This window comes from Oncorhynchus clarkii, chromosome 18 (genome assembly GCF_045791955.1).
Source record: "Oncorhynchus clarkii lewisi isolate Uvic-CL-2024 chromosome 18, UVic_Ocla_1.0, whole genome shotgun sequence".
NCBI lineage: Eukaryota > Metazoa > Chordata > Actinopteri > Salmoniformes > Salmonidae > Oncorhynchus > Oncorhynchus clarkii.
The window spans coordinates 28085779-28662494 of NC_092164.1; the positions used below are offsets into that span (position 1 = coordinate 28085779).

The 576716-nt window shown below is 42.1% G+C and overlaps 1 protein-coding gene and 1 long non-coding RNA gene across 3 annotated transcripts; one reads left to right on the forward strand and one right to left on the reverse strand.

Moving 5' to 3' along the window:
- Positions 1–11841: 11841 nt before the first annotated feature.
- LOC139373292 (neural cell adhesion molecule 2-like) lies at positions 11842–436467 on the reverse strand. 2 transcript variants are annotated; one of them, XM_071113645.1, is made up of 17 exons: positions 436275–436461; positions 151334–151408; positions 139601–139807; positions 135355–135510; positions 131574–131711; positions 104966–105083; positions 98955–99124; positions 86368–86513; positions 82837–82987; positions 77510–77697; positions 77161–77257; positions 74222–74395; positions 69182–69423; positions 46942–47116; positions 23673–23880; positions 14530–14646; positions 11842–12051 (listed from the first exon to the last, which is right to left on the reverse strand). In XM_071113645.1, the coding sequence occupies exons 1-17, from the start codon at positions 436315–436317 to the stop codon at positions 11937–11939; spliced, it is 2520 nt and encodes an 839-aa protein (XP_070969746.1). In that variant the 5' UTR covers positions 436318–436461; the 3' UTR covers positions 11842–11936. The 2 variants fall into 2 exon arrangements, with proteins under 2 accessions (XP_070969746.1, XP_070969747.1); XM_071113646.1 differs by lacking the exon at positions 14530–14646 and having other exon boundaries at positions 436275–436467.
- LOC139372551 (uncharacterized) lies at positions 423495–425460 on the forward strand. Its single transcript, XR_011627466.1, has 3 exons — positions 423495–423802; positions 424454–424609; positions 425213–425460. It is a non-coding gene; the product is annotated as an uncharacterized lncRNA (long non-coding RNA).
- Positions 436468–576716: the final 140249 nt, after the last annotated feature.

A 576716-nucleotide genomic window follows, 5' to 3' on the forward strand; every position in this document is an offset into this window, starting at 1 on the left:
GGACCGAGAGACTGAAAAACAGCTTTGATCTCAAGGACATTAGACAGTTAAACAGCCATCACTTACACTGAGAGGCTGCTGCCTACATGCAGACTTGAAATCATTGGCCACTTCAATAAATGGATTACTAGTCACTTTAATAATAATGTTTACATATCTTGCATTACTCATCCCATATGTACAGTGCCTTGCAAAAGTATTCGGCCCCCTTGAACTTTGCGACCTTTTGCCACATTTCAGGCTTCAAACATAAAAATATAAAACTGTATTTTTTTGTGAATAATCAACAATCATGAAGTGGAACGACATTTATTGGATATTTCAAACTTTTTTAACAAATCAAAAACTGAAAAATTGGGCGTGCAAAATTATTCAGCCCCCTTAAGTTAATACTTTGTAGCGCCACCTTTTGCTGCGATTACAGCTGTAAGTCGCTTGGGGTATGTCTCTATCAGTTTTGCACATCGAGAGACTGACATTTTTTCCCATTCCTCCTTGCAAAACAGCTCGAGCTCAGTGAGGTTGGATGGAGAGCATTTGTGAACAGCAGTTTTCAGTTCTTTCCACAGATTCTCGATTGGATTCAGGTCTGGACTTTGACTTGGCCATTCTAACACCTGGATATGTTTATTTTTGAACCATTCCATTGTAGATTTTGCTTTATGTTTTGGATCATTGTCTTGTTGGAAGACAAATCTCCGTCCCAGTCTCAGGTCTTTTGCAGACTGGTTTTCTTCCAGAATGGTCCTGTATTTGGCTCCATCCATCTTCCCATCAATTTTAACCATCTTCCCTGTCCCTGCTGAAGAAAAGCAGGCCCAAACCATGATGCTGCCACCACCATGTTTGACAGTGGGGATGGTGTGTTCAGCTGTGTTGCTTTTTCTCACTGAACTTCTGGAGAGAGTTTGCTGCACTGAAAGTAAAGGGGCTGAATAATTTTGCACGCCCAATTTTTCAGTTTTTGATTTGTTAAAAAAGTATCCAATAAATGTCGTTCCACTTCATGATTGTGTCCCACTTGTTGTTGATTCTTCACAAAAAAATACAGTTTTATATCTTTATGTTTGAAGCCTGAAATGTGGCAAAAGGTCGCAAAGTTCAAGGGGGCCGAATACTTTCGCAAGGCACTGTATATACTGTATTTTATACCATCTATTACATCTGGCCCTTGCCGCTCGGTCATTGCTCATCCATACATTTCTATATATATATTATTTTATTTAACCGTTATTTAACCACTTGAACCTCTGGGGGCAGTATTTCATTTTTGGATGAAAAACGTTCCCGTTTTAAACAAGGTATTTTGTCACGAAAAGATGCTCGACTATGCATATAATTGACAGCTTTGGAAAGAAAACACTCTGACGTTTCCAAAACTGCAAAGATATTGTCTGTGAGTGCCACACAACTAATGCTACAGGCGAAACCAAGATGACATTTCATACAGGAAGTGAGCCAGATTTTTGAGGCGCTGTGTTCCAATGTCTCCTTATATGGCTGTGAATGCGCAAGGAGAGAGCCTACACTTTCTGTCGTTTCCCCAAGGTGTTTGCAGCATTGTGACGTATTTGTAGGCATATCATTGGAAAATTGACCATAAGAGACTACATTTACCAGGTGTCCGCTCGGTGTCCTCCGTCGAAACTATTGCGTAATCTCCAGGTGCGCGCATTTTTCCATTTTGAACAGAGGAGAAACCAAACTGCCACAAGTGACTTATCATCGAATAGATATGTGAAAAACAGCTTGAGGATTGATTCTAAACAACGTTTGCCATGTTTCTGTCGATATTATGGAGTTAATTTGGAAAATAGTTTGCCTTGTAATGACTGAATTTTCTGTGTTTTTTTCTCAGCCAAACGTGAACAAAACAGAGCGATTTCTCCTACACAAATAATATTTTTGGAAAAACTGAACATTTGCTATCTAACTGAGAGTCTCCTCATTGAAAACATCTGAAGTTCTTCAAAGGTAAATTATTTTATTTTAATGCTTTTCTTGTTTTTGTGAAAATGTTGCCTGCTGAATGCTAGGATTAATGCTATGCTAGCTATCAATACTCTTACACAAATGCTTGTGTAGCTATGGTTGAAAAGCATTTTTTGAAAATCTGAGATGACAGTGTTGTTAACAAAAGGCTAAGCTTGTGAGCCAATATATTTATTTCATTTCATTTGCGATTTTCATGAATAGTTAACATTGCGTTATGGTAATGAGCTTGAGGCTATAATTACGCTCCCGGATACGGGATTGCTCGTCGCAACAGGTTAACTAGGCAAGTCAGTTTAGAACACATTCTTATTTATAATGACGGCCTGTGTTAACTGCCTTGTTCATGGGCAGAATGACAGATTTTTACCATGTCAGCTTGGGGATTCGAGGCTACCTGCAATCACTTTACTTAGATTTGTGGGTATTAGGTAGTTATTGTGGAATTGTTAGATTACTTGGTAGATATTGCTGCACTATCAGAACTAGAAGCACAAGCATTTCACTACGTTCGCAATAACATCTGCTAACAATGCGTATGTGAACAATAACATTTGATTTGACCTTATGAAAAGCTGTAGACCACACTATCTACCAAGAGTGTTCTCCTCTATATTACTCGTAGCTGTCTATTTACCACCACAAAACGATGCTGGCACTAAGACAGCACTCAACCAACTCTATAAGGCCATAAACAAACAGGAAAATGCTAATCTAGAAGCGGTGCTCCTTGTGGCCGTGGACTTTAAGGCAGGCACACTTAAATCCATTTAACCTAATTTCTACCAGCATGACACATGTGCAACCAGAGGGAAAAAAAACTCTAGACCACTTTTGCTCCACACGCAGAGATGCATACAAAACTCTCCCCCACCCTCCATTTGGCAAATCTGACCATGATTCTATCCTCCTGATGCCTGCTTACAAGCAAAATCTAAAGCAGGAAGTACCAGTGACTCGCTCAATACAGAAGTGGTCCGATGACGCGGTTGCTACGCTACAGGACGCGGTTGCTACACTACAGGACTGTTTTGCTAACACAGACTGGAATGTGTTCCGGGATTCATCCAATGGCATTGAGGAGTATACCACCTCAGTAATCGGCTTCATCAATAAGTGCATCGACGACGTCGTCCCCACATTGAACGTTCATACATATTCCAACCAGAAACCATGGATTACAGGCAACATCCGCATCGAGCTAAAGGCTAGAGCTGCCACTTTCAAGGAGTGGGAAAATAATCCAGACACTTATTAGAAATCCCACTATAACCTCAGACGAACCACCAAACAAGCAAAGCATCAATACAGGATTAAGATTGAATCCTATTACACTGGCTCTGACACTCGTCGGATGTGGCAGGGCATGAAAACTATTAAGGACTACAAAGGGAAACCCAGATGCGAGCAGCCCAGTGACGCAAGCCTACCAGACGACCTTTTATGCTCGCTTCGAGGCAAGCAACACTGAAGCATGCACGAGAGAATCATCTGTTCTGGACGACTGTGTGATAACGCTCTCGGTAGCCGAAGTGAGCAACATTCACAAGGCTGCGGGGCCAGACAGGTTACCAGGACATGTACTCAAAGTATGCGCAAACCAACTGGCAAGTGTCTTCACTGACATTTTCTCTCCCTTCTCTCCCTGACCGAGTCTGTAATACCTACATGTTTCAAGCAGACCACCATGGTCCCTGTGCCCAAGGAAGTGAAGGTAACCTGCCTAAATGATTACCACCCCGTAGCACTCACACCGGTAGCCATGAAGTGCTTTGAAAGGCTGGTCATGGCTCACATCAACAGCATGCTCCCGGATACCCTATACCCACTCCAAATCGCACATCACCCCAACAGATCCACAGATGACACAAGCTCAATCGCTCTCCACACTGGCCTTTCCCACCTGGACAAAGGGAATACCTATGTGAAAATGCTGTTCATTGACTAAAGCTCATCGTTCAACACCATAGTGCCCACGAAGCTCATCACTAAGCTAAGGACCCTGGGACTAAACACCTCCCTCTGCAACTGGATCCTGGACTTCCTGAAAGGCTGCCCCTAGGTGGTAAGGGTAGGCAAATACACATCTGTCATGCTTATCCTCAACATATGCCCTCAGGGGTGTGTACTTTGTCCCCTCTGGTACTCCCTGGAGGCGGGCCGAACATGCCCCCATTAACATCGACAGGGCTGGAGTATAGCGGATCAAGAGTTTTAAATTCCTTGGTCTCCACATCACCAACGAACTATCATGGTCCAAACACATCAAGATTTGGCCAGATCTTTCCCCAGATCTTCAAAACGTTCTACAGCTGCACCATCGAGAGCATCCTGATGGGTTGCATCACCGCCTGGTATGGCAACTGCTCGGCATGTGACCGTAAGGTGCTACATAAGGTAGTGCGTACAGCCCAGTACATACTGTGGCCAACCTCACTGCCATCCAGGACCTATATACTAGGCAGTGTCAGAGGTAAGCCCAAAAAACTGTCAGAGACCCCAGCCACCCAAGTCATACACTGTTTTCTCTGCTACTGCACGGCTAAGTCTAGGACCAAAAGGCTCCTTAACAGCTTCTACCCCCAAGCCATAAGACTGCTGAACAATTAATTAAATGGCCACCGGACTACTTTACATTGACTCCCCCAAATTTGTTTTGTACACTGCTGCTACTCACTGTTTATTATCTATGCATAGTCACTTCACCCCTACCTACATGTACAAATTATCTCGACAAACCTGTACCCCCGCACATTGACTCGGTACCGGTACCCCCTATATATAGCCTGGTTATTGTTATTTTATTGTGTTACTTTTTAAAAACTTTTGTTTATTTGGTAAATATTTTATTAACTCTTTCTTGAACAGCACCGTTAGTTAAGGGCTTGTAAGTAAGCATTTCAAGATAAGGTCTACAATTGTTGTATTTGGCGCATGGGACAAATAAAGTTTGATTTGATTTACAATAGGCCAGCATAGACTAAATATTGATCAACATGAACAGTCATGAATAATAAAGGTGCAAAATAATGGTGAGACATCATTTGACATAAAAAAGAATTAGAACCATAAGCCTAATATAGCCTGTAATGTTTTTGAAAAGGGAAATGTTTGTTAAATGGTTAGTGAATTTGATTTCCTTTAATTTACTGTTCAGTTATGACCCTATCAATATGTTGATGTAGTGATCGACTCATTCTATGAATTAATATGACATACAGTATGTTGGGTCTGTCTTCACACGCTTCACAGCATATCCTCCTTCTTTGCTTTGGGAAAGCTGATTTTATATCACAGAATTCAATCTGCGGGGGCTGCCTGGGAAGCTGTGCTGTGACGACTCTCCCACTCTGTCTCTTTGCTCTTGTTTTCCTTAATAGGATGTCGGCAGGCGGAGCCGGGAGGGTCGCCAGCGAAAAACTCTCTCCATGCAGACACACTTACAGATTTTGGTTGTGGCATTTTTGTGGCCGGTTGTTTACTTTTGCACCTTTTCACAGCCCTCATTATCACATTTATGCATGCAAACACTCACTTACACTACTGATTACTGACTACACACACCATTGTTAATTGTATTTAGTTTACTTCAGTTAATAAATATATTTTGTTATTCCTTATCTCCAAGTTGTCTCCCTTTTTGTTATGTGCAGACAGAGTAGATGTTGAATTTTCTAAAATGTCTATCATACAGTTTGGTGATAGTGGAAGGACAAAAGGAGATGGCAAAATATGATTTTCAGAGGTAATTTACAAATACTATACACACCGCAACTCCTTTTGTGGACTACATTCCTTCATGCCAGCTGTGTGCTGGCAGTTCTAAGACTCAATGTAGGGGCTTAAGGATGGAAGAACAAAAACTATATAGTGACTATCAGGTACAGTGAGGGAAAAAAGTATTTGATCCCCTGCTGATTTTGTACGTTTCCCCACTGACAAAGAAATGATCAGTCTATAATTTTAATGGTAGGTTTATTTGAACAGTGAGAGACAGAATAACAACAAAAAATCCAGAAAAACGCATGTCAAGAATGTTATAAATTGATTTGCATTTTAAAGAGGGAAATAAGTATTTGACCCCTTCTCAATAAGAAAGATTTCTGGCTCCCAGGTGTCTTTTATACAGGTAACAAACTGAGATTAGGAGCACTCCCTTTAAGAGTGTGCTCCTAATCTCAGCTCGTTACCTGTAGAAAAGACACCTGTCCACTGAAGCAATCAATCAATCAGATTCCAAACTCTCCACCATGGCCAAGACCAAAGAGCTCTCCAAGGATGTCAGGGACAAGATTGTAGACCTACACAAGGCTGGAATGGGCTACAAGACCAGCGCCAAGCAGCTTGGTGAGAAGGTGACAACAGTTGGTGCGATTATTCGCAAATGGAAGAAACACAAAAGAACTGTCAATCTCCCTCGGCCTGGGGCTCCATGCAAGATCTCACCTCGTGGAGTTGCAATGATCATGAGAACGGTGAGGAATCAGCCCAGAACTACACGGGAGGATCTTGTCAATGATCTCAAGGCAGCTGGGACCATAGTCACCAAGAAAACAATTGGTAACACACTACGCCGTGAAGGACTGAAATCCTGCAGCACCCGCAAGATCCCCCTGCTCAAGAAAGCACATGCATGCCTGTCTGAAGTTTGCCAATGAACATCTGAATGATTTAGAGGACAACTGGGTGCAAGTGTTGTGGTTAGGTGAGACCAAAATGGAGCTCTTTGGCATCAACACAACTCGCCGTGTTTGGAGGAGGAGGAATGCTGCCTATGACCCCAAGAACACCATCCCCACTGTCAAACATGGAGGTGGAAAGATTATGCTTTGGGGGTGTTTTTCTGCTAAGGGGACAGGACAACTTCACCGCACCAAAGGGACGATGGAGGGGGCCATGTACCATCAAATCTTGGGTGAGAACCTCCTTCCCTCAGCCAGGGCATTGAAAATGGGTCATGGATGGGTATTCCAGCATGACAATGACCCAAAACACACGGCCAAGGCAACAAAGGAGTGGCTCAAGAAGAAGCACATTATGGCCTTGGAGTGGCCTAGCCAGTCTCCAGACCTTAATCCCATAGAAAATGTGTGGAGGGAGCTGAAGGTTCGAGTTGCCAAACGCCAGCCCCGAAACCTTAATGACTTGGAGAAGATCTGCAAAGAGGAGTGGGACAAAATCCCTCCTGAGATGTGTGCAAACCTGGTGCCCAACTACAAGAAACGTCTGACCTCTGTGATTGCCAACAAGGGTTTTACCACCAAGTACTAAGTAATGTTTTGCAGAGGGTTCAAATACTGATTTCCCTCATTAAAATGCAAATCAATTTATAACATTTTTGACATGCGTTTTTCCTGATTTTTTTGTTGTTGTTATTCTGTCAGACTCATCAAATGCTGATACTTCCATTATGGTCAGGGCTTGCAAGATCCACTGCCAATAATGGTACAGCATCAGTCTTCAGGATTAGCAACCTGGCAAGACCTATCGTATGTTCTCTCCAATTGATAAAGCAATAACATTTAAAATGTACACTGCACATGCCTGACCACATCGTCATTTTCCGTGCAGCCTTTCCACCCAAAATGCAAAGCAGCTACTGATTTCGGATGTCTTCATTCTTCGGGGAAATAGTGTAAGGTTATTTTTACACTACGGCATCCAGTCACAACACAGTGTGCTTTTTCCGACATGCTGGAAAGTAGCTTTCTAGCTAACAGTCAAACCCCAGATGAAACGTTACCAGTATCTTTGGTAGTACGTTCTGCTTGAGATTTACGGTTTAAAAACAAGGCCAAAGCAAGGTAAAGGTGCACATGTGATAACGGTACATATTTAAATGATTTAAGATGATACACTATTGGTGTATAACATTTCTGTCTTTATTGCATAAAGCCGGAAGTAAATCCATGTTAATGCCTGCCTCCTGAATCCAATTGTTTGACACGGGGTGAGGGGAGCAGTAACCGTCTGATCAAACTTGATCAATGTACCAGTTAGTCATTTTTCATATTTGGGTCACCCTACTTTGAACTGGTTTCAGCCAAATATCATCCAATTTGGTGAAAAGTCAGTTGACATTGAGCAATAACAGAGAGAAGCCCTCAAAGCCAAATCAAACCATCAGTGAACAGTGCCCTCTCATAGTGAAAACAGAGCAGCGAGCAGTGCGAGTACATGTTATCTATAAACTTCAAATGAGGTTTGAAGAGGGGGCAACTTAGTTAGAAAACACTTTTTTTTAGGGTAAAATATCGTTAATAAAGCACTTTGTCTCTTGAAATAGAATCGAGTTTAATATCCGAGGCTGACTGATATGGTTTGGAAGCAACCTTGGTGCGATTGAGATTTATTTACAAATATGCACTTACTGACTTTGCTTAAAGTGCAAAAGCATGCTGATAAATGGTGTCTTTGGAATATTCTCAGTTAAAGTACTATTTATTGTATTTCAATTACTTTCGCATACATTTCGAAGTGAGTATTTGAATATTTTCTCTTTGAAAATACAAGTAGTTGAATAATGGAATGTATCTGGAAATACACTTGTAAAATATTGGCATGTATTTGAAAATACTCCAATACAAAGAAAATAAATATTTAAAATACAAACGCTTAAATACAAATGTATTTGAACCCAGGTCTGACATTGAATCAATTCCCATTCAAGTTTTGTGTTGCACCACTACACCCGGTGCCCTGTATGAGGATACTGTGTCCCAAATGACACCCTATTCCCTATATAGTGCACTTCAGTATACCATTTGGGACACCCCCAGTTATTATTTTATTCTCCTCACATGGGTCACCAAATGTAGTAAAACCAAAACCAAGATAAAAGACAAGATGAAACCTCCTGAATGGCCGACTCCCACATGCATCATCTTTTACCAGGACATGTTTATTTACAGATGATAAAATGACAGGAGGTTTGTTACAGGGTGTTCCACAAGTTACGGCCACGTCGACAGTTTCCACTACCTGCGTAAGCACAGTCCAGAAGGGGACAAGAGGGGGGGACACAATCCACGAAGCTAGAAACACACCAGTACTCTCTATGGAGACAGAGACGGAGTCCGAGGGGGAGAGATTTGGGAAGAGGGAATGGGGAAAAAGACTCCTATTCAGATATAAAATAACATGTACAAATCTCATGGCCATCAGGCACTGTGCTCCCTATTTACAGTTGTCTTAACAGGCTACAGAGCAACTCCAAGATTGCAGGTACAGAAAACAAAGTCAGTTTTATGGGGTAAAACCAATGGAGCAAAAAGGGGTAGAGGGGATTCTCAGACACACATGCAGAGCGCTCCACCCAGAGAATTGATGACAGCGATATACATGATAATCAATTTTTTAATTCAGTGTAAGACACACACAGCACACGCACACAGCACATATGGACTTATACTTACATGTACAGGCACGCACACACACATTTCAGTGCTCAAATACTGTATGCTGCCTGTGCTAAAACCCTAGTTACCCTAGCAGAGCTAACTGTCAGAGTCCACCTAGCTCTCAAGCAGTGGCAAATACTACATTCACCAGCATTCACAGCACCACTGTATAATTAACGACAGGGTAATTACAAACTAATAGGCAGCATGTCGGTGTCCGTCACGTCCACTCTGCAAGGAACAGTCCAGTCTCCAAAGATCATGTGCGCCGCTCCCTCGGCTAATGGCAAACAAGCCTATAAAATTTTTATTTAATGGTTTACACTGTTGCCACTGCAGCAAGGGACCAGGGGGACAATGGGCCGTGGGAAAACCAAGGCATGCTATTATCTTTATTACAGCCTCCATTGAAATGATGTGAAGTGGCCTAAGGGCGTGGTGTGTGTGTGGTTTCTTGAGGGTAAAGTGATGAATAGTAAAGACCACTGTCACATCGTCACTGAACTGTCGGACAAGAACTAAAATAAGCGTTTTTTTCAGCTGGAGAGCGTTCACACAAGAAAGCCTGTTTTTTCTTTTGAAAAAAGACATATTTTCCGGGTCTATTTACACAAGCTTTGTAAAATATCTTTTTTTTCTTTACCTATTTACATGACAACATCGGATACAGGAAATGAACAGAAAAAAGTGATTGGTTTTTGATCATTAATATTGGCATGAAACTAAAATCAGCTATAATTTAAGTGTATCTAAATAGCATGACTGAAATACTTTATACCCGTGTGTTGGAGTCTAGTCTTTAGCAGTTGAGAACAGAACAATTCGACATTCATTGGTTTTCGCCTTTAGCCAATAGAATGGTGGCACAACTTTCAAATGAAACAAACAATATCGGGCATGACCGTCTTTTCCTTTTTATAGACTACTTTTTTCCCAATTAATACTTACAGAACTGTATGACAACCACATTATTTTCACATTTCAATTTCATGTCAACATCAATTGTTTTTTTTCTTGTCTTTGAGAAAAAATGGCTAAAAAAATGTTTTACTGCAAAAAATGAATTAAAATAACATTCCATGTAAAGCAGAGTAACCATGAAATAACACAAAATGGTCTCTGTTGTTTATTGTTGTGTGAGATAACAAGCGCTGTAGCCTGGTTACGGATACACCATGAAGACGGTTAACATATACACAGGAAACATTACCTATAACTCTAAGGGCTCGGTACAGATGAATTTTCTGCCGAAAAACAGCAGTACTCTGTTTTTGACATTATTGGTCATGGCATCACATCAAAACCAGTGCTAAAACACAGCCTTGCACAATCCCCTACAATGAAGCCAGCTCATTGGTCAACAGTGGCAGGTGTAACGATGTTCATATTCTGTTCAAAATATTTAACATTTCCTGGCTTACTTCCTGACCACACAGACCATGTGTACTGACCATGTAGTCCTCCCAGATGTAACCACCTAGAACCATAATGGATCTTGGGGGATTTTTTCCGACTGGCTAAGAAATAGCTGTTATCATCAGAGATTTTTTTCCTGTCATGCTGTCACCTTATGGAAATACATGGTACACTAGTAAAATAATGGAGACAGACGGTCTGCATAGTTAACGCAAACGATTTTGATCAAATATGCTGAATATATTTACACAAAAATAGCTCTCACACTTATAACAGCAGACACACGCTTCAGTGGAAGCTCTCATTCAGACACACCAAGACGAGTATCACTACAAAGGTACCTTTACAGTACCTGTTAATTTTTTCATCTTCTTTAAAAGAAAAACAAAACAAAATGGCATAACCGATGAGCAAGCTCAACAATCTCTGAGCCGGAAACTCAAAGAGGAGTGGGAATACTCAGGCATACAGGGGCGAATGCAGCGTAGTACACAAGCATTAGACAGGACAGCCCAGACATCACATCTTAGACCAGAGCCGCAATAGAGTACAGACGAGACTGCTGCAGTGAGGGTAGGGTAGCTTGCTCTGTAAATGCTACTGTTGGAGATCTTTTTACCAGGCACAGCAGACTTGAGTGGGAGTTGATAGTGGCGGTACTTATCCGTGTGACAGAGAGCTTTGGTGTGTATGTGTGTATGTGTTCGTGTTTATGCATGTGTTTAGGAGCGGGTGTTTTCGCAAATGGGGATTGAATAAGAGGGGGAAGGAAAATAAATAAAAGCAACGGATAAGCAACGGCAAAGGCGTAAAAAACAACAACAAAACCAAAGTCAGAGGAAAAAAAGAAACAATATTACAATCACTGATCAACACAAAGTGTCCTTGACTGGAGCCATCTTGGATAGAAACAACATAATTGATTAGTCACATATAAACGCTTGTTGTTGGGGTCTTCCTCTCTCTTTCTCTCTGGCTTGCTCTCTCTTATTTGAATTTACACACACTTTTCTTTTTCTCTGAGCCCATTTTTTTTTATGTGTTGTGTTTTTTTCTGTATTTTGATCTCAGGGTAAGATGCTCCGAAATGTTCTCGTTTGCAGCGAGGGGCAAAAGGGCACACACGTTTTATGCTTTACTGTCGTCCCGCTTTGTGTGGATGCTGTTGTCGCTGTGCACTTTGATCTCGATCATGTCGGGCTTGAGCGTCTCCTTCCCGTTCTCCTCCTTCAGCGGTAGCTTCCTGTGGGAGAGAGACAAAGGAGACAGACACGTCTGAGTGAGAGACCTCAGATGAAAGGGTTAATTATAACTACATATTTCACTCAACCCACGTCTCACTCATGACCATGAGTTCATTGTTAATTACGGTAACAGTTCAGAGAAGGAATGTGAAAGGACTTTATCACCCTGTGAAATGTATACATTTTGATATGACATTTAGCTAAATAATTTACATACACACATACAGAGCATGCATCCTTATTGGCAAACTATAAGAGGTGGGATGAGTGGTAGTTTCCATGGCAGCATAGAGTGAGCACGATGGAGAATGATGCATCCATAACATAAGTAGCGGTACCCTACTGCTAGTCAATGCATATAATACATTCAAAGTTATCACTGACTGTCCAATTAATACATTTACTTGATCAATATATTAATATGGTGGTTTATAATGTCAACAGTTTCAACAGCCCTCAAGTGAATTACTGAACCTACACTACCATTCAAAAGCTTTTGGTCAGTTAGAAATGCCCTTGTTTTTGAAAGAAAAGCAAATTTTTTGTCCATTAAAATAACATCAAATTGATCAGAAATACAGTGTAGATATTGTTAATGTTATAAATGACTATTGTAGCTGGAAATGGCTGATATTTAATGGGATATCTACGTAGGCGTACAAAGGCCCATTATCAGCAACTATCACTGTTGTGTTCCAAAGGCACGTTGTGTTAGGTAATCCAAGTTTATAATTTTAAAAGGCAAATTGATCATTAGAAAACCCTTTTGCAATAATGTTAGCACAGCTGAAAACTGTTGTTTCTGTGTTCTTTTGCCCATCTTTAATCTTCTATTTGTATTGGCCAGTCTGAGATATGGCTTTTTCTTTGCAACTCTGCCTAGAAGGCCAGCATCCGTAGTCGCCTCTTCACTGTTGCTGATGAGACTGGTGTTTTGCGGGGCGTTTGTTTCTCAAACTGGACACTCTAACGTACTTGTCCTCTTGAACAGTTGTGCACCGGGGCCTCCCACTCCTCTTTCTATTCTGGTTAGTCAGCTTGCACTGTTCTGTGAAGGGAGTAATACACAGAATTGTACGAGATCTTCAGTTTCTTGGCAATTTCTCAATGGAAATTCTCAGAACAAGAGTAGACTGACGAGTTTCAGAAGAAAGTTATTTGATTCTTGCCATTTTGAGTCTGTAATCGAGCCCACAAATGCTGATGCTCCAGATACTCAACTAGTCTGATGAAGGCCAGTTGTATTGCTTCTTTAATTAGAACAACAGTTTTCAGCTGTGCTAACATAATTTAAAAATTGGTTTCTAATGATAAATTAAAATGATAAACTTGGATTAGCTAACACAATGTGCCATTGGAAGACAGTGATGGTTGCTGATAATGGGCCTCTGTACCACTATGTAGATATTCCTTAAACATCTGCCGTTTCTAGCTACAGTAGTCATTTACAACATTAACAAAGACTACACTATATTTCTAATCAATTTGATGTTATTTTAATGGACAAAAAAATTGCTATTGTTTCAAAAACAAGGACATTTCTAAGTGACCCCAAACTTTTGAATGGTAGTGTACACAAGAAATACACAAACAAAAAAATTATGTAACTAAAACAATCCTTAATCTATAACGTCGGAAATACAACCAAGAACAATCTACACCTGATTAATTTACAGTACTCATACAAGCTCAGTCGATTAAAGACAACACTACAACTATCAAATCCAGTAGCGTTCAACGATCCCATCGGCCAGGTACACCCTTGTGTTGAAGAGGCCTGTTATAAGATGGAATACACCTTGACTTTGGCCCCTGGCTGTTGAACCATATACTATAGAAGGCTCTTCACTGACAGGACACGGTTGTGGCCTGAATTGACCATACTCTTTCATACTAAAGCACATTTCCACCACTATATGTCTAGTCCACTACTACAACCTATAACCATGTCCATAAATTATATCAGTTAAGTGAGTGCAAGGGCAACACCATTAGCCAAGACCTAGAAAACACACTAAAACACCAACTTGCATCTTGTCAACTTCAACTAAAGTGCCCTTTTCTACTAATATGGCTGCATATTTGGGTTAGGGTGGGGTTACATTATGCTGCATTTAGACGAGGGACGCAAAAAACATCATTACCAGTAAGCATAGCTGGACATGAACTCAAGAAAGAGGGGGATGGCAAAAGCAAGCCAGCACGCTCGTATGCGTTGCTATGGTGATTTCAGTAAACAATCACTGTAAATCAACATCCGGTAGAAAACAACGCTAAGGTAAAAGTTTAAATATTTGAACTGGGGGCAAGTCCCTTCTACAGTCGCAACTGACGGCATTCACCGCCTGCCTCAATGGCATTTACCGTCGTGCTGTCATTGAAAACAACGACATCCGGATTGTTGTCTACCTCGTACCATCTAAATACAGCATTAGGGTGGACAGGGCCTTAGATTCCTAGTGGTTCTGGTTCCTTACTCTGGCTCTGTGAGAGGTGTAGTCTCGTTGGGTTCGTGCACTGGGCTCCCATCGTGGTTAGTTATTCTCTCCTCTTCCGTTCTCATCTCAACGATAGGATCCTTGGACCCATCGCCCCTACGCACAAACACACACAGGCATGAGCATGCACATGCGTGCACACACAGTTACACACAAACTTCAACAAATCCATTTGTTACACAAAGCAGACAGAAGCAGCGCTTTCCTGTTCTCATCTCTCCTCTTCTATGATATCTCCAGCAGCCATGTCTCCATGCAACCTTGTATACTTAACCCTCACACAGAATGCTGAGGCAATATCTCAGTGTGCCTGCCTATAATCTAACAGAGCCTCCAAGTGACACCAAAGCACAGTGGGGAAGCCTCTCTCGTTCCCTCACTTGCTCTTTCCTATGACAATGTTAATCACACCAATAAGGCTATCCATACCAGTGCTTTGGGGCTTGCTGACAATCCAAAGGGATTGCATTGGGCTGAGTCGGGGGAACCTGGCTGGCCCTGGGTTCAACCACTTCCTATCTCAGAGGTTTTGGGTGTTAAGCTCCACAGTATGTCAGTAGTGACTCTGAGGGGGCCGATGCCCTATAATAAGCCCGAAAAATCCATAATGCCAGGCATACACTTCTCAATATTCTGCCACAAATTCGCCACGTTTTTGCTGTCCCAGACAAATTCCCATGATTGGGGTGAAATCCTATGAATTAGGGCTAGGATTAGTACGTTGGGACTCACGAAGTTTGAGCGTGTCAAGGACACACCGATGATGGCTGTTCCCTTCTCCAGACCCCTGTCGGTTGTCTGAGAATTTTCTGACATGTTGGTCATACATCTTGTAGTATGTGCAGTACTATGATGCAATTGGGCAAGGACTGCTGACAATAGCCAATGAGTACTCAGCATGTGAGACCAACAATGGTGGCGAAGAAGAAAGCAACAGCAACACACACACATGGAAGATAGATTGGTGGAGCTGTAGAGAGAACGCAATGCCTTTCAATGGCAAGTTCATTTTACATGGCCTGGTGACCCGGATGAGCGGAGTTTGAACATTTTAGACCATTCCATTGGTCCTTAAGTGAAATCTCCACCCACCAGGGGCACCAATATTACATCTGCATCCTACCGTCTTAGAAACCAAAAAGATAATTTCATATTATCATTTTTATTTCATATTAAGTCTGCTCCTCTGTCTCTTTTTTAAAAATGTTTCTGCACATAATAATGTGCACACTAATAAACCAGCTCACTGTTTACGTGTCAGAATTTTTTTCCTATGACAACCGAGAAACTCAGGGCAAGATCAACTAGGGAATCATTGTGTAATGTGAGCAACCTGGGGTTGAGGAGGGACAGAATGAAATATTTGGGACAAGGAAATTGGCACACGTCCAAGTTGTTAAGATTTTAGAAGTGTGTAGTGTATGCCTAGCATAAGCTTCATTCCTCAAGCAGTCTGAGAAGGCAGAATATAAACATCTAAAGACAATTGACAAGTACCATCCACATTAAAGCAGCTTGCTTTTGACCCCACTGTGCATTTGGCCTACAGGCTTGTAGTTTGAGACCCCTGCTTTAAATACAAGGGGAAAATGAGTCCAAGTCCTCTAAACAGCATGTAGGAAGCACATATAAACCATGCTTTTTACGAAGCAAAAGTGCAGTGCTCAAGTCCCACCAGACCTTACATATCCAATTATAACCTAAAAACATAAGACAACACTCCTAAACCAAAGATGACTCAATTACTATTTCCTCCAAGATGCAGAACTAGTCTTACAAACCTAAAAAAAAAACCTGGTCAGTTACTTTGCCACTATATTTCCCACTTAGTAAAAAGTGTACAGTGCTTTAAATGCTAAACAATAATTAAGTATAGGAGATTACTTTTATCTCTGTAGAAGACATAAATGGGTTAATCAATCATGTTGGGTGTTCATAGTTATTCATAGTAGTATTAGGTCCCTAAATGCATTTATCTCTATTTTAACATGTGTTCATTTGTTTTTATAACGCTGTGCTTGTTTATTTAGTTTTTTAAGCACTTTGAGATTATTTCTTTGTACTGAAAAGCACTATACAGTATAAGCTAAAGAAATTATTCTAATTATGATTTATCTCTGTTTGTATAGAAACACAATGTGAATCTATTAAAAAGGACAAACTGTTTATTACCACCTTTTCCACATAAGCACGTCCTTGCTCAATACAATATGAATTATGGCAGGCAAAAACACATCAAATATGCAACTAAATAATTATACATTGCTAATTTACATTTGTATGCATAGTCACCTAAAAATGCTGAAAGCATGCATTCCTGAAATCAATGAATAGTTAATTAGCCAGTGAATTAAAGTTATTTTAATTTAATCAAATTGTTTAGTGATAATGTGATTCTTTGGGAAAAATAAAGTGGGCCGCTATTGTGCGGGAAGGAGAGGGTAATGATAACAGATACTGGGGCTGGTTGTTGTCCCTTTCCCTCTGCCCTTGTTCAACCACCCTGCAGATCTGAGACAATTGAGTTGGTGTAAGCAGTAGCTCTAGCTATTTTCTTCTATTTTGCTTATACTGATTTTAATCAGATCTAGAGAGGCTGCAAAAAGGGAACAACTTTTTGGAATGAGATGCTGCCCAAAGCAAACTGGTAAAACACGCTGTATGCTTCCCGTCATAGACTTGACCAGCACAACCATACACGAATTACGAATCACAACCCTACCCAAGTCAACTCCATCAGAATCTAATGTTACTATACATACGGTATCATCTCTTTCCATTCACCACATACTGTCATGAGTAGGTGGACCATTTACATGTAAGTGTCTTACATAACTTATACAATCCTACAAAACATTCAACACATCTCTAAGACTTAGAATCCCATCTTAGCACCACTTAAGCACCGTGGTGGATCTGAATTAGCATCTTAAACTTAAAGCATCTCCTACTTTCCATTAATCCAAATCCCTCAGATGTGTTTAAAGGCCTAAGTCAGAGGCAGTCTGCTGTCTCAGCAGGAAGATATAGTGGCTTGCAAAAGTATCCCCCCCCCCCCCCCCTTGGCATTTGTCCTATTTTGTTGCCTTACAACCTGGAATGAAAATGGATTTTTGGGGGATTTGTATCATTTGAGTTACACAACATGCCTAACACTTTGAAGATGCAAAATATTGTTTATTGTGAAACAAAGCATGCATAACTATTCACCCCCTCAAAGTCAATACTTTGTAGAGTCACCTTCTGCAGCAATTACAGCTGCAAGTTTCTTGGGGTATGTATCTATAAGCTTGGCACATCTAGCCACTGGGATTTTCATCCATTCTTCAAGGCAAAACTGCTCTGCTGGTGTCCAGCAATCTCTAAATCATACCACAGATTCTAAATTGTATTGATGAATGGACTTTGACTAGGCCATTCCAAGACATTTAAATGTTTCCCCTTAAACCACTCAAGTGTTGCTTTAGCAGTATGCTTAGGGTCGTTGAAACAAGTTTCCCTTAAGAATTTCTCTATTTTAGCGCCATCCATCATTCCTTCAATTCTGACCAGTTTCCCAGTCCCTGCCGATGAAAAACATCCCCACCGCATGATGCTGCCACTACAATGCTTCCCTGTGGGGATGGTGTCTTGGGGTGATGAGAGGTATTTTTCCTTGATGGCCAAAAAGCTCAATTTTAGCCTCATCAGTGCAGAGTACCTTCTTCCAAATGTTTGGGGAGTCTCCCACATGCCTTTTGGCAAACACCAAACGTGTATGCTTATTTTTGTCTTGAAGCAATGGTTTCTTTCTGGCCACTCTTCTGTAACGTCCAGCTCTGTGGAGTGTACGGCTTAAAGTGGTCCTATGGACAGATACTTCAATTTCCGCTGTGGAGCTTTGCACCTCCTTCAGGGTTATCTTTGGTTTCTTTGTTGCCTCTTTGATTAATGCCCACCTTGGCTCTTGCAGGTTTGCTGTGGTGCCATATTCTTTCCATTTAAAAAAATAATAATTACCCCCCTTTTTCGTGGTATACCAATTGTTAGTAGTTACTATCTTGTCTCATCGCTACAACTCCCGTACGGGCTCGGGAGAGACGAAGATTGAAAGCCATGCGTCCTCCGAAACAGAACCCAACCAAGCCAAGCACACTGCTTCTTAACACACCGCACATCCAACCAGGAATCCAACCGCACCAATGTGTCGGAGGAATCACAGTGCAGCTGGCGACCTGGTTAGCATGCACTGCCACAGGAGTCGCTAGTGTGCGATGAGACAAGGATATCCCTACCGGCCAAACCCTCCCTAACCCAGACGACGCTAGGCCAACTGTGCGTCGCCCCATGCTGCGACAGAGCCTGGGCTCGAACCCAGAGTCTCTGGTGGCACAGCTAGCACTGTGATGCAGTGTCTTAGACCACTGCACCACCCGGGAGACACCATTCTTTCCATTTTTTAATAATGTATTTAATGGTGCTCTGTGGGATGTTCAAATTTTTGGATATTTTTTTATAACCCAACCCTAATCTGTACTTCTCCACAACTTTGTCCCTGACATGTTTGGAGAGTTCCTTGGTCTTCATGGTGCCACTTGTTTGGTGGTGCCCCTTGCTTAGTGGTGTTGCAGACTCTGGGGCTTCTCTATCCAATTGAGAATTTGTGGTATGACTTAAAGATTGCTGTACACCAGCGGAACCCAACCAACTTGAAGGAGTTGGAGCAGTTTTGCCTTGAAGAATGGGCAAAGATCCCATTAGCTAGATGTGCCAAGCTTATAGAAACATACCCCAAGAACTTGCAGCTGTAATTGCTGCAAAAGGTGGCTCTACAAAGTATGGACTTTGGGGGGTAAATAGTTATGCACGCTCAAGTTTTCAGCTTTTTTGTCTTATTTCTTGTTTGTTTCATATGAAAAAGTACTTTGCTTCTTCAAAGTGGTAGGCCTTTTGTGTAAATCAAATGATACAAACCCCCCCAAAATATATTTTAATTCCAGGTTGTAAGGCAGCAAAATAGGAAAAATGCCAAGGGGGAGAATACTTTCGCAAGTCACTGTATATACTGAGATCATGTGACACTTAGATTGCACACAGGTGGACTTTATTTAACTAATTATGTGAATTCTGAAGGTAGTTGGTTGATCCAGATCTTATTTAGAGGCTTCATAGCAAAGGGGGTGAATACAAATGCACCCACCAGTTATACGTTTTACATTTTTATTTATTTTTTAAACAAGTTGTTTTTTTCATTTCACTTCACCAATTTGGACTATTTTGTGTATGTCCATTACATGAAATCACAAAAAAAATATATTTAAATTACAGGTTGTAATACAACAAAATAGGAAAAAGCCAAGGTGGATGAATCCTTTTATTTTATTTTTTTTGTTCTCCCCAATTTTGTGGTATCCAATTGTTAGTAGCTACTATCTTGTTTCATCGCTACAACTCCCGTACGGGCTCGGGAGAGACGAAGGTCGAAAGTCATGCGTCCTCCGATAAACAGCCCAACCAAGCCGCACTGCTTCTTAACACAGCGCACATCCAACCCGGAAGCCAGGAGTCGCTGGTGCGCGATGAGACAAGGATATCCCTACTGGCCAAGCCCTCCCTAACCCGGACGACGCTAGGCCAATTGTGCGTCGCCCCACGGACCTCCCGGTTGCGACAGAGCCTGGGCTCGAACCCAGAGTCTCTGGTGGCACAGCTGACACTGCAGCTGGATGCGCGAGGATGAATACTTTGAAAAGTTCTGTATCACCTACCCACCCACACACAAGCACACACACACACACACAAACACACTGTAGACTCCATTACACCTCCTTGTAAATCAGCACAATGTTAGTTTAGCTACACGCTGTCTTGTTAGCCTCTTCGCTTCCTTTGCCTTGGCTGAGAGACAGCACGTAGGCACACTGACAACTCTCCCACTCCATGTTCCTTTCTCCTCTTTCACTCTCTTTATCTCTCGCTCTCCCTAACCTCTCTCTCTTTTTCCATCTTTCCCAAGCTCTATCACTCTTTCCATCCATTATGCTGTGCTAGAGTCAGTCCTATCTTGCATTTATTAATTATTCATGCTGTTTCAATTTAAACTCCAGTTCCATGGAATGAGAGTGGAGGTAAATAGTAATAGCTGTGGTTTTGTAATGGCATGCTCAGTGAATCCTGAACACAGATAAGCATACACTGTAACCTAGATTTAGACACCCCGAACAAACACATAGCATTGTATTTCCCCTCTTTCACATATACAGATTTTTTCACGTACACATGTATGTGCACACACGCCACAAACACTGCTTTACAAGCAAGCTTACAAGCAAAAATTACAGCAGGAAGCACCAGTGACTAGATCAATAACAAAGTGGTCAGATGAAGCAGATGCTAAGCTACAGGACTATTTTGCTAGCACAGACTGGAATATGTTCCAGGATTCCTCCGATGGCATTGAGGAGTAACCCACATCAGTCATTGGCTTCCTCATTAAGTGCATCAGTGACGTCATCCCCACAGTAACTGTACGTACATACCCCAACCAGAAGGATTGGAATACAGGCAGCATCCGCACTGAGCTAAAGGCTAGAGCTGCCGCTTTCAAGGACCGGGACTCTAACCCGGAAGCTTATAAGAAATCCCGCTATGCCATCCGACGAACAATGAAACAGGCCAAGAGCCAATACAGGAGTAAGATTGAATTGTACTACACCGGCTCTGACGCTCGTCGGATGTGGCAGGGCTTGCAAACCATTACAGACTAGGAAAGAAGTACAGCCGAGAGCTGCCCAGTGACACAAACCTACCAGACAAGCTAAACTACTTCTATGCTCGCCATGAGGCAAATAACACTGAAACATGCATGAGAGCACCAGCTATTCCAGTAAACAGTGTGATCACGCTCTCCGCAGCCAATGTGAGTAAGACCTTTAAGCAGGTCAACATTCACAAGGCCGCAGGGCCAGACAGATTACCAGGACGTGTACTGCGAGCATGCACTGACCAACTGGCAAGTGTCTTCATTGTCAACCTCTCCTTGTCCGAGTCTGTAATATCAACATGTTTTAAGCAGACCACCATAGTGCCTGTGCCCCAAAACACTAAGGTAACCTTCCTAAATGACTACCGACCTGTAGCACTCATGTCTGTAGCCATGAAGTGCTTTGAAAGGCCGGTCATGGCTCGCATCAACACCATTATCCCAGAAACCTTAGACCCACTCCAATTTGCATACCGCAACAGATCCACAGATGATGCAATCTCTATTGCTCTCCACACTGCCCTTTCTCACCTGGACAAAAGGATCACTTAGTATGTGAGAATACTAGTCATTGACTACAGCTCAGAGATCAACACCATAGCGCCCTCAAATCTCATCAATAAGCTAAGGACCCTGGGACTAAACACCTCCCTCTGCAACTGGATCCTGGACTTCCTGACGGGCCGCCCCCAGGTGGTAAGGGTAGGTAATAACTCATCTGTTACGCTGATCCTCAACATAGGGGCCCCTTAGGGGTGTTCGCTCAGTCCCCTCTTGTGTCCTCCCTGTTCACTCATGACTGCACGACCAGGCATGACTTCAACACCATCATTCAATTTGACGATAACACAACAGTGGTAGGCCTGATCACCAACATGGACGAGACAGCTTATAGGGAGGAGGTCAGAGACCTGGCCGTGTGGTGCCAGGACAACAACCTCTCCCTCAATGTGATCAAGACAAAGGAGATGATTGTGGACTACAGAAAAAAGAGGACCGAGCACGCCCCCAATCTCATCGACGGGGCTGCAGTGGAGCAGGTTGAGAGCTTCTTATTCCTTGGTGTCCACATCACCAACAAACTAACATGATCCAAGCATACCAGGACAGCCGTGAAGAGGGCACGACAAAACGCAATCCCCCTCAGGAGACTGAAAAGATTTGGCATGGGTAATCAGATCCTCAAAAGGTTCTACAGATGCACAATTGAGAGCATCCTGAATTGTTGCATCACTGCCTGGTATGGAGACTGCTTGGCCTCCGACCGCAAGGCACTACAGATGGTAGTGTGAACGGTCCAGTACATCACTGGGGCCAAGTTTCCTGCCATCCAGGACCTCTATACCAGGTGGTGTCAGAGGACAGCCCTTAAAATTGTCAAAGACTCCAGCCACCCTAGTCATAGACTGTTCTCTCTGCTACTGCACGGCAAGCGGTACCGGGGCGCCAAGTCTAGGTCCAAGAGAATCCTTAACAGCTTCTACTCCCAAGCCATAAGACGCATGAACATCTAGTCAAATGGCTACCCAGACTATTTACATTGCTCCCCCCCCTTCTTTACACACCTGCTACTCTCTGTTGTCATCTATGCATAGTCACTTTAATAATTATCTACATGTACATACTACCTCAACTAACCGGTTTCTCCGCACGTTGACTCTGTATCGGTACCCCCTGTATATAGTCTCACTGTTGTTATTTTACTGCTGCTCTTTAATTACTTGTTACTTTTATGTCTTATTATTATCCGTATATTTTTTTAACTGCATTGTTGGTTAGGTAAGTGAGCATTTCACTGTAAGGTCAACCAACACCTGTTGTATTCGGCGCATGTGACTAATACAATGATTTGATTTGACACATGCACGAACGTGAAAACACCAACACTAGCGTGCATACACACCAAACATACCACATACAAGTTCATATGAAAAAACAAACTGTGCCAAGTATATTTCGGCATAATGAAGAGTGAGCATTAAATGATTGAATGAGTGATTTACATATTTTGACAGTGGGGAGTGTCCGGGTGAGATATAAACTGCCTTTGTGTGCGTCTAAATAGTCTAAATTGGCGTACTTTCCATCATCTGCAATTATATGTAAAGTTTGGACAGGTGAAAATAAATATGTCAGAAACAAAATGGAGGATTAACTTTCACCTATCCAATTCTTCCAGATCAGAAGGGAAATGAGGGAAAAGGGAGTAGAAAGAATTGAGATACACTCTGAGTGAGTGAGGGAGCGAGGGAGTGAGTGAGTAAGCAAGTGAGTGAGCAGGTGAACAATCACTTGCGAATAACTGCCTGACTGACTGACAATGTCACATCACACATTCTATGACACAAGGTCCGTCTTCACAATTCAAAGGTCCACTCACAGGTAGGCGGCCTTGCCCTCCTCCATCTCCTTGTTCTTGCCGCTGGTGGTCGTCTTCTTGCTGCAGAGCTTGCGCGTGATACACATGAGCAGGCCACACTGGCGCAGGAAGTAGCAGCTGACGTCCACCACTACGAGGACCAGGAGGAAGCCGACCAGGCCCAGGCCCACCACAGGCCCCAACCCTAGGCCGCTGAACAGGGAGTCTGCTGGATGGAGGCCGGACAGAGAGAGAGAGAACTGTCACTCAATGAGTTACAGAGAAAGAGTAAGTGACACACATCTTATTAACATAACCCTGGCCACCCACAGGCCTGAGTCCAAGGCCCCTGAACAGGGAGTCTGCTGGATGGAGGCCAGACAGGGAGAGTATTGTCACTCAACAAGTTATATTCCGAGTCACCACTGCCCCCAGGCCCAAGCTGCGGAACAGGGAGTCTGCTTAGATGGGAGAAACAGAGAGAGAGCCCTGTGGGAAGCTGCTATAGACCACCAAGTGCTAACAGTCAGTATGTGCTTGATTATGTATGTGATATCAGCAGAGTGGTATATTTTCTGGATTATTTAAATATTGACTGGCTTTCATCAAGCTGCCAACTCAAGAAAAAGCTTCAAACTGTAACCAATGCCTGCAACCTGGTTATCAGTCAACCTACCAGGGTAGTTACAAACAGCACAGTAATTATATAATCAACATGTATTGATCACACCTTTACAGATGCTGCAGAATTGTGCTTTAAAGCAGTATACAAATCCATCAGATGTGGTGATCACAATACAGTAGACATATCTAGGAAAACCAAAGGTTCCAAAGGTTGGGCCTAATAGAGTGTGTGATAGGAATTAATACAAAACGTATTGTATTACCTATGTTGTTGATGTAAAAAATATTTGTTGGTCTGTGGTGTGTAATTAGGAGCAACCAGACACCTCACGTGACACCTTTATGAAATTGCTTATTCCAGTTACAAATACTCATGCAGCCATTAAAAAAATCACTGTAAAAAAATGTTAACCTTTTCATATGTGAGTTCCAAATATCTCTAACGGTCGCGCCAGCGTGAGTTGTTTTATGCACTTGACGTCAGAATGCACTCACTGTTCCAAATGTATTTACAGTTTTGTTCAGGTTTTAAAGTACTGGTGACAAATAATGCATTCTGGTTATTGCATAGATTGTAATGGACACCTATTATGTATGTAAAATACTTTTAAGAAGGTTGTACTGATTATGATGGGCTAAGCTAATTTCAGCTATGTGTGGAGCCATGTTTGTTGACATAAAATGCATTTTGAGTTTCACATAATCGTCTGTCGGACCAAAAATGTTATAACAAACCGAGGTGAGTAAGGGTTACTTATTTTTCGAGAACTTCAGGAAGTGAATGGTGGGATGTGAACGATGGTAGATGACACTCCCCCTTCAACATGGATACTATAAACAGACCAAACTCATCTTGTCTCGTTACAACCTTATTCTAAAATTGATGAAATTGTTTTTTCCCCCCTTATCTTTGGTTTATGCAACAAACAAAAAAAAATGGCGGGGCGCACAAACTACCTATCATCGGATTACTTTTGATTTCTAGAAAGTGTTTTACTCAATTATTTAGATAAATGGTGAGCTCACCTGTGATGTAATTAATTATACATAGCAATTGCTATTAGCTAATTCATATTGTAGTTTATGTCAGCCAAGAGTTAGAAAAAATGACCGCTTGTGTTATGTCAATCTTTCCTCAGTTAGTGCTAGGACAAATTTAGCCTACATTTTTCCGGTTTGGATGATTGTGTTATGCTGTAGCTACTTCTGTGAATGTCTGAACATTGCATCCAAAAATAAACTTCTCACATTCTGGACATAACTTTGTAAGGACTGTGTTTGTGTAAACAGTTTCTGAAAAAAGTGTGGCCAGCTCAAATGCTGATTGTTGCGTCATTTGAAACTGGCCTGTTCTAAATAAGCATTCTAATCAAGAGATTATTTAGATTAACAAAGAGGTGCAGCTGGTTTCGGAATGGGTGGAAAGGAATAAGTTATTCCTAAACATTTCAAAAACTAAAAGCATTGTATTTGGGACAAATCCTTCACTAAACCATGAACCTCAACTAAATTTGGTGGTGACTAAACTGCTTGGAGTAACCCTGGATTGTAAACTGACATGGTCAAAACTTGTTGACATAAAGCGCTGCTCTGCCTTCTTAACAACATTATCAACAAGGCAGTCTACAGGCCCTTGTTTTGTCGCACCTGGACTACCGTTCAGGTGTGGTCAGGTGCCACGAAGAAGGACTTTACAATTGGCTCAGAACAGGGCAGCATGGCTGGCCCTTTAATGTACATGGGGAGCTAACATTAATAGTATGCATGTCAATCTCTCATGGCTCAAAGTGAAGAGCTTGACTTCATCACTACTTGTTTTTAAAGAAGTGTTGACAAGATGAATGCACCGAGCTGTCTGTTTAAACTACTAGCACACAGCTCGGACACCCCTGCATACCCCACAAGACATGCCACCAGAGGTCTATTCACAATTCCCAAGTCCAAAACAGACTATAGCAGGAACACAGTACTACATAGAGCCATGACTACATCAGGTAACTGATGCAAGCAGTAGAATCAGATAAATCAATTAGATAAAAAGACACCTTATGGTGTGGACTGTGAAGAGACACACACAGGTACACACACACACATATACACACACAAACGCTAGCACTCTACACACACATCATTTGAAATAACGTTGGATGATGGTATTATACATTTTTTTGTATTGTAGATAGAGTGCATTCTGAAAGTATTCAGACCCCTTGACCTTTTCCCCCAAAAATGTACGTTACAACCTTATTCTAAAATTGATTAAATAGTTTTTTTCCCCCCTCATTAATCAACACACAATACCCCATAACGACAAAGCAAAAACTGATTCTTAGAAATGTTTGCAAATGTATAAAAAAAATATCCCCGGAAATAACATATTTACCTAAGTATTCAGACGCTTTACTCAGTACTTTGTTGAAGCACCTTTGGCACCGATTACAGCCATGAGTCTTCTTGGGTATGACACTAGCTCGACACCTGTATTCAGGGAGTTTCTCCCATACTTCTCTGCAGATCCTCTCAAGCTCTGTCAGGTTGGATGGGGAGCGTCGCTACTTTCAGGTCTCTCCAGAGATGTTTGATCGGCTTCAATTCCGGGCTCTGGCTGGGCTACTCAAGGATATTCAGAAACTTGTCCTGAAGCCACTCCTGTGTTGTCTTGGCTGTGTGCTTAGGGTTGTTGTCCTGTTGGAAGGTGAACCTTCCAGTCTGAGGTCCTGAGCACTCTGGAGCAGGTTTTCATCAAGGATCTCTCTGTACTTTGCTCTGTTAATCTTTTCCTCGATCCTAACTAGTCTCCCAGTCCCTGCCACTGAAAAACATCCCCACAGCATGATGCTGCCACCACCATGCTTTATAATAGGGATGGTGCCAGGTTTCCTCCAGACGTGACGCTTGGCATTCAGGCCCAAGTGTTTAATCTTGGTTTCATCAGACCAGAAAATCTTGTTTCTCATGATCTGAGAATCATTTAGGTGCCGTTTGGCAAACTCCAAGCAGGCTGTCATGTGCCTTTTACTGAGGCTTCCGTCTGGCCACTCGACAATAAAGGCCTGATTGGTGGAGTGCTGGTGGAGTGCTGGTTGTCCTCCTGGAAGGTTCTCCCATCTCCACAGAGGAACCCTGGACCTCCCTGACCAAGGCCCTTCTCCCGATTGCTCAATTTGGCCAGGCGGCCAGCTCAAGGAAGAGTCTTGGTGGTTTCAAACTTCTTCCATTTAAGAATGATGGAGACCATTGTGTTCTTGGGGATCTTCAATGCTGCAGTTAACCCACTGTTACGAGGCCGTCATTGTAACTAAGAATTTGTTCTTAACTGACTTAACTAGTTAAATAAAGGTTAAATAAAAATAAAATATAAAAATAAAAATGAAATGTTCCGGGTAGCCTCAGAGAATAATATCAATTTATACGCTGATTCGGTGAGTGAGTTTATAAGGAACTGCATAGGAGATGATGATGTGAATATCATTAATGTGTTGACTGTTATTTTATCAAATCAATGAACTATGTTTAATTATTACGTGATTAAATTAATCATGTAACAATTAACTCATTAGCAATCTTGGGGCACTACAGGAAAAGTTATTTAACAAGTTACTATCCCCCAACTTAAACTCTAAAGATACAAATCTCTTACATCAATCACAGTCAATTATTAATCATTACCTCATCAGTCTCATTCTGAACATCGCACAATTCTTGTATATATGCACGAACCCTAACCTAACGTATGAATCAGCAATACACAAAATGGCTTAATTATTTATTTACATACTCACTAAATAATCACACAGAAATACATAAGCACACAGTATAGGCTGAATTGATTATTAACATAATGAAATGAAAAGTCCCTAGTGGACTAACCCGATATGGCGGATAGTTACACAATGGAGAGGGGGTGGGGACAGATAAAGGTTGGGAAAGACAGAAGGGGACCCATAATACATACAGTTGAAAAACTATGATCATGGGAATGTGAATACTTCGCACAAGAATGACCACTCATTCGAAAAGAAATGCAATGTACACTACCGTTCAAAAGTTTAGGGTCACTTAGAAATGTCCTTGTTTTTGAAAGAAAAGCTATTTTTTGTCCTTTAACCTCTTACTTCTACCCCCTCCTTTTTTGAAAATTCTGTTAAAAATCGCGCAACTTTTCAGCGTCCTGCTACTCATGCCAGGAATATAGTATATGCATATGATTAGTATGTGTGGATAGAAAACACTCTGAAGTTTATAAAACTGGTTAAATCACGGCTGTGACTATAACAGATCGTGTGTTTCATTGAAAAACGCAAGAAAAACTGCTCTCTGAAAGCAAAAAATAATTTCCATAAGTCACTTCCACCAGTTGTTAAAAGAGAACAGAATTTAATGGGAATCTGCCTGCAATTCATACAAATCCATTGTCCTAATTTTCAATTGAATTAATTGTTGGAAAATCCATCTATCTGACCTCCATTTTCCCAGTCTTCACCCGGATGCAGTTGAGGGAGATATCAGATGGCATTGTTTTTGAAGTGAAGACCTATTGAAGAGACATCGCCCTGTAATCATTTTGATAGATTATAAACGTTTACTAATACCTAAAGTTGGATTACAAAAGGATTTCGAAGTGTTTTGTGAAAGTTTATCGTCGACTTTTTTAATTTTAAAAAATTACGCAGCGTTTAAAAACGATGATTTTTTCTGAATGACACAACTTCCATACAAAGCTATTTTGGGTATATATGGACCGATTTAAACGAAAAAAAGACCCAATAGTGATGTTTATGGGGCATATAGGAGTGCCAAGAAAGAAGCTCGTCTAAGGTAATGAATGTTTTATATTTTATTTCTGCGTTTTGGGTAGCGCCGGCTATCGCAAAATCTGTTGTTTACGTGTCGAGCTGGCATTTTGGGGGGTGCATGCTATCAGATAATAGCTTCTGATGCTTTCGCCGAAAAGCATTTTAAAAATCTGACTTGCTGGCTAGGTTCACAACGAGTGTAGCTTTAATTCAATACCCTGCTTGTGAATTTTGATCAAAGATTGAGTTGTAACGAGTACATTTAGCATTTAGCGTAGCGCATTTGCATTTCCAGGGGCATACTTGGGACGTCTGCGTGTCAAGTATTCTCAAGAAGTTAAATAACATAAAATGATCAGAAATACAGTGTAGACATTGTTAATATTGTAAATGACTACTGTAACTGGAAATGCCAGATATTTTATGGAATATCTACATATGCGTACAGAGGCCCAATATAAAAAAAAACTATCGGCCTATATCGAATCTCCCATTCCTCTCAAAGATTTTTAGAAAAAGCTGTCACTGTCTTCCTGAAGACAAACAATGTATACGAAACACTTCAGTCTGGTTTTAGACCCCCTCATAGCACTGAGACTGCACTTGTGTAGGTGGTAAATGACCTTTTAATGGCATCTGTCCTCGTGCTCCTACACCTTAGTGCTGCTTTTGATACCATCGATCCCTATATTCTTTTGGAGAGATTGAAAACCCAAATTGGTCTACACGGACAAGTTCTGGCCTGGTTTAGATCTTATCTGTCGGAAATATATAATTTTGTCTCTGTGGATGGTTTGTCAAATCAACTGTAAATTTCGGTGTTCCTCAAGGTTCTGTTTTGGGACCACTATTGTTTTCACTATATATTTTACCTCTTGGTGATGTCATTCGGAAACATAATGTTAACTTTCACTGCTATGCGGATGACACACAGCTGTACATTTCGATGAAACATGGTGAAGCCCCAAAATTGCCCTCGCTGGAAGCCTGTGTTTCAGACTTAAGGAAGCGAATGGCTGCAAACGTTCTACTTTTAAACTCGAACAAAACAGAGATGCTTGTTCTAGGTCCCAAGAAACAAAGAGATATTCTTTTAAATCTGACAATTAATCTTAAAGTTGTACCGTTGTCTCAAATGAAACTGTGAAGGACCTTGGCATTACTCTGGACCCTGATCTCTCTTTTGACTAACATATCAAGACTGTTTCAAAGACAGCTTTTTTCCATCTACGTAACATTGCAAAAATCAGAAACTTTCTGTCCAAAAATGATGCAGAAAAATGCTTTTGTCACTTCTAGGTTAGACTACTGCAATGCTCTACTTTCCGGCTACCCGGATAAATCACTACATAAACTTCAGTTCGTGCTAAACACAGCTGCTAGAATCCTGACTAGAACCAAAGAATTTGATCATATTACTCCAACGCTAGCGTCTCACCTGGCCAACAGGAAATGGAAATGCGCAACGTCAAATGCTAATAGTACTCGATAAAACTCAAACTTTCATTAAAACACACATGCAGGGTACTGAATTAAAGCTACACTCGTTGTGAATCTAGCCAACATGTCAGATTTTTAAAATGCTTTTCGGTGAAAGCATGAGGAGCTATTATCTGATAGCATGCAACCCCCCGAAATACCTGAAGGGGAAGTAAACAAAAGAATAAGCGTAGCCGGCGCTACACAAAACGCAGAAATAAAATATAAAACATTCATTACCTTTGACGAGCTTCTTTGTTGGCACTCCTATATGTCCCATAAACATCACAATTGGGTCTTTTTTTCTATTAAATCCGTCCATGTATACCCAAAATGTCCATTTATATAGCCTGTCTAATACAGGCAAAAAATGCTTTCCAAAACGCAACGTCATTTTTTTAAATTAAAAAAGTTGCCTATAAACTTTGACAAAACACTTCAAACTACTTTTGCAACCCAACTTTAGGTATTTGTAAACGTTAATAATCGATCAAATTGATCACGGGGCGATCTGTATTCAATAGCAGCTACTCTTGAAATCATGGTCCATTGTCTCTCTCCCATAAACTTCCTCCTGTGTACTGGATGACAGGAAGTGCCTATTTCTCATTGCACCAAGGATTAATTCCAACTCAATTGCCAGTACTGGCGACATCGTGTGGAAGCTGCAGGAACTGTTAACCGCTATCTATTTTCTATTGCCATAGACATTTCAGAGACTGGAGGATGAATACTTTTTCTTTTTTTTGTGACCAGGTTTTTCTTGGGATTTTTCCTGCTGTTCACGTTCTGTTATAGTCACAGACATGATTTATCCAGTTTTAGAAACTTCAGGGTGTTTTCTATCCACACATACTAATCATATGCATATACTATATTCCTGGCATGAGTAGCGGGACGTTGAAATGTTGCGCGATTTTTAACAAAATGTAGAAAAAATTCAAGAGAGCTCTAAGAGGTTTTAAGGCAAGGGCTGATTTCAAGGTTTTACTGCTAACCTACAAAGCATTACATGGGCTTGCTCCTACCTATTTTTCCGATTTGGTCCTGCAGTACATACCTACACGTACACTACGTTCACAAGATGCAGGCCTCCTTATTGTCCCTAGAATACCTAAGCAAACAGCTGGAGGCAGGGTTTTCTCCTATAGAGCTCAATTTTTATGGAATGGTCTGCCTACCCATGTGAGAGACGCAGACTCGGACTCAACCTTTAAGTCTTTATTGAAGATCTCTTCAGTAGGTCCCCTGATTGAGTGTAGTCTGACCCAGGAGTGTGAAGGTGAATGGAAAGGCACTGGAACAATGAATCGCCCTTGCTGTCTCTGATAGGATACCTGTCTCTGATAAGATAGGTAGGAGCAAGCCCATGTAATGCTTTGTAGGTTAGCAGTAAACCCTCTCTCCACTGGGATTCTCTGCCTCTAACCCTATTATGGGGGCTGAGTCACTGGCTTACTGGTGCTCTTCCATGCCATCCCTAGGAGGGGTGCATCACTTGAGTGGGTTGAGTCACAACCCCTTTGGGTTGTGCGGTGGCGGAGATCTTTGTGGGCTATACTCGGCCTTGTCTCAGGATGGTAAGTTGGTGGTTGAAGATATCCCTCTAGTGGTGTGGGGGCTGTACTTTGGCAAAGTGGGTGGGGTTATATCCTGCCTGTTTGGCCCTGTCCGAGGGCATCGTCGGATGGGGCCACAGTGTCTCCTAACCCCTCCTATCTCAGCCTCCAGTAGTTTATGTGTCGGCGGGCTAGGGTCAGTCTGTTATATCTGGAGTATTTCTCTCTCTATCTCTAAGGACCTGAGACCTAGGACCATGCCTCAGGACTACATGGCCTGATGACTCCTTGCTGTCCCCAGTCCACCTGGCCGTGCTGCTGCTCCAGTTTCAACTGTTCTGCCTGTGGCTATGGAACCTTGACCCGTTCACCGGACGTGCTACCTGTCCCAGACCTGCTGTTTTCAACTCTCTAGAGACTGCAGTAGAGATACTCTGAATGTGATCGACTACTAAAAGCCAACTGACATTTTCTCCTGAGGTGCTGACCTGTTGCACCCTCGACAACCACTGTGATTATTATTATTTGACCCTGTTGGTTATCTATGAACCTTTGAACATCTCGGCCATGTTCTGTTATAATCTCCACCCGGCACAGCCAGAAGAGGACTGGCCACCCATCATAGCCTGGTTCCTCACTATGTTTCTTCCTTGGTTCTGGCCTTTCTAGGGAGTTTTTCTTAGCCACTGTGCTTCTAAACCTGCATTGCTTGCTGTTTGGGGTTTTAGGCTGGGTTTATATACAGCACTTTGAGATATCAGCTTATGTAAGAAGGGCTTTACAAGTAGATTTGATTGAATGTTAGCTAATCCAAGTTAATCATTTTAAAGGCTAATTGATCATTACAAAACCATTTAGCAAAGCTGAAAACCGTTGTCCTAATTAAAGAAGAAATAAAACTGGAGTATCTGGAGCATCAGCATTTGTGGGTTCGTTTACAGGCTCTAAGTGGCCAGAAACAAAGACTTTCTTCTGAAGCTCATCAGTCTATTCTGTTTCTGAGAAATTAAGGCTATTTCATGTGATAAATTGCCAAGAAACTGAAGATCTTGTACAACGATGTGTACTACTCCCTTCACAGAACAGCGCAAACTGTCTCTAACCAGAATAGAAATAGGAGTGGGAGGCCCCGGTGCACAACTGAGCAAGAGGACAAGTACATTAGAGTGTCTAGTTTGAGAAACAGATGCCCCACAAGTTCTCAACTGGAAGGTTCATTAAATAGTACCCGCAAAACACCAGTCTCAATGGCGAAGAGGCGACTCCGAGATGCTGGCCTTCTAGGCAGAGTTAAAAAGAATAAGCCACATCCCAGACTGGCCAATAAAAATGTAAGATTAAGATGGGTAAAAGAACACAGACACAAGACAGAGGAAGATTGGAAAAAAATGTTATGGACATATAAATGTAGGTGCTCACAAAGAAGAACATTTGTGATACGCAGAAAAAATAAAAAGATGCTGGAGGATTGCTTGACGCCATCTGGCAAGCATGGTGGAAGCAATGTGATGGTCTGGGGGTGAATGGTCTGGGGGTGAATGGTGATGGTCTGGGGGTGAATGGTGGTGGTAAATTGGGAGATTCGTACAGGGTAAAGGGATCTTGAAGAAGGAAGGCTATCACTTAATTTTGCAACGCCATGTCATACCCTGTGGATGGCACTTAATTGGAGCCAATTTCCTCCTACAACAGGACAATGACCCAAAGCACAGCTCTAAACTATGCAATAACTATTTAGGGAAGAAGCAGTAAGCTGGTATTCTGTCTATAATGGAGTGGCCAGCACAGTCACCAGATCTCAACCTTATTGAGCTGTTGTGGGAGCAGCTAGACCGTATGTTACGTAAGAAGTTCCCATCAAGCCAATCCAACTTGTGGGAGGTGGTTCAGGAAGCATGGGGTGAAATCTCTTCAGATTATCTCAACAAATTGACAACTAGAGTGCCAAATTTCTGCAGGGCTGTAATTGCTGCAAATGGAGGATTCTTTGACGAAAGCAAAGTTTGAAGGACAATTATTATTTAAATAAAAAATCATTATTTACGTCTTAAATTCATTTTGCAACTCATTTCATGTATCTTTTCATGGAAAACAAGGACATTTCTAAGTGACGCCAAACTTTTTAAAGATAGTGAATATATTTACGCTTGTATGTCTTTGTCGTCTCTGTCTGTTGAAACCACTTGATCCGTCAATGGTGAGTTCGATGCAAGTCTCTGGTTGTCCACCAGAAGTCACATTATCCTTACAAGTTGTAGTAAGCTTCTTTGTCTCTGAGTGTTCGTTAGACTGGTTTCTTCAGCAGTACCCACACGATTGTCCTCGGTCAAGTTTACGAGGCTACCGGTATTTAAACAGTTGCAGACTGAATGTTCCGGTATAGTCCCTATCCTCTTCGCTTGAGAGTTCCAGAGGGTCACACTATTTTCTGGTTTTGTAGTGTTAAACCATTTTTTATGTATTCAGCTCGCGCTGCACGTAGACTGGTGTCAATGGTTGATTATTCGGGTTAGAACTAAGACCACTTTACATACCAGCAGCAACCCGGCATGTTTTGGTCTGATATGTTCATTCTTCAGCGAGTCATTTTAAGCACTCACCTTGGAGGGCGGTTTCATCACGTTGCCACAATGTCGGCGCTCACGTGGGCGTGGTTACTGACTTGGCAAAAGATTATATGAAAAACAATTATCTCAGTTAGATGGCTAAAATCACATTTCATCTTCACAAAAATATTCTTAATCACATAAGTTTTACAACATTTAGATGCAACCCTGGTAAGTCGTACGTGTCTACTTTCAGAGTACATTTATCTTGTTATACTGTCCTTAACTACTTGGTGACTGGGGGGCAGTATTGAGTAGCTTGCATGAATATCCCATTTTACAATAAATCTGTAAGATAACAAAATGTGGAAAAAGTCAAGGGGTCTGAATACTTCCTGAATGCACTGTATGTAGTGGTGTAATAATGTTATATCATGTACTGTTTTATCTTGTGTTTTATGTGTAATGTAAGTGCATTAATGTGTTCGGACCCCAGGAAGAAAGGAAAGGGAAAGGGGGATATCTAGTCAGATGTTCAACTGAATGCCCTCAACTGAAATGTGTCTTCCTCTTTTAACCTAACCCCTCTGAGAAGCTGCTGCCAATAACCCGGACAGACATAGTACAAATCATACAGTAAAACACCCCAGTTCCACAACAGAGACTGTTAAGGCAGGATCAGAGGGGCAGAGAGAACACTGTCACTCACGAAGCCAGATATGCATAGTCTGAGATGCTTCACGCCCAGGATCCTGCACAGTGAGCTAATAACCAACCCAGACAGACACACACTTCATAGTCATATACCCCAGACACAGGCTGTTGGAGATAAATGCAGGCCCAGGTAGGACAAGAGGACATAGAGAGCACCATCACTAAGCTAGACAGACATACAAACAGACAGACACACACACACTGTGAGCCATAACATACGCCGGTAACCTGGACAAAGGTGGTCATAACCAAACTCATACGATACCCGTCACTGAAAGCTACCCCAGCTATTTCCACATAGATACATTTTTTACCCCAGCAAAAATATCTATTTCATACATATTATGCGAATACACACTCAAGCATTTAGCTCAGATTCCTCTCCTCTCCTCATCTGGGCTGTGTCCCACTACTGTAGTGCCATTCGGGACACACCCCTGGTGTTTTCTAATTGTGAGCACTGGTGAGCACCGGTAACCTTGTTGTTGATCAAATAGAGCCTGTGGTATAGGGTCAGATCCGAACACCTACAGACACACCTGAATGAGAACGAACGACGCTGGCAGCGAGAGCAATCAGTGGCAAGCACCGTTAGAGCTAACGAGCAGCTTAGCGCAAGGAAGAGAGGGAATAGAGACAGAAGGAGAGAGGAAGATTGAGTGAATGAGAGAAAGAGAGAGATGGAAAGCCTTGTAGCTAGGAATTTAAATTAAAGTAGTGGGTTTTTAGTGTTGCATCATGGGACGTGAGGCAGCGGCAAACTTCTTTGATTGGATCAATATTTTCCCTCCGCCACGGGGCTCTCTCTGTCGGCAAAATGTATCTGAATTAATTTGAAGGTAGATGAGCCAAAGCTTAGTAGGTGGTAACTACTTTCCTGTCTCCCATTAAGAATGTTAGCTTGCGTCCCAAATGGCACCCTATTCCCTTTATCGCGCACTACTTTTGACCAGGTAAGCGGTAGTGCAGTATATAGAGAATTGGGTGCCATTTGAGATGCCTGCTTTGCAAGTAATCCTCAAGGGTAAACAGAACAATGATAAAAAATGTTTACCTTATTGACCTTTTCTCATCAAAACTGCGCAATGTCGTATTGAACTATTTTGCTCTCAGAGTGCATTAAAACTCAGTTCAATTGTCTGTTTAAATATTTTGATGCAACACTCGTTTGTGTATAAAATCATATGTGTTCAGATTACTGATAACTGCTCTGAGTGCGAATCTTAAGGTTGGTCAGGGCAAATCTTTGTGAAAGATTCAATAGATTTAGACAATAGTAATAATAATAATAGACAGCCTAATGTGGAGCTGTTTTCCTTTGGCGGTAGAGGTGAGGCCTTGAAGACCTTGTCCATGAATGCAATCAATTCAGCATTGGTAGTAATAAAACAGTTAAACAAACATAGGATGAATTTAACTAAATCAATTAAAATCAATTGAATAAAATAATCACACAAAAGCCATTGTGTTATGAAAAGAGAAAACTATGGAATACGCATACAAAAACAAAACAGAACAATAATGGATGATTGCTAAAAAAAAAACATCCTGAACAAAGAATATGGAGAAAATAATAATTTAAGGACATAGAAGAGACACAATTTACTTTGATTTACTCCTAGTTACTTTCTAAATAGCACATTATGAGAATTTGGTCATAGCCATAGAAGGGTATTATACTTTTGTGCTGAGTCACATTCTGCACACATCCTGGTTCCTGTCCAATCCACTCCTTTGGTTTGGAGGCTGGTGCCTCTTTCCCTCTACGGCTTTAAACTTCTTGTATTCATAGTAATAAAACTTTACTATTCAATTATAGCCTCTTGAAGGACAGGGCAGATCCTTGTCGATCAAGACAATTACAGGAAGAAAAAGAGAGACAAAAGATAGTGTAATTGCATCACTTTAATGTCGTAGAGTTTGGGGGTTATAATTAAGAACACTTTTACCTGGTTGTAATCTGACATCTCTAGAACTAGAAACCAGTTTACAAAATTTGCCGACCTTGTATGATGGTTCACTGACCTCGGTTCAAATAGTGGAAAGGACATTGTCAAAGCATATATAGTAAATTAGAAATAGTTAGTGATTGAGAATGGGGCATTCCAGGGGAGAGAACCCATTAACAGTGTATTTCTTCCTTACAGTGGCACATACTCATTAAACCGTATCAATCTTTCGTGAGCCACTGGCTCAGCAGTCGTTTGCCTTGCATTCCATTGCGAGCCTGGTTTGATCTCTTTATTATTGGAGGGAATCAATGGACGTGAAGCAACACATTTCAAATAAGCGGGACCAAGGAAGGAAGGAAGCCAGGGGGAAATACATACCTCTTTTTTACTTTTCGCACCTCCGATTTCCAATTTGCTGAGCAATAAGGTGAAATGAAAAAGAATTCTCGCCAAGTGAATGTAATTCAAATCTTGACAGAGACAAATGTCTATTAGGTGCCTTGCAATGTTCAAACGATGACAGCTGGGGTGTCTCAAGGTCTCGGGGTAGCTAGATCTCTCGACTGAAGACAATGAAAATAAAGAAAAAAGGAGGGAAAACGGAAAAGGGGAACAAGGAGAAGTCTTGTTCTGCTGTCAAGTGCCTCTGGGGTTAGCTGCTCTAGCTGCCTACCTTGTGTGTGTTCGAAATTCATTCCAATCTATTCCGCCAAATATATTACCTGGGTTCGGCTTCAAAACACAACTACTACTACTATTTCCTTTCGTAGTGCTGAATTATATCTTTGAGGTCGTTGAGAATAACAGCGACCACATCAGTTTCAGAGCCCCAGTGAGAGGATAGAACTCTAAACCTTATAGCGTTTGATCTTACCCTCATAATCCAAGCAGTGACAAATCAGCTCATAGTAGCAGAAAAGACCGGAAATGACAAAGTTTGTTAAAATTCGCTAATTGTGTCTTTCTGGTCTTCTACTCTATATCCTATCAAACCGATGGTGATGTATATCAATTTCCCTGTCTGCTTATTCCATGTGATTAATCTTGAAAGCACGTCCTATTGGCTCTTGATTTATTAGCCCATTAGCGGCTCAATTTGATAGTCTGTTAATGCTAGTCATCCTGCATCTCTCTCGGAGTGGGAGCCATCCGTATACAGCTACGTCTCTGACATCAACTCATTAGGCCCGAGCACTCATTGAGTTGGACTTGATTAGATCTGAGAGGTAGTCGGTCAATTAACGATGACAAAACGGGAGCCATTGATTGGGCGGAAACTTGCGGGTGCTAATGGTTTTTAGGGATAAACATCACTGTGAGTGGGTGTGTGTGTGTGAGTGTGACGCCGTCATAGCTAGACTTGAGGGTCCAATTTGTGCTCTATGCCATGGGGAAGTATTGCTACTCCATTAGAGAAAGCCTTGGAAGAGAATCAGCACACACACACCAGATCCTCTTATTTAAGAGATAAGAGGAATGATGAGTCTCCACCATTACTAAGGCTGAATTAGAGAGCCTTAACATAGCTGAAGTACACTTCAATAATCAGGAAATGGAAAAACCATCAAAGACTATTATAATGTTGTTTAAAACTAGAGTGTTGTCCGGAGCAACATAGACTATGTTGTAAATCATTCTTCTCATGCCATTTCAAGCAAACTAATATCTACTCTATAATGTCATTTTAAACATTCTCCATGCAGTTACGAGACATAATTGCCTTGACCAAAAGTTCACACTTTATCCCAGTGCATTTACAATGTTCCGTTTATACGGTACACTACATCTCTTCCACATCCAAGACCAAAGGTCACAGAAACATTAGACACAGACGTTCAGGCACTTTCTCTCCTTAACCACTCTCCAACAATTCGTCAAGAATGATGACTCATGAAAAGGCCCCGAGATCTGGCCTGCACGCAACTCCAAAATGGCGAGCCCAAACGAAGCGTTACCGCCGAACACACTTTTAAAGAGCAAAGTACCCTCGTTGCCGCTAGGGTTGCGGAACGAAATGGGGCCGGTTAGTTGGGCTCGATGGTGTGGTGATTGCTGTAAAGCACAGACAAAAGTGTTCCTGGGAAGGGAGAGTGATAGGGCCTAGAATCAGCCACTTGTTAAATCACAAAGCTCAAATGGCTCAAAATGGCCGCCTAAATGGGACGCCTGACAACCAAACGACTGTAATCATAGTGACTTGACATGGACTGTCCTTTCGGAGAGTTTCTGTCATATTCAGAGGCTCCAGCAGGGATTATTGTCTAGAAATGTTAGAGAAAGTATGGAGCCCCTTAGGGGTCATGGCGGAGAAGAAATTAAACAGCCAGGTTAATCTGTTCCCTCTTTCTTTTTATCTCTTCCCTTTGATTTTGTATTTGTCCCCTCTTCTTTTTATGTAGGCTATCATGACGGTCCCACTTGGCCAACAACATATTGCAGCCTAAATGCTTCAAATGGTGGTGATCAATGACCATTCAATAGCTTATTTTCATTTGCCTCCAAATCATAAGGGCATATTAATAAAGGGGCATTTAAAACCACTCAAGGTGCAAATATGGTGCAATGACGCACTCTCATCCCTAGGCATGACCTTAGCTGTTCTATATCTATATTCTATATTATGTTCTTTCGCAACCTACTCTACCCTGGCAATTAGCTCATTTCCAGGTGAATGTATTGTCATTTCAATAAAGCAAATAGCTATCAGTTTTAGTTATGAACAAAGAGTCATCTATCTGTGCCTGGTTGGCTACGTCACACAAGATGTTCACCTGCCTAGCGCAGGGTTGAGAGCGCATAACTGCACATTTTACCCCCGAACCCTCTTGGAATTTGATGCACAATAAATTTGCATGCCTTTCCTTTCTGCCTCAGATGAGTCATATGCATAATTGTAAACAACATAAACACATCCAGGTGCTTGGATGCACCATGTTTTACTGGACTTATATATGGCCCTAACTTTATGCATGAGGGGCAAAGCACACAAAATTGACAACTGTTCATGTTGTCTAAGTTGCATAAATACGAGTTTGCACAAAGTGTAAACATACAGTACCAGTCAAAAGTTTGGACACAACCACTCATTCAGGGGGATTTTCTACATCGTAGAATAATAGTGAAGACATCAAAACTATGAAGAAACACAAATGGAATCATGTAGTAAACAACATTTTTTAAACAAATCAAAATATGTTTTATATTTCAGATTCTTCAAAGTAGCCACCCTTTGCCTTGATGACAGCTTTGCACACGCTTGGCATTCTCTCAACCAGCTTCACCTGGAATGATTTTCCAACAGTCTTGAAGGAGTTCCCACATATGCTGAGCACTTGTTGACTGCTTTTCCTTCACTCTGCGGTCCAACTCATCCCAAACCATCTCAATTGGGTTGAGGTCGGGTGATTGTGGAGGCCAGGTCATCTGATGCAGCACTGCATCACCCTCCTTCTTGGTCAAATAGCCCTTACACAGCCTGGAGGTGTGTTGGGTCATTGTCCTGTTGAAAAACAAATGATAGCCCCACTAAGCACAACCAGATGGGATTGCGTATCGCTGCAGAATGCTGTGGTAGCCATGCTGGTTAAGTGTGCCTTGAATTTTTTATTAATCACAGACACCAGCAAGGCACCCCCACCATCACACCTCCTCTTCCATGCTTCACAGTGGGAACCACACACGCAGAGATCATCTGTTCACCTACTCTGCTTCTCACAAAGACACAGCGGTTAGAACCAAAAATCTCAAAGTTGGAATCCACCCGACACTTTGTTCCAATGGTTGTGTTAACCTGCATCGAAAGCGCAGCAACATTTTCAAGGAAGTAGCCCTGTAGTTTTCTAATGTTTGTTACCTTTTTGAATGACCTTAAAAGGGAAAAAATGTAGCGCAATGTTCGTCAGCGCAACATAATATTAAACGGCATCTGGAAGGAGTAAATTCAGCCACAATCACAAATATAATCTGATAAATATATATTTTAAACAACTGCATTTTCACAAATGTAATATATAATCGCCAAGCCCATTTAAAATAATTAGGGGACTGACCCCGGAAGAATGATGTAGTGGCGAGTCACTTTCATGACGCTAAGGCATACATATACACACAAACACACAGACAGTGGACCAACATTGTCCTTCTCGCGAGATAAATAAATGCTTTTAATAAAGGTTTTTCATGCCAGATTGACATAATTTACGTTGTCATACTAGCCATATTAATAAGAATAAGGACAGATTTGCATGGGTCTTATGTCCATTGCTCGTATTTCTTGGCCCAAGCAAGTATCTTCTTCTTATTGGTGTCCTTTAGCAGTGGTTTCTTTGTAACAATTCGACCATGAAGGCCTGATTCACGTAGTCTCCACTGAACAATTGATGTTGAGATGTGTCTGTTACTTGAATTCTGTGAAGCATTTATTTGGGCTGTAATATCTGAGGCTGCTAACTCTAATAATGTATCCTCTGCAGCAGAGGTAACTCTGGGTCTTCCTTTCCTGTGGTGGTCCTCATGAGAGCCAGTCTCATTATAGAGCTTGATGGTTTTTGCACTTGAAGAAACGCTCAAAGTTCTTGAAATCGACTGACTTTCATGTCTTAATTAAAGTAATGATGAACTGTCTTTTCTATTTGCTTATTTGAGCTGTTCTTGTCATAATATGAACTTGGTCTGTTACCAAATAGGGCTATCTTCTGTATGCCACCCCATACCTTGTCACATCACAACTGATTGGCTCAAACACATTAAGAAGGAAAGAAATTCCACTAATTAACTTTTAAAAAGGCACACCGGTTAATTGAAATGCATTCCAGGTGACTACCTCATGAAGCTGGTTGAGAGAATGCCAAGAGTGTGCAATGCTGTCATCAGGGCTACTACATGATACCATGTGCTATTTCATAGTTTTGATGTCTTCACTATGATCCTACAATGTAGAAAATAGTAAAAATAAAGAAAAACCCTTGAACGAGAAGGTGTGTCCAAACTTTTGACTGGTACTGTCCATCATTCAGTTATGACTGAAATTACTTAGGTTAATTGAGGGGGTTTTCACACCCGTTACCTATTATTTGCCCTTATGATTTGGAGGCATATGAAAACACTGAAACTGGAAATAAGCTATTAAATGTTAAGTAATCATCACCATTTGAAACATGTAATTTACTAAATATAATGATATATATGTATATATGTATATATATGTATATATGCTATATATATATGCTGTAATATGTTTTCGGCAAGTAAGAACAACATATTAGTCGACACAAGGAGAACATGGAACAAATAAAACATCTGAGGGAATGGATAAAAAAAAACTAGGGAACGGATTTGCCTGACAGTCTTTTTTTTCCCCACCATGATCCCTAAGTGGCTCCGTAAGAAAGTAGACATTTTCACAGCATTTCTAGGCTGCTTCCCCAACATAGTTAATTTCCAAACTGAAATTACTCTTGATGAAAAAATGTATTGCAACAGTGTTGAGTGTTTGTATGTACATGCTTGTGAGTTTTTTTGGGGGGGGTAGGGCGTGTTCAAGATAATTGGCTGTACATCACCTTGTCTTGTTTTCCCCTGAAAAAAGAAACGGAATTCATGAGAGCTGCAGTTACATTAATGGGCATCATTATTATTTTGATAGTAACAGTAGCGTTGTACTACAATAGTTTAAGCATGCATATGTTGTATTCTTCCAAAATCAAGGGGAATATTTTAGAAGTTTACATTACCAGTGAAGAGTGGTTCAACTTACAACTTTAAAGATCCTTTAAAGGTGTTATAAGGAGCACATAGTTTGCGGGCGTTTCTGTTATGTTCTTTTCACAGTATTTAAACCAGCACCACTGGTGTGTGTTAGAAGTGAGTAGTATATGATATTGTACAGGAGAATGATTACCTCTTTGGTAGCTTTAAACAGAGACAAACACTCGCCATATCATTCAACATACAAAATGTTCCGTTCCATTCACATCCATCAGGCCATATGGTAAACACATAGGGGGCATAAAACCCATATGGATGCCAAAATTCCTACAGAAGGTATATCATTCAAAAAGAAACAGCCGGGAAGAGACAGGATTTAGGAGGGAAATAGGGAAGACTCTATAGTGATTCAGGAGGTCTAAAGTGAGTGGTGCTATGATTTAAGAAGGATGGAGGGAAAGGAACCAAGGGCAGAGTGGCAATCAATGACATTTTTCAAAGGGGAGTTCATGGATGGAAAAAAAGTAAGGGAGAGGGGAGGTGTAGTGGCAGTTCATTGCAAGACAATCTAGGAGAGAGAAAGAAAGGGAGGAGAGGCGGAAAAAAGAAAAGCAACCATTTCAGACCCAGGGAATGCATAAAGCATAAAGAGGGAGAATTGAATAGAGATTGTTTAGAAAAGAAACACAGAGAGAGGCATATAGTAGATCCTTGGAGGTTATACAGTATATCAGATACACTGCAAGTAGGCGTTTAATGGTGTCACTACAATATCAAAAGTCAAACAATTTGGATGTGTTCAGTGAAGGGAACTATTCAGAAGGTTGCAGTAATAAATATAATGAATAGAGCTGTCACTAATCCCTATTCAACAGACAACCATATCTATTCTACATAATACATTTATCTTATTTTTCTTTAACATTTCAACCTCCTGAATAGACCCCACGGATGGCGATTAATGACGAATACTGACAGGTGACAGGACTCCATTGTCATTGGTCAATTTTGGCCACTTCTTTCCCTCTCATTGGACCCTTCAACAGGAAATAAACTGGGATTAAACGTAAACGATTTGTTGTTGTTTTTTTGCCCCCGATCTCTCTCACCCTCTGTTTGCTATCGAGAGGGGACAGCCAATCGAAGTGACTCGGCTTAAGCACTGTGTTCGCAGCCTTGTTTTCCATTTAAGGAGCAGCACACACACACACACACACACACACACACACACACACACACACACACACACACACACACACACACACACACACACACACACACACACACACACACACACACACACACACACACAGGCAGTTTAGCCACTCCTGTAATGAGAGAGGCAAACAGTCGCTCCTCCATGAGCAGCAGCAGAAACGACCTAAGCAACAAAAAGAATCAGGCTCCACAGGGGGGCATATATATGGAAGTGGTGATTCACTGTAAACTGTTCCCTTTGTGATGGTTTGTGTATGCGTGTGTGGTCTTACATAAAACTCTGGGGACTGTTTGATAATGATAAGCATCCTACAGTCGGCCTCTTCTCTCCCAGGAACATTGAGAGGCCCAGACAGATATGCTTATCAAACAGCATGGCCTAATCAAACCAACGCTCTCTGCGTTTGATCCTGCTCCCTTTGCCCACACATAACCCCAATAGAAGGTGATTTGAGTGTGTGCTCATAACTCTACAGTGGGTTTACCTGGGTGAGTAGGTACAGTACAGTGCCTTCAGAAAGTATTGGGACCCCTTGACTTTTTCCACATTTTGTTACGTTACAGCCTATTTCTACAATTCAGTATTTTTTCCCCTCATCAATCTACACACAATACCCCATAATGACAAAGCAAAAACAGGTTTTAGAATGTTTTTCCCATTTATAAAAAATGAAAAACTGATATCACATTTACATAGGTATTCAGACCCTTTTCTCAGTACTTTGTTGAAGCACCTTTGGCAGCGATTACAGCATTGAGTCTGTCAGGTTTGATGGGGAGTGTTGAAGCGCATCTATTTTGAGGTCTATCCAGAGATGTTCGATCGAGTTCAAGTCCGGGGTCTGGCTAGAGAGGACATTTAGAGACCTTTCCTGAAGCCACTCCTGCGTTGTCTTGGCTGTGTCATTAGGATCATTATCCTGTTGGAAGGCGAACCTTCACCCCAGTCTGAGGTCCTGAGCGCTCTGGAGCAGGTTTTCATCAAGGATCTCTCTGTACTTTGCTCTGTTCATATTTGCCTCGATCCTGACTAGTCTCAGAGTCCCTGCAGCTGAAAAACATCCCCATAGCATGAGGCATTGAGCTGACCAACCAGTGCTCCCACACATTGGCTAACCGGGCTATCGGCATTGTGTCCCGCCACCCACCAACCGCCAACCCCTCTTTTACGCTACTGCTACTATCTGTTCATCATATATGCATAGTTACTTTAACCATATCTACATGTACATACTACCTCAATCAGCCTGACTAACCGGTGTCTGGATGTAGCCTTGCTACTTTTATAGCCTAGTGACTGTATATAGCCTGTCTTTTTACTGTTATTTTATTTCTTTACTTACCTATTGTTCACCTAATACCTTTTTTGCACTATTGGTTAGAGCCTGTAAGTAAGCATTTCACTGTAAGGTCTACAACTTTGATTTGCTGCCACCACCATGCTTCACCATTGGGATGGTGCCAGGTTTCCTCCAGACGTGACGCTTGGCATTCTGGCCAAAGAGTTTAATCTTAGTTTCATCAGACCAGAGAATCTTGTTTCTCATGGTCTGAGAGTCTTAGGTGCTGTTTGGCAAACTCCAAGCAGGCTGTCATGTGCCTTTTACTGAGGAGTGGCTTCTGTCTGGCCACTCTACCATAAAGGCCTGATTGGTGGAGTGCTGCAGAGATGGTTGTCCTCCTGGAAGGTTCTCCCATCTCCACAGAGGAACTCTAGATCTCTGACAGAGTGACCATCAGGTTCTTGGTCACCTCCCTGAACAAGGGCCTTCTCCGCCAATTGCTATGTACAGTGTGTGCAAATGTAGAAGAGTAGAGAAATAGGCAATAAATAAGCCATAGAGGCGATTGCTCAGTTTGGCTGGGCGGCCAGCATTAGGAAGAGTCTTGGTGGTTCCAAACATCTTCCATTTAAGAATGAACATGGGGACCTTCAATGCTTCAATTAATTTTTTTGGTACCCTTGCCCTGATCTGTGCCTCGACACAATCCTGTCTTGGAGCTCATGGCTTGGTAGTTGCTCTGACATGCAATGTCAGATGTGGGACCTTATATAGACAGGTTTGTACCTTTCCAAATCCTGATCAATGAATTGAATTTACCACAGGTGTACTCTAATCAACTTGTAGTAACATCTCAAGGATAGGATGGAAACAGGAGGCACCTTGGCTCAATTGCGGGTCTCATTGCAAAGGAACTGAATACTTATGTAAATAAGGTATTTCTGTTTTTATTTTTAATACATTTGCAAACATTTCTAAAAACCTGTTTTCGCTTTCTCATTATGGGGTATTGTGTGTAGTTTGCTTTTAGAATAAGGCTGTAATAAGGGATCTGAATACTTTCCGAAGGCACTGTATGTGTTTGCGGGGAGGACAGCTCATAATAATGGATGGAATGGTGTAAATGGAATGGTATCAAACACATGGAAACCAGCTGTGTAATGTGTTTGAGACCATTCCATTAATTCCATTCCAGACATTACTATGAGCCCATCCTGCCCATTTAAAGTGTCACCAGCCACCACTAGTATGTGTGTGTGTGCGGGCATCTGTGAGTGTCAGTGAATATAAACACAGTTCTGTGTGCAGAACTGTCTTTGTGTGTGTGTTTGTCTAAGGATTTTTGTCAGTATGTGTGCACATGACGGTCTGTGTATGCATGCTTGAACATGCAGGTCCCACAACTGTGTGTACCTATGATGTCGGGTTTCTGGGGCATGAAGAACTGGTAGAAGGTGGGCTCCGAAAGGCCCTTGACGTTGCGAGCTGTGATCTCCACCTCGTAGCGCATGTTCCACTGCAGCGGCTGCAGCAAGGCAAAGTCATGCTGCCCCGACACCAGCTTCGTCATCCACTGCTCCTCCTTGTCCTATGGATAAGGGGAGGAGGGTGGACAGAGCAGAGGGAGAGAAGCAAAGAGAGAGAAAGGGGGAGGGGAATATGGAAGGGAGAGAGACAGAGGGTTAGATGGGGAATGGGGTATTGAGGGAGGGAGGGGAAAGAAGAAAGGATGAGAGAGAGAGAGAGAGAGAGAGAGAGAGAGAGAGAGAGAGAGTGTTAAAGACAGTATGAGAACAAGTATGCTCAATAAGTTACAGCCTTTGTATACACTTCATCTTTATATGTTCAAATTCAAATCAAATATAGATCAAAGTACACTTCATGGGCAAAAGTAGGTGCACTCCCCTTAAAATGTGTGGATTCAGCTATTTCAGCTACAACCGTTGCTGACAGGTATTTTAAAATTGAGCACACAGCCATGCAATCTCCATAGACAAACACTGACAGTAGAATGGCCTTACTGTGACTTTCAACGTTGCACCGTCATAGGATGCCACCTTTCCAACAAGTCAGTTTGTCAAAGTTCTGCCCTGGTCAACTGTAAGTGCTGTTATTGTGAAGTGGAAACATCTAGGAGCAAAAACGGCTCAGCCGCGAAGTGGTAGGCCACACAAGCTCATCACTACCAAGTTCCAAACCGCCTCTGTGAGCAACGTCAGCACAATAACTGTTTGTCGGGTGCTTCATGAAATTAGTTTCCATGGCTGAGTAGCCGCACACAAGACATCGGCCGGAGTGGTGTAAAACTTGCCACCTTTGGACTCTGGAGCAGTGGAAACACGTTCCCTGGAGTGATGAATCACACTTCACCATCTAGCAGTCCAACAGACACAACTGGGTTTTGCAGATGCCAAGAGATTGCTGCATAGCGCCAAATGTAAAGTTTGGTGGAAGGGGAATAATGGTCTGGGGCTCTTTTTCATTGTTCGGGCTAATCCTCTTAGTTCCAGTGAAGGGAAATCTTAACGCTACAGCATACAATTACATTCCAAACGATTCTGTGCTTACAACTTTATGGCAACAGTTAGGGGGAAGGCCCTTTCCTGTATCTGCATGACAATGCCCCCGTGCAAAAAGTGAGGTCCATATAGAAATGGTTTGTTGAGATCAGTGTGGAAGAACTTGACTGACCTGCACAGAGCCCTGGACTGAACCCCATGAAACACCTTTTGGCTGAATTGGTACACCGACTGCGAGCCTCACTAATGCTCTTGTGGCTGAATGGAAGCAAGTCCCCTCAGCAATGTTCCAGCATCTAGTGGAAAGCCATTCCAGAAGAGTGGAGACTGGCAAAGGGGGGACCAACTCCATATTAATGCCCATGATTTTGGAATGAGATGTTCGACGAGCAGATGTCCACATACTTTTGGCCATGGCCATAATGTAATTACATTGTGAGTGTTCCTAACCTTTATGTTTGTCTGAAAAATCGGAGAAAATATTATTTTGAGCCAGAGTCAAGAACATTGTTGTAATAGATCCAAATCAAATCCAGTTTTATTTGTCACATGCTTAATAAACAACAGGTTTAAACTAACAGTGATATGCTTAGTTTCTTACTTCCGAGCAAAGCAGAGAGAAAAATGTGTGAGGAGAATGTGTGATGAGTCAAAAGAGTTAGTGCAAGAAGTGTCAATGCTAGTCCAGGTAGCAATTTGGTTAACTATTTAGCAGTCTTAAGGCTTGGGGGTAGAAGCTGTTCAGAGTCGTGTTGGTTCCAAACTTAGTGCATCCGTGCCACTTCCTATGCGGTAGCACAGTCTATGACTTCGGTGGCTGGAGTCTTTGACAATTTTTAGGGCCTTCCTCTGATACCGCATAGTATAGAGTTCCTGGATGGCAGGAAGCTCGGCCCCAGTGATGTACTGGGCCGTAATTACTAACCTCTGTAGAGCCTTGCAGTCGGATGCCAAGTAGTTTCCATACCAACTGATGATGCAGCCAGTCAAAACATTGGTGCAGTTGTAGATCTGAGGGCCCATGCCAAATCTTTTCAGCCTCCTGAGGGTGGTGAAGAGACATTGTCGTGCCTTCTTCGCAATGTGTTGGTGTGTGTGGACCATGATAGATCCTTAGTGATGTGGACACAGAGGAACATGAAGCTCTCGACCCACTCCACTACAGCCCCATCAATTTGAATGGGGGTGTGCTCATCCCTCCGTTTCCTGTAGTCCACAATCAGCTCCTTTGTCTTGCTGACATTGAGAGAGAGCTTGTTGTCATGGCACCACAATGCCAGGTCTCTGACCTCCTCCCTATAGGCTGTCTTATCGTCGCCGGGGATCAGGCCTACCACCGTCATGTCATCTACAAACTTAATGATGGTGTTGGAGTCGTGTGCAGCCACGCAGTCGTGGATGAATAGGGAGTACAAGAGCGGGTAAATGGATACAAATAGTGGAATCATGCCATATTTGGACTAAATGCTCAACAAGGTTGGAAAGTAGTTATATCATTTCAACAAAAGACAATAATTTGTCAATTGGACAAATAAAAGTAAAAATCTGCTAATTGCACTGTGGATATATTAGACTTCAGAATTGCCTGGGGGGCATACCTATATTTCACTGTACAGCCTTACCTATGGATCAATGAAATAGAGTATCAGTCTACTTAGCTACACCCACAGATCACAACTGCGAAGAGTTTACATAAATATTAGTGTCACAGCTCTTATTGAGGGAATTTGACGACCCTATTTCATTGATCCACAATCCAAAGGTAAGGCTGTACAATGCAGTACGAATGTCCAATAGGATACACATAGTAGGTTGACTGATAAGCTTACTATGGCTCATGTCACAGTGGTTTCAGAGTCCTGCAATATGAGGTACAACGCTAAAAGTTGTGTTTTGTGGGTGTCACTGAGTAGACCACACATGAGCTTGGCAAAAGGGGGCATGATTTGTTGACATGTTTTGAAAGGGATTAGTTGGCTTATAGGGCCAGTTGCTCTTGAAAATATATTTTTGTCTTTAAAGAAGATATTTTCCTTTTTTCAGCACAACATGAAGGAATGCACAGGAAATGGCTTAGTGATGCCCTACTAAGAATGCAGGTAAAAACACATTAGCAATTCTCATAGCAACCTGAGGGCCCAGGAAAAATATTTTCAGCCTCCTGAGGGGGGAAGAGCCATTGTCGTGCCTTCTTCAAGACTGTTTTGGTGTTTGTGGACCATGTTAACTCCTTAGTGATGTGGACACCAAGGAACCTGAAGCTCTCGACCCACTCCTCTACAGCCCTGTCAATGAGGATGGGGGCATGCTTGGCCCTACATGTCTTGTAGTCCACGATCAGCCCTTTCGTCTTGCTGACATTGAGGGAGAGGTTGTTGTTCTGGAACCACACTGCCAGGTCACTGACCTCTTCCCTATAGGCTGTCTCATCGTCATAAGTGATCAGGCCTACACCCGTCATGTCGTCAGCAAACTTAATGATGGTGTTGGAGTCGTGCACGGCCATGCAGTCGTGGGTGAAGAGGGATTACAGGAGGGGACTAAGCACGGACCCCTGAGGGGCCCCCGTGTATGAGGATCAGCGTGGCAATGTGTTTTTGCCTACCCTCATCGCCTGGGAGCAGCCCGTCAGGAAGTCCAGGATCCAGTTGCAGAAGGAGGTGTTCAGTCCCTGGATCATGAGCTTAGTCAACATTCCTTCATGTTGAGCTGTGTTCAACTGTGTTGAACACTGAGCTATAATCAATGAACAGCATTCGTACATAAGTGTTCCTCTTGTCCAGGTGGGAGAGGGCAGCGTGAAGTGCAATAGCAATTGCGCCATCTGTGAATCTGTTGGGGCGGTATGCAAATTAGAGTGGGTCTAGGGTTTCTGGGATGGTGGTATTGATGTGAGCCATGACCAGCCTTTCAAAGCACTTCATGGCTACAGATGGGTGTTACGGGTCGGTAGTCATTTAGGCAGGTTATATTAGTGTTCTTGGGCACAGGCACTATGGTGGTCTACTTAAAACATGTTGGTATTACAGACTCGGACAGGGAGAGACTGAAAATGTCAGTGAAAACACTTGCCAGTTGGTCAGCGCATGCTCGCAGTACACGTCCTGGTAATCTGTCTGGCCCTGCGGCTTTGTGAATGTTGACCTGGGGTAGGTCTTACTCACATCGGCTGCGGAGAGCGCAATCACACAGTCTTCTGGTGCTCTCATGCATGTTTCAGTGTTATTTGTCTCATGGCGAGCATAGAAGTAGTTTAGCTCGTCTAGTAGGCTTGTGTCACTGGGCAGCTCTTGGCTGTGCTTCCCTTTGTAGTCAGAGCCGGTGTAGTACGATTCAATCTTAGTCCTGTATTGACGCTTTGCCTGTTTGATGGTTCGTCGGTGGGCATAGCGGGATTTCTTATAAGCTTCCGGGTTAGAGTCCCGGTCCTTGAAAGCGGCAGCTCTAGCATTTCGCTCAGTGCGGATGCTGCCTGTAATCCATGGCTTCTGGTTGGGGTATGTACTTACGGTCACTGTGGGGACGACATCATAAATGCACTTATTGGTGAAGCCAATGACTGATGTGGTGTACTCCTCAATGCCATCAGAGGAATCCCATAACATATGCCAGTCTGTGCTAGAAAAACAGGCCTGTGGCTTAGCATCTGCTTCCTCTGACCACTTTTTTATTGATCTAGTCACTGGTGCTTCCTGCCTTAATTTTAGCTTGTAAACAGGAATCAGGAGGATAGAATTATGGTCAGATTTGAAAAATGGAGGGCGAGGGAGCGCTTTGCATGTGTCTCTGTTTGTGGAGTGTAGGTGGTACGGGGTTCTTTGTCCTCTGGTTGCACATTTCACATGCTGATAGAAATTTGGTAAAACGAATGTAAGTTTCCCTGCATTAAAGTCCCTGGCTACTAGGAGCGCCACCTCTGGGTGAGCGTTTTCTTGTTTGCTTATGGTGGAATACAGCACATTCAGTGCTGTCTTAGTGCCAGCCTCTGACTGTGGTGGTATGTAAACAGCTATGAACAATACAAATGAAAACTCTCTCAGTAGGTAGTGTGGTCTCCAGCTTATCATGAGATATTCTACCTCAGGCGAGCAATAGCTTGAGACTTCCTTAGATATCATGCACCAGCTGTTATTTACAAAAATACATAGTCCTCTGCCCCTTATCTTAACAGATGCCGCTGTTCTATCCTGCCGGTACATCGTATAATCAGCCAGCTGTATGTTGATATTGTCGTCGTTCAGCCACGACTCCGTGAAGCATAAGATGTTACCTGTTTTTAATGTCCTGTTAGTAGTTTAATCTTCCTCGTAACTCGTCGATTTTATTCTCCAAAGACTGCACGTTTGCTAGCAGAATGGAGGGAAGTGGGGGTTTATTGGATTGCCTACAAATTCTCAGAAGGAAGCCCACCCTTTGGCCCCTCTTTCTCCACCTTTTCTTCACGCAGATCCCCGGGATCGGGGCCTGTTCCTGAGGAAGAGGTATATCCTTCGCGTTGGGCTCGTCAGAGTTGTGAAAGAAAAAAAGGAATTCTGCTAGTCCGTGGAGAGTAATCGCAGTCCTGATGTCTCCAAGTTATTTTTGATCATAAGACACGGTAGCGGCAACAATATGTACAAAGTAAGTAAAAAAACAAGTTATAAACAATGCAAATAAACAAACAAAAAAACACAATCGGCTCGGGGCACGTAAAACGTATGTCTTCTCTGGCGCCATAAGCCCACAATCTGGTTTGACCTATCTCTGTCCCAGGAGGTGTTCCACTATTCATGTGGATCTCTCTTCTCCTGTAGCTCCAAGGCATAGTGATTGGTCTCCTCCATTATGTTTCGCACCAGCTCCTCTGTAAGAAACAGCTTGAAGCACTCCGCCTCGGAGGGAGAGGGCAAGCCGGCTTTGCACTCCAGACTGGGACACATCAAAGCCAACTGCAGGGCCAGGAGGGGTGAAATGGCTGGCAGCCTTCCAATTACCACAGAGTTCCAGCACCACTAGCATCAGAGGGGGGGGGCCTTGGACTTCGTCAGTGGGCAAGAAGTCCTCAGATTCAGGGTTCAACAACCAGAAGGTAGGGGGGCGGGCAGCTCCTCACTATCACTGTCAGAGTATGATTCCTCACTTTCATACTCAGACTCATTGTCAGAATTCACCAAAATCTCCAGAACTTCTGCATTTGTGAGTTGGCTCCTTTTGAAGGACATTGCTAATGCCACAGCTTAGCCTACTAGCTACATACATAAACAACAACACTGAATGGCTCTAAGTGCGTGTCAGTGGTGATGTGATTGGCTGTCGGTGTGGTGATACTGATGATTTGTCTTCATAGATAGTTTGTTTACAAAGCAGGTCAGGTGAATTAGCATGGCAGGTTAGGGCAGGGGTGAGCAACTCCAGTCCTCAAGGGCCTGATTGGTGTCACACTTTTTCTCCATCCCTAGCAAACACAGCTGATTAATCAAATTGCATTCTAATCTGAAGATCATGATTAGGTGAGCATTGGAGTCAGGTGTGTTAGTTGGAGCTGGGGCAAAACTGACACCAATCAGGCCCTCGAGGACTGGAATTTCCCACCCCTGGGTTAGGGGAACTAACGCATCAGGTTAGGTGAATTTAAGCAGGTGTATAAGAGAATAAGGTTAAGGAAAAAGGTTAGGCTTAGGTGTAGTTACAATGCTAACTGTTGTCCCCGATGCGACCACTAGATTGAGCTGCTGTAGGCCTAGCTACTCCATCTAGTCGCTACGGTAGAAATGCAAGCAAACCATCTGTGACGACAAATCATCAGTATCATAACACCGGCAAGCCCAACTTCGTTTGTGGAAAATTGGTTGTCTGGCAATAATTCAGTAATTTTTATTCACATATTTTCAAGTTCTGGTGACAAATCATGCATTCCGATTCTTGCATAGATTGAAATGGACACATACAGTGCATTCGGAAAGTATTCAAGCCCCTTGACATTTTCCATTTTTTATTTTACAATACAGCCTTATTCTAAAATTGTTTAAAAGTTATCAATCTACACATAATACCCCATAATGACAGAGTAAAAACAGTTTATTTTTATTTTTTGGCAAATATATCAAAATAAAAAAATGAAAAAACGTATTTACATACGTATACAGACCCTTTGCTATGAGACTTGAAATTGATCTCAGGTGCATCCTGTTTCCATTGATTATCCTTGAGATGTTTCTGCAACTTGATTGGAGTCCACCTGTAGTAAATTCAATTGATTGGACATGATTTGGAAAGGCACACACATGTCTATATAAGGTCCCACAGTTGACATTGCATGTCAGAGCAGAAACCAAGGCCTGAGGTTAAAGGAATTGTCTGTAGAGCTCGGAGACAGGATTGTGTCGAGGCACAGAACTGGGGAAGGGTACCAAAACATTTCTGCAGCATTGAAGGTCCCCAAGACCACATTGGCTTGCATCATTCTTAAATGGAATACATTTGGAACCACTAAGACTCTTCCTAGAGCTGGCTGGTTGGCCAAACTGTAAATGAGAATTTGTTCTCAACTGGCCTACCTGGTGAAAAAATCAGGGGTGAAGGGCTTTGTTCAGGATGGTGACCAAGAACCCAATGGTCACTGACAGAGTTCCAGAGTTCCTCTGTGGAGATTGGAGAACTTTCCAGAAGGACAAACATCTCTGCAGCACTCCACCAATTATTGTTTTTATTTATTTAACTAGGAAAGTCAGTTAAGAAAAAAATTATAATTTACAATGATGGTCTACCCCGGCCAACTGTGCACACCCCTATGGGACTCCCAAACACATCTGGATGTGATGCAGTCTGGATTTGAACCAGGTACTGCAGTGATGCCTCTTGCACTGGGATGAAGTATCTTAGACCACTGCGCCACTCAAGGAGCCTAATCTGGCATTTATGGTAGAGTGGCCAGACGGAAGCCACTCCTCAGTAAAAGGCACATTACAGCCTGCTTGGAGTTTTCCAAATGGCACCTAAAGGACTCTCAGACCATGAGAAACAATATTCTCTGGTTTGATGAAACTAAGATTGAGTTCTCTGGCATGAATGCAAAGTGTCACATCTGGAGGAAAGCTGGCACCATTCCTAAGGTGAAGCATAGTGGTAGCAGCATCATGCTGTGGGGATGTTTTTCAGTGGCAGGTACTGGGAGACTAGTCAGGATCGAGGGAAAGATAAACAAAGCAAAGAACAGAGAGATCTTTGATGAAAACCTGCTCCAGAGCGCTCAGGACCTCAGACTGGGGCGAAGATTCATCTTCCAACAGGACAATGACACTAAGCACACAGCCAAGACAATGCAGGAGTAGCTTCGGGACAAGTCTCTGAATGTCCCTGAGTGGCCCAGCCAGAGCCCGAATTTGAACCCGATTGAAAATCGAGAGAGATACATGAAAATAGCTGTGCAGCAAAAAAATAGTTTTTTCTTTGTCATTATAGGGTATTTTGTGTAGATTGATGAGGAGAAAATACAATTTAATCAATTGTAGAGTAAGGCTGAAACAACAAAATGTGAATACTTTCCGAATGCACTGTACGATGTGTGTAAAATACTTTTTTAGAAAGTTGTACTGATTATGATGAGCTAATGCTATGCTATTTTTTGTTGACACCATCCAATGCATTCTGGTTGTCACGTAAATGTTTGTCAGACCAAAGATGTTAGCGCAAAATGAAGTGAAGGGATGGTTCACTCGTCATTTGAGTAAACACGCGGAAGTAGTATTATGCATACTGGATGGACTGGTTACCCTATTCTATGCTCCAAACTTTCTATCCATGAGTCTGGGAGAGAACATATGCAATGCTGTTGGTTCATTGATTGTGCTTAAATAGTTAGCCTTCAATTATAGTGATTTTATATTTGATTTTGAATAGCCTAGTAGAAGGGCATTTAAAAAAAAAATCATAAATAAAAGGTTGACATGATCTTTATCTACAGAATGTCTCACCACTGTGTGTTTCCATCTCCTCTCTCTCCTTCATTCCTTTCTTGAGCTTGTAGAGAGAGGGGTGGTCGACAGTTTAATAAAATACGTTTTGTTGTGAAAACATATTACTTTCGATGTTTCCTAACAGATTTCACTTGGTTCCCAAATTAAGCACTGGATAGCTGCAGGAACAGGGTTGGAGAGCCAATGGCATTCAGAGTTTGGGTGGAATATCACCTGTCGCGCAGGAAAGGCTACATGCTCCTCAAACATTGGTTGATGAGTGGAGTGAAATAAGTGTTCTTATAAGCCCAGACATTTCTATATGCAAACCCTTGTGAAAGCAGAGTTTTGATGGTTGCCACTAAAAAGAAGAGGATCCCTGCTTTCTACTGCTACTATATTTATTTCTCAGCTGCTAATAAGCACTGTGCCACTATAAAACCAGAGTAGCCTACTCCCCATGATTGAAAAACGAACCAAGGGAAAGCGGCCTCCATTTGCTCTTTGAGTGCATACAGATGTAATCTATTTTTTCCGCTGCCCCTGTTCCTGCCCATTTGATAATGGGCCCTTCTAAATCGAAACTAATTTGAGATATTAGTAAAGATTAAACTGAGAATAGCCTGATGAGTGAAAATATGAACACTTGATGAGAGAACAACATGTGCAGCCTGAGGCAAGGAACAGCGCACAAGCTTTTTTTGCAAATTTTTCTAATAATCAATAGCCCATAGTCGCATCATGCAAACCATATACGTTCTAATTTCTAAGACATTGTAACGTTTGTATTATTCACAACTAAAGTTGCCAAATAACTATAAATCTAGCTCATAAGACCTGTTACAAATTCTAACTTTTATGTTCAACATAGCCACTTCATATGCACACTCACTCTGGAATCATTTTAATCACATAATATAAAATAATGCCACAGGATTTCTAAGCATATCTTGTCTACTAAATTAGCTAACCTATGGCATGGCACATAGCCAGATAACATACTGAAATACATTTTCTTAAAATCAGAATGTTTCTTTAGACCTGCCTAAAATAAATAAATGATTTATTGTGATGGTGTATATTAAGTGGATTTATTATACTTTTTAAAAATGTTTCCTCAGCGGTTTGTATGCGTGGAGGCCTGGATATGCTAAATGTGATTATGTTAATTAATGGTCAATTTTATTTAACCTTTATTTAACTAGGCAGTCATTTGCATGACAATTATCCAGTGGATAAATTTCATGACCGCCACAGCCATAGGTGAGCTCACCTTTCATGTCATAAATTGTAAATAGTAATTGCTGTTAGCTAATTCATATTATGGTTTCAGTCAGCCGAAAGTTAGCTAAATATGACTGCTTGTGCTAGCTCACTCTTTCATCAGTTAGCGCTAGGACGAATGTAGCCTATATTTTCCAATTTGGATGAGAATTGTGTTATGCTTTTGCTACTTCTGTGAATGTCTGAACATTGCATCTGAAAATAAACTGCTCACAATGGGGACATAAAGTTGTAAAGACTGTGTTTGTACAAAATGTTTCTGTGAAAAAACAGTGGCCAGCTCAAATGCTGACTGTTGTGTGAATCATAACTAATGTCATACTTTCCAGGTCCATACCCAAACAGTTCGAACTACTAATTTTAAAAATTACTCTCTCCAGAAATAAGTCTCTCACTGTTGCCGCCTGCTACCGACCCCCCTCAGCTCCCAGCTGTGCCTTGGACACCATTTGTGAATTGATCGCCCCCCATCTAGCTTCAGAGTTTGTTCTGTTAGGTGACCTAAACTGGGATATGCTTAACACCCCGGCAGTCCTACAATCTAAGCTAGATGCCCTCAATCTCACACAAATCATCAAGGAACCCACCAGGTACAACCCTAAATCTGTAAACAAGGGCACCCTCATAGACGTCATCCTGACCAACTGGCCCTCCAAATACACCTCCGCTGTCTTCAACCAGGATCTCAGCGATCACTGCCTCATTGCCTGTATCCGCTACGGATCCGCAGTCAAACGACCACCTCTCATCACTGTCAAAAGCTCCCTAAAACACTTCTGTGAGCAGGCCTTTCTAATCGACCTGGCCCGGGTATCCTGGAAGGATATTGACCTCATCCCGTCAGTTGAGGATGCCTGGTCATTCTTTAAAAGTAACTTCCTCGCCATTTTAGATAAGCATGCTCCGTTCAAAAAATGCAGAACTAAGAACAGACGTAGCCCTTGGTTCACTCCAGACCTGACTGCCCTCGACCAGCACAAAAACATCCTGTGGCGGACTGCAATAGCATCGAATAGTCCCCGCGATATGCAACTGTTCAGGGAAGTCAGGAACCAATACACGCAGTCAGTCAGGAAAGCAAAGGCCAGCTTCTTCAGGCAGAAATTTGCATCCTGTAGCTCTAACTCCAAAAAGTTCTGGGACACTGTGAAGTCCATGGAGAACAAGAGCACCTCCTCCCTGCTGCCTATTGCACGGAGGCTAGGTAACACGGTCACCACCGATAAATCCATGATTATCGAAAACTTCAACAAGCATTTCTCAACGGCTGGCCACGCCTTCCTCCTGGCTACTCCAACCTCAGCCAACAGCTCCACCCCCCCCCCCCCCCCCGCAGCTACTCGCCCAAGCCTCTCCAGGTTCTCCTTTACCCAAATCCAGATAGCAGATGTTCTGAAAGAGCTGCAAAACCTGGACCCATACAAATCAGCTGGGTTTGACAATCTGGACCCTCTATTTCTGAAACTATCCGCCGCCATTGTCGCAACCCCTATTACCAGCCTGTTCAACCTCTCTTTCATATCGTCTGAGATCCCCAAGGATTGGAAAGCAGCCGCAGTCATCCACCTCTTCAAAGGGGGAGACACCCTGGACCCAAACTGTTACAGACCTATATCCATCCTGCCCTGCCTATCTAAGGTCTTCGAAAGCCAAGTCAACAAACAGGTCACTGACCATCTCGAATCCCACCGTACCTTCTCCGCTGTGCAATCTGGTTTCCGAGCCGGTCACGGGTGCACCTCAGCCACGCTCAAGGTACTAAACTATATCATAACCGCCATCGATAAAAGACAGTACTGTGCAGCCGTCTTCATCGACCTTGCCAAGGCTTTCGACTATGTCAATCACCATATTCTAATCGGCAGACTCAGTAGCCTCGGTTTTTCTGATGACTGCCTTGCCTGGTTCACCAACTACTTTGCAGACAGAGTTCAGTGTGTCAAATCGGAGGGCATGCTGCCCGGTCCTCTGGCAGTCTCTATGGGGGTGCCACAGGGTTCAATTCTCGGGCTGACTCTTTTCTATATATCAATGATGTTTCTATTGCTGCGGGCGATTCCCTGATCCACCTCTACGCAGACGTCACCATTCTGTATACTTCCGGCCCGTCCTTGGACACTGTGCTATCTAACCTCCAAACGAGCTTCAATGCCATACAACACTCCTTCCGTGGCCTCAAACTGCTCTTAAACGCTAGTAAAACCAAATGCATGCTTTTCAACCGTTCGCTGCCTGCACCCGCACGCCCGACTAGCATCACCACCCTGGATGGTTCCGACCTAGAATATGTGAACATCTATAAGTATCTAGGTGTCTGGCTAGACTGTAAACTCTCCTTCCAGACTCATATCAAACATCTCCAATCTAAAATCAAATCTAGAATCGGCTTTCTATTCCGCAACAAAGCCTCCTTCACTCACGCCGCCAAACTTACCCTAGTAAAACTGACTATCCTACCGATCCTCGACTTCGGCGATGTCATCTACAAAATAGCTTCCAATACTCTACTCAGCAAACTGGATGCAGTTTATCACAGTGCCATCCGTTTTGTTACTAAAGCACCTTATACCACCCACCACTGCGACTTGTATGCTCTAGTCGGCTGGCCCTCGCTACATATTCGTCGCCAGACCCACTGGCTCCAGGTCATCTACAAGTCCATGCTAGGTAAAGCTCCGCCTTATCTCAGTTCACTGGTCACGATGGCAACACCCACCCGTAGCACGCGCTCCAGCAGGTGTATCTCACTGATCATCCCTAAAGCCAACACCTCATTTGGCGGCCTTTCGTTCCAGTTCTCTGCTGCCTGTGACTGGAACGAATTGCAAAATTCGCTGAAGTTGGAGACTTATCTCCCTCACAACTTCAAACATCTGCTATCTGAACAGCTAACCGATCGCTGCAGCTGTACATAGTCTATCGGTAAATAGCCCACCCAATTTTACCTACCTCATCCCCATACTGTTTATATTTATTTACTTTTCTGCTCTTTTGCACACCAATATCTCTACCTGTACATGACCATCTGATCATTTATCACTCCAGTGTTAATCTGCAAAATTGTAATTATCCGCCTACCTCCTCATGCCTTTTGCACACAATGTATGTAGACTGTCTTTTTTTCTACTGTGTTATTGACTTGTTAATTGTTTACTCCATGTGTAACTCTGTGTTGTCTGTTCACACTGCTATGCTTTATCTTGGCCAGGTCGCAGTTGCAAATGAGAACTTGTTCTCAACTAGCCTACCTGGTTAAATAAAGGTGAAATAAAAAATAAATAAAAACTAGACGTTATAATGAAGTGTTCCAATCACACTGGTTTGAGTGTACACTGCAGGGATCACTGTAGAATGATCCACTGTCGAATGATTACAGCCCTGTGCGCCTATGCCTCAAAGAGTTAACCTCTTCATACGTGAGTTCCGCCCCAGCGCAATTTTTTTTTATGCACGTGATGTTAGAATGCACTCAACATTTCAAAAGGTGACTGTTACATAAACAGGACATTTAATCCGCACTGCCCTCAAACCAAGGCTCGCTGCCTGTTTTTATTTATAGGCAGTTTCAACTTGTAAATATCAAACGATTTTCTAACAAGTTTATATTTTCTAAGAACAGTTTGAATTGAGGTGTGTTCTGCCTCCTCATTAATTCACATAAAAGTAGGCCTTTTCACTTTTGCGGACAACTTTTTTGGTGGGGAATTTCTGATCTGGACAAAATTCCCCAAGCACTTCCCAATTGTTTGTGCAGTTCAAGTCTGCAGACATTTGCAAATCCCTCATCAGAACTGGATCTGCACGTCTGGTGCCCGCATCGCAGTCATTGTTGTTTTCATTACTAATAATAACTTTGGAAATGTGTGCGTTTCTATCCAAGTAAGTGCCTTATTACTTTATAATAGTTTCTGCGTGTCGTGTTATGTCGTTTCTAAAGTACTGTAGCTCACTGTATGTATGGAGCATAGTATTTTTGTGTATATTCCCTAGAACCGTGGACACGCGAGGTAATGTTACTCATTTCATAATCTTTATGGTGTTATATTCAATCGTGGTTATGTAGCTAACTATTTTCTTCTATTAGCTCTGTAAAACAATGATAATTGCTTCAGAGAAGTATTAGCTAGTGTTGTATTTTTAAGCTAACTGACTCCCAAGTGGCGCAGCGTCACTACAGACACCCTGGTTCGAATCCAGGCTGTATCACAACCGGCCGTGATTGGGAGTCCCATAGCGCGGCACACAATTGGCCTAGCGTTATCTGAGTTTGGCCGGTGTAGGCCGTCATTGTAAATAATAATTTGTTCTCAAATTACTTGCCAGGTTAAATAAATAAAAAATGTATGATTTAGCATAGCTCTGCCCTGCCCCCTTGGAGCTCAAAAGTTACTGTTTCTTACTATTATAATTCAAATTTGTGATTTTGTCAATGCAATAAACTGTATTATTTTTTATAGCAGTGTTTATTATGTTACTTCTTTGTAATATTGTTTTATTGCTATATCCTAATTACTAATAATTCCTCTTTATGCTGTACTTTCAGAAACCACAAACAGTGTTTGCCAATGTCATAATTGGAACTGCAGCTGGACATCTTTCGAGCTGAAGATTGAGGCCAGTTTTTGTATGCTAGCGGACACTCCTTAACAGTTTTACTGGATGAAAACACAGCAAGAAAACACACAGGCCAATATGTAATAGATGTCTATTTTATTGCAGTATTGGTGGTGGTTGGTCGAAAAACAACAACAAAAACGTATTTTACTAGAGGGGGGGAGCGGAATATGCATAACCCATATTTCATATTCATGCATTGACTGAACAACAACTGCATTTCCACCCCCCACCTCTAAAGGCTAAGTATCATGGCAGGTCACCTGTCAAGTCACCTGCCAGGTCAATCAGTCAGTAATTGCTGTAGATGTGCTCAATGGGGCTTGAGCATATGATACTCTCCAAAGCATGGTGAAATACATAGAGGTGTATCACAAGCTAAACACATGTATTTTGTCAACTTCCTCTGCTTCCTTCTCCTGGTGCCAGACAGGCAGACTTTGCAGTGCCTCCGTGTGCGACTACCTTAAGCAGCAGTTTGAGGGACTTTGAAGGGGAAATACCGTTAGTGAAGCGTAGGGGATTGTCTGCAGCAGGACGACCCCAAGTGGATGGGCACTGAGCGGTGTGGTGCTCCTCCAGCAGCTCTCTCAGGTTTTCTCTGTACTTTTGGTCGGTAATTACTTTACCTATGAGGGAGTGGGGAGGATGATGGAAGGGAGAGGATGATGAGGCAGTGGGTAGGTGGGTGAGATATTGTCACTATAATTGCATAATTATGTGTATGTGAACTGTACATCCCAATAAAACCTTGTTCATTAATCATCTCACCTGTTAGTTGGCAGTGAACTATGTGGCCATTGGGCAGCAGTGTCGATCAGATGGAAAACTATCTTCTTATACCACTTGGTAGTTTTCCGAGTTCATTCCACAAAGCTGTTTATCATGTCTACCTTATCTACTGCCCCCATTTTGAGGTTATAGTCAAGCACACAGTCAGTCTGGTTTGGTGTTTCTCTCTCCCGTCAGGTGGTCCACCCTCCCTGTGGCCGACATGGTTACTGTATGGACGTCTCGTTTGTCATGCCACTTTACTGCCATCTGTTGACCGTTCTCCTGGAACTCCACCACCTCTCTCTGCATCTTCCTGCATCCGAATGCCGGCATCCCCTTCCTGGTCGACCTGACTGTGCCACAGGCCCCTGTGCTGTTGGAGAGCAGATGCTGGAAGAGTGTGGGACTGCTGTACCAATTGTCCACATACAAGGTGTCCCTTGTCGAGATGAGGAGCCACGGACCCGGACACCCCAAGCCTCTCATAATGTTGGATGTCAGTGGTGGACCCTGTGTAAATTATAATGTCTTACACAAATCCTGTTTTCACGTCGCACATGACAAAGAACTTGACCCCAAACCTGTGCCTTTTGGAGGGAATATATTGACGTAACGCCAGCCTACCTTTCCATAACATCAGCGACTCATCAATGCATAGGTCCTTGTATGGCAGAAAGACCCAACCAAATGCTGATGTCAGGCTGGTATGAACATTTCTTATTTTGTATAACGGGTCATTTAGTTTGGCAGTAGCATTGTTGACGAAATGCAGGCATGCAGCAGAACTAGGAAGAGGTCTTGGGGAAAAAAAGGTGGCAAAGAAGGGAATTGCAAACATAGGATCTGTGCTCCAGTATTCTCTTAGGGAGTTCTTCTTTACTATCCCCATGAGAAAGACTGTCACCAGGAAGGTATACATTTCACAAATGATGGTTGTCACCCATTTAGCGAGTTTCCCCATCACTCCTGGCTCTCTTTTCTCCTGTAGCTCCAAGGCATAGCGATTGGTCTCTGCTATGTCTCCCACCAGCTCCTCTGTCAGAAACAACTTGAAGCACTCTGCCTCAGATGGAAATGCCAAGGTGCTTTGCATCCAGACTGGGACTCAACAAAGCCAAACAGCAGGGCCAGGAGGGGTGAAATGGTTGGCGGCCTTCCAGCTACCACAGCTACTCCTGAATTTCCGCATTTGTGAGTTGTCTCCTTTTGAAAGACATTGCTAATGCTACAGCTTAGCTCACTAGCCACATACATAAATAACAACACTGAATGGCTCAGAGAGGGAGTGAGAGGTTACGTGATTGACTGCCGGCACGCGCCATTTGTATCAATAAATCACTATCAGAAAATGTTTTGTTTGGTAATTATTTATGTATTTGCTGTTTTATTCACGTTTTCAAGTACTGTGACAGAACATGCATTCCAAATCTTACATTAGATTGTAAAGAACACATTATGTGTGTAAAATATTTTTCTGAAGTTTGTACTGATTATGATGAGCAAAGCTAATTCCAGCCTTGTGTGGACACATGTTTGTTGACATACAATGTATTTTGGGGTTCACCATCGTCTGTCGGACTAAAGATATTATAACAAAACGAGGCGAGTAAGGGTTCACTCATTTTCCGAGAACTTCCGGAAGTAAATGGTGGGATGTGAACGATGGTAGACGACACACCCCCTTCAACATGCATACTATAAAGAGACCAAACTCATCTTGTCTTCTTTTATTATCTTTGGTTTCTGTGAAAAACAAACAGAAACTACCCATCGTAGGATTACTTTCACTCAATTATTTCGATAAATGTTGATCTCACCCATGATGTGATTAATTATAACTAGTCATTGCTATTAGCTAATTCATATTGTAAGTTTCTGTCAGCTGAGAGTAATAAAAATATGACCGCTTGTGTTATGTCAATCGTTCCTCAGTTGGCGCTAGGACAAATGTGGCCTACATTTTTTCGGTTTGGATGATTGTGTTATGCTATAGATACTTCTGTGAATGTCTGAACATTGCATCCAAAAATAAACTGCTCGCATTCTGGACATAACTTTGTAAGGACTGTGTTTGTGCAAAATGTTCCTGAAAGAACAGTGTGGCCAGCTCAAATGCTGATTGTTGTGTCATTTGAAAATGGACGTTCTAAATAAGCATTCTAATCAAGTGTTCTAATCACACCGGTTTGATTATATGCTACAGGGACCACTGTAGAATGATCACACAAATGTTTTGGTATGTGTGAAAAAGCTAAATAGGCTACACACCTACGCACTGTAAGGTTCTGTATTTATTTTCTTAGTCAACCTTGTGTTCTGTTTCGTTGTGTTCTTGAATGTAGCCCTGTTTCTTTGTGTTCTTGAACATAGCCCTGTCTTTCATTTTTGTTCATTGTTTTCACCTGTGTTAGTTACTCACCTGGTCTCATCAGCTCCTTATTTAGTTCAGTTCATTCTGTTTGTGCCTTTGAGGTATTGTTCGTTTTGACTCTACAAAGCCTTTTCCTAGCTCGTTTGTGAGAACAATTTATAGCCTTCAGTCCTAGTTCTGATTCACCTGCCTGTTTGCCTTCCTGTGTATGACCATTGCCTGCCTGTGACCACAATTCCTGCCTTCTGCGAAGGCAAAATAAACACCTGCTGCGCTCTGTGCGTGAATCTAAACCTTTTTCTCCCTGAGTATTCATTACACGCACATTTCCACAATGACAGAGAAGGAGAAATTCACTTTTTGTGTGTTAAAAACAACTGTTCAGATCACCACTGCCACATAGCTTATTTTTCTTTATCCTATTATTTCTCCTTTTCTTTCCTCTCCTCATTTGCTTTCTTTTCCTTTCTTAAATAAACTTTTTATCTCATCATAGGAGAACAGAGTGAAGTGTCACAGTGTGAGGCCTTTGCTTTGACAGCATGCCAAATGCATATGCAACCATTTAGCCTCCTTGGATTCTTCCACAAAATGTAAAAATAGAAGAGAGAGAGATAATAGTGTGGAATGGGCTTTAGGAAATGGGCCATGGTTTTATTTTTCAGAGTCATGGAAGGTGGAATAAAGCTAAGGCCAGCCAAGCATTGGAAAGCAGTTTGATACGGGTGACTGTGTGTGTTAATACAAATATGTGTGTGTGTTGCGTGTGTGCATACTGTATGTGTGTGTGTGTGTAAGAGTGCATATACACTACCGTTAAAAAGTTTGAGGTCACTTAGAAATGTCTTGTTTTTGAAAGAAAAACACAATTTTTGTCCATTAAATTAACATCAATTTGATCAGAAATACAGTGTAGACATTGTTAATGTTGTAAATCACTATTGTCGCTAGAAATGGACTATGTACATTTATCAGCAACCATCACTCCTGTTACAATGGCACATTGTGTTGACTAGTTCAAATGTATAATTTAAAAAGCTAATTGATCATTAGAAAACACTTTTGAAATTATGTTAGCACAGCTGAAAACTGTTGTTCTCATTAAAGAAGCAATAAAACTGGCCTTCTTTGGACTAGTTGAGTATCTGGAGCATCAGCATTTGTGGGTTCGATTATAGGCTCAAATTGGCTAGAAATAAGGCACTTTCTTCTGAAACTCATCAGTCTATTCTTGTTCTGAGAAATGAAGGCTATTCCATGTGAGAAATTGCAGAGAAACGGAATATCTCGTACACCGCTGTGTACTACTCCCTTCACAGAACAGCGCAAACTGGCGCTAACCAGAATAGAAAGAGGAGTGGGAGGCCCCGGTGCACAACTGAGCAACTGAGTGCTTTGTTTCTGGCCATTTTGAGCCTGTAATCGAACCCACAAATGCTGATGCTACAGATACTCAACTAGTCCAAAGAAGGCCAGGTTTATAGCTTCTTTAATTAGAACAATATCTACATGTAGATATTCCATAAAAAAAATCTGCCCTTTCCAGCTACAACAGTGATTTACAACATTAACCATGCCTACACTGTATTTCTGATCAATTTGATGTTATTTTAATGGACAAAACAATGTGCTTTACTTTCAAAAACAAGGACATTTCTAAGTGACCCCAAACTTTTGAATGGTAGTGTATGTGCACACATGCATCTGTGTATGCACTCCAGCCTGTGTGTGCTTGCCTGAGTCAGGGTCACAGTGTGAGACAGAGGAGGATGGATGGTGTGATTTCTGGGGTGTGGAGGATTGTCCTATTCCTCCCCTCGTTCCCTTGCCTTTGGCCTTCAAAGGGCCTGCTGGAGAGTCCCTGACCTTCTCTCCACACACACACTTTCATCTGCTATAGTATAACTACACATCGCTGTCAGCCTCCCAATGAGACAGAGACACACCTGTATGGACATGTTAGATTTGGTTACATCAAATCCTACAGATCAATGTGTGTATGTGTATGTGTGTGTGTGTGTGTGTGTGGGGGTGGGGGGGGTTGTGTGTATGTGTGTGAGAGAGAGAGAGAGTGTGTGTATGTGTCAGAGAGAGAGATTGTGTGTATGTGTGAGAGAGAGGGGGGAGAGAGACTGTGTGTGTGAGAGAGAGAGAGAGAGGAAGAGGCGGAAAAGGAGACACTAGGTTAATATGAATGTGTTTGTTTGTGGATGAGTATGTACATTTGTATGAATAGTGTATACTGTATCTGCAAGCATGTCCATTAGTATTAGGATCTGAGACATAGTGAATGGCCATGTCCGAATAGTTGTACTAGCATTCTAAATAGTAGGTATTTGGGGTATGCAAATGTTATAGTATGTGACTGGAAATTGAGTATGCTTTAAATGCCAGGATGTCATTACAATTTTGGCATCCAGTAAAATTCACACTATTGAGGAAGAGAAGTGTCTCTACCTAAATGAACAAATGGCGGGATTCAACACAACGCATTAGATGAAGCCTTCGCAATATGGATGAGCCTATTATATTGATATTTGCTTGTACTACATACATTTTTAACTAAACAGTGCAATACAAAATGTTTAAAAAAAAATGTACCCCCTTTTTCTCCCTGATTTCGTGATATCCAATTGCTATCCAACTACGATCTTGTCTCATCGATGCAACGCCCCAACGGGCTCGGGAGAGGCTAAGGTCGAGTCATGCGTCCTCCAAAATATGACCTGCCAAACCACACTTCTTAACACCCACCCGCACCAATGTGTTGGAGGAAACACCGCTCAACTGATGACCGAAGTCAGCCTGCAAGGAGGCGCTAGAGTGCAATGAGCCATATAAAGCCCCCCAGGCCAAACCATCCCCTGGGCCAATTGTGCGCCGCCCTATGGGACTCCTGGTCACGCCCGGTTGTGACGCAGCCTGGGATCAAACATGGGTCTGTAGTGACACCTTAAGCACTGCAATGTAGCGCCACTCGGGAGGCTAAATAGTGCATTCTGATTAGTGTTTAGTACGATTAGTTCACAGTGTGTAGTTTAAGTAAGTAATAGGCAAGCCAGATTTTGGACACGGCCTTAGTCCATACTAGTCTCTCCACAGAATACAGTATACAGTATTTACCCCCATAGTTTCACTGCCAAAAACACTTCAAAGCAGACATAAACAAAGGGGGTGTACTTATTATTTTTAGGCATTGAGTGTGTGTGTGTGTGCATGTCAGCATGAGGACAGAAAAATAGAGCATAAGCCTTGTGCGCACACACAGTCAAAGTAATGCGATTGACACTGCTATTTGCTATTACCTTAAGTGGAGGTATGCAACATTATCTACTACCATTAAACTAGAACAAAAACTACTTGTGGTCAGGTGATTGTGTTTCACGAGAGTGCTTTAGAGTAGAAGTGGCCATCTTGACTCGGTGGTAATTGTGTGGTTGAAAATGCTTGGACCAAATTGGCCTTGTTCAGGAGCACTGGCAGTCCGTAAATACTGTGGTTCTTAGCCGTGGCCATGGACTCTACAAGGTGTCGAAAGCGTTCCACAGGGATATTGGCCCATGTTGACTCAAATGCTTTCTACAGTGGCTGGAGGTCCTTTGGGTGGTGGACCATTCTTGATACACACGGGAAACTGATGAGCATGAAAAATCCAGCAGCGTTGCAGTTCTTGACACTTACATTTTTTGTCTTGCCCATTCGCCCTCTGAATGGCAGAACATACACAATCCATGTCTCAATTGTCTTTAACCTGTCTCATCCCCTTCATCAACACTGATTGAAATGGATTTAACAAGTGGTATTAATCCAAGCTTTCACTTGGAATCACCTGGTCAGTCTATGTCATGGAAAGAGCAGGTGTTCTTAATGTTTTGTACACTCAGTGCATGTAATGTATTGCCATAAAACATATGCAAATAAAGCTAGCTGAACAGTTCATGGAGGGTTCTAAGAACAACCCTTAAAATATAAAAAGGTTCTTGAAGGAACCCTTCATAGAAGGTTCTAGGTAGAACCTTCTGCAAAGGGTTCTACCTAGCACCAAAAAAGGTTCCCCAATTGGGACTAATTGAAAAACCTTACGGTTCTACTAAGTACCTTTTTTTCTAAGAGTGTATGGTTGTATTTAATGGAAATCCTGACATCCAGCTACTCACTGTCTTGTACTTGACAATGTACTCCACGATGGGCATGCCCCCGTCGTCTTGCTTGACAAGGCCCAGCCGGTAGGTCTTTCCCATCCCTCTCTGGCCATGCACTGCCGGAGGGCTGGGCTCACGTATGGGTAAAGTCTGGAAGGACTCCGTGTGACTGAACTCCCCCTGGCCCTTCCCATTGACTGCAGCCACTCGCACTTCGTAGGTGGTGTTGGGCTCTAGGCCTGTCAGCAGTACTATAGCTGTAGGAGGAGAACCAGGGAGAGCGTTAGTTACCACATAATCATGTTGTTAGCTTGTTCACAGACAGACAGAGAGTTAGAGCGAGAGAGATAGAGACAGACAGAGAGACAGACATACAGTCAGACAGACAGAGGTAGAGAGAAGATAAAAGACAGAATAAGAGATAGATTCAAAGAGAAAAATAGAGAAATACAAAGAAACGTAGAAAGTCAGAGGGATACAGACAGACACAGATTTTTTGACAAGTGGAGTGAAACCTCTCACGCTGTGTGTGTATGTATGTGAGAGACGCCTACCACCTCCCACTCGTCTCTGTTGAATCCCACTAATCCACCCCAGCTCCTCTTTGTTCCACCTGGTAAACAAGCTGGCTTAACACGCTAACAGCATCGGTTAACAGTGCCACAAACACCACTATCAGTCAAAGGGGGGACCGCAGCATACGGTAAAACTAATGCTAGTGCCACAAATCCCCTGTTCCCACCAGGTCCACTCTCTTGTCAATACAGGGGGTGGGACGTACCATAGTGGAGTGCCATAGGGGGATCTGTGTACCTAGCTGTGTTGGGTGAGTATTCCACTGCAGCTGAGCTAACCAGCATTCTTCCTCCCTGCCTCCTTCCATTCATGGCCAGAGAGATAGTATAGAAGGTACAGCTGTAAGGGCTCAATGCCAATATGTGGGAGTGCTGTTTGTGTGGAAACAGTATGAAAACAGTAGTACTCCATTGTTGATTCTCTGGGATCAGTAGATAGTAAAGCTTCAGCATCAATGTTCGGAGTAGGACAACATGTCATTGGAACTCTTAAACTCTACCGAAATACTATGTGACAACTTCACAGTGTGCAGTCAAATGATAAGCATCTGTCAATAACATCTTGAACATTTTCAAATTTAATGATGTCCTCAAAAAAACGGTATCGACATCGACCCTACAAAATCCATATTGGTTGTTCTCTAACAAAGTCATTAGATCATACAACCACTCCTAAAATAGCAATATATTAATTAGTAGAGCTTAATAACATTTTCCCAGCAGTCAGCTCAAAATCATAGATTTCTTTGTAAATTCTACAATAAAGTAATTTACATAAGTTCATCATGCGGAAATTACAAAAGGACATTCATGCCGAGTTAGGTATCCAAGATGGAGTAGCAGTGCAGACGTGGTTTGTCGTCCTCTCGTGTACTTTTTATTTTTCGTCTTTTTTTGTATATATTTCAATTTATTTTCAATCTCTTTTCCATTTTTTTATTAAATATACCTTCCGGTAGCCCAATGTGACACGGATCCGCTATTTTTTAGACCTTATAGCCAAGAACCTCCATCAGAAGCTTGCCAGCTAATTAGCTACTAGCTATTTAGCCATTTTTTTTAGCCTGGATAATACTTGCCAGGATCTTTTTCTCCACTACAATGCCGGATTCCTGCCGTAAACCCTGGACAATTACTCCTGATCATCACAGCTAGCTAGCTGCCACCGAGTGACCCAGCCCCGAGCCAGGCCCACCTCCCGGCCAACTCTGTGATCACCCGGCTACTCAGCCAATGCCTTCCGGACTCTACCCCAACATGGCTAGAATCCACCACTCCGCCGGATCCTTGCCGTAAGCTCTGGACCTGTGCATCGGATCATCGCTGCTACCGAGTGGCTATAGTGGCTAATGCCCCTGCCCCGAAGCTAGCACCAGTTAGCCGTGAGCCAGGCGCATCTCCTGGCTAGCAAACAAAATTACTACAACGACAATTACCTCTTTCGCCATCTGGTCTGGACCCTTTGTCGACACGGCGCCCAGCCGTACCACCACGACTGGTTTGCCGACTTAACTCCATCCGCTGTGCCCTCAATCGGCCTTCCCCGGATGTCGGAGCAGACGCATCTACGTACCCCGGCCTGCTAACTTTAAACGCCGTGTCTCCCGTGTGCTAGCGTAGTAACGACTACTCCGCGGCTTCCCTGTTCCATCTATTGCTGTTCACTGGACGTTATGATCACTTGGCTACATAGCTGATGCCTGCTGGACTGTTCATTAATCACGGTACTCCATTTAGTTTATCTGTCGGCTCCAACTCAGGCCCTGTGTGTAGTTAACCGACCCTCTCTGCCCATTCATCGCCATTTTACCTGTTGCTATTGTCTTAGCGGAATAGCTGTTGTCTTACCCGTTGTTGCCTTAACTAGCTCTCCCAATCAACACCTGTGATTCCTTTATGCCCCACTTTATGTCGCTTTATGTCTCTCTCAAATGTCAATATGCCTTGCACACTGTTGTTTAGGATAGTTATTATTGTCTTAGTTTACTGCGGAGCCCCTAGTCCCACTCAACATGCCTCAAATACCTCCTTTGTCCCACCTCCCACACACATGATGACCTCACCCAGCATGACTAGCCCGTCCAGAGATGCAACCTCTCTTATCATCACTCAGTGCCTGGGTTTACCTCCACTGTACACGCACCCCACCATACCCCTGGCTGTACATTATGCCCTGAATCTATTCTACCATTCCCAGAAATCTGCTCCTTTTATTCTCTGTCCCCAACGCACTAGACAACCAGTTTTGGCCTATTTATTGCCTTACCTCCTCACGCCATTTGCACACACTGTATATAGACTTTATTTTTTTCTATTGTGTTATTGACTAAGCTTGTTTATTCCATGTGTAACTCTGTGTTGTTTTTTGAGTCGCACTGCTTTGCTTTATCTTGGCCAGGTTGCAGTTGTAAATGAGAACTTGCTCTCAACTAGCCTACCTGGTTAAATAAAGGTGAAATGAAAAAATAAAATAGGGATTCGCTGAAAATGGGTGAAGGTTGTTGTTTTGCAACTTGCGCTGCTGTAAAAGTGCGCTAAGGATAATGGCTGCTTTGCAATTGAATAATGGGGCATCTAAATGCAAAATGAGCTAATTGCTAACATTTTGGCTCTACCAGGGGTTTGACGAGACCTTTAGTGAGCGCCAGTGGCATTCAGATGAACAAATTATGACAACTCATTATACACAGAGCTGTTTTATAGTGTAAAGTGCATCATTACTATTAAGTCCCTGAAGTGGCTCCAAATAATATTTGCAACTGGTAATTAGTTGATTTGGCTATCTCCGTTAACGTGCTCACCTCGAGACAAGGGAGGTGGTGAAACAGGTGGGGGTGGAACACAAGAACTAACACCATTTAACAATTCATACAATATACTTCACAACCTTGATTTCTTACTCACTGTACATCTCTCTCGAATATCTCCCTCTCCCAAATCTCTCTCTTTCTCTCTAAAATCTTATTTTGTTTTTTTTCTCTCCATCTTCTTCATATTTTCTCTTTCATTCTATCCTCTTTAACTCCGTCTGTCTTTCTTTCTGTTCACATTGCCTGTATATGTCACTTTGTTCTCTCTCTATCCCTCAATGCTTCCATGCTTCTCAGCATTCTCGGCGTTCCATCTCACTATTGTAATAGACTCCAAAATGAGGGATATTAGCGATAAGCCCTTCAGGTTTGTCAGACCTGCTTATCGTCTGAGAATTCGTCCTTCTGAGGTGATCTTTTTTTGAAGTCCTCCACATTACTCACACCCACTCCCCTGAGTGCCTCTAAAATCAATTTTGAGTCGTGGAGCCAGAGTGGAAAGGGAAAGACAGTTGCTTTTCAGACCTGCTGGTTAGCTGACCCCCCCCCCCTCTCCCTACCCCTCTCTCTCTCCCTCCCTTTCACAGGCTTTATGGCCAGAGCGTAGGAGGCCTCCTGATCTTGTGGAGGCTTGCCGCAGAGAGACGGTTAGCAGCGCGAATCAAGTAGCGACGGCTTCCTGTTCACGCTTGTTTGTCTGGTTCACTGGTTTGACATGTTTGTGTGAGGACGGGGACTAAAGTGCGGAAACAAAGGTTCATCAAGGATGAGGAGTCTTAGTCTGGCTTAGGTGAGCAGGACCTTGCAGTGAAAGACTTAACCTTACGGCAGCTTTTTGTAAAGCATGTACAGTGGGGCAAAAAAGTATTTAGTCAGCCACCAATTGTGCAAGTTCTCCCACTTACAAAAGATGAGAGAGGCCTGTAATGTTCATCATAGGTACACTTCAAAACTTCATGACAGACAAAATGAGAGAAAAAAAAATCCAGAAAAACCCATTGTAGGATTTTTTTGGAATTTATTTGCAAATTATGGTGGAAAATAAGTAATTGGTCAATAACAACAGTTTATCTCAATACTTTGTTATATACCCTTTGTTGGCAATGACAGAGGTCAAACGTTTTCTGTAAGTCTTCACAAAGTTTTCACACACTGTTGCTGGTATTTTGGCCCATTCCTCCGTGCAGATCTCCTCTAGAGCAGTGATGTTTTGGGGCTGTTGCTGGGCAACACGGACTTTCAACTCCCTCCAAAGAATTTCTATGGGGTTGAGATCTGGAGACTGGCTAGGCCACTCCAGGACCTTGAAATGCTTCTTACTAAGCCACTCCTTTGTTGCCCGGGTGGTGTGTTTGGGATCATTGTCATGCTGAAAGACCCAACCACGTTTCATCTTCAATGCCCTTGCTTATGGAAGGAGGTTTTCACTCAAAATCTCACATGCCCCCATTCATTCTTTCCTTTACACGGATCAGTCGTCCTGGTCCCTTTGCAGAAAAACAAATGTCCATTTTGATGTAGATGATGATGATGATGAAAATGATGTCCATTTTGATGTAGATGATGATGATGGCAATGAAAATAACAATGATGATGACATAATGACAGCGACAATGATCAGAATAGGGATAATGAAGATCAAAACAGAGGAAATAGGGGAACATGCTCACTCTGGACGCCATGTGACTTGACGTCTCTCCAGTCCTGCGAGCCCACTTCTTTGTAGTTGACCAGGTAGTGGCCAATGGGTACACCGCCATGTGAGTCGGGTTTCATGAATGTCACCGTGGCGATGCGCTGTGACACGGCCGACAAGCGCACCGAGTACGGGTTCGAGGGCACGTCTACAAAAAAGCAGAGAAATAAGTGTCACACTCATAACCGTCCCCCACTGAAACAACACACATCCAAACATCAGTTCCGCTAACCCTTCAGAAACATTACATTGATGTCTCTATTTGTTTGGAAACATAATATCGTTGGTGTGTCGTTATTGGCAAATGAAAAAACTCTCACAAGTGATACAAAGATGTCGCTATGGCAACTCAGCCTTATTGGGTTTTACAATGCAGAATGCTTTGTGTTAACCCACATACAGTGTTCAGGCGTAAAAAAAAAAAAAAAGCCAAGGCCATTATATTTATCAGCGGTTGACTCAATCCCGTTATCACACAAACACTTCCCTTTTATCTGGTGGAGCCACAGGGCTTTGAGCAAATCAAAAGAAACCGTTGCTATCCTACAGAGCCTCTCTTTTATAAGACCAGGAATACATTAAGTAGAGAGAGGCCTTTCAGCATGGTTGTGGGGCTACACACAATCGGGCACACACATGCACACACGTACAAACACCAGCATAAGCACACACACGTACACACTGATATGCAGCCTGCACGCACACTAGTGTAAATGCACGCACGCACGTACACACACACACACACACACACACACACACACACACACACACACACACACACACACACACACACAAGGCCATGTGCGCACACACACACACTCAAAGGGAAACCATCAAACATATGGATAAAAGCAAAGATTGAGCTATGAATGTGTATGTACGAAGCCTGATTCAACAATTGATTCTGAGAACCCAGCACATACCTTCTAAATAAGTCATACACGTTGCAAAAGTTGCATAGTTACAATGTGTATCTAACGACAAGTTATTATTTACACATAAACTGTATTTCTTTCAATCTCTGTTGCTATATGACACAAAGTTAGAGTGGGAAGGGAGACAAATTGAACTATCTTTGCTAACACTGTGGGTATAGGCAGTTCAAGCCATCAGAGTCAATCCTTAACAGTCTTATAATACTGCATTTTTAACTTGGCACAACCCCATGGTATCTTGAGTAATACATCAAAGACCATATTCCGATGCATATCAGAGTAGGAGTACTGATCTGATTTAACCTTTTAAGTCATAATGAATAAGAGGGTGGACCTGATCCTACAGTAGTTCAGTACTCTTACTCTGAAAGGCTTTGTGAATTCAGGCCCAAAACGTCTTAACATCAGGGATAATGCATGACTTTTCAACTATGATCTGCCATTTACTTGCATCAGTAACATTCATAATATCATTCAAGTTACATAAGGAGTTGCATAAGCGGGTTAGTGCTGCGACACGGTTTCCATAGGAATGAACTGATCATGAATCAAGTGTTAGCATTTAGAAGGGGTAGTTGGCTCACAGTCTTCTATCTAGAGTTGTTACACTAGAGTTTCCTCTCTCTTTAATGATCAGACTTTGAAGCCGAATCAAACTGATGGGCGGGAGAGTGTGTATGAAGGACCCATTGCTTCACTTCATGGATCCCCAAACCTCTGTTTTAGTCTTTTGGTTTGTTAATCACAATGTGGCGACACTCCATTCATTGCGATAAAGGGAAAGAGATCTGAATCTTAATTGAGCGAAGACTTGTTCACTTTCCTTTAGTGATTGTGTCTGTGTGTGTGACAGAGAGAGAGTTTGTAAAGGTGTCTCTGTGTGTTTGAAATGTGTATTCCGACATGTGTGTGTCCATGTATGTGAAAAATGCATACCTATATGGGTGTGTGTGTGGAAGAATATCTCTTAAAACTACATCGTAAGTCCTTTTTCTCAGAATTCTACTTCTAAGAGGCCCTGTGTTTGAAGTAATTGAATCTGCACTAAAGTGAATTGGACTGTGTTATTTTATATTAGCCTGTTCTATGCACCATAAATTAGGGGGTACTTTAGTAAATAGAGGAAACTACGTTAAATCAGCGAGCACTATTTGAGATTAGGTTAGGCTAAATAGAGGTTGGGGGGTGGTTGTGGGGGGGTTAGTGGATTTACTGCCATGGAAATGGCAAATAAGTAGGTTATCAACAACAAAACAGAGCGAGAGGGGTGCAAAACAGTTGGAAGACACTATCTGGGCAAGCATAAACGCACACACGTACATACAGTACACACAGCAATGCACGTACACACTGATATGCAGCATACACACAAACACACGAGTATAAATGCGCGCACGCACACACACACACACACACACACACACAAAGGGAAGTTTCAGCTATGAAGGTCTGTGCACAAAACCAGATTCAACAATTGATTCTCAAACCTTCCAAATAAGTTGTACAAGTTGCTAAAGTTGAATAGTTAGAATGTGTATTATCTCAACATAAACCGTACTTAGGCGGTACTTTAGTAAATAGGGGGAGCTACAGTATGTTAAATCAGTGAGAACCATATGAGATTAGGTTAGGCTAAATAGAGGTTGGGGGGTGGTTATGGGATTTACTGCCATGGTAACAGCAAACAAGGAGGTTATCAACAACAAGAGAGAGAGAGAGGGGTGCAAAACAGTTGGAAGATACTATATGAAGTGGCACTTTGTTGCTTTGGTCAGCACTAGATATTTCATTGAAAGATTGGGGCGATATTTGGTCAATCATGCCACATGGATGACACACAGTTGGAACTATTTGATTGATGAATGAACTTTGATATGTTGAGGTGCATGGTTTACCCGATTCCATATGTATGATATCAAAAAAGTCCAATGTGCTATAATGAGGGAGGATTGGTTACTTTATGGAGGCCAGCACTTACCTGCCTGGGCCAAGATGAACTCCTGGTATTTCACTCCGATGTTGTTCCGGGCCGTGCAGTTGTAGCGTCCGAAATCCCTGTCGGACACTGGGGTGACCTAGGGACAAACATTTGAGTGAGCACAGAGACCAGAGCTAAGTCAATACAATGACACTGGCATTACACTGAGTGAAGACTTTGGGTCACACTAGTTTAGCCATTATAAAGAATTGTTTCTTTCATTCAACCCTTATTTTACCAGATAAGTTGGCAATGACCTAGGGAAGAGATGCAGAGGAGAGGAAAGGATGATTTTTATTTCTGAAGTTAGATTGTTACCGGTGGGTGCCCTGTTGCTTCCTATACCCACCTCTAGCAGGGACTTGCCGTCGGTCGTGTGGATGCGTGTGGTGGCAGTGCCCTCGGCTGAGATGGTGAGGCGTTCTCTCCTCCACAGCATGGTGGCGGGCGGGTTGGACTTGACGTCACAGCTGATGTTTACCGGGTTGCCCTCCCACGAGTAAAAGATGGTTTGGTTGGTCTGGAACTTGGGCATGTCTATCCAAGACACAACATGATTGGTCAGTTAGCTTCCAAGTCATGCTTAACCAGGCAAATAAGAAACAGACAGAAAATCTGAGATGAAAAATCCAGAAGATGGGTTGTTGGATGAGTGAAAAGGGTGTCTCGTGAATGCCTCAATACACTCTCGCTAAAGTTAAAAGGAAGCTTAAACTTAATTGAGACACCTCATGCTGGGCGAGAGATCTCCATTACGATACTCTTTCCGAGTGTGTGTGTGTGTCGTTGTGTGTGTGTGTGTGTGTGTGTGTATGAATCTGGGGTGACGAGCTGGATGGGCTCTAATGAACAATCCCCTCACTGCATTGGGGGGCCGCTTGCCATCACTGCTCGATGCTGCATTCATCCAGTAGTCAGTAGAGTGGCATTATGGTCTGTTTTATGCTTGCTCGCAGTATTCCATTAGGGAGATTGATGCTTGGCGCTTTGTCACAAAGGAGGATGTGCCTCTACCTCCTCTCGTCCCGCCACAGACTAAATAAATGAGCTAATTAGCTCTGCGGTGACAGTTGGCTTGGCTCCCGCCGCTGCTACGCTCAGTAACACACCTCTTGGGCCCATTTTGTCCATCTACTTTCTGACTGTCATGTGTTGAGGGAGGGCTTGATGGGTCACTGCTCTGAGGGTGTGGCACTGCCAAGGGTGGCATGGGAAAAGTGAGTGCAGTGTCGTCATGCATGCTCACCTCAAAGGGTGCCACTTATAGCAAGTTTGTTAGAAAAGACAGACACCTGGGTCTATATAGTTGCTTATTACAATTGCATCTCTACTTGAGGTGCAGTTATTACATGTGTGTTTCATGCCATTAGCCTTTCACGCAAGTTCCAAATATCTCAAATGGTCGCTCCAACATGAGTTTTTTATGCGTGTGATGTCAGAATCCACTCACTGTTCCAAAATGTGGTTGTTATGCAACAAGACAATTAACCTACAGTGCCTTGCGAAAGTATTCGGCCCCCTTGAACTTTGCAACCTTTTGCCACATTTCAGGCTTCAAACATAAAGATATAAAACTGTATTTTTTTGTGAAGAATCAACAACAAGTGGGACACAATCATGAAGTGGAACGACATTTATTGGATATTTCAAACTTTTTTAACAAATCAAAAACTGAAAAATTGGGTGTGCAAAATTATTCAGCCCCCTTAAGTTAATACTTTGTAGCGCCACCTTTTGCTGCGATTACAGCTGTAAGTCGCTTGGGGTATGTCACTATCAGTTTTGCACATCGAGAGACTGGATTTTTTCCCATTCCTCCTTGCAAAACAGCTCGAGCTCAGTGAGGTTGGATGGAGAGCATTTGTGAACAGCAGTTTTCAGTTCTTTCCACAGATTCTCGATTGGATTCAGGTCTGGACTTTGACTTGGCCATTCTAACACCTGGATATGTTTATTTTTGAACCATTCCATTGTAGATTTTGCTTTATGTTTTGGATCATTGTCTTGTTGGAAGACAAATCTCCGTCCCAGTCTCAGGTCTTTTGCAGACTCCATCAGGTTTTCTTCCAGAATGGTCCTGTATTTGGCTCCATCCATCTTCCCATCAATTTTAACCATCTTCCCTGTCCCTGCTGAAGAAAAGCAGGCCCAAACCATGATGCTGCCACCACCATGTTTGACAGTGGGGATGGTGTGTTCACGGTGATGAGCTGTGTTGCTTTTACGCCAAACATAATGTTTTGCATTGTTGCCAAAAAGTTCCATTTTGGTTTCATTCATCTGTTTTTTTTAACAAGTTTTATTTTCTAACAACAGATTGAATGGAGGTGTACTACGCCTCATCATTACTTCACATAAGAAGTAGCCCATTTCACTGTTGGTGACAATTTATGTTTGAGACTGAGCCGGACAAACTTCTCTTCAACGAGAGCCCAAGCACTTCCCTAGTTTTTCCCCAGATCAAGTATGAAGACATTGCACATCTCTAGGCAAAACAGGTCTTGCACAAACTTTTCCCACCTGGCACAGTTTCTGGCTGGCGCGGGCATTGCCTTCATTGCTGTTTAGTCACAGATAATAACTTTGGACGTGTGCATTCCTATCAAAGTAAGTTCCTTATTTTATGTATATTGTGTTGTCGTTCCTGCTGTAGCATACAATATGTATGTAATGTAATGTATTTACTGTTTTATTCATGTTTTGAAGTACTAGTGACAAATCATGCATTACAACTCTTGCATAGATTTAATGGACACATATGATGTGTACTGATTATGATGAGCTAATGCTAAGCTATTTGCCAGCTATGTGTGCCGCCATGTTTGTTGATATCATACAATGCATTCTGGTTGTCACGTAAGCGTCTGTCAGACCAAAGATGTTGTAAAAAAAAATGAAGTGAGGGCATAGTTCACTCGACTGACTTATGGTGCTTTCAGGATAACTGGGAACTGGGAAAAATACGAGATCAAATCATGACATTAGTGATTTTCAGGTCAGAAAGTTGGAGCTTTATAAAGAGGCCCAATTTCCCAAGTTGGACGACTGTTCAAAACTAGTTTTCCCAAGTCGGAGATCGTTTTTTTCAGACTTCCCAGTTGTCTTGAACGCATTGAAATCGGAAGTCTGAGATTTCTGAGTTCACAGTTGTTTTGAATGCGGCATCAGATTGTAACTACGGTAACTCATGGTTGCCAGCTCAGACCACCCTTTCAAGGGGTTTTATTTTTATTTAGCGTATAAACTTCTCCTGTGTTTGCTCCCCATTTATTGATAAATCCCCCATTATAGTAGTATTTCCTGCATCATATCTCCACACAATACCTTCCCCCATTTCTACAGCCCATGGACTTGAAAACCCCTCTAAAATGGTTTCATCCCTGTCTAGCTTTCGCGCTACGGATAGGCTTGGCAGTAGGCTTGTATTTGGGGTGATCATCTGTGTACTTTGTGATTTGTTAAAAACGGTAAACAACTTGTCAAGTCATGTGCTTCTATTTTTTTCAGGCAATGGGCGCAGCCATCTTTGACTTTGACTATGTTTGTTTGTGTCTTATAATGAATGGCATTCTGGGATTACGGAGTTTTCGCTTGTCAAACAAACAAACATGGCTGCCATCATAAAGTATTTAGCTGCTGTTAGCTGCTGTTAGCTTAGCTGACACACAGCTAATGTAACAGTATTACATTTCTCCCTTGTGCTCACCAGAGATGTGGTACATTGTAAACAAATCTAGCTTTTAGGTCGCTAACTTATGTTTTGTTTTTTTGTTAATGTAACCTGTTATTTAGACTAGTTTATGGAATGAGTTTGGCTGTCGATGTGTTTCGTGTGATGTTTGGATGATGAAGATCGCATTTATCTTTTCCAATGAAATGTGAAATTGAGAAATAAAGTTGTGAAGACATTTATTTCCCATCAGTACAAAACATTTTTTAGATGCTTTCAGACAAAAGTGCTGTTTAGACACGTTTGTTGCATCAGATTGTTGCTACTGTTTACAATCACATATTTGCAATGGTACACTGCAGGGGCCACTCAACAATGATCACAAATATGTGATTGTGTGCATCAAAGGTTTAAAGCTCCATTGGAGTGAATTGAACTGTGTTCTGAAATGAGATGGTGAGATCTTTAGCTTTAATCTTATTATTAAAGAGTACTTGAGGAAGCAGTTGTTTCACCAGGAAGTGTGTGTGTGTGGGGGGTGGGATAAATAATGCAGCAGGATATCCTCCTACTACTTAGCCTTTCTGGGGGGCAGGCAACTCTGTTGTGATTAATCTAGCATTTGCTAAAAAGGGAAAACAGAAACACTGTTTAACAATGGAATATTACAAGTCAGCAGATTTGTGTGTGTGGTTTTGATGCTTTGCTTGTGCAAACAAGTTGTATTGGTTTTAGATGTAATAATGAAGAAGCTTTTTTAAATTCAATTCCATTGTCCTCCAATAGAGAATCTTATCTCTACTTCAGTTTGAGCCTCAATTCATGCACCTTGGTTAAAACCTCTTACTTCTACCCCTTCCTTTTTCGAAAATTCTGTTAAAAATCGCGCAACTTTTCAGCGTCCTGCTACTCATGCCAGGAATATAGTATATGCATATGATTAGTATGTGTGGATAGAAAACACTCTGAAGTTTATAAAACTGGTTAAATCACGGCTGTGACTATAACAGATCGTGTGTTTCATTGAAAAACGCAAGAAAAACTGCTCTCTGAAAGCTAAAAATAATTTCCATAAGTCACTTCCACCAGTTATTAAAAGAGAACAGAATTTAATGGCGATCTGCCTGCAATTCATACAAATTCCGCACGATGGCGCCATTGTCCTAATTTTCAATTGAATTAATTGTTGGAAAATCCTTCTGTCTGACCTGCAGTTTCCCAGTCTTCACCCGGATGCAGTTGAGGGAGATATCAGATGCCATTGTTTTTGCAAGTGAAGACCTATTGAAAAGACATCGCCCTGTAATCATTTTGATAGATTATAAACGTTTACTAATACCTAAAGTTGGATTACAAAAGGATTTCGAAGTGTTTTGTGAAAGTTTATCGTCGACTTTTTTAATTTAAAAAAATTACGCAGCGTTTAAAAACGATGATTTTTTCTGAATGACACAGATCCCATACAAAGCTATTTTGGGTATATATTTAAACCGATTTAAACGAAAAAAAGACCCAATAGTGATGTTTATGGGGCATATAGGAGTGCCAAGAAAGAAGCTCGTCAAAGGTAATGAATGTTTTATATTTTATTTCTGCGTTTTGGGTAGCGCCGGCTACCGCAAAATCTGTTGTTTACGTGTCGTGCTGGCATTTTGGGGGGTGCATGCTATCAGATAATAGCTTCTCATGCTTTCGCCGAAAAGCATTTTAAAAATCTGACTTGCTGGCTAGGTTCACAACGAGTGTAGCTTTAATTCAATACCCTGCTTGTGAATTTTGATCAAAGATTGAGTTGTAACGAGTACATTTAGCATTTAGCGTAGCGCATTTGCATTTCCAGGGGCATACTTGGGACGTCTGCGTGTCAAGTATGCTCAAGAAGTTAAAAAGCGAGGTAGCGGCTGTGCACCATTCCCTTTGTTTGTATACTGTGCAGATGTGCGAACTTGTGTGTGTATACTGTATCTGTGTAGGCATGTGTGTTTTTGTTCTCAAACTGTACTTACACTCTATATCGAGGAACATGCTCTTTTGGTGGCCCCCGATCCTGCTGAGGGCCTCACAGTCAAAACGCCCTAAGTCAGTTAGCTTCACCCCACTGATGGTCAACATGGACTTGCCATGGCGGCCCCGCACGTCCACACGCCCATCCTGGCTCTGTGCAGGCACAAATGCATGCGCACACACACACACACACACACACACACACACACACACACACACACACACACACACACACACGCACACACACAGAAACACACACACACACACACAAATGGATCGTGAATGTATTATATACTGTACATCTCATGTGAAGAATTTGCTTTATCCACTCCATCCACACACATACACTTTTTTTCTGTTGACCTTTTACTCCATAACAAAATCACACACCTTCAAAACTGTTAAACCCCCCTGACACTCAGTCAAACCAAGTATCTGATGTAAAGTCCGTTTTACGCCTCAGGCTAGGATTAATGTGATTGACTATCAATTGATTTGCAATAATTAGATAGAGAACTGTGAAGACAGATGGTCTCAATTTGATGCCAAGGGTCAATTAGATTGGTAGCAGCAATCATTCCTTGTAATCGTCAATGATAATTAACAAAGACAAACTGGCTCAGCGTGTTCAGTTAGAAAGGAGATCTTTTGGGTTCTTCAAATGCTTTGTGAGTTTGATCAAGCCTGTCTGGTGTGCCAGGTGGGCGGGGTTTGCACTTTTGGGACTAGTCCATTGGTGATTTTAATATTTGAAAGAAAACAAATACTATTTGAACTCAACTCTAATAGCTGTGCGGACTCCGTAAGCAGATAGTAACTGCAATTGATTAATCAAGTCCTAGGGTTAGAAACCAGCAGGACTGGGCCCAGTATTCGTAACTCCTGGAGTTCCCATGCCAATTTGGCCAATATATATCTCTCCACCCTCTGGGACCCATCTCTGTGTCATTTTCCTCCCTTCTCCTTTAGTTTTGAGCCTTGGTGTCTCCTGAAAGCTCGCCCCTGCAGTGTGCAGATGTGGCAGACTCACACTGACTCCGACGCCCACTCTATAGATCTCCCTAAACAATCAATGCATATCCAGCTCCAGCTGTTAATGCCGATTATAATGCCTCAGTCGTATTAGCCCTGACTGTGAAGTCTCTTGCAGTCATTTCAGCTCACACAGTCTCTCGCTACTGCCAGGTTAAAGAGGCCTCCCTTTAAGGAGTGGTAAAGGGTATAATACAGTTGGTTTGATCTCGCGTGAATCGTCACTTGTGTAGATTAAAGTTGGTTTGATCCTATTTTACCTTGAATGTAATTATTTTTAATAAAATTGTGGTTGGCTATGAAAGTGGTGCATTCAGTAGGTTGGTCACAGTGTGCTACTGCACATATACAGCAGGTGCCCTCCACAGTCCATTTGAACAATTCAGGAGTGGAACTGGACATTGCATTTGGAGTGAATACAAAAAAAGCAAATCTTCCAGAGGAAGAGAATGCTGACTTTGGGCTTTATGCATTCTCTATCTCTCTTGCTCTCTCTCCTAGATGTGGGTTATTTATTCCCAGGTTCCACTGGCTGAGGAAGGGATGCTCTCTCTAGGGAGAAGGAGGGATGTGATGGAGGGAGGAAAGGGAGGAGGGAGAGAGAGAGGGAGGGAGGGACTGAGACACTAGCCTGTTTGATATGCACTGCAGAGGAGCTGACATGGACAGGAGGCACTGCAGGAGCACACACTCAGACACAGACAGACAGAAGGAGGGAGAAAGAGAGAGAGAATGAGACATCAAGCCCACATAGCAAGAGGAAAAGGGGAGAGATCGGTAGAGAGAGAGAGGTAAAGGTAGGTGGAAGATGAAAGATGGCGAGCAGAGCAGATCAGTGGAAGCCCTCTCCATCTGATGTGAGGAAACTGGACATGCCCTGCTACACCCTGCAATGATCACACATGATCTTAAATAAGATATCTACAAAGCTGAACTCTAAGTAACCCCATGGTATTAGTGCTGGCTCTGGATCAGTTAAAACAAGATGCATCATCTTTCCTTATCCTCTTCATTCAGTTAAGATACAGTGGCTGTGGCTGTTGACCTTGGGAGTGTCATCTCGCTGTAAGACCTTATTAAGCTGTCGTGAATGGGGAGCTGCAGTGGCTCACTGCTAGTGCTAGCATAACCTCGCCAGTGGCATTGAGAAGAGAAAACAGGTAAACAGAAACCCACAATGCTGTGTTACTATGTATCATTGACTTTCAGTCAGCGTACACTGTTTCTCAGCTAGTTTGCTTGGTTTGTATTTGCTTTAATGATAAATAAATACGCTAGTTGGCTAGCGACATGGCAAAAAGGAGACAAAACAAAACCGACATAAAAGTAGTGGAGTTCCGTTTTATGGTACTGGATAAGAGAATAGAGAGCAGCACGCTGGCTGTGTCTGGATATACAGATTGAAAGAAGCGGCGACTAGCTTTTCACCTAAATGAACATGGCCATCCATCAAGGAAGCAGTATACACAAAGCCCAAGTTTGTTCTTTCCCATATATTCAGGTGTGTTGCTCGGCACTCACATTTCCATAATTTCATTTGCCTCAACGTGCAAAGAAGTATTTACTCTCATTCGGTGCCTTGATTTATCAAGTTGAGCGGATTGCGCCAACGCACACATTCATTTATCTCAGCCATTGACCTTTTTCCCAGAGAAAGCAGAAGCCATCTTTGCTAATGCAGCGCCTCTCGAAAAGCATTAGTGCTCGGCGGCTACTGAGACAATGACAGAAAAACACATGGTAGCTGTCTGTTTACTCTAAGCCATGATTAGAATATTTCTTTAACCTTTGTATGTTGAGGCACTATGTTTCACAACGTATGCTCCGAGAATCTCAGAGATTAATGGTCTTCATTGAAAACATCCTAGTCGTATACAACATGATTTTGTTTCAAATGAGTCACCAATGACATCCAACCATGATACACTGAGTATAACTAATCTTTGGATGAGGTAGCTTACCCTATGGCCTACCTTTCTCTCTTTGTTCAGTAACACAATTAACAATCTTTTACTTCACATATACCTTATTGCATGGTGGATATAACGTAGTGCCTCTAAAGAGCTCTAGGAAGGAGATGTTGGAATTACTGGGCCCACAAAACGTATACTAAAAAAAATTCTCGGTACTGAGAATTGCTCTATGATCCAGTCACATCCATCCTCAAAGGTGAGCATTCTCCTCAGACGTGCTCTTTGTTAATACCGGCCATCTGGTCTGTGCAAGAAATAAAGGGTGAGAGAGGGTTGAGGACAGTACTTTGTGTGACTGTAGGCAGAATGCAGTAAGTGGAAGGTGGACAGTAAAAGCAGGGACAACGGGGTTACCTTGTCTGTGTGTGTGTGTCTCTCTGTGTGTGTGTGTGTGTGTATGTGCATGCTTGCTTGCGTGGGACTGTATGTGTCTAGAAAGGGTGATACGGGTACCAGTAGAGTGCAACAGTAGGCAACATACAATGAAAAGGAGGGAGGAAGTAAGAGCAGGTGACAGCCCAGGGTTACCTTGTCTCCATCGGCGAAGCTCTGACCGTCACTGGCTCTCCTCCAGGAGATCTCAGGGAGCGGCTCCCCCTCAGCCACGCAGGAGATCATGGCGGCGCTGCCCTCTACCGCCGTCACGTTACGCAGCTGGGTGATGTGTGGCTGGACTGGAGGGACAGAGAGAGAGAAAGAGAGAAATTTAAAAAGAGGGAGGGAGAAGGGGGGAGCATCCAATATAGATAAAAGAGAGAGAAATAGAGAGAGCAAGAGAGAGACCAAGAGAGATAGAGGAGGGAAAGAGAGAGGGGGGATGAAAGAGAGAGAGAGAGAGAGATATAGGGAGCCAGAGTGAAATTAAGAAAGTGAGATGAGGAGAAAGAGAAATACAATCATTTTAGACAGGAGACGCCTAGTGCTAACACCATGTATTGGAGGATAGACGACTTTGGGCTTGACTATTGAGGACCTACGATCTAAAATCTTCTGTTCAGAATCATACTTTTCCACTTCTGAAAGAAGGGGTGTGCATCACAGTTTTTAGCCTCGAGAAAAAGTAGTCCTTGGTAGAGTCGAGTCCCCTGTCCACACCGTGCCCAGACTGACAACCAGACAGACAACCAGGACTTTGAGTTAAGTCTCCCTACTCCCTTACAACCTCTTTCTCACAACACCTATACTACTCATTTTCTCTTCAAAATAGTTTTTTTCCAGACAAACCATTTTTTAAATGCTGAGCGCCCCCGATAAACAGCATTAAGGAGTGGGGAATTGTGGCTGTGGTGTAGAGATCCGCTCACCGTTAAGTCACTCTCTCAGACATGGCCGTCTAAGCTAGCGCCCGAACGTCACGTGTGTCATGGGCATATAGTGTGCAATATAAAAAAGAAATGACAACCTGTACAAGTAAAGTAAAGTAGCAAGGGCTGTAAAACTGTGAAGAAATGGAAGTGAATGGAGAAATAGGCCTAAAGTGTGTCTGGTTTTTAAAGCTGTCTTGGCGAGATCAAGAAGTTGTTTGTAATTTCAAAAAGAGTGAACCTTAGGGTGGATGAGCCATCTAAGGGGATTTAGAGCTTGTCACGTAACAGGGTCATACGCACGCACGCACACATACATACAAACACAAAATCAATGACTTTCTTAATTGATATTCTTAGTAGTTAAATTAGCTCAGTGCTTGAAGAGCCAAAAATGGAAGCATAAACAATTATCTTTCGACAGAAATAAGTCATTAATATTTTGGTGGATATTTTTTTTTCCAAAGTAAGCTTTTTTATTTACACCCAGAGGCCCTAGTGGGAACCAAGCAGCGATACACAGATGAGGCCTATGATTCACTCCAGGGTAGGAAAGTTGCTGTAAAGGATGAACAATATCTTACCCCCTTCAAATGAAATATGATAGTATTTATCAATATGATATGGGAATGGGCTTAAGCTTCTGAACAACAGGTATAAGAGATGGTAAATTCTGTGCAAGTGTGTCTTCTCCTTTATAGACGAATAACTGCTCAGTGGAGCAACCTGAAGATGAAAAGATATTAAGCGACTCTTGGTAGCACAATGGAATGCATTTAGCCAATACCTTCATCAAGGTCTTCTCTTATACACATTATTGTATAAAATAAGCTTTTGGTTCAAGTTTTTTAACATGAAGATTAGATTCCCATTTCAATATAGCCTACAGTGGTTCCTCCTTTAAAAGTTGCGAGCTTACACCCCGGGACTTAGAGGTACCCAACGCTATGGCTTCATTGCTACAGACCACCACAAGGGGGAGTTAGAGCACTCATTATGCATTTGGGTCCCAAGGTTTATATTTGAAAAATCATATTGAGTGGTTCCAAAGACTAATTCGACGTGAGCCACCCCGTCGCTGGTGACTTTCTTCAGCAAAGATGGCTGACAAAACATTTACGGTGGAAGCAAATGTAAGTAATAATGTCACAACGAGTCAAGCAAAAAAAATATATAATTCAGAGGAATATGTTAGCAGAGACAAATAAATGATTGTGCATATTTTTTTGTCATAAAGTTAATTTACGAAAATTGCTATTTAGCCAGTTTTTTTCCGGTCATATCCAATACCAGGTGTATCAAACTGCTGTGCTGTGTCTGCATGTATGTATTACAATTATACACTTCAACAGTGTTTACCACTCCTGCTCCTGGGACATCAATGATTACACATTGTAAATATGTAATAGACTAGAAACATGATTTAAGTAAAGGCTGATTTGTAATTCATATATACAGAAGAAAAAAAACAGTACACTACACTTCCTATGCATATCTAACTCCCTTCATCTGCATTAATCTGAAGAGGTTCCCCCAGCCATGTGGACGATTGAAAACAGGGCAGAAAAGCGGTTAAGAGCATATTACTATTTGCCTGTGAATAACCAGACCTTCATACACACTTGCTATGCTGAATACTTGACGCATAACCGAAGGTGCTGCCATATCCTGCCAGCACGCCGACAAGCGAGCCACTCAGGCGGAGAATGATGCGTGGAATAGGGAGAGGAACGAGATGGGAGTAACAATCCAGGCTATTTGCTCTGAGACCGGCATAATAATGTAATGAAATAAGCAGGGAGCATATGTCTGACCACGATTGGAAGTGCTATAGAGCAGCGCACAATTGGCCAAGTGTCATCCAGGTTTGGCCGCGAGTGGAGCAGCGGTCTAAGACACTGCATCTCGGTGCAAGCAGCTTTACTACAGTCCCTGGTTCGAAAACAGGCTGTATCACATCCGGCCATGAAGCGCCATAGAGAAGCCCACAATTGGCCCAGTGTCATCCGGGTTTGGCTATGGTAGGCCGTCATTGTAAATAAGAATGTGTTCTTACCTGACTTGCCTAGTTAAATAAAGGTTAATCTTGAAACTCTGGGGGCAGTATTTCATTTTTGGATAAAAAACACTATTTTGTCACGACAAGATACTCGACTATGCATATAATTGACAGCTTTGGATAGAAAACACTCTGACGTTTCCAAAACTGCAAAGATATTGTCTGTGAGTGCAACAGGACTGATGTTACAGGCGAAACCCAGATAAAAATCCAATCAGGAAGTGCCCCATATTTTGAAAGCGCTGCATGCCAATGACTCCTTATATGGCTGTGAATGGGCTACGAATGAGCTTGAGCTTTCTACATCTTGATGTCCAAGATGGCATAGCAGTTCAGACGTCTTTTGTCCTTGTCTTGTCGTGTCCCGTATATATATATATATTTACAACTTTTTTCACATTCATTTTTTAATTTTTCCATAAACTCATCTTCAAAACACTCTCCTGCAACCCGCCTCACCAATTTATATTTATAAAAAAGTATTATTTACCTCAGATCTGTAATCCTCCAAGAAGCTAGCCGGAGGCTCCAAGAGGCTAGCCAGAAGCTAGCCAGGAGCTAGCCAGAAGCTAGCCAGAAGCTATTTAGAAGCTGGTTCAGAAGCTAGTTCAGAAGCTAGTTTCCTTCTTTACTGGCAAATTGTTAGTATTCAGCTAACCACGGTTTGTGGTCATCGGCTGTCCTTTGACTCGAGAATCTATCGCCAGTTTTGTACGGCGCAGCGCAGCGCGGCTCGGAACGGAACATACCGGACCAATTTCTCTCTCCATGTCCCTGGATTTCGACCGTTGGCTCTGGACATTCATACCTGGATCTCACAGCTAGCTAGCTGCTATCCGTGTGACTATCGGCTTTCGTCGATTCCGGAGCAAACATCAATTGTTCCGGAGCTAGCCAGCTGAAGAGTTCCATCAATCACTCCTGGGCTGCAGTCACCTATCCGGACCCGTTTTGCTGCCTACACGGAGCCCCACCGGGCCTTCACAGCTGGACTGCCGACGTTGTCTACCCGAGGGAGTTGTCCGGCTGGCTCCTCCGTCGCGACGTTGCCTGGGCGCCCATCTGCGGCCTGCTAGCCGTTGGCTGTCTTATCGGCAGCTATCTGAATAGACAATCGGACAATTTATACATTTTTATTATAATTTTTTTCTTCTTCTTGGGCCTCTATAACTATATCTATTGTTTTTATTTTTGTTGTTGTTGTTGTGTGATTTGGATTAATCCCCTCTACCACAAGGAACCCCACTAATCTACTGACGGAACGCAAGAGGTGGCTAATAACAGACCTCCATCCTATGCTAGCTTGCTACCGATGGCCTGGCTAGCTGTCTAAATCGCCGTGACCCCCAACCAACCTCTCCACTCACCGGACCCTTTTGATCACTCGACTAAACATGCCTCTCCTTAATGTCAATATGCCTTGTCCATTGCTGTTTTGGTTAGTGTTTATTGGCTTATTTCACTGTAGAGCCTCTAGTCCTGCTCACTATACCTTATCCAACCTATTAGTTCCACCACCCACACATGCAATGACATCTCCTGGTTTCAATGATGTTTCTAGAGACAATATCTCTCTCTTCATCACTCAATACCTAGGTTTACCTCCACTGTATTCACATCCTACCATACCTTTGTCTGTACATTATACCTTGATGCTATTTTATCGCCCCCAGAAACCTCCTTTTACTCTCTGTTCCAGACGTTCTAGACGACCAATTCTTATTGCTTTTAGTCGCACCCTTATTCTACTCCTCTGTTCCTCTGGCGATGTAGAGGTGAATCCAGGCCCTGCAGTGCCTAGCTCCACTCCTATTCCCCAGGTGCTCTCTTTTGACGACTTCTGTAACCGTAATAGCCTTGGTTTCATGCATGTTAACATTAGAAGCCTCCTCCCTAAGTTTGTTCTATTCACTGCTTTAGCACACTCTGCCAACCCGGATGTTCTAGCTGTGTCTGAATCCTGGCTTAGGAAGACCACCAAAAATTCTGAAATTTTAATTCCAAACTACAACATTTTCAGACAAGATAGAACTGCCAAAGGGGGCGGTGTTGCAATCTACTGCAAAGATAGCCTGCAGAGTTCTGTCCTACTATCCAGGTCTGTACCAAAACAATTTGAACTTCTACTTTTAAAAATCCACCTCTCTAAAAACAAGTCTCTCACCGTTGCCGCCTGCTATAGACCACCCTCTGCCCCCAGCTGTGCTCTGGACAGCATATGTGAACTGATTGCCCCCCATCTATCTTCAGAGCTCGTGCTGCTAGGCGACCTAAACTGGAACATGCTTAACACCCCAGCCATCCTAAAATCTAAACTTGATGCCCTCAATCTCACACAAATTATCAATGAACCTACCAGGTACCTCCCCAAAGACTTAAACACGAGCACCCTCATAGATATCATCCTAACCAACTTGCCCTCTAAATACACCTCTGCTGTCTTCAACCAAGATCTCAGCGATCACTGCCTCATTGCCTGCATCCGTAATGGGTCAGCGGTCAAACGACCTCCACTCACCACTGTAAAACGCTCCCTGAAACACTTCAGCGAGCAGGCCTTTCTAATCGATCTGGCCGGGGTATCCTGGAAGGATATTGATCTCATCCCGTCAGTAGAGGATGCCTGGATATTTTTTTTAAATGCCTTCCTAACCATCTTAAATAAACATGCCCCATTCAAGAAATGTAGAACCAGGAACAGATATGGTTCCTTGGTTCTCCCCAGACCTGACTGCCCTTAACCAAGACAAAAACATCCTATGCCGTTCTGCATTAGCATCGAACAGCCCCCGTGATATGCAGCTGTTCAGGGAAGCTAGAAACCATTATACACAGGCAGTTAGAAAAGCCAAGGCTAGCTTTTTCAAGCAGAAATTTGCTTCCTGCAACACTAACTCAAAAAAGTTCTGGGACACTGTAAAGTCCATGGAGAATAAGAACACCTCCTCCCAGCTGCCCACTGCACTGAAGATAGGAAACACTGTCACCACTGATAAATCCACCATAATTGAGAATTTCAATAAGCATTTTTCTACGGCTGGCCATGCTTTCCACCTGGCTACTCCTATCCTGGTCAACAGCACTGCACCCCCCACAGCAACTCGCCCAAGCCTTCCCCATTTCTCCTTCTCCCAAATCCGTTCAGCTGATGTTCTGAATGAGCTGCAAAATCTGGACCCCTACAAATCAGCCGGGCTAGACAATCTGGACCCTTTCTTTCTAAAATTATCTGCCGAAATTGTTGCCACCCCTATTACTAGCCTGTTCAACCTCTCTTTCGTGTCGTCTGAGATTCCCAAAGATTGGAAAGCAGCTGCGGTCATCCCCCTCTTCAAAGGGGGGGACACTCTTGACCCAAACTGCTACAGACCTATATCTATCCTACCATGCCTTTCTAAGGTCTTCGAAAGCCAAGTCAACAAACAGATTACCGACCATTTCGAATCTCACCATACCTTCTCTGCTATGCAATCTGGTTTCAGAGCTGGTCATGGGTGCACCTCAGCCACGCTCAAGGTCCTAAACGATATCTTAACCGCCATTGATAAGAAACATTACCGTGCAGCCGTATTCATTGATCTGGCCAAGGCTTTCGACTCTGTCAATCACCACATCCTCATCGGCAGACTCGACAGCCTTGGTTTCTCAAATGATTGCCTCGCCTGGTTCACCAACTACTTCTCTGATAGAGTTCAGTGTGTCAAATCGGAGGGTCTGCTGTCCGGACCTCTGGCAGTCTCTATGGGGGTGCCACAGGGTTCAATTCTTGGACCGACTCTCTTCTCTGTATACATCAATGAGGTCGCTCTTGCTGCTGGTGAGTCTCTGATCCACCTCTACGCAGACGACACCATTCGGTATACTTCTGGCCCTTCTTTGGACACTGTGTTAACAACCCTCCAGGCAAGCTTCAATGCCATACAACTCTCCTTCTGTGGCCTCCAATTGCTCTTAAATACAAGTAAAACTAAATGCATGCTCTTCAACCGATCGCTACCTGCACCTACCCGCCTGTCCAACATCACTACTCTGGACGGCTCTGACTTAGAATACGTGGACAACTACAAATACTTAGGTGTCTGGTTAGACTGTAAACTCTCCTTCCAGACCCATATCAAACATCTCCAATCCAAAGTTAAATCTAGAATTGGCTTCCTATTTCGCAACAAAGCATCCTTCACTCATTCTGCCAAACATACCCTTGTAAAACTGACCATCCTACCAATCCTCGACTTTGGCGATGTCATTTACAAAATAGCCTCCAATACCCTACTCAACAAATTGGATGCAGTCTATCACAGTGCAATCCGTTTTGTCACCAAAGCCCCATATACTACCCACCATTGCGACCTGTACGCTCTCGTTGGCTGGCCCTCGCTTCATACTAGTCGCCAAACCCACTGGCTCCATGTCATCTACAAGACCCTGCTAGGTAAAGTCCCCCCTTATCTCAGCTCGCTGGTCACCATAGCATCTCCCACCTGTAGCACACGCTCCAGCAGGTATATCTCTCTAGTCACCCCCAAAACCAATTCTTTCCTTCCAGTTCTCTGCTGCCAATGACTGGTACGAACTACAAAAATCTCTGAAACTGGAAACACTTATCTCCCTCACTAGCTTTAAGCACCAACTGTCAGAGCAGATACAGATTACTGCACCTGTACATAGCCCACCTATAATTTAGCCCAAACAACTACCTCTTTCTCTACTGTATTTAATTAATTGATTTATTTTGCTCCTTTGCACCCCATTATTTTTATTTCTACTTTGCACATTCTTCCATTGCAAATCTACCATTCCAGTGTTTTACTTGCTATATTGTATTTACTTTGCCACCATGGCCTTTTTTTGCCTTTACCTCCCTTATCTCACCTCATTTGCTCACATCGTATATAGACTTGTTTATACTGTACTATTGACTGTATGTTTGTTTTACTCCATGTGAAACTCTGTGTTGTTGTATGTGTCGAAGTTCTTCGCTTTATCTTGGCCAGGTCGCAATTGTAAATGAGAACTTGTTCTCAACTTGATAGAGGTGAAATAAAAATAAATAAAAAAATAAATAAACGTATTCCCCAAGGTGTCTACAGCATTGTGACGTCTTTTTACGCATTTATGTTGAAGAATAGCCGTAAGGGACCACTATGCTGTAAAGCATATTTTGAAAATCTGAGATGACAGGGTGATTAACAAAAGGCTAAGCTGCGTCTCAAAATATTTAATTTGTGATTTTCATGAATAGGAACATTTTCTAGGGATATTTATGTCCGCTGCGATATGCTAATTAATTTCAGCCGATGATTACACTCCCGGATCCGGGATGGGTAGTATCAAGAGGTTAAATTTAAAAACAACTGGCAACCGCAGCACAATCAATAGGAGGTGAACAGTGGCTGGTGCTGAAAATATAACTAACTTGTTATGTAAATGTTGCACACCAACAGATGGAAAAGACCTACAGCAGTCGAACAATTCATTTCAACCATAATCTTCATTTTAATTTGACTTTACAAACAACAAAAGGGTTTAATTGGAGTCTATTTCTTTGGCGCCTAGACCTATATAAAATAACTTTACTGGCTGAGGTAGGCTATGAAGCTTAACAGCCTTCTAGAAGTAGGATTCTCCTTATTAGGCCTACATTCAATTCCAACTGGTCAAAAATGTAGCATCCTACATAAAGCAATCATTTAAAGAAAAAAGTCTAAAACAATGTAACTAATAATGAAAAGCAAACATTTGTAAATAGCAAACTCTAAAAGTAATTGGAAAGGTAGATACAAATTATTTGTGACATTGTGGTTACAATAAAGAATGTAAACAAGATGCTGTGTTTTTATTTACAGTAGTGACGGACAACTTGAGGCATTTTGAAAACAGGTTTTCAAACACTTGTTTTTCACAAGTGTACTTTAGTACTGTAGCAGGTGTAGCCCATCATGCAAATGTTTCCTATTAGCAGGACAATATACTTTTTAAAGCCCGGCTACTATTGTGAAAATCCCTCAACTTGCAATGTATTTGATGCTTAAGTACTCTAAACAGCAGTACAGTATTTCTTCATCTTTATGCTTTCGTTAATAAAGTAACGAGAAAAAATACATTTAAATGTAGATGTTTATTTAAACTAGATTTTAGTCGCAACTCCACCCAGCTCCATGACCACAGGTGAGATGATCAGTGTATTTGTTGCATTGTTGTATGGTCAATTTCTCTATCCAAAACATCTTGATGGCCTTGACCAGTTTATCTTTGCTTGTCGGCTTGGCAGTTACAGATTAATGTTTTCAGTTGATGCCAAACAAGTTCGATCAGGTTTAAGTCAGGAGACCTACATGTAGAGAAAGAAAGAAATACAGTTGCATACAGTTGCCACTAAAGAAATATTTTATATAAATATTTTTATTTCACCTTTATTTAACTACATGAAGATCTACTTACTCTTACTCGCTGGCGTCTTGACTCAGTTTATGCCCTCATTTGTAATGCAAACCCGGGCAATGTGTTTTGGGCCATTGTCTGCATTTGGAGAAGATTTGTATTTATTTAGCCTAACAGCCAACATTAGGTACAATAATAGAAATATACATGTAAATAGGCCTAAATATAACAAAATATTGGTATAATCCTACCTTGAAAGAAACGATGTGATCCCAGAAACACCACTCTGACATAGGGTCCAGCATATCTCTTGATGATTTGTTCCTCAAAGAAATCACGAGCCACGATACCTGAAAAAGGAGGCAAGAGTGAATTATTATACATAACTGTCCGTGAGGTGTAGGCTACAATATTTTATATACCTTTTGCTTTGTAAATAGCCAAACTTACCATCAAAAAACAAATATGGGCCTGGTCCCTGGCGAGAAATTGCTACCCACACATGGAGTTTGAGCGGATACTTGGGACTTGGCTTGCTTCATCTTCTTCCTTATTTTCTGTAGCAATGTTGAGCACATTGCTCACGGGCCACGGTTGGTTCGACTGTGAAGATGACGTCATTGAATGTCTCGCCAGCTTTGATCCATGCCTGGGCCTGCAGGACGCGAGGGTCTTTGTTTGTCAGACGAATCATTGGGTCGAAACTACAGAACATTATGGCTATTAGCAGGGCTATATTTTGTCCTTTATAAATATTATTTTGGCCTTTATACAGATTACAATTGCTCACTGTCGTTTTTCTGAAAACAAAATAATCTCCAAAATATTGTTATAAATAGCCTTCCCACTTTTGACATCTATTTCAGCACCGTTTCGCGCTGCTCTGAGACAAGCATGGAGAAACGAAAATGGTAAATTAATATTCCTTGATATTCTTAAGATATATGTGTTCACTGAATATAAGCAAGTGATGTCTGCTAAATAATCAAGTTAGGTTTCTCCAGAAATAAATAATTATAAATAACAAACTGGCTTTAGTGAGAATGTCTCACCCCATGTTCAAGAAGGGCCTTTTTCTCACTCACTCCAGGTTAAATGAAAACTAAATCTTTAAAATATCGTTACTTTTTAAACAAAGTGATTGTTATTATTAATTCATTTTGAAATATATAAAATCCCCTCAGATATTCTCACAGATCCTAATGGAAAATGACCTTTAGATATTCATTTAGAATCCTCCAAATGTAATTATTGGCGGCTTTATTTACAAATGAGTGAGAATGTCTCACCCCATGTTCAAGAATTGCCTTTTTCTCGCTCACTCTAGGTTAAATGAAAATTAAATCTCCAAAGTATCGTTACTTTTTAAACAAAGCAATTATTATTATTAATAAATTAAAAATTATATAAAAGACCCTTATATAAATTGATGTTTCATGGTAGACCAGATGTCGGCCAGTGCAGCGCTCTGCGGGCTCTCTTCTCTTCATCCCCTGCTCTCTCAACTGTCAGGGGTAATAAAACTATCTTACAACTGTGTTTCACGCCGCACTTTGCGAAACAAAACTCAAGCCCTCTGCTAACTTCTTAATTTAAAATGTGCATTTTGAAGAACAACTTGGCCTTGAAAGGATCTTGATGACTACTAGAGCACAAATCTCCATATATTTTCTTAAAGAGGAAAGACCTCCATCAGTATAATCAGGGAGGAAAAATGCTGGCAGTTTTATGAAAATCTAAATGTAAACGTTTATGAACAGGGTGTCACCGACTGTACAATAAATCTGGAATTGTATTAGATTCAAGTTGTTGGATGATTGGTTGAGGTAGTGGCAACTGTATGCAACTGTATGCATAGTCATATATGCATAGCCACTTTAACCATATCTACATGTACATACTGCCTCCATCAGCCCGGCTACTTTTATAGCCTCGCTACTGTATATAGCCTCGCTACTGTTACTTTTCACTGTCTTTTTACTGTTGTTTTTATTTCTTTACTTACCTATTGTTCACCTAATACCTTTTTTGCATTATTGGTTAGAGCCTGTAAGTAAGCATTTCACTGTTGTATTCAGCGCACGTGACAAATAAACTTTGATTCGATTTGTATGGTGAATGTTTTCCTCTGAAATAATATTTTTCATTGGTGAATAGGGATTGGCTGTTTGTTGCGCTCAAGATGAAACACCTTATATTCAAATCAATATGTATTCATAATAACACAGATAGAACAATGAGCCAGATATTTCACCAGATGTATAATTGTGAAGCATCTGGTTGGCGTTTCCACTCAATGACAAATATGGTGATAAGAAGAAGCCCAGTGGCCGGCAGATGGAACAAAATGGATTTTGGCCGACATTATGCAAATGTTCTAATCGATTAAACATTTGATCGCAATTTAGTTTTCTGTTCCCAAAACTAGAATATTTTACGAACAGAGTGGACTAAATTGAGTCGATTTTACCTTTTGCAAAAGTAAAAAAAAGGGTGGATATAGTTATTACACACGTGCACTTCACAGAGTATGTGTTCCCCCTAACGGAAATATGGAAATACATTCTAGAAAAGGGCTCTCCAACGCTGTTCCTGGAAAGCCACCCTCCTGTGGGTTTTTCACTGTAACTCCAGTTGTAACTAACCCATCAACCAGCTAATAATTAGAATCAGGTGCGCTAGAATAAGGTTGGAGCGAAAACCTACAGGATGATATCTCTCCAGGAACAGGTTTGGGGAGCCCTGTTCTAGAACGCTCGTGCTTGGTTCTGCCCCCCTCCATGCTTGTTCTGCTCACTATGACTTATTTGTTCTCATTGGAAACAACAGGCTGTGGTCTATCTTGGGTTATTTATAAAAAATCTTTGTTAATACTCAGGCATACGTAGCTTATTTTGGAATATGTTGCTTATAATGCACAGGAAACATGTAAATTATTATAGTGCCTACTGCCTATGGCGGAATTTGCAGTTTGTAACTCTCAAGACGCAGCATCTTTCATTCCAATCCATTATTCACAGAGAGACGTGCAAAAGGTCCAAGGAATACACATTAAACATGTTAAAAGCATTCTATAGTGCCTAATACCTATAGAAATCTAAAGAAAAACTTTAGATTTCTATAGGCAAAAGTAAATGGGTATGCTAAAATGAAATTGATATCAACCATAGGTCCAATTCTGGTTCTGGTCGAATCAAATAACCAGATAAAATCCAGGTATAGTAGCAGGACGACATTAAGATGGCTGAGAAGGACATTATATGTTGGTTATAATTATTAAATGACGCGAAACCATTTGACATGTTTACTTCAATTTGAGAGTGTCATAACATAAGCATGGATGCCTACGAAGTACATGCTGCTACACTCACCGAACACTTTGAGGAAGAGCTCCCTCTCCTCTGCCCCGGCCTTGTTGGTGGCTCGGCAGGTATAGTCGCCCCCGTCCCCCTGGATGATGTTGCGGATGGTCAGGGTACTCCTGCCTGCCTCCATGGTGTTGAGGACATATTGCTCTGACCTCTCCAACTGCTGGCCCTTCCTGTGTGCAGAGAGACAGTACAGGTAGAGATGATTAATTCGTACAATACACATAAAAACATATAGGCTTGAGGTGCACAACCAATTCAACTACACACACATGCAAACATAGAGTTAAAACATGCATGCACACAGACACAAACACCCCCTCCCCCAAAACCACCGTCACCCTGATACGATAAGCATAAAATAGCTTTACTGCATTTCACAATAAATTGTTTGTCACATGCACACATCCCCCACACACGTTATAATGATGTTAAAACTCCGTCTCTCAAGGAAAGAGAGAGCGAGAGAGAGGGAGGATAATTGAAAGTGGACTGGGAGAAACACTGAGGTATAGTAATAAGGCTGGAGGGAGCCAGGGAGGAAATTAAGAACTGTGTGTGTGTGTACGTACAAGCTGGTCTGTGGAGCGGGCAGCGCGCTAGGCACAGGAAATTACACTGGCCGTATCAGAGTCTATGACTGACTGAAAGCAGGCACAACCAGCCAGCCAGGTGGAAACACCACACACCACAACAGGAAATGTAACTGAGGGAGGAGGGGAAGGAGGGTGTATGAGAGAAAGAAGATGAGAAAGAAATAGGTGTCCTCTAGCTCCTTAATACCATTAATACCAGAATGGTTATGAGTGCAGTCTTGCAAAGGGGGAGGGAGGGGGGTATGGTTATGGTTATGGTGGCACAGTGGTCAGATTGCAGTCGTCATCATGACGAGAACACAATGGACATAGTTGAGTTGTGGTCAGTGATGACCTGTGGTCAGCGTGTGGAGCGATGATCAAAGTGTTAGGGTGAAGCTGCAGTCAGGATGGAGTTACGGTCAGGGTTGAGTTGTGGTCAGTGTGGAGTAGTGTTCAAGGTGGAACAAAGAGGGCAGTACACTCTTAAGGGTTATTCGGCTGTTCCCATAGGAGAAACCATTTTGGTTCCTGTTAGGACCCTCCTTGGTTCCAGGTAGAACCATTTTTGGTTCCATGCACAACCCTGAGTTTTACCATTGAGCCCAAAGGAGTTTTACCTGCAACCAAAAGGGGTCCTTCAAAGGGGGATCAGCCGAAGAACTCTTGAAAGCATATTTTTTTCTAAGAGTGTACGATGATGTGGTCACATGCGGCCACAGTACAGAGTCAAGCTTGGTTGTCAGGATGGTTAAAAACCAGAGCTTTCTAAACCATTTATTTGAACTCAATACAGTGTGACAGTCTACATGGAGCAATTAGGCAAGCCAGTGGTGCAAGGCGAGGCACATCGAGATATAATTTTCACAGGATAAACCTAGACTTAACATTTCAATTGCTTTCCGTAATTACATGGCCAATTAAAACTCCATCTCTCCCATTGATAGAATAGCTATTACAAGAGTGAATTTGAAGTGGGGGAACAAAAAAATTGTCAGTCACAATCCTTCCCACAGCCAATACAAAAACTGTTACATTTGGAGCCACTCCAAAGGTTAAATGCACAGTTCAGACTTTTCTTCTGAAAGTTGAAAATGACCTTTGACATGCACACAACATTTATGAATTCCTCCCACACAACCGTATTAGCATTTGATAGAGCAGCATATACATGAATGCACATTTGGGAGACCCTCTAAAGTTTAATTTCTCTCCTCAAGTATTTCTAGCCACTCCACTTATTACATCTATTCCAGCACTAGCACACATGATTGAACTAATCAAAGGCTTGATGACTAGTTGACCAGAAGAATCCGGTGTGCTAGCACTGGAATATACAAAATAACGGGAAAGGCTGGGGGTCTTTTGCGAAAGAGAGGAAGGGAAACACAGATCTTGAAAGAGAAAAGGGGGTTGTTGACTTGCTATGAAGAGGGCAGAACAAGCCATTAACTCACGAAAGTTACCAAAAAGTTACAGGTGTAGGATCTGTTGCAGATGAGTTTTATGATTTACATAAATTCATTGAAAACCTTCACTAACACACAGTAACAGTATTGCAATTTTCACTTTTGTCCACCTAATCGCCTAGTCACCGGACATGCAACATTACGGACTAAACACTCAAATCCCGTTGCTGCAGGATTATTTTGCTACGACAATACTGGTCAAATTAAGATCCTACATCTGTAACAGGATAACAGTGTTGTGTTCATTAGGGCATACAATGAAAAGTGTTTTAAAGTGTTTTGCAATGGAGGAAACATTTGCATTTCTCATTGGACAAGCCCAAGTGGTTCCTCCTTGTTTCAGACTGTTTTCTTCCATTTGGTGCCTAATGAACACAATCCTGTTATTATAGCTTCTAACACCATGCTAATGAGTGTGTCACTCAGGTTCAGGATATATGCAACAGCTGTTGTATGAATGAATGATTGTGTTAGATGTAACACATGGTACAGAGGGCGGCACACTCAGAAGGACATGTCACAGTGTCAACGCGATGTCATCGTTTACAGTGTCTGTCGACAGCACTGGCTTGTGAAGAGTGTGTGTGTGCGTGTGTCATTTAGAACATTGGGACATTGAAGGAAGCACTAGTCTGTAACAGTGATATACAGTTGAAGTCGGGAAGTTGACATACACTTAGGTTGGAGTCATTAAAACTTGTTTTTCAACCACTTCACAAATGTCTTGTTAACAAACTACAGTTTTGGCAAGTCGGAGGTGTACCTGTGGATGTATTTCAAGGTCTACCATCAAACTCAGTGCCTCTTTGCCTGACTTCTTGGGAAAATCAAAATAAATCAGCCAAGACCTCAGAAAAACATTTGTGGACCTCCACAAGTCTGGTTCATCCTTGGGAGCAATTTTCAAATGCCTGAAGGTACCACGTTCATCTGTACAAACAATAGTACACAAGTGTAAACACCATGGGACCACGCAGCCGTCATACCGCTCAGGAAGGAGACACGTTCTGTCTCCTAGAGATGAACGTACATTGGTGTGAAAAGTGCAAATCTATCCCAGAACAACAGCAATGGACCTTGGGAAGATGCTGGAGGAAACAGGTAACAAAGTATCTACAGTGCCTTGCGAAAGTATTCGGCCCCCTTGAACTTTGCGACCTTTTGCCACATTTCAGGCTTCAAACATAAAGATATAAAACTGTATTTTTTTGTGAAGAATCAACAACAAGTGGGACACAATCATGAAGTGGAACGACATTTATTGGATATTTCAAACTTTTTTAACAAATCAAAAACTGAAAAATTGGGCGTGCAAAATTATTCAGCCCCTTTACTTTCAGTGCAGCAAACTCTCTCCAGAAGTTCAGTGAGGATCTCTGAATGATCCAATGTTGACCTAAATGACTAATGATGATAAATACAATCCACCTGTGTGTAATCAAGTCTCCGTATAAATGCACCTGCACCGTGATAGTCTCAGAGGTACGTTAAAAGTGCAGGAGCATCATGAAGAACAAGGAACACACCAGGCAGGTCCGAGATACTGTTGTGAATAAGTTTAAAGCCGGATTTGGATACAAAAATATTTCCCAAGCTTTAAACATCCCAAGGAGCACTGTGCAAGCGATAATATTGAAATGGAAGGAGTATCAGACCACTGCAAATCTACCAAGACCTGGCCGTCCCTCTAAACTTTCAGCTCATACAAGGAGAAGACTGATCAGAGATGCAGCCAAGAGGCCCATGATCACTCTGGATGAACTGCAGAGATCTACAGCTGAGGTGGGAGACTCTGTCCATAGGACAACAATCAGTCGTATATTGCACAAATCTGGCCTTTATGGAAGAGTGGCAAGAAGAATGCCATTTCTTAAAGATATCCATAAAAAGTGTCGTTTACACCTGGGCCACCTGGGAGACACACCAAACATGTGGAAGAAGGTGCTCTGGTCAGATGAAACCAAAATTGAACTTTTTGGCAACAATGCAAAACGTTATGTTTGGCGTAAAAGCAACACAGCTCATCACACTGAACACACCATCCCCACTGTCAAACATGGTGATGGCAGCATCATGGTTTGGGCCTGCTTTTCTTCAGCAGGGACAGGGAAGATGGTTAAAATTGATGGGAAGATGGATGGAGCCAAATACAGGACCATTCTGGAAGAAAACCTGATGGAGTCTGCAAAAGACCTGAGACTGGGACGGAGATTTGTCTTCCAACAAGACAATGATCCAAAACATAAAGCAAAATCTACAATGGAATGGTTCAAAAATAAACATATCCATGTGTTAGAATGGCCAAGTCAAAGTCCAGACTTGAATCCAATCGAGAATCTGTGGAAAGAACTGAAAACTGCTGTTCACAAATGCTCTCCATCCAACCTCACTGAGCTCGAGCTGTTTTGCAAGGTAGGAATGGGAAAAAATTTCAGTCTCTCAATGTGCAAAACTGATAGAGACATACCCCAAGCGACTTACAGCTGTAATCGCAGCAAAATGTGGCGCTACAAAGTATTAACTTAAGGGGGCTGAATAATTTTGCACGCCCAATTTTTCAGTTTTTGATTTGTTAAAAAAGTTTGAAATATCCAATAAATGTCGTTCCACTTCATGATTGTGTCCCACTTGTTGTTGATTCTTCACAAAAAAATACAGTTTTATATCTTTATGTTTGAAGCCTGAAATGTGGCAAAAGGTCGCAAAGTTCAAGGGGGCCGAATACTTTCGCAAGGCACTGTATATCCACAGTAAAACGAGTCCTATATCGACACAACATGAAAGACCACATAGCAAGGAAGAAGCCACTGCTCCAAAACAGCCATAAAAAAAGCCAGACTACGGTTTGCAACTGCACATGGGGACAAAGATCGTACTTTTTGCTGGATGACCATCGTTATGTTTGGAGGAAAAAGGGGGAAGCTTGCAAGCCGAAGAACACCATCCCAATCGGGAAGCACGGGAGTGGTAGCATCATGTTGTGGGGGTGCTTTGCTGCAGGAGGGACTGATGCACTTCACAAAATAGATGGCATCACGAGAGAGGAAAATTATATGGATATATTGAAGCAAAATCTCAAGACATCAGTCAGGAAGTTAAAGCCTGGCCGGAAATTGGTCTTCCAAATGTACAATCCAAAGCATACTTCCAAAGTTGTGGCAAAATGGCTTAAGGACAACAAAGTCAAGGTATTGGAGTGGCCATGACAAAGCCCTGACCTCAATCCTATAGATAATTTGTGCAGAACTGAAAAAGCGTGTGCGAGCAAGAAAGCCTACAAACCTGAATCAGTTACACCAGCTCTGTCAGGAGGAATGGGCCAAAATTCACCCAACTTATTGTTGGAAGGTTGTGGAAGGCTACCTGAAACACTTGACCCAAGTTAAACAATGTAAAGGCAATGCTACCAAATACTAATTGAGTGTCTGTAAACTTCTGACCCACTGGGAATGAGACGAAAGAAATAAAAGCTGAAATAAATCACTCTCTATAGTATTATTTGACATTTCACATTCCTAAAATAAAGTGGGGATCCTAACGGACATAAAACAGGGAATTTTTACTTACTAAATGTCAGGAATTGTGAACAACTGAGTTTAAATATATTTGGCTAAGGTGTATGTAAACCGACTTCAACTGTATAAACCAGACTACATTTGGTGACATCGCCAAAATATGAATCAACACATACCCCAAATGTGGTTGAGCTAGTGGTCTGGTTGGCTAATAGTTTTGTCAACGAATGGGTGGATTGCATTTGGTTTGCCAAGCCACAAGCGTATGAAGAAGTTTAGATGTATGAATAGGATACATTAATCATGTATATTAGGTCACAAGGTTGCAAATCGTTTTGCAATGTAAAACAAAAACAAGGGCTTCTTATTGAAGTTCAGGTAATGCATACTCTGTTCTTCCATTTTGTGCTTAATGAACACAACCCTGACGTAGTGTGTAGGGGGGCTAACTGTACCTGTGCCAGGTGACCTCGGGGTTGGGGGATCCTGATGTGATGCAGGTGAAAGTCACTGACTCCTGGTAATCTGCTGTGGCATTGAATGACTGCTGTAGTACCGACAGCACAGGAGGAACTATAGGAACAAGACAAAGATGACAGTTAGTGGTGAGAACTTCCTCAAATTACACATGCGAGAGCAAAACAATGGCAGTGAAACAATATGCACACAGGTAACTAGCATTTTCACCTTCCCCACCCCATCTTCAAATGAAGATGAATGAAGTCATTGTTGTGACTTAAGAACAAGACAGATCAACACGAATGTCGGCCGTGCACAGTGGTTGTGCAGAGAGTGGTCGTGCTATTGCTTCTGACCATAGAATATCAGCAATTTTTTTCAAATTTCCAAACGATTCTACATGTTAATTCGCCACCGTTCATCAACACCAAGTGATTTACTGTGCACGGTCAATGCTCCTTAGAGGGGCAATGGGACATTGTAATGTCACTCTGCAGTCTTCCAAGGGACAGGTAGGCAGGTAATCATGCTAGCAATGGTAGTTAGCATTTAGCCTGTCATCCCAGCTAGTTAACCAGACTAACATTAAGCTAGAATTTAGCCTGTCATCCTAGCCTAGCTGGTTAACCAGGCTAATAGTGTTAGCCAGCATGTAGCAAGTCAACCAAGCCTAGCTAGCTAACCAGGCTAACAGTGGTAGATTGCATTTACCCTGTTATCCTAGACCTAGCTGGTTAGCCTGGTTGACAGCAGTAGCTAGCACTTAGCCTGTCGTCCTACACCTAACTGGTTAGCCTATATGAAAGCAGTAGGTGTATTCTTGTTATTATTGTTAAACAAAATCTTGCTCTCTAAGCATTTGTATTATATATATAAAATAGCATAACTTCTTTGGGGTAGGGGGCAGTATTTTCACATCCGGATGAAAAGCATGCCCAGAGTAAACGGCCTGCTACAAAGCCATAAAAGCTAGAATATGAATATTATTAGTTTGGATAGAAAACACTCTGAAGTTTCTAAAACTGTTTGAATGATGTATGTGAGTATAACAGAACTCATATGGCAGGCAAAACCCTGTGAAGAAATCCAACCAGGAAGTGGGAAATCTGAGGTTGGTCGATTTTCAACTCCGCTCCTATTGAAGATACAGTGGGATATTGGTAACGTTGCACTTCCTAAGGCTTCCACTAGATGTCAAGAGTCTTTAGAACCTTGTCTGATGCTTCTACTGTGAAGTGGGGACGAAGGACAAGGGAATGAGTAAGGTCTGCCATGAGCTGAACATGCTCTGACCATGCGCATTCACATGAGAGGGAGCTCTGTTTCATCGCACTTCTAAAGACAATGGAATACTCCGGTCCTAAAGATTGATTCAAGACATCGTTTGACATGTTTCTACTGACTGTTCCAGAACTTTTTGACATTTCGTCTGCTTTTAGTGACGTGCTTCGTAACTTTGGATTTGTTTACCAAACGCGCTAACAAAAGTAACTATTTGGACATAAATGATGGACATTACCGAACAAAACAAACATTTATTGTGGAAGTGGGAGTCCTGGGAGTGCATTCCGATGAAGATCAGCAAAGGTAGATGAAGATTTATAATGCTATTTATGACTTTTGTTGACTGCATAATATGCCGGATATATTTGTGTCTTGATTGGGCTCTGAGCGCCGACTCAGATCATTGCATGGTTTGCTTTTTTCGTAAAGCTTTTTTGAAATCTGACACAGCGGTTGCATTAAGGAGAAGTGCATCTAAAATCCATGCATAACAGTTGTATCTTTTAGCAATGTCTATTATGAGTATTCCTGTCAATTGATGTGGCTCTCTGCAAAATCAAAGGATGTTTTGGAACTTCTGAACGTAAGGCGCCAATGTAAACTCAGATTTTTGGATATAATTATGAACTTTACTGAATAAAACATACATGTATTGTGTAACATAAAGTCCTATGAGTGTCATCTGATGAAGATCATCAAAGGTAAGTGATTAATTTTATCTGCTTTTTGTGAATCCTCTATTTGGCTGGAAAAATGGCTGTGTTAGTCTGTGAATAGGCACTCACCTTAAATAATCGTTTGGTTTGCTTTTGCCGTAAAGCCTTTTTGAAACACTGTGGCTGGATTTACAAGAAGTGTATCTTTAAAATGGTGTAAAAAACATGTTTGAGGAATTTTAATTATGGGATTTCTGTTGTTTTGAATTTGGCGCCCTGCAGTTTCACTGGCTGTTAAAGAGGTGGGACGCTACCGTCTCACGTACCCTAGGGAGGATAACTAAGTATTTTAATTATTTTATTAAGTTATTATTGCGCATCTTTATCAAGGCAACCCCACTGTATATGAATATCAAAACTTTCCAAGCTTCAGGCTATTGAAACGGCCAAGCAATATCAATTGCATGTGTTTTTATTCAGTACAACTGTGCCACAGGTTGAGCTGAGACAGAATTTCTCTCTCTCTCGCTCTCAGACAAGATTACCATTGATTTGCTTGCCAATCGAACACCATTCTCTCAAGTCCCTGATCCAATACAGTCCATTCCCACATCAGTGAGCCTAATTGAAAACAGCTCAGTTAATGGGAGACCCATACTAGGCACAGAGACAGCAACATGCTAAGTAGCCAAGATAATAAATGTTTAATCTCCTCTATAGTTTCAATTTCAAAGACTTGGAGAAGAAGAAAAGTTGAGAGATATATGGGGGGAAACACATGCTCCCTTGTGCACACAAACATACGGTAATAGACAAAAATGCCCAGAAACACACCAACATATGCATGCACGCAAAAAAAATGTGAGGGAAATATCTACCTAAATCAAAACTTACAGTGCCTTGCGAAAGTATTCGGCCCCCTTGAACTTTGCGACCTTTTGCCACATTTCAGGCTTCAAACATAAAGATATAAAACTGTATTTTTTTGTGAAGAATCAACAACAAGTGGGACACAATCATGAAGTGGAACGACATTTATTGGATATTTCAAACTTTTTTAACAAATCAAAAACTGAAAAATTGGGCGTGCAAAATTATTCAGCCCCCTTAAGTTAATACTTTGTAGCGCCACATTTTGCTGCGATTACAGCTGTAAGTCGCTTGGGGTATGTCTCTATCAGTTTTGCACATCGAGAGACTGACATTTTTTCCCATTCCTCCTTGCAAAACAGCTCGAGCTCAGTGAGGTTGGATGGAGAGCATTTGTGAACAGCAGTTTTCAGTTCTTTCCACAGATTCTCGATTGGATTCAGGTCTGGACTTTGTCTTGGCCATTCTAACACCTGGATATGTTTATTTTTGAACCATTCCATTGTAGATTTTGCTTTATGTTTTGGATCATTGTCTTGTTACTCCTTCCATTTCAATAGTATCGCTTGCACAGTGCTCCTTGGGATGTTTAAAGCTTGGGAAATCTTTTTGTATCCAAATCCGGCTTTACACTTCTTCACAACAGTATCTCGGTCCTGCCTGGTGTGTTCCTTGTACTTCATGATGCTCTCTGCACTTTGAACGGACCTCTGAGACTATCACAGTGCAGGTGCATTTATACGGAGACTTGATTACACACAGGTGGATTGTATTTATCATCATTAGTCATTTAGGTCAACATTGGATCATTCAGAAATCCTCACTGAACTTCTGGAGAGAGTTTGCTGCACTGAAAGTAAAGGGGCTGAATAACTTTGCACGCCCAATTTTTCAGTTTTTGATTTGTTAAAAAAGTTTGAAATATCCCATAAATGTCGTTCCACTTCATGATTGTGTCCCACTTGTTGTTGATTCTTCACAAAAAAATACAGTTTTATATCTTTATGTTTGAAGCCTGAAATGTGGCAAAAGGTCGCAAAGTTCAAGGGGGCCGAATACTTTCGCAAGGCACTGTATTTCTGAAGGTCGTCTGAACAATGATGAGTTTGAAAAGGCTACAGCCCCGGTTTGTAATTAAAAGTTGTTTCAATTGGAAAGGGTGAGGAAAAAGCAGGTGTAGCCGATGGGTATCACCCTCAAATGACTCAGCCTCTTCCCTGGCGACCTTTTCTTTTCAGCCGGCCAATCAGAAGAGGAGTAGGACACTCTGCTGAGTTGACCCCCTATCCACCAGCCAATCAGCGGGAGGCCAGCCCTTTGATGATAACGCCGGAGTCTGAGAGGGAAGGGTACGCTAGGCTAGCCACACTGTCTGCATGATAATATCAATGCAAATACTATTCAAAAACATCTGAGCCGTATCACGGTTTACTCCATTATAGACCAACTCTGTACTGACTGACACTGACTGATGTAATTATTCCCCCCTCAACTAAACTTATAAATATGTTTTTACACAACTATTTGGTTGAATCTATAGTTTCATATATAATTCTGAGGCTTGAGGAAAATTATATCCACTTTGGGACAAACACACAAATGGCTACATATATTTATGTTACTTAGGGCCTTACTTGGGGTGTTTCTTTTTTTAGTGTTTCACTTATGGTCTCCTAAGGTCTAATTCACTTAAGGCACGTGTTACTATACTTCAAATGCCATTAGGGCCACATATAGTATCTATGCTTCTTTAGAGGGCCTTACTTTGGGCAATTTAGAGGGGTTTTCTTCCCTCCTTTCTACTTAGTGTTCCGCTCCTTAGGACTCTTAGGTTAGTCTTTCCCTATCCCAGTTCCCACTGGGCACACTACATCATTTCAAAGTGGATCATTTTTTACATTGTATTTTTTATTTAACTAGACAAGTCAGTTAAATCAAATTCTTATTTACAATGATGGCCTACCAAAAGGCAAAAGGCCTCCTGCGGAGACAGGGGCCTGGGATTAAAAATTCAAAATAAATACAATATAAATATAGGACAAAACACACATCATTGAGTTCCATGAATTCCTATCGGACCTTGGAGTCATAGCAGATAATATTGTAATCTTTGGGGACTTTAATATTCACATGGAAAAGTCCACAAACCCACTCCAAAAGGCTTTCGGAGCCATCATCGACTCAGTGGGTTTTGTCCAACATGTCTCTGGACCCACTCACTGTCACAGTCATACTCTGGACCTAGTTTTGTCCCATGGAATAAATGTTGTGGATCTTAATGTTTTTCCTCATAGTCCAGGATTATCGGACCACCATTTTATTACATTTGCAATTGCAACAAATAATCTGCTCAGACCCCAACCAAGGAACATCAAAAGTTGTGCTATAAATTCACAGACAACACAAAGATTCCTTGATGTCCTTCCAGATTCCCTCTGTCTACCCAAGGACGCCAGAGGACAAAAATCAGTTAATCACCTAACTGAGGAACTCAATTTAACCTTGCGCAATACCCAAGATGCAGTTGCACCCCTAAAAACTAAAAACATTTATCATAAGAAACCAGCTCCCTGGTACACAGAAAATACCCAAGCTCTGAAGCAAGCTTCCAGAAAATTGGAACGGAAATGGCGCCACACCAAACGGGAAGTCTTCCGACTAGCTTGGAAAGACAGTACCGAAATTCCTTTTTGATACTGTCGCAAAGCTAACTAAAAAGCAGCATTCCCCAAGAGAGGATGACTTTCACTTCAGCAGTGATAAATTCATGAACTTCTTTGAGGAAAAGATCATGATTATTAGAAAGCAAATTACAGACTCCTCTTTAAATCTGCGTATTCCTTCAAAGCTCAGTTGTCCTGAGTCTGCACAACTCTGCCAGGACCTAGGATAGAGAGACGCTCAAGTGTTTTAGTACTATATCTCTTGACACAATTATGAAAATAATCATGGCCTCTAAACCTTCAAGCTGCATACTGGACTCTATTCCAACTAAACTACTGAAAGAGCTGCTTCCTGTGCATGGCCCTCCTATGTTGAACATAATAAACGGCTCTCTATCCACCGGATGTGTACCAAACTCACTAAAAGTGGCAGTAATAAAGCCTCTCTTGAAAAAGCCCAACCTTGACCCATATCGAATCTTCCATTCCTCTCAACATTTTTAGAAAAGGCTGTTGCAACTCACTGCCTTCCTGAAGACAAACAATGTATACGAAATGCTTCAGTCTGGTTTTAGACCCCATCATAGCACTGAGACTGCACTTGTGAAGGTGGTAAATGACCTTTTAATGGCATCAGGCCGAGGCTCTGCATCTGTCCTCGTGCTCCTAAACCTTAGTGCTGCTTTTGATACCATCAATCACCACATTTTTTTGGAGAGATTGGAAACCCAAATTGGTCTACACGGACAAGTTCTGGCCTGGTTTAGATCTTATCTGTTGGAAAGATATCAGTTTGTCTCTGTGAATGGTTTGTCCTCTGACAAATCAACTGTAAATTTCGGTGTTCCTCAAAGTTCCGTATTAGGACCACTATTGTTTTCACTATATATTTTACCTCTTGGGGATGTCATTCGAAAACATAATGTTAACTTTCACTGCTATGCGGATGACACACAGCTGTACATTTCAATGAAACATGGTGAAGCCCCAAAATTGCCCTCGCTAGAAGCATGTGTTTCAGACATAAGGAAGTGGATGGCTGCAAACTTTCTACTTTTAAACTCGAACAAAACAGAGATGCTTGTTCTAGGTCCCAAGAAACAAAGAGATCTTCTGTTGAATCTGACAATTAATCTTAATGGTTGTACAGTCGTCTCAAATAAAACTGAAGGACCTCGGCGTTACTCTGGACCCTCTCTTTTGAAGACCATTTCAAGGACAGCTTTTTTCCATCTACGTAACAAAAATCAGAAACTTTCTGTCCAAAAATGATGCAGAAAAATGTATCCATGCTTTTGTCACTTCTAGGTTAGACTACTGCAATGCTCTACTTTCCGGCTACCCGGATAAAGCACTAAATAAACTTCAGTTAGTGCTAAATACGGCTGCTAGAATCCTGACTAGAACCAAAAAAATGTATCATATTACTCCAGTGCTAGCCTCCCTACACTGGATTCCTGTCAAGGCAAGGGCTGATTTCAAGGTTTTAACCTACAAAGCATTACATGGGCTTGCTCCTACCAATCTCTCTGATTTGGTCCTGCCGTACATACCTACACGTACGCTACGGTCACAAGACACAGGCCTCAAAATTGTCCCAATAATTTCTAAGCAAACAGCTGGAGGCAGGGCTTTCTCCTATAGAGCTCCATTTTTATGGAATGGTCTGCCTACCCATGTCACAGACGCAAACTCGGTCTCAACCTTTAAGTCTTTACTGAAGACTCATCTCTTCAGTGGGTCATATGATTGAGTGTAGTCTGGCCCAGGAGTGGAAAGGTGAACGGAAAGGCTCTGGAGCAACGAACCGCCCTTGCGGTCTCTGCCTGGCCGGTTCCCCTCTTTCCACTGGGATTCTCTGCCTCTAACCCTATTACAGGGGCTGAGTCACTGGCTTACTGGGGCTCTTTCATACCGTCCCTAGAAGGGGTGCGTCACTTGAGTGGGTTGAGTCACTGATGTGATCTTCCTGTCTGGGTTGCCCCCCCCCCTGTGGGCTATACTCAGCCTTGTATCAGGATGGTAAGTTGATGGTTGAATATATCCCTCTAGTGGTGTGGGGGCTGTGCTTTGGCAAAGTGGGTGGGGTTATATCCTTCCTGTTTGGCCCTGTCCGGGGGTGTCCTCGGATGGGGCCACAGTGTCTCCTGACCCCTCCTGTCTCAGCCTCCAGTATTTATGCTGCAGTAGTTTATGTGTCGGGGGGCTAGGGTCAGTTTGTTATATCTGGAGTACTTCTCCTGTCCTATTCGTTGTCCTGTGTGAATGTAAGTGTGCTCTCTCTAATTCTCTCTTTCTCTCTTTCTTTCTCTCTCTCGGAGGACCTGAGCCCTAGGACCATGCCTCAGGACTACCTGACATGATGACTCCTTGCTGTCCCCAGTCCACCTCCAGTTTCAACTGTTCTGCCTTATTATTTGGCCATGCTGGTAATTTATGAACATTTGAACATCTTGGCCATGTTCTGTTATAATCTCCATCCGGCACAGCCAGAAGAGGACTAGTCACCCCACATAGCCTGGTTCCTCTCTAAGTTTCTTCCTAGGTTTTGGCCTTTCTATGGAGTTTTTCCTAGCCACCGTGCTTCTACACCTGCATTGCTTGCTGTTTGGGGTTTTAGGCTGGGTTTCTGTACAGCACTTTGAGATATCAGCTGATGTACGAAGGGCTATATAAATACATTTGATTTGATCATAACAAGAGAGACAACACTACATAAAGAGAGACCTAAGAAAACAACATAACAAGGCAGCAACACATGACAACACAGCATGGTAGCAACACAACATAACAACAACATGGAAGCAACACAAAACAGGGTACAAACATTATTGGGCACAGAAAACAGCACAAAGGGCAAGAAGGTAAAGACAACAATACATCACACAAAGCAGCCACAACTGTCAGTAACAGTGTCCATGATTGAGTCTTTTCTTTGAATTAAGAGATTGAGATAAAACTGTCCAGTTTGAGTGTTTGTTGCAGCTCGTTCCAGTCGCTAGATGCAGAGAACTAAAAAGAGGAGCGACCCAGGGATGTGTGTGCTTTGGGGACCTTTAACAGAATGTGACTGGCAGAATGGGTGTTGTATGTGGAGGATGAGGGCTGCAGTAGATATCTCAGATGGGGGGAGTGAGGCCTAAGAGGGTTTTATAAATAAGCATCAACCAGTGGGTGTTGCAACGGGTATACAGAAATGACCAGTTTATACTCCTCTGTAGAGTTCAGTGATGTGTCGAATAAGGCGCATTGGTGGCAAATCTGATGGCCGAATGGTAAAGAACATCTAGCCGCTCGATTGCACACTTACCTGCCAATCTAAAAAGTATGTCTCTAGCATGGTGGTCATCTGAATCAGGGTTAGTTTGGCTGCTGGTGTGAAAGAGAGAAGGACAGTGCACCGTCTAGCCATACTCCCAAGTACCTGTATGGTGTGACTACCTCAAGCTCTAAACCCTTAGAGGTAGTAATAACACCTGTGGGAAGAGGGGCATTCCTCAAACCAAACCACATGACTTTCATTTTTGATGTGTTTAGAACAAGGCTAAGGGTAGAGAAATCTTGTTGGACACTAAGAAAGCTTTGTTGTAGAGCATTTAACACAACATCCGGGGAGGGGCCAGCTGAATATAACTGTATCATCTGCATATAAACGGATGAGAGATTCCTCTGCCTGAGCTATGTTGTTGATGTAAATTGATAAGAGCATGGGGCCTAGGATCGAGCCTTGGGGTACGCAGTTATAGAGACAGCAGATGTTTGCGTTATACAAAGCACTCTTTGAGAGAGGTAGTTAGCAAACCAGCCCAAAGACCCCTCAGAGACACCAATACTCCTTAGCTGGCCAACAAGAATGGAATGGTCTAACGTATCAAAAGCTTTGGCCAAGTCAATAAAATAGGTTTGCCAGTTCTTTCTGTGTACCACATGAGGGAGGAGGATGTCTTCCCTGTAACGCATAGCATTGAGATTGCCTGCAATGACAACAAGCTCAGTCCGTGATGCTGTGACACACCGCCCCAGACCATGACGGACCCTCCAACTCCAAATTGATCCCGCTCCAGAGTACAGTCCTCGGTGTAACACTCATTCCTCCGACGATAAATGTGAATCCGAGCATCACCCCTGGTGAGACAAAACCGCGACTCATCAGTGAAGAGCACTTTTTGCCAGTCCTGTCTGGTCCAGCAATGGTGGGTTTGTGCCCATAGGCGACGTTGTTACCGGTGATGTCTGGTGAGGACCTGCCTTACAACAGGCCTACAAGCCCTCAGCCCAGCCTCTCACAGCCTATTGCAGACAGTCTTAGCACTGATGGAGGCACTGTGCGTTCCTGGTGTAACTCGGGCAGTTGTTGTTGCCATCCCGTACCTGTCCCACAGGTGTGATGTTCAGATGTACCGATCCTGTGCAGGTGTTGTTACGCGTGGTCTGCCACTGCAAGGATGATCAGCTGTCTGTCCTGTCTCCCTGTAGCGTTGTCTTAGGCGTCCCACAGTACGGACATTGCAAATTATTGCCCTGGCCACATCTGCAGTCCTCATGCCTCCTTGCAGCATGCCTAAGGCACGTTCACGCAGATGAGCAGGGACCCTGGGCATCTTTATTTTGTTATTTTTTCAGTCAGTAGAAAGGCCTCTTTAGTGTCCTAAGTTTTTTATAACTGTGACCTTAATTGCCTACCGTCTGTAAGCTGTTAGTGTCTTAACGACCGTTCCACAGGTGCATGTTCATTAACTGTTTATGGCTCATTGAACAAGCATGGGAAACAGAGTTTAATCCCTTTACAATGAAGATTTGTGAAGTTATTTGGATTTTTGTGAATTATCTTTGAAAGACAGGGTCCTGAAAAAGGGACATTTATTTTTTTGCTGAGTTTATAACAATTTAGAAAGTAATATTTATGCTTTGCATAAATCTAAAAAGATACCAAGAGCATATTCCTTGTTGTTAAGGGCTTTAACGATTTTATCCACAAGTTGCAAAAAGAGGCATATCTGTGGAGTACTTTTATGAAAACCATATTGGTGCTCATATGGAATATAGAATACCGTGTTGATTTAAATGTTTCAACATTCTCTTACACACCAATTTTGTAGGATTTTAGAAAAACATGGTAGTACTAATAATGGGCGAAAATGTGTAAAATATCTTGGATCCACAGATTTATAGAGGGGGATAACTTTGACAATTTTCTTATCTTTAGGAACAATACCAGTTTGCATAGATTGGGTGAAGATATATGTTACAGGCTCAGTAAATGAGGAAGACACTGATTTCACCAAAGAGACACCAATCTCATCATGACCTGATAATCTACCAATTATCTCCATCGCCTCCATTACATCAAGAAGTATCAAGCTGAACCAGAGAAAGGAAATGTCCCTTAATGTAATCCAAGGGATTTCCATCAGTTCTCTCTTTTTTGGGGGACTGAGAGGAACCCACATTCACAACAAAGTTATTTAATTGACATTAAATAACATCAGGATCACTATAGGTCGTATTTACAACATTACATTGAGATGGAATAGTTAAAGATCCTTTTATCTTATTCAACAGTTCGATTGATAATTTTCAAAGTTGATTTTATAGGAATTAAGGATTTTTTGGTCAAATATATTTTTGGGGATATCTTAAGTAGGTGAGTAAATTAGTTCTCATACTTTTTGTAATTTGCAGAATTCAGGTGAGAGGGATTTGTGAGAAACTTTGTATACAATTTTTTTTATTTTAATTTAGGATTTTTTGAGAACGGTTGTAAACCAAGGTTTCCAGAATCATTCTGCTGCTCTCTTTCGCGGTTTAACTCAGGGAAAGCAGTGGTAAAAAACAGAGTTGAAAGATGATTGATTCTAAAAAAATCCCATGAAAAATAATAAATTACCATCTTAAAGTGCTCACAATTGCTTTAGTTAAATATACTACATTTGTTAGCGACCAGTTCAAATCAGTCTTAGGTAGCAACATTTAAATTGTGTTTTTTACATTGGATAAAAGTAGAAACTCAGAGCTACAAAATGGCATATCATACACTACAGTTGAAGAACAATGGGAAAGTAATTATGTTTTGAAAGTTGAAAATGTTTTGAGAAAATTACCTTTTAATGTTTTGGTACTACTACTGGAGAGCCCTTAATTGTCTACACCCATTCAGCATCATTCACACATTCTTAAGCTTTAGCTTCACCCATCTCTTTAAGGGTTGATCCGAGTATTCTGTACTAACAACAGCAGTCAAACACCCAAGCTAACTTTCCTAGCTACTTCCAGACACAAATGAGAGAACAGCTCACTGAACATTACTCGCCCTAGCAGAGGTGGTTAGGCTGTTATGTTATTCATAGCGTTGGTGACTGCAACTGTGCTGTCAGATTGTCCGTTCGTAAACTCAGAGCGTTTCGTATCTCGAAGCATTCAGAATGCACACTGGACGCTCTGACCGATGAGTAGAGTTGATCCGAATGTTCACAACGGCAGTCAAGTTCCCAAGCTAACTGGCTAACATTGGCTAGCTTGCTAGATACTTCCAGACAAATGAGAGAACACCCCCACTCTGACCGTTTTAAATCGACCTAGCAGAGCTGTTTAGGCTGTTTTCATGTCATCCAGAGCGTTGGTAACTGTGCTGCTGGCAACAATTTAATTACGCTTTTTGCAGATGTTTACTGACACCGGCCATATTCAACGGGTGTTGAGTGTTCGTAAATTCATCAGTTCTTCTGCGCTATGGCACACTCAGACAAGAGTGCTCGGGGTTGATGGCCAGACTGAATTTACGAATGCACTCGAAATGGTTACTTGATTAGTGGAGTTATTTGTTAAGACGTTATTTGTAAACAACTAACCATAATCCCAATTCATGACGTTACTAACCTGCATAAATCTGCACGTAGCTAACCAACCTGGTTCAATGTTAGCTACCTAACATTAGGCTATAGCTAGCCAAGCAAATGGCTCTGAGATACAAATAATAAGATCATACACGTAACGTTAGCTAGAAAGCCAGCTAGCTAGCTAACAGCATGCTTTATTTTGAAATGAAACCACTTTCTGTCAAAGTTAGAAATGTGTAATATCTGAAAATGTAGCTAGCTGGACTATAGATCATTCATGGATGGACGTATGTCAGATGAAATGGCTGCCCTTACATTTTCAAACTGTTTTCTCCATCTCCTTAGCTATCATACTCTAATTCCACTGATTTCAAAACTCGGTCCTCCAGAAAGTGGAGAGCAACACTTATGCAGTTTTACAACACAATATATATATATATATATATATATATATATATATATATATATATATATAAAGCTGCATTAAACAGGATACTGACATACTGAGCAGCTCAAATTTACAGAAGCATGTTATATGGCAGACCAATCGAAACTCATCTCTCGGCATGTCCAGCCCACTCATTATCTCAGCCAGTCACGGCTAGTGGGAAGGTTGCTGCCTTTCTGTGGCTAAACCAACTAGGTTCGTAATTTAACAATTTTATTCATATTTACAGATGGCATACAAGTTTGTTATTAAGGCACATGAAAGTGCACATGTTTGAGAAGGCATTTCTGCCAAAAAACGCATTTTGATTTAAAAAAAAGTGAAGTAGTGACCCGCGACATACGCCTAGTTTCCTGAAAGGGGTCACATTTAATTAATGCTATTAATCATTCTCAACGGTTCATTTTCAGCTGCAAAAGAGAAGTGGGAAATTGGAAAGTGGCCAGAAATGTCAGTATAAATCATACCCGTATTAGCCACGTTATTCAGAGATTTTGTAATCAGATGTCAGTGAGTGGTTCTCACTTTTAAATACATTTACTGTATGTTGTAATCACCCAATAGAAAACAAATGTTATCTTCATTATTAATCAAATCCAAGGATACCAATGCCATAATCAGGTGGCCAATAGATGCATCAAATTACCACTTTCTTAACCACCTAAAAATGAACAGGAAGGAATTTCTATGAAAAGAGATCCAACATCAATGTTATTAGATGTAAGTGCGAGGTCCTCTCTTACAAAGAATTGAAAACTTTTATGAACACAAATGGTCACTTCTCCTTCCACTCTTGATGTTCTACGGTGGTGAACAGTATTATAAGGAGACATGTCATAAAGCATGGTTGTCTCTTCAGCCAACCATGTTTCTGAAAGGGCAACAATAGAAAATTCATAATGAACGAGATGGTCATGATTTTTAGGAAGACTGCAAACGTTCAACTGAAAAGGTAAAAAATAAGATTAATCTTGGAATTAGATAAACTGCTAAACAGGTTGTTAAATTGCTTAACATTATAGTAATCACAAGTGATTACTTATTTCTGGTAAATTTCAAGAAATTTGAATCTGAATCAACACAATCATGATATTTATAATTTGCTTCATAAATATCTAATGAGTTAAAGACCATGTTACATGGTTGATATCCTGCCCAACTAAGAGAGATACACAGTCAGATTCATCCACAGAGTGGAACGGAAGGATAGAATTACATGCCTCACATGTCCAATACAACCACACATTTGTGTTAGTTTTATCAATATGGGTGCACTTCCTATGGAATACACATTGGCACAGTCCACATAATACCACTGAAGACTTCAGAGGGTTATGACATTTAGAGCAATGTGTGTTTTTGGTAATGAGGTTAGATGACACACATGAACAAAGTAGATTCAATATGTTTATCTACAGTATATGTGGGTGTGTGTGTGTGTGTGTCAAATCAGTGGACGATAGTGGAGTTCCATTCAGGCACTTGTCTCTCCACCTTGTCTTTGAACCTGAGTACTTTCACCACTACAGACCTGGGCCGTCCATCGGGAAGAAAGTGCCATTCCTATGCGCTCTCTCCATCTCGATGAGTTTTGGGTCCAGTTTGACTTGATCTGCCAGGAGTTTCTTGTCCTTGACTTCTGTGTCATGCCAAGTTTCAGAGTGTCAAGACGACTAGGGGATCAGATCTCCAACGTCCTCAATTCCATCGATTAAAATGTTATTGTGCCTCGATTGGTTTTCGAGGTAGTCTCCTTTGTAAGAGTTCTTGTCAAGTGTTTTTGGGAAAATTGCAGCATTTTTCTATCTAGTATTAGCCAGGCTACAAGTTTGCTGTGAGCTATAATGAGTTCGTACTCAAATCCACACTCTGCCTCCCAAAAACAAGCCCTGCCAGTGAAATGGCAAGCACACACAAGCAACACAGACTTGACCACACATGCACCAGTATGATAAACAGAGAGAAGGCAGAGAGAGGACTTACTCACTGCATGGAGCCTGTTTTCACTTTACTAAACGAGCAGGAGATCACAAACTTGCAAGTTAGCGCTGTGGATACAAGTAGTATGCGGGGAAGTAAGCCAAAATACCGGTTGAAGATGCTTGGGAGAGATAGTGGTAGGAGCATTCGCTTACCCACGGAATGAGCAGTGTGAACGTGCTGTTGTTGGAGATCTGATCCCCTAGTCGTCTTGACTACTTTCTTACCAAAAGTTAAGAGTGTTGATAGGGGACAGAAATAATAGGTCAGACCATCAAATAATTGGTATACACATTACTCTTACAGAATTTCTGCGAGGGTGAGGATATTGGACATTTTAAATAAACCAAGACTGAAAATGTCTTACTTACGGTACAGCAGATCCCCTTATTGTATGGGACATTTTTAAAATGTGCCTTTAGAGGCCATGCAATTCAATGCTCATATTTAAAACAAGAACAATTTAGGTCAAAAGAGTTCATCCTAAAAAAGGAAATAGAGGAACTAACAGTACAGCTAGATAACAATAAAAACTAACATCGAGGCACAGAATAAGTTTGAGGAAAAACAAAAAGAAATGGAGGAACTTATTCAAGAAATATCAAGTGTAATATATATTAAAGTGAACTGGATGGAATATGGAAAAAATGTACCCAATATATTTTTAATTTTCATAGGAACATAGAAATGAATTTACAGGAACTTGTTACAAATTACAGTGTCATCCGTGATTCACCAAACACTATTTTGAAAGAAGAAGCAAAGTACTTTAACCTATATATTTTCATTTCAGTCTCCTCCATTTCAAGTTAATTGTAAGGATGTTTTTTCTATTAATAGTGTAAAATTAACATTTATACAAAAAGTCTCATGTGAAGGCCTAATTACAGAAGTGCTACTTCAAGATGCAATTAAAGCCTTTGTGTCCAGGAAAACTCCAGGGATGAATGGCAAACCAGTTGAGGTATATCACATATTTTTTATGTACTCAAAGGACCGTTATTAACATGTTTTAACAGCTCCAATAAAAATGGTGACTATCACATACTCAACAAGAAGGTGCAAGTTCTCCCACTTAAATTCATTAAAAATCCTACAATGTGATTTTCTGGATTTTTTTTCTAATTTTGTCTGTCATAGTTGAAGTGTACCTATGATGAAAATTACAGGCCTCTCTCATCTTTTTAAGTGGGAGAACTTGCACAATTGGTGGCTGACTAAATACTTTTTTGGCCCACTGTATATAAATATCCAGTCTGCCTAAACAACTGGAGACCCCTTACACTTATGTTGTGATGCCAAAATCTTAGCAAAAATGCATAGCGCATAGAATTAAAAAGTTGTTGACATATATTATTCATCCTAATCAGACAGTTTTTTACATGGACGATACATTGGTGATAATATAAGTACTGGAAACAATAGAATACTATGAAAAACCAAGCCTGGTATTTATAGCTGCCTTTGATCAAGTTTGACTGGAATTTATATATAAATGCCTGGACTATTTTAATATCAGAGAATCTCTTATACAATGTGATAAAGTTATATATAGTTAACCTAGGAGTAAAATAGTAAATAATGGCTACTTCTTAGAAAGTATTAAATTGTCAAGAGGAGAAAAACAAGATTGTCTGTCCACTATCAGCATATCTATTTATTATGGCCATCGAAATGATAGCTATTAAAATCAGATCCAACAATAATATCAAAGGGGCTTGTCTTTTAAATCTCCAATACGGATCTCTGCACAGCCTCATCTACGAGGATCTAGATAATTTTTTATAGATCATTAAAACCAAATTATAAGAAGTTATTACATATTGGATCTCTAAAAAATACAACTTTTACATTACCGTGTAGTTTACCAATAAAATGGTCCAACTGATTAATGAATTGGTCATTTCCCAGTTTACCTATATACTTATGGATCTGCCTACACTAATGACTTGTTTTTGAAATTATATGAGCAAAAAATATTCCACTTTATTTGGAATGACAAGCCAGACAAAATTTTACGGGCCTATTTATATAATGAATATGAATTCGGAGGGGGAAAATTATTAAATATTAAAGCATTGGACCTCTCACTAAAGGCTTCAATCACACAAAAACTATACTTAAATCCAAACTGGTTCTCTAGTAGATTAGTAAGAATGGCTCACCTCGTGTTCAGGAATCACCTTCGGGAATCACCTTTTTCTCCAAAATATCGCTATTTTCAAAACAAGCCATATAAAGCTGGTTGCAATTTCAATGTAATGCAACAGAAAAGACAGAACAAATATTAGAACAAATATTATGTTTAAACTCAATATACTAACACTTTTTATTTTATTTTTACAAAAAAAAGTCAATTTTTGTAAATATCATAAATAGGACTGTGGAGTTATGTCACACATGTAGTTACAAAATGGATGAAGCAAGTGGAAAGGGAAGGATGTAAGGCAAATGTCTGTCAGCCCTGCCATTAAAGACCAAAATTGGCAAAAAAATAACATTTGTGATAAATAAGAAAGTATTTAATTTCGTTATACTGTTTGCAAAATAGTTGGGAGGAGATTCCATGGCACATGGTTTATGAACTGATATACAAAATGACGGCAGATTAAAAACTTTTATAAAAATTATTATACAAAAATCTTGCAACCAATAGAATGTTATCTATATGGGGGATACAACCATCCCAGCTTTGCAGATTTTTCTGCAAAGAGACAGAATCATTCGATCATTTGTTTTGGTACTGCCCATGTGTAGCTTGTTTTTGGTCTCAGATTCAGGAACGGCTGAAAAATTGCAACATTTCCTTGGAGCTAACTCTGCAAATAGCACTGCTGGGTGATTTGAAAAGTCATAGCCAATCATTCAATATTATAATAATACTCTTAGCAAAGGTGTTTATCTTTAATATATAATCTGTAGAAACTATGAAAATAGAAAGGTTCAGAACTTCTTTGAAACATCACAGCACAGTAGAAACATATATGGCAGCTAGAAATCAAAACTGGTTTGGTCTTCAGCGATAGATGCGAGGATTTGAGGGTAGCTGAAGGCTGGGACAAAAAACAAACAAAAGATAACTAATATAAAATATACTGTCCATTTTGCTCATACTGTCCTATAGAAAGAAACTCAAACAGGATGTACCCGTGAAAAGAACTATTCAACGCTGGTCTGACCAATCGGAATCCACACCTCAAGATTGTTGTGATCATCCAGACTGGGAAATGTTCCGGGCAGCCTAAGAGAATAACATTGACTTATACACTGATTCAGTAAGTGAGTTTATAAGGAAGTGCATTGGAGATGTTGTACCCACTGTGACTATTGTTGGAATCGGCTAAACTTTGAACATTGAGATATTAAATAAATGATAGAGACAAAGCCTTGAATAGAAAGAGTTTGTAAAAAGCCAGAAGGCTTTGGCATGTGTTTGATGGATGAGAGGAGAGCGATGTGTTGATATAGGGAAGACAGATGGATATCTGTGGATTAGGTGAAGAAGGGGTTGAGGTCATTAGGTGAGGAGTAAAGTCAGTTCCCCTTAAGGGAGTAATCAGGGTTGTATCTGGTATCTGGTATCCCAGTCTGCTGTCCCCACATGCTTCAAGATGTCCACCATTGTTCCTGTACCCAAGAAGGCAAAGATAACTAACTAAATGACTATCGCCCCGAAGCACTCACTTATGTCATCATGTCATCATGAAGTGCTTTGAGAGACTAGTCAAGCATCAGATCACCTCCACCTTACCTTCCACCCTAGACCCACCTCAATTTGCATACCGCCCCAATAGGTCCACAGACGAAGCAATCGCCATCACACTGTACACTGCCCTATCCCATCTGGACAAGAGGAATACCTATGTAAGAAAGCTGTTCATTGACTACAGCTCAGCATTCAACACAATAGTACCTTCCAAGCTCATCATAAAGCTTGAGGCCCTGGGTCTCAACCCTGCCCTGTGCAATTGGGTTGTGGACTTTGACGGGCCAACGGCAGGTGGTGAAGGTAGGAAACAACATCTCCACTTCACTGAGCCTCAACACTGGGGCCCCACAAGGGTGGGTACTCAGCCCCCTCCTGTACTCCCTGTTCACCCATGACTGCATTGCCATGCACGACTCCAACTCAATCATCAAGTTTGCAGAAGACTTAACAGTAGTGGGCTTGATTACCAAAAACGAAGAGACAGCTTACAGGGAGGAGGTGAGGGCACTTGGATTGTGGTGTTAGGAAAACAACCTCTCACTCAACGTCAACAAAACAAAGGAGATGATCTTGGACTTCAGGATACAGCAGAGGGAGCACTCCCCTATCCACATCGACGGGACAGCAGTGGAGAAGGAGGAAAGTTTTAAGTTCCTTGGCGTACACATCACGGACAAACTGAAATGGTCCACCCACACAGACAGTGTGGTGAAGAAGGCGCAACAGCGCCTCTTCAACCTCAGAAGGCTGAAGAAATTTGGCTTGCCACCTAAAACCCTCACAAACCTTTACAGATGCACAATTGAAAGCATCCTGTCGGCCTGTATCACCGCCTGGTACAGCAAATGCACTACCCACAACCACAAGGCTTTCCAGAGGGTGGTGCAGTATGCACAGCGCATCACCGGGGGCATACTACCTGCCCTCCAGGACACCTACAGCACCCAATGTCACAAAAAGATCATCATGGACAACCACCCGAGCCACTGCCTGTGCACACTGCTACCATCCAGAAGGCGAGGTCAGTACAGGTGCACCAAAGCTGGGACCGAAAGACTGAAAAATTGCTTCTATCTAAAGGCCATCAGACTGTAAAAAAGCCATAACTAACACAGAGAGGCTGCTGCCGACATACAGACTCAAAATCATTGGCCACTTTAATAAATGGATCACTAGCCACTTTAATAAGGCCACTTTAAAATGTTTACATATCTTATGTTACTCATCTTATATGTATATACTGCATTGAATACCATCTATTGTATCTTGCCTATGCCCATCGGTCATCACTCTTCAATATACAGTATTTATATGTACATATTCTTATTCCATCCCTTTAGAGTTGTGTGTATTAGGTAGTTGTTGTGGAATTGTTAGATTACTTGTTAGATCTTACTGCACTGTCAGAACTAGAAACACAAGCATTTCACTACACTCACATTAACATCTGCTAACGATGTGTATGTGACCAATACCATTTGATTTGATTTGTATGTTTAAGCTGGAAGTAGAATCCTAAGTATTGTTGTCCATTAGTTTACTCCAATTCGCGTGGTACAGTTAGGGGAAAATAACAAAAAAGGAACATATATTAAATTATTTTACTCCTAATTAGGGGATGGGTGGCAGGGTTAGGGGGAAAAAATATATATAATATATACAGTACCATTCAAAAGTGAGGTAGTCACCCGGAATGCATTTCATTTAACAAGTGTGCCTTGTTAAAAGTTAATTTGTTGAATATCTTTCCTTCTTAATGTGTTTGAATCAATCAGTTGTGTTGTGACAAGGTAGGGTGGTATATAGAAGATAGCCCTTTTTGGTAAAAGACCAAGTCCATATTTTGGCAAGAACAGCTCAAATGAGCAAAGAGAAACAACAGTCCATCATTACTTTAAGACATGAAGGTCAGTCAATGTGGAACATTTCAAGAACTTTAAAAGTTTATTCAAGTGCAGTCGCAAAAACCATCAACCGCCACAGGAAAGGAAGACCCAGAGTTACCTCTGCTGCAGAGGATAAGTTCATTAGAGTTACCAGCCTCAAAAATTGCAGTCCAAACAAATGCTTCACAGAGTTCAAGCAACAGACACATCTCAACATCAACTGTTTAGAGGAAACTGCATGAATGAGGCCTTCATGGTCAAATTGCTGCAGAGAAACCACTACTAAATGACTTCAATATTAAGAAGAAATTTGCTTTGGCCAAGAAACAATGGACATTAGAGCAATGGACATTAGTCCGGTGGAAATCAGTCCTTTGGTCTGATGAGTCCAAATTTGAAATTTGGACTCACCGCCATGTCTTTGTGAGAAGCAGAGTAGGTAAACAGATGATCTCCGCATGTGTGGTTCCCACCGTGAAGCATCGAGGGGGTGGTGTGATGTGTGGGGGTGCTTTTATTTAGAATTATAGAATTTATTTAGAATTAAAGGCACACTTAACCAGCATGGCTACCACAGCATTCTGCAGCGATACGCAATCCCATCTGCTTTTGCGCTTAGTGGGACTAACATTTATTTTTTAACAGGACAATGACCCAAGACACGTCCAGGTTGTGTAAGAGCTATTTTACCAAGGAGCGGGATAGATCAAATCAAATTTTATTTGTCACATACACATGGTTAGCAGATGTTAATGCGAGTGTAGCGAAATGCTTGTGCTTCTAGTCCCGACAATGCAGTAATAACCAACAAGTAATCTAGCTAACAATTCCAAAACTACTACCTTATAGACACAAGTGTAAGGGGATAAAGAATATGTACATAAAGATATATGAATGAGTGATGGTACAGGGCGGCATAGGCAAGATACAGTAGATGGTATTGAGTGCAGTATATACATATGAGATGAGTATGTAAACAAAGTGGCATAGTTAAAGTGGCTAGTGATACATGTATTACATAAAGATGCAGTAGATGATATAGAGTACAGTATATACATATACATATGAGATGAATAATGTAGGGTATGTAAACATTATATTAGGTAGCATTGTTTAAAGTGGCTAGTGATATATTTTACATAATTTCCCATCAATTCCCATTATTAAAGTGGCTGGAGTTGAGTCAGTGTGTTGGCAGCAGCCACTCAATGTTAGTGGTGGCTGTTTAACAGTCTGATGGCCTTGAGATAGAAGCTGTTTTTCAGTCTCTCGGTCCCAGCTTTGATGCACCTGTACTGACCTCGCCTTCTGGATGATAGCGGGGTCAACAGGCAGTGGCTCGGGTGGTTGTTGTCCTTGATGATCTTTATGGCCTTCCTGTGACATCGGGTGGTGTAGGTGTCCTGGAGGGCAGGTAGTTTGCCCCCGGTGATGCGTTGTGCAGACCCTCTGGAGAGCCTTACGGTTGTGGGCGGAGCAGTTGCCGTACCAGGCGGTGATACAGCCCGACAGGATGCTCTCGATTGTGCATCTGTAGAAGTTTGTGAGTGCTTGTGGTGACAAGCCAAATTTCTTCAGCCTCCTGAGGTTGAAGAGGCGCTGCTGCGCCTTCTTCACGATGCTGTCTGTGTGGGTGGACCAATTCAGTTTGTCTATGATGTGTACGCCGAGGAACTTAAAACTTACTATCCTCTCCACTACTGTTCCATCGATGTGGATAGGGGGGTGTTCCCTCTGCTGTTTCCTGAAGTCCACAATCATCTCCTTAGTTTTGTTGACGTTGAGTGTGAGGTTATTTTCCTGACACCACACTCCGAGGGCCCTCACCTCCTCCCTGTAGGCGGTCTCGTCGTTGTTGGTAATCAAGCCTACCACTGTTGTGTCGTCCGCAAACTTGATGATTGCGTTGGAGGCGTGCGTGGCCACGCAGTCGTGGGTGAACAGGGAGTACAGGAGAGGGCTCAGAACGCACCCTTGTGGGGCCCCAGTGTTGAGGATCAGCGGGGTGGAAATGTTGTTGCCTACCCTCACCACCTGGGGGCGGCCCGTCAGGAAGTCCAGTACCCAGTTGCACAGGGCGGGGTTGAGACCCAGGGTCTCGAGCTTGATGACGAGCTTGGAGGGCACTATGGTGTAAAATGCCGAGCTGTAGTCGATGAACAGCATTCTCACATAGGTATTCCACTTGTCCAGATGGGTTAGGGCTGTGTGCAGTGTGGTTGAGATTGCATCGTCTGTGGACCTATTTGGGCGGTAAGCAAATTGGAGTGGGTCTAGGGTGTCAGGTAGGGTGAAGGTGATATGGTCCTTGACTAGTCTCTCAAAGCACTTCATGATGACGGAAGTGAGTGCTACGGGGCGGTAGTCGTTTAGCTCAGTTACCTTAGCTTTCTTGGGAACAGGAACAATGGTGGCCCTCTTGAAGCATGTGGGAACAACAGACTGGGATAGGGATTGATTGAATATGTCCGTAAACACACCAGCCAGCTGGTCTGCGCATGCTCTGAGGGCGCGGCTAGGGATGCCGTCTGGGCCTGCAGCCTTGCGAGGCTTGACACGTTTAAATGTTTTCCTCACGTTGGCTGCAGTGAAGGAGAGTCCGCATGTTTTAGTTGCGGGCCGTGTCAGTGGCACTGTATTGTCCTCAAAGCGGGCAAAAAAGTTATTTAGTCTGCCTGGGAGCAAGATATCCTGGTCCGTGACAGGGCTGGTTTTCTTTTTGTAATCTGTGATTGACTGTAGACCCTGCCACATACCTCTTGTGTCTGAGCCGTTGAATTGAGATTCTACTTTGTCTCTATACTGACGCTTAGCTTGTTTGATTGCCTTGCGGAGGGAATAGTTACACTGTTTGTATTCGGTCATGTTTCCGGTCACCTTGCCCTGATTAAAAGCAGTGGTTCGGGCTTTCAGTTTCACGCGAATGCTGCCATCAATTCACGGTTTCTGGTTTGGGAATGTTTTAATCGTTGCTATGGGAACGACATCTTCAACGCACGTTCTAATGAACTCGCTCACCGAATCAGCGTATTCGTCAATGTTGTTGTCTGACGCAATACGAAACATATCCCAGTCCACGTGATGGAAGCAGTCTTGGAGTGTGGAATCAGATTGGTCGGACCAGCGTTGAACAGACCTCAGCGAGGGAGCTTCTTGTTTTAGTTTCTGTCTGTAGGCAGGGATCAACAAAATGGAGTCGTGGTCAGCTTTTCCGAGGGCGGGGCAGTGCCTTATATGCGTCGCGGAAGTTAAAATAGCAGTGATCCAAGGTTTTTCCAGCCCTTGTTGCGCAATCGATATGCTGATAAAATTTAGGGAGTCTTGTTTTCAGATTAGCCTTGTTAAAATCCCCAGCTACAATGAATGCAGCCTCCGGATAAATGGATTCCAGTTTGCAAAGAGTCAAATAAAGTTTGTTCAGAGCCATCGATGTGTCTGCTTGGGGGGGGAATATATACGGCTGTGATTATAATCCGTGGAGAAACCAGTTGGCTGCACCAACTCCGATAGCGTCTCTCCAGTGAGCCATGTTTCCGTGAAGCAAAGAACGTTACAGTCTCTGATGTCCCTCTGGAATGCTACCCTTGCTCGGATTTCATCAACCTTGTTGTCAAGAGACTGGACATTGGCGAGAAGAATGCTAGGGAGTGGTGCACGATGTGCCCGTCTCCGGAGTCTGACCAGAAGACCGCTCCGTTTCCCCCTTTAACGAAGTCGTTTTTTTGGGTCGCCGGCTGGGATCCATTCCGTTGTCCTGGGTGAAAGGCAGAACACAGGATCCGCTTCGCGAAAGTCATATTCTTGGTCGTACTGGTGGTGAGTTGACGCTGCTCTTATGTTCAGTAGTTCTTCTCGACTGTATATAATGAAACCTAAGATGACCTGGGGTACCAATGTAAGAAATAACACGTAAAAAAAACAAAAAACTGCATAGTTTCCTAGGAACGCGAAGCGAGGCGGCCATCTCTGCATCAGATGATCTGGTCTCCACAATCACCCGACCTCAACCCAATTGAGATGGTTGGGGATGAGTTGGACGACAGAGCGAAGGAAAAGCAGCCAACAAGTGCTTAGCATATGTGGAAAACATTCCAGGTGAAGCTGGTTGAGAGAATGCCAAGATTGTGCAAAGTTGTCATCGAGGCAAAGGATGGCTACTTTGAAGAATCTCAAATATAAAATATATTTTGAGTTGTTTAACACTTTTTTGGCTACTGCAAGATTCCATGTGGTATTTCATAGTTTTGATGTCTTCAACATTATTCTACAATGCAGAAAATAGTAAAAATAAAGAAAAACCCTTGAATGAGTAGGTGTGTCCAAATGTTTGACTGGTATATGGGGGATTGGAAATTATGCAGACAATTACACTGATAGAATCCACAATGTAACTGCAATATTAAAGCTGACCTCCCCTACAAAAATAAATAAATAAAAATAAATCATTGATGACTCTTTTCAAATCCAATGTATTTTCCACGTCAGAATAAGTTGAAAAATGACATTGAAACAATGTTGATTCAACCAGTTTGTGCCCAGTGGGTTACTTCTGAGTTTTTCCTTATCTCAGTCGGACACACTCTATAGTGATGGCTGCGGTGGAATGTCTCATCTCCGTAGCCGGATGGCGGGTGCCATGTTGCCGGGTGGATAATAGGACTCGCCTCATTGAGCAAGCTTATTGGATCTTCCTCACAACTATAAGTGGTGCTCTAAATTGAACACAATCCGTGTTTTTTTTTTCACCGAGTGCGTTTATTACATTAGGTGGGAAGAGCAAGATAGCCGAGACAATATTGTGGGCGCTCATGCATAACCGGTGCTTATAGCTCGCGAGAGATCACATTTCAATCACTCCCGAAACACTCTCAGGTGGCTTGCATTCCTGGCTTCACTGGGGCCTTCCTGAGGACAAATTATAGAATTAAAATGACAACCTTTCGCTTTTTGGGCTACAAAGCCCCGAGCTGGCACTAATTGAAATCTTCAATCACAGAAACAGTGCGAATATAGAAGAAATCAAAGGAGCGGTGGCAGCTGCTCCTTTGATCATTAAGTAGCTCTATAATGAGCCTGTCTAGATCGGCGAGTCTGTTCTTTCTCTCAAACTAAGCCGATCTGAGGTGAATGCTCAGTTCATATGTTCAACACAGCACAATTTAGTGACTCTACAGTTCTAACTGCTGGAGTCACTGCCTTTGTAGCGGTGGTGGTTCAAAACTACACTTGCGTGATGAGTAACCTTCCTTGAGACCTGATGGACAGGTTCAAACCCCTGTCCATCACACTTCCACCTACACCACAGGATGCTGCTGAGGGGAAAATGGCTCATAATAATGTCCGGAACAGAGCAAAGGGAATGGCATCAAACACAAGGAAACCATGTGTTTGATGTATTTGACACCATTGCACTAATTCTGCTCAAGCCATTACCACGAGCCCATTCTCCCCAATTAAGGTTCCCTCAACCTCCTGTGACCTACACAATTAACCAGATTAATTCTGAATCAATGACTCGATTCTTACACACCAGGTATGATTATTTTCGTATCAATAACTCAAAAGAGAACCTGAATTGAATCATAGAGAAAAATAAATGTTCCACCACTATTGACAATCTCTACCACCGGAGACAGAAGTTCCTTCTTTGTATGAGACCAAGTGTCTCTGGACCGATAAGCGTTTCATTTTGCCTGTGGTCCTGGGGTGCGATTGTTTGGGACCTGGCAACCCTGTACCTGTGTCAGTGCTGTGACTGTGGAGTGTAGGAGGGGAGAATGATTCTGTCTCACTAGGTGACTCTATTCTCACCCTGAGAGGAGCAACAATTCTGTATGCCACTGATCGATACACCCCAGTGCCTGGCCTAAGAGAGCCTTTACACTGTGGCTCCATAAGGGGCTTCTCATCCTTAACATCACTGCTGTATGGCTGCTATTGTAGAAGGGACCATTGTATATGGTTGGATAGGCTTTTGATATGTATAAAACGAGAGCAGGTAGCCATACTGTATGCTACACTAGTCTTCATAAGTCTGCTCTGAGATCAGGCCCAGCTGCTACAGTGAGAGGAAAAATATGTTTGGGTAGGGTTTTAATGATTCTGATTTGTTGAGCTTTGTTCCTTCAGAGAACCAAGGTTAAATATATAACTGAACGTTTTGGTTATGATAGTCAAGGGGAGATATGATATGCTAGCTAGAGGGCTAACTTCGTTCACCACTGCATATGAATGGATAGGTATTAGCTATAGTGGACTCTATAGCTTCTCACCATTCACCACCACCTCGATGTCGACAAAGTCGATCTCGCCGCGGGCCTCCACTCGCGCCTCACAGCGGTACACGCCCTCGTCCGCCTTAGTCACCTTGTGGATCTGCAGGTTGTTGTTGGGCAGCACCTGGAACCTGCCTTTGGGAGGGGAGAGCGATACAGAGTGACAAAGGGAGTGATAGAGAGGGATAGACAGAGAAAAGGGGGCAAGAATAGAGAGGGATAGAGCATAAGAAAGAAAGAAAGAAAGGTGGAGAGAGAGGGGTAGAGAGAGAGTTAGAAAGAGACGTGTAATAAGGAAAGAAAGATACAAGGAAAATGATAAAGGAAAAATAGTGAAAGGAAGTACCATGACTCCAATCACACACTTGCTATCAAATAATATTTTCAGAAACCTTTATCACTTTTAGCTTTTTATAAAAAAGTTAGCTAAGCGAAGTGAGATAAATACTTTAGCAATTAGGTCTGCAGTTTACAAAAAGTTTCCCATCCTTCTTAATTGTTGTCACTGGCAGATAAGTGATAACCCTATCTCTCTCTGTCGAGCGCAAAGATATTTAAAACCTTGTCCCGTAACTAGCGTGGATTTTTTTTAAATCACCCCTATCTCTACCTTTAATCATTACTGCACGGCAAGGGGAGATAGTGCGTCGAAGGGAAGGGCCTTTGAATTTCAATTAAAAAACCTGACTACTTTCAAAGGATTCAAACAAATCATTTACCTAATCAGCCTAGGAAGTCTGTCTATGTGATGGGTGAATGAGAGCGAAGGTGTAGGAGGAAAAGTAATGATGGGGTGACAGAGTATTGGTAAACAAGTCTGAACCTGCAAATTAACTTCTGTCCATCATGCAAGAGCCATGAATGTGTTCCTAATAGTCGAAGATACATTTCATTCCTTCTCCTTTCTTTCTCAGCCCCAAGATGTGTTCCAATAATCTAAGATACATTACTTTCCCTCTCCTATCCTTCTAGCATTGGAATGTGTCTAAAATAACTTTCCCCTTCTCCTTTCCTTCTAAGCCATAGGATGTGTTTCAATCTAAGACACTGTTCATTCCTTATCCTTTCCTCCTTTGTCACAGGATGTGTTCCAATAGTATATGACACCTTTGTTTCCTTTCCTTTTAGGAGCAATGATCTGAAATAACTAATTTAATGAAGAAAAATAAAAGTCGATAAATATGGTGGAATTATTTCCTGTGCTGTCACTTACAGTATCAGTGTTCAAGACAGAAGGAATATCCCCTTCATATCCCCACATACTGTATGTCAACAACATAAGCACACAAAAAATAAGTGAAGAGATAATAAAAAAGAAAGAAAGAAAAGATAATTAAGGTGGAATAATATCCTGTACTGTGACTTTTCAGCGGTCACGAGAGAAGGAAGTAGAAAGATCTTCTTTCCACAGATCACAACAAAATGGGAACAAACAAAACAACTATATAAAAAGTAGAAAGACATAATGGAGGAATAATATTCTGTTCTTTCACTATTCAGTAGACATGAAGGAAGGAAGATATTCAGTGGGGCAAAAAAGTATTTAGTCAGCCACCAATTGTGCAAGTTCTCCCACTTAAAAAGATGAGAGAGGCCTGTAATTTTCATCATAGGTACACTTCAACTATGACAGACAAAATGAGAAACAAAATCCAGAAAATCACATTGTAGGATGTTTTATTAATTTATTTGCAAATTATGGTGGAAAATAAGTATTTGGTCACCTACAAACAAGCAAGATTTCTGGCTCTCACCGACCTGTAACTTCTTCTTTAAGAGGCTACTCTGTCCTCCACTCGTCACCTGTATTAATGGCACCTGTTTGAACTTGTTATCAGTATAAAAGACACCTGTTCACAACCTCAAACAGTCACACTCCAAACTCCACTATTGGCAAGATCAAAGAGCTGTCAAAGGACACCAGAAACAAAATTGTAGACCTGCACCAGGCTGGGAAGACTGAATCTGCAATAGGTAAGCAGCTTGGTTTGAAGAAATCAACTGTGGGAGCAATTATTAGGAAATGGAAGACATACAAGACCACTGATAATCTCCCTCGATCTGGGGCTCCACGCAAGATCTCACCCCGTGGGGTTAAATTATCACAAGAACGGTGAGCAAAAATCCCAGAACCACACGGGGGGACCTAGTGAATGACCTGCAGAGAGCTGGGACCAAAGTAACAAAGCCTACCATCAGTAACATACTACGCCGCCAGGGACTCAAATCCTGCAGTGCCAGACGTGTCCCCCCGCTTAAGCCAGTACATGTCCAGGCCCATCTGAAGTTTGCTAGAGAGCATTTGGATGATCCAGAAGAAGATTGGGAGAATGTCATATGGTCAGATGAAACCAAAATATAACTTTTTGGTAAAAACTCAACTCGTCATGTTTGGAGGACAAAGAATGCTGAGTTGCATCCAAAGAACACCATACCTACTGTGAAGCATGGGGGTGGAAACATCATGCTTTGGGGCTGTTTTTCTGCAAAGGGACCAGGACGACTGATCCGTGTAAAGGAAAGAATGAATGGGGGCATGTATCGTGAGATTTTGAGTGAAAACCTCCTTCCATAAGCAAGGGCATTGAAGATGAAACGTGGCTGGGTCTTTCAGCATGACATTGATCCCAAACACACCGCCCGGGCAACAAAGGAGTGGCTTAGTAAGAAGCATTTCAAGGTCCTGGAGTGGCCTAGCCAGTCTCCAGATCTCAACCCCGTAGAAATTATTTGGAGGGAGTTGAAAGTCCGTGTTGCCCAGCAACAGCCCCAAAACATCACTGCTCTAGAGGAGATCTGCATGGAGGAATGGGCCAAAATAGCAGCAACAGTGTGTGAAAACCTTGTGAAAACTTACAGAAAACGTTTGACCTCTGTCATTGCCAACAAAGGGTATATAACAAAGTATTGAGATAAACTTTTGTTATTGACCAAATACTTATTTTCCACCATAATTTGCAAATAAATTCATTAAAAATCCTACAATGTGATTTTCTTGGTGGCTGGCTAAATACTTTTTGCCCCACTGTAAGAGGAAGAAGGAAGAAAGCATGGAAGCGAGCATCGGACCACCAAAAGACATTTGCATCCTCTACTCTAAATCTTCTAGGCAGGCTTGTTAACATGCTTTATTGTCCAACAATATGTTTAATGAAATCACATGCTTTGGCTTTTATTGCTAGAACTTGCTATTTATAGCGTCAAACCCCTGACACAATCTGGGGAATACATTTTTCATAACAGTGGTTTGTTTAAATAGGTTACATCCCAAATGACACCCTTGTCACTATACAGTGCACTGCATATGAACAGGGCCCATAGGGCTACATAGGGAATAGGGTGCAATTTGGGCCACACCCATGTTCTACAGTAAGCGCATTTATTAAACTGATATGTCTCAAAATGGCGTGTGAAGCAATCTGACATGTAAACTGAATTGATTAGATGTTACATTTTTTGATGCGCTAGCAAACCTGTTAATTGTCTCCTGATATCAATGATAATGTAATTATCAGCTGCTTCATTAAAAGCAGACTGTAAAATAACATCAAGGAGTGGGCCCATAAAAAAAAATCCAATGACATTTTCACATGAAAATATCACTTGATTTCTATATGGCCTGTACTGCTCAATAGGTTACTTTTCATGAGTCAAGTTATGTTGCTATTATGGTAGCTACAGTAAGCACGTTACAAAGTTAGGCATTTTAACAAGCAAATAAGGTTTACCAACACATCAACAGAGGCAGCATGTATCAAATGACCATAAGCAGACTTACTGTAGTGCTCCTCTGTGATCTCCATGCTCCTGAAGCCCTTTTGGTAGAACCAAGTGACCGCGGGTGCCGGGGAGGCGATGACATCACACACGACCTCTGCCGCCTCGTCGTGACGGAACTCCTGGGGGGACCTCACGTTGCGGAACGTCAGCTTCTCTGTCACATAGGAAATGAGGTAACAGGAACTGAAGACACATTAGAGATGTCTTTCCAAGAGAGTTTATGTTACAATATTCACACAAGTATACCATTTAGAATGCATGGCAAATACATCACCTCATTCTAAGTAGTATGTGAGTGTGGACTTTGGAACAGAGCCCAAGTAACGTGTATTGACTGAGGGAAACCCTGCAGTGGAGTAGAGCGTAAACTCCATTCTATAGAACAAACTGTTTTACATATTGTTTATAGTTCTACAGCACTGAGAGAACTCGGATTCTCTGTGCTCTAAAAGAGTCCCATTAACTTTCCCACAACATATTGCATGAATCCTCCAACCCCGAATGTTCTGTTTGTAATCAAATGATTGATTCAACTTGTGTCGGTCTAAAGCTGTGGCACCTGTCTGACAAGCCCTGGCAGATGGTTGATAGGTTACACCTGGGGAAAGCTGACTTGGGACCTGCATTTCTCTTCTCTTAAAAAACACTCCACAAACCTCTCAGAACCCGTAGTGGTGGCTAGTGTCGTCAACTTATCACACGGCGTGTGTGTATGCTGTATGGAGAGAAAAAAAGAGTGTACATGCATGCGTGTGTATTTGGCATGTGGAGTTTGGCACAGGGTTATCCACTGTGTGTGGCAAAATTAAAGTGTGCATAAATCACATGTATGGCCTTATTTATTTCAGTCCCATCCACTAGATCACTCTGCAACCTAGCACATTAGCATTTTTCAAAGTGATTTATGTCAGGCGGCTCGCCAAAACATACTTTTTTCTCTTCGCCGCTCTTTAAAGTGCCTTGCGTCCTCCTGACTCTGAATGTGAGATTCAACCCTCCTCATCTGCCCGGTTTCATTCCACGGCACGTTTTAGAGCTGTCATTGTAAACATTTTGTTTTTCATTTTCTCAATCCGTCGTTTGGTCTCTCTCCTCTCTCTCTGTGTCTCATTCCCTCACCCCCTCTCTTGTGCTATGCCATTCCCTTTAATTCCCTTACCCCCTTTATCTCATTCTCTCCCTCTCCTTCTCTCACTAAACCTCAAATTCCTCCACCCCTCTCTCTCCATTTTTCTCTCTCTTTCGCGCTCTATTTAATTCCCTCACTCCCGCTTTCTCTCTTCCCCTCACTCCCTCTCATTCCCTCTCCCTCTCATTCCCCCAGTTCTCTCCCTGGGATTCAAAGATGTTGTTTTCCCTTGTTCTCCCGCTACTTATTTTCATTTCCTGTCTCCTTTGTCGTTACCCGGCTCGACAAGAAAATCAGTAAGAAAAACAAATCCTCTCGTGTAACAGTCTACCGCTCACTTGACACCGTCAAATTGGTAACACAGTGAGAATTTCCCTTCCGTCATTTTGCCGATATAGCTGCAAGGGCAACTGTCAAAGAGGGGTGACATGACAATTTTCTTGGAGCTCCCTCAGGTGGGGCATCGACTGCCTCCAAAGTCTCCTGTCTGAAATGGTTCTCCGTTGGCCGTTGCTCAAAGATAGACACTGGAAACTATACTTGTCAACTACTCAGCAGTGCGGAAAATTATTGTCTTTCATCCGTGAGCTATAAAACAGTTATAATATGAGTTTGAATATGGATAGCTTTTGTCAGGTTGTGAGATGTGATGCATGAACACATATGATAATGTCAAGACGTGTGCACGTGTGTGTGGGTGTGTGTTGACGTCTTCTGGAAATGTCAACACTCACAAATGGTAATGTACAGCACATTTCAAGTTGCTGTCCAATTTTCGTAACATGTGGTGTTTATGTTTATCACAAGAAATCCCGTTCGGTGATGCCTCAGGTGGGTGCTGGCTACTACTGGCCTGCTCAAGCCCTTTATAGGTGACTATCTTCCTGTTACTGCTCATACATACTGAACACACAGAGCTGAACGGTGGCTGACTGATGTTGTCATGGATACAGCTGCCAAGCTGTGGTGCCGCTGTAACAAGGTGTGTGAGAGAGGAGGTAGGGGAGAGGGAGAGAAAGGTAAGCACCTTCCAGAGGGGGGTGTGCGTACGTGTGTGTGCGTGCATGAGAGCTTGTGCATATGTACATACAGTTGAAGTCGGAAGTTTACATACACCTTAGTCAAATACATTTAAACTCAGTTTTTCACAATTCCTGACATTTAAGCCTAGTACAAATTCCCTGGCTTAGGTCAGTTAGGATCACCACTTTATATTAAGAATGTGACATTTCTGAAGAATAGTAGAGAATGATTTATTTCAGCTTTTATTTCTTTCATCACATTCCTAGTGGGTCAAAAGTTTACGTACACCCAATTAGTATTTGGTAGCACCGCCTTTAAATTGTTTAACTTGGGTCAAACGTTTTGGGGTAGCCTTCCACGAGCTTCCCACAATAAGGGGTGCATTTTGGCCCATTCCTCCTGACAGAGCTGGCGTAACTGAGTCAGGTTTGTAGGCCTCCTTGCTCACACGCCTTTGCAGTTGCAAAGGACAGCCCTATAGGTCAGCGCTTTGTGATGGCCACTCCAATACCTTGACTTTGTTGTCCTTTAGCCATTTTGCCACAACTTTAGAAGTATGCTTGGGGTCATTGTCAATTTGGAAGACCAATTTGCGACCAAGCTTTAACTTCCTGACTGATGTCTTGAGATGTTGCTTCAATATATCCACACAATTAGATTATTGAGATTATTGTATCTCATGATGCTATCAATTTTGTGAAGTGCACCAGTCCCTCCTGCAGCAAAGCACACCCACAACATGATGCTGCCAGCCCCGTGCTTCACGGTTGGGATGGGGTTCTTCGGCTTGCAGCCTCCCCCTTTTTCTTCCAAACATAACAATATTTATTATTGCCAAACAGTTCTATTTATGTTTCATCAGACCAGAGGACATTTCTCCAAAAAGTACAATCTTTGTCCTCATGTACAGTGCAAACTGTAGTCTGGCCTTTTTAAGGCAGGTTTTGGAGCGGTGCCTTCTTCCTTGCTGAGCGGCCTTTCAGGTTATGTCGATATAGGACTCGCTTTACTGTGGATATAGTTACTTTTGTACATGTTCCTCCAGCATCTTCACAAGGTCCTTTGCTGTTGTTCTGAGTTTGATTTGCCCTTTTCGAACCAAAGTTCGTTCATCTCTAGCGTCATTCCTGAGCGGTATGACGGCTGCGTAGTCCCATTGTGTTTATACTTGCATACTATTGTTTGTACAGATGAATGTGGTACCTTCAGGCGTTTGGAAATTGCTCCCAAGGATGAACCAGACTTGTGGAGGTCCACAATTGTTTTTCTGAGGTCTTGGCTGATATATTTTAATTTCCCATGATGTCAAGCAAAGAGGCACTGAGTTTGAAGGTTGGCCTTGAAATACATCCACAGGTACACCTCCAATTGACTCAAATGATGTCAATTAGCCTATCAGAAGTTTCTAAAGCCATGACATCACTTTCTGGAATTTTCCAAGCTGTTTAAAGGCACAGTGTATGTAAACTCTGACCCACTGGAATTGTGATACAGTGAATTATAAGTTAAATAATCTGTCTGTCAACAAATGTTGGAAAAATGACTTGTCATGCAGAAGGTAGATGTCCTAACCGACTTGCCAAAACTATAGTTTGTTAACAAGACATTTGTGGAGTGATGGAAAAATTATTTTTAATGACTCCAACACAAGTGTATGAAAGCTTTCGACTTCAACTGTACACACACAGTACACACACCACACCTGTAATTCAAATCAAGCGTCTGCCAGATGGCTACCAGCCGCAAAACTCCTACGTGTGTCACGTCCCATTAACGGCCACAGAAGATTCCCTCTCCCATACGATTAGAGCCTGCCTCCTTCGCCTGCACACATTCAATACTATCCATCACACACACCACCAGACCTAGCGAACATTCACTACACTCTTTAATGGGCAAGTTATTACGGAGGTGCAATGGAATGTAAATATGGTGTATCTTTATGATCTAACAGAGGAGACGGCGATGTATTCAACTCATGTCTTTGTATATCTGAAGGACCCCTACAGAGGCTGGAATGGATACAGAGGGAATGGAGAGAGTGTGGTGTGTGTGTTCTCCTCTGTTACATATGCATGTAAGTGACACTCACGGTACATCTCCAGCACCATGGTGGCCTCCTGTGTCTGTCCCTGGGCGTCGGTGGCCTGGCAGCGGTAGATGCCCGCGTCCTCCACCTCAGCATTATAGATGGTCAGCCTGGAGCTGTCCTCCCCGGTGTGCAGGGCCACACGCTGGGACGACACGATGCGCTCCCCCTGGGGGTTAAACCACTCCAGGTTGACCAGCTCTCCGATCACTGGTGGGACAGAGAAAACTTATAGGTAACATTATGAAACTCTAAAAATAACTAAGCCAAGCCTTAGACTTTAGAGCAGTATTTCCCAAACCTCCCCTTGAGTACCCCACCATTAGTTCCACTTATATATTCATAAGCACACCTGAAATAAATGGTCAATTAATCAGCCCTTGTTCAACATGGGAAAGTTATGCCTCTTTGAAATTTGATAAAGTTGTTATCACACTTTGGAGACGAGTAGGAGAAAAATGCAGTTGAATGATTTTCACACTTTCGAGAGCATTAGTGCCCAGAACGTCGATCGTAGTCGACCGGTCGATCGCAAACTTCTTTCTAGTAGACCGCAAAAAAGTTTTCAAAATGTATGCACTAAAAATATATTTTTGGCAATTCACAGCGTTACCATCAAGTCTGCTTAAAAATATCTATAGTTGCTACATTTGTTTTCCAAACTGTAGCTACCATAGCAACCGTCTGCAGTTATCACGTTTCCATTTCCACGCTTGCGAGACCTGCAACAGAATATTCTTTGATGTTCCAGACGTAATTGTTTTCTACGAAGTTGCGGTTACGTTTTTAATATGAGTGCTGGACCAAGCCGCAAGAAAACGAATATCTACCACTTTCACCGTGAGTGGGAAGATCTGCCATTCAAGCTTAGCTCTTGGTAAGAAGGGAAATGTCAAGAGGCATTTCAAAACCGTTCACAATAAATATGAAAGTGACTTTCCAGGTAAAAGTGAACTATGTAAGAGAAAAGTAAAAGAGTTGAAGTCTCATCTAGCTGCCCAACAATCAATCTTTACAAGGCCCAGCTCAAAATCAAAGGCAACCACGATTGCATCATTCCGGGTGAGTCGCATACTAGCAAAGCACAAGAAACTGTTCCAGGATGGAGAAATGGTAAAAGAGGCCTTTTTAGAGGCAACAGCATGATTGTTTGATGATTTCAAAAATAAATCCGAAATCATTTCCGCTATAAGGATGTTCAGCTGTCCAGGAATATGTTTTCGTTTCAGCCTCCTCCATCTACCTCTAACCGAAGCTAGTTTTATGGATTTGTTTTCTATTAAACATGTAAAATTAACAGCCATACAGAAAGACTCATGTGAAGGTGAAATTACAGAGGAGGAACTTCTTGATGCAGGGAAAACTCCAGGGCTGGATGGCAAACCTTTTTTGATATACTCAGAGCATTAGCATGTTTTAACCACTCCTATGTAAATGGTAGATTATCAGACACTCAACAAGAAGGTCTGATTTCTTCATTACTGAGACAGGATACAAGTGAGAAATATAAAGATCCAGGCCATTTAAAAAAATTAGAGGCCCCTTACACTTTAGTGTTGCGAGGCCAAAATTCTCGCAAAATGTATAGCGCATAGAATTTCAAAGGTATTGTCGGATATTATTAATTCTAATCAGAATGTTTTTTTTATACATGGACGATACATTGGAGATAATATAAGGCAAGTACTTGAAACAATAGAACACGATGAAAAATTTGGGAAACTAAGCCCTTCATTGCAGACTTTGAAAAGGCTTTTGATAAAGTAGGACTGGAGTTTATATATAAATGCAAGGAACATTTCAATTTTGGAGAATCTCTTATAAAATGGGTTAAAATAATGTATAGTAAACCTAGGTGTAAAATAGTAAAAAATGGCTACTTCACAAAAAGTTTTAACCTGTCCACTATCGGCATATCTATTTACCATCGAAATGTTATCTATTCAAATCAGATCCAACAATAATATCAAGGGATTGAAAATGCAAGGCTTCAAAACAAAGGTGTCATTATAAATCCACAACTTGGATCCCTCCACAGCCTCATAGAGGATCTAAAACATGTTTCTAACCTCTCTGGATTAAAACCAAATGATGATGACTATATTACGTATTGGATCATTAAAAAAATACTACTTTACCATGTAGGTTACCAATAAAATGGTCAGATGGTGATGTGGATATACTCGGTATACATATCCCGAAAAAAATAGATGATCTCACTACAATACATTTTAATAGAAAGTTAGCAAAAAATAGATAACATCTTGCTACCATGGAAAATACCTGTCTATTTGTGGAACAATCACCCTGATGAACTCTTTAGTCATATCCCAGTTTACCTATTTTTTTATGGTCTTGCCTACACCTAGCGAACAGTTTTTTTTATTATATGAGAAAAACATATGTTAAATTTTATTTGGAACAGCAAGTCAAACAAAATTAAATGGGCCTATTTATATATTGAATATACATTTGGGAGGCAGAAATGATTAAATATTAAAGCATTAGACCTCTCACTGAAGGCTTCAGTCATACAAAAGTTGCACTTAAATCTAGCAAATTAGTAAGAATGTCTCACCCTAAGATCAAGAAAGGCCTTTTTCCCTGTATGCAGATTACAACCTATCACTTTGTTATTTGAAAAGGATATCTGCCAAATATTGCTATTTCTAAAACAAGCCATAGAACGTTGCTTGCAATTTCAATTTAATGCAACAGAAAATAAAAAACAAATCATACAACAAATAGTGTGGTTAAACTCAAATATACTAATTGATTAAAAAAAACTTTATCAATTGGAACCTTTAACATGTGGAAGGGGGAAAAAGTATTTTTATTATTAACCCAGTTTTTCGCAATCGTGCAGGCTGTGAATTCTGCAAATAATGTTTCAGGACAATATATATTGGTCATCTTGGTCATGGCTCCCGAGTGGCGCAGTGATGTAAGGCACTGCATCTCAGTGCAAGAAGCATCACTACAGTCCCTGGTTCAAATCCCGACTATCACATCTGACCGTGATGGGGCGGTGCACAATTGGCCCAGCGTCGTCTGGGTTAGGGGAGGGTTTGGCCGGCCGGCATGTCCTTGTTTTAAAAATAGGCACAGTGGGCTATTGGTGTCTCTCCCTCTAAAAACATAAATAAATATTTTGGCCTTTATTCAGATTACAACCGCTGATTTGCGGGTATTTTAAAATGAAATAATCTTCAAAATATTGCTATTATTTAAACAAGGACTTGAAAATGAGATCGTGAACTCTTGCAAACAACGTTTCCAGTCTGAGAATGAGAATGATAAATTACTGTAATTAATACATTTGTTCAATAGATTTGAATACAAAATAAGCCATTATGAGCCAGAGAAGAGAGGATCACCAAAGCTAAAGGTATTCTGTTTCAGTGCATTTTATTTAAAAACAATTATATAGCCTATCAATGTGTAGGCATACTGTGTAATAAAATCGATAATTGTGTACTAAAAACTTGAATGTGTTTTTGCAGAGCATACAACCATGCCGACAACCATCCGTGGAGATCAAAGGACAAAGGGCTGGACAACAGGCCGCACTGAAAAAACACATGGTTCCACAGAAAACCAACTGGGATGGATCCAGAGGCAAATTTGGCTTCTTCATTAACATCTTTATGCTTTCGTGAATAAAACAATGATACAAATACTATCGCCAGCTTTAATCCATGCCTGGGCCTGCAGGACGAAAATGTATTTGTTTGTCAGACGAATCACTGGGTCGAAACTACAGAAAAGTACAAAACAAGAGAGCACACATGGTTAATGTTCTGAAAAAAAAAAATATATACACTACCGTTCAAAAGTTTGGGGTCACTTAAAAATGTCCTTGAAAGAACAGCAAATGTATTGTCCATTAAAATAACATAAAATGTATCAGAAATACAGTGTAGACATTGTTAATGTTATAAATGACTATTGTAGCTGGAAGCGGCTGATTTTAATGGAATATCTACATAGGCGTACAGAGGCCCATTATCAGCAACCATCAATCCTGTGTTCCAATGGCACAATGTGTTAGCTAATCCAAGTTTATAATTTTAAAAGGCTAATTGATCATTAGAAAACTCTTTTGCAATTATGTTAGCACAGCTGTGCTGATTAAAGTAGCAATACAAATGTCCTTCTTTAGACTAGTTGAGTATCTTGAGCATCAGCACTTGTGGGTTTGATTACAGGCTCAAAATGTCCAGAAACAAAGTACTTTCTTCTGAAACTCGTCAGTCTATTCTTGTTTTGAGAAATTAAGGCTATTCCATGCAAAGAAATTGCCAAGAAACTTAAGATCTCATACAACAATGTGCACTACTCCCTTCACAGAACAGCGCAAAACTGGCTCTAACCAGAATAGAAAGAGGAGTGGGAAGCCCTGGTGCACAACTGAGCAAGAGGACAAGTACATTTGAGTGTCTAGTTTGAGAAACAGACAGACAAGTCCTAAAACTAGCCTGCTTCATTAAATAGTACCCACAAAACACCAGTCTCAACGTCAACAGTGAAGAGGCAACTACGGGATGCTGGCCTTCTAGGCAGAGTTGCAAAGAAAAGGCCATATCTCCGACTGGCCAATAAAAAGATTAAGGGCAAAAGAACACAGACACTGGACAGAGGAACTCTGCCTAGAAGGCCAGCATCCCGGAGTCGCCTCTTCACTGTTGACAGTGAGACTGGTGTTTTGCGGGTACTATTTATTGAAGCTGCCAGTTGAGGACTTGTGAGGCGTTCAAGAATGGCCTTTTTCTCACTCACTTTTTGTTATTTGAAAATGAAATCTCCAAAATATCGTCATTTTTTAAACATAGCAATTATTATTATTAATTCATTTAGAATTATATGAAAGCCCCTTAGATATTCTCACAGATCAGATTTGCCGTAAAGAAAAATGCCCCTTAGATATTAATTTAGGAGACTTCCGGTTGAGGAATGTAGAAAGAAGTCGCACGAGGTATAATCTCCGACAATTTTTGTAAATAATCCTCAACTGAGCCTAAATTCATACTTCTCAATACCTAAAAAGTCATTTTAATTACCCAGTAATAGTACACCTAAATTAGAATGAGCAAACCAGTCACACGCTTTGGAAAATCGACGGAAAGAACTTCACATTCCACCAAATCAAATTCAGCTAAAATGGCTACCACCCCACCTCCATTGAAGGCTTTAATATCCACTCCGGGTGATACGGCTAACCCGATAACACTGGAGATCCTTGTCAGGGAGCTGGCAAAATCGCGTGAAAGTTTGGTAGCAGAACTCACAGAATGGCTGAATAACTCACTGGCGGCTACACTGGCTGCAATTCAGGCAACCGTGGAAACTATCCGGGGTTCTGTGGCATCTCACACTACCACACTGGTCGAAGTTGAGGCCTTGCTCTCCGGCCACAGCGACCAACTCACTATGCTGGAAACCAGTCTTTAAAATGTTTTATTTAGTTATTTATATATATATTTTTTATTATTTATTACAAAAACACAAGGAAGGGGTCAAATTAAACTATTAGAACATGAAGGACAATCAATACAGCATCAAGACACTATCAAACATGTATCAGTCTTTCCACAACAGAGCCATCCTTATGTGTGAGGGTGCGTGCGCATGATAGTGATCTAAAATATATGTCATAGTTTCCTTTTTCATGATCACAATCTTGTGAAACCCGAACCCTCCAAGATCCCCCGACAGTTCCCCAATAGCTGTCCCTCAACTATCCGAGACCCCTCCCACAGTCCCCCACCAGAAAAAATAAAATAAAAATGAATTCCATTCCCCACCCCCAAGAACCCCCCAATGCACCAACAACCAAGAGAATGAACGAAAGACAAAAAGGAAAAGACAGAAGAAAACAGAAAACAACAATGCAAAAAAATAAAACAAAATAATAAATGTAAAACAAAGGACATCAAGGACAACTGAAATAACAGCAATGCCAACTGTATTTGTTTGTGTGCATGTCTGGCACTATTACATGTACGTGTGTGTTCTTGTATGTGTTTATTTGAATGAGAGTGTGTGTATATGCATGTGTACAAACACCTGCACGGCATCAGCCTCAGACAAACCGGCATTAGTTGTAAAAACACTGCCACTTAGTGCGTTGTTTTATATATCAACTCATACACCCTGTACCATGGAATCGGTACATCAAAAATCTCTTCCCAATTATTTTGCAATCTGTATGGCACAGTTGTCAACTTCCTGGTCCTCAAGTGAAACTGGTATACTTTCCTATTGATGCTATTTTTATGCTTTTTATGCTATTTTTTTGTTTTGATCCTTTAGATTGGGAAGACAGACCAGTTCCCTACCTCCTCCTGCTGCCACCCGCCTCCTCCATTTTTTGGGGCAATGCTGTGATCAATTGGTTGTACTCTTGGATTGAGCAGACATTCCCGTACAACTCCACGAAGGACATAACTCTACCATTACAATTTACAATATCATTTAAGAACAAAATACCCTTTTCAAACATCTTTCCCATAAATACAGGTATTTTATCAACCAGCACATTTGAGTTCAGCAGTAATATTTGTTCTATCTTTTCAGGGGGATGAAATTGAAATTGTAGCCAGCTCTGCAATGCTTGTTTGAAAAAGAGAGATACTTTGAAAAAAGTATCATTTTCAATTAATCGAAAATGAGACATGGCAATCTGCACAAAGGCAAAAAGGCAATTTTTAAACAATGGGTGAGCCTTTCTTATTAATCTGCTTGAGAACCATTTAGGGTTCAAATAAATCTTTTGAATGAGTGAAGCTTTTAGAGAGAGGTTTAGTGCTTTTATATTTAATAACCTCAACCCATCCAATTCATATTCATTATATAGATAGGCTCATTTTATTTTGTCTGGTTTAGCGTCTCAGATAAAGCGAAATATTTTTTGCTCAAATGATTTGAAAAATGAATCATCAGGAGTAGGCAGCGCCATAAGTAAGTGAGTAAACTGAGATATGACTAAGGAGTTAATCAGGGCAATTTACCTCTCCATTGTTGCAGGATCTTGTCTATTTTTACAAGTTTTCTATCTAAATTCATTGTGAAGAGCTTATTTATATCTTTTGTGATATGAATACCGAGTATGTCTACTTCACCATCAGACCATTTTATAGGTAAGCTGCATGGTCATGTAAAAGTTGTATTTTTATAAGGATCCAAAACATAATATTGTACACTTATCATAATTAGGTTTTAGTCCAGAGAGAACAGAAAAGTTATCTAGATCTTTAATGAGACATTGCAGGGATCTAGCTTGCGGACTCATGTTTCATGATGTTCTATTATTTCTAGTAGTTGTCGTATATTATCTCCAATGTATCGTCCATGTAAAAAACCTGTCTGATCAGGATGAACAGTACCTGGTAAAACCCTTTTAATTCTGAGTGTTATGCATTTTGCTAGTATTTTTGCATCACAACATTGAAGTGTAAAGGGGCCTCCTTTTTTTTAGATAGACTGGGTCTTTATATTTGCCATCTGGGTCTTGTTTTATAATAGAGAAATCAGACCTTCCTGCTGAGTACCTGACAGACTACCATTTTTTATTTTTTTTTGTGTGTGAATTTTATCCCCTTTTCTCCCCAATTTTATGGTATCCAATTGTTAGTAGTTACTATCTTGTCTCATCGCTACAACTCCCGTACGGGCTCGGGAGAGACAAAGGTCGAAAGCCATGAGTCCTCCGAAACACAACCCAACAAAGCCGCACAGCTTCTTAACACAGCACAACCGCACCAATGTGTCGGAGGAAACACCGGCGACCTGGTTAGCCCGGCCCGCCACAGGAGTCGCTAGTGCACGATGAGACAAGGAAATCCCCACCGGCCACATACTATACAGTCTCACTGCTCTTTAAACTTCCATTTGATATGTTTTAGTTTCTTAATCAAAGACAATTACTGGTAAAAGCACAGCATTTACTAAGTATGTTTGCATAACTAATACTATTTGACCTGATCTGTGCAATCGGACTGACTGGTTTTGTACTGTATTTCCATCAATCTTTCTGGATATCTACCCAACTGTAATTCTGTTCATTTGAAGTGTAAACTGTCAAGCGCATAGATATCCAGGAAAAGATAACCGTTTAGTATATAATTCTAAAACCATTCCAAACGTACAATAATAAATACTACACTCAGCAAAAAAATAAATGTCCTTTTTTCAGGACCCAGTCTTTCAAATGTAATTCGTAAAAATCCAAATAACTTCAGCGGATCTTTATTGGAAAGGGTTTAATAAATCCACTTATGGCTGTGATCCCTGTACAGGGATCAACATCAGGGGAAATGTCAGAATGACAACTAAAAATACAACGTCGTAACATTAAACATTCTGTAAATGCAAGTGTCTTACATCCTTCAAAAGATTAGGATCTTGGTAATCAAACTACGTGTTCCGATTTAAAATAGCTATTACAGAGAACAAATACCATGCTTTTGTTTGAGAAGAGCAATCAACAACAGAAACATTTTCCGCCACGACAGTTTTTACACATTCACATCTGAAGGTAATATGATAGCTGATAGCTTGCTCTTATTTCTCTTCTTGAGGGTCCAAGTGATCAAATAAAGTGCCGTTTTCTTTGATAAAATCCATTTTGATAGCCTAAATCAAAACATTTTGTAAACCGTTTGTGCCGTGAATTCCATCTCTATCAATTTTTTTACGTAGCATTCGAAGTAATTACACACGGTAAACCATCGTTTATCTAGTCATGGTTGGTTTCAGTGCATTCCTCTGGATGTTTGCAACACAGCGTATTGACCGAAGTGAACTGATTTGAAGACAATGAGCAATGACTTGCGCACCAATAATTTTAGCGAAGTTTCATTGATTGACTGTATTTCTGCCCGATGACCACAGATCTTCTTGAAATCTAGCTGGGTAGATAGCCAATGAGCTGAGGTAAACGTCAGTATGTAATGGTTTTGGGTTGGACCACCATTCCTTGTTTGTAAATGCACGCGTAAGGAACTCCCTTCTCGCCTTGACTATCAGAGGAGTTGCTGTGAGGCTTGTTACGCGCAGCAGTATTTCGGAATTTCAATGATTTCATTGAAGATTTCATGAGGAATAAATCAGGAAAAGCGAAGTCAGTCTAAAGTGAAAGTGAAAAAGTAAAAGTGAGACAGATTTTGTGTTTGAGGAATCTTTGAGTGTTATGATTCAAACAGGAACTGAGGAGCTGTTTCTGCAAGGGCAAGACGTACTTCTGGATGGGTAAGTGCTAATGCCGTTTTATGAAATATAAATATATATATATATATATATATTTTTGCAATTTGCAATGAAATGTGTGGTTTGTTTGTGTGTGTGTGTGTGTGTTGGTTTGTTTGGGTGTGTGTGTGTGTGTGTGTGTGTGTGTGTGTGTATATCCATATATACAGTGGGGCAAAAAAGTATTTAGTCAGCCATCAATTGTGCAAGTTCTCCCACTTAAAAAGATGAGAGAGGCCGGTAATTTTCATCATAGGTACACTTCAACTATGACAGACAAAATGAGATTTTTTTTTCTCCAGAAAATCACATTGTAGGATTTTTAATGAATTTATTTGCAAATGATGGTGGAAAATAAGTATTTAGACAATAACAAAGGTGAATACCTTGATTACTTGTGTTTTGTGTAGATGTGTGTCCCTTTGTGTGTACATGTGTGCCTGTGTGTTTATATGCTCCCATATTTTGGTTTAATGGAATATCTATAAGTCAGTAACCATAAAGCATATCCCATACATGTTTACTGTGTATCTCTATCATTTTTCTATCCTCACATACACATAATATGTATATGATACAATTAGACCATTAGAGAACTGTTCCTGCCCTTTCACAGTCGGTGACACAGTGGAGTCTTGAAGTTTTTCCCAGAATGCCTCAGTGTCTGGGTGTCAGCGGGGCACACCAGACACACATTCAGGGACTATTTCCCATACATCACACAAGGTTGGTGGCACCTTACATGGGGAGAAAGGGCTTGTGGTAATGGCTGGAGCAGAATTAATGGAATGGTATCAAATACATCAAACAATTGGTTTCTATGTGTTTGATGCCATTTAATTCGCTCCGTTCCAGCCATTATTACGAGCCGTCCTCCCCTCCACTGACACACGCACGCAGGTACATGCACATACTCTTAGAGAATACTTCAGGACACTCTGGGAGTCATCCAAAGAGTCAACAAACATGAGACAATTACTGCTCCTTCAGTGGTTCTCTTTCTCTCTCTCTCTCTGCCTAACTAACTTCTCGCTCTCACTCTGTGTGTGTGAGTGCGTGCGTGTTTATGTATGCTTGTGGCTGTGAAAGGAGAACTGAGAGGTCACTGCACCCCCTGGCAATAAATAGATCCTCAGTCATTGAGGCCAGTGGAGGAGGGATATGCTATAGAGCTTCCATTCTCCAGCATCCTCCATATTGTCTGCAGAAGGATCTGTTGAGCTAACATGATGTGCAGTGATTGTTTGAAGGCTGGGACACCGGTAAAACTATTGTATGTCTCTGGGAGAGGTATTCAACTGAAGTAAAACATATTTTGACATGTCTTGCCAACCACCATGTGGTTAAAGTGTAACTCGAGATTGAGTGGAGCACTGAGAGGCACTACTTAGCAATGACATCTGATTTAACAGTGAAAAATGGCTAGTGGATAAACCATGCAGTTTGCCAGAGGTCCTGACAAGAATAATAAACGGAAATGTTTTGACCAACTGGGGACATTTTGTTAATCCCCACAAGGTAAAATTATATTTCTAGGGGGTTTAGGGTTAAGGTTATAATTAGTGTTAGGGTTATAATTAGGTTTAGGGATAGGTTTAGGGAAAATAGGATTTGGAATGGGACTGAATTGTGTCCCCCCACAAAGTTAGTTATAGAAGACTGTGTGTGTGTGTGTGTGTGTGTGTGTGTGTTTTAGGGTTAAGGTTAGGTTTTGAGGTTAAGGTTAGGCAAAATAGGATTTTGAATTGGACTGAAAATGTGTTCCCACATGGTTAGTTATTGTAGACTGTGTGTGTGTGTGTGTGTGCGCCTCTCTCTCTCCCATCCCTCTTCTCTCCTCTCACCCATTTCTCCCCCACTTTCACCCATTATTCTCCACCTAGCCATCTCCCACCCTTCTCCCTGCCCCTCTCCTCTTCCTTCCTCTACTCTCCGCACTCTACATCTCCCTCAACCAACCACCCTCTGTCCCTGTCCCTCTCTTCTCTGTCCATAAGCTCTCCTCACCATCTCCACCCCTCACTCCCCTCACCACCCTCAACCATTCCTTCTCCCTGCCCCTTTCCTTCCTGTTCCTCTGCTGTTAGCTCCATGTTGTGATGTGCTGGCAGAAGAAGACAGGAACACAGCAGGGGTGGAACTGTGGAACAAAGCACTGCCAGCCCACACTGCCACCCTACAGAGCTGCAGGTACTTGGCTTGGGGTCCATGGCACATAGACCCCCCAAACAGGGGCGGATAGGACAGGATCTGCAACAGGGTGGGATGGGCAAGGGGTTAGCTGAAGGCTGGGGGATAGGGGAGAGGGTTGATACCGTTGGTTTGGAAGGATGATTATGTGTGGGATGGGGGGCAACCATGTCGCCCAAAAACCCCACCACCTCCATCCAACCCATTGCCCATCTCACCACACACTCAGGATGACATATCCACATTTACATTTGATTTAACACACAGACAAGCATGTTCTCTTTGCCATAGGCATCTTACCTGTGCATTTGAAGAACTTGGACTCTCCCACACTTAGCTCCACCTTGTTCAAGGATATGGATACCTGCAGAACAGCTGCGAGGAGAGAGAGAAAGAGAAAAAAGATGAGTATATACACACACAAAAACTCACTAAGATAACATAGGAGAATAAGACATGGAGGGGTGGGGGGGGGTGACTGGATTTAAAAAGTTGGCGGTGTACAACGTGACCGGTCGGGAGTAGGATATTAAGTGACTGCGAGTGAAGAGCAAAATAATCAAAATATTGATTTATCAAGACCAGTTCCCATGTGTGTCTAAGGGCAGCGCAAAACTGCTGAAATAGTTGACCACACGTGGGTATGCTGTTGCTTAAAATCCTATTATAACAATTGGATGACTTTTGGTCTTCCAGTATGCAACAATATGTTGCCTTCACTAGTCTACTTTATTCTTAAAAGAACTCCAGCACAGAGAAGAGAAAGGAGCCTAAAATAATACAACAATAAAGCGATTCATAAACGCATTTGGCTGTTTTTAATATTGGCCATCAACCAAAAACACAATCTACCATGGTTTTCCATTTCTAGCAAGATGATTCAAGCCATCGACTCACTGATGACAGTTTAAGAAACTTGAGTGGACTTATGGAAAGGCTCTGTAAGACATTTAATATATATACACTACCGTTCAAAAGTTTGGGGTCACTTAGAAATGTCCTTGTTTTTGAAAGAAAAGTACATTTTTTGTCCATAACAATAACATAAAATTGATCAGAAATACAGTGTGGACATTGTTATCAACTGAAAACATTCATCCGTGACTATTTTATTTATTTTATTTCACCTTTATTTAACCAGGTAGGCTAGTTGAGAACAAGTTCTCATTTGCAACTGCGACCTGGCCAAGATAAGGCATAGCAGTGTGAACAGACAACACAGAGTTACACATGGAGTAAACAATTAACAAGTCAATAACACAGTAGAAAAAAGGGGAGTCTATATATACATTGTGTGCAAAAGGCATGAGAAGGTAGGCAAATAATTACAATTATGCAGATTAACACTGGAGTGATAAATGATCAGATGGTTATGTAAAGGTAGAGATATTGGTGTGCAAAAGAGCAGAAAAATAAATAAATAAAAACAGTATGGGGATGAGGTAGGTGAAAATGGGTGGGCTATTTACCAATAGACTATGTACAGCTGCAGCGATCGGTTAGCTGCTCAGATAGCAGATGTTTGAAGTTGGTGAGGGAGATAAAAGTCTCCAACTTCAGTGATTTTTGCAATTCGTTCCAATCACAGGCAGCAGAGAACTGGAACGAAAGGCGGCCAAATGAGGTGTTGGCTTTAGGGATGATCAGTGAGATACACCTGCTGGAGCGCGTGCTACGGATGGGTGTTGCCATCGTAACCAGTGAACTGAGATAAGGCGGAGCTTTACCTAGCATGGACTTGTAGATGAGCTGGAGCCAGTGGGTCTGGCGACGAATATGTAGCGAGGGCCAGCCGATTAGAGCATACAAGTCGCAGTGGTGGGTGGTATAAGGTGCTTTAGTGACAAAACGGATGGCACTGTGATAAACTGCATCCAGTTTGCTGAGTAGAGTGTTGGAAGCAATTTTGTAGATGACATCGCCGAAGTCGAGGATCGGTAGGATAGTCAGTTTTACTAGGGTAAGTTTGGCGGCGTGAGTGAAGGAGGCTTTGTTGCGGAATAGAAAGCCGACTCTTGATTTGATTTTCGATTGGAGATGTTTGATATGGGTCTGGAAGGAGAGTTTAGAGTCTAGCCAGACACCTAGGTACTTATAGATGTCCACATATTCAAGGTCGGAACCATCCAGGGTGGTGATGCTGGTCAGGCGTGCGGGTGCAGGCAGCGAACGGTTGAAAAGCATGCATTTGGTTTTACTAGCGTTTAAGAGCAGTTGGAGGCCACGGAAGGAGTGCTGTATGGCATTGAAGCTCGTTTGGAGGTTAGATAGCACAGTGTCCAAGGACGGGCCGGAAGTATATAGAATGGTGTCGTCTGCGTAGAGGTGGATCAGGGAATCGCCCGCAGCATGAGAAACATCATTGATATATACAGAGAAAAGAGTCGGCCCGAGAATTGAACCCTGTGGCACCCCCATAGAGACTGCCAGAGGACCGGACAGCATGCCCTCCGATTTGACACACTGAACTCTGTCTGCAAAGTAATTGGTGAACCAGGCAAGGCAGTCATCCGAAAAACCGAGGCTACTGAGTCTGCCAATAAGAATACGGTGATTGACAGAGTCGAAAGCCTTGGCAAGGTCTATGAAGACGGCTGCACAGTACTGTCTTTTATCGATGGCGGTTATGATATCGTTTAGTACCTTGAGCGTGGCTGAGGTACACCCGTGACCAGCTCGGAAACCAGATTGCACAGCGGAGAAGGTACGGTGGGATTCAAGATGGTCAGTGATCTGTTTGCTTGTATGCCAAGCCTACAAGCAAAGATTAACTGGTGGACGCCATCAATACGTTTTGGCTTGAGAAATTGACGATACAACGATGCAACAAATGCATTGGTTATTCAGCAAGGTTTTACCCGTGGTCGTGGAGATGGGGGGGAAGTGCAACTAAAATGTACTGAACTAATACATTGCAAATTGGTGGGATTTTCACACATATAGTAGGCGGGCTATTAAATTACCATTTTCTAAATAAATCGATGTATGAAGAGTCTAATGTCCTACTAATAGCCCATCATGGAAACATTGTTTGCATGATGGTCTACACCTGCTAGAGTACACTTGTGAAAAACAAGTGTCTGTAAACATGTTTTCAAAATGCCTCCAGCTCTTCATCACCACTTTAAATAAAAACACAGCGTCTAAAAAAAAATGCACATAACGTTTGATTACATTCTTCATCGTAACCACAATGTCACAAAAAATCAAACACACACACAACATGAGCAGATTAACTTGGGTCAAAACAGCCAAAGCATTTTTCGTTAGGGCAAATCTGGTCTGTGAGAATATCCAATGGGCTTTTATATAATTATAATGTAGGGTTAATTATAATAATAATAATAATAATAGTTGGATAACAGATCGGCTCTCAGAACTCATTAAGACGTGGCTTCTATATTCAATATGATAATTCATTCAGAAGGTTAAACCCATATGTTTTAGGCCTGCAGTAGGTTATAATGAACTGAAAATGGTGTGTCAATTCATAAAGCATGTGCCATGGAATCAGTACATCAAAAAAACTATTTTGCAATCTGTATGTCACAGCTGTCAATTTTATGGTCCTTAAATGAAACTGGTATACATTTTTAGTTATCACAATTTTGGTCTTTAATGCAGGGCCGGTAGACTTTTTTATTTTTCCTCTACGGGAACGGTCCCAACCCCCCCACCCCGTGGGACGGTTGAGCTAATGTGCACTAATGTGAAAAGCATGACATTGTAATTAAGAAAGAAAATTTGCCAGGACATAGGCATGTCTTAGATGGGCAGAAAGCTTAAATTATTGATAATCTAACTACACTGCCCAATTTACAGAAGTTAATACAGTGAACAAATACAATGCTATTGTTTGAGGAGAGTGCACAACAACTAAAAACGTTTAACAGTGTCTTTTCTGTAGGAAAGCTAATTATCCATCATTTTTGACACTCCTGGGAGTGTGTAAACTTAAATGCTAAATTACCATATCATTTTTGTATGTTCTGTATAGTTATGTACTTGCAAATATATCAATTTACCAATTCGGCACATTTTGGCAGACTTGATAACACATTTTTAACAGTAATACAATGGCTCATTGGATGAATCTAAAACTTTGCACGTACACTGCTAAATTGCGCCTAGACTCGTAAGTCATATGCATTTTCAGAAAGGCAATTATGTTTTTTTCCTTTGTATTATCTTTTACCAGATCTAATGTGTTATATACTCCTACATGAATTTCACATTTCCACAAATGTATTTCACAAAGTGAAAAAGTGAACACAAAGTGTTTCCGTTCAAATGGTATCAAGAATATGCATATACCTGCTTCAGATCCTGAGCTACAGGCAGTTAGATTTGAGTATGCAATGTTAGGCGAAAATTGAAAAAAAAAGGGTCTGATCCTTTTAACTGAAATTGCAACCAACTTTTTTGTAATCTGAATAAAGAGAAAAGGGCCATTCTTGAAAATGGGATGAGACATTCCAACTAATTTCTAAATAAAGCCAGTTTGTTATTTAGAATGATTTTTTTCTGTTTGTAGAGGCAGAGAAAAAAAAGCGGCCACCGTGTATATTTTTTCCCGAAAATTGTCAGTCCACATGTCAAGTGAAATTCCCCCATTGTATTTATCTTAATTAACTCCAGGACCACCGACAGTTGTTGTTGATGCCTGATGCAGGACTGCAGTGCTAGAGGAGAGACTCTCAGACTGAAAACGCCGCCATTAATTGCCACAGTTTAGACTACCGCTAGATCGGCGTTCTAACTCCCCTTTGTGATAGTGTGGTGCAATGACAGAATACCACCATCTACCACTAACGTTCGCTGCATAAGCTTGTAACTTTTAAAGGAGGAACCACTGTACTATTCTATGAAGCTTAAATACTTCAAATTATGCTTAATAAGAGGCTTACTTCAATGGAAGTCTTCAAAAGTACAAAGCAATGAGCCTTTCCCCTTTGCTCGGAGACTGCTACTACTATACAATAGGGTATCATGTGGCGATTCAGATAGGATGAAGGACTAGGTAATGAGTGGAGTTGCGACACTTCACTTTACCATATAAAAGCTTGAAATCACCCACACAATTCGAATGTAGATGTTCAGCTGCACGTCATTGCAAGTTGTACTTAAGTGTCTTGCTTGCTGCTTACCCCTTCCTGAGCCAAGAGTGCATCCCAAATGGAACCCTATTCTCTATATAGTGCACTTCTTTTGACCATAGGCCTGTGAGCTGGTCCTACGGGCCCTGGTCAAAAGTAGTGCACTAAATAGGGAATAGGGTGTCATTTGGAACACAGAGCAGCCAGAGAGGTATAGCATGAATCTAGTTAGGGGCGACACCAAAGGCAGTGGAGGAGAAAGCACCTTTGATCTTTTCTCTCTCTCTCTCTCTCTCTCCATCTGGCTATCCTTTGATTATCCCTTCTTTGAATCTCTTATTTTATTTTGCTACAGTTTGTGTTTATGTTCTGTAGATGCACACACACACACACACACACACACACACACACACACACACACACACACACACACACACACACACACACACACACACACACACACACACACACACACACAAAGACATTTTCTGTGTCAGAGAGCTGCCTATAGATAGCAGTAGGTGGGCACTACTGTAATGTCAATACCTTGCTTCATGCCTGGTAATACACATCTACATCACAATGATGTATTGTGATTTATCCATACTGAACAAAACTATAAACACAGTTACAGTTCATTTAAGGAAATCAGTCAATTGAAATAAATAAATTAGGCACTAATCTATGGATTTCACATGACTGGGCAGTGGCACAGCCAATCAGAATCTGTTTTTCCCCACAAAAGAGCTTCATTATAGACAGAAATACTCCTCATCACCCCCTCCCACCCCCGCTCAGACGATCCCACAGATGAAGAAGCCGGATGTGGAGGTCCTGGGCTGGAGTGGTTACACGGGGTCTGCTGTTGTGACGCAATGCCAAATTCTCTAAAATGATGTTGGAGGCAGCTTATGGTAGAGAAATGAACGTTCAATTCTCTGGCAACAGCTCTGGTGGACATTCCCGCAGTCAGCATGCCAATTGCACGCTCCCTCAAAACATGAGACATCTGTGGCATTGTGTTGTGTGACAGAACTGCACATTTTAAAGTGGCCTTTGAAACTCTTGATATATTGGATATTGGATTATATTGGAAAATGAGAAATGCTCACTAATATGGATGTAAACAAATTTGTGCACAAAGTTTGAGAGAAATAAGCTTTTTGTGTGCAGGGAATATATTATTTCAGCTCATGAAACATATGACCAAAATGTACATGTTGCGTTTATGTTTTTGTTCAGTCTGTGGGCTCCCGAGTGGCACAGTGGTCTAAGGCACTGTAAGAAACATCAATACAGTCCCTGGTTCAAATCCAGGCTGTATCACATCCGGCCATGATTGGAAGTCCCATAGGGCGGCACCCAGCATCGTCCGGGGTAGGCCATCAATGTAAATAAGAATTTGTTCTTAACTGACTTACCTACTTAAATAAAGGTTAAATTAAAAAAATATATATTTATCCTCCAACTTTCCATTCTCCCTTTTCGCACGCACACACACAACCCCCTGGCAACACCCCCGCAAACACAACACACTGCCCCATCCCCAGGGTAGCACTATATTACAGTTGCCAGTTCTGTCCTCTCAGCTCTGCCCCACTTCCTCCTCTTCCCTGTGACATGGAGCTCCAGCTGTGCCTGGTGCCCCTCCTCTCAGAGGTAACAAGTAGACCGTCTGCAATACCTTACAGTCGCTCCAACTGGCTGATTAACGAGCAGAGGACTCATGCACGTACGCAGATACACAGACACACACACAGACTCTGGCCCGATGCACACATACACACTCCACCCCTCCCTCCATCACCACTGCAGCATTAACTACCAGCCAATTCCTGCTTACAAGCAAAAACTCAAAACAGGAAGTACCAGTGACGCTCTCAATCGGAAGTGGTCCGATGAAGAGGATGCTAAGCTACAGGATTGTTTACCACATCAGTTACCGGCTTCATTTGGCACGTATGAACACATATTTCTGATCATTGTTGAGTGGTCCCTTGCAGCGTACCATCGCAAATATGTGATTGGAACAGTAGCAACAGAACAAATGATAGAACAAGCATATCTAAAACTTCATTGTTGTCTGAAAAGCATCTAAACAATGTTTTGTATTGATGGAACATATAGATCTTAACTTTGTTCCTCAATTTCACCTTTTCTTGTAAAAGAAAAATGAAAACTTCATCATCCAAGCATCACATCCAGGGCCAAAATACTTCTATAAACCAGTCTAAGGTTGCGCTGACAAAAAACAAAACATAAGTTGGCGACCTAAAAGCTAGACTTGTTTACAATGTAACATCTCGGGTGAGCACAAGGGAGAAATTGAATATTGTTAAGAAAGGAGATATGTGTCAGCTAAGCTAAATTCTTTATGACGACAGCTTGTTTATGTTTGACAAGGAAAAACTCCCTAATCCCAGAATGCCATTCACTATAAAACGCAAATAAACAAAGTCAAAGATGGCGGCGCCCATTGCCTGAATAAAATCAACTTTGGCCACAGAATATTACAAATCGTCGATGTGCTTGTTACAGTGTATACAAGAACCGGAGCACATGACTTTACAAGTTTACATTTTTTGACGAATCACAAAGCAAATAAAATGTTATCACCTCAAATTCTAGTATACTGCTTGGCCGTAGCGTGAAACCTAAAGTGTTGCCAGATTTGGTTGAAACCATTATAGGGGGATTTGTAGTTAGTGATACTTGAAGTTTATACAAATGTAACCACGTTTTAGGAGATCAATAGCTGGAGATCAATAATCCTGTCTAGATCCATAGTTTATGATAACCCATATCGACAACCTCACCTCACTCATGCCACGGTCTCTGCACACAATATACTGTAGCTGATAACACGCACACACCATTCAATCTGATCATCCACACAAACGACCTCACTTTCTTGCTTACATGACTTGGACCCACCCTGTTCTCACTCTCTCTCCCCTGTCCCGACCAGGCTAAAGCCTATCCATGCCATAATACTCACCACATTTGATGACTGCGAAATATCTCCTTCGCTTGGCGACGACGCAGGCATTTGTAGGCTACATGTCCAGTGCTGGTAAAATGTTGATATGAACAAAAAGTATTTACAAAGCCAGCGTTTACATTAGCCATGGTTGGCATGTGTCATATATGCTGATACCCCGCTCTCACTTTGTTTCTTCGCAACTATTGTGTCAAACACACCGGACTTAGCACCTCAGGTGTTCCGCCCTGTCTTACATGAGCAGACCCTTAGACAGGCTAATACCAAAGCCTCTTTCAGATAATAATACATGTAACAGAGATGAATTTAATCATTATATATATATATACAGTGCCTTGCGAAAGTATTCGGCCCCCTTGAACTTTGCGACCTTTTGCCACATTTCAGGCTTCAAACATAAAGATATAAAACTGTATTTTTTTGTGAAGAATCAACAACAAGTGGGACACAATCATGAAGTGGAACGACATTTATTGGATATTTCAAACTTTTTTAACAAATCAAAAACTGAAAAATTGGGCGTGCAAAATTATTCAGCCCCCTTAAGTTAATACTTTGTAGCGCCACCTTTTGCTGCGATTACAGCTGTAAGTCGCTTGGGGTATGTCTCTATCAGTTTTGCACATCGAGAGACTGAAATTTTTTCCCATTCCTCCTTGCAAAACAGTTCTAGCTCAGTGAGGTTGGATGGAGAGCATTTGTGAACAGCAGTTTTCAGTTCTTTCCACAGATTCTCGATTGGATTCAGGTCTGGACTTTGACTTGGCCATTCTAACACCAGGATATGTTTATTTTTGAACCATTCCATTGTAGATTTTGCTTTATGTTTTGGATCATTGTCTTGTTGGAAGACAAATCTCCGTCCCAGTCTCAGGTCTTTTGCAGACTCCATCAGGTTTTCTTCCAGAATGGTCCTGTATTTGGCTCCATCCATCTTCCCATCAATTTTAACCATCTTCCCTGTCCCTGCTGAAGAAAAGCAGGCCCAAACCATGATGCTGCCACCACCATGTTTGACAGTGGGGATGGTGTGTTCAGCTGTGTTGCTTTTACGCCAAACATAACGTTTTGCATTGTTGCCAAAAAGTTCAATTTTGGTTTCATCTGACCAGAGCACCTTCTTCCATGTTTGGTGTGTCTCCCAGGTGGCTTGTGGCAAACTTTAAACAACACTTTTTATGGATATCTTTAAGAAATGGCTTTCTTCTTGCCACTCTTCCATAAAGGCCAGATTTGTGCAATATACGACTGATTGTTGTCCTATGGACAGAGTCTCCCACCTCAGCTGTAGATCTCTGCAGTTCATCCAGAGTGATCATGGGCCTCTTGGCTGCATCTCTGATCAGTCTTCCCCTTGTATGAGCTGAAAGTTTAGAGGGACGGCCAGGTCTTGGTAGATTTGCAGTGGTCTGATACTCCTTCAATTTCAATATTATCACTTGCACAGTGCTCCTTGGGATGTTTAAAGCTTGGGAAATCTTTTTGTATCCAAATCCGGCTTTAAACTTCTTCACAACAGTATCTCGGACCTGCCTGGTGTGTTCCTTGTTCTTCATGATGCTCTTTGCGCTTTTAACGGACCTCTGAGACTATCACAGTGCAGGTGCATTTATACGGAGACTTGATTACACACAGGTGGATTGTATTTATCATCATTAGTCATTTAGGTCAACATTGGATCATTCAGAGATCCTCACTGAACTTCTGGAGAGAGTTTGCTGCACTGAAAGTAAAGGGGCTGAATAATTTTGCACGCCCAATTTTTCAGTTTTTGATTTGTTAAAAAAGTTTGAAATATCCAATAAATGTCGTTCCACTTCATGATTGTGTCCCACTTACAATTGTGTCCAAAAATACAGTTTTATATCTTCATGTTTGAAGCCTGAAATGTGGCAAAAGGTAGCAAAGTTCAAGGGGGCCGAATACTTTCGCAAGGCACTGTATATATATCAGTAATACTATAGATACTCGCTGCTACTTCTATAAATAGAAAGGATAAGAGATTGAGTGGTTAAAAAACTAATATGAAGCAGAAATGCGATCTTGATGCAGTGAGAGGTGCAGTGAATAATGGCAGCATAGAATTCTGGTACCGTGTGCAAAAATAACTCACGTTGTTAGGGTCATTGTTAATATTTAGTAACAGTACGTACATCCCAAACAGAAGCCATGGATTACAGGCAACATCTACATTGGGCTAAAGGCTAAAGCTGTCGCTTTCAATGAGCGGGACACTAATCCGGAAGCTTATAAGAAATCCAAGTTACACCTCCGACGAACCACCAAACAGGCAAAGCGTCAATACAGTACCAAGATCAAATCCTACTACACCGGCTCTGACTCTCGTTGCATGTGGCAGGGCTGGCAAACTAGCACAGATTCCAAAGGGAAACCCCGCCGCGAACTGTCCAGTGACGTAAGCCTACCAGATGAGCTAAATACCTTCTATGCACGCTTCGAGGCTAGCAACACTGAACTACGCATGAGAGCACCAGCTGTAAGGGTAAAGGGTCCGGAGACTGTGTTATCACTCTCTCCATAGCCAATGTGAGTAATACTTTTACCCTTTTACTGCTGTGGGCTAAATCAGGGTCAAACAGAGTGTTTCTTGGTAGTCTTACACAAATCTACTTTAAAACAAAAGTATATATCTCACACACATAGTTATGGGCTTTAAAAAAAGAGGACACCTGTACCATGTCAGATATAGAGTTGAAATGTATTACATTTTGAGTTTGCATATTACACTTTATATACATCACAGAAGACTGAAATATAACAAAACTGTTTGACATAGAAACACCAGATTTTCAGCGGGTTTTTTAAATAATGTTTATTCATTATAAAATTATGAAAAATATGAATAACATTCCACCCATGAGACCACTAGGTCATTTGACTGCAGGAAAGGGCTAAACAGGTTAACATTCAGAAGGTTGCAGGGCCAGACGGTTTATCAGGACACATACTCAGACCATGTGCTTACCAGCTGGAAAGTGTCTTCACTGACATATTCAACCTCTCCCTGACCACCATAGTCCCCCTGTCCAAGAATAAGGTAACCTGCATAAATTATTATTGCCCTATAGCACTCATATCTGTTGCCATGAAATGCTTTGAAAAGCTGGTCATGGCTCACATCAACACCATCATCCTAGACACCCTGGACCCACTCCAATTTGCATACCGCCGCAACAGATCCACAGATTACGCAATCTTGATTGCACTCCACACTGCCCTTTCCCACCTGGACAAAAGGAACATCTACGTGATAATGCTGTTCATTGACTACAGCTCAGCGTTCAACGCCATTGTGCCCTCCAAGCAAATCACTAAATTAAGGGCCCTGGGATTAAACACCTCCTCTGCAATTGGATCCTGGACATCCTGATGGCCACCCCCAGGTGGTGAGGATAGGCAGCAACACATCCGCAACGCTTATCCTCAGGGGTGTGTGCTTAGACCCCTTCTGTAATCCCTGTTCAACCGCGACAGTGTGGCCGTGCACGACTCCAACAACATCATTACATTTACAGACGACACACGGTGGTAGGCCTGATCACCGACAACGATGAGACAGCCTACAGGGAGGTCAGAGACCTGGCAGTGTGGTGCCATGACAATAACCTCTCCTTCAACATCAGCAAGACAAAGGAGCTGATCGTGGACTACAGAAGATGGAGGGCAGAGCATGCCCCCTTCCACAACGATGGGGCTGTTGTGGAACAGGTCGAGAGCTTCAAGTTCCTTGGTGGACACAACTAAGGAACTATCATGGTCCACACACAACACAGTCATGAAGAGGGCATGACAACACCGCTGAAAAGATTTGCCATGGGCCCTCAGATCCTCAAAAAGTTATACAGCTGCACCATCGAGAGCATATTTAATGGCTGCATCACAGCTTGGTTTGGCAACTGTTTGGCATCCGAATGCAAGGCGCTACAGAGGGTAGTGCGAACCGCCCAGTACATCACTGGAGCCGAGCTCCCTGCCATCCAGAACCTCTATACCATAACCTCTATATAGTCAGAGGAAGGCCCAAAAAATTGTCAAACACTCCAGCCACTCTCTGCTACCGCATGGCAAGTAGTACCGATGCACAAGGTCTCGAACCAACAGGATCCTGAACAGCTTCAACCCCTAAGCTTTAAGACTGATACATAGTTAATTAAATAGTTAACCAATAGCTACTCGGAATATCTGCATTGACCCTTTTTGCAATTATCTATTTTGACTCATAACATACGCTGCTGTTACTGTTTATTATCTATCCCGTTGCCTAGTCCCTTTATCCCTACCTATGTCTCTACCTCAATTACCTCATACCCCTGCACATCTACTCGGTAATGGAACCCCATGTATATAGCCAAGTTATCATTACTCATTGTGTATTTATTCCTTGTGTTATTAATTTTTTATTTATTTTCTATCTGCATTGTTGGGAAGGGCCCGTAAGCATTTTACTGTTACTCTACACCAGTTGTTCATGACAAAACACATTTATTTGATAGGAAGTGTCACATAGCAGAGGCAAACACTGCAAAGTGCCGCTATAGCAATCACAATGGATCAAATGGGGAAACAAATGAGCATTACACAATTGATGACATCAATGGTGGGTGTTGATCGAACATTCAACACATATATTTTTTCTCTACCATTGACTTTTATTTAAATTATGTCAGTCAAGCTATATTGATTTGTACCCATTTAAGATACTTCAGAATGTTATGAAAACCGACATTGTCTGGCAGTGTCACTTTTGCAATCATCTTCTACTATCATCCCAAATGATAATTGTTGCCATATCCTCCACAACAAGAGACTGTGCAATCATCACACAATGGAATGTGAACACATACTAGTACTAATTAATTAATTAGAATATTTCAAGCTGCTATGTCAATCACATACTCCCCCACTCCTCTCTCCCTCTTTCCTCAAATTATAGAATAACCCAGATCCCCCACTTCCCCCAAGTCATAACCCCTTGAGGTTTCCTTCCTCAACACACCATTGTGTTTGCATGTCACCTCACAGCCTGTGGTCACGTAGTTGAGGAAATTACCCAGAATGCATTTTACTTTCCTTTTCCTCTGTTGCTGTACAGTAGCTCTGTGTCGAGGGGGCTGCCTGCCTGCCTGTGTGTGTGTGTGTGTGTGTGTGTGTGTGTGTGTGTGTGTGTGTGTGTGTGTGTGTATTGTACACCAGCTATGTGATGTCAAGAGGGGCGCCTGGAACGCCTTCAAGTCCTCTGTGAAATCACAGGGAATTACAGATGAGCAGTTTCTTTCAGTCTCCCCTCAGGGCACATCTGCACTGTGTGCTCAATTACTGCTAATACACACGCTCTACGCAGGGGTGTTTGTTTAGAATGCCAAGCAATGGAAGTAACAGAGCCTGTTACATAATGGGACTACTGTTGGACTATAACGCACAACAAATCCTATGCAATATATTGGGCACCCTGGTCAATCAATTAATGTACTGGTAGGGAAGAAAGAGAGCATTTGATTGATGCTTGGACACATCTGTCTGTCCATCCATCTGTCTCACTCCTCGTCCTGTCACTATGGCATCCAATCCTCTGGACACGACAGTGGTGGCTCTTGTCACCAAACCATGTCCAATCGTCCTGTCATATCAGCTCATGTATGGTCCCTGGCAGAACTAGCTCTCTTCCCTCTCTCAATGTATCCCTCGATACATTGCTTACCCACTGATTTTCCAATTTCCCTCTCCTTTCTTTAAGCCTCTCATATCACAAGCTGGCCTCGTGGAGATGTGGAGAGAGACCACCCTCTATTTGCTTGGACTCTGATGGATGGAATCATGCGCACACACACACACATGTGTGCACGCATTGACCCACAGACACGCACACACACACAAACACACAGGGCTGTTTCTAGCCTTTTGGGGTCCATGAACACTTTGCCATTGAATCAGTCAACCTTGATGAACAATAGATGTGCAAAATGTCAAGTACAATGCCAAGTACATGTCATGGTTCCACCTGTCACCGGAGGTCGGCAGAGACCGTTCTAGAGACATTAATGACACTCAGGTGTATCCTGTTTACTCGTAAAGATTTCCATGTTAAAATAAATTTTTTCTGTTGTCCTTTGCAGAAGCTTGGATTGTTTACCGCGTGCATTTGTTTCCTGAGGGAGTTTGAGACTTAGTGTTTATTGTTTTTTAAATGTACTGTGATCCTGTGGCTACCGTTTCTCAGTAAAGTATGATGTTTATCCTTTAACCACTGATTCCTCGTCTGGTCTCTTCTCTGCACCTGGGTCCAACCTCACCACACCACAACAAGCTTCTGCCTAAACATGGACCCAGCAGAGATCAACCAGATCCAGAATGCTATAACCCACCAAGGAGCACTGCCGGGGTGGCAGCAAGAACAATACCAAATATCAGAGACCCTCTGGGCACTTACCGATTCCCTCCAACCACGTCCCAACCTCAACCCAGGAGGAGCCAATGCCCAAGTCTCATCGCCTAGGTGTACAGGCTTCACCGTAGTGCCTCTAGGGAACCTGCACCGGGAACCCAAGATCCCAGCCCCGGAGTGGTATGACGGACACCCGAGAGGATGGAAGGTGTTCCTCACTCAGTATTCTCTGGTGTTTGAGCTACAGTCTTCCTCATTCCACACCGATCGGGCCATGATCACCTACATCATCTCTCTACTCTCGGGCAAGGCCCTGGTGTGGGCAACGGCTGTGTGGGAACAGCAGCCACCATCCTGCAGCTCCATATCAGCCTTCACTGCCAAGCTGCGACGAGTCTTCAACCACCCTATCGGCGGATGAGAAAAGGCAAGCTGACTGTTCAACCTCCGCCAAGGGGCCAGACCAGTGTCTGACTTTGCCGTTGAGTTCCGCACCCTCACCACCGAGAGTGGGTGGAAAACCAAGGCACTGGTCACCGCTTTCCACCAAGGTCTGTCTAACTCCATCAAGGATGAACTGGTCGCTCGGGAACTGGGAGAGGACCCCGAGTCCCGGATAATGCTGGCCATCAGGAATGACAACCACATCCGAGAACGTGGGAGACAGTACCTTTTTGACACCACCCCTGTATCCCACTTTCCGGAGCACCCTAAGCCTCCCGAGCCCTGCATTGAGGAGCCTAGGCAGCTGGGACGCACACGTCAGAGCACAGGAACATGACAGGCGCATGTGTGACGGCTGCTGCCTCTACTGCGGAGGTATCGTCCATCTCTGTGCTACATGCCCAGAGTTGACGGCAAATGCCACAGCTCGCCAGGACAAGGGGAGACCCTGACGAGCTGTGCAGTTATACTCCAGCTACCGTGTCACCATCTGACACTACCCACAACCCTCAATTGGGACAACCGTCAGCACCACATTCAAGCCTTCATGGACTCCAGAGCCACGGATAATTCACCAGAGAATTACAAATTCCCTGCGTGAAATGTCCCATCCCTCTGCAGATTCAAGCCCTCGATGGATGCCCCATCGGCTCCAGACAAGTGGAATATCAGACCAAACCAATTCTACTGCAGGTTGGGGTGAACCACTCAGAGACTCTTAGTTTTCTTTTGATCACTGCTCCTGAGAACCCCCTTATCCTAGGGTACCCCTGACTAATGTTACATAACCCACTATTATCCTAGTCCACGGGACACTTACTAGAACAGGGTAAGAACTGCCAGACTAAATGCCAAAGACCCCCACCAAGAGCCTCGCCATGTTCCTCGGCATCCAATGAAGACCAAGACTCTTCCACTCTCCCTTTAACACTCCGAGTGGCCAGTATGAGTATCGAACTCACCGGCAGTCTTCCAAGCATTGGTGAAACTCACCGGCAGTCTTCCAAGCATTGGTCAATGACACACTTAAGGATATGTTGAATCGGTTCATCTTTGTTTACCTCGACAACATCCTGATCTTCTACAAGATCTTTCCGGAACACATCCTGCATGTCCGTCAAGTCCTGACATACCTCCTGCAGAGTCAGCTATACATGAAGAAAGAGAAGAGTGAGTTCCATGTATCCTAAGTTTTTTTCCTGGGTCACATTATCTCTACCGCCGACATCCAAATGGACCCTGTAAAGGTGAGGGTGGTTACCGACTGGCCCCGTCCCGCCTCACTCAAACAAGTCCTGCGGTTCCTTGGGTGTCATTGCTTCTCGCAGCCGTAACCCGCAAGTCCCAGAATCATTTTTGCTGGACCCCCGAGGCTGACAGGGCATTCGGGGAGCTCAAGGGACGTTTCACCTCCAGAACCATCCTCGTCCATCCTGATCCTACCTGTACCTTTGTGTTAAAGGTGGATGCCTCAGACACCTTTCACAGCAAAACAAGAAACTGCACCCATATGCCTTTCTCTCCAAGCGGTTCTCACCAGCAGAACGCAACTACGATGTAGGCAACCGAGAGATATTGGCAGGTAAATAGACCCTTGAGGGGTGGAGACACTGGTTGGAGGGAGCACCTCATCCTTTCGTGATCAGGCGGACCACAATAACTTGGTCTCCATTCAAGAAGCCAAGAGGTTGAACGCTCGCCAGGCTAGGTGGCATCTGTTCTTTGACAGATTCAACTTCACACTAACCTTTTGCCCAGGATCCAACATTCAGAAAGCAGACGCCCTGTCCCGCCAACACGTGTCTCTAATGAGGAGAAGGACTCTGAGTCCATCATCGCCAGCTCCCGCATTGTGGCCCCGTGATATTGAGAATTGAGACCACAGTCTGGTGAGTCCAGACCCGAGAACCTGACCCCGGCGGGGGTCCCACTAACAGACTTTATGTTCCACGATCAGCCCGTTCCCGAGTACTACAATGGGGACATTCCTCTAAATGAACTGGGCATCCAGGAGTTAATCAGACACTGGAGTTCCTGAGGCAGAAATTCTGGTGGCCCAACATGATTGAGGATGTGAGATCCTTCATTCAGGCCTGCTCCACCTGTGCCCAAAGCATGTCCTCACGACAGCAACCGGCTGGATTTCTCCAACCTCTGCACATCCCCAGCTGGCCCTGGTCCCACCTGTCCGTAGACTTTATCACAGGTTTACCCCCATCCCAAGGGCTTACCACTATCCTAGTGGTCGTCGATCAGTTTTCCAAGGCAGACCATTTCATCACCTTACCCAAGTTGCCCTCAGCGAAGGAGACCGCAGATCTCATTATTACCCATGTCTTTCGACTACACAGACTTCCCCAGGACATTGTCTAGGATCATGGGCCTCAGTTTGTTGCATGGTATTGGAAAGCCTTCTGCTCCCTGTTGGAGGAAGTGTCGGTGAGTCTCTCCTCGGCGTTCCACCCCCAAAGGGAGCAGGCCAACAAGGAGCTGGAGAAGTTCCTCCACTGTTTCGTCTCCACCCAGGCCAGCAACTGGAGCAAGTTCCACATCTGGGCTGATTAAAGCTGATTAAACACCGTGACCATTACACAGGTGCCACAGAGTTGAGGGAGCGTGCAATTGAAATGCTGACTGCAGGAATGTCCACCAGAGCTGTTGCCAGAGAATGTAATGTTAATTTCTCTACCATGAGCTGCCATCCAATGCCCACGCATGGCTGCACCCCTGCCCAGTCACGTGAAATCCATAGATTAGGCCATAATTCATTTATTTCAATTGACTGATTTCCTTACACGAACTGTAACTTAGTAAAAAACATTGAAAATGTTGCATGTTGCGTTTATATATTTTTTAAAGTCTATCATATTATTGTGTCCCAATATACCCTTCTCCGAAAGGGTGCACTCTGTAGAAATACTGATGTTACACAGGAAATGGAAATAACTTACTTGATGCACTGTAGCTGATTGACATGTTCAGTAAAGTTTTCTGAAAGTTCGAAACACACTCCCAGATTGGTGTACCAAAAATAGCAGAAACTCCAGCCCAATACACACTTATAGGGTGAAAGTATACAAAGAATTGGAGCACAGCAATTGTAACACAAAAAAAACAATGATTATAGGGGGGAAAATGCTGTCTCATCGCACAAGCTATATAAACACCATAGTCTGGTAGAGCTGTGGAAAATAAAATAATGAAATAATGAAAGCAATAGCACCTATTAGCAGGATGTCCATTTGGGTTTTTCAATTACTGCCTTGCAATCACTACTTTCAGACGGCCCCGCGTCTGTCTGGCATCAAAATGGTTTATATTCACCCAGGATGATGGGGTGATGGGGGGAACACGGGAATTGAGAGAAACATTCACGATTATGACCATTGTGACATCTACAGAGTTGTCGGTGCTCCCAACCACTCCCCATTCACAAGCCAAACTGTGGAGTCACAATGCGATAGAGCAAATTGAGAGTAATCGCATTGGTTCCAGTATTGTCCTATGTATTTATAGAAACGCATTAGCTAAAATGCGGGACATGCCCCGGTAAACATAGGTAGGAGATAACGTCCTTAAAATTGTCTCTTTTCAAAATATAAATGAGATTAGGATTGGAAAATACAGTTGGGAATCATAATAATGCACTCTGTTTTATTTCCTCTGTCTACCCCTCTTTCTTCATTTTGTTCTCTATCACCTCGCACTCATTATATTTTCCTCTGTTGTTCTCTTTCTAAGACTATCAGTAATTCTATAACCTACTGTATCTATTTTCCTCTTCCTCTCTCGTTGGTTCTCTCTTGCTGACAATTTTTCTCTCGCTCTCTCTCACTGATTTTCCCTCTCTCTCGTTAACTAGGACAGTATTTCTTGGCCTCTCTTTCACTCTTCCTCTCTCCTATTTCTCAGTCTGTCATCCTTATCTCTCTCTTTCTCCTTTCTCTCCCTCTCTCCCTTGGTTAATTAAATCAGGAGCTGCCACATGTTTCTGTGTATGACTACATCAGCCCTTCAGGCGCGCTGGGCTTAGTCAAGCAGATCACAGAGATTCTGCAACTAAAAATACAGGTAACGCTGCTCAGAGATGTCCCTCCTGTCGTTACCTCCCCCATCCCTATATCTCTGTCTTACATTCGGAATCATCTTCTCTCTTTCTCTCTCCCGTCTCCCATCCATCTCTCTCTTACACTTAGCCTCTGCCCCTCTAACTCCCCATCCTTCTCTTACACTCAGTCTCTCAATTTCTCTTTCTAACTCTCACTCTTTTAGTCTTTCTCTGTCTGTCTCTCACTCCCACTCTCTTCCCTACTTTTTCATTGTTATCTCTCTCCATATCTGTGCTTGCAGTCTCTCTCTCCATCACTATTTAGCTCCCTCTGTCTCTCTCCTCTTTAAAGGTGATTTCACAGTGATTATCACCCACTCTTTAGAGCGCTAACCCCAGAGCCCTTGAGCTGCTGAGACATTCTCTTTCTCTCTCTGAAGGAACTGAACAAAACAAAAACAAAACAGCATTTCCAGGAAGCATGCTGATGATGCTTCAGGGGAAATTATGAAATTAGATTCTTTCTAGCTCCATATCCCAGGAAAAGCCTGTGACAACACCGCTACAATCGTTTCACTCTTACTTTACTAGGATTATTTGAATGGGAAATTGCAAAAAATATCAACAATTCTGGAAACAACATTTCAGGAAACGATAGCTAGCTGATTTGCCATGTTACACAAGCATATTAGCAGTGGAGAAGTTTCTAGAGACTTTCACATGATAAGATCGTCAGAGCAAAGTGGATGAGGAGTAGTCATCAAACTTCTGTATAATTATAATCAGCTATGTAGTTCAGCTCAAGGACCCTGACTTAAATTGGAGTGAAAGCACTATGCATAAGCATAGCCTGATGCTGCCTGTTGACTACTCTTGAGCAGTTTTCTGCCAGGTCACTGAGCAGATGAGTGTGTGCGTGCGTGTGTCTGTGCATGTCCATGAAAATATAAATTAAACACACCTGCCCGACCAGATCTCAATGAATTACACTTTTTTGATCAAAATCTGTTAGATACAAATTCCTTTGGTAAACAAAAACTAATCAGAGCTCACTGAACCCATCCCAGCTATTTCTGTTCCAAGCAGGCTCTGCCACAGTGTGATAGCCTCCTGGGGAGACTAAATCCCAGTCATTTCCCTAAACGACTACACACTGGCTCATGCTACAGCAATGGCTCATGCTATAGGCTCACAGTAGCGACAGCAGTTAAACACCACTTATCCAGTGACACTGCATTCCCTACACAGCCAACACATAGGCTAGAGTGGCAATCCTCCAGCCCTGTCAAACACAGCTCTTAGCCTGGGACTCAACTTCCTCCATGCTGTGTCAATTAAAAGCACAGTTTTAGCTCTGACTTCATAACATACTAATTCAGCTGCTAATAGTGTGACTACCAATCAATCCAAACCTTATACAGACACTGCATGTATGTCAATCATGTTATTACCATTCCACACAGGGTAAAATTGCTATACCTGCAGTAGGTACGTCAAAGTAACTACTCTCTGCAAAGTATCAATGAGATTTACCTGTAATTAAAAAAATAATAATAATAGACAAGAAAAACAACTAATTAAGCATCCCTGTTTTGACCATGAATTATGTGACTCACCATAACTCTGTCTCTTCTTAGTCCAGCAGCTACATTAGGCTAATAACTGAATATTATAAGAGTGGAGGTGAGGTAAAGTATGTAATTGATAAGAAGCTAGCTTGCACTGTTAGCCGTCCGTGTCCTGTAACACTTTGAATGCGTCCCTACCCTATTCTTTACTCCATCCCAAATAACACCTTATTCCCTTTGTAGTGCTCTACTTTTGACCAGGGCTCTGGTGAAACGTAGTGCACTTTATAGGGGATAGGGTGCCATTTGGGAAGCACACCCTTCATTCTGCATTAATCAGCTACTCCATCAGTGGGGAAAAGGTCCCCTGTCACATGATTAGGGCAATCAGCGCATTATAAATGGCCGCCCACTCTCTCAGAGCTGGACGTCTAACCAACTGATTTAATGTGTCCCCTTTTCAGAATGAAGACATTTTGAAGAGAGTCGAAGGAAAACATTTCCACAGTGCCGTAGGGTTCAGAATAATAAACAGGTACATGTTTGAGAATAATCAGTTCTGAGATACAGTGGCACTGAATTCCAAATCTATCCCGTTTTAAATTGACATTTTGTTCATTTAGCATACACTTATCCAGAGTGACACTGTGAGTGCATTAAACTGAGGTAGGTAAAGACAAACACATATCATAGCCATTGCAAGTAAAACTTCCCTCAATAAAGCAACTATCAGTTTAATAAAATCAGTGCTTGTAAGAAAAGCCCCCTTGCTCCTACGCACTATGGGCTTTACTCCAGTAGACCTGTGATGATTGGATAGATATAATCATTATAGTAAGAGCTTCATATTGCCTTCTGATTGGCTGGGTGGATTTTGTAGACATTTGTGGAAATTGCATTCACATCGTCTTTTTAATTAGCCTACAGTACCTTTCATGTGCCATCTCCCATAGCATAAGCACCAATTAGAAAAAGGCAATCTGAGTTAGTAATTCAATTGGCAATAGCATCACGTGCAACACAGTTTCACACTGACTAGACCGAGACCTAGATATGTAAGAAATGCCGATTGAAATCACAGTATCATCATTTTAATAATCGCTCGCTGAAATCACACTAGTGATGGGTGGAGATCTGTGATTTTTCAGTTTATAATATCGCCCTGCGATTGAACGGCAAACAATCAGAGCAGGAGAGTAATGGAGCTCCAACAGCCGCAGCGCTCTGTACATGATCTTAATTTGTATGAATGGCGCCTTCATGCCCCATTTGCCCCCGATAACGCTCGATTAGTGCACCTGATGTGTGATGAGGCTCACTACCGAGATACAGAGAGAAGACTGTCATCCATTTCACTGAGAGACCCTATCAGATCGCTCACTCGTCAAAACGACCCATCTTTAGTCTACAGCCTGCCTCTCAGGGCCAGTATGTCAGACACCGATTTAGCCTAGTCCTGGAGTAAAAAGCTAATTCTGTGTAGATTCTTCATTGAGCATGCTGTTTAGTCCAGGATTTAAAATAGAAAAGCTGACAGTGAAGACCTGCACCAAGCACTAAACAACCGTGCAACTGTACAACAAAGAGTTCAAATCAAATCAAATCAAATTGTATTTGTCACATACACATGGTTAGCAGATGTTAATGCGAGTGTAGCGAAATGCTTGTAAAAAAAATTCTCGACTGTATGTAATGAAACCTAAGATGACCTGGGGTACTAATGTAAGAAATAACACGTAAAAAAACAAAAAACTGCATAGTTTCCTAGGAACGCGAAGCGAGGCGGCCATCTCTGTCGGCGCCGGAGATATAGTTTCCGGAGATAGAGTTTCAGAGTTATGTTATTTTCTGTGTATGCACTGTACTGGTTATGAACATGCATGTCTATTTCTTTTTTTTAGTTGCCCTTGTTAGCCAGGTCTCCCTTAGGGAGAGAGGTCCTACGATCTCAATGGGACTACCTGGTTAAATAAACAATGAAGAGAGGAAGGCTATCTAGTGCATGTCTATGGTCTAAAGGGAAGGAGTAGTGCCATTATGTTCATCATACCTTTCTCAGCGCATTATGTAGTAATGTGCGGACAGCAGATATATGGGGCAGTAACGCGGTTCAGTAGGGGATCTTAATTGTAGTATAGACCATGTTACAGTATTATATTATACAGTATATTGTTACATTATATGTATGCTGATAAGGTGGTGAGTAGCCCAGAGGTTAGAGAAGCAGACCAGTAGCCGGAAGGTTGCTGCATCGAATCCTAGGCCTGGGAAAAAAACACGTTTTGTGTAAAATCCCCTACTTGGCAAAAAGGCTGAACTTCTCTATCATACACCACATGCTCAGTTGAGACCTAACATTGCAACGAAAGGGGAGTGCCTTTATAAATGATTGTCCTAAAACATTGCCAAACTGAAAGTTAAAAAAAGCAAATAACCCCACTCTCAACAGGCTGGTATGAAACCCTTGAGTCTATCTAGAGAACTGAACCCATGCCGTGAAGAAATCATTATTTTTTAAACATTTCCCATAAAAACTGCACTCTACAAAAATCTGCAGTCTAGTGCACCGAGGACGAGACCTTCTTCGTCTCTGTACATTTGGCTTCTTCACTCTGCTCTACTCCGCTAGACTCCAGTTGCACCCACGCCGTGGCCCTCGAGGTCTCGGGTTCTTGGGTTGTGTTGAATATTCAGTGTCGACTCGAATAATGCGATGAGGGGTCGGGACCTGCTGAGTGGAACTGGAGCTCTGAGAGGCATATGTTCTTTTTAAGGCCTCTCCCTAATCCCTTCTTCGATAGATATCCGGACCTCTCTGCCACTTGTGGGGTAATTAGACCCTAGCCTAAGTGCCAGCATCCCAAATGGCACCCTATTCCCCACACAGTGCATTACTTTTGACCAGAGCCTTATCGTTCCTGGTCAAAAAGTGCACTACATAGGAAATATGGTGCCAGTTGGAACTCAGTGGAAAACTCTTAGAAGCCAGCAGGAGAGGAAGAGAGTGTTCTCTTTGGCTCATTTCTATATAGACTAGGCTTGCATATTTATTAAGCACCAAACAGCATAAAGCTGATAAGAATAAAGTCCAATATGAAACACTTGATTTTGTTTTCTGTTGCAATTTTTTTGCTATGTTTGCTACAATATACGCTAATATGACCCTGGTTGAACCATAGTATTTTTTACGCTGGCTTCTTGATGCGAATGTGAGGACCTTTGAGAACCGCCTGGCTGCAATATAATCTAGGAGAAACACTGTTGTACACTGTCATTTCTCTGAGAATGGAATTCATTATGGAACCCATTATGTCTCGATAAATCAATGAGTCTATGATGTCTGCAGACTGAACCGCACACGCACACACACACACACACACACACACAAAATTTGCCAGTCCTTCATTCTCCCCAATGCATGATAGAGTAATACCATGCAGGAGTATCTCTCTCTCTCTTGTAACCCAGTGCCCCTTCTTACAGTATACAACCGTTTTACGCGTCAGGACATGAACAACTATTAAATTCTAATTCTACTGAACCGGCTTCTTCTCATCTCACAAAATTGAATTTGTTAGTATATGGATCGGAGGCTTGGAGTGTCGTTGAATGGGATACTATTGACAAAATCCAAAAGAAGGAAGTGAAACAAGCATTTTTTTCTGTTCGGGAGCAAATGTGTCAGATTCCAATCTGACCTAATTGCTCTGTAGAAAAGATTGTTTTGCTGAGAAACAAATAACTGTTTTGAGTCCTGTTTTACTTAAAGACACAAAGCACTATCGGGCCTCTCAGCACTATCCACAGTTCCTTTGATCTTCTGCATCTCTATACAACAATGAATAATTCAGGGACAAAAGAAGCCTCTTGTAAAGCAAAAAAAAAAGCAAAGCAAGAAGATAACAGCCAGCCATCCTAGTCAGCCTGATTTGCCATAAGTGTCGGAATCTTAATGCTTCTTTTCAACAAGCTGCACCATGAATGCCTAAAGAACTGAATCACGGACGTGATTTGGTTCTGTGAAGAAATAGAGAAACGGCCATTGTCATCATTGTCGCGTTGACAGCGTTATTACGTGTTCTCACTTGTCTCTCCGCCTCGTGCCTGAGACAAGGCCATTATCCTAGATGCTAGGGAATTAATTTCACCTGTGAGAAGGGGTCACTATGCTTTAGCACTGCTAAGCAGGGTGGAGGGATCGGGGGAGGAACGGGGGACTTTAGGGGTCTATGGGAGAGGAGATGGGGGTCTCATGAGACATTAATAGACATCAAAAGGTCAATTGATTGTAATAGAGGGTTGATACAAGGTCAAGTGCCTGTGTCCTCCTCTGATTGGTGCAGGTTTGTGAAGCTGTTGTCATGGAAACTGACAATATTACAATGTAATCTGAATTAAGTGTGTAAAATGTTCTCATTCTATTCAGGTATTAAAATATAAACTGTATTTCAACAGAGTACGGATTCAATTGTAATCCAGATTACATGAAATCCGAAATGTATAATTCATGGGATTACATAGAGAGAAAGGGTAAGGGGAGGGGGCGATTTTACACATTGAATACTCATAAACGTCCCTTTTTCAGAACCCTGTCTTTCAAAGATAATTCGTAAAAATCCAAATAACTTCACAGATCTCATTGTAAAGGGATTAAACTCAGTTTCCCATGCTTGTTCAATGAACCATAAACAATTAATGAACATACACCTGTGGAACGGTCGTTAAGACACTAACAGCTTACAGACGGTAAGCAATTAAGGTCACAGTTATGAAAACTTAGGACACTATAGAGGCCTTTCTACTGACTCAGAAAAAAACACCAAAAGAACGATGCCCAGGGTCCCTGCTCATCTGCGTGAACGTGCCTTAGGCATGCTGCAAGGAGGCATGAGGACTGCAGATGTGGCCAGGGCAATACATTGCAATATCCGTACTGTGAAATGCCTAAGACAGCGCTACAGTGAGACAGGACGGACAGCTGATTGTCCTCGCAGTGGCAGATCACGTGTTATAACTCCTGCACAGGATCGGTATATTCGAACATCACACCTGCCGGACAGGTACAGGATGGCAACAACAACTGCCCGAGTTACAGCAGGTACGCACAATCCCTCCATCAGTGCTCAGATTGTCCGCAATAGGCTGAGAGTGCTCTTCACTGACGAGTCGTGGTTTTGTCTCACCAGGGGTGATGGTCGGATTCACGTTAATCGTCGAATGGAATGAGCATTACACAGAGTCCTGTACTCTGGAGCGGGATTGATTTGGAGGTGGAGAGTCTGTCATGGTCTGGGGCGTTGTGTCACAGCATCATCGAACTGAGCTTGTTGTCATTGCAGGCAATCTCAATGCTGTGCGTTACAGGGAAGACATCCTCCTCTCTCATGTGTTACCCTTCCTGCAGGCTCATCCTGACATAACCCTCCAGCATGACAATGCCACCAGCCATACTGCTTGTTGTGTGCATGTCTTCCTGCAAGACAGTAATGTCAGTGTTCTGCCATGGCCAGCAAAGAGCCCGAATCTCAATCTCATTGAGCACATCTGGGACCTGTTGGATCGGAGAGTGAGGGCTAGGGCCATTCCCCCCCAGGAACTTGCACATGCCTTGGTGAAAGAGTGGGGTAACATCCCACAGCAAGACCTGGCAAATCTGGGGCAGTCCAATAGGAGGATATGCACTGCAGTACTTAATGCAGCTGGTGGCCACACTAGATACTGACTATTACTTTTGATTTTGACACCCCCCAGCATTTGTTCAGGGACACATTATTTTATTTCTGTTAGTCACAAGTCTGTGGAACTTGTTCAGGTTATGTCTCTGTTGTTGAATCTTATGTTCATACAAATAATTACACATTATTAAGTTTGCTGAAAATAAACGTAGGTGACAGTGAGAGGATGTTTCTTTTTTTGCTGAGTTTATAAAATCACATTATTTAAGTCAATTTAGAATCCATTGTGTTATACAAAAAATATTTATTTGAATTTGCCCATGGGATAATTATGAACATACTGAAGGCTTTAAATCACATTATCACTATCAACAAGGGACCAATACAATGGTATAAAATCTGTTGAATAAATAACAAATGGCCTCTCTCTTTTCATGTCCTCACCTCCATTAACGTCTCCTCCCACATCCTTCTTCCCTTATTTTCTCCCTCTCTCCTAATGGTCTTTCCCTCGTCTCCCTGCCTCATATTTTCCCTTTTCTCACTCTATGTCAAAAGTCACCTAATAACTGATGTATTTGTCTGTTATGTCTCAGCCTCCTTATCTCTAATTTTCTCTCTTTCTCCTTCTCCCCTTCTCTCTCACTCTCTCTATCCTTTCCTCTCTTCCCCTCTCTCTCTCTCGTTGCCTCTCCATCTCTCCCCGTCTCTCTCTTGTTCCTTGTCTCTCTCTGCCAGATTCATGGTTTGACTGGTGCTGTAACTGCCAGGGGCTGCCACTCACTGTCAGGTTGTCAGCTCAAGCCTTGAGAACGAGATCCTATCATACCAGGGCAGGGTGGCACCATCGTGACATAATGCCCAGATACAGTGTATTCGGAAAATATTCAGACCCCAATACTTTTTCCACATTTTGTAATGTTACAGCCTTATTCTAAAATGTATTAAAATGCTTTTTTCCCCTCATCAATATACACACAAAACCCAATAAAAGTTTTTGGAATGTTTGCACATTTATTACAAATAAAAAATGAAACATTTAAATTTACATAGGTATTCAGACGCTTTACTCGGTCAGTACTTTGTTGAAGAACCTTTGGCAGGATTCTTAGGTACGACGCTACAAGATTAGCACACCTTTATTTGGGGACATTCTCCCATTCTTCTCTGCAGATCCTCTCAAGCTCTGACAAGATGAATGGGGAGTGTTGCTGCACAGCTATTTTCAGGTCTCTCCAGAGATATTAGATCAGATTCAAGTCCGGGCTCCCGGCTGGGTCATTCAGAGACTTGTCCCGAAGTCACTCCTGCACTCTCGTGGCTGTCTGCTTAGGGTCATTGTCCTCTTGGAATGTGAACCTTCACCCCAGTCTGAGGTCCTCTGGAGCAGGTTTTCATCAAGGATCTCTCCTTACTTTGCTCCGTTCATATTTCCCTTGATCCTAACTAGTCTCCCATCACTGCCACTGAAAAACACCCCCACAGCATGATGCTGCCACCACCATGCTTCACTGTAGGGATGGTGGCAGGTTTCCTCCAGACATGACGCTTGGCATTCAGGCCAAAGAGTTCAATCTGTGTTTCATCAGACTAGAGAATCTTGTTTCTCATGGTGAGTGTCCTTTAGGTGTCTTTTGGCAAACCCCAAGTGGGCTGTCATGTGCATGTTAGTGAGGAGTGGCTTCCATGGCCACTCTACCATAAGGACCGGATTGATGGAGTGCTGCAGAGATGGTTGTCCTTCTGGAAGGTTCTTCCAGCTCCACAGAGGAACTCTGGATGGTCACTCTGTCAGAGTGATCATCGGGTTCTTGGTCACCTCCTTGACCAAGGCCCTTCTTCCATGATTGCTCAGTTTGGCAGGGTGGCCAGCTCTAGGTAGAGTATTGGTGTTTCCAAACGTCTTCCATTTAAGCATGATGGAGGCCACTGTGTTCTTGGGGACCTTCAGTGCTGCAGAATTTATTTGTTTACCCTTCCCCAGATCTGTGCCTCGACACAATCCTGTCTCTGAGCTGTATGGACAAGTCCTTTGACTGCATGGCTTGGTTTTTGCTCTGACGTGTACTGTCAACTGTGGGACCTTATATAGACAGGTCTTTCAAAATCATGTCCAATAAATTGAATTTACCACAGGTGGACTCCAATCAAGTTGTAGAAAGAGCTCAAGGACAATCAATGGAAACAGGATGCACCTGATTGAGTTGACGTCATTTCCGGTCACAACTTGCAGACTTGTTTTCGAGTTGCTGTGCGTTTTGTTGCCAACCTGTTTTGCTACCTGACAAATTTACGGGCTTTTACTTTTTAATTACCGTTTATAATTATTTTATTTTTTTCCTCAACTTTTTCACTCAGGACGCTTTATCTGGACACGATTCGTCAGGACCTCCAACAGCCGAAGCTAAGTAGTAACATTAACATGATGCCTTCTAATTGCAGTCGCTGTACTCGCCTTACGGCGAGGATAGCTGTGCTACAAGCCCAGCTTCAGACGCAATCGCTAGGCAAGGGTAATTTCAGTGTAGGAAAGGATGAAATAGCGTCTGTGCCACCAGTAAGTACAGATAGTAGTATAAATCCCCTGGCACAGTCCCCGCAGCCGGACAACTTTCTCACGGTTTCTGGAAGGAAACGCTGTAGGAACGCTCAACCGGTGTCGCTCATTCAGCCGACAGAAACTTTCAACCGGTTTTCCCCATTAAGCAGCGGGTTGGAGTCAGAGGCCGATTCTTCTCTGGTCTCTACTCCTCCCGTTACGGGGTCTGAGACGCCGAAGCTTCCCACCATTAGCTCTGACAAATTGAAAACTCTAGTCATTGGCGACTCCATTACCCGCAGTATTAGACTTAAAACGAATCATCCAGCGATCATACACTGTTTACCGGGGGGCAGGGCTACCGACGTTAAGGCTAATCTGAAGATGGTGCTGGCTAAAGCTAAAACTGGCGAGTGTAGAGAGTATAGAGATATTGTTATCCACGTCGGCACCAACGATGTTAGGATGAAACAGTCAGAGATCACCAAGCACAACATAGCTTCTGCGTGTAAATCAGCTAGAAAGATGTGTCGGCATCGAGTAATTGTCTCTGGCCCCCTCCCAGTTAGGGGGAGTGATGAGCTCTACAGCAGAGTCTCACAACTCAATCGCTGGTTGAAAACTGTTTTCTGCCCCTCCCAAAAGATAGAATTTGTAGATAATTGGCCCTCTTTCTGGGACACCCACAAACAGGACCAAGCCTGACCTGCTGAGGAGTGACGGATTCCATCCTAGCTGGAGGGGTGCTCTCATTTTATCTACCAGCATAGACAGGGCTCTAACTCCTCAAGCTCCACAATGAAATAGGGTACAGGCCAGGCAGCAGGCTGTTAGCCAGCCTGCCAGCATAGTGGAGTCTGCCACTAGCACAGTCAGTGTAGTCAGCTCAGCTATCACCATTGAGACGGTGTCTGTGCCTCAACCTAGGTTGGGCAAAACTAAACATGGCAGTGTTCGCCTTAGCAATCTCACTAGGATAAAGACCACCTCCATTCCTGTCATTATTGAAAGAGATCATGATACCTCACATCTCAAAACTGGGCTACTTAATGTTAGATCCCTTACTTCAAAGGCAATTATAGTCAATGAACTAATCACTGATCATAATCTTGATGTGTTTGGCCTGACTGAAACATGGCTTAAGCCTGATGAATTTACTGTGTTAAATGAGGCCTCACCTCCTGGCTACACTAGTGACCATATCCCCCGTGCATCCCGCAAAGGCGGAGGTGTTGCTAACATTTATGATAGCAAATTTCAATTTACAAAAAAAAAAATGACGTTTTCGTCTTTTGAGCTTCTAGTCATGAAATCTATGCAGCCTACTCAATCACTTTTTATAGCTACTGTTTACAGGCCTCCTGTGCCATATACAGCGTTCCTCACTGAGTTCCCTGAATTCCTATCGGACCTTGTAGTCATAGCAGATACTATTCTAATCTTTGGTGACTTTAATATTCACATGGAAAAGTCCACAGACCCACTCCAAAAGGCTTTCGGAGCCATCATCGACTCAGTGGGTTTTGTCCAACATGTCTCTGGACCCACCCACTGTCACAGTCATACGCTGGACCTAGTTTTGTCCCATGGAATAAATGTTGTGGATCTTAATGTTTTTCCTCATAATCCTGGACTATCGGACCACAATTTTATTACGTTTGCAATTGCAACAAATAATCTGCTCAGACCCCAACCAAGGATCATCAAAAGTCGTGCTATAAATTCACAGACAACACAAAGATTCCTTGATGTCCTTCCAGATTCCCTCTGTCTACCCAAGGACGCCAGAGGACAAAAATCAGTTAACCACCTAACTGAGGAACTCAATTTAACCTTGCGCAATACCCTAGATGCAGTTGCACCCCTAAAAACTAAAAACATTTCTCATAAGAAACTAGCTCCCTGGTACATAGAAAATACCCGAGCTCTGAAGCAAGCTTCCAGAAAATTGGAACGGAAATGGCGCCACACCAAACTGGAAGTCTTCCGACTAGCTTGGAAAGACAGTACCGTGCAGTATCGAAGAGCCCTTACTGCTGCTCGATCATCCTATTTTTCCAACTTTATTGAGGAAAATAAGAACACTCCGAAATTCCTTTTTGATACTGTCGCAAAGCTAACTAAAAAGCAGCATTCCCCAAGAGAGGATGGCTTTCACTTCAGCAGTGATAAATTCATGAACTTCTTTGAAGAAAAGATCATGATTATTAGAAAGCAAATTACAGACTCCTCTTTAAATCTGCGTATTCCTTCAAAGCTCAGTTGTCCTGAGTCTGCACAACTCTGCCAGAGAGACGCTCAAGTGTTTTAGTACTATATCTCTTGACACAATGATGAAAATAATCATGGCCTCTAAACCTTCAAGCTGCATACTGGACTCTATTCCAACTAAACTACTGAAAGTGCTGCTTCCTGTGCTTGGCCCTCCTATGTTGAACATAATAAACGGCTCTCTATCCACCGGATGTGTACCAAACTCACTAAAAGTGGCAGTAATAAAGCCTCTCTTGAAAAAGCCAAACCTTGACCCAGAAAATATAAAAAACTATCGGCCTATATCGAATCTTCCATTCCTCTCAAAAATTTTAGAAAAGGCTGTTGCGCAACAACTCACTGCCTTCCTGAAGACAAACAATGTGTACGAAATGCTTCAGTCTGGTTTTAGACCCCATCATAGCACTGAGACGGCACTTGTGAAGGTGGTAAATTACATTTTAATGGCATCGGACCGAGGCTCTGCATCTGTCCTCGTGCTCCTAGACCTTAGTGCTGCTTTTGATACCATCGATCACCACATTCTTTTGGAGAGATTGGAAACCCAAATTGGTCTACACGGACAAGTTCTGACCTGGTTTAGATCTTATCTTATCTTATCTGTTATTTGTCCTCAAATCAACTGTACATTTCGGTGTTCCTCAAGGTTCCGTTTTAGGACCACTATTGTTTTTACTATATATTTTACCTCTTGGGGATGTTATTCGAAAACATAATGTTAACTTTCATGGCTATGCGGATGACACACAGCTGCACATTTCAATTAAACATGGTGAAGCCCCAAAATTGCCCTTGCTAGAAGCATGTGTTTGAGACATAAGGAAGTGGATGGCTGCAAACTTTCTATGTTTAAACTTGGACAAAACAGAGATGCTTGTTCTAGGTCCCAAGAAACAAAGAGATCTTCTGTTGAATCTGACAATTAATCTTAATGGTTGTACAGTCGTCTCAAATAAAACTGTGAAGGACCTCGGCGTTACTCTGGACCCTGATCTCTCTTTTGAAGAACATATCAAGACCATTTCAAGGACAGCTTTTTTCCATCTACGTAACATTGTAAAAATCAAAAACTTTCTGTCCAAAAATTATGCAGAAAAATGTATCCATGCTTTTGTCACTTCTAGGTTAGACTACTGCAATGCTCTACTTTCCGGCTACCCGGATAAAGCACTAAATAAACTTCAGTTAGTGCTAAATACGGCTGCTAGAATCCTGACTAGAACCAAATAATTTGATCATATTACTCCAGTGCTAGCCTCTCTACACTGGCTTCCTGTCAAAGCAAGGGCTGATTTCAAGGTTTTACTGCTAACCTACAAAGCATTACATGGGCTTGCTCCTACCTATCTCTCTGATTTGGTCCTGCCGTACATACCTACACGTACGCTACAGTCACAAGACGCAGGCCTCTTAATTGTCCCTAGAATTTCTAAGCAAACAGCTGGAGGCAGGGCTTTCTCCTATAGAGCTCCATTTTTATGGAACGGTCTGCCTACCCATGTCAGAGACGCAAACTCGGTCTCAACCTTTAAGTCTCTACTGAAGACTCATCTCTTCAGTGGGTCATATGATTGAGTGTAGTCTGGCCCAGGAGTGGGAAAGTGAACGGAATGGCTCTGGAGCAACGAACCGCCCTCTTGGGTTGTTCCGTGGCGGAGGTCTTTGTGGGCTATACTCAGCCTTGTCTCAGGATGGTAAGTTGGTGGTTGAAGATATCCCTCTAGTGGTGTGGGGGCTGTGCTTCGGCAAAGTGGGTGGGGTAATATCCTTCCTGTTTGGCCCTGTCCGGGGGTGTCCTCGGATGGGGCCACAGTGTCTCCTGACCCCTCCTGTCTCAGCCTCCAGTATTTATGCTGCAGTAGTTTATGTGTCGGGGGGCTAGGGTCAGTTTGTTATATCTGGAGTACTTCTCCTGTCCTATTCGGTGTCCTGTGTGAATCTAAGTGTGCGTTCTCTAATTCTCTCCTTCTCTCTTTCTTTCTCTCTCTCGGAGGACCTGAGCCCTAGGACCATGCCCCATGACTACCTGACATGATGACTCCTTGCTGTCCCCAGTCCACCTGGCCGTGCTGCTGCTCCAGTTTCAACTGTTCTGCCTTATTATTATTCGACCATGCTGGTCATTTATGAACATTTGAACATCTTGGCCATGTTCTGTTATAATCTCCACCCGGCACAGCCAGAAGAGGACTGGCCATCCCACATATGCTCTCTCTAATTCTCTCTTTCTTTCTCTCTCTCGGAGGACCTGAGCCCTAGGACCATGCCCCAGGAATACCTGACATGATGACTCCTTGCTGTCCCCAGTCCACCTGACCGTGCTGCTGCTCCAGTTTAAACTGTTCTGCCTTATTATTATTCGACCATGCTGATCATTTATGAACATTTGAACATCTTGGCCATGTTCTGTTATAATCTCCACCCGGCCCAGCCAGAAGAGGACTGGCCAGCCCACATATGCTCTCTCTAATTCTCTCTTTCTTTCTCTCTCTCGGAGGACCTGAGCCCTAGGACCATGCCCCAGGAATACCTGACATGATGACTCCTTGCTGTCCCCAGTCCACCTGACCGTGCTGCTGCTCCAGTTTCAACTGTTCTGCCTTATTATTATTCGACCATGCTGGTCATTTATGAACATTTGAACATCTTGGCCATGTTCTGTTATAATCTCCACCCGGCACAGCCAGAAGAGGACTGGCCACCCCACATAGCCTGGTTCCTCTCTAGGTTTCTTCCTAGGTTTTGGCCTTTCTAGGGAGTTTTTCCTAGCCACCGTGCTTCTTCACCTGCATTGCTTGCTGTTTGGGGTTTTAGGCTGGGTTTCTGTACAGCACTTTGAGATATCAGCTGATGTACGAAGGGCTTTATAAATAAATTTGATTTGATTTGAGCTCAATTTCGAGTCTCATAGGGTCTGAATACTTATGTAATAAGGTATCTGTTTTTTTATACACTTGCAACAAATGTGTAAACACCTGTTTTTGCTTTGTCTATATGGGGTATTGTGTGTAGATTGATGATGGGGAAAAAAAAATGTTATACATTTTAGAATAAGGCTGTAACATAACAAAATGTGGAAAAAGGGAAGTGGTCTGAATATCTGACCAGATCCCACTATCTCCCACACTGAAACATGTATCCTCTCATTCCACTCCTAATTTTCCTCCTCTCTCCTTTTCTACTTCTCTCGTTCCCTCTCCTCACCCTTGCTCTCTCCTCCCTCTAATATGTTCATCACCACTCCTCTCTCTCTTGCTCTCCCCTCCATTCTCGCTCTCTCTACCCCACCATCTATCTCTTTCTCTCTATTTCCCCAGCACTAAAGTGGAGTTGACAACAGCAGTGTAGGGGGGACAAGACAATACAAAAAGAGCTAGTTGCTGTCATCACTTCCAGACCCGTTGCTTCAATCAAATATATTATTGTATGATTGCAAATATAGGCTCAGGGCTCAACATTAACAATTGTCCGAATGGACAAGTAACAAAAAATAAATAAAAATCACACAAAAATCACAATATAAAACAATTAGGCTACCCGATCGGATCAAAGTGTCCTCCGGATGTGATGTTGGGCTCACTGTCGTCCCAATCTCTGCAGAGCGCATAATTATAATTATTGTATAAAATTATTGTAGGCCTGCATTGACGTCACAAGTGGTCTTTCAATCATGCAGACGTGAGCTGCGTTTTTGAGATCAAAGCGAGCCTAGTCACGTTTGTACATTTGTTGATAATAATTGTTAGTGAGTTATTTGCCCAGTCATTTTTGGTCAACAATTAAAATCCTGGGAAAGTCATGGCGGTTGCATCGAATGCGTAGGTGCCAGTGGGCCATTGCCAGAGAAGAGAGAGAGAAAGCAAGAGACAGAGAGAGACATTTGCGTAGCAGATAACTACAAAAATATACAAAACATTAAGAACACCTTCCTAATATTGAGTTGCACCCTTTTGCCATCAGAACAGCCTAAATTCGTTATGGCATGGTCTCTATGAGGTGTCGAAAGCATTCCACAGGGATGCTGGCCCATGTTAACTCCAATGCGTCTCACAGTTGTGTCAAGTTGGCTGGATAGACCATTCTAGATACACACAGGAAAACTGTTGAGTGTGAAAAACCCAGCAGCAAATCCATCTTTAACCTGTCTCCTCCCTTCCACCTACACTGATTTTAGTGGATTTAAAAAGTGACTTCAATGAGGGATCATAGCTTTCACATGGATTCACCTGGTCAGTATATGTCAAGGAAAGATAAATGTTTTGTACCCTCAGGGTAGAGAGCCAATTCAAAAATGTTTATTGTTTGGGTGGTTCTCACCAGTTAACTATTTAGCATGCATTAATGTCATGTCATGTCCTAAAATAACTTTCCACCAGCACTCGTGTATAACCGCACATTTCCAACACGCAGGTGATATGGATGCACAGTTGATGAAACCAATGCTGCATATTCTGGTTGTAAAACAGTCTCTCAAGCTCTCAAAATAGGCTAGGATTCTCCTCTATTCAATACTGGCCATGACATTCTGACAAAGTAAAAATACATATATTCTTAGAATAGCTTAATTGACAAGTAACTCCTATGCTGTCAAGATTTCCCTGAGATGTATTTTGTGAAGTGGTTCCTTGCATCATACAACAACATTTTCAGTCACATTTTTTTGCCAATGGTGTTATAGACCTTTTTTTTGTTGGGACAAGTGACTTGAGATTTCAGACAAGTAAAATAATAAAGTCTACTGGACAAGTGGCTAAAAAAGTTAATGTCAAGCCCTGTAGGCTGCAAGTACACACACACACACACACACACACACACACACACACACACAATGTCCGAGTCCTTGTGTAAAGGTCATTGTGTGCATGTATGATGGTGACACATCCTTTGAGAAAATATTACAATGGGGATTTCTATTCTCAGGTTGTATTTATTTTCATCTATGCTCTACCAAGAGATACAGTTATAGTTGTAGCATCAATAAGAATGATAAAAATGTTTTTCTTGGGATTTCTCACAGGGTGATTTTTACTTACAAAAAAAAAAATCATACTGTTTGTGACCACTCTGGACATATTTAGCCTGTCTCTGGTCAGGTTTAAGACCACAGGAAAGTAAAATATTGTCCATGTAACCATAGCAGATTCCTTTGTGTTCTCAGTCTTTGTGCCAGGGGCTTCCTCTAGGCTACTAAAGTCTGACAGGTGGGGAAAGGAGGAGAGGGTAGGGGAGAGGAGGGGACGGGGCAGGGAAGCGAAAGGAAAGGGTAGGGGAGAGGTGGGGACAGGGCAGGGGAGAAGAGGAGCAGAGGGGTGGGGAGTGGATGAGAAGGGACAGAAAGGGCTGGGACAGGAGGGGACAGGGCAGGGGAGAAGAGGAGGAGAGGGGTGGGGACAGGGCAGGGGAGAAGAGGAGGAGAGGGGTGGGGAGAGGAGGGGACAGGGCAGGGGAGAAGAGGAGGAGAGGGGTGGGGAGAGGTGGGGACAGGGCAGGGGAGAAGAGGAGGAGAGGGGTGGGGAGAGGAGGCGACGGGCAGGGAAGCAGAGGAAAGGGTAGGGGAGAGGTGGGGACAGGGCAGGGGAGAAGAGGAGGAGAGGGGTGGGGAGAGGAGGGGACAGGGCAGGGGAGAAGAGGAGGAGAGGGGTGGGGAGAGGAGGGGACGGGGCAGGGAAGCAGAGGAAAGGGTAGGGGAGAGGTGGGGACAGGGCAGGGGAGAAGAGGAGGAGAGAGGTGGGGAGAGGAGGGGACGGAGCAGGGGAGAAGAGGAGGAGAGGGGTGGGGAGAGGTGGGGACAGGGCAGGGGAGAAGAGGAGGAGAGGGGTGGGGAGAGGATTAGAAGGGACAGAAAGGGCTGGGACAGGAGGAAAGGAGACATTTAATTTTGCATAAGGCAAATCATAAGGACTACAAATGAAATGGTCTTTTTCAAATGGTTTTGTGAGTATGAGCGGGGAGAGAGAGAGAGAGAGAGAGAAAGAAAGAGAGAATGAGTGTGGGAGCATGCATACTTGGATATGTGCTGTATATGGATGTGTTCAGACTATACATTACATTCTATGTACACTACCGTTCAAAAGTTAGAAAGGTCCTTGTTTTCCTTGAACACATACATGAAACGAGTTCCAAAATGAATAGGACATATAGTCAAGAGAATGAGGTTGACAAAGTTATAAATAATGATTTTTTAAAATTGAAATAATAATTGTGTCCTTCAAACTTTGCTTTCGTCAAAGAATCCTCAATTTTCAGAAATTACAGCCTTGCGAACCTTTGGCATTGTACCTGTAAATTTGTTGAGGTTATCTTAAGAGATTTCACCATATGCTTCCTGAAACACCTCCCACAAGTTAGATTGGCTTGATGGGCACTTTTTACCATACGGTCTAGCTGCTCCCACAACAGCTCAATAGGTTTGAGATCCGGTGACTGTGCTGGCCACTCCATTATAGACAGAATACCAGCTGACTGCGTCTTCCCTAAATAGTTATTGTATAGTTTGGAGCTGTGCTTTGGGTCATTGTCCTGTTGTAGGAGGAAATTGGCTCCAATTAAGCGCCGTCCACAGGGTATGGCATGGCTTTGCAAAAAGGATCGACAGCCTTCCTTCTTCAAGATCCCTTTTACCCTGTACACATCTCCCACTTTACCACCACCAAAGCACCCCCAGACCATCACATTGCCTCCATCATGCTTGACAGATGGCGTCAAGCACTCCTCCAGCATATTTTCATTTTTTTTTTGCATCTCACAAATGTTCTTCTTTGTGATCCGAACAACAAACTTAGATTTATCTGTCCATATTTTTTTTTCTCCAATTTTCCAATGTCCAGTGTCTGTGTTCTTTTGCCCATCTTAATCTTTTCTGTTATTGGCCAGTCTGAGATATGACTTTTTATTTGCAACTTTGTCTAGAAAGCCATCATCCCGGAGTCGCCTCTTCACTGTTGACGTTGAGATTGGTGTTTTGTGGGTACTGTTTAATGAAGCTGCCAGTTAAGGACTTGTGAGGCGTCTGTTTCTCAAACTAGACATTCTATTGTACTTGTCCTCTTGCTCAGTTGTGCACTGGGGATTCCCACTCCCTTTTCTATTCTGGTTAGAGCCCGTTTGCGCTGTTCTGTGAAGGGAGTAGTACACAGCTTTGTACGAGATCTTTGGTTTCTTGGCAATTTCTTGCATGGAATAGCCTTCATTTCTCAGAACATGAATAGACTGACGAGTTTCAGAAGAAAGTTATTTTGTTTCTGGCCATTTAGAACCTGTAATTGAACCCACAGATGCTCCAGATCCTCAACTAGTCTAAAGAAGGCCAGTTTTATTGGTTCTTTAATCAGAACAACAGTTTTCAGCTGTGCTGACATAATTACAAAAGGCTTTTCTAATGATCAATTAGCCTTTTAAAATGATAAACTTGGATTAGCTAACACACCGTGCCATTGGAACACAGGAGTGATGTTTGCTGATAATGGGCCTCTGTACGCCTATGTAAATATTCCATAAAAAATCTGTCGTTTCCAGCTACAATAGTCATTTACAACTTTAACAATGTCTACACTGTATTTCTGATCAATGTAATGTTATTGTAATGGAATTTTTTTGGGTTTTCTTTCAAAAACAAGGACATTCCTAAGCAACGCCAAACTTTTGAATGGTAGTGTAAGTCACGTATATGTATTTCCATCGGAATGTATTCAGATCAGATGCACATCATTATTCTTCAATGTGTGTGTGTGTGCATGCATATGCCCAGTATATTGAATGCAGTGGCTCAGTGGAGTGTGTGTATGATGTGTGAGCGGCTGCTGCTGGTGCTCTGGTAGGCACATAATATAGGAGTCTGAGCGCACGGACGAGTGCCTCATCCCTCCTTCCTATCTCTCTCTCTCCCTTCTCCTCCACTCTCTCTGATGGATTGGAGGAACGGGTGCATCTGCATACATAGACTACACACAGCATGGCTTTCAATTACCATTGTCAAATAAATATATACTCCAGGATCCTATTTGAGATAAAGGTATGCAAACACATGCATATGGATGCGAGCGCACACACACATATAAATACACACACACACTCTCAACCATGGAATTATGTTCACATACATACATGTGGGCACATACAAATGCATGCATGTATGCACACACGTGCACATACATACACACACACACAGTACAATATTTCTCTTGGTACCAATGACTTAGATAATTGTCACCACCGACACTCAAAAGACAACATATCCTCCAGTTTAAGCATTAGCATATTCATGATGGTAACTGGAAAACTGTCTAATTTGCAAATTAAATGTGTATTATATTGTTTGTTTGAATTTAATTAAAGTGAATCTGGGGAATATACCAAAGAAGGAAATTAAAATACATTCATAGGAAAATAGAAGGTGAAAACGGAAGAAAGTTTCAGGCAGAAACTAGGCTAAACACTCAAATCTGCTACAATAAATAGGCCTACATACTATTACTGTTATCATTTTGCTACTCACGAACTATACCGAACAAAAATATAAACGCAACATGTAAAGTTTTGGTTCCATGTTTCATGAGCTGAATTAAAAGATCCAAGAAATGTTCCATATGCACAAAATGTTTTTCTTCCAAATGTTTATTTCTCTCAAATGCCAAGACATATCAAGAAGCTGATTAAACAGCATGACCATTACACAGGTGCACCTTGTGCTGGAGACAATAAAAGGGGGGACAATAAAAGTTGTCACACAACACAATTCCACAGCCGTCGGAAGTTTTGAGGGAGCGTGCAATTGGCATGCTGACTGCAGGAATGTCCACCAGAGCTATTGCCAGATAATTTAATGTTAATTTCTCTACCAAAAGGGGGGGAGGATATTCCCTCCCAATGGATGCGCTCCTGCCCAGTCATGGAATCCATAGATTAGGGCATCATTAATTTATTCAATTTATTTCAAATGACTGATTTAATGATATGAACTGTAACTCAGTAAAATCGCTGCGTTTATATTTTTGTTCAGAATACTTAGCAATGATTGTGTACCTACAGCCTGGCATATTGTAGAGCAGAAAAACAAAGCACATGTCAAGATATCGAACAAAAACATTTACTATGAATACCAACTGACTAGCTACTATACAATGGTGTTCTATAGTAATCAGTAGTCAGTTGTGAAACAAAGGACAATAGCACACGTTGGAATATAGACCAAATACATTTACCCATCATGCATTGCCAAGTCATCAAAAAAACAGGCGAGGGATTAGAATAAAAGCAAAGCTCAACTCCGGCACAGGTATTTCACTTTAATGAACTGCTGTAGGAGCTGACTGACTAAATCAGTCTGTCACTAAATCAGTGGGGAAGGGGTCTCATGAAAGTGTCCCCCTTCACGTACCTTACTCCTCTCCTCCTCTTGGCTCATTCAAGTTAATGACACACACTCTCCCGCCGTATATCAGTATCCTGTTTGATCCAGCTACCGGCCATTAAAATTTGATGGGCCACCTAGTCTTCCACTACCCCTGGCTGGGTGTGTCAGGAGGCGTAGGGGTAACGCACTATATTGCGTCCCTGTCGGATAAGTTGCAGGTGGAAATGTTCTGAGTCATGCTCGGGAAGATAGATAACTGGGCATATGTGAATCACTGTGCGAAGACTTTGACATATTTGACCCCAATAAAAACTCCCTGCAAAGACGTTTGCTACCAATTGAATCGATTCAGGTCTCAAGGGAAGGGAGGGGAGGATGTTTTGGTATATGAAGTGTATCATACAGAGCCTTTGATGAATAGCAGTAGAACATAATGGAGCAAACAAGAGCATTGCTTTAGAAAGTGTGTCAATATACTCAAGTCTTCATAATAGACGTACTGAGCGTAAGCAAGTTTCCAACCTATTCCCATCTGATCTACGGATGAGACTTGCCATGACAAAGTCATTTTGTTGTCATTTATTTTTCCTTTTCCCTCTCTTTATTCAGTCAGTTATCCTGTATACAAAATGGTGGTTGGATGGCTGCAGCCTAGCATTATCTGGCTGTTGTTTAACCATTGTGCTATACTCAGAAGAGGCGTTCTTCCTACAATGAGTGACTGGCAAGCTTTACCATGCTAACGTGCTAACATCTGTGAGAGAATACCTGGCCCCTACTGGCTTTGCGCGATGCTCAAATGTGTCCCCTCCCTTTACCTCCTCTGTCTTTTGTTGGCTGTTTCCAGTTTCTGCTGTTGTTTGTGGATCGTAATTTGTTTTCGGCGGAGTGGGAGATGGTGCTGGCTCCCGCCACTGCACCATGGATGCCCGAAGACAATGGGCGTCATGGGTGGCTCTGACGGCGAGCGATTATTGTGTTATGAAGAGCTGAGAGGAGGCAGAGCACTGCTCTCAGAACTGGATGGATCTCTTCATTTCTGATTACCATTTGAAATGAGCTACTCCACCAGGACACATGAAACGTTTGAGCCTCGGAAGTTGGAAAGACATTAACATGCATTGTTTGTTTGATGGAGCGTGTGTCTGTGTGCGCACATGTACACACATTCTCGTATTTGTGTGTGTTTGTTCGCATTTTTGAGTGTGCATACATTTTTTTACTCTTTGGATCATTTCACTGACACAAACACAATAGTCGCAGCGGACAATGATCACTGACCACTAATTCTAACTTATTTATTGTAGAACCCGTTAAATAGAGCCTACAACAGTTGCTAGGCAGCTGAATATTTTCTCGTCTTTAGGGAACAACATGCTGACAAAAAAGCCAAAAAAGTGAAGTTCTCCTCTCCTTTGCAGTTTGTCCCTCGTCGTTAATGAGCTCTGTTCTCTGTCGCCATTATCACTTGATGGCCTCCTCTATTATTCATGGTGGCCTTTTTCTCACGCTATTGTCGCGGGGAATCCATCTCAACTGCTGTGGGTTTCTCACTCTTCTGAGAGAGAAATGACTGTGTTTGCATGCAGCCAAGGCATCAGTGAGGGAGCCCCAGCGAATGACAGTTAGAACAAAGGATGCTTGGCTCAGGGTTCGTACAAACAGTGGCAAGTCAAATTAAAGGAGTTTAACCCTTTCCCATGTACCATCACATGGGTGTGATCGTTCTACAGTGGTCCCAGAAGCGTACGATCACACCGGTGTGATTAGAACGCTTATTTATTCACAGAAGTATCTATAGCATAACACAATCATCCAAACCAGAAAAATGTAGCCTACATTTGTCCTAGGGCTAAGTGAGGAAAGATTGACGCAACACAAGCGGTCATATTTTCTAACTCTCGGCTGACATAAACTACAACATGAATTAGCTAAGTAATCCGATGATGATGAGTTTCAGCGTGCAGCCATGCTTTTTTTACTTACAGAAACCAAAGATAATAAGAGAAGACAAGATGAGTTTGGTTTGTTTATAGTATGCATGTTGAAGGGGTGTGTCGTCTACCATCATTCACATCCCACCATTCACTTCCTGAAGTTCTCAAAAAATGAGTGAACCCTTACTCGCCTCATTTTGTTATAGCATCTTTGGTCCGACAGACAATTACGTGAAACCCAGAATGCATTGTATGTCAACAAACATTGCTCCACACATACAGTAGTTGGAATAAGCTTAGATCCTCATAATCAGTACAACCTTCAAAAAAGTATTTTACACACATACTATGTGCCCATTACAATCTATGCAAGAATTGGAATGCATGATTTATCACTGGTAAATGAAAAACATGTGAATAAAACAGTAAATATATCAATAATTACCCCACAAAACATTTTCTGATAGTGATTTATTGATACAAATGGTTGGATGCTGGCAGTCAATCACGTAACCTCTCACTCCCTCTCTGAGCCATTCAGTGTTGTTGTTTATGTATCTAGCTAGTGAGCTAAGCTGTAGCATTAGCAATGTCTTTCAAAAGGAGACAACTCACAAATGCGGACATGCTGGAAAAAATATATGAGTCTGAAAGTCAGGAATCAGATTCTGACAGTGAGGAGCTGCCATTGAGAACCCTGAATCTGAGGACCCCTTGTCCACTGACAAAGTCCCTGATCCCTTTGAAGATCCTGGTGGTGATGAAGGCAGACCGACAGTGGATGAAGTACAGGAGTTCTGTGGTAGCTGGAAGGCCGTCAGCCATTTCACCCCTCCTGGCCCTGCTGTTTGCTTTGATGAGTCCCCGTCTGGAGTGCAACACCCCTTGCCATTTCCATCTGAGGCAGAGTGCTTCAAATTGTTTCTGACAGAGGAGCTGGTGGGAGACATAGCAGAGACCAATCACTTTGCCTTGGAGCTACAGGAGAAGAGAGAGCCAGGAGTGGGGGGGACAACCACAATTAGTGAAATGTATACCTTCCTGGTGACAGTCCTTCTCATGGAGATAGTAAAGAAGAACTCCCTAAGAGAATTCTGGAGCACAGATCCTACGTTTGCAACTCCCTTCTTTGTCACCCTCTTTTCCCAAGATTGCTTCCTAGTACTGCTGCGATGACTGCATTTCATCAACAATGTTACTGCCATCCTAAATGACCCGTTATACAAAATAAAAAATGTTAACAGCTGGCAGTAAAGTGGCCTGACAAACAAAACATCCATGTCCTCTCCACTGTCCATACAGCAACCATGTTGGCCACAGGGAAGGTGGACCACCTGACGGGAGAGAGAATCAAACCAGACTGACTCTGTGCTTGAGTATAACCTAAAAATGGGGGCAGTGGTTAAGGCAGACATGATAAACAGCTTTGTGGAATGCACTCAGAAAACAACCAAGTGGTATAAGAATATATTTTTCCAGGGTAGCTTCAAAATACAACAAGCCAATAATTCTCTGACGCAATTAGCATTGTTTTACAGAGAAAATAGAATAATGTAACTAGCTACATAAGCACGATTGAATATAACACCATGAAGGTTATAAAATGAGTAACGTTACCCCGCGTGTCCGCGATAATAAGGAATATACACAAAAATATTATGCTACAGTAGAAACGACATAACACGACACGCAAAAACGATTATAAAGTAATAAGGCACTTACTTTGAAACACACACATTTCCAAAGTTATTATTGGTAACGAAAACAACTTTGACTGCGATGCAGGCAACAGATGACAAATATGAACACGTGTATGTGTCACGTTCTGACCTTATTTCCTTTGTTTTGTATTTATTTAGTATGGTCAGGGTGTGAGTTGGGTGGGCAGTCTATGTTTGTTTTTCTATGATTTGGGTATTTCTATGTTTCGGCCTAGTATGGTTCTCAATCAGAGGCAGGTGTCATTAGTTGTCTCTGACTGACAATCATACTTAGGTAGCCTGGGTTTCACTGTGCGTTTGTGGGTGATTGTTCCTGTCTCTGTGTTTGCACCAGATAGGGCTGTTTTGAGTTTTCACATTTCTTGTTTTGTTAGTTATTTCAAGTATAGTTGTCTTTATTAAAAGCATGAATAACCACCACGCTGCATTTTGGTCCGCCTCTCCTTCAGATGAAGAAAACCGTTACAGTATGCAGGACGGCAGATGAGCAAATGTCTGCAGACTTGAACTGCACAAACAATTGGGAAGTGTTTGGGGAATTTTGTCCGGGTCAGAAATGTCCAAAAAATGAATTGGTCTGCAAAAGTTAAAATGACTACTTTTATGTGAATGAATGAGGTGGAACACACCTCAATTCAAACTGGCCTTAGAAAAAATAAAAAACTTGTTAGAAAATAATTTGAAATTGACAAGTTGAAAACAGCCTATGAATAAAAACAAGCTGTGTGCTTTGGTTTGAGGGCAGTGCGGATTAAATGTACTGTTACATAACAATTACTTTCTGGAATGGAGAGAACGTTCTAACATTACGTGCATAAAAAAACTCACGCTGGGGTGACCGTTAGAGATATTTGGAACTCACACATGAAAAGGTTATAGTACTTTTTCAAGCAAGTAATATTTATTTTCAAGGACCATCAATTTGTAATAGTTCCTATTGTGCAATTGTTTGTAGTCGCCACCGGGTGTTCTGTGGTGGCGACTACTGACTATTCATCACTCCCTTACAAAATCTACTCAACAATCAAAGTTTCCAACCAATTTACTACATACATAAGTGGTAAGTCAGTACTGCTGATGTTCAGTACATATTTCCTAATATGAACTGTAACTAAAATCTTAGAAATTGTTGCATGTTGCATTTATATTTTTGTTCAGTGGACATGATAATATTAAAATTGTCTTTACATTTCACCACAGGCTGTCCCAACACAGAATGACCTGAAAGTGAATGCTGACAGTGTAAAAGGCCCTTAGCTGAAATCTACTCCCATTTGAAGAGAAACAAGTCATTCATGTGTTTGAGAAGATTTAAGATTCTCTCAGGTTACATTTCAGGGGACCCCACATGGATCCCAGACCCCAAGTTTGGGAACCACTGTATACTACTAACCTCTCTTTGCATCTCATTTGCCTCCATTGCAGCCTGATTCCCCACTGTCTGTCTCACTACTTTCTGAAAATAAATGCATTTTGTTATGACAACTTATAGTAGCCCATATTTTGATTATAGCTAGGTTAATTTCAGTCAACTGCACCCGCTGACGTCAAGCTCCATTCAACATTAGCTTCTAACTTCATCCTTCTATCCAGCTCGTTATAGCTAGCTATCTGGCTAACAGCCAAAGCCCTTGCGCTACCTAGCTAGCTAGGTTGACATCTGACTGAAAAGTCTGCAACTATTTACCAGTTGTAAACTCATTCTCCGAGAGTGAGGGGGGCTTTGTTTAGGTAATGTCTGTTGACATGGCAAGAGTCGAGGTAAGTCACAAATGAAAAGGTGCGTGAAAGGCGTTTACCCTCCACTACATTCCTGGTTGGGTCTGGCAAAACACATTCATAAACATCAATATCCTGCCAGGCAGGATTAAATCAACAACAGCCCGGCATTTTAGCTATTGATGTGGCATTTTCCGGCGACTCATCAGTCAGTTCTGTGCCTGCCTGGCTGAGTGCCAGTTTTGGCTGGAATGAGCGAGCTCGCCTGGCAACCAGAGCGCAAAATATGTTAGGAAATACAATTTGGTAGTCTGCCTGGAAATTAATTTGCAAGACCAACACATTTTTCAAATATTTTTCAAATACATATTTTATCAATTTCTCACCTTTCAAATACCAATTTGAGAAAATGTCAGATTTTCAAGGCATTCCAGTACTTTAAGCACCTTTAAGCACCAAATCCCGGGAAAGATGAACAACAAGAAGATTCAACTCATCTTTAGCTGTGACTGCATTCGCCTGTCGAATCTGATCTATTCTCATATGTGAACATATAAGTGTCATTCAACAAATATCACTAAGTATTGTCTGTTTAAGGATGAAAGGAGATTGAGCAGTGTTAGCAGATAGAGACTTTGGGGATGCAGTGTTCAGAAGGGTTGATTAAAAAATAACATGGCTATGAAGGAGTCCTAGATTCTTTGGATTTCACAGACGCCAACTTTTTTTTAATAAGAATCTTATTATATGATTTGCCCATCTCTGCTAACATTCTGATACACTGTCTCTTCCCCCCCTACCTTATCATCCTCCTACCCATCTCCTTTGAATTTAATTTGTTTCCATGGAAACCCAACATGGCCCGTGCAGCGTTCTCTAGTGGCTGTCTCGTCACTGCATGGCAGGTCGGCTCCATTTCAACAGTACATGCTCCCTTGACAGGTAGCATTCTGAGGGGCATGCATATCCTAAGCTTGAGCCGAACAACTATACATCATCCATATTGGAATCATATTAGTGGATCTATCAATCAATTTTAAATAGAGAGGCAATTTGTTTTCACACATTTTACATTTACATTTTAGTCATTTAGAAGGTGCTCTTATCCAGAGCGACTCACAGGAACAATTAGGGTTAAGTGCCTTGCTCACCTAGTCGGCTTGGCCAGTAACCTTTCGGGATACTGGCCCAACACTCTTCACCGCTATGCTACCTGCCACCCTTTTCAGCACTTATATTATTGAAGATATCAATACTATTAAATAACACATATAGTGTAGTAACCAAAAAAGTGTTAAACAAATCAAAATATATTTATATTTGAGATTCTTCAAAGTAGCCACCCTTTGCTTTGATGACAGCTTTGTACACTCTTGGCATTCTCTCAACTTGCTTCGAGAGGTAGTCTGGAATGCTTTTCAATTAACAGGTGTGCCTTGTCAAACTTTAATTTGTGTTATTTCTTTCCTTCTTAATGCTTTGAGCCAATCATTTGTGTTATGACAAGGTAGGGGTGGTATACAGAATATTTGGTAAAAGACCAAGTCCATATTATGGCAAGAACAGCTCAAACACGCAAAGAAAAATGACAGTCCATCATTACTTTAATACATAAAGGTCAGTCAATCCGTAAAATTTCAATACGTTTTTTAAGTTCTTCTTCTTTTTGCAGTCGCAAAAACCATCAAGCGATATGTTGAAACTTGCTCTCATGAGGACCACCACAAGAAAGGAAGAACCAGAGTTACCTCTGCTGCAGAAGATAAGTTCATTAGAGTTAACTGCACCTCAGATTGCATCCCAAATAAATGCTTCACAGAGTTCAAGAAACAGACACATCTCAACATCAATTGTTCAGAGGAGACTGTGTGAATCAGGTCTTCATGGTTGAATTGCTGCAAAGAAACAACTACTAAAGGACACCAATAAGAAGAAGAGACTTGCTTGGGCCAAGAAACATGAGCAATGGCCATTAGACCGAAGGAAATCTGTCCTTTGGTCTGATGAGTCCAAACACAGTCTTTGTGAGATGCAGAGTAGGTGAACAGATTATCTCCGCATGTGTGGTTCCGACTGTGAAGCATGGAGAAGGGGGTGAGATGGTGTGGGGTTACTTTGCTTGTGACACTGTCAGTGATGTATTTAGAATTCAAGGCACACTTAACCAGCATGGCTACCACAAAATTCTGCAGCAATACGCCAGCCCATCTGTTTTTTTGCTTAATAGGACTATCATTTGTTTTTCAACAGGACAATGACCCAACACACCTCCAGGCTGTGTAAGGGCTATTGACCAAGAAGGAGAGTGATGGAGTGCTGCATCAGATGACCTGGCCTCCACAATTACCTGACCTCAACCCAATTGATATGGTTTGGGATGAGTTGGACCGCAGAGTGAAGGAAAAGCAGACAACAAGTGCTCAGCATATGTGGGAACTCCTTCGACTGTTGGAAAATAATTCCAGGTGAAGCTGGTTGAGAGAATGCCAAGCGTGTGCAAAGCTTTAATCAAGGCTACTTTAACACTTTTTGGGTTACTACATTATTCCATATGTGGAATATCATCATTTTGATGTCTTCACTATTACTAGAAAATAGTAAAACAAAGAAAAACCCTTCAATGAGTAGGTGTGTCCAAACTTTTGACTGGTACTGTAAAATCTTGAGAATCACAATACATATCATATCGGCACTTAAGTATCATGATAATATTGTATTGTGAGGTCCCTGGCAATTTCCAACCCTAGTACCTCCCAGTAAATTGGAATTGCAAAGCACACTAGATTAAAATATACAACATTCAAAACAGAAGTCCTACATGTAAGCAGCTCGACAAAAGATTTGACCTATCGGACTACATAACTGTTAGATCCCTGAACACAGGATATATCTAGTAGCACAACAACGACAAGCAAAGGAAACTTCCCACGCAATGGATAGGTAACCTCATGAGAAAAAAAATACATCAAACATTATACAATTTTTGGTCGGTCCCATCCGAGCATCGCCCGAAAATATTTTGGGTATGTCAGATTGTTCTGGCACTTCTCACATACAAACTTAATTGGGGGGAAGTATTTTTGACCTGCTTTTTTACATTTGATTCACAAGACATATTTTTTGTTGTTGTTGGTGAAAGTGCCAATTTTAGGCCCGTTCAGACCCATTGACTTGTTCCAGATTGTGTTAAATACAGTGTTGTGTTAATATGGATTAAATAAAAAATAAAAAAATCCTCATCAATTTACACACAATACCCCATAATGAAAAAGCCAAAACAGATTTTTGGAAATGTTTGCTAATTTAATAAACATCAAACAGAAATACCTTATTTACACAAGTATTCTGACCCTTTGCTATGAGACTCGAAATTCAGCCTAGGTGCATCCTGTATCCATTGATCATCCTTGAGATGCTTCTATACATTGACGTAATTAAATTGATTGGACATGATTTGGAAAGGCACACACCTGTCTATGTACTGTAAGATCCCCCAAGCCATGAAGTCAAAGTAATTGTCCGTAGAGCTCAGAGACAGGATTGTGACTAGGCATAGATCTGGGGAAGGGTACCAAAACATTTCTACAGCATTGAAGGTCCCCAGGAACACAGTGGCCTCCATCATTCTTAAATGGAAGAAGTTTGGAACCACCAAGACTATTCCAAGAGCTAGTCACCAGGCCAAACTGAGCAATCAAGGGAAAAGGGCCTTGGTCAGGGAGGTGACGAAGAACCCGATGGTCACTCCAAGTGGACTGTCATTGGACTTTTACTGAGGAGTGGCTATAGAGCTCCTCTGTGGGGATGGGAAAACCTTCCAGAAGGACAAACATCTCTGCAGCACTCCACCAATTAGGCAATTAGGCCTGAATGCCAAGCGTCAAGTCTGGAGGAAACCTGGCACCATCCCTATGGTGAAGCATGGTGGCAGCATCATGCTGTGGGGATGTTGGTCAGCGGCAAGGACTGGGAGGCTAGTCAGGATCAAGGGAAAGATGAATGGAGCAAAATACAGAGATGCTTGATGAAAACCTGCTCCAGAGCGCTCAGCACCTCAGACTGGGGTAATGGTTCACCTTCCAACAGGAAAATAACCCCAAGCACACAACCAAGACAATGCTGCCAAAGGTGCTTCAACAAAGTACTGAGTAAAGGTTCTGAATACTTTAGTAAATGTGATATCAGTTTTTTTTAAATAAATTAGCAAAAATGTAAACAAAAAAAATGATTTTTCATTTGTCATTATGGGGTATTGTGTAGATTGATGAGGGGGAAAAAACAATGTAATACATTTTAGAATAAGGCTGTAACGTCCTAAATGGAAAAAGTCAAAGGGTCTGAATACTTTCCGAAGTAAGACCCTATGATCCGTGATCCTTGAACCGTACATGATATAGACAACATCTTGGTGTCATTATGCTCCTTATACTGTACTGTGCTCTAAAATATGGAGTATGTTTAGATTCTGAAATAGAATTTGACAATTTATTCAACATTCAAAATATTAATATGAATATCTCAAAAGTACACTTTTTAGATTAGCTTATTTTGTAGGGGTGGGGCAATAATATACTTCTGTAAAATTTCAGTTAAAACGATAAGAAAAATGTATGAAATGCCATGTGAAATCACAATGCAGCTGTGGTGCTGCCAGAAACAGTTTGGCTCTTACAGTGCATCCCTTTCAGATGGTAAAACATTGCACCTGTACTACCATTACCGTACCTCAATTCCACCTTGCAAAGTTTGCATTTTCTTCACATTTAACTTCTCAAAGTATTGCAATAAAGGACTTTGCTGCTGTCACTTGCCTTTCTCTGCTATTCTTCCAACTATTAACAACACTGATGTTGTGGCGGATAGTCGACTCCAAAATAATTGGCACAGCGTCGTCCGGGTTGGGCCGGTGTGTAAGCCATCATTGTAAAGAAGAATTTGTTCTTAACTGACTTGCCAAGTTAAATAAAGGTAAAATAAAAAATATATATTAAAAACCTTTTAAATGACAAAACTTTCCCCTGGCCTTTATGGCCTATAGTCTAGTTAGGCTATAAGACAGAAAATCATATGTTTTGTGATAACTGCACTGTGATTTTCATTTTGTGAAAAAAAGAAAAAAGATTTGTGGGTTAGGGATTTTTCTTAATCCCAATTTGATTTACATTTTATAATGTTTACCCCCTTAATCTAGACATACTCCATATTTTTGCGCACATTATAAGGAGTATAATGGCACCAAGATGATGTCTGTATCATGTATTGGTATAAAAAGAGCTTAAGTCATGGTATTTTTTTTAAGCTGAATACAAAAAAACAAAGAGTTTCCAGAACAATCTGATATACCAAAAACATTTTCGGACCACGCTGGGATGGAATCACCCTTTATACTTTCGGGGTTAGCATGAATATTAAGAGTCATGGCAATGACGAGTGATCCATCCTACATTGAAACATATCTAATGAACATACAGTATTGAAGAGCCCGTCAAAAAGCCTGCAGTAGCGTGTGAACTCTACAGCCCCATTTACAGTATTAAAGTACGGCACAAACTAAAGTACGGCGCAAACTGGCCCTGAATCAGCCAATCGTCTGTCTCTTCCAGTGTCCAACTTTTCTGATGTGAGAGAACGCGAGTACTAGGGATGACCCGACCATGCATAGAGTGGTGTTACTGGGTCAAGCTTTTGAAACAGCATCTACACTTGTGACAGTGGGGTTCATGTGGCCGGTCAGTCTGTGCGTGGGCACTGGACGTTCAGGCCGAGGCCTTAATATTGTGTGAAAGCTCAATGACCCAGTTCAACTGACTGGTCGGAGCCTGTGTTGAGACACAGCTGGATGGGCCGGTGTCACGTGGCGAAGGTAATGCAGCCTGAGAGACCGCTGACCCGTGGTCACTGCCGAGACGGTTTGCCGGGTGACATACACTCATTGTGGAATTGCTAACGATAGCGGGGTGCAGGTGAGGCTGATGCTGTGCGACATTGAGACAGGCTAGGGAATTTGCTCTGGAAAAAAAAGTCTGACCCCATAAATGTAGTGGAGAAGAGTGACTGTGCATTGCAGTCACAAAAGACAATATCGGAAATCATTGCCATTGTACACAAGCTAAATTAGATTGCACAGTGACTGTTTGAGATTAAAGTGGCTGGACATGGCAAAAAAAGAAAGGTTAACCGGCCAAAGACGACATGGAGAAGGACCAATGCAGATAAAATCACCTGGAGTCAAAACAAACTGCCCAGAACAGGATTCAGTAGAGATGCATTGTTGAGTCCCTTCGGTCTTCAAGAAGCTAAGAGTAATAATTTGAAGTACGTCTACGAACCTGGACATTATAAAGTTCAAAGGCATATTTCCATTTCAATTATTGTAAATGGCCCATAAAGTTGAGGATTTCATTTAGCTGATGTGCCTAATGTGGTCATGTTCCCATGCTCTATTTCCCCTTTGATTCTCATTTACTAATATTCATCCACCCACTGACCCAGTCCCTGACATGGATTTGAACTCCTCTGACGGTTTTATTCTGTTCTTCCACTCACACCCAGTGGGCTCCTAAGAGGAGGAGGGTTTAAACTATCTACTAACCCTAACCTTTATCCTAACCCTAAACTTAACCCTTACACCATCCCTTATTCTAAACCTAACCCTAACTGTAACCATAGCAAGCAGTTGTTTGTCAACAGATGGTTTGATAGTATGATCATCTGTAGAGCAGGACTATCCGGACTATCCAAATGAAGTGTAACCCTTCAAATACTTGACATAGCTTGGTGTTTTTGTTTTAGGGACTATTCAATTTTACCACTGGCTATCAAAATGTAGTGCATCTCAAGTATTTGAAAATACTGTACATATGCATTTGACCCAAGTCAGATATGGATTGAGACAGCGTAGCAATGATGGTGACAATTCTATTTTTATTCACTGAACCTTTGAAGGCATTTATACAATCATTCACTAGTCATTCATTATGTCTGCTCTTTTCCACTCGCACCACTTCAAAAGAGGCAAGACAGAGAAAGACAGGACCTTATTTGCCTCTTGTTATCCTATCCAGATATTGGCTTAAACTCATCGTGGGAATGTAGTAATTTTTTCTTCACCTCACACAGTAAGTGAATTAAGTCAGTTTAACATTTTGTATTTATTTTTTTATATCCATTTAAATTATAAATAGTTCCTAACAGTATTTGAAAAATCATTCCATCACTATCCCCCTCGACAATCAGTGTCGCTGATAAATAGGCTATGTTGCGTGTATTTGTTTCCATTTGAATGATTGTCAATAACATTTTCATACTACAGCATTGCTGTCATTCTTTATACTTTCCTTGTCATTTTATGATCGTATAGCCTACTTTCAGAAAACCTAAGGTAGGATTAGTTTTTGTTTTATATGTTTAAACTATCATGGTCCAAACACACCACGCCAGTTGTGAAGAGGGTACGACAACACCTTTTCCCACTCAGGAGAAAATATTTGGCATGGGTCCCCAGATCCTCAAAAAGTCCTACAGCTGCAACATCGAGAGCGTCCTGACCGGTTGCATCACCACTGGAGCCAAGCTTCCTGCCATCCAGGATCTATATGCTAGGCGCTGTCAGAGAAAGGCCCAAAAAATGGTCAAATACCCCAATCACCTAATACTGTTCTCTCCGCTACCACACGACAAGCAGTGCCGTAGCGCCAAGTCTAGGTTCAAAAGGCTCCTTAATTCTTGTAACTACCCATCCTGGATCCGGGAGCGTTGTCATCAACTACAGTAATTAGCATAACCAACGGACAAAAAACGCGGAGTAAAATGCTGTTTGAATGAAAGCTTACGAGCCTGCTGCTGCCTACCACCGCTCAGTCAGACTGCTCTATCAAATATCAAATCATAGACTTAATTATAACATAATAACACACCGAAATGGTCATTTAATATGGTCAAATCCAGAAACTATCATTTCGAAAACAAAACATTTCTTCTTTCAGTGAAATACGGAACCGTTCTCTATTTTATCGAACAACCCTAAGTCTAAGTATTGCTCCTTAGTCTTGGCTATTTGCGATGTGCAATCCAGTTATCATGCACTGTTTGTATGAATATTTGCCAAGGCTTTCCCAAAAAACCTTACCAATTAAATGTTGACTGCAACGTAGGCCTACATGACATAATTATATAATGCTGATGTGCATCAATGGGGAGGGCATTTGTTTTGCTCAATTGAATTAAAAGCAACTACACCCTCCAAAAAATATATTTTATAGATTTTTCCCAGACCTCAAAAATGGTCTCTTTATGCGGTTTAAACATTGTTAATTGTTGTCGTTTTTTGTTTTTGTTTCATCTATTCCACACAGGGCACCTTTCCTTCACAAAGGACCCGCTTCTCCAGGCACCACTACATCACTGCATAGGGCCCGATGGAAAGACAGCAGTTCATTCATTCGGATAAAATAAGCCAGTAGGTCCCAAACAAAAACACAACCAATAGGCTAAGCATTTCCCAATCAAAGTTTAAGTACGTTAGCAGTGATCTAAAGATTAAATGCAACAATGTTTCACACACAAGTTATTTTCAAGGAGATGGCTAACAACAAAAGCTGCATCAAAAATATTTATATACTAACAAATTAGCAACAACACCCTATTTAGATAACACAATGCTGCAGCCACTGCAAACTAGCTTACAACAAAAGCTAGCTAGCTAGACTGTGGGATAACTATTGCTCGCTATTGCACAGTTACCTGTTGGCCATTACAAGTCAATGTGATTGGTTGATTCCACTGTCACTCCAACATTTTGCCATAATACAGTTGAATGACATATGCCTTCTACCAAGCTTCTGATGGCTTAGCCAATGGCTGACCTTAGCTAGTCTCCTGATTGGAAAATGTTTTCAGAACATTGAAAATAATAATATAATTACCATTATTATTTGTATTATTTTAGAAATCCTTAGGCTTTCTCTGAAAGCGTAGAAGGCCCTCAAAGTTCCCCTTTGTGTTTGGGTTAGTAAACATTTATATAGTGGCTCTGTTATCCCTCCACATAAGTTGTTTCACCATTCTGAATGGCTAAATAATCTAAATGTAATCTAAATGTTCTTCTGAAATATGAACACAGAAACACTGAACATTTTGAACTCTTATGGAGGCGATTTGACAAAATTACAGTCTCGGTCTTGACTCAGTCTCGGACCTCTCGGACCTCTCGTCCCCCTCCCGGTGATGTTCGTGACTCGGTCTCGCCCACCCTCCACTCTAGGTTTTGACTCGGACTCAATTCGCTCTGGTCTTGGCCTTGAATCGGTCACACCAACTGTTCCCCTTTCCCTGTTTTCCCTCTTTGATGTTACAGACAAACTAGGACCAACAATAGTAGCCTGACTGACTTCAGAAACATGCCCAATGCAAAATTAATAAATTGCAGGGCAGGTCCAAAAGATGTGAGCGTGATCCAGCCTCGATAGACCGCATTCTCTCCAACAAGGGTGTAAGGAGCCAGGCTGTTTTGATTTCAGCTTAGGTGTTATGAAGAAACATAAAACATTATTTCAACAGAATTCTCTCCATGATCTTGAGTTGGTGGAGCTTTGTTGAATCTCAAATATGTTCAACCATTTTTCATCAGTTATTTCAATGTTAAGTACCTTCTCCCATTTCTGTTTCATATAGTTTGTAGGATGTTTCTTTTATCTCTCATAGTTTTCTATGAACTCTGGATAAATAGAGTAAAAGGGTAAAGAGTCTGGACAAATTGTGAGTTTGATTGCCAATTGAGAGACTGACTTAAGTCTTACAGAGTCGGGGGAATAAAAGGCCCAAAAATGATGCTATACTGTTGATCTGGCTTAACTGTTTTGAGTGCTAGTTGCCCCACAACCACTCAGACTACACTGCCTTCATTGAATCATAGAGAGACAGATGGCTGATCCAATACCACCTCCTAAACTCACACTCCCTGTTCTTTATCCCTATGCCCCCACTCCTTAACCCCATCCTCCCTTACTCCTTGTTACCTAGTCAATGTGGAGTGATCCATACACGCACACACACGTGCACGCTCAAGCACACACACACACGCGGCTGAAAGCATGGGTATTACTCGATTAGCCGCCCGGCCTGCCCTTGACTCATCCTCCATGTGTTTACCTGGCAGCCCCCAGAGCCAACACCATCTCCTAAAACAAACATTCACGCAGTACCACACCTCACCTCTTAGCTACCAGCGTTAAAAAACACACATGTAGACACACACACACACACACACACACACACACACACACACACACACACACACACCTGTCAGCATTAAACACACACACTTTATATACCCACACATCACCCCATGGACAAGGTCCCTGGACCGGGCATGGAATAACAATGTGAATACCACTCTAAGCTCTCTGGTAAAGAGACAAACCTCAATGCCCGCTGCTCATTAGTATGGTACTAATTGGTGCCATGTTGGAGTGCATTCCTACTATGCTGGCGGGAAACGCTGGGCTGCTCTCCGCATGGTTCTGTCAGTCTACGTCTTTTTACCTCTTGTGTCTGAGCCTAGCTCTAAAGGAAGGCTCTGGCCTCAGGTTAAAACAGACAATTTATGTGTGTGTGTGTGTGTGTGTGTCAGTTCCATTCACTGCTTTGCCAGCCTATTGGCAGGACGGCACCCACAATGCTCTGCATCCACAATGCAAAGAGACTCAGTGCTTTAAATATCCCTCAATTCACACCCTCACATGAAAAAAACATTTGTTTACAATAGAATACAATAGTACTTACTATATCATTCTGTAGTACATGTTTGTATACTGTAGAATAATATACTACACACTGTCTTATCCCTCGATGATGTGTAGTACTTCCTATAGAATTGTGTAGTATACTGTAAAATACTATAGTAAATGCTACAGTATTATATAAAAAAAAAAAGTAAATACTACAGTAATGTCTGAAAAACAGTGTAGTTTTTAGAACCATAGTAATAATACAGTATTTAATGTGCACATGTCCTGCCCATTCCCCTGACCCATATCTCAATTTGTGACGCCCATAGGTGTCCATGATCCCTTATTGATGTCACTTGTTAAATCCACTTAAATCAGTGTAGATGAAGGGGAGGAGACATGTTAAAGGAGGATGTTTAAACCTTGAGACAATTGAAACATGGATTGCGTATGTGTGCTATACAGAGGGTGAATGGGTAAGACAAAATATTTAAGTGCCTTTGAACAGGGTATGGTAGTAGACGCCAAGCACACCGGTTTGAATGAATCAAGAACTGCAACGCTGCTGGGGTTTTCACGCTCAACAGTTTCCCGTGTGCATCAAGAATGATCCACCACTCAGGACATCCAGCCAACTTGACATAACTGTGGGAAGCATTGGAGACAACATGGGCCAGCATCCCTTTGAAATGCTTTCAACACCTTGTAGAGTCCATGCCCCGACTAATTGAACCGGTTATGAAGGCAAAAGGGGGTACAACTCAATATTAGGAAGGTAGTGTACATACCAAGTACAGACCATATATTGTGTTCCCTACAGGTTATAAAACAGAGCAGAAGCTCTGACCTATCCATTCAGACCCCAGTCCTACCTACTTACAGGTTATGTAAAATGTGCTAATTTAGTATTTCTCCAGTAGGTTTCCTCAAAGAGAAAGCCCCCCACTTCTATATACTACAATAATGTCCACAAAAAACACGACAGTAAATACTACAGTCCGCAAAACCACTGCAGTAAATACTATGGTACTACAGTAAATTCTATATACTACCATTTTCTTTTACTACAGTATTTATACTATAGTAAACTGTAAATACTACACTACACAATAGTATACTTCAGTGAATAATACAGTGTAAAGTCCGCAAAATCAAATCATTAAATCATATAGTATTTTTTCCTGTGGGCAAAGACAATAGTGTGTCCCAAATTGCACCATATTCCTCATATAATGCACTACTTTTGACCAGAGCCATATGGGCGCTATATGAGGAATAAGAGACCATTTTGGATACAGACAAGGAGACCCTGAGAAAAAGCCAGGTTTAAATGTTTGATTGGTCTGTATAGAACTGACATGAACGTGGGCTATCTACTTTTCTCTTTTTCAAAGAGCAATTGTTGTAATTATAATGTTGTAGAATAATTTAATAGAGTGGTACATCACTAACACTCAGAGGCATGCAAGCAAACACATGCCTGCACACACACACACACACACACGCCTGCACACACACACCCTTGACAATAACCCATTGCTGCTAGCCATGCCTGTGCCGGTGGGAATATCTACTATTGATCTGTTCCATTCTGGGCTAAAGTAAATGTACTATTCACAATCTGCCTTGGACCCTAATTCATATTTGAGCGATAGTCCGATATTATTGGAGCTTTGCCTGGAGTGGGATCTGTTCCAAGTCTAGAGAGAGTGGCTCTATTGTCTCCTGTTTTATATAGCCTGTTGGGTGTGCCAGAAAAGTGGCCTGATGTTGGAGTACAGTACTGTACTTTAACGAATGAGTTATTGTTGTCTGATATTGACCTGAATATTTGTGCAGTTCTGGCTGTCCTCAGTTGACATCAGTAACGTTCTAAATGTGACATTGGGAATGATGGAGAGCGGTAATGAGTCATACGAGTCACACTACTTTTCAACAATTTCTTTCTCTGGTCCAAAATTAATATGTGTAGGTGAAAAGGATCATGAATGGGTGAATACTGAGAGCGTGTTTTTGCTTGTGTGTGAGTATGGGAGTGTATGTGTAGGTGGACTTTCTGTTTGCGAATGTGTGGGCATGGACTGGAGAGAGTGGGTGAGTATGTTTGTAGGATGAAATGTATGAATGAAGAAAGGAGGAAGGGAATGAAAGAAGGAAGGACACAATTAAAAGGAGGAAGAAGCAGGGAAGGAAGGCATGAAGGAAGGGAGGAAGGCATGAAGGAAGGAAAGAAGGAAATGATCAAAGTAGCAAGAAGCAAAGGAATAATACAAGGAAGGAAGGAACAAAGGAAGGATGGAAAGAAGGATATCAGGTTGGAGACATGGTGCCATCCCTTGTGCCAGCTCTACTCTGCTCCAACCTGTTTACTATGTCCCCTGTCTAACCATCTGCCTGTCTGGCTTTGCGAGGACCCCAGTCTGCTGATAGCTGTCTGAGCGTGTGTCCATCCTGTCTAAATGGGTCCCAGGGCTTGAGTGGCTGCTCTGGCTGTGTGTGGTTTAATGAGTTAGAGCAGGAAAACACACTGCTAATGAAATGCAAAAGACAGACAACCCCGTGCTCCCCATCCATCTGAATAGGGGCAGAGCCGAGCAGGCAACAGATGGTCAGTCAGCATTATGAGTTGACGGGTAGGCCACACACACACATGCACACAAAGCCATGCACATGCATGGACAGGCACAGAAAAGATGCATGTGGACTCCACAGGTTACACAGATTACACACTCCAATGAAAAGCAGGAGTAAACATTATGTAATGTCAAGGCCATTCTGCAGGCTCATTGTTAGAACAGCAATGTGTGTGCCAGTGCATTTAAAGTGTGTCTTTCCACAAAGCGAGAAAGAGAGAGAGATGGGCTAACCACACAGACACCATCTCAATAAGATCCCCCTCCGGAGTGCGGGAGCCAATCGTCAATAACAGCCATCGCAGCGGGAAACCAACCTGGGGGAGGAGTGGAGGGCTGGAGGAAGTCTCCCAGTACTCTCGCAGCTTTGTGGTCTGGTGGAATCTCAGTCACGCGTTCTACATTACATTAATTACACCGAGACACCAGAAAACTTTGGGATTCCACGACGCCGGGCAAGCTCATAAATCAAACGCGGCGGACTGGGTTCAGATCATTTTTAATAAGCTCTCAGACCTGGACATTGACCTTATTTCACTGAGCGAACACACACACACACACACAATATCCATTAACTCTGTCTGGCTGCAAGCTGGGTGCAATCGTATAAAATTATGAATTAATGTGATTGCTATTGTTTCTTGTCTTATTTGACGTACTGTCAGAGCAACTCGTCAATATGGCTAACTTACAGTTAAAATGATCGCCTTATGGATGAACATTTGGGTATTGAAGACTTCAGGATTGGGATTTTGTCGATTAATAGGTGTGTGTGTGTGTGCAAGTGAATGTGAGCAAATGTGTTTGTTTAAGTGTTGGAGTGTGCATGTGGGTGGGTGTCTGTCCGTGATTGCACATGAGTTTGAGTGTGTGTTTACGTGTGTGTGAGTAATGGGGGGGATGTGGTCTTTCTGTTTGTCAATGTGCGGCCATGGACTGGAGAGTGGGTGAGTATGTTTGTTTGTGCTTACACTGAGTGGGCTGAAGTGTGTGGGTGTGTGTTTGTCTAACAATACATTCATATCTGGACCCGGGGCTGCACTGCTTAACTACACACATTAGTCACCCAGACAGGCTGTGCAGAGATACAGCCACGGTGGACCCATGTACACACACACACACACACACACACACACACACACACACACACACACACACACACACACACACACACACGCGCTCGCTAGCCTCTCATCCCTATACAGAAAATCCCATTATTACTCAGTAAGAGTCCATGGCCGGTGACCCACACACACACAGCAGTACTCAGCAGCACAGGGAGATGACCAATAATATGATTTTAGTCATTTAGCAGATGCTTTTATCCAGAGCGACTTACAGTTAGTGTAGTCACGCAAATGCCACCCTGGTTCTAGGCTCACCTCAACGTCACATATCCTACTGTCCCAGTTGTGCTGGGATAGTAGAGGATATAACTAAAGTACCAAGAAAATACTGATGATAGACAGTAGTGAGAACCAGCCTGGTACCAAGAAAGAGACGTCAATTTTGGACATTTAAAAAAGGTCCTGAAGACGTCAATATATGCCTTCGTCGGCACTCACCCATAAAAATGGCACAGCACTGGGATCAAACTCGTGAGGCTCAGAGCCAGAACACACTACTTAGACCACTGTGCCACAGCAGTTCACAATTCTCTAACAAGCAGTGAGTGTACTTGATGATACTAAGCCTTCCCCAAACCACAGTGCTAACCTTAAGCACTCTAAATTAATACTTAAACGTAACCCTTTGAGTTGCTTCTGTTTTAACCATGTAACCATGTGGAATTAATAAAAAGTTAAAGAAAATCTATATTCATCCAATTTTGGCAAATTTGAAGTGAAAGTTGGAAAACACACACATCAGGTTGGAAAACACACACATACAGTACACAGTCACATATTCACACACACTAATGAGCACTCTCTCAAACACATACATGCACACACATCTCCCCTACATCACACACAAACACATTCCCCTTACATAAACAACCACCATCCACCGTGCACACACACGCCACCACCAGAGTGATGGTGACATCTGAAGAGGCAGTATGTCGGTTCACCATTTGCACCCAGTGTGTGTATACTGACCAGCTAAACACAAAAACACACACACACACACACACACACACACACACACACACACAGCAGCTGACTAGTCGTGTTCACCAGACAGACATTAACATGTGATTGTCTCATTAATGTCTCACAAATGTCTAATTAATTTCTCATCAGCATAGATCATGAGCCAACACAAAGCATTCCCGATCCAGATATCTGCCTGTCAGTCAGTGTGAGGTGGGGAAGGGGGAGACGGTTTGTGTGAGTCTGTGTATCTGTGTGTGTTTGTGTTAGTTCTGCTGTCCATCAGTGATAAGACACAGAAACATATTGGGTGTGCTGAGATTAGAAAGACAGAGGCCTCAAAGCATCCAAACTGGTCCAAGTCAACACACTCCAACTGTGAGAGAGAGAGGGCCAAAGCATTACCACGCATGCAAGTCCAAGCTGACTGGCTCAATGGCACGTGAAGTCCGAGCCGTTTGGATGAACAGTGCCATGAGGTCCAATGCAATTGGCCAGACTAACCACCATAATTGAGCGCCAGCAGAAGGCTGCGATAGCGGCACTCCACACTCACATCTCTCAGACACACACTCACACTTTCTCCATCTACACAGGGAGTGAGTCCAAAGACAGTCTTGGCAGCATTTCCATTCTGCGTGCAAGGTCACTCTGGCCTCATGTGGCACGGTTGAGCCGTTTGACCACGTGCAAACCTTGTCACTGTTCATGCTGATTGACAGTCATGTGTGACTGTTACATATGCAGGCCATCTCTGGCAGCCATGGACCTAGAGCGCTAGAACCTCTGCCATTACCATTTAGAGTGGGGAGCGATCCAACTCGCTTAATACATGGTTCATCTGCGGTGTGGAAATCAACAGAGACCCAACTCTGTCTTCCTGTGTCCCAGCTCGCCATCCTTCCCCACGTCCAAAAGCTATTAGCTTGAGCCCGATCCATCATTGTTCCTCTCTCCTCCAACCAACTGGTTCTCTCACTCTCCCTCCCTCCCTACAGACAATACACACTATACAGTTTAAGACCACTATTAACCATTTGGTTCATGACATTTCACAAGTAAGGTCTCCAGCTTAGACAATAGAACCTACAGTACAGTAAAGGTAATACACAATGCAGTGCCGACAATAAAAGTGTTCAACCCACTGTGTGTTCCTGTCAGGTCAGTAGCAGAGCAGCAGCATACATTATGGGGGGCAGACTGCCTAGCTGCCCTTATCGGTCCAACCTGCCCTGGAGCTGGGAATGAGGGCCAGTCACGGTTCTTTGGTCTGCCAGGAGATGGGTCATTATCATGTGTGTCTGCGGCCCTATCTCCTCTGGAAATCTCTTTTATATGCTCGGCAGCCTTTCGGACACATTCACCCTTTTCTAAGGGCCCAATGTGAAAGGATGTCCATAGTGAGCATTGGAGATGGAAATATGTAGCTATAGTACATTGAAAAGGTGTGTTAAGATGTGTTTCACTCCATCCATGGAGTCTGCATCCCAAATGACACCATATTCCCTTTAAGTTATACTACTTTTGACCAGAGCTCAATGGACCTTTGCCAAAAGGTGTGCACATTATCGTGAATAGGGTGTCATTTGGGACTTAGAGGGAATGTTTGGTAATTGAATGACACAGTCTGGGGAATCAGCGTTCTCTAACTGGCTCATTCATGCCCTCTCCTCTGCAACTATTTCCCAGCTAGTTGCAGTATTTGAAAGTGTGTTCTCAGACAATTTGTAAGATAAAGGTTAAATAAATAAATATTATTTGTGACATACCTTCATAGTTGTCAACAACTGAGGGGAGGTATAAATGTATTTAATTGTAGAAAGTAAATTGGTGACCATGTGTTTTCGGTCAGTACTCAATGGGGGACGACAACGAAACTCAAAAATTGGGAAATTGGAATTGTCACCAGTATAAAGATACATACAGGGAAAATAAAGACATACATGAATAATGCTTAAAGATGACATTGTTTGTTTTTGTGAAATTATTATCATTTTCATTACTGAAAATGTCAAAATGTCATTTAATCCTGTATAGATTATGTATCACTAAGAATGACTTGACACAAACATAAAAACATGATTCCTTCTTTCCTTCATTAATTCAGCCATTCAATTTTTTTTTCGTTCAGTCCTTCCAAAATGTGCCATTTATTGTTGTCAGTGTACAAATGATGTGCCCTCTCTTTTTGTGAACAAATGAAACAGTTGCCTAGAAAAGTTCCAGCCAGACCACTAAACATATTGACATTACATTTTATACACATGAATCATCTACAGACAGACTGAGTAACATTGTGAAAATGTAATGATGAAACTGGCCGACATGTTTGATCGTGGTAGGGAATCCAAAAAAACAAGATCAAAGCATATAACATATTTAGCCTTTAGGTGTATCACAGCAACAACCCAGGGTGCATTTACATGCATGTAGATCTGAACAAACAAACAAACAGGATTACCGGAGCTGGTCTGGTTCTCGATGCAGGATGCAGACATACAGTAAACACTCCTCCAGACACACACACACACACACACACACACACGGCAACAACCAGCCATAGAAGAAGAAAAAAAAACCCGTCATTATCATGATTGGCACAGGGTTTTGTTGTCCTCGTGGTCAGTCTCCGCGATTTGATAATTAACAAAACCTTATCCGTTAAGCGGCGCTATTGAATGCCAAGACGGAGGTCGTGAATACCAATTGTCAGTTAGTCATGATACTCTCGCCCGGCTCATGTCTCCACCCGCCGTCATATTATTTGTTTCTGTAATCACCCCTCTCTTTCCAAAAGTCTGGTTTATTAATGTAATGCTAATCGCTGTGCCCTGGCGTGAAATAAGCAGGGGTGGATGAGGGCCAGATTCGCGCTCCGTTTTGTGTGTGTGTGTGTGTGTATTGTTTGTTTTCTGTATCACATTTGATTTCCATAAAATGTGTTTTCCTCCCACGCGATTCAGATTCAGCATTGCCATAGATATTCTGGTGGGAGACGACGAGCGTTGTTCCCCATCACTAGGTTAAAAACCTACTTTAGACAGTGAGAGAAAGAGAGCAGCATGCAGATGAATGAGGGATTATGATCTGTGCATTAAGAGGTAAATGATGAGGTGGGTGTTAGGTGGAGAGACACAGCCGATCGCAGCCTCCGGGGCGTGCTTTGTTTTTCTCTCTGCTATTCCTATGCTGTAGAGAAAGAAGTCACAACAGCACACATTAGAGGAGACGTTCATAAAAACAAAATTGTATACGCAAATGCGTGTCTGCGGGTATATACACAGACACAAATCAGCACACACACACACATTCCTCCACCCCACCCACACACTGCATTGCTAATCTGAATTAGCGGGATCATTGTTCAGTCAAATCCAGCAGTAAAATCTGCATTAGCAATGTGCTACTGTACTTACTGAGCAGATACAAGCAGACATCCCCGCTAGCATATTTGGTTCCTTGAAAGTTGGGGGAACGTATGTTTTTGGTGTCACATTGGTTGTGGGAATGAAGGCATATGTTTCTTGATCGGTACAACTGGACTTTTTTTAAACGTTCTGAGAACGTAAGTGACATTTTTGCCTATTCTGGGAACATTTATTTTTAGGTTGCAGGGAGGTTTAGATAATGTTTTACTCCGGTTCCTTGAAAGTGTTCCTGGGAGGTTTTAGTAACGCTCTGAAAACGGAAAGTATAGGTTATTTTGATGTTTTTGAATAACCTCCTTAAAACTTTCACTGACTATTTCAATAACACTGCTAGCTTATTTTGGGTTACCTTTTTTTGTTTTACTCCAAGCACAGATAGGACATATGGAAATGCTTTTTTTAGGCATTTTATTTTTGTGAAACAGCATCAGTGAGATTCAAATCTATAACCTTGTGTTCTCTATCCAAGGTATTAGTCCACTGCGCCACCAGGATGGAGGTGGCTTGCTATATTTTCTTAAGCAAACAAAGCTGTTCATTTTAGTCTATTCAACCAGACCCCATTTCAAAGGAAATAAGCACATATTAAGAGACCCCATTTCAAAGGAAATAAGCACATATTAAGAGCAGGTGTGGCCAATTAGAGGGCACAGCACCACTCCTGAAAACATGTCTTTAAATAACATTCTTAGAAAGTTCTCTGAATGTTACTAGTTTTCTTGTGGTTTTTATGGTACATTTTCTTAACCTTCTCTGAACAATTAACATTTCCATTGTCAAACCAGTTGGAGAACGTTCCTAGAACATTACCAACATTTTTATTAAATGTTCGAACTTTAGGGAAACGTTCTGTTAAAGTAATGAAATATGAAGAAAATAGTGTTTTTTTGTCAAGTTCCTTTTTGTCAAGCACTTCTGCACAATTCCCAGAAAGTTATGGTAAGGTTGTTCGCAAAATAACAATAGGACAACCATGCTCTCACCAAGCTCTAAGAAACATATGGTTCTCAGAACATTATGTGCTAGCTGGGATAGGAATAAGAACCACCCGAGACATTATACCAGTTATCTGATACAATAGCATCATATAGGGTTCAGATAGGATGAAGGTGACAATTCTAATTATCCCTAGCAAAAAATCATCCTTTTCTGCCCTGGTAATCTCAACACATAACAGATCCACCACGGCGGTAGCGGAACGCATGCAAGTGCGTGCGAATATGTGCATCAATACTTGTGTGTATGTTTTTTTGAAGTGTGGACAAGAGAGCAAGAGCCCCCTCAGGACACAAAACATTAAGATCAAACACGGAGGGTTAGTAAACAATCAAGGCGTGATCTGCACACAAAAAGTCACTAATGAGCTAGCAAGTTAGCAGGAGAGCTAGCGAGAGAGACAAAAGTAATGGGTGGTGGGTAGTGGTGTCATCCCCCCCTAAGAGGAAAGAGAGCAGGGCAGAGGGGAAAGAGGAGGAGAAATGTTTCGCCTCTGGGTCTCTACTTGTGGCATGACGTTACGTTTCAATTAAGACAGTCGTTACACACACTCCCACCCACCCATGCCATTCTGTGAGACAAGTGGGTTCCCTATTGCTTTACTGTGGGGGAGGACTGGTGCCAATGTGCTTGGACGGATGACTTGAGCACTGTGCCCAGGCAGTTTCTGAAGTTATGATTATGACTGCTGGTCGTGAGTGAGCGAGAGTGGGTAACTTGCTTACTGTGTTGGGTGATTAACCTCTTGAGAGGGTACTATTAACTCTCTTTCTCTCCTCTGTCTCTGTGCTAACAGCGGAGGTAACGAGGGATGAGTGTCACTAGGGACGTGGTGGTCATGAAATTGTCAGCCGGTGACTGTCAAGCAAATAACTGCCGGACTCACGGTAACTGACCATTAATTAACAGAACTTTGGAACATCTAAATGTAAAAAAAGTATAATAAATCCATGTAATATAGCCTACACCATCACAATAAATCCATTATTTTTTTTAGACCGGTTTAAAGAAACATGACATGAAGAAAATATAGTTTATTTCAGAAGAACAGAATAGCATAGTCAGTTCTCATCGTGTAATTGTAACGGTTTTCTGTATGTGAAGGAGAGTCGGACCAAAATGCAGCGTGTAGATTGCGATCCATGTTTTAATGAACAAACGTAAAACACGAATCAATGCAAACACTACAAAATAAAGAACGTGATGAACGTAACGAAAACCTAAAACAGCCTATCTGGTGAAAAACACATAGACAGGAACAATCACCCACAAACACACAGTGAAACCCAGGCTACCTAAATATGGTTCCCAATCAGAGACAATGACGAACACCTGCCTCTGACTGAGAACCATATCAGGCTGAACATAGAAATAGACAAACAAGACATGAAACATAGAATACCCACTCAGATCACACCCTGACCAATCAAAACATAGAAAATACAAAGTAAACTATGGTCAGGGCGTGACAGTACCCCCCCCCCCAAGGTGCGGACTCCGGCCGCAAAACCTGAACCTATAGGGGAGGGTCTGGGTGGGCATCTGTCCGCGGTGGCGGCTCTGGCGCTGGACGTGGACCCCACTCCATGACAGTTTTAATCCCCCTCCTAAACGTCCCTAAATAGGTTACCCACCACAATGATAACATGGGACAGAGGGACAGCTCGGGACAGAGGTAACTCGGGACAGATAGGTAGCTCAGCACTGAGAGGAAGCTCAGCACTGAGAAGAAGCTCAGCACTGAGAGGAAGCCCAGGCAGGTAGTAGAAACTACCAGAACCTGGCTGGCTGGCGGTTTCAGCAGATCCTGGTCGACTAGCAGATCTGGGAGAATCTGGTCGACTGGCGGATCTGGGAGAATCTGGTCGACTGGCGGATCTGGGAGAATCTGGTCGACTGGCGGATCTGGGAGAATCTGGTCGACTGGCAGATCTGGGAGAATCTGGTCGACTGGCAGATCTGGGAGAATCTGGTCGACTGGCGGATCTGGGAGAATCTGGTCGACTGGCAGATCTGGGAGAATCTGGACGACTGGCAGATCTGAGAGAGTCTGGACGACTGGCAGATCTGAGAGAGTCTGGACGACTGGCAGATCTGGAAGAGTCTGGTCGACTGGCAGATCTGGAAGAGTCTGGTCGACTGGCAGATCTGGAAGAGTCTGGACGACTGGAAGAGTCTGGACGACTGGCAGATCTGGAAGAGTCTGGACGACTGGCAGATCTGGAAGAGTCTGGACGACTGGCAGATCTGGAAGAGTCTGGTCGACTGGCAGATCTGGAAGAGTCTGGTCGACTGGCAGATCTGGAAGAGTCTGGTCGACTGGCAGCTCTGGAAGAGTCTGGTCGACTGGCAGCTCTGGCTGCTCCATGCTGACTGGCTGCTCCATGATGACTGGTAGCTCTGGCTGCTCCATACTGACTGGCTGCTCTGGCTGCTCCATGCTGACTGGCTGCTCCATGCTGACTGGCTGCTCCATGCTGACTGGCGGCCCTGGCTGCTCCATGCTGACTGGCGGCCCTGGCTGCTCCATGCTGACTGGCGGCCCTGGCTGCTCCATGCTGACTGGCGGCCCTGGCTGCTCCATGCTAACTGGCAGCTCTGGCGGCTCCTTGCAGACTGGCAGCTCTGGCGGCTCCTTGCAGACTGGCAGCTTTGGCGGCATCCTGCAGACAGGCAGCTCTGGCGGCTCCTTGCAGACTGGCAGCTCCATGCAGACTGGCAGCTCCATGCAGACTGGCAGCTCCATGCAGACTGGCAGCTCCTTGCAGACTGGCAGCTCCTTGCAGACTGGCAGCTCCTTGCAGACTGGCAGCTCCTTGCTAACTGGCAGCTCTAAGCTAACTGGCAGCTCTATGCTAACTGGCAGCTCTATGCTAACTGGCAGCTCTATGCTAACTGGCAGTTCTGAACAGGCGGGAGACTCCGGCAGCGCTGGAGAGGAGGAAGGCTCCGACAGCGCTAAACAGGCGGGAGACTCCGACAGCGCTGGAGAGGAGGAAGGCTCTGGCAGCGCTGGACAGGCGAGGCGCACTGTAGGCCTGATGCGTGGTGCTGGCACTGGTGGTATTGGGCCAAGGACACGCACAGGAAGCCTGGTGCGGGGAGCTGCTACCGGAGGGCTGGGGTGTGGAGGTGGTACTGGAAAAACCGGACCGTGCAGGCGCACTGGAGCTCTTGAGCACCGAGCCTGCCCAACCTTACCTGGTTGAATGCTCACGGTCGCCCTGCCAGTGCGGCGAGGTGGAATAGCCCGCACTGGGCTATGCAGGCGAACCGGAGACACCGAGCGCAAGGCTGGTGCCATGTAAGCCGGCCCAAGGAGACGCACTGGGGACCAGCTGCGTAGAGCCGGCTTCATGGCATTAGGCTCGACGCTCAATCTAGCCCGGCAGACACGCGGAGCTGGAATATACCGCACCGGGCTATGCACCCGCACTGGAGACACCGTGCGCACCACTGCATAACACGGTGCCTGTCCGGTCTCTCTAGCCCCCCGGTAAGCACAGGGAGTCTGCCCAGGTCTCCTACCTGGCGTAGCCATACTCCCTGTTAGCCCCCCCCCAAGAAATTTTTGGGGCTGCCTCTCAGGCTTCCATCCGCTACGTCGTGCTGCCTCCTCATATCTGCGCCTCTCAGCTTTCGCCGCCTCCAGTTCTTCTTTGGGGCGGCGATATTCTCCTGGCTGAGCCCAGGGTCCTCTTCCTTCTAATTCGTCCTCCCATGTCCATACCTCCTCTTTGGGCTGCTCCTGTTGCCTCCTCTCCTGCTGCACCTTTGGGCGGCTACACTCCCCTGGTTTAGCCCAGGGTCCTCTCCCGTCGAGGATTTCCTCCCATGTCCAGAAATCCTTATTGCGCTTCTCCTCGCGCTGCTCCTGCCTGTTGACACGCTGCTTGGTCCGTTGGTGGTGGGTGATTCTGTAACGAGTTTCGTCTTCATACGAAGGAGAGTCGGACCAAAATGCAGCGTGTAGATTGCGATCCATGTTTTAATGAACAAACGTAAAACACGAATCAATGCAAACACTACAAAATAAAGAACGTGATGAACGTAACGAAAACCTAAAACAGCCTATCTGGTGAAAAACACATAGACAGGAACAATCACCCACAAACACACAGTGAAACCCAGGCTACCTAAATATGGTTCCCAATCAGAGACAATGACGAACACCTGCCTCTGACTGAGAACCATATCAGGCTGAACATAGAAATAGACAAACAAGACATGAAACATAGAATACCCACTCAGATCACACCCTGACCAATCAAAACATAGAAAATACAAAGTAAACTATGGTCAGGGCGTGACAGTAATGCCCTGATTTGGCTATGCCATATGGCTGTGGGCTACGCTAGTTCATCTAGCAGACAATATTTGCTTAGAATTCCATGGATATTTTCTCCAAATGTTTGAGGGAGTGCGCACATGCGTCTATTCTGTGTTGAGCAGTTAACAATGAAACAGGCACTCCTATATGCGTAATAGTTATTTATGTAACTTTAGTTGTGATACAAATGTTGGGCTATATTTTTTATTTTTTATTTTATACATTCTAAGGCTGCATGATGCGACTCTAATGATGAGTCGCTCATTCACAATTTGACAAGCACTTAATAATGTCTTGAATTCCTTGGCTGCATCCCATTTGTGTGGCTGTAATGCCCCTAAAGAAATCCATGCCTTTTGTGGCCAGTCGCTATTGTACCCTTGGGCTGAATATAAAAATTACAATTCCCTTCTCCCGACTGCGTGCCGAAGCACATCTCACTCACATGGCTCTCCGTCACGTGATTGGGTCTTTCTCACAGGCTACAAGTGAAGATAGACACATCGGGGATGAAACTGTGCACGTCCTTATCCAATTCCGAGGTGCATATTGAAGATATTGTCCACATTTACTTTTCGTCAGCAAACAAGATGAGTAGGCCTAATGAACAGAAAAAGCACTAGCCTATATCAATCTACTATCCCGTGTCATGACCTTCCCTCCTAAGTGAGGATCAAAAGTGTCGGAACAGCTAGGCCAATAGCTGACAGATAGCCAAACTCTCTTTCTCTCCTGGGTGAGGATCAATGATAACAGACCCCCCCACCAGGGAGGAAGGGGGAGGGGGTCGGGCCGGTTTTATGACTTTAAACAAACTTTTCCCATGGTGCCCCAAGGTACTAATGAGTTAATTGTTATATGATTAATTTAATCACGTAATAATTAAACACAGTTCATTGATTCGATAAAATAAATCACATTAATGGTAGTCACGTCAAGACACCCCCATAGTACATTAATTGACCTATTCTATTCTGTGGAGGAAATACATATTCCAAAAATAGTCTGGGACAGTTGTGGGATGTGATAGATCACAAATTAATAAAACCACTAGCATCAAAAAACCTGATATAAGCAATGGGCCTGATGCAACAGATGAGAACATTTAGCAAAACATTTTTGATAAACCTTCAGGCTATTTCTTCACATTATCAGCGCACCAATGTGCACACGGCAGTAGGCTATAAGCGTGAATGTTCCACGAGCATGAAAACACCATTCTCAAAAGTGACCACAAATGTGATTATGTGTGTAATGCTTTTATAATGAAAAGGTGCATTTTTATGGTGAAAATGATCTTCCCCAAACTTAAAACTCAGGCACTGCTTATTTATTCCAGTTAGGCTCTACACCCGTTATAAAGAGGATTCATGTACTTCACTTTAAGTTATTTGGCCACTTTAGTTGTGATACAAACCTTATCAAAACATATAGGCCTATGGGCTTGGCTACATGAGGTGTGCAACTGTTTAATAAAGCATGCACTGTTTTCCTGGGCATCATTCACAAGTGATAATACTGTACATCATTCACAATTGATAGGCTAATATTGTCATCCATCACACCATTCTTGATTTAATATTGTCTTTACATATACAACATAATATACAGTACCAGTCAAAAGTTTGGCCATACCTACTCATTCCAGGGATTTTCTTTATTTTTTACATTTCTCATGGGCTCTTGAAGTATTTGATTAGAATTTGGATTACATTTGCATTGATGTCAGAGCGATTCCAGGGATAATAGAGTGTTGGGTACCAGACAGTTAGCAAGTTTGGTACCAATGACCATCAGCAGCATCAGAGCTTGGAGAAGCCTAATTATCATGACTAAAAGGTCACGTGGAATTTGACTGCCATCATGACTCGTGACAGCCAGTGTGGCGGTAATACGGTCACCGTAACAGTCCGAAGTGTCACTTTCTTCCTCTGCTATTCTCTCACATCTCTGGGGCTGTGAGTTCTGCCACAAGGCCTCGAAAAGGTCCAAAACACTAAACAGGCGCTTGTTTCAACCCTCCACTGATCTGCCATACAGCACCACCACTGTTACCTTTTTTACTACCAATCCACACACAATCACACACAAGCATGTATGCATGCACGCACACACACACACACACACAAACAACGTGCAAACCAACACCCACACACAGTACAAAGACACACATACGTTTTCATTCAGCTAGGTCCTCTGGCAAACTGCCTTTGGGTATGTTGTGATTTCTTTCTCTACAATCTCAATCTGATTTATTTCCAGGCAGATGTTGAAAACAAGGTTATCCTTCAATTAACCCCCCCAAAAAATTGATTTTCTTCATGCTTTTTAAATGTTAATCTACAGATTTCTGTCAGTTTATCAATGCTCCCCATGGAAAAACAAACAACCAAACATATAGAGATTAATCAAGAAGTTGCCTAGTTATCATGAACTTTGAGTTTTGTGTATCTCATGATCTTTCTGCAAAGCGAGGACCACTTTCAAAGGCCTTGGATATAGGATACCCTTGAGGATAGTTGTGTATACAGTACATGGCAAAAGCTTTGAAGACATTCCAAAAAGCATACTGTGCAAATGTTTTGGGCAGTGTCAGCTCTGTTTGAAGTGTATAACTTCCCCAAGTGACTGATTTGACAGGCACATTGCTGAAATGATTAAATTGAAAGAAATCAATCACATGACTCATAGATATCTATCTTTTTGAATGACAAGAATGTTTCCAACAATTGATTACAGACAGAATATTTCACTTATAATTCACTGTATCACTATTCTAGTGGGTCAGAAGTTGACTGTGCCTTTAAACAGCTTGGAAAATTCCAGAAAATGATGTCAAGGCTTTAGAAGCTTCTGATAGGCTAATTTAAATAATTTGAGTCAATTGGTGGTGTACCTGTGGGCGTATTTCAAGGCCTACCTTCAAACTCAGTGCCTCTTTGCTTGACATCATGGGAAAATCAAACGAAATCAGCCAAGACCTCAGAAAAATAATTGTAGACCTCCACAAGTCTGGTTCATTCTTGGGAGCAATTTCCAAACGCCTGAAGGTACCACCTTCATCTGTACAAACAATAGTACGCAAGTATAAACACCATGGGACCACGCAGCCGTCATACCGCTCAGGAAGGAGACGCGTTCTGTCTCCTAGAGATGAACGTACCTTGGTGTGAAAGTGCAAATCAATCCCAGAACAACAACAAAGGACCTTGTGAAGCTGCTGTAGGAAACAGGTAAAAAAAGTATCTATATCCAGTCCTATATCGACATAACCTGAAAGGCCACTCAGTAAGGAAGACGCCACTGCTTCAAAACCGCCATAAAAAAGCCAGACCACGGTTTCCAACTGCACATGGGGACAAAGATCATACTTTTTGGAGAAATGTCCTCTGGTCTGATGAAACAAAAATAGAACTGTTTGGCCATAATGACCATTGTTATGTTTTGAGGAAAAAGGGGGAGGCTTGCAAGCCGAAGAACACCATCCCAACCGTGAAGAACGGGGGTGGCAGCATCATGTTGTGGGGTGCTTTGCTGCAGGAGGGACTGGTGCACTTCACAAAATAGATGGCTCCATGAAGAAGAAAAATTGTGGGGATATATTGAAGCAACATCTCAAGACATCAGTCAGGAAGTTAAAGCTTGGTCACAAATGGGTCTTCCAAATGGATAATAACCCCAGGCATACTTCCAAAGTTGTGGCAAAATGGCTTAAGGACAACAAAGTCACGGTATTGGAATGGCCATCACAAAGCCCTAACCTCAATCATATAGAAAATTTGTGGGCAGAACTGAAAAAGCATGTGCGAGCAAGGAAGCCTACAAACCTGACTCCGTTACACCAGCTCTGTCAGGAGGAATGGGCCAAAAATCACCCAACATATTGTGAGAAGCTTGTGGAAGGTTACCCAAAACATTTGACACAAGTTAAAACTTGTGATATGAAAGGAGAGAAAGGAGAGAGAGAGAGATCTATCTCATCTTGGAATATCCAAGGCCTGAGGTCATCTGCCTTTGGCCTAATGAAGCAGTAACCTGAAATCGGAAATACAGACATTGTCATCCTACAAGAAACATGGTATAGAGCAGATAGACCCACTGGTTGCCCTCTAGGTTACATAGAGCTGGTAGTCCCATTCACCAAACTACCAGGTGTGAAACAAGGAAGGGACTCAGGGAGTATGCTAATTTGGTATAGAACAGACCTAACTCACTCCATTCAATTAATCAAAACAGGAACATGTTACATTTGGCTAGAATTTCAAAAGGAAATGATCTTAACAAAGAAAAATGTCCTCCTGTGTGCTACCTATATCCCCCTACTAGAACCCCAATACTTTAATGAAGACAGCTTCTTCATCATGGAGGGGGAAATCAATAATTTCCAGGCCCAGGGACATGTATTAGTCTGTGGCAACCTAAATGCCAAAACCGTACAAGAACCTGACACCTTCAGCACACAGGGGGACAAACACCTGCCTGGAGGTAACAGCATTCCCTACCCCATATGCCCCCCTAGGCACAACTATGAAAACATAACCAACAAAAACGGGTCACAACAACTCTTGCAGCTCTGTCACACGCTGTGTATGTACATAGCCTATGGTAGGCTTAGAGGGGACTCCTACGGTAGGTACACCTATAGCTCATCTCTTGGCAGTAGTACTGTAGACTATTTTATCAAGACCTGTGGTGGCATTGTCTCTGCGTATTTTAGAGTGGCCATTAATTGTCCCCAGCCCAAGGTGCACTTGTGTAATGATCATGCTGCTTAATCAACTTCATGATATGCCACGCCTGTTAGGTGTATGGATTGATTAAGGAGAAAGGAGTCAAGGAGAAATGCTCACTAACAGGGATGTAAAACAAGTTTGTGCCAACAATTGAGAGAAATAAGCTTTTTGTGTGTTTGTAACATTTCTGGGATCTTTTTTATTTCAGCTAATGAAACACAGGACCAACACTTTACATGTTGCGTTCATGTTTTTGTTCAGTGTAAATCAGCTAGTTAGCTATGATTTGGAAGCAATCTGACTAGTCCTTACCTTTGATTTGAGTTTTTTCTGCTGCTGACATCTGCCTCTTGACCAACTAACAAATAGTCGAATTGAAGCCTTCCCTGTTCCTGATTGTACACTACCATTGCCAGGGGCGATCCTGGCCGTTTTGTTGCCCTAGGCGAGACACAATTGCAGCCCTCTGCAAAACTAGAATAGACCCAGTAAGCAAAAATACATCTAAAATATGTTGAAATTAGGTTCAATTGAGGTTCTGAATGAAAAGTCATTTATTTGGGTCATATCAAAGCTGGTCCAGACGGGACAAAATCTTAACCAAACACAGCCATCTATGATTGGTTCAGATTTGGTTTGAACCGAACCAAAAATCAATGTCCGTGGATGTTGAAATCAAGACGGGTCCGTACCACACCAAATCTGAACCAAACATAGACATCTATGATTGGTAGAGACTTGATCCGGACCAAAAACCCATTGTCCGTGGAAATCAAGGCCGATCTGGACTGCAACAAAACAAGACGTCCAGTCTGACAGGACCAAAAAAAGACGTCCAAAAGGCGTCAGCGTCGGGCCGTGCTTACTGAGGTATAGCCTACAGTGTTGCCTAAAATTAGATTTTTAGGAATGCCCATCCATGTGGTAGGCCCCAACGCTTCTAAAACATACTTTGCATTGGCTTTATTAGTCCTGATTCCCGTGACTCATCAATTTGGCTATTTAAACTTAATATCAGCTACCAAACATTATCAGGAGGAGTTATCCTGAGCCCATTTGCAATATGTTTACGCAGCGGGAAATGCAAAGTATTTTATTTTTCGCTTTGATCAACTCGTCAAAAATGTATGGATACAAACTTGAAACCACTGATCATGACAATTTAGCCCATGGGATGAAACTCCTTGACATCAGTTGTGAGTAGCTTGACTGTCCGTTCCATATTGTCCATTTTACTTTGACCTGTCCATAACATGTCAGAATATTTTTTTGTTATTAATTGGGGGGCATTTATGTTAGGCTATTTGATCAGAGAAACCTGCATGATGTAAAAGATTGCCAGTATCTCAAGCCTGTAGTCTACAGAAAAGGCAACATACTCTTCCTACCATATGCTATATCTGTTACATGATTTATGTTAGATAATTTTTTGGACGGAACGTTGGTGGAGCACCACAGCGATGCGTCTCTCCAACAGCACCCTGGAGAGGAGCGCTGGGAACGGACAAGATAAAAGTGGGCACTGATTATCACAGGGTGGCATCAGCGCTCACATAAAAAGCGCATATGCCCCTGGTTGAGAGATATTGTCATTGTTTTTGGGCAGAACTATGTGAGGATTTATGTGTTGTTGGAGGTGCGTATGGGTCAGTTTAGCTCATAAAATGCTATCTACCGACATAGGTGGATGCCTAATCCTTCCTAATGAGCGGGCCCGTCTCTGACCGCTCGGTGCCAGTAGCTTCTGCCTTCAGGATGAGTGCTGTCAGTGCGTGCTTGCATGGGGGCAGAGGAGAGGGGGAGAGGGGATTTTCAAATATATATATATATATATATTTTAATTATAAATATTAAATAAAATAAATTAAATATCCATCTGTGCACGTGCCTGGTTGAAGTTTTTCTAGTTTTATTTTGTAGTGGTTCACAACAAGCTCCAGATTCTGCATCCCGTGTTTTGCTGGTTTGGCTTTCCCAGAATGCATTTTGTTTACTCCCAGTCCAGTCCTGGGGGGCATCTTTATGTTTTACTACAACACTTGACTTGAGTAAAGTCTGCCTGACCTACACCAGATGCAGTTGGAGAGAGATAGATAAAGAGAGAGAGGGGGGGGGGGACAAAGTGAGAGAGAGAGAGAGAGACAAAAGACAAGAGGTGGTGAGGTCATGTGAAAAGATGTAGTTGAGGAGAGAGATAAAGAGTTTAAGAGAGAGTGAAAGAGAGTGAGAAAGAGAAGGAGAGGTGGGGGGGGTCACTATTTCTCACTCCTCCTTGCTGTAAAAAAGGCATTCCTACTATCTCCTGCTGTCAGCTAATGGACTCCTAGGGACTAGAACTCGGTTTTCCCCTGATCTGCAGTGAAACATTTATGAAAGGACCAATATACTGCATAAGTCCTCCCAGAAGAGAGGAAAATGTATGCAGATATAATGGTTTGCAGCATAGGTGGAGGGTAAACTCAATAAACAGAGAAAGGGGAGAGAATGTGCCCTGTGCTTGCTCACTCAAATAACAATCTCAACTTTTAATATAGTAAACAAAGGTCATTTGAGCTATTCTATTGGTTACTTTGTTGTCCAATGTACAGTACTTGGACAACCATCCTACGAAGCTATTATATGAGCTATTACACAGAAGAGGACCAAGTGGATGGTGAGGAGAGACGTGATGATTCAAAGTGTCTTTGACCACTGGAGGACCAGGTGTTGACAAGGTGAAAAAGTGACAACCTCCTACACACAAAGGGCTGCTATAACAATAGAGTAGGACACAAATGGGCAGAATTGGGAGATGGGGGGAATGACTAATGATAGATAACTAAAGACTAAAACTAACTACTTTCTTTCGTTGAGAGATTGTCCTTCCTCACAAAGCCACTCTTATTAGATCTTAATGACTGTGCTTGTCAGAGAGCTTGCTGCTGAACAGCGGCATAATGTGAATGCACTATACTGAGTTTAGAAAGTTCTGGATATTTAATAACAGTTACAGTGAGGTAACTCTGGTTTTAACTCTGGTTCTTCCTTTCCTGTGGAGGTCCTCATGAGAGCCTGTTTTATCACGGTGCCTGATGTTATTTTGTGACTGCATTTGAAGAAACTTTGAAGTTCTTAAAATTTTCCGGGATTGACTGAGCTTCATGTCTGGACTGCCGTTTATCTTCGTTTAATTGAGCTGTTGTTGCCATGATATGGACTTGGTGTTCTATGTTCTGTATACCACCATTACCTTGTCACAACACAACTGATTGGCTCAAAAGCATTAACCTCACTAGGGTAAGGGGCACTATTTTCACCTCCGGATGAAAAGCATGCCCAAAGTAAAATGCCTGCTACTCAGGACCAGAAGCTAGGATATGCATATAATTAGTAGGTTTGGATAGAAAACACCTCAAAGTTTCTAAAACTGTTAATATAATGTATGTGAGTATAACAGAACTGAAATGGCAGGCAAAAACCTAAGAAAAATCCATCCAGGAAGTGGGAATTGTTTATGTTTGCAGTTTTCCATTGACTGCCTATACAGATTCCATTGACTTAGGACTCAAATTGCACTTCCTATGGCTTCCACTAGATATCAACAGTCTTTAGAAATTGTTTCAGGCTTGTATTCTGAAAAATTGGGGAGTAAGAACACTCTGAATGAGTGGACACTGCAGTGTCCCAGAGGTTTTTCATGTGCGCGACCGAGAGCGCACCTTTCCTGTTTTCCTTTTATATTGACAAAGCTTTTGTCTGGTTGAAATATTATTGATTATTATGACTAAAAACAACCTGAGGATTGATTATAAACATCGTTTGACATGTTTCTACGAACTTTACTGATACTTTTCGGATTTTTCGTCTGCCTGTTGTGACTGCCTTTGAGCCTGTTGATTACTGAACAAAATGTGCAAACAAAACAGAGGTTTTTGGATATAAAGAGAGACTTTATCGAACAAAACTAACATTTACTGAGTAAATGGGAGTCTTGTGAGTGCAAACATATGAAGATCATCAAAGGTAAGAAATTAATTTTATCACTATTTCTGACTTGTGTAACTCCTCTACTTGGCTGGTAAGTGTATGATTTGTCTGCTGGGCGCTGTTCTCAGATCATTGCATGGTATGCTTTCGCCGTAAAGCCTTTTTGAAATCTGACACCGTTGTTGGATTCACAAGAAGTTAATCTTTAAACCAATGTGTAACACTTGTATTTTTTATGAGTATTTCTGTTTTTGAATTTGGCGCTCTGCAATTTCACTGGATGTTGGTCAGGTGGGACGCTACCGTCCCACACCCCAAAGAGAAGTTAATGAGGAAATAAATTCCACAAAATAACTCTTAACTTCTTATGGCTGGGGCAGTGCTTGGCTGAATAAGGTGACCAGAGTAAACTGCCTGCTATTCAGTCCCAGTTGCTAATATATTCATAATAGTAGTATATTTGGATATAAAACACTCTGAAGTTTCTAAAAGTGTTTGAATGATGTCTGTGAGTATAACAGAACTCATATGGCAGGCAAAAACCTGAGAAAAAATCAAACAAGGAAGTGGGAAATCTGAGGTTGGTCGTTTTTTTAAAAACTCATTCCCTATTGAAGATACAGTGGGATATCGGTCATGTTGCACTTCCTAAGGCTTCCACTAGATGTCAACAGTCTTTAGAACCTAGTTTGATGCTTCTAATGTAAAGTGGGGGTGAATGAGAGGGGAATGAGTCAGAGGTCTGGCAGAATGCTTTGAGCTTGTGACGCTCGTTCACGTGAGAGCGAGCTCTGTTCCATCGCAATTCTACAGACAAAGGAATTCATTATTATTAACATTATTGAAGATTTATGTTAAAACATCCTAAAGATTGATTCTATACATCGTTTGACATGTTTCTACGGACTGTAACGGAACCTTTTGTGACTTTGGATTTGTGACTCCTCTCTTTGGCTGGAATAATGGCTGTGTTTTTCTGTGACTTGGCTCTGACCTAACATAATCATTTGTGGTGCTTTCGCAGTAAAGCCTATTTGAAATCAGACACTGGTGGGATTAACAAGAAGTGTATCTTTAAAAAGGTGTGAAATACTTCTATGTTTGAGGAATTGTAATTCTGTTGTTTTGAATTTGGCTCCCTGCACTTTCACTGGCTGTCATATCGATCCCGTTAGTTTTTAACAAGGCACACCCGTTAATTGAAATATATTCCAGGTGACTACATCATGAAGCTGGTTGAGGGAATGCCAAGAGTGTGCAAAGCTGTCATGAAGAATTTCAAATATAAAATATATTTTGATTCGTTTTACACTTTTTTGGTTACTACATTATTCCATATTTGTTATTTCATAGCGTTCATGTCTTCACTACTATTCTACATTGAAGCAAATAGTAAAAATAAAATAAAAAACCTTGAATGAGTAGGTCTGTCCAAACTTATGACTGGTATTGTATATTTTTGCTGCTACTTAATACCTGGGCATCATAGCATGTAAATAAAAAGGATGCTTCATAACATCATATTGACTGCAATTGTCCTCCTCCCTCGGATACACTTTTGAAGTTTAACTGGGATGGGAGTCGATTGAGGTTTGGTGAAAGAGCACGTGGTCTCCTACTGCAGTGGCCCCCGAAATAGCTCTATCCTTGAGTCCCTTCCCTGCCAGCTTGTGTGCGTGCGGGTCCTGTCGGCTCAGCCCTTCTACAGTTTCATGGATCACTTCCCTCAGCATTTCCTTATTATGCCGACATCATCAACAGGGTGGAAGAAGGAAGGGAAAAGGCAGCAGTGCCACACAGGACAGATGGCTCACTTTGATGATGCGTCTTTGATGTGCCTTAGCATTGGCACCGTTTCAGACATCCCGGCTAATTTGACAGCCCACTTCGGCATCCGTTGAAGTTGCAATGCAGGCGTCGGGGGAAAAAACACCAAAAGTAGCAATCAAACATGAGGTTTACAAGCTTGACGATATGGACAAAAATGCATATCGTTAAAAATTGGATGAATTGATGCGATAACGATAAATAGAACGATAAGTTTAGAAGATTAATGTGCACCACAGTTTTTTTATTATTATTATCCTTTAAAACTACTACTACTAGTTATCATAATGAACGATATCAGCAAAATGTTTGCGATAAGTGTTCGGTATGGTTGGTGTCGATACTTTTCAGCTTATCGTCCCAACTCTAAATCACGCTGTTAATGGGTTTAAGACTAAGCGATTGGTCTCTTCGTCTCTCTGTGATCTGCCTTGATAGATCATATTGACATAGCTATAGAGGCTGGGGATATAGGTACTTGATCCGGGTTGCATCTGTGATCCATGTTAATTAAAAATACAAAGGATTTCATCTAAGATATTTATTCCCACTGTAATTCCTTCTCATTCAGGTTCTGGTGGCAATTTGTGATTGGCTTCATGGTTGACATCACACCACTGCCCTGTGGCCCGCTTGAATATGAGAGTGAGATGGCGTCCCGGAAAGTGTTGAACTGCCGTCACAAACTTGGTGTATTGAATTAGTTATGAATAAAAACCAATTGTGACAAAACCAACAAACCCATTGAACTTGTATTTTTTATTCGGTACATGGGAATTTATCCGCAAAAGTTATTTTTATGTGCACTATGTCATCACACATAGCCTTTTATCCGCAACAAGTCAATTTGATGGTAACGTCTCTGGCGGGAAAATGTGCATATTGTTTTCATGCAGATTTCAGAATATTCTGATTGGATGGAAACCTACTTTAGACTGTACAATTTCCTCATACCCCATCATCTCTCCAGAAGGCATTACATCACATTGATTGCGTTCCAGATCGTCTTGTTTGCAGTGGAGCTGCACAGCTCCAAAGATTACATTGTCATATTCATGCGGTTCCTGATATAATTAACCCAGTGTGACTGCAATAAAGTCATCCTGTAACGCGGTCCTTCTGAGAGAGAACCCAAAGTCAACATTTTAAGATAAAGGGAGAATGTGGATACAGCAGGAAGAGCAACGTCAACAGTAACAATGAATCCAAAACAGATGCTAAAGGAAGGAGAGGAAGAACTCCTTATGGGTCATTAGATGGATTATTGGCTACAGTTGAAACAATTAAATGAAGGTGGCTCAGTGAGATTAATTGAAGTCTGCTAAAGGCCCGGGCTGTGTACTCCCACGCCTCAGTGCAGTAATGGAAGCCCTGCTCTAGCCCAAAGTATTCATCACCATCATATCTAATACCCTTTCGATAATGTTGCCACACGAAGGACGTATTAGTCAGACATTCTCCCCCAAAATTACAACACTGCATTATTTGAAGGTTTTGGAGGGTTATTTTGGCAACAGGCACTAGATTTGTGACTCATATGATGAAATCGAACCTATTTAGGCATATAATGAGGGACTGGGACAGAAATATACAGGACTGTCAATGTAGTCTAGAGATATTGCGCCGGGAGGCTGATTAACAAAAGAGTTTTGATAAGGTACTCAAGTTGTCATATGAGACAAGTGTGCTTGGATGATGGCAAGCCTCCATGCTGCCTCCAAACAAAGGAACCACAGGTCACAAAATTGCAGACTGTTGAGGACTAATAAAAGGACTGAGGAAACAGTTTGACTAAGAGAAGTAACTTTTTCCATTTCACTATATATTCATAATTGTCTTAGTCATTGCATGGTTGTTGTTTGCGCATATTGTGACTTACTGATACCGGCTGTGTGAAAGAAAAGGCATTTTAAGAAAGGGCCAATTTGTGTTGAGTATATACACACAATTTTGCATCTTCATACAGCTGCCAAAAGTTGATAAAAAACCCTTTTCAACTTCAAAGTCCTTGTGTGAACCTTCTAAGAAAAGCAATTTGTTCAAGAGTGAACAGTAATTTGCCCCGGGACAACAGCTTTGAAAAATCAGCTGTTTTTGTGAACAGACCATTTTGTTGTTACTGGGAAAAAAACGCATGCTTTTGCACAAAATATTGCACCCATATGCTGTGTGATACAAGTAATGTATTCCACTGCCTTGGGATGAGCTAACCTGAGGGAATACCACCAATGTCATTTTCTCAATTAAACAGTGTTCATCTCTGAATAATTATGCATGTCATTAGTCATTAAAGCTGCAATAGCTACAGCCTGTAAGGGTATAAATAATAAGGTATGATGTTTTCATTTAATTCTCCTTGGGGGTTTCAAAACAGTGCAACTAACCTACTGAAACCAAACCTTTATAGCAACAACATTTCACTATGTACTGGTAACTAGTTCAGTTAAGTCGGACTATGCAAAGTAAGAAGAGAAAAAGAGCAAGTTGCATAGCACAGCACTTTTTAAACATCATAGTTTGTAGATCCCACTGTAGAATTCAAATCAAACTCACACTGCAGAAACCCACCCAGCAAACTGACAGCATGTTTAATTTCATACTGGGTTCTTGGCTCCGACAATCCATATTAAGAGAGGTCAATGAAGTCCCCTCAGAGGAGTTGTAACGGTATGTATTGAGATAAGGAAGAAAACATCTCACCTCATTCGTAGGGGTTAATGCCAAGGGCGGTCACATGTCAAACTGGGTCATGGAGAACAGCTGCAGCTGTCTGGATATGAAACGGTGCGTGTGTGCTTATTGCATTGTGCATTCTAGAATGGGGAATGGTGGGCACGTTCATTACTGGAACACTGAAGTACATGCAACTATATTACAAAGAGTTGATAATGAGTATTTGCCAAAAGAAAAAAAGACAAGCGTACAAAGGAGAGCAGAACAATACCACAGACAGTGCCGAATAAAAACACTACACCTTCATTCAGCAGTTAAAAAAAAAAACATGAGTCATCATCGACCAAGCTTTTGAAATCCATACTTTAACACAAATCCCAATCTTTAGAGACATTACAAAAGGAATATTTCCCTTGAAGAGAGAGAGAGACATATTGACATGTCTGCCAGACATTTTTTGCTACGTTTGAACAGTGGAGTTTGAGTGAAATGTTGATTGGCACATGTCAACTGAAGGACAGTTAAGGTGCCACATCTCAAACTGAATACTGCAATGCAGTGTTCACATTTCCTTCGTGACACCTGTGACTGAAACCAATATAAAACACTCAACAAGCCAACTGGATAACCACAATGTAGCAAAATCCACATAAAAACAGTGTGCAGTTGCTTACTATGTGACTATGTTCTCTTGGGTGAACTTTCCTTGATCAGAGATTAGTCAGAATTACCCTTCAATGGACGATCGAACATTGTCATCATCTTCATAATTTATCTGAGACCACCACTGAGCCTCTAAAAACAGTCATCACTTAGCTTTTTTTTTCCCTTTTGCTCATCTCTAACCCCATGACTGTAATTAACACCAATCAGTACATTTCATAATCTACCTTAATTGACAACGTGGGGTTGCCTGACAATGAACGATAGGGTTGATCTCCCTAGCTGAGCACAGCTCGGTCATCACTCATTAATTGTGCAGCCTACCATCCACCCACAGCAATATTCCTAAAGATGTCATTACATCTATGGAATATAATTACTAGCCTGCATTCAATCTAATCAATCCTCCCAACTCCCAATATTCTGTGATATCTATTGGCAGCTATTGGATCGGAAGCCATGAATTAGCCAGAATGCCCTCATGACCATATTGCTGCGGTAAAGATAGATTTAGGCTCCGTCTTAAATGGCACCCTATTCCCTGTATAGTGCACTGCTTTGGACCAGAACCCTATGGACACTGTTCAAAAGTAGTGCACTATATAGGGAATGTGATGACATTTGGGACATATCCTTAGTGATGCACATCTGTCAACCACTCCTTGTAGATAAACCGGAAAGATCAGTCTACCTGGGGCATAAATGGATTCTTAAGCAATTTCAAACTGCTAACAGATTGGTGGTGACTGATATCCAATTGTGTCAGAGTTACACCTTTGTGAGTTAAACGTTTGTAATTTTGGCTGCATAGTGTTGGATTTTTGTGCTCGGCAATAGCCAAATGGGGTCAATTGAGGCAACCTATTTCACTAAGCACCGGGAGTCTAAGAAACCAAGGAAAGAAAGAGAAAGAATGGAGTGGGAAAAGAGACAGAGAAAGAGACATCTAGAGGTCCAAATTAATGTCAGAATAAGAAAGAAAGAAAGAAAGAAAGAATAAGGCAAGAAAGAGTTTCAGTGAATATTGACTGCTGAGGTGGGGAAACCAAACCGTTAATACCAAGTAAAGGAGAACATAAAATGTAGACAGACAGACAGACAAAAATGCCATTAAGCTAGGGAACAGAGAGACATAAATCCAAGAGAGAGAATGTGAAAGCAATAGAGCGGGAAGGAGGGAGAGAGAGAGAGAGAGAGAGAGAGAGAGAGAGAGAGAGAGGAGGGAGAGAGGATAGGAGGGGGGCAAGCGGCCGGGCCTAATGTCAGACTGACAGGTGATAAAGATTAGGTTGTCAAAGTACAGGAGGGGCTGTCAGCGTGATGGTGTGCAAGCTTCACTTCCCTCTGACAGATACAAGAGTGGCATTGTGCATGCCAGGAAAAAAGAACACTGCAATCCCCCCCCCCCCCCCCCCCCCCCATCGCATTTCTCAGCAATTAGCAGGTGTGTGAATATGGCCAACTGCAGTTTATCCATCTCTGTTACATTTAGCAGGAGGGATTTTCAACGTTTTCTCCCTACTGCGGTCTACACTCGCGGTCAATAGGCTACAGCTATGCTATGAAGATCAATACGATTTGATTTGATGTTAAGAGACTACATTACACTTACATTACCATGAATATAAATCAATAAAGAATAGTTCTGCACATTTGTATCCTCTGTTATGCTTGTCTCTACAGTTTATTGTACATTGCAGTGCGATGTCCACTTAATTTGAGTGTTGAGAAAAGACTCAATAAGGTGTAGTACTTGCCTTCTCCAGATAGAGTAAACTGTCCTCAAGTATTACATTATCAAACCTTGTGTATGGCTAATCTATAGGATCATTGTGGATATTTGACCGACTGGGTTAAAACCTCAGTTCCTATGATAGCAAGTTGAGCTAAAGCATATTAAATCAATCTAAAGCTAAAATAAGACCAGTCTAGCGCAAACTACTAAGTATTTCTATGCAACCACACACTGTATGGACACTAATTTAATTTGATTTGACATAGTCGGATAAGATGCAACCTCCGTGTAAAGAATATTCTACTGAGGTATCCGTCACTATAGTTTGTATGTTGTGAGTTATAACAACGGTCTTTCATACTTGGTTCCAGATTGATTCTGGCTAGCCTGTGTTGGCCTGGGAGCGTAGAGGTCTGTTTATGATCATATTGATCCAGCCTGATAAACATTGGTCATCCAGTCATCCGGGGCGGCAGAGAAGCCTAGTGGTTAGAGCGTCGGACTAGTAACCGAAAGGTTGAAAGCTTGAATCCCCGAGCTGACAAGGTAGAAATCTGTCATTCTGCCCCTGAACAGGCAGTTAACCCACTGCTCCTAGGCCGTTATTGAAAATAAGAATTTGTTCTTAGCTGGCTTGCCTAGTTAAATAAAGGTAATAATGTTTTTTTAAACCCAGCCCATCAGAACAGAAAGGTCACTAACGTCCATAAGCGCACCTCAAGGCATGACTGATATACACTACATGACCAAAGGTATGTGGACACCTGCTCATCGAACATCTCATTCCAAGATCATGGGCATTAATATGGAGTTGGTTCCCCCTTTGCTACTATAACAGCATCCACTCTTCTGGGAAGGCTTTCCACTAGATGGAACACTGCTGCGGTGACTTTCTTCCATTACACCACAAGAGCATTAGTGATGTTGGGCAATGATGTTGGGCGATTAGGCCTTGCTCGCAATTGGCATTCCAATTCATCCCCCAGGTGTTCGATGGGGTTGAGGTCGAGGCTCTGTGCAGGCCAATCAAGTTCTTCCACACCGATCTCAACAAACCATTTCTGTATGTATCTTGCTTAGTGCACAGGGGCATCCTCATGCTGAAACAGGAAAGGGCCTTCACCAAACTGTTACCCCAACGGTGGAAGAACAGAATTTGTAATTGTATGCTGTAGTGTTAAGATGTCCCTTAACTGAAACTAAGGGGCCTAGATGAACCATGAAAAGCAGCCCCAGACCGTTATTCCTCCTCCACCAAACTTTGGCACTATTCATTGGGGCAGGTAGCATTGTCCTGGCATCTGCCAAACCCAGATTCGTCTGTCGACTGCTAGATCGTGAAGCGTGATTCATCACTCAAGAGAATGCGTCTCCACTACACCAGAGTCCAATGGCGACGAATTTTACACCACTCCAGCCGACACTTGGCATTGTGCATGGTGATCTTAGGCTTGCGTGCGGCTGCTCGGCTATGGAAACCCCTTTCATGAAGGACCCAACAAACAGTTATTGTGCTGACGTTGCTTCCAGAGGCAGTTTGGAACTCGATAGTGAGTGTTGCAACCGAGGACAGACTATTTTTTTCAGCATTCGGCAGTCCCATTCTTTGAACTTGTGTGGCATACCACTTCGCAGCGGAGTCGTTGTTGCTCCTAGACATTTCCACTTCACAATAACAGCACTTACAGTTGACAGGAGCAGCTCTACAAGGGCAGACATTTGATGAAGTGACACGTTGAAAGTCACTGAGCTCTTCAGTAAGGCCATTCTACTGTCATTGTTTGAATATGGAGATTGCATGGCTGTGTGCTCGATTTTATACACCTGTCAGCAACGGGTGTGGTTAAAATAGTCAAATCCACTAATTTGAAGGGGTGTACACATACTTTTGTATATATAGTTTAGCAATGTATTATTAGACATGCCTCACACATATCTCACTGTCTGTACATACAGATGGAAAACAATGTGATACATGGGCTGACACAGTCCAGTGTAGTGTTAGAGTACTCTAAATAAGTGCCCTCTTTCTACTGTGATCTGAAAACAATGATAATTGGACAAGGAGAGCGAAAGTACAGTTGACGTAGAAAACTACAAAGACCAAAACTACCACTCTTGTTCAAGAGACGAAACACTACAGCACTCACATGGCAGTAGCACCATATTCCAAAAGGCCCAGTGCTTATATATATATATATATATATATATATATATTCCTGTCTTCCTCCAAACGCTCAGGTGGAGAGCATATGATGAAGCCAAGGTCAGAGTCAAGAGCAAACCTATCCGGCACGGGAGGGGAGGTAGGGCGTTCTAAAAGACGGAGGGGGAAGTTAGAAATGTATTATTGTATGCTTAATTAACACAATCCCTTTGCCTCCAGGCTGCGACGGAGGAAATTTGAGTGCATTCTACAAAAAAAAAGTGAGGACACAATTAATAAAAATCTTCAAAAGTGGGTGTCGAAAATCAGAGTGAAAAGGAGGTCTTTTGATATAAAAGGAAATGAAAGACCTTGGGTTGGGGAGAGGAGGGGAAGGAGGGATAATTGTTTGACTTTGAGGGCAGGGAAATGGCCTAGTCTTATACTCAACTAAGTGACTTGGTTGAGGGGAAGGCCGTAACGGTTCAAATATGATCTGAAGAATCAGGGCGCAGTCATTGAGTATTAACTAAAGAAGAGGGAAGTTCAGGGTCATATATACAGTACCAGTATAAAGTTTGGACACACTCATTGAAGGGTTTTTCTTTATTTTTACAATTTTCTACATTGTAGAATAATAGCGAAGACTTTAAAACTATGAAATAACACCTATGGAATCATGTAGTATCCAAAAAAGAGTTACTACATGATCATATTTTAGATTCTTTAAAGTAGCCAACCTTTGCCTTGATGACAGCTTTGCACACTCTTTGCATTCTATCAACCAGCTTCACCTGGAATGCTTTTTCAACAGTATTGAAGGAGTTCCTACAAATGCTGAGCACTTGACTGTTTTTCCTTCATTCTGCGGTCCAACTCATCCAAAACCATCACAACTGGATTGAGGTCGGGTGATTTTGGGGGCCAGGTCATCTGATGCAGCACTTCATCTTCTCGTGCTTGGTCAAATAGCCCTTACACAGCCTGGAGGTGTGTTGGTTATTTTCATGTTGAAAAACAAATGGATAGTCCCGCTAACATAATGACTACAGTCGTGGCCAAATGTTTTGAGAAAGACACAAATATACATTTCCACAAAGTTTGCTGCTTCAGTGTCTTCAGATATTTTTGTTAGATGTTACTTTGGAAAACTGACATATAATTACAAGTATTTCATCATTGTCAAAGGCTTTTATTGACAATTACATTGATGCAAAAAGTCAATATTTTCAAGACCTCTGCAATCCGCCCTGGCATGCTGTCAATTTACTTCTGGGCCCATTCTTGCATAATCAATGCTTGGAGTTTGTCAGGATTTGTGAGTTTTTGTTTGTCCACCTGTCTCTTGAGGATTGACCACAAGTTCTCAATGGGATTAAGGTGTGGGGAGTTGGCCATGGACCCAAAGTATCGATGTTTTGTTCCCCGAGCCACTTAGTTATAACTTTTGCCTTATGGCAAGGTGCTCCATCATGCTGGAAAGGGCATTGTTCGTCACCAAACTGTTCCTGGATGGTTGGGAGAAGTTACTCTAATGAACGTATCCTCTGCAGCAGAGATAGCTCTGGGTCTTGCTTTCCTTAGGTGGTCCTCATGAAAGCCAGTTTCATAATAGCACTTCATGGTTTTTGCGACTGCACTTGAAGAAACTTCATGAAATGTTACGTATTGACTGACCTTCATGTCTTAATTATGGACTGTCATTTCTCTTTGCTTATTTGAGCTGTTCTTGCCATAATATGAACTTGGTCTTTAACCAAATAGGGCTATGTTCTGTATACCACCCGTAACAACACAACTGATTTGCTCAAACGCATTACGAAGGAAAGAAATTCCACAAATTAACTTTTAACAATGCCCAGCTGTTAATTGAAATGCATTCCAGGTGACTACCTTATGAAGCTGGTTGAGAGAATGCCAAGAGTGTGCAAAGCTGTCATCAAGGCAAAGGGTGGCTACTTTGAAAAATCTCAAATGTAGAATATATTTTGATTTGTTTAACACTTTTCTGGTTACTACGTGATTCCATATATGTTATTTCATAGTTTTAATGTCTTCACTATTATTTTACAATGTAGAAAATAGTAAAAATAAAGAAAAATCCTTGAATCAGATTGTGTGTCCAAACATTTGACTGGTACTGTAAATGCGTGGGTGTGCTTTCTACCTATGGGCCTCCTTTAAACGACACTCACTCCCATAAATTGAATATTGTTTCAATTATGCACACACAAATACAGTGATAGGTGATAAAAATGGAGTGAATTGGATTTGAAATTATCAGTATGCCTTTATAGGAGGTCTGCGGTCTATAGGCTCATACCTTCCTACCGCATACCGGGACCAGATGCACAGTCCTATCTCACATGCAATACCTCTGCTAGCATATCACCTACAGTATTATATTGTAAGAAAGCAACATTTCCATTAAAATGTTGTGATTTAGCAGACACTTTGCAGTCAGTGAATATAACTAACGTAGGTAAGACAACCACATATCACATTTCACAGTCATTGCATGTCAAACGTTTACGTTTACTAACGAGACAGAATTATTCGAAAGAAATTGGACACCACCAAAGATTTCCACTGAACAAAAATATAAACGCAACATGCAACAATGTCAAATATTTAACTGAGTTACAATTCATATAAATTTAAATAAACTCATTAGGCCTTCATCTATTGATTTCACATGACTGGGTCTATGCCCTCACAATTAGAATTATTTCCCCCACAATAGGGCTTTATTAAAGACAGAACTAACTGACTAAGCGCTGGGACAATCCCTTCTTTAGATAGGGGAGCAGCACAGCAAGAATAAGCCCTCTAATGGCTACAGTTTGTCTCAGTTAAGGCATGTACTATGTGTGTGTACGTGTGTACACAGGCTTCAGTGTGTGTGTGTGTGTGTGTGTGTGTGTTTCCCCTACATATTACTCTTCATTCTCTCAAATTACCCCTGTGTTGGTCAATCAACTCCTGCTCTCCTCTGTGATAAAATATACATATATTTAACCAGGCGAGTCAGTTAAGAACAAATTCTTATTTACAATGACGGCCTAGGAACAGTGGGTTAACTGCCTTGTTCAGGGGCAGAACGACAGAGTTTTTACCTTGTCAGCTCGGGGATTCCAGCTAGCAACCTTTTGGTTACTGGCCCAATGCTCTAACCGTTAGGCTACCCTGTCCCCCCAGGTGATCCTGGGTGATCGAAAATAAACCCATAGAAACACATTAGGCTTATTTGGACAGATTTTGGCAGGAGCGAAACCTCTCACTTTGCCTCTTCTTCTCTGCTTATGGTGAATGGCGTGAAAGAGAGGCTTGTAGAATCAGGACACTTCCAAGTTTTCAGTTCATCATTCGCTGATAGGGGGTCCTGAGTGCTCTGAGCATTGCTGACTCAAATTAACGAAATTAGTAGAAAGATTTGTTATTTTGACTGAACAACCGATCACTATCTGTCATTGCTTGGTGAAGACTGAGCTTGGACTGTGCTTTTATACTCGTCCCAGTCCCACCTACCTATTGGACAGATGCCCTGAGGAGATGCCGGTGGGCAGGGTCAAAGGTGGTGATGGGCAGTCAAATGTCCCAATCAGAAGTCACTGGGTGTGGTATGTAACTGGAGAGTTCCAGAGGTGCAAACAGACTAGCCTGTAAACGATGGGGACCCATCCCCCACATCTGGCAGGGTGAGGGAGTCAGGCAGAGCTGAGGGCAGGTAGGCTACTTGTTTCAAAGGTTAGAGACGGCTTTGATTTAGTGTTCAGGAGAGGGACTGTAAGGGTTTTCCATACACACACACACACACACACACACCGAAGTACAGCAGGATCGAAGTGCCTACAAAAGCTGTTCTTGTTACCTTTTGTAAAACTGCACAGATCAATGCTTCTCCAGTCATTTAGATTTGGATAATGCACTCAGTGTGTATCCCACATGGCACCCGATTCCCTATACAGAGCACTACTTTTGACCAGGACTCTACGAGCTGGTCGTATGGGCCATGGTCAAAAGTAGTGCACTACATAGAGAATAGGGTACAATTTGGGATTTAGCCAGACACAGACACAGCTGCTCCAGAATTGTTCAGTGTCTCTCCACTCCAGTGTCATCTGGCCATTCAAGCACCTCAGTGGAAAAAGGGTGCGGCGATCCAAGCAAAACACTCTAAGAGGTACAAAAGAGGAGAGGAGAAAGGGATGGAATGCAGAAGAGTGGCAGTCTAAGCAAGAGATAGAATAGTGAGACGAGACGTGGACAGATACGAAGGAGAATGAGTCTTTTTTTATGTTACTTACAAAGCATGATGTTAGGAATGGCATGAACAGGCTCTGTTATCTGCTTTGATAATAACCTATTGGTTTTCCTTCAAAAACGTAAAACAAAAAAATGTGAAACAAGTATCTGAAGGATATCAAAGAGCCTATGTATTTGACCCACATCTGCTAGCTACAAAGTAGTGTGTCCCTTTCCTCATTCTAGCATAAGGAGGCCTTGAGACTTGAACATTATGCTCAAATCTGTTTACTTGACCCCTAACCCCAATCAATATTGTCAATAAACCTTTTACCACTGAGGTCTGGACTGCCCAATATCGACCCCTGTGCACTTTGAAGACCACTTAATCGACAAGGGCTGATTGATCCATCCCTCTATGGGTGGGTATCTGCTAATCAAACATATTGTGTGGGTGTGTGTATCTTTGTGTGTATGTGTGTATACTCATTCACAGTGCAGTTAATTCATCGATGCAGAACAACCTTAGCGCAAAGTTACACACAGTTACAGGCATGCCACAGAAATACCTAAATAGTGGCGGTCACTGGATCCCTGTGCAGAATAAGTTACATATGATATGAAGCATTGTTAGTGGGTGGCAGATAGACCACTATTGTATACAGCAAGAAAGAGAGGTGTCCCAGTGAGACCCAGATAAAAGGAAAAAAGAGGGGAGGGAAAGAGAGGGGGATGAGAGAGAGAAAGAGATATAATAGTCTGTGGAAAATACACAAAGCAGGTAGAGGGGATTCAAGAGTGAAAGAGAGAGATCTAGAGACTGATAAAAAAAAGAGAGTGAAAGAATAATCACAGTGGGAGATAGACACAAAGGAGGTGAAGAGGATATTAGAGAAAAATCAATGTGGAAGAGAAACATTGTGAATGGGGGTGGGCATACAGAGCACAGACAAAGACTCAGCGGCAGATATGAAAACACTCTCAGAGACAACTACATGACAACAACATGATTAGTGTGGGTGGAAGAACAGCAATTTGCGCTGAAGGAATTCATGTGCTGTGTTGGTGATCATCTATCTGCTACGTGTGTGTGTGTGTGTGGTTGTGGGTGTGTGTGCATACCTGTGTGTGTGCATGCATGAGTGTACATTATGGTTCTCAATTAGGGACAACGATAAACAGCTGCCTCTGATTGAGAACCATACCAGGCCAAACACAGAAATCCCAAAACATAGAAAAGGGAACATAGACAACCTACCCAACTCACGCCATGACCATACTAAAACAAAGACATAATAAAATAACTAAGGTCAGAACGTGAGAGTACCCCCCCAAAGGTGCGGACTCTGGCCGCAAAAAAACCTATAGGGGAGGGTCTGGGTGGGTGTCTGTCCGCGGTGGCACCTCTGGCGCGGGACGTGGACCCCACTCCACCATAGTCCTTCTCCGCCTCTTTACCCACCTCCGTGGCCTCGCGACCCTCGACGCCGGCCTGGCCACGGGTCCCGAATGGACGGGAGATTCCGGCAGCACTGGACAGACGGGCGACTCTGGCTGCTCAGGACAGACGGGAGACTCTGGCTGCTCAGGACAGACGGGTGACTCTGGCAGCGCTGGGCAGGAGGAAGACACTGACAGCGCTGAGCAGGCGGGAGCACCTGTAGGAAGGAGACGGAGAGACAGCCTGGTGTGGGAAGGGCTGGTGCGTGGGGGTGGCACCGGATAGACCTGACCGTGAAGGCGCACTGGAGCTCTCGAGCACCGAGCCTGCCCAATCTTACCTGGTTGAATGCTCCCCGTAGCCAGTCCAGTGCGGTGAGGTGTAATAGCCCGCACTGGGCTGTGCTGGCGAACCGGGGACATCATGCGTAAGGCTGGTGCCATGTACCCCGGCCCGAGGAGACACACTGGAGACCAGATGCGCTGAGCCGGCTTCATGGCACCTGGCTCGATGCCCATTCTAGCCCGGCCGATACGAGGCGTTGCTATGTATCGCACCGGGCTATGCCTGCACACCGGGGACACCGTGCACCTCGCGGCATAACACGGTGCCTGCCCGGTCCTCTCTCTGCACGGTAAGCACGGGGAGTTGGCTCAGGTCTCCTACCTGACTTAGCCACACTCCCCGTGTGCACCCCCCCAATACATTTTTGGGGCTGCCTCTCGGGCTTCCAACCGTGCTGCCTCCTCATACCGCCGCCTCTCCGCTTTCGCTGCCTGGAGCTGCGATATTCTCCAGCCTGTGCCCAGGGTCCCTTGCCGTCCAGAATCTCCTCCATTGTCCAGGAGTCCTGCGATCGCTGCTGCTGCTGCCCGATACCACGCTGCTTGGTGCTTTGGTGGTGGGTGATTCTGTAACGGTCGTCGTATGAAGGAGAAGAGGAGTACCAAGGTGCAGCGTGGTATGTGTCCATATTTATTAAATTAACACGGAAATAACAAAACTAACAAAGAGAAAGACCGAAACCAGTTCTGGCTGGTGCAGACACACAAAAGAAAACAAAAAATTATCACCCACAACTCAAAAGTGAAACCAGGCTACCTAAATATGGTTCTCAATCAGGGACAACAATAAACAGCTGCCTCTGATTGAGAACCATACCAGGCCAAACACAGAAATCCCAAAACATAGACAAAGGAACATAGACAACCCACCCAACTCACGCCCTGACCATACTAAAACAAAGACATAATAAAATAACTAAGGTCAGAACGTGACAAAACCCCTTACCCTGTTCCCATATAATGCACAGTTGCTTTGATACCACTCTGACATAACCTTAACCATTATCACAAACGCTGACGTAAAATGACAATTTAACATAAACAACAAAGTGCAAATCCGACAATCCCTCCCGGTGGCTCCAGTGGTGTTCCCCAAAAGCTCATGCATACAGTAGAACACATTACTGGGTAATCCATACCGTGCCCTGACACATAGCTATCAGAAAGTGTGGGACAAGGAGGAGGGGAAGAGGAGAGATAAAAAGAGGGGAAGAGAAAGAAAGAGGACGATGCGGTTTGTAATCCTGTAAAAGGATTAAGAGATGGAGTATCTACAGACACAGGGGTTGCGTCACAAATGGCACCATTTTCCCTATATAAGTGCACTCTTTTTGACTAGGGGCCATAAGGATCTGGTTAAAGGTAGTGCACTATGTATTAAATAGGTTGCCATTTGGGACGCAGCCCCAAAGAGAGACTGCTGTGGCCTCCTTGAATGTAATATTACTCAACTCTACAATACCGTTGAAACAGCGTTAAGACAATGTTAGACATGGGACTGATGACTCTTCGATACATTTATGTTTATCTTATAACTATTACACACAGTATTGCCTATGTGATATGCAATGTTCTGTATGTGGGTCTTTATATAAACTAAGATACCAGTGAGGGTTTCCTACACTGGACAACTTGTTACAGCAGTTTCATGTCATTACATTAAAATAAGATAAGGGGGGGATCATGACTATATTCAATTTAAAAAATGGTATCCTTTATCATGGTTGGTGTCTTGAAGGATTTGTCCAAAATCATGTGAAATAAAATATTTATTTTCTGTCCTTTGGGTAGTGTAAGTTGTCGTTATATCATATATTAAGCATTAATCAGTTAAAATTAGACATTGAACGTAAACCCTGTAAGAATCCTGAATCTACCTGTCTGACAGTTTTTTGTATAGAGATCTCAGAAATGAAGTGCAATTACATAACATTTTGTGTCTTCTGTTACCGGGTGAAAACAGTTTTCATGGGCAAACCGAAAGTCACCTTACCTTGATACTTAAAACCTAAATCTATACTGTCATTAAAGGGATACTTTGGGATTTTGGCAATGAGGCCCTTTCTCTACTTCCCCAGAGTCAGATGAACTCGTGAATACCATTTTTGTGTAATGCTAGCAGATACGCATAGACTTCCAGTTATTGTGCTCAAGCTAGTTAGCATTGACTCACAAAACTACCTCTAGCTTCCTTCATACTGGACAAAGAGACATTCAAAAGTAATCCACAAGTTTATTTGACTCTGGTTAAGTAAATACCACAATTCCGAAGTTTCCCTTTGACTTGGTTCTTCAATAATTATGCATAATACTTGTTGGATGCGCATTTGGTGTCTAGTTGATTAGTTACGTCATGATATTTTCACACATCATCATCTGATCTAGTAAGGAATTTTGTCAATGACAGTCAAGTGACGAACAGCTGTTGTGATAGAGCCTGCAATACAATAACAACCCAAGTGGTGGGAAAAAAGGTGTTCGCGAGGAATGTCCAGAATAATTTGGTGTCTTATTCGCAATGCCGGTGAAGACACTTGTGCCTGGATACACATTGGATCTAAAATTCCTAGCGAATTGATGTTGATCATCTGTTGTTGTCTGCTTGATTTACAGCAGGGTCTCATTAGACTTAACAGAGAAAGCATCAAGGTAATGTGTTAATGTTTTCATGCCTCAGATTGGACACCAAGTCTACTGTGCATAATTGTGTAGGATAGACTACTGCGCAACACCCAACGCTATTCCAATGAATTATTATGGATATAATGACAACAAATCATATTGCCTATTGGGCAATATGATCTGGAAATCAAATAACATGAAAAATATGTTTTGTTTTCCATGTTACACCTGCAATTTTTAACAATACAAGGGTCTTGAACTTGAATTTGGATCTCAGAAATTCAAGTACTCTAAAATGCCTACCTTAAAATCTGGCATTCCCTCAATTTGGTTCTTGTAATTATTGTTATCTTATAATTCGTTTTTTCATTTTTTATGTTTTTTTGTGATAGATGTGGCCACATTTGTTTGTTTCCCAATTGAAGGGTGTTGCCCTCTGTTGTGGCAAAACCACATGTGGTTATTATGAGAACGACAGCATCTAACGCTGGCTTCGACTTGGCTTTCCATACAATCAATCCATTACAAAAGTAACCTACTTGGTTGTTGGTCACTTCCTCATTATAAAAACAGTCCCTGAAAGTGTTTCAATTTGTCTTGACAATGTCTGTATGAACCCTTCTTATTAAAGGATGTATATTCCCCTAGGCCTATGTTGTTGTATAGGTGGAGTTATGGGTCAATTTACATATATTTTATTTCCTCTAAGCACACATGTGGAACTGCATTAAAATCATTTTCATTTTTGTTTCAAAATATTTTAGAAATGTTTCTCAATGTCAACACAATAGGTCCATTATTTATAGCAAGACTCATGTATGCACGTATGTGCACACACCCACCCACTGGAAAAAAGCCTCCAATTACCTTTGAAAATATTATATTTGCTACAGTGTGCCATTTAGTATACCCTTTTCGTACGTACGTAGGAATGGATCAATCTGTGCTTCAGCCCTCTGTCCTATAAGTAAAGCAAGCTTAGCATCTCCTGCTGAGACCACACACACACACACACACACACTCCAAGGTTGATAAGCAATTGAAACCGACAGGGGGGAGGTCTAAATCTTTCTCAAAGATTGCTAGAGAAGGATCAAAGACAGGCACATGCACACACACACACCTTGGGGCACTTTGATTGACAGCTTTGTGTTGCTACCCCAGGGCCACTACTTTAATGCTTTGCCTTTTTTGATCCGTCTGCCATGGGCTAAATTGATTGCATGTTGTTCAGAATGCCACAAACTAAAGGCCTATACAATCTCTACTTAATCCTGGGTCTTGGTCTCTATTGAAGCATAAAGTCAATATAAAGGCTGTAAGACTCTCCCCTGCCCAATCAGAGGCTTGACAGGCTATTCAGGCCTGTAGGGTGATATACACAAAAGGATCCTAAAGGACCTAAGAGGTGAGTATTGGGCACATTTCAGGTCATCTTGACGATTGTGATATCATGTTAATGTGTGTTGTGAGATCTGGTGCAGCAAAGACCTGGAGCAGGACTACTAAATGTTATATTCACAATGGGTCCATCTTTCCAGTAAGCACAGGATTCAAACATCCAATATAAGGACTCAAAACAGATTTGAATCCAAATATGTCTCATCAAGTCACACAGAAAGCTAGACTGGCAGTTAAAAATGCCAGAGAGATAGAAAAAACACAATCTCATTCATAGCATGAAGCAAAATACCAGTCAGTCTGGTATCAGCGGTCTGTACAGCCACATTGAAAATTGCATTTCAGTCCTGTTTTTAACATATAAATCATTTCTTAGCTGGGTAGTCAGTGAGGAGGAGGGAAGGATTGCCATTGGACAGGAGAAAGGATTCCAAGTAAGACAGGATGACAGAGAGAGAAAGAAGAAAAATACATTCTCACCTTGCTCACACCTCATATGAATTCTTAAGAAATTAGGTGTTATCTAACATCCTTAACGATGTAAATTGGGTATGGCAGAGTCTGGAAGTCACTATACCCTAATTCAACACCAAGAATTTAAAATAGGCTACTATGTGCCTAAGATGTTAGGTAACTGCTGTTTGACTTCGTGAAACTAAACTGAACAAAAATATAAACAGAATATGTAAAGTGCATTCATTGTAGCTGGGGATTTTAACAAGGCTAATCTGAAAACAAGACTCCCTAAATTTTATCAGCATATCGATTGCGCAACCAGGGGTGGAAAAACCTTGGATCATTGTTACTCTAACTTCCGCGACGCGACGCTTTTCGGAAAAGCTGACCACGACTCCATTTTGTTGATCCCTGCATATAGACAGAAACTAAAACAAGAGGCTCCCACGCTGAGGTCTGTCCAACGCTGGTCCGACCAAGCTGACTCCACACTCCAAGACTGCTTCCATCACGTGAACTGGGACATGTTTCGTATTGCGTCAGATAACAATATTGACGAATACGCTGATTCGGTGTGCGAGTTCATTAGAACGTGCGTTGAAGATGTCGTTCCCATAGCAACGATTAAAACATTCCCTAACCAGAAACCGTGGATTGATGGCAGCATTCGCGTGAAACTGAAAGCGCAAACCACTGCTTTTAATCAGGGCAAGGTGACTGGTAACATGACCGAATACAAACAGTGCAGCTATTCCCTCCGCAAGGCTATCAAACAAGCTAAGCGTCAGTACAGAGACAAAGTAGAATCTCAATTCAACGGCTCAGACACAAGAGGCAGGGTCTACAGTCAATCACGGACTACAAGAAGAAATCCAGCCAGCCCAGTCACGGACCAGGATGTCCTGCTCCCAGGCAGACTAAATAACTTTTTTGCCCGCTTTGAGGACAATACAGTGCCACTGACACGGCCTGCAACGAAAACAGAGAGACTAGTCAAGGACCATATCACCTCCACCCTACCCGACACCCTAGACCCACTCCAATTTGCTTACCGCCCAAATAGGTCCACAGACGATGCAATCTCAACCACACTGCACACTGCCCTAACCCATCTGGACAAGAGGAATACCTATGTGAGAATGCTGTTCATCGACTACAGCTCGGCATTCAACACCATAGTACCCTCCAAGCTCGTCATCAAGCTCGAGACCCTGGGTCTCGACCCCGCCCTGTGCAACTGGGTACTGGACTTCCTGACGGGCCGCCCCCAGGTGGTGAGGGTAGGCAACAACATCTCCACCCCGCTGATCCTCAACACTGGGGCCCCACAAGGGTGCGTTCTGAGCCCTCTCCTGTAATCCCTGTTCACCCACGAATGCGTGGCCATGCACGCCTCCAACGCAATCATCAAGTTTGCGGACGACACAACAGTGGTAGGCTTGATTACCAACAACGACGAGACGGCCTACAGGGAGGAGGTGAGGGCCCTCAGAGTGTGGTGTCAGGAAAATAACCTCACACTCAACGTCAACAAAACTAAGGAGATGATTGTGGACTTCAGGAAACAGCAGAGGGAACACCCCCCTATCCACATCGATGGAACAGTAGTGGAGAGGGTAGCAAGTTTTAAGTTCCTCGGCATACACATCACAGACAAACTGAATTGGTCCACTCACACAGACAGCATCGTGAAGAAGGCGCAGCAGCGCCTCTTCAACCTCAGGAGGCTGAAGAAATTTGGCTTGTCACCACAAGCACTCACAAACTTCTACAGATGCACAATCGAGAGCATCCTGGCGGGCTGTATCACCGCCTGGTACGGCAACTGCTAACCGTAAGGCTCTCCAGAGGGTAGTGAGGTCTGCACAACGCATCACCGGGGGCAAACTACCTGCCCTCCAGGACACCTACACCACCCGATGTCACAGGAAGGCCATAAAGATCATCAAGGACATCAACCACCCGAGCCACTGCCTGTTGACCCCGCTATCATCCAGAAGGCGAGGTCAGTACAGGTGCATCAAAGCTGGGACCGAGAGACTGAAAAACAGCTTCTATCTCAAGGCCATCAGACTGTTAAACAGCCACCACTAACATTGAGTGGCTGCTGCCAACACACTGACACTGACACTGACTCAACTCCAGCCACTTTAATAATGGAAATGATGTAAATATATCACTAGCCACTTTAAACAATGCTACCTTATATAATGTTACTTACCCTACATTATTCATCTCATATGCATACGTATATACTGTACTCTATATCATCGACTGCATCCTTATGTAATACATGTATCACTAGCCACTTAACTATGCCACTTTGTTTACATACTCATCTCATATGTATATACTGTACTCGATACCATCTACTGTATCTTGCCTATGCTGCTCTGTACCATCACTCATTCATATATCCTTATGTACATATTCTTTATCCCCTTACACTGTGTATAAGACAGTAGTTTTGGAATTGTTAGTTAGATTACTTGTTGGTTATTACTGCATTGTCGGAATTAGAGGCACAAGCATTTCGCTACACTCGCATTAACATCTGCTAACCATGTGTATGTGACAAATAAAATTTGATTTGATTTGATTTGATTTGTTTGGTCCCATGTTTCATGAGCTGAAGAAAAATGTCCCTGAAATGTTACCTGTCGAACAAAATGCTTATTTCTCTTACATTTTGTGCACAGATTTGTTGACATACTTGACAGTAAACATTCCTCCTTTGCCAAGATAAAAATCCATCCACCTAACAGGGGTGGCACATCAAGAAGCTGATTAAACAACATTATCATTACACAGGTGCACCTTGTGCTGAGGACAATAAAAGGCCACTCTAAAATGTACAGTTTTGTCACCTATCACAATGCCACGGATGTCTCAAGCTTTGAGGGAGAGTGCAATTGGCATGCTGACTGCAAGAATGTCCACTAATGCTGTTGTCAGAGAATTTCATGTTAATTTCTCTCAAAGTTGTTTTAGAGAATTTAGCAGTATGTCCAACCGGCCTAACAAACTGCAGACCACGTGTAGCCACGCCAGCCCAGGACCTCCACATCTTGCTCCATCACCTGCGAAATCTTCTGAGACCAACTCCCCGGACAACTGATGAAACTGAGGAGAATTTCTGTCTGTACAAAAGCTCTTTTGTGGGGAAAAACTCATTCTGATTGGCTAGGCTTGGCTCCCCATTGGGTGGGCCCATGCCATCCCAGGTCCACCCATGGCTGCACTCCTGCCCAGTTATGTGAAATCCATAGATTAGGGCCTAATGAATTTATTTAAATTGACAGATTTCCTAATATGTGACCCGATTCAGAAAACTAGGCGTATGTCGCAGGTCACGACTTCACAGGAGAGCCGTTTGAACGTGAAACATATTTTATCAAAATGCCTTCTCGAACATGTGGACTTTCATGTGCCTTAAAAACAAACGTGTATACCATCTGTAAATAGGAATAAAACTGTTAAATTCCGAGCCTAGTTGGTTAAGCCACAGAAAAAGACAGAAAACTTCCCACTAGCCATGATTGGTTGAGATAATGAGTGGGCTGGACATGCTGAGAGAGGTGTTTGGATTGGTCTGCCATATAAAAGGCTCTATTTGAGCTGGTTAGACTGTTGGTAATCCTGTCAAACGCAGATTTAAAACAAATGTCTTGTGCAGTGGAGCTGCATACATGTTCCTACATTTTCAGATATTACACATTTCTAATTTTGACAGAAAGTGGTTTCATTTCAAGCTAAAGTGTACTGTTAGCTAACGTTAGCTGGCTGGCTCCATAGCTGACATTATTATTCATATCCCAGAGCCGTTTTCTTTTCTTGTTAGAGCTTAATGTTAGCTAGTTAACATTGAACCTGCTTGGTTAGCTCCCAGCATATTCATGCAAGGTAGTAATGACATGATTTGGCACTGTGTTCATTGTTGTTTAACTAGCTAATGTTAGCTGGCTGGCACGTTAGCCAACATTACGTGATGTGCGTGATCTTACACGTTGTTTACCTAGATAGGTTAATTGTTTACCTAGCTAGCTAGTTACATGTCTTAAGCTAAACCTAAAGTGTACAACACCCGTTGTACAGTAGATGTCAGCAAAAAAGTGCAATGAAACTGATGCCAGCAGAGCTGGTCAGGCTATTTTCATGTTATCCATAGGTAAACAAATCATCGGCCAGAGCCTCAAGTGTGCGTTCTGAACGCTCCTAGAGCTAAACGAGATGGATGGGGCTAAAGCTTAACTTCTTGGTGACGGGGGCAGTATTTTCACGTCCGGATGAAATGCATGCCCAAATTCAACTGCCTGCTACTCATCCCCAGAAGATAAGATATGCATATTATTAGTAAATTTGGATAGAAAATACTCTGAAGTTTCTAAAATTGTTTGAATCATGTCTGTGAGTATAACATAACTTATTTAGCAGGTGAAACCCTGAGGACAAACCATTCAGATTTTTTTTTTTGAGGTCACTCTTTTCAATGGGTTTTCATTGGGAATCCAGATTTCTAAGGGATCTTCTTGCAGTTCCTATCGCTTCCACAGGATGTCAACAGTCTTTAGAAATTGGTTGATGCTTTTCCTTTGTGTAATGAAGAAGTACGGCCATCTTGAACGAGGGTAACTTGAAGTGAACTGTTAGATAGAGGCGCGTGACCAGAAAGCTAGCTACAGTTTGTTTTCCTCCTGTATTGAACACAGATCATCCCGTCTTCAATTGTATTGATTATTTGCGTTAAAAAATACCTAAAGTTGTATTACAAAGTAGTTTGAAATGTTTTGGCAAAGTTTACAGGTAACTCTTGAGATATTTTGTAATCACATTGCGCAAGTTGGAATCTGTATTTTTCTGGTTCAAACAAGCTAAATAAATGGGCATTTTGGATATATATCGATGGAATTAATCGAACAAAAGGACCATTTGTGATGTTTATGGGACATATTGGAGTGCCAACAAAAGAAGCTCATCAAAGGTAAGGCATGAATTATATTTTTTATTTCTGCGTTTTGTGTCGCGCCTGCAGTGTTGAAATATGCTTCTCTCTCTTTGATTACTATGGTGCTATCCTCAGATAATAGCATCGTTTGCTTTCGCCAAAAAGCCTTTTTGAAATCTGACATGTTGGCTGGATTCACAACAAGTGTAGCTTTAATTTGCTATCTTGCATGTGTGATTTCATGAAAGTTAGATTTTTATAGTAAAGGTTTGTGGCCCTGGTGGCACAAAATGACTGCACAGAGATGCTTGGGTAAATATAATTGAGGTGAGGGTGTTGGAAATGCTTTTGGTAGTTGATCTGCTTCTGTTCTGTGGGTGGCACTGTGCACTGTGTACTCTTTTTAATGGATGGGTCCCAATCGTTCAAAAGGCCCTATGATCCAGGGGGACAGGGGTAGTCTGCCAGTCACTGGGACGATAACCCAACTTGGGACGAGGGTCGGTTTAAGAGGGTGGAATATTGGAGAACAATTGGAGGTTTACTACTAGAAAATCAAATATTATGGTACAGCTACAATATGTGGACACTCAATCATCATGTGACTTTTTAAAGTTTACAAACATACACTACCGGTCAAAAGTTTTACAACACCTACTCATTCAAGGGTTTTTCTTTATTTTGACCATTTTCTACACTGTAGAATAATAGTGAAGACACTAAAACTATGAAATAACACATATGGAATCATGTAGTAACCAAAAAAGTGTTACTACATGATTATATTTTAGATTCTTCAAAGTAGCCACCCTTTGCCTTGATAACAGCTTAGCACACTCTTGGCATTCTCTCAACGAGCTTCACCTGGAATGCTTTTCCAACAGTCTTGAAGGAGTTCCCACATATGCTGAGCACTTGTTGGCTGCTTTTCCTTCACTCTGCTGTCCGACTCATCCCAAACCATCTCAATTTGGTTGAGGTCGAGGGGTTGTGGAGGTCAGGTCATCTGATGCCACACTCAATCACTCTCCTTCTTGGTAAAATAGGGGGGGTTCAAAATATAGTTCTCCCATGGGCAAAGAAACTCAAAAGGGGTGATATTAATTAGAGGTTGACCGATTATTCGGAATGGCCGATTAATTAGGGACGATTTCAAGTTTTCATTTCAATCGGTAATCGGACGTTGGACGTTTTTTGGACGTTGCATGCTACTCAGGCCCAAAAACTAGAATATGCATATAATTCGTAGATTTGGATACTCTGACGTTTCTAAAACTGTTTGAATGATGTCTGAGTATAACAGAACTCATATAGCAGGCAAAAACCTGAGAAAAAATCCAACTAGGAAGTGGGAAATCTGAGGTTTGTAGTTTTTCAAGTCATTGCCTATCGAATATACAGTGTCTATGGGGTCATATTGCACTTCCTGAGGCTTCCACTAGATGTCAACAGTCTGTAGAACCTTGTTTCAGGCTTCTACTGTGAGGGGGAGTGAATGAGAGCTGTTTGAGTCAGGTGTCTGGCAGAATGCCATGAGCTAAATCATGCGCATGGCCGTGAGAGGTAGCTGCGTTCCTTTTCATTTCTGAAGACAAAGGAATTGTCCGGTTGAAAAATTATTGAAGATTTATGATAACAACATCCTAAAGATTGATTCTATACATCGTTTGACATGTTTCTACGAACTGTAATATAACTTTTTAAAATTTTAATCGGAACTAAGCGATCGCGCATTGAGCATTTGGATTACTGGGCTAAACGCGCAAACAAAAATGAGTTATTTGGACATAAATGATGGACTTTATCGAACAAAACAAACATTGATTGTGGAACTGGGATTCCTGGGAGCGCATTCCGATCAAGATCATCAAAGGTAAGTGAATATTTATAACGCTATTTCTGACACCTGTCCTTCTTTGTTAAATGGCTGTATGTTTTTCTGTGGCTAGGTGCTGACCTAACAAAATCGCAAGGTGTGCTTTCGCCGTAAAGCATTTTTTAAATCTGACATAGCGGTTGCATTAAGGAGACGTTTAGCTATAATTCCATGCATAACACTTGTATCTTTTATCAATGTCTATTATGAGATTTCTGTAATTTGATGTGGTTCTCTGCACTTTCACCGGATGTTTGTTTGAGACAATGCATGCGATGGGTAACGATGCTTCGAGAGTGGCTGTTGTCCATGTGTTCCTGGTTCGAGCCCAGGTAGACTGGTACACTGGCAATACTAAAGTTCCTTTAAGAACATTCAATAGTCAAAGGTACATGAAATACAAATGGTATAGAGAGAAATAGTCCTATAATTCCTATAACTAAACCTAAAACTTTCATATGTTCTCATGTTCTCAGCAAGGAACTTAAACGTGAGCTTTTTTACATGGCACATATTGCACTTTTACTTTCTTCTCCAATACTTTGTTTTTGCATTATTTAAACCAAATTGAACATGTTTCATTAATTAATTGATTTTATTGATGTATTATATTAAGTTAAAATAAATGTTCATTCAGTATTGTTGTAATTGTCATTATTACCAATAAAAAAATTGTCCGATTCATCGGTATCGGCTTTTTTGGTCCTCCATTAATAGGTATCGGCGTTGAAAAATCATAATCGGTCGACCTCTAATCTGGACTGTTATCCCAGAAGTAGTGAGCATAATCAACATAGGGTTAATTAATAGACTTGTGTAAGCAGAATAAAGGCTGAGGCCAGGTGAATGAACAGAGCTGGATCAACATAGAGTTAATCACTAGAAATGCAAAAAAAATTATGCCTGTGCTGTTATAGGCCTGAGGGAAGTCATTACCTGGTCCTGTGAATAGCATTGAGACATGCAATTGCATTATGTATGTATGCCTATGCTGTTGTAGGCCTGAGGGAATCATTGCCTGGTCCTGTGACTGGCTTTAGGACATGTAGTTGTATTGTATATGTATGTCTGTGCCATTACAGGCTTGGGGAGAGCCATTGTGTAGTCAAATGAGTACCATTGCACAGTGTGCGTTATGTGTGTGTCTTCTTTTTGTATCATTGCTATGGATACGCCACCAATAGAATCTGTAAGCAAGTAGGAATTGAGACAAAGATGATGGTGGCGGGAGGCCAGGGGGTGTTAATCATCTACATAAAGGGGAGTGACCATGTGTGTAATCTGAAGGTGGAAACCTGAGGTCTCTGGCAAGATAATTTAGTTGTTCCATAGAATTGCTCGGCTTTGTTACTTTTTGTAATAAAGTCTATTTGAATTCACAAGCTCCGGTATCTGAGAAATATTTGACTGAATATTTCTACGACATCCACACCTGTCAGGTGGATGGATTATCTTGACAAAGGAGAAATGCTCATTGACCTCTCTGGGATATGTGGGACGTGGCCAAAAGCTAGAGAAAATGCAGAGCGCCAAATTCAAATAAATTACTATAAAAATCTAAATTTCATGAAATCGCACATGTAAGATACCAAATTAAAGCTACACGTGTTGTGAATCGAGCCAACGTAAGATTTCAAAAAGGATTTTACGCGAAAGAAAACAATGCTATTATCTGAGGATGGCACCTCCATAAACAAAAGAGAGAAAACATATTTCAACCCTGCAGGCGTGACCAAAAAATAAAAATATAAATCATGCCTTACCTTTGACGAGCTTCTTTTGTTGTCACTCCAATATGTCCCATAAACATCACAAATCATCCTTTTGCTCGATTAATCCGTCAATATATATCCAAAATGTTCATTTATCTGGCACGTTTGATCCAGAAAAACACTGGTTCCAACTTGCGTGACTACAAAATATCTCAAAAGTTACCTGTAAACTTTGCCAAAACATTTCAAACTACTTTTGTAATACAACTTTAGGTATTTCTTAAAGTAAATAATCAATAAAATTGAAGACAGGATGATCTGTGTACAATACAGGAAGAAAACAATATCACGCTACCTTTCTGGTCACGAGCATCTAACAGTACACTTGAAGTTACCCTCGTTTTGAACAGGGCTACTTCTTCATTCCACAAAGGAAAAACCTCACCCAATTTCTAAAGACTGGTGACATCCAATGGAAGCGGTAGGAACTGCAAGAAGGTCCCTTAGAAATCTGGATTCCCAAGGAAAGCTCATTGAAAAGAGAGTGACCTCAAAAAAAAATACTGAATGTTTTTTCTTAGGGGTTTCGCCTGCTACATTTGTTCTGTTATACTCACAGACATGATTCAAACAGTTTTAGAAACTTCTGAGTGTTTTCTATCCAAATCTACTAATACTATGCATATATTATCTTCTGGGGATTCAGCAGGCAGCTGAATTTGGGCATGCATTTCATCCGGACGTGAAAATACTGCCCCGTCATCAAAAAGTTAACAGGGATGTAAAAAAAAAGTGTGCACAGAATTTGAGAGAAATACACTTTACAAATACACGTAATGAATATTTCAGGAATGTTTTATTTCAGCTCATGAAACATGTGTCCAACACTTTATATGTTGTGTTTATGTATATATTCAGTATAACAGGGGAGATTATAATTAGATACGATGCAGAGGCATAGAATACAGTAACTAGTATATTTTAATGCATGTACACTTGTATACAGAAACTAATTGGCGCTCTAAGGCATTACATGTTACAGAGAGAAGTCATTTAATAACAGCTTGAGGGGAATACACGCACCACCAGCATCCTCCATCACCGCCCGCATGCATGTCACACCTAATTTACAAGGCATGCTATCCCACTCCCAGCCTCTGTCCAGGTGTATTAGCACAAGCCATAGCCACTCAGACCATCAACATGATTTTTATCTTAGAAAACTCCTTGAGACTACTTGCGAGTAGAGGCTCTTCCTGGATGGCTGGGTTCTTTACTTTCCTACTAGATGGATGGTGAGGACATGGTTATGTTCTAATAAAATCTGTCTGTCTGGATGGACTTGACAGTGACAGAGGAGAAAGGAGAGAGACAGGGACAGAGGATAAAGAGAGAGAAAGGGACAGAGTAGAAAGAGAGACATAGGATAGAGAGCCATTAACTGTCCTGATTCTTCACCCTGCTGCCTTGCAGCCCTGCCAGAGACCTGAAGGACAGGGGGAGAGAGATGGAGGTGAGGTGTGTGGGTGGGGGGAGAGAGAGAGATAGAGACAGAGGTGTGTGTGTGTGAGGTGAGAGACAGATCAGACCACTTTTCAGACAAACCTATTTCATCAGGTCATTTTGATGTCTGAGACTAGGCAGTTAGTCTCAATGTTGAAACAATAAATGTACTGTAAAACTTCCATTGATCATAAAGTCTCCTGCAAGAGATAGACTCTTACAATAGTCAACACGATAAGTAGGGCTGTGTACTCACACAAACACAAACTAGGCTATATCAACTAGGGCTAACATGAGGCAGGCTACAACAAACAAGTGCCCTTTTACAGTGGAAGTAAATAAACAGACAGCAAATGGGATTAGTGTACTGTATTATTGGAGAAAGGGTATGGAAGGAATACATTGAAGAGAGGGGCAGTGAAGGGTTAAACTCTCAAATGAAAAGGTCAGAGAGTAACGGATATGGATGATGGTATGTCATGTTATACTCCATGGCATTGCTCCACTGTCAGTGTATGCACGCTCATGTCGGCCTGCCTGCGGGCATATGTGTGTGTATGCGTGTGTGTTTGTCTATTTATACACACACACAGAGTGTACAAAACATTAAGAATGCCTTCCTAATATTGAGTTAAAATAATTTTTAATTAATATATCTTCTTAGGGCTAGGGTCGTTTTTTCAGAATTTCCGCCTGACTGACGTGCCCAAAGTAAACTGCCTGTTACTCAGGCCCAGAAGCCAGGATTTGCACTGAAGTTTGTAGAAATGTTAAAATAATGTATGAGACTATAACACAATTAATATGGTAGCCGAAAAACCCAAGCTATTTCAATGTAAAGCTATGGGTCCTATGCAATTCCAGCTCCCAGATTGCAATTCGTATGGCTTCCACTAGATGTCACCAGTCTCTGTTCAAGGTTTAAGAAATAGTTTCTTCCAAAACGAGGAATAATTTGAGTTTTGGTACAAGGAGTCACAGTTGGAAATCAGTCAGTGGATGGGCGACGAAGAGGGAGCGCACTTTCTAATTTTACTTTTCTATTGAACTTTTTTCCATATGAAATATTATAGTTTAATTACATTTTAGGGTACCTGAGGATTGTATAGAAACGTAGTTTGACTTGTTTGAACAAAGTTTAGCGGTAGCTTTTTGGAATCCTTTGTCTGCATGTTGAACGAGTCGATTACTGAAATCGATGGCGCCAACAAATTTACTTTTTGGGATTAAAGAAGGGTTTTATCTAACAGAATTACCATGCATGTTGTAGCTGGGACCCTTGGGATTGCAAACAGAGGAAGAATTTCAAAAAGTAAGTGATTATTTAATCACTATTTGTGATTTTATGAAGCCTGTGCTGATTGAAAAATATGTTGATGTTGGGCGCCGTCCTCAAACAATCGCATGGTATGCTTTCACTGTAAAGTCTATTGTAAATCGGACAATGCTGTTAGATTAACAATAATTTAAGCTTTTAACCGATATAAGATACTTGCTCAATATTACAAATATTTATTTGAATTGCGAGCCCTCCAATTTCACCGGATGTTGTCGACAGGTGTCCCGCTGACGGGGAAGTTTCCTCCCTTCATCTACACTGATTTGAAGTTACATTAATAAGGGATCATAGCTTCCACCTGGTCAGTCTTTGTCATGGAAAGAGTTATTTAAACAAAAATGTATTATCACTTTTTCTCCCCAATTTTGTGGTATCCAATTGGTAGTTACAGGTAGTTACAGTCTTGTCTCATCGCTGCAACTGCCGTACGGACTCGGTGAAAGAAGAAGGTCGAGAGTGGTGCGTCCTCCGAAACACAACCCAACCCAACCAAGCCGTACTGCTTCTTGACACAATGCATATCCAAATACCTGGCAACCTGGTCAGCGTGCACTGCGCCCGGCCCGCCACAGGAGTTGCTAGTGCGCGATGAGACAAGGATATCCCTGCCGGCTGAGCCAAATTATCCACCGCCCCGTGGGCCTCCCGGTCGCGACAGAGACTGGGCTCGAACCCAGTATCTCTGGTGGCACAGCTAGCACTGCGATGCAGTGCCTTAGATCACAGAGCCACCCGGGAGGCTATGGAAAGAGTTCTTAATGTTTTGTACACCCCATGTATATCATATGTGTGTGTGTGAGTGCAAGTGCAAGTGTGTGTGTGTATCAGTGTGCAACTATGTCCTTACACTGACTGGTGTAAGACCTGTGATTCAGTGTAGGTTCAATTTTATTTATTTATTTATTTATTTTATTTCACCTTTATTTAACCAGGTAGGCAAGTTGAGAACAAGTTCTCATTTACAACTGCCCTGGCCAAGATAAATCATAGCAATGTGAACAGACAACAACACACATGGAGTAAACAATAAACAAGTCAATAACACAGTAGAAAAAAAGAAAAAAAAGAGTCTATATACATTGTGTGCAGAAGGCATGAGGTAGGCGAATAATTACAATTTAGCAGATTAACACTGGAGTGATAAATTATCAGATGGTCATGTGCAGGTAGAGATACTGGTGTGCAAAAGAGCAGAAGAGTAAATAAATAAAAACAGTATGGGGATGAGGTAGGTAAATTGGGTGGGCTATTTACCGATGGACTATGTATAGCTGCAGCAATCGGTTAGCTACTCAGATAGCAGATGTTTAAAGTTGGTGAGGGAGATAAAAGTCTCCAACTTCAGCGATTTTTGCAATTCGTTCCAGTCACAGGCAGCAGAGAACTGGAAGGAAAGGCGGCCAAATGAAGTTTTGGCTTTAGGGATGATCAGTGAGATACACCTGCTGGAGCACGTGCTACGGGTGGGTGTTGCCATCGTGACCAGTGAACTGAAATAAGGCGGAGCTTTACCTAGCATGCTTGTAGATGACCTGGAGCCAGTGGGTCTGGCGACGAATATGTAGCAAAGACCAGCCGACTAGAGCATACAGGTCGCAGTGGTGGGTGGTATAAGGTGCTTTAGTAACAAAACGGATGGCACTGTGATAAACTGCATCCAGTTTGCTGAGTAGAGTATTGGATATTATTTTGTAGATGACATCGCCGAAGTCGAGGATCGGTAGGATAGTCAGTTTTACTAGGGTAAGTTTGGCGGCGTGAGTGAAGGAGGCTTTGTTGCGGAATAGAAAGCCGACTCTAGATTTGATTTTAGATTGGAGATGTTTGATATGAGTCTGGAAGGAGAGTTTACAGTCTAGCCAGACACCTAGGTACTTATAGATGTCCACATATTCTAGGTCGGAACCATCCAGGGTGGTGATGCTAGTCGGGCGTGCGGGTGCAGGCAGCGAACGGTTGAAAAGCATGCATTTGGTTTCACTAGCGTTTAAGAGCAGTTGGAGACCACGGAAGGAGTGTTGTATGGCATTGAATCTCGTTTGGAGGTTAGATAGCACAGTGTCCAAGGAAGGGCCAGAAGTATGCAGAATGGTGTCCTCTGCGTAGAGGTGGATCAGGGAATTGCCCGCAGCAAGAGCAACATCATAGATATATACAGAGAAAAGAGTCGGCCCGAGATTTAACCCTGTGGCACCCCCATAGAGACTGCCAGAGGACCGGACAACATGCCCTCCGATTTGACACACTGAACTCTGTCTGCAAAGTAGTTGGTGAACCAGCCAAGGCAGTCATTAGAAAAACCGAGGATACTGAGTCTGCCGATAAGAATATGGTGATTGACAGAGTCGAAAGCCTTGGCCAGGTCAATGAAGACGGCTGCACAGTACTGTCTTTTATCGATGGCGGCTATGATATCGTTTAGTACCTTGAGCGTGGCTGAGGTGCACCCGTGACCGGCTCGGAAACCATTTTGCACAGCGGAGAAGGTACGGTGGGATTCGAGAAGGTCAGTGATCTGTTTGTTGACTAGGCTTTAGAAGACCTTACATAGGCGGGGCAGGATGGATATGGGTCTGTAACAGTTTGGGTCCAGGGTGTCACCCCCTTTGAAGAGGGGGAGGACTGCGGCAGCTTTCCAATCCTTGGGGATCTCAGACGATATGAAAGAAAGGTTGAACAGGCTGGCAATAGGGGTTGCGACAATGGCGGCGGATAGTTTCAGAAATAGAGGGTCCAGATTGTCAAGGCCAGCTGATTTGTTCGGGTCCAGGTTTTGCAGCTCTTTCAGAACATCTGCTATCTGGATTTGGGTAAAGGAGAAGCTGGGGAGGCTTGGGCGAGTAGCTGTGGGGGGAGCGGAGCTGTTGGCCGAGATTGGAGTAGCCAGGAGGAAGGCATGGCCAGCCGTTGAGAAATGCTTGTTGAAGTTTTCGATTATCATGGATTTATCAGTGGTGACCGTGTTACCTAGCCTCAGTGCAGTGGGCGGCAACAGTGAGAGACTTATTTCTGGAGAGAGTCATTTTTAAATTAGTAATACGAACTGTTTGGGTATGGACCTGGAAAGTATGACATTACTTTGCAGGCTATCTCTGCAGTAGACTGCAACTCCGCCCCCTTTGGCAGTTCTATCTTGACGGAAAATTTATAGTTGGGTATGGAAATCTCAATTTTTGGTGGCCTTCCTAAGCCAGGATTCAGACACGGCAAGGACATCAGGGTTGGCAGAGTATGCTAAAGCAGTGAGTAAAACAAACTTAGGAAAGAGGCTTCTGATGTTGACATGCATGAAACCAAGGCTTTTTCGATCACAGAAGTCAACAAATGAGGGTGCCTGGGGACATGCAGGGCCTGGGTTTACCTCCACATCACCCGCGGAACAAAGGAGGAGTAGTATGAGGGTGCGGCTAAAGGCTCTCAAAACTGGTCACCAAGAGCGTTGGGGACAAAGAATACAAGGAGCAGATTTCTGGGCATGGTAAAATATATTTAGGGCATAATGCACAGACAGGGGTATGGTCGGGTGCGGGTATCCCTGGACATGCTGGTTGTAATGGGTGAGGTCACCGCATGTGTGGGAGGTAGTACAAAGGAGGTATCAGAGGTATGAAGAGTGGAACTAGGGTCTCCATTGTAAACTAAAACAATGATAACTAACCTGAACAACAGTATACAAGGCATATTGATATTTGAGAGAGATATACAGCGAGGCATAAAGTAATCGCAGGTCTTGATTGGGAGAGCTTGCTAAAACAACAGGTGAGACAACAACAGCTAATCAGCTAACACAACAACAGCAGCAGGTAAAAATGGCGATGACTAGGCAGAGAGGGTCGGATTAACTACACACAGAGCCTGAGTTCGCTGCTGGGGCCGACAGATAAAAAATACATAAACAGAATGGAGTACCGTGATTAATGGACAGTCCAGCAGGCATCAGCTATGTAGCTAAGTGATCATAGTGTCCAGAGGGCAGCAGTAGATGGAACATGGTACGCTAGCACTCGGGCGACACAGCGTTTAAAGTTAGTAGCCCTCCGACGGAGGCCGATTGAAGGCACAGCGGATGGAGTCATTCGTCGGCAGACCAGTCGTGGTGGTGCAGCGGGGGGCCATGTCGACAGAGAATCCAAGCCAGATGGTGAAAGAGGTATTGTAGAATTTAGTTTGCTAGCCGGGAGATGCGCCTGGCTCACGGCTAACTGGTGCTAGCTTCGTGGCAGTGGCATTAGCCACTATAGCCAATCGGTAGCAGCGGTGAACCGGTGCCAAAGTCCAGAGTTTACAGCAAGGATCCAGTGGAGTATTGGGCTCTAGCAGTGTATGAGTGGAGTTCGGGTGAACAGCTGAGTAGGCCGGGAGGTGGGCCTCAGGGATGGCTTCGGTACTGGATGCCACGGTGAGTTGTGAGCTAGCTTCAGGCTGTGAGCTAGCTAGCTGCAAGCTAGCTGTGAAGATCAGAAGTAGTGGTCCAGGGATTACGGCAGGAATCCGGCATTGTTGTGGAGAGACAGTCCGATACTGGTAGACTGGCGAGTATTATCCAGGCTAAGAACAGGGCTGGTATCTGTGCAGAAGGTAAAAGCCGCTAGCAGTGGCTAACAATGATAGCTTGTAGCTGGTTAGCTTCTGGAGGTTCTTGAATGTGTTCTAAAATGTAACATTTTAAAATAATAGCGGTACCGTATCTATCACATTGGGTGAGGCAGGTTACCGGAAGGAATAATCAAATTAAAAATCAAAAAGAGATTGAAAATAAAGTTGAAATATATATATATATATATATATATATATATATATATATATATATATATATATATATATATACACAAAAAATACGAAGAATACAAAAGTACGCGAGACACGAACAAAACACGTTTTCACTGCTACGCCATCTTGGAGAAAAAAGAAAAAAAATAAAAAAAAATTACAATGGTAACAATGACAATGGTAACACTTGTGGAAAGCATTAGTGATTCATTCTCAGTCATGTTTCAGATATCCTCTGATCCAATCCCTTTATAGTTTACTACCAAAATAGTGCACTATAAAGGGAATAGGGTGCCATTTGAAAAGCAAACTTAGTCCCCCATAACGCTCTGCTAGCCTTAGAGTAGCTAAGTCTGATCCTTCCAATAGCAATTCAGGGTTATATAAGCTTACTACAAAATTATATAATACAAATGTGAGTTTGTGGTCCAATTATTGCATAGTAAATACATTTTTGCATGAGGAAATCAAATATGTAATTAGAGTATCAACCTGAATGCTTAAAATTATGATGTGGGATGTGGGTTAGAGATACTCTGTGTGATGATACGGGGAGATTAGGGATGTACATGTAACTTCCAAAATAATGGAAACCCTTGGGTAAATGAGGGATACAAAGCAGGTGTGCCTTAGTTAATTAACATCCCAACATGCCTAGGGTCATGTATAAAATGCTGGGCAGGCCATTATTTTGGCTACCATGGCTATGCCCCAATAGGATGACAATTCCCACATCCACAGGGAACGAATGGTCACTGAATGGATTGATGAGCATGAAAACTATGTAAACCATATGCCATTGCCATCCCAGTCACCAGATCTCAACTCAATTGAACACTTATGGGAGATTCTGGAATGGAGCCTGAGACAGCGTTTTCCACCACCATCAATAAAACACCAAATTATGGAAGTTCTCATGGAAGAATGGTATCACATCCTGCCAATAGAGTTACAGACACTTGTAGAATCTATGCCAAAGTGCATTGAAGCTGTTCTGGCGGTTTGTAGTGGCCCAACGCCCTATTAAGACACTTTATAGTTGTGTTTCCTTTATTTTGGCAGTTACTTGTAGGCGTGTGTGTGTGTTAGAGAAAGAGAGAAAGGGGGATAAGACACAGGTCAGTAAGCAGCACCATTTATCTTCCTGCATCATTAGCCCCGGCGATGTAGCCCAGGATCCTGAACCACCATGGAGTGCGCTCTGACTCTTTGTCTCTGTCCCTCACTTCATCTCCCTTTCTCTCCCTCTTTCCCCCTCCATCTCTCTACTCCAATATATCTCTTTCCCATCTCTCCCTCCCTCCCTCCCTCCCTCGCTCTAGCCCCATCCTTCACTCTCTAACACTGGCCATGAATATCAAGGAGGTTTGGCTTGGCATCCAGCCTGGCCAGCTCTCTGCCCACCACCAAACCCCTGCCACGCTGCAAGGTCATACCAGACCCTGCAGGTACAACCCCCAAATGTTCTCCCAGTGAAAACTTCCAGTACATAAAACTACTAAGAGAGAGCGAGCGTAAGAGAGTTGGAGAGACACCCTGTTATCTATTATATCTGATTGAGTCCATCTGGTCCAATGTGTTATGGTCGAGCTACAGGAAGATGACACCGTTTCAGAGTTCGGTAAGATGTGTGTTTGTGTAACCACACGACAGCCATTTTGTAGGGGTTTAAACGAGACCTGTCCTTCAACCGGTCCCCACCCCGTTCCCCAAATACCTTTCCCAGTACTATTCTATCACCCCCTAAATGACTACATTTTATTCATTTACATTAATCCTCACAAGGAACAACTCAGTGCGACATAATCTCCATATTTTACACACTAAATTGCACTTCATCGCAATTTGGGGGATTGGGAACTGGTGTTGTAGCACTACCTTCTATTTGATTCCATAGTAACTATATTTTCTAGTCAACGAGGTGTCACTTGGCTGCTTAACCATGTGTTAAAACACATCCAATCTTCATATTCATAAAAAGGGGGAATGAATCCACATCTGTGTGGATGTTCAAATCGCTACCTAGCGCCGGTGAAAATTGTAGAGCCGTAAATGGAGCAAAAGTGAGACACTCCGAAAGCTGGATGTTCCTTTTTAGCACAGCGAAGAATTCAGAGTTTGCTCGTTTCACGATGAGATGAGGAGCTCTTGTCATTAGACTAGGACGGTGACAGAGGACTCGGTAAGGACATTTGTAGTGTGACTGATACCCATTAGACACTAACTTTGACTGACTCACATGAAGGATGGTGGCAGTCGCATTGCAACTCGTGGACTGGGGCTTCCAGCCTAAACCTTATGACATGTTTGCAAATACTGTTTTAGGCTTGAATTTTATTGTATTTTTTTATTTTAAAAAAATAGAATTTTATTCATCACATGCATTGAATACAACGTGTAGACCTTACCGTGAAATGCTTACTTATAAGCACTTACCCAATAATGCAGAGTTGTAAAAAAATTAATAGGAAAAATAGTAACACAATTAAATACCTGACAAGGCCATATAAAAAGGGGTATGGGTTAGTCGAGGTAATTGAGGTATTTGTAAATGTAGGTAGAGGAGGGGTAAAGTGACTATACATAGAAATTAAAACAGAGTAGCAGCAGCATATGTGAAGAGTGTGAAGGAATGTGAATGTACTCTATGTGTTTGTGTGTGTGTGTCCCATGCCAACTCTTCTCAGCCTCCGGAGCGTGAATAGGTGTTGTCGTGCCCTTTTCACAACTGTCTTGGTCTGTTTGGACCATGATAGGTCCTTAGTGATGTGGACACCAAGGAACTTGAAGCTCTCGACCCTGCTCCACTACAGCCCTGTGGTGGCATGCTCGGCCCTCCTGTTCATGTAGTCCACAATCCGCTCCTTTGTCTTGATCACGTTGAGGGAGAGGTTGTTGTCCTGGCACCACATTGCAAGGTCTCTGACCTCCTCCCTATAGGCTGTCTCATCGTCGTCAGTGATCAGTCCTACCACCGTTGTGTCATCTGCAACCTTAAAGATGGTGTTGAAATCGTGCCTGGCCACACAGTTGTGGGTGAACAGGGAGTACAGGGGGGGACTAAGAACGCACCCTTGAGGGGCCCCCGTGTTGATGGTCAGCGTGGTGGATGTGTTGTTGCCTACCCTCACCACCTGAAGGTGGCCCATCAGGAAGTTCAAGATCCAGTTGCAAAGGGAGGTGTTCAGTCCCAGGGACCTTAGCTTAGTGATGAGCTTGGAGTGCACTATGGTGTTGAACGCTGAGCTGTAGTCAATGAACAGCACTCTCAGATAGGTGTTCCTTTTGTCCAGGTGGGAAAGGGCAGTGTAGAGTACAACAGTGATTGCGTCCTCTGTGGATCTGTTGGGAGGGTATGCGAATTGAAGTGAGTCCAGGGTTTCTGGAATGATGATGTTGATGTGAGCCATGACCAGCCATTCAAAGCATTTCATGGCTACAGATGTGAGTGCTACAAGGCGGCAGTCAATTAGGCTAGTTAAAAACATTTTTTAAACAATGCAAAATATATATATAATAATTAGCACAAATGGTCAGGAGCCCGTTAAACGGCACCATTTTTCCATCAGGGTTATCCTTAGGGCGTCGTCCGGGTTTGGCCGGTGTAGGCCATCATGAAAATAAGAACTTGTTCTTAACTGACTTGTCTAGTTAAATAAAATGTTAAATAAAAAATAATAAAATAAGAAAGGGACCGCCAGGACCACGCTTACCACATGCTCAGGAAAAAACTCTGGGCCCAGCTAAGGTAGAACTTACAATTATGGCCAGGAATTTTGACTGGTTAGGTCATGGGATGAGAAAAAAAAATGTGGGAGTTTTTCCAGACCATGTACCCCCAGACCAAACTCTTGGCCCACATTCTCAATATGGACATGGTTTACGGAGCCTCCCCTAGGTTCTTATCTCCCTTTAAGAAAGAAAGTCTCTCTCTCTCTTTTTGGGTGGACAGATAGATAGGGTAGTTATTCTGTCAGCACGAGATGGAGAGTGTATTTATCTTGTCGTTGAAGATAGACAGCATATTTATTTAGGAGTTTAGGATGGAGCACTGTTTATTTATAGAAGAGCAGTGCTGGCTGGTCCCATATTGCGGCGACTAGTGTTCAGGGAGTATCCCTACACGTCCGGGTGAGGGAGTGATTTTCCATTGGTGGGACGGCACATGCACATGCACACAGCAAACAACACACACACACAGAGACACAGAGAGAGAGAGACGGAACGTTCAGACTATTAATGTGGGTTGCCAGACAGGAGACAAGAAGCATATTGCCTTTCACCTGCCCTTGGGGTGCAACAGGAACAAACAAACACAAAGACGTAAACAGTGTTGTGAGCACCATAATAAACTACAGGTCCCGTAACAAACTACAAGTACCAACATGCAATTATATAGCCACATAATTTAAAAATATTAAAAATTTGATCATGTATCTCTATTAGAGCCCGACCGATTCCAATTTTAGTGTGGAAATATTCACCGATATATCTTCCAATATTTGTATTATTATAGCTGGAATCAGGGGCGCAACTTTCATTGGGGACATGTCCCCCACACATTCTGAAGTTGCATGTTTGTCCCTCCCAGTTATATCATTGGAATGTGATACAAAACAAGGCAATGTGATTTAGGACCATGAGGACACCTCCGAGTGGTCGGGTAGGCTGTATGTTGATCTGACTGGATAAAAAAATATACATAATTGCACCCCTGTCTGGAATATATATATATATATACATACAGTGGGGCAAAAAAGTATTTAGTCAGCCACCAATTGTGCAAGTTCCCCCACTTAAAAAGATGAGAGAGGCCTGTAATTTTCATCATAGGTACACTTCAACTATGACAGACAAAATGAGAAAAAAAATCCAGAAAATCACATTGTAGGATTTTTAATGAATTTATTTGCAAATTATGGTGGAAAATAAGTATTTGGTCAATAACAAAAGTTTATCTCAATACTTTGTTATATACCCTTTGTTGGCAATGACAGAGGTCAAACGTTTTCTGTAAGTCTTCACAAGGTTTTCACACACTGTTGCTGCTATTTTGGCCCATTTCCTCTAGAGCAGTGATGTTTTGGGGCTGTTGCTGGGCAACACAGATTTTCAACTCCCCCCAAAGATTTTCTATGGGGTTGAGATCTGGAGACTGGCTAGGCCACTCCAGGACCTTGAAATGCTTCTTACGAAGCCACTCATTCGTTGCCCGGGCGGTGTGTTTGGGATCATTGTCAATGCTGAAAGACCCAGCCACGTTTCATCTTCAATGCCCTTGCTGATGGAAGGATGTTTTCACTCAAAATCTCACGATACATGGCCCCATTCATTCTTTCCTTTGCGCGGATCAGTCGTCCTGGTCCCTTTGCAGAAAAACAGCCCCAAAGTATGATGTTTCCACCCCCATGCTTCACAGTAGGTATGGTGTTCTTTGGATGCAACTCAGCATTCTTTGTCCTTCAAACACGACGAGTTGAGTTTTTACCAAAATATTATATTTTGGCTTCATCTGACCATATGACATTCTCCCAATCTTCTTCTGGATCATCCAAATGCTGTCTAGCAAACTTCAGATGGGCCTGGACATGTACTGGCTTAAGCAGGGGGACACGTCTGGCACTGCAGGATTTGAGTCCCTGGCGGCATAGTGTGTTACTGATGGTAGGCTTTGTTACTTTGGTCACAGCTCTCTGCAGGTCATTCACTAGGTCCCCCAGTGTGGTTCTGGGATTTTTGCTCACCGTTCTTGTGATCATTTTGACCCCACGGGGTGAGATCTTGCATATGGAGCCCCAGATCAAGAGAGATTATCAGTGGTCTTGTATGTCTTCCATTTCCTAATAATTACTCCCACAGTTGATTTCTTCAAACCAAGCTACTTCTTACCTATTGCAGATTCAGTCTTCCCAGCCTGGTGCAGGTCTACAATTTTCTTTCTGGTGTCCTTTGACAGCTCTTTGATCTTGGCCATAGTGGAGTTTGGAGTGTGACTGTTTTAGGTTGTGGACAGGTGTATTTTATACTGATAACAAGTTCAAACAGGTGCCATTAATACAGATAACGAGTGGAGGACAGAAGAGCCTCTTAAATAAGAAGTTACAGGTTTGTGAGAGCCAGAAATCTTGCTTGATTGTAGGTGACCAAAAACGTATTTTCCACCATAATTTGCAAATAAATTCATAAAAAATCCTACAATGTGATTTTCTGGATTTTTTTTCCCTCGTTTTGTTTGTCATAGTGTAAGTGTACCTATGATGACAATTACAGGCCTCTCATCTTTTTAAGTGGGAGAACTTGCACAATTGGTGGCTGACTAAATACTTTTTTGCCCCACTGTATATATATATATATATATATATATATATATATATATATATATATATATATATATATATATATATATATTTGTTTTGTGCTTAAAACAGCCCTACAAAGATACTCAGGAAGTGTAAGAATTTAGGATCACCAGAAAGATCATATTTGTTTATGGAAAAACAGTGTTACACTCTAGTCTAGTTAAAGGAGGATAAACTGCACTGATTCCAGCCAAAAATTGCCTAGGCACTGAAGAATGAGCTGCTGGAAAACAACATATTAGTATTTAGCTATGTTTTCATCGATTGTAGGGCTGTAGTCAATGAATTCTGGTAGTTGTCACTTGAAAGGAAAAACATCCATAACAATATTTACACAGCACTGCCTCTCGCACAAAGGGTTAGGGTTTAGCGTAGGGACGTCCCGAGGATCCCAGATAGCATGAACTGTGTCAAGTACTCTCAGTGAACTGCATTAAGTACTCTCACACAGCTAGTTCGCTGGCTGGCTAGCTAGCTAGCTAGTATTTAGCACTCATCATGGATGTGGGGGTGGCGTCTGGCGAAACATAAATTTGGATCAGTCCCTATCAAGTGACAATGAACCCATACATCAAAACGTAGTGACGAAGTGCTACTTTGTAACCTGCAAAGTTATTTTTTGGCGCTACATTAGTGTCCAGACTTAGTGTAGCGCGCCAAGTCAAGAAAGGCTTATTTTTGGGCTCCCAAGTGGCACAGCGGTCTAAGGCACTGCATCTCAGTGCTAAAGGCGTCACTACAGACACGCTGGTTCGAATCCAGGCTGTATCACAACTGGCAGTGATTGGGAGTCCCACAGGGCGGCGCACAATTGGCCCGGCGTCGTCGGGTTTGGCTGGTGTAGACCGTCATTGTAAATAAGAATTTGTTCCTAACGGACTTGCCTAGTTAAACAAAGGTAAAAATAAAATAAAAAATAGAAAATATATATCCATGCAAAGAGCGCAAAAAAGTTAAATTCTATGAAGTGCTTTTTGCAGAGCGTTTTCTCAGCATCTAATATCGGTCCTTTTCAATGGATTAAACGCTGATACAAATACATTGGTAAAAGGCTAATATTGGCAGATAATATCAACTGATATCAACTGATAAATCCATCGGGCTCTAATTTCTATGGATATAGCATTGATGTAGTAGCGATATCCTCATAAGGAGCCATCTAAGAGCAATCTAAATTAACCTTCAAATTAATAACTCAACTTTATCGAGGGGAGAAGTCAGCATCACTCTATCCACTTGAGGTGTTTCACTGTATTTAGCATAGAGGCTAATGTGATGTACTGTCTAGTACTTAATGCAATACTCATTCACATATCAATGCTATACTGTAAGCCTCTGCCGCATACCCCATGTGTGTAACTTATACCGTTCAGCTTCCAGGCTGCCTAAGGAAAACAGATCTGTTGGAATGCATCAGGTAAACACATAGGGTACCACTTTCCTCCCAGTCGCCTCCCAGCTCATTATCCACAGGGCAACTGTGTTGGCAAACGGGTCAAGCCTCTATGGTAAAAGAGCCATAATGGAGGAAGCTGGAGGGGGTTCACAAGCTCCTCAGACATGGTAACAGACCACGGAGGCCAAATGTTCCATGTGTTCCACAGCGTTCCTCACCACTACACCACCTCAAACGGTGTCAAAGGAAACACCCACTCAGACAGATGACTGCTGGGTTTCAAATCATACAATCCACAGAGGATCGTCTTCCCTGGGAAGACAGTGAAACATCAGCAGGTAGCTGGGAGACTGCAGGGATAATGTCGGAGCTAGCATTTCTCGCAGTGGGAAACTGGGCAAACGATAACCTCCATTATACAGCCCGTAAGGAATCAGACGTCTAATTGTAGCTGTGAACACGTCCATAACTACAACGGAGGGAAAGAAACAACAACAAATGCAATTGATTGCAGTGCTTAAAAATTGTGATTTATATAGTGGGGTTTATAACAAGGGATATTTGCACTAGAAGTGCTTCATTACAGCAAATACATATTGAGCTACTGCGCCAATCTAATACTGAACTACTTAGTATTAAACAGTAAGTAAGATGATTAGCAATGTACATCGGAATGTATATAAATTTGTTTTGTAAGGACAATTTGACAGAAACAAAACAGTCCATACATTCCAGATGAGTAGAATTTTTTACAAATGGGGAAATTCAAGATTAATCAAACAAACAAATACTGAATGGGAGGGTGACTTTGGAGCTCAACTGTAGTTTCAAAGATAGTAAGGGGGCATAGGGGGCAGGGCAGACAGGCGGGCTATTTTTGGCCCTTGTCCAATCACCATCACTCACTTTGTGGTGTGGGTGTGACCCTTTTATTTCCCAGGCCTGCAGGGGTATTGATCGGCATTGCCTCTCCAGGTGCCTTGCCCCTCATCAATCGAGCCATTTGAGAGGTGGAGAGGGGGAGAGAGAGAGATAAATCCGTAAAGAAAAACTTAAATGGCCTTTTCTGTCTCAGCGAGAGGGCCCCTCTGACTTTGACATTTTGAGTTGATGTTACAGGAGGTTGGTGGCACCTTAATTGGGAGCAATGAAGTGGTGACACATGGTGCTGTACTAAACCTCAAATTGCCTCTAAGTCCCTTAGAATAATCACAAAAATATTAGTGGAGCAACCACTAACCACAAAGAGTTTTTGCTCATTTCGAATGGGTGTCGAAGGATCCATATGCTCATGATCATTAGGCACCAAACATATATTTTTTTTGACTGAAACAGGTAGGGACTACCTTGACTCGTCCAATGAGAAACACTCATTTTTGTTTTCCCTTACAAAAAAACATTTAGCTACAGAGTGCACTAATAAACATGACCCAGTCTTCTGTTCCCAGCTAGTCCCAAGAGTCCATGTGCTATGGGGAGCATGGGCTGGGACTGCTGATACCAAGTAGCTGAAGTGTTACACAAGTAATTACTGGACAAACTGCGAGACATCTATCTGGATGGTGATTGATAAGATGCGCTCATTGACTAGGCCTTCAATATCTATTTGCTGTCACTGACTTTACTGCCAGGGCCATTATTAACCTGACAAAGGATTTCTGGTCAGGAGATACAGTGCCTTCAGAAAGTATTCAGACCCCTTGACTTTTTCCACATTTTGTTACGTTACAGCCTTATTCAAAAAAGTATTGAATTGTTGTTTTCCCTCGTCAACCTTCACAGAGTAACCAATAATGACAAAGCAAAAACACATTTTTAGAAATGTTTGCCAATATATATATATATATATATATATATATATATATATATATATATATATATATATATATATATATATATATATATATATAAATAAAAATATCATATTTACATAAGTATCCAGATCATTTACTCAGTACTTTATTGAAGCACCTTTGGCAGTGATTAAAGCATAGAGTCTTCTTGGGTATGACACTACAAGTTTGGCACACCTTTATTTGGAGAGACTCTCCAGATATGTTCAATGGGGTTCAAGTCCAGGCTCTGGCTGGGCCACTTAAGGACATTGAGGCTTGTCCCGAAGCCACTCTTGCATTGTCTTGGCTGTGTGCTTCGGGTTGTTGTCCTGTTGGAAGGTGAACCTTTGCCCCTGCTGCTGAAAAACATCCCCACAGCATGATGCTGACACCACGCTTCTCCGTACCAATGGTGACAGGCTTCCTCAAGATTTAATGCTTGGAATTTCAGGCCAAAGAGTTCAATCTTGGTTTCATTAGACCAGAGAATTTTGTTTCTCATGGTCAGAGTCTTTGGGTAACTTTTGGCAAACTCCAAGCAGGAGTGGCATCTGTCTGGCCACTACCATAAAGGCCTGATTGGTGGAGTGCTGCAGAGATGGTTGTCCTCCTGGAAGGTTCTCCCACCTCTAGAGCTCTGTCAGAGTGACCATCAGGTTCATGGTCAGCTCCCTTAACAAGGCCCTTCTCCCCGATTGCTAAGTATGGCAGGGTGGCCAGCTCTAGGAAGAGTCTTGGTTTTTCCAAACTTCTTCCATTTAAGAATGATGGAGGCCACTGTGTTCTTGGGGACCTGCTGCAGAAATGTTTTGTTACCCTTCCCTAGATTTGTGCCTCGACACAATCCTGTCTCGGTGCTCAACGGACAATTTCCTCGACCTCATGGCTGGGTTTTTGCTCTGACATGTACTGTCAACTGTGGGACCTTATATAGATAGGTGTGTGCCTTTCCAAATCATGTCAAATCAATTGAATTTACCACAGGTGACTCCAATCAACTTTTAGAAACAGCTCAAGGATGATGAATGGAAACAGGATACACCTGAGGTCAATTTTGAGTCTCATTGCAAAGGGCCTGAATAAATAAGGTATGTTTTTAATTTTGAACACATTTGCAAATATTTTTGCCATTATGTAATTATTTTTGCAATTATGTCTTTATGGGGTATTGTGTGTAGATTGCTGAGTTTACATTTTTTTTAAAATATATTTTAGAATAAGGCTGTAACATAACAAAATGTGGAAAAAGTCAAAGGGTCGGAAATATTTCCGAATGCAGTGTATGGAGACAGCTACATCCTGATGGAGAATAGGGCTCTTAAATAGTTTTAAAATGCATCCTTCCTACCTTGATTCTCTAACATAACTATAAAATTGGGAAATGCCTCATTTCATTCATTAATGGGTACTTTTTCTTCATTTTATCTCTACACAAGATGGCCCAATACAACAAGCTATGGATTAGACACAAAATGGAATTTGGAAGTTGAAAAGCCAGGCCGACATAATGTCCTTAGAGTACAATAGCCATCTTCACACCACTGTCTGTGTTCCATCTTTCTCCACAGTAGCAATAATGGTATGTCAGGATGGCCTTTAGAACTATTAGCTGTGATTCTAAATGACATGGTGTATGTCCCAAATGGCACCTTATTATGTATCAATCTGGTTTCCGAGCCGGTCACGGGTGCACCTTAGCCACGCTCAAGGTACTAAACGATATCATAACCGCCATCGATAAAAGACAGTACTGTGCAGCCGTCTTCATCGACCTGGCCAAGGCTTTCGACTCTGTCAATCACCATATTCTTATCGGCAGACTCAGTAGCCTCGAGTTTTCTAATGACTGCCTTGCCTGGTTCACCAACTACTTTGCAGACAGAGTTCAGTGTGTCAAATCGGAGTGCATGTTGTCCGGTTGTCCGGCAGTCTCTATGGGGGTGCCACAGGGTTCAATTCTCGGGCCGACTCTTTTCTCTGTATATATCAATGATGTTGCTCTTGCTGCGATCCACCTCTACGCAGACAACACCATTCTGTATACTTCTGGCCCTTCTTGGACACTGTGCTATCTAACCTCCAAACGAGCTTCAATGCCATTCAACACTCCTTCCGTGGCCTACAACTGCTCGTAAACGCTAGTAAAACTAAATGCATGCTTTTCAACCGTTCGCTGCCTGCACCCGCACGCCCGACTAGAATCACCACCCTGGATGGTGCCGACCTAGAATATGTGGACATCTATAAGTACCTAAGTGTCTGGCTAGACTGTAAACTCTCCTTCCAGACTCATATCATACATCTCCAATCTAAAATCAAATCTAGAGTCGGCTTTCTATTCCGCAACAAAGCCTCCTTCACTCACGCCGCCAAACTTACCCTAGTAAAACTGACTATCCTACCGATCCTCGACTTCGGCGATGTCATCTACAAAATAGCTTCCAATACTCTACTCAGCAAACTGGATGCAGTTTATCACAGTGCCATCCGTTTTGTTCCTAAAGCACCTTATACCACCCACCACTGCGACCTGTATGCTCTAGTCGGCTGGTCCTCGCTACATATTCGTCGCCAGACCCACTGGCTCCAGGTCATCTACAAGTCCATGCTAGGTAAAGCTCCGCCTTATCTCAGTTCACTGGTCACGATGGCAACACCCACCCGTAGCACACGCTCCAGCAGGTGTATCTCACTGACCATCCCTAAAGCCAACACCTCATTTGGCCGCCTTTCCTTCCAGTTCTCTGCTGCCCGTGACTGGAACAAATTGCAAAAATCGCTGAAGTTGGAGACTTTTATCTCCCTCACCAACTTTAAACATTTGCTATCTGAGCAGCTAACCGATCGCTGCAGCTGTACATAGTCCATCGGTAAATAGCCCACCCAATTTAACTACATCATCCCCATACTGTTTTTATTTATTTACTTTTCTGCTCTTTTGCACACCAGTATCTCTACCTGCACATGACCATTTGATCATTTCACTCCAGTGTTAATCTGCTAAATTGTAATTATTCGCCTACCTCCTCATGCCTTTTGCACACAATGTATATAGACTCTTTTTCTTTTTCTACTGTGTTATTGACTTGTTTATTGTTTACTGCATGTGTAACTCTGTGTTGTTGTCTGTTCACACTGCTATGCGTTATCTTGGCCAGGTCGCAGTTGTAAATGAGAACTTGTTCTCAACTAGCCTACCTGGTTAAATAAAGGTGAAATAAAATAAAATAAAAATGTATATAGATGTACAACTTTTGACCTGGGCCTGTAACCACAATGCTTCTTGGAGTAGGAGTGCTGATCTAAGATCAGTTTTGCGATGCTTTGTGGATATGGGCCCAGGTCCCATAGAACCCTGGTCAAAAGTAGTGCACTATATACATAATAGGGTGCCATTTGGGATATACACCACGTCATTTTGAATCAAAGCTAATAGTTCTCAAGGCCATCCTGACATACCATTTTTGCTACTGTGGAGAAAGATAGAACACAGACAGTGGTGTGAAGATGGCTATTGTACTCTAAGGACATTATGTCTGCATGGCTTTTCAACTTAAAAAATTCAATTTTGTGTCTAGTCCATAGCTTATTGTATTGGGCCATCTTGTGCAGAGAAAAAATGAAGACAAAGTACCAATTAATGAATGAAATGAGGCAATTCTCAATTGTTCTTTGGAAGGCATTTTATAGTTATGTTAGGGAATCAAGGTAGGAAGGATGCATTTTAAAACTATTCAAGAGCCCCATTCTCCACTATGTAGGGAATAGAGTGCCATTTGGGATGCATCCACAGTGTGTCAGACAATGGAGTGTATTTCCCACTTCACAAGCCCTGACTGGTAAAAATATAGCAAATATAAGAAAGCGGGAGAACGTCTGCTGCAATCATGGAGAACACAGTCCTACGTGAGTGTGTGTGTGTGTGTGTGTGTGTACACGTGAGTGTGTGTGTGTGTGTGTGTGTGTGTACACTGACAATAACTGTTCTTTAAGTAGAACACTTCCACCCACGCCCTGCTTGTGGAATGAATAGAACATCTGCAGGCAATTGCAAGAGAGGGAGAGAGGCAAAGAGAAGAAAAGAGAATGAGAGATGGCGAGAGGGAAGAGTGGAGATATATAGATGAAGAGTCAATGAGAGAGCGAGAGAGGCTGAGCGAAAGAGAGGTAGAGAAAGGAGAGAGAGCGAGAGAGAAACTTGGCTCTCAAGAGAAGACAGGCTATGTGCACACTGCCCACAAATGTAGGTGGAAACTGAGCTGCACTTCCTAACCTCTTGCCAAATGTATGACCATATTAGAGACACATATTTCCGTCAGATTACACTGACCCACGAACAATTCAAAAACAAATCCAATTTTGATCACCTCCCATATCTATTGGGTGAAATACCAGTGTGCAGTCACATCATCAATATTTGTGACCAGTGGCCAGAAGAAAGGGGCAACTAATGAAGAACAAACACCATTGTAAATACAACCCATATTTAAATTAATTTATTTTGTACTTTGTGTATTTTAACTATTTGCACATCGTTGCAACACTGGATTTGACATGACATTTAAAATGTCTTTATTATTTTGTAACTTTTGTGAGTGTAATGTTAACTGTTAATAAATCCCCTTAAAAAAAGGTGAGAGAGAGATATTCTCCCTCAAAGCCTCTTCATGCCTCGTGCCAACACCATATAGTTATCCCTCTAGGGTGGAGGAGAGAGGGAGAGAAAACTCATACCTTTGTTCCTTCTCTCTCTCTGTGTTCCGGGAGCTCTATCGGACCTGGGTCCGATCCAGAGGTGTGCGATGCAGCATGAGAAAAAGAGGAGAGGTGATGACAGACGGCCCTGTCTCGCACCCAATACGGCCTGTCTTCAGAGAGCTTAAGCTCTGAAGAGCTCTCACCATGGCGAAAGCAGGAGCCCTCCTCTGCTCCCTCTTTCTGAGTTTCGGTCTCCCAATATATGCTTCTAGTTCTCTCTTTCTCACATTCTCTCTTTCTCTCCCTCCCTCCCTCTCGATCTCTCCTTCTGTTTCTCTTTCTCTCCTTCTCCTTGTTTTCCCTTTCTTAATCTCACCCGCTTATTGTTGCTTGCCAGCTGTAAAGCCAGTGTGGGGTTGAGAGAGAGCCCGGTGGCTGAGGTTGCTGCTGAGCCCCTCTCTCTTTGTTTAATCCGTGGCACTGGGAGAGTAGGAAGAACACAATGATAGTGTGTTTGGCTACTGATATCTCACTAATACTGCCACAATCCCCTACTAGTCCCAGTGGACACAGGCTCCATGCCTTGTCCAAATCCCTCTAAACCCTGGTCTTTTCTGTACATTTGCATTGGATGAAAAATACTCCTTCCTTTGAAATATGAATGGTGTCACTTGTAGAGGATTCATTGACCCTGGACCTTCTAGTGATATGCGTTGCTAGCACAAAATAATGAATGAGATGTTGTGTGTCTTCTTCCCCAAATGAAATTAGAGGGTTTTATGCAAATCCAAAATATTCACAGGAACTGGACAAAATTGAGATACAATATGAAGGGAAAAGAGGAATGTCTGCTTTGCTGTTTTCAAAGTTAAAGGTTTTCAATTCCATTATCTCAGATGCGTTTCAATTTCAGGACTCTTGATGTACGACTAATAGTGTACTTATACATGTATTCCAGCTGTGCCCTTGACTCATTGAGTGCTTCCCAATAATATCTCCATACTCCTGAAGTGTATACTCATTCAGTAATTTCCACAAATCTAAAAGCATTTTCTAACATTTCTTACATAAGTAATTTCCTTTCAAGTGAACAATGCACAGTTTGGGAGTGAGGACAGATCGATTGAACAAAGCCATTGGTTCTCGTAAGGGAAGAAGGAAAAGCACGATGGCTCCGACAGAGATGGTTGCCTCACTTCACGTCATTAGGAAACTATGCAGTAATTTGTTTTTTTATGTATGATTTGTTATGTTGTTAGCCCAGAAGACCTTAAGTGTTAATACATACAGCCGGGAAGAACTATTGGATATAAGAGCAACATCAACTTACCAACATTACGACCAGGAATACGACTTTCCCGAAACGGATCCTTTGTTCGGACCTCCACCCTGGACATTCGTTCTAATCCCAGAGGCCGACCCAAAACAACGTTGTTGCCACAGGAGAGACAGACCGAGCGGCCTCCTGATCAGAATTAGAAGCCGAGCACACCATCCACCGTTTCCAAGCATATTACTCGCCAATGTCCAGTCTCTAGACAACTCTTGGCACGAGTTGCCTTCCAGAGAGACGACAGAGATTGTAAGATTCTCTGTTTCACGGAAACATGGCTCACTCGGGATATGTTGCCAGAGTCGGTACAGCCACCAGGTTTCTTCATGCGTCGCACCGACAGAAACAAACATCTCTCTGGTAAGAAGGGCGAGGGCATATGCCTCATCATTAATGACTCATGGTGTAATAATAAAAACATAGAGGAACTCAATACCTTTTGTTCACCTGACCTAGAATTCCTCACAATCAAATGCCGACCAAATTATCTTCAAAAATAATTATCTTCTATTATAGTCACAGCCGTGTATATACCCACCAAGCAGATACCTTGACGGCCCTGAAGGAACTTCACTGTACTTTATATCAACTGGAAACCAAATATCCTGAGGCTGCATTTACTGTAGCTGGGGATTTCAACAAAGCTAATTTGAGAACAAGGTTACCTAAATTCTACCAGCACATTGTTGTTGTACCCCTTCAAGCAAAACATTTGACGACTGCAACTCTAACTTCCGCGATGCATACAAGGTCCTCCCCGGCCCTCCCTTCGACAAATCTGACCATGACTCCATCTTGTTGCTACCCTCCTATAGGCACTAATTAAAAAACATGTCACGCCCGTGTTTAGATCTATCCAATGCTGGTCTGACCAATCGGAATCCACGCTTCAAGATTGCTTCGATCACGTGGACTGGGACATGTTCCAGGTAGCCTCAGACAATAACATCGACGTACACGCTGACTCGGTGAGTGAGTTTATTAGGAAGTGTATTGGAGATGTTGTACCCACTGTGACTATTAAAACCTTCCCTAACCAGAAACCGTGAATTGATGGCAGCATTCGCTCAAAACTGAAAGCACAAACCACCACATTTAATCATGGCAAGGTGACAGGAAACATGACTGAATACAAACAGTGTAGCTATTCCCTCCGCAAGGCAATCATACAAGCAAAGTGTCAGCATAGAGACAAAGTAGAGCCACAATCAACGGCTCAAACATGAGACGTACGTGACAGGGTCTACAGACAATAACGGATTACAAGAAGAAAACCAGCCCCTTTGCAGACATCGATGTCTCGCTCCCAGTCAAATTAAACAACTTCTTTGTGCGCATTCAGGACAATGCAGTGCCACCAACACGGCCCGCTACCAAAGACTACGGGTTCTCCTTCAACGTGGCTGACGTGAGTAAAACATTTAAATGTGTTAACCCAAGCAAGGCTGCCGGCCCAGACGGCATACCTAGCTGTGTCCTCAGAGCATACGCAGACCAGCTGGCTGGTGTGTTTACGGACATATTCAATCACTCCCTATCCCAGTCTGCTGTCCCCACATGCTTCAAGATGGCCACCATTGTTCCTGTTCCCAAGAAAGCTAAAGTAACTGAGCTAAATGACTATCGCCCCATAGCACTCACTTCTGTCATCAAAGTGCTTTGAGAAACTAATCAAGGATCATATCACCTCCATCCTACCTGATACCCTAGACACACTCCAATTTGCTTACCGCCCCAACAGACAATGCAATCACCAACACACTGCACACTGCCCTATCCCATCTAGACATGTGGAATACCTATGTAAGAATGCTGTTCATTGATTAAAGCTCAGCATTCAACACCATAGTACCCTCCAAACTCATCATTAAGCTTGAGACCCTAGGTCACGACTTCGCCCTGTGCAACTGGGTCCTGGTCTTTGAGGGGCCGCCCCCAGATGGTGAAGGTAGGAAACAACATCTCCACCCCGCTGATCCTCAACTCTGTGGCCCCATCAGGGTGCATACTCAGTCCTCTCCTGTACTCCCTGGCCATGCACACCTCCAACTCAATCATCAACTTTGCAGATGATACAGTGGTAAGCTTGATTACCAACAACGACGAGACAGCCTCGTCGTTGTTAGGGCACTTGGATTGTGTTGTCAGGAATATAACCTTGCACCCCCCTATCCACATCGACGGGACAGCAGTGTAGAAGGTGGAAAGTTTTAAGTTCCACGGCGTACACATGGACAAACTGAAGCAGTCTGAACATCAGACAGGATGGTATTGTCTCCCTCAATCCGTGCAATGGCTACTGCTATAAGTTTCAGGAGTTTCAGGCTGCTTACCACTCTCTCATGAAATACATCATCCAGAAGGATCCTCTTGATGGGGCTGTCCATATTGGCAGACTGTGATATGGCCATTTCTTGGAGACACCTTCCTCTCCAAGAGACTGTCCAACAGGATGACAACACCACCCCAACGGGTATTGCTGGGCAGCTTCAATGTGGTGCTCTTATTCTTCTCACTTTGCTTGGTGAGGTAGATTGCTGCTATAACCTCATCACCCTTCACATACCGAACCATTTCCTTGGCTCTCCTGTAGAATGTATCCATTGTTTTCAGTGCCATGATGTCATTGAGGAGCAGATGCAATGCATGATTTAAACACACTTTTCTGTAGGCTACTATTTACTAGTTAACAGAAAAGCATGTTTGTCATAAAATATATTCATCCCACCCAGTATTGTAATCAAAACTTACCAGAAAGCATGCAGTCCTTGGCTCAGACAGTGTAGTAGTGTGGGCTCAATAGCATCTCATTAGTGTGCAAGATCTTGAGAATCAGCTGTACATGTGATGGAAGAGTGCACAGCCGGAACAGGAACCCCCAACAGAAGCTATCCAGCTGACTAGCTACTAGCTAGTAGTCAGCTAGCCACTGCTAGCGGTCATCAGCTAACCTTTAGCCTGGACAACTCCTGCCAGTCTGCACAGTGCGAATCAACCCAGAGCATACTGGAATTGTTTCCCCCACATCTCCAGATTCCTACCGCAAGCTCTGAACATTTTCACATGGATCATCGCAGCTAGCTAGCTGCTATATGAGTGGCTACTCCTGGCTAACATCTCTGTCCCAAAGCAAGCACCAATTAGCCTGGAGCTAGCCTATGCTACACCCATCTAGGGGCTAGCTGAAGAGGTCCATCAGTCACTTCTTGGGCTACAATACCGATTTTGCCAATTGGCCTGGACCCATTTTACTGCCGATACAGAGCCCCGCCGATCCTTCACGACTAGTCTACCAACGTAATCTGCTCAAGGGGGTTATCAACAGGCTACTCCGTCGTGACTTCCCTTGAATGCCTATCTGCTAGCCGCGACCCGCTAGATGTCTAGAGCATGTTAGCTGAAGAGGTCCATCAGCCAATTATCTTGGGCCACTATACCTATTTTGCCAATTGGCCTGGACCCTTTTACTACGCGGAGCCCTGCCGATCTATCACAACTAGTCTGCCGGCGTAACCGCCCGAGGGGGCTACAACTGACTCTTCCGTCGCGACGACCCCCTAAGACCCTTCTGCTAGCCTGCCAGCCCCGGCCCACTAGCTGTCTGACTCACCGTGTCTTCAGCCCACCTAGCTACTCACTAGACCCCATGATCACTCGCATGCCTCTCCCTAATGTCAATATGCCTTGTCCATTGCTGTTTTGGTTAGTGATTATTGACTTATTTCACTGTAGAGCCTCCAGCCCTGCTAAATATGCCTTAGCTAACCCTTTTGTTCCAACTCCAACACATGCGGTGACCTCACCTAGTTTAAATGGTATATCTAGAGACAATACCTCTCTCATCATCACTCAAAGCCTAGGTTTACCTCCACTGTATTCACATCCTACCATAACTGTGTCTGTACCTTATGCATTGAATCTATTCTTCCGTGCCCAGAGGCCTGCTCCTTTTACTCTCTGTTCTGAACGCACTAGACAGCCAGTTCTTATAGCATAGTACCCTTATCCTACTACTCCTCTGGTGATGTAGAGGTTAATCCAGGCCTTGCAGTGCCTAGCTCCACTCACATTCCCCAGGTGCTCTCATGTGTTGACTTCTGTAACCGTAAAAGCCTTGGTTTCATGCATGTTAACCTTTTTGGGATAAGGGGCAGCATTTTCACTTTTGGATAAATAGCGTGCCCAGAGTGAACTGCTTCCTACTCAGTCCCAGAGGTTAATATATGCATATTATTATTAGTACTAGATAGAAACCACTCTGAAGTTTCTAAAACTGTTTGAATGATGAATGTGAGTATAACAGAACTCATATGGCAGGTGAAAATCTGAGAAAAATCCAACCAGGAAGTGGGAAATCTGAGGTTTGTAGTTTTTCAACTCAGCTCCCTAGGCTTCCACTAGATGTCAACTGTATTTAGAACCTGTTTTGAGGATTCTACTCTAAATGAGGGGCTCATAAGGGCTCTTCGAGTGAGTGATCTGGCAGAGTGCCACAGCCTCAGTCTGGGGCGCTCACGTGAAAGGTAGCTACGTTCCACTTCATTTGTACAGACAAAGGAATTGTCCGGTTGGAACATTAATTAAGTTTTATGTTAAAAACATACTAAAGATTGATTCCATACTTAGGTTGACATGTTTCTACGGGCTGTATTGGAACTTTTTGAACTTTTTGTCCGACGTTCGCCGTGACTTGAACGTGCTTTTGGATTTGTTTACCAAACGCCCTAACAAAAGAAGATATTTGGACATAACTGATGGACATTATCGAACAAATCAAAACATTTATGGTGGCACTGGGATTCCTGGGAGTGCATTCTGATGAAGATCATCAAAGGTAAGTGAATATTTAAAATGCTATTTCTGAGTAATGTTGACTACCTAATATGGTGGGTATCTTTTTGGCTGCTTTGTTGTCTAAAGGCTGTACTCAGATTATTGCATGGTTTGCTTTCTCCGTAAAAAAAAAATGAAATCTGACACAGCGGTTGCATTAAGGAGAAGTTTATCTAAAGTTCCATGTATAATAGTCGTACCTAACATAATCGTTCAGACACTGTGGCTGGATTAATGAGAATTGTATCTTTAAAATGGTGTAAAATACTTGTATGCTTGAGGACTTTTAAATTTTTGTTGTTTTGAATTTGGCGCCCTGTGCTTTCACTGGCTGTTGCGGGGGGGTTCCGCAGTCCTAGACAGGTTAACATCAGAAGCCTCCTCCCGAAGTTTGTTTTATAAACTGCTTCAGCACACTCTCCCAACCCGGATGTCCTAGCCATGTCTGAATCTTGGCTTAGGAAGGCCACCAAAAACCCTAGAATGTCCATCACTAACTACAACATTTTCCGACAAGATAGAACTGCCAAATGGGGCGGAGTTGCAATCTACTGCAGAGATAGCCTGCAGAGTTCTGTCATACTATCCAGGTCTGTGCCCAAACAACTTGTATCTTTAAAAGTTGAAGCTCACCTTTCCAGAAACAAGTCTCTCACCGTTGCCGCTTGCTATAGACTACCTTCTGCCCACATCTATCGTCAGAGCTAGTACTGTTAGGTGACATAAACTGGGACATGGTTAACACCTCGGTCATCCTACAATGTAAACTAGATGCCCTCAATCTCACACAAATGATCAATGAACCTACCAGGTACAACCCCAAATCCATAAACACGGGTACCATCAAAGATATCATCCTAACTAACCTGCCCTCCAAATACACCTCTGCTGTCTTCAACCAGGATAACAGTGATCACTGCCTCACTGCCTGAGTCTGAAATGGGTCTGCGGTCAAACGACCACCACTCATCACTGTCAAACGCTCCTTAAAACGCTTCAGCGAGCAGGCCGTTCTATTCGACCTGGCCCTGGTATCCTGGAAGGAAATTGACCTCATTCCATCAGTAGAGGATGCCTGGTTATCCAACAAGGAACAGATATAGCTTATGGTTCACTCCAGACCTGACTGCCCTTGACAAGCACAAAAACATCCTGTGGAGTACTGCATTAGCATCCAATAGCCCCTGCTTTATGCAACTTTTCATGGAAGTTAAAGACTAATATACATAGGCAGTTAGGAAAGCTTTTTCAAACAGAAATGTGCAAACTGTAGCACAAACTCCAAAAGGTTTTGGGACACTGTAAAGTCCATGGAGCACCTCCTCCCAGCTGCCCACTGCACTGAGGCTAGGAAACACTGTCACCACCGATAAATCCACAATAATTGAGAATTTCAACAAGCATTTTTCTACAATTGGCCATACTTTCCACCTGGCTACCCCTACCCAGGTCAACAGCCATGCACCCCCCTCAGCAACTTGCCCAAGCCTCCCCATTTCTCCTTCACCCAAATCCAGATAGCCGATGTTCTGAAAGAGCTGCAAAATCTGGACCCCTACAAATCAGCTGGGCTAGACAATCTGGACCCTCTCTTTCTAAAATTATCCGATGCAATTGTTGCAACCCCTCTAGCCTGTTCAACTTCTCTTTCGTATTGTCTGAGATCCCCAAAGATTGGAAAGCTGTCGTGGTCATCCCCCTCTTCAAAGGGGGAGACACTCTAGGCCAAAACTGTTACAGACCTGTATCTATCCTAACCTGCCTTTCTAAGGTCTTCGAAAGCCAAGTTAACAAACAGATCACCGACCATTTCGAATCCCACCGTTCCTTCTCTGGTCTCTGGGTGCATCTCAGCCACGCTCAAGGTCCTAAACGATATTATAACCGCCATCGATAAGAGACCATACCGTGCAGCTGTATTCATCGACCTGGCCAAGGCTTTCGACTCTGTCAATCACCACATTCTAAATCGGCAGACTCAACAGCCTTGGTTTCTCAAATGACTGCCTCGCCTGGTTCACCAACTACTTCTCTGATCAATTTGACACACAGAACTCTGAGGGGCTGTTGTCCAGACCTCTGGCAGTCTCTATGGAGGTGCCACAGGGCCAACTCTTTTCTCTCTATACATCAATGATGTTGCTCTTGCTGCTGATGATTCTCTGATCCACCTCTACGCAGACGACACCATTCTGTATACTTCTGGCTCTTCTTTGGACACTGTGTTAACTAACCTCCAGACAAGCTTCAATGCCATACAACTCTCCTTCTGTGGCCTCCAACTGCTCTTAAATGCAAGTACAAATGTATGCTCTTCAACCGATCGTTGCCACGCACCTGCCCGCCGTCCAGCATCACTACTCTGGACGGTTCTGACTTAGAATATGTGGACAACTACAAATACCTAAGGTGTCTAAATCTAGAATTGGCTTCCTTTTTCGCAACAAAGCATTCTTCACTCATGCTGCCATACCCTCGCAAAACTGACTATCCTACCGATCCTTGACTTCGGCGATGTCATTTACAAAATAGCCGCCAAAACTCTACTCAGCAAATTGGATGCAGTCTATCACATTGCCATCTGTTTTGTCACCAAAGCCCCATATACTACCCACCACTGCAACCTGTATGCTCTCGTTGGCTGGCCATCGCTTCATATTCGTCGCCAAACCCACTGCCTCCAGGTCATCTTTCAGTCTTTATATATACTCTTATCTCAGCTCACAGGTCACCATATCAGCACCCACCCGTAGCATGCGCTCCAGCAGGTATATTTCACTGGGCACCCCAAAAGCCAATTCCTCCTTTGGCCGTTCTCTGCTGCCAACGACTGGAACGAATTGCAAAAATCGCTGAAGCTGGAGACTTATATCTCCCTCTCTAACTTTTAGCACCAGCTGTCAGAGCAGCTCACAGATCACTGCACCTGTACACAGCCCATCTGTAAATAGCCCATCCAACTACCTTAGCCCCATACTGTTATTTATTTATTTGCTCCTTTGCACCCCAGTATCTCTACTTGCACATTCATCTTCTGAACATCTATCACTCCAGTGTTAATTGGTAAATTGTAATTATTTGGCCACTATGGCCTATTTATTGCCTTACCTCCCTTATTACCTCATTTGCACACACAGTATATAGAGTTTTATATTGTGTTATTGACTGTATGTTTGTTTATTCCATGTGGAACTCTGTGTTGTTTGTGTTGCACTGCTTTGCTTTATCTTGGCCAGGTCGCAGTTGTAAATGAGAACTTGTTCTCAACTGGCCTACCTGGTTAAATAAAGGTAAACAAAAAAAAAAAACATGTCATTGAAGAACACTGCACTGTGCATGCAAAGGGTTGCAATTCCACTGAATTGGGGATAGATTAACCAAAATATGCCACAAAACCTAGAATTGTCTTATGTGTATCCCACAAAAAAAGGTTCACTGTTATAAGCTAACTGTTTGATGAAATTAAGCCAAATTCCCCCAAATTCCCAGACTTAACTTCCAAGTTTTCAACCCGATATGTGACCAATAAAACTGGATTTGATTTGACTCACTGACATGTTCTTTACCTCACCTTGTCGTGTACATTACTTATACAGCCTTTATGGTGTTGTGCATTACAAGCCCAGCTAGCACAAAATACTAAATACACATTTTCTGATGCTTTTCAAACCCATGACCTCAGAAATGCAACACTACTAATTGCGTATTTACTATAGCGTTCTTCACCCCTTTCTGTACATGAAACATCAAGCTAGCACAAGACTGAATGTTCTGTTCTCGTCTTCTCAAAACCATGACATCTGATGTACTACTAATAATGTGTATAATGTGTTCTACACTTACTTAATCATCAAACTAAATTGCAAATGTAATTATACGTGAGTGTGCAGGCAACCATAAAGGAGACAGTGATAAAAGAAGGCTTCTTTAAAAAATACAAAAAAAACTGTGTGTGTAGAAAATAATTGGACGGTAAAGTGCAATGAAAGCATGCCACACATACACACACAGTTTATAGGGTGCCAATTAGCTGCTGATCAGATGAAAGCAAAGTAATGAAAGGATATATTTCCACAGAGAGAAATGAGAGAAACGAGAGAAGCTCGGGGGAGGTGGGGTCTGTAGGGAATGGCACCCTCCGCTTTACCTCACCCAACACTAATAATAACAGCAGAGTGAGGTTGAACACACACACACACACACACACACACACACACACACACACATATACAGTGAGGCAAAAAAGTATTTAGTCAGCCACCAATTTCTCCCACTTAAAAAGATGAGAGAGGCCTGTAACTTTCATCATAGGTACACTTCAACTATGACAGACAAAATGAGAAAAAGAAATCCAGAAAATCACATTGTAGGATTTTTTATGAATTAATTTGCAAATTACTCCACCAATCAGGCCTTTATGGTAGTGGCCAGACAGATGCCACTCCTGCTTGGAGTTTGCCAAAAGTTACCCAAAGACTCTGACCATGAGAAACAAAATTCTCTGGTCTGATGAAACCAAGATTGAACTCTTTGGCCTGAAATTCCAGCAAAGTACAGAGAGAGATCCTTGATTTAAAAACCTGCTCCAGAGCAATCAGGACCTCAGACTGGGGCAAAGGTTCACCTTCCAACAGGACAATTCTCAACCCAGATACTCTTGAAGAGCGGTAATGTTTGTCTCGACCTCAATCAATCCCCCTTATTGTGTGACAGGTAAAGAAGGTCATGAAATGCAGCACAGCATTCAAGACCAAACAAATATAACGTTCTGCTTTTATGAGATTGTGTCGCAGTGAAAAACCCCAGCTATAAGGCAAATATACTGTAAAACAATCAAGATTGGGCATCGCAAGGGAGGAAAGCAATCTCTTTCACAACCTTGCAATACTGAGTTTGACATTCGGATTTACATTCTTGGAATAGCTCTAACTTCAATAAGTATATTATAACCCTAGCATAAGTGCATGGTGAGTATGTTTATGTGCATCTTCCAGTTGAGAAACCCCTTTGGGACTGGGGTTGAAAGCTTGCCTTGGAACCAGATAGGAAATTTGAATCCCAAGTTCAACTGCTCCCACAGGTCACTGCAGTATATCCAATGTTGAATTCATCCCTTCTGTTGTTTCTACACTTATATTACAAGGCTAACACGAATTAAGTGTTTAGACAACTCTACCCATGCAGACTAGTGACAAAGTGACAGGCCAAACACAGAACATTTAATTAGAACACTCAGCAGGCCTCCACCCACCTCGTTAAGACAATTAAGATGCCTGTAAATGACATCACCTACGAGGCTCATTGCTAGCCAGAGAACTTCATTCCCTACTATTAACTGCAAATGCTGTGCTTGAAAGTTCCAACGGAACCAAGAATAATCTGCAAGAAAACACAATGCATTTACTGCATTTAATGTAACAAAACAGTTCAAATTGGTGTTCTTAAAATATTGTACATTCCCCACAATCTGAACACTACACTGTTTGCGAAAAATGTTTGCTACAGTGTTTGCTTTAAATCTTCTTAACCGAAGAAAGTGACTGTGGGGTCATTCCATGTCATTTCAGCACAACACGACACCCACCATCTCAGAGTGTTCGGAAATTGTTTGTGTAGTTAGAATAAGGTAAGACTAGCATTCCTGCATCATTATTATTGATGAAATATAATTTGATCTCTGAGAAATTAAGCTAACTGATTGCACCCAAATTGGCCATTTTAAATTATCAGATTCATATAATTTTCAATAAATATAGCACATAACATCCAATTTGGATGAAACTTTTTTTTAAACTATGAGTAAGACATTAGGAATCCAATTATCAAATGCCACCCACAAACTCCCAACACCCCACCCCCAACCCAGCAACAAGTATACAATATCAGTTATGGAGTTGCGGCTCGAAGTATAGTTTCTTGATCCTATGTAATGTATTCTCAGTGAATTTGGCAATATATATTTTTTTTCTATTCAGAGAAATGACTCATTGAAGTTGTTAGGTTTATGTCCCATCCTACATGCTGATATTACCAGGTTCTGACTAATAGATGGTGCTGTTCCAGATTATATTTTTATATTTTTTAAGAATCCCCCCTCAAAAGGTAAAGGAATAGTGCATCCACATTACAAAATGACAAGTTGGTTTCCTTACCCTGTAAGCAGTCTTTGGACAAGGTATGACAAAACCAAAGCACGGATTGCCAAAAGTATGTGGATTCGGCAACTTCAGCCACACCCATTGCTGACAGGTGTATACAATTGAGCACACATCCATGCAATCTCCATGGACAAACATTGGCAGAAGAACTGAAGAGCTTAGTGACATTCAACGTGGCACCGTCATAGGATGCCATCTTTCCAACATGTCACTTCGTCAAATTTCTGCCATGCTAAAGCTTCCCCGGTCAACTGTAAGTGCTGTTATTGTGAAGTGGAAACATCTAGGAGCAACAATGCCCGACCTCACTAATGCTCATCACTGAATGGAAGCAAGTCCCCGGCGCAATTTTCCAACATCAATTGGAAAGCCTTCCCAGAAGAGTTATAGCTGAAAATGGGGTGACCAACTCCATTTTAACCTGTTAAGCCTATAGGGGCGCTATTTCATTATTGGATAAAAAAAACGTGCCCGTTTTAAGCGCAATATTTTGTCACGAAAAGATGCTCGACTATGCATAGAATTGACAGATTTGGAAAGAACACAGTCTAACGTTTCCAAAACTGCAAAGATTTTATCTGTGAGTGCCACAGAACTCATTCTACAGGCGAAACCAAGATGAAACGTCTAACAGGAAATGAGCAAAATCTCTGAAGCTCTGTTTTCAAATGTCTCCTTATATGGCTGTGAATGCAGCAGGAACGACCATGTGCTTTCTGTGGTTTCTTCAAGATGTCTGCAGCATTGTGACGTATTTGTAGGCATATCATTGGAAGATTGGCCATAAGAGACTACATTTTCCAGGGGTCCGCCCGGTGGCCTTTATCTAAATTCGTGCGTAATCTCCATTTACGGTCATTTTGTCCTGGGATTCAGAACGGAACGCACACTTCCACGAAGGATATATCATCGAAGAGATATGTGAAAAACACCTTGAGAATTGGTTCTAAACAACGTTTTCCATGTTTCAGTCGATATTATGGAGTTAATTTGGAAAAAAGTTTGGCGTAATTGATGACTGGATTTTTGGGTTTTTTTGGTAGCCAAACGTGACGCACCAAACGGAGCGATTTCTCCTAAACAAATAATCTTTCAGGAAAAACCGAACATTTGCTATCTAACAGAGTCTCCTCATTGAAAACATCTGAAGTTCTTCAAAGGTAAATGATTATTTGAATGCTTTTCTGGTTTTTGTGAAAGTGTTGCCTGCTAAATGCAAACGATAATGCTAATGCTAGATGCTACGCTAGCTAGCTACTGTTACACAAATGATTGTGTTCCTATGGTTAAGAAGCATATTTTGAAAATCTGAGATGACAGTGTTGTTAACAAAAGGCTAAGCCTGAGAGCTAGCATATTTATTTAATTTCATTTGCGATTTTCATGAATAGTTAACGTTGCGTTATGCTAATGAGCTTGCCGGGATAAATACACTCCTGGATACAGGTTTTTTTGGTAGCCAAACGTGACGCACCAAACGGAGCGATTTCTCCTAAACAAATAATCTTTCAGGAAAAACTGAACATTTGCTATCTAACAGAGTCTCCTCATTGAAAACATCTGAAGTTCTTCAAAGGTAAATTATTTTATTTGAATGCTTTTCTGGTTTTTGTGAAAGTGTTGCCTGCTAAATGCTAACGATAATGCTAACGCTAAATGCTACGCTAGCTAGCTACTGTTACACAAATGATTGTTTTCCTATGGTTGAGAAGCATATTTTGAAAATCTGAGATGACAGTGTTGTTAACAAAAGGCTAAGCTTGAGAGCTAGCATATTTATTTCATTTCATTTGCGATTTTCATGAATAGTTAACGTTGCGTAATGGTAATGAGCTTGAGTCTGTATTCACGATACCGGATCCGGGATGGGTAGATCAGAGAGGTTAATGGCCATGATTTTGGAATGAGATGTTCAACGGACATGTAGTGTACCTGTTTAAGCAATTTTGCGCTTCGTATACCAATCATCTGTAAGTAACATCATCACAATACACTTTAAGACACTTTGAATGATTTGGACATGAAGTGTGAAAATGTCAATATACAATTGAATTCATACACTGAGTTTGGAGTCATTAAAACTCATTTTTCAACCACTCCACAAATGTCTTGTTAACAAACTATAGTTTTGGAAAATCGGTGAGGACATCTACTTTGTGCATTTTTCCAACAATTGTTTACAGACAGATTATTTCACTTATAATTCACTGTATCACAAATCCAGTGGATCAGAAGTCTACATACACTAAGTTGACTGTGCTTTTAAACAGCTTGGAAAATTCCAGAAAATTATGTAATGGCTTTAGAAGCTTCTGACAGGCTAATTGACATAATTTTAGTCAATTGGAGGTGTACCTGTGGATGTATTTCAAGGCATACCTTCAAACTCAGTGCGTCTTTGCTTGACATCATAGGAAAATCAAAAGAAATCAGCCAAGACCCCCCAAAAAACAATTGTAGACCTCCACAAGTCTGGTTCATCCCTGGGAGCAATTTCCAAATGCCTGAAGGTATTACATTCATCTGTACAAACAATAGTACGCAAGTATAAAGACCATGGGACCACGCAGCCGTCATACCGCTCAGGAAGGAGACGCGTTCTGTCTCCTAGAGATTAATGTAATTTGGTGCGGGAAGTGCAAATCAATCCTAGAACAACAGCAAGGGACCTTGTGAAGATGCTGGAGGAAACAGGTACAAAAGTATCAACAACGAGTCCTATATCGACATAACTAGAGGTTGACCGATTAATCAGAATGTCCGATTAATTAGGGCCGATTTCAAGTTTTTATAATCGGAAATCTGTATTTTTGGATGCTAATTTGTATTGATTTTTTTACACCTTTATTTAACTAGGCAAGTCAGTTAAGTACACATTCTTAATTTCAATGACGGCCAAGGAACGGTGGGTTAACTGCCTTGTTCAGGGGCAGAATGACAGATTTGTACCTTGTCAGCTCGGGGATTCAATCTAGCAACCTTTCGGTTACTAGTCCAACGCTCTAACCACCTGCCTCACGAGGAGCCTGCCTGTTACGCGAATGCAGTAAGAAGCCAAGGTAAGGTGCTAGCTTGCATTAAACTTATCTCATAAAAAACAATCAATCAATCATAATCACTAGTTAACTACACATGGTTGATGATATTACTAGTTTATCTAGAGTGTCCTGCGTTGCATATAATCGATGCGGTGTGCATTCGCAAAAAAGGACTGTCGTTGCTCCAACGTGTACCTAACCATAAACATCAATGCACAGAAGTATATATTTTTAAAACTTCAAATTTAGCTAAAAGAAATCCAGGTTAGCAGGCAATATTAACCAGGTGAAATTGTGTCACTTCTCTTGCGTTCATTGCACAGTTTGGGCCACCTGGCTCATTGCAAACTAATTTGCCAGAATTTTACGTAATTATGACATAACATTGAAGGTTGTGCAATGTAACAGCAATATTTAGACTAGGGATGCCATCCGTTAGATAAAATACGGAATGGTTCCGTATTTCACTGAAAGAATAAACATTTTTTTTCCCGAAATGATAGTTTCCAGATTCAACCATTTTAATGACCTAAGGCTCGTTTCTCTGTGTGTTATTATGTTATAATTAAGTTCATGATTTGATAGAGCAGTCTGACTGAGCGATGGTAGGCAGCAGCAGGCTCGTAAGCATTCATTCAAACAGCACTTTAGTGCGTTTTGCCAGCAGCTCTTCGCTGTGCTTCAAGCATTGCGCTGTTTATGACTTCAAGCTTATCAACTCCTGAGATTAGGCTGGTGTAACTGATGTGAAAAGGCTAGCTAGTTAGCGGGGTGCGCACTAATAGCGTTTCAAACGTCACTCACTCTGAGACTTGGAGTAGTTGATCCCCTTGCTCTGCATGGGTAACGCTGCTTCGAGGGTCGATGTCTTCCTGGTTGGAGTCCAGGTATGGGAGAAGGAGAGGGACGGAAGCTATACTGTTACACTGGCAACAGTAAAGTGCCTATAAGTACATCCAATAGTAAAAGGTATATGAAATACAAATCTTATCAAGAGAAATAGTCCTATAATTCCTATAAAAACTACAACCTAAAACTTCTTACCTGGGAATATTGACTCATGTTGAAAGGAACCACCAGCTTTCATATGTTCTCATGTTCTGAGCAAGGAGCTTAAACGTTAGCTTGGCACATATTGCACTTTTACTGTCTTCTCCAACACAGTGTTTTTGCATTATTTAAACCAAATTTAACATGTTTCATTATTTATTTGAGGCTAAATTGATTTTATTGATGTATTATATTAAGTTAAAATAAGTGTTCATTCAGTATTGTTGTAATTGTCAATATTACAAATAAATAATGCCGATTAATCGGTATCGGCATTTTTTTTTTGCTCCTCCAATAAATCGGTCGACCTCTAGACATAACATGAAAGGCCGCTCAGCAACGAAGACGCCACTGCTCCAAAACCACCACAAAAAAGCCAGACTACAGTTTCCAACTGCACATGGGGACAAAGATTGTACTTTTTGGAGAAATGTACTCTGGTCTGATGAAACAAAATTAGAACTGTTTGGCCATAATCACCGTCTTCATGTTTGGAGGAAAAAGGGGGAGGCTTGCAAGCCGAAGAACACCATACCAAACGTGAAGCACGGGGTGACAGCATCATGTTGTGGGGGTGCTTTGCTGCAGGACACTTCACAAAATAGATGACATCATGAGGTAGGAAAATTATGTGGATATATTAAAGCAACATCTCAAGACATCAATTTAAAGCTTGGTCGCAAATGGGTCTTCCAAACGGACATTGACCCCAAGCACACTTCCAAAGTTGTGGCAAAATGGCTTAAGGACAACAAAGCACCGTTATTGGAGTGGCCAACACAAAGCCCTGACCTCAAACTGAAAAAGTGGGTACTAGCAAGGAGGCCTACAAACCATTTTACATTCTTAAAATAAAGTGGTGATCCTAACTGACCTAAGACAGTGACTTTTTACTGGGATTAAATGTCAGGAATTGTGAAAAACAGAGTTTAAATGTATTTGGCTAAGGTGTATGTAAACTTCTGACTTCAACTGTAGGTACCATTGACTTGCATTGGATGTGTGCTAAAATGTTAGCATTTGAAACAATAGACAACAAAACCAAAGCATGAATTTCTGTCATTCCTTCCTTATAGACTGCTTACAGGGTAAGGAAACCAATGTAATTTGTAATTTAGGTGACACAAATTTCTTGTGCTTTTTGAGGTGGAAACACCTTGTGTTTTTCTTTGAAACCAAAATGACTTGAGCAGATATTGGAGAGAGGTCTGTAATTGAGTAGTATAAATTATTACTATTGAGGTAGAGTAAGCAGAACAAATTGCCACCAAAAGAGCAATTTTACCCCACAAAGCAAATGTGATTATTTCTCCATAAGTGTTGTTCAAACCCCACCATTTACTAGGCTTTAAAATGGTGTTTTCCTTCACTAAAATGCCATCTAACAATTTTACCAGGTTTAAGTCATTTACCACTCTCATTCACTGTTCGATTACTTCAGCCTGTCATACGGAGTTAAAATAGAGTAGAAAGGAGAGTGAGTGAGTATTCCATTGCTTTAAGAGACATGGCACCCGCACGCACCTCCATTCGAAACAATAATTACCCTTGTTCAAAGTCACACCACCAAGGACAATGCTCAGTAAGTGCACAGCGTGTGCCCATTGAGCAGAGAGTGAAGTGACCTGAAAATGGTGCCGGAAGAAATGGCAGCAGTTTTACGGGCGCCCAACCAATTGTGCTAATATGTGGGGGGTTTTCACGTTATTTGTAACTTATTTTGTACATAATGTTTCTGCAACCGTATCTTATGGCAAAAAATAGCTTCTGGATATCAGAACAGCAATCACTCACCTCAGATTAGACAACGTTTTTTTCTTCAACAAGCAAGACGCACAGGACATTCTCCAAACACCCGACAGGGCCAACATCCCCGTTATTTGCAAGAGGGAGAAACGCAGTCACAGAGAACACAGAGAAGGGATGCCTTGTGAGGTCCGGCAGAAGGCGAGTAGAAAAGCTGCTGTTACCGGCAATATTACTCGCCAACGTGCAATCATTGGACAATAAATTAGACGAGGTACGATCACGAATATCCTACCAACGGGACATCAAAAAACGTAATATCCTATGTTTCACATAATCGTGGCTGAATGACGACATGGATATTCAGCTATCAGGATATTTGACCTAAAAGTCAGACCACATATAAAGCAAGCATTGTGAAAGGCGGTCATCAATGGATCCACAGAAAGGGACTCGTGTGAACACACACAATGATACAGTGTTGAAAGCCGCTAACCATTGCGTGTCCATCTGTTTGCGTTGCCCATGCAGAGAACGCCACAGAAGTAGCTCCCTGCGAAAGTCCTAAAAGCCAAAAACCCTCCATAGAGCCATTCCATCTCTGAATCATCACATTTTATCCCACCATAAAAAAGTGCCAGCTCATATATTTTTGTATGACAGTGTAGCATTGTGATTTACGATAATTGAAACATTGAAAAGAACATCAGAGGCATGCTTAGTCCAGTTACCCAGCATGCTGTGGGAGATAGAGCCCCAGTGGTGGTGCCCGATTTCTGGCAGGCATGTGAAGGAAGACCAGGGCTGCACCTCAATAGTTGAAGTAGCTCCCTGTCCTCCTGTCCTTGTGTTTATCGGCACAAAAAAGGGGAAAAGGGAAGGGGAAAGGACAGGCGCTTGCAGGAGGTTTGAGATACACTCATCCAGTTCCATCAGATTGGTGCAAATGAAAGAAAGGATACAAGGACAGGAAGCCACATTTTGATTACCAATATGTATCCCAGGACTGATTGTTGTCTCAAGGAATTGGCCAGGATTCATTAGACTGGTCAGACTAGCTAATTACCTCCAGTGACCCAAAGCCTCTTTCCCTGACTGAGGGACTAGATTGAGCTAATGTACAGATGTAGGTTCTGAACCAGATTCACTATTCTGCATTAACATAATAATGTACCCATTAATCCATTTTGTTTAGATGTTCAGATGATTCATAGATCAACACCGATGTTGAAGCCTACCTTGATGAAGGAGCATCAAGTATTTTGCCTCTCCTCTCCGTTAAGCTATTTACCAGGGGAAGTAGATAAGTATCCCATGGTGACTCAATTGTTGTTTCAGAGAAACATCCTTTTGTATTGTGCTTTTGCACAGGTGTTCCCAAACTTTCACTCGGGGCCCCCCTTCCAGCATCGGGGAACATCCTGCGCTAAGCCCCCCCGCGCCACATCGATTTCTGTGGGCACAAGAACTGTTCATGATGCAAACTGTTTTACACCCCTCATTGGTGTAAATCTTATTTCCTGCAATTCTACATATTTTGTCAAGGGATGCAAATAACAAAATTACAACAATATCTTTTGGCTAATAAACATTTGCTGACATGGTCTAATTGATCTGAACATTTCTGATAACTTACAAATAGCTCTCTAAGATATCCAATGACTAACATGACAAGAGGAACTGAGACGCACCCACAGTTTGGGAACCACCGTTTTGTTACTAAAGCACCTTATACCACCCACCACTGCGACCTGTATGCTCTAGTCGGCTGGCCCTCGCTACATGTTCGTCGCCAGACCCACTGACTCCAGGTCATCTACAAGTCTATGCTAGGAAAAGCTCCGCCTTATCTCAGTTCACTGGTCACGATGGCAACACCCACCCGTAGCACGCACTCCAGCAGGTGTATCTCACTGATCATCCCTAAAGCCAAAACCTCATTTGGCCGCCTTTCCTTCCAGTTCTCTGCTGCTGCGACTGGAACGAATTGCAAAAATCTCTGAAGTTGGAGACTTTTATCTCCCTCACCAACTTTAAACATCTGCTATCTGAGCAGCTAACCGATCGCTGCACCTGTACATAGTCCATCGGTATATAGCCCACCCAATTTACCTACCTCAGCCCCATACTGTTTTTATTTTATTTACTTTTCTGCTCTTTTGCACACCAGTATCTCTACCTGCACATATTCATCAGATCATTTATCACTCCAGTGTTAATCTGCTAAATTGTAATTATTCACTCCTATGGCCTATTTATTGCCTTTTGCACACAATGTATGTATATATATTTTTTTCTACTAAGTTATTGACTTGTTTATTGTTTACTCCATGTGTAACTCTGTGTTGTTGTCTAGTCACACTGCTATGCTTTATCTTGGCCAGGTCGCAGTTGCAAATGAGAACTTGTTCTCAACTAGCCTACCTGGTTAAATAAAGGTGAAATAAAATACAAATAAATAAAAAAACATGCAAAAGGCACACCTATCTTGGTCACTGAGACTTTCAGGGTAAAGAAATAGCTGTTCAAATGTCAATGCATGATCATAGTCATACCCCCTCACAGCAAAGGCATTGGGTATAACCATGTGTTTTGAATTCAATCAATTGAGGTTGGTCAACATAATTTAGACAGAATGGTAAAGCTAACAGAGTGAATGACAGCTATTTAACCTCATGTGATTTAGCATTAGCTACACTAGCAGTAGCTACATTGGCTCATGGGTTCCCCAGGGTCTGTGATAATGACAGTGGTTAGCACATTATCACAGTGATGTTATTTAGTGGCCTCTAATCTACATACTGTTACCATGTGTCAGCTGTGAAGCCAGCTGCCAACAGACCAACCAGAAGCAGATGCAGTTGTAAAACATACTGTGGGTAAACGCAGAACGCAGGTGAAGATAGTTGGTGGCGAGTAACATAGGGCCCTCATGCTAACAATGCTAATTTGGTGTAATATGTATGCAAATGCTATTCAACAAACCAAAAATTGTGTGAAAGGCAATTATATGCATTTACCCTTGACTACATCCCTGCAATCAATGCATTTTTTGTTGTTGTCTTAAGCAGCTGTAGCATTTAGACCGTCTTATGAGAATGATGATCCTATTCAGCTTTCTGCTCAGGTAAGACCATTGACAGTGATCTAGTTTTGAGGTAGGTCAGGTATAGAGGAACGTGTCTCGGAATACCAAGCAGCTCATCCAACAAACATCTCACATCCACAAGAGTGAGGTTCGAGAACGCTGTTGAACTTTCCACTTTATCTTTCTCAGGTGGAGATCAAAAGATGGAGGGGGCTTGAAGTGTCCTGAAGAGAAGCTGTTTCTAGCCCATCAAAGCGACGGTGGATCTCAGCAACTCAGTGAGATTACTTTATTTAGTACACGAACCCAATGACCCCATCTCCAAGGTCATATCGAGTCATCGCCACTGAAACCTTTTGGCCAATTAACTGATAAAGGTTGGGCAGCGGGGAGCCGAGCCATGAAACACTGAGACATCTGAGTTGACGGATCAATCATCTATATCTGGGCAGGCTTCTCCCTCCCTCCTTCCATACTCTCCCTCCTACACTCTGGCTACTGTAGACAAGTGAAAAGACCCATGGGAGAGCAAGCCCTTCATCCCCCTCCCCCCTCGCCCAGCGTCCTATCCCTCCCTCTCATTGCAAATGTCCCGGCTGATTAAGATGGAGTGGCATATACACGCCACGGTGGCCCGCAGAGCCTCTGTTTTTTTCCCCAACACATTCATCCCCTGTGCTAGTTGCCACAATCCCCATCCCCTCCTTACCTATACCTTCTTCCACCTTATACATTATAGATCACATATAAGTCCTGTCACAACGCTACCTGGCCCTCTCGCTTAGCAAAACTCCAGGCACCAAGCGTGTGACAGGCAGAAATATGCCTACCGCTTGTAGCGTGTGCATCTCAGCCCCGTCCTCTACACCCCTTTAAAAATAATGATTTGATGGACAAGGGGGTGTTTTTGTGCTTTTATGTTATGCCGTCGGTGTCAAAAATACTCCAACGCAAATGTGTAGTGTATGCAAATACACATTTATAAACTCAGACCTGAGTCAAACATGTACATCAAGTACATTAACCTATTTAAGGTGAACTTTTGGCACTTTTCCATTGGCTCCACTGCACAGGAGACACTTAATCAAAAGTATTTAAAATATTTGAAATATGTACAGTTGATGTCGGAAGTTTACATACACTAAGGTTGAAGTCATTAAAACTCATTTTTCAACCACTCCACAAATGTCTTGTTAACAAACTATAGTTTTGGCAAGTTGGTTAGGTAGGACATCTACTTGTACTTTGTGTACAAGTAATTTTCCCAGCATTTGTTTACAGACAGATTATTTCACAATTCCAGTGGGTCAGAAGGTTACACACACTAAGTTGACTGTGCCTTTAAACAGCTTAGAAAATTATTCTTATAGGCTAATTGACATCATTTGAGTCAATCAGAGGTGTACCTGTGGATGTATTTCAAGGCCTACCTTCAAACTCAGTGCCTTTTTGCTTAACAAAATGGGAAAATCAAAAGAAATCAACCAAGACCTCAGAAAATAAATTGTAGACCTCCACAAGACTGGGTCATCCTTGGGAGCAATTTCTAAACGCCTGAAGATACCACATTCTTCTGTACAAGCAATAGTACGCAAGTATAAACACCATGGGACCATGCAGCCGTCATACCGCTCAGGAAATAGACACGTTCTGTCTCCTAGAGATGAATGTACTTTGGTGCGAAAAGTGCAAATCAATCCTAGAACAACAGCAAAGGACAGTGTGAAGATGCTGGAGGAAACAGGTACAAAATATCTATATCCATAGTAAAACAAGTCCTTTATCGACATAACCTGAAAGGCCGCTCAGCAAGGAAGAAGCCACTGCTCCAAAACCACCATAAAAAAGCCAGACTACGGTTTACAACTGCATATGGGGACAAAGATTGTACTTTTTGGAGAAATGTCCTCTGGTCTGATGAAACAAAAATGGAACTGTTTGGCCATGATGACCATCGTTATGTTTGGAGGAAGAACACCATCCCAACCGTGAAGCACGGGGTGGCAGCATCATATTTTGGGGATGCTTTGCTGCAGGAGGGACTGGTGCACTTCACAAAATAGATGACATCATGAGGGAGGGAAATATGTGGATATTTTGAAGCAACATCTCAAGACATCAGTCAGGAATTTAAAGCTTGGTCGCAAATGGGTATTCCAAATGGACAATGACCCCAAGCATACTTCCAAAGTTTGGGTAAAATGGCTTAAGGACAGCAAAGTCAAGGTATTGGATTGGCCAACACAAAGCCATGACCTCAATCCTATAGAACATGTGTTGGGAGAACTGAAAAAGCGTGTGCGAGCAAGGAGGCCTACAAACCTGACTCAGTTACACCAGCTCTGTCAGGAGGAATGGGCTAAAATTCACCCAACTTATCGTGGGAAGCTTGTGGAAGGTTTCCCGAAACGCTTGACCCAAGTTAAACAATTTAATTGCAATGCTACCAAATACTCATTGAGTGTATGTAAACTTCTGACCCACTGGGAATGTAATGAAATAAATAAAAGCTTAAATAAATCTCTCTCTCTACTATTATTCAGAAATTTCACATTATTAAAATAAAATGGTGATCCTAACTGACCTCAAACAGGAAATTTTTAGTAGAATTAAATGTCAGGAATTGTGAAAAAACTGAGTTTAAATGTATTTGGTTAAGGTGTATGTAAACTTCCAACTTCAATTGTAGCTATTTGACCAAGGTAGGCAGGCAGAGTATATAGCTAGAAGTTAGACAAACACACTCAAAGACACAGACATAGAGTAGCCACATTCAATGGTAAATACCTTATTTCAGGATGAACAGTGGCACTATAGTTATAGCTAACACACTTAATCTCCATTGTTAATTGCAGTTTGTCATAGCATACCCTGAATATAATGTTTGATGACCACTGAATAAGCGGGAAAAAAAGTTGAAAAAGAGCAATTAAAATAGCCACCACACTAAATCCTACAAAGCAAGCCGCTCTCTCCCAGTGAATGGTCCAATTACTCGCTAACATGGGGTGAAACTTTTCCTAATGCCCTGTGGATCACCGTCCACCAGCTAATTATCCACGTTCAGCATGTACCAATCTTGCAACTCATCATTAGTTTACTTATTTGGACAATTGCCCCCGACTCCAAATCCAATGATTAAAAAAACTGCACCATGACCAAAGATGAGATAAAAACACAATAATGCTAATAACAGTAATATGAACAAAACTAAAACGAATTAGAGAGGTAGAACTTTAATGGCACCCTGTCACTATACTGAATAGTGATAGAACTTGGATATCTTGTCTAGTCATGAGGTGATTTGCCTGCTCGAGGATGGTGGGAATGGGACACTTGTTGGATGCTGCTGGGATGGGTTTGTTAGAACATACCGGAATACAGGTCACATATTGGAAGTCAAGTACAGTTTGCTTCAATAAAAAAAGTCCTATCTATGTTATCATTCCCACTGTACTGTAAATCATGTGTATGTCTTATCGCAAGGGGTTAGGAGAAAGCAATTGAGAGTTTACATGTTTATGTTGAAATTGCACACCTTCAACAAATTCAAAGTGGATCAAGAAAAGCACTCAGCAGCTTAAACTTGTATCTTCTCCTACTTAAGTTTGATTTAAAAAAAGCATGATCAAAATAAAGATAAGCGCAACATCTCTGCTATTGAATCTAGTTTTCCAAGAATAGCTGAATATTTTACACAAAGCATAGTGACTTTAAGCTCAAAATGTATGTTGAATAAAATGGCCAATTCAAAAAGGTTAATTCACAATCACACTGGATTCGAGAGGAACCCATTACCTATATTACCTATTTAATATTATATTTTTTTTACTATGGAAATATCTCAGGGATTATATCTGCATCCAGTGGTGTAGTGAAGGGTATATGCCGTATGCATACTTTTTTTTTCAGTGGGCATTGCATATAGTTTTTATGCCCAATGATGCGTATCAAAGAAGTGGAGGTATATGCTGTATCAATAATGTATTATAATAGAGAAATCATGCACCCTCTGGCTAATTTCAATACAACTTCCTCCATTTGAACATCCACACACTGATACACCTTCTGTCATTCCACATCCATACTGGACCATGCAGATAATACATTTTCTCCATTAAAACTGAGCAATTGGCAACATGAAAAACTGACAACTGAAAAATGGCTTCTCGTTTTTGCATATAAACAAAAAAATAATTTAATGTTACGATTTTCACATGTAGGTGGGTTTAAATGTGGAATAGAAAATATAGAAAACACTGAAGTTTCTAAAACTTTAAATAATGTATATGAGTATAACAGAACTGATATGGCAGGCGAAAACCCGAGGAAAATCCATACAGATTTTTATTTTTTGAGGTCACCACCCATTGAAAATGATTGTCTACGGGAAATTCAAAGGAAATCCTCCCAGATTGCAGTTCCTATGGCTTCCGCTAGATGTCAACAGTATTTAGAAAGGGCTTCAGGCTTGTTTTTTGAAAAACGAGCTAGAATTTGTAGTTTTTCAAGGTGGCTCTCATTTTGACTGTAATCTTGTGGAGCATGCACTTCATTATTTATCTCCGGAATTGAACACACTATTCTCCATCTTAAATTTGATAGTTTATTTACACATTAGGGCACCTGAGGATTGATTAGAAACACTGTTTGACTTGTTTGGATGAAGTTTATTGGTAACTTTTGGGATTCCTTTGTATGCATTTTGAACAAGTGGAACAGGTGGATTACTGAATCAAGTGTGCCAGCTAAATTGACTTTTTTGGGATTTAAACAAGGACTTTATCGAACAAAACAACCATTTGTTGTGTAGCTGGGACCCTTGTGATTGCAAACATTGGAAGATCTTCAAAGGTAAGTGATTTATTTTATCGCCATTTCTGACTTTTGTGAAGCCTCTGCTGCTTTTGTATGCTGGGCTCTGTCCTCAGATAATCGCATGGTATGCTTTCACCGTGAAGCCTTTTTGAAATCTGATAAAGCAGCTGGATTAACAAGAAGTTAAGCTTTTAAATGATGTAGGACACTTGTATTTTCATGAATGTTTAATATTACGATATTTTATATTTTGAATTTCACACCCCACCTTTCCCAAAGAGGTTTTAAATAAACGTTTCTGTGATTCCCCAGATTACTACTTAATTAATTGTTATGTGATTAATTGCGTAATAATTGAACATGTTATGTAATTATTCGATGAATAGCCGTCATCGCATTAAAACCTCTTGAGGATAGGGAGACGCTAGCGTCTCAACTGGCCAATTGCCTGGGGAAATGCAGAGCGCCAGATTCAAATAAAAAAAATCAAACTTTCATTAAATCACACATGTAAGATAGTCAATTAAAGCTACACATTGTGAATCCAGCCAACATGTCAGATTTTAAAAATGCTTTTCAGCGAAAGCATAAGAAGCTATTATCTGATAGCATGCACCCATCTGAACCAGTAGTAAACAAAAGAGCTAGCGTAGCAGGCGCTACACAAAACGCTGAAATAAAATATAAAATATGCATTACCTTTGACGAGCTTCTTTTGTTGGCAGTCCAATATGTCCCATAAACATCACAATTGGTCCTTTTTTTTCCTCGATTAATTCCGTCCATGTATACCCAAAATGTCCATTTATAAAGCCTGTTTGATCCAGAAAAAAACAGCTTACCAAAACACAACGTCACTACAAAACATTTCAAAAGTTGCCTATAAACTTTGCCAAAATATTTCAAACTACTTTTGTAATACAACTTTAGGTATTTTTAAATATTTTTTAATAATCGATCAAATTGTGGACGGGGCAATCTGTATTCAATACAGCAAGTAAACAAACCATGCTCCTTTTTCCGTCTTGCACAACTCTCAAGTGTAACCTTGTTCCAGGATGTGCTTCTTCTTTGTTGCACAAATGATTAACCTCAACCAAATTCCAAAGACTGGTGACATCTAGTTGAAGTCGTAGGAACTGTAAAATGGTCCCTATCAAATATCCCTTGGCAAAGACAACAGAGGGAACGGTCAGAGGCAAAAAAGAAGAAAAGAATCTGAACAGTTAGTCCTCTGGGTTTTGCCTGCTACATAAGTTCTGTTATAGTCACAGACATGATTGAAACAGTTTTAGAAACTTCGGAGTGTTTTCTATCCACACCTACTAATCATATGCATATCATATATTCCTGGCATGAGTAGCAGGAAGTTGAAATTGGGCACGCTATTTATCCAAAAGTGAAAATGCTGCCCCCTATGAGGGTAGTCATTAAAAAATATTGTTAACCACTATTATTGAACACAGAATGAATTCATGCAACTTATCATGTTAAGCACATTTTTACTCCTGAACTTGTTTAGCCTTTCCATAACAAAGGGGTTGAATACTTATTGACTCAAACATTTCAGCTTTTCATTTTTTATGCATTTCTAAAACTTTCTACAAGATAAATTCCACTTTGACATTATGGGGTATTGTGTGTAGATCAGTGACACAACATCTCAAATTCAGGCTGTAACACAACATGTGGAAAAGGGGTGTGTATACTTTCTGAAGGCACTGTATAAAAGATACAGTTTGTGTTGACCTGACTGAAATACCAATATGGGATTGATCATTTTATGTACAGATTTGAGTATACCCACTTCACCAGGTACCACTAAACCACTGTCTGCATCAGGTTAACGTGGGTTACCAAGCCTGTCACAACTATTGAAACAGAAACACATTTTTATCTAAGGATACATCCACCCTTCATTCATCAAGGCTTTTCATACAGCATCCCATAATTAACCACTCATTGTAGGACTAAAATACCATTGCTGTTTCTATAGCAACCAGTTACTATTAACATTCCGAGAGTGGGAAAGCGAGGAGAGGTGAGGAGCGAAAGAACAAAAGAAGACTGCAGCGGAGATAGAAATGGATAAGATACTATAAGATTAGATAGTTTTATAAAGCAATCAACATTTATTAAAGTAACAAAACCATCGTGTGGATTGCTGTCTTACCTTGTCCATAGGCTACTGTCAAGGTAAGGGAGCAAATATAGATCTGTAATTTGACTGAACTATCCCTTGAAGACAACATTCAATGCAACATCAACACAATATCTTATTCTGACATAAATAGCAACCACAATAACAAAGAGACACAGTTTGCTATCCTACAGCAACAAGATCTCATAGTACAGTATCAAACCAACAATTCATATTCCAATAACGGGAGTCGATTTTGACTTCCTTCACCAAACCAACTCTGTCTCAGTTCATCAAAACTACATTTTCCATGGGATTCCAACGGCGTTGTTCTGATTTGTTGCCTAATTCTGGAACATTCCAGAGAAATATTCCTAGTTTTCCCCCCTGACAGGAATGGTACGGCTTTCTAATATAATTAGTTAAAAAACAAACATTAAAGCATTACATGAAAGACTCAATTAGAAAAATCCGTCTTTCCAATTGAGCCTGATTAGAGGGCCTCCAGAGGCCTTGTGGGGGGTGAGTGGAAGCGTGTGGAGGGAGGGGAATGAAGGAAGGAGGGAAGACTTCTGTTTTCCTCTTTATAAACGAGTGAAACCAGGCCATGAGGGCTAATTAGACAGCAAGGTGTGTTTATTTTCTTTCCAAATACCTATCTTTCTCTTGTTCCATCTCTCTCTCTGAGAAATTGGTCTCGTAATTAGACTTTCAATCCTTCTCTTCCACTCTCTCTCCTGCTCAGACACTCACTATGTCTCTTACCCTCTGTCTTTCTCTTTCTCTCACTCTTCTCTTTTTCTCTCTCCTGCTCAGACTCTCTCTCTTTCTTGCAATCTCCTTCTCTCTTTTCTCATCTCCTCTCCTTCCTTTCTCCTGCCTTTCACTTTCCCCCAGCAGGAAGAAAAGGCAGGATGGAAGTTTAACTGGGTTCCTGTAATGGGAGCAATAGGAGATGGGCCTAATAGCGCAACAGGAGACTTCAGAGAAAGTTCAAACTCTGCATGCATCTCAAGTCATGCTGCTCTGGTCTAACAACTTAAAAGTCTATTGAACTGAGGGCATCTCACTGGGTAATTTTTTTACACCTCAAAATTAGTCCACTGTAATAAGTTATTATACGAGTTATTTAACTGTGAACAATGTTGCAAAATAGCTAAGGGTAATAAAATACAAGCATTTTGCTACACCCGCAATAACATCTGCTAAATATGTGACATATACAATTATTATAATTTTTTTTTTTCAAATGTCTTCCTCAATTCTCAGTGTATTCTTGTTATGAACTTAAATTCTAAGTATACTATCAAATCATTATTGGTAGCGACAGTGCAAGTCCTTTGTTGGCCAATACCATCATAACTTTTTTCCTGTGCCATTAGAGAGTAATGTGCCTAAGAAAAAGTAATATCAAGTACGGTAACAGCTCAACAGCAAAGCTTGTGAGTGTTTGATTCCTTTGTTGGTCTCAATAAAAGTAATGGTTACCTTGTTACGTTAATGTATTTCAATGGCCGCTGACTGAGTCACACTTTGTTATGAACAATGGAAAAATAAAGGATGGAAAAATACAGGGGTAACATCCCAAATGGCACCCTATTCCTTACATGTTGCACTACTTTTGACCAGAGACCTACGGGCCCTGTTCAAAAGTACTGCACTATATAGGGAACAGGGTGCCATTTGGGACATATGCAGGCTCTTTAAAGGTCTGTCACACAGAGAGTAGAATTACTCTTTGATTGGATCTAAATCAGCCAATCACTCAAATCACTCCTTTCACTTAATGACAATGGCTGAGACGATGCTCTTTGAGTGTTCGTGGGTGGGTGTGTTCGTGTGACAGTATGTCTCCATACGTTTTTTGTTGTTGCTCTGAATCTTTTTAAATGCACACAATTACAAAGCCATTAAAAGTAATGAAATAAACCCAGGAAGAACTCATTAGTCTAAGAGCTAGTGATTGAGGAGAACTTGGAGTGGAAAACCACCCCCCTAAGTTTAAATCAAGGAGCAGATTACGACACAGAGACCATGTCTGCATCTCAAATGACACACTATAGGCCATGAGAGAAACCCTAATGCACTATAAGGAATAGGGTGCCAAGTGGGACACATCCCAATTCTGTCATTAAACTGGACTGCCTTTGTTTCATGTGGAAGCAGTAAAAAAATACAGTACAGGGCACCTTGGCTGCCAATGTCATGGACCAAGCCAGGAGCCAAGGGCTGGGAAGACGTGGCTTGGGCCCAATAAAAACCAACCGACAAGCAAATAATTAATTCATACACTCATAAAGAAAAGGTCAATAAAGGCACCATATATTGTGCCATGCTGCCATTGTTTCATGGTAAACATAACATCACAAAATAAAAACTAAGATTCAATCATATTATATTTGTGCAAAGCCTATGACAATAGGCCTACATAGGCTAGGGAATTAATCTATTTTCCTTGGGATCAATCAAGTGCTACTACTAATGTCACTCACACTATCATTCATTCACATAAAGTATGTGGATCATGTCCAATCTTTATTGAATGACAACCCCATGGCCCAAGATTGGTGGTAGTAATATGAGCTTGGTTTAGGCCTAAGAAATCCTGTTGCTGCCACATAATACAGAGAAAGAAAAAACACAAGTGAGCGAACGAGAGGCTGCTCAGGTAAATCTGCTCGAGAGACAGACAGACAGACAGACAGACAGACAGACAGACAGACATAATAGAGTGATAGAAAAAGGCTTAAATCTGCTCAAGAGACAGAGAGAGACACAGACAGACAGACCGAGACACGGACAGACAGAGACACGGATAGACAGAGACACAGACAGACAGAGAGACACAGATACAGACAGACACACACACACAGACAGAGACACACAGACAGACACAAACACACACAGACACAAACACAGAGAGAGAGACAGACATTTTGGTATGATGCAGGGTGGCTGCTCCCCCGCATATTTCCACTGAGACTGGTGAAGGACTCACTGTACTGTTCCTCCTCCGGTAGAGGGATGAGCAGGATGACAGGAGAGGGAGAGGGGGGAGACTAAAAAATAGAATGAGGAAGTGAGAGGAGAGTGAAAGGGAGAAAGTGGGACAGAATGTAAAGACAATGATGATAGGCATCATGATAATGTATTGCATGTAGAGTATACTCTCAAGTATCAACATTTACTGCCGTTTTGTACTATAACACTCACTCCACATCAGCTATCACTGAATTAGTGAAGACACATTTTGCCAAATTGAACGTGAGGAGGATTAAATAGCTACGATACCGTGAGGGTCAGATTGGGGAATATAGCCAGAACACCGAAGTTCACAACCTTAATCTTCCCCAAAATCCCATGGCTTCCACAAAAAGCCAGGACTTTGGTTTAACATCCATTCTGAAAAACAACCGTTTTGCTAGGAAGAAGACTAGCCAATATAATTCTGAGGAGAAAAATGGAAGACTCTGCTGTCGGGCCTATAGATAAAGTACCCCAAAACATACATTCCCTGAACGAAGACACTATATCATATCTAGATATAGATAATGTATGAAGTGGCTCACCTCTTGAACTCCGAGATATACTACATCAGGGAAGTGATAGTTACAAATGTCCCATCTCCCAGACCATCCGCAAGTCTCCTCTTCTGATATATTTATATTTCATCAACAGCCAATATAAATCATATAGCCTGCTAGAGAAGCTATGGGGTAAACAAAACATAGGTTATATGAATGTTTCCAGAACGTTATTTTAGGATCTGGTAAAGGTACAAATGAGAGAGACAACCCAGCAAAACAAAAATAGATTATGTTAATGTTCTCAGAACGTTCCATTAGGTTGAGGCGCCAGAGACACAAGACTAACCACCGTTTGCTGCTTCCCTATTAGAGAGGATAGCTAGCAAACCAAAATATGTGAGGTGAATGTTACCAGAACATTCCATTTGGTTGTCGGAAATAGGCTTACCACTATTTGCCGCATTCACTATTGCCATGTACCGCTCGCTATTCACTACAGGTTGACAGCATTTCAAGGCGTATTTCAAGCCGAAGTAAAAACACGGCAGCCGATCAAACGTGCCGCTTCAGTCAACGTTGATTACGAAAGATCAAAAGGCATGTTCCATGCGCAAGTTACGACGAAAGACGGGATTCTTATTGGAGATGAAAATAGATAAAAGGTCAGAGTCTTCCCCCGAGTGACAGCACGGGAAGCATCTGTCCCTGGTAATAATCGATTCACCTGCGCATGAAGAAGATAACTTGAAGTAGACAGAAAATCTGAAGGACAAAGGGACGAATTTGTGAAATTTTTTTGTAGCATCCCTAGGGAATTTAAACAAGGTTGAACAACAGGGGCGGAATAAGGGTAACACACGGGGGAGATCAATGGTGTTTTATGCAGTACTACAATAAATAAATAAGGAGTAAACTTTTGGTGTAACAAAAACAAGTTTGTATGTGTATGGGCTTAAGTCTGTGCAAGCATGGGTAAGCATCCAAAATCATTGACGACGGCCTGCCTTCCTCCATAGCAACACTACACACACATGCACGTACACACTCCCTCCTTAAAGCTCACTCTGCAATCAACCTTTCGTACCTCTGTTGGATGGCTGAACTCTACTCTGGTTCCATTCTAACCCTGCAACCCAGCTAAAGCCAAGACTTTTTGTTTTTCCCTTATCACTCCCCTCCTATCACTTAAATGTGATGGGAGACGGCATTAAGACTAATTAGACATGAAGGCAAAACAAGTTTTAATCCAGCTGGTGAGAGGTGGTCTGGACCTGGACGGTAATGTGGGGGGACAGGAGCGGGGACGGGTGTATGCTACCAGCAGGGGGTGCCACCTTCTATGGGTGGATATGAGGGTATGAGGAGGTATCGGACACAGGGATGGGTTAGGGAGCAAGTGGAGGTTATCGACCAGGCATGACAGCGGGGGGTAGCTTAGAACAACGGGGTGAGATATAAGGACAAAGCCTGTGAGGCAGGGTTCGATGCAGTCTCTCTCTACCGCTCTCTCTTTTCCACTCTCTCTTTCACTCTCTTGCGCTCTTTTTTTCTCCTGCTCAGACTCAATTTCGTTCTCTTTTTCTCTCTCTCTGATAAAGTAAATGTGTTTTCCTTCCATTCGCTCTGTTGTATTCTGCTTCCTCCGATAGCACATGACTTTTCCCTCTCTTCCTGCAGAGTTGTCCCATTTTAATTCACTCTCTTCTTTTATTTTGTTAATTTCCTTTGTCATCCTATTCCCATTACTCCTTGCATGCAATCTCCTTTGAGCCATTGGAGCCATCTGGTTTTATGCCCATCATTGGATCTCCTCTGATTTCCTGTGTGACTGACTGGCTTGAAGCTCCCTGTTGTAGCTAAATAATAAGGAGTAGAGTGAAGCTGATCGTGGTTCAGTTTGGAATTTCCCCAACTATTGATTAAGGTTAGGATTTGGGGAGGGGAAGCTGATCCTAGATCTGTACATAGGGGAGACTTCATACTGAACCTATATGATAATGAGGGAAACAACATAGCGTGGGGAACACAAAATGTTGAGACTCAGTAAGATGGTAACAGGACGCGCCAGGAGACCATTCTTACGGTCAAACTGTCTGCAGCTTCACACCATGCTGCAGTCTGGAGCGGCTGAGTGCAATCACACATCTCTGACATAGCCCATCGTTAACACTCCTTTCACACCAGGCTGGGGATGTTGTTACAGTGAGTTCAAAGAACTTTACCAAACTCTGGCCATATCAACTATGGTAGCTGAAAATGCACACACAATAACTACAGTGAGGGCTAAAACGCAAACATAACAACATACACAAACAAAGATAAGCAAAAACACATGCACAAGAGATATGTTAGGGGCTCTGCATAAAAACATGTTTTTTTTCCAGATTTTCTCCACCTTTCTCAGGAAACTAAATTGCAAATTATATTGTTCTAAAGAGTAAAAAAAAATGGTAGAAATTGAGGGGAAAATAGCAATAAAGTACATGCTTACAGTGAAAACACGTGTTTGTGTGCATCTGGGACTCTGTTGGCCACCTGAGCCACCTGTCTCTATCTGCCGAATGCCAGCTGTGGACGGGCTGCACGGCTGCACTGGGCTACGGAGGGAACACACACGGACACGGACACACACACACACACACACACACACACACACACACACACACACACACACAGTCCTGTAGGCCATGTTCCTCCATTAGTGGTGACACACACACCCCAGGTCCTGATGTCAGACGTTACATGGAGTTCTGCCGCCCAGACAGGTGTTGCTATTGATCACCAGAGGGCTCTTTATGACAGCCATAATTATAAAGCATGGAGTGTGTGTGTGTGTGTGTGTGTGTGTGTGTGTGTGTGTGTGTGTGTGTGTGTGTGTGTGTGTATGTGTGTGTGTGAGAATGCTTGTCTGCACTTGTGTGTGTTTTTCTTGCATTTATTTTGAGGGCAGACAAAAACTAAAAAGATGACTATCCCTCTTTGTTGTTGCATATAATCAATCATCTGCTGTCAGTGACCTCATCCAAAATGGCACCCTAATCCCTAAATGAGCCCTGGTCAACAGAAGTGCACTATGTACGGAATAGGCTGCCATTAAGGACGTACCCATTGTTATGTTTTTCTATTAGATTTAGTCATAGTCCCCTACCCTTCTGCTCAGGTTAGTGACACTGTAGCACCATTTGTACTTTGCCTTAATACACTTCAAGAGCACCCCTTTTCCAGGCAAGTAAAAAAAAAAGCAATTGGTTATTTTTTTCTTCCTCGTTTTGCTTTTACAGCTTTGTGCTCAGAGAACAGCGAACAATTACAGGCAGGCCCTATGAAAATGTCAATGAGATTTGGCTTCCCTTGGGTGAGTGAGTGAGTGAGTGAGTGAGTGAGTGAGTGAGTGAGTGAGTGAGTGAGTGAGTGAGTGAGTGAGTGAGTGAGTGAGTGAGTGAGTGAGAGGTGTGTATGTATATGTGAGTGGTAGCTGGCAAGAAAGAGATCGAGAGAAAGAGATGGAGAGATAGCGAGACAAAGAGTGAGTGGAAGAGAGAGAGTGAGAGTAGGATGGCCATGCCGGTTTGGACGAGGGTGGATGTGAACATCTCTTTCATACTTCTTTCACATTGAGTGGCCTGATTCATCTCTCTGAGTTCGCCTTGTCATCCTTTATCGTCCCTTATTTCTACTTTTCCCCTCCAACAGATACATCACTGCGAGAAGGATCTGTTGATCTGGCCTGGTCTGAGCACAGCAGTGTGCCATAGGGCTGGCTGTAGGTTCAGAACCTGGATCACTGATTATCCCTCTGTGCCCTGTGCCTGTGCAAAAAATAAATACAAATAGAAAATAAAAGAGGGAGGGACAGAGAGACAGAAGAGAGAGAGAGAGATGTAGACAGACAGACACACACTCCCTCCTCCCTATCATGGGTCGTAATTTGAATTGTATCCAATACCGCAGCAATTAGCAAAATGGAGGAGGACCGAGGTCTCTGTCCACACACACGACACACCCGCTTCATCCCACTAATCACCATAGGGAGTGTGTGTGTGTATGTGTATATATATGTTTGTGAGTATGTGTGATTTAGCCTCTGCGTCCACAGAGAGGGCCCAATTAGTTCAGTGGGGATGGTCCGTAGCGCGCACATACACTTGCATACACTCCACTTAGCCTCCACTGGGATTCTGGACTGCATCATGTTTAAATCCCCACTCATGCTGCACAGAAGTTAACACACTTGAATAATGTAGGTATGTTGAAACAGTTAATTACTGTTCGCAAAACAATGTCAATACAGGCTAGAACACTTTACAATGAAGATAGCTTCCGGTAGATACCGGTAGCTTCCAGCTTTGTAAGCTAGATTTTCTTGCTAACTTACAGCTGAAGTTATCAAATCACTACCCTCTGGTACTTTGTAATAATATGCTAATCATAATGCAAAATTGCTGATTTCAAAGCAACCAAAACTTTATTTAATCACTTTAATCAATCTCTCTCTCCCAAAAAGTATCTATTGCCTCCCTCTTGCCTTGTGAATTACAGTATGTCATTACTGGGTAAAGTCAGCTACTTCTATGCAAATGTTGTTGATCAGTATAATAAAATAATTCCAAAATGGAAGAGTCATCTGCAGCCTCATGAAATCAGCCAAAACAAGCACAATAACTCAATGCATGCACACACTCCTATTGAATTCGCATTCACCTGTATTGTGAATAGGCCTAGGCAATCTTTTGATTAACCCAGTTTATCAGCAGAGATTTACCATTCAAATACATTATTACCATTATGCAGTTATGTAGTTAGATTGGTAAAAACAAAGTAAAATTGATTGTATGAGGTATAATTGATTCATTAATGCATTTATGGCTGTATCTGAAAAATGTCAAATGTAATGATATTGAACTCAAAAGATGCCCAACGATTGAACAGAGCAGGAACTGAGTTTCTGTCTAGATCAAGTGCCTATGTTAATATGGCTTATTCTTTTGCAGTGGTATTGTTTTGGTAGTAAGTATCGTGATGGTATTGAGAATTGTGATACTAAACCTGGTACGGAAGTCTACATTTGGGTATCGTGACAACACTATGGGCCACGCATGCAAAAATACACACACACACACACACACACACACACACACACACAGTGTGTGTACACTAGAAGTGTGCTACTTTGGCTGGCGCACACAATGAAGCATCCTTTGGGATCATGGTAGTGTGAAAACAATGCACACCACAGCCTTAATGATGTGTGATGTTGGCCTCCAGCTCCAGCATTATAAGCAAGGTTTTTGTAGAGTGGAATTTCTGTGACTTAGGCTGCATCCCAAATGTGTCACCCTATTCCATATGCAGTGCCCTGCTTTTGTCCAAGGCCCTTAGGGCTCAGGCCAAAATGTGGGCACAATGTAGGGAATAAGGTGCCATATAGGACACATTTTCAGCCTGCAGCGGCAGATGGTGGATGTGCTGCTTGGGCCCAGGGAGTCAAGCCTGCAGGATGAGTGGGAGTGTAACTTTTAAAACGCCTTAATTCTTCCAAGTACAAACACACACAAAATTACACATCTGCTACACAGCTGGGTATGCATTACAGACACATATGTGCACGCACCCTCACACGCACGTCAAAACCCAACACTGTTTGTGTGTGTGGGCGTGTCGAAAACGTGTGCTGACTGCTTGTCGTGGGAATGCTGATATGTGCTAACCACAGCCTGCGCTACTCCATCCCTTCTCTAATGATTCTCTCACATCTCACAGGACAAATAATTAAATCCCGCCCGTGGCAAGGAAACACTGTTTACATCGCCGGGTGTCGTCAGGGGCTCTGGCCAGTCAGGTGGTGTTTACAGGAACCTAAGGAATAAGGGAATGAGGAATGGCGTTTGACTTGAATGGAGGTAATAAGTTGCAGTGAGAGTGCTAAAGACTCAACACTAGTGGAGACAAAAGCCTCCCACTACCTGAGACCAACTGTCCAATCCAGTAAAGTCTTAAGTACGATCCTAGTTCAGCTGTGCACCGTTCTCAGCGCTAGGTTCCCAACGCTGGTACAGACTAACACCTCTCACTACAGGCTACGTGAACAGCAGGTTCTAAGGGATCACCTTAGGCAGATTTTATTGAAATGAGAAGTTGTTTAGGATGCAAGGTGATGTACAGCAGTAATTCTACCCGGCACTTTTCACAGGCCAATCCCCTTAAAACGCAAAGTTTATCCCTCATATCAAGTGATTCAACTTCAGTACCTAACCATGGATCGCGTATGAGATCGACTACATTGCAGTCTGACTGCGCAGAATCAGTGATTTCACAAAACACCTTGCACCCCAAATAACTATTCATAATGTGAAAAAGATGAAAAATGATGTGCCTCTCCCTGCTCAAACTGATCCCCTGAAACACGTTGACGGTCTCTAGGTAAACCCAATACTGATTCTGGGTGGGAGTGGAGTGGGAGAGATTCAGCAGTTGTGCTCGGTTAGAACAGCACCACTTGAACCCCTCCAATTGACTCAGGTGTAAATGAATGCAAAATGAAAGCAGACAACAAAAGTGCTCGCTAATTATCCATAATAGCAGGAATTTAATTCAAACCGGAGATGATAGCTCCCAACCAATGTAACTATCTGAACATTTGTTTGTGGCTGAATGAGTCGCAGAACAAAAAAAACAGCATAATTAAAAGTAAACAGTCCGAACTCCCTCTTTTCTCTCTCTCTTTCTCCGAGACACACACACACACAGAGTACACGTACACACACACCTGCGGCGAGTATCAGTGCAGCAGCTGGCATAGCCCTAGGCAGTGGGACTCCTCTCTGGCTCGCAGCGCTGTATTTAAGACTCATCGCCTGGGGGGCCTGCCAGGAGCTGTCTATCACTGGGAACACACACACACACACACACACACACACACACACACTTTCTATTTCTGTTAGCTGGTAATAGCCAGCTTTTGGCCTAAAAAAAAATGAAAAGTTGTGACAATTAGCACCCAAACTAAAAAAAATCCCATTGCAAAATAATGGATTTTATCCTATTCATTGATTGAAATACCAGTCGATGTAGCACGAGAGGTGATACAGCTCAAACAGCTGTTTGTTGCTGCTAGAGTGAAATGTGCTTTAAAAGCCTAATCATTGATTAACAATTGAACAGGCAATCACGTGTAAAAACAACTATGGCCACGATTAAAAAGAGCAACTATTTTTATTTCTCTGTTATTGAAGCGCGGTTCCCATTCAAGTAAAAATAAGCAACTAGGCAGGCTTAGTTGCAATGAGCTGGAAGTAGTATGCATTTTGAAAACAAATACTGAATTCTTTGAAACCTGAATGTTGTACTACAGTACATCTAATCTTTATTTAATTTTTATTTCACCTTTATTTAACCAGGTAGGCCAGTTGAGAACAAATTCTCATTTACAACTGCGATCTGGTCAAGATAAAGCAAAGCAGTGCAACACAAACAACACAGAGTTCCACATGGGATAATGAAACGTACAGTCAATAACAATAGAAAAATCTATATACGGAGTGTGCAAATGTAGTAAGATTAGGGAGGTAAGGAAATAAATAGTCAATAGTGGCGAAATAATTACAATTTAGCATTAACACTGGGGTGATAGATGTGCAGATGATGATATAGAGATACTTGGGGTGCAAAAGAGCAAAAATAAATAACAATATGGGGATGAGGTAGTTGTGTGGGCTATTTACAGATGGACTGTGTACAGGTGCAATGATCGGTGAGCTGCTCTGACAGCTGATGCGTAAAGTTAGTGATGGAGAGATAAGTCTCCAGCTTCAGTGAATTTTGCAATTCGTTCCAGTCGTTGGCAGCAGAGAACTGGAAGGAAAGGCGGCCAAAAGGAGTTGGCTTTGGGTATAACCAGTGAGATATACTTTCGCAAGGCACTGTATTCGGCCCCCTTGAACTTTGCGACCTTTTGCCACATTTCAGGCTTCAAACATAAAGATATAAAACTGTATTTTTTTGTGAAGAATCAACAACCAGTGGGACACAATCATGAAGTGGAACGACATTTATTGGATATTTCAAACTTTTTTAACAAATCAAAAACTGAAAAATTGGGCGTGCAAAATTATTCAGCCCCTTTACTTTCAGTGCAGAAAACTCTCTCCAGAAGTTCAGTGAGGATCTCTGAATGATCCAATGTTGACCTAAATGACAAATGATGATAAATACAATCAATACACAATACACCTGTGTGTAATCAAGTCTCCGTATAAATGCACCTGCACTGTGATAGTCTCAGAGGTCCGTCAAAAGCGCAGAGAGCATCATGAAGAACAAGGAACACACCAGGCAAGTCTGAGATACTGTTGTGAAGAAGTTTAAAGCCGGATTTGGATACAAAAAGATTTCCCAAGCTTTAAACATCCCAAGGAGCACTGTGCAAGCGATAATATTGAAATGGAAGGAGTATCAGACCACTGCAAATCTAGCAAGACCTGGCCGTCCCTCTAAACTTTCAGCTCATACAAGGAGAAGACTGATCAGAGATGCAGCCAAGAGGCCCATGATCACTCTGCATGAACTGCAGAGATCTACAGCTGAGGTGGGAGACTCTGTCCATAGGACAACAATCAGTCGTATATTGCACAAATCTGGCCTTTATGGAAGAGTGGCAAGAAGAAAGCCATTTCTTAAAGATATCCATAAAAAGTGTTGTTTAAAGTTTGCCACAAGCCACCTGGGAGACACACCAAACATGTGGAAGAAGGTGCTCTGGTCAGATGAAACCAAAATTGAACTTTTTGGCAACAATGCAAAACATTATGTTTGGCGTAAAAGCAACACAGCTGAACACACCATCCCCACTGTCAAACATGGTGGTGGCAGCATCATGGTTTGGGCCTGCTTTTCTTCAGCAGGGACAGGGAAGATGGTTAAAATTGATGGGAAGATGGATGGAGCCAAATACAGGACCATTCTGGAAGAAAACCTGATGGAGTCTGCAAAAGACCTGAGACTGGGACGTAGATTTGTCTTCCAACAAGACAATGATCCAAAACATAAAGCAAAATCTACAATGGAATGGTTCAAAAATAAACATATCCAGGTGTTAGAATGACCAAGTCAAAGTCCAGACCTGAATCCAATCGAGAATCTGTGGAAAGAACTGAAAACTGCTGTTCACAAATGCTCTCCATCCAACCTCACTGAGCTCGAGCTGTTTTGCAAGGAGGAATGGAAAAAAAATGTCAGTCTCTCGATGTGCAAAACTGATAGAGACATACCCCAAGCGACTTACAGCTGTAATCGCAGCAAAAGGTGGCGCTACAAAGTATTAACTTAAGGGGGCTGAATAATTTTGCACGCCCAATTTTTCAGTTTTTGATTTGTTAAAAAAGTTTGAAATATCCAATAAATGTCGTTCCACTTCATGATTGTGTCCCACTTGTTGTTGATTCTTCACAAAAAAATACAGTTTTATATCTTTATGTTTGAAGCCTGAAATGTGGCAAAAGGTCGCAAAGTTCAAGGGGGCCGAATACTTTCGCAAGGCACTGTACCTGCTGGAGTGCGTGCTACGGGTGGGTGTTGCTATGGTGACCAGTGAGCTGAGATAAGGTGGGGCTTTACCTAGCAAAGACTTATAGATGACCTGGAGCCAGTGGGTTTGCCGACGAATATGAAGTGATGGCCAGCCAACGAGAGCATGCAGGTCGCAGTGGTGGGTAGAGTATGGGGCTTTGGTGACAAAACGGATGGCACTGTGATAGACTACATCCAATTTGCTGAGTAGAGTGTTGGAGGATATTTTGTAAATGACATTGCCGAAGTCAAGCATTGGTAGGATAGTCAGTTGAGTGAAGGAGGCTTTGTTGCGATATAGGACGGCAATTCTAGATTTAATTTTGGATTGGAGATGCTTAACTTCTTATGGTCTTGGCCAAAAAACAGGTAAAATGCAGCGCGGCAAATTCAAATAAATTGATATAAAAGTCTAACTTTTTCATTAAATCACACGTAAGATACTCAATTAAAGCTACACTCGTTGGGAATCCGCCCAACATGTCAGATTTTAAAAAGGCTTTTCGGCAAAAGCATAAGAAGCTATTATCTGATGATAGCACAACAGTAAACAAAGAGGGTAGCATATTTCAACCCTGCAGGCGCTACACAAAACGCAGAAATAAAATATAAAACATGCCTTACCTTTGACGAGCTTCTTTTGTTGGCACTCCAATATGTCCCATAAACATCACAATTGGTCCTTTTGTTCGATTCATTCCGTCCATATATATCCAAAATTTCAATTTATTTGTCGCGTTTGATCCAGAAAAAAACAGCTTCCAAAATGCGTAACGTCACTACAAAATATTTCAAAAAATTGCCTATAAACTTTGCCCAAATATTTCAAACTACTTTTGTAATACAACTTTAGGTATTTTTAAACGTTAATAATCTATCAAATTGAAGACGGGTCTATCTGTGTTCAATACAGGAACACAACAAACCAAGCTACTTTTGAAGTCTTGCGCAACTCTCAACAGTGTTATGCAGTTCCTAGTTGGCCCTACTTCTTCATTGCACAAATGAATAACCTCAAACAAATTATAAAGACTGGTGACATCCAGTGGAAGCGGTAGGAACTGAAAACAGGTTCCTAAGAAATATCGTTTGCCAATGAGAACTCAGTGAACAGACAGAGACCTCAAAAAAAAAAATTCTGAACGGTTAGTCCTTGGGGTTTTGCATGCTACATAAGTTCTGTTATACTTACAGACATTATTCAAACAGTTTTAGAAACAGAGTGTTTTCTATCCAAATCTACTAATAATATGCATATCTTATATTCTTGGCATGAGTAGCAGGAAGTTGAAATTGGGCACGCTATTTATCCAAAGTGAAAATGCTGCCCCCTATACCTTAAGAAGTAACCTCTTAAAGCTAGGGGGCACTATTTTTATGTTTGGAAAAATAACAAATAACAGATGCTAGAATATGCAGATAATTGACAGATTAGGATAGAAAACACTCTAAAATTTCCAAAATTGTCAAAATATTGTCTGTGAGTATAACATAACTGATATTGCAGGCGAAACCCTGAGAAAAATCAAACCAGGAAGTGGCATCTATTTTGAAAACTCCATATTCCATAGCCTCCCATTGCTCCATTTAAAGGGGAATCAACCAGATTCCTTTTCCTATCGCTTCCTCAAGGTGTCAACAGTCTTCAGACATAGTTTCAGGCTTTTATTTTGAAAAATGAGCCAGAAAGATAACATCGCGTCAGGTGGTACATGAGTTTTGCTCGCGCAACAGAGTTCGGACAGCCATTTCCTTTCCCTCTCCTACTGAACAAGACCATTGCGGTTGATATATTATCGATTATATATTTTAAAAACAACCTGAGGATTGATTATAAAAACCGTTTGACATGTTTCTGTGGACATTACGGATATTATTTGGAATTTGTCTGCATTGTCGTGACCGCTCTTTCCTGCGGATTTCTGAACATAATGCACCAAATAAACGGAGGTATTTTGGATATAAAAATAATCTTTATGGAACAAAAGGAACATTTGTTGTGTAACTGGGAGTCTCGTGGGTGAAAACATCCGTAGATCATCAAAGGTAAACAATTAATTTGATTGCTTTTCTAATTTTCGTGACCAAGATTCCTGATGCTAAGTGTACTTAATGTTTTGTCATGTGATCGATAAACTTACAGAAACGCTCGGATTGCTTTCGCTGTAAAGCATAATTTCAAAATCTGAGACGACAGGTGGATTAACAAAAGGCTAAGCTGTGTTTTGCAATATTGCACTTGTGATTTCATGAATATGAATATTTTTAGTAATATTATTTGACTGTGGCGCTATGCTATTCAGCGGTTGCTGATGACAATTATCCCGCTTAAGGAATGGGTAGCGTCAAGAAGTCAATGTGAGACTGGAGGGTGAGTTTACGGTCTAACCAGACCCCTAGGTATTTGTAGTTGTCCACATGAGTCAGAACCGTCCAGAGTAGTGATGCTAGTCGGGTGGGCGGGTGCGGGCTGTAATCGTTTAAGGGCATGTACTTAGTTTTACTAGCATTTAAAAGCAGTTTGAGGCCACGGGAAGAGTGTGGTTTGGCATTGAAGCTAGTTTGGAGATTTGTTAAAACTACTTGGTACTAGGGGGCAGTATTTTCATTTTTGGATAAAAAACTTTCCAGTTTTAAACGGGATATTTTGTCACGGCAAGATGCTCGACTATGCATATAATTGACAGCTTTGGATAGAAAACACTCTGACGTTTCCAAAACTGAAAATATATTGTCTGTGAGTGCAACAGAACTGATGTTACAGGCGAAACACAGATAAAAATCCAATCAGGAAGTGCCGCATTTTTTGAAACCGCTTCATGCCAATGACTCCTTATATGGCTGTGAATGGGCTACGAATGAGCTTACGCTTTCTACGTATTCCCCAAGGTGTCTACAGCATTGTGATGTCTTTTTACTCATTTATGTTGAAGAATAGCCGTAAGGGACCACATTGAGCAAGCAGAAAATCTTGCGTAAAGTACTGAGGTAGCCATTTTTCCAATCGCTTCTTATGAGAAACCAATTGTCCCGACGGATATATTATCGAATAGATATGTGGAAAACACCTTGAGGATTGATTCTAAACAACGTTTGCCATGTTTCTGTCGATATTATGGAGCTAATTTGGAAAAAGGTTCAGCGTTGTAGTGACCGCATTTTCCGTTCGATTTCTCAGCCAAACGTGAAGAACAAACGGGGGCTATTTCACCTACAAAAATAATATTTTTGGAAAAAAGGAACATTTGCTATCTAACTGGGAGTCTCCTGAGTGAAAACATCCGAAGTTCCTCAAAGGTAAATCATTTTTGTGAAAATGCTGCCTGCTGCCAGCAGAGCCTAGCATGGCATTATGCCATGATAAACTTACACAAATGCTTGTCTAGCGTTGGCTGTAAAGCATATTTTGAAAATCTGAGATGACAGTGTGATTAACAAAAGGCTAAACTGTGTCTCAATATATTTAATTTGTTATTTTCATGAATAGGAAGATTTTCTAGGAAGATTTATGTCCGCTGCGTTATGCTAATTAGTTTCAGGCGATGATTACGCTCCCGGATCCGGGATGGGTAGTATCAAGAAGTTTTAAGTGTCCAAAGAAGGGCCAGATGTATACAGAATGGTTTTGTCTGCGTAGAGGTGGATCAGAGAATCACCAGCAGCAAGAGCGACATCATTGATCTATACAGAGAAAAGAGACATCCTGTGGGACCCCCATAGAGACTGCCAGAGTTCCAGACAACAGGCCCTCCGATTTGACACACATTACTCTATCTGGGAAGTAGTTGGTGAACCAGGAGAGGTAGTCATTTGAGAAACCAAGGCTGTTGATAAGAATGTGGTGATTGACAGAGTCGAAAGCCTTGGCCAGATTGATGAAGATGGCTGCACAGTACTGTATTTTATCGATGGCGGTAATGATATCGTTTAGGACCTTGAGCATGGCTGATTTGCACCCATGACCAGCTCGGAAACCAGATTGCAATGCGAGAAGGTACGGTGGGATTCGAAATTGTCGGTGATCTGTTTGTTAACTTGGCTTTCGAAGACTTTAGAAAGACAAGGTGGGATAGATATAGGTCTGTAACAGTTTGGGTCTAAAAAGTCTCCCCCTTTGAAGAGGGGGATGACCGCGGCAGCTTTCCAATCTGTAGGGATCTCACACGATACGAAAGAGAGTTGAACAGGCTAGTAATAGGGGTTGCAACAATTGCGGTGGATCATTTAGAAAGAGAGGGTCCAGATTGTCAAGCCTAGCTGATTTGTAGGTGTCCAGATTTTGCAGCTCTTTCAGAACATCAGATATCTGGATTTGGGTGAAGGAGAAGCTGGGGAGGCTTGGGCAAGTTGCTGTGGGGGGTACAGAGCTGTTGGCCGGGATAGGGGTAGCCATTACGGACGCAGGCAATGAGGTAGTGATCGCTGAGATCCTGGTTGAAGACAGCAGAGGTGTATTGACAGGGCAGGTTGGTCAGGATGATATCTATGAGGGTGCCCGTGTTTTACGGATTTAGGGTTGTACCTGGTAGGTTCCTTGATAATTTATGTGAGATTGAGCGTATCTAGCTAAGATTGTAGGACGGCCAGCGTGTTAAACATATCCCAGTTTAGGTCACCAAACAGTACGAACTCTGAAGATAAATGGAGGGCAATTAATTCACATATGGTGTCCAGGGCACAGCTGGGGGCTGAGGGGGGTCTATAATATGCAGCAACAGTGAGAGACGTATTTCTGGAACAGTGGATTTTTAAAATTAGAAGCTAGAACTGTTTGGGCACAGACCTGGATAGCATGACAGAAATCTGCAGGCTAACTCCACCCCCTTTAGCAGTTCTATCTTGGCAGAAAATGTTGTAATTGGGGATGGAAATTTCAGAATTTTTGGTGGCCTTCCGAAACCAGGATTCAGACATGACTAGGGCATCAGGGTTGGAGGAGTGTGCAAAAGCAGTGAATAAAACAAACTTAGGGAGGAGGATTTTGATGTTAACCTCTCTGTGCACAGAACCCGTTAGTGGGATGAAAATTGACAACATACATATATTAAATATATTAACATATATTAACATATATTAAACATTCATGAAAATACAAGTGTCTCATGTTTCGAAAGCCTAGAATCTTGCTAATCCAACTGCGTTGTCAGATTTAAAAAAAGGATTTACTGCGAAATAATACAATGTGACTATCTGAGGATAGAGCCCCATAAAAAACAACTATTTCAACCAGCACAGGCGCAACAAAATCAAACTGCAATAAAATAAATTGTTTACCTTTGACGATCTTCCTCTGTTTGCAATCCCAATGCTCATTGTTACACAATACTTTTGTTTGATAAAATCCATTTTTATAGCCTAACACGAAACATTTTGTGAACCGCTTGTGTCGTGAATTCCGTCTCATTACATTTTCGACGACACATTCGATGTAAATACAAACACGAAACGTGACTTTTCCAGTCAAGTTTGGTTTCATTGCAATCAACTGGTTTGTTTGTAACACAACCAAACCTGATGGGTCATTTTGCTGGACGTATTGACTGAAAGAAACCGATTTGAAGACAACAAGTAATGACATCATTGTGCACCAATGATATGACCTCTGTTTCATTGATTGACTGTATTTTAACCCAATGACCACTGATTGTCTTGAAATCTAGCTGGGTAGATAGCCAATGAGCTGAGGTAAACGTGTTTTTGTGTTTTTGTGTTTTTGTGACCTTGTGTTGTTTGTTGAAGGTAGGAATGTTTGTATTCTGAAAAACAGCACCTTCTGTTTGTGTCAAAGGATTCATGTTCCGTTGTTAGCATTTGGCTGTGCGTGCGTGCGCTTGCGTGTTTGTGTGTGTGTAAGAGTTGACTACTACCTCCCGTCAGATCGTTGGGGTGCATTTAAATAACTACTGTGTCTGGTAATGCGTTCCAAGGCTTTGAATACATCTATCCATCTGTCCATGTCAAAGCATCCAGTCTCACCAAAATGAATAATTCAACTCGTAACATTGTTATTTTCTTATGTTGTACATGTTTTGTTATGGATCTATTCCGAAGGTGCTTGGGCTGATCTTTGAGAAGGCATGCATCGAGACTCATGCTCATTCAATGCCACCCACATACAATAGAATAAGACTTTTTGTTGTGACACTGGAGGAATTCAGATTTCCCTTTCAACGGATAATAGAAAAAAAAAGTATTCACACAAACATCTCAATTCAACCCAAGTGTAGGCCTATATCATATTAATCCCTGTATTGTTAGCAACAAAGTGATGTCAACGCCCAAGGCAGGGTGAAACAAGATAAGAGAAGGGATGAACAAAACTATTGAAGGAGGCGAGTTATCGGTTGAAATTATGATAGAAACATGCATACACGCCCCCCAAAGATCTCCATATTGTTGCCTACAAAAAGGCCCAAGGCAGGGTTAAACAGTCAGAGTGAAACGATGAACAGAATGAGTGAAAGGAGGAGAGAAAGCTACAAGGTGCAAGGCCTAGCTGAGAGTAAACTGAAGGCGGGCAATGGAGGGAGTGCTCGCTCAGGGACATCCTGTCATCTCCAAGATGAACAAAATGGGTGAAAGGATGAGAGAAAGGTATACAGGTGGATGCCCTAGCTTGGCATCTTCGTTTCCCTCTAACCAGCAGACAGGCTGTCAACCGGTCATATACACTAAATAGCAGCCAACAAATAGTTACAAACAGTAGCTTGGCTCACTGCCTTATCACTGTGGGTATCCTGGACTTGAGTGGATACACATGTGAACATTTGGACCACTGAAGGAATAGGATGGAGAGGGGGAGAGAAACATGTTTTTGGGCTTCATAAATGTTTGAGGCAAATTTACTAAGTGTTTGCGTCTTTTGCATTGGTCAATGCTATTTTACCCCAGAGGGAATTAAACATTGAAGGAATAAACCATCCAACCATGTTGGTCAAAATATAGAAACATTGTTTGAAATAAATTCTCTAGTATCTAAAGCTCTTTAAAATAGGTACAATACTGTTAAAAAGATTGGAGTCACTTAGAAATGTCATTGTTTCCATGAAAGAATATACATGAAATTAGTTGCAAAATGAATAGGAAATGTAGTCAAGATGATGACAAGGTTATAAATAATTATTTTTAATAGAAATAATAATTGTGTCCTCCAAACTTTGCTTTCGTCAAAGTATCCTCCATTTGCAGCAATTACAGCCTTGCAGACCTTTGGCATTCTAGTTGTCAATTTGTTGAGGTAATCTGAAGAGATTTCAGCCCATGCTTCCTGACGCACCTCCCACAAGTTGGATTGGCTTGATAGGCACTTCTTACATACCATACGGTCAAGCTGCTCCCACAACAGCTCAATAGGGTTAAGATCTGGTGACTGTGCTGGCCTCTCCATTATAGACAGAATACCAGCTGACTACTTCTTCCTTAAATAGTCCTTGCATAGTTTGGAGCTGTGCTTTGGGTCATTGTCTTGTTGTGGGAGGAAATTGGCTCCAGCTAAGCGCTGTCCACAGGGTATGGCATGGCGTTGCAAAATGGAGTGATAGCCTTCCTTCTTCAAGATCCCTTTTACCCTGTACAAATCTCCTACTTTACCACCACCAAAGCACCCCCAGACCATCACATTGCCTCCACCATGCTTGACAGATGGCGTCAAGCAGTCATCCAGCATCTTTTCATTTTTTCTGTCTCACAAATGTTCTTCTTTGTGATCCGAACACCTCAAACTTAGATTTGTCTGTCCATAACACTTTTTTTCCCAATCTTCCTCTGTCCAGTGTCAGTGTTCTTTTGCCAATCTTAATCTTTACTTTTTATTGGCCAGTCTTTTTCTTTGCAACTCTGCCTAGAAGGCCAGCATCCCGGAGTCACCTCTTCACTGTTGATGTTGAGACTGGTGTTTTGTGGGAACTAATGAAGTTGCCAGTTGAGTACTTGTGAGGCGTCTGTTCCTCAAACTAGACACGAATGTACTTGTCCTCTTGCTTAGTTGTGCACCAGGGCCTCCCACTCCTCTTTCTATTCTGTTTGCACTGTTCTGTGAATGGAGTAGTACAAAGCGTTGTACCAGATCTTCAGTTTATTGGCAATTTCTCGCATGGTATAGCCTTAATTTCCCAGAACAAGAATAGACTAATGAGTTTCAGAAGAAAGGTCTTTGTTTCTGGCCATTTTGAGCCTGTAATCGAACCCACAAATGCTGATACTCCAGATACTCAACTAGTCTAAAGGCGGCCAGTTTAATTGCTTCTTTAATCAGAACAACAGTTTACAGCTGTGCTAACATAATTGAAAAAGGGTTTTCTAAATGCTCAATTAGCCTTTTAAAATGATAAACTTGGATTAGCTAACAACGTGCTATTGAAAAACATAGGAGTGATGGTTGCTGATAATGGGCCTATGTGCGCCTATGTAGATATTACATAAAAAATCAGCCATTAACAATGTCTACACTGCATTGCTGATCAATTTGATGTTATTATAATGTACAAAACAATGTGCTTTTCTTTCAAAAACAAGGATAATTCTAAGTGAACCACAAGTCATAAATATAAACAGACAGAGAGCTTTCATAAGCTCTATAGTATAGGCGTCCAGCAAGCAGACAACATTCAGCTCGCTCAAAGGACAACAGCAAGTTGCCAACGTCCATTTTATGGTGAGCAGAAAAAGGCCAAACGACATCCTAAGGGTCAAAGGTCAACGCATAACTCACACCTTTAAAGTCCAGAGAGACCCTGGGGTTATTTGATTTATAACACAACTCATCTGTTCATCGAGAGATAGAGTGCACGATAGGAAGAGATGGACGAGGGGCAAACATTTAATCTAATTTTGCCAACAAGGGGGGGGGGGATTACCAGCATTTGTAACTTGAATCTTATGATCTGTACCAAACAGTTAATCTGATAATACCTGGAATATAATATACAAATACTTCCTTGATACATGTTTTCCAGTTATTTAAATACTTTGCAAGTGCAACATATTTCTATGTGAAAAATGGTCTGTTCATTCCTTTTCCATTTTTGTAGACACTGTTATCCAGAGCAATGTACAGAAGTGTGTGCATACATGTTCATATTTTTTCACACTGGTCCCCCATTGGACCCGACCCCACAACCTCTACCATGTCTCAATGTACTTAATTACTGTATTGTGCATTGCTTTCCTTCATGGTGATGGAAAGTCTACAGGTAAAAACCTAGATGACCAGCCTATATACAATACAGTAATGTACATTTACATTAAGTGGTTTGTAACGATGGTAAATAAATACTGCACAAAAATAATTGAGGTGCCATTAATACAGGTAACGAGTGGAGGACAGAGGCGCCTCTTAAATAAGAAGTTACAGGTCTGTGAGAGCCAGAAATCTTGCTTGTTTGTAGGTGACCAAATACTTATTTTCCACCATAATTAGCAAATAAATTCGTTAAAAATCCTACAATGTGATTTTCTGGATTTTTTTCCTCATTTTGTCTGTCATAGTGTAAGTGTACCTATGATGAAAATTACAGGCCTCTCTCACCTTTTTAAGTGGGAGAACTTGCACAATTGGTGGCTGACTAAATACTTTTTTGCCCCACTGTATGCATGTATGTATGTATATATTGTGTGAACGCTTGAACAAAACGATTAAAAGCATGTTGAGAAGAGTGGTGTCCCGAGACGGGAAAAACTGGGACATGCTTCTCCCACACTTAATGTTTGCCCTGCGAGAAGTACCCCAGGCATCCACTGGATTCTCTCCGTTTGAATTGCTCTATGGCAGACCCTGTCGAGGAATCCTCGACTTAGCCAAGGAGACCCAACCATGCCCCTTTCGATCCACAATAGAGCACGTTACCCTGATGAGAGACCGCCTGTCAGCAGTGTGGCCCATAGTCAAGGAGCATATGGAGAAGGCACAAAGGACCCAAGGCCGGGCCTATGATAAGTCTGCGACCCCCCGTGAGTTCACCGTGGGAGAGAAAGTGATGGTGCTTGTGCCCACGGCCGAACATCGCTTGCTGGCGTAGTGGAGGGGGCCCTACGAGGTAATGAAAAGGGTCTCACTGGTCAATTACCTCATCAAGCAACCTGACAGGAGGAAGAAGGTCCAACTCTATCACATAAACCTGCTGAAGTACCATGGACGAGAGGAGGAGGTGGCTTTGATGGCCCTGGAGGGCAAAGGAAGAGGAGGCTCTACCACAGGTGCGCCGTGGCCAAACTCTCCTACCGGAGCAGTCAAGACAGCTAGACAAGCTGATTATGAACTTCGGTCGAATATTCTCTCCATTCCCAAGACAAACAGATGTCCTGTTCCACCATATCCACACTGAACCCGGCAAGAAGGTGCATATCCGCCCTTACAGGATTCCTGAGGCTTGCCGAGCCATCGCTAAGAAATTGGTAAGGGAGATGTTGAGGATGGGCGTGATCAAGCCATCGACGAGTGAGTGGTCCAGTCCCATAGTCCTGGTCCCCAAATCCGATGGTAGTATGAGACTCTGCAACAACTTTAGGGCGTGAATGCCATCTCTACATTCGATGTGTATCCCATGCCCCGCGTGGATGAACTCCTGGAGCGCGGGGCCAAGTTCATCACTACCCTGGATTTGACGAAGGGATATTGGCAAGTGCCGGTGGCTCCGGAGGATCGCCCAAAGACTGCCTTCGCCACCCCAGAGGGGCTTTTCCAGTATGTGAGGATGCCCTTCGGACTGCATGGTGCCGCTGCAACTTTCCAACGCCTCATGGATGCCATTCTACGGCCCCATCAAGAGTATGCAGCGGCGTACATAGACGATGTGGTCATCCACAGCGAGGACTGGGATAGTCACCTCCTGCAATTACGGGCGGTGCTCGTGAGTTTGGAAGCCACAGGGTTGACAGCCAATCCAAATAAATGCTGCCTGGGCCTGTCCCGAAGCGGAATACCTGGGGTACAACGTGGGGAATGGGAAAATACGCCCACAGGCAGAGAAGACCAGGGCAATTCGTGACTGGCCTCGACCCCGGACCAAGCGAGACGCTCGGGCCTTCTTAGGGATAACAGGATATTATTGCCGTTTTATCCCGGGATATGCAACCATTGCCAACCCCCTCACAAACCTCATCAGGAAAAACCTGCCAAACCAGGTAGAGTGGAAAGACGAGACGGAAGAGGCCTTTCAATTGCTAAAAGATGGCCTGTGTTCTGATCCCGTTCTACAGGCTCCGGACTTCTCACAAGAGTTCATTGTGCAGGTCGACGCCTCGGATACAGGGCTTGGGGCCGTACTAGCTCAGGGTAAAGATGAAACAGAGAAGCCGATTCTCTTCATTAGTAGGAAGCTCAGCGATCGGAAACAGAGGTATGCGACCGTAGAGAAAGAGGCCTTAGCCATCAAGTGGGCCCTCGATTATCTCCGGTACTACCTACTGGGTCGGAGGTTTGCATTAGTTACTGACCATGCTCCCCTCACGTGGATGGCTGGTAAGAGAAACAATAACAACAGAGTAGCCAGATGGTTTTTGTCTTTACAACCGTTCTCTTTCCATGTCATCCACAGGTCCGGATCGAAGAACGGGAATGCAGACGCGCTGTCCAAGACAGTTAGACAAGCTGATTATGAACTTCGGTCGAATATTCTCTCCATTCCCAGGACAAACAGATGTCCTGTTCCACCATATCCACACTGAACCCGGCAAGAAGGTGCATATCCGCCCTTACAGGATTTCTGACCATGCGCCCCTCACGTGGATGGCTGGAGAAACAATAACAACAGAATAGCCAGACCGGTTCGGTCCTGGGGGGGGGGGGGGGGGGATGTGGAATGTGAAGTGAATGTGGATGTGAAGTATGTGGAAGGACCACCAGAGGGCAGGCTGGGCTCACGGATAGTAGCCCAACAAGGCATGGGAGACAAGATAACCAGAGGCAATTAAGCACAGCTGACGGTACTAATGACATTACTCTCCTTCCCCTATAAGAGAGAGAATGGAACCAGCAGAGGGGGGAGGGGAAAACTATCTCTGGAAGATGGCCACCGAGAGAGAGGAGCTATCCAGGAAGAACCACTAAAACGGTGACAATCCCGTGACTTTTGTTGTAGTTTAAAGATAATCCTATTGTGTTCCTGTTTCATCTGGAGAAGAAGATGTATGTTTTTCCTTTGAAGATTTTCATTGATTATGTTGGAGTGTTTGTTGACCAAATGCCCTCAATAGAGAACTGTGTTCAATCAAGAAAACCTACTCCTGACTCGTTTATTCCACCTTCCCGCTTTAGAGTGACGCCCAATTACTTGGTCCGCTCACAGTATGTAATGTATGTGTGTGTGTGTGAGTGAGAGAGATTTGTTGGAACACATCATATTCTTTAGGTTGTATACAAGTGGTAAAAAAGTATGGTATGTACATTGTCAACAGGAGTTCTGTTTGGAAATGTACCGGACATTTGCGAGATTTACCGCGGACCCATATGCATTGGGTGCATAGCCAATTAGAGCGTACACCCACAATGATCAGAACGACAAATCACATTTAGATGATGGTAATGCATCTTCATAGAACATGCAACTCGCGTAATGAAGCAGCCAATTAAAAACGTCATTTTCAAACATCTGCCAAAATGCAATTTGTGGGAAAACACCATTCTAAACAGCATACCTGAAAGTGTTTCCATATGTGACAGATGAGGAATTTGTCTTAGAATTTAAAAAGAGGGGGAATCTAAAGATGCAACAACTAGGATGGGTTGCTAATATGACCAGGTTTGTGCCTTTGGCTTCTGAACAATGAAATAAAGTTAATATAAAAACCAATAGAACAGGAAATAAATGACATAGCAGCACGGGTGGCAATAGGCCAAAACTGATTGAGCTGCAGCAGTCAGTGAAAAGCTTCTAAAAAATGTGAAGATGTCTTCAGTGTAATTTAAAATGCTGAAAAGAAGAAAGGGGTGTGTGGCGAAGATATAGGCGAGGCTCTCTCCAGAATCTCCCGCCAATTCTTGCGCATTGTTTCATTGTCTGAATTGTTTGCCCTTAGATAAAAAAAATATATTAATTCCCCATTACATACACTACAATACAAAAATATCTGGATACCTGCTCGTGGAACATCTCAATCCAAAATAGTCATTGCGCATGGTGATCTTAGGCTTGTGTGTGGCTGCTCGGCCATGGAAACCCATTTCATGAAGCTCTCGACGAACAGTGATTGTGCTGAAATCAGTCAATTGAAATGTATTAGGCACTAATCTATGGATTTCACATGACTGGGCAGGGGCGCAGCCATGGGTGGGCCTGTGAGGGCATAAGGCCGCCCACTTGGGAGCAACGCCCACCCATTTGGGAGCTAAGCCCTGCCAATCAGAATGAGTTTTTCCCCACAAAAGGTCTTTATTACAGACAGAAATACTCTGTTTCATCAGCTGTCCGGGTGGATGGTCCCAGACGATTCCGCAGGTGAAGAAGGCGGATGTGGAAGTCCCTGGGCTGGCATGGTTACACGTTTTCTGCGGTTGGGAGGCCGGTTGGACGTACTGCCAAATTCTCTAAAACGACATTGGAGGTGGCTTATGGTAGGGAAATAAACATTCAATTATCTGGCAACAGCCCAGGTGTACATTCTTGCAAGTTGGCATGACAATTGCATGCTCCATAAAAACTTGACTTCTTTGGCATTGTGTTGTGTTACAAAACTGCACATTCTAGAGTGGCCTTTTATTGTCCTCAGCACAAGGTGCACCTGTATAATGATCATGCTGTTTAATCAGCTTCTTGATATGCTACACCGGTGGGTGGATTATCCACACCGGTGGATGGATTATCTTGGCAAAGGAGAAATACTCACTAACAAGAATGTAAACAAATTAGTGCACAAAATTTGAGAGAAATATGCTTTTAATGCATATGGAACATTTCTGGAATCTTTTATTTCAGCTCATGAAATACTTTACATGTTACGTTTAAACTTTTGTTCAGTGTATATTAAAACTATAATTTGAAAAATCTTTCCAACAATCTCTCTCTCTCTCGATCGAATCTCGATCGAATCCTTAGTGCGAAATAGCAATGGGCCTTCTGTTGCATCGGCCTATAAGCTATGAGTTCCATTCGCTCATTTCTTTAGCCGCCAATGGATCACGGTGTATCAATGTGTCCATATGGCAGAGGTTGGTGATATCGTAATAGTTTACTTTTAACTTTTTGATTTCCATCATTTTAATTCAGACCACATGACAATGATTTTGAGAAACTAAAATGTTATTATTGAAATTAAACTGTTCCATGAAATTGCGCATATGAAAATCATAACTGGCATGCAGAACAGTAGAAATTATAAGATAAATTGCAAGCTTCCCCAAACTTCAAACTCACACCGCCTATGAAGTCTTTATAAAATAATTGCCTCATGTTTGTCTATAGGCTACTCTGAAGAACGGTACAACATGCCTCATGAAATAAAACATTCAGATTTCAAACAACTACATTTTCGGGCCTCCTGAGTGGCACAGCGGTCACTACAGACGCGGGTTCAATCCCAGGCTGTGTCGCCGCGACCAGGAGACCCATGAGGCAGCGCACAATTGGTCCAGGGTTGTCCGGGTCAGGGGAGGGGTTGGCCAGCCGGGATGTCCTTGTCCCATCACGCTCTAGCGACTCCTTGTGGCGGGCCGGGCGCATGCAAGCTGACTACGGACGCTAGTTATAAAGTGTTTCCTCCAAAGCATTGGTGCGGTTGGCTTCTGGGTTAAGTGAGCAGTGTGTCAAGGAGCAGTGCAGCTTGGCAGGGTCGTGTTTTGGAGGACGCATGGCTCTCGAACTTCTCTCCCGAGTCCATATAGGAGTTGCAGCGATGGGACAAGACTGTAACTACCAATTGGGGAGAAAAAGGGGTAAATAAATAAGAGAAGGAAAAAATATATATTTTCTAAATGTAGCTCACATTGTAAAGTGATGGGTGAGGTGCTAATAGCGTGTTGCCTGCACTTGAATGGTTTGAGAAATAAAAACAGGTATTTTTAATTGTGCGCCAAAACATGAGCTTATAAAAACTCATGTTTTAGTCCAGCAGCAACCAGCTGAGGAGCCGCAGAAGAAATCCCATTCAAAATAGGCTCTGTATGCTGTGCGGGTGTGATAGTTGTGTTGGATAAATAAGGTAACAGGATGACTAACGAAAATACAAACAGGCCAATTTAATTTCATTATGCAAATGAACCTATAGACCGACAAGCATGATGGTCAAAAGTATTTCCATCATCTGGTATTTCCATCAATGAATAAAAAGCATTATTTTCCACAGGATTTTTTTTCTCACAGTCATTTTGGCCGGCAACAGTTTTATTTATCGGTAAAAAAAAAAAGTGGGGTCAAAAGCGGGCAATTGCCGGCTAATGGAAACCCTGATTGTATTTCTTGACAATGTCAAACAAATCCATATTCTGCAGCATACAGAGTGGTAAGAGTGAATTGCCAAGAGATACAACGTTGGAACAAATCATATTGCTGTGACCCGAATGCTGTATTTGAGTAGACAGAAAACATATGGTCTTGAGATTGATGATTCTTTAGGGGGGAAAAAAACTAGATAAAATGTGTGTGTGTGAAAACAAGATTACATTTGGGTGTGAGTTGTGTGGGAAATATAAGTAGATACTGTATGTTTATGTTTGTGTGTGTGTGTGTGTGCGTGTGTGTGTGTGTGTGTGCTGTAGTACTGATGAAATGAGGATTCAGCCACGGCAGCAGCAGTAGCAGCAGGTCCCCTGTCCTGTGATGAGACGAGGGCTGATCCTATCACTGCTCCTGTGAAGGGCCATCAATAACCCAGCCATAAGCAGCCAGGGGGAGGGAGAGGGAGCACATGCCCTTCACTCTGGTTCTACTGACGAGGGGTAGGTTGTGTGTGCCTGTAAGTGTGTGCCTGCGTGAGTGTGTGGTGACAGGGACAGCCAACCAGTAAGCATAAACTGATGGCCCAAGAATGGCAAGAAACAGCAATATGTATGATATATTATTTGTGAAGGAAAGAATAGCCATTTCCATATTTTTTTCCCAAACATAATTCAAAATATTTAATCAGAATTGTAAAGGAGAAGCTATTTATTACACAATCTACCTCCCAAGATGCCTGAACCACCAGAGCCAAGATGGAGGGGGAAAAGCAGGGCGAAAGAAGGAATATGGCACCATATTCCCAACATAGTGAACTACTTTTATCATAGGGTGCTGGTCAAATGTAGAGCACTTTTTAGTGAACAGGGTGTCATTTGGGGTACAACCAGAGGATAGCATTATGCCTAAGGACCCTGGATGATGGGAGAAAAAGGAGACCACATAAGACCGATCAAAGCTGCTTGCCCGCTGGGGTAATTCTCTTCACATCTCCTTCCTATGACCTCTTCTCTCCCTCCCTTTGCACTCATTCCCTCTCTTTTTCATCCCTTTGAGCCCTCTTTTCTTCCCTCATTTTCTTGTCAGTCTGGGTGGGTGGGTGGCTAGCATGACGGACGGACAGAGAGAGAGACAGACAGAGAGAATGAGGGAGAGAGGAATCCCACTGCAGATGAGTTAACATAGTCTGGAAGTGTGACTAGCTGCATAATATCTCCTATTCCCTTTCAAAGACAGCCTCCTTGCTCCTCTGAGAGAAATTGAGAGAGAGAGAGAAAAGTGAAAGAGAGCAAGAGAAAACCCATCACTGCTACGATAGAAGTCCTCCGAGCAAGGGTGTCCACAGATCTGAGAACAACCAAGCTGAGAAGGAAGGCAAAAAAAAGCGAGCTAGAGCGCTTCGAAGCTCGTTCGACAGCGCAAGTCCGTTAAGCCATTACCATTAGCCTCCGGGGAGAGTCGGCACCAGAGGGACCGGCTAACTGGTTGGCTGAAGTACTATCCATTATTTATGATATAATGGCCATTTACAGCTTTGTGAAGTTTAGCAGCTGAAAACAGAGTTTGTCGTATTGCCTTTGTTTTCCAAGCCTGTGGCAAAGCTTAGCTGTGTTAGTTGTGCTGTAGTAGTGTAGCAGCCATTATAGCTTTTCTTCCCAGTGTATTCACAGGTCAGAGGTAAGCTGGTGTCAGACTTTTGAAGTCCTAAATTTGCCTTTACATTTTTTTAAACACGTTTGAAACAGGCTTAATTACTGTCATCCTTTAACAACGCAAAAGTACAATATGTCTTCAATAAATAATGATATGTTACAAAAACTCAGATGATTGGAGAAGTTGTTCAGGGTGGCACCCTTGAACTTTGTCATAGTCTCTAATCAAAAATCATGACTAAACATGGAAAGCTATTCGTTTTATTGCTGAATATAATAATAGACCTTCAAAATGGAACACAGCTCTAAATTAACTTAGCCTACGTTTCACATTGCCTATATTTCTTTGTTGGCATAGATTTCCCATCCATTACATTTACAACTCGACCTGACACCGCCATTGCTATCAAATAAAAATGTATCAATTGATTGATATGGATCTGTCAGGGAAAATACATTTAGCTTGATGTGGATGATGGCTAATTTGATCTACGCTCCAATTGCAGTGTTGGTAGCCAAGGGAATGAGGCGAGTCCTCTCTTACGGTCTAAGGGAAGTTACTGTGGAGAGACAATGTCGCTTTTGTCTGGCTAGAACAGCGACGACTTTGGGCAGACGTGTGACTTTGTGGCGTCCTCCCCCGTCCTTCGTCGTCGTCGTCCACAGCTGTTGGAAACGACAACAGCTTATCTGGGCCTGTCCGTCAGCTTATCTACCACTCACCTGCACATTGATAGCAGATCAATAAGTAGCCTTCAATGGCGCTGTCAATGCAACAAAACCGATTCAACCCAACACCTACCCACTGCTCTCACACCCCGTAACCCCTCCCCCTCAATGTGACTGTCTCCAACAGCACACATATGGATCGAATCACCCGCAATCCACTATCTTCCACTTCCCCCGCAATGTGCCTCTGTGGCTATTTCATGGTACATTTCTCAACCTTCTCTTTTTTGCAATTCTTAGACCAATATGGGTAGTGTGAACAGCTGGTAAAATCTTTACCCTTTGATTCACAATCTTTACCCTGCTGTTTGCTGTAGAGAATATGAGCAAAGTTATCTTTCTTTTTGAAGTGTCAGACTCACCGACCTTCACATAGCTGGAGAAAACCGTACAGAAAATAGCACGGGAGAGGATGACACTCCAACCGAGTAGTCAATCAATAATGTACCTGGGGAACGAGGAACAGGGGAGCAGCAAACGGCTTCCTGCTGTGTGTGTGTGTGGCCTTTAAAGCTTGTCAGTAACCTTCATCTCATAATGAGAAAGCATGAGGCCATTTATGGATACACTGTACTAGTGGATCCTCTGGGACCCTGAATTGTGATTACATTTTTTTGTCATAGGCTACCAGGTTAAAAACAGTGATTCCCAGTAGGCAAAACGTACCATGGGTCATCATAAAGACGTCATTTTTTGGTTGGTATAATCATTTTCTGGTTATACGCTGATTTTCAGGTGGAAGAAAAGCCACTGGGCTGTGTGTACTTGGTTGATTCTATATCCAGGCACAACAACAATCACTCACACTCATCAATGATTCATAGAACGACTGCTGGTTTTGATCATGGCTACATTTGGTCTCATCACTGATTCATAAACAGTGGGATCAGACCGGCTGCTTCTCCAGACACTAGTGTTGCTTTATTTGCTCCCTCTTCTTTGGTTTGCTTCCCAAATGGCTCAATCACACAGAGCCAGCTTCTGCTGAAAATGAACAGGGATGTGTCCCAAATGGCACCATATTCCCTTTAATTGTACTACTTTTGACCAGAGCCGTATAGGTCCTGGTCAAAGTAGTGCACTAGATAGGGAATAGGCTGCCATTTGGGACACACACTGTTCATTTCCAGCAGAAGCTGGCTCTGTGATTGAGCCAGTGCTGTCATCGCATAAAATCAAGGCATACAAGGATACTCTGGAATCTTCCACCCTCTGTCTGCCAACATCTCCATCAGTACGAGATGAATATGAGACGAGAGCCAAGATGAGCTTCAATCTAAAGAGAGGAACGACTGCCAAACCACCGACGTCAAACACCAGATTCCATTCCTTCGTAATATTGGACATCAAAAGGTGCAATAAGCAGTCTTTACGAGAGCATATTGCCGTTTTATGCATTCACAAAAACATGATAAAGACACTAAAAAGATGAAACGAGACACGAGTGTTCGGAAAAAATACATGGGATAAAATACTGACAGATGTGTGGAGAGAGAAAGGAGAGGGAGTTAGACGTATCCTTAAAAACACCCTACTACTTAGGCTTTTAATATATCGGCGGGCAGGTTTAAGCTTGGGAAATGGCGGGGAGGCTGTAAAAAAAGCACTTAGCGTGGTAATGTGCGATCTTTGGGTGTAAAAGGTAACCTTTCGAACTCCCGGAGAAAAGCATTACACTGGAAAGGTATAAATTCTAAAGGCTGGTGAGAGACTTGGGGGGGGGGGATGCGTCCCACATGGCACCCTATTCCCCATATGGATCTCCCTATCGGCCCTGGTCAAAAGTAGTGCACTATGAAGGGAATAGGGTACCATTTGCAGCTCAGCCTGGTTGCAGGTGCCATTAGGGTGGCTGCGTTTAAACAAGGTATTAAAAGAGACTGATGGAGAAGGATGTCATGGATGACTGACTACAGTAGAGGCATTGTATTGTAGCCCATCTCTAATAGACAGGTCCTTAAACCTGTCTAGAAAGTAACCAGTAGAATCAGAATGTCCTCTCAGTGAGTTCATAATGGCTTCTGGATCTAATTAAGTACAGTGCCGTGAAAAAGTATTTGCCCCCCTTCTGATTTTCTCTATTTTTGCATATTTTGACAGTGAATGTTATCAGATCTTCAACTAAAACCTAATATTAGATAAAGGGAACCTAAGTTGATACTTATTTGATTTATTTAACAAAAATGATGCAACACCCAATTCCCTGTGTGAAAAAGTTAATCGCTCCCTTACACACAACTATTTGTGCCACCTTTAGCTGCAACAACTGCAAACAAATGCTTCCTGTAGTTGATGATCAGTCTCTCACAACCGCGTTTGAGGAATTTTAGCCAATTCGCAGAACTGATTTAACTCAGCGACATTTGTAGGTTTTCAAGCATAAACTCCTCTTTTCAAGTCCTGCAACAACATTAGGTCTAGACTTTGACTAGGCTATTCCAAAACGTGAAATGTGTTGCTTTTTAGCCATTTTCATATAAACTTGATTGTGTGTTTTGGATCATTGTCTTGCTGCATCACCCAGCTGCGCTTCAGCTTCAGCTCACAGACGGGAGACTGACATTCTCCTGTAGAATTCTCTGATAAAAAGATAATTCATGGCTCCTTCTATTAAGGCATGTCGTCTAGGTCCTGAGGCAGCAAACTATCCCTAATTCCTCACATTAACCACTACCATGCTGGACCGTTGTTTTTAAGAGGTTCTTACTGTGGAATGCAGGGTTTGGTTTTCGCCAGGCATAATGGGACATGTGCCGTACAAAACGTTTTAATTTTGAATCATCTGTCCACAGAACATTCTTCCAAGAGTCTTGATGATCATCCAGGTACTTTTTGGATTTCATCTGGTAACCGACAACAAACGGCTTTGGAACAGCCAAGCATATTATGGCCCAATGAGAGAGGCTGGTGCTGCAAGTGCTGTCGGTGCTGAGCTAACTGATTGGTGGTATTAGCAGGGTAAGTTCCACACTGCACTGTTGAAGAAGGAATTACATTTTCCCATGGCCACATAGCAGACAACATTACCCTGTGTATAAAAGGAAAAATAACCAATGTGCTTCTAAGACTAATGATATCCTTGAAATGGTAGCCAGAGTGAGAGAATGCGAGACCTAACTGGTGCTCGGCCTAGTTCCAAGGAACATTTCATGAGATGAGGGGGGAAAGAATGAAGTTTCTCTCCTAAAAAACACACTTCTTGAATGATCACTCCAAACCTAAGGCCTAAGGGGTTAATGAACCCAGTGTACAATATAATCTACAGCTCTGGGCATTAAAAAGTTAAGCTGTACTACAGCGAAGTAAAAAACACAATGGAGGCCGTAACATTGAACAACCTTCTAACATGTACTACTTTCTAACACACATGCAGGAAAGCCATTGTAGAGCAGTTGATGTCGAATCTCTCAACACGCTTTTCTAATGCGAGCGATAGCGTGAAGAAGCACACACCCATACACATGAACACACGCACATACACATTATGGACACACTCATGTGCACTGTACACACACACACACACACATATATGCACACAGATACAGCGCATACATACATAAATAAATGTGCACCCACCACAGTGAACATGCACAGAAGCATAGACACACACACACTCGTATGCAGTGCACACACACAAATCACTTCTACGTATGGAATCTCTTTCACATGCACAGCCAACAGCATCCGCTGTCTCTCTAAGTGATAAATGGTTTTCTCCATGCATTCTAAATACACCACACACTCTCCTGCGGCAGTGCAAACACAATCTGTCACATTTAATATGCAACAACAAATCTCCTCTTTGTTATGAGCCATATGTTGCTCTCACTTGGCAGTGAGGTGTAACACTGCAGGTAGGTCCATTCATCTGAGTGCAAAATAGATACTAATGCTATTACTGGTGTGTGTGTGTGTGTGTGTGTGTGTGTGTGTGTGTGTGTGTGTGTGTGTGTGTGTGTGTGTGTGTACTGGGGTGATCATAGAGCCAATAATTGCTAGCGGCAAAGCTTTTGTACGTGTAGGCAAAAAAAATAATCATGGTTGACTTACCTACGTAGACAGATCCATGAACATCAGCAAGCATGATGGAGGGAGAAAAAGATAAATATATTAATTAGTTCAATGGTAAATTGATCCAGGTAGCGTGAAAATGAAAGGGATGCTATGATGCATCTTGTATCTGGCAGAACTTTTTTTTTCATTATAGAAAGAAACAAACACTAATATTGCCATGACTTCATATTCATATGTTTTATTTGAGCTGGATCTTCACCGACTCATTTGAATATGTCGAGCAAAACTTTCCACCCCCAGACGCACTGGTGTACAACAAGCAAGCAACAGCAACCAGCAACACCCCTCCCTCTGAAAACCTGAGTTCCCCCCTGGGCTCCTACAGTTCTCCTTAATGATTTCCTTCTCCAGTCGAGAACTAATTAGCATCTCTGCTAACGTTCTCGTAATCAGGCTTCTGCTCACTGACACTGCTCATCAGGGTGCTACTGGGAATCGCAAAGATGGCGGGGTTAAAAAGAAGCGAGCGAAAAAGTTTACTCCGGCGGTAGACGGAGAGTCTGATCGATAGATGGCTGGAGGGAAAGGGGGTGGAAGAAAAGAGATGGGGAAGAGACGGAGATCACTAGGGTCCCAAGGATAAGGCGAGGTGCTGTAATTACTTAAAGAAGGATAAACTTTAACGGAACCGGGGGGGGAGGGCTTAGTGATTGCCGATATGCCTTTGATGTCCTCCTTTTCCGGCTGCTCTGAAAGATGCTTAGAGGGAAAGGAGATTAGCAGGGGCAGTGAAGGTGTGTGTAGGGGGGGTATCCCTTGGCAGATCAAACCGTGTGAGCCCCTAGACCAAGATCCTTACAAGACCCGATGAGAGCATATGTGGCTGTGAGAGAGTGTAGTAGACAAATGACACCAACCAAATATCTCAGGAAACAGTGTGTGTATCGTAGATGAGCTATGGCTGGGTTTCACAACGCTTTTATGTCCACCTTTTGCATTGAGGGAAATGTAGTCTTTCATTAGCCACCATGTGATATCCCCTCCAAAACGCCACGAAAACATTGCCACTTGGTGTCAACCAAACTACATGTGGTACTAATGCCATGACTGAACATGCACCATTTGCAAACCTTGAGACAAAACCCACTCACTAAGGGTTTTTCTCTACAACATACTATCATGATGTGATGATGGCTATGAGCAAAGGTGATTGCATATTGGGCAAGAGACAGAGGCTATAAGTTAGAAGCTTGTTATGCATAACCCATCATTAATTGGATAAATATAAATATATGCATTGAATATATTACCTAAACGAGGTGTAGGCTAGGCTATATATACAAAAATCTAGAATACAATGATCTATTTTGGATGCAATTTAAATGGAGTTGATGGAGAGAGAAAGATGGCAAGAAAGTGCTCGTGCGTGCACTGATTTAAAGCAACGATATTCGAGTGATAAGCTGTTTTAAAACTCTGCAGCTACATTAAAAAAAATGTAATCTTTCAAATTAAAAACCCCGAAAGTCAGATGGAAATGGGTAAATTAGACGAACTCTGGACATGTGACCACCCTCCTGAAGCATCTTACCAGTCAGTGCCACTCAAAAAGCTAGGTAAGTGGGGACACTTCAGGCTGAGGAGTAATTTTCACACATCCCAAAGTTTTACACTCACACATCCCATCTGACTCATAAAAGACACCTAATCATCATCGACACTACAGGCTAAATCAGGAATAATCTTCTTGATCTTTGTACCGTTACATGTCCTCTATACCTACGGCCCACGGTCTCACAACCCCTGCCACACAGCCATATATGCCCAGACCACTGATGTCTCTATAGAGAGTAGTCCCTTATCTGTCCATGTATTATCTAATATATTTCTTATCCAGAGTTAACTCTGCGGCAGAGGATAAGTTCATTAGAGTTACCAGCCTCAGAAATTGTAGCCCAAATAAATGCTTCACAGAGTTCAAGCAAATCAGACAAATCAACATCAACTGTTCAGAGGAGACTGCATGAAGCAGGCCTTCATGGTCAAATTCCTGCAAAGAAACCACTACTAAAGGACACTAGTAAGAAGACGAGACTTGCTTGGGCCAAGAAACACGAGCAATGGACATAAGACAGCGATACGGAATCCCATCTGGTTGCGCTTAGTGGGACTATCATTTGTTTTTCAACAGGACAATGACCCAACACACCTCCAGGCTACGTAAAGTCTATTTTACCAAAAAGGAGAGCGATGGAATGCTGCATGAGATGACTTGGCCTCTACAATCACCCGATCTCAACCCAATTGAAATGGTTTTGGATGAGTTGGACCGCAGACTGAAGGAAAAGTGCTCAGCATATGTGGGAACTCCTTCAAGACTGTTGGAAAAGCATTCAGTTGAAAGTGGTTGAGAGAATGCCAATAATGTGCAAAGCTGTCATCAAGGCAAAGTGTGGCTATGTGAAGAATCTCAAATATATTTTTATTTGTTTAACACTTTTTTGGTTGCTACATGATTCCATGTGTGTTATTTCATCATTTTGATGTCTTCCCTATTATTCTACAATGTAGAAAATATTTTTAAAAATAAAGAAAATCCTTGAATGAGTAGGGGTGTGCACACTTTTGACCAGTGCCGTCTGTCTGTCTGTCTGTCTGTCTGTCTGTCTGTCTGTCTGTCTGTCTGTCTGTCTGTCTGTCTGCCTGCCTGCCTGCCTGCCTCTCTCTCTCTCTCTCTCTCTCACACTCTCTCTCTCACACTCTCTCTCTCACACTCTCTCTCTCACACTCTCTCTCTCACACTCTCTCTCTCACACTCTCTCTCTCACACTCTCTCTCTCACACTCTCTCTCTCTCACACTCTCTCTCTCACACTCTCTCTCTCTCTCACTCTCTCTCTCTCTCACACTCTCTCACTCTCTCACACTCTCTCTCACACTCTCACTCTCTCACACTCTCTCTCTCTCTCTCACTCTCTCTCTCTCTCTCACTCTCTCTCTCTCTCTCACTCTCTCACACTCTCTCTCTCTCTCTCACTCTCTCACACTCTCTCTCACACTCTCTCTCTCTCACTCTCACACTCTCTCTCTCACACTCTCTCTCTCACACTCTCACTCTCTCACACTCTCTCTCTCTCTCTCTCTCTCTCACTCTCTCTCTCTCTCTCTCACACTCTACACACCAGAAGATGCAGCCATATTCCATCATCGCTCAATCCAAAAGCCCCTCAATCTTCCTTGTTGAATCACGAAAATGCTAATCGTTCTCCCTCAGTACTCCACATATTAAGGAGTACAAAAGTACTCCCCATTCTGACTCTTCTATTACCGCAGTTAGAGAATTATTTGTGATAATGTTAACGCCCGCCCGGGGCCACTGGTGGCCTTTCTCAATGGAACCAGGCTTTCATTGTGTTGTACACCGAGGCAATTTAGCATTCTGAATAGGATCCCGTCATAGTCAGAGACTGTCAGGGTCTGTGAGTCCATACTAACTGAGGGTGTGTTTCAAATGGAGCCCGAGTTCATATAGAGCAGGGGTGGGCAACTCCGGTCCTCAAGGGCCTGATTGGTTTCATACTTTTTCTCCATCCCTCGCAAACACTGCTGATGAATCAAATTGCATTCTAAACTAAAGATCATGATTATTGGAGTCAGGTATGTTAGCTGGAGCAAAACTGTGACACCAAATCAGGCCCTCGCAGACTGGAATTGTCCACACCTGCTATAGAGTGTACTACTTTTTACCATGGCTCTGGTCAAAAGTAGTGCCCCTAGTTAGGGAATAGGGTGCCATTTGGGACGCAGCCTGAGAGTCAGAGAGACCATGAGTCAATGCTCCTAAGGCAGAGTCACCGATAATGTGATATCGGGTGAACGTGGGAGGGAAGACGATAAGCAATGGTACAATGTGTTCAGAGAGTCCGATTGAAATGGGAGAACGTTGGAAGGGAATTTAAGAAATTAAATCAGTGACTTGAGTAAAGAAATAAAAGGTTGGCACCTAATAGAAAGAGAGAGAGGGGAGGAGAGATTAACGTGGTTGAAGAGGAGGGATGGGGGAATATAGAGTGAGCTAAAGAAAAAGAGAAGGAGAGAGAAAGTGAAAGTGAGAGAGAGAGAGAGAAAGTGAAAGAGAGATTGAGAGAGAAAAAGCGAGTGATCAAGAGAGAAAAAGCGAGAGATCGAGAGAGATGTGCCAGTTGGCTGAAGGAAAGAGAAACAATGATGGATCGGGCTCAAGCTTATAGCTTTTGGATGTGGGGAAGAAACAGTGAGAATTCAAATGAGAGATGGGAGAGAATTCGAATGACTGTCCTTCGTTACAGCTTTGCAGTCGACAGACAACCAGCCGAGGCCATGCCGACCCAAAAGCAGTGAGGACAGTTACATTAAGTATTAACACATGGCCAATGTTGCACATGAAGACTTCTCCCCGGGTCTCTATGTCTCACATGCAAATTCCATTCTAGCACCACTGCTGCTATGCAAATGTAAAATATTTGTATGCAAATGGTGTGTTTCGTCAATGTGTAAGTAAATGATGGTCTCTCCGCCCCGCCAAGCCTGCGTGTGGTGGGTACTGGGTAGGACTGACGTTGATCCAACGCTATTTCAACGTTGTGTTCAGACCCGGGGCCCGTTGCCCTACTGTCAGTGTGGTAATATACAGTAGTTCAACAGGGCTCTGTGCCCAGTCTTTGGCCTCTCGCTGGTGATTGTGCTTGGCGTGCATGTGCGCAGCTTGGTGTGTTGGTCACTGTTTAATATGTATAGAGGCAGAGACGGGTGAACGTGCCAATCTTTCCCTGCATACATATGCACAAACACACCCCCACTCATCTCTGCATCTTCGTTGTTTTGAAAGCCCTGTGCAGAAATTGCTTGTAATTGTATTCTCTATCGCCCCTCTCCAGTCTCTATCGACTGCATACTAGCTCCAACTCCCTCAGTTTTACTCAAGCAAAAGGTAGAGTTGTAAATGTGTCCGCATCATAAATAGCACCCTATTCCTTACATAGTGGCAATGGTCAAAAGTAGTGCACTATGGAGTGCCATTTGGGATGCAACCTGTGTTTACATGTGCATTTCTATTGTTTTGTAGGGAACACAGGGTTAGATAATAATTCAATTGGGTGCAGAATAGAGTTAGCCAGTTACTGGCCCTGGATCTGTGTTAGATGTTCTTGTCTGCAGGTTCACTACCCTGATCAAGGAAGCAGTATTCTATCTACTATAGTGTGAGAGGTCATGAGTCAGCCGGGAGACCCAAGGACCCAGTAATCCATGTATAGTGGTCTTCAGTGTTGGGACCTCCTTTGTCTGTGTCTATGGGCTGAATCCTAATTGTTAATGTGGATGTTTCTTACCTTGCCATGCATCAAAATGTTTTCTGGAAGTTCTATCGTAGCTACCAACAAGTATCTCAGATTGTGTGTGAATAATCCATTGGGTTCAATGAAACATTCACACAGACATTCGAGGTAGTCCTATGTACACACATCTCAAGCATCTTTAGTTGCTAAATTATTTGGGGAGAAAGGGAAGATGGAGAGGGGTGGGGGACAGGGGGGTTTGTAAAAGTTTTCAAACTAGAATGCCTCATACTCCTTGTTTCCAGGGAAACAGAAATCCTCCTCTAGTGGTGACAGATTCCAAACAGGCGTAGGGTTTGTATCTATACTGTTATTTTTCATTCTCTGTATGTAGTAAAAAAAAAATGCTAATTACACCACCTCCTCTTCTACACTCCATTCCCTCTCTCGTTTTTCCGCTTAGATGAGCCGTGGCTTTGCTAGCGATCTGGCTAATTACGCTAACAAGACAATTTCTCCTTTGCACCTGAATGGCTTGTTTCAATGGAAGACATCTCACGTAATCTAATTAGCCACATTGTGGCTACGCTCGTCCCGTGTCCCATATTCCTTTTTACAACTAGAGTAAGCTATCAAAATGAATGGTGGCAGCGACCACCTGTAACCAACACTGGAGGACACTTTATTGTCCGAGTCCCTTACACACCGTTTGTAAATGTTCAACTACAAACTGTTCGACTGACCTATATTACAATTACATTTTGATATTTTTGCAGAAGCTCTTATTCAGAACGACTTATAGTCTGTGCATTCAACTAAGGTACAGTGCCTTGCGGAAGTATTCGGCCCCCTTGAACTTTGCGACCTTTTGCCACATTTCAGGCTTCAAACATAAAGATATAAAACTGTATTTTTTTGTGAAGAATCAACAACAAGTGGGACACAATCATGAAGTGGAATGACATTTATTGGATATTTCAAACTTTTTTAACAAATCAAAAACTGAAAAATTGGGTTTGCAAAATTATTCAGCCCCCTTAAGTTAATACTTTGTAGCGCCACCTTTTGCTGCGATTACAGCTGTAAGTCGCTTGGGGTATGTCTCTATCAGTTTTGCACATCGAGAGACTGAAATTTTTTTCCCATTCCTCCTTGCAAAACAGCTCGAGCTCAGTGAGGTTGGATGGAGAGCATTTGTGAACAGCAGTTTTCAGTTCTTTCCACAGATTCTCGATTGGATTCAGGTCTGGACTTTGACTTGGCCATTCTAACACCTGGATATGTTTATTTTTGAACCATTCCATTGTAGATTTTGCTTTATGTTTTGGATCATTGTCTTGTTGGAAGACAAATCTCCGTCCCAGTCTCAGGTCTTTTGCAGACTCCATCACTTTTTCTTCCAGAATGGTCCTGTATTTGGCTCCATCCATCTTCCCATCAATTTTAACCATCTTCCCTGTCCCTGCTGAAGAAAAGCATACCCAAACCATGATGCTGCCACCACCATGTTTGACAGTGGGGATGGTGTGTTCAGCTGTGTTGCTTTTACGCCAAACATAACGTTTTGCATTGTTGCCAAAAAGTTCCATTTTGGTTTCATCTGACCAGAGCACCTTCTTCCACATTTTTGGTGTGTCTCCCAGGTGGCTTGTGGCAAACTTTAAACAACACTTTTATGGATATCTTTAAGAAATGGCTTTCTTCTTGCCACTCTTCCATAAAGGCCAGATTTGTGCAATAAACAGTCGTATATTTTGTCCTATGGACAGAGTCTCCCACCTCAGCTGTAGATCTCTGCAGTTCATCCAGAGTGATCATGGGCCTCTTGGCTGCATCTCTGATCAGTCTTCTCCTTGTATGAGCTGAAAGTTTAGAGGGACGGCCAGGTCTTGGTAGATTTGCAGTGGTCTGATACTCCTTCCATTTCAATATTATCGCTTGCACAGTGCTCCTTGGGATGTTTAAAGCTTGGGAAATCTTTTTGTATCCAAATCCGGCTTTAAACTTCTTCACAACAGTATCTCGGACCTGCCTGGTGTGTTCCTTGTTCTTCATGATGCTCTCTGCGCTTTTAACGGACCTCTGAGACTATCACAGTGCAGGTGCATTTATACGGAGACTTGATTACACACAGGTGGATTGTATTTATCATCATTAGTCATTTAGGTCAACATTGGATCATTCAGAGATCCTCACTGAACTTCTGGAGAGAGTTTGCTGCACTGAAAGTAAAGGAGCTGAATAATTTTGCATACCCAATTTTTCAGTTTTTGATTTGTTAAAAAAGTTTGAAATATCCAATAAATGTCATTCCACTTCATGATTGTGTCCCACTTGTTGTTGATTCTTCACAAAAAAATACAGTTTTATATCTTTATGTTTGAAGCCTGAAATGTGGCAAAAGGTCGCAAAGTTTAAGGGGGCCGAATACTTTCGCAAGGCACTGTAAGACAACCACAAATTCCATCTGTTGCTCCAGACTTAGGGGGGAAAAAAGATTTTAGTTTTGTCGCACCCTCGCTGCTGAGGAATGTGGTTGTTTTTCTTGTGTGTATGTATATTAGTCTTTTGTCAATTGTGTGTAATTGTAAAATGCAGGATAGAGACCTTTGTCTCAACGGGACTCCATGTTAAAATAAAGTTAAAATAAAATATCACAGTCAAGTAAACTTTCCTCAATAAAACAGCTATCAGGGAAATCCCTGCTAGTAAGAAAAGACAAGTGAGCGTGTTAGACAAGTACCGGACTATCCACTAACCCAGGGGTGGGCAATACATTTTTGCCCGAGGGCAAAATTCAGCGGAGGGGAGCACAGATTTTTTGGGGTACAGATTTGTTCGTCCAAGGCAATTTGCGGGCCAGAAAAATTGCAGTTATTTGAAAAAGTCGATTATAATGTCAACATACTTTGTATCTAGTTTTAGATGTTCAAGAATGGCATGGAGTGTATGTTGTTTTGTTTTTTAACTTAAATCTCATGCGGGCCAGATTGAATGGCCCTTTGTTGCCTAGCCCTGCACTAACACTTACCCAGTGTTTTGACCGTGCTTGACTATTTAAGAGTAAAATATTTAGTGTTGCTGCTGTTATTCACAGGTCTCAGGTCTTTCTAACTTCAGTCCTGTTAACCTTTTCACATGTGAGTCCCAAATATCTCTAACGGTCGCCCCAGCGTGAGTTGTTTTATGCACGTAATGTCAGAATGCACTCACTGTTCCAAAATGTGATTGTTACGCAGCAGGACAGTTAACACGCGCTGCCTGCTAATTATCTATAGGCTATGTTTCAACTTGTCAATTTCTAATTATTTTCGAACAAGTTGTATTTTCTAACAATTTGAATTGAGGTGTTCCGCCTCCTCATTAATTCACATAGAACTAGCCCATTTCTGCGTAGAGGACAATTTATGTTTGAGGCTTTACTGAGCCAGATAAACTTCTCTCTTTGAGAGCCCATCGCACTTCACTTATGTTTGCACATATTAAGCATGCATATATTTGCGCAGTCTTGCAAGAATTGTAACATTTTCTTGCTGGCGCTCGCTTTGCCTTCTTTGTTGTTTTCCTTACACATAGGAACGCACACGTCCAAAGTTATTAACATAATAAGTTCCTTATTTTCTGTATATTGTGTTGTCATTTCTACTGTAGGCGCATACAGTTTGTATGTATGGAGGATAATGCATTTACAGTTTTATTGACATGTTTTCAATTAGTGGTGACAAATAATGCATTCCGATTATTGCATATATTGTAATGGACAACGATGATGTGTGTAAAATACTTTTTTTTTAAGGTTGTACTGATTTGTATCTAGTGTACCTGCCGGGGCAGCAGGTAGCCTGGTGGTTACAGAGTTGCTAGATCGAATCCCAGAGCTTGCTAGGTAAAAATCTGTCATTCTGCCCCTGAACAAGGCAGTTAACCCACTGTTCCTAGGCTGTCATTGTAAATAAGAATTTGTTCTTAACTGACTTGCCTAGATAAATAAAATAAATAATGAGCTAATTTATGTCACGTAATCTGTCAGACCAAAGATGTTATAATGAGGTGAAGGAATGGTTCACTCATCTTTCGGGTAAACTTACGGAAGTGAATGAAGAGAAGTGGATGATAGTAGAAGACACAACCCCTTCAACATGCATACTATACTTATCTTGGCTCCTCTTATTATCGGTGCGCACAAACTACCCATCGTAAGTTTACTTTAGATTTCTAGAAAGTGTTTTACTCAATTATTTTGATCAATGGTGAGCTCACCCATGATGTGATTAATTTTAAATAGTAATTGCTATTAGCTAATTCATATTGTAGTTTCTGTCAGCCGAGAGTTATAAACATTGACCACTTGTGTTACATCAATCTTTCCTCAGTTAGCGCTAGGATGAATGTGGCCTACATTTTTCAGGTTTGGATGATTGTGTTATGCTGTAGCTACTTCTGAACATCGCATCCAAAAATAAACTGCTCACATTCTGGACATAATTTTGTAAGGACTGTGTTTGTGCAAAATGTTTCTGAAAAAAACATTATGGCCAGCTCAAAAGCTGATTGTTGTGTCATTCAAAACTGGACGTTCTAATCACAGCGGCTTAATCGTATGCTACAGGGACCCCTGTAGAATGATCACACCTGTGTTTTGGTACGTGAAAAAAGGTTAACAGAGTATAGAATCATCATTTAGTGCCGCTTGCCAACCACTTCAATGCATCCTGCTAATGTATGAAGACACAGCGTCATCAAACAAGGGGATAGAAGATGAAATGGAAACTTTTCAAAAGTGTAAATAATATTGTGTCGACAACAGACAAGCACAGACCAAGCACACACACACACAGAACACACACGCAAAACACGCACGGACACAAACGCAAACACACAGTGGAAGGCAGGAAGAGCTCTAACTGGATTCAGACAACAGTCTAGCACTACCTTTGATCCTAAAATGACTGCCGTCTCATCCTCACAACTCAGAAAGAAAAAAGAGAAACAGAAAACAGAGTCTCAATAATAGCAGCTAGCAAAGAAACGAGAATCCATATTACACCACTAGTGATGCAGCTAGTGCATTCTATTCTCTAATGTGCAATCTTGGCACAGTAGAGAAACTCCACTTTATCCATAACACGGGTCTGCAATCAAGCTAACGCTAAAACACTAGAGATCAGTGTCGTTTTGAAGATACCTGAAGTGTAAATAGACATAGTACAAAGTGGCAATACCTCAAATTTCAGTGTTACAGACCATATGTAACTGGTGACTGTTAGTGAGAGGCGTCCTTTCTCTTCCTCCGTCGTCCCTCCTCGTTATTCAGCTACCTTTGTTTCTTCTCCCCCCTCCCCCAACTCTCTGTGTACCTCTACCCCCCCTCCTTCCTTCCTTCCTTCCTTCCTTCCTTCCTTCCTTCCTTCCTTCCTTCCTTCCTTCCCATAAATTGTTTTCTGTTTCAAGGCCATTAGACTGTGTCCCTCTATTTATCTCCGTTCCTCCCTTACCTCTCTCTCCCCCGCTCTTCCTTCCTCCCTCCCTCCCCGAGACTCTTGGTACAGTGACTATCATTGATCGATTTTATCGGATAATTCATCTTCATTAATGCTGACCAGCCCTGATCTGGTCCCTGTGGTGCGGACGATGCGGGGCAGAGTGGAGGAGATTGGAAAAGGTAGTGAAATGGCCTGGGATACACTAAACCAAGCAGTGCATTCACTGCACAGGAGTGCTGTGGAGATATTGAACCCTCCAGTCAATGGATGTAATTTAATAACATCTCTATGGGAAGTGATTCCCTGTGATTTCAATATAGAGCGAACAAGCCCGGGATAAACTAAATGACACTACACCCAGCAGTGCATTTACAGTTCAGGAGTGAAGATATTGGATCCACCAGTCAAAAATGATTCCCATGATTCCAACATGGAGTGAACAGGCATGGGATACACTAAATTACACCTAGCAGTGCTTTTTACAGCACAGGGGTGTCATGCAAATATTGGACCCCTCCCAGTCAATAGATGCCATCCCCCATGATTCCAACATAAATCAATGGAACTAATATCATATGCTAAATTGTTGTTTCCAAAAGGTAGAAGTTTCCAAAATTTGCTATGAAATCTACGTTGACACATGTCAAGATGGTTTATGTAATATTGTTGTTGATGCACTTTACATTACCTTGTCTTAAATTACACAAACGCTGCAACAGATCATCTAATCAGTTGTAACTTTCTGATCGACAACAAGGAAAGCCACGTCTACTCCTGCAGAACAAGTCAGAACTTATTTGCCCTAACCTGACACAACAGGTTATGACAGTGTGGACGTTTGTGATGGCGTATCGAATGCTTTTTAATGAAATCTTTTACTCACGTTAAACACCTTTTGTCTCTTTCCATCGTGTGTGTGTGTGTGTGTGTGTGTGTGTGTGTGTGTGTGTGTGTGTACCTGACCTGTCCCGACCCGTCTTGTCAGCCAAGCAGGCACTAGCTAGGGCTCTACTCGTCGCTAGCTGTCACTTCTTATCACGCTAATAGACTGTCAGTTTGTCAGAGGACCGCAGACACACACACACACACACACACACACACCATAGCATGAATGGGTCTCCCTACCAGAACACATTAGCTCACTTTCTCAGCGGGGAAAACATAGCAACAGCAGGAGTGAGAAAAATAAGAGAGAGAGAGATTTATTTTGTTTATTAAATGAGGAAAGGCGGGGGGTGGTATTTATTTTGGTGCTACTCAATGACAGCTTTAGTTAGCAGCTCTGGGGGTTTGGTGGTTGACATGGGCATGTGTGAGATGGAGGGTGGGAAGATGTTGAGTTGGGAGGGGGGTAGTTCAGATTGAGTTCAGTAACAGTGTCAGGGGTGACATCTCCCTCTCTCCAGCTCTCTCTCAATTTCAATCTCTCTTTATATCTGTCTCTGTTTAGCTCACTCTCTTATCCCTCTCTATTTGTCTTGCCTTCCAGCAGGCTGGTGTGTCTGCCTCGTTGCAGAGGGAGCCCAACTCAATGCATCTGAATCATTCACACTTGTCATGTCTCATATGCAGTGTGCAGGTGTGGAAGCAAACCACGACAGCCACAGAGAGAGGTAGAGAGCGAGAGAGAGGGAGAAAGAGAGAGAAGAAGATTATAGGTCATAGAGAGGAGTAATGAGAGAGGAGTAATGAGGACGCATGCATCTGCTTGTCATGGTACAACTTGTAAGTATATATTTAGAAATAAGAGCCTCTTTCTCTCTAACCATCATCCATTAGTCCCATGTTTGTTAGGACCTGGAGAAATATGACCACCCACTAAAACTCTAATCAGAACATCCCTGTTCACCTCTTATGCAACGAGACCATTTGTATAGGTGTACTTCTCTGTGTCATCACACCGCTGATGGAGCACTCTGTGCCTCTGCGCCGTAATATTATACAGGTATCATCTATTGCTCTGTTAGATGCACTCATCCACTCTGGCCTTAAAAGGTTTAGGTTAGCTTAGCTCAGATATACTAAAATTGCTTGTGTGGATCCTCTCCTCCCATGTCCAGCTACTGTTGTTAGCTGTACTGCAGGGCTATTCAACTCAAGACCTGGAAGAGTGCTATACTAATGCTTTCATTCTCTACCTCTAATCAAGTATTGGCCCGAGTGCCAATCAGTGATGTTAAATCACTATTTACCAGAGAGAGAAGGGCCTTACTGTACTGTAGTAGTCATACTACCTTGTTAAGAACACTGACAACCACTATACAGCTAGTTGAAACAACAACCACAATCTTACATTAAACCAGAAGCTCCCAACATTTTTTATTTATTTATTCCATAGTTTACCAGGGTAGTTGACCATCAAGATGGCTGCCAGCCCATGTATAGTTTAGTATGCCCAATGGACATATTGAATGACCATTGTAGTAGTCGCTGATGTACTAACTATGCTGAAGTAATATCACCTGTATACAATGCTCTTCCTACTCAAGGTGACATTGGTTGTATATGGGTGGGAAAACTCTTCTATCCTACTGTTCTATCCTATCATATCCTGTGAGTGGAGGACACTACTTTAAACCTGGAGTTTATGTCTGTGTTTGTAGAAATCTGTTTGTTTGTGTGTTCACACACTTGAGAGTCTGTGTGTGCATCCCTGCATGTTTGTGTCTGTGTGACTGTGCATGTCTAAGAGGGACATTGACAAAAACAAAACACTTATGGGTCACAAGAGAGCCGCTTATAAACTGTCCTGTTATCAAAGCCTCTCCCTCAGGGCCCATTCTAATGACTTGGCCACGCACACTAAAGAAGCCCACATGCCACACATACTATGCCAAATTCAACCACAAACAAACAGCGTGTAGAGTCCGTGTAGAATCAGGATACAGAGAGAAAGAGTGTGTGTGTGTGTGTGTATATATACCCTGCTCAAAAAAATAATGGGAACACTTAAGCAACTCCAAGTCAATCATACTTCTGTGAAATCAAACTGTCCACATAGGAAGCAACACTGATTGACAATAAATTTCACATGATGTTGTGCAAATGGAATATACAACAGGTGGAAATTATAGGCAATTAGCAAGACACCCCCAATAAAGGAGTGGTTCTGCAGGTGGTGAACACAGACCACTTCTCAGTTCCTATGCTTCCTGGCTGATGTTTTGGCCACTTTGGAATGCTTTCACTCTAGTGGTAGCATGAGACGGAGTCTACAACACACACAAGTGGCTCAGGTAGTGCAGCTCATCCAGGATGGCACATCAATGCGAGCTGTGGCAAGAAGGTTTGCTGTGTCTGTCATCGTAGTGTCCAGAGCATGGAGGCGCTACCAGGAGACAGGCCAGTACATCAGGAGACGTGGAGGAGGCCGTAGGAGGGCAACAACCCAGCAGTAGGACCGCTACCTCTGCCTTTGTGCAAGGAGGAGCACTGCCAGAGCCCTGCAAAATGACCTCCAGCAGTCCACAAATGTGCATGTGTCTGCTCAAACGGTCAGAAACAGACTCCATGAGGGTGGTATGAGGGACCGACGTCCACAGGTGGGGGTTGTGCTTACAGCCCAACACCGTGCAGGACGTTTGGCATTTGCCAGAGAACACCAAGATTGGCAAATTCGCCACTGGCGCCCTGTGCTCTTCACAGATGAAAGCAGGTTCACACTGAGCACATGTGACAGACGTGACAGTCTGAAGACGCCGTGGAGAACGTTCTGCTGCCTGCAACATCCTCCAGCATGACTTTGGCGGTGGGTCAGTCATGGTGTGGGGTGGCATTTCTTTGGGGGGCCACATAGCCCTCCATGTGCTCGCCAGAGGTAGCCTGACTGCCATTAGGTACCGAGATGAGATCCTCAGACCCCTTGTGAGACCATATGCTGGTGCGGTTGGCCCTGGGTTCCTCCTAATGCAAGACAATGCTAGACCTCATGTGGCTGGAGTGTGTCAGCAGTTCCTGCAAGAGGAAGTCATTGATGCTATGGACTGGCCCGCCTGTTCCCCAGACCTGAATCCAATTGAGCACATCTGGGACATCATGTCTCGCTCCATCCACCAACGCTACCACGTTGCACCGCAGACTGTCCAGGAGTTAGCGGATGCTATAGTCCAGGTCTGGGAGGAGATCCCTCAGGAGACCATCCACCTCATTAGGAGCATGCCCAGGCGTTGTAGGGAGGTCATACAGGCACGTGGAGGCCACACACACTACTGAGCCTCATTTTGACTTGTTTTAAGGACATTACATCAACGTTGGATCAGCCTGTAGTGTGGTTTTTTCCACTTTAATTTTGAGTGTGACTCCAAATCCAGACCGCCATGGGTTGATACATTTGATTTCCATTGATAATTTGTGTGTGATTTTGTTGTCAGCACATTCAACTATGCAAAGAAAAAAGTATTTAATAAGAATATTTCATTCATTCAGATCTAGGATGTGTTATTTTAGTGTTCCCTTTATTTTTTTGAGCAGTATATATATATATATATATATATATATATATATATATACTGCTCAAAAAAATAAATGTATGTATGTATGTATGTATGTATGTATGTATGTATGTATGTATGTATGTATGTATGTATGTATGTATGTATGTATATATATATATATATATATGTATACATACATACATACATACATACATACATACACATATACATATATATATATATATATATATATATATATATATATATATATATATATATGTGTGTGTGTGTGTGTGTGTGTGTGTGTGTGTGTGTGTGTGTGCACGTGCGTTCGAGATTGTGAGAGTGTGTCATGAGCTGAAACCAGGTTTGTAGCATTTGCCCAGAGCTCTGTGTATAATGTTGTATATGTATGAGCCTATTGCTGTAGCAGCACTGCTATGAATATGCCTCTGGCCCAGATGGCAGGAAGTAGAGCATTACTAAGATATATTTAGTTATATTTAACTATCCAAGGTGGGGTAAAATTTCCTCTAAAAGTTTGTGTTTGTGTGGCTGTGTGCTCGTACGTGTGTCTCTGTGTGTGCGAGAGAGAGAGAAAGAGATCTTCTCTCACCCCAACTTCCCAATCCGACCACTGTGATCTCTTAGATCCCCATCATTGTCACCATCAACCATTAAAGGGGCAATCAGCAGTAGAAACAATAACAAAACCGACTTCCGGCCCCTGGTTGGTAAAAAGCTGAGGTGTGGGCTGGAGAAATGTAACCACTCCCGAATTCATAGACAGAGCTATGGATGCAAAGACTGATTATAGCTTTAACCATGTTTTGGGGCTAGATAGTGTTTGTTTACATTTTCTTTGTTTACAAAAGGTTGGAGTAAAACAAGTTTATATTTTGGGTTCTGGTGGGGTACAACAGTTGAACTAAGCTCATGAGGCAAGTTCTAAGTTGTAATCTTCAAGAACCAATGGGTTCATATCTTTAATGTATAAGTCCAACACATGGTTGTAGCAACTGTTGATTGCCCCTTTAAAGGTACTTGTCAGTGACACCCACACAACACCCTTCCCCTGTCACACAACCATAGCTTTACAGTGCAACTTTCACACTGTTATATCCACGTGAGTGATCTCTACACAGTCTATCCCATATGGACATTAGACACATCTGGTCATGTTTAACTAACATTCAACGACTCGGATTGGACAATAATGGTTGTATTGTATTGATGGATTCTGGGTACTAACTCCTAAACTTGGGATAGGGTTAATTATCAGGTATCCTTTTGAAATACTGAGCGCTTAGGTTTAGAGGGTCTACACCAGAAGTTACTGGTTATCTGTAGGAGGAAGGTATATAGAGTGTGCAATTAAGCTTGGAATGTGCTGAGTGCAGGGAAAGCAATAACGTGGCAGGCATTGATAAGGGGAGAGAGCCATGGATTAGTGATGAAGGGGTCGAGGTAAGGTCAGGTCACGTTACGTTAAGGGAGAAAGAAAAGTTTATGTCCGTATTACTTAGTTTCCTGCTTAGCAGTAAAGATACGATGTTTGTTCAGATGTGTAGGAGGAGACTCAGCCAAGAGGAAAGGGTTAAATATCAGTGTTTGTGTGAACAATGTCTTTGCCTAATGCAGCCTTATTGATTCTCTGGGAAGAATAAACTTGGTTTAAGCTTTCATTAGTGTCTATCAAGTTTTTACTCTGAGAAATTGGGTTCTAACAGTATGCACTGTACATCTACTCACATTGGCCTTGACTGACAAACCCATAGGTCTGCATTTGGGTCATATCCTGAGTCGTGATACTTATAGAGTTCACTAGTGAAAAAACCCACTTCAAATAGATCCATCTATTCAATGTACTGTATTTTTGGGTACTATACATCTACTCACATTGTCCCTAACATGACCCACAGTACATATGCATCCATTCAAGCCTGCACTGGCAGTACCCTTGATTAACCTGAACACATACATGTGAGACTGTATTCATGCCTCCATTCTTTTGTAACCTGTATCTCTAAGCAGGCTGAATCAAGGCCTGTATGGTATACTCAATGAATGACTAGCGGGCTGGAAAGGCCACCTGTAGGTGCATAAAGCAGGTGTCCTCACTTTTAGGCTGGTTCTACCTATTAACTCTAACCCCTCCATCTGTCTTTTGCTCGCTCCCTCTCTCCACAGGTGTTGCCTTTCATTAGTTCTACTTACCTCCGTACCCATCACGCTCTCTCTCCCTACCTCTTACTCCACATCTTGTTCCCCCTCTCTCCCTTCCTGCCTCTTTCCCCCTCTCTATTTTAACCATCTCTCTATCCCCCCTCCCTCCACATGTGCCGTCTTTCAAACCTTTCACATGCAGCCAACACCATTGAAGCAAGCTTGAATGGCAGCTCCTTTCATCTTTCCTTCCCTGAAACATCCCTTTCTAAAGAAAGAAAGAAAGAAAGAAAGAAAGAAAGAACGAAAGAACGAAGAAACGAAAGAAAAGGAGAGCTGAGCCTCTCTTAATGCCTCCTCTTGACCTGGGTGAAAAGAAAAAAGCCTTGGTTCTTAATGCCACCTCACTGGGCACACACTGGTTGAATCAATGTTGTTCACGTCAATGAAATAAATAAAAAAGTACGCTGAACCGAAGTGGAGTAGACGTTGAATTGACGTCTGTGTCTAGTGGGCCAGTAACAGCACTAACCCCTGCAGTTGCTAACAAGTGGATAGATATACTGCCTGTTGTGACAGTTGAAGTCTATGTCCCTTGCTTGTGTTATTATCCAGGTGGAGCCAGGAAGAGAGCTTTTTATTTCACATGTCTACTGGGCTCGGCTTAGCACTCAGTACTGTTGGACCTAGGGATGAGACAAATGGACAATTTTGCTTAACATCTAAACTGCCATATTTTTTGGGGGGGGGGGGTGCATTTTGTTAAAACGATAAGAAAAAAACATTAAATTCCACGCCAAATTCACAGTGCAGAATAATGGCCATATTACGTGTGTATAACCGCTAGGGCCGGGCAAATAAGTTATATCTACAACAGTCATATGCCCTTGAAAGCGCCTTGGCTACGACCTGTTTGTCTGTAAGGGTACACTACGTCTTCTGAACACTAGAACCATCTGACCCTTTCAGTCTATAAGTACCCGCTAAAGAACAAATAAGATAAGATAAATACATTCCATATACGCTATGGTATTGTAATAATAATAATTTGGTTGTGTTTATGAAGGTCTTAGTTAACATTACAATCCTAAAGAACATAATAGCATTGCCATTAGTTTATGTTACTCTAGGCTAAAAGGAAAAATGAAAAAAAAAACTCTAGTTCAAGAATTAAATCCATCACAAAGAAAGCCATTATAATATTGTGTTGGCAGGTCTAAAGAAACATTGTGGAAATAACAAAAATAACGAAAGCCTATTTTCAGTTTGTTATGTTAGTACTCTTTGCTTAGTAGCCAGAGCAATGCCGCTGTGCGAGTGGTCAAACCTGGCACCTTCCCTACAGGGAAGCATGGGTGGTAACATCATGCTGTGGGGATGTTTTTCAGCGATAGGGAATGGGAGACTAGTCAGGATCGATGGAAAGATGAACGGAGCAATACACAAAGAGACCCTTCCCAACAACACAACGACCTTAAGCACACAGCCAAGACAACACAGGAGTGGCTTTGGGACAAGTCTCTGAATGTCCTTAAGTGGCCCAGCCAGAGCCCTGACGTGAACCCGATTAAACATCTCTGGAGATATCTGAAAAAAGCTGTGCAGTGACCACTCTCCATCCAACCTGACAGAGCTTATGAGGATCTACAGAGAAGAATGGGAAATATTCCCGAAATACAGATGTGCCAAGCTTGCAGCGTCAAACCCAAGAAGACTAGAGGCTGTACTCACTGCCAAAGGCGTTTCAACAAAGTACTGAGTAAAGGATCTAAATGGTGCTAGAAGAAATGGCAGCAGATTTACAGGCACCCAACCAATTGTGCTATTATGTGGAGGGGTTTTCGCGTTATTTGTAACTTATTTTGTACATAATGTTTCTGCAACCATATCTTACGGCAAAAAAGAGCTTCTGGATATCAGGACAGCGATCATTCACCAATGTGCAATCATTGGATAATAAACTAGATGAGGTACGATCACGAATATCCTACCAACGGGACATCAAAAACTGTAATATCCTGTTTATTTATATGGCTGTTTATTTATCACCACAGACAGATGCTGGCACTAAGACCGCACTCAGTCAGCTGTATAAGGAAATAAGCAAACAGGAAACCACTCACCCAGAGGCGGTGCTCCTAGTGGCCGAAGACTTTAATGCAGGCAAACTTAAATCAGTTCTACCAAATTTCCATCAACATGTTAAACGTGCAACCAGAGGGAAAAAAATTCTAGATCACCTGTATTCCACACACAGACGCGTAACAAAGCTCTCCCTCGCCCTCCATTTGGTAAATCCGACCACAACTCGATCCTCCTGATTCCTGTTTACAAGCTAAAATTAAAGCAGGAAGCACCAGTGACTCGGTCTATAAAAAGGTGGTCAGATGAAGCAGATGCTAAACTACAGGACTGTTTTGCTATCACAGAATGGAACATGTTCCGGGAATTGAGGAGTACACCACATCAGTCAATGGCTTTATCAATAAGTGCATCAAGAACATCCCCCCCACAGTGACTGTACGTACTAGAGGTCGACCGATGAATCGAAATGGCCGATTATTTAGGGCCGATTTCAAGTTTTTATAAAAAATTGGTAATCTGCATTTTTGGACACCGATCATGGCCGATTACATTGCACTCCACGAGAAGACTAGGTGGCAGGCTGACTACCTGTTAAGCGAGTGCAGCAAGGAGCCAAGGTAAGGTGCTAAGCTAGCATTAAACGTATCTTATAAAAAACAATCAATTTTAACATAATCACTAGTTAACTGCACATGGATGATGATAATACTAGTTTATCTAGCTTGTCCTGTGTTGCATATAATCGATGCGGTGCCTGTTAATTTATCATTGAATCATAGTCTATTTCGCCAAACGGGTGATGTAAAAAGCACATTCGCGAAAAAAGCACTGTTGTTGCACCAATGTGTACCTAACCATAAAAATCAGCGCCTTTCTTAAAATCAATACACAAGTATATATTTTTAAACCTGCATATTTAGTTAATATTGCCTGCTAATATTAATTTATTTTAACTAGGGAAATTGTGTCACTTCTCTTGTGTTCTGTGCAACATAGTCAGGGTATATGCAGCAGTTTGGGCCACCTGGCTCGTTGCGAACTGTGTGAGGACTAATTCTTCCTAACAATGACAGCCAACTTCGCCAAACTGGGGATGATTTAACAAAAGCGCATTTGCGAGAAAAAAAAAGCACAATCGTTACACGAATGTACCTAACCATAAACATCAATGCATTTCTTATATCAATGCATTTCCTATATCAATACACAGAAGTATATATTTTTAAACCTGCATATTTAGTTAAAAGAAATCCAGGTTAGCAGGCATTATTAAACTAGTAAAATTGTGTCACTTCCCTTGCGTTCATTGCACGCAGAGTCAGGGTATATGCTACAGTTTGGGCCGCCTGGCTTGTTGCGAACTAATTTGCCAGAATTTTACGTAATTATGACATAACATTGAAGGTTGTGCAATGTAACAGGAATATTTATATTTATGGATGCCAACCATTAGATAAAATACGGAACGGTTCCGTATTTCACTGAAAGAATAAACGTTTTGTTTTCAAAATGATAGTTTCCGGATTTGATCATATTAATGACCTAAGGCTCGTATTTCTGTGTGTTATCATGTTATAATTAAGTCTATGATTTGATATTTGATAGAGCAGTCTGACTGAGCACTGGTAGGCAGCAGCAGGCTCGTAAGCATTCATTCAAACAGCACTTTTGTGTGTTTGCCAGCAGCTCTTTGCTGTGCTTCAAGCATTGTGCTGTTTATGACTTCAAGCCTATCAACTCCCGAGATTAGGCTGGTGTAACCGATGTGAAATGGCTAGCTAGTTAGCGGGATGCGCGCTAATAGTGTTTCAATTGGTGACGTCACTCACTCCGAGACCGTGAAGTAGTTGCTCTGCAAGGGCCGCGATGTGGTCCTGGTTCGATCCCAGGTAGGGGCGAGGAGAGGGACGGAAGCTATACTGTTACAATGGCAATACTAAAGTGCCTATAAGAACATCCAATAGTCAATGGTATATGAAATACAAATGGTATAGAGAGATATAGTCCTATAACTACAACCTAAAACTTCTTACCATGGAATATTGAAAACTCACGTTAAAAGGAACCACCAGCTTTCATATATTCTCGCGTTCTGAGCAAGGAACTTAAACGTTAGCTTTTTTTACATGGCACATATTGCACTTGTTTTTTTCTCCTCCAACACTTTTTTTTTGCATTATTTAAACCAAATTGAACATATTTCATAATTTGTTTAGGCTAAATTGATATTTATTGATGTATTAAATTAAGTTAAAATAAAAGTGTTCATTAAGTATTGTTGTAATTCTCATTATTACATTTAAAAAACATTTAAAAAAAAAAAAAATTATGTACACAAATGTGTTTGTTTTTTCATTGGCCGATTAATCAGTATCGGCTTTTTTTGGTCCTCCAATAATCGGTATCGGCGTTGAAAAATCATAATCGGTTGACCTCTAGTATGTACATACCCCAACTAGAAGCCATGGATTACAGGCAACATTCGCACTGAGCTAAAGGGTGAGCTGCCGCTTTCAAGGTGCGGCACTCTAACCCGGAAGCTGACAAGAAATCCTGCTACGCCCTGCGACGAACCATAAAACAGGCAAAGCGTCAATACAGGGCTAAGATTTAATCAAACTACATCGGCTCCGACGCTCGTCTTATGTGGCAGGGTTTGCAAACTATTACAGACTACAAAGGAAAGCACAGCTGCAAGCTGCCCAGTGACACGAGCCTACCAGATGAGCTAAATCACTTCTATGCTCGCTTCGAGGCGAGCAACACTGAGGCATGCATGAAAGCATCAGCTGTTCCGGACGACTGTGTGAACACGCTCTCCGCAGCCGAAGTGAGTAAGACCTTTAAACAGGTCAACATACACAAGGCTGCAGGGCCAGACGGATTACCAGGACGTGTGCTCCGGGCATGTGCTGACCAACTGGCAGGTGTCTTCACTGACATTTTCAACATGTCCCTGAATAAGTCTGTAATACCAACATGTTTCAAGCAGACCACCATAGTCCCTGTGCCCAAGAACACAAAGGCAACCTGCCTAAATGACTACAGACCTGTAGCACTCATGTCCATAGCCATGAAGTGCTTTGAAAGGTTGGTAATGGCTCACATCAACACCATTATCCCAGAAACCCTAAACCCACTCCAATTTGCATACTGCCCAAACAGATCCACAGATGCACTCTCTATTGCACTCCACACTGCCCTTTCCCACCAGGACAAAAGGAACACTTGTGTGAGAATGCTATTCATTGACTACAGCTCAGCGTTTAACACGATAGTACCCTCAAAGCTCATCACTAAGCTAAGGATCCTGGGACTAAACACCTCCCTCTGCAACTGGATCCTGGACTTCCTGATGGGCCGGCCCCATCTTTCATCGTAACAAAGGAGATGATTGTGGACTACAGGAAAAAGAGGGCCGAGCACGCCCCCATTCTCATCGATGAGGCTGTAGTGGAGCAGGTTGAGAGCTTCAAGTTCCTTGGTGTCCGCAATTCAACGGCTCAGACACAAGAGGTATGTGGCAGGGTCTACAGTCAATCACGGATTACAAAAAGAAAACCAGCCCCATCACGGACCAGGATGTCTTGCTCCCATGCAGACTAAATAACTTTTTTGCCCGCTTTGAGGACAATGCAGTGCCATTGACACGGCCTGCAACCAAAACATGCGGACTGTACTTCACTGCAGCCGACGTGAGTAAAACATTTAAAGTGTTAACCCTCGCAAGGCTGCAGGCTCAGACGGCATGACCAGCTGGCTGGTGTGTTTACGGACATATTCAATCAATCCTTATCCCAGTCTGCTGTTCCCACATGCTTCAAGAGGGCCATCATTGTTCCTGTTCCCAAGAAAGCTAAGGTAACTGAGCTAAACGACTACCGCCCCCGTAGCATTCACTTCCGTCATCATGAAGTGCTTTGAGAGACTAGTCAAGGACCATATCACCTCCACCCTACCTGACACCCTAGACCCACTCCAATTTGCTTACCGCCCAAATAGGTCCACAGACGATGCAATCTCAACCACACTGCACACTGCCCTAACCCATCTGGACAAGAGGAATACCTATGTGAGAATGCTGTTCATCGACTACAGCTCAGCATTTAACACCATAGTACCCTCCAAACTCGTCATCAAGCTCGAGACCCTGGGTCTCGACCCCGCCCTGTGCAACTGGGTACTGGACTTCCTGACGGGCCGCCCCCAGGTGGTGAGGGTAGGTAACAACATCTCCACCCCGCTGATCCTCAACACTGTGGCCCCACAAGGGTGCGTTCTGAGCCCTCTCCTGTACTCCCTGTTCACCCACGACTGCGTGGCCATGCACGCCTCCAACACAATCATCAAGTTTGCGGACGAAACTACAGTGGTAGGCTTGATTACCAACAACGACGAGACGGCATACAGGGAGGAGGTGAGGGCCCTCGGAGTGTGGTGTCAGGAAAATAACCTCACACTCAACATCAACAAAACTAAGGAGATGATTGTGGACTTCAGGAAACAGCAGAGGGTGCACGCCCCTATCTACATCGATGGGACGTTTTAAGTTCCTCGGCGTACACATCACAGACAAACTGAATTGGTCCACCCACACAGACAGCATCGTGAAGAAGGCGCAGCAGCGCCTCTTCAACCTCAGAAGGCTGAAGAAATTTGGCTTGTCACCAAAAGCACTCACAAACTTCTACAGATGCACAATCGAGAGCATCCTGTCGGGCTGTATCACCGCCTGGTACGCAACTGCTCCGCCCACAACCGTAAGGCTCTCCAGAGGGTAGTGAAGTCTGCACAACACATCACTGTGTTCCAGGACACCTACACCATCCGATGTCACAGAAAGGCCATAAAGATCATCAAGGACAACAACCACCCGAGCCACTGCCTGTTCACCCCACTATCATCCAGAAGGCGAGGTCAGTACAGGTGCATCAAAGCAGGGACCGAGAGACTGAAAAACAGCTTCTATCTCAAGGCCATCAGACTGTTAAACAGCCACCACTAACTTTGAGTGGCTGCTGCCAACACACTGACTCAACTCCAGCCACTTTAAACAATGCTACTTAATATGTTTACATACCCATCTCATATGTATATACTGTACTCAATACCATCTACTGCATCTTGCCCATGCCGTTCTGTACCATCACTCATTCATATCTTCATGTACATATTCTTTATCCCTTTACACTTGTGTGTGTATAAGGTAGTAGTTTTGGAATTGTTAGATTACTCGTTGGTTATTACTGCATTGTCGGAACTAGAAGCACAAGCATTTCGCTACACTCGCATTAACATCTGCTAACCATGTGTATGTGACAAATACATTTGATTTGACATCAACAACCAACTTGAATGGTCCAAACACACCAAGACAGTTGTGAAGAGGGCACGACAAAGCCTATTCCCCCTCAGGAAACTAAAAAGATTTGGCATGGGTCCTGAGATCCTCAAAAGGTTCTACAGCTGCAATATCGAGAGCATCACTGCCGGTACGGCAATTGCCTGGCCTCTGACCGAAAGGCACTACAGAGGGTAGTGCGTACGGCCCAGTACATCACTGGGGCTAAGCTGCATGCCATCCAGGACCTCTACACCAGGCGGTGTCATAGGAAGGCCCTAAAAATGGTGAAAGACCCCAGCCACCTCAGACTGTTCTCTCTACTACCGCATGGGAAGCGGTACCGGAGTGCCAAGTGTAGGACAAAAAGGCTTCTCAACAGTTTTTACCCCCAAGACATAAGACTCATGAACAAGTAATCAAATGGCTACCCGGACTATTTGCATTGTGTCCCCCCCCAACCCCTCTTTTTAAGCTGCTGCTACTCTCTGTTTATCATATATTCATAGTCACTTTAAGTGTACATACTACCTCAATTGGGCTGAACAACCAGTGCTCCCGCACGTTGGCTAACCGGGCTATCTGTGTTGTGACCCAACCACCACCCGCCAACCCCTCTTTTACGCTACTGCTACTCTCTGTTCATCATATATGCATAGTCACTTTAACCATATCTACATGTTCATACTACCTCAATCAGCCTGACTAACCGGTGTCTGTATGTAGCCTTGCTACTTTTATAGCCTGTCTTTTTACTGTTGTTTTATTTCTTTACCTACCCATTGTTCACTTAATACCTTTTTTGCACTATTGGTTAGAGCCTGTAAGTAAGCATTTCACTGTAAGGTCTACAGTATACCTGTTGTATTCGACGCACGTGACAAATAAACTTTGATTTGATATGATTTTATTTCCGTTCTTTATTTTTAATAAATGCGCAAACATTTCTGAAAACCTTTTTTTGCTTTGTCATTATGGGATATTTCTTACATTTTAGAATAAGGCTGTAACGTAATAAAATGTGTAAAAAGTCAAGGGGTTTGAATACTTTCCGAATGCACTCACACTATATTAATATGGCCAATATAACACGGCTAAGGGCTGTCTTTATGCACGATGTATCGCATGCCTGGACACAATCCTTAGCTGTGGTATGTTGGCCATATACCACAAACCCCAGAGGTGCCTTATTGCGAATATAAACTGGTTACCAACGTAGTTAGAGGAGTAAAAATAAATGTTTTGTCATACCCGTGGTATCAGCATCTAGGGCTGGAACCACACAGTTTATAAATACACACTATATAGAAATCAAAAAGTTTTACCTGCATGTGACTCCAAAGGAGTGATGCTCCTTTCACTGCCTTTGTCAATTCCAAGCTTCTCCCATTTCTAAATGTACAATTTGCCAACTGATAATATTGTCACTCATCAGACTGTGAATAGATTTTTGTCTTTAGTTTTGGCTAACTCTTATTATGTGTGAAATTATTTTCGGTATAGTTTCGATGGTCAGCTGCGCAGGCTGACTGGCATCGTTTGCATCCCCTTGCTCATCAACTAGGAGAGAGTCAAGGATATGTTTTGCATTATTCTAAAGGCCTACTGCAACACGTAGCATGTTTCCATTTACAATACATTTGATAAGTAATATAATTACAGTAAATAAAACAGTCCTGTAAATGCTTCTTTTTACAAAGTAAAATGTGAAAGAGAATGATTTCAATCCGCAAGGCGCTCTGTCAATGTATTTGCTATAAACATGAGCGCCAATGCTGATAAATAGGCATAACAAACTTATCATTACACTATTATTTTCTAAATTAAATCAACCTCTTCACCCTTCAATAGTGAAGTAACGTGCACAATAATCACCCATTCATCATTCATTCAGTAAGGAGAGAGAGAGACACATTAGCGCCTGGCTGTGTACCAACGTCCTACAGCACATTGTCTTGTCTGGCTAAGTTGTGAATAGGTACACTATATGACCATAAGTATGCTCGTCGAACATCTCATTCCAAAAATCATGGGCAGTAATAGTTGGACCGCCTTTGCTGCTATAACAGCCTCCACTCTTCTGGGAAGGCTTTCCACTAGATGTTGGAACATTGCTACGAGGACTTGCTTTCCACTTCACAATAACAGCACTTCCAGTTGACCGGGGCAGCTCTAGCAGGGCAGAAATTTGACAAACTGACTTGTTGGAAAGGCGGCATCCTATGACCGTGCCACGTCGAAAGTCACTGAGCTCTTTAGTGATGCCAATCTACTACCAAATGTTTGTTTATGGAGATGGCATGGCTGTCTGCTCGATTTTATACACCTGTCAGCAACGGGTACGGCTGAAATGGCCAAATCCACTAATTTGAAGGAGTTCCCACATACACGATATATATATATACACAAGTCTGAAAATAACTGAATAAAAGGCTCTAAACAGTAGGAATCGTCCGCTAGGAATCAACTCCTAAGATTCAGTATTTTTGGAACGGAGGAGGCTGATTAGTTGCCAAACTTCCAAGAACACAAACACTCAGCTCCTTCATAGTGAGCTAGGGAAGGACAAAGCATAGGCAGGACACAGTCATAACTGTACACTAGGCATATCTGCAATCAAAAGCTGAATCTCGCAATGGAATGCTGTATTTGATCATTTTCTTGCCTTGAAATGTCTCACAACTTCAATAAAGCAGGGCCCATCACCAATGAATAGGCTAGGATATTCTACACACAAAAGATCAAAGACTGAACACACACTCACGTCACAAGCAATGAGAAAGTACAGGCGAGCCAACTACATTGTGATGATACATTTGGTGGGAACCCCCCTCCCCCCCAGAAAAAAAGAAAATCTGTTACAGATTTTTCTTAAAATTAAGGATCCCAACGTTCACACCCCTAATTGGACCATAACATAATGTAAACGGAAAAACACACTCACAAAGGAGATCCCAGCGGTCTGCAGGGACACCAGTGTTTGATTTTTCAGGACAGCCAATTTACAATTGCAAAATAAAAAAAAACGTAACCAGATAAATCTAGGTTCATACATAACAGAAAAGCTATTTATAGTTTTAAACTACACACAACTGCATTTATCACATGTATTTCACTTGGGTAAAGCAACAATTACAGAGAACTCCAGGGTCACCATGCAATCCCTTAAGTCAAAGCCAGCTTTCTGAAGCTTTCTGAAGCTTTCATCGCTCACCACATTCTTTTGGAGAGATTGGAAACCCACATTGGTCTACACGGACAAGATCTGGCCTGGTTTAGATCTTATCTGTCGGAAAGACATCAGTTTGTCTCTATGGATGGTTTGTCCTCTGACAAATGAACTGTACATGTCGGTCTTCCTCAAGGCTCCGTTTTAGGACCACTATTGTTTTCACTATATATTTTACCTCTTGGCGATGTCATTCGGAAACATAATATTAACCTTCACTGCTATGTGGATGACTCACAGCTGTACATTTCGATTTAACATGGTGAAGCCCCAAAATTGCCCTCCCTGGAAGCCTGTGTTTCAGACAAAAAGAAGTGGATGGCGGCAAATGTTATACTTCTAAACTCAGATAAAACAGAGATGCTAGCTAGTTCTAGGTCCCAAGAAACAAAGAGATCTTCTGTTAAATCTGACAATTAATCTTAATGGCTTACTGGTACTCTTCCATGCCATCCCTAGGAGGGGTGCGTCACTTGAGTGGGTTGAGTTACTGACGTGGTCTTCCTGTCCGGGTTGGCACCCCCCATTGGGTTGTGCCGTGGGGGAGATCTTTGTGGGCTATACTCGGCCTTGTCTCAGGATGGTAAGATGGTGGTTGAAGATATCCCTCTAGTGGTGTGGGGGCTGTGCTTTTGCAAAGTGGGTGGGGTTATATCCTGCCTGTTTGGCCCTGTCCGGGGGTATCGTTGGATGGGACCACAGTGTCTCCCGACCCCTCCTGTCTCAGCCTCCAGTATTTATGCTGCAATAGTTTGTGTCGGGGGCTAGGGTCAGTCTGGAGTATTTCTCCTGTCTATCCGGTGTCCTGTGTGAATTTAAGTATGATCTCTCTTTTTTTCTCTCCTCTCTTTCTCTCTCTCTCTCAGAGGACCTGAGCCATGCCTCAGGACTTCCTGGCCTGATGACTCCTTGCTGTCCCCAGTCCACCTGGATGTGCTGTTGCTCCAGTTTCAACTGTTCTGCCTGCGGCTATGGAACCCTGACCTGTTCATCGGACGTGCTACCTGTCCCAGACCTGCTGTTTTCAACTCTCTAGATACAGCAGGAGAGGTAGAGATGATCGGCTGTGAAAAGCCAACTGCCATTTACTCCTGAGGTGCTGACCTGTTGCACCCTCTACAACCACTGTGATTATTATTATTTGACACTGCTGGTCGTCTATGAACATTTGAACATCTTGGCCATGTTCTATTATAATCTCAAACATGCACAGCCAGAAAAGTACTGGCCACCCCTCATAGCCTGGTTCCTCTCTAAGTTTCTTCCTAGGTTCTGGCCTTTCTAGGGGGTTTTTCCTGCACCTGCATTGCTTGCTGTTTGGGGTTTTAGGCTGGGTTTCTGTACAGCACTTTGTGACATCAGCTGATGTAAGAAGGGCTTTATAAATACATTTGATTGATACATATTTATGGGTACATCGAAGTTAATTTATATCCTTGATGCTATACGCATATGCTAATGAAGGTTCCTGAGAGCGCAGATATTCCCGGTTTCCCTTGCGACCACCACATGCAGGTGTTTAAAATCCGCTGAATGTGAATGCATGCTCTTGAACAGGCCAAGGTTGGCCGTGTGTTTAACATCCACAGAAGTGTTCCATTCACACACACACACACCTATGCATAAAGGAACACACAATGCTTGATAAACACACACACACACACACACACACACACACACACACACACGCTTGAACAGAGAAAGAGAGAGGATGCCAACATCAGAATAAAGGTTTCTATGTAAATGAAGACCTGCTTTGCTACAGCAGGTCCTACAATCAGCAAGTCACTCTGATTTGGTTAACAGCTGATCAGATATTCAAATGAACTCTGTCTGTTCCCAATCAGTGCCAAGCAAGGGTGACAGAGCGGGGCAAAAGATTATTGTGAGAACAGGGAGGTCTCATTTTCAGAGGATCAGTTGTCACTCACTGGAGTCCAAGGCAAAAGGAAAGAAAGAACCTTATGTTTTGCGTCTTCTATTTAAATCTCAGAAAGTAGACCTATATTCAGACATCATGGAGTGCCGAACCAATTATCTAAACATACACTTAATTTAAAACAACTGTACTATGGAAAGGAATAAACTGGAAGATGGACAGTACCACGTATAATACAATACGAAAATTATTAGATATACACTGAGTATATCTGAGTGCCCCTTTGCCCTCAGAACAGCCTGAATTTGTCTGGGCATTTCCAAAACATTCCACAGGGATGCTGGCCCATGTTGACTCCAATACTGGACCATTCTTGAAACACATGGGAAACTGAGCATGAAAAACCCAACAGGGTTGCTGTTCTTGACACAAACCGGTGTGCCTGTCACACATACTACCATACCCTGTTCAAATGCACTTAAAACTTTGGCTTGCCCATTTACTCTCTGAATGGCATACATACACAATCCATGTCTCAATTGTCTCAAGGCTTAGAAATCCTTCTTTAATCTGTCTGCTCCCCTTCCTCTACACTGATTGAAGTGGATTTAACAAGTGACATCAATAAGGTTCATAGCGTTCACCTGAATTCACCTGGTCAGTTTATGTCATGGAAAGAGCAGGTGTTCTTAATGTTTTGTATCCTCAGAGCACAGTACCAAGCAAGTACAATAAAAAGAAAGATGACTTCCTCACAGTTTCAGTATTCTGGAATAGAGTGCCTACACATAACAAGTCTGTCTAGCAAAAAGGGCCATCAATATTATTTTTGTTTATATTTCCAATGATTTCCTCGCTGTCTCAACTTTCTTTGTCTGGCCTTCATCAGAGACTGAGCACGCAGACACAACTTGAGCTGCATTATCATTTGTTCGCTTTCCAAAGGTGCTTTTGAGAAGATAATCAACAGGGGGGAAACAAAGAGTGTTTGCTGTGTTAAAGTAGTTAATTGCTATTGTCATGCCACCAGCACCACCATTTGCAATCACAAAATGTTGCTAAACCTAGTTAAAGGTCAGACAAAATTAGGAACGCATATAAAATATTTAGAGAAATACTGAAAATGCAAACAAACAATAACAAATCAACAATGTGCAGGGTTAGAATTTGAACTTTGTAGTGTTTTTATAAAGCCTCCTAGTCCCCTCAAAAGTCCTCAAAGGCTTGAAATGTTTGTCGGTATAACAACGGGAGATTGATTAAAATCCTAGTTTGTTGTTTTGATTATGATTATGCTGATGATGATAATGAGATGTATGAGGGCATATTCCATATTAGCGGCCACTTCTGTTTTTTTGTTGTTGTTTATGAATGAATATTTCCTACGACTTTTGAAGGACATGTTTGTGTTCATCTTCTCTGGCCAGGTGGGAGGGAGAAAGAGGGAAAACACACACACACACACACACACACACACACACACAACATCCAAACGAACAACAAGAGAGATCACTCTGTTCCTTTACGATATGACGAGTTTAATAATCTTTTATTTTATAGGTTTTATTTAAAGTCGGCATCGGAGTGTTATAGCGAGATACCCAGTCATTGCCGGCGGTAGTGACGTTTATTACATCTGTTTAAAGCGGCATTCGATAAAATATAACAGCTTTTTACATTGTTCCTCTGACGCACACATCAGCACAGAGTGCTAGATGAACATTGTGAAAGTTAAGAGCTCGGGAAATCACTGAGGCTTATAATTAAACGTTCAAACAGGATATTTAATATTTATGAACTCTCAACTCGTGTCATCCTTCTCTCTGTTCTCCCTCTCTATCATCTACCCTCCTCTCTTCTACCTTCATCTCGCTCTTGCTTCTCTTATTCCTCACCCCTCCTCTCCTGCCCTTCATTTCTTACTCTACCTCACCCCCACTCTCTTTATCAAAACAGTCTCCATATTAGCTATTTCTTCCCAATCTCTGTCCCTGACTAGTTTCTCCTTATTTCTTCATTGAACTCAACATGATAGAAAAATATTAGCCCACTAGAGGCAACGTGGGGGATGTCATGACCGCAAACTATGTATGGGCAACCTCTCCCAAAGGGACAATGATTATTGGAAAAGGTGTTTGTGTGTGTTCGTATGTGTGCATTTGTATATGTGTATGCGTGCACGCTTACAAGCCTACATGCATGAGCGTGTGCGCTTACATTACACGCATACGACTGTGTGTTACACAAACTCCCATTTGGGCATAACGGAAGTTACACAGATCAGCAATAACAATTATCCATGGATTACTTCCGCTGAGTCTCGGATAGCTTCTCAAATGGCACCCTATTCCTTTTTTAGTGCCCTACTTTTGACCAGGATCATTATGGTTCTGGGTGGAAGTAGTGCCCTTTATAGGGAATATAGTGCTATTTAAAACACAAATACAGTTAGTAAGAAGAAGCAGAGAAGCAGCCATAACTATGATAAAACAGCCTAATCTCAGCTGCGTTTGATCTTGATTAAACGTCTTATCAAATTAGTGTCATTAAATTAAGCTTGATGGTAAATCTCCTAGCGACATTATGTCTAGTGAAAAGTCCAATTCCACACTATAATCAGCATCAAATAGAGCAAGACGATTATTTGAATCCAACATTCCTTGAAGACTAGCCTAGCACACATTCTAATTGGGGGTTCAGGACCTGTATTCATAAAGAGTGCTAGGATCTATGATAAGGTCCACCCTCTGCATTCATTATAATTTAAAATGCAAAACTGATCTTAGATCAGTAATCTACTGTGAGATGCTTTACGAATACGGGCAACAGAACAAAGTCACACCCTTTAAAAACTTGTTATGGCTGGGGGCATTATTGAGTAACTTGGATGAATAAGGTGTCCAGAGTAAACTGTCTGCTACTCAGGCCCAGTTGATAATATATGCATATTATTAGTAGGTTTGAAAGGAAAACATTCTGAAGTTTCTAAAACTGTTTGAATGATGTCTGTGAGTATAACAGAACTCATATGGTAGGCAAAAACCTGAGGAAAAATCAAACCAGGGAGTGGGAAATCTGAGGTTTGTAGTTTTTCAACTCTTTGCCAATCGAATACACAGTGTCTAGGGGACAGGGGACAAATTGCACTTCCAACGGCTTCTACTCGATGTCAGTCTTTAGAACTTTGTTTGATGCTTCTACTGTGAAGAGGGGGCGAATGAGAGGGGAATGAGTCAGAGGTCTGCCAGAGAGCCACGTTGCTGGCCACGAGCGTTCACGTGAGAGTTAGCTTGAGTTCCATTGCATTTCTACAGAAAAAGGAATTCTCCGGTTGGAACATTATTGAAGATTTATGTTAAAAACATCCTAAAGATTGATTCTATACATAATTTGACATGTTTCTACGGACTGTAACATAACTAGTTATCGTCTAGTGATCGCGAGTCATGAATTTGGATTACTGGGCTAAACGTGCGAACTAAAAGGAGGTATTTGGACATGAATGATGAACATTATCGAACAAAACAAACATTGATTAATTTCTCTCTATTTCTGCTTTTTGTGACTCCTCTCTTTGGCTGGAAAAATGGCTGTGTTTTTCTGTGACTTGGCTCTGACCTAACATAATAGTTTGGTTTGCTTTTGTCGTAAAGCCTTTTTGAAATCGGACACTGTGGTGGGATTAACAAGAAGTGCATCTTTAAAATGGTGTGAAATACTTGTATGTTTGAGGAATTTTAATTATGGGATTTCTTTTGTTTTGAATTAGGCGCCCTGCACTTTAGGCTGTTGTCATATCGATCCCGTTAGCGGGATCTCAGCACAGAGGTTGTTAACAACCTAGGCTAGAATCGGAACTAGAGCCCTTTGAGTACATTTATATGAAAAATAACACACAACAGCAGCCCCGCCACTGGGTTTGTATCAATCACTAATGTACAGTGGGGCAAAAAAGTATTTAGTCAGCCACCAATTGTGCAAGTTCTCCCACTTAAAAAGATGAGGCCTGTAATTTTCATCATAGGTACACTTCAATTATGACAGACAAAATGAGAAAAAAAATCCAGAAAATCACATTGTAGGATTTTTTATGAATTTATTTGCAAATTATGCTGGAAAATAAGTATTTGGTCAATAACAAAAGTTTCTCAATACTTTGTTATATACCCTTTGTTGGCAATGACAGAGGTCAAACGTTTTCTGTAAGTCTTCACAAGGTTTTCACACACTGTTGCTGGTATTTTGGACCATTCCTCCTTGCAGGTTTCCTCTAGAGCAGTGATGTTTTGGGGCTGTTGCTGGGCAACACGGACTTTCAACTCCCTCCAAAGATTTTCTATGGGGTTGAGATCTGGAGACTGGCTAGGCCACTCAAGGACCTTGAAATGCTTCTTACGAAGCCACTCCTTCGTTACCCAGGCGGTGTGTTTGGGATCATTGTCATGCTGAAAGACACAGCCATGTTTCATCTTCAATGCCCTTGCTGATGGAAGGAGGTTTTCACTCAAAATCTCACGATACATGGCCCCATTCATTCTTTCCTTTACACGGATCAGTCGTCCTGGTCCCTTTGCAGAAAAACAGCCCCAAAGCATGATGTTTCCACCCCATGCTTCACAGTAGGTATGGTGTTCTTTGGATGCAACTCATCATTCTTTGTCCTCCAAACACGACGAGTTGAGTTTTTACCAAAAAGTTCTATTTTGGTTTCATCTGACCATATGACATTCTCCCAATCTTCTTCTGGATCATCCAAATGCTCTCTAGCAAACTTCAGACGGGCCTGGACATGTACTGGCTTAAGCAGGGGGACACGTCTGGCACTGCAGGATTTGAGTCCCTGGCGGCGCAGTGTGTTACTGATGGTAGGCTTTGTTACTTTGGTGTCAGCTCTCTGCAGGTCATTCACTAGGTGCCCCCGTGTGGTTCTGGGATTTTTGCTCACCGTTCTTGTGATCATTTTGACCCCACGGGGTGAGATCTTGGATCGAGGGAGATTATCAGTGGTCTTGTATGTCTTCCATTTCCTAATAATTGCTCCCACAGTTGATTTCTTCAAACCAAGCTGCTTACCTATTGCAGATCCAGTCTTCCCAGCCTGGTGCAGGTCTACAATGTTGTTTCTGGTGTCCTTTGACAGCTCTTTGGTCTTGGCCATAGTGGAGTTTGGAGTGTGACTGTTTGAGGTTGTGGACAGGTGTCTTTTATACTGATAACAAGTTCAAACAGGTGCCATTAATACAGATAACGAGTGGAGGACAGAGGAGCCTATTAAAGAAGAAGTTACAGGTCTGTGAGAGCCAGAAATCTTGCTTGTTTGTAGGTGACCAAATACTTATTTTCCACCATAATTTGCAAATAAATTCATTAAAAATCCTACAATGTGATTTTCTGGATTTTTTTTCTCATTTTGTCTGTCATAGTTGAAGTGTACCTATGATGAAAATTACAGGCCTCTCATCTTTTTAAGTGGGAGAACTTGCACAATTGGTGGCTGACTAAATACTTTTTTTCCCCACTGTATGTATGGTGTATATATGATCAATTTAAATTATCAAAACAGCAGTAAATAGCACATATTGGGTCTTAAGGGGAACGACAGAAACTAGAGAACAGAAAACAGAAAGTCTCTGACTTTATTACATCATAGTGTTAAATCAGAGGATGGAGATAGAGGATATATCATTGCTGTATTTCCCACAGTGGGGAGATGTTGCTGTATGAGCCTATTGAGAACCGAGGCACGCCTGCTCTGTAGAGCATGTCTTTGAAACACAGTCACACACACACATACAGAGACTCAGAGACACAGGCTTGCACGTGCAAACACATGCACACACACAGAGAAACACGCTCCTACACACACAAAAAAAACATTTGAGACTCACACACAGTTCACTTCTCATTTGACATTCTCACAACACTGATTCCCCTCCCTACAGTCTTCATGATTTCCCTCTATAGTCTAGATAAATCCTTTTGAGAGAGCAATCCCCAGAGATGAGCTTCTGGTCCTCTTAGAGTGAGAGATGTGTTTACAGGAATGCTTAAAGGCCCAGTGCAGTCAAAAACCAAATTTTCGTGTGTTTTAAATATTTTTCCACAATATGAGGTTGGAATAATACAGAGAAAATTATGATAATGCCCTTTTAGTGTAAGAGCTGTTTGAAAAAAAATTCTGTCTGTTTTGGTGGGATGCAGTAAATGAGTTAATAGACCGATAAGAAAGTTCCAAACCTCATTGCCAATAACAACTAGATTTTAGATTTCCGTTCCCCACTACAAGACAATCCTGGCAACAAAAAATAAATACAAAATAAATCACAGAAAGGTGCTTAATTGTTAACCAGAAACAATTTGATATTGAGATTTAAAAAAACGGCTGCATTTGTCCTTTAAGTGACACATACTATATGTACTTATACACTCCCTAAAGTAGGTTTGTTGTTGCAAAGCCTGGCTTGTATTTTCGTTCATGCCCTCTCTGAAGCTCTCTCGCTTGCTTCCTCTGTCTCCCTGTCTCTCTTGCGCTCATTTACACACCCTCTCATTTTCTATATTTATAGATCTCTCTCTCTCTCCTTATCTAAAACACCCACCTGCAAATATGTCCCTACTAATCAATCACATCAACATCCCTATTAAAATGTGAACGTCTCAACCTACTTACAATGGGAGACACAGGATCCATTGCTAAAATAGCCAGCAGCACATACGAGGCTAGTTATCCTTGCTAACTGTACTCAGCACCAGGGCCAGCACTAGAGTGGCACTAGTGCTGGACAGCTCCCCCCAGCTCCCTCTTAGCTCTCCCAGAGTGGTGAGAGGTAGCTGGGGATGCGTATCTACTGTAATCACACACCAGGGGCCACACACCAGGGGCAGGGCTAGGGACAGGACCCGGCCAGAGAGTATGACAGAAAAAGAGAGAGTGAATGCAGTGACAGAAAGCTAAAGGCAAAAGTAAACAGAAACACACACACAGAGAAAGGAGGGACACAGATTTGGGACACTATTATGGAGACGCCTGTGAGTAAGAATGACTTGGGAGTGTGTGTGCTGGCCTGGTGACTACATTATGGTAGCCATTTGCTGTAATATCCCAGTGGTTGGGAAACGACTGCAGTTTGACAGCTTTAAGATAGCATGAAGACATGCTATCTTAACTCTACACTGATCTCTATGGCTGGTGTGTTTACGGATATATTCAATATCTCCCTATCCCAGTCTGCTGAACCCCACATGCTTCAAGATGGCCACCATTGTTCCTGTACAGAAGAAGGCAAAGGTAACTGTACTTAATGACTATCACCCCGTAGCACTCACCTCAGTCATCATGAAGTGCTTGAGAGACTAATCAAGGATCATATCACCTCTACCTTACCTGCCACCCTAGAACAACTTCAATTTGCTTACCGCCCCAATAGAACCACAGACGATGCAATCACCATCACTGTACACACTGCCCTATCCCATCTGGACAAGAGGAACACCTACAGTGCCTTGCGAAAGTATTCAAACATAAAGATATAAAACTGTATTTTTTGTGAAGAATCAACAACAAGTGGGACACAATCATGAAGTGGAACGACATTTATTGGATATTTCAAACTTTTTTAACAAATCAAAAACAGAAAAATTGGGCGTGCAAAATTATTCAGCCCCTTTACTTTCAGTGCAGCAAACTCTCTCCAGAAGTTCAGTGAGGATCTCTGAATGATCCAATGTTGACCTAAATGACTAATGATGATAAATACAATCCACCTGTGTGTAATCAAGTCTCCGTATAAATGCACCTGCACTGTGATAGTCTCAGAGGTCCGTCAAAAGCGCAGAGAGCATCATGAAGAACAAGGAACACACCAGGCAAGTCTGAGATACTGTTGTGAAGAAGTTTAAAGCCGGATTTGGATACAAAAAGATTTCCCAAGCTTTAAACATCCCAAGGAGCACTGTGCAAGCGATAATATTGAAATGGAAGGAGTATCAGACCACTGCAAATCTACCAAGACCTGGCCGTCCCTCTAAACTTTCAGCTCATACAAGGAGAAGACTGATCAGAGATGCAGCCAAGAGGCCCATGATCACTCTGGATGAACTGCAGAGATCTACAGCTGAGGTGGGAGACTCTGTCCATAGGACAACAATCAGTCGTATATTGCACAAATCTGGCCTTTATGGAAGAATGGCAAGAAGAAAGCCATTTCTTAAAGATATCCATAAAACGTGTTGTTTAAAGTTTGCCACAAGCCACCTGGGAGACACACCAAACATGTGGAAGAAGGTGCTCTGGTCAGATGAAACCAAAATTGAACTTTTTGGCAACAATGCAAAACGTTATGTTTGGCGTAAAAGCAACACAGCTGAACATACCATCCCCACTGTCAAACATGGTGGTGGCAGCATCATGGTTTGGGCCTGCTTTTCTTCAGCAGGGACAGGGAAGATGGTTAAAATTGATGGGAAGATGGATGGAGCCAAATACAGGACCATTCTGGAAGAAAACCTGATGGAGTCTGCAAAAGACCTGAGACTGGGATGGAGATTTGTCTTCCAACAAGACAATGATATAAAACATAAAGCAAAATCTACAATGGAATGGTTCAATAATAAACATATCCAGGTGTTAGAATGGCCAAGTCAAAGTCCAGACCTGAATCCAATCGAGAATCTGTGGAAAGAACTGAAAACTGCTGTTCACAAATGCTCTCCATCCAACCTCACTGAGCTCGAGCTGTTTTGCAAGGAGGAATGGGAAAAAATGTCAGTCTCTCGATGTGCAAAACTGATAGAGACATACCCCAAGCGACTTACAGCTGTAATCGCAGCAAAAGGTGGCGCTACAAAGTATTAACTTAAGGGGGCTGAATAATTTTGCACGCCCAATTTTTCAGTTTTTGATTTGTTAAAAAAGTTTGAAATATCCAATAAATGTCATTCCACTTCATGATTGTGTCCCACTTGTTGTTGATTCTTCACAAAAAAATACAGTTTTATATCTTTATGTTTGAAGCCTGAAATGTGGCAAAAGGTCGCAAAGTTCAAGGGGGCCGAATACTTTCGCAAGGCACTGTATGTAAGAATGCTGTTCATTGACTATAGCTCAGCATTCAACACCATAGTACCCTCCAAGCTGATCATTAAGCTCGAGGCCCTGGGTCCTGGACTTCCTGACGGGCCGCCCCCAGGTGGTGAAGGTAGGAAACAATACCTCCACTCCGCTGATCCTCAACATGGGGGCCCCACAAGGGTGTGTGCTCAGCCCCCTCCTGTACTCCCTGCAGACAACACAACAGTAGTAGGGTTGATTACCAACAATGACGAGACAACCTACAGGGAGGTGAGGGCTCTGGGAGTGTGGTGCCTGGAAAATAACCTCTCACTCAACATCAACAAAACAAAGATGATGTTTGTGGACTTCATGAAACAGCAGAGGGTCCACCCCCATATCTACATCGACGGGACCGCAGTGGAGAAGGTGGAATGCTTCAAGTTCCTTGGCGTACACATCACTGACAAACTGAAATGGACCACCCACACAGACAGTGTGGTGAAGAAGGTGCAACAGTGCCTCTTCAACCTCAGGAAGCTAATGAAATTTGGCTTATCACCTAAAACCCTTATAAACTTTTACAGATGCACACTTGAAAGCATCCTGTCGGGCTCTATCACCACCTGGTACGGCAACTGCACCACCCAGAACCGCAAGGCTCTCTAGAGGGTGGTGCGGTCTGCCCAATGCATCACCAGGGGCAAACCCACCCACCTTCCAGGACACCTACATCACCCGATGTCACAGGAAAGTCAAAAAGATCATCAAGGACATCTACCACCTGAGCCTGTTCACCCCGCTATCATCCAGAAGGCGAGATCAGAACAGGTGCATCAAAGCTGGGACCAAGAGACTGAAAAACAGCTTTTATCTCAAGGCCATCAGTCTGTTAACCAGCCATCACTAGCACAATAGAGGCTGCTGCCTATAGGCATAGACTAGAAATCACTGGTCACTTTAAGGAATGGAACACTAGTCACTAATAATGTTTACATATCTGGCATTACTCATCTCATATGTATATACAGTAGAATAGTATAGAATACAGTATCTTAGTCCGTTCCGCTCTTGACATCACTCGTCCATATATACAGTGGGGAGAACAAGTATTTGATACACTGCCGATTTTGCAAGTTTTCCTACTTACAAAGCATGTAGAGGTCTGTAATTTTATCATAGGTACACTTTAACTGTGAGAGACGGAATCTAAAACAAAAATCCAGAAAACCACATTGTATGTCTTTTAAGTAGTTAATTTGCATTTTATTGCATGACATAAGTATTTGATCACCTACCAACCAGTAAGAATTTTGGCTCACAGACCTGTTAGTTTTTCTTTAAGAATCCCTCCTGTTCTCCACTCATTACCTGTATAAAAGACACCTGTCCACACACTCAATCAAACAGACTCCAACCTCTCCACAATGGCCAAGACCAGAGAGCTGTGTAAGGATGGGCTACAGGACAATAGGCAAGCAGCTTTGTGAGAAGGCAACAACTGTTGACGCAATTATAAAAAAAATGGAAGAAGTTCAAGATGACAGTCAATCACCCTCGGTCTGGGGCTCTATGCAAGATCTCACCTCGTGGGGAATCAATGATCATGAGGAAGGTGAGGGATCAGTCCAGAACTACACGGCAGGACCTGGTCAATGACCTGAAGAGAGCTGGGACCACAGTCTCAAAGAAAACCATTAGTAACACACTACACCGTCATGGATTAAAATCCTGTAGCGCACGCAAGGTCCCCCTGCTCAAGCCTGCGCATGTCCAGGCCCGTCTGAAGTTTTCCAATGACCATCTAGATGATCCAGAGGAGGATCGGGAGAACAACAGTTGTTGAGAGATATAATGCTTTTAGTGGGTATGGAACATTTCTGGGATATTCATGAAACATGGGACTAACACTTTACATGTTGCGTTAATATATTTTTGTTCAGTATACATAAGGCTAATAATTTATTTGAACTGGGTAAATAAACATATACTGTAGCTTACGCCTATTCACAATACAGGTGAATGCATATTCAATAGGAGTGTGTGCATGCATTAAGTTATTGTACAGTTAACAATCTGTTATTATTGTACAGATAAACATAATTTGCATAGAAGTAGCAGTCTCTTATTTTATAAACGTGCTTCATTTCTTTAAGACCCAGTCATTCACGAGGCACACGCAGTCCGTTCATGTGACAAAGAGACGTGAGGGAGAGACTATTTATAAAACTTTGCGGAGGATTCACGTCAAAAGGTGGTGAATGGACGAAACACAGAAAGCGCTTACGGAAAAGATATTCTGATTTATAAACACAGTGCGCACGCAAGTCCCACGCCGGTTTCAGAATCAACTCGAAATTTGCCGCACGTGAGCAAGTGTCTTGTCCCACCCTTTTAACGCCCATAGTTGCCTATAGTCAGTGAAATGCCCCTAATTAATATTCATCCATACTGACTGCATGACGACAAATCCCGACAAAAAGGCTAATAAAATACAATTTCACCCAGTGTGAAATGTAAGTTCTTGTAGAGGAGGTTGAAGCAACAAAACATACATTGTTTGGTGGACACAGTGTGGGGATTACAAATGCCAAAAAGCCGTTAGAGTGGAAGCTTGTGGCGGACGCTGTGAATGCTGCTGGCTCAGAAGGTCGGACCCTCTCAGAAATAAAAAAGACGTGGTCCTACATAAAAGTGGAGGCCAAAAGGCGCATAGCCTTACACAGACAAAGCGTTTGTGCCATGGGCGGGGGAAAGTGGACACCGGAACTCAACCCCTTTGTTGAGGGACTTGCCAGTATTATAGGGGAATCCCTCCTGAGTGGAGTAGTGACGGAGGTGCAGGGTGACACGGACATGCAAGACGCACCAGATGATCCAGGTATGTAATTGTAGCGGGAGAACCAAGAAATGAAGAGCGACACCACGGCTATAATTTAGGTTTTTATGTTGATCTGCAATAGTATTGTGAAAAGACAGGACAGGAACACATCAGTCTCCAATGCACCATCTGACAAGTTGTTCTTTCTCTCTCAGTGTTCTCTCAGACTCACATTCATGCATAAAGCCATATTGTATAGTATAAAATAATAACCAGCCCTTAATACAACAAATATATAATCTTAATTCTTAGACAATAGAACCATACCTGCAATAGTATTGTGAAAAGACAGGACAGGAACACATCAGTAGTCTCCATCTGACAAGTTGTTCTATACGGGAGCATGAAGAAAGGTAAAACATATATCCTGTCTCACATCCCCAATACATTGCTAGGTGCTTTCAGTGTTGACAGTACCAAAATACAACTCATGTACAAAACCACTGCAACACAAACAAGTTACAACGTGAAATCGCCTCTATCACATTCAGACCTTAGGAGGGCAAAAATGACATCTCCCATAATGCAACGCCATCACCAGTCGGCAGCTCAGCTAACCGTCTGCATCACAGAAAGGCATGCTAGCTAGCAACACCAGCACCTTTAGCACTCTGTAAACTATATTAATAACAACAATACAACTCTGAAAGTTACATGTTTCAATAGTCTCATACTCCCTTATAACAATATCTACAGCATTAACCTTGGGATGTTTTATTTATTTCACGTTATGGTCTTCTACAAAGGAGTAATCTGCAACACATAACTTTCTCTCTGTGTTTTCTAGGATTGAGGATAAACGGGAGCTACTGGTGGTACCAGGGTGTTAGTAGGTGACGCAAGCACCCAGATGAAATAAAATACATTTAATGAAACACAACCCGATGATGTTAATATCATTCAGCTCTGTAGCTGCCTACCTAACATCAACAGGCAGCACCAGTTGGGCAACAATTAAAAATAGACACCAAAAGTAAAGTTCCTGGCATCATCGCGATCTGACTCCCCCCTTCTGTCTGAACATGGAATATTCCTGTTCGTGGGCTTTGGCCACTGACCCTCAACCTGGTTCTTCTGTTCTGCGTTGTGTACTATTCTAATAATTTGAAGTTTGATGAAATAACCATTTTAACTCTACTACATAATTAGTATTCCCTCGTTTGAGAAGAGTAAACCAAATACATTCAAGTTGCGTTTGAAACATTTATTTACACAATTGTGACAATTTGTATTGATTTTAGTCGCTGCGTGCTCCAGTGGGGTTGTGAAAAACTGAGTTTAAATGTATTTGGCTAAGGTGTATGTAAACCTCCGACCAATTTTGGGTCCAATACTGTTCAGTTTATATAATATATAGCTATCTTACCCCTTGGCAGCGTTATCAAACAGCACAACATTGATTTTCACTACTACGCAGACGATACACATATCTTTGCATTTGTGTCACCAGAGAAGATTTTAGCTCCACAGACTAATTATTAGACTGTATTAGTGATTTAAAATACTTGGATGGCTCACAACTTCCTCCAGTTAAATCAAGACAAGACCGAGGTACGTATTATTGGAGCCAAAGCACAGAGAGATAATCTGGCCGCACATTTTAATTCACGGACAATAAAGAAAAAAAACACCAGGTGTAACACCTAGGTGTCCTTATAGATGTACTCAATTTCGAATCACACATTAGGAATGTGACCAAAATAGCTTTTACCACCTGAAAAACATTACCAAGGTGCGGCCGTTTCTATCTCAGGCTGATACAGAGAATCTCATCCTTTTATTAAAGCTTGACTACTCAGCTTGACTACTTGACTAATGCTCTCGAGTCTGGTCTACCCATGAATGCCATTGCCCAACTGCAAAACATACAGAATGCATCAGCAATGGCACTGTCCAAGACCTGCCGGAGAGCACACATTACACCTGTTTTAAGGTTTCTTCACTGGATGCCTGTGAGTTTTAGAATTCCTTTGAAGATTATTCTATTAGTTTTCAAATCAATCCACGATTGTGCAACCCGAAACATATCACACATCCTTTTAAGTTATGTACCCAGTAGGTCCCTCAGGTCCTCTGGCATGGGCCTTTTTAACTATCCCAAAGCCTAGGACCAATAGACAGGCAGCTTTTAATGATTATGGCCTCTGCCTCTGGAATAGCCTGCCAGAGATCCTGAGGGTTGCTGAACCTGTGGACATATTTAAAAGCACATTTTTATCCTTGCTTTTCCTTAGGGGGCTTTTTTTAGTCTTTCCGTTTTAAAATTGTTATTCTTACATTTTTTTTTTTTTTATCTTCAGGTTTTTTGTGTAGTAAATATTTCAGTATTTTCATGGTTTAGTTTTTTTCCTGTAAAGTGCACTGTTGCATTCATGTCTGAAATGTGCTAAATAAATGAAGCTTGATTTGATACCGGTCGTGTTGCATTATTCAAGTATGTTAACTTTTGTGCAGCATGAGTGTGGAGCTAACATGATGCAGCCCAGACTCCCAGAGGTTCCGCAGGACTGACTAGCTAGCAATGAGTAAGTGGAGCAGGCAAGAAGCATGAACGGTGTGCTCACGCTGTCAATGGGACAATGGCTGCACTGATAGACCACTTGATCCTCTCCATCAGTATACGACGTGACACACATTTGACCAAAGAACGGTATACTGTGCAACACTAATGAGATCAAAACCGAGTTGTTGAAAATACACACCCCACAGAGTTCTGTTCATCATAAAAAGATGCTCTTTCCATGACAGACTGACCAGGTGAATGCTATGATACCTTATTGATGTCACTTGTTAAATCCACTTCAAAATCAGTGTAGATGAACGGGAGGAGACAGGTTAAATAAGGATTTTTAAGCTTTGAGACATGGATTATGTATGTGTTCCATTCAGAGGGTGAATGGGCAAGGCAAAAGGTCTAAGTGCCTGAACGGGGTATGGTAGTAGGTGCCAAGCGCACTGGTTTGTGACAAGAACTGCAATGCTGCTGAGGTTCACTCTCAACAAATCTGTGTGTATCAAGAATGGTCTACTACCCAAAGGACATCCAGCCAACTTGACACAATTGTGTGAAGCATTGGTGTCAACATGGGCCAGCATCCCTGTGGAATGCTTTCGACAATTTGTGGAATCCATGGCCCGACAAATTGAGGCTGTTCTGAGGGCAAAAGGGGGGTGTGTTTACCTCAATATTAGGAAGGCGTTCCTAATGTTTGCTATACTCAGTGTACAGCACCATAACAAATCAAAGGACAAACTCCTAAAGTAACAATGACAAATTGCATTGAATGAAAGGAGTGAGATAGATCAACAGAGGAGAGAGAGAGAAAATAAAGAGAAAAATAAATGATAGAGGGATCGAGAGAGAGAAAGAATGAGACAGAGGTACAGAGAGACTCTTGGAGCGATGCTGATGTGTAATCAAAGGCATGTAGACAGAGGGAGTCCTTGTATGTTTTGATGGGATCAGACAGGTAGTTCTCACAGACATTCCGATGCATTAGGATCAGCACTCCGCCACCACCGTTTCCTCTGTCTAAGTTCACAACTACACTGACTCCAGGGCTCTCCCTATACACACAGACATAAGTGCTTCAAGACAAGTAGGCACACACACACCAGGAGAACTCATATATACTGAACAAAAAAATATAAAATGCAACAATTTCTTTGCTGAGTGACAGTTAAAAGATAAAAGGAAATCTGTTTGTTGAAATAAATGAATTAGTCCCTTATCTATGAATTTCACGACTGGGCAGCAGAGCAGCCCTGGTTGGGCCTGGGAGGGCATAGACCCACCCGCTTGGGAGCCAGGCCGACCCACTGAGGAGCCAGGCCCAGCCAATCAGAATGAGTTTATCCCCCACAAAACATCTTTGTTACAAACAGAAATACTCCTCCGACAAGTGCTGAAGCGTGTAGCATGTAAAAATTGTCTGTCCTCGGTTGCAGCCTTCACTACAGAGTTCCAAATTGCCTCTGGAAGCAACGTCAGCACAATAACTGTTCGCCAGGAGCTTCATGAAATGGGTTTCCATGGCAGAGCCGCCGCACACAAGCCTAAGATCACCATGCTCAATGCCAAGTGTTGGCTGGAGTGGTGTAAAGCTCGCCGCCATTGGACTCTGGAGCAGTGGAAAGACGAATCACGCTTCACCATCTGGCAGTCTGACAGACTAGCCTGGGTTTGTCAGATGCCAGGAGAACGCTACCTGCCCGAATGCATAGTGCCAACTGTAAAGTTTGGTGGAGGAGGAATAATGGTCTGGGGCTGTTTTTCATGGTTCAGGCTAGGTCCCTTAGTTCCATTGAAGGGAAATCTTAACTCTACAGCATACAATGAAATTCTAGACGATCCTGTGTTTCCAACTATATGGCACCAGTTTTGAGAAGGCCCTTTCCTGTTTCAGCATGACAATACCCCTGTGTACAAAAGTGAGGTCCATGCAGAAATGGTTTGTCGAGATCGATGTGGAAGAACTTGACTGGCCTGCACAGAGCCCTGACCTCAACCCCATCGAACACCTTTGGGAGTCCAATTCACAGACATAAGTGCGTGAAGTCCAATGGCGGGATGAATTGGAATGGCGACTGCGAGCCAGGCCTAATCGTCCAACATCAGTAGCCGACCACACTAATGCTCTTGTGGCTGAATGTAAACAGGTCCCTGCAGCACCGTGCCAACATCTAGTTGAAAGCCTTCCCAAGGCCTCCCGGGTGGCGCAGTGGTTAAGGGCGCTGTACTGCAGCGACAGCTGTGCCATCAGAGTCCCTGGGTTCGCGCCCAGGCTCTGTCGTAACCGGCCACGACCGGGAGGTCCGTGGGGCGACGCACAATTGGCCTAGCGTCGTCCGGGTTAGGGAGGGCTTGGTCGGTAGGGATGTCCTTGTCTCATCGCGCACCAGCGACTCCTGTGGCGGGCCGGGCGCAGTGCGCGCTAACCAAGGTTGCCAGGTGCACGGTGTATCTTCCGACACATTGGTGCGGCTGGGTTGGATGCGCGCTGTGTTAAAGAAGCAGTGCGGCTGGTTGGGTTGTGTATCGGAGGACGCATGACTTTCAACCTTCGTCTCTCCCGAGTCCGTGCGGGAGTTGTAGCGATGAGACAAGATAGTAGCTACTACAACAATTGGATACCACAAAATTGGGGAGAAAAAAGGGGGTAAAATTAAAAAAAAAAAAGAAAGCCTTCCCAGAAGAGTGGAAGCTGTTATAGCAGCAAAGAGAGGACCAGCTCCATATTAATGTCCATGATTTGGGACTGAGATGTTTGACGAGTATGTGTCCACACAATTTTGGCCATGTAGTATATGTCAAGTCTAATGGTCATTTGAATAGATGAATAGACAGATCATTTAAGTTGGAGCTCATTATGGAAGGCGTTCTTTTGCTGCTGTCAACATGCTCCCGCACCACAAGCTTCCATTAATTCAAATGGCAATCACGTTCTCCCACCACAAGCGTGACAGTTTGTCTGGCGAGAGAGAGAGAGAGAGAGAGCAGATGGGTAAATAATGCTAGAATGGTGTGAAAGAAAAAAACAAGTAGATTTGTTTTTGTCAAAGCTGAGAGCGAGTGGAGAACCATGTGTGGTAGTTAACTTCATTAGCAGGAGGCAGTCCTCCTCCTTCCCACCATGCACTTCACAGCGAGCGCCACTGACATCCCGCGGGCTTACTGTCACACACACATCCTCAGTGTCTAAACGCTATCGAGTGGTGCATGAAGCAGAAAAGACAGGCGGTATTGGATTCTAACGCTTTAGATTAAACTGATCAATAAGGCCCATTTGAGTTCTGGTGAAGAGAGAGAGCGCTAGGGGAGAAAGCGAAAGAGAGCTCTGGGGTGGTTTGAGTGATGAAAAGAGAGATAAGAGAAGGAGAGAAGGACAGGCGTTCAGAAGGAGCGAGGGAAAAAGTGTGTGTGTTGGTAGAATGCTGTGCAGCTGCAGGGGTTGTGGGAGGGAACAGGTAGTAGGGGGGGGGGGGGGGCAAGGGAGTGTGTGTTTTATAGTACAGTGTGAACGTCAGTCAGTCAGTGAGTGAGTGAGGAGAGCTGCAGCAGGGTCCAGAACAGCAGGAAAAGAAAATCACTTCCAGCCTCTGATTTCCCCAGAGAGAAGGGAGAGAGAGGGGGATGAGGAGCAGTAGCGGGGAATGGACATTTGGCCTTGGCTATCAGTAGAGAGATACAACTAGTCTCATCTGCACCACTCCAGTCCTGTTACTAACCTTACTGCATCCCTTTCTACAAGTCACTCAATCTCTTGTATCTAATGTGTCTCTGAGGCTAGTTTTAAAACATAGGCTATTATAAGTATGAAATCATGATTAGAGCTGTGGAACAGACATTTCCTGAAGGAACAAACCCAGTTAACAATGTCAATAGAGGGAGATTAAGCCCGAAGGACTTATACCTTGTGACCAGAGTTTTACAGGCACAGTAAAATTAGACCACTGTCTGCAAGGGAATCAATGTAAGCTGTGTGTCTGTGTGTGTGTGTCCTGCTGTATTCCAAACGATTACATATTTCATTACCCCAAATCTACAAAACACTGGGTCAAAGCCAGGGGAGCAAACAAAACCAAACAGGGTGTGCATATGAGCAAAACGACCCTCCAATCCCCACCTAGAACCAGACACAAAAGCACATGCAAGATGGCAACACAAACACACAAACTCTCGATAACACACACAAGAAGCTACACATTAGAAGGTAAGCACACACAATCACAGGGCTCTGGCACAGCCCAGCAGCGGTGCAGGCTGATAGTATTGGTGCCTTATCCATGTAACCCTTGTGTAGTCTTAACATTCTGTATAGTCCCGTTGTCCTTAGGGTAAAAAATGACCCGCCTACACTGAACCTCTAAAATAAAGCAGCTTAAATTAACTTTAAACCCCAAATCTATTTTGCATGAAGAAACAACCTGTCATTCATCAAACTTTGTGAATATCAGGGATTTCCCTCTTCACAATGCAGAAAGACTGCATTTAATTAGTGGACACCACTCATTTTTATTACAACACACCTGTCATAATTGTTTTCTGTAGTAAAGTAGGTTTATTATTATTAAAAGGTACTGCATAGGTGTAAATATTCATTTTTTAGCAAGAGACAGCACTTGTATAGCCTAAGAAACTAGCAGAAATGTGCAGAAAGTAGTTTTGAATTCATTTTATTTAAGGGAAACAATAAGTTATTAACTTTTTTGGCACATAGTAATATATTCTTATATTACTGTACAATGAGGAATCAACTACAAAATACTAGTCTTCTCCCATTTGTTGAACCATTGCCCCGACCCACAAGGTGTATAAACAACAATGAGACAAAGCAAAATACGTGAAGAACATAAATCAATCAACTCTAATTAACATGTAGGACAGTATGCAAGTGTGTGTGCATGGACTTTACATATGTATTTCTCACATGTGCAGCACATAGTATTTGTTTTACAGTCCTTCTTTGTGGGGCAGAATTGGCATCTCCTCCTCTTGCCCCAGCTGTAGCCTCAGGTGGATCAGAACAAGATTCAGCCCCCTGAACAGCTTTCACAGGTGCTGCTGTGCGGGGGAGGCGGTCCCTTCTTTGAATGTGTGGGGTTTCCCAGCTGCTCCAGGAACACCCTCCTCTTGTTCCGCTTATCAGGCATCCAGGTAGGGTTGATCTTGTTCCATATCACAAAGGCATTGTATGAGGACACATCAATGATGTTATGGAAGATGATCAGGGGCCAGTCATCCACCTGTAAGTTACAATCACCTTGTCCAGGTTGTAGTCCAGGATGATAGCTGGCTTCCTGTCCTCACGATCAATGATCTCAGGGGTTTTGTGCAGTGAGGACCACATTACTGTTCCTATTTGGGAGTAAAGAAACTAGAGTGAAGGTGAAAGCAAACTTTGATGAGAAGGCCTCTCTCCCCCTTGTTGCGAGGAGTGCAGGTGGAGCTCAGGCTTATTCTTTCTAACTGTGCCAACCATGGTGATCTTCCTCTTCAGGAGCTGCTGGCTGAGTTCAATCAGTAGTACACAATCTCAATTTCTCATTGTGTGTGTATATATATGCACGCACAGCATAGATAGAGAAACCAACACAGAGAGACAACAGTGTTCCAGATGAAGGGGATTTGGGAACATGGTGAAACGGTTGGAGCTAATGAACGCTCTGTTTTTGTTCCGGACGTTGAGTTCCATGTGCGCCATTACAATCTTCTCCCTCCAAGAGTGTAGATACAAATTGACATGATATAGTTTGTCGTTAAAGTAGGACAAAAATAGCCAAATGACCCAGATTAGAAAAAGTCCAACTTTCACTCGTTTGAGTAAAACTGACAACCAGTCCCCTATACAACACACTACTTTTCATTGCCCTAGAATCTGGATGTTGATCATCTAGACAGAAATCGAATGCTATTCAAATTTACATATTATCCAAATTATATCCCAGCTACAGGCACACAAGCAGACTAGAGTCCATTGCAGATTATTCATGGGTTGCACATTGTTACAATATTGTTTTGAACATTCATTTTAGGACTGAATCCCGACAGAGTATTCTGAGCATTGTAAATGAGCATTGACGAAGATTATCAAAAGTGCATAACAGTGGCTTGGAAATACAATGACATTTTTCAAAAGGAGGCAAATATTTAGTATGAAAACCTTGTCATAATTTTGATGTTGCAGATTTGCTTTATATGCAGTATAACATTAGCTAGCTAGCTAAGATTGAGGGGAGACCATCGGATTTTAGCTAGCTGACGATAGCACTGCTAGCTATTTTGGACAAAATTTGCTAGCTAATGAAAACATTCCTATCTGTATAAAGTACATTTTATGACATAATAATGAGAGCAAAGTTGTTTCCTACGAAATATTTGCCTAATTTAGCAATGTCATCGTATTTCCAGGCGACTAGTGTAATTTAGACGAAACAGTCATGAGCCTCATTTCAGAATGACTGGGCTTATCACAAATTTTGGGCACCACTATGGCGGAAGACGACTTGAGAACGTTCATAACAGTGACGGAGGTGCACCCTACGAATACAGTGTATTTGTCTCGCGTTCACATGGATCAAATAGGGACAGTTGCCCCAGCAAAGATCCCATTCTCGCAGGAAATGCCATCCCTGTTGTATCACTCCTTCATGGCTGAATCCATGTAACACTGTCACAGTACTTCCATGCCTGACAAGTTCATAATCTCTCCAACACTACTGGGCTAGGAGACAACCAACCCTGGTGATATTCACACTGTTAAGATACAGTTGTCGGGTGCTGTAAGAAAACGAGAAAATAGAAGGTCCCTGGTACATCGAGAGCTGTCGTGGTAACACACACAGACTTCACAACAGAGAATAGATGTCCCTGGTACATCAGGCGTCTGTGGTGACACACAGTTCTCTAAAAGCACAGTGGGGGCTGGCACAGATGGCATTTAACAGGCAACTTTACAATTGTGCCCGCCATGTGCCACCCTCTGGGAGACACAGACAACATTAACGAGGCAGTGAAAGTCTGTTGTGCTGGGGGGTGCGCGTGAGAGAGACTGAGAGAAAAGGAGAGAAAGAGCATGAGAGAAAAGCAAAAGTAAATGCCTGCAGATGAGGTGTGAGTTTTTCATGCATGTAACTAGGCCTACCTCTTTCTTCCCATTTTGTTTGTAATCCCTTTCCCCCTCTCCTTCAGTCTCCCTCCCTACCCATTTTCCTCTCTCTCATCCATCGATCCAGGATTAATTTATTCTCCCTCTGATAGACACACCATCTGCATCCCGTTACAGTACCTTCAAATCATCTTAGAAGAATAAAACAAGCTCACCCCTTGAGCAAGATCAGTGTGCTCAGCACTGCTCACTGATAAAACAGGTGTGGATCAGATGAAACCGCATGCAAAATAGGGCTGGGAATTGCGATACTTTGATGCCGATATACAGTGCGTCAGAAAGTATTCAAACTAGAGTTGAAGTTGGAAGTTTACATGCACCTTTGCATGTAGAATCTTTGCCATCCAGAATCTCCTCCCAAGTCCAGTTTCCCAAGTATCGCTCGTCACCACACTGCTTGGTCCTTGGTCAGCTTTTATTTCTTTCATCACATTCCCAGTGGGTCAGAAGTTTACATAAACAATTTAAAAGACAATGCTACCAAATAGTGTAACTTGGGTAAAACGTTTCGTGTAGCCTTCCACAAGCTTCCCACAATAAGTTGGGTGAATTTCGGCCCAATCCTCCTGACAGAGCTGGTGTAACTGAGTCAGGTTTGAAGGCCTCCTTGCTCGCACACGCTTTTTCAGTTCTGCCCACAAATTTTCTATAGGATTCAGGTCAGGGCTTTGTGATGGCCACTCCAATACCTTGACTTTGTTGTCATTTTGCCACAACTTTGGAAGTATGCTTGAGGTCATTGTCCATTTGGAAGACCCATTTGCGACCAAGCTTTAACTTCCTGACTAATGTCTTGAGATGTTGCTTCAATATATCCACATAATTTTCTTGCCCCCATGAGGCCATCTATTTTGTGCATCAGTCCCTCCCCTGCAGCAAAGCACCCCCACAACATGCTGCCACCCCTGTGCCTCACAGTTGGGATGGTGATCTTCCAAACATAACAATGGTCATTATGGCCAAACAGTTCTATTTTTGTGTCATCAGACCAGAGGACATTTCTCCAAAAATAGATTTTGTCCCCATGTGTAGTTTCAAACCATAGTCTGGCTTTATTATGGCGGTTTTGTAGCAGTGGCTTCTTCCTTGCTGAGCCACCTTTCAGGTTATGTTGATATAGGACTCGTTTTACTGTGGATATAGATACTTGTTCTGGGATTGATTTGCACTTTTCGAACCAAAGAAAGTTCATCTCTAGGAGACAGAACGCAGTCTCCTTCCTGAGTGGTATGATGAGCGGTATGATGGCTGAGTGGTCCCATAGGTGTTTATACTTGAGTACTATTGTTCGTACAGATGAACGTGGTACCTTCAGGCTTTTGGAAATGGCTCCCAAGGATGAACCAGACTTGTGGAGGTCTACAATTTGTTTTCTGAGGTCTTGGCTGATTTCTTTTGATTTTCCCATGATGTCAAGCAAAGAGGCACTGAGTTTCAAGGTAAGCCTTGAAAATACATCCACAGGTACCTCCAATTGACTCAAATTATGTATATTAGCCTATCAGAAGATTCTAAAGCCAGGACATCATTTTCTGGAATTTTCCAAGCTGTTTAAAGCCACAGTCAGCTTAGTTTATGTAAACGTCTGACCCACTGGAATTGTGATACAGTGAGCGATAAGTTAAATAATCTGTCTGTAAACAATTGTTGGGAAAATTACTTTTGTCATGCACAAAGTAGATGTCCTATCGGACTTGCCAAAGCTATAAAATGTTAACAAGACATTTGTGGAGTGGTTGTAAAACGAGTTTTAATGTCTCCAACCTAAGTGTATGTACTCTTCCGAATTCAACTGTATGTACTGTGTTTTCAACTTGGCTAAGTTTCTCAGATATACAGAGAGTCTCACCCACCCACCCACTTGGTTGATGTAAGCACAATGCATACACTCGGTTTGCTAACAGAAGAGCTTGCGGCTGGCTGATGCTCAATTATGCTGTGCCAGTCAGAATTGAGAAATTTTACATGGAACACACAAACACAGTGAAGACAACAGCCAGATATGCATGAGCATCCATTTACAGTCAAACAAACCAAGAAATACACACATAACAACATGTACCCCCCCACACACACACGCAAACAATCAGGTATCTACACACACACACACACTAGAGCAACAGGTCAATTCAAACACAGTGAAGGGTTAGTTAATAATTAATAGTGTTTTTCCTGGACTGTCAGCTGCACTAGGAGAGTGGAGACTGCAGTGTGGGTGTGTGTGTGTTGTTCTCTCCTGTCATGCCGAACGCTCCCAGGCGAGGCCAGTGGCAGCAGCACTGACGTCAAACAGAGAGCTGAGCACAAGCCAGAGTCAGAGATATCCACCATCACTACAGCTCAGCAAACTGCACTAAGGTGCAATGACAGGGAATGGGTGCCCACTCCTGTATACTATTTGTACATCCCCTAGATACCCACAAAGCAGCATCTATCAAGACACTGCTGTCTACTCTTTTTACTGTCCTTTCTTTTCATTCTCTTCCCTCTGTTGTATGTCATGCACCAACACCACATTTAACCAGGCAAGTCAGTTAAGAACAAATTCTTATTTACAATGACAGCCTACTCCGGATGACGCTGGGCCAGTTGTGCGCCGCCTTATGGGACTCCCAATCACAGCCAGATGTGATGCAACCTGGATTCGAACCAGGGACCGCAGTGACATGTCTTGCACTGAGATGCAGTGCCTTAGACAGCTGTGCCACTTGGGAGCCTCCTTTGTTTCTTACCTCCCTTGTTCTTCCCTTCACTCCTGCCTCCATCAACCCCTTCCTCCCCAGATACCATCCCCCCCCCCCCCCCCATAGAGCTCGTACTCTATGGGGTGGAAAGGCTTTAATCTCCTCTCAGGTTGACAGGCCACTGCTCTTTGCATATCAGTGGAAAAAATCAATTGTGTGGATAACTGGAAATCAATAGGTGGGAGCATGCACTTGCACATGCAACTCACACTCACACATAGACAGACACACACAGCCATAAACAAACACACACACTGCCCCACCATATATCTGCTCCCTCACTTGTCCTCTATAATTGCTGCAGTGCCTGGGGATGCAGGGGTAACTATAGGTCATCACTGAGATAGTGATCTTACTGGGGCCAGGGAACATACACACGCACAGACTGACACACACAAATACATGCACAAACACAGTGACACACACAGACTGGGAGTGCCACACACACACACACACAGCCCGTGGACACCCTCTCTACACCCCAGTGGCTCCCTGTAGAGCCACTAGCTCACAGCACAATCCCACTACTGGCAGATTAGCCGCGATAGCATCACTGGCCCAGCAGTACAAACAAAAGCTCCCCTCTCTGTGCTCTGCCACGGGGCACTGCGCATGACTCACATACACTCGTAAGAGCCCACGTAAGAAAACACATATAGGTACACAGACACACAAGCATGAATGTAAATACACACTCTCGGTCATACACACACATCTTTACAGACAAGATGAATTCAATCTGTAAGTCAGTGAATGTGTTAATGGTGTGTAGAAGTTAGTGGTGGTAGAAATCAATCACATTGAAGACAATTATCTACGCAGACACCATTATCTACTTCACAGTAGGGTTCTTCATAAAATATTAACTCAGTTTGGCACTGTTCACACTTAAAACGTTCACAAGACCTTGAAGCTTAAATTTAGGTTGTATACCAGGTCATATTCTGGATTTAAAACCGATTTTGTGGTTGTAGAGATGAACAAATCTGCTCAATTAGGTTGTATTTATACATATCCCATTGGCACCAATGCATGTTTTATACAAAATCTGAGTTGCACAAATCAAGTTAGGATGTAGCCCTCTGATCATACACTACATGGCAAAGGTATGTGGACACTATTTCAGCCACACCCAATGCTGACACGTGTATAAAAATTGAGCACACAGCCATGCAATCTCCACAGACAAAACACTGGCAGTAGAATGGCCAGTATTGAAGAGCTCAGAACTTGACTGGCCAGCAAAGAGCCCAGACCGCAAACCCATCGAACACCTTCGGGATGAATTGGAACGCCGACGGACAGCCAGGCCTAATCGCCCAACATCAGTGCCCGATCTCACTAATACTTGTGGCTGAGTGAAAGCAAGTCCCTGCAGCAATGTTCCAACATCTAGTGGAAAGCCTTCCCAGAAGAGTGGAGGCTGTTATAGCAGCAAAGGTGGGACCAACTCCATATTAAACACCCTTGATTTTGGAATGAGATGGTTGACAACCAGGTGTCCACATACCTTTGGCCATGTAGTGTATATTATATACACTATGCTCGTGTGTACTGGTATGTCTGCTGGTACTAAGGCTATATGCTAGTGTGTGGTGGTATATCTAGCTGAACAACACATTTAGCCAACAAAGGGGTGATAGATTGATGACATCTGGAGGAGAGCAGAACAGCTAATGACTAGTGACGGAGTGGGATCCAGGAAGAGAAAATGTCAGTGTGAAAGTGTGTGGACTGTTTTGCATGCCGTTTTGCTGATGCCGTAAGATGCAAGAGCAGCATCGTGAGTCAATACTCCGAGACACCAGCCATAGAGGAGCAATCTGACACATTGAGAACCAGAGAGTAAGCAAAATTCACAGCAAAATACACATCTCGCACCCACACACACACACACCTTGGTTTTCACCCTAACACTAATATCAACTCTCTCCCTTGTACTGTCTCCCTTCATCTCATGTTCCACCTTATGGATGAAATTTGGATAGCCATCAAATTTGATTTACACGGAAACGGTGTTAAAACTTCACAGAATGATGGCCCAAGCCGTGTATTCAGTATAACCAATCATTTCAGCAGCACTCATATTCACACGACAGCCTGCTTAGCGTAGGTAGGCCCATCTGTGCATCTCAGTGCTCAGGGGATGTATATATCAGACATCTCAAAATAAGAGTGCTGATCTAGGTACCATGTAATCGTATTCATTGGGATCTACAAGACAAAACCGATCCTAAATAAGCACTCTTACTCTCAGATGCTTGAAACATTGGGCCCCAGGTGCTACAGTACAGTAGCAGAGTGTGAACTGTTTGGAGTCCTTCCAATCTATTACAGGTAAACTGGTTCGTTCAGCAGCAGGGAGACAGAGCATCCACCAACGGGTTATGCCTCACCCGGCTTAACACGATACACTTCATCACGGCACACATTTCTGGTCTCATCACCTCTCATCTTACAGAACACTTGCACCCCCAAACAAATGGACCTCTCAAGAGGTGCAATTGCACACTGACAGTGACAAGAGGGAGTTTTGCTTGTTTTTCCTCATCCTCGCTTGTTGGAAGAGTGTTAAAGAACTAAACTGTTTTTCTGGAGTTCTCAAAGTAAATTGCTTCTCAGAAGTTAGACAAACCGTTGCTTTGGAGTTAGAAAAGTAAAGTGTTTCCTTGTAAAGCGTTGTGTAGGGCGGTAGAACTAGGACGAAGTTAGGTAAGTTAGATAGGCCCGCCTATAGAAGAGGGGGAAATTCTAGACACTGGAGGAAGATGCTAGAAACCCTGTCATCAGCGGCACGCTGTTAGGTAAGAGTTTAAAAATAAGCACCCTCCATCAACCAACATATTGCAGACTGTGTGTCATGCACACAGAAGCAGCGGGCCAATGGGGATCCTAATAAATACAATATATATTAAAGAAGTGTTATGATGTCTGCTGAAAGACATTGTGATGACAGTAAAAATATATGCAGCTGTAAATGCAATGCATGATGCCAAACAATAATACATTTTAAAAAAGGTAGCAATAACCATTATGCCCAAAATATTTGATTGTTGTATTTTTAAACATAAGAACATTCATTCAATTCCAAAGCATGAAACAGTAGTCCTAAAAATATAATTCTCCATTGAACTAAAACTATTATTTTTTCTAAAGGCCAAGTCTACAATGACAGGCAGAGGTCATGTGCGTTCAGAAGCCGTTCATATCTTATAAAAGTGTAAGGGTGTCGAGCTCAGAAATGGCTATAGAAAAGCATAGGTATTCACTCTGCTGCCCATGTTCACTCAAATAGCACAAAGTAGTAAGTTGTGATTGCTCCTTTGCATGAGGGAGAAGTGTGGTAGAACTTTCTGTACAGTTTTATGAGTAGTCATTCTGTTAATCCTTCCTTCCCACAATTGTGTGTATGTGTGTGTGTGTAACAGACAGAAAAAGAATGAGCAAGAGAGAAAGAGAGAACAAGAGAGTAAGTCTAATATGCATGTAGTCTGGCGAGCGTTGACAGCGTGGCGAACAGCACACACTATCAGCCCTACTAGTCTTCATAGTGACCCCAGGAGGTGCAGTAGGAGAGTGAAATGTAGAGAAAAAAGGAGAAAGAGAGATTGAGTCAGACCAGGCATCACGCCCCTCAGGGGGAGAGGGACAATATAGCAATGATGTTGCTCTTACTGCTGGTGATTCTCAGATCCACCTCTACGCAGATGACACAATTCTGTATACATCCAGCCCTTCTTTGGACAAGTGCAAACAAACCTACAAATGAGCTTCAATGCCATACAACACTAGTTCCGAGGTCTCCAACTGCTTTTAAATGCAAGTAAAACTAAGAACATGCTCTTCAACCGATTGCCGCCCGCACCCTCCAGCCTGACTAGCATCACTACTCTGGACGGTTCTGACTTAGAATATGTGGACAACTACAAATACCTAGGTGTCTGGCTAGACTGTAAACTCTCCTTCCAGACTCACATTAAGCACCTTCAATTCTAAAATGGCTTCCTATTTCGCAACAAAGCATCCTTCACTCATTCTGCCAAACATACCCTCGTAAAACTGACTATAAGACCGATCCTTGACTTTGGTGATATAATTTACAAAATAGCCTCCAACACTCTACTCAATAAATTGGATGCAGTCTATCACAGTGCCATCCATTTTGTCACCAAAGCCCCATATACTACCCACCACTGCAACCTGTATGCTCTCGTTGGCTGGCCCGCACTACATATCCGTCGCCAAACCCACTGGCTCCAGGTCATCTATAAGTCTATGCTAGGTAAAGTCCCGCCTTATCTCAGCTCACCGGTCATCATAGCAACACCCACCTGTAGCAAGAGCTCCAGCAGGTCTATTTCACTGGTCATCCCCAAAGCCAAAACTTCCTTTGGCCGCCTTTCCTTCCAGTTCTCTGATGCCAATGACTGGAACGAATTGTAAAAAAATATAAAAATAAATTAAAATTAAAAATAAAATCACTGAAGCTGGAGTCTTATATCTCCCTCACTAACCTTAAGCATCAGCTGTCAGAGCAGCTTTCCGATCACTGTACACAGCCAATCTGTAAATAGCACACCCATCTACCTCATCCCAATATTGTTACTTATCCTGCTCTTTTGCACCCCAGTATCACTACTTGCACATCATCATCTGCACATCTGTCATTCCAGTGTTAATGCTAAATTGTAATTATTTCGCCTCCATGGCCAGTTTGCCTTACCTCCCTACTCTTCTACATTTGCACACACTGTACATCAATTTTTCTATTGTGTTATTGACTGTACATTTGTTTATCCCATGTGTAACTCTGTTGTTTTTGTCGCACTGCTTTGCTTTATATTGGCCAGGTCGCAGTTGTAAATGAGAACTTGTTCTTAAATGGCCTACCTGGTTAAATAAAAAATAAAATGGAGAATGGGTGGGTGGCCATGTGTGTGCACACACACACACACACACACACACACACACACACACACACACACACACACACACACACACACACACACACACACACACACACCAGTAATTCCAGGACTGCCAGTGAAGTCTAAGGCCTACTCTGAAAGTCTAACCATTTCTACTTGGGTTTTATGTTGCGTGACTGTTTCAAATGAAACTTCCCTATCGTCCAGGAAACTCTATTAATGTGTCTCTGACCACCAGCACCTCTAAGGCTGTGTCCACACTTGCAACAAACTTGCAAGACCTATGGGTCTTAGTCAAAAGTACTATACTATATAGGGAATATGGTGCCAATTGGGAAGCAGCCTCAAGGGCGCTCTAGCTGCTTACATCCTCCCCTTGGCAGTCTGGTTGTATGTGGACATTGTTCTTATTGACTCGAGAGTGGAGCTGCAGAGAATTGTTTTTCCTCCATTTGTTGCTCTGATTTCAGCCCAGAGTCTAGAAATGTCTCAATCCCCATGTCGCTTACCACTGCCATGTGGATAAGGAGCAGAGAGAAAGCTTAAAATACATAGCAAAAAAAAAAGAAAAGTCAACGAACCATAAACAATTAATACAAATGCACCTGTGGAACTGTCGTTAACTTCTTCGCGATAGGGGGCAGCATTTTCACTTTTGGATGAATAGCGTGCCCAGAGTAAACTGCCTCCTAATCAGTCCCAGATGCTAATATATTGCATAGTACTATTAGTATTGGATAGAAAACACTCTGAAGTTTCTACAACTGTTTGAATGATGTCTGTGAGTATAACAGAACTCATATGGCAGGCAAAAACCTGAGAAAAATCCAGAATCCAAATCCATATAGGAAGTGGGAAATCTGAGGTTTGAAGTTTTTGAACTCAGCCCCTATCAGAGGGATGTGGGTTATGTTGCACTTCCTAAGGCTTCCACTAGATGGCAACCATCTTTAGAACGTTGTTTCAGGCTTCTACTGTGAAGTGGGACCAGATGAGAGCTCTTTGAGTCAGTGGTCTGACAGAGAGCCACGCGCTGGTCAAATGCATTTCATATAAGAACGACATGCGTTCCATTGCTTTTCTACAGACAATGGAATTCTCCGGTTGGAACATTATTGAACATTTATGATAAAAACATCCTAAAGATTGATTCTATACTTAGTTTGACAAGTTCCTGTAATATAACTTTTTTAACTTTTTGTCCGACAGGACCTGAACGCGCTTTTGGATTTGTTTACCAAACGCCCTAACAAAAGAAGCTATTTGGACATAAATGATGGACATTATCGAACAAAACAAACATTTATTGTGGAACTGTGATTCCTGGGAGTGCATTCTGATGAAGATCATGAAAGGTAAGTGAATATTTATAATGCTTTTTTTGACTAATGTTGACTGCGCAAACATGGCAGATATTTCTTTTGGCTGGTTTGGGCTCCGGGTGCCATATTCAGATTATGCCTTTTCCATAAAGTTTTTTTAAATCTGACACAGCGGTTGCATTAAGGAGAAGTGTATCTAACGTTCCATGCATAACACTTGAATTTTAATCAACAGTTCAAATAAGTATTTCTGTGAATTCATGTGGCTCTCTGCACAATCACCGCATGTTTTAGAATTACTGAACGTAACGCGCCAATGTAAAATGAGATTTTTTTTATATAAATATGCACTTTATCGAACAAAACATACATGTATTGTGTAACATGAAGTCCTATAAGTGTCATCTGATGAAGATAATCAGGTTAGTGATTAATTCATCTATATTTTTGCTTTTTGTGACTCCTCTCTTCGGCTTGAAAAATGGCTGGGTTTTTCTGTGGCTTGGTGGTGACCTAACATAATAAATTGTGGAGCTTTTGCTGTAAAGCACTTTTGAAATCAGACACTGTGGCTGGATTAATGACAAGTGCATCTTTGCAATGGTGCCTAATACTTGTATGTTTGAGAAAATGTGATTTATGAGATTTCTGTTGATTTGTATTTGGCGCCCTGCAATTTCATTGGCTGTTGGTGAGGGGTTCCGCCAGTCCTTGACAGGTTAAGACACTAACAGCTTACAGATGGTCGGCAATTAAGGTCACAGTTATGAAAACTTAGGACACGAAAGAGGCCTTTCTACTGACTCTGAAAAACACCAAAAGAAAGATGCCCAGGGTCCTTGCTCATCTGCGTGAATGTGCCTTAGGCATGCTGCAAGGAGGCATGAGGACTCCAGATGTGGCCAGCAATGTCCGTACTGTGAGACCCCTAAAGACAGCGCTACAGGGAGACAGGACGGACAGCTGATCGTCCTCGCAGTGGCAGACCACATGTAACAACACCTGCACAGAATCGGTACAACAGAACATCACATCTGCGGGACAGGTACAGGATGGCAACAACAACTGCCGGAGTTACACCAGGAATGCACAATTCCTCCATCAGTGCTCAGACTGTCCGCAAAAGGCTGAGAGAGGCTGGACTGAGGGCTTGTAAGGCCTGTTCTAAGGCAGGTCCTCACCAGACATCACCGGCAACAATGTCGCCTATGGACACAAACCCACCATTGCTGGACCAGACAGGACTGGCAAAAAGTGCTCTTCACTGACGAGTCACAGTTTTGTCTCACCAGGGGTGATGGTTGGAATCGCGTTTATCGTCAAGTAATGAGCGTTACTCCCAGGCCTGTACTCTGGAGCGGGATCGATTTGGAAGTGGAGGGTCCGTCATGGTCTGGGGCAGTGTGTCACAGCATCATCGGACTGAGCTTGTTGTCATTGCAGTCAATCTCAATGCTGTGCGTTACAGTGAAGACATCCTCCTCCATCATGTGTTATCCTTCCTGCAGGCTCATCCTGACATGACCCTCCAGCATGACAATGCCACCAGCCATACTGCTCATTCTGTGTGTGATTTCCTGCAAGCCAGGAATGTCAGTGTTCTGCCATGGCCAGCGAAGTGCCCGGATCTCAATCCCATTGAGCACGTCTGGGATCTGTTGGGTCAGAGGGTGAGGGCTAGGGCCAAACCCCGCAAAATGGCCGGGAACTTGCAGGTGCCTTGGTGGAAGAGTGGGGTAACATCTCACAGAAAGAACTGGCAAATCTGGTGCAGTCCATGAAGAGGAGATGCACTGCAATACTTAATGCAGCTGGTGGCCACACCAGATACTGACTTACTTTTGATTTCGACCCCCCTTTGTTCAGGGACACATTATTCAATTTATGTTGGTCACATATCTGTGGAACTTGTTCAGTTCATTTGTTGAATCTTGTTATGTTCATACAAATATTTACACGTCAAGTTTGCTGAAAATAAACGCAGTTGACAGTGAGGACGTTTCTTTTTTTGCTGAGTTTATTTCCTTAAAAGCCACAGAAATTAAGGACTAGGGTCTAAATGCTAGTGCTGATCTAGGATCAGGTTCCATCTTATTATGATTTAAATTACACCTACTGAGACCCAGATGATTACATGGACAGTGCTCTATTCATGTCACTTTGTTGGTGAACTTCCCCTCACAAGTACCAATTGGACTGATCCTGTTATTTTGTCCAGATCAAGTTGCAACTGCCAGTCTTGGATATTCGACTGATCCTCCATTTTGGCTTTGTGTGTGTTTGTTGTGTTTGCTCAGTTGCTAAGCTGGCCCAGGTCGCTGTGGGGTTCTTTATACCAGTGCGTCAGTACAACAGCCATCAACAAGGGGCTTATGTGCAGGAGAGAGGTGTGGGCATGCACGGTATCCAAGACCCTTTGAAAGGCTTTTCTCTCTCTGTCTCACTCTCCTTCCCCTCCTCCATTATTTGAAAGTCAAATAATTTCAAACCTGCTTTAGTGGCTTGCACGTACACTTTATTGGCAAGACCACAAACATAAAAGTATCAGACAAATGAACATCAACTGGATACAGAAATAATTCAGTGGGCAGGATTCCAATCTGTTCTTTCTACTTTCTGGTTCTTAACTCCTGAGAATAGTCCTCAGGTGCACGTGTGCACAGACACACACAAACGCATATGCACACACACTCCTTCCCTGTGTTTGATAGTGTGTCATCTGAGGTAGTGTGTGTGCAAGTGCGTTTTTACAGATCCACAGATGATGCAATCTCTATTGCACGCCACACAGCCCTTTCCCACCAGGACAAAAGAAACAACTATATGAGAATGCGATTCATTCATTACAGCTCAGCGTTCAACACCATAGTGCCCTCAAAGCTCATCAATAAGCTAAGGACCCTGGGACTAAACACATCCCTCTGCAACTGAATCCTGGACTTCCTGATGGGCTGCCCCGAGATGGTAAGGGTAGGTAACAACACATCCGCTCACATTGATCCTCAACACATGGGCCCCTCAGGGGTGCGTGCTCAGTCCCCTCCTATTCAGTCATGACTGCATGGCCAGGCACGACTCCAACACCATCATTAAGTTTTCTGATGACACAACAGTGATCACTGACAAGACAGCCTATAGGGAGGAGGTCAGAGACATGGGTGTGTGGTGCCATGACAACAACCTCAACAACCTCAATGTGATCAAGACAAAGGAGATGATTGTCATCAACAGGGCTGCAGTGGAGCAGGTTGAGAGCTTCAAGTTCCTTGGTGTCCACATCACCAACAAACTAACATGGACCAAGCACACCAAGACAGTCGTGAAGAGGGCACGACAAAACCTATTCCCCCTCGGGAGACTGAAAAGATTTGGCATGGGTTCTCAGATCCTCAAAAGGTTCCACAGCTGCACCAGAGAGCATCCTGCGTCACTGCCTGGTGTGCAACTGCTTGGTCTCCGACCGCAAGGCACTACATAGGGTAGTGAGAATGGCCCAGTACATCACTGGGGCTAAGCGTCCTGCCATGCAAGACCTCTATACCAGGCGGTGTCAGAGGAAGGCCCTAAAAATTGTCAAAGACTCTAGCTACCCTAGTCATAGACTGTTCTCTCTGCTACAGCACAGCAAGCGGTACCGGAGCGACAAGTCTAGGTCCAAGAGGCTTCTAAACAGCTTCTACACCCAAGCCATAAGACTCCTGAACCCCTAATCAAATGGCTACCCAGATTATTTGCATTGCTCCCCCTTTTACACCGCTGCTCCTCTCTGTTATCATCTATGCATATACCTCAACTAACATATTACCTCAACTAACCGGTGCCCCTGCACATTGACTATGTACCGGTACCCCCCTGAATAGTCTCGCTATTGTTATTTTACCGCTGCTCTTTAACTACTTGTTACTTTTATTTCTTATTCTTACCCGTATTTCTTTCAACTGCATTGTTGGTTAGGGGCTCGTAAGTAAGCATTTCACTGTAAGGTTGTATGTATCCTGTTGTATTCGGCACATATTATTACCAACATATTCAAATAATAATTGACATTTTCATTATGTTATTTTGATTTATTTATTCATACCATTTCATCCTTCCACAAGATAGTCCCGAAACAAATCTAGGGTTGCTACCCAAGCCGGCTGGTCGTTCGGTTGCCAGAGACGCGACCCAGTCGTTCAGACTTTTTGTTCTGTATCTATAGACGCAACCCAGTCGTTCTGGCTGGCAATGTTCTTATCCCTTGCTTGGTAGCTAGCCCTCAACGGCTAACTTACAGTCACGTCAATAACAGCAAAGTAGCTGCATTTGCTTAAGCTGTTTTCTAGTTACATTTATTTGGATACATCCATAGCAATGATGCACTATTTTGCCTGGCATAGGAAATGTGCTCTCATCAGGACACTGTTGTTCAGAAGAGCTAGCCAACAACACAACTAACACAATCACTTCAAACTGAAGCTGGAAAGACAGCAACCTAGCTGCACTTCATTTGACCTGTTTTCTATTCTACTTTTAAAGATGCACAATCGAGAGCATCCTGTCGGGCTGTATCACCGCCTGGTACGACAACTGCTCCGCCCACAATCGTAAGGCTCTCCAGAGGGTAGTACGGTCTGCACAATGCATCTCCAGGGGCAAACTACCTGCCCTCCAGAACACCTACATCACCCAATGTCACAGGAATGCCAAAAAGATCATCAAGGACAACAACCACCTGAGCCACTGCCTGTTCACACTGCTACCATAAAGAGTGCGAGGTCAGTACAGGTGCATCAAAGCTGTGACCAAGAGACTGAAAAACAGCTTCTATCTCAAGGCCATCAGACTGTTAAAACAGCCATCACTAACATTGAGTAGCTGCTGCCAACATACAGACCCAAATCTCTAGCCACTTTAATAATTAAATGTATCACTAGTCACTTTAAACAATGCCACTTTATATAATGTTAACATACCCTACATTACTCATCTCATATGTGTATATACTGTACTCTATACCATCTAATGCATCTTGCCTATGCCGCACGACCATCGCTCATTAATATATTTATATGGGTTTTTTTATTTTTTATTTCACCTTTATTTAACCAATTAGGCAAGTTGAGAGCAAGTTCTCATTTACAATTGCGACCAGGCCAAGATAAAGCAAAGCAGTTCGACACATACAACAACACAGAGTTACACATGGAGTAAAACAAACATACAGTCAATATTCCAGTAGAAAAATAAGTTCATACACGATGTGAGCAAATTAGGTGAGATAAGGGAGGTAAAGGCAACAAAAAAAAAGGACATGGTGGCAAAGTAAACACAATACAGCAAGTAAAACACTGGAATGGTAGATTTGCAGTGGAAGAATGTGCAAAGTAGAAATATAAATAATGGAGTGCAAAGGAGCAAAATAAATAAATACAGTAGAGGAAGAGGTAGTTTGGGTTAAATTATAGATGGGCTATGTACAGGTGCAGTAATCTGAGCTGCTCTGACAGCTGGTGCTTAAAGCTAGTGAGGGAGATAAGTGTTTCCAGTTTCAGAGATATTTGTACTTCGTTCCAATCATTGCCATCAGAGAACTGGAAGGAGAGGTGGCCAAAGGAAGAATTGGTTTTGGGGGTGACCAGAGAGATATACCTGCTGGAGCTCGAGCTACAGGTGGGTGCTGCTATGGTGACCAGCGAGATGAGATAAGGGGGGACTTTACCTAGCAGGGTCTTGTCGATGACCTGGAGCCAGTGGGTTTGGCGACGAGTATTAAGCGAGGGGCAGCCAACGAGAGCGTACAGGTCGCAGTGCTGGGTAGTATATGGGGCTTTGGTGACAAAACAGATGGCACTGTGATAGACTGCATCCAATTTATTGAGTAGGGTATTAGAGGCTATTTTGTAAATGACATCGCCGAAGTCGAGAATCGGTAGGATGGTAGGATGGTCAGTTTTGTATATATTTATATGTACTAGAGGTCAACCGATTCAATCGGCATTAGGGCCGATTTCAAGATTTTATAACAATCGGTAATCGGTATTTTTTGGATGCCGAATACATTTGCAATCCACAAGAAGACTGAATACGCGAGTGCAGCAAGGAGCCATGACAAGTTGCTAGCAAGCATTAAACTTATCTTAGACTAGGAATAGATTGTCCACCATCTATGCATTATCCAGACAGAAAAGAGATATAGGCAAAAGAACATTTCGATTTAGAACAATACAGAAATGGAATAAATTAACTGAGCAAATTAGAAACCTTTCAATATATAAATGTAAACATTATTTTTAAAACAATTTAAATATAGTTTATAGAAATGTTGTGGGACTATAGTAGATGAAGAATCAATATTTTTAGATTGAGTATTTATTGGGTCATTATGCTAGTATATTATGTTTGTAATAGTGTGTTATATGTGAAAGTGTGTTTGTATTATAAATTGTATTTTTAATGTTTAAGGACTCTTGAAAGATTAGCCCAAATGGGGACTACAAGAGGTCCAAATCAAATCAATCAATCTTATAAAAAACAATCAATCTTAACATAATCACTAGTTATCTACACATGGTTGATGATATTGCTAGGTTAACTAGCTTGTCCTGCGTTGAATATAATCAATGCGTTGCCTGTTCATTTATCATCGAATCACAGCCTACTTCAACTTTGCCAAATGGGTGATGATTTAACAAAAGTGCACAATCATTGCACCAATGTACCCAACCTTAAACATCAATGTATTTCTTAAAATCAATACACAAGTATAATTTTTAAAAGCAGCATATTTAGTTAAGAAATTCATGTTAGCAGGCAATATTAACTAGGGAAATTTTACATAATTATGACATAACATTGAAGGTTGTGCAATGTAACAGCAATATTTAGACTTAGGGTTGCCACCCGTTTCACTGAAAGAATAAACGTTTTGTTATCGAAATGATAGTTTCCAGATTTGACCATATTAATGACCTAAGGCTCGTATTTATGTGTGTTTATTATATTATAATTAAGTCAATGATTTGATAGAGCAGTCTGACTGAGCAGTGGTAGGCAGCAGCAGGCTCGTAACCATTCATTCAAACAGCACTTTCCTGCATTTGCCAGCATCTCTTCGCAATGCTTGAAGCACAGCGCTGTTTATGACTTCAAGCCTAACTCCCGAGATTAGGCTGGCAATACTATAGTGCCTATAAGAACATCCAATAGTCAAAGGTAGATGAAATACAAATGGTATAGAGAGAAAGAGTCCTATAATTCTTATAATAACTACAACCTAAAACTTCTTAACCGTTAATATTGAAGACTCATGTTAAAAGGAACCACCAGCTTTCATATGTTCTCATGTTCTGAGCATGGAAATTAAATGTTAGCTTTTTTTACATGGCACATATTGCACTTTTACTTTCTTCTCCAACACTGTGTATTTGCATTATTTAAACCAAATTGAACAGGTTTCATTATTTATTTGAGACTCAATTGATTTTATTTATGTATTATATTAAGTTCAAATAAAAGTGTTTATTCAGTATTGCTGTAATTGTCATTATATATATATATATATACTGCTCAAAAAAAGGGAACACTTAAACACCACAATGTAACTCCAGGTCAATCACACTTCTGTGAAATCAAATTGACCACTTAGGAAGCAACACTGAATGACAATAAATTGCACATGCTGTTGTGCAAATGGAATAGACAACAGGTGGAAATTATAGGCAATTAGCAAGACACCCCCAATAAAGGAGTGGTTCTGCAGGTGGTGACCACAGACCACTTCTCAGTTCCTATGCTTCCTGGCTGATGTTTTGGTCACTTTTGAATGCTGGCGGTGCTTTCACTCTAGTGGTAGCATGAGACGGAGTCTACAACCCACACGAGTGGCTCAGGTAGTGCAGCTCATCCAGGATGGCACATCAATGCGAGCTGTGGCAAGAAGGTTTGCTGTGTCTGTCAGCGTAGTGTCCAGAGCATGGAGGCGCTACCAGGAGACAGGCCAGTACATCAGGAGACGTGGAGGAGGCCGTAGGAGGGCAACAACCCAGCAGCAGGACCGCTACCTCCGCCTTTGTACAAGGAGGAGCAGGAGGAACACTGCCAGAGCCCCGCAAAATGACCTCCAGCAGGCCACAAATGTGCATGTGTCTGTTCAAACGATCAGAAACAGACTCCATGAGGGTGGCATGAGGGACCGACGTCCACAGGTGGGGAGCCCAACACCGTGCAGGACGTTTGGCATTTGCCAGAGAACACCACGATTGGCAAATTCGCCACTGGCGCCCTTTGCTCTTCACAGATGAAAGCAGGTTCACACTGAGCACATGTGACAGACGTGACAGTCTGAAGACGCCGTGGAGAACGTTCTGCTGCCTGCAACATCCTCCAGCATGACCGGTTTGGCAGTGGGTCAGTCATGGTGTGGGGTGGCATTTCTTTGGGGGGCCGCACAGCCCTCCATGTGCTCGCCAGAGGTAGCCTGACTGCCATTAGGTACCGAGATGAGATCCTCAGACCCCTTGTAAGACCATATGCTGGTGCAGTTGGCCCTGGGTTCCTCCTAATGCAAGACAATGCTAGACCTCATGTGGCTGGAGTGTGTCAGCAGTTCCTGCAAGAGGAAGGCATTGATGCTATGGACTGGCCCGCCCGTTCCCCAGACCGGAATCCAATTGAGCACATCTGGGACATCATGTCTCGCTCCATCCACCACAGACTGTCCAGGAGTTGGCAGATGCTTTAGTCCAGGTCTGAGAGGAGATCCCTCAGGAGACCATCCGCCACCTCATCAGGAGCATGCCCAGGCGTTGTAGGGAAGTCATACAGGCACGTGGAGGCCACACACACGACTGAGCCTCATTTGGTCTTGTTTTAAGGACATTACATCAAAGTTGGATCAGCCTGTAGTGTGGTTTTCCACTTTAATTTTGAGTGTGACTCCAAATCCAGACCTCCATGGGTTGATACATTTTGATTTCCATTGATAATTTGTGTGATTTTGTTGTCAGCACATTAAACTATGTAAAGAAAAAAGTATTTAATAATAATTGTTCATTCATTCAGATCTAGGATGTGTTATTTTAGTGTTCCCTTTATTTTTTTGAGCAGTGTATATATATATATATATATACATATACATATATATATATATATATATATATATATATATATATATATAAATATATACAAATAAATAAAAATTGGCATCGGCTTTTTAGGCCTTCCAATAATCGGCATCGGTGTTGAAAAATCATAATCGGTCAACCTCTAACATGTACATATTCTTATTCATCCCTTTACACTTGTAAGGTAGTTGTTGTGAAATTGTTAGATTACTTGTTTGATATTACTGCACTGTCAGAACTAGAAGCATGAGCATTAACATCTGCTAGCCACGTGTATGTGACCAATAAAATTGTATTTTATTTATTGATAGTTCTTTTGGCTGATTAATCGGCATCGGCTTTTTAGGCCTTCCAATAATCGGCATCGTTGTTGAAAAATCATAATCGGTCAACCTCTAATATGTACATATATCCATAAAAATTTAATTCTGCTGATTCATGATTTCGACTAGCTGAGAAAATCTGCCTGCCTGTCTGTCTCATCCCGACACTAAATGTTAATGTCTAAAGGAAATGTGAGATAATATCTAGATGTTTTATAGTAAGATCAAGTTTATAAATTGCCTGGCTGGGCTGATGAGACAGTGGATTGCGCAGGCATTTTAACATCATAGATTTTTCCCGGTGTTAACTTATGGAATAGACACCGACTGGAATGCGCTTTTAACCAATCAGCATTAGACCCTTCCGTTGTATAAACAGGGAAAAACACATAGCTTGCAGAACTAGCACCTGAAGGAGAGGGGGAAGTCAGGTATGTCTACAAAGCTAATCTGTCAGGTGTCTCAGTGGCATGCTAGGGCCCAGGTGCATTCTACCAAGAAGAAACACACACACACAGACAGAGCGAGAGAGAGAGAGAGACACAGACAGATAGAGACAGGCAGAGAGAGAGAGAGACAGGCAGAGAGAGAGAAACAGGCAGAGAGAGAGAGAGAGGCAGAGAGAGAGAAACAGGCAGAGAGAGAGAGAGAGAGAGAGAGAGAGAGGCAGAGAGAGAGAGACAGGCATACAGAGAGAGACAGACAGTGAAGCACAGACACAGAGAGAGACATACAGAGAGAGAGAGAGATGCAGACAGAGAGACACAAACACAGAGGCAAAGACAGAGAGAGAGACAGAGACAGATGAACAGAGAGAGAGAGAGAGAGAGAAACAGACAGACACAGAGAGAGAGAGAGAAACAGACAGACACCGAGAGAGAGAGAGACAAAGACAGAGAGAGACAGACAGACAGAGAGAGGGAGAGAGACCGAAACAGACAGAGAGACAGAAACAGAGAGAGAGACAAACCGAGAGAGAGAGAGACAAAGACAAACCGAGAGAGAGAGAAAGACAAACCGAGAGAGAGAGAGAGAGAGAGACAAAGACAAACCGAGAGAGAGTCACAGACAGACAGACACAGAGAGAGAGAGACAGATGAGAAAGAGAGACAGAAAGACAGAGACAGACAGACACAGAGACAGACAGACAGACAGACGAGACAGACAGACACAGAGAGAGAGACTCCGACAGACACAAAGAGAGAGCAAGAGAGAGAGAGAGACAGAGAGACACAGACAGAGACAGACAGGGGCATAGAGAGACACAGACAGAGAGACACAGAGGAACAGAGAGAGAGAGACAGACAGACAGATAGGCAGAGACAGATGAGACACAGAGAGAGAGACTCCGACAGACACAAAGAGAGAGCAAGAGAGAGAGAGAGACAGAGGCACAGACTGAGAGAGCAGACAGACACACAGAGAGAGAGGGAGACAGAGAGCGAGAGACAGACAGACACAGATACAGAGAGAGACAGACAGAGGCAGACAGAGAGACATACAGAGGCACAGACAGAGGCACAGATAGAGAAAGAGACAGAGAGAGACAGATACACAGACATAGGCAAAAAACAGACAGAGAGAAGACCAAGACAGATGAACAGAGAGAGAGAGAGACAGAGAGAAACACAGAGGCAGACAGACAGATACATAAACAGAGAGAGCAGACACACATAAAGACAGAGACAGACAGACACAGAGTCAGACAGACAAACAGACAGACAAGAGACAGACAGAGGAACAGAGAGAGCGAGACAGAGAGACACAGACAGAGAGACAGACATAGACACCGACAGAGGAACAGAGAGAGAGAGAGACAAACGAGACACAGAGAGAGAGACTCTGACAGAAACACAGAGAGAGCAAGAGAGACAGACAGACAGAGACGGACACAGATACACAGAGAGAGGCAGACAGAGAGGCATTCAGACAGACAGAGAGGCAGACAGAGAGGCATACAGACAGACAGGCAGAGAGGCAGAGAGGCAGAGGCAGACACCATCACAGACACAGAGGCACAGACAGAGAGAGACACAGACATATGCACAAAAACAGACAGAGAGAAGACCAAGACAGATGAACAGAGAGACAGAGAGAAACAGAGGCAGACAGACAGATAAACAGAGAGAGCAGACACACAGAGAGAGAGAGAGAGAGAGAGAGAGAGAAACATTCCATCACACAGCTCTACAATGTCAAGAGATGAAACCAGAGAAGAGTCCCCTCAGCCAGCTGGTTCTGAGGCTCAGTTTACAAACCCAAACCAACCCCATAGAGCCTCAGGACAGCACTCATAAAATCTGGCCCAACCAAATCATCACAAAACAAAAAGAAGAATATATCACCTATTGGAAAGACACAAAAAATCCTAATCACAAAAAAGTAAACTTCAATGCTATTTGGCTCTAAACAGACAGTAATTGGTGGAAGACTATCTGACCACTGTGACTGATAGAAAACTGAGGAAAACATTGACTAGGTACAGACTCAGTGAGCACAGTCTGGCTAGAGAGACCGGTCATCACAGACAAACCTGATGCCCAGAGAGGACAGGCTGTGCTCACTCTGCTCCAGGGGAGAGGTAGAGACAGAGCTGCATTTCCTATTACACTGTGACAAATACTCAGACCTAAGGCAATATTTATTTCCCAAAATTATAATTCAATACAAAGATTTTGAAACTATAAAAGATGAAGAAAAAAATCAAATATTTATTGGGTGAAAAGCCAAACATTTTTGGCAGCCAAGTTTTGGCAGCCAAATATGTGTCCTCCTGCCACAACCTGAGGGACAGCAAGTGAAAAGTGCAATGTAATGTCAATATTATTTCCCATTTTGTATTGTCTTTCATACCATGTCATGTGTCTTCTCAGTCATGCTGACACTGGTCTACTACCATTGCTTTAATGTATTGTTGTTCTCATTAATATTGTTGTTGTTAATGGTAATCCCATGTCCACTACTACTATTATTATTGCTGTTGGTCCCACCATTTATGTATTTATGTATTTATATATCTATACTTTGACAATGTGAGTAATAATGAACTTGCCATGTCAATAAAGTCAATAGAATTGAAATTGAGAGAGAGAGAGAGACAGAGAAAGAGACAGAGAGAGAACGAGAGAGAAAGAGATCTAAACAAGAGGACTTAGCGATACAAATTGGTGACATATGGACAACACATTTTAAAACACTCTACAACACCTTTCAAATTGACACAAACACAGAACAACGCCAAATTCATGAGAAGTTGAATGGATTAGAAAAAGCTATAAAGGACAATCAAAATCCATTGGATTGGAAACTTCAGGCTCTGAAATTTAAAAAAGCATGCGGACCTGATGGCATCCTAAATGAGATGCTCAAACTCACTAGTGCAAAATTTCAATTGGCTATATTAAACTGTTTAATTTGATCCTGAGTGTAGGTTATTTCCCTGACATCTGGAATCTAGGACTCATAACCCCAATCTTTAAAAATGGAGACAAATTTGACCCTAACAATTACAGAGGCATTTCTGTGAACAGTAACCTGGGGAAGGTTTTCTGTAGTATTATAAATGTAAGAGTTCTAAACGTCCTTAATAAGCACAATGTCTTGAGTAAAAGCCCAATTGGATTTATACCAAAACATCGCACAACTGATCATATTTACACCCTACACACCCTGATTGATAAACATGTCCACCAAAATAATACCAAAATATAATCTTGCTTTATCGACTTCCAAAAAGCATTTGATTCTATTTGGCATACAGGACTGTTCTACAAAGTTATTGAAAGTGGTGTAGGGGGTAAAAAATATGACATAATTAAATCAATGTATACTGGCAATCCGTGCAGCATTAAAATTGTCAAGAAAAAAACAGAACTCTTTAACCAGGGGCGCGGCCTTTGTCAAGGTTGCAATCTGAGCCCTGCACTCTTCAATATTTACATCAACGAATTGGCCACAATTCTAGAAAAATCCTCAGCCTCTGGTGTTAGTCTCCACAATTCAGAAGTTAAATGCCTGTTCTTCGCAAATTACCTATGCCTGCTATCACCCACAGCACATGGCCTACAGCAGAGCCTGGACCTGCTTAGAGCAGTACTGCCAGACCTGGGCCCTGGCAGTAAAACCCCCAAAAAACTAAAATAATGATTTTCCAGAGAAGATCTAGATCTCAGGGAATTAGACCAAAGTTCTCAGTTGGTACAAAATATATAAAGTACTGCACACACTACAATTACTTAGGCTTAAAAATAAGTTCAAGTGGACACCTAAATGAGGCAGTGAATGAACTGAGAGAGAAAGCATGCAAGGCATTCTGCACCATTAAAAAGCCAATTCAAATTGAAATACTTACTCAAATTTGGCTAAAACGAATTTAATATGTCATTGAACCAATTGCACTTTATGGCAGCGAGGTGTGGGGTCCACTTGCAAAACAAGATTTAATGAAATGGGACAAACACCCCATTGAAACCCTGCATGCAGAGTTCTGTAAGATTTTCCTACATGTCCAGAGGAAAACTACAAACAATGCATGCAGGGCAGAATTAGGCCAATATCCACTAATAATAAAAACTCAAAAAAGAGCAATTAAGTTTTGGAAACATCTAAAATACAGTGACCCCCTCTCATATCATTACCAAGCCCTGCAATGCCAAGAGCTGAGCAAAGAAGATAGTCCCCTCATCCAGCTGGTCCTGAGTTCACAAACCTGTTCTACTAACACACTGAAGCCTCAGGACCAGAACATCCAATCAATCAGGATAAACCAAATTACATCACAGTCAAAACAAAACTATATTACTTATTGGTAAACACAAGTACAAACACAAAGCAAAATGCAGTGCAATCTGGCCCTAAATTGACAGTACACTGTGGCTAAATATTTGACCATGGTTACTGATCAAAACCTTAGAAAAACCTTGACAAAGTACAGGCTCAGTGAGCACAGCCTTGCCATTGAGAAGGGTAGACACAGGAAAACCTGGCTCCCTGTAGAGGAAAGGCTGTGCAACCACTGCACAACAGCAGAGCCTGAGACGGAGCTGCATTTCCTGACAAAATGTCAAAAATATGAAACAATTAGAGTGTCATTTCCCCAAATTTGAAACCCTTTCAAAGACCTCTTTGATGAGAGTAGGCTACCCGTCCTGTTGGGGGAGGACGCAGAGAGCTGTGGGTTGGCAGCGCACTACATTGCTGCCTGCCATAAGTTGAGCGACAGTGTCTGACAGACCATGTATGCTTATTGTTGAATGTATGGTCACTTTATGGTTATTGTTGTTACTGTTGTCCCGTTGACAATTTTGATTCTCATTTTTATATTGTAAATATTGAAAATAAGCTTTGGCAATATGTACATTGTTACTTCATGCCAATAAAGCAAATTGAATTGAGAGACAGAGAGACAGAAAGAGAGAGACAGAGAGAGAGAAAGACACACACACAGAGACACAGACAGACATAGGCAAAGAAACAGACAGACACAGAGAAAGACAGAGAAAACCTCTCCCAACGTTGAGAACCAATCAGTGATCAGTTCAATCATCCCGACCAACATGGGACACAGTAAAAACAGATGTGCCAGAGATTCAGACTCAGCACAGAATGGACACCCCTCCCCAACAGTAGGGTCCACGTGTACCAGATGCATGTTGGTGGCTATAGCTCCATGTATTATCCTCCATTGGAGGTCAGCTGTCCTCTTATCAATAGGCAGTTTGTATAATGATCGCCAACAGCCTTTTGGAGAGGCACCTGGACCAAGCACACCCGCCCACCTCGTCGATTTTACCCCTTCCAGGGAAGAGGCATGGGACACCTTTACACATATTCTGTACATGGCCTTCTTTCCCACCTCCTTGAACTCCCCCAGCTCCGGGGTATCGAAGGAAAGCAGCATCCCCACATCCTCCTCGAATGCCCCCATGGCAGCACTATGACCCAGCTTGGTACACCCCACGCCTAACAGGCATGAACGTATGCTAGCTGAACCCAGAACACGGGACTGGATGGCAGTGTTGTTAAAAAGAGGCTCTTCAAAAAGACAGCTGGAGCAGCACCCATTTCCACCTTGACAGTCTGGCACACACTTTCTCCGCTACACCCTCCCAGTTCATTTTCTGACAGACATTGGAGCCTAGAAAACCCCCCAAAGTCTTCATCCCATCTCTGCCCCACTGGAGTTCCCCTGGTAACCGTGGAGCGGACCCCGTTTGAAGCCGACCTGCCCTCAGCGCTTCACTCTTTCCCCAATTGACTCTAGCTGAGGAGGCCCCCTCATACACCTTTAAAGCGTTTGAGAGAACCTTAACATCCTCACCCCCTGTAATAAAAACTGTCACGTCATCTGCATACGCAGACAGTGCTATCATGGCATCCTTCATTACACCTGGCAGAGAAACCAGTAAGCTTCACTCTTAAAAAACAAAGCATTGGTTCAATCACCAGACTATATAACTGCCCTGAAATTGGGCATCCCTGCCTGATGCCCCTTTGGACAGGGATAGGGCAACTCAAACCTTCACTATACACGAGGCCCCAGCATACAGTAAATTCATCCAAGACAAAAAAACATCCCCAAACCCAAAGGCTTTCATTGTTTTAAACAAGTACTGGTGATCCACACGATCAAAAGCCTTCTCCTGATCCAAAGAAAAATAAACCCACATTTACATCAGACAGTTTACAAATGTCTAAAACATCTCTTATCAGAAACAAGTTGTCAACATTAGAGCGATCAGGTATACAGTAGGACTGGTCCTTGTGGATCAACAATCCCAGATACTCTTTCAACCTGTTTGAGAGACATTTAGAAAGAATGTTGTATTCAGCGCACAGCAAAGCAACAGGTCTCCAATTTTTTATGAGAGCCAAATACCCCTTTTTTGGCAACAGTGAAAGCACCGCACGTTGACAGGATACAGGAAGAAAACCCTCATGAAAAAATTCACACACCACTTCATAAAAATCCTCCCCAGTAGACCCCCAAAAGTGCTTATAAAACTCATATGGTAAACCATCGATGCCAAGGGCTCGGCCAGATGAGAGCTGCATAACTGCTGTGGACAGCTCTTGCAGTGGAATGTCAGAGTCCAATGCGACTCTCTGCTCAGGTCCCAATTGAGGAAGACCGTGTAACAACTGTTCAGTACACAGAGAGTCACAATCCTCCGCCTTATAGAGGGCCGAGTAGAAATCCACGGCATGTTGACGCATTTCAATGTCATCCGTGGTCACCTTCCCATCAGGTAGACGAAGGCAGACCATCTGTTTACGTTGCAATGTCGACTGTCCTAGGTTTTTTTTTTTAAAGCGCTAGGAGCATCCATATCCTTGAGGGAAGCAAAACGAGACCTAATCAAGGCACCCTTCACTCTTTCATGCAGAAATGACCTCAGTTCATGTCTCTTGTCCTGTAAGTTCATGACTAGTCCAGGGTCGTTCTGAGTGAGCAGCTTCAATTCAATAGATTTGAGGTCCTGTTCACGGGCCTTGATAGTCTCTTTAACTTCAATTTGAGACAGAGCAGTATACTGTTGACAAAATACTCATATTTGGGCCTTCCCAACCTCAAACCATTGTCTCAAGGACTCAAAATTCCCTTTTATAACCCTCAATTTTCCCAAAACAACAAAAACCTTTTACAAAACATGACATCATGTAACAATTTAACATTAAAATACCAGTAAGGTGATGACCTTCGTGGACAGGACAAGTGAATATCAACAGTAACAATATGATGATCAGAGAAACCCACAAGAGTAATGTCACACCTTCCAAACCTACTACAGTATTGCTCAGATACTTACAACCTGTCTAACCTTGCTGCACTTAATTTTTAGCCATGTGTACTGCCTAACTTTTGCATTCCTTACTCTCCACATATCAGAAAGCTCAAACTCAGTTAATAGGCCAGACAGGCTGACCGCAGGTGAGGTTCTTCAGCGGTGCGATCAACCGTAAAATCCACTGTACAGTTCCAGTCACCCCCTAAAACCATACACCCCTCTTGATCACACTGTCTTAAGGTTTCCTTTATTTGATCAAATATAGCAATACGCTCTGTACCCTCATTAGGAGCATAAACATTAAAAAAAAAAAAACATAACATCCACCTTGACCAATAAAACCCGACCCTTGACAATCTCTGTTGTAGATACCACAGTCGCCCCTAAACCTGAGGAAAAAAAGATTGCCACCCCAGCACTGAAATTAGTAGCATGACTGCCAATTTGACAGATTTCCCAAAAGTCTGATCCAGAAACTAATTTACCTCCTCTAGATCATAAACTGAGTCTTCACCAGCAGCTATCATATCAAAAGAGATATCCATATCCTTCTCCTGATCCTCAGCTGAGACCACAGACAACTGACTCCCCTCTACCACATCCCTTTCAACACTCCCCACTTGCACCTCATCACTCGTACCAGGCATCTCCTCCACTACCTGGGAGACTAGCCCCACCTGAACCTCATTACTCATAGTGGGCATCTCCTCCACTACCTGGGAGCCTAGCTCCACATGAACCCCAGCATTCGTAGTGGGCATCTCCTCCACAACCTGGGAGCCTAGCTCCACATGAAAACTCTCCTGTACCTCATTACTCGTAGAATTGAATTGAAAATTGAGAGCCAGAGAGAGAAAGAGAGACAGACAGAGAGAGAGAGAGAGAGAGAGAGAGAGAGACAGAGACAAACAGAGACAGGAGAGAGAGGGAGACAGACAGATGTGTAATGTATATGTGAGTGGTAGCTGGCAAGAGAGAGAGAGACCAACACCTGGGGAGAAGCTGTTATTCCATCTGGAGCAGCAACATGTCCATAAACAGGGCTTGTACACACACACAGCTAAGTAAACACCGGCTGAGAATTCATGAATTGTATTCCCATGAAAGAGGTGCATGCAGCACCGTCCAGGTTACGCATCCACGCATCGTGGGCGGAAAGACGAACGCGATCCCAGTGGTGCCCCCGCAACGGGAGCAGGGGAGAAGATTTATTCCGGAGAATAACAGAGGAGAGGAAGAAAAAGAAAAAAAAAGAGAGATGTCTGTCAAAGATAAGATGTAATTAAAAAAAATTAAACACCCACTGTCTGCCCGACACACTTGGCGAGGACGCCCCGTTGGATTGTGGGAAGATTAACGAGAGAAGTCTAGTAAACACTAAGCAGTGAGAGAATGTTGCCCCCGGATTCACATGGAAGATGTGGGTATGATCCCAGAGGCATTGTGGGGGAAAAAAGAGAAAATGTTTTTAAAAAGTCCAACGAAATCCTTATCTACATTATTAATATGTGTAATGAGTCTCAGCAATAACAAACATCATTAACTTCCTCTGTGAAAACAAACAGGCTCTGCTTTAGAAACCGGTCAAATAGGGAGAATGGAGATATCTTTTCTCTGCAGACCTTGAGAACTGAGACGAGAGTAGCAGGACCAAGAAGAGCACAGCCTTGCCCACACGTACAGGGAGATTTTGTTTAAAGCCCCTGCATAGTGGCAGAAGGTACTGGACTTCTGAGAAGCCATCAAACAGACACAGGGATTTATCCATACCCCGGATACACCCGGCCCTATTATATATCACCAGGTCTGAGTAGGGTTCATTAGGCACCAAGCAGAAGAAAACAGACTGAAACAGAGATGGACTACCTGGAATTGTCCAATGAGAAACACTAGCTTTCAATTTCTGTAGCAAAATGTTTTAAATGAGCGTCTGTTGCGTGCCCTAATGAACACAACCCAGCTGTTAGGCCTATGCAATGAGAAACTCTTTCACTTTCCATTGCAAAACGTTTTAAATAATCATATTTTGCATGCCATAATAAACACAAACCAGCTGTAGACAGCCTATGTCTCTGTTGGGACATGCCAAAGTGGGCTAAGTTTCCGTCCCATTAGTAATGCTGAGCTGTGATTGGCAGACTGGGGCCGTGTTCCCGGACAGGTCAACGGCGGATGGCCCACGGCACTCGCTGGAGAGCCCATCAATCACAGTTTGTGATAATTAACCAGCAGGAGACAAGCCAGGAGCTCCTTGTTCTGCTCCCCCACTCTAAGGGAGGGAGGGGGGTAAAGAGAGGAGGGAAGGAGATTAGATTGGGATAGGCAAGAGAGAGGGAGACTGAAGAGACAGAAAGGGAAAAAGAGGGAGAGAGATATGCAGAGACAGAAAGAGTGCATACATTAACCCCATACTCATAGCCGAGGCCAAATATCCCTTCAACACTACAGTTACTCATCAGGAAGACATAGAGAAAGCATTTTCACATCAACCTGAAAACAAGAGAGTTGAAAACAATATTCTACCCAGTGATTATCAAACCAATACAAAGAACATGAATCCTAACACACACACAAAAATGATTCCCTTAATGATTGGGAGAGAAACCACATTGTGCTGTGTTGGCAAGCCAACATGTGGCTTCCTGCCACAAGCAAAGGGACAGTGACAGGAACAACAATAGGTATAAATAAATGTATGCAGTTATTTCTGTTCTGTTATTGCGCTCATTACTGTGAAGTTAATTAGGATAATTGTTATTTGTAGTACAGCATGATTATATTTTACCCCTGTGTAAGTTACTTTATCATGACAATAAAGAACATTTTATATGAGAAGGGGAGAGCGCGAGAGAGACAACAGGAGAAAGAGATCAATGTTTTAAATGTACGTGTGTGTGTGTGTGTGTGTGTGTGTGTGTGTGTGTGTCTATCTACAATTGAATCCTACAGACGAAGAACCGTATATGTGACATTTTAAAAAAAAATGAGATATACATGAAAAATCATTATTGGACACCATTTTTCTATAGTGAACCGGTTTCACAAGCTTTCCATGCGCTAATTAACAATAATTTTAAATTTAAAGATAGGCTCTCGTGGAATAACCGTTTATGTGCAGCACTCAGAATGGACGGACAAGCGCACAACCTTTCTGTTGCTGATGAAAATCGCAGAAATGTGGGAAAGAAACGTAAAACAAAACTAAAAGAATGGAAAGACAGGCAAAGGAAGATCTTACGGGATGCGGGAAAACCCTATACAAATCGTAAGGGTCAAGAAAAAACTGGGAAAAGCTGTCCAAAAGAGGTATGTGGAAGAACCGTATATCAAACAATCAAGCTAGCTAGCTAGCTATAGAGTACAGTAACTAACATGTATGTTCTGGGTTGTCTAATTTGTAACTATAGAGAAAACATATTAGCTAAAGTTCGTTGGCTACTAACTCATACATTATCGTTACAAATGTTATTGCTAGATTATAGAAGAAACATAGCTAGCTACTTTTTCTCCGTCCACCGGATGGGATGATTCGACATGGCTACAGTAGCTAGCTAGTTACACTGTATCCTGCAGGGAAGAGCGTGTTCCGCGACGTGCAGAAAGGATTGTGGAAAGTTGACTGATGAACGCAAGCTGCATCTGTTCAACAGGTTCTATACTGTCCCATACGAGAAACAACAAGCGTTGATTCTCTCCGGCTTGGAACAGGTTAGAAATAAGACAAAACGCCTATTATTATAATAGCTATATTGAACACTTGCATAGTTTAACTTTGACAGTAATGATACGTACATTAACGTTAACTCTAAAAGTGCTGCGTTGCACAATGGTGCAATACAAACTCATTCTGTGTATAGATTGGGAGTGTGTGAAAGATGGAGGTCCTGATCAAGCAATATCCTGAATGTGCTACAGTATATTAAATTCTGAATTCATCATTGTCAATTTTTATTGCAGCATGAGGTGAAACGGAGACGTAAACCTGAGGATACAAAGGAGAACAAACGACGGAAACAAACCTTCAAATACCATGTACAGCAAGCAGGCCAGAGATTGAATGTGTGCAAGGTTACTTTCATGTCTGTGTTCCAGCTAACCAACAGCCGTCTTCAGGCAAGTGAAAATATGAATTAATGTCTATATGAATATCAATTACAAACATATTGTATTCGCTGTACTAGTTTTTAATAACCTGCTAATTGAAATGTCATTGTTTTGGTCAGGTTATTCAGGAAAAGTTAGCTGAGGCAGGTGAGGTTGCAGGGTCTCCAGATCAGGCTACTGAGGCTAGGTCTCCTTTAGAAGATGGAAGAGGGAAGCATAGCAATAGGTAATGCACTATGGATTCCAGCCTGGATTATTTCACTATAGCAGTGCTCTAAACAATCTTCTAAACATTAACATAGAGTATCGAATGGATGAATAGCGAATTCTGAAACAAAAATATAAAAATGTTTATTACTTTTAAACAAAATGATGGTAACTAAGCTGTCCAACTACCACCTGAGCATTGAGAACTGAGTGCCGATTACCTTCCCCCTCCCACCGGACAGCACTGGCCTAATTCTCGCCGCCCTACAGGACCCCCCGGCCACAAACGGCAATGGCGTGACCGGGATTTGTACCCCGGTTATAGCGACACAGTTGCACTCTAAGGCAGGTCCCTAGACCATTGAGAGAATACAAGTTTAACAACACCTTGTTGTCTCCTTACAGGCCACATCGGATACATGCTACAGTGAAAGAGGGCATCAAGGAGCACATTCTATCTTTCCCAAGAACCCAGAACCACTACTCACGGATGAAGGGGGATGTACACAGAGAATACCTCAGCCCTGATCTGAATTTGTTGCGAATGTACCGACTCTACAAAGAGAATAATACCACATCATCTGCAAAATTCTGGGTTTATAGGGACATTTTCAAACAGCAGAGTCTCAATTTCGGCCAACCCAGGAGTGACACCTGTGGTAAATGTGACGCATTCTTCACTAAGATGTCAGCAGCAACATCTGAAGAGGAGAAGAGGAAGATTGCAGTTGAAAGTGAGTTACACCATCGAAAAGCCGAAAAGGCCTACACACAGCTTCAAAGTGACACTGAGTGGGCTAAAGCCAATGCTGACTGCCATGTTATTTCTGTGGATCTACAGGGGGTGATGTACACCCCTAATCTGACCCACTCCAATGTCTACTACCAGCGGCAGCTGTCAAATTTTAACTTTTGCATCCAGGAACTTGGAAAAGAAGATCCTGCATACATGTGTGTTTGGCATGAGGGGATTGCACACCGAGGGTCCATTGAGGTGGCAAGCTGCATAATGAAGTGGGTGAAGACAAAATTCACGCCACTCACCAAACCAGAGGTGCGCAAGTTGATCATATTCAGTGACAGATGCTGTGGGCAGAATAACAACTGGCGGATGCTCAATCTGATGTCGATGCTCGTCTCTATGGGTTACTTTACCCAAGTTGAGCAGAAGTTCATGGTCTCTGGTCATTCTTTTCTTCCTTGTGATCGATCTTTTGCCACCATCGAGAAGAGGCGCAAGGTGTCAGTCCTTCATACACCTGATGATGTTTCAAAGATGATACTTGAAGCACAACCAGCAAAACCATTCAAGGTGATGAGGATGCAATGTGAAGACTTCAGGCACCTCCCAGATTCTGTCCTCAAGCGACCAGCTGGACTACAGATCACCTCAGTGAGGTGGTTAAAAGTCACAGGTATTGCACAGAGAATAGTTTACTAACATCCCATCAACATGCAACATGTTGTTCTAACAATAAAATATCCTAATGCTTGACTGTGAAAGTTGTTATTGATGTCAAGAACTTAAAATGTTTCTGTTCTAATTTCAGTTGAGGATCCTTGGAATCTGTACGCCAAACAGAGCCACAGTCTATTTGAGGGATGGAAGTCGTGGCTGATCTCCAAACCAAAACACGGAGCTACACCTCAACCTCCCTATTTTGCAAGCCACTACCCTAGAGCATATGAGAGTCCTCTACCCATCAAAAAAAACAAGTACCAAGATCTGATGACCATGCTCAACTACTTGCCAGCTGCTGCACGCTCTTTTTATGAATCACTGCAGAGTGAATAATTTGTTGTTAAACTAAGCTACATAATTAAACGTTTTTTTCTGTGAGTTTATGATCCCCTGAACCTGTATACTGTAGTATGTTGAATCTGTATACATTTCAGAAGACATGTCACCCCTATTGTAGGAAATTAAATGTATCGTAGGTGTTTTCTATGTGAATCAATGTGTGTGTGATTTGAACCAGCACAATATATTGAATTCATTTAATTTTAAGATGTTGTTCCTAGTGTAGAAAATGTTATGTAGAATGTGTTCTGTTAATAATTATTTTGTGTGATCATTTGAACCTTTTTTAATCTGAATGAATTAAAAACAAATGAGTCATCACATACAGTATGTGAGTATTCATTTGATCTTGATTCCCTTTTTTTATTCATTACAATATACACTGTCTCTGTGTCACCACATTTAGCATTAACTCTAAGCAGTTAATACTTATTTACTGCTGTCACCTCAGTGCAGAAGGACATTTCTTGCCTTTAGCTTGGGTTTAACGCAATTCACAACGTAATGGCTGATCATAGTGTTAAACGCAAAGAGAATGGTTTTCTGAACGTTTTGTAATATTGACCTTAGGGACCTGCATAATGGACATGCATATTGGCACATCACATTTATCCCTATTTGATATTTACAAGTTGTGCTTGTTTTGATTTAATTAATTTAATTGTATTCTATTTTGGTAGTTCTATGGTATGTTCACATTGAGGGCTTCATTTTAAATGAGACTAAGATTTCATGACTCAACTTTTAAGAAAAGTCATCATTGCTAAAGTTGATAGACCACCTTTAAATGAACCTCCATACAAATGAATGAACTGCATATTGCATTAAAGTTATTTACATGAAGGGCATCTGTACTTGCAAGTACTTAAAACATCATATCAGGTGTTAAAAAAGGACATCTTACAAGAGTCATGCAAAATGTCACATATACTGTTCTTCCACAAACTGAAATCATCACTGGAGATATACTGTTCTTCCACATTCTAAAAATTAAAACGGCAATAAAAAAAGTATTATTTGAAATAACAAAAAAATATAAATTGTTGTTGGAAGATATGGGTATGGTGAAGTATTTCTCAACCATAAAACACCTAATGTGGTACACACAATTAATAATATAAAAATAACTGATTATCTTAAAATGGAAAAATTGTCACATATATGGTTCTTCGTCTGTAGGGTTCAATTGTGAATGTGTGCAATACCTGCATATTTGTGTGTGTCTGCTTGTCTATCTGCATGCATGTGACTTTGCTATATCATGCACGTGCAATACGACCCTTCGTTATGATGGGTGTGTAGTGAGGCTGCCAGGGTCTGGGTCACTGAGTAAGGGGGGAAAAAAAATCAATGCAGAATCTTGCGCCAGCTCTTTAGTGTCCGCTAGCCCAACACTGCCATCATTAGCATTAGTCCCATCCTCCATCTCCCTGATTGACCGTCCAATAACAAGCACTTTATTTGCTTAAGCCACACTTTTTCACTGGATATACTGGATAAGGTCTGGCATCAGCTCTACAAGGCAGGATGGTATGGTTTCTCTTTGCCAGTCAATATACACTTCCCAACTATCTTACAGTACTGTAGACTATAATCTCTCTGCCACTATCTCAATCTATCTGCCCTGGCAGGTTGTCAGTGTCTGAGGTTGTCAGTCTTTTTGGCCATCCATCTGTCAATTGGTTTTACCAATCCGCTGTCGATACGGCTGTTTGGTTTGGGAGGAATCTTTTTTAGAACCTGGCAGAACTTCAGTGTGATGCTTTTTTCTTGTCAAGACAAAACTTGCTTTTGAAGTGAATCGACGACGCTTGTTTTACGCTCGTCTGACTAGTGACACTCAGTCTCTGTCTCAGTGTCTGTGTCCACAGTCCCCGTCTTTCCACCTCTCTGGGAAAGTGATTTTTTTTTTGCAGAGTTTTAGGCGTGTCCATTGCCAGTGTCCAGTGGATGCACCAAAAACCTTTCAGCCAATTGCAATATTTTTTTAAGTGTACAATAAACTTTAGCTTGTATATTTTTATTTTCCCGAAATGGATAGAGGGCACATACCCCATCAGTTTCAATGGGCATGACCCCTCTGCTCCGACAATGGTCCAGTGTGGCTCCTCTAATCACAGTTATTAATACTATCTAACTGGGTCATCCCTACACAGTCCCATTGTGAAGCTGCACTGCCATCCTCACCACACTCAATGCTTCATTTAATCATGCCCGCCGGTGCCATGCCCCATGCCCCGGCCTACAACACAGTGGACCCCAAGAGAGGGACAAGAGAGATGTAGGCCTAAAGGCTTTGGAATGATGGCCGGTGTGTGTATGCCCAAGTCTGAGTTAGTCCATTCCATCTTCCTCTGTGCCTCTGTCAGGGGGAACTAGTCCTTGCCCCCCCCTCCCTGTCTATAATAAGGAGCCTCTGTGCTCTGTGGTGCCCATTAGACTGCCTGACTATAAGACAAGGCCAGACCCAAGGACCCCTGTTGAGGACACAGATCATTCTAATGTGGGAACACAACAGAAGAAGCCACGGGAACACGTCAGAACGTAACATCCAGCTGCCTCTTCTAATCACATCAGTCTGTCCTAATTCAATTCTGTCCCAGCAGGATTCAATTACTTTTTATTAATTTTGGCACAGCCAGACTCCATAGAGTGGGATTCAATTCTGCCAAATACAATTTGACTAGATGCAATCGGATTCACTTCAATTGAATGAATCTAAACTTAATATCCATCTTCTCTCCCCCTCACTCTTAGCCCCCCTCTTGCATTTTTTTTACCCCTGCTTTCCTGTTCCTATTTTACACACACACACACACGTTTTACTTGTTACTGAACTCCCATGCAGTTTGCTGTATATAACATGTCTATGATCTAACTCATAAAAGCAAGCAATCTACAACATCCCAATGCAATGTTCAAACGAACAGCCAACACACACTACATGACCAAATGTATGTGGACACCTGCACGTCGAACATCTCATTCCAAAATCATGGGTTTTAATATGGATTTGGTCCCCCCTTCACTGCTATAACAGTCTCCACTCTTCTGGGAAGGCTTTCCACTAGATGTTGGAACATTGCTGCAGGGACCTTCTTCCATTCAGCCACAAGCGCATTTAGTGAGGTCGGGCCCGCACTGATGTTGGGCGATTAGGCCTAGCTCGTAGTCAGCGTTCCAATTCATCTCAAAGGTCTTCATTGGGGTTGAGGTCAGGGCTCTGAGCAGGCCGGTCAAGTTCTTCCACACTGATCTCGACAAACCATTTCTGTATGGACCTCGTTTTGTGCATGGGGGCATTGTCATGCTGAAACAGGAAAGGGCCTTCCCCAAACTGGTACCATAAAGTTGGAGGCACAGAATCCTCTACGATGTCATTAAATTCTGAATTGACTTTTTCGAAAGGTGCCTATGACTGTGCCACGTTGAAAGTCACTGGCATCTTCAATACGGGCCATTCTACTGCCAATGTTTGTCTATAGAGATTATATTGCTGTGTCCTGGATTTGACACACCTGTCAGCAACGGGTGTGGCTGAAATAGCCAAATCCACAAATTATAAGGCGTGTCCACATTCTTTTGTATGTGTTAAATCTGTGTGTCAATGTATTGAACCCTGGTAGAATGACTCAGTCCTCGCATAGCATGTGGATCAAAGAGACAGATTTACTAAGCATTAACATAAGTATAACGTTTGAAGCTGTCCATTATCAATGTCGAATCCAACAAACAAAAAGAAACTCAAACCTTTCTGGCACCTTTATGTTCTCCCTGTAATGCTACACTGCCACATATTCCCAACAGGTGCAACCTGCACTATAGTACCAATGCTTTATAGGTCTTCCACATGTATACCCACACATACTGTTTCTCAAGAGAGTGCCGATGAACTGTGTGCAGTGTTTTTTTTTTTTTAATCTATGCAAAAAATCCACCCCTCGATTCTAAAACATTATGGGATTGACTGCTAAAGGGCATGTAAGAAAAATCAAAAAGCAGCAAGAAAAGGGTGAAATAAATAACATATACATAACATTGAGATTGGCCTTTGGACGATTTCGGAGGCCCTGCCGACTCCAGTCGTTCCTTAAATTGATTTTTCATATGAGAGTCCCCTACGGGGGCCATTCCATTTTCATATGTGCATCTGTATATGTGTTCCCCCCTTCCCACTCTATTAATCAAATAATGTAATCAGTTCCTGTGTGCACCCAGCGAAGACATGGGCCATTCCTTATGTGAACAGCATTTGCGTGTCTTTAATGGGACTTTCTGAGTGGTGTTACATAATGTAAAAGGACTGTGTGCTCAACTACTCCCGGAAAATGTTAGCCTAATAGGTTCATGCAGAAATTAGAATGATGTGATTTTTTTCTAGGAAAGCATTGGAAAAGGTGTTGGCTTCAGCTTGAGGTTCTGACGACGAGACTGAGAGGGTCTTTTAAATACTGTGTGTGTGTGTGTGTGTGTGTGTGTGTATATGTCTGTATATTATATATGTCTGTATATGTGCATGCACCACCGTCCAGGTTACGCATCGTGGGTGGACAAAATATTGTGGGTGTACAAAACATTAGGAACACCTTCCTAATATTGAGTTGCATCCCCTTTGCCCTCAGAACAGTCTTAATTCATCAGGCATGGACTCTAAAAGGTGTCAGAAGCGTTCCACAGGGATGCTGGCCCATGTTGACTCCAATGCTTCCCACAGCTGTGTCAAGTTGGCTGGATGTCCTTTGGGTGGTGGGACATTCCTGACACACACGAGAAACTGTTGAGCATTAAAATCCCAGCAGCATTGCAGTTCTTTACACAAACCTGGCACCTACTACCATACCTCGTTCAGAGGCACTTAAACCGTTTGTCTTGCCCATTCACCCTCTGAATGGCACACATACAAAATCCATGTCTCGATTGCCTCAAGGCTTAAAAATCCCTCATTAACCTGTATCCTCCCCTTCATCTACACTGATTGAAGAGGATTTAGCAAGTGACATTAACAATGCATCATATCTTTCACCTGGAATCACTTGGTCAGTGTATGTCATTGTGTTCCTAATGTTTGTACACTCAGTGTATACACATGCTCCTGTATCTGTGTGCTGTCCTCTCGGTGCTGTGTGTGCGTACGTGCATTACGCCTGTGTGTGGATATATATGTGTGTCTGTGCACACGTCTCCACTGTGGAAAGAGTGCACAGGGGCATACATCTTTTAAATCCTCCTTGACTGACACTTCTCCCAGTGGATCAGAGAAATATCTTAATTATGCCACTTAACATCTCACTGGATGGTCTTTGGGCGAGCACTGGGGAACATATAATTAATTTCACTGAGCACCAGAAAAACTCAAAAACACATAAATAAACGATGACCTGCTGAGAGGAAGCCTCGCTGGGATTTCTAGTGCTAATGTTGCTCTAACAGAGAGAACACACTGCCCAGGCAAAAAAAAAAAACATTAGTCAAATGGCATTGCGAACAAATAGCTAAATTAATTATTGAAAGGTTGTAAAAAGCCAAAAGTGTATTGTAAGGTGGTTTGGATATAGATAGCCTGTTGAGACACTGAGCCAATGTGAGAAGGTTGTGTCAATGTCAGAGGTGCAAGGGAATGGGAGTTTTACTTGTCAACTGTAATGTATGTTTAAAGCACACAAACGTAACCATAATATACCATTTAGTTCAGAGTCAGAAGAAAACCAAATGAAATAATCAATTCTGTACAGCATCAACGAGATTCAGCCGCGGGCCGAGGATGGTCGGGGTCCAGGAACATAGTTATCATTAATTTGAAGACTGCAAATTGACCGCAATAAGCACAAACAGATCAAATATTTCATTAAAACATAATCTCGAACCTTGCTTACATTTGTATTACGTGTCAATTACACGTCGGAATATTTGGTAATAGATTTCCAAAATTTGAAATAATTCACATTTTTACAATATGTTATGTCCAACTAAGATTTACATTTTTTACATGTCTTCTGATGTTGAGGCTATTGTAAATCGTCTCTAAAAGAAAACAAGTGGGTTCAGAGTAAAAAATTACATTTTGGGGGGGATCCAAGGTTCCTTGAAGGATTTTATTTCTTTAGTCCCTACTCTTGCAATTTAGTCAGGGGGGCATCACAGATTATCTTTGGGGCCACCCTGGAATTAGCCTCATATCCAATATAGCTACCATAATACCATTTGATGGAGGTCAAATCATACGTACACTTGAAGCCGTTAAAACTTGTTTTTCAACCACTCCACAAATTTCTTGTTAAAACAAACTATAGTTTTGGCAAGTTGGTTAGGACATCTACTTTATGCATGACAAGTAATTTTTCCAACAATTGTTTACAGACAGAGTGAGTTATAAGTGAAATAATCTATCACAATTCCTGTGGGTCAGAAGTTTACATACACTAGGCTGACTGTGCCTCTAAATAGCTTGGAAAATTCCAGAAAATGATATCAGAAGCTTCTAAAGCCATGACAGGCTAATTGACATCATTTGAGTCAATTGGAGGTGTACCTGTGGATGTATTTCAAGGCCTAACTTCAAACTCAGTGCCTCTTTGCTTGACATCATGGGTAAATCAAAAGAAATCAGCCAAGACCTCGGAAAACAAATTGTAGACCGCCACAGGTCTGGTTCATCCTTGGGAGCCATTTCCAAACGCCTGAAGGTACCACGTTCATCTGTACAAACAATGGTACGCAAGTATAAACACCATGGGACCACGCAGCCATCATACCACTCAGGAAGAAGACGCGTTCTGTCTCCTAGAGATGAACGTACTTTGGTGTGAAAGCGCAAATCAATCCCAGAACAACAGCAAAGGACCTTGTGAAGCTGCTGGAGGAAACAGGTGCAAGTGTCTATATCCACATTAAAATGAGTCCCATATCGACATAACCTGAAAGGCTGCTCAGCAAGGAAGATGCCACTGCTCCAAAACCGCCATAATAAAGCCAGACTACGGTTTGCCACAGCACATGGGGACACAGAACGTACTTTTGGAGAAATGTCCTATGTTCTGAATGAATGAAACAAAAATGGAACTGTTTGGCCATGATGACCATCGTTATGTTTGGAGGAAAAAGGGGGAGGCTTGCAAGCCGAAGAACACCATCCCAACCGTGAAGCACGGGGGTGGCAGCATCATGTTGTGGGGGTGCTTTGCTGCAGGAGGGGACTGCTGCACTTCACAAAATAGATGGCATCAGGAGGCAAGAAAATGGGCAGAACTGAAAAAGCACATGCGAGCAAGGAGGCCTTACAAACCTGACTCAGTTACACCAACTCTGTCAGGAGGAATGGGCCGAAATTCACCCAACTTATTGTGGGAAGCTTGTGGAAGGCTGCCATGAAACGTTTGGCCCAAGTTAAACAATTTAAAGGCAATGCTACCAAATACCAATTGAGTGTATGTAGACTTCTGACCCACTGGGAATGTGATGAAAGAAATAAAATCTGAAATAAATCACTCTACTATTATTTGGATATTTCACATTCTTAAAATAAAGTGGTGATCCTAATTGACCTAAAACAGGGAATTTTTACTAGGATTAAACGTCAGGAATTGTGAAAAACTGAGTTTAAATGTATTTGGCTGAGGTGTATGTAAACTTCCGACAAACTGTAAATATGCATTTTGTATACAAGGCTTTTTTCCAGAATTGTGTCTACTCGTGGCCAGAGAGACTTTTTTGTAAATCATTCTTATTCCGAATCCAATATGGCCAACATAATTACTTACCTTGGATATAAATGTCCCTAGTTTATTTTGTATTGTGTTATTCTGTCTTTATTAAAAAGGGTTTCATACAACTCTTGGCATAACCAGCACTATGAGAGGCTCTACCATGCCTCATGTTTGAATAGCTGAAGCCAACTAGCTTTTCAATGTGTGTTCATGTTTTTTACAACACCAGCAAATAGTAGCGTCACCAAGTTACAGGAAAGCAACCTGTAATACAACAGTCAGCCACTCTAGTAGCGTATATGTAGAGCTAACATTTCCCCTATTTTCCCCACTGAAACTAAGTCTGCAAGGTTAATTCTAAGTATTTGAGGTGACAGGACATGAGTGTGTCCTAACAGGGTGAGATAGCCAGGGTGAAGTAGCCAGTAGTGGTTGTCGTTCTGGGGCCTGACCAGGTTGCACAGCTACCTGGTCTTTCTTGGCAAGCTGCAACCACAAGTGCAGTATCCTTCCTGTATGACTGGCAGGGTATTCAGGGCTGGGTGGGTGAATAGTTTCCATTTTTACAACAGTTTGGTGCAGGCACTCAGCAGATGCAGTTTGCATGCTAACAAGACCCATTGAATAACTGGAATGTTCTCTCAGCCTGAATAATGCTGGGGATTCTCAAGTAGTGGAATGGTTGGTTGTTTTTTATGTTGAATGTGGCAAAAAAGTATTGCAGGTCACGACCTACATATTCATTCGGAAGTCGGGTCGAATGAATATTTGGCCGATATTTACTGTGGGTAAATGGCCACTAGCCTAAAAATGGCCACTAGCCTAATTTTACAATCATACATCGCAATCATACATCTTCTGACTGAATATTAATTTGCAGCGCTCTACCCCCACCTGCCGTTCCACCTAAAAAACGAATGCGGCCAAACAAGTCATCCCCTTTCCCTTTCTAGTGCTTGACTGCCCGCAATTGACTGCTAACTTCAGAGGTACCTTTAGACACTAAAAAAAACAAGCACGATAATGAAACCGGGTTTACTCTGTCCATTGCTGCGCCAGTGACATTACATCCCTCTCAGGGGTGAGCAATCCTTCCCACCATTCATATATGTCCACCTGCGCAATTTTGGGGTTACATTTTCACCCTAAACTAAACTAGCTACAGCTCGTCTATACCTACTCAGTTCTTTCTTGTTAAATCATCGATACACTGTCACCGAAGAATGTAAATTCTGCGCCGTGTCCCGTTCACCCATTCGAAAGCCTAGGATAAAAATGAATGACATTTAAACGCTAAACACCTGAGGGTAATGATGCCTTTGAATTGTTCCACAAAAGCTTAGTTATTTATCAAACAAAGAATAAACAGTTTGAATTTAAATAGCTGGCCCTGAGGTGTTATGATGCGCTGTGTGTTAACAAAATAAAGCCAAATAATCAGGACAGTGCCAGCTGCATGCCACGGACACCTTCTGTTTTCCCTGGGCAATCACCAACATCATAACATTGTTTTTCGTTATTTGTTGCTCTCCTTGAGAAACAAAAAACTAAACAAAGCACAGCCTATTGTTCTCGTTCCACAGCCACATGCATCTATCCACAATTATTTCTCTCCTACTGATGAAGGAAAAAAAAATTTGACCAGATATAGCCACTCTCTACCAATCGATGGATGTCACATTCAATGGCGGAATAACACCAGAACAGTTCAATGATGTCAACGGGGTCTTGATAATCCCCTTTTCAAAAAGCAAGCATTCCAATCAGACGTGCTGAAACTACAAAACACCAGCGGTCAAACAATCCGCCCCTCTCTCTCTCTTGCTCGCGCTCTACGGTCTCCTTCTCCCAAATCTCCCTAACATAATTGTTCCCGCCGATAGGGATTTTTGGACAAGAGCGGGCGAATAGGGCAACTTATCCATCCACGAAGTCCACAACGCCAAGAGACATGTCTCCCTACCTTGACTGCCGCAGACAAGAAACCATAGGAGTTGGATAATCATTTTGAGCAGGTTTGGCTGATGGACCGCTTCCAGCGTTCGCTGTTAGTGGAGATTTTTAGTAGCTGTTATTATAGCAGGAACCGCGACACTCCTTTCGCCCTCGGTCTTGAGGTCCGCTGGCGTTCTCTCGCTCCCTCTCTGGCGCGCGCTCCCCCGCTCGCTCCCCAGCTCGCACTTACTTTTTACTCCTTCGTTGCCTGACTCCACTGAGCAGTCCGCATTTATACATCACTCACTATACCCCTCGAGAGAAAAAGGACTTTCGTTTAAAGGTCCAAATCACTCCAATTATTGTTTATCAAAAGTATAGTTTATAATAGTTCAATAATTTGTTCGGGAGTCGAACTAACGGATGATGGATGCAGGACTGTGCAACTTGCAGTGTTACATCCTATCGAAGAAATCCGTGTGACATGAACTGTTTCATTATTTACGGGTTGTGGAGAGCACTGTTCGGACTGCAGGTCTCTTCTCCCTATCCCCTCGCTCTCTGTCACGCGCGCGCACACACGAGAACAGCGAATGGCTTTGCTGTATGTTTGTACAAATTATATGCATATTCAGCTGGAAAAAAAGATACTTCTTTATTAATTTTTTTTGCATTTTGTTTCTTGGCACACACCGAGTAACTCACTTGCGGTACGCTATCCAAACTAAATCTGCATGATACATCCAACATCTCATTCCAAAATCATGGGCATTAATATACAGTTGGTCCCCCCTTTGCTGCTATAACAGCCTCCACTCTTCTTAGACAGCTTTCCTAGATGTTGGAATATGTTGGAACATTGCTGCAGTCACATTCAGCCACAAGAGCATTAGTGAGGTCGGCACTGATGTTGGGTGATTAGGCCTGGCTCGCAGTCTGCGTCCAATTCATCCCAAAGGTGTTCAATGGGGTTGAGGTCAGGGCTCTCAGTCAAGTTCTTCCACACCAATCTCGACAAACCATTTCTGTATGGACCTCACTTTGTGCACTTGGGCATTGTCATGCTGAAACAGGAAAGGGCCTTCCCCAAACTGCTGCCACAAAGTTGGAAGCACAGAATCATCTAAAATGTCATTGCACGCTGTAGCGTTAAGGTTTCCATACTCTCCAACTAAGGGGCCTAGCCCGAACCATGAAAAACAGCCACAGACCATTATTCCTCTTCCACCAAACTTCACAGTTGGCACTAAATTTGACAAATTGACTTGTGGGAAAGGTGGCGTCCTATGATGGTGCCACATTGAATGTCACTGAGCTCTTCATTAAAGCTATTCTACTGCCAATGTTTGTCTATGGTGATTGCATGGCTATGTGCAACAGGTGTGGCTGAAACAGCTAAATCCACTAATTTGAAGGCGTGTCCACATACTTTTGTATATATAGTATATGTGGATACGATTGACATTGGAGTCTGAAATTCATAGGATAGTGACCCCACATGCCTCGTGCCCCCTCCTACACCACAAACACTCTCTCTCCCTCTCCCACATGCACAGGTAGTCATGATCAATTCATTTATGTATTCTACACCAGTCTATTGTAGTTCTTTCGTCTGGCAGTGCACGCTAACAACCCAAGACACGTTCAACGGTAATATAAGCACAAATGTAACTGAGGAAAGGTGTGAAAGTGACATCATGTAAGTCAGCAGATTCCTCACTTCATTTAGGCGGTATCAATATGCTATTTGAGATGTGTGACAATAACAATATCAAAGCATTTGACACACTTCACCATTCTCCTCAGAACAAGTGGTTGTGGTTTCGGCCTCGAAAATGAGAGGTATGTGACTTAACCACTGCCACTATCATGGTGTTTAAGGCTAAATCACTCTTTAAAAGGTTGGTAATTGTGTTGCTCCTTTTCCCCATTGAGCTGTTAAAGTTCAAAGCCATTCAGCCCAGAAGAATATAAAATCTATCTCTGCCCTCTAACAATATGATGTAGAAAAGAGACACGAAACACAGGCATTTAGCCTCTTGTCTCAAAGGAATAACCGTGACATCCATTAACTCCACTGACATTTATGCACCAGGATCGCACTGTGAAAACATTCTTTTATTGTCTTTGTACTCTGGGAAAGAGGCCATTTTTAAGTTCATGTTGTCTCTCTAAATGTCTGGGTTGGAACATGCTTTCAATGAAATGTAGCAGAAGTTGAGCAAGAATAGCAACTTTGTCATGCTAGCTTTATGTTGTGCCTGAGCCATTTTCTTCTAGATACTTTTATTTTACTTTTTTATTTCACCTTTATTTAACCAACCAGGTAGGCAAGTTGAGACCAAGTGGTCATTTACAACTGAGACCTGGCCAAGATAAAGCAAAGCAGTTCGACACATACGACAACACAGAGTTACACATGGAGTAAAACAAACATACAGTCAATAATACAATAGAAAAATAAGTCTATATACAATGTGAGCAAATGAGGTGAGATAAGGGAGGTAAAAGCAAAAAAAAGGCCATGGTGGCGAAGTAAATACCCTATAGCAAGTAAAACACTGGAATGGTAGATTTGCAGTGGAAGAATGTGCAAAGTAGAAATATAAATAATGGTGTGCAAAGGAACAAAATAAATAAATACAGTAAGAGAAGAGGTAGTTTTTTGGGGTAAATTATAGATGGGCTATATAGCTACTTTATCATACTGTAATAGAATATGGAGAACTGGGGTCTGTCTGGTGGTGGGGGTCGCGAGGCGGGGAGATTATATAAAAATGGACTCCTCTGACACCTTGTGCCACATCCATTTCAGCACCATAGACAGCTCCACTCACTACAGTATGGCTGGTCTATGACACTGCAGCAGCAACGCTCATTCAGCAACACACCCTTGCAGCATCACTAGTCAAAACACCTAAGCCATTCTGGTTTATGTCTAATCAATCCAGTAGCTTAAGAGAGCAACCTGATGGTCCCAACACACTGCCAGAGCAAAGTCATTCAGATGGTGCACACTGGCATAAGCAGGTTGTGTCAGCCAAAGGTAGCATATGCAAAAAGTAGATCTGATCACTACTCTTCATGCAAGCAGATGGCTTAGTGATATTGGATCAAATATATCCATAAATTAAACTGTGCAATCACATTATCACCCTTGTTTTAGTCTAGCGATGACGACCGAGGGGATGTCAATCAGACAGTAAACATGTGCCCTAAAAACCACTCAGAATGGGGTCAAGAAAACCGCCCAGAACAGAGTTCTTTGTGGATGCACCGTTGAGGCCCTTTGCTCCATTAGGAGCTGAAAGGAACAAGCCAAATCAAGTCTAAAATTCAGTATGCCTGACACATCCTCAAATATATAATCCACCACGGCTTCAAGCTTTTGGAAAATAAACACCTCCTTTATTTACCTGACATCTAGTTCTATTAACCCACACTATTGCTGGGCTGCCCCTCCTGTTCGCTCCAATTAGATGCACTCAATGAGTGTCTCCTAAGTATTTCCTATTTTGTGCACTACTTTCGACAAGGGCCCCATGGTCTCCGGTCAAACGTAGTGCACTATCAAGGGTGCCATTTGGGAAACAGACAATGTGTTTTGGTGACCAAACACATACGCTGGGTTGTTTCCCCTCATGGGGATCTGCCTTGGAAGAAGTCGAAGCAGTGCCTTGATGTTTTCTAGAGCGACTGGAAGGACGATAGTATGGTAACCAGATCTCCACAGCCACCATCATCACAAGGGAACTGTTCACTGGCTCATCAACAGTGTCCCTCCAGAAACTCGGTTGTTGCCCCGGCAACCCGTTTTGTGATACAGTGTGTGTGTGTGTGTGTGTGTGTGTGTGTGTGTGTAAATGGAAGCTTGTGTAGGGTGAAACTGTGTGTGTTACGCGTGTGTGATATGTGTGTTTGTGTGTGTTCATTTGCATGCATGTGTGTGTGGTGCCAGAAAATTCACAACACACTAATATAACACCTTGTTGAGAATAGTGATTAACAAGAGAACATTTGGTGATGATGACATATTGTATAGTGGCACAGGTCAACTACACAAGCGATACATGAAGACTGCTGTTACAATGGCAGCCCGGAGTCAGAGACCAGGTTCTCCGTGGTAACACATCACAACAGCTGTTCCTTATTGCTCTCAGTGTCATGTGGCCCACTTCAGCAGTGCCATTGAGGTTATAACTTTCAGGCGTGGGCTAAATGAAAAGAGCAGTGTACACACCAAGGCCCTTCAGTGCCTGGGATCTTTCTGTCATGAACTGCAAGAATAAAGAACAGTATTTACAAAGATGGTTTAGTATGAAAATACGTAGAAACTACTTCTCTAATAGAAATCCCCGATCATGCTTGTAGGCGATGTCATGTTAATGTTGGCTAGCTAAGCTCATGCGTAGAAACACTTAATCGGGTCAAAGGGTTGTCTCACGCCAAACTGTGCATGTGCAGGCCGTCAGTCAAAGGCACTCCTTTAATATAAAGTTGTTTTCGACTAAAATGAAAACGTGTACGTTTGTCACTTAGACGAGGTTGGAGTAATAACTTGACTAGCTACTTAAGACATTGGCTCGAATCTAGGTTGCGCCTTTAGACTTCGAGAAAATTAACAAATTAAGGAATAATTTTACTTCTATCATTGACTTCTCAAACCCCAAACCCCCGGTCTAGTCTGCTTTGCAAGCATTGAAGGAAGTCTCGCAATATTGGGCCTCATGATGTTAGAAACTCTGTGGTATTTATGTCCACTTGGGTGAGTGTATGTATTTTCAAGGCATTCTTAGAATCAACAATGCTATTTATTTGGATCCCTATTAGCTTTTGCAGAAGCAGCAGCTACTATTCCTGGGGTCCACAAAAATAGGCTAGTGGCCAATCCTCAAAAAGGGCTTTAGTCTTTGAGATACCCCTACCCGAGGTATAACAAAGCACAACCATGTTTTAACATATGTCTAAGGTCTCCCATATATTAAATTGATCGTTGTATACAAATATTTTTCTGCAAACGTGGTTAAATTGATAGATATTGTGACACACCCCCTTAACTCACAATATTTAACCGAATAAAGCCAAGTCAGGAGGCCATACACTGTTGAACTCTGCTTTGTACCTTCTGACAGTTTGACCAATATTGATTAAGAAATGATTTGCACCCACTGGGCACAGATGTCAATTGAACGTCTATTTCACTTTGGTTCAATGTAATTTAATTGAAATATCTTGGAAACAACATGGATTCAACCAGTGTGTGCCCAGTGGGGAGCTTTGAAGGATCAACTGAGACTGGTCGCAAAATAGATTTTCTATGTTAATGAGAATGATCTGTATAAACAAACTTCAGCTGGTCAAACAAAAGGCTTCTTTTATACTTCCAACACCTGTTTCGTATTTAACCTCTGGCATGCAGGAATGACAAACACAAAGATAATTCTTCAGTTTACGCACGCAGCCCAGTCCTTTGACTGTGACATTCAATCCCAGTGACAGCTTGCAGAAGCGTCATGCACCTACATTTTTGAAGGACCAAAAGTGAGGGAGAGACTCAATGAACATGACACCCTCGTTAGCCATGTTGGGAAGGACATTCCTTTCACTGATTTCCCAGAACGTTTACATCAACGAGAGGCGACGGTCCACGGATCCACTCCCGAGTCCCGATCCCCTTCGCTCTATAGGTAAGAGAAGGAAGGATCTGTGTCTGCCTCCGGCCTGCCATCCAAATGGAGCTCAGTTTGAGGGCCATCGACATGTTATTAGAAAAACATGGGGTCTTCAACATCAGTCTTCTGGGATGACTGAAAAGAAATGAGAGATTGGAGAATTTAGGTTGGAGACAGGCCATTCAGGATATGTGAGGCTGGATGAGGATAGGGCTGGGGATGTTTGTGCTCTATGTGTGCTGACATGGAGTCTTTGAGGAACTCATCATGCTACTTACTGAGATTGAGCAGATTGTTGGACTGACTGTTTAAACCACAAGGGCATTTTCCATTTACAGTTATGAACGATTGTCCTGTGTGGCTCAATTGGCATTGGCACTAACAATACCAATGAGGGTTCATTCATGCAGGAATCACATCAAAATATATATACCGTAAATTGCTGGGCTTAAAGCATCTACCAAAGTGGCACATGTGATATTATATTATGCTGTGTATCACAAACAATACATTTATCGATGGGAACTTTCAACATTTCACCGGGATAATGTTACAGTAACTTCCCAAAGTGGGATAAAAAGTAAACTTTTAAAATGAAAACGTTGATATTAATTGAATAATAGAGAGAAAGGTGTTGTTTGTTTGTATCATACCAATTAAGATGACAAGTACTTTAGAGAAAGCCTGTGTCGTTATACATGTGATAAACTCCAATAAGCAATTCATTAATTATTATATTTTCCTATTTTAAATAAAGTTGCTTTTCTTTCTTAATTAATGCCTGCACTTCAATGCCAGAGTGTAGGTGTACGTAGATCTCATTGCTATATTTGTCATCTGTAATGTTTGATGAGGATCAGAAAACAGGGCCTAACTGTGATTGAATTACCACACAGAGTACTGAGTCAGCAAGCAATGTGGGCAGGATTCGAAGGAATCACTGAGGCCCTCTATAATTAAACACATACAGTACACACACAGACAGACACGGACACGTGTACATGCAATCCCGGACACATGTACATGCAATCACATAAACACACACACACACACACACACACTCAAACGCACTCATAAACTGCCAGGCACAAATATGAACACACACATACACGCAAACACGCACACACTCAAATTCACACACACATACCAGATGTTTCCATTTCTTTTCAGGAATGGCTGTGAGCAAACCGTTGTCTCTAAGAAAACCTTCACCAGTCACCACAAATATTACTAATTTGACCTTGCTCTGGTTACTCTACCTTGGAATTGTCTTGTGTTCAAGGGTATACTAAACTCTTTCTCTTACATTTAATGTCTGAGATGGCATGTGTGATTCTAGGGCCCCCAGCCATATTTACATTGTAAAGAGCTAATTGGCTGATATTGAAGAGAGGATGTCTGTAGCAGATCCATTGACTGCACTATGAACGCTGATGCTTGGTTATTATTTATCTATTACTGACCTTGATACTGTCCCTTTACGGTATATACTGTAGTTGTTGAATAGTTATTGCAAGAATGGTCTTGCAACACAGACGCTGAACCATTGACTCACACATTCAAACCGGTAACCTTAATCGTTGCTGTGCACAACTTCTATTATTTTCCCTTGTCAACAGATATAATGAATGCGTCAGAAAGAAACCCTTACTACGGATAATCAACAACCCTATCAATTTTCAGAATATTATGTACAATACATCAAAGAGAAACTTGAAGATGGCAATTGTCTAAGCTACCATTAGACATACTTAGTTATATGCTCACTGTTCCCTGAGTTTATGCCTAGACTTTAGCTCAACGGGCTAACAACCCTAAAACCCGGATGGTCACATATATCCCTGTTAGATACCAGGCCCTAGTATATGTACTGTAAATCGGCAGATGCTGACTATATGAGCTGCAACCTTCTGGTCCAATTCTAGGTTTCCACAGGAGCCTCACAGGAAGTAATACCCCGTGACACGGAGAGGCACGTAGATCCATAGAGTCGGCTCAGTGGAGACATTATGGTCAAAGCCCCCGTCGGCTTTCGTTGGTTCTCTCATTTTAAACTCCATTTTCCTTTTCTCGCTCCCTCATACTGGGTTAGGGTCGAGGGGTCAACCAGATTATCTCAGAATCCCGTTAATCCATCCTCACATCAGTCTAGGATTACGGGCCGTTGTAATTGAAGGAGCCACTGCCTCAATAAAAAAAGACAGGAAGGCTGAGGATGGCTGATGGTTGAGGAAATGCTGTGAAATGAGGAGAGGGAGAAATTATGGTACGTTATCATGGTGTGTGGGGGGGGTGTGAGTGTTTGAAGGGGGTCAGTGCCCTCCTCATGCTGAGATGCCAGTCATATTTCATTAAGGTGAAAGAAGAGAAGATGGCTTGCCCCCTGCCTGCGGCCTGGAGTAATCTCTCACAGTAACATTGACTTTCCCTTAATACATAAAAGCAGACGATATATGGACAAAGACTGACAGATAGTTGGACAGATGGATGGACAATGTGTGTGTGTGTGTATGTATGTGTGTGTATGTGTGTCTGTGTATGACTTTCCAAATTGTAGTTTCTGTGTGTGTATGCGTCTGTGTATCAATGTGAGTTGTCTGTATATGTGTGTCGGTGTGTGTACACAGACTTGAAAACTCACAATGATACACAGAGACACACACACAGATTAACATGTGCAAAGTCATTTCATGTGTGAGTGTGTGTGTATGGCTCCCATATGCAGCTTCCATTTGCCCTCTCATATGTCGGCTGTTAGTGTTAGGGGTCAGTGCCTTCTGATGGGTGGACATTTTGTTGATAAAACATCTATTAGTAAGTACTCTGTCAGATTAGTGATTTAGAGGTCTGCGGTCATGCAGGGTCACGGAGCAGCAGGCCTCTCTACTGTATCCCTGAAAAGTTTGACTCTAAGAGACTCCTATAATCTCCAAACACTAGCTCAGGGTCCCTTTCCGCTTGGGAAATTAAGGTCTTGGTAGAACTTGATCCTCTGCAATCTATGAGATGTATGCTGTACTTAGATGGAAATGGTACATTTTCAAAAAAAGACTGGTGCAGTACTATTGTTTTCCATGAAATTAGTGCAATTCATAATTCAATCAAAGATGAATTTAGATAGAAGAGAGGCAGAAAAGAAAGATAGACAATGATTGGATGAATCATGGGGGGTGGGTTACATTTGTGTGTGTGTGTATGTGTGCACTTGTGCTTGCTTATGTGTGTACATGCATGTGTGTTTGCACACGCACGTGTATGTGTGTGTGCGCATATGCATATCTGTGTGTGTGTGACCGGATTGACCCAATTAATCGGTGTCATTCACCTGAATGGATCACCCCCTCAATCTCTCTGACCTTCAAAGATTCCCCCTGCAAGTCTGAAGGGTGGCCTGTGTGACCTTTCATTTTTGCGCCACGTTCCCCCTTTTATTTTTTATCTTCGTGTGCCGATAATGCCTCTTTTCCCCTTCACTCCTCCTGATGTAATTTAAACAGGATTTTCTTCATATCAGGATCTGGGGATAAGAAAGATAGAAGCGCTAGGATGGAGGGAGAGAGGGAGAGAGAGGAGGGGGAAGGTAAGAGTGAGATGACAGAAATGTCTGGACTAGGCTGAGATTTGGATGGTGACCCTGTGGTATCTGTGGCCCTGTTGTGAAGAATAAACATCTCACAGCATCTTCATATGTTCTAAAGGATGAATGTGTTAATTATGATTGAGTACTTTAATATGTGTGTGTGTGTGTGTGTGTGTGTGTGTGTGTGTGTGTGTGTGTGTGTGTGTGTGTGTGTGTGTGTGTGTGTGTGTGTATCAGTACACGTGCCTGCGCACAAGTCACGACCACAGTATGTGTCACAGCTCCACCGTGTAACATTCCCACAACAATCTTGACATTGATTTAAGATTTTCATCGATCACCCTCCCACAATTTCCCACAGCTTTGACTCTTAACTAAAATATGTTGTTATTATTGATGTAGACTTAGGCCTCCTGGGTTCTGTGTTAGAGAGGGATGCAGAGAGAGAGAGAGATGGGAAGCGATATGCAGAAACAGAGAGAGAAAGATGATGTGGAGGCAGTTTTATACTTCCCTGACACATCCCTCCCTACATTGCTGCTGCCCCAAACAAGAACACAATTGGACAGGGATGAAATACTGAACCATGGGGCTTGGCCCCTTCGTAACCTTTTAAAGCCATCTATCTCACTCCACTGCCTCAGCAGTGGCCAATGGATCTCCCTGATTGAATTCCCCCTGTCCTTAACTGATCCGGGGGTGTTAGCTTGCAACAGGCTGGCCATAAATTCCTCAGGCTAGAGGGTCGGTAAGGCGTATTTGCTGATAGTTTCATGACATCTTTCATAGATACTAGTTTGTAAAAAAATTGTCAGGAAGAATTGATTACCTTGTTACCAACAATACCAGCTTTTCATGTGTGCATTCAGACACACACATGAAAAGACATCAGACTTACACTAAAACATACTGGCCAAACTCGTGATATTTCTGACATATCTCTCCCAGCAATTCTACCAGGCTTCAGCGCTCTTTTGACAGCATACTCACACACTGACTAGTCTGGCAAAGGGTCTTTCTCCTCTCTTGCCTCTCTCCTTAGTGGTTGGCTCTCTTTGTGTGTGTGTGTGTGTGTGTGTGTGTGTGTGTGTGTGTGTGTGTGTGTGTGTGTGTGTGTGTGTGTGTGTGTGTGTGTGTGTGTGTGTGTGTGTGTGTGGTGTGTCCAACCCTCTCCCTGACAGCCAGTACTCCTGCTCCCTGCCCAACCCTGATTTATTTAACACTAAAACACTTGTTATGCAACGCACTTATTAAACCTGCAAAGGGGTAGATCAATAAAGCATTCTTTATGGCTACTGCTTAAGAAAATGTGGTGTGGGAGAGACAATGGGCAGGATCTCGTGTGATTTACCACCTCCCAGGTTCAAAATTAATATACTGATGTTAAACACCAGAACCCGATAAAATGGCAGGATGGGCGTTTATGAATCAGACTGCGATGCTGCCTGTAACCTTACATTTAAAACATATCATTAAAGGCTTAAAGAGGGATACATTAATTCTAATGATTATTGGCTTGGGAGATATACAAGACTACGGGGATGCAGCGAGAGGAGAAGGAGAGGCCTATAATGACAGGGAGGAATGTGTGTGTGTGTGAGAGAGAAAGAGTGTGTTTGTTTGGACCTGTTTGTCTGCATTTGTGTTTCTGTTTTACATGCCCCCAAACTCCCATATGTAACAGTTCTGCAATAGATTTGAACAACCTCAATCACAGATATCTGTGCATGCTTTGATTGTAAAATCATATAAAATGATATACATATCAAATGATGAATACACTGCTGTATGAGCAGGGGTAGTGGTGAGGGAATGAAGAAAAGTCACTAACTATCATATATCCCTGCAGAGTACAATGATTCAGTTGGAGTGATAATTGGATCCATTATGAACTCCAATTTCATCAAGTGCCAATATAGGCTTTTAATGGTGAAGTGCTCTGCTCAAAATTAACTGTGCAATTTTTACAGCTACCTGTTATTATTGCCTCCAGAGATTTTGTTATTCAAGCTTTTTGTGTTTTATTTTAGAAATGGGATTGTGGGTCTTGGAGTTGGTGGGGGTTGAGGGTGGGGGAGGCATTGAAAGATTTGAGAAAATTTTAGATCGAAAATGTGCCTTTCAAACTGCCATGGCAAAGTTCTATTGCTATCGAATTGCCATGTTGACATTTTCATCATGCCAAAGTGCACAGTTCTGTTAAACTCATCATAGACCGCAGCTTCTGAGTTTAGTCAAGTTTCAGTATTTGGAACTCTCATTGGTTAGTATGTCTTCCAGTTATTTGAAATGTTATTGTTATTTTGGTCACTGCTCACAAAATATGCAAAATGTCACACATACTGTTTTGAATGAGTACAGGTTTATCGTTCTTCAGTTCTCATAAGAGTGGTTCAACTTAGGTTAGGTTAGGATAGGTTAACTAAGTGCTATAGGTGCTGTAAGTGCCTATTAGAAGAGCATGAATGAATAACTGCAAATTCATCCATGGCAATTAAATAGCTTGGGCCACCAAAAGACTGAAATCTCAAAGTGCTGTACAGAAACCTAGCCTAAAACCCCAAACAGCAAGCAATGCAGGTGTAGAAGCATGGTGGCTAGGAAGAACTCCCTAGAAAGGCCTAAACCTAGGAAGAAACCTGGAGAGGAACCAGGCTATGAGGGGTGTCCTCTTCTGGCTGTGCCGGGTGGAGATTATAACAGAACATGGTCAAGATGTTCAAATGGCCAAGATGTTCAAATGTTCATAAATTACCAGCACGGTCAAATAATAATAATCACAGTAGTTGTCGAGGGTGCAGCAAGTCAGCACCTCAGGAGTAAATGTCAGTTGGCTTTTCATAGCCGATCATTAAGAGTATCTCTACCGCTCCTGCTGTCTCTAGAGAGTTGAAAACAGCAGGTCTGGGACAGGTAGCAAGTCCGGTGATCAGGTCAGGGTTGCATAGCCGCAGGCAGAACAGTTGAAACGGGAGCAGCAGCACGGCCAGGTGGACTGGGGACAGCAAGGAGTCATCATGCCAGGTAGTCCTGAGGCATGGTCCTAGGGCTCAGGTCCTGAGAGAGAAAGAAAGACAGGAAGACCGAATTAGAGAGAGCATACTTATATTCACACACGACACCGGATAAGACAGGAGAAGTACTACAGATATAACAGACTGACCCTAGCCCCCTGACACATAAACTACTGCAGCATAAATCCTGGAGACAGGAGGGGTCAGGAGACACTGTAGGCCCATCCGATGATACCTCCGGACAGAGCCAAACAGGCAGGATATAACCCCATCCACTTTGCCAAAGCACAGCCCCCACACCACTGGAGGGATATCTTCAACCACCAACTTATCATCCTGAGACAAGGCCGAGTATAACCCACAAAGATCTCCGCACAGCACAACCCAAGGGGGGGCGCCAACCCAGACAGGAAGATCACGTCAGTGACTCAACCCACTCAAGTGACGCACCCCTCCTGGTGACGGCATGGAAGAGCACCAGTAAGCCAGTGACTCAGCCCCTGTAATAGGGTTAGAGGCAGAGAATCCCAGTGGAGAGAGGGGAACCGGCCAGGCAGAGACAGCAAGGGCGGATCGTTGCTCCAGAGCCTTTCCGTTCACCTTCACACTCCTGGGCCAGACTACACTCAATCATATGACCCACTGAAGAGATGAGTCTTCAGTAAAGACTTAAAGGTTGAGACCGAGTCTGCGTCTCTCACATGGGTAGGCAGACCATTCCATAAAAATTTAGTTCTATAGGAGAAAGCCCTGCCTCCAGCTGTTTGCTTAGAAATTCTAGGGACAATTAGGAGGCCTGCGTCTTGTATGTGTAAGTATGTACGGCAGGACCAAATCGGAAAGATAGGTAGGAGCAAGCCCACGTAATGCTTTGTAGGTTAGCAGTAAAACCTTGAAATCAGCCCTTGCCTTAACAGGAAGCCAGTCTAGGGAGGCTAGCACTGGAGTAATATGATCACATGTTTTGGTTCTAGTCAGGATTCTAGCAGCCGTATTTAGCACTAACTGAAGTTTATGTAGTACTTTATCCAGGTAGCCGGAAAGTAGAGCATTGCAGTAGTCTAACCTAGAAGTAAAAAAAGCATGGATCCATTTTTCTGCATCATTTTTGGACAGAAAGTTTCAGATTTTTGCAATGTTACGTAGATGGAAAAAAAGCTGTCCTTGAAACAGTCTTGATATGTTCGTCAAAAGAGAGATCAGGATCCAGAGTAACGCCAAAGTCCTTCACAGTTTTCTTTGAGACGACTTTAAAACCATCAAGATTAATTGTCAGATTCAACAGAAGATCTCTTTGTTTTTTGGGACCTAGAACAAGCATTTCTGTTTTGTCCGAGTTTAAAAGTAGAACGTTTGCAGACATCCACTTCCTTATGTCTGAAACACAGGCTTGTAGCGAGGGCATTTTTGGGGCTTCACCATGTTTCATTGAAATGTACAGCTGTGTGTCATCCGCATAGCAGTGAAAGTTAACATTATGTTTTCGAATGACATCCCCAAGAGGTAAAATATATAGTGAAAACAATAGTGGTCCTAAAACGGAACCTTGAGGAACACCGAAATTGACAGTTGATTTGTCAGAGGACAAACCATTCACAGAGACAAACTGATATCTTTCCGACAGATAAGATCTAAACCAGGCCAGAACTTGTCCGTGTAGACCAATTTGGGTTTCCAATCTCTCCAAAAGAATGTGGTGATCGATGGTATCAAATGCAGTACTAAGGTCTAGGAGCACGAGGACAGATGCAGAGCCTCGGTCTGACGCCATTAAAAGGTAATTTACCACCTTCAGTTTCAGTGTTATGATGGGGTCTAAAACCAGACTGAAGCATGTCGTATACATTGTTTGTCTTCAGGAAGGCAGTGAGTTGCTGCGCAACAGCTTTTTCTAAACATTTTGAGAGGAATGGAAGATTCAATAGTTTTTTAAATATTTTCTGTGTCAAGGTTTGGCTTTTTCAAGAGAGACTTTATTACTGCCCCTTTTAGTGAGTTTGGTACACATCCGGTGGATAGAGAGCGGTTTATTATGTTCAACATAGGAGGGCCAAGCACAGGATGCATTACTTTCAATAGTTTAGTTGGAATAGGGTCCAGTATGCAGCTTGAAGGTTTAGAGGCCATGATTATTTTCATCATTGTGTCAAGAGATATAGTACTAAAAACACTTGAGTGTCTCTCTTGATCCTAGGTCCTGGCAGAGTTGTGCAGACTCAGGACAATTGAGCTTTGGAGGAATACGCAGATTTAAAGAGGAGTCCGTAATTTGCTTTCTAATGATCATGATCTTTTCCTCAAAGAAGTTCATGAATGTATTACTGCTGAAGTGAAAGCTATCCTCTCTTGGGGAATGCTGCTTTTTAGTTAGCTTTGCGACAGTATCAAACATACATTTCCGATGGTTCTTATTTTCCTCAATTAAGTTGGAAAAATAGGATGATCGTGCAGCAGTGAGGGCTCTTTGATACTGCACGGTACTGTCTTTCCAAGCTAGTCGGAAGACTTCCAGTTTGGTGTGGCACCATTTCCGTTCCAATTTTCTGGAAGCTTGCTTCAGAGCTCGGGTATTTTCTGTATACCAGGTAGCTAGTTTCTTATGACAAATGTTTTTAGTTTTTAGGGGTTCAACTGCATCTAGGGTATTGCACAAAGTTAAATTGAGTTCCTCAGTTAGGTGCTTAACAACATTTTGTCCTCTGACGTCCTTGGGAAGGCAGAGGGAGTCTGGAAGGGCATCAAGGAATCTTTGTGTTGTCTGAGAATTTATAGCACGACTTTTGATGCTCCTTGGTTGGGGTCTGAGCAGATTATTTGTTGTGATTGCAAACGTAATAAAATGGTGGTCCCGATAGTCCAGGATTATGAGGAAAAACATTAAGATCCACAAAATGTATTCCATGGGACAAAACTAGGTCCAGTGTATGACTGTGACAGTGATTAGGTCCAGAGACATGTTGAACAAAACCCACTGAGTCGATGATGGCTCCGAAAGTCTTTTGGAGTGGGTCTGTGGACTTTTCAATGTGAATATTAAAATCACCAAAAATTTGAATATTATCTGATATGACTACAAGGTTTGATAGGAATTCAGGGAACTCAGTGAGGAACGCTGTATATAGCCCAGAAGGCCTGTAAACAGTAGCTAAAAAAGTGATCGAGTAGGCTGCATAGATTTCATGACAAGAAGCTCAAAAGACGAAAACATCATTTTTATTTTGTAAATTGAAATTTGCTATCGTAAATGTTAGCAACACCTCTGCCTTTGCGTGATGCACAGGGGATATGGTCACTAGTGTAAACAGGAGGTGAGGCCTCATTTAATACAGTAAATTCATCAGGCTTAAAGCCATGTTTCAGTTAGGTCAATCACATCAAGATTATGAACAGTGATTAGTTCATTGACTATAACTGTCTTTGAAGTGAGGGATCGAACATTAAGTAGCCCTATTTTGAGATGTGAGGTATGACGATCTCTTTCAATAATGGCAGGAATGGAGGAGGTCTTTACCATAGTGAGATTGCTAAGGCGAACACCGCCATGTTTAGTTTTGCCCAACCTAGGTCGAGGCACAGACACGGTCTCAATGGGGATAGCTGAGCCGACTACACTGACAGTGCTAGTGGCAGACTCCACTAAGCTAACAGCCTGCTGGCTGGCATGCACCCTATTTGATTGTGGAGCTAGAGGATTTAGAGCCCTGTCTATGTTGGTAGATAAGATGAGAGCACCCCTCCAGCTAGGATGGAGTCCGTCACTCCTCAGCAGGCCAGGCTTGGTCCGGTTTGTGGGTGAGTTCCAGAAAAAGGGCCAATTATCTACAAATTCTATCTTTTGGGAGGGGCAGAAAACAGTTTTCAACCAGAAATTGAGTTGTGAGACTCTGCTGTAGAGCTCATCACTCCCCCTAACTGGGAGGTGGCCAGAGACAATTACTCGATGCCGACACATCTTTCTGGCTGATTTACACGCTGAAGCTATGTTGCGCTTGGTGACCTCTGACTGTTTCATCCTAACATCGTTGGTTCCTGACGTGGATAACAATATCTCTATACTCTCTACACTCGCCAGTTTTAGCCTTAGCCAGAACCATCTTCAGATTAGCCTTAACGCTGGTAGCCCTGTCCCCTGGTAAACAGTGTATGATCGCTGGATGATTCGTTTTAAGTCTAATACTGCGGGTAATGGAGTCGCCAATGACTAGGGTTTTCAATTTGTCAGAGCTAATGGTGGGAAACTTTGGCGTCTCAGACCCCGTAACGGGAGGAGTAGAGACAAGAAAAGGCTCGGCCTCAGACTCCGACTCGCTGCTTAATGGGGGAAACCGGTTGAACGTTTCTGTCGGCCGACACCGGTTGAGCATTACTACAGCATTTCCCTCCAGAAGTCATGAGAAAGTTGTCCGGCTGCGGGGACCGTGCGAGGGGATTTATACTAACCTTACTATCTGTACTTACTGGTGGCACCGACGCTGTTTCATCCTTCCCTACACTGAAACACCCCTTTGCACCTTGCAAGGGGAAAGATGCACTTTAATGCGGCACCAAAATAAAATGCCCAAACACGCAGGGCTCAAAACACTGACCAACCCAAAACAACGGGTGACAAAGTCCAGAGCACAAACAACACCAACGACACAATGTGAACATCAAAATAATCCCGCACAACAAAGGGGCAGGTTCCACACGCTAAATAGGGAAGCAAATCAAGCACACACAAAATAGGAACAGGTGTAACAAATGAGACCAAACTAACCGAAAAGAAAAAGGGATCGGTGGCGGCTAGTAGGCCGGTGACAACACCTCCGAGCACCACCCGAACAGGCGGGGGAGCCAACTTCGGTGGGAGTCTTGACAAGTACATTTAATCTGCGCTGCCCTAAAACCAAAGCACGCAGCCTGTTTTTATTTATAGGCTGTTTTCAATTTGTCAATTTCAAATGATTTTCTAACAAGTTTTTAATTTTCTAAGAACAGTTTGAATTGAGGTGTGTTCCGCCTCATTCATTCACATAAAAGTAGTCATTTTTACTTTTGCGGACCAATTCATTTTTTAAAAACATTTCTGACACGTACAAAATTCCCCAAACACTTCCCAATTGTTTGTGCAGTTCAAGTCTGCAGACATTTGCTCATCTCCCGTCCTGCACACACGTGTTCACATTTTTCGTCTGTTGCCTGCAGCGCAGTCAAAGTTGTTTTAGTTACCAATAATAACTTTGGAAATGTGTGTGTTTCTATCAAAGTAAGTGACTTATTATGCTATAATAGTTTATGCATGTCGTGTTATGTCGTTTCTACTGTAGCATAATGTCATTCTATCCAGGTCTGTGCCCAAACAGTTCAAGCTTCTACTTTAAAAAATCTAACGTTCCAGAAATAAGTCTCTCGCTGTTGCCACTTGTATTGGACCCCCCTCAACCCCAGCTGTGCCCTGGACACCATATGTGAATTAATTTCCCCCCCATTTATCTTCATAGTTTATACTGTTAGGTGACTTAAACTGGGATATGCTTAACATCCCGGCCGTCCTACAATCTACGCTAGATGTCCTCAATCTCACACAAATTACCAGGTACAAACCTAAATCTGTAAAACGCGGGCACCCTCATAGATTTCAACCTGACCAACCTGTCCTCCAAATACACCTCTGCTGTCTTCAACTAGGATCTCAGCGATTCATGCCTCATTGCCTGCCTCCGTAATGGGTCCGCGTAATGGGTCAATCAAACCACCCTTCATCACTGTCAAACGCTCCCTAAAACACTTCAGTGAGCAAGATTTATAATCGACCTGGCCCGGGTATTCTGGGAGGATATTGGCCTCATTCCGTCAGTAGAGGATGCCTGGTTATACTTTAAAAGTGCTTTCCTCACCATCTTAAATAAGCATGCCTCATTCAAAAAATTTAGAACTAAGAACAAATATAGCCCTTAGTTCACTCCAGACTTGACTGCCCTTGACCAGCACAAAAACATCCTGTGGCGTATTGCATTAGCATCGAATAGCCCCTGCGATATGCAACTTTTCAGGGAATTTAGGAAACAACACATAGGCAGTTAAGAAAGCAAAGGCTAGCCTTTTCAAACAGACATTTTCACCCTGTAGCACAAACTCCAACAAAATCTGTGACACTGTAAAGTCCATGGAGAATAAGAGCACCTCTTCCCAGCTGCCCACTGCACTGAGGCTAGGAGACACTGTCACCACCGATAAATCTATAATAATCGAGAATTTCAAATAGCATTTTTCTACAGCTGGCCATGCTATCCACCTGGCTACCCCTACCCTGGTCAACAAATCTGCACCCCCCACAGCTACTTACCCAAGCCTCCCCATTTATCCTTCACCCAAATCCAGATGTTCTGAAAGAGCTGCAAAAACTGGACCCCTACAAATCAGCTGGGCAAGACAATCTGGACCCTCTCTTTCTAAAATTACTGTTACAGATCTATCTTACCATGCCTTTCTAAAGTCTTCAAAATCCAAGTTAACGAACAGATCACCGACCATTTCGAATTCCACAGTACCTTCTCCTCTATGCAATCTGGTTTTCGAGCTGGTAATGGGTGCACCATAACCACGCTCAAGGTCCTAAACAATATCATAACCACCATCGACAAAAGACTGTGCAGCCGTTTTCATCGACCTGGCCAAGGGTTTCGACTCTGTCAATCACCGTATTCTTATCGGCAGACTCCACAGCCTTAGTTTCTCAAATGACTGCTTCGCCTGGTTTAACAACTACTTCTCAGATAGAGTTCAGGGTGTCAAATCAGAGGGTAAGTTGTCCGGTCTCTGGCAGTCTCTATGGGGGTGCCACAGGGTTAAAATCTCTGGCCGACTCTTTTCTCTGCATACATCAATGATGTTGCTCTTGCTGCTGGTGATTCTCTGATCTACCTCTACACAGACACCATTCTGTATACATCCGGCCCTTCTTTGGACACTGTGTTAAAAAACCTCCAGACGAGCTTCAATGCCATACAGCACTCCTTCCGTGGCCTCCAACTGCTTATAAATGCAAGTAAAACTAAATGCATGCTCTTCAACCGATCGCTGCCCGCACCCGCCAACACGTCTAGCATCACTACTCTGGACGGTTCTGACTTAGAATATATGGACAACTACAAATACCTAGGTGTCTGGTTAGACAGTAAACTCTCCTTCCAGACTCACATTAAGCATCTGCAATCCCAAATTAAATCTAGAATCGGCTTCCTGCTTCGCAACAAAGCATCCTTCCCTCATGATGCCAAACATACCCTCGCAAAACTGACTATCCTACCAATCCTTGACTTCGGCGATGTCATTTACAATATAACCTTTAATACTCCTTTAATACTCAAGTTGGATGCAGTCTATCACAGTGCCACCTGTTTTCTCACCAAAGCCCCATATACTACCCACCACTGTGACCTGTATGCCCTCGTTGGCTGGCCCTCGCTTCTTTTTCGTCGCCACACCCACTGGCTCTAGGTCATCTATAAGTCTTTGCTAGGTAAAGTCCCGCCTTATCTCAGCTCACTGGTCACCATAGCAACACCCACCTGTAGCATGTGCTCCAGCAGGTATATTTCACTGGTCATCCCCAAAGCCAACTCCTCCCTTTTCCTTCCAGTTCTCTGCTGCCAATGACTGGAATGAATTGCAAAAATCACTGAAGCTGGAGTCTTAAATCTCCCTCACTAACTTTAAGCATCAGCTGTCAGAGCAGCTAACTGATCATTACACCTGTACATAGCCCATCTGTAAATAGCCCACCCAACTACCTCATCCCCATATTGTTATTTTTTTTTGCTCCTTTGCACATCTATCACTCCAGTGTTTATTTACTAAATTATAATTATTTTGCCACTATGGCCTATTTATTGCCTTACCTCCATATTCTTACTACATTATCACACACTGTATACATATTTTTCTATTTTGTTATTGACTGTACGTTTGTTTATCCCATGTGTAACTCTGTGTTGTTTGTGTCGCACTGCTTTGCCTTATCCTGGCCAGGTCGCAGCTGTAAATGAGAACAACTGGCCTACCTGGTTAAATTAAGATTATAATAATAAAAGACCAAGCTTACCGGTAGGAGCGAGTACTCTATTGGGCCATATGGGGAACTTTTCTGCTTCCTTTACTCGCACACCTCTTCATGTCATTCTGCTATGGGGAAACCAGTCCAAATCTCTCTGGGTCCTCATTGACTCTGGGGCCGATGAGAGCTTTTTGGATGCCACACTGGCTTCCGAGCTGAACATCCCCACTCAGCCCCTCTCCATTCCCGTGGTTGTTAGAGCATTGGATGGGTGCTCTATACGTCGTGTTACCCCATAACATCACTCCCATCAACCTACAGGTGTCAGGGAATCACAGAGAGACCAATCAGTTCCTGCTCATCAAGTCCTCCCAGATCCCCGTGGTGTTGGAATTCTCCTGGCTCCACTCATCAACTGGTCTACGGATGCCATCATGGGCTGGAGTTTGTTCTGCCACTTCTGTCTGAAGTCGGTGCAACCTGCACCGGGACGTCTTCCTGGGTCCTCAGAGGTGGTTCCGGATCTCTCCGCCATTCCCACAGATTCCCGAGCTACTTCTCTTCTGCCGCACCACCCCTATGAGTGCGGGATTGACCTTCTCCTTAGCACCACGTCGCCCTAGGGAGTCTGTTCTCGCTGTCGGGACATGAAACCAAGGCTATGGAGGACTACATCGGGGACTCCCTAGCTACTGGATTTATCCATCCCTCTGCCTCTCCAGCTGGCGCAGGTTTCTTCTTCGTGGAGCAGATGGACAAGACCCTGACCCTGTGCATTGACTACCGGGGACTCAGTGACATCACTGTTAAGAAACGTCATCCACTACCACTAATTTCTTCTGCCTTCGAGCCGCTCCAGGGGGCGACTGTGTTCTCCAAGCTGGATCTATGTAACGCCTACCACCTGCTGCGGATACGAGAGGGGGACGAGTGGAAGACTACCTTCAACACAGCCAGCGGCCTCAACAAATTTCTGGTCATGCCCTTTAACCTCACCAACGCCCCTGCCGTGTTCCAGGCTTGGGTGAATGACGTTCCCCACGACATGTTGAACCAGTTCGTCTTCATCAACATTGATGACATCCTCATCTTCTCCCACTCCCCCCAAGAACACGTGCTCCATGTCCGGCAGGTTCTCCAGCACTTTCTGGAGAACCAGTTGTTTGTTAAGGTGGAAAAGTGTGAGTTCCATCACTCCACCATTCCCTTTCTGTGCAACATCATCTCTGCTGGGAGCGTCAAGATGGATCCCGAGAAGGTGAAAGCAGTGGTGGATTGGCCTCAGCCTACGTACAGGGTGCAGCGGCAACGCTCCCTGGGGTTTGCCAACTTTTATTGCTGCTTTATCCAGGGTTACAGCATCCTGGCCTCCTCCCTGTCTGCCCTCACCTCTACCAAGGTTCTGTTCACGTGGTCCATGGCCACAGACCTTAAACACGGCTTCACCACGGCTCCAATCCGGATCCTTCCCGTCAGTTTGTGGTGGAGGCCATTGCTTCGGATGTTCGAGTGGGGGCTGTTCTGTCCCCAACGTTCTACCCTGGACCTTAACCTCTTTGATCTCTAGGGGCGCTATTTCATTTTTGGATAAAAAACGTTCCCGTTTTAAGCGCGATATTTTGTCACGAAAAGATGCTCGACTATGCATATTCTTGACAGTTTTTGAAAGAAAACACTCTGAAGTTTCAGAATCTGCAAAGATATTGTCTGTAAGTGCCCCAGAACTCATTCTACAGGCGAAACCAAGATGATGCGTCAACCAGGAAATGAGCAGAATTTCTGAAGCTCTGTTTTCCATTGTCTCCTTATATGGCTGTGATTGCGCAAGGAATGAGCCTACACTTTCTGATTTTTCCCCCAACGTGTTAGCAGCATTGTGACGTATTTGTAGGCATATCATTGGAAGATTGACCATAAGAGACTACATTTTCCAAGTGTCCGCCTGGTGTCCCTGCGTCGAAATTGGAGCGCAAAGCCAGGTGCAATTATTTTTCCATTTGAGAGCAAGGAGAAACCAGGCTTCCACGAAGGATATATCATTGAAGAGATATGTGGAAAAACACCTTGAGGATTGATTCTAAACCACGTTTGCCATGTTTCAGTCGATATTATGGAGTTAATTTGGAAAAAAGTTCGCGTTTTGAGGGCTGAATTTTCGTTTTTTTTTTTTTTTTTTTTTTTTTTTTTTGGTAGCCAAATGTGATGTACAAAACGGAGCTATTTCTAATACACAAAGAATCTTTTTGGAAAAACTGAGCATCTGCTATCTAACTGAGAGTCTCCTCATTGAAAACATCAGAAGTTCTTCAAAGGTAAGTTATTTTATTTGAAGGCTTTACTTGTTTTTGTGATAGTTGCCTGCTAAATGCTAACGCTAATGCTAACGCTAAATGCTACGCTAGCTAGCTACTGTTACACAAATGATTGTTATCCTATGGTTGAAAAGCATATTTTGAAAATCTGAGATGACAGTGTTGTTAACAAAAGGCTAAGCTTGAGAGATAGCATATTTATTTCATTTCATTTGCGATTTTCATGAATAGTTAACGTTGCGTTATGGTAATGAGCTTAGGTCTATAAATAGAATCCCGGATCCGGGTTTGGTCGTCGCAACAGGTTAAGCTGCATCCCTGCGCCTTCTTCTCCCACCGCCTCACCGCCACGGAGAGGTATTACGATGTGGGGAATCGGGAGCTTCTCGCGGTGAAGATGGCATTGGAGAAAAGGAGGCACTGGCTCGAAAGGTTGAACATCCATTCATTGTATGGACGACCAGAAAAACCTGGAGTATCTCTGCACCGCCAAGCGCCTCAACTCCAGGCAGGCGAGATGGGCCCTGCTGTTTCCCCGGTTCAACTTTCCCCTCTCCTACCGGCCGGGGTCCAATAACCTCAAGCTGGGTGCCTTGTCTCACCGATATAACCCCACTGCTACCACCCCGGAGCCTGAGACCATTCTTTCCGCCTCGTGCCTGGCGACGGCACTAAGCTGATCTGCCCCTCTGGGTGGAATCCCACAAACTCTCCCCCCGGTTTATCATCTTGTTCCCCATCTCCAAGATCATTAGCCCCTCGGCTGGTCGTCTTCTGTTGCCCCGTACCCTTCGTATACATCCCACCTTTCATGTGTCCAGAGTCAAACCCATGTCTCACAGCCCTTTATCTCCCGTTTCCATGATAACATCCCAAAAACATTAAAAGAAAGACATTGTTTGAAACGAAATATTAATATATATTTTTAGAATATACACTAATTGTACAAAACATTAAGAACACCTGCCTAATATTGAGTTGCGGCTCCCCTTTTGCCCTCAGAACAGCCTCAATTTGTTCGTATCGAAAGCGTTCCACAGGGATGCTGGCCCATGTTCACTCCAATGCTTCCCACAGTTGTATTAAGTTGGCTGCATGTCCTTTTGGTGGTGGACCATTCTTGATACACACGGCAAACTGTTGAGCATGAAAAACCCAGCAGTGTTGCAGTTCTTGATCCCGTTCAAAGGCACTTCAATCTTTTGTCTTGCGCATTCCCTCTCTGAATGGCACACATACACAATCCATGTCTCAATTGTTTCAAGGCTTAAAAATCCTTATTTAACCTGTCTCCTCCCCTTCATCTACACTGATTAAAGTGGATTTAACAAGTAACATCAATAAGGGATCTTAGCTTTCACCGGGATTCACCTGGTCAGTTTGTCATGGAAAGAGCACTTCATAACGTTTTGTACACTCAGTGTATCATTTATATTATATACCATTTATGTATAATATATGATTTATATTATATCTCCTAAAATACAGTGTCTCCTAACATTCACTAAAATGTTGTGCACACAATCTGTAACTACCACCACAGAACATTGCCCAAAGGTTCCCATTAGGTTTCCAGCTAAAGAACACAGAATGGTGACATGCCCTCTGCAACCGGATTGAGTTGTCCTCACAAACCAATAAATAGGTCCCTACAAACACCGTTGTCGCAAACCACAACAGAAAATCAGCTTTCCTCAATAACTTGTTGCAGAAACTGCATAACCTGAATGTTTATTTCAAAGATCGTTGCTTTTCCCTGCAAGCCTACTAAAGGTTGATAAAACCGCAGGCGTTCGGCCAGACTGACATTTTTCTCTCCCCCAAATGGTAATAAAGAGATGGAAATGGTATTCATGGGCCACTGTGCCTGAGCCACTGTTCCTTAAAGGAGGCATTGAAATGACTGGCAAGGCGGAGAGTGGAATAGATTGTCCTGTATGATTAAGTTCCTTCTCGGCGAGGCATGTCAACAGACATGCTCTCCTTATCTACATGCGGCTAGCAGTTAGCCCTCTGCACACATTTATGTTGAGGTCCTGCCTTTCAAAGGCAGCCAGGCTGAGACAAAAATCACTCAATCTGAATAGGGAGATGTCATTTCCTGATCTCTCTCTTGTGAATAGACAATGGTGAATGATGATCTAGGTGAAAAGATGGAACCTCAACCTGTTTTTTTAGGAATTGGTTAAGGGTGTGGACATTTGTAAATGAATATAGTTTTTTCTGAATTTTTGTATTAATTGCATCTGTACCCAGCACTAATAATATTTAGTAGAGGTCAAAGGTTTCAATATGCCTCAGCATGTTGCTCAGTCAATACACAGCAATTTATAGACCTAAGAGTTAATCATCAATATAGTAGCATTTGCTGGAAAGGAAGGGTCTCCAATTAAGTCTCCATATTCCTTTTGGTTGTTGTTAACTAAACAGAGGTGGTAGCAGAAGGCTTATATTTGTTTGGAATAGAAAGTAACTTATGTATTCATGTTTTTCAAAGCGTATCATGTCAAGGTACACCTGATAAAGTTATGTGTAGCTAATTGATTGGACTTGTACATCACTATCACAATTAAAAGCAGGCAAATAGGATTGTTAAGTGTGGCTCATAAAAAATGGCCGCCTGTGTGCCTTTGTTTACTTTGGTTTTCTGCTTGGGCAGAGAGGGACGTGATACTAGGGGGATTACAGTAACAGTTTACCTGAAGGGTACCCACATAATGAGTTTATATTACATTCATAACCATGCATGCGGGGCGGCAGAAAGCCTAGTGGTTAGAGCATTTGGCCAGTAACTGAAAAGCTGCTAGATCGAATCCCCGAGCTGACAAGGTAAAAAGCTGTCATTCTATCCCTGAACAAGGCAGTTAACCCACTGTTCCTAGGCCGTCATTGTAAATAAGAATTTGTTCTTAACTGACTTACTGAGTTACATAAAAAAATAAAGAAAAGTGGTGTTCATAAGCTGTTGTCATGATGTGCCCTGGAGGGAGGATCATAGCCCTCCCCCTCTCTCTCCACAGTTTTATGACTTTACAATAACTACCTGGTAGAAACTGCCATGCAGTATTGAGGGAGAGTCTCTACCAGAACAAAGAGCTTATCTTAGTTCAAAACTCCTAATCCCCAAATTGGGAGAACTAAACAATACTCTAAACAATAGAACGTGGGAATGGTCCATGGACACGTAAGGGACAGTCATGTCGATTGTGTTTCATTTGGTGATCTCATGAAGGACAGGAAACACACATAACTGTATCTCTTAAAGTGTACATTTCCCAGCTGTCAGGTTTACATCTACAGTGCCTTGCAAAAGTATTCGGCCCCCTTGAACTTTGCGACCTTTTGCCACATTTCAGGCTTCAAACATAAAGATATAAAACTGTATTTTTTTGTGAAGAATCAACAACAAGTGGGACACAATCATGAAGGGGAACGACATTTATTGGATATTTCAAACTTTTTTAACAAATCAAAAACTGAAAAATTGGGCGTGCAAAATTATTCAGCCCCCTTAAGTTAATACTTTGTAGCGCCACCTTTTGCTGCGATTACAGCTGTAAGTCGCTTGGGGTATGTCTCTATCAGTTTTGCACATCGAGAGACTGACATTTTTTCCCATTCCTCCTTGCAAAACAGCTCGAGCTCAGTGAGGTTGGATGGAGAGCATTTGTGAACAGCAATTTTCAGTTCTTTCCACAGATTCTCGATTGGATTCAGGTCTGGACTTTATTTTTGAACCATTCCATTGTAGATTTTGCTTTATGTTTTGGATCATTGTCTTGTTGGAAGACAAATCTCCGTCCCAGTCTCAGGTCTTTTGCAGACTCCATCAGGTTTTCTTCCAGAATGGTCCTGTATTTGGCTCCATCCATCTTCCCATCAATTTTAACCATCTTCCCTGTCCCTGCTGAAGAAAAGCAGGCCCAAACCATGATGCTGCCACCACCATGTTTGACAGTGGGGATGGTGTTTTCAGGGTGATGAGCTGTGTTGCTTTTACGCCAAACATAACATTTTGCATTGTTGCCAAAAGCCAAAAAGTTCAATTTTGGTTTCATCTGACCAGAGCACCTTCTTCCACATGTTTGGTGTGTCTCCCAGGTGGCTTGTGGCAAACTTTAAACGACACTTTTATGGATATCTTTAAGAAATGGCTTTCTTCTTGCCACTCGTCCATAAAGGCCAGATTTGTGCAATATACGACTGATTGTTGTCCTATGGACAGAGTCTCCCACCTCAGCTGTAGATCTCTGCAGTTCATCCAGAGTGATCATGGGCCTCTTGGCTGCATCTCTGATCAGTCTTCTCCTTGTATGAGCTGAAAGTTTAGAGGGACGGCCAGGTCTTGGTAGATTAGCAGTGGTCTGATACTCCTTCCATTTCAATATTATCGCTTGCACAGTGCTCCTTGGGATGTTTAAAGCTTGGGAAATCTTTTTGTATCCAAATCCGGCTTTAAACTTCTTCACAACAGTATCTCGGACCTGCCTGGTGTGTTCCTTGTTCTTCATGATGCTCTCTGCGCTTTTAACGGACCTCTGAGACTATCACAGTGCAGGTGCATTTATACGGAGACTTGATTACACACAGGTGGATTGTATTTGTATTTATCATCATTAGTCATTTAGGTCAACATTGGATCATTCAGAGATCCTCACTGAACTTCTGGAGAGAGTTTGCTGCACTGAAAGTAAAGGGGCTGAATAATTTTGCACGCCCAATTTTTCAGTTTTTGATTTGTTAAAAAAGTTTGAAATATCCAATAAATGTCGTTCCACTTCATGATTGTGTCCCACTTGTTGTTGATTCTTCACAAAAAAATACAGTTTTATATCTTTATGTTTGAAGATTGAAATGTGGCAAAAGGTTGCAAAGTTCAAGGGGGGCGAATACTTTCGCAAGGCACTGTAAATATGAAACGTGATTATACATGATTATATATGAAGCTATTTGGGAAAAGACATAATGTGATGTTAACCACCTAAATGAGAGTATGGATTTTCAAATAAAGATTAACTAGTCATTGGCCACGCCCATGTGAGCATAGACATTATGTCGGCATCATGGAACCGGCCATTACTACTCCAGAGTATAAAACCACCCGTGACGAAATTGACGTTTTATGCCAAAGAGACCTATGGTTAGCCGGACGTGTCGAATGGTTAAGAAGTCAGAGAACGCCGGGACAGAGTCACCATGTTGGAATAGCTACAATTACATAGGCAACGGAGACCATACAGCTGTAGTTTTGGCTACATGGCTGTAAATGGTTAAACTCTGAGACTATTGATCGGTACTTAATAAGATTTTAGACGTATAGTTACTAGTCTGCAGCTAGAAATTACGTAAGTCTAGAACGAGAATACAGACAACCACCGAAGCACATATTCTATGAGGACATTTCCGAATTGTACTCTGGAGTATCCATTCTAACCACCTACAACCACGAAAGACATTGTGACTTCTGGGAAAGTTAACCAGAGACTCTGATGAACTCTACAGGACGATTGAGGATTCAAACAGAGAATACAACAACGACATACATACATATATGAATTGCAATTATTCTCGAATGAGTGGCCGTTCATGTGCAAAGGATTCGCGTTTCAATTAATATAATTATAGACTGTGTCGTGAATCCATTCTTGTCTTTCCTGCTCTTTCTTAGTCCCCTCCAATTTCCTTTGTCTACCAAGCCGTCATATCAGTTTAGCCCACTAGGGTACTTTTCTATCGTTGTTAGTAACCAATAACTACTGTTTGTTATGTAATTCTGTGTAATTATTTAGTTAGTTAGTAAATATATAATTAAGCCAATTTGTATATCGCTGATTCTTGATTTTGTCTAGGGTTCGTACAGATATCCAAGGGTTTGCGACTTTCAGTAATGAGAACTGATGGGGCAATTAGTAATTCATTAATATAAGACTAATTGATCAGATATTAAAATACCTGAAGAGTTATATTTGGAAAAGTATTACTTTGTAATCCCAACATTTTCCTTGGTGCAATGACTTCCTAGTTAATTTATGTTTACATGATACGTTTATTTACGTAGTAATTAAACCTAGAGAACTGATTTAATATAAATAAGTCTTCACATTTAATGATAGTTCAGACACGACCCAGTACCTAATCAGTTTGTGAATGTTTATGTCAGTTTATATCCAGAATATCCAAATTATGTATCAAATCATGCGACGCCAATGTACTGGTTATGAATGTAGCATGTATTGGTTATGAATGTGTTATAAAGTGTTACCGGGTATTACATGGCCAACGTTTAAACCCAACAACAATTATTGACGCTAGCAGCAAATAGTGGATGGAGGGATTTTTTAGAGGCTAAATAAAGAGGTGGCATTTAGGGTAGGTTAGCTCCCAAGGAAACCTTAGGGTCGATACATTTATGAGAAAACAAAGTCCACAAGTGAGCAATGGCAATACAATGTGAGTGGAAGAAGCAGACAAATATGAAGAAGTAAAGGGAATGTAACGGCTTTCTTCGGTTGAAGGAGAGTCGGACCAAAATGCAGCGTGTAGATTTCAATCCATGTTTAATAACACAACGTAAACACGAATCAATACAAAAACTACAAAACAATAAACGTAACGAAAACCGAAACGGCCTAATTCTCGTGCTCATAAACACGGACATAAGGACACTAAGGACAATCACCCACGACAAACTCAAAGAATATGGCTGCCTAAATATGGTTCCCAATCAGAGACAACGATAAACACCTGCCTCTGATTGAGAACCACTCCAGACAGCCATAGACTTTGCTAGATCACCCCACTAGCTACAATCCTAATACATACACACCACAACCCCAAGACAAAACACACCACAATACAAAAACCCCATGCCACACCCTGGCCTGACCCAATACATGAAGATAAACACAAAATACTTCGGCCAGGGCGTGACAGGGAAAGAAATTAGAATAGATACAAACATGACTGTACTCAAAACTGATCAGACAACCCTGATTCGATACCTTTCTAGTGCCATGAATATTTAGTAGCAATTTGTTAAATTAATGTTTAAGTGTTTATTGGATCGGTAATGATATGAGCTGATTTGAGGGTAAAGTTGAGTCAGTCAGCAGTGTTCGTGAGAGTAATTTTATGTGTTGGGTTGTTTTTTTTAAATGATATGTGGTTAGTAAACACATCTGATTTTACACGCATTGTAGATATGAGCTTCATATCATGTAGACCTTGTTTTTATTGCCAACACTAATGCATTCTCCTAACCGGCCATATTGGGCTTATTTGCATTTTGCAATCCCTTTTTACCATCCCTAATACTTTTCCCCTCACTGTGTTTGCTCTAATAGCATTTCCCGGTGTGGGTTGGAGTCCATATATATAGTTTTATTTCAAAAATAGAAAAAAAAAGTGTACATCTCTTTTGCAAGCAGTTGACACATTAGGTAGAAATCCAGCAAAATCCCACGTTAGCTCATGTGGGACATTAACACATAAAAGCTTTTCAAAGGGTAACAATTGAATCTCTCCTTCAATTTCCATCAATGGTTTTCATCATCATAAAACCGCCTTTGGTTCCCGTTTCAAGGAAATGTCGTTCTATCAGATATGAGTTTTGATGAATCTTAAAATCAAAGGACAATGTTTATGAATGGGAAAGAACATCTGCATTGGTTGCTGAGAGTGAAATTAGCTCAGTGTGCATATATAATTGAAAGGTCATGCAAGTTCATACACAGAAACATGCTGCTACCTGGATGGGTGGCTGTTGGTAAAGTGTGTGTGTGCCCACCTATGTGCACCTGTTTACTTTTAATATGCCAGTCAAGGTTGTGTCAATCTGGATGCCCTTGGTCATGTTTGTCGCCTAGCTGACCAGGGGTTCCTTTGGATTGCCCATGGGAGATGCTTCGATGTCAGATGCAGAGCTGTAATTGGCCAGTGAGCCTGAGGACATGCCTGTGGGTTCCTGAAACTAGATGGGAGACCGTACAGTTTGATGAAGTGCCTGGCTCCAACATCCTGGGTTATGTTCAGTAGGTATGAAATTGAATATATATTTTTTTAAACAGAGAAATGGGGACATTTGTCCAATAATAAAAGCACATTTTCTGTTTTTAAAACTATCTAAAATGTTTTGTTACAATGTGCCCTAATGAACACAAGTAACTTTATTGGACCTTTTTTGTAATGTATATACTGTTTTTGGAAATCAACTCAACCAAATAGCTGAATGACCAAACAATGCTAGAGCTGGCCTGCCCAGATGGTCAACACTACTGGTCAAAGGTCAGAAGCTGGAGGAGGTGGCCTGCCTACATTGGGGCACAACACCTGTCTGCTTACTCTTACCCATTTGTACATACAGTTGAAGTCGGAAGTTTACATATAAATAAAAGCTCAAATAAATAATTCTCTCTACTATTATTCTGACATTTCACATTCTTAAAATAAAGTGGTGATCCTAACTGACCTAAGATAGTTAATTTTACTAGGATTAAATGTCAGGAATTGTGAAAAACAGAGTTTAAATGTATTTGGCTAAGGTATATGTAATCTTACGACTTCAACTGTATATCATGTTATGAACCCGTTAAGCAGGCCTAGGACACTAGACAAAGTGAGTGTAGGCTTTTCAGTAGTCTGGCAAACTGGTAGTGATTTTAGTCCTGTTTGGTCTTGTGATGGGCCTGGTTTCCCAAAAGCATCTTAAGGCTACCTTCGTAGGAGCTTTGTTAAATCGCCGAGCTGTTTACCAAAACCATTGTTACTAAAGTGGCACTTGAAAATGCTTGTTATTTACCGACTGCCTCAGACCACTCAGAGCAGCTAAGTGCGTTGTTAAGTGCTTCAAATGAACCGAGATGACTGAATTAAAAGATAAATACAGTAGGCTACATAGGCACAGGTAAATTACAAATTAATGTAAATGAGGGATACAAAGTATATTTGTCACGGTCGCCATAACGAGGAGACCAAGGCGCAGCGTGATAAGAACACATTCTTCTTTATTTAAAGAAAGACCATTAAACAAATGTGCCGCTATAACACAAGTGCTGACATGCAACTACACATAGCCAATAACCCACAAAACCAAAATGGCAAATGGCAACCTAAATAGGATCCCCAATCAGAGACAAAGTTAAACAGCTGTCTCTGATTGGGAACCAATTCAGGCCACCATAGACCTACATATACCTAGACATACAAAAAACCCATAGATATACAAAAAACCCTAGACAGCGTGAAACACCTAGACATTACAAAAACTAAACCAACCACCCTTGTCACACCCTGACCTAACCAACATAATAAAGATAACTAAGGTCAGGGCGTGACAATATTGAAAGCAGGTGCTTCCACACAGGTGTGGTTTCTGAGTTATTAAACAATTAACATCCCATCATGCTTAGGGTCATGTATAAAAATGCTGGGCAGTCCATTATTTTGGCTACCATGGTTATGCCCCCATAAGATGACGATGCCCCCATCCACATGGCACGAGTGGTGCCTCAATGGATTGATGAGCGTGAAAACAATGCAAACCAAATGCCATGGCCGTTTCAGTCCCCAGATCTCAACCCAATTGAACACTTATGGGAGATTCTGGAGCGGCGCCAGGGAAAACGTTTTCCGTTTTTTTTGAAAATAAAATAAAAACGATCTATACAAAATTATCTAATGTCAAAGTGGAAGATCAATTCAAACATCTTTTAATGATGAATGAAAAATATCTTGATTAAATAAGACTTTACCCCCGAGTCAATACATGTTAGAAACACCTTTGACAGCGATTACAGCTGTGAGTCTTCTTGGATAAGTCTCATAAGAGCTTTGCATACCTGTATTGTGCAAAATTTGCCCATTATTCTTTTCAAAAATCTTCAAGCTCTGTCAAGGTATTAAGGTTGGCTAGACAGCTATTTTAAGTCTTGCCATAGATTTTCAAGCAGATTTAAGTCAAAACTGTAACTTGGTCACTCTCTCTCTTCTTGGTAAGCAACTCCAATGTCTATTTGGCTTTGTGCTGTAGGTTATTGTACTGCTGAAAGGTGAATTCCTCTTCCAGTGTCTGGTGTAAAGCTGAAGCAGGTTTTCCTCTAGGATTTTGCCTGTGCTTTGCTCCGTCCCATTTATTTTCATCCTGAAATACTCCCCAGTCTTTGCTGATGTCAAGCATAACCATACCATGATGCAGCCACCAACAAAATAAGAAGGCAGTTACTGTATGATGTGTTGTGTTGGATTTGTCCCAAACATAAAGCTTTAGGCCAAAAGGTGTATTGCTTGGCCAAGTTTTTTTATTCAGTATTACTTTAGTGCCTTGTTGCAAACCTATGGACGTTTTGGAATATTTTTATTCTGTATATTTTTATAATTCTAGTAGCTATTTTGTTGACTTGACGTTAGCTAACATGGTTCCAAAAACGTAGGTTGTGTGTAACGGTTAGGGTTTATGATGGTTTGACTTGGAAACAGCTGATGTGTTGTGTACTGAAGTCCACAAGCGAAGGGTTAAAGTGAGAGGAGGAGAGTGCGTAGATGTGAGAAGGAATTAAACCGAGATCTGGCTGCTCTGAAAGTGAACTGCTTTTGCGTGTGATCAGGGCTGTATTCATTCAATGTTTCTTAAACAAAAGCAAATTAAACAAAACTGGGATGAACATCTGCATTTGTCCAATAGGAACCCTTATTTGCAACTGTTGGACTAATGATTACATCCTAGATCAGCTAGATACAGGCAAGACTGTGCAAGGCGATATTGAATGTGTCAATGTCTGTCACGTTCATTACTCAAATTTCTGTTGACCTGTGCACCTAAACTTTCCTTAAAAGGCTAGGTTGAAGCAGCCTCATGATGGGTATAGGGAACACTTGAGCATCATGTAGTAAGTAGACTAATCGTATCCATGTTACATTGAGCTGGGTAAATGGAATATGAATGACTGCATGCAATATGCTGTAATAGACATAAGGCCATGTCCCCCCCCCCCAAAAAAAATGGGTCCTCCCTCACCTTAAATGGCTCCGACTGCCACTGATGTACACACAGTACATTCATCAAAAAAATGTGACAGGGATAACACAATAGAGTCAAAGACTTAATTCCATGCATTAAGAAAAACAAACAACACAATAAAATAAAGATTGAGGAGATGTTAGAAATATTATGAATAAATGAATAAACAATATTCCCATTTTAAATAGAACTGTAACTAAGTAAACTTATACTCAGTTTAATTATATCTGATTAACAATATGAGTTCATAAGAAGGGATTGTGTGACACGGACAAGGAGTAATTAAAGTTAATGAACACCATTCCAACTAGGAAGAAAGGAATGGTTTGTGGATTAAGTAAACAGATAAGGTAGTTAACCTATGGTTGAACCGACGAAACTGAGCTCTGGGGTGTTTTAGATACGGCTGTGAGTGCCTTCCTAGGTTTTCTGTTAATTAAGAACTGTCAGCTAAGTGGTGATCGATAATGGTGAGGAGTCAAAAGTTAATTCAGCTGTGTTGTGTGTCCTGTGTATGTGCTAGTGGGTTAGAATGAACTCAGAATGAACTTTTAAAGTTCCCTTTGACCCGGTCGAGAGGGGGAGAATTGATTTTAGGAGCAATGAAATGACGTCATGTTATTGTATATAAACTGTTGCTCGTGGTAACGTGGCAGCGCGCTCCGAGAATAAATTATGTTACCTATTATTGATAAGACTGGTCTCCGTCTATTTTATGCAAACAAGAATCTTGCAAATTCTCATGAAATAGATTAAGGGAATTCAATTAATGAAAACACATTGGTATATTTAAATTACAGTAACAGGAGATGAAGATTAAATGTCTCTAATTGGCTTCAGAAGATGAAAAGGCTGAGAGTTGGGGCAGTTTGAATTGCAAATCTAGTATATCTTCAATGGAGTGGGCATCGATGATACAGCCAGAGAGAAAGAAAGACAATCTGACAAACAGGACTGTAGCTTCATCAGTTCACCACACCTGCTTCTCCGACAGTCAGTTCCTTTATAGGAGCCGCTTCTCCTCCATTGCCGAACATGTAACACCTGCCTGGGTTCTGCCATGGCTGCTGAAAAGCGCACAAAAAATACACTACATCCTGGCAGTGATTAAAATCAGTCCCTGAGCCTCTGCCATCTCTGGACACAGCATGTAGTCCTTGATTGTTATTCTTCCCGACAGATGAAACAAAAAAGCCAGGGCTGCATTATTAAAATCCAAAAAGCCAGATGGCTAGCTATCTGCATATAGTATCGATGTGGCATATATTATTATGATAGTGTAACACAGAGAGAAGTTAAACATGGTTAAACATTATTCACAATCTTGGACAAACATTTAATTTGAATGTGACTCACAGTATGAACACAAAGAGAACAAACTAGATTAACAGTGTGGGTTTACATATTAGACGTGACACGGGTTGAGTGTTACGACAGGCTGAACAGTGCCTCCCAGCAGGGAACACACAGGTTGACTGTGCTTTCCACCCTGTGCAGCCAGAACTAGACTCCTGGTGCATGTCAGGACGGTGAGTCACTGGAATAATTCCTGTGTGCTATTGAGAATGATTAGTCCTCTGTGCCATCTCTCTCTCTCAGCCAGAGGGACGAGAGGGTCACAACTGACTGCATTCAACAGACGCTCGTATTTTACCTTCTCATTGGCAGTAAAGGAGGATGTGATAATTACTTTGCCAGAGTGGCAGAACCCTGCTCTGATGTAAAAGCTTACAAATGATGATATGTGTATTTTACAACCGCTAAACTCTGGAAAGTGCGCTTGGGAAACCGTAAGTGTGAAGCTGTGTGTGTGTACAGTATGTGGGTACGAGGGAGGAGTGTAGGGGTGTGTGTCAGGTGTGTGTGGGTTTGTGTGTGTGGAGGCCTGCAGGTGGTTTAATTCCATTATTTATTTTCATTGTTGGACATAAAAGACTGTAAAAACACCAGTAAATCAGTGATTTTAATGTAATAAATCTGTTCAAAAGTAATCCCACACAGAATAGAGAGACGTGATTGTATACAAATGTAAGCAAAGTTTGAGATGTTTATGTTTTAGTCAAACGTGTCTGTTTGGGCTTCTTGCGGTCAATTTGCAGTTTAAAAATAATTTGTAATTATGTTCCGGCCCTCTGTGTAATGAACATGATGGGAGACAGAGAGCTGGTTTCAAGTGCAGGGCGCAGCAGGTGTTTATTTGTGGAGGACCACAGGAGGAGGCAGGTAGCTGGGTCCAGGGGCAGACAGAAGGTCATACACAGGGATATCCAAACAGGCAACAGCACAGGCAGGGAAAAGGCTAGTAACGTTATCCGGGAGATCAGGCAATAGGTTGATAACTGGAAATCCTGAAGTACAGGCAGGGAATACGTGTCATTAGTGAGGCAGACACAGGGGGATTAAATCCCAGGGCAAACCCAGCACTCCACATAGAAATGTATCACAAAACAAACAATACCTCACAATGATGGGGTGCAAAGAACTGAACTATATAGTGTGTGATAACGACACACAGGTGTGTGAACAAGTGATCAGAATTCAGGTGATTGGGATCTGGAGAGTGAGCTGCGTTCATGGGATCTATGTGTTTAAGAGTATGAGCTGCGTTCAGGGGATCTACCTGTTTGAGAGTGTGAATTGGAAACAGAAGTTACACTCTGACCATCCGCTCAGCAAAAAATTGTCCCGCGGCTGAAAAAAGTTGATAACGTTGAATTAACACATGCCTACATGTGTATAGAGCGATATTTTTCTGTCACTGGCCGTGTCCGAAATCTGTCTTGCCTACTACTTACTTAAACTACATACTGTGTACTAATCATACTACATACTATTTAGAATGCATTGTTTCGTGGAAAATAAGCAGTAATCAACAAATATCAACCTATTAGACTCACCCATACTGAGAATGCCTCATCTAATGTGCAATTACGTTGCTTTCCACCATTCGCTCATTTTGCTACAACGCCTCCTCTTCTCTGATTATCAGCTGATTGTAAGCTGTTGTCAAACACACATCGGTCGGAAAAGCCAATTCTCTTTCTCAATAGCATGCTGCGAATTCTACTACATGTAAAGCTGAAATGAGTATGCCATCCTGGCATACTGCCATACTGCTTTAGCACACTCTGCCAACCCAGATGTCTTAGCCGTGTCTGAATCCTGGCTTAGGAAAACCACCAAAAACCCTGAAATCTCCATTGCTTACTATAACGTTTTCCACCAAGATAGAATTGCCAAAGGGGGCGGTGTTGCAATCTACTGCAAAGATAACCTGCAGAGTTCTGTATTACGTTCTAAGTCTGTACCCAAACAATTTGAGCTTCTACTTCTAAAAATTCCCCTTTCCAGAAACAAGTCTCTCACTGTTGCCGCTTGCTATAGACCTCCCTCTGCCCCCAGCTGCGCCCTCGATACTATATGTGAACTGATTGCACCCCATCTTCTGAGCTCGTGCTACTAGGTGACCTAAACTGGGACATGCTTAACAACCTGGCCATCCTACAAACTAGGCTTGATGCCCTCAAATTATCAATGAACCTACTAGGTACAACCCCAAATCAGTAAACACAGGCACCCTCATAGTTGTCATCCTAACTAATTCACCCTCCAAATACACCTCTGCTGTTTTCAATTAAGATCTCAGCGATCACTGCCTCATTGCCTGCATCCGTAATGGGTCTGCGACCAAACGACCCCTCATCACTGTCAAACGCTCCCTGAAACACTTCTGCAAGCAGGCCTTTCTAATCGACCTGGCCGGGGTATCCTGGAATGACATTGACTGTCACGCCCTGGTCAAAGTATTTTGTGTTTATCTTCATGTATTGGGTCAGGCCAGGGTGTGGCATGGGGTTTTTGTATTGTGGTGTGTTTTGTCTTGGGGTTTTGGTGTGTATGTATTGGGATTGTAGCTAGTGGGGTGATCTAGCAAGGTCTATGGCTGTCTGGAGTGGTTCTCAATCAGAGGCAGGTGTTTATCGTTGTCTCTGATTGGGAACCATATTTAGGCAGCCATATTCTTTGAGTGTTTCGTGGGTGATTGTCGTTAGTGTCAGTTTGCACCAGTTTAGTCTGTTTCGATTTTCACATTACGTTTTTGTAAAGTTCGTGTTTCTTTATTATTAAATAAACATGTATTGCAATAGCCACACTGCATTTTGGTCCGACTCTCCTTCTACCGAAGAAAGCCGTTACATTGACCTCATCCCATCAGTAGATGATGCCTGGCTATTCTTTAAAAGTGCCTTCCTAACCATCTTAAATAAGCATGCCCCTCTCAAAAAATTTAGAACTAGGAATAGATATAGTCCTTGGTTCACGCCAGACCTGTCTGCCCTTGACCAGCACAAAAACCTCCTGTGGCGTTCTGCATTAGCATCGAATAGCCCCCATGATATGCAACTTTTCAGGGAAGTTAGGAACAAATATACACAGGCAGTTAGAAAAGCTAAGGCAAGCTTTTTCAAACAAAAATTTGCATCCTGTAGTACTAACTCAAAAAGGTTCTGGGACACTGTAAAGTCCATGGAGAATAAGAGCACCTCCTCCCAGCTGCCCACTGCTCATTGTCACCACCGATGAATCCACTATAATTGAGAATTTCAATAAGCATTTCTCTATGGCTGGCCATGCTTTCCACATGGCTACCCTTACCCCAGTCACCTGCCCGGCACCCTCCACAGCAACCCGCCAAAGCCCCCACCATTTCTCCTTTACCCAAATCCAGATAGCCAATGTTCTGAAAGAGCTGCAAAATCTGGACCCATTCAAATCAGCCGGGCTAGACAATCTGGACCCTCTCTTTCTAAAATTATCTGCCGAAATTGTTGCAACCCCTATTACTAGCCTGTTCAACCTCTCTCTTTCGTATCATCTGAGATTCCCAAAGATTGGAAAACTGCCACGGTCATCCCCCTCTTCAAAGGGGGTGACACTCTAGACCCAAACTGCTACCCTGTCTTTCTAAGGTCTTCGAAAGCCAAGTTAACAAAGAGATTTACTGATCATTTTGAATCCCACCATACCTTCTCTGCTATGCAATCTGGTTTCAGAGCAGGACATGGGTGCACCTCAGCCACGCTCAAGGTTCTAAACGACATCACATTACTGTGCAGCCGTATTCATCGACCTGGCCAAGGCCTTCGACTCTGTCAATTACAACATTCTTATTGGCAGACTCGACAGCCTTGGTTTCTCAAATGATTGCCTCGCCTGGTTTACCAACTACTTCTCTGATAGAGTTCAGTGTGTCAAATCGGAGGGCCTGTTGTCTGGACCTCTGACAGTCTCTATGGGTGTGCCTCAGGGTTCAATTCTCGGGCCGACTCTCTTTTCTGAATACATCATTGATGTTGCTCTTGATGCTGGTGATTCTCTGATCCACCTCTACGCAGACGACACCATTCTGTATACTTCTGGCCCCTCCTTGGACACTGTATTAACTAACCTCCAGACAAGCTTCAATGCCATACAACTCTCCTTCTGTGGCCTCCAACTGCTCTTAAACGCAAGTAAAACTAAATGCATGCTTTTCAATCGATCGCTGCCCGCACCTGCTCGCCCGTCCAGCATCACTACTCTGGACGGCTCTGACTTAGAATACGTGGACAACTACAAATACCTGGGTGTCTGGTTAGACTGTAAACTCTCCTTCCAGACTCACATTAAGCATCTCCAATCCAAAATTAAATCTAGAATCGGCTTCCTATATCGCAAGAAAGCATCCTTCACTCATGCTGCCAAACATACCCTCGTAAACCTGACCATCCTACCGATCCTCGACTTCGGTGATGTCATCTATAAAATAGCCTCCAACACTCTACTCAACAAACTGGATGCAGTCTATCACAGTGCCATCCGTTTTGTCACCAAAGCCCCATACACTACCCACCATTGCGACCTGTACGCTGTCATTGGTTGGCCCTCGCTTCATACTCGTTGCCAAACCCACTGGCTACAGGTTATCTACAAGTCTCTGCTAGGTAAAGCCCCACCTTATCTCAGCTCACTGGTCACCATAGCAGCACCCACTCGTAGCACGCGCTCCAGCAGGTATATCTCACTAGTCACCCCCAAAGCCAATTCCTCCTTTGGTCGTCTTTCCTTCCAGTTCTCTGCTGCCCAGGACTGGAACTATTTGCAAAAATCTCTGAAGCTGGAGACTCACTTCTCCCTCACTAGCTTTAAGCACCAGCTGTCAGAGCATTTTACAGATCACTTCACCTGTACTTAGCCTATCTTTAAACAGCCCATCTATCCACCTACCTCATCCCCATACTGGTATTTATTTTTTTATTTTGCTCCTTTGCACCCCAGTATCTCTACCTGCACATTAATCTTCTGCCGATCTACCATTCCAGTGTTTAATTGCTATATTGTAATTACTTCGCCACCATGGCCTATTTATTTCTGCAGATGTCTCAAGTAGACACCTGGAAATGCAAATGCGCTACGCTAAATGCTAAATGTACTCGTTAAAACTCAAACGTTCATCAAAATGCACATGCAGGGTATTGAATTAAAGCTACACTCGTTGTGAACCTAGCCAACAAGTCAGATTTTTAAAATGCTTTTCGGCGAAAGCATGAGAAGCTATTATCTGATAGCATGCAACACCCCAAAATGCCTGAATGCGACGTAAACAAAGATTTAGCGTAGCCGGCGCTACACAAAACGCAGAAATAAAATATAAAACATTCATTACCTTTGACAAGCTTCTTTCTTGGCACTCCTATATTCCCCATAAACATCACTATTGGGTCTTTTTTCGTTTAAATCGGTCCATATATACCCAAAATAGCTTTCTATGGAAGCTGTGTAATTCAGAAAAAAACATTGTTTTAAAACGCAGCGTCATTTTTTAAAATGAAAAAAGTCGACGATAAACTTTCACAAAACACTTCGAAATACTTTTGTAATCCAACTTTAGGTATTAGTAAACGTTTATAATCTATCAAAATGATTACAGGGCGATGTGTATTCAATAGCTCCTCGTCTTCAAATCAATGGCTGAAAATGTGCACTTCACAACATCCTGGCGGAGACCGGAAGAAATTGAATCCAGTTAGTTGGATTTACCAACAAAAAACTCCCTGGAAAATGACGACAATGGCGTCATTGCAGGTCCATAATTAATTTTGTGCCCTTTTAACAACTCATGAAAGTGACGCATGGAAATTATTTTTAGCTTTCAGAGAGCAGATTTTCTTGCGCTTTTCGATGAAACACACAATCTGTTATAGTCACAGCCGTGATTTAACCAGTTTTAGAAACTTCAGAGTGTTTTCTATCCACACATACTAATCATATGCATATACTATATTCCTGGCATGAGTAGCAGGACGCTGAAAAGTTGCGCGATTTTTAACAGAATGTTCGAAAAAGGAGGGGGTAGGATGAAGAGGTTTTAACTTACTTCATTTGCACTCACTGTATATAGACTTTTTGTTTTCTTTTGTTCTACTGTATTATTGACTGTATGTTTTGTTTATTCCATGTGTGTTGTTGTATGTGTCGAATTGCTACGCTTTATCTTGGCCCTATGGGTAGGTCCTGGGCCTTGGTAAAAAGTAGTGCACTATAGAGGAAAGAATGTGCCATTTGAGATGCACCCATGCTATCTCAGACATCAAATATAGGGGAAAGGAGTGATTTAAACCCAGCCATGTCCTGTACTTCCTCACATAACACAACCACCACAGACATAATCTATTTTAGGTCTGATATGGCATCCTGTAGCGCTGAGCGTTAGCATTTAACCACATTTTATGTTAACCCCACACAAAGAATTGTCTGCATGTTTCCCCCCCCAGTGTTAATAATGCATTATGGAGAATAAACAGCATTTAGCCTATCACTCAGTAGCAGTAGAACATTTGGCACTATTGCTCCCTGATAATATATCTGAGATGTATCCTGTGTATAGCGAGCAATCATTACATACCAAAAAGAGCAAATGTCACCAGCTAAATGTCATATGCTAATGCAACGTTATGTAGTTCTAGCGTTTGTGTGTGTTTGTGTGGGTGATAGAGATAGAGAGAGAAAGACAGAGGGAAAAGGAGAGAGATGGTGTGAGAGAGATTGAAGGAGAGAGAGAGGGAAAGAGAGAGAAAGGGGTACAGGAAATGGAGAGGGATAGAGAGAGCGAAGTAGAGCGAACGGGAGAGGAGAGAAAGAGGGTGAGTGATCGAAAATGATAGGGAAAGAGGGGGCGGAGAGAGAGAGATGGGGATGTTAGAACACTTGTCTGTCGGTTAATCATCTCTGTCTTCCTGGTAGTCTTTTTTAAGGAACGATCCTCTGACAGCTAAATAATGTGTGTTTGTTCTCCGTGGCTTAATTATACATATTCCAATAAGAGCAGCCGAATGGGAGAGATATTTTATCCTCCACAGTTATTCCGCAGTCACTTTACAGACAGAATAGCAGAAGTAAAAAACTCTAGCTAGTCCTGCAGGTCCTCACAGAAAGCCACAGGGAGGACACAGGAAGTGTCACATTTAGTGTCTTCCTGACACCTTGTCACCGCTTAGGTAGGGTTGTCACTAATTACCACAGCAGTAAAAATGTATGAAAAAAAAATGTATGTAAGGTTAGGGTTAGGCATAAGGTTAGCAGTGTGGTTAAGGTCAGGGTTAGGGTTCAAATCTGATTTTAAGACGTTAAATTGCAAAATTAGGTGCGGTTTAGCCATTTGTGGCTGTAATAACTAGTGATGAGCCGTAGGCAGAATAACTTTCAACATGGCACACAATCTCACTTACGTTATCATTATCATTATTAATGGGACTTGACATACAGTGGGGCAAAAAAGTATTTAGTCAGCCACCAATTGTGTAAGATCTCCCACTTAAAAAGATGAGAGAGGCCTGTAATTTTCATCATAGGTACACTTCAACTATGACAGACAAAATGAGAAAAAAAAATCCAGAAAATAACATTGTACATTTTTTATGAATTTATTTGCAAATTATGGTGGTAAATAAGTATTTGGTCACCTATAAACAAACAAGATTTCTGGCTCTCACAGACCTGTAACTTCTTCTTTAAGAGGCTCCTCTGTTCTCCACTCGTTACCTGTATTAATGGCACCTGTTTGAACTTGTTATCAGTATAAAAAACACTTGTCGACAACCTCAAACAGTCACACTCCAAACTCCACTATGGCCAAGACCAAAGAGCTGCCAAAGGACACCAGAAACAAAATTGTAGACCTGCACCAGGCTGGGAAGACTGAATCTGCAATAGGTAAGCAGCTTGGTTTGAAGAAATCAACTGTGGGAGCAATTATTAGGAAATGGAAGACATTCAAGACCACTGATAATTTCCCTCAATCTGGGGCTCCACGCAAGATCTCACCCCGTGGGGTCAAAATTATCACAAGAACGATGAGCAAAAATCCCAGAACCACACAGGGGGACCTAGTGAATGACCTGCAGAGAGCTGGGACCAAAGTAACAAAGCCAACCATCAGTAACATGGGGACAGAAGAATGAATGGGGCCATGTATCGTCAGATTTTGAGTGAAAACCTCCTTCCATCAGCAAGGGCATTGAAGATGAAACATGGCTGTGTCTTTCAGCATGACAATGATCCCAAACACACCGCCCAGCAACGAAGGAGTGGCTTCGTAAGAAGCATTTCAAGGTCCTGGAGTGGCCTAGCCAGTCTCCAGATCTCAACCCCATAGAAAATCTTTGGAGGGAGTTGAAAGTCTGTGTTGCACAGCAACAGCCCCAAAACATCACTGCTCTAGGGGAGATCTGCATGGAGGAATGGGCCAAAATACCAGCAACAGTGTGTGAAAACCTTGTGAAGACTTACAGAAACGTTTGATAAACTTTTGTTATTGACCAAATTCTTATTTTCCACCATAATTTGCAAATAAATTCATTAAAAATCCTACAATGTGATTTTCAGGATTTTTTTCTCATTTTGTCTGTCATGTTGAAGTGTACCTATGATGAAAATTACAGGCCTCTCTCATCTTTTTAAGTGGGAGAACTTGCACAATTGGTGGCTGACTAAATACTTTTTTGCCCCACTGTAAGCCATTGCCACACATGATGATCACCCTCAGTTAGTTGACAAATGGCCTCCCACTGTTGGAATTGTACGTCTCTGTGAAGTGTTTCCATTGGATGGCATGCTGATATGTGTCATGACATTGCCTTCATGTTTGCAATGAATTTTCAGACCAGCAACATAAGTACAAATCAGGGTAGTGTTCAGTAGGGAGCACAATGGAAAAAATAAAACAATTTACAGAAAAATCTATTAAACTTTTCTTTTAGGATAAATAGATCCAGGAAGTCCCTCACTGTTTCAGTCAATTTTTTCAATTTGGTGCCCAATAAACATGACCCTGACATATTAAGAAGGGTTCAAATTAAGAGTTAAAGCCTGTCTTATGCCCAATTAGATGGAAAATGGTGGTACATCGGGTAAATGTTAAAGAACAAGTGAAGATGGCACCAGAGGGGATGGCTGTGGTCTTATCGGCTCTTAACCAACCATGCTATTTTTTTCCCATGTTGTTCATAACTTGTTTTGTACATATATCGAATTTACAATGGTTTATTAATCCAACAGGGGCAGGCAATAGACAGGTAAAGGCAGGCAGGGGTCAGTAAACCAGAGTTGGGGAAATGTTGCAGGACGGCAGACAGGTCAGGGTAGGCAGAGGTCAATAATCCAGAAGTGGGGCAAAGGTGTAGGTCGGCAGGCAGGCTCAGGGTCAGGGGCAGGCAGAGTGGTCAGGCAGGCGGGCTCAGAGTCAGGACAGGCAAGGGTCAAAACCAGGAGGGCGAGACAAAGAGAGACTGGGAAAAGCAGGAGCTGAGAACAAAAGCGCTGGTTGACATGACAAACAAGACGAACTGGCAAGAGACAAAATACACAGGGGATAATGGGGAAGATGGGCGACACCTGGAGGGGGGTGGAGACAATCACAAAGACAGGTGAAACAGATCAGGATGTGACAACATAATGTTGCGCTACCGTCTCTCATGACCGAAAAGAGATTCTGGACATCAGAACTGCGATTACTCACCTCAGATTAGACAAAGAGTTTTTCTTCAATGAGTCCACCCTGCTAGCTAAAGTTCAATCACTGGAAAATAAATGGGATGAACTGAAAGCATGTACAGTGAGGGAAAAATAATTTGATCCCCTTCTGATTTTGTACGTTTGCCCACTGACAAAGAAATGATCAGTCTATAATTATAATGGTAGGTTTATTTGAACAGTGAGAGACAGACTAACAACAAAAATATCCAGAAAAACGCATGTCGAAAATGTTATAAATTGATTTGCATTTTAATGAGGGAAATAAGTATTTGACACCCTCTCAATCAGAAAGATTTCTGGCTCCCAGTTGTCTTTTATACAGGTAATGAGCTGAGATTAGGAGCACACTCTTAATAACTTGTTATGGCTGCAATCCCGCTAACGGGATCAATATGGCAACTACCAGTGAAAATAGAGGGCGCCAAATTCAAACCACAGAAATCTCATAATTACAATTCCTAAAACATTCATGTGTTTTATATCATTTTAAAGTTAATCTTGTTGTTAATCCCACCAAAGTGTCCGATTTCAAATAGGCTTTTCAGCGAAAGCACTACAAACGATTATGTTAGGTCTCCACCAAACCACAATAAGCACAGCCATTTTCCAGCGAAATATAGCATTCACAAAAAGCAGAAATAGAGATAAAATGAATCATTAACCTTGAATTATCTTCATCAGATGACACTCATAGGACTTCATGTTACACAATACATGCCTTTTTTGTTTGATAAAGCTCATATTTACATAAAAAAAAGTTTACATTAGCGTATTAGATTCACTAGTTCCAAAAACATCAAGTGATTTTGCATAGCCACATTGTTTCAACAGAAATACTCATCAAAAATGTAGATGATAATAGAAGTTATACACATGGAATTATAGATACAGTATACCTCTCCTTAATGCAACCACTGTGTCAGATTTCAAAAAAAGTTTACGGAAAAAGCAACCCATGCAATAATCTGAGACGGAACAAATTAGCCTCCATGTTGGAGTCAACAGGAACCAGAGAATACATGATAAATATTTCCTTAACTTTGATGAACTTCATCAGAATGCAGTCCTAGGAACCCCAGGTCCACAATAAAAGCTTGATTTGTTCGAAAATGTCCGTTATTTATGTCCAATTAGCTACTTTGGTTAGCGCGGTTGGTAAGCAATTACAAAGTCACAAAGCGCGTCCACTATAACGTGACGAAATGTCCAAAAGTTCCGTAACAGTCAGAAGAAACATGTCAAACGATGTACTGAATCAGTTTAGAATGTTGTTTACATATATATTGAATAACATTCCAACCGGAGAATTGGAATGACTTCAGATGACGGTGGAAGGCAGGTCCTTCCCCTGTGAACGCGCATGGCGAAAGCATGGTCAACTCGTGGCAGTGGTGACTATTTCCTGTCTCATTTGACCCCCCTTCACATTAGAGTCATCAGACAAAGTTCTATTAACTGTTGACATCTAGTGGAAGGCGTAGGAAGTGAAAACTCATCCATATCTCTCTGTAATTTTCATCCAAGCTACTCAATACTGCCCCTGCAGCCATAAAAAGTTAAAGGGAGTTCTGTACAAAACCTGTATAAAAGACACCTGTCCACAGAAGTAATCAATCAATTAGATTCCAAACTCTCCACCATGGCCAAGACCAAAGAGCTCTCCAAGGATGTCAGGGACAAGATTGTAGACCTACTCAAGGCTGGAATGGGCTACAAGACCATCACCAAGCAGCTTGGTGATAAGGTGACAACAGTTGGTGCGATTATTCGCATATGGAAGAAACACAAAAGAACTGTCAATCTCTTTCGGCCTGGGGCTCCATGCAAGATCTCACCACGTGGAGTTGCAACGATCATGAGAACGGTGAGGAATCAGCCCAGAACTACACGGGAGGATCTGGTCAATGATCTCAAGGCAGCTGGGACCATAGTCACCAAGAAAACAATTGGTAACACACTACGCCGTGAAGGACTGAAATCCTGCAGCGCCCGCAAGGTCCCCCTGCTCAAGAATGCACATATTTATATCCGTCTGAAGTTTGCCAATGAATATCTGAATGATTCAGAGGACAACTGGGTGAAAGTGTTGTGGTCAGATGAGACCAAAATGGAGCTCTTTGGCATCAACTCAACTCGCCATGTTTGGAGGAGGAATGCTGCCTATGACCCCAAGAACACCATCCCCACTGTCAAACATGGAGGTGGAAACATTATGCTTTGGGGGTGTTTTTCTGCTAAGGGGACAGGAACACTTCACCACATAAAAGGGACGATGGACAGGGCCATGTACCGTCAAATCTTGGGTGAGAACCTATGCTAGGCTATCGATAAACTTACACAAATACTTGTCTTGCTTTGGCTGTAAAGCATAATTTCAAAATCTGAGATGACAGGGTGATTAAACTTCTTACGGACGTGGTTCCTGCACAGGAACACATCAGCGGAAATTTCAGAGCGCCACCTATAGTACTATAGTATAGTACTCGATAAATCTCAAACTTTCATTAAAACACACACGCAAGATACTCAATTAAAGCTACACTCATTGTGAATCTAGCCAACATGTCAGATTTGTAAAATGCTTTTCGGCGAAAGCATGAGAAGCTATTATCTGATAGCATGCACCCCCCCAAAATACCTGAACGAGACCTAAACAAAAGATTTTGCGGTAGCTGGCGCTACTCAAAACGCAGAAATAAAATATAAAACATTCATTACCTTTGACAAGCTTCTTTGTTGGCACTCCTATATGTCCCATAAACATCACAATTGGGTCTTTTTCCCGATTAAATCCGTCAAAGTATGCCAAAAATGTCCATTTATGAAGGCCGTCTGATCCAAGGAAAATGCACCTTTACACGACGCAACGTCACTTTTTAAAATTAACAAAGTTGCCTATAAACTTTTACAAATCACTTCAAACTACTTTTGTAAACCAACTTTAGGTATTAATAAACGTTAATAATCGATAAAATTGATCACGGGGCGATCTGTATTCGATAGCAGCAAGTCTTGAAATCATCGTCCATTTTTTTCCCTTTCATAATTTCCTGGGTGCACCCCAAGACAGGAAGTGCCTATACGTCATCCCACCAAGGATAAACGTGCAAAGAAATGCCAGTATTGGCGACATCGTGTGGAAGCTGTAGGCCTCATCTATTTTTTTATCGCCTTAGACAATTCAAAGACTGGAGGATGAATTTTTTTTTTGTGTTTTTGGTGAACAGTTTTCCCTGGGATTTTTACTCCTGAACATGTTCTGTTATAGCCACAGACATGATTTAACCAGTTTTAGAAACTTCAGAGTGTTTTCTATACACACATACTTATTACATGCATATACTATATTCCTGGCATGAGTAGCAGGACGTTGAAATGTTGCGCGATTTGTAAAAAAAAGCTGCGAAAATTCGCAGCATCCTTAACAGGTTCAAAAGGCTAAGCTGTGTTTCAATATATTTCACTTGTGATTTCATGAATATGAATATTTTCGAGTGATATTGTTTGTCCGTTGCGTTATGCTATTTAGTGTCAGTTGATGACAATTCTCCCGGATCCGGTAGCGGTAGTTCCAAGAGTTAAGATCCTGGAGTGGCCTAGCCAGTCTCCAGACCGTAATCCCATAGAACATCTGTGGAGGGAGCTGAAGGTTCGAGTTGCCAAACGCCTGCCTCGAAACCTTAATGACTTGGAGAAGATCTGCAAAGAGGAGTGGGACAAAATCCCTTCTGAGATGTGTGCAAATCTGGTGGCCAACAAGAAACGTCTGACCTCTGTGATTGCCAACAAGGGTTTTGCCATAAGTCATGTTTCGCAAAGGGGTCAAATACTTATTTCCCTCATTCAAATGCAAATCAATGTATACAATTTTTGACATGCGTTTCTCTGGATTTTTATGTTGTTATTCTGTCTCTCACCGTTCTAATAAACCTACCATTAAAAATATAGACTGATAATTTCTTTGTCAGTGGGCAAAAATACTTTTTTCCCTCACTGTATATCCTACCAACGGGACATTAAAAACTGTAATATCTTATGTTTCACCGAGTCGGGGTTGAACGACAACATTAAGAACATACAGCTGGCGGGTTACACAATCTATCGGCAGGATAGAACAGCAGCCTCCGGTAAGACATGGGACGGGGCCTATGCAACACAATATCTAAGGAAGTCTCAAGGTTTTGCTCGCCTGAGTTAGAGTATCTCATTGTAAGCTGTAGACCACACTATCTACCTAAAGAGTTTCATCTGTGTTTTTTGAAACTGTCTACATACCACCACAGACCGATGCTGGCACTAAAACCGCACTCAACCAACTCTATAAGGCAATAAGAAAACAAGAAAATGCTCATCCAGAAGCGGTGCTCCTAGTGGCCGATGACTTTAATGCAGGGGAACTTAAATCACTTTTACCTAATGTGCAACCAGAGGGGGAAAAAACTCTAAACCACCTTTCCTCCACAGACAGAGACGCATAGAAAGCTCACTCTTGCCCTCCATTTGGCACATCTGACCAGAATTCTATCCTCCTGATTCCTGCTTACAAGCAAAAATTAAAGCAGGGAGCACCAGTGACTCGGTCAATAAAAAAGTGGTCAGATGAAAAAGATGCTTACAGGACTGTTTTGCTAGCACAGACTGGAATATGTTCCGGGATACTTACGATGGCATTGAGGAGTACACCACATCAGTCACTGGTTTCATCAATAAGTGCATCGAGGACATCATCCCCACGGTGACTGTACGTACATACCCCAACCAGAATGGATTACAGGCAACATCTGCACTGAGCTAAAGGTTAGAGCCTCCTATTTCAAGGAGCGGGACTCTATGTAACGGCCGTTGGCGGTGGTAGAAGTTGAGGACCAATGCACAGCGTGGTAAGTGTTCATCATATATTTATTAAACCGAGAACACTAAAAAACCAGTCTGAAAGGTGACATACACCGTCCTGACAGACGGGCGGCTCTGGCAGCTCAGGACAGACGGGCGGCTCTGGCAGCTCAGGACAGACGGGCGGCTCTGGCAGCTCCTGACAGACGGGAGGCTCTGGCAGCTCCTGACAGACGGGCGGCTCTGGCAACGCTGGACACAAGGGAGACTCTGGCAGCGCTGGACAGGAGGGAGACTCTGGCAGCGCTGGACAGGAGGGAGACTCTGGCAGTGCTGGACAGGAGGGAGACTCTGGCAGTGCTGGACAGGAGGGAGACTCTGGCAGTGCTGGACAGGAGGGAGACTCTGGCAGTGCTGGACAGGAGTGAGACTCTGGCAGACCTAGTCCATCACTGGGGCAAAGCTTCCTGTCATCCAAGACCTATATACTAGGCTGTGTCAGAGGAAGACCCAAAAAATTGTCAAAGACTCCAGTCACCCAAATTATAGACTGTTCTCTCTGCCCCCGCAAGGCGAGCGGTACCGGAGCACCAAGTCTAGGTCTAAAAGGCTCCTTAACAGCTTCTACCCCCAAGCCATAAGACTGCTAAACAATTAACCAATTGGCCACCCCCCTCTTCTACGCTTCTGCTACTCACTGTTTATTATCTATGCATAGTCACTTTACCACTACCTACATGTACAAATTACCTAAAATAACCTGTACCCCTGCACATTGACTCAGTACCGGTACCCCATGTATACAGCCTCATTATTATTATTTTTGTTACTTTTTGTTAAATTTCTTGAACTGCATTGTTGGTTAAAACTTCTTATGGATAGGGAGCACTATTTTCACGTCCGGATGAAAAGCGTTCCCAAAGTAAACTGCCTGCTACTCAGGCCCAGAAGCTAGGATATGCATATATTATTAGTGGAAACAACTCTGAAGTTTCTAAAACTGTTTGAATAATGTCTGTGAATATAACAGAACTGACTTGGCAGGCAAAACCCTGAGCACAATCCATCCAGGGAAATATCTTTTTTAGGTAAATCTGTTTTACATTCGGTTTCTATGGGAAGCCCTTTTTAATAGGAATATGGTTGCAGTTCCTATGGCTTCCACTAGATGTCAACAGTCTTTAGAAATTGGTTGATGTTTTTCTTTAGAGAATTGAAGAAGTAGTCCTGTTCTTTCCATGTGTCACTCAGATGGACTCAAGTCTTTTTTGTGCGCGTGACCTGGAACACGCTTCACGTTGTTTTAATCCGGGATTGAACACAGTATTTCTCGTCTTAAATTTGATCCATTATTTACCTTTTTAGGGTACCTAAGGTTGGATTAGGAACGGTGTTTGAAATGTTTGGACCAAGTTTACAGGTAACTTATTAGATACTTTGTAGGCATGTTGGGCGAGTTGAAACCAGTGTATTTATGAATCACAGTTTTGGGACATAAAGAAGGACATTATCGAACAAAAGGACCATTTGTGATGTTTCTTGGACATTTTGGAGTGTCAACAGAAGAAGATCTTCAAAGGTAAGGCATTTATTATATCGCTATTGCTGACTTTTGTCGTTCACCTGCCTGGTTGAAATCTGATTTTCATGTGTTTGTATGCGGGGTGATATCCTCAGATAATCGCATGGTTTGTTTCGCCGTAAAGCCTTTTTGAAATCTGACACAGTGGCTGGATTAACAAGAATTTAAGCTTTATTTTGATGTATTACACTTGTGATTTTATGAAAGTTAAATATTTATAGTAATTTAATTTGTATTTGGCGCACTGCAATTTCACCGGATGTTGTCAAATCGATCCCGCTAAAGGGATTTGATCCCTAAGAAGGGCTTGTAAAGTAAGCATTTCACGGTAAGGTCTACACCTGGTGCTCTATGATATGAGTGAAGGTGTCCTTCATTTGGTCATAGTTTGTGGGGATGTCTATTCCATAATCGTCCTATTGTCTCACTTTCAGGGTGAGCCAGCACTGTCATAGGAGACTTTAAACCTTGGTTTGACGACAGCTTAATAACATTGTCCTCATTAACACTGTTGGCCGCCTGTGTGTGTGTGTGTGTGTGTGTACAGTGCCTTCAGAAAGTATTCACACCTCTTGACTTTTTCCACATTTTGTTGTTACAAAGCGTAATTAAAATGGATTTCATTGACTTTTTTTGTCAACAATCTACACAATGTATAGATTAATGTAATGTCAAAGTGGAAGGCAAATTCTAACATTCTTTTTTTATTAATGGAAAATAAAACACTCATTTATTTTGATTAGATAAGTATTTAACCCCCTTTTTAAAATGTTTCAAGCTCTGTCAATTTGATTGTTGATCATTGCTAGACAACCATTTTCAAGTCTTGCCATAGATTTTCAAGACGATTTAAATAAGTCAACACTGTAACTACTGTAGGCATCTCAGGAACATTCAATGTCTTGATAAGTAACTTCAGTGTATATTAGGCCTTGCATTTTAGGTTATTGTCCTGCTGAAAGGTGGATTTGGCTCCCAGTGTCTGTTGAAAAGCAGACTGAACAAGTTTTTCCTACAGGAATTTGCCTGTGCTTAGCTCCATTATGTTTCTTTTCATCCTAAAAAACTCCCTAGTCCTTGCCGATGACAAGTTTTCTCCTATCATAGCCATCTAACTCAGTAACTGGTTTAAAATCACCATGGCATCATGGTGAAATCCATGAGCAGTTTCCATCCTCTTCATCAACTGAGTTAGGAAGGACGCCTGTATATTTATAGTGACTGGGTGTGTTGATACACCATCCAAAGTGTAATGAATAACTTCAGCATGATCACAGGGATATTCAATGTCTGTCGTTGAATCTGTGTTTGAAATTCACTGCTCAACTGAGGAATCTTACAGATAATTGCATCTGTGGGGTACAGAGATGTGGTAGTCTTTCACAAATCACCATTATTGCACACAGAGTTAGTCCATGCAACTTATTATATGACTTTAATGACTTGTTAAGCATATTTTTACTCCTGAAGTTATTTAGGCTTGGTATAACAAAGGGGTTGAATATTTATTGACTCAAGACATTTCAGTTTTTTAAATTCATTTGTAAAAATGTCTAAAAATAAAATTCCAGTTTGACATTCTGTGTGTAGATCTGTGACACAAAATCCAAATCTAATAAATGTTAAACTCAGGCTGTAACACAAACTGTGGAAAAAGTTAAGGGGTGTAAATACTTTCTGAAGTCACTGTATATGTGTCTGTCTGTGTGTGTGTGTTTATTTGTGCATGGAGACATTTTATGGGACCTATAATGTTGAGCTGCATGGGATAGAGACTTAAATTGGAATAGTTTTGAAATCACTGTATAGTGTTCACACACTTTTCTTTCTCGAGTAGGCTACAGTGTCTTTTTTGCGATGTTTTAATTTCATTTTTATTTAACTAGGCAAGTCAGTTAAGAACCAATTCTTATTTACAATTACGGCCTACCCTGGCCAAACCCTGACCTGGAAGATGCTGGGCAAATTGCGCACTGCCCTTTGGATGTAAACAGGACCCTTTCAAAATACACATTTCCATCACTGACCATTGTTGGCAGTTCTAAAAAAAAGGGGTTAGTCCTAAATAGAACTAAGTAAAGCCTTACGCTAACTCCTTCAAACTGTTGCAGGGTCCAATTTATAATGGATGAACATTACAGTTTATTAAATGAACCCTACAGACGAAGAACCATATATGTGACAATTTTTCCATTTTAAGATAATCAGTTATTTTTATATTATTAATTGTGTGTACCACATTAGGTGTTTTATGGTTGAGAAATAATTCACCATACCCATATCTTCCAACAACAATTTATATTTTTTTGTTATTTCAAATAATACTTTTTTTATTGCCGTTTTAATTTTTAGAATGTGGAAGAACAGTATATCTCCAGTGATGATTTCAGTTTGTGGAAGAACAGTATATGTGACATTTTGCATGACTCTTGTAAGATGTCCTTTTTTAACACCTGATATGATGTTTTAAGTACTTTCAAGTACATATGCCCTTCATGTAAATAACTTAAATGCAATATGCAGTTAATTCATTTGTATGGAGGTTCATTTAAAGGTGGTCTATCAACTTTAGCAATGATGACTTTTCTTAAAAGTTGAGTCATGAAATCTTAGTCTCATTTCAAATGAAGCCCTCAATGTGAACATACCATAGAACTACCAAAATAGAATACAATTCAATGAATTCAATCAAAACAAGCACAACTTGTAAATATCAAATATGGATCAATGTGATGTACCAATATGCAGGTCCCTAAGGTCAATATTACAAAACGTTCAGAAAACCATTCTCTTTGTGTTTAACACTATGATCAGCAATTAAGTTGTGAATTGCGTTAAACCCATGCTAAAGGCAAGAAATGTCCTTCTGCACTGAGGTGACAGCAGTAAATAAGTATTAACTGCTTAGAGTTAATGCTAAATGTGGTGACAGAGAGACAGTGTATATTGTAATGAATAAAAAAAGGGAATCAAGATCAAATGAATACTCACATACTGTATGTGATGACTCATTTGTTTTTAATTCATTCAGATTAAAAAAGGTAAAAATTATCACACAAAATAATTATCAACAAAACACATTGTACATAACATTTTCTACACTAGGAACAACATCTTAAAATTAAATTAATTAAATATATTGTGCTGGTTCAAATCATACACAAATTGATTCACATAGAAAACACCTACGATACATTTAATTTCCTACAATAGGGGTGACATGTCTTCTGAAATGTATACAGATTCAACATACTACAGTATACAGGTTCAGGGGATCATAAACTCACAGAAAAAACATTTAATTATGTAGCTTGGTTTAACAACAAATTATTCACTCTGCAGTGATTCATAAAAAGAGCGTGCAGCAGCTGGCAAGTAGTTGAGCATGGTCATCAGATCTTGGTACTTGTTTTTTTTTATGGGCAGAGGACTCTCATATGCTCTAGGGTAGTGGCTTGCAAAATAGGGAGGTTGAGGTGTAGCTCCTTGTTTTGGTTTGGAGATCAGCCACGACTTCCATCCCTCAAATAGACTGTGGCTCTGTTTGGCGTACAGATTCCAAGGATCCTCAACTGAAATTAGAACAGAAACATTTTAAGTTCCTGACATCAATAAACAACTTTCACAGTCAAGCATTAGGATATTTTATTGTTAGAACAACATGTTGCATGTTGATGGGATGTTAGTAAACTATTCTCTGTGCAATACCTGTGACTTTTAACCACCTCACTGAGGTGATCTGTAGTCCAGCTGGTCGCTTGAGGACAGAATCTGGGAGGTGCCTGAAGCCTGAAGCCAAAAATTGAGACTCTGCTGTTTGAAAATGTCCCTATAAACCCAGAATTTTGCAGATGATGTGGTATTATTCTCTTTGTAGAGTCGGTACATTCGCAACAAATTCAGATCAGGGCTGAGGTATTCTCTGTGTACATCCCCCTTCATCCGTGAGTAGTGGTTCTGGGTTCTTGGGAAAGATAGAATGTGCTCCTTGATGCCCTCTTTCACTGTAGCATGTATCCGATGTGGCCTGTAAGGAGACAACAAGGTGTTGTTAAACTTGTATTCTCTCAATGGTCTAGGGACCTGCCTTAGAGTGCAACTGTGTCGCTATAACCGGGGTACAAATCCCGGTCACGCCATTGCCGTTTGTGGCGGGGGTCCTGTAGGGCAGCGAGAATTAGGCCAGTGCTGTCCGGTGGGAGGGGGAAGGTAATCGGCACTCAGTCCTCAATGCTCAGTTGGTAGTTGGACAGCTTAGTTACCATAATTTTGTTTAAAAGTAATAAACATTTTTATATTTTTGTTTCAGAATTCGCTATTCATCCATTCGATACTCTATGTTAATGTTTAGAAGATTGTTTAGAGCACTGCTATAGTGAAATAATCCAGGCTGGAATCCATAGCGCATTACCTATTGCTATGCTTCCCTCTTCCGTCTTCTAAAGGAGACCTAGCCTCAGTAGCCTGATCTGGAGACCCTGCAACCTCACCTGCCTCAGCTAACTTTTCCTGAATAACCTGACCAAAACAATTACATTTCAATTAGCAGGTTATTAAAAACTAGTACAGAGAATACAATATGTTTGTAATTGATATTCATATAGACATTAATTCATATTTTCACTTGCCTGAAGACGGCTGTTGGTTAGCTGGAACACAGACATGAAAGTAACCTTGCACACATTCAATATCTGGCCTGCTTGCTGTACATGGTATTTGAAGGTTTGTTTCCGTCGTTTGTTCTCCTTTGTATCCTCAGGTTTACGTCTCCGTTTCACCTCATGCTGCAATAAAAATTGACAATGATGAATTCAGAATTTAATATACTGTAGCACATTCAGGATATTGCTTGATCAGGACCTCCATCTTTCACACACTCCCAATCTATACACAGAATGAGTTTGTATTGCACCATTGTGTAACACAGCACTTTTAGAGTTAACGTTAATGTACGTATCATTACTGTCAAAGTTAAACTATGCAAGTGTTCAATATAGCTATTATAATAATAGGCGTTTTGTCTTATTTCTAACCTGTTCTAAGCCGGAGAGAATCAACCCTTGTTGTTTCTCGTATGGGACAGTATAGAACCTGTTGAACAGATGCAGCTTGCGTTCATCAGTCAACTTTCCACAATCCTTTCTGCACGTCGTGGAACACGCTCTTCCCTGCAGGATACAGTGTAGCTACTGTAGCCATGTCGAATCATCCGGTGGACGGAGAAAAAGTAGCTAGCTATGTTTCTTCTATAATCTACCAATAACATTTGTAACGATAATGTATGAGCTAGTAGCCAACAAACTTTAGCTAATATGTTTTCTCTATAGTTACAAATTAGACAACCCAGAACATACATGTTAGTTACTGTACTCTATAGCTAGCTAGCTTGATTGTTTGATATACGGTTCTTCCACATACCTCTTTTGGACAGCTTTTCACAGTTTTTTCTTGACCCTTACGATTTGTATAGGGTTTTCCCGCATCCCGTAAGATCTTCCTTTGCCTGTCTTTCCATTATTTTAGTTTTGTTTTAAGTTTCTTTCCCACATTTCTGCGATTTTCATCAGCAACAGAAAGGTTGTGCGCTTGTCCGTCCATTCTGAGTGGTGCACATAAACGGTTATTCCATTATTGTTAATTAGCGCGTGGAAAGCTTGTGAAACCGGTTCACTATAGAAAAATGGTGTCCAATAATGATTTTTCATGTATATCTCATTTTTTTTTAAATGTCACATATATGGTTCTTCGTCTGTAGGATTCAAATGTGAAATTTGTACGTCACAAATTCGCAGACACCTAGTAAGAGAGTAAAGTACAGTAGTACTTCATTGATCCCAAGTTTGGAAATAGTTTTATCACTCAGCATCACCAATAAATTACAAGGACAACATAAATATGAATGACAAACACATGATAAAAAAACACATAATAAAACACAGATGAACCAACCATACCAACCAAATTTGCATAGAAAAGTAGGTTACAGAGCTGTCATTCTAATCGAAAGCAAGTCTAAGATGTCGTAGATCTGATCTACGCGTGCTATTTCTATGCTTCCCATTCTTAAGTTTAGTTTTTGTGTCTTTTACTTTCAGGTTTGGACACTAGCTTCAAACAGCTGAAAATACAATATTGTTGGTTATAGAAAATATATTTCACAGCGGTTTAGATGGTACAATGATTCTCTACACTATACTATTTGCTTTTTGTCACATAAACTGAAATTAGGCGAACTATTAGAATTTTAGCAACAAGGAAATTGCGGAGCGATTTATGCATATTGCATCTCTATGACACTCCCAATTTCCCTCTTAATCTCTTTAGTTCATAAATACTCCTTTAACTATGCAGAGGAGCTGTCCTTTCCCAGTTGGCAAATCCACAACAATACATCTCCCATTAACACAGAGCTAGCATTACAAGCAATATGGAACTACAAATGGAGAGGAACAGGATTGGCTGTCCATTGGCCATGATTATGTGTGTCTGATAGCTTTCAGCCTTTTTATGACCATAACGTTTATCCACTGGGCACAGACATCAATTCAACGTCTATTCCCACGTTGGTGCAACATAATTTAATTACAATAATGTGGAAACAACATTGATTCAACCAGTATGTGCCCTGTGGGTATTTTCTACCTGTGTGGTACATGTGTGAAGTTCTGACAAAAGCTGTCGCCTCCCTCTTCCTGTTCATAGAATAATGCATTCTGGGATCTAACGCTCCTCACAGTTTGGTTTGTATTAATACATTCAAACTGAATGGTCATTGGGCCATTGTGTTTAGAATTATTCACACTTAAAAGCAATTACGCTTAATTTCTCTCCCTTCATTCCGGTTCAGACTCTGATAAAAAAATAAAAGAGGGAAAAGAAGAGAGAGTCTAAAGCAGGCTAATTACTTCCCAGGGTTTGAACCTGTTGACTCCCATTAAAGCTCAGCCGGGGTGCAAATTGAGGTCGGGTATCAGAGAGAAGAAGGCGGCCGCCCTGTCACTTCACTCTATGGTGTTTATACGATGGCTGGTCGAGAGGGTTAGGCGGGTGAGGAGATGGTGGAGGTGGAAGGCCAGGAGTGGATGTAGAGGCTACTTTTGTCATTCCTACACTATAGATGTGACTTGTTTTTACATGGCATCTGTTCGAGAGGGTGAGGAGATGGTGGAGGCAGAAGGCACGGGAATTTGGGAAAGTTTCCTGAATTTTTAAACCCTACTTCTGAGTTAGTTGTGAGTCTGACAATAGGGTGTAAGCTTGTGTCTTGACAAAAAATGGGTTACCCTTGTCCTCATATACTTCCAATAAGATAATGAAGATAAACAAAACACAATATATCTTCACAATTTCGCTTTGTCCTTTTCTTTCTTGCTTTAAAGCGACAATATATTACTTTTTGAGATACCGACCAAATTTACATAGAAAAGTAGGTTACAGTTCTGTCATTCTTATTGAAAGCAAGTCATAGATCTGATATACTTGTGCTATTTCTATGCTTCCCATTCTTAAGTTTAGTTTTTAGTCTTTTACTTTCAGGTTTGGACACTAGCTTCATAAAGTTGGAAATACAATATTTTTGGTAATGGAAAATACATTTCACAGCGGTTTAGATGGTACAATGATTCATTACACTATACTACTTGCTTTTTGTCACAAACTGAAATTAGGCAGACTATTAGAATTTTAGCAACCAGAAAATGGCGGAGCGATTTCTGCATTGTGCATCTCTATGACAATCCCAATTTCCCTCTTGATCTCATTAGTTCATAAATCCTCCTTTAACTATGCAGAGGAGCTGTCCTTTCCCATTTGACAAATCCTCAACAATCCATTTCCCGTTAACACAGAGCTAGCATTACAAACAATATGGAACTACAAATGGAGATGAACAGGATTGGCTGTCCTCATAATGCATGTTCAATTAATGCACATGCAGCGGTGTGACTTGTTTTAATAGTGAATCATTCCTCTACCTGTGTTCTGGTGGAGTTGTAATGGAGGTGGTTCTGTAATAACTAGGCTTTAGCTCAGTGGACTAACACAGTCTTGTGGTGGGCACATTACCCAGATTCGACTCTGGCCAGTCACAGAGAAATGGTTAGGGGTCACCAAAAGCTAATGATTCCTACTTGAGTTTTCCATTCAGCCAATAGTTCCTATAGCACAAACAATTTGCCATAAAGCTCAAGCACCTTGGAATCTCTGAACCTGTGAGTGAATTGGTCATATTGGTTACCACTTAATTGGGAATGATAGACAGGGTTTAAGGCTGGACTGGATGGATGAGGAAACACTGCACCTGGCCTATGTATTATGCATAGTGATACCTCCCTGAAGCATGCTTTAGTCGCTCTACTAATTGCTCTGTGTAGTGAGGGAGGGGGAGAAAAAGAGGGATGGGGAGAAAGAAAAATATAATCGCCCATCTGTTGTCAAGGTCACATTTTTATCGACAAGGATTTCTTCACTGGTAATTGTTGTAACGTCATAGAAAATGCCTCGGAATTGTAACAATGTGACTTTACAAGTACAGCAGTTAGTAGTCAAATGAAAGCATTCAAGTGTATGCAATCCATTTTTGGCACAATGGAACTGTAACTTGAACATGGACTTTCCATTTCTGAAACCTTTCGTCGTATCTTACACGACACTTAACTAGTAAGCTACAAGTGTAGTAGCAATTGACAAATTGACTGTTGGCATAATGGTTGTGTTTTATAGTCACTTGAATATACAGTACTGTATGCAATTTCCATTTCTCAGACCTTGAGCCTTATTCAGTTATTACAACCGTATTCTTCCAAGCTTCTCACACGATACTTATACTTATTCTGTAAGGATGAGGATGGATTCATATCATCATTGAAAAAATAGATTTAACTTCATATGTGCTCAAATATTGTTGTTATAGTGGACAGGAAATCTTGTTGAAGTCTTTGGGCTACATATGTGAAAGAAAATAGCAATGAGCTTTGAGTACACTCACCATAAGGTAAATTCAGAACACTCCAACTCGTGATTGCATGCCACACATCGTGCAGTTTTAAAATAATGATCTCCTTCACATGCACATTGTTAAAGTGCTTTTTTGCATGAGAAAAATGTTGCTCTGAAGAAAGAATGGATGAAAACAAGGAAACATGGGTGCCCATGTGTCACAGGCAGGCAACACAGAGAGACTGATTGGAAGCAATGATAGGTAATGACAGTTCACTGGGTGTCATCCTCTGCCAGCAGGCCGCCCAAGACAAAGTGACCTCCAATTTTCTCTGATTGTTTCGAGAAAGAACAGATATCTGTAGACAAAGGTTTTACGCACACACATGCACACACCCACACAAACAAATATAAAATCACACACACACGCAAGCGCATTCCATCTCTCTCTCACACACACACACACACACACACACACACACACACACACACACACACACACACGCCTGAACGGAATGCACCCTGTTTCATTAACAACACTGCACGCTACTGGGCAGTGGCTACAACAATTACAAGTACAAGTATGATCAAAACCTGCTAACCTACCGAAGAGGATGGCTGACGTTTTACATGCTTCTAACCAACTGTGCTATTTATTTTATTTTTTTGCGTTGTTTGTAACTTTTTTTTAAAACTTATTTTGTACATAATGTTGCTGCTACCGTCTCTTATGACCAAAAAAAAAACTTAGACATCAGAACAGCAATCACTCACCACGAACTGGAAGAAGCTTTTTCCTTTAACGAGACAGACGAGAAGGATATACTTCTTCCCGGGAACAAGGCCAAATCCCCGTCATTTCCGTGAAGAAAAAACTGTCTCTCTGTGCCAGTTCGTCTTGTATGTTTCCAAGTCAACCAGCGTTTTTCCTGTTCTCCTGCTTTGTTGCGGTTTTGACCCTTGCCTGTTTCTGGATTGTACCCGCCTGCCTGACCATTCTGCCTGTCTTGACCACGAGCCTGTCTGCCACTCTGTACCTCCTGGACTCTGATCTGGTTTTGATCTCTTTGCCTGTCCATGACCATTCTCTTCCCTACCCCTTTGGATTAATAAACACCCCAACCATCTGCCACCTGTGTCTGCATCTGGGTCTCGCCTTGTGCCTTGATAACCTTATGATAAGCTGTAGACCACACTATCTACCAAGAGTGTTCTCATCTATATTAATTAAAACCTGTTAAAGATATTGGTTCCCATTTGGGACTCAACTCTCCCACGTTCAGCTGAAACGGTGGCGCATGGAACGCAAAAATATTCTTAGAAATATTTAACCTCCACACATTAACAAGTCCAATAGCTCAAATGAAAGATAAACACCTTGTTCATCTAGCCAGCAAGTCAGATTTCTAAAATGTTTTACGGCGAAAACAGTACATATTTATGTCAAACCACCACCAGACACAGCTCATTTGAATAGCCAAAACATGCTATCAACAAATGCAGGATTAAAAAATAAATAATTCACTAACCTTCTGAAAAAATTCATCAGATGACAGTAATAGGACATGTTACACAGTACATTTTTTTTCCTCAATAATATGCCATTTATATCCATAAATGTCCATTTACATTGAGTTCATGTTCAGAAATTACTCAAAAATGTCCGCAGGAAATCTAGGTAGCGCGGCAAGATAACGTAAATAGACATCATAAACTTTGACTAAATATACATGTTCTACATATAGTTAGAAAGATACACTGCTTCTTTATGCAATCGCTTTGTTACATTTCTTTTTAACGTTACAGAAATCGCACACTATTCAATATTCTGAGACGGCGCTCAGATACAAGCTACATTTCTCCGTAATGTTGGAGTCAACAGAAACACAGATTTCAGCATAAATATTCCCTTACCTTCGATGGTCTTCGTTCAGAATGTTCTGGAAGGCTTCATACTTACCCAATACATTATTTGGTTTCAAGTCTTGCGTCTTTGTATTAGCTACTGCTAATAACATCAGCTGAAATGCACCCAAAATGTCCTCTGGTCCGGAAAAGTTGCGCATCAAAACTTCAAAATTACATATTATATGTCGACTAAACAGGTCAAACTAAGTGCAGAAGCAAGCTTTATGATGTTTTAAACACACAAAACAAATTTCAATTCAACCGGTCATTGTCTGGTCCTTTTTCTGAGTACTGGAACAAAGGAATGGCTGTGACCAATTCGCGCCCTAACGCACAGGTTTTTTCTCGCGGCACTTACTCAAATCACTCCCATAGGGCCAATCCCCAGATCCATAAGTGGTTGGGAAGGGTGGGGGCGATGACGTCAAAGTTGCTCCAACTTTCATGACCACAAAACTAGTTTGGAAGAATGCCTGCCCTGTGAGTTCTGCTATACTTACAGACATAATTCCAACGGTTTTAGAAGCTTTAGAGTGTTTTCTATCCAATAATAATTATTATATGCATATATTAGCAATTTTTGACAATTTTTTTCAGTTTACTAGGAGTACCCAATTCCTCCAAAGGGGGCATAAGTCAGCCATATCCTCACAGTGAGTTGTGCGTGGCGACATTTCACATGAAGCCCATCATATATTTTGTATTTTGTAGATACGTAACACCGTTGTTTGCCTCTATAAACTCAAATGTTCTAATGAAACATTGTTGCCAACTACACTGAACGAAAATATAAACGCAACATGCAACAATTTCAAAGATTTTACTGAGTTACAATTCATTTAAGGAAGTCAGACAATTGAAATTAATTCATTAGGCCCTAATCTATGGATTTCACATGAGTGGGAATAGAGATATGCATATTTTGGTCACAGATACGTTAAATAAAAAGTTAGGTCTGTGGATCAGAAAACCAGTTAGTATCTGCTGTTACCACATCTCCTTCGCATAGAGTTGATCAGACTGTTGATTGTGGAATGTTGTCCCACTCCTCTTCAATGGCTGTGTGAAGTTGCTGGATATTGGCGGGAACTGGAACACGCTGTCATAAACGTCAATCCATAGCATCCCAAACATGCTCAATGAGTGACCGGTCTGGTGAATATGCAGGCCATGAAAGAACTGGGACATTTTCAGCTTCCAGGAATTGTGTACAGATCCATGCGATATGGAGCAGTGCAATATCATGCAGAAACTTGAGGAGATGGCTGCAGATGAATGGCATGACAATGGGCCTCAGGATCTCATCACGGTATCGCTGTGCATTCAAATTGCCATTGATAAAATGCAATTGTGTTCATTGTCCGTAGCTTATGCCTGCCAATACCATAACCCCACCACCACAATGGGACACTCTGTTCACAACGATGACATTATCAAACTTCTCGCCCACACGACACCATACCTACAGTCTGCCTGTCATTTGCCTGATTCATCCATGAAGAACACACTTCTCTAGTGTGCCAGTGGCCATCGAAGGTGAGCATTTTCTCACTGAAGTCGGTTACGACACCAAACTGCAGTCAGGTCAAGACCCTGGTGAGGACGACGAGCATGCTGACATTCTTCTCTGAGACGGTTTCTGACAGATTGTGCAGAAATTCTTTGGTTGAGTAAACCTACAGTTTCATCAGCTGTCCGGGTGGCTCGTATCAGACCATCCCGCAGGTGAAGAAGCTGGATGAGGAGGTCTGCGAATAGTGAGGCCGGTTGGATGTACTGCCAAATTCAATAAAATAACATTGAAGGTGGATTATGGTAGTGAAATTAACAGTGCATTTTTCTGGCAACATTCCTGCAGTCATCATGCCAATTGCACGCTCCCTCAAAACTTGAGACATCTGTGGCATTGTCTTGTGTTACAAAACTACACATTTTAGAGTGGGCTTTTATTGTCCCCAGCACAAGATGCACCTGTGTAATGATCATTCTATTTAAAACACCTGTCAGGTTGATGGATTATCTTCGCAAAGGATCATTTATTTTACCTTTATTTTACCAGGCAAGTCAGTTAAGAACACATTCTTATTTTTAATGACGGCCTCGGAACAGTGGGTTAACTGCCTTGGTCAGGGGCAGAATTACAGATTTGTACCTTGTCAGCTCACGGATTCAATCTTGCAACCTTTCAGTTACTAGTCCAACGCTTTAACCACTAGGCTACCTGCCGCCCCATGCTCACTAACAGGGATCTAAACAAATTTGTGCTCAAATTTGTGCACGAAATCTTTAAAAAATATGTTTTTTTTTGTGCATATGGAAAGGTCTGGTATCTTTTATTTCAGCTCATGAAACATGGGACCAAACCGTTGCAAGTTGAGTTAAACATTTTGTGCAGTACAGTATATTAACATTATAGACCACATCCCCCTTATCTCTCACCCAACAACAACCCAAAATGGTGACTCCTGCCAATAAACCAAGTTAATAATATGCAGCACTGGGGAAAAATAACTAAACATGTATAACACAGAATATGCTAAAGTCAAACTGTGATGGAATTATTCCTGGGTGCATACTTGTTTCAATTTCAGCAGTGAGCAGAGTATTCAGCAGCGTGCATAATCTATGCAACCAAGGGAAGAAAATGCAAGAACGGAGAGAACAAGCACACATAATAGATCTCATTCTCTTGTCTCCATGTTTCTCCGTGTTTTTAGGCTTTTTTCAAAATAGCCTCCACTGTGTTCCACACCGGGGTTATACAAAATGTGTTCAATTACACAGAGGATTATGCAGAAAATCTATTCTCAACTGGTTAACCTCCACAAACAAGTTGACAGACATGAGAAGTACAATGTTTTTCCCACACCGAGCTGTTAAATCGCCAAGCATTTCAAGACTTGTCTTTTACAAGCTGAAAATCGCAGCAAAACCTGCCTGGCTTTCACTACAATTGACAAGACAACAGTTTTAAGAAAGATACTAAAACATGACACTTGGACTTGGAACCATTTGAATCACGACTCCAAAATGAGTGATATCTGCAAGCAACCTCCAAGGCAAATGGAGACATTTGCTACAACTGCAGGCAACAGAGATTACGAAGTGTGTTGGCCTTTTTAATTACGGCGTGTGGTGCCATCTGTAGATTATGAAGAGTTTTGCCGTTTTACTTATGGAGTGTTTTGCCATCAGTTAGCTGTCAGTCAACTGTGCAAAAGTGAAAGTGAAATGTAAGCGTACCCCCAGGAGCGCCACTTCGGTTTTAGAAGTGTGGGTGACATAACCTGACGGGGGTCTGAGGTTCCTCCCCCCCAGGATGTTTTGGGCATCTAAAGCTAATTTCCTGCATTTAACAAAAATCCAATATGCCATCTCTATTTAGAACTTAAAGTAAGCAAAAATGCCCACAGTCATCAAGCTAGGCAAGATATCATTATTAAATATGTTTAAGTGATTAATAAGACTGAACTAGATCAAAAGTAATTTAATAATAAATATTGTGTTGCACATTTAACCAATAGCCTTACAAATGAACAGCTCTTGAAAAATTACAAAGACTTTTGATTGTCTTAAACATGATCTATATCAAGTTTCAGCCAGACTGAGCCGCCTGCATGTCCAACCAAAAACTCAACTCTCTCCCAACAGAAGTTCCTTTTTAGTTATTTCTAAACCTTTATTTAGCTAGGCAAGTCAGTTAAAAAACAAATTCTTATTTACAATGATGGTTTAGGAACAGTGCGTTAACTGCCTTGTTCAGGAACATATTTTTACCTTGTCAGCTCAGGGATTCGATCTAGCAACCTTTCAGTTACTGGCTCAATGCTCTAAGCACCTGCTGCTCCTTCCCAGTTAACACCTTTAATTTTTAATTTCCAGGGGAAAGGTTTGGAAGCAATAAAACACACACAAAAACACATGCACATCAAATATACATTAACACACAGAAAGAGCAAATTCTCCATATAATAATCTCATAGGCCTAGTAGTACTGCAGAGCACTTTTTACTTGCACACAATATAACTGGGTCGCCCCGTCCTGTCCCTAGGGTTCCACCAACCTGCAGAGCCCCAACCCAACACACCCCACTCAGCTTTAGGATCTTGGGGAAACATTCATTTTTGGTTTCAGATGTGTTAGGCCAAGGCCAGAGTGACAACCCACCTAGGGCCAGGACTGAGCAGCCAAGCAGCTAGGGATTGCCTAAATAGGTATCTCCTCTGACGTGGGCATGTTTTCAATACAGACTCCTTTAGTCGTACTGTATTCCAGCCATACCTTATGAAAGCTGCCCAGTATACCCTTAATATTGTAATAAATCAAAGCTAGTGATACATAACTTGAGATTGTGGGAGGATAACCAACCTTTCAATTAATGGCAAAGCATTTTTTAGGTGCTATAAATGCTTGGTTACACAGTTTTTTCAGATAACAGTCTCTAGTGTCAACATTTCCAAGCAAACAAAAACAGGGAAGGAAGAAGGGAGAATATGTAGACATATTGAGATAATAGAACATACTCTTTGCCATAATTCAGCCAGCCTTCACAAGACCTTAACATATGCAAATATGTCCCCTTCCGTGTGTTACAACTCCAGCAGAGGACTGACATTTCTGATTGCATGTCATTTAATTTCACTGGCATATAGTACATTCTATGGAGGGCCTAAAACTGCATTAATTTTTGTCTGAAATGATATGAACATGACTGGACATTCAAACATATCTGTATCCATTCATCATCATGAATATCTTCTACCAGGTCTTCCTCACATTTTTGTTTTACATGTTTTGTGTCATCTGGAAAAGCCTCTATCAACCCGTAATACAGTTGTTTATGTCACGTTCTGACCTTTATTTCCTTTGTTTTGTATTTATTTAGTATGGTCAGGGCGTGAGTTGGGTGGGCAGTCTATGTTTGTTTTTCTAGGTTTTGGGTATTTCTATGTTTCGGCCTAGTATGGTTCTCAATCAGAGGCAGGTGTCAGTAGTTGTCTCTGATTGAGAATCATACTTAGGTAGCCTGGGTTTCACTGTGTGTTTGTGGGTGATTGTTCCTGTCTCTGTGTTTTGCACCAGATAGGGCTGTTTTTTTTGCTTTTCCACGTTTATTGTTTTGTAGTGTTCATGTTTATCGTTTTTTTTATTAAACATGAATCAATATAACCACGCCGCATTTTGGTCCGCCTCTACTTCACCACAGGAAAACCCTTACAGTTTAACTTTGTAGGTTTGTCAGACTTCCTTAACATAGTATCTGCCTGGTCCAGTGTTTGCTGCAAAGAGAGTATAAAGTGTTGTATCTGCAAAAATTCACCTCAGCTCCATCACAGACTGGTAATTCCTGGCTGCCTGACCCTGCTGAGACCCCTGTCACCATCTGATCCTCCTAAAATGAGGCATGACAAAGAATTACCTTGGTGTACATTTATATATTATTTTATCCAAGAATAGAGTCAATAGTTCAGTAATTGAAATGACCATTATTCCCAGATCCCAGAGCTTAAGCTGCTGTTCTGTAGCTACTGTAGGTCTACCCATCAATTCAAGATGGAACTTTGTATTGTTCACTGATGTTGTTAATATACTGCAAAATTCACCTGAACTCTGTAGATCGGTCCTCCTTGGCTGTCTGACCCTGCTGGGACACCTGTCACCATCTGAACCTGCTAAGACATTATGAGTATATAGTCTTATGTACTGAATGAGCACGAGAGAGCTGCATTCGCACAGGATGCCTGAGGGACCTGTGGGTTCTGACAGAGATCATTGTGGGTGGGAGCGGACGTTCAGACAGATGACTTTGGGATGAAAATATACTGAGCAGAAATATAAATGCAACAATTTCAAAGATTATACTGAGTTAAAGTTCATATAAGGGAATCAATCAATTGAAATAAATTCATTAGGCCCTAATCTATGGAATTTACACGACTGGGCAGCCACTCACTGAGAAGCCAGGCCCAGCCAATCAGAATTAGTTTTTGCCCACAAAAGGGCTTTATTACAGACATAAATACTCCACAGCACGATCCCGCAGGTGAAGAAGCCGGATGAGGAGGTCTTGGGCTGGTGTGATTAAACATGGTCTGCGGTTGTGAAGCCGGTTGGACATACTGCTAAATTGGAAGCAGCTTATGGTAGAGAAGTGAACATTCAATTATCTGGCAAAAGTTCTGGTGGACATTCCTGCAGTCAGCATGCCAATCCTGCAGTCATGCTCCCTCAACTTGAGACATCTGTGGCATATTTTTTTTCAGTGTATTTTTGTTGCTGCACCGATTATTTGGAAATGGTCCTCTGTCTGCTTTGTATGCGTTAGCCTACCTTTTGTATTAAAAGCACATATTTTCTTCGCATTATTCACACACTCAGCATTTGCTGCTTCAACTTCTCTCCTAGTTAGGCATGAGAGTTCAAGTGTGCCTAGTATGTGTGGTCCTATTGAATTAGAGTAGGCTGCCTACATGGGGGGAGAATCACGTGGCAGTTAACTTTAATATGAAATGAACTTAAATATGATTAGACTGTAGTTTACTGCAGTGTCTGTAAATAAATATTGATAATGGAAAAAAGTGGAGGGTGCTCAACCAACATGATTCGATGTGCAATCCAAAAATGTAATCATCATTGAAAAGGAAAAGGACCAGCCTTGAGCCTTTTCATTTTCAATAAGTATTTATTAACCATTTCTTTGTCTCTGCCTGCAAATCGTTCACCTAAAATGTAAGCTATATCCTATAGGCCTATGCAAAACGTATTGATTGATATTTCCTCTAGGGGCGGCAGGTAGCCTAGTGGTTAGAGAAAGGTTGCTGGATTGAATCGCCAAGCTGACAACAAAACAATCTGTTGTTCTGCCTAATAACAAGGCAGTTAACCCACTGTTCTCCGGTAGGCCGTCATTGTAAATAATAATTTGTTCTTAAAACCTCTTACAGCTCCCCCCTACTTTGTGCAATATCCGCCTGAAGACATACCCAAATCTAACAGCCTATAGCTCAGGCACAGAACCAAGGATGTGCATATTCTTTGTACCATTTGAAAGAAAACACTCTGAAGTTTGTGTACATGTGAATTGAATGTAGGAGAATACAACACAATAGATCTGGTTTAGATAAAACAATGAAAAAAAACATGTTTTTTTATTTTTATTTTTGTTTCATCTCTAAAATGAACAAGATAAAACAAACATTCAGATAGGGTGATGGGGACAATTTCAGTGAAAAATATAAGAGGGCAACAGTACTTGTGCAAAGTTTCAGAATGATAACTTACTTCCAAAATGAGTGTGCTACATGACATTTATCATGAAGTCACCCAGGTGTCCCACACAAGTCGCCCAAATGTACCCAAGTGGCCAAATTGGTGAAGGTATACATTTTGAAACAAATAATTATATACAAAATACCAAAATGGTATTCTAACACCCCCCCCCCACCAAAAAAAATGTAGAAAAATAAAAGAAAAAAAATCATGGAAAAAATAATAGTTATTGATTAAAAAATATGAGAAAAAATATATATATACATTTACAAAATAACATGGGTAACTATTTACACACTTTCAATATTTGGAAGACCCTCAGTCCTCTATCTAATCAAATCTATTTATATAGCCCCAGCCTAAAACCCCAAACAGCAAGCAATGCAGGTGTAGAAACACGGTGGCTAGGAAAAACTCCCTAGAAAGGCAAAAACCTAGGAAGAAACCTAGAGAGGAACCAGGCTATAAGGGGTGGCCAGTCCTCTTCTGGCTGTGCCAGGTTTAGATCACAGTGGTTGTAGAGGGTGCAACAGGACAGCACCTCAAGAGTAAAAATGAACAGTTTAGGATTCCATAGCCGCAGGCAGAACAGTTGAAACAATGTATATGAAAATGCTTCAGTCTGGTTTTAGACCCCATCATAGCACTGAGACTGCACCTGTGAAGGTGTTAAATTACCTTTTAATGGCATCAGACCGAGGCTCTGCATCTGTCCTCGTGCTCCTAGACCTTAGTGCTGCTTTTGATACCATCGATCACCACATTCTTTTGGAGAGATTGGAAACCCAAATTGGTCTACATGGACAAGTTCTGGCCTGGTTTAGATCTTATCTGTCGGAAAGATATCAATTTGTCCTCTGACAAATCAACTGTAAAGTTCGGTGTTCCTCAAGGTTCCGTTTTAGGACCACTATTGTTTTCAGTGTATATTTTACCTCAAAGGGATGTCATTCGAAAACATAATGTTAACTTTCACTGCTATGCGGATGACACACAGCTGTACATTTCAATGAAACATGGTGAAGCCCCAAAATTGCCCTCGCTAGAAGCATGTGTTTCAGACATAAGGAAGTGGATGGCTGCAAACTTTCTACTTTTAAACTCGGACAAAACAGAGATGCTTGTTCTAGGTCCCAAGAAACAAAGAGATCTTCTGTTGAATCTGACAATTAATCTTAATGGTTGTACAGTCGTCTCAAATGAAACTGTGAAGGACCTCGGCGTCTGGACCCTGATCTCTCTTTTGAAGAACATATCAAGACTGTTTCAAGGACAGCTTTTTTCCATCTACGTAACATTGCAAAAATCAGAAACTTTCGGTCCAAAAATGATGCCGAAAAATTAATCCATGCTTCTGTCACTTCTAGGTTAGAGTACTGCAATTTTCTACTTTCCGGCTACCCGGATAAAGCACTAAATAAACGTCAGTTAGTGCTAAATACGGCTGCTAGAATCCTGACTAGAACCAAAAAATGTGATCATATTACTCCAGGTCTAGCCTCCCTACACTGGCTTCCTGTCAAGGCAAGGGCTGATTTCAAGGTTTTACTGCTAACCTACAAAGCATTACATGGGCTTGCTCCAACCTATCTCTCTGATTTGGTCCTGCCGTACATACCTACACGTACGCTTCGGTCACAAGACGCAGGCCTCCTAATTGTCCCTAGAATTTCTAAGCAAACAGCTGGAGGCAGGGCTTTCTCCTATAGAGCTTCATTTTTATGGAATGGTCTGCCTACCCATGTCACAGACGCAAACTCGGTCTCAACCTTTAAGTCTTTACTGAAGACTCATCTCTTCAGTGGGTCATATGATTGAGTGTAGTCTGGCCCAGGAGTGTGAAGGTGAAAGGAAAGGCTCTGGAGCAACGAACCGCCCTTGCTGTCTCTGCCTGGCCGGTTCCCCTCTTTCCACTGGGATTCTCTGCGTCTAACCCTATTACAGGGGCTGAGTCACTGGCTTACTAGGGCTCTTTCATACCGTCCCTAGGAGGGGTGCGTCACTTGAGAGGGTTGAGCCACTGATGTGATCTTCCTGTCTGGGTTGGCGCCCCTCCTTGGGTTGTTTCGTGGCGGAGATCTTTGTGGGCTATACTCGGCCTTGTCTCAGGATGGTAAGTTGGTGGTTGAAGATATCCCTCTAGTGGTGTGGGGGCTGTGCTTTGGCAAAGTGGGTGGGGTTATATCCTTCCTATTTGGCCCTGTCCGGGGGTGTCATTGGATGGGGCCACAGTGTCTCCTGACCCCTCCTGTCTCAGCCTCCAGTATTTATGCTGCAGTAGTTTATGTGTCGGGGGGCTAGGGTCAGTGTGTTATATCTGGAGTACTTCTCCTGTCCTATCCGGTGTCCTGTGTGAATTTAAGTATGCTCTCTCTAATTCTCTCTTTCTTTCTCTCTCTCGGAGGACCTGAGCCCTAGGACCATGCCTCAGGACTACCTGACATGATGACTCCTTGCTGTCCCCAGTCCACCTGGCCGTGCTGCTGCTCCAGTTTCAACTGTCCTGCCTGTGATTATTATTATTTGACCATGCTGGTCATTTATGAACATTTGAACATCTTGGCCATGTTCTGTTATAATCGCCACCCGGCACAGCCAGAAGAGGACTGGCCACCCCACAGCCTGGTTCCTCTCTAGGTTTCTTACTAGGTTTGGCCTTTCTAGGGAGTTTTTCCTAGCCACCGTGCTTCTACACCTGCATTGCTTGCTGTTTGGGGTTTTAGGCTGGGTTTCTGTACAGCACTTTGAGATATCAGCTGATGTACGAAGGGCTATATAAATAAATTTGATTTGATTTTTTCCTTCATACAGCCCGTCAGCCACTATGTGGTGTCCGCCTGGTCCCAAATCAAGCCCTCTGAACACTCTAAACAGCCTACTCAAACGCTCTGAGGTGTCCTTATGCTCCTAAAACACAGCATTGCCACTTTTTTTATGACATGGGGGGGACAAAAATACCATTTCTGAATGTGGGGGGGATATGAGCCCCCCATCCCCAGTGAAAGTTGAGCCCCGGGTTACACCCTAGCTTGATGGTAACTTGCCCTCGCGTTGCCCCTAGTGGATGACTGGAAATTGCCATGGAAATAAAATTCCAAACCATTCTAATAATGGCCAAACAGCACATAATCCACTGGAGTTTGGGCTCAAATTCAGATATAATATGTGGAGAACTGTGTTTTTCATTCAGTGGCAATTTGTCTTTATTGTATTTGACTAATAATGTGTTTCCTACCCATTTAAAAGCAACTGTAGTCAGATGAGAAAAGGGACAATTTGAAGGCACATCCTTAAAGGCATTCCGGTACTTTGTGACATTACATCTAATCAAGTACTTGTTTGATTTGAAGTTGTTGATTAAGATGTCACATTGATAAACATGTGGAAAGGTAGCGAAGGACAAATCTTACAAAATGAGAGGAGAATAACCAAAACAGAAAAGGTAGAGCAAGAGAAAGGTAGAGGCAGAGAGTCAGTCTGAGAGAGAAAACTGTACAGTAGATCAATGAAACAGGGTAGAGTGTCGATGGCAGAGTGAAACCACATAATGACATATAGTCTACCGATTACACATCTATTCCACATACTCTCTCTATTTAGTCGGGAAGCTGTTGCTGGCTTCCCTCAGGCTCGGCTCCGAGGCTGATTGAGGAGGGATGGGAGAAGGAGGAAGTGGATAGTCAAACAAGGTGATATTTTTCATAGGTTGTTAAAGTAAGGTGTGCATTCAGGCCCTTTTCTGACCTGTTCGGATCTCAGGCCTGCAGACAGTGAGAGACAGAAGGAGAGTAATGGATACCTGTCACTGAAATATTACTCTCCACATCTATCCTCTTCCCTCCCCTCTCTCCCCTCATCTTTTTGGTATGAGTGATACTGCAGTGCAGGTATCTGGCAACCCTTAGCCAGACCACCACTGAGCTGTCTAGGATAACACTTTGAAATATCGGACAACTCTAGACATACAACCACTGAGCAGGCTGGAAGGACACCTGGCTCTATCTTTTGGAGTTCCAGAGCAGGAGTATGTCTAAGTCATGTCCACGTATGCCATATAACTAGAATGACTAGAACAGGATTGAAACTTACACACTGAGTTTGAGTCTATTCTTAAAAATAGAAAAGTGACTGAGCCAGTAACAATGCATAGACAATTATAGGAACTACAGTACAATTTCCACACAATATTGTCATAGGATGACTGAATCAAATACTGCATCGTTCCCTAAGTTCTAGACCGCAGCTGAATCTGGCAATGAACAAGTTGAGGAGACTAAATTACTTGGTATTGAACAAGTTGAACAAGTTGAGGAGACTAAATTACTTGGTATTACCAGAGAATGTAAACTGTTATGGTCAAAACGTATAGATTCAATGATTGTAAAGATGGGCAGAGGTCTGTCCATAATAACGAGATGCTCTGCTTATTTGACACCCCACTCCACAAAGGAAGTCCTGCAGGCCCTAGTTTTATTTTATCTTGATTATTGTCCGGTCGTATGGTCAAGTGCTGCAAAGAAAGACGTATTTAAGTTGCAGCTGGCCCAGAACAGAGCGGCAAATCTTGCTCTTCATTGTAATCAGAGGGCTAATTTGAATGATATTGCATGCCATTCTTTCTTGGCAAAGAGTTGAGGGAAGACTGTCTGCGTCACTTTTTATAAGAAACATTGTGTTGGAAATTCAAAATTATTTGCATAGTCAACTTACACACACACACACACACACACACACACACACACACACACACACACACACACACACACACACACACACACACACCACCAAGGGTATTTTCACAGTCCCCAGGCCCTGAACAAATTAAGGAAACATTCAGTATTATACAGAGCCATGAGTGTATGGAGAACCCCCTTCCATCTCATTTAGCCCAAATGAGCAGCAAGCCTGGTTTCAAAAAACAAATAAAGCAATGTCACACGACACAATGCCTCTCACCCATGTAACCTACTTGTTGTGTACGTACTGGCATGTATGTGTAACGGATAGATGCACACACACACTACAGTCAGTACATTTAAATTATTTTAAATGTATGTAAATGGTAAAGAATTTTGTCTTTAATGTCTTTTTCGTTATGTGTTGGACCCCAGTAAGACTAGCTGTCGCCATTGACGTCGGCTAATGGGGATCCTAATTAAACATTTGTAATAAAAAAATTAACAGCTGGGAATTTTCTCTGCACATTATTTTAAACATTGGTCCGTCGAGGCGTATTTAAAGTCCTTCCATGAATTAGCCACAAATAACCACTACTGAATATTGATCGCTATTCACTATTCAAGTGAATAGCGAATAGCGAAGGGGAGCCTTTATCCACAGCCTTCATAACTTAATTTCTACATGTCAAATCTGATGATACTTTAGTATTTGTCAAATATGTTTCGGTGTGAATTATTTATGTTTCTCTACTCTGCCATATATCTCCCACAGGAGCTCTTTCAATACTTCATGATGCCTCATAATGAAAAGAGGAGAGCAACAGATCCATTCTGTCTCTCTCCTAGAAATGTCCAGCAACAATGACACGACAGGTTGGGACCGGCTTTGTCCCAAACGGCACCCTATTTCCTATGTAGTACATGACTTGGGCCCTGAGAGAATAGGGTGCCATTTGGGATGCAAATATAGAAATACTTCTCAGAACAGGGGAGAAGTGATTTGAAGGGAAGGGAGGTATATAATGGATTAAATAGGCAACTCGTTCTCCATGTTTGCCGTTTCAGCTATGATAGAAATTGTTGACTCTTCCAAATTCCTTGAAGGGAAGAAAAGATTCAAATAATTCAAAAGCTTAATAATGGGAGAAAGATATTGGAACAGTTTCAGTCTGGTAGGACTGCTAGCTACAAATAAGGGGTCACAGACCTCTTGTTTGTATCTTTATTGTTTTGAATAAAATGATGGTATCATCGCTTAAAACCAATGATAATTGCGTATAGGGATAGACTGAGAAGTCAAAGTTAATCATGTGGGTGAAAGCTTGTGTTGTTTTGAAACTCTCTGTGCCAAAACAATTATGGATAAGTAGCACAACACAATTACAATTTTAGAGGATTTTAAAGGAGTTTAGAGGAATTTTAGAGGATCAATTCAAACACATGCTTTTGAAATATTCCACAAATATTCCATTGCTGCTGGGGTAATGTTCAAAACGGACTCTGTTCTTTAATTCAGAGGCTATCTGTTCTTTGAATGAGACAGGAACTTGCATACAATGCCAACAGAAAGTATTCGTACCCCCTGACTTATTCCATATTTTGTTGTGTTACAGCCTGAACTCAAAATTGATTAAATATATGTTGTTTTCTCACCCATCTACACACAATACCCGATAATGAAAGTGAAAACATGTTTTGGGAAATGTTTGCAAATTTATTGAAAATTAGATAAATATCTATAAATATCTCATTTACATAAGTTAGCAAACAACTTTGCTATGACAAATCCTTATTGAGCTCAGGTGCATCCACTTTCATTTGATCATCCTTGAGATATCACTACAACTTGGAGTCCACCTATGGCCAATTCAGTTTTTTGGACATGATTTAGAAAGAAACACATCTGTCTATATACTGTAAGGTCCCACAGATGACAGTGCATGTCGGAACAGAAACTATACCAGATTACCAGTCCGTAGATCTGAGATAGAATTGTGATGAGGCACATATCTGTGGAAGAGTGTTGAAAGTTTCCAAGAGCACAGTGGTTTCCATGATTGGAAAACAAAAAAAAATCTGGAACTACCCAGACTGCTTAGAGCTGGTTGTCCTACCAAACAGAGAAACTGGGCAAAAGGACCTTCGTCAGGGAGGTGAACCTAATGACCACTCTGACAGAATTCCTTGGATGAGATGGGTCTACCTGCCAGAAGGACAATAGTCTCTGCAGCACTTATGTGAGTGGTCAGATAGAAAGAAAGCACATGACAGCATGACTCCAACCTAACTACTTCCGACTTCAACTGTATATTTTGAGGTTGGACTTTAGCAAATGGGGCGCACCGGTTGGTTTCACCGTGTTAGTCTGTATGTGTTACACCTGTGCTGGTGTGTCATAAAAGAACAATCCTTTATTTGATCCTTTTGGAGCTAGACTTGGCACTCCGGTAGTTCTCCTTTCTGTTTGAGCGAAAATGTTCAACTGTAATGGGCAGATGGCGTTGTGTGGGCGAGAGGTTTGTTGATGTCAATGTTGTGAACAGGGTGTCCCATGGTGGCGGTAGGGTTATAGTATGGGCAGGCATAAGCTATGGACAACGAACACAATTGCATTTTATCGATTGCAATTTGAATGCACAGAGATACCGTGATGAGATCCAAAGGGCTATTATCATGCCATTCATCCACCGCCATCACCTCATTTTTCAGCATGATAATGCACAACCCCATGTCGTAATGATCTGTACACAATTCCTAGAAGCTGTTCTTCCATGGCCTGCAAACTCAAGAGACATGTCACCCATTGAGCATGTTTGGGATGCTCTGGATCAACGTGTACAACAGCATGTTCCAGTTCCCGCCAGTATCCAGCAACTTCGTACAGCCATTGAAGACGATTGGGATAACATTCCACGGGCCAAAATCAAAAGCCTGATCAACTCTATGCGAAGGAGATGTTGAGCTGCATGTGATGCAAATGGTGGTCACACCAGATACTGCCTGGTTATCTGATCGACACTCCTACATTTTTAAAGGTATCTGTGACCAACAGAGGCATATCTGTATTCCTAGTCATGTGAAATCCATAGATTAGTGCCTAATGAATGTATTTAATTGACTGATTTCCTTATGTGAACTGTAACTCATTAAAATCCTTAAAATTGTTGCATGTTGCGTTTTATACATGTTTTTAGTTAATAGATACAAAATAGCACCAAAGCGGTAACGGCAAGCCCCAAAGAACTCGATCCATCTTCTACAAGCCTATTTCTCCGAGAAGGAACTGGGACCTAGGCTTAGACTATTGTGTCGAGCCTGGGAATGACACAATCTTTATTACATGGGTAGTGACTCAGCGGACATTCATGGAGAAGTACAATAAAGTCCATGACAGGTTGTTGTCTGTGTTTGCAGTGGGAGAGATGTCAGTTGATTCCAGTCCAGGGTCTTAAAATCTTAAAGTCTTAAAATCAGACCTTGGTGTAAGTACAGTAATACAGTGACACATATTGGAAATGGGAAGTACTGAATATCCTTCTTTGGTGGCTGGTGGGCGGAGATATCAGAGGGTGGGCTCACTGTGATTGCTTGAGGGAATAAATGGAACATCATCAAACACATGGAACCATTCCAATCAAGCCATTACAATGTGCATGTCCTCCCATACTTCCACCCACCAGCCTCCTCTGTTCTCCTTAAGTAGATTATACATATGAGTTTCATTCCAAAATGCGATATATACATTTTCAGAAATGTTTGTACATTTATATTTACAAAAAAAATCCTTTGAGTGGTAGACCATTCTTGATACTCACAGGAAACTGTTGAGTGTGAAAAAACCAGCAGTGTTGCAGTTCTTAACGCACTCATACCGGTGCGTCTGGCACCTACTACCATACCCTGTTCAAAGGCACTTAAATATTTTGTCTTGCCCATTCACCCTCTGAATGGCACAAATACACTATCGATATCTCAATTATCTCAAGGCTTAAATGTTTTTCTTTAACCTGTCTCTCTTCCCCTTCATCTACACTGACTGAAGTGGATTTATTTTCAAGTGACATCAATAAGGGATCATATCTTTCATCTGGATTCACCTGGTCAGTCTTATGTTTTGTATTTGGAACTGCCAACAATATTACACTTACTCAGGGGAGAGCTATACCCAGGGTGACAGATGCCATTGAGGCAGCAGTCTGAATTGGAATATGCTGCAGCGCCACAATCGGCTATCCCATCCCATTCCGAGAGAGGGCTGGTCACGTGCTGATGATAAGCAACGGCTGTCCCAAATTCTTCCAAATTTCTCTAAACGACAACAGACCCATCTTGGAGTGCTGCAAGGCTCAGACGTGGTACCGACATTGTTCGCCGATGCCAAAAGGACAACCATCAATAACCACCACCCAGAAAGCTCCCTAATTGTAATGACTCTCTGCAACAAACGAGACGTCACTCCTCTTCATTTAATTTGAGTCAACTTTTATTGACATAATTGTTTGAGACAAGCCATTTTCCCAGCCTCGGACTGAGGATCTGACAGTGCCAATGATACGGCGACGAGTAATTAATGTGTTTCTTAATTGAACTCGGAGCGGGGAAGATTATGTGTGGATGGGTGGCGAGCTCAGAGTGGGACCCCAGCATGCCAGCCCGCTCCTTTCAAGAAACGATTATGTCTTAATGTAGAATGCTGCGGCAGCCCGCAAAGTGTACCACGGTATTACGCAACTTTTAAAGGAGGAACTAGTGAAGGAAGACTTCTTAGGCTGCTGCAGGTAAACAAATAGAATGCAGACCAGTATTCAAATAGTTTTTGTTCACCTTTATTTAACCAGGTAGGCTAGTTGAGAACAAGTTCTCATTACAACTGCGACCTGGCCAAGATAAAGCAAAGCAGTGTGACACAAACAACAACACAGAGTTACAAATGGAATAAACAATAAACAAGCCAATAACACAAACAAGTCAATGACACAGTAGAGAAAAGAAAGTCTATATACAGTGTGTGCAAAAGGCATGAGGAGGTAGGCAATAAATAGGCCATAGGAGCGAATAATTACAATTTAGCAGATTAACCCTGGAGTGATAATTGAGCAGATGATGATGTGCAAGTAGAGATACTGTTGTGCAAAAGAGCAGAAAAGTAAATAAAAATAAAAACAGTTTGGGGATGAGGTAGGTAGATTGGGTGGGCTATTTACAGATGGACTATGTACAGTTGGTGAGGGAAATAAAAGTCTCTAACTTCAGCGATTTTTGCAATTCGTTCCAGTCACTGACAGCAGAGAACTGGAAGGAAAGGCGGCCAAATGAGGTGTTGGCTTTGGGGATGATCAGTGAGATATACCTGCTGGAACATGTGCTACGGTTGGGTGTTGTTATCGTGACCAGTGAACTGAGATAAGGCGGAGCTTTACCTAGCATAGACTTATAGATGACCTGGAGCCAGTGGGTCTGGCGACAAATATGTAGCGAGGGCCAGCCGACTAGAGCATACAGGTCGCAGTGGTGGGTGGTATAAGGTAATTTGGTAACAAAAATGATGGCACTGTGATAGACTGCATCCAGTTTGCTGAGTAGAGTGTTGGAAGCTATTTTGTAGATGACATCGCCGAAGTCGAGGATCGGTAGGATAGTCAGTTTTACTACTTTGTTTAAGAGCTTTGCACACCTGGATTGTACAATATTAGCACATTATCATATTTTAATTTCTTCAAGCTCTGTCAAGTTAGTTGATGATCATTGATAGACACCCATTTTCAAGTCTTGCCATGCATTTTCAAGGTGATTTAAGTCAAAACTGTAACTTAGCCACTCAGGAACATTCAATGTCATCTTGGTAAGCAATTCCAGTGTTTACTGAGAAAACAAAACATTAAGAACACCTACCCTTTCCATGACATAGACTGACCAGGTGAACGCTATGATCCCTTATTGATATTCACTCGTTCAGTCCACTTCAATCAGTGCAGATGAAGGTGAGGAGACAGGTTAAAGAAGGATTTTTAGGTGCAACTCAATAGTAGGAAAGAGTTCCTAATGTTTGGTATACTCAGTGTAATGTTTGTTATATACAGGCAAAGATCCAATCAATCATGGATGAATGATAGTATACCTAGCTACACGTAGAAATAAATCGGACGTCAGTGTAGCCTACATAAACCCAACATCCTTCCGAATTTGCTTTCACATACAGCTAGTGTAAGAAAAGTTACAGTTACTTTCAACTATTCAATGTTATTTAGGTAGTCTATGCAAATGAGTATGGAAGCTGATCAATGTCAAAAATGTAATGTGTTGACATGATAGCTATTTTGAAATTAACAAAGCTTGTTTCCAAAACTAAGCAGGGTACATAGGTGCATGATGGTACAATCCTTCTCACTAAAGTTCATACTCCCTCATGTACCAGAAATTGTTGGATTATGGCTTCATATTTATTTCAATATACAGTGCCTTGCAAAAGTATTCATCCCCCTTGGCGTTTTTCCTATTTTGTTGCATTACAAACAGTAATTTAAATGGATTTTTATGGACATACACAAAATAGTCCAAATTGGTGAAGTTAAATGAAATAAATAACTTGTTTCAAAAAATATATATGTAACATTTTTTGGGGAAAAGTGGTGTGTGCATATGTATTCACCCCCTATGCTATGAAGCCACTAAATAAGATCTGGTGCAACCAATTACCTTCAGAAGTCACAATTAGTTAAATAAAGTCCACCTGTGTGCAATCTAAGTGTCACATGATCTCAGTATATCTACACCTGTTCTGAAAGGCCCCAGAGTCTACAACACCACTAAGCAAGCAATGGGCACCACCAAGCAAGCCACCCATGAAGACCAAGGAGCTCTCCAAACAGGTCAGGGACAACGTTTTGGATAAGTACAGCCAGGTTGTAAAAAAATATCTGAAACTTTGATCATCCCACGGAGCACCATTAAATCCATTATTTAGAACCGGAAAGAATATGGCACCACAACAAACCTGCCAAGAGAGGGCCGCCCAACAAAGCTCACGGACCAGGCAAGGACGGCATTAATCAGAGAGGCAACAAAGAGACCAAAGATAACCCTGAAGGAGCTGCAAAGCTCCACAGCGAAGATTGGAGTATGTGTCCATAGGACCACTTTAAGCCGTACACTCCACAGAGCTGGGTTTACAGAAGAGTCGCCAGAAAAAAAGCCATTGCTTAAAGAAACAATAAGAAAAAGCATTTGGTGTTCGCCAAAAGGCATGTGGGAGACTTGGTGAAGCATGGTGGTGGCAGCATCATTCTTTGGGGATGTTTTACATCGGCAGGGACTGGGAAACTGGTCAGAATTGAAGGAATGATGGATGGTGCTAAATACAGGGAAATTCTTGAAGGAAACCTGTTTCAGTCTTCCAGAGACTTGAGACTGGGACAGAGGTTCACCTTCCAGCAGGACAATGACCCTAAGCATACAGCTAAAGCAACACTTGAGTGGTTTAAGGGGAAACATTGTCTTGGAATGACCTAGTCAAAGCCCATACCTTAATCCAATTGAGAATCTGTGGTATGACAAAGATTGCTGTACACCAGCGGAACCCATCCAACTTGAAGGAGCTGTAGCAGTTTTGCCTTGAAGAATGGGAAAAAATCCTAGTGGCTAGATGTGCCAATCTAATAGAGACATACCACAAGAGACTTGCAGCTGTAATTGCTGCAAAAAGGTGACTCTATACAGTATTGACTTTAGGGGGGAGGGGATAGTTATGCACGCTGAAGTTTCAGTTTTTTGTCTTATTTCTTGTTTGTTTCACAATAAAAAATATTTTGCATCTTCAAAGAGGTAAGCATGTTATGTAAATACAATCATACAACCCTCCCCAAAAAATATATTTTAATTACAGGTTGTAAGGCAACAAAATAGGAAAAATTCCAAGCGGGGTAAATACTTTCGCAAGCCACTGTACCTCTTTATGTAGATTGAAGGCATGATGTTGAAACAATGACATTGATTCAAACATACCATTTTACTATCAACATCGAAACAAGGTCAAATAAAATGTCTAATGAAATCTAGAAAATTCAACAATTTCAACCACCCAATTGAATATAGGATGCAAAATATATATATATAGTTTCTGTGTGGAATCTTCAATGCTATTTCAATGTATACATTGTTCTGATGATTATGTTGAAATTAGATGTAACAACCTGTTAGGTTAAGTCAATGTATTAAGTTGAAGTTTTACCCTAATTTTAATGTTTACAGCGCTGGTTGAAATGAGATGAAGGCAGTACTGGTTGACTTTTTTGTATTATTGATGACGTGATTCCACGTCACAATACGTTGAGAAATGATGTTGAAACCACGTTGATTCAACCAGTGTGTGCCCAGTGGGTTCCTTGACAGTCAATAATGCTTAAATCCTGTAGTTTATTTTTGTATGTTTTTAATTTAACCTTTAAGTCAGTTAAGAACAGATTCATATTTACAATGACGGCCAAACCCTAACCTGATATTGGTATTCAATTAGGATCCCCATTAGCTGTTGCAAAAGCAGCAGCTACTCTTCCTGGGGTCCGCAAATCAATGATCAAACAACAGAATGAGAGACAATCCTCTGACTTTCTTTTAATAGTCATCATGCTGTTTTTTCACATCAAGCAAACATGACTAGATTGATAACAGCAGCCTATATTTACATTAATCAGAGATTTATGCTTGCAGAATACTGAAAACCTGCTCAGAAAATAGAAGGGTACTCCAACCCAAACACACTGCATCCCAAATGGTACCTTATTCCCTTTTGTAGTGCACTACTTTTGACCAGGGAATAGGGGAATAGGGTACTATTTTGAATGTACGCACTAGAAGAGAAAACAGCAAGGCGCCTTGCTCGACAGGAAGATCTAAAGTACACACCTGTCCAAATAAGAGACCTCCCTCCGCATTCAGGAAATAATATTTTTGTGGAAAGGGAATTATCATAAATTGCCTACTGTTCATGTTTTTCTCTTCATTTGGTACGGTAGTGTATAGATATAGGATCTTCATTCGATTACTCTTTTGTTGCTAAGAATTGTCCTGTAAAGCTTGAAGTGTATTTTAGTTTTTAAAGGGTTCTAAACATTGTAATTTCCACTTTGACATTTCAGACTTGATTTTGCCTAAAGAAAAATGTAGCATCCCCGTGAAAAATTGTCATTATATATGATACACATAATTCACGTTTGCTGTTTCTGCAGGATTATTTTCCTGCTGTAGCAAACTGGCTCAAATTAAAATCCTACATCTGCTAGACGTCAGGTTTTGCGTGGACGTAGGTATGTATGAATTTTGCTGTGATGTCAGATTTTCTCAGGCCAGAATAGTTTGGCCATTTTCCAGACTGACTACGGTGCAGACACCAATCTCATGACAGCTGGATAAGTATTTAACATATCAGCTAACCACATATGATATTCACAGTCGATGATGTGGTAATCAAATCATTGGTTGAAGCAATGCAATTTCTGCAATTTCTGCAATGTAGTTGGCCTTGAACACAATCTTTGTTTTGGTTCAATCCACAACATTTGTGTTGCTTTCCTAAATGTTTCTAGACTAGATTTCATTCTTTAGTTATTAGGCATTTTTCAAGTCAATTTACATTGTCCTCTAAGAGTGGCTGAATCGTTTTCCTCTCTTGAATTTGCTCTTCTAGTCTATTGGAGAGTGAAGTATATAGGAAATGTTCTATTTCCTAATTTGCACCATGTCACAGCTCACTCGATCTTTATCAGGCCTTCACATACTTTTGATTGATGTGGCAGACATAGATGATACTTTTTAATGATGAATTCCACTCATTGATGGTATGGTTAATGCTGAGTGAAGCCGACCTCTCTGACAAGCGACCAATGATGTAGATGGTGTTTCTTCAGTTCCACTAGTTTGACCTACCAACTCTCACAGTCTCATGTCAAAATGTGACATTTATCCAAGTTTCTCAAATGTCAAATTATGAAGTTGTTCCAAATGTCAAATTTCTAAGTGTTAGGCATTAACTCCAAATGTTTAAGCTTAGGGTTAAGTTCAGGCATGAACTCCAAATTATTACGGTTAGGCATTGACTCCAAATGGTTATGGTGAGGGTTAAGGTTTGGGATAGGCTTAAAACAAAAATAGTTTAATATCACTTGATTTGAACTTGCAACCTTTAGAATTAGATGCTTATGCCCATCTTCCATCTCCATCCAAAACACACTGGCAAAACCAAAGCTTACTTAAAAGGTAAAAACACTCACTGTTGCCCCTAGTGGACAGTTTCCACATCATCTCACGACATCCTCAGACATGGATGGACGTCGAATACTGACTTGTATCACGGGTGACCTGGCTGAGTTTGACATAGATTCAATGTTCTGGAGAGCACCTACAGTGCCTTGCGAAAGTATTCGGCCCCCTTGAACTTTGCGACCTTTTGCCACATTTCAGTGCTCAAAAAGAGAAAAAAAAGATATAAAGATATAAAACTGTATTTTTTTGTGAAGAATCAACAACAAGTGGGACCTTGTTTATGGGAAAGTGGTTATTTCCGGTAGTTCAATTGCTGCAACTTGCTGAAAATTGTCCATAGTGTCCCTATCATCTAGTTTGAACAGTTATGTTTAAAACATTGTATCCAGAGTGCAACCAAACATGATTTAGACCTTGGTTATGGAAAATGGTTATTTTCTGTAGTTCAATTGCTGCAACTTGCTGAAAATTGTCCACAATGTTCCTATCATCCTAACAGTTCTGTAAAAAAATGTACTTCCAGAGTGCAACCAAACATGATTTAGAACTTGTTTATGGAAAAGTGGTTATTTCTGTAGTTCAATTGCTGCAACTTGCTGAAAATGGTCCACAATGTTCCTATCATCCTAACAGTTCTGTAAAAAAATGTACTTCCAGAGTGCAACCAAACATGATTTAGAACTTGTTTATGGAAAAGTGGCTATTTCTGTAGTTCAATTGCGGCAACTTGCTGAAAATCGTCCATAGTGTCGCTATCATCTAGTTTGAACAGTTACAGTGCCTTGCGAAAGTATTCGGCCCCCTTGAACTTTGCGACCTTTTGCCACATTTCAAGCTTCAAACATAAAGATATAAAACTGTATTTTTTTGTGAAGAATCAACAACAACTGGGACACAATCATGAAGTGGAACGACATTTATTGGATATTTCAAACTTTTTTAACAAATCAAAAACTGAAAAATTGTGCGTGCAAAATTATTCAGCCCCCTTAAGTTAATACTTTGTAGCGCCACCTTTTGCTGCGATTACAGCTGTAAGTCGCTTGGGGTATGTCTCTATCAGTTTTGCACATCGAGAGACTGACATCTTTTCCCATTCCTCCTTGCAAAACAGCTCGAGCTCAGTGAGGTTGGATGGAGAGCATTTGTGAACCGCAGTTTTCAGTTCTTTCCACAGATTCTCGATTGGATTCAGGTCTGGACTTTGACTTGGCCATTCTAACACCTGGATATGTTTATTTTTGAACCATTCCATTGTAGATTTTGCTTTATGTTTTGGATCATTGTCTTGTTGGAAGACAAATCTCCGTCCCAGTCTCAGGTCTTTTGCAGACTCCATCAGGTTTTCTTCCAGAATGGTCCTGTATTTGGCTCCATCCATCTTCCCATCAATTTTAACCATCTTCCCTGTCCCTGCTGAAGAAAAGCAGGCCCAAACCATGATGCTGCCACCACCATGTTTGACAGTGGGGATGGTGTGTTCAGGGTGATGTGCTGTGTTGCTTTTACGCCAAACATAACGTTTTGCATTGTTGCCAACGTTTTGCATTGTTGGTTTCATCTGACCAGAGCACCTTCTTCCACATGTTTGGTGTGTCTCCCAGGTGGCTTGTGGCAAACTTTAAATGACACTTTTTATGGATATCTTTAAGAAATGGCTTTCTTCTTGCCACTCTTCCATAAAGGCCAGATTTGTGCAATATACGACTGATTGTTGTCCTATGGACAGAGTCTTCCACCTCAGCTGTAGATCTCTGCAGTTCATCCAGAGTGATCATGGGCCTCTTGGCTGCATCTCTGATCAGTCTTCTCCTTGTATGAGCTGAAAGTTTAGAGGGACGGCCAGGTCTTGGTAGATTTGCAGTGGTCTGATACTCCTTCCATTTCAATATTATCGCTTGCACAGTGCTCCTTGGGATGTTTAAAGCTTGGGAAATCTTTTTGTATCCAAATCCGGTTTTAACCTGTTAAGTCTATAGGGGCGCTATTTCATTATTGGATAAAAAAACGTTCCCGTTTTAAGCGCGATATTTTGTCACGAAAAGATGCTCGACTATGCATATTCTTATTGACCGTTTTGGAAAGAAAACACTCTGAAGTTTCAGAATCTGCAAAGATTTTGTCTGTAAGTGCCCCAGAACTAATTCTACAGGCGAAACCAAGATGATACGTCAACCAGGAAATGAGCAGAATTTCTGAAGCTCTGTTTTCTAATGTCTCCTTATATGGCTGTGAATGCGATAGGAATAAGCTTAGACCTTCTGCCGTTTCCCCAAGATGTCGGCAGCATTGTGACGTATTTGTAGGCATATCATTGGAAGATTGACCATAAGAGACTACATTTTCCAAGTGTCCGCCTGGTGTCCTGCGTCGAAACTGGTGCGCAAAGCCAGGTGCAAGTATTTTTCCATTTGATTGAGGGGAGAAACCATGCTTCCAGGAACGATATATCATTGAAGAGACATGTGAAAAACACCTTGAGGATTGATTCTAAACAACGTTTGCCATGTTTTCAGTCGATATTATGGAGTTAATTTGGAAAAAAGTTCGCGTTTTGAGGACTGAATTTTCGGGGTTTTTTGGTAGCCAAATGTGATGTATAAAACGGAGCTATTTCTAATACACAAAGAATCTTTTTGGAAAAACTGAGCATCTGCTATCTAACTGAGAGTATCCTCATTGAAAACATCAGAAGTTCTTCAAAGGTAAATGATTTTATTTGAAGGCTTTTATGTTTTTGTTGAAATGTTGCGTGCTGGATGCTAACGCTAATGCTAACGCTAAATGCTACGCTAAATGCTACGCTAGCTAGCTACTTTTACACAAATGATTGTTTTCCTATGGTTGAGAAGCATATTTTGAAAATCTGAGATGACAGTGTTGTTTACAAAAGGCTAAGCTTGAGAGATGGCATATTTATTTCATATCATTTGCGATTTTCATGAATAGTTAACGTTGCGTTATGGTAATGAGCTTGAGTCTGTATTCCTGATGCCGGATCCGGGATGGGTAGATCAGAGAGGTTAAACTTCTTCACAACAGTATCTCGGACCTGCCTGGTGTGTTCCTTGTTCTTCATGATGCTCTCTGCGCTTTTAACGGACCTCTGAGACTATCACAGTGCAGATGCATTTATACGGAGACTTGATTACACACAGGTGGATTGTATTTGTATTTATCATCATTAGTCATTTAGGTCAACATTGGATCATTCAGAGATCCTCACTGAACTTCTGGAGAGAGTTTGCTGCACTGAAAGTAAAGGGGCTGAATAATTTTGCACGCCCAATTTTTCAGTTTTTGATTTGTTAAAAAAGTTTGAAATATCCAATAAATGTCGTTCCACTTCATGATTGTGTCCCACTTGTTGATGATTCTTCACAAAAAAATAAAGTTTTATATCTTTGTTTGAAGCCTGAAATGTGGCAAAATGTCGCAAAGTTCAAGGGGGCCGAATACTTTCGCAAGGCACTGTATGTCCCTGTACCTACATTCCTTATAATACCCTCCGTAATTCAATGTGATGGAATGCCCACATACAGTACATTCATATTATTCGATGAGTGTGCTCTACCTGTGTTGGATGGGGCCCACTCATTGTATGTACAGTATGGTGTTGAAGATCTGGATGGTAGAACTCCTATGTAATGCACTGTGCTGCTAAGCATCCCAAATCCCACTTTATTCCCTATGTAGTGCATTACTTTTGACCAGGGACCATAGGGCTCTGGTCAAAAGTAGTGCACAAAAGTAGAGAATAGGGTTCTGCTGAGTGCTGACTGACCATTCTTCCAGGGTGAACACAGGTTATCTTCCTCTGAGGTAACGAGAGAGTGGGAAGAGCTGTGGTATAACGAGGCAGGGCGGCTAAGGAAAACCAAGATAACGAGGTGTTTGACGGACAGGGAGAACCGAGCAGGCAGCGAGCTGCTAAAGACCCCTCTCATTACCACCCCACTCGCTCGGTCACACTCTCCAATCCCAAACAGGGCCAAATGTTTTCCCCACTGACTTAATCTAGAATGATATGTGACCATGTGGGACACACATCTGCCATATCCTTGACCAAGGGTGACATACAATTTCCCCTCATGCTAATGCCTTGTCCTGGTGTTGATGTACATGCTTATTGACAAATTCACATCTGGCTAATGAAATTAATGTACTTTTATTTGGGTAAATAATCAATATTGGTCAATGTGGACTTTCAACATGAGAGAAGCTCCTTGGATTATATGCTCTGTAGACCTACCTGAAACAACTATACACACACACACACACAATTCACCAGAGAGACACACAGGGAGGTGTTGTTGAACATCACCTGTTATGTCACTCCTAGTTCGAGGCCTGTCATCACTGTGGCAAAATAACAGTTGGCATTCGAGGGGCGGTATGTTTGTCAACAGACAGCATGGCAGATGCTAGCGGGCAGGAGGTACCAGGGAGAATACAGGCATTTATCTGCCAACGTTCTGTCACTCTGTTTCTAGGTTAACCCAAACCATCATATTGCACACATTGTTATAACAAATTGTCATATTTCTTAGGTGTGTGTTTGAGCATTTGTGTGTGTGCGAGAGAGAGTTTTTGAATTAAACTCTAAAACACTCAAATCTGTTTAATTAATTGTGTACGAATACAGATATTTATTTTCACTCACAAATATGTATTTTGATTTTCTACAAATATGTATCTTCAATATGCCTACTATCCAATAGCTTATTGGCCAACCGTTCAAAAGCTTCCTATCAGCATGTGGTATGGATCCAAGACCACTGCGGTGAAACCAACCTTGACCTCTCTTGTACATGCTACAGCAATTATTATTTTTTGTAACTTTTTTATTTGCTAGCAATATTTATCTTTCAAAACAATAGTGTCATTGTATGCTGACGATTCATGTTTTCTTTTAAATCCACAATTTGGATTCCTCTGCAGCCTCATTGAGGATCTAGATAATTGCTCTAACCTCTGGATTACAACTAACAAAAAAATACAACTTTTAAATTACAGTGTAGTTTACCAATAAAATGGTCCGACGGTGAAGTGGACATACTCGGTATTCATATCCCGAAAGAAAGACATTATCTCACTATAATGAATGTTAATATTAAGTTAGCAAAAATAGATAAGATCTGGCTACAGTACCATGGAAAGGAATACCTGTTTATTTGTGGAAAAATCAACCTGATTAAAACTCTTTAGCCATATCCCAGTTTACCTATTTCCTTATGGCCCTGCCTAAACCTAGCAATTTGTTTTTTTAAATTATATGAACAAAAAGTATATCATTTTATTTGGAACGGCAAACCATACAAAATCACATTTGCATATTTATATAATTAATATGAATTCGGAGGGGAGAACATATTGCATTTTAAAGCATTAGACCTCTCAATAAAGGCTTCCGTCATGCAAAAACTATACTTAAATCCAAACTGGTTCTCTAACAGTTTAGTAAGAATGGCTCACCCCGTGTTCAAGAATGGCTTTTTCCCCTTTATTCAGATTACAACCTCTCAGTTTAGGTTATTTAAAAATAAAATAATCTCCAAAATGTGGCATTTTTTATAAGAAACTTGGTTGCAATTTCAGTTTAATCCACCAGAATAGACAGAACAAATATTAAGTTAAAACTCAAATATACTAATTCATAAACGGTGTAATCTTTGTAAATTATCATAAATTGCACTGGTGGAGCTTACAACAATATATAGAAATATCTGCTCTATACAAAATTATCACCAACTAATTGCAGCATTACTGCAAAAATGGAAGAGGCAAGTGGAAGGGGAAAAATTGGTTGAAGAAAATTGTAATCAATAAAAAAAGTACACCAGTTTAATTTTAGGACCAAAACATGACAGCTGTGCCATACAGATTAGCAAAATAGCTGAGAAGAGATTTTCGATGTATCGATTCCATGGTTTGATTCCATGGTTTATGAACTGAGACACAAAACGACGCCGGATTCAAAAGAGTTTTTCCGTCCGTATGTAGCTTGTTTTTAGTCGCAGGGTCTGGAATGGCTGTAGAATTGTCAGTTTTACCTGGAGCTAACTCTGCAAATACACTGCTGGGTGATTTGAAAAGTCATAGTCAATCGATCAATAGTATAATAAAACTCTTAGCAAAAATGTTTCTTTAATTTAAAATCTGTAGAAACTATGAGAATAGAAAGGTAGAACTGTTGTGAAACATCACAGCACAGTTGAAAAATATATTTTCACTAATTTCAGGAAACTATGCTTATGTCACTACTTCACAGGAGCGCCATTTGAATGTAAACTTATTTTTTTCAATGTTTTTTTTGTTGTTTTCAGAAATGCCTTCTGGAACATGTGAACTTTCATGTGCCTTAATAAGAACTTGTATGCCATCTGTAAATACAAATAACATTTAAAATTACGAACCTAGTTGGTTTAGCCATGGAAAAATAATGCAACCTTCCTGCTAGCCATGATTGGCTGAGATAATGAGTGGGCTGGACATGCCGAGAGATGAGTTCTGATTGGTCTGCCATGTAGTACGCTTCTGTCTATGATAGGTGCTGGTCAGTATGTTTAGCTAATATTTTCCAATGCTTAAAAAAATATATATCACGTAGTAGAACTGCATAAGTGTTGCTCTGCACTTTCTGGAGGACCGAGTTTTGAATTGAGTGGAATTAGAGTATGATAGCTGAGGAGGTGAAGAAAATTCTGGCATTTCATTGCAAATATGCAGGCGGAGTTGAAAAGAGAACTCACAGAAGGCTGTTGTATAAAACACCTGACTCCGGATTACATCTTCAAAGGGCAACCATGGCATCCGTAACAGAGAGGGAGAAGCGTCCATCCATGTACACGGGTAAGAGAGCCTAACTAGCTACATTTTTCAGATATTACATACAGTGGGGCGAAAAAGTATTTAGTCAGCCACCAATTGTGCAAGTTCTCTCACTTAAAAAGATGAGAGGGGCCTGTAATGTTCATCATAGGTACACTTCAGCTATGACTGACAAAATGAGAAAAAAAATCCAGAAAATCACATTGTAGGACTTTTAATGAATTTATTTGCAAATTATGGTGGAAAATAAGTATTTGGTCACCTACAAACAAGCAAGATTTCTGGCTCTCACAGACCTGTAACTTCTTCGTTAAGAGGCTCCTCTGTCCTCCACTCATTACCTGTATTACTGGTACCCGTTTGAACTTGTTATCAGTATAAAAGACACCTGTCCACAACCTCAAACAGTCACACTCCAAACTCCACTATGGCCAAAACCAAAGAGCTGTCAAAGGACACCAGAAACAAAATTGTAGACCTGCAAAAGGCTGGGATGACTGAATCTGCATAGGTAAGCAGCTTGGTTTGAAGAAATCAACTGTGGGAGCAATTATTAGGAAATGGAAGACAAACAAGACCACTGATAATCTCCCTCGATCTGGGGCTCCACGCAAGATCTCACCCCGTGGGGTCAAAAGAATCACAAGAACGGTCAGCAAAAATCCCAGAACCACACGGGGGGACCTAGTGAATGACCTGCAGAGAGCTGGGACCAAAGTAACAAGTCTACCATCAGTAACACACTACGCCGCCAGGGACTCAAATCCTGCAGTGCCAGACGTGTCTCCCTGCTTAAGCTAGTACATGTCCAGGCCCGTCTGAAGTTTGCTAGAGAGCATTTGGATGATCCAGAAGAAGATTGGGAGAATGTCATATGGTCAGATGAAACCAAAATATAACTTGTTGGTAAAAACTAAACTCGTCGTGTTTGGAGGACAAAGAATGCTGAGTTGCATCCAAAGAACACCATACCTACTGTAAAGATTGGGGGTGGAAACATCAGGCTTGGGGGCTGTTTTCCTGCAAAGGGACCAGGACGACTGATCCGTGTAAAGGAAAGAATGAATGGGGCCATGTATCGTGAGATTTTGAGTGAAAACCTCCTTCCATCAGCAAGGGCATTGAAGATGAAACGTGGCTGGGTCTTTCAGCATGACAATGATCCCAAACACACCGCCCGGGCAATGAAGGAGTGGCTTCGTAAGAAGCATTTCAAGGTCCTGGAGTGGCCTAGCCAGTCTCCAGATCTCAACCCCATAGAAAATCTTTGGAGGGAGTTGAAAGTCCATGTTGCCCAGCAACAGCCCCAAAACATCACTGCTCTAGAGGAGATATGCATAGAGGAATGGGCCAAAATCCCAGCAACAGTTTGTGAAAACCTTGTGAAGCCTTACAGAAAACGTTTGACCTCTGTCATTGCCAACAAAGGGTTTATAACAAAGTATTGAGATGAACTTTTGTTATTGACCAAATACTTATTTTCCACCATAATTTGCAAATAAATTGTTTAAAAATCCTACAATGTGATTTTCCGGAATTGTTTTTCTCATTTTGTCTGTCATAGTTGAAGTGTACCTATGATGAAAATTACAGGCCTCTCTCATCTTTTTAAGTGGGAGAACTTGCAAAATTGGTGGCTGACTAAATACTTTTTTGCCCCACTGTCATTTCTAATTTTGTCAGAAAATAATTTTAATTTCAAGTTTAATTGTATTTTTAGCTAGCTAGCTAACGTTAGCTGGCTGGCTAGTTAGCTAACATCAGCTGTCTGGCTAGTTAGCTAATGTTATGTGTATGATCTGTGTAGTAATATTATATTATTTGTATTGGTAGCTATTGCCTAATGTTAGCTACCTAATATTGAACCTGGTTTGTTAGCTACCTGCAGATTCATGCAAGGTAGTAACACTATGAGTTGGGATTATGGTTCATTGTTTAACTAGCTATATGTCTAGACTAAAGACCTCACTATGCAAGTAACTATTTCAATACAATGTTTATGATGCCACTCTGACAACTGTTGATAGACGTAGCTGGTAAATTCGGCTTGGCTCTCTTCTCCGATTTCAGAGCACTCTCTCGAGTGTGCCAGAGCGCAGAATAATTTATGAATTTATGAACATCCGTTGAATAGTGTCAGTAAATGTTGGTAAAAAAGCATAACTAAATTGTTGCCAGCCATGCAGATAACATAAACACATCCTAACCAGCTCTGCTAGGGCAATAAAGATGGTCAGTGAGCTGTACTCTCATGTCTGGAAGTAGCTAGCAAGCTAGCCAATGTTAGCCAGTTAGCTTGGGTGCTTGACTGCAGTTGCTAGGTCAGAACGCTCGGATCAATCCTACTCCTCGGCCAGAGCGTCCAGTGCGTGCTCTGAACGAATTGAGAGCGAAATGCTCTCAATTTACGAATGGACAATCTGACAGCACAGTTGCAGTCACCAACGCTCTGAATAAGATAACAGCCTAACCAGCTCTGCTAGGGCGAGTAAAGTTCAGTGAGCTGTTCTCTCATTTGTGTCTGGAAGTAGCTAGCAAGTTAGCTTGGGTGCTTGACAGCTGTTCTTACTACAGAGAACGCTTAGATCAACCCTTAAAGAGATGGGTGGGTCTAAAGCTTAAGAGGGTGTGAACAATGCTGAATGAGTGGAGACAAAGAGGGGCTCTCCAGTAGTAGTACCAAAGCATTCAATGTTGATCAACTTTCAAAGCAGAATTATTTTCCCATTGTTCCTCAACTGTAGTGTATGATATAACATTTTGTAGGGGACCTTTAACATTTACATAAGTATTCAGTCACTTTAGACAGTACTTTGTTGAAACAACTTTGGCAGCGATTACAGCCTCGAGTCTTCTTGGGCATGATGCTAAAAGTTTGCACAACTGTATTTCTCCCATTCCTCTCTGCAGATCCTCTCAAGCTCTGTCAGATTGGATGGGATGTGTGACTGGACAGAAATTTTCTGGTCTCTCTAGAAATGTTCAATCGGGTTCAAGTCCGGGCTCTGGCTGGGCCACTCAAGGACATTCAGAGACTTGTCCCGAAGCCACTCCTGTGTTGTCTTGGCTGTGTGCTTAGGGTCATTGTCCTGTTGGAAGGTTAACCTTTGCCCCAGTCTGAGGTCCTGAGCACTCTGGAGTCAGGATCTCTCTGTACTCAGGATCTCTCTGTACTTTGCTTCGCTAATCTTTCACTTGATCTTGACTAGTCTCCCAGTCCCTGCCGCTGAAAAACATCCCCACAGCATGATGCTTCCACCACCATGCTTCACCGTAGGTATGGTGCCAGGTTTCCTCCAGACGTGACGCTTGGCATTCAGGCCAAAGAGTTGTATCTTGGTTTCATCACTACGGAGAATCTTGTTTCTCATCGTCTGAGAATCCTTTAAGTGCCTTTTGGCAAACTCCAAGAGGGCTCTCATATTCCTTTTACTGAGGAGTGGCTTCCATCCCGCCACTCTACCATAAATACCTTATTGTTGCAGTGTTACAGAGATGGTTGTCCTTCTGGAAGGTTCTCCCATCTGTCCCCAAGATCTGTGCCTCGACACAATCCTGTCTCGGAGCTCTACAAACAATTCTCTTGACCTGATGGCTTGGTTTTTGAGCTCACATGCACAAATGTGGGACCTTAAATAGACAGGTGTGTGCCTTTCCAAATCATGTTCACAGGTGGACGGACACCAATCAAGTTTTAAAAACATCTCAAAGATTATCAATGGAAACAGGATGCACCTGAGCTTAAGTTTGAGTCTCATAGGCTCTAAATACTTATGTAAATACAGTACCAGTCAAACGTTTGGACACACCTACTCATTCCAGGGTTTCTCTTAAATATTTTCTACATTGTAGAATAATAGTGAAGACATCCCAACTATGGAATCATGTAGTAACCAAAAAGTGTAAAACAAATAAAACAATATATGTTATATTTGAGATTCTTCAAAGTAGCAACACTTTGCCTTGATGACAGTTTTGCACACTCTTGGCTATAAGAATAGCTCAAATAAGCTAGGAGAAATTACAGTCCATCATTACTTTAAGACATGTAAGGGAATACCCCCCTGAAATGGACAAAAATGAATGGCAAACCATTGGCATTGGACAAACCATATACAAGGTGTCCAATACCACCCAATGTGGCGTTGATTCGTGTAAAGTTGATTGCAAATGCCATATGGCAAGTGCCAGTTGTAACACTTCAAAAATCCAACAGGTGGCGAGTGCGCTCCACCCAGGTTTTTCATATTGGAAATGCAACCCAAGTCAACATCCAAAAGCAAAATTTTGAAAAAATGATTTTTTTGTCAAAAACTTATCACCCCTTAAAAAAGTGCTTTCTGGACCGTTTTTTTTTTTTTTGTCAATTACACATGTGTAAGAACTGTATGAATATACTCTTGTCCAATTTTATTATCATATTTTTTTTATTACTTGCGCATAAGGCACATGTTTTGTCCATTTGCAATATGATTTCATAGGAAGTCAAAAGTCAAAAGTAAAAAATGTCAAAATTTTGTAAAAAACTTCACACACCCTTAAAAAAGTGCTTTCTGGACCATTTTTCCTTTTTTTCTTTTTTTACTTGTGCTCGTTGTGTTGATTTCATTATGTCCATTTGTTTATGTTTTCTCATTTTTGCAAAGTCACTGTGCATTTGCAATATGGTTCAATGGGCAGGTACCATCACGAATTTGTCATGCTATAAAAATCCTGCAGGAATGTGAAATTGACTGGCCCGATGAACTCGGGATGGCTGGGCAGTGATTCTGTTTCATCTCAATCGCTCGTTAGGGTTGATTTCAGAATGTCACTTTGGTGATGGTACCTCACTGTTTAAACATATTGCAAATGGACAAGAGTCAAGTGGACAAGAGTCCATCAGTCAATTAGATATCATTCTGACACCAAACTGATACAAACTGACACCAAACCCACTTTTTCCAACTCGTTTAGTAGCCAACTATCACATACTTCAGAGCTGGCCCAAAATTCACAACGCCTTCGGTTCAAACCATAAAAAAAACATAAAACACGTAGTTACGTTCTAGCTGCGGGTCCATTTCTTATGTTATATGTTGGCCTAGCTGAGGCGACCCTGAATCCCAAGTTTCGGCTCGATAGGTCATTTGGTGTCCGAGCAAAACCCTAATTGGAGCTGAAAATCCACTTTTTTCCAAGACTTGCTACAGGGTCCTTGAATGAGCTATCGGACAGAAACGTTGGGGTCTGTCTATATGAGCCGAGACGGTCGCAATGCACCTAGTCTTGCAACTCTGGGACATTTCTAAATGTCGTCATTTTCGTGATGCAAAAATGAATTGAAGTCATTGAAAATGTACGAGGCTGTTTCTCGGTCCGAGAACCTTCTAGAGCCACCTAACTCCCTATCGACCGGAGGTCTAGAACAGGTTTCTAAAGTTTCGGAACTCTAGGTCTGACGGTCCTTAAAAGTTCCTACAAGGTTAACTAATGCAGGCAGTGTAGGTCTCTACGCACCCCAATGGGTCCCTCCTTCCAAGCTGTGTGTGTGTGTGTGATTTAGTTTTCCTTTGAAATTTTATGGGAAAAATGACTGATTTACAGTTCATGGGGGTTGCCTAGTCACATATATGAAGTTTTGGACAGATCTGACTTTTTTAACCCTTCGAAACAGCCCCTGAGACACCAATTATGGCACTTCCGGTAGGCACAGCAAGCTATAAGTCAACACACATCCTCATTGGGGTATGCTTTTACAGAATCCTGAGTTTTAAGTCTTTACGTTAAGAACTTACTGATCTACACAGGGTTGAATACACTATGTCTATCAAACTGCAGGCAGGGTATGGGTATACACTTTTAGGGTGATTTTAACCACTTCCGGTTAGTCCAAGAAGCTTAGAATCAACACAGGTAGACCTCATAGTGGCCTGATGGACTGTTACCAAAGACAGGTTCATACGGCATTCATAACCCATATAGGCTTCAGGTTGAATTTAGGGGTGCAGGCAATGTATTTATATGGGGAGAGAAGTCAATGGAAACTGTTTGATGTAAACACCTTCTTTTTACTGTTAACCTGTTGCGACGACCAAACCCGGATCCGGGATTCTATTTATAGACCTAAGCTCATTACCATAACGCAACGTTAACTATTCATGAAAATCGCAAATGAAATGAAATAAATATGCTATCTCTCAAGCTTAGCCTTTTGTTAACAACACTGTCATCTCAGAAATTTCAAAATATATAATATTATATATAAAAATAATATTTCAAAATATGCTTTTCAACCATAGGAAAACAATCATTTGTGTAACAGTAGCTAGCTAGCGTAGCATTTAGCGTTAGCATTTAGCAGGCAACTATCACAAAAACAAGTAAAGCCTTCAAATAAAATAACTTACCTTTGAAGAACTTCTGATGTTTTCAATGAGGAGACTCTCAGTTAGATAGCAGATGCTCAGTTTTTCCAAAAAGATTCTTTGTGTATTAGAAATAGCTCCGTTTTGTACATCACATTTGGCTACCAAAAAAAAAAAAAAAAAAAAAAACGAAAATTCAGCCCTCAAAACGCGAACTTTTTTCCAAATTAACTCCATAATATCGACTGAAACATGGCAAACGTGGTTTAGAATCAATCCTCAAGGTGTTTTTCCACATATCTCTTCAATGATATATCCTTCGTGGAAGCCTGGTTTCTCCTTGCTCTCAAATGGAAAAATAATTGCACCTGGCTTTGCGCACCAGTTTCGACGCAGGACACCAGGCGGACACTTGGAAAATGTAGTCTCTTATGGTCAATCTTCCAATGATATGCCTACAAATACGTCACAATGCTGCTAACACGTTGGGGGAACGACAGAAAGTGTAGGCTCATTCCTTGCGCAATCACAGCCATATAAGGAGACAATGGAAAACAGAGCTTCAGAAATTCTGCTCATTTCCTGGTTGACGCATCATCTTGGTTTCGCCTGTAGAATGAGTTCTGGGGCACTTACAGACAATATCTTTGCAGATTCTGAAACTTCAGAGTGTTTTCTTTCAAAAACTGTCAAGAATATGCATAGTCGAGCATCTTTTCGTGACAAAATATCGCGCTTAAAACGGGAACGTTTTTTATCCAAAAATGAAATAGCGCCCCTAGAGATCAAAGAGGTTAAGGGCTAATGCCACACGGACAAGGTTAGGCTTGCACGGATCGGAAGGACCTTAGGAACGTTCCTGAGGTCGAATTTTTCTTCTCACCCTAACGGTTCTCTCACTGTCACCCAAAAGCAAATTACGTTGTGGGGAAGGATTCATTTTGGGCCTACTTTTCTAATGGTCGCTGCGCTTTGACCGAGCGAGCTACGGTCAAGCGGGATATCTCGTTGAACTCGGCACAGTCTGGAGACTATGGTGATGCCATTTTTTGTGTTGATTTCAGAATGCCATTTTGGTGATGGTCCCTCTCCGTTTAAACACATTGCAAATGTAAAAAAGTAAACTAGCAAGTCAGTGTCCATCAGTCAATTAGATGTCATTCTGACACCAAACTGATACCAATTGACACCAAACCCACTTTTTCCAACTCATTTAGAAGCCTACTATCACATATGTCAGAGCAGGCCCATAATTCACAGCGCCTTCAGTTTAAAACATAATAAAAACGTAAAACACATAGTTACGTTCTAGCTGCGGGTCCAGTTTGGACATTATGTGTAGGCCTATGTGAGGCGATCCCGAATCACGAGTTTTGGCTCGATAGGTATTTCGGTGCCCGAGCAAAACCCTAATTGGTGCTGAAAATCCACATTTTTCCATGCCTTGCTACTGGGTTTTTGAATGAGCTATCGGACAGAAGCGTTGGGGTCCGTCTCTATGGGCCAAGCCGGTTTCAATGCACCTAGCCTTGCGTCTCTGAGACTTTTCTAAATGTCGTCATTTTCGTAATGGTCAAAATGAATTGAAGTCATTGCAAATGTACAAGGCTGTTTCTCGGTCCGAGAACCTTCTAGAGCCACCTAACTCCCTATCGACCGGAGGTCTAGAACAGGTTTCTAAAGTTTCGGAACTCTAGGTCTGACGGTCCTTAAAAGTTCCTACAAGGTTAACTAATGCAGGCAGTGTAGGTCTCTACGCACCCCAATGGGTCCCTCCTTCCAAGCTGTGTGTGTGTGTGTGATTTAGTTTTCCTTTGAAATTTTATGGGAAAAATGACTGATTTACAGTTCATGGGGGTTGCCTAGTCACATATATGAAGTTTTGGACAGATCTGACTTTTTTAACCCTTCGAAACAGCCCCTGAGACACCAATTATGGCACTTCCGGTAGGCACAGCAAGCTATAAGTCAACACACATCCTCATTGGGGTATGCTTTTACAGAATCCTGAGTTTTAAGTCTTTACGTTAAGAACTTACTGATCTACACAGGGTTGAATACACTATGTCTATCAAACTGCAGGCAGGGTATGGGTATACACTTTTAGGGTGATTTTAACCACTTCCGGTTAGTCCAAGAAGCTTAGAATCAACACAGGTAGACCTCATAGTGGCCTGATGGACTGTTACCAAAGACAGGTTCATACGGCATTCATAACCCATATAGGCTTCAGGTTGAATTTAGGGGTGCAGGCAATGTATTTATATGGGGAGAGAAGTCAATGGAAACTGTTTGATGTAAACACCTTCTTTTTACTGTTAACCTGTTGCGACGACCAAACCCGGATCCGGGATTCTATTTATAGACCTAAGCTCATTACCATAACGCAACGTTAACTATTCATGAAAATCGCAAATGAAATGAAATAAATATGCTATCTCTCAAGCTTAGCCTTTTGTTAACAACACTGTCATCTCAGAAATTTCAAAATATATAATATTATATATAAAAATAATATTTCAAAATATGCTTTTCAACCATAGGAAAACAATCATTTGTGTAACAGTAGCTAGCTAGCGTAGCATTTAGCGTTAGCATTTAGCAGGCAACTATCACAAAAACAAGTAAAGCCTTCAAATAAAATAACTTACCTTTGAAGAACTTCTGATGTTTTCAATGAGGAGACTCTCAGTTAGATAGCAGATGCTCAGTTTTTCCAAAAAGATTCTTTGTGTATTAGAAATAGCTCCGTTTTGTACATCACATTTGGCTACCAAAAAAAAAAAAAAAAAAAAAAAACGAAAATTCAGCCCTCAAAACGCGAACTTTTTTCCAAATTAACTCCATAATATCGACTGAAACATGGCAAACGTGGTTTAGAATCAATCCTCAAGGTGTTTTTCCACATATCTCTTCAATGATATATCCTTCGTGGAAGCCTGGTTTCTCCTTGCTCTCAAATGGAAAAATAATTGCACCTGGCTTTGCGCACCAGTTTCGACGCAGGACACCAGGCGGACACTTGGAAAATGTAGTCTCTTATGGTCAATCTTCCAATGATATGCCTACAAATACGTCACAATGCTGCTAACACGTTGGGGGAACGACAGAAAGTGTAGGCTCATTCCTTGCGCAATCACAGCCATATAAGGAGACAATGGAAAACAGAGCTTCAGAAATTCTGCTCATTTCCTGGTTGACGCATCATCTTGGTTTCGCCTGTAGAATGAGTTCTGGGGCACTTACAGACAATATCTTTGCAGATTCTGAAACTTCAGAGTGTTTTCTTTCAAAAACTGTCAAGAATATGCATAGTCGAGCATCTTTTCGTGACAAAATATCGCGCTTAAAACGGGAACGTTTTTTATCCAAAAATGAAATAGCGCCCCTAGAGATCAAAGAGGTTAAGGGCTAATGCCACACGGACAAGGTTAGGCTTGCACGGATCGGAAGGACCTTAGGAACGTTCCTGAGGTCGAATTTTTCTTCTCACCCTAACGGTTCTCTCACTGTCACCCAAAAGCAAATTACGTTGTGGGGAAGGATTCATTTTGGGCCTACTTTTCTAATGGTCGCTGCGCTTTGACCGAGCGAGCTACGGTCAAGCGGGATATCTCGTTGAACTCGGCACAGTCTGGAGACTATGGTGATGCCATTTTTTGTGTTGATTTCAGAATGCCATTTTGGTGATGGTCCCTCTCCGTTTAAACACATTGCAAATGTAAAAAAGTAAACTAGCAAGTCAGTGTCCATCAGTCAATTAGATGTCATTCTGACACCAAACTGATACCAATTGACACCAAACCCACTTTTTCCAACTCATTTAGAAGCCTACTATCACATATGTCAGAGCAGGCCCATAATTCACAGCGCCTTCAGTTTAAAACATAATAAAAACGTAAAACACATAGTTACGTTCTAGCTGCGGGTCCAGTTTGGACATTATGTGTAGGCCTATGTGAGGCGATCCCGAATCACGAGTTTTGGCTCGATAGGTATTTCGGTGCCCGAGCAAAACCCTAATTGGTGCTGAAAATCCACATTTTTCCATGCCTTGCTACTGGGTTTTTGAATGAGCTATCGGACAGAAGCGTTGGGGTCCGTCTCTATGGGCCAAGCCGGTTTCAATGCACCTAGCCTTGCGTCTCTGAGACTTTTCTAAATGTCGTCATTTTCGTAATGGTCAAAATGAATTGAAGTCATTGCAAATGTACAAGGCTGTTTCTCGGTCCGAGAACCTTCTAGAGCCACCTAACTCCCTATCGACCGGAGGTCTAGAACAGGTTTCTAAAGTTTCGGAACTCTAGGTCTGACGGTCCTTAAAAGTTCCTACAAGGTTAACTAATGCAGGCAGTGTAGGTCTCTACGCACCCCAATGGGTCCCTCCTTCCAAGCTGTGTGTGTGTGTGTGATTTAGTTTTCCTTTGAAATTTTATGGGAAAAATGACTGATTTACAGTTCATGGGGGTTGCCTAGTCACATATATGAAGTTTTGGACAGATCTGACTTTTTTAACCCTTCGAAACAGCCCCTGAGACACCAATTATGGCACTTCCGGTAGGCACAGCAAGCTATAAGTCAACACACATCCTCATTGGGGTATGCTTTTACAGAATCCTGAGTTTTAAGTCTTTACGTTAAGAACTTACTGATCTACACAGGGTTGAATACACTATGTCTATCAAACTGCAGGCAGGGTATGGGTATACACTTTTAGGGTGATTTTAACCACTTCCGGTTAGTCCAAGAAGCTTAGAATCAACACAGGTAGACCTCATAGTGGCCTGATGGACTGTTACCAAAGACAGGTTCATACGGCATTCATAACCCATATAGGCTTCAGGTTGAATTTAGGGGTGCAGGCAATGTATTTATATGGGGAGAGAAGTCAATGGAAACTGTTTGATGTAAACACCTTCTTTTTACTGTTAACCTGTTGCGACGACCAAACCCGGATCCGGGATTCTATTTATAGACCTAAGCTCATTACCATAACGCAACGTTAACTATTCATGAAAATCGCAAATGAAATGAAATAAATATGCTATCTCTCAAGCTTAGCCTTTTGTTAACAACACTGTCATCTCAGAAATTTCAAAATATATAATATTATATATAAAAATAATATTTCAAAATATGCTTTTCAACCATAGGAAAACAATCATTTGTGTAACAGTAGCTAGCTAGCGTAGCATTTAGCGTTAGCATTTAGCAGGCAACTATCACAAAAACAAGTAAAGCCTTCAAATAAAATAACTTACCTTTGAAGAACTTCTGATGTTTTCAATGAGGAGACTCTCAGTTAGATAGCAGATGCTCAGTTTTTCCAAAAAGATTCTTTGTGTATTAGAAATAGCTCCGTTTTGTACATCACATTTGGCTACCAAAAAAAAAAAAAAAAAAAAAAAACAAAAATTCAGCCCTCAAAACGCGAACTTTTTTCCAAATTAACTCCATAATATCGACTGAAACATGGCAAACGTGGTTTAGAATCAATCCTCAAGGTGTTTTTCCACATATCTCTTCAATGATATATCCTTCGTGGAAGCCTGGTTTCTCCTTGCTCTCAAATGGAAAAATAATTGCACCTGGCTTTGCGCACCAGTTTCGACGCAGGACACCAGGCGGACACTTGGAAAATGTAGTCTCTTATGGTCAATCTTCCAATGATATGCCTACAAATACGTCACAATGCTGCTAACACGTTGGGGGAACGACAGAAAGTGTAGGCTCATTCCTTGCGCAATCACAGCCATATAAGGAGACAATGGAAAACAGAGCTTCAGAAATTCTGCTCATTTCCTGGTTGACGCATCATCTTGGTTTCGCCTGTAGAATGAGTTCTGGGGCACTTACAGACAATATCTTTGCAGATTCTGAAACTTCAGAGTGTTTTCTTTCAAAAACTGTCAAGAATATGCATAGTCGAGCATCTTTTCGTGACAAAATATCGCGCTTAAAACGGGAACGTTTTTTATCCAAAAATGAAATAGCGCCCCTAGAGATCAAAGAGGTTAAGGGCTAATGCCACACGGACAAGGTTAGGCTTGCACGGATCGGAAGGACCTTAGGAACGTTCCTGAGGTCGAATTTTTCTTCTCACCCTAACGGTTCTCTCACTGTCACCCAAAAGCAAATTACGTTGTGGGGAAGGATTCATTTTGGGCCTACTTTTCTAATGGTCGCTGCGCTTTGACCGAGCGAGCTACGGTCAAGCGGGATATCTCGTTGAACTCGGCACAGTCTGGAGACTATGGTGATGCCATTTTTTGTGTTGATTTCAGAATGCCATTTTGGTGATGGTCCCTCTCCGTTTAAACACATTGCAAATGTAAAAAAGTAAACTAGCAAGTCAGTGTCCATCAGTCAATTAGATGTCATTCTGACACCAAACTGATACCAATTGACACCAAACCCACTTTTTCCAACTCATTTAGAAGCCTACTATCACATATGTCAGAGCAGGCCCATAATTCACAGCGCCTTCAGTTTAAAACATAATAAAAACGTAAAACACATAGTTACGTTCTAGCTGCGGGTCCAGTTTGGACATTATGTGTAGGCCTATGTGAGGCGATCCCGAATCACGAGTTTTGGCTCGATAGGTATTTCGGTGCCCGAGCAAAACCCTAATTGGTGCTGAAAATCCACATTTTTCCATGCCTTGCTACTGGGTTTTTGAATGAGCTATCGGACAGAAGCGTTGGGGTCCGTCTCTATGGGCCAAGCCGGTTTCAATGCACCTAGCCTTGCGTCTCTGAGACTTTTCTAAATGTCGTCATTTTCGTAATGGTCAAAATGAATTGAAGTCATTGCAAATGTACAAGGCTGTTTCTCGGTCCGAGAACCTTCTAGAGCCACCTAACTCACCACGCACTATCGACCGGAGGTCTAGAACAGGTTTCTCCTTGACTTTGACGTGAAGTGGAAAAATAATTTCTCTATTTTCATTTTGGACCTTTAATCCCAGAGAAATGGCCATAACTCAAAAACCGTTGAGGCCTAGACGCCATCTTGTTCGGGGCCAACTGCCAATTATGCCAAACCTACGCTCACCAAGTTTCGGCTTCGAAATATTTTCCGTTTTGGAGATAAGGCCCCGTCGTGATTCGTGATGTTTTGTAAAATTGCAATATGATTGCTCATACCCTCTTGTGGGAATTTCCGGTACAGCGAAAAAATGACCAAAATTTGATTATTTTATTAAACGGAAACCGAATGTCCGAGAAAGTTCATTCGATGACTTCCCGGTAGGTCCGGCCCTACCGCACGGCCCGACACCGACCGCAAATTTTACAAACATTTTCGGACGTCTAGTAAGGGACCGTACAGTTGCTATATGGACTTTCTCACTAACTTTACACGAAATGTCAAAATGTTCCCTTAAGGTATGTCAGTCAATCTGGAAAATTTCAAGAACTTTGAAAGTTTTTTCCAGTGCAGTCGCAAATACCATCATGCTCTATGATGAAACTGGCTCTCATGAGGACCGCCACTCGAAAGGAAGACCCAGAGTTACCTCTGTTGCAGAGGATAAGTTCATTAGAGTTAACTGCACCTCAGAATGCAGCCCAAATAAATGCTTCAGAGTTCAAGTAACAAACATCTCAACATCAATTGTTCAGTGCACAGCTGTCATTAAGGCAAAGGTTGGCTACTTTGAAGAATCTCAAATATAAAATATATTTTGATTTGTTTAACACTTTTTTGTTTATGACATGATTTCATTTGTGTTATTTCATAGTTTTGATGTCTTCACTATTATCTACAATGTAGAAAATAGTAAAAATAAAGAAGAACCCTTGAATGAGAAGGTTTGTCAAAAAAAACGATTTATGCTTTGTCATTATGGGTTATTGTTTGTAGATTGATGGGGGGGGACTATTTCATACATTTTAGACTAAGCCTGTAACGTAGCAAAATGTGGAAAAAGCCAAGGGGTCTGAATACTTTCCGAATTTACTGTATATATGAACTCAGCAAAAAATAAACGCCCTCTCACTGTCAACTGCGTCAATTTTCAGCAAACTTAACATGTGTAAATATTTGTATGAACATAACAAGATTCAACAACTGAGATATAAACCGAACAAGTTCCACAGACATGCGACTAACTGAAATGGAGTAATGTGTCCCTGAACAAAGGGGGGGGGGGGGGGGGGGGGTCAAAATCAAAAGTAACAGTCAGTATCACCAGCTGCATTAAGTACTGCGGTGCATATACTCCTAATGGACTGCACCAGCTTTGCCAGTTCTTGCTGTGAGATGTTACCCCACTCTTCAACCAAGGCATCTGCAAGTTCCAGGACATTTCTAGGGGGAATGGCCCTAGCCCTCACCCTCCGATCCAACAGGTCCCAGACATGCTCAATGGGATTAAGATCCAGGCTCTTCTCTGGCCATGGCAGAACACTGACATTCCTGTCTTGCAGGGAATCACACACAGAACAAGCAGTATGGCTGGTGGCATTGTCAGGGTCATGGAGGGTCATGGAGAGTCAGGATGAGCCTGCAGGAAGGGTACCACATGAGGGAGGAGGATGCCTTCCCTGTAATGCACAGCGTTGAGATTGCCTAAAATGACAACAAACTCAGTCGGATGATGCTGTGACACACCTCCCCAGACCATGACGGACCCTCCACCTCCAAATTGATCCCGCTCCAGAGTCCAGGGCTCGGTTTAACACTCATTCCTTCAATGATAAACGCGAATCCGACCATCCCCCCCTGGTGAGACAAAACAGCGACTCGTCAGTGAAGAGCACTTTTTGCCAGTCCTGTCTGGTCCAGCAACGGTGGGTTTGTGCCCACAGGTGTTGTTGTTGCCGGTGATGTCTGGGGAGTACCTGCCTTACAACAGGCCAACATGCCCTCAGTCCAGCCTCTCTCAGCCTTTTGCGGACAGTCTGAGCACCGATGAAGGGATTGTGTGTTCCTGGTGTAACTCGGGCAGTTGTTGTTGCCATCCTGTACCTGTCCCGCAGGTGTGATGTTCGGATGTACCGATCACGTGCAGGTGTTGTTACACATGGTCGGTCACTGCGAGGACGATCAGCTGTCTGTCCTGTCTCCCTGTAGCGCTGTCTAAGGCATCTCACACGACAGACATTACAATTTATTTCCCTGGCCACATCTGCAGTCTCCTTGCAGCATTCCTAAGGCACGTTCACGCAAATGAGCAGGGACCCTGGGCATCTTTCTTTTTGTGTTTGTCAGAGTCAATAGAAAGGCCTCTTCAGTGTCCTAAGTTTTCATAACTGTGACCTTAATTGCCTACCATCTGTAAGCTGTTAATGTCTTAATGACAGTTCCACATGTGCATGTTCATCAATTGTTTATGGTTCATTGAACAAGCATGGGAAATAGTGTTTAAACCTTTTACAATGAAGATCTGTTGAGTTATTTGGATTTTTTTTAACGAATTATCTTTGAAAGACATGGTCCTGAAAAATGGACGATTCTTTTTTTGCTGAGTTTAGTAGTCCAACTTAACTGCAACAGAAAAATAGAGAGCGTTGTCATCCTAAAGGTAAATAAAGCCTTCCTCTCAATAAGTTCAGTATGCACACTTAAGATCTACAACGGCTTGTGAAAGTATTCACCCCCCTTGGCATTTTTCCTATTTTGTTGTCTTACAACATGGAATTTTGGGGGATATGTCTGATTTTATTTACACAACATGCCTACCACTTTGAAAATGCTTTTTTTGTGTGTGAAACAAACAAAAAATAAGACAAAAAAACAGAACTTGAGCGTGCATAACTATTCACGCCCCCCAAAGTCTTTGATGTAAATATCTAAATAATTTATATTTTTGCTTTGTGGAGCCACCTTTTGCAGCATTTACAGCTGCAAGTCTCTTGGAGTATGTCTCGATAAGCTTGGCACATCTAGCCACTGGGATTTTTGCCCATTCTTCAAGGCAAAACTGCTCCAGAGAAGTACAGATCCAACCCTGATCTGTACTTCTCCACAACGTTGTCCCTGACCTGTTTGGTCTTCATGGTGCCGCTTTCTTGGTGGTGCCCCTTGCTTAGCGGTGTTGCAAACTCTGGGGCCTTTCAGAACAGGTGTGTATATATACTGAGATCATGTGACAGATCAAGTGACCCTTAGATTATACACAGGTGGACTTTACATAACCTATTATGTGGCTTCCGAAGGTAATTGGTTGCACCAGATCTTCTTTAGGGGCTTCATAGCAAAGGGTGAATACATATGCATGCACCACTTTTCCGTATTTTTTTAAAATAATTTTTTGAAACAATTAATTGTTTTCATTTCACTTCACCAATTTGGACTATTTTGTGTATGTCCATTACATGAAATCCAAATAAAAATACATTTAAATTACAGGTTGTAATGAAACAAATAAGGGAAAACACCAAGGGGGATGAATACTTTTGCAAGGCACTGTATAAGAGCTGAACTGGACAGACTGAGGCAACTCCTGCTGAGATGGGCTGTCCTAATATGGGCACCATAATTGTCACAAAGTCCCTTTGACACAGAAATATGAAGCATGTTTCATTCTGGTACCTATAAGTAAAATTGTTTTGTTTCAGGGTGGAACATTTTCAAGGATGAACCTTTCCACTTCTTCTACAGATTGTGTGTAGAATGTAATTGGGGTCATAAGCACTTTCTGCCCTGTACGTCAGGGGCTATGAAAGTGATATGATCTTACAAACCTTGTTCAATACGTTTTCTCCACCATGGTAGAGGGCTAAAGAATTGTTGTCATATTAAAGGGATTTGAAACGTGTAAAGTATTGCAATGAAAGAGAGGTTTGATCGAAAAAGGGAGATTCTTAACAGGGGGGTCAATGAAAATAGACATGCATGTTCTTCTTTACACAAAAGACAGTATCGTTTGAAAATGTTTGGGTTTGCCCCCCAAAAATGTAATGTACCAACAAACATTGATAGATTAGTTTATTTTATACCCATTTAAAAAAGCACTTCAATGGTAGTATTTCTCGATAACAGGTTGTCCCTGCCTGTTTCATTCCGGTTTCTTCTGTTTAGTGCATAATGAACACGGCCCAAAGCTTCCTAAATGAAATGTCCTCTGGGTTCACTGCCCCGTCTCTAATTGACCTATCTGTTGCTGTGGCAAAGTTGAGGGGGTTAATGGACAATCACCCTGTCAACGGCCATCCCGTAACAGGTCTCAGTGAGAATGGCCCCTGTGGGAAATGTAGTCAGCAGGTTGAGCTGCTAATTGCTGACACAGGGCTCCTGTTCCAATGTCCCCTGGGACACCTGACTCCAGGTCAGCTCTAAATCTCTTAACAGGAAGTTCAGCCGTTGTGCCACAGCAGTCTGTAAAAGCATAGCAATGAAACTGGATCAGTATGCGACTATGGGAGCGGTAACTCTATAATTGCAAACCTGTGAGAGCCAATGTTGAGTGGGAGGCTACAATACTTTTTGATGACATATTCCTATGAAACAGATCTGACATCCTTCATCATTGACTACAGTAATTACCGTTGGCATGTCAGCCTTTTTGGCATGCCGGTGGCATGTCAGTGTTTTTAGCCTGGCAATCTGATGTCAGTTGCCAAGTGTGTCATGATCACTAAATAATGTTACAGGGCCAGGGGACCTCACATTGAAAGCCAGTGAGAGCAAACTAGAAATGTAAAGCCATTCAAACTGACATATGGATGTTTGTGTCATATTACTTTAAACCAACATAGAAGTAGTTAAACAGGTAATAGTGCCGTAATTGTACCTAGGTTAGGTGGAGTCAGAAAGGAATGTTTGGGGCAAGGATGAGGGGAGGTCAAAATTATAAGTACGATGGCACGCAATGTGATGACACTCTTAAAATAACTCCACCTAAGCTGTAGCTATATTTAATACAATTAAGGCAGAGGGACATGCTAGTACACCAGAGCACAATAAATTAATTTGTACAATGTGCAAGCAGAGGATATACAATGACATAGGTAACGGGAATTAATTGGTTTTCATTAGCATGCGCCGGCGCCAGCATTTATCTTGGTAAGAATCTGGTGACATTTGTCCTTGTAGTACACAACGGTACACCGTCTTTAATTTCCGACATTACGGTGAAGGGCAGAGGAGGAGAAGGGCTCTAATCACTAAGGGGATTTAGTTATTAAAATCCAATTGTATTTAAACAGATGTAATGAGCAAGCTCACCTCGCCTGTGTGGAGAGATAAGGATCGGCCAAGGATATATAGGATGCACCCTATTCCCTATATAGTGCACTGTACATATTATGTAATTCATCTGTTTTGACCATAGTTACTTTTATATTTTCTCTGATTCAATTAAATCAAATATATCAAATTATAAAAATCTCTATACACACAAGCAACAATCACTCAACAAAAGGGTGCATGGGCTACACATCAAATCAAATTGTATCGGTCACATACACATGGTTAGCAGATGTTAATGTGAGTGTAGCGAAATGCTTGTGCTTCTAGTTCTGACCCTACAGTATTATCTAACAATTTCACAACAACTACCTTATACACACAAGTGTAAAGGAATGAATAAGAAAATGTACATATAAATATATGGATGAGTGATGGCCGAACGGCATAGGCAAGATGCAGTGGATGGTATAGAGTACAGAGTACAGAGTACAGAGTACAGATGTGTAATGTAGGGTATGTAAACATTATATTAAGTGGCATTGTTTGAAGTGACTAGTGATACATTTATTACATCCAATTTTATATTATTAAAGTGGCTAGAGATTTGAGTTAGTATGTTGGCAGCAGCCACTCAATGTTAGTGATGGCTATTTAACAGTCTGATGGCCTTGAGATAGAAGCTGTTTTTCAGTCTCTTGGTCCCAGCTTAGATGCACCTGTACTGACCTCGCCTTCTGGATGATAGCGGGGTGAACAGGCAGTGGCTCGGGTGGTTGTTTCCTTGATGATATTTTTGTCCTTTCTGTGACATCGAGGGGTGTAGTTGTCATGGAGGGCAGGTAGTTTGCCCCCGGTGATGTATTGTGCAGACCTCGCTACCCTCTGGAGAGCCTTACGGTTGTGGGCAGAGCAGTTGCATATCAAGCGGTGATACAGCTCGACATGATGCTCTCAATTGTGCATCTGTAAAAGTGTGTGAGTATTTTTGGTGACAAGCCAAACTTCTTCAGCCTCCTGAAGTTGAAGAGGCGCTGTTACACCTTCTCCACCACGCTGTCTGTGTGGGTGTGTGGGTGGACCATTTCAGTTTGTCCCTGATGTGTACGCCGAGGAACTTAACTTTCCACCTTCTCCACTACTGTCCCGTCGATGTGGATAGGGGGGTGCTCCCTCTGCTGTTTCCTGAAGTCCACGATCATTTCCAGTTGCTCAGTGCGTGGTTGAGACCCAGGGTCTCGAGCTTAATGACAAGTTTGGAAGGTACTATGGTGTTAAATGCTGAGCTGTAATCGATGAACAGCATTCTTACATAGGTATTCCTCTTGTCCAGATCGGTTAGGGCAGTGTGCAGTGCGATTGCATCATCTGTGGACCTATTGGGGCGGTATGCAAATTTGAGTGGGTCTAGGGTGTCAGGTAGGGTGGAGGTGATGTGATCCTTGACTAGTCTCAAAGCACTTCATGATGACGGAAGTGAGTGCTACGGGGTGATAGTCATTTAGCTCAGTTACCTTAGCTTTCTTGGGAACAGGAACAATGGTGGCCCTCTTGAAGCATGTGGGAACAGCAGACTGGGATAGGGATTGATTGAATATGTCCGTAAACACAGCAGCCAGGTTGGAGTCATTAAAACTAATTTTTACACAAATTTCTTGTAAAAAAAGCATAGTTTTGGCAAGTCGGTTAGGACATCTACTTTGTGCATGACACAAGTAATTTGTCCAACAATTGTTTACGGACAAATTATTTCACGTATAATTCATTGTATCACAATTCCAGTGGATCAGAAGTTTACATACACTAAGTTGACTGTGCCTCTATACAGCTTGGAAAATTCCAGGAAATAATGTCATGGCTTTAGAAGCTTCTGATATGATAATTGACATAATTTGAGTCAATTGGAGGTGTACCTGTGGATGTATTTCAAGGCCTACCTTCAAACTCAGTGCCTCTTTGCTTGACATCATAGGAAAATCAAAAGAAATCAGTCAAGACCTCAGTGTTACGTTCTGACCTTAGTTCCTTTGTTTTGTCTTTTGTTTTAGTATTGTCAGGGCGTGAGTTGGGTGGGTTGTCTATGTTAGTTTGTCTATGATTTTCTATTTCTGTGTTTGGCCTGGTATGGTTCTCAATCAGAGGCAGCTGTCAATCGTTGTCCCTGATTGAGAACCATATTTAGGTAGCCTGTTTTCCATTGTGTTTTGTGGGTGGTTATTTTCTGTTCTGTGTTTTGTTGCACCGTTCAGGACTGTTCGTTTGTCATGTATTGTTTTTGTTTCAGTATTCATTCTTTATTAAATTACAATGAATACTTACCACGCTGCACCTTGGTCCTCCTCTCCTTCCCCAGACGACAAGCATTACACTCAGAAAACAAATTGTAGACCTCCACAAGTCTGGTTCATCCTTGGGAGCAGTATCCAAATGCTTGAAGGTACGACATTCATCTGTACAAACAATAGTACACAAGTATAAGCACCATGGGACAACACAGCCGTCATACCGCTCAGGAAGGAGACGCATTCTGTCTCCTAGAGATGAACGTACTTTGGTGCGAAAAGTGGAAATCAATCCCAGATCAACAGCAATGGACCTTGTTAAGATGCTGGAGGAAACAGGTACAAATGTATCTATATCCACAGTAAAACGAGTCCTATATCGACACAAGCCACTGCTCCAAAACCGCCATAAAAAAGCCAGACTACTCTTTGAAACTGCACATGGGGACAAAGATCCTACTTTTTCGAGAAATATCCTCTGGTCTGATGAAACAAAAATAAAACTGTTTGGCCATAATGACCATTGTTAAGTTTGTAGGAAAAAGGGGGACGCTTGCAAGCCGAAGAACACCATCCCAGCCGTGAAGCACGGGGTGGCAGCATCATGTTGTGCAGGTGCTTTGCTGCAGGAGGGGACTGGTGCAGCAAAGCATGATGATTGCATCATATGGCAAGGAAATTATGTGGATATATAGAAGCAACATCTCAAGACATCAGTTAAAGTTAAAGCTTGGTCGCAAATGGGTCTTTCACATAGACAATGACCCCAAGCATACTTCCAAAGTTGTGGCAAAATGGCTTAAGGACAAAGTCAAGGTATTGGAGAGGCCATCACAAAGCTCTGACCTCAATCCTATAGAAAATGTGTGGGCAGAACTGAAAAACCACATGCGAGCAAGGAGGCCTACAAACCTGACTCAGTTACACCAGCTCTGTCAGGAGGAATGGGCCAAAATTCACCCAACTTATTGTGGAAAGCTTGTTCAAGGCTACCCGAAACGTTTGACCCAAGTTGAACAATTTAAAGGCAATGCTACCAAATACTAATTGAGTGTATTTAAACTTCTGACCCACTGGGAATGTGATGATGTCAGGAATTGTGAAAAACTAAGTTTAAATGTATTTGGCTAAGGTGTATGTAAACTTCCGACTTCAACAGTACATAAATGTTGTTGTCTGAGGCTATCCGGGACATATCCCAGTCCACGTGATCGAAGCAATCTTATAGAGTGGAATCAGATTGGTAAGACCAGCGTTAAACAGACCTGAGCATGGGCGTTTCCTGTTATAGTTTCTGTCTATAGGCTGGGAGCACAAAATGGAGTCGTGGTCAGATTTGCCGAAAGGAAGGCAAGGGAGGGCTTTGTATGCGTCACAGAAGTTAGAGTAGTAATGATCCAGAATTTTGCCAGCGTGTTCGATATGCTGATACAATTTAGGGAGTTTTGTTTTTTTGTTTGTTAAAATCCCCAGCTACAATAAATGCAGCATCAGGATATGTGGTTTCCAGTTTACATAGAGTCCAATGAAGTTCTATCAGGGCCGTTGAGGTGTCTGCTTGGGGGTGGGGGGGATATACACGGCTGTGATTATGATCAAAGATAATTCTCTTGGTAGATAATGCGTTCGGCATTTGATTGTAAGGAATTCTAGGTCAGGTGAACAAAAGGACTGTAGTTCCTGTATGTTGTTATGATCACTCCGCCCTTCTTCTTACCAGAGAGATGTTTGTTTCTGTTAGCGCAATGCGCGAAGAAACCGGGTGGCTGTACCGACTCTGTTAACGTATCCCGAGTGATCCATGTTTCTGTGAAACAGAGAATGTTACAATCTCTGATGTCTCTCTGGAAGGCAACCCTTGCTCAAATGTCATCTACCTTGTCAAGAGACTGGACATTGGCGAATAGAATACTCGGGAGCGGTGAGCGATGTGCCCGTCTACGGAGCCTGAGCAGAAGACCGCTCCGTCTGCCCCTTCTGGGATCCGATCCATTGTCCTGGGTGGTGGTCCAAACAGAGGATCCACTTCTGGAAAGTCGTATTCCTGGTCGTAATGTTGGTAAGTTGACATTGCTCTTTTTTCCAGTAGTTCTTCCCGGCTGTACGTAATAATAATTAAGATTTCCTCAGGTAACAGTGGAAGAAATTATACATAAAAAAACGAAATGCTGCATAGTTTCCTAAGAACGCGAAGCGAGGTGACCATCTCAGTCGGCGCCATCCAAACATGGGATGGTAGAAGACAACAGGTTGTCAAACACTGAGCTAGCCTTGAGGTAGTCAAGCCTCTCTGTTTGTCACTTTCCAAGACAGCATAGAGGCAGCCTACAAAAGCAACAAAGTGGGAGAATATGCCAGCGTGACTTGGGCCTGGTATTCCAAAAAGTCTGATGCTTCACCAATCCACTGACAAAGGTCTTCTTTGATTCATGGAGACTGTACTGAGAGACGAAAGGCGAGGTAAAAATGAGGGAAAGAAAGGAGAAAGAGGTCCCTTCTTGAGGTTGGTAATGCACAGCAATCTAGAGAACAACACAAGGGGCAAAACACAACAACATAGCTGGTAATGTTCTTCACCATCAGAGATGAAGATTGGAATGGCTTTATTGACAAATAAAACAAAGGGTGTCTGGCAACGCAGATACTTGAACTAGCAACGCTAGTGTAATTCTTTCCTTACTCAAACTACAGTCTTCAAATTCAACAGGTTTAACCTTTGAACTGCAGTAGGTTAAATCAGGGTCACACAGAGTGATTCTTGGTAGTCTTACGACTGCAGGAAAGGGCTATACCTTAAAGATGATTCAATAATGCATGCTGTTTAACAGTCAAAGCATAATTTTCTCTGCAATGGCTGCGTTGTCACGCCCTGACCTTAGTTATCTTTGTTTTCTTTGTTATTTGGTTAGGTCTGGGTGTGACAATGGTGGTTTGTTTAGTTTTTGTATTGTCTAGGGGTTTTTGTATGTATAGGGGTTTTTCTAGTCTAGGTGTTTATATGTCTATGGTTGCCTGGATTGGTTCTCAGAGGCAGCTGTTTATCGTCGTCTCTGATTTGAACCATATTTAGGTAGCCATATTCCTTGGTTATTTTGTGGGTTGTTATTCTATGCTTAGTTGCCTGTTCTGCACTAGCCATATAGCTTCATGGTTTGTTTTGTTGTTTTGTATAGTTTTGTTCAGTGTTCTCTCTTTCATTAAAGAGTTATGTACGCTTACAAAGCTGCGCCTTGGTCTCCTCCATATGACGACCGTGACATGCGTCCTGATTCTTCACCCTTCTTACACTTTCTTACTTGTGTGATTGTGGTCCATTGTAGTGGTTAGTAGTTGTGTGGTCAGTAGTTGTGTGGTTGTGGTTAGTAGTTGTGTGGTTGTGGTAGGTAGTAGAGTGGTTTTGGTCAGTATATGTGGTCAGTAGTAGCGATCAGTAGATGTGGTCATTAGTTATGGTCAGCAGGTGTGTGGTTGTGGTCTGTGGTTGTTTTCAGTGTAATCAGTAGTTAATTATGTGGTTGTGGTCAGTATACAAGCTCACTATTCTAGTCTCCACATTTTAAAATTTGAATTGTTGATGGCCGTTACGGTTTTGGCGGTACAGGTGGCAGCGGAATAATAATACGAAGTATGAACAGTTTCTAAAGTTGTGCTTTGTTTTCAGCAAGCACATAATAAAACATCTATGATAAGTCCCAGTCTATATCCCAGCTCCTCCTCACCAAATGGGAAATTTGATGGTGGCTGCACTCCGGGACTCTTAGATTATATTTACACTAAAATAACCACACTTGAGCCATATGATTGCATCGAAATAAATACAACGTTTGAGTGCTTCCAAAACATCAAGAACTAACATTACTTACTCAGAGAAATAAAATAAAAAGCTATTTCTTTGAGCATTTAGTATTCCCATTCTTCTTTTCAATACGGCCTCTTATGTTAATAATTTCAGTCTCAATTTGTGAGCTCTGTTCACATTGGCTCTCTATTGCTTGGGTAGTCCAAGACCCTGCGAAAACAGTTCCACTCCACCGCTCGCAAGTAGAAAATAAGGATAAAGCGACATAAAATAGAGAGGAGATTGAAATTAGCTTGTATTGGGCCGGGAGAGTTTCATAGATGAACGATAATGGTAAAGGGGTCCTGTAGTAGCAAGGGGACTGTCTGTCCATTTTGCCCGAGTAAAAAGGAACAACGATACAGCACTAATGAATGTACGATCTTTATCATACTTCACCACTGAACCCTTTTGCTCCCTGGCACTCACAACTCACCTTCCCGATGCAAACAGAGAGTTTCACCAAATTGGGACTTTCAGACTATCAGCAGCAGAACAATTTAACGTTCAGAGTTTTTTCATTTTTTCAGGAGTACTGTAACTGTTCTCTGCTCAAATTGGTGCACACTCTGTCCTCCTATTTCTTTCATTAAGCAGAATCCCAAGCTGTCTGATTACTTATTAAAAAGTATGAACATTTACATATCAAACAGAGATCACATGAATTGTGTGTTGTGTGTTATGTACAAGGGCTATTTCTAAACCGTGACAAGGCGTTTGGAACTGGTTACAATGAAACAACATCCGGAGTAGTGTTTTTAATCTTTCCTAAAGTTGTCAGTATCATAGCTGATTTATTCTCACAGATAGTCGCCTAGGGAATTCCCCCTCAATCCAAATTGTCTGCCAAAGTGTAGCCACAGTGAGACAGACGGTTCACAGGTAGAATCAATCACTCGCTTAATACCCAACATAATTCATTTGGAACACCCTGATGTGAATGTTATGTGCTATTGGAAAAGGTGACAGTCATTATAGAATGGTACTTCACACGTGAGGTTCACAGGGACATTGTAATGCAGTAATGGCGGAACACTTGGCGACTGACATGCTAAAAACACGAGGCTGATTTATCAACAGTGATTACTGCAGTCAATCTTTTAGGATGTCAGATCTGATTCATCCACATGGTATTGTAGCTGCCCATACAAAACTAGCACTTGCTTAGTTCATCATCAACATTTGACAAATAAACCCATAGAATAAATATATGACGTGATATAGCTTTGTGATACATCTTGCGAATTCCAATGGGTAAAAACATAATTCCGATTTACATTACATTATGTTGAACAGTAACTAAGATGTTAAAAATGACACACATTTTGTCATGTGGCTGAGCGTTATGAAACAGATCATGTTTCTCTCTCCCATAGCAAAGTGTTGAAATCCAGGAAGTTTTCCACAAAAGTAGAGAACTGTACAATATTGTCAATTTCTGCATCCCAAATGGCAGCCTATTCCCTATTTATTTGTTCCCTTTATTTCACTAGGCAAGTCAGTTAAGAACAAATTCTTATTTTCAATGACGGCCTAGGGACAGTGGGTTAAGTGCCTTGTTCAGGGGAAGAACGACAGATGTTTATCTTCTCAGCTTGAGGATTTGATCTTACAACCTTTCGGTTACTAGTCCAATGCTCTAACCACCTGCCGCCCCAGGTAATCCCCATAGGACTCTGGTCAAAAGTAGGGCAATATATGAGGAATACAGTGTCTTGCAAAAGTATTCATCCCCCATGGTATATTTCCTATTTTGTTGCATTACAATCTGTAATTTAAATTGATTTATATTTGGATTTCAAGTAATGTACATACACAAAATTGTCGAAATTGGTGAAATGGAAAAAAAACAAAAAAACAATAGAAAAGTAATGTGTGCATATGTATTCACCACCTTTGCTATGAAGCCCACGGAGTACCATTAAAACCGCTATTAAAAAATGGAAAGAATATCGCACCACAACAAACCTGCCAAGAGAGGGCCGCTCACCAAAATTCACGGACCAGGCAAGGACGACATTAATCAGAGAGGCAAATTAGACTATTTTCAGGTCTGTGATCATCCTGATCACGGCAGTAGTGCCACTCGACATGGTGTTTCCCTCTCAGCCTTCTTACAATGACTGCATAATCCTCAAAGATCCATCTGTTTCGCCATAGAAATAGAATGTCACTTAATATATCGTCCGCCGGTCCATCCCTCACGGAACATTGTCTTGAATTGAAATGTCTGTTCTAGTCATTGCTGTGCACAAGAATAAACCACATTCAAGGGTTGGACCAGTCTAGGTTCACTGCTGGAGCAAAATCTATAAATAATAAGACCAAGACACTAAAGATAAAGATAATGCCAGTTTATATTAAAATAAGAATGAGATAATATGATTGATCAATAAACAATGTACAGTGCGTGGAAGTGAGTACAATTAACATAGAAATGGTAATAACCATGTTTTAACTCTGGGTAAGTAACAACCTTATAGTAAGTAACCTTATATGTACAAGAACCTTTAGGTAGTCAGTAGTATTTCTAGGCCATTATAATCTACTAGGTGCACCCTTTAAATCTAAACTTCATAGAATACAATGTACCAATACACTTGAGTACACAAAATCAGTTTTAGAAATGTATAAAAATACCAATAGTTCAATATAATCAATTCACCCATTCAATAATACAACAATCCCACAACATCAGTAAACGGCAGTCATTGACCATCAGAATATTCTTCAGGAATTCATCAAATTACAGTACGTGTCCACTTGGGGAGGAGTGAAGAGAGCTTTGTGCATATCATCCCAAAAAACAGCTTGAATCCATGTTTTCAACAAAAAAGTTACATGTGATGACATTGAATCAACATTGAAAACTGATTGGATTTGCAAAAAGTTATCAATGTAATGGAATTTCGTCTTTTTTAAATCCAATTTCGTCTTTTAACCTAAATCTAATAATATGGTGACTTTTCTTGTTGATTTTACATTGAATTCACGTTAGTTGACAACTCAACCAAATGTAAATCAAAACTAGACTTTAAACTGAAGTCTGTGCCTAGTGGGATGTTCCAGGAAAGGTTGATGGGAGGGCAGCCTTTCTCTGACCCCATCAGTAGAACCATTAGTACAGAGCAGGGAATTTGGTTACCTCCCTATACATAGACTATTACGGCTTGCTGCTTTTTCACACACAAAGCCAACATTTACAAAGAAAGATTGAGAAATGAATAAACTGAAAATTGAAGTTATTCAGTACAAAAAAAGTAACAGATGAGCACAAGGCAAAACCATAACCTCAGTGTGTAGAATGATGAACACATTGGAATGGGATGTTGGTGGGAAAAGCAGTAGCAGTTGAGCAAAGCAATGCCTCGGCCAAGGCAAAGCCTTGTACAGCCTCAGTACATTTTTGAGAGACATCGAGAAAACATTGAGAAAATTGAAAAAAAGAGATGGTGTTGTTCTTGGTAGTGTGGTAATGGTGTCCACACTGTACAGGAACAGCAATGCTACAAAATGAGACAATGAGCCTTGAGGTTGTGTGGGTCACATATTTCTGTTTCTGCAGTGTATCATAGTGTACTTAGACCATAAATGAAAAAGCAAACAGCTAGACTGCTAGAGAATAGCTTCAGAATTACAATTGGATACAATTTTAGCTACTAATATACCGATCCTGGCCCAAATGGATGTTGTTCAACATTTGTATGATTTTTAACATTTTCAAGACAATTATATTAAACATACTTTTTTCATAGAGCAGTATGTGAGTATGCCCCAGTGACTGAGTCCTAGCCTGAGCCTATTCCGCAAATTGCCGTTTGCAGTCTATTTCCCTTTATCCTTCTACCCTGTCATGATGAGCTTACAACAATGTTATTCATTTATCTTAAATTAAGTTCCCAATATGTGCTCTGGAGGAAAATAGCAATTTCCCAGACAAATGTTCTTGTTTATCTTGTTTATGTGTCTGGTAGTTTTCACTTTGGGGTTTTCACATTCTTCCGTCTGACAGAAAATGGTGTAACAGCTGGAAATTCATTCAGCTTTTAACAATCAAACGCAAATGATGAAAATAGTCTGTTTTTGTATGTGGAGATCTGTGTTGAGATTAAATATAAACACTAAGTCTTTTCATCTAAGACAGAAAAAGCATCCCTTGAATTTTAGGAGTCCCATTTGCAGGCCCATTTGTTTTGTTTGTGCTTCTTCAAGGAAAGCTTTTATTTATCAATGGGTTGTTTTGATCTATAGGTGTTTGCTCCAATCATTAATCTGAGAACCCATCAGGCAAAGCAAAACTGGTTTTAATGATTTAGGCTGACGTCTTTTATGACGTCATGGTTTGTGTAAAGTTTTCCAGTTTTTATACAGTTTAGGCAACTAGGAAATTATGTCTTTACCTGACCAGACAACAAACAAAATATGATGTCTTTCCCAGACTGTCACGACATCCGCCGAAGTCGGCTCCTCTCCGTGTTCGGGCAGCGTTCGGCGGTCAACGTCACTGGCTTTCTAGCCATCGCCGCTTCATTTTTCATGTATCCATTTGTTTTGTCTTGTTCCCTGCACACCTGGTTTTCATTCCCCAATCAATTCATATGTATTTATTCCTCTGTTCCCCATCATGTCTTTGTGTAGGATGTTTGTGTTATGTGTATTTTGATATTGTGTATTTTGTTACGCGTATTACTTTTTGTCTGTGTTCCGTGTTTTGGGCACATTTATGTTATTTTGTGCTGTCATTTTGACCGGAATAAAAAGTGCGCCTGTTCACTACACTCTGCTCTCCTGCACCTCACTTCGCCTCCAATACACACTCCTAACACAGACATCTTGATGTTTTCATTAACAAAAATATTTTATGATATGGTTAACAGATATCTATCCAGACAGAAAATCAGTTTACATGCTGCAAATGACGCCATTATGACACCATTACAATTTCGTCAAATCAGTGGCTGTGATGTGCAGGAGAATTTAACACTATATGGTAAAAACCTGATATTCCCACAGAATGCCATGAAAGGTGAAAAACACATTTTAAGACAACAGACAGATTGAACTATTCATCTCTTGCCAAATTCATTATTGCTAATAATGAAAATAAATCATTTTTCTTGTTGGTTTTTTATTAAGAACAGCCTATAAGTATTTATAGCTGCACCATATTTCTATATTCAAATTATTTTATTAAAACAGTTAACAGGCTGAAAATCCATTACGTGCGCAACACAAACATATAGCTATGCAAGTTGTTATTTGGGTCAAAGTGCAGAAAACGTCATTATTTTTTGCCGGATTGGCATTCACCGGGCGCACGGCAAGACACCAATACACTTTCATCTCAGTTCATCATTCAACTGATAACATCAGCAATCATGTAGTACATTTACATATAAATACAACACATTTGGCTAAATTAGATTGTGAATCCAACCCAGGGCCTAGGTTACCAGAAACATTTGTTGACCAAAATAGCCAGGTGATTGCTTCAGTTTTCCACATTTTACATTTAGATGATAAAACCCGATGAATGGCGCTTAATGGCATATGCAGCTGCTCAACAGTAATTAACTTTCAAATGACTATTATTAAAGTAATTTAAAGTAAACTGACAATGGCATTAGTTGACAGGTGGTGTAGTATGCAATAAATTCTCTCACAAAATGACTGCTCCATTAGGCATTTAGTCATATTCGCAAACGTAGGCTCAATCTAAAAATCAATAAGTTATGGTAATAGAAAAACACAGCGGTGGGATAGAGTGACGTGATCAAATATGCCTACCTAGTATGGTCAATGCTTTGCGCAGGACAACACAAACTGGGGTATCATTATCAAACTAGGTGAGGAGTTTGGTCAGTTGAGTTATTGCTGGGTCGTATTTATTAGGAACCTAAAGGAAGCAAACGGACTGAAACAGGGAGGAACTCCCTGAACTTGTCCAATTAGAAACAGTGGCAAAACGTTTTGCTATGGACAGCGCTAATGATTACGACCCAGACGTGTTCGTGCAAAAAGTATGCCACATTTTCTGGCAGCCATGACAATGTTGTACTTTACTTCACAGTTGCCTCAAGTTATTACATTAACCCAAGACATGGTAGCCTGCAAATCTGGACGTCTGTTAGACAAGGGGGCTTGTTAGGTTGCTTACCACAGACTCATTCATTAGCAGCAGGGTAACACACATACACGCATGCACACACAGACACACACACACACACAAAAAGTTAGTCAGCCCTCACATGCTCCCTCTAGTGTTATATCTTTTCTCTAAATACTAATGAAATCATGAAAAAATGTTGACGTACACATAAAATCACCCTTTAATGCAGCCATCTGTGTTCTTCCCAGAGCAATCCCACATTACCCACGTCCCCCTTGGATTTAATTTAATTCTGATGCGTTGCCCTTAGATTCCATCTTTCATTTGAAAAACAGAAAGAGAGCTTTGATGCCCCACAACTCCTCCGCAAGCATCAAACACAAGACACAAGAAAAGCCACAGCCGACATCCCGACTTGAACCTCGGTACATTGTGTTCTTGTCTAATTTCCTGATGTTTGATGAGCAATTCATTGGTGAGAAGTACTTACTCTTTGTACTCACTCTTTGACAACTCATTTTTACAACTCATGTTTACACCTCTGGCAACCAAATCCACTTCAGACTGAAGCGTAGAGGACAGGGCTTTCAGACAGTAGCTTTACCTGTCGATGTCTCTCCCTCTGCTTTCCGTCTGTTCGTCTCTTTGTTTTGGAAGGTGTTTGAGGCTGTCCCCAAGACTGTGTGAATGAGGGTGTTTGATGCCCACGGCGAGAGATGAATACTAATAATGTAGACTGGCAAAGCAGCGCAGAAGGGCCCTCTGCTGCCACCTTTTGGCAAACTTCAAAGCATAATACTATAGATAGGTATAGTGATTGAGAATTCAGCAACAGTCAGTACCTTTGCAATTCTCTCTCCCCTTCTCTCTCTGTTTCTCTTCAACCTCTACCTCCCTTTCTTTACTGTGTCTCACTGGCAATCCACATCCTGTCTGTATTGTAAGTCCCCCTCTTTCTTGCTGTAGCACACGACTGTACCTTTTTTCTCCTGTCTCATCTACAGTCTCATCTTCTGAGAGGTGTCATCATATCCTCTGCTGATTGTTCCCTTCTATCTACCTGTTACAGCATGCATCCCAAATGACACCCTGTTCCCAATATAGTGCACTACTTTTGACCAGAATCCATAGGGCTCTGGTCAAAAGTAGTGTACTATGTAGAGAATAGGGTGACATTTGGGATGCTCCACAGTGATTGCTCGGGACATTTAATCAGCCAAGCCTCTTCCCTGTTCCCCATTATCCCTTATCCTCCCAAGGATGACGTGATGAGACAATTAGTTGTAGGAAGCAGCGGCATTATGCCCATTGAAACTGAGAGTGACACATGCCCACTAAATTTCATCTAAAATATATGTAGGATAAAAAAAATACAGAAGCAAGTTTCTCTTAAACATAATGAATTCAAATATTCTGAATTCTGCCCACAGTGTGATTGGCAACATTGTCTCCACCTGTTGCTTTGTTGTTGACCCTAGGACAATTATAGAATTATCAGATGCTACAAGCACCCTTGTACGGTTCATTTAAATGCAATTAAGTTGTTTTGGGATGGGTGCATAGTGAAGTGGACCGATAATGGCCGCCTAAAAGGGGCAATCTGAGATTCAAACAACAACAAGAATCAATGGCTATGTATCATTAATTTAAAAGTCAAAATATTGATTTTACCAATCCCAGAATGTCTTTTTAACCACAGCTGTCTTTAATGCTGCCCCTCAGAGAGCGCCTCTCAATCTGGGTTTACTCATGATCAAATAAAAAAAAAATATAAAGCAAATAATGATCTGTTGATTGGATCACATTTCATGTGAACTGTCAAATGTTTCCCTGCTGTAAAATAACATGTAATGTGGACATACTCTAGATTCTGTTTATACATTTTGAATAACACACTAATAGATGTGTAATACATATGGAGTGAATAACCTAGATATGACGTTTCATAGGGAGACAGCTCTACAGAAGTGTAATAAAGTATCTTCCCTAAGAGTGGTTTGTATTTCATTGTGATTTGCGCCTCAGTTCCAGATGTTATAGAACCTTGCTTTTAAACTTCTCTCAGGTGATCTGTTTTCTCGCAGAGTTCAGGAAAAGGAGAAATTAATGTACAAGAAAATTACATTTGCACTTTGTCCCCTGTCACTTCAGTGGAGGAAAATCGAGACGGCTGTGGAAAACCTGGGTGGTGTTCAGTAGGTAGGTAGCCTAGTGGATAGAGCATTGTACTAGTAACCGAAAGGTTGCAAGATCAAATCCGCGAGCTGACAAGGTAAAAATCTGTTGTTCTGCACCTGAACAAGACTGTTAACCCACTGTTCCTAGGCTGTCATTTAAAATAAGAGTTTAGTCTTACCTGACTTGCCTAGTTAAAACTTCTTATGGCTGCAATTCATGAACAACCGCTGAATTGCATAGTCAAATAATATTACTACAAATATTTATATTCATTAAATCACAAGTGCAATATAGCAAAACACAGCTTAGCCTTTTGTTAATCCACCTGTCGTGTCAAATTTTGAAAATATGCTTTACAGCGAAGGCAATCCAAGCATTTGTGTAACTTTATCGATCGCTTGACAAAACATTATGAACACCTAGCATCAAAGTAGCTTGGTCACGAAAATCAGAAAAGCAATCAAATTAATCCTTTACCTTTGATGATATTTGGATGTTTTCACTCACGAGACTCCCAGTTACACAATAAATGTTCCTTTTTTTTCATAAAGATTATTTTTATATCCAAAATACCTCCGTTTGTTTGGCGCATTATGTTCAGAAATCCACAGGAAAGAGCGGTCACGACAACGCAAACAAATTCAAAATAGTATCCGTAATGCCCACAGAAACATGTCAAACGTTTTTTATAATCAATCCTCAGGTTGTTTTTAAAATATATAATCTATAATATATCAACTGCAACTGTCTTTTTCAGTAGGAGAGGGAAAGGCAATGGCTGCCCAAATTCGGTTGCATATACAAAACGCTGCTGGCACCCAGCCATACAATGACGCAATGTTATCTTTCTTGCTCATTTTTCAAAATAAAAGCCTGAAACTATGTCTAAAGACTGTTGACACCTTGAGGAAGCGATAGGAAAATGAATCTGGTTGATATCCCTTTAAATGGAGCAAAGGCAGGCTATGGAACATGGAGTTTTCAAAATATAAGCCACTTCCTGGTTTGATTTTCCCCAGGGTTTCGCCTGCAATATCAGTTCTGTTATACTCACAGACAAAATGTTGACAGTTTTGGAAACTTTAGAGTGTTTTCTATCCAATACTAATAATGATATGCATATATTAGCAACTGAGATTGAGGAGCAGGCCTTTTACTTTGGGCAACTTATTCATCCAAGCTACTCAATACTGCCCCCCAGGCATAAGAAGTTAAATGAAGGTAAAAAAATAAATAAAAGGTACCAAAAAGGAATGGCACAGGGAGAGTTTTCTGTTTTAAATGTTTTAAAACATTTTGCGTTGCATTCTCTAATGAACACGATTGTGGGCCAGGAAGTTGTCAGAGAGAAGATATTAAGTAACAGACTTACTTGCCATGCCCTGAATTATAAGCCAATGATAACACAAGCTGTGTAGTCACGCAAGCCGGCAGAGACAGAGAGAGAGGGTAGCAGAAAAGTCACAATATGTATCCGCAAGAGTTCTTCGACATCACTGTGAAAGACAAATTAGTCAGGTTCTCTAGCTACTGGGTTCATCCAATAGAAAGAGAGAAGAGGAATGGAGAGAGAGAGTGAGATTTATAGACATTCTTCTCATGGTCATCAATCAAAAGTCAATCTATAACATGTTTTCAGCTATTATGAACAGTCTTTGTACAAGAGCTAGCACCATTATAGTTTGCCTCTGTGGTTCGAGAAAGATAAATATGTATAGACACTGTTGACATGGCCTTCAAAATGTCAATCAATATTCTACTGTACATTCAGTTCTCAAAGAAAAAGCATAGAAAGGCTTCAGTTGCTGAAGTCTATCTTTAACATTTCATTACACTTGGTGACCTTGACACATACTATACTATCCTCCAAACTCTTTTAGATGGAGTTCTATTTTATTTCATGAATAATCTGAATGGAGCCAACTTTGAAAGGGAAGGTCAAATTCGTGAAGGTTTCTGATTGTGGCAGTGATTTTGAAGAACCCATTCAGAAACCCTCACAAACTGACCTTACCTATCAAAATGTATTCCATTTAGATATTCACCTAATAAAATGGATGTTGCTCATATGCATCTCTGAGTCTGAACAATGTCTAAAAGAGTTCAGTGGAATAAGACAGAGGATGCCGATGAACCATCAAAGCGTTAAGACAGGGCTAAGATTGAATCGTACTACACGGCTCTGACGCTCATCGGATGTGGCAGGGCTTGCAAACTATTACAGACTACAAAGGGAAGCACAGCCAGTGACACGAGCCTACCAGATGAGCTAAATTACTTCTATGCTCGCATCGAGGCAAGTAACACTGAAACATGCATGAGAGCATCAGCTGTTCCGGATGACTGTGTGATCACGCTCTCTGCAGCTGATGCGAGGAAGACATTTAAACAGGTAAACATTCATAAGGCCGCAGGGCCAGACGGATTACCAGGATGTGTTTTCCAAGCTTGCGCTGACCGAATGGCAAGTGTTTTCACTGACATTTTTAAACTGTAAACTATGTAATACCAACATATATCAAGCAGACCACCATAGTCCCTGTGCCCAAAGAACACTAAGGTAACCTGCCTAAATTACTACCAACTTTAGCTCTCACATCTAAAACCATGAAGTGCTTTGAAAGGCTGGTCATAGCTCACATCAAAACCATTATACCAGAAACCCTAGACCCACTCCAATTTGCATACTGCCCCAACAGATCCACAGATGATGCAATCTCTATTGCACTCCACACTGTCCTTTCCCATCTGGACTAAAGGAACACTTATGTGAGAATGCTATTCATTGACTACAGCTCAGCATTCAACACCATAGTGCCCTTAAATCTCATCACTAAGCTAAGGACCCAGGGACTAAACACCTCCCTCTGCAACTGGATCCTGGAATTCCTGACAGGCCGCCCCAAGTTGGTAAGGGTAGGCAACAACACATCCGCCACGCTGATCCTCAACACGGGGGCCCCTCAGGGGTGCATGCTCAGTCCCCTCCTGTACTCCCTGTTCACTCATGCCTGCATGACCAGGCACAACTCCAACACCATCATCAAGTTTGCCGATGACACAACAGTGGTAGGCCTTATCACCAACAACGATGAAGACAGCCTATAGGGAGGTGGTCAGAGACCTGGCCGTGTGGTGCTAGGACAACAACCTCGCCCTCAACGTGATCAAGACAAAGAAGATGATTGTGGACTACAGGAAAAAGAGGACAGAGCACGCCCCCATTCTAATCAACGGGCTGTAGTGGAACAGGTTGAGAGCTTCAAGTTCCTTGGTGTCCACATCGCCAACAATCTATCATGGTCCAAACACACTAAGACAGTCGTGAAGAGGGCACGGCAAAGCCGCTTCCTCAGATCCTCAAAAGTTTCTACAGCTGCACCATCGAGAACATCCTGATGGGTTGCATTACTGCCTGGTATGGCAACTGCGCGGTCTCCAACCGCAAGGCACTACAGTGGGTAGTGCAGATGGCCTAGTACATCACTGGGGCCAAGCTTCCTGCCATCCAGGACCTCTATACCAAGCGATGTCAAAGGAAGGCCCTAAAAATTGTCAAACTCCAGCCACCCTAGTCATAGAATGTTCTCTCTGCTACTGCAATGCAAGCGGTACCAGAGCTCCAAGTCTAGGTCCAAGAGACTTCTTAACAGCTTCTACCCCCATGCCATAAGAGTCCTGAACAGCTAATCAACTGGCTACCCAGACCCCTCTTTTCCGCTGCTGCTACTCTCTGTTTATTATCTATGCATAGTCACTTTAACTCTATCTACATGTACATATTATCTCAATTACCTCAACTAACTGGTGCCCCCACACATTGACTTTATTCCGGTACCCCCTGTACATAGCCTCGCTATTGTTATTTTACTGCGGCTCTTTAATTATATGTTACTTTTATTTTACATTTTTCTTAAAACTTCTTAAAGCATTGTTGGTGAAGGGCTTGTAAGTAGCATTTCACAGGTCTACACGTGTTGTATTCGTTGCATGTAACAAATAAAATTTGAATTGATTTATATCAAGCAACTTGGTACTTTGTTGCTGTATCAGTGTGGACTGTTTGGACATTCCTTAAATACCAATCTATGAACTCCTTCAAGGTGGAACATATTCCACAAGAGAAGAGAGAAGCAGGGAGAAGCAAACCTGGGATAAAATACTATTGGAAATCTTTCAAATGTGTGGTTTGGGACTTGTCTATTGCTTCATTGCAACAGGCAAGCTCAAAAAGAAACAAAGCAAACAAAAAGAAACAAGAAGATAATTATTCGAAGGGAGAAGCAGAGAGAAGAATAGAAGAGATAAACAGAGTACATAAATGGAGAGGAGCAGAGGAGAGATCAGTAATAGCATTGTTGTGATTCTGGCGATGCTCCCCCTGCCTGTCTCTATAATGAACCTGCCGCATATTAATCCCTATCACTAATGAGGCCATTCAGACTGATAAGCTTCCCCCACACCCGCTAATGAACACATGCTAATGCTGCTGCTCCCGCCAGGCCCCTATTCACTGAGCCTAAATCAGAAAGCAACACCTGCCCGGCTGCACCGCTGTCCAGACAGTGCATAGGCTTAGGTCCAAAATGCAGTGCATCTGTCTGTTGTTTAATCTATCTATGCATTCATTCATCAGTTCATTTGTCCGTCGATTCATTCATCCATCCATCCATCCATCCTTCAATTCATTTTTGACGTCTGTCCGTCCTTCCATCTATCTATCCATCCATCCTTCCCTTTTTGACACCAATCTGTCCATCCATTCATATCTATCTAAGGGCACATTTCTTACTTATCTAATGATTTGTACATCTCTCCAACATTCTGTCAGTTCAATAAGCTGACATGAATCTGAATTTCGTTACCATGCACTGATCGCAATCTGGAGTACATTTGAGCAGCGAGGAGATTGAACCCTCGCCAGGCAAGGTGGGCCATGTTTTTCAGCCGTTTTGCTTTCACCCTTTCCTACAAACCAGGTTCCCAGAACGTTAAGGCAGACGCACTGTCTCGGCTGTATTATACAGAGGAGCGGTCCACGAATCCCACTCCCATAATTCCAGCTTCTCGCCTGGTGGCACCGGTGGTATATGAGGTGGACGCGGACATAGAGCGGGCGTCACTTGCAGAGCCTACTCCCCCTGAGTGTCCAGCTGGGTGTCTTTATGTTCCGTTTGATGTCCGCGATCGTTTGATCTGTTGGGCTCACACGTCACCCTCCTCTGGTTACCATCATCGGTCGGACGGTGTGCTGCCTTGCTGGGGAGTACTGGTGGCCCACTTTAGCTAAGGACGTGAGGGTTTATGTATCCTCCTGTTCGGTATGCGCACAGTGCAAGGCACCTAGACACCTGCCCAGAGGGAAATTACAACCCCTTCCCGTTCCACAACGACCGTGGTCACACCTATCGGTGGATTTCGTGATGGATCTTCCCCCGTCACGGGGTAACACCACGATCCTGGTCGTTGTGGGACGGTTTTCTAAGTCCTGCCGCCTTCTTCCTTTGCCCGGTCTCCCTACGGCTCTACAAACTGCGGAGGCCCTGTTCACCCACGTATTCCGGCACTACGGGGTGCCTGAGGATATAGTTTCTGATCGGGGTCCCCAATTCACGTCAAGAGTCTGGAGTCTTTATGGAACATCTGGGGGTCTTGGTCAGCCTTACCTCAGGTTTTCACCCCGAGAGTAACGGGCAGGTGGAAAGAGTCAACCAGGATGTGGGTAGGTTTCTGCAGTCCTATTGCCAGGACCGGCCGGGGGAGTGGGCGGTTTACATTCCCTGGGCGGAGATGGCCCAAAACTCCCTCCGCCACTCTTCTACCAACCTATCACCATTTCAGTGTGTGCTGGGTTTTCAGCCAGTCCTGGCACCATGGTATCAGAGCCAGATCGAGGCTCCTGCGGTGGATGAATGGCTTAGGCACTCAGAGGAGACATGGAACGCTGCCCATGTGCGGCTACAAATGGCCGTCAGGAGGCAAAAGGCGAGTGCCGACCCCCACCGCAGTGAGGCCCCGGTGTATGCACCGGAGGATCGGGTCTGGCTCTCGACCCGAAACCTGCCCCTTCACCTGCCCTGCCGGAAGCTGGGTCCGCGGTTTGTGGGGCCATTTAAAGTCCTGAGGAGACTGAACAAGGTTTGTTTTGGGTTACAACATTAACCCCTCGTTCCATGTGTCTCTCCTCAGGCCGGTGGTGGCTGGTCCACTCCAGCAGTCTGAGGTGCGGGAGGTTCCTCCGCCCCCTCTGGACATCGAGGGGGTCCCGGCATATACTGTACGAGCCATCATGGACTCAAGGCGTCGTGCGAGGGGCCTTTGGTACCTAGTGGAGTGGGACGTGTACGCCCAGAGGAGAGATGCTGGGTACCGGTGGAGGACATCCTAGATCCTTCAATGCTACAGGAGTTTCACCGTCTCCACCCGGATCGCCCTGCGTCACGTCCTCCTGGTCGTCCCCGAGGCCGGTGTCGGCGCGCTGCTGGAGCCGCGCGTCAAGGGGGGGGGGGGGGGGGGGGGTACTGTCACGACTTCCGCTGAATTCGGCCCTTCTCCTTGTTTGGGTGGTGTTCGGCGCGACGTCACCGGCTTTCTAGTCACCATCGATTCATGTTTCAGTTTCGTCTTGTTTTGTCTGTATTACACACCTGGTTTCTATTACATTTCACGTTCCTTATTTAACCCTCTGGCATACATTCCTGTTCTGTCCGTGATTGTTTATGTCATTAGTGGTTGTGTTTTGTGCTAGTGTTTTTAGTATTTTCCTATTTGGAATTTTGCTTGATATTTTGAGTAAACTCTGTTATGTTACTCAATACCTGTGTCCTGCGCCTGACTCTGCTATAACTCTGCACCCAATCGCTGACAACTGATGAACCCCATGCGCCCCATTGACATTATTATTGTGTGTAGATTGATGAGGAACAAAAACAATTTAATCCATTTTAAAATAAGGCTGTAACGTTATAGAATGTGGAAAAAGTCCAGGTGTGTGAAAACTTACTTTTTTCATGGACGTACACTACCGTTCAAAAGTTTAGGGTCACTTAGAAATGTCCTTGTTTCTGAAAGAAAAGCAATTATTTTGTCCATTAAAATAACATCAAATTGATCAGAAATACAGTGTAAACATTGTTAAATGTTGTAAATGACTATTGTATTTGGAAATGGCTGATTTATTATCTACATAGGCGTACAGAGGCCCATTATCAGCAACCATCACTCCTGTGTTTCAATGGCAGGTTGTGTTAGCTAATCCAAGTTAATCATTTTAAAACCCTTCTGCAATTATGTGCAACTATGCACATAAATTATAATTGTACATTTTATTTCTCTCCTAGTAGATTATATGTTACAGTTGTTTAGCTGACACATGCTGTATCTCGAGTCATCAACATACATCAGCACAAACCCTCAACTTTTGTTGTCAGCACCGTGTTTAAACCAAATGTTCCATCTGGATGCAATCACACCACATGCACTCCTAATGTAACTAAGGAGAGGAGAGTGTGAGATGAAGACCTTCCAGGAGTGCAGGAGAGTGAAGCGCGCGTTAACTCATGAGAAAATCATCCTGTTAGTGTCTCGTCATTAATACAATTATGGCTTATTAATGGTGGCTTATCTGTTTCTTTAAGAATTGATGGGATGAGGCATTGGTATATCAATAAAAAATAGCTCAGCATACAGACATTCTTGTGCATGTGAGAGATAAAACTTGAAATTGAAACTATTTATGTTCCTCACTATATAAGCTGAAGATCAAGGTTGCCCTCTATGCAGGCCTTGGGAACACGCACGCATGCATGCACGCACGCACGCACACACACACAGCTTTCCCAACACATTAATAGGAAATTACTTCCCACTGCAAAAACTCACATTAACCATCCATCAAGCCATCAAGTTTATTGTAATAAATCTATTCCCTGGGGGACATAGGGTCTTGATTAAAAGTTGTGAAAAGTTGTGAACTATATAGGGTTGTCACGATGTGGAACCGAACGGCCTGCTCCTCAATTAGCTCTTAAATTATAAGCTTTCGTAATGACTTTAGTAAGAGGAATGTTAATTGTCGTCTGCTTACAAGAATTGCACTTCCTGATTAAGATATGGTTTCGTTTCAGAGGAGGAATGAGATGATGTCAAATACAGTACAACAATCGTTGATTGTGTTCAGTTTAATAATCATTGTATTGTAGTTGCTTGGTGTCTGGTTGCATCTTTTCAGCTTTTGTTACTTGCTTGGCTCGCAACATTAGTTCATATACATTTTCTACATCATGTTATTGAAGTACTTCAGGATAATATAACAATCATTAATTGTACTCTGTTTAAAATCATAATTTCATAGATTCCTGGTATCTAGTTGAGTCTTTCCATCTATTCTAACTTGCATGGCTCACAACAGTCGTTGGTAAGATCAGATCCACTTTCTATATTGTGTTATTGAAGTTCTTAAGGATAAATGCCTTCAAAGACAAGAACTACATATGACAAAAGAAAAGGAATTGTAATACTTTTACTGGCAGTAATGTTGATGGCAATGAACTCTTTAGATCCAAGGTTCAACGAAAAAAGAGATGTGGTCTCTGCTTATTTTGTCCGGCAAGTTTCCATGTGTATGTGCAGTAGAGCTTTTTGTGATGTAGCTGTTGTATGTAACTCATTTAAACCCAAAGTGCAACTAAAGAAACCCATGATTAGTTTTTGATAGAGGTAATACCATTTTAGATGTCGTCATAACAGGGTGTGTGTCTGTGTGTCTGTATGTCTGTTGTGCACAAGTGTGTGAGCAGTGTGCATATGTACACGACATGAATGTGCCTGACCCGAGTTTTCAGATTTCCCTGTCATACTAGCGTTCCTCTGAATTGGAGCACAGTGGTTCCATCTCAGCCACCATGAATCTCCCGCTCCTGCTCCCGCTGTCACTCATCCGTGTCCCCTCGCTAATAAAGGTTGAATTTACCACATCCCGCCTCCCTCAGTTCCCTGCCAAATAAAGGTTGAATTTACCACATCCCGCCTCCCTCAGTTCCCTGCCATGCGTAGTGACCCGGTCCCTGCCGATCACCTACACGAGCGCCGTGACATTTCCGCTAACCGGAGTGGGCTGCTGCTAATGACCCATGGTGAATGCCAAATGCCCATCACTGACATTTCCCCCACTGCCACATGTAATAACCTAGAAATGCACTGGGTTCCTAGGTCGTCACCTACATTGTCAAACAGATAATCGACCGCTCCTTTTGTGCGTTTCCCAAATGGCACCCTATTCCCTGTATGGGCCCTAGTCAGAAGGCTCTTCAGACTAAATCAACCCACCCTCCACACATCCTGATGTTGATCATGTCACCATGATCTAGCGTGGGTGGATAGATATAACTCGATATGATGGGTCTCATTTGGGACTGTGTCACTAGGTAGGTCTGATAATATGAACTCCCCAGAAGCTTTCAAATGGAGTTTTGGAGTTCCTCTATTGCTTTTTGACTGTGAAACCTTGGTCCAAAAACATTAACCATAGGTAATGTTGGCCACGGCCATACAGAATCTTATGATCCACAAAACACTTACTCTCCTGCTGAAACTTGTAGCCTAAACAGTTCTTCCTCACATGAATACTTCAGTGCCTCAATGCCAATCATCAGCTAAATGTGTTTTTGCATTAAACTGTTAATGCATAGCAGAAAAAAAGCAAACCTTTAGAGAGACTGATGGATCACACTGCATTAAGCCAGACGGACCATTATGGGAAAGCTTTGGATCATAAACAAATGACATAATGACTACGAGTTGGTGAGGGAAAAGGGGAGTGGGGGAAGTAGGGGCTATTCTATCTGGGTACACTAAATGCAGCCGTTAAACTGTACAATGTAACTTCTAATAAATCAGGTGTACATCCAAGGCGGGTGTTGTGTGTACGAAATCTCTTTCATTTCCCCGCAATGAAAAACAAACTCTCTCCCTAGCTCCTTCTCTTTCTCTCATTTTCTTTCCCCTTCTCTTCCCATTTCTCTTCCTCTCTCTTTCCCCTCATTATCTTCCCTCCCTCCCTCCCTCCCTCCCTCCCTCCCTCCCTCCCTCCCTCCCTCCCTCCCTCCCTCCCTCCCGGTGTCGCTTGTTTCCCCCAGTGTATTTATCCCTGTATTTCCTGTCTCTCTGTGTCGGTTCGTCTTGTATGTTTCCAAGTCAATCAGTGGTTTTCCCGTTCTCCTGCTTTTGCATTCTCCTTTTTCTAGTCTTCCCGTTTTTGACCCTTGCCTGTTTCTGTACATTGAAACCACCTGCCTGAACATTCTGCCTGCCTTGCCACACTGTACCTCCTGGTTTTGACCTTTTTGCCTGTCCATGACCATTGTCTTGCCTACCCCTTTGGATTAACTCTTTGATCTCTAGGGGCGCTATTTCATTTTTGGATAAAAAACGTTCCCGTTTTAAGCGCGATATTTTGTCACGAAAAGATGCTCGACTATGCATATTCTTGACAGTTTTTGAAAGAAAACACTCTGAAGTTTCAGAATCTGCAAAGATATTGTCTGTAAGTGCCCCAGAACTCATTCTACAGGCGAAACCAAGATGATGCGTCAACCAGGAAATGAGCAGAATCTCTGAAGCTCTGTTTTCCATTGTCTCCTTATATGGCTGTGAATGCGCAAGGAATGAGCCTACACTTTCTGTCGTTCCCCCAAGGTGTTAGCAGCATTGTGACGTATTTGTAGGCATATCATTGGAAGATTGACCATAAGAGACTACATTTTCCAAGTGTCCGCCTGGTGTCCTGCGTGGAATTCGGTGCGCAAACGCCAGCTGCTTGTACTTTTCCATTTGATTGAGGGGAGAAACCATGCTTCCACGAACGATATATCATTGAAGAGATATGTGAAAAACACCTTGAGGATTGATTCTAAATCACGTTTGCCATGCTTTCAGTCGATATTATGGAGTTGATTTGGAAAAAAGTTCGCGTTTTGAGGACTGAATTTTCGTTTTTTTTTTGGTAGCCAAATGTGATGTAGAAAACGGAGCTATTTCGAATTCACAAAGAATATTTTTTGGAAAAACTGAGCATCTGCTATCTAACTGAGAGTCTCCTCATTGAAAACATCCGAAGTTCTTCAAAGGTAAATGATTTTATTTGAAGGCTTTTATGTTTTTGTTAAAATCTTGCGTGCTGGATGCTAACGCTAATGCTAACGCTAAATGCTACGCTAGCTAGCCACTTTTACACAAATGATTGTTTTCCTATGGTTGAGAAGCATATTTTGAAAATCTGAGATGACAGTGTTGTTTACAAAAGGCTAAGCTTGAGAGATATTGAGGCATATTTATTTCATTTCATTTGCGATTTTCATGAATAGTTAACGTTGCGTTATGGTAATGAGCTTAGGTCTGTAAATAGAATCCCGGATCCGGGTTTGGTAGACGCAACAGGTTTTAATAAACATTGTAAGACTCAAACCATCTGCCTCCTGTGTCTGCATTTGGGTCTCACCTTGTGCCTTGATAGTTGATGACAGCGACTAGCGAGCTATAGGCAGGACTGGAGTACCCAAAAACTCAAGTTGGTCTGACCTTAGCCATGTCCTGGTCTCAAACGACTGACTCCAGAACAGGTTCCATCCTGTATATTCATCAGCCACTGCCTACTGATCTGAGGACCACAAGCCCCATGCTGTGTAGTGGGTAGAGCAGTCCGATCTGAACACTAAGGCAGACAGGCAGTATTTTAATGGTGTTTAAATAGTATTGCTTTTAATTACTGTAATGGCTCGTGAAATGGCTCGTGAAATGGTTGTGGAGTAAAGGAATTGACGTAAAATAGAAAAGTAGTCATAGGGCCATGGATAGTAGTCATAGGAGTCATGGTCGTTACCTGGTCCGGTCACATGAGCTGTGTCTGAAAATTACTGTCCATCCAATCCTTCCTTCCCCCGCCATTGATTCCTCAATTCCTCTCAAAGCTCTTTGAAGGAGGAGGCCCAAGGGAGAGACGTCCATCCCCTCCTCCAATGTACTTTGAGAGGAATTGAGGAAACGATCCAGATGAACCAAGAATTTGAATGCTTTTATCGCTTTCTGCACAGCCATGGACACTACCCACGGCCTAGAGTATTTTCTGGTCAGGTCACATGGCTAGGAACAACAAGGCCATGTTCCTGAAAAACCATCTTCCTGTAATGGTCCATGATGTGGTAACATAATAGTGCAGCCTAGCTGTCCTGTAACTTTATGCATGTTAGACATCCAAGGCCTCCTCTCTCTCCATGTCTGCTTGAAGAGGACTTGAAAGAAAATGGTCTCCGGGGTATGAAAGACACAAGTACTATTTTCCCCGTCCCACATTTCTTCCTCCTGGCTTTCTGTGGGGAATAGCATCCAGCGAGCATCAGTAGTCCTTCCAGACTTGACATGTCAATCAATCCCTCTATTCAATGCCTCAAGGAGCCAACTGAAAGGCTCTGCCTCATTTCAAGGAGCTGAGGATAGGCGATAGATGAAGGAGAATAAGAACTCATTCCCCCCAAACCGGCAGATATGAGACTTCCTTCTGTTTTGGGGTGGGAGGACTCGAGGTGGACTTTAGGGGACTCAAAGAGACTCTGGAGAGCGAATGCCGATAGATTTCCGGTGACGAGTGGAGAGAAACATTCAAGGCCTTGGATCAGTCCAGATCAGACCACCACCGAGATACAGGCCGACTCAGTGAGTTGATCGAGAATCGATAGCAATTTTCTTAATTACAGCGACGTGTGCACTGCTAGGGTGTGCAAATGTATAGGACATTCAAGCCGAACAGCCAAAGGCTAAAAACACTCCCATTGACTGGAGGTCAAGGTCAGTTTTCATCAAACCTGAAATCAATGGATCCATTGGTGTCACATTCCACCGTCCATGAAACAAACAATATTGCCAGTGTTTCTCCCACAATTTGAATCAAATCTCATTACCAATTATAAGAAGCGTGTGATTACACGGATAATGCCCAAACTAACCATCTGCGGCACAAAAGATAGTTATCCCATTACAGCCAAATAGAAGTGGAAGCTCTGCCATACAATGGAACATCATACAATCATCCTGAGTGCTCTTCTTTCAATTTGAGGCAGTTTATTTGCCTTTCATGCAGCCACCAATATGCGGTCGTTTGAGCAGTTTGAATGATAAACTTTCTTTCTCTTTGGGGATCGGCATAGGTCTGTCTGTCACTGTTTACAACATCAAGAGTTATGTATATATATTTTTTGAAACGATACAGGAGTAGGACTATGTAGTAACTAGATGCAAGCACTTAGATATTACAATAGCAATGTAACAATTTAAATAAAACTTGAGTCAATGTCCCTGCCTCCCACGGACATCCAATTAGCATAATAAAAAATCCCCATAGAAATCTCTCAGTTTAAGCTAGAGATATCTGTGTTTTTGCATTGTAAGGTTTCTCAATCCGCCAATGTCGCACTTCCCTTTTTGGTTCTAGGTATAACCTTTTCACCAAAATAGGGTTCTCCTATAGGGACAGGCAAATAACCCTTTTTGAATGCCTTATATATTTTAATCAAACAAGCTAGCTACTTTCAGTCCAGACAAACATTCATCCTGGCACTGAAGTTGTCCACAGCATAAAGATGAGGTATAGGAACTGTGGTGATTGCTGCTCTTTTGCAAGTACCAGTCCATGGGCAACCTGAGTAAACTGAAACAGGTTTACACTTTATTTATTCTCATTCTCTACTGGTTCCAGGCTCAGCGCTATAGAATACTTGGCTGGCAATATACCAAAGAACGCATTACATCAATAAAGATGAGAGGATTGAGATGGTATAGTGGTAGAGTGGCTCTCCCTGGTGGAAACTGTGTGGGGACTGCAGTAATGAAACAGTCAGAGCACTGTGAGTAGGTGTTCACTTGTCTGAAATATCCCATAGCACCTCGGGGAAGACAGGGATACAAGGCCCAAAGGAAGACCAGGCTCTGTAGTCTGACTAGCCTGGTGATGGCTGGGACAGGTAAACCTGATAACTATTAGGATGCACTATTCAGGGTTGTGGGTGTGTGTGTGTGCTTGGTGGACATGTCTGCCTGCCTGAGTGTGTGGGTGGGTTGCCAGGCTGTAGATAAGGATGCATGTCGGTATAATAGAGAATAAGATTTATCTCCCATAGTGTGCTGCATAAAACAGGTCGATACACTGCAAATACCCTCCATTACATTTGATAATGAAAAGCCACAGTCTTGGCTTTATGCGGCAAAGTAACAATCATATTCTTTACATCCATGAAATGTAATTATCTATAGAAAAATAAATTGGTACTTCAGTTTGTAACTGACTTTTCTGAGAATGTATTTTTCCTTTGTATGCAATAGTTGTGACAGGAAAATATGTGGTACAATTACTGAGAAATTGACAAATGCTGCATATAAAATAGTTAAATCCTTAGGGCATATCTCATTAGTAAAACATTTAAAACATGTTTTTATTTTTCTCTCTTCCTCACTCCATCCCATAGCTGCATTTCCAGTGGATACTGACATTATCAGACAGCCATCAGAGACCCATTGTCAGCCACTCAGCAGTCCACTTAAATCACTCCATGGTGAACGCTCTGAGGCCTTGACTGGAGCACTTGCACAAGTAGGGCCTGATAAATAGCCTAGTGTACATGCTAGGAAGCATGTTGCGGCGCAGCATGAGCCATGCTAACCTCTCTAACCCTTACTGGGGGTGCACATACCGTTACATACTTTATAACACAACAGGGCTATGGAAACTTGAATGTGTTGTTTTCTCACCTTGAAATGGGGTCCTTGATAATTGCATCTGATCATTAAAGCGTAACTTAAGGGAATAAACTACTTGTCTGATAGGCTGTTTTCTATGTGGCATCGGTATTAGTCTGAAACAATTATACTGTTATCAAAATTGACTACAAAGTGTAACTGTATAAATTTGGTCATAAAGTCAGTCTCGTCCAAAACTGAGTTTTGTTAGTTCATCATGACTTCTTTGAGGGTTTGGTTTCGACAGTGCTCACTCACATAGCTGTGGTAATTGCGCTTTATCCAATTCTACAGCAGAACACAGACAGTGAGACAGACCTGCCCTTTTTATTTTATTTGTTATTTGTAATTATTATTAAAGACCTGCCCTTTGTGTACATAAGACAACCCTGCACCGATCACCTTAGCTAGTTAAATTGCACGATTAAAACACAGTAGCCCAGTCAATAGAGGGATTGTGCGCCTGACCAGCACTCTAACATCCATGGGCATGAAGAGGGTTTGAGTTGGGATGCTCAGCTCGGACGCTAGACTCACATCGGCCCCACGAGTCAATGAGTACCTCGAGAAACTTGGACTGGTCGCCCCACAGCAGGATTGCATGGAGAGGGGGGAGAGTAAAGGGAGAAGAAAAATGAACTTTAAGACCCACCAGAGTACTCACTCCAACGAATGAGCTAGGTCTCTTGAAGGGACAGGTAGACACAATAACCAACAGTACCTCAATACAGACAACACTGGGTGTCAATTCTGCATATGTGTTCGGGGTGACAGGGTAGCCTAGTGCGTTGGACTAGTAACCGAAAGGTTGCAAGTTCAAATCCCCAAGCTGACAAGGTACAAATCTGTCATTCTGCCCCTGAAAAGGCAGTTAACCCACTGTTTCTAGGCTGTCATTGAAAATAAGAATTTGTTCTTAACTGACTTGTCTAGATAAATAAAGGTTATAAAAATAAAAAAAAAATAAAAGACAGCCTAGCCCTGCCGAGCTGCATTGGCTCAGGAAGAGGTGAATAAGCAGTCTTCAGAGGCTCTTGGAGGACTTGGGTAAACTCGGATCCTCTCGGGGACGTTCATCAAATGCAAGGCATCCTTTGGTGATTGGGACCACAATCAGATCTCTTCTACCTCCGATGTTCCCGTAGCCGACGATTGATCTGGATGGTTAAAGCGATGAGTGAGTCGAGATCCGTCAGTAGTTCCCAGGCTCCAAGATCGTCCTTTATGTCCTCAGATAATCCGTGCAGGAACGTGTCGAACAGAGCTTCCTGGTTACAGGCACGCTCCGCTGCTAGCGTGCCGAAATCCATCCCATAGTCTGCCACACTGAGGGAGTCCTGCCAAAGCTGGAGTAACTTCCAGGCAGCCTCTCTCCTGGACACCTCAAAAACCTTTTTCACCACCACAAATTCCTCCAGACTGAAGCATACGGCCGACCGTTACTCACAAATGGCCGTAGCCCGTGCGAGGGCCCTCGCGGACATCAGCGTGATGAGGTACCCCATCTTAGAGTGGTCCGAGGGGAAGGAGGAGGGCTGCAGTTCCATGACTGAGCGAGAAACCCCCGACAGGTGCCAGACTCTCCATCAAAGCGCTCCGGGGGAGGTAAGCGGGGTTCCCGGGAAACCGGGGTGACGGCACTGCTACCAGTCTGGTTACTGAGGGGCTGGGAGGTTACCGTCGTGGTAGGCTGCCTAGTAGTCAACGCACAGAATTTCTCCCGCAATGTGTCCAATGCTAGGTCGTGACGTTCGGCCAAGGCCTGGAACACTTCCATCAGACCACAAAGCAACTCCTTGT

What these genes read in the sequence shown, in the direction of transcription:
- LOC139373292 (XM_071113645.1), bottom strand. Translation starts at nt 436,317, where the DNA reads ATGATTATCCAACTCCTATGGTTTCTTGTCTGCGGCAGTCAAG. An exon ending in ACGGCAAGTCCCTGCTAGAG is followed by an intron (nt 77,258 to 77,509) that starts GTGGGTATAGGA and finishes GTTTGTCCCTAG; the next exon opens with GTCACCCCAGTGTCCGACAG. An exon ending in CAAGTCACATGGCGTCCAGA is followed by an intron (nt 69,424 to 74,221) that starts GTGAGCATGTTC and finishes CTCCTCCTACAG; the next exon opens with CTATAGTACTGCTGACAGGC.